The 536,336-nt window shown below is 47.6% G+C and overlaps 2 protein-coding genes and 1 non-coding gene across 5 annotated transcripts; all 3 read left to right on the forward strand.

Annotated features, from left to right (window-relative positions):
* Positions 1 to 5,391: 5,391 nt before the first annotated feature.
* Positions 5,392 to 405,776, forward strand: PRKCA (protein kinase C alpha). 3 transcript variants are annotated; one of them, XM_047081548.1, is made up of 17 exons: positions 5,392 to 5,651; positions 8,567 to 8,598; positions 160,986 to 161,068; positions 276,267 to 276,378; positions 279,802 to 279,930; positions 314,928 to 315,084; positions 316,157 to 316,291; positions 316,545 to 316,641; positions 346,378 to 346,515; positions 347,578 to 347,751; positions 349,748 to 349,839; positions 352,357 to 352,419; positions 353,308 to 353,446; positions 375,427 to 375,507; positions 384,080 to 384,187; positions 386,952 to 387,092; positions 399,181 to 405,776. In XM_047081548.1, exons 1-17 carry the CDS (start codon positions 5,479 to 5,481, stop codon positions 399,343 to 399,345), a joined length of 2,019 nt encoding a protein of 672 aa, XP_046937504.1. In that variant the 5' UTR covers positions 5,392 to 5,478; the 3' UTR covers positions 399,346 to 405,776. The 3 variants fall into 3 exon arrangements, with proteins under 3 accessions (XP_046937504.1, XP_046937506.1, XP_046937505.1); XM_047081550.1 differs by lacking the exons at positions 5,392 to 5,651; positions 8,567 to 8,598; positions 160,986 to 161,068 and adding an exon at positions 203,310 to 203,448; XM_047081549.1 differs by lacking the exons at positions 5,392 to 5,651; positions 8,567 to 8,598; positions 160,986 to 161,068 and adding an exon at positions 203,457 to 203,702.
* Positions 393,551 to 393,657, forward strand: LOC124513706 (U6 spliceosomal RNA). Its single transcript, XR_006962524.1, has one exon. It is a non-coding gene; the product is annotated as a U6 spliceosomal RNA (small nuclear RNA).
* Positions 405,777 to 459,386: 53,610 nt separating the features above from the next.
* On the forward strand, positions 459,387 to 466,698 carry CACNG5 (calcium voltage-gated channel auxiliary subunit gamma 5). Its single transcript, XM_047080392.1, has 5 exons — positions 459,387 to 459,582; positions 461,021 to 461,107; positions 462,790 to 462,930; positions 465,990 to 466,135; positions 466,441 to 466,698. The coding sequence occupies exons 1-5, from the start codon at positions 459,387 to 459,389 to the stop codon at positions 466,696 to 466,698; spliced, it is 828 nt and encodes a 275-aa protein (XP_046936348.1).
* The last annotated feature ends 69,638 nt before the right edge of the window (positions 466,699 to 536,336 follow it).

Genomic DNA, 536,336 nt, shown 5'->3' on the forward strand with positions numbered 1-536,336 from the left:
TAAAGTTTTTAGAGTTTTGTTGCCGTATGATTGACTTACAGTAAACTGTACTGTATAATTCAAAGTGTATAATCCGGTGAGTTTTGATATGTGAACACATGGGAAGCCCACACCCAATGAACATAGCCGTCACCCCAACAGCTTCCTCCTGGTCATGACGTTTGGCATGTTTTGTGCTGTTTCAAGGTTCTATGATCTAGAGGTAAAGAGGAGAGGTAGGGGATGGGTGAAAGAAGGTTCATCGTGAAGCGACAGTTGTCGAATCCGGGTGAGAGGTACACTTTCGCACATAGGTGGGCAGATAGTTTTCCCCAGCCAGGTTTGGGAAAGTGGGATAACGCTTATGTACCCACTTCCATTTTAATCAGTAGTGAATGGCAAGTCATGGGAGTTGCGGGGGTTGTCACATAACTAGCATTTGCAAAGAATCCAGGCACTATGACCTTTGCTGAAAAGCAACTTAAAGGTGAAGGTGGGGGACCACGGTATCTATTTGCAATGTGAACTCTTATGTTTTGGTCAAAAAAAAGTTTTAATGTTTATTTTTGAGAGAGAGGGAGAGACAGAGCATGAGCAGGGGAGGGGCAGAGAGAGAGAGAGAGAGAGAGAGAGAGAGAGAGAGAGAGAGAGAAAGACACAGAATCCGAAGCAGGCTCCAGGCTCCGAGCTGTCAGCGCAGAACCCGAGGCGGGGCTTGAACTCATGGATCGTGAGATCATGACCTGAGCCAAAGTCAGACGCTTAACTGACTGAACTACCCAGGCGCCCCTGTTTTTGTTTTTGAGAGAGAGAAAGAGAGAGAGAGCACAGGTGAGCAAGGGGCACAGAGAGAGAGAGAGAGAGAGAGAGAGAGAGAGAGAGAGAGAGAGAGAGAGAAAAGCAGGGCTGGAGCACACAAAGTGCAATCATGACCTGAGCTGAAGTCTGATACTTAACCAACTGAGAAATCCAGCACCCTCTAAGGTACGTTTTTATACTCCCTCCATGTGTTGCCTCATAGTCATTGGGAGTGGAGCGAAATACATCTGTCAACTCAGAAGAAAGAACTTAAAAGAACACGGGAGCTCTCAGCTCTGTTCCCCCAAAATGCAGACTTGGTAAAGCCAAGAAGGACCACCCTACCTTGCATTTGTATGAGATTTTATGATTTACTAAACACTTATACTCATCAACTGGTTAAATCCTTTAAAAAAAAATTTTTTTTTAAGTTTATTTACTTTTGAGAGAGGGAGAGAGACAGACCATGAGTCGGGGAGGGGCAAAGAGAGAGGGAGACAAAGAATCCGAAGCAGGCTCCAGGCTCTGAGCTGTCAGCACAGAGTCCGACGCGGGTCTGAAACCCACAAACCGTGAGATCATGACCTGACCTGAAATCTGACGCTAAACCGACCACCCCAGGCGCCCCTCAACTGGTTAAAATCTTAAGAAAGTCCTAGGATGGTTAAGAATATCTCCATTTTTAGAAGGAGAAGTCAATTTACTCAAGTTACACAAACTAATAAGTGCCCATATCTGGTTTGTGCCATGGCTACTATGGAAAACTGGAAAAAAGTGGAGAAAAAACACTTTCAGGAGGAAGCTGAAATACTGGACACCAAGAAGCCTTCTTGGGCAATCCACTCAGGAATTCAACTCCCAGTTGTAGTCGAGGGCTAAGGAAGAGGTGAGGGTCCATGGCTTAAAACAGATTTCTCAGGTATTTTACATTCAAATTGGCAGTTTCTACTTCACGCAACAATAACAAAATTCTGGCAACAAAACTTTCTGTGTTTAAAATAATAAATGGGAGCACCTGGGTGGCTCAGTCAATTAAGCCTCTGACTCTTAATCTTGGCACAGGTTATGATCTCATGGTTCCTGGGACGGAGCCCCACATTGGGCTCTGTGCTGACAGTGCACAGCCTGCTTGGGATTCTCTCTCTCCTTTTCCCTCTCTGCCTCTCTCTGTCACTCTCAAAAATAAATAAATAAACTTAAAAAAAATAAAATAATAAATCCCTCCTTTTTGATTAGAGGAAAACATGAAAAAAATTATGGCTTCTAATGCCCTTTCAAAATGTGAGTCCTAGGCCAACGTCTTCTCTTTCAGTACAGAAAAGTATCTATGTTCCCACCACCAGAGATAGTCACTTAAACGAACATTTTGCTGTATGTGCCTTTACACACATATGTGCATTCACAAACACATTTGTATTCATATAGATGCAAGTGTGGGTAAGTGTACAGACATTTTAAAAACTGGAATCTTTCAATACTGTTTTACCTCCTGCTTCTTCTACTTACGAGCAAATTAATTCTTTTAATACGATATAGCTAATTAGAAATCTTTGGTGTTTTGTTTCCAGGCTTTTTAAAAGTTACCATTTTTCTTAAACTAGAAACAAAGATTCTAAGGTACAGGAGAGGACACAGTGAAAGGTTAAGTCTTCCTCCAACCCCTTGGACAACCGTACCTGGTCGTCCTGGTATTAACTCTGGGGCTTCTGACCCACCCACCCCTAGGAAACACCATCCTCCTTCCTAACTTACCGAGCGGCAGTCACTTCCCAGCTAGACTTTGTCTCTCACCATTTCATGAGACCTGTCATTCACCCCAACTCTAAACACTGCCTAAGTAATTATACATCCCCCCGTTTTCTCAGCTCTCCGAAACCTTGGATTAAGTCATTGAGTAAAACACAAGCCTTTTAATTATCTTGGTTACCATAAATCTCAGAATCAAGCTTTTTATACACGTAAACAATTCCTATTGCTCCATTTGAAAACGTCCTGGTCCATTTGAAAACAGAATAGTGATTCTGCACAGAGCAACAAGTTTTAGGTGGTAGCCTAAAGATTATTGGTTTTAAGTGAACCAGTCTGGTTTCAGAGTCATCACTGCAGTGGCCTCACTTTGATCCCAGCCCCCAGCCTCTGGGTCCTGCTGGTCTGAGCAAGACCTGTACAAAGTCTGGAACTTACTGGTCAAAGGCAGGGCTCACAGAGAAGGGTTCTGACAAACCATATTCAGTCTACCATTCCCTGTTCTTTCCTGCACCTTCTCCATGAAGCAGCTGACTCTAAAATCATTACCAATGCCCAGGACTGACTTACCGCTCCCTCTCCCCCTTTCTGTAATGCCCTCCATTTCAGTGCTATGAAGGAGAATTCTCTGGTTGGGTGCAGGGGTGAACCGCAGCCCACATTTCCATCCGTCCTTGCCAGGGGCAGTGTTACACTGCTTGGTAAATCTGTTCCTGGTACATCGCCACCCACAGCCCCTACAAATGGGCTACGCTGTAGGCAACCAACCACTGAGGCTCAGCCCAGTTATCCATCAACTGGCTTCCAGTTAGTTCTCTCTTCACCCACAAGAAACAACAGTAACAACTGAGGCAGGAAAGCCAAGTCACAACCTGAAAGAAAAGATATATTGTCTCCATCTGGTCCACCCATTGGGGAGATCAGTTGCTCCATTCCACCACATAGGAGACGACCAAGCTGCTGCCATGGCTCCTTTGGTTGTTAGCTCATCTTCCGTATTACTTTACTCTGGGATTCCAGTCTCTGCAATCTCACTCTCCAACTCTGCCAGCTTTTTCTCCCATCAGCTTTAGGGAAACCGAAAGAATCCTGTCTTTATAAAATGTGTGAGGACCACACTTAAGATGGTGAGGAGGAAAGAACTGTGTGTTTTATTCTGTGTGCTATCGGATTTACGATTCTTAAACAACAAACAACCATGGCTTGGAATGCTTACGGTGTTTTGCGGAGAAGTTGATCCATGTTCCCAACATGCTCTGCTTTTCATTCCTTCCCTTGCCTCTTCCTTTTTTGCCTCCTTGGCTTGGAGGCGCTGCCATGATGGGTGAACTTTCTGATCAGAGTATCAAACAGGTGCACTCTCTTAGCATTAACAACATTGTAAACGGGCCAGCAAAGCGCACGCTCCACTAATGGCCAGTCTATAGCTTACACTTGCTAAAATACGAAAGACACTTCTAGAATCAGGCATTCCATGAGCCAATCTTAAAAGATGGTAGCCCTAGGTGATCCCTGTGATGGACTCTAAAATTGGCATATATCTTTACTTCTTTTTCCTTTTTATTTTAAACTTCTTGAAGAATTAACCTGCTCTCTTTCTTGACGTTCCTCAGCTCGTGTCGTTGTTTTGTGACCCTAGTGAATCTGACAACGTAGAAAAACAACAGTGAGACGCTGGGGGATGGTTGTTTCCCTTATGTATGTTAAGCACCCTCCAGGCAGAACTAATAAATATTCAGCAAGTGATTAGCTGGTCCATCCCCACGTGTCCTTTGCAGATCCCTGCCAGCTCTCCTTTCACCACAGTTTCACTTGGTAATTTACAAGTGTTCTGGCTGCACTCTGCACCTGCCAGCATGGCAGTAATTAGCTTAGGATGCAAAACGCTTTCTAAATTAAGGTTCCGGACTTGTAGAATCAAGAAAGGCTGATAATCAACCTTGCAACTGGAGTACCCAACGAGCAACGGGATAAATAGGGATAAACAACCAGGGCAAGTCCTTTAACCGTCCCGCGTGCACATTAGAGGTCTATGCAAGATGCAGGTGAAACCCAGCTCAACAGTTAGGGGCAGGTGGCAGGGTCAGTGGGCGAAGATTTGCGATCAAGCCCTTCCTCCTGCCCTATATAAGCAGCGTGGAGGGCGCGGGCCGGGGCGTTTGGGGGCACCTACGGCTGGAGGGACATAAAGCCCCAACGCCGCGTCTCGGAAGGTGAGGAAGGGCGGGCGTCCGAGCGGGTTGGACCCAGAGACGGCGGCGGCGGCGGCGGGCGCTGCCTGGAGCCCGGTGCAGCGAGTCGGACGTCCCACCGGGGCGAGGGGGACCAGGAGCTGGGGGAGGGAAAGGATGAGCTGGCTGGGATGGGAGGAGGAAGCCGAGGGAGCAGGAGGCAGAGCCGGAGGAGCGGAAGAAGAGGAGGCGGAGGAGGGCGAGAAGCAGGAGGGAAGGGAGGGAAGGAGAAAGGCGGCGGAGGAGAGCGGCCCGCCCTCCCGGCGTCCTCCTCCGCTCCCAAGTTCGGGCGGGCCCGGCCCAGCCCAGGCCGCCACCGCCGCCACCCCACCCCCGCCCTTCCCCGGGCTGCTCGCAAAACGCGGAGGCGCCGACTCCCCCGGGCGCTCGCGTCCGCCCCGCGCGCGCCCCCGCGGCCCTCGCGCTCCGGGCATGCGCAGTGGGCGGCGCCGCTCCGGGCCGCCCCTGCCGCCGAGAGTAGGAAGCGCGAGCGCCCGGCGCCGGGCTGTCAGTGAGCGTGGGGCCAGCGAGCGAGCGAGCGAACGGCTCCGGCTCCCGCGCCCGCTCCGGCCCGACTCTTCCCCGGCCGCCGCCGCCGCGCCGCGACCTCGGCCGCCGGCCCGCGTTCCCCCCCGCCCCCCGCCCGGGGTCGCCCGCCCCCGCCCCCCGGCCCTCCCCGGCTGCTGCCGCTCCCCGGCGGAGGCAAGAGGTGGTTGGGGGGACCATGGCTGACGTTTTCCCGGCCAACGACTCCACGGCGTCTCAGGACGTGGCCAACCGCTTCGCCCGCAAAGGGGCGCTGAGGCAGAAGAACGTGCACGAGGTGAAGAACCACAAATTCATCGCCCGCTTCTTCAAGCAGCCCACCTTCTGCAGCCACTGCACCGACTTCATCTGGTAGGTGCGCGCGGGCCGGGGCGCACGGCCGGCCGCCCGGACCCCCTCTCGCGGCGCCCGGGGGCTGGGGACTGGTCCCCTTGTAGCCTGGGTCGCATCGCTCCGGGGACCCTCGCTCGCCCTCCCCGCCCCCACGGCCGGGCGCGCCCACTCCGGGGCTGACTCACTCGGGGAACTTGGAAAGCCGGCCGAGTCCGAACTCTCGCCCGGAACGGCGCGCGCGCTCCGGCGACGCTTTCGGGCAGGACTCCCGGGGAAGTCGCCGCCAGGTCACACACACCCCTTGCCGCAGGAGGGGAGGCTGGCCCCGCGCCGCAGTGACACTGATCCCCTTCGCGGGTCCAGTGTCCTCCTTCTCCCAGGCGCACCCGCCCTTCTGCACCGATAGAGGAGCTGCTGGTTGGGTGTGAGCGAAGGGGAGCGAAAGAGCCCAAAGGGCAGAGTTTTCCCGGAGAAACACGCCCGAAGTAACCGGGGAGCGGCGGCGACTGCGCCTCGCGGTCCAAGTTACGGGCGAGCCAGGCTGGGCGCATTCGGGGGTGTGTTTTGCTCCCCAGCGGGCTTGGACTGCGCTTCTAGCTTGGGTCCCTGCCTACTGTAGCTTGTATCCGCCGGGCACGGGAGACCGGACTTGTCCGGGTGAACCCAGGGGGAGTGGAGAGACCACAAACTGCTGAAAGCTTGCAGTGGAGGAGGGGGGACTAAGACCAGGCGAATGGCAGGAGGGCAGAGGGAGTCGTCTAAAACAGACCCTGTCAACACGAGATTAGACGTGCAGCCTGGTTGAGGAGGACCGAGGCCTTAGTTAAGAACACTACTGTAAGGTGTCAGAGCTCAAGTAGAACTAACAGTGAATGCAGGCATTAACTTGGGCCAGTGGTTTGGGGATCCTGATAAACGGAAAGCCTTCAGGGGTCTCTGCACCCCGTGAGACCAGGTGAAACCGTACATGCCCTTTTCTGGTCACGGTTCTGGCTTTTACTGATTCTCAGAACGTGGGCGACCCCTTCTCCCACAGACCCCAACGTGTGGAAAGCTGGAACTTCAGGAATACCAGGTGTCCCAGTTTTTTTCCCCTTTAGATTGGCAGATACTTACCAGCCTTTTACTATCAATTCACGAATGTGGCTAGGAAGCTCCCCAAGTCAGAACTAAGGCAAGGGTTCCTTAATTCCTGTCGACCTTAGGCTAGGGGCCGCACTCGGGTGACAGTGTCTCAGTGCACCTTGCCACTAACCTTTGCGTGACCTACCTTGTTGGGGCCCTAGGCAGAACTGGTGGATGGCTATGTGAATCCATCACACCTGGAGGCAGAGTACTTCAAGCATGGTGCTAATAAAACGCTTAATTTTGCCTCTGGATGGCATCTGAATTCACACGGCGGGGGGAATCATGAGTACCACGAATGTGCTCATAAGGTGCTTAATTCTTCCTTTATGGAGATTATCTGAATCCATCACACCTGGAGGAACTCGCCTCGAAGGGCACCACAGATGTGCCAAAGTGCTTAACTTTACCCTTCTGGATGGCTATCCGAATCTGCCACACCTGGGGAAAATCCCCTCCAAGGGAGAGTTGGACAAGCCTAGTCCTAATAAGGTGCTTAGTTTTTTCCTTACAAATCTCAATAGTTCCGTGAAAAGCACAGTCGTGTCTATGAATGATTACCACTGTGTAGTCAGCGTACGAAGCAGTTGTGTTCCAAGGAGAGGTTAGCCATATCTACAGTTATCTAAAATAAGCTCTTAGAGCTTCAGGGCAAAGAAGATCGTGCATCTAGTTAAGGGGAGTCCTTCAGCCTCCTATCCCATGCTCCGTAAAAAGGGAACAGTAGGACTGCTGCCTGTCTGCCAGAAGTAGGTAAATTAGGAAAGACTTGTAACATGCATACCCAGGCTCGCTAATGTCTTTCCACTATCTGGTGCCCCAAAGGATCAGCCCCTGGTGAACTGCTGTGGCACTTCGGGTCACCAGGTGTAATGTGAAGTGGAAAATAAAGGTCTCCCTGTCAGCTTCCTCCCTGGCTAATTCCCCTGACCGTAAACTACTTGGAAGGTCCTGGAAAATATTCACTAGGATTGTCTCGCAGTGGTTTTAACTTCAGTTATCTTTCATTGTTTCTGTGGGCCCTTAATTTACCAGCTTGTTTTAAATATTAAAACGCTTTAAAAACGATAAGTTTGGGTTTATGTGGGGGGGGGTGACTAAACATATGAAGTGTCTTGTCAACTTAGGATGGCTATGTAAAGCAAAAGATTAGAGCTTATGCTAGAGTTTTAGTGCAGTTCATTCTAGTTGTAACCGTGTTTATGGTTTAATGTGTCTGGCAGGGAGGGCAGAGTAAATGTTATAAAGTAACAAGAACAAAACAGCCTCTGTATTTGCTTTGAATCCTGTTGATTCTCCCCCCAAAAAACTTCACGTGCAATTTTAATAAACATATTGTAAAACCAGTCTTTTAAATCAAAACTTAATGTTGAGTGGGTACTGTTTGGAAGTTTCTAGACCCCTATTCTATAATAAATGAAGCCACTTCTTTAGGGAGAGCAATGAATTTCATTTGGTCTTTAGGGACAAAATCAAAGTGTACTGCTTTCAAACATAGTCCTCTTGTTGAACATCATGGCCAACTCCAAATACCCTAGCCGTCTGGTCTTGAAACTTCAGTATTAATAACAAAGTGTAAACTTAGAGAAGATTGTTGTACATTGAAAAAATTCAAGGAGCCTTTGGAAGCCATACAGAGGTGGTTTTTTTCCCCCAAAACCGAATTTATTCAGTACTCTGAGCATGTTTTCCTATAAAATCGGTTCTCACATATAAACCCTTAGTTCTGTGGAATACTGTTTCATAACTGGCTTAAACTATGGTATACAACACAAGATATGTTAAGATATTTTGTTTCTGTTTTTCAGGGGGTTTGGGAAACAAGGCTTCCAGTGCCAAGGTAAGCTGTCACGTTGGATTTTATTTTCAAGTACAACATGAAACCAGCATTCCAAACGGGAACAATATTTCCAGTCCTTTTTTCTTCGTGATCCAAAAAAAAGGTGGTTTAGATATTTTCAAAACGAGGTCTCTAAATTTGGACTGTTTAAAAAAAAAAAAAAATCAAACGGTATTGCCTAGTAATCTGCATATAGAGCTGCCTTTTTCTCATTGAAGAAAAAAAAAACCTTCCTGTAACTTTATTTTCTGCCAAGAACATTCTTGTCAGAAACTGCTGTCTCTGTGTGGGTGTTGAGGGAAAGAAATGGAATCACTTTGTATTCATGCGGCTTTTCTGGTTTTGCTCGGTTTTTGTTCTTTATTGCTCTTACCTATGCCTTAGTTTGGACTCCTTGTAACTAATTTTGGGCCATGTATCATTCTAGTGATTCTTCTTGTTTTTGGTTCCCGATTGTTGTCCAGAACAAAGTGAGCACGTCTAAAAGTTACCTAGATCAATCATCACGAGTTGCCATGCTAGGAGGCACGTTTTTCCTTTAGCGTGAATGTGACCGTGTACTAACGACCTCTTGCATCTGGGGAGAAATCCATTTATTTCCACCTCGTGTCTGTAGTTGTGTATCGTGTGTTAGGTAGCTGTTCTATACATTGTGTTCTGTTTAAAGTCAGGGCTTGGTAGCTTGTGAGGGCATTCTGGGCTCACAAGCCCACCTTCTGGCTCTCCTCATCATCTATATTATGTTTACTTAGTTGTGGTTCCATTTCCCATCTGGGTGAAGGTTTATTAAGGTAAGTGGAAAGTACGTCGTAGACTGGAAAATATTATCCTAACACTGTTTAATACTAAGCACATCAGAGACCGTGTACTTCTTAGAACCCTAAAATTGTGCTAGTGAGTTGGTTTATCTTTTAAAGTTCAAATTCATGAACTTGTTTCTTACACTTCCTAAATACGTCTTCAACGCAGCTGTTTTATGGTATAGTTAACATTCTACCTTCACGAGTGCTTCCAACTCTGAATCAATCCCTGAGAGTTGGGAAATCAAGAGATATTCCTTTATAGAGAAAGGTGTGTTACTGCCTCACTCCTTGTAAAAGATGAAAGGAAGATGGGGCTCTTTACGTTTTCCAGTTGTGGACCTGAACTTTGTTAGGCAATGTTTGGGTATAGGCTGGAAATGTGACTTTATTTTTTAAAAACTTAATGTTTATTTTTGACAGATACAGAGTACGAGTGGGGAAGGGGCAGAGAGAAAGGGAGGGACAGAATTTAAAGCAGGCTCCAGGCTCTGAGCTGTCTGCACAGAGCCTGACATGGGGCTTGAACTCACGAACTGTGAGATTATGACCTGAGCCAAAGTTGGTTGCTTAACTGACTGAGCCACCCAGACACTCCAAAATGAGATATTTTTTTCTTGAACCTTCCTTTAAAAAAAAAATGGGGCAAGTGTGGTTCTGGGCTGACTTATGTCTATTTTTTGTAACATTTGGGTGGGAACCTGTGGAAACATAAAAATACTTGTCGAAATGAAGGTTAGGTGTTAAACTGTGTCATTTCTTATATGTTAAGACTTCAGGATAAGCTTGGTCCCTTCTAGACCTGCTTATTTGAGTCAATTTTATTGAAATCAGAGTGGCAGTGTTAGGGTGTAAGGGAGTCCTGCATGGTCCCCAACCCCACCAGACTACATTGAATTTTTTCTTTGGAGTGGATTAGATTCATGGTTTCATGTGAGCTTGACTCCCATAAAGTAAGAAGTGAAATTGTAGGCTCTTCTCTTTTCCCTCCCTCAGGGATAAGATATTCAGTCACTCTTCAAGAGCTCAAAATTTCAAATTCTTCTCCAATATCCACCCACCACAGTAGGCAGTGGATATCCTTCCCTGTCAAAATCTTTCTTATTCTATTTAGTGGTTGCATGTTGGGTGTATCAAACTTATCCATTTCCGATGCTTTAAGTTCACACCAGTGAAATATTGTCAGTGATATCCTTGGACACCATGGTATTTCTATAAAAGATACCTAGAAGAATGTACATCTTAGGTCTTAATGAGTACAGCCGTGTTCTCAGAAGGTTACAATTTGCATTTTCAGTATTAAGTGTACCCCATTCCTTTCCCTCTTACCAGTATAGGATAGGTCTTTTTTTTCTGACGTTTTTGATCTGGTAAGTGAAAAGTTTTAATTCTCATCTGGGTAAGGCTGAACATTTTTTCAGACTCGTTTTAGCCTCTGCATTCTGTGGATTGCCTTTACCTAATACTTGAAATGTAGTTCTTACAAAGCAGACAAAATAGAGCAGCGAGTATGTGGTTGATGCAGTTCATTGGGGAAGAAATAAACCACAGGTCTTATTTGGGTGAGTTTCTGCACTGCGTTTACAAACTGTAACTCACAAACCGTTTCAAATACAACCTAATATGCTATCTGCTTGTTACATTTTGTTTAGTATGTATGCTCAGCATTTGACTTCAAGTATGCATGTGCTAATCCATTATTCATAACTTCTGGATGTTAGCCTAGGACAATGCCTTTTAATTGCACAAATACGGTTCCCTAACACTTGCATTTTGGCACTCTCCTCAAAGGTAACATCTCATCATTTTAGAATATACTCAATTTAGAATACACTGTTTTTCTCTTAATGTTCTACCAACTTAAAATCTTGTTTGGTAGAGTCCTGGTCTTCAGGAGAAGAACCCCTCATCTCGTGCCTTTAGCAGCATACCCTCTCGAGATGGCAGTTGGAGTTGGAGACTATTTGTATTCCTTATGTTTTCTCACCTGATGGAGGCAGCATCTTCTAGCTCTTAGTATATGGTCCATGACTTTGGTCAGTAGAATAGCTGTAGCTAAGTATACCTTAGAGAGACGTATGTGCTCCAAATAGCTCACCTGTTCATAAAGTAAGATAGCTTGAAATCTAAACTATCATCTCCCTTCGTAAATGTTCAGAACTAGAAGACCGAAGCTGTGAGTGGTAGCCCTTTAAAACTGGGTTTCTAAGCTATGCTATTAGAAAGCATTTTACAAGCACACAAAGGCTTCTTTTCCCCCCTGCTTCTTCCCCTCCTGGAGATGCAGTCCAAATGGAAACAGGACACTTCTCCAAAGACTTCCTGGATTGTTGCCATTTGTGCTTCATGCCGTTGTTTAGATGGCAGTACAGGGGCACTGCTATGAGAAGGTGGATCTTACCAGGGCCTGTAACCGAGGAGGGTCCCACTGTGAACATTGATTGGCTGCCTGAAATCGTGAAAGCAAGGGCCATACACACTGGAGAACAAAGAAAAACGCAGAAAGAGCGAGGAGCTGTGAGATAGTTAAGGTTCTTAGATGACCAGCGTGGTGCTCTGTAGCTCCGTCCTTTCAAGGGTAATCTCAGAATTTGCCTTTCGATTTTTGTGAGGCTTAACTTTCTCTTGGTTGATATGCTCCTTGCTGGTTTTTTCCTGTGAGGCTAGCAGAGAAGCTGGTCCTTGCCCCCAATCTGTTCCCTCCCTCCAGGAGAGGGAGAAGGGTTTCTCTGGCCTGGTCATTGATGAGGTTGAGATTCAGACCTTGGAAGGTCTGTCTCGTGTTGCTAGTCTTGTGCACCAGCTGCGTCCAAGAGCTTCTGTCATGGAACAGCAGAGACCTTCACCATGCTGCTCAAATGTTGTCTTTTCTCTGGGGGTAGTGGAGCCAGTGGTCTTATCCCTTTCACTACTAGGAAAGGGAACAGGCCAACTAGACTACTAGACTCCCCCCCCTCCCCCCCCCCAGCAAGACTGCTTGCACTTCTCAAATTTCAGTGATACAAACATTCTCTCCAAACGTGACCTGCTTATCAATGTGACAAACCGTTGTCAGCCTGTTAAATCTGTTCCATCTCGGCATGTTTTTTCTGCTCTTTCTGTTCAACGTCCCAGATCTTCAAGATGAACAACTACCCCAGGATCTTTGAAGAATCCCCTAAAGAGCTTCAGATCCCCACCAGTGACCACGATCAACAGACTGTGGCTCTGAGTGATCAACACTGGATGGTTGCGGGTCTGCTGGGAGTGCGTGGGTCCTTGTGTGATCCCCGTGTGCTGCTGTGCATCTATCTTGAATCTGGAGCCATTGCTCTAAGCGCCCCCCCAAATACTGTACTTCTCCTGTGATTCTAACTGAAGCTGCCTTTCAGCAGTTAGGGGTTTAAAATCCATTTCCCTTAGGCTGTGGCCTTCAGTTTTGAAGGCCTGTTTCAGAATAGATCTTACCAGCTCACCTGAGTGGGATGGTGTTTCTTCTCTCTTGAATGAAGGTTGATGGTGTATTTTTATGAAATGTTCTTTTGAGAGAGCATCCCAAGCAGGGTCAGAGCTCCCAGCCCAGAGCCTGATGTGGGGCTCGAGCCCATAAGCTGTGAGATCATGACCTGAGCCAAAGTCAGATGCTTAACCTACTGAGCCACCCAGGTGCCCCTGAAGGTTGATGTTTGAGGGAAGAAAGTCCCTCTGCCCTCCCTCTGTTGGCTGCATGAGAGAAGGAATTGCAGAAAACTGGGCCTGTTTAAGGGAGGATGACCTTTAACAGGGGATAAAGTTGGCAGCTTTGCAGAAAACGCTATCAGGTTCTTTCCATGGCTTACAAGACACTGGGAGCCACATGGTGTGGGCACCAAGTGCTAGGAGGTGGAAGGGGGCTGAGGTCTGAGTTGGGCTGAATCACGAAGTTGATTGCCTTCAACAGGTTTCCTTCCCATGTACTAGCTCATCTACATTAGTGACGACCCACTGATTTTCAAAGCTGACCCCACGATTTCCCATCTTTAAAACTGGGGTGTTGGCATTTTGGCACCCCATTTCTCGTTGGTTACTCTTCAGATGAGAAGCTGTGTTAACTGTAGGGGATCTCCCGGGGCCATCGAAACAATCCCAAAAAGACCGATCCGTGGAAGAGTATAATTTGAAATTCTGATGGTTTTGCCTTGAGGTCAGATCAAAGCCTTATTTCATCTTCAAAGAATGAAATTGTCAGAAACACCTAAAACAGAACCATGGTGGAGGTGGGCAGTTAGAACTGCCTTTCTTTCCAATGCTTTTTTTTCCCCCCTCCATAAAAATGCATTAATACTCATTAGAAGTAGGGATGCATGGACGAAATTGTTGGATATTCCCATTTGGTGCTATATACTTGATAGGAAATGACTTCTGATTAATGGCTTCCTGAATTGCTACTTTCACTTAGTGCATTAAGTGAATGTGTTTAGTTGTACACTCCCCACCAGAATCTGATTCAGTAGTGTAGGGGGTGATTATCCGACTAAGCAGGAGAAACCCTCATTTTTTGCAGATGGACCTGACGTTGAAGTTTCCTCCTTAATGATAGGATTTACTACCCTCTGAGCGTTTCACTCCTAGGCGACATTCTTCAAACTTAAGTTTTTAGGCACGTTAATTCTTGTTCAGTTTTCCTTCCAGGTATTCAGACTAGTGTTCACTGTGGAGCTTTCCTAGTAGGATGAAGTCCAGCTCCTGAACGAGACCTCTTAAGTTTCCTGGTGTCTTCAGACTCGTCTACTGATGCTTTGCTTTTTTTCGTGCTTCAGTTACTGCAAATAAGTTGCAGTTTCCCAGAAAGAGGCCTGTTCAAATTTCTTTGCCCCGATAACCTGTCTCACCTGTGAATATTAGCCTGAAGTTTAGCTCTGACGTCTATTCTCCCTGCCTTTCTGGACACTCTCCCAGTCATGGGACCCTCCCCCTCTGTCGTTCGTCTCCTCTGCCAGCCTTGAGAGCAGGGACTGCTTGTTTCTGTCTCCTGTTTAATGCAGTGCCTGGCACTTGGTAGACACTATATAAATATTTGTTGGATGTATGGTTACACAAACGACCTAAGATATGAATGTCCATAGCCAGAAGGATTGCAGTGACTTCTGCCTGCATACTTTTTTTTAAATTTCGTTTATAATTCAAAGTGATGTCAACTAGGATAGATCATTAGATGACTTCAGAAAAAGTAACTCTCTGAAGCTAAGCATACCTATTCAAAATAGGAAACAAAATGCTAATTTGTATCTAAGTTATAAGCAATGGTAAATTTAATAGCAAACCACTTAATGTGCCTTTTATCTTCAGAGAAGTATCTAGGCATCCATAACGAATACTATTGCCACAAATTAAACAGCATCTTATGGGCCACAGCAGGACAGGGGAGATGTCTTGGGTACAGGGTGAAAAGTTAAAACCAGCTCCAGTGCACGTGTTTGGTGCAGTCATTTAAATGTTCTGTTTCATTTGAGAGTGCTAATCGCTGAAACCAGACCGTCATGCTCCAGAGGGAGTAGTAGCTCAACTTTATTGATTCTGATATTTTTAAACTGCTCGTACCTGAAATGTTTGTGCCTTGATGTGAGAAGGAACGGAGGAGCGTGGCAATAGGAGTGCCCAAGTGGAACTGTGAAAACTGACGGTTGCTTTAAAGACCTCTGTCAGTTGAAAGGAAAGACAAACCGATGTTAAATGCTGAGAGATGCTGGACGCTTAGGAGCTGTGACATTTTCCATGATTCCATCCCCAGAGGCCCCTCATGAAGCACAGGATAGGATCTCTTAGAAATGAGAGTGCTGAAGAACTACCAGGCTGGTGGGGGTAGAGCAGGGGGTTCAGATTCAAACAGTTGTGCAGAAAACCCTTTTCAGAGCCAACTGGAAACTTTTTTGGTACTTACAAAGCCTGGATTTATATTAGAGGAAAGAATGAGGCCATTAAGGGAAACATTTCTTGGTGACAGAATTAAGGCTTCAGTGTCCTGTCTGTCAGAATTTCCATGACCAAGCCCTTTATTTCAGATGTTTTCTACTAAACTGTGAAGTGTTATGTTGGACTTCAAGCCGAGGCATGGACACTTCGGTATTGGTATGGTATTAATGGTCAAGTCGAGATGAAATGACCGTAGCTACATTAAAGCCCCCTATTAAATTATACAGAGGGGGAAAATGGCTTCTGGAAATAGATTTCTATCAAAAATGTAATGGAGGGGAATGATTGATTGTTAGCACAAGATCAGAATTAAGAGCAGGTTCACAAAGCAAGACTAGTATGAGGGCAGTTCATCTTGAAAGCGTTTACTTGTGGGTTTTTTTTCCCCTCCCCAGCAGTTACCCATCTTTAGTTGTAGCATTTTGGGAAATAGGGGATCCATCTGTAGTCTCTGCAGTGATTGCAATAGGTAGTTAGGAAATAAAGGTGGAAATGCGGGATGTGAAATTGTCCAAGTTGTATTTCAACTTTATAAACTTGTTTGTATGAGGAATGGGGTAGGAGGAGAACCCAGTTAACAGCTACATTCTGAGCTGTGAATAATCACAATAATTGAGATTAATTAAAATTGTGACTATTCGACTCCCATGTTTTCACCAACAGGATAATTGATGCTCTTGACTCTCCTGGTATGTCTAGTAGTTCATGCACAGTAGTCTATGCTGTAGACTTTCCTTAAAACCCTACAGTCACCCATGAAGGGTTTGCTCTTAGACCTTGTTCCAAGCACTTCTCATCAACACCGTTGATCCTCACAATTTTGAAAAGGTAAGCAGTGTTCTCCTTTTATAGATGGGGAAACCAGCACTGAGGCACAGGAAGCTTAGAACTTGTCCAGGATCACAAAATTGGAAAACGGTGGAGCTGGGCTTCAAACCCAGGCTGTCTGGGTCCACCCAGGCTGTGAACCCAAGTGTTGGGCTTCGTAGTTTTGTTTTTTTTCTTCCAATTTTTAAGTTCATGTTGAACACATGCACAGGGGTGGGGAGAGGGAGGGAGGGATGAGAATGAATCCCAAGCAGGCTCCACACTGTCAGCACAGAACCCCCTTTGTGAGGCTCCAACTTGTGAACTGAGATTCTGACCTGAGCAGAAACCAGGAATCAGGTGCTTGACAGATTGAGCCACCGGGCACCCCCCCATAGTTCGTTCTGTTCGGTAGGCTTACACCACTACCTGGGCTATGGAGGTGTGAAAGAGGGAAGTCTTTCAACTCTGTGACACATGCCATACTAGTCACAGTGGGAGATGATGCCAGATCTGTGCACCTGTTCTGTAGATCATGCCTGGCACTGGGGGGCATGGGACAGAGCGCTGGGCATTGAGCAGAGAGGAATGCTAGACGAAGAGTCTTCATAATAGAAGCTCGAATGAGATAGGGGTGGTCGAAACATAATGGGGGTGGGGAGATACTTCCTGGGCTCGTTAGGAAGGAGCTTTGGAGTTGGGCTTAGCAGGATACAGAGAATTTCCTTTGGGAGAGGTGGGGGAGGCTTTCTAAAGCAAGGAAATAACTAGAGCAAAGGGGGAGGAGGCGGCAGTGAGAGGGACTCGTACAATTGGGGAGCAGCGTAGGCCAGGGCGGAGGCCATACTATTAGAAATGTCGCAAACGTGCCTGTCCCCAACGGAAAAGCTGATTCGAGAAACCTACGTGGCACCTGCGTGTTTTCCTCCACATGCTGCTTCTATGCGAGCACTATTTCATGCCTTTTTATGTGGTGCTTTTTTCCTCAGAAAATTGCAATTACAGGAGACTAAAGCATCGTGTCTTCATGTGAAAGATATTTCGTATTAGAGATTAGAAAATAACTTGCTTTAGGAAGTGCATGGCTTTGACCCTATTCCAAGGGTCTCTGTTAGGAAGCTGGGACTGTTAATTGCAGCATCCTGTTGGAAGCCCAGGCTGTTAAAACATGGAAATTACGTGACTAGAGATAATCCACTGAGTTAGACTCGATGTGTTCATAACCTTAATAAGGAAAAGTAGAAAAAGCACCGAATTAAAATCATTTTCTGTTTCCAGAACCGCATACTAAAGGTCAGAACTTCTGGTTTGTTGTTAGTGGTTATTCCCAATCCACGGTGCTAGACTTGGATGTTTATAATCCTGATCAGAAATGTGTTTAAAGGAAGGCAGAGGGGTGCTGTGGAGCTGTGCATTTTGGGAGAGAAAAAGGACTTTCATGTGGGTTTGAGTTGCAGAATAAAAACTCACGTAATCCTGTCACTATGCTGACCCGGGCTTATGACGTGCCAACACCCTATGGGGAACTGGCCTTGTTCCCACTCTGTAGGAGCAGATGGGGGTCGGGGGCAGGGTGCGCGGGGAGGGGGGCGGGCAGCTTGTTCATGGTCAGGTGGCTTTGAGACCAGGCGGATTCAGTAAATGTCTGTGATCTTTACTATCTGAGGCTATACAGCTAAGTAGCCAATCGCTTTTACTTTTCTCATTCTGCTTTCCCTTAGATTATCTAATAAAGCATGACTTGTGGTGCTGTTTATTGTAATTAGGATAAAACTCCCATTGACTCAAAGCTAGGCTCGGGCTTATAAAGGCTTTTAACTCCTGTTTGGATCGCTCTTGAAATTAAGAGGCAGTAAAGGAGCTTCATGTATTTTCCTTTTGAATTAATGCATGCAACTGTCATTTTGAAAATACAAGATGGGAGCTGACTCTAAAAATTTAAGATCCCACAACTTGATTCTTAATTGCTTACAATGTACAGAAGAGTTCAAATCCTAGTTATTTTCTATTCCATAAAGGTGCTTTTCTTTGGTGCAGTTGTAATCCTAAGTTTGTATGTGGATGTTTTAACACTTCACCAGTGGAATACAAAAACACTGGTCCTGTTCTGAGTCATTTGCCTGATTTTGAAATCTTAGTAGACCTCACTTTTTCACATGCCGAGTTGGAGCATTAAAGTGATTTTTGTTGAGTTTCACATTAGTTTCTTCAATCTGAATGACTCCTTAACACGGAAAACCTTTTTGCAAAAGGTATGCTTGAGAGAGTTGAGGGGGTAGGTGGGGGGAGAGGGAGACAGAGGCTCTGAAGAGGGCTCCCTGCTGATCACAGAGAGCCTGAAGCAGGGCTCAAACACACAACTCGAGATCATGACCTGCGTTGAAGTCGAAGACTTAACCCATTGAGCCACCCAGGTGCTCCAATCATCCTCCTCCTCAAACTTTACCACCCCTTTGAAAATGAGGGTCGCCTGGGTGGCTCAATCGGTTAAGTGGCAGACTTTGGCCCAGGTCGTGATCTCATGGTTCATGGGTTCAAGCCCTGTGTTGGGCTCTGTGCTGACAGCTCAGAGCCTGGAGCCTGCTTCAGATTGTGTCACCCACTCTGCCCCTTCCCTGTTCATGCTCAATCTCAAAAATATAAAAGACACTAAACGTTCCAGAAGCATCCAGGACCATTAGGTCTAAACTCCAGGTATCAGAGTTGAGCTGCATGGCCTCGATTTTCCCTTTTTGCTCAATGGCACCATCAAGCACCATAGCACCTGCTGGGATTGAGCCGAATCTGTGCTCCTATGATGCAAATCAACATGCAAAATCACATTTTCTAAAGATTAATTATTGGGTGGGAGCTGGAGTAGTTGGCATGATTAAGACCGGCCATTGTTAAGGTGCCTGGGTGGCTCAGTCGGTTGAGTGTCCTACTTCAGCTCGGGTCATCTCACAGTTTGTGAGTTTGAGCCCCGTGTTGGGCTGTGTGTGGACAAGCTCAGAGCCTGGAGCCTACTTCGGATCCTGTGTCTCCCCCTCTCTCTGCCCTTCCCTGCTTGTGTTCTGTGTCTCGCACTTTGCGGGGGTGGGGGGGGGAAGACTGGCCATCATTGTCCTTGCCTAAGGTGAATCTAATAAAACCCAGTAGAAGGATAAGATAAGGTGAAGGTGATGGGGAGCAGAGGATAACACCCCGGATGAGGCTCTGGGTTTATTAAACTCTTGGTATCCTACCTCCTGTTATATTAATGGTTTTCATGACTTCACAAACTCAGGAAAAACTGTTCACGATAGTAACTGATAAGATTGTGAACAAGGTGCTTTTGGCTGACTCTCTTATCAGTGCAGAATTAATGAAGGCCTAAGTTTTATCTCCAAATTTGGAAATGCATGGTCAGCTTCTGGCCCTTGTTTGTATTCCTGTGTAACCCTTCAATGTTAAATTGTATTCAGTACGTTGTAGACTTGGTCCTAACAGGCTGCAGCTATGTGGAGGCTCCCTTGGGATATTTAAAATTTATTAGAAACGGTAGAACATATTCGTGTGAGATGGGCAAAATCTTTTGGTTGCTAAGAACTTGGGTAGCTCTTAAAAGCATCGGATTTAATATTAAGTTCTGTGTTCTTAAAATTTGTTCCAGAGCACAAGCAGGGTTTGTGCAGAGCCTGACATGGGGCTCGATGCCATGGCCCTGGGATCACGACTGTAGGTGAAACGAAGAGTTGGAGGCTCAACGAACTGAGCCACCAAGTCTCCCCAAGTTCTATATTCCTAAGCGATAAACACATGCTTGTGTTTAAACGTAGGTTAACAACCTGAGTTAACATGCATCTAAGTATTCCCCTTTCTTGTCCTTCTTGGTGAATTTTGTAGTCGAGGGATCAGGAAGAGCTAGGTTGTTACGATTTTGAATCGCCAGGGGACTATGGAGACTGTATTGCTGAGGTCCTTGAATTCATAGCTGTGGAGTTGGTCCCCAGAGTTGAGTGACTTGATGCAAGTGTGACCACCTGAATCTCTAGCCCCAGCTCCTGTCTGGTGCTCTCCTCCTCCTGCTTGGTAGGTCATAAACCCGTGTACTTAGCTCTAACCCTGTAGCCTCGAACCTTAAGTGATGTTGCCAGTAACCATAGGTGCTCATCCAGTAGTTTGTATTTAAAGAAGTGAGGAACCTGCCAAGCAGGTGCTTGATTCCCTTTACTTGAAAAACGGCTGTGCGTTCTAGAGATGATGTGTCTTGCCCTCAAGTCTAGGAGTTACACTAAGGATGATACATTTTGTAGTGTAGGTGACCAGTGGGAGTAAGATCTTGAGTTGGTATTGGATGGGAATTAGTGAGCAAGGAAGAGGTCTACTTGAAATTCTTTTTTCCTGACTTTTGTTTTTCTAATTGTAATTCTTTGGGAACAGGCTATGTTCCTAAGGCTACTTAAAAAAAAATTTTTTTTAAATGTTTATTTTTGAGAAAGCATGAGCGGGGAGGGGCAGAGAGAGGGAGACAGAATCCAAAGCAGGATCCAGGCTCTGAGCTGTCAGCACAGAGCCCAATGTGGGGCTCAAACTCCTGAACTGTGAGATCATGACCTGAGCTGAAGTCAGATGTTCAATGAACTGTGCCACCCAGGTGCCCCTAAAAAAAAAAAAAAAGTTCATTTTTTTGAGAAACTGAGTGGGGGAGGGGCAGAGAGAGAGGGAGACACAGAAACTGAAGCAGGCTCCAGGCTCTGAGCTGTAAGCACAGAGCCTGACATGGGGCTTGAACTCCAACTGTGTGAGATCATGACCTGAGCTGGTCTGCTGCTTAACCAACTGCTGCTTAACCAACTGAGCCACCCAGGTGTCCCTCCTAAGGCTACTTATAATCTTACATGGAGATCTCACATCATCGTTGAGCTGGCATTTTCTAGATTATGTGAAATTCTGCATGTCAGTATCTAGTTAATCCTAGATACTACAGTTAGCACCTGGAGATTTAGAGTAGCCCCTTGAACAAGATGTGAAAAGTAACAAAATGTAACCATGGAGTTTACTTGGTTTTGCTTTCTGTAGTAAAAGTAACTCCACCCTTAGAATTTATTTCTGGACCACAGTACAGCCAAATACAAAAGTCAGATCTTTATTTCCTATAGTTGCAGTGTTGATCTGAGGTTCTGATCTTGGAAATACAGTAATAGAAACACAAAATAAACAAAGTGCTAGATCTGAGAACATGTTTATTCATACTTTTCTCAAAACTCATTTTCTATCTAAATCCAAACAACACAAGTCCTTGTTAATTGTTCCTTGGAAAATTGTTCATGTCCTAGATTTCTAAGTTCCTCTAAAAAGGAGCTCAGAATGATCATTCCTCCTGCCTCACTCCCCCCCACCCCCCCTTGGTGAATTTCCCTGCAGTATTCTCAGATGTCTTCATTGCTCTGAGTATTTGAGCCCTGTTCAAAATCAGGAAATTCTAAGTGAAGACCTAGCACTGTATGAATAATTGTGAATATTTTTGTTAGGACTTAAGTGCTGAGAGTAGGCAGCTTCCTTGCTACATTCTCTTGCTCCTTTGTGCCTGCTCTATGGAAGTTACTTCTGCTTTGGATAATAGCCTGCTGTTTCAAATAATTCAATTTTCTGGAAAGAAAGCTTTGAATCTGGGGTGGGGCAGTGAGTAGGGACTTGGCGGTTCATTAACTGAGACACCAGCCACATCTCTGGGTGATTAAACTGTCCCTGGCACTAATTGGGGTTCTATGTCCTCAAACACTTGAAAGAAAGGTTTATTTTTGTTCTTTCCCTTTCAAACGGTTATTTTGAACTTATTTTAGGTACAGGAAGGGTGAAAAATGGTACAGGGGGTTTCCCTAGATCTCTCACCTGGCTTGTCTCCATGTTAACATTTTACATACATTTCCCTTATGTATCTGGGAGTGCCAGGGTCTTTGGACCTGTAGAGTTTCCCGTGGTCAGAATTCTTGCTGACCCTCCCGCTTACACAGCACATTGCTCTATTTTTGGTAGAATGGCACCTGGACACAGAGGTTTGATTGGACTCGGGTTCAATCTGGGTCATGGTTTTCTGTTTTTAAATTTTTAATTTTTTTTTTAACGTTTATTTATTTTTGGGACAGAGAGACAGAGCATGAACAGGGGAGGGGCAGAGAGAGAGGGAGACATGAATCGGAAACAGGCTCCAGGCTCCGAGCCATCAGCCCAGAGCCTGACGCGGGGCTCGAACTCACGGACCGCGAGATCGTGACCTGGCTGAAGTCGGACGCTTAACCGACTGGGCCACCCAGGCGCCCCTTTTTTTTTAATTTTTTTTTGTTTATTGAGAGACAGAGCATGAGCATGGGAAGGGTAGAGAGAGGGGGAGACACAGAATCCGAAGCAGGCTCCAGGCTCTGAGCTGTCAACACAGAGCCTGATGTGGGACTCTAACCCACAAGCTGTGAGATCGTGACCTGAGCTGAAGGTCGGACGTTTAACCGACTGAGCCCCCCAGGCATCCATTTTTTTTTTTTTTAAGATGCTGTTCTAACCATCTGCATGTAGTTGCATGTATATTGTGGAAAGAACACTAGTGGAGTATTTTCCTATCAAACCATCCCAAGTTGAGGACTGTTGACCTAGTCAAATGGGTTTAAGTTTTGCAGTATCCAGTGTCAACGTGGGAACACTTGCATGCTACACGTGGAAACTAGGTTGTCAGGTCTTTCCAAATGTATGGTGTTCATTATACCTCTATGCAAATCTTGGTTTTTACCAAGCACTGTGGGTGAGAGGTGCGTGTGGGTGTCTATGGTGGTGGAAAGAATTGCTAATTGTCAAATAGCCACTTAACCTGCCTGAGCCTCACCCGCGTGACTGAACTTACGGTATTTTCTGTTCTGGGTCTTAATTTACAACAGAATTGGGACTTGAGAGTTATTTTTGTACACTGGAACATCTGGGGGGGCAAAGAGAATAAGCACATGAGGGGAGTTTGTGTGCCTATCTAATGAAGCAGATGGTCCTCTACTCTTGGACCTGCTGTGTTGTACAGAAGCATATGCTGTTGATGCGGAGGGAAGAGGGTTTTCATAAGAATCGGGGGCCTTTTCACCCAGGAATTTAAGTTTTAGCTAAATGACTTGAGATGTCTGGAAAGCTAATGGTTCCTTAAAGAACTGTAGAAGTACCAAAAAAAAAAAAATCACCCAGGAAGTGCTAAACTGGGAATTGGGTAATCTTGGTTTGAATCCAGTTTAGGCCTCTGCCATCCTTGTAATGAGGGAGCTGGGTTCTCCAAAAGGTGGCAAATAGGTGACATTCTTGCCAGCTGCTGTGGCAGAGAAGGCTAACGGTGATCCTCTTTCAACTTGAGAACCCTCCACTTTATACACCAGGTAGCCGTAAATATCAGGTGACCAGAGTTGGTGTGGGAGCCCAGCAAACCTGGTCATTCCTAGGCTGCCTTATTTTCCAGGCCCCCCCCCCAACTTTTGACCTCTTGAGGATCACGAAGATGAAAGAGCTAAGTCACCTTTCTGGTCAGTGTTTTTGTTTCCCCCTCTCACTGCTTCTCGGCCTTTTGGCTAAGATCAAGTGTATCTGTTATGGGTTTAATGTTTCCCTCTCTTAATGCTTCGATGCAAGAACAGTATCTCTAAAAAAAAAAAAAAAAAAATCTATGGTACCAAATTAAAAAGAAAAACCCTTGGGGCGCCTGGGTGGGTCAGTTGGTTAAGCGGCCGACTTCGGCTCAGGTCACGATCTCACAGTCCGTGAGTTCGAGTCCCGGGTCGGGCTCTGTGCTGACAGCTCAGAGCCTGGAGCCTGTTGCAGATTCTGTGTCTCCCTCTGACCCTCCCCTGTTTGTGCTCTGTCTCAAAAATAAATGTTAAAAAAAAAAAAAAAATTCTTAACACTGAAATTTTGATGCAAAACAAATCGATTACTGGGAATACTTTTAAGTTTGAGAAACTGAGACCATGGGAGTGGGGGAGGGGCAGAGAGGGAGAGAGAATCCCAAGAAGGCTCCGTTCTCCGTGCAGAGCCCAAAGTGGGGCTCGAACTCCTGAAACGGAGATTGTGACCTGAGCCAAAACCGAGAGTCCGACACTTAACTGGCTGAGCCACCCAGGTGCCCTGGGAATTAGTCTTAGGAATGGAGTTAGTTTAGGATGGTGGTGGGTAGGGGGAGAACCCCGTTCATTCGTTGATGCTATTTTTATTAACATGGAAGGTGTTAGATTCTTCTGATGGGTCTAAGCCAGTGTTTTGGTTTTACTGTCTGGTTCATGTGAACTTCTTATAGTGGAGATCTGGTATTTGAATTGCTTTTGATTGTGTGTTCTCGGACCTGTGTACTCTCTGGAAATGAGATTTGTAGAGGAAATAGCAAATAGGAGTACACCTCTGTTTTTGACTTTGTGGGAAGCGAGATGAAGGCTGAAGGAACAGTAGCCTAATCAGAGCAATACTTGGTGGTGGTGGGAGTCGACTGCTGTGTTCAGAAATGCATCAGAGAGGAAATTAGGTTGGAAGCAGCAAGTTGGGATGCAATGTTCTTGAAACTGAACAGAGTTAAGGGAGAGGAGAAAAACCCTATGGGGTAAGTAGTTGTGATTTATTTATCTATTTTTTTTGAAAGCTTGCTTACAATCCTTTGAGCTAGACAGAGCCCTAGGATTACTTTGTTTATAAGACTGCATGCTTTTGTGTGCACAAATCCTATTTGTGCAAATTTGACCTTTAATTTCCATTACAGTCTCCCATCCCTGTCCTCTTTAAAAAGCTGGCCTCTTGTGTGAAGTGTTAGGCTTTACGGTTGTAAGGCCTTAAGACTTGCATCGGCAGCTGACAACCATACATCTCCTCTGATACGTGTTTAGTACATATTCTCTACCAGGCACCATGTTCCTGGGAATGATAGTACCTGAAATCAAATGGAGTATGGCCTTGGTGGATGGCTAGGGGTCAGGCACTTTGCATAGCTTATTTAATCTTCATGACAAAAAGAGGACAGGTGATCTTATGGATGAGGTGTAGAGGTTGTGTTGCCTGAATTCTACAACTAAGTGGGTTAGGTTAGTATTTACGTATGGATTGTGATGATGGATGCATTGTTTTAAAAATCAAACATAGGTTATTGTGATCATCCAAAAATGGTGTTTGAAAGGTGAATCCTTTATATTTTTAAAAGATTACTTTTTTTTTCAACTTGGATCCAGGTGTTGTCTGTCCCCCATCACCTCCCCCTCCCCCCCCCATGCCAAGTCACTCCTATTAAAATGTGGAAAATCTCTTTGTAAGAACATGCTCTTTAATTTTCTGTCTTAGATTCCGGTGGGATAGGGTGATCTAAAACAAGTTCAGTCAAGCCTAGCAAATATTAAATTGAGGTTTCAAAGATCCATGGAATGAGTTTATTCTTGACAAAAGATTAATTCAGCCCTACCATTTTACTTTCTAGGAGTGTCCTCTTTTCTCTCCTTACCTGAGGTTGGGAGACTTTGTAATTAGGTTTGCTGTAGGCCTGCTCTGTCCATCTTTTTGAACTGTCGAGATCAGTTGAACTTCTCCGGTGTCAGGTGCAATCTGGCCATCACAAACTTGGCTTCTCTTAGAGGTGGTGGTGTGTACTTTCTGATGTGATCACCGGATTTCATATATGAGGTTTCTTTGATAGGGCTCTAATTTACCAGTACTTGAGATTTCTTGATATTCTGAAGTTTGATAAAGGAGAGGCTTGCTCAATGACGGGATACCTTTGTTTTACTTTTGATCGGTTTACTTAAAAATATTGTTACCTTGTTTATCCTCCTACTTCCATAACCTCCCAGCATTTGAAATCAGCTCTGCAAACATCTCTATCCTTAACCCCCATGATTTAATTCTTCAGTTTCCTGTCTGCCCTCTCTAGAACTTTCTCATGTCACATATTGGTGATAAGTCATTAGTAGTTAGCTTTTATTTGAAGATTAGTACAAGTTTGTAGGAGAACTTCACAAAATGAGGTATAAAATTTTAGGTTATTTATTTAACAGATTGTGTACTTTAACATCATTCTATCTGCCCAGCGTAGTGCCTAATGCTGGATATGCAAATAAGCCAGACTGAGAGCATGTCTACTGTAATCCCTCTAGTAATGGACCCAGCCACTAATCCAGTAGTCACGTGGGCAAATTACTATAGATTGCTTATGGAATTATAAAGGAAAGGCCTCAGGACTCTGCTGGTAGATAAAATGGGGTCCTAACTTGGGAGGGAGGGGGTCAGGAAAATCTCAATGAAACCACATTTGAATGAGCTCCTAAGGATAAAAAGGGGTTATTGAGGTCAAGAAAAAGGGAAAGGCTTTCTGGACAGAGCAACCAGCCTGTACAGAGATCCTGAAAGGAAGGAACACTGTGTTCTAGAGACCCAAAGAAGCCCTTAGTTAATGGAGTTTTTGAAGCAAATCAAACCATCTTTTTTTTTGTTCCTTCCCATGAGTTAGGGTCATAAAATCATAAAAAGTATTTAATATTGCATGTCATAATGTATCCTTTTTGCCTCTGGCATTCCTCATGGATTGTGAACATAGCTGCACTTCTGTTGCAATCCCAAGAAAAACCTTATAAGGCAAAAATACTAATGATGTTTCATGAAAAGGACTTGAACGATCAGTAAAGGGAACATTGATGCTATTTCCTAACATCCGCTGAAGTTTTATGTGTCTGGTCTACAAATCCTTAATTGAGGTACAGTTAACCTACACTGTTTCAGGAGTATGATACAGCGAATTGGCAATTCTGTACGTAATGTGATGCCACTGTAAGCATAGTCCTCATCTGTCATCATACAACCTTATTACAAGATTGACTATATTTCCTATGCTATGCTTTTCATCCTGACACTTACAGGGGTCTTGGGCTCTACTGATGCAGCTACCTGGGCTCATCCCCAAGACTTACTAACTGGGAGTGTGTGTACCTCTTGGTACTCTTCACCTCTTTTGCCTATCTTCTCCCACCCTCTGGAGTATTCTGAGTGAGGGTGCAGTGTGAGAAAAAGTTGTTGGAGAGGCAGACAGGAGCCACCTTGCAGGTCTTAAATAGAAATCTTTTTAACCCAGTCTCTTAGCCTAGGGGGTTCAATAGCCTGCCTAGCCTTTTAGTCTAGCCATGGGGGATCCTTCGGAGAGCTTTAAGGAAGAAGGTAGCCTGATTTGAATTTCCTTGGAAAGGTTAACACCTGACATCAAATGGAGAACTAACTAGAAGCCGGCTAGAGTGGATGGGGGCAGCCCATTGGGAGGCCCACCTTGATTCTGGGGAGAGATTTCCTAGAACTACAGAGGGTCGTAGTGGAGAGACGTTGATACATCCAGGGTCTGCTCCAGTGAAATCTCGACGTGGTGATGAATGGCTCATGGAAGCGGGAGGGTGGGGGTCAAAGATCCGCAGGGCGGTGGTGTCCCTCGGTACTGTGTAGCAAGCGAGAAGCCCGGGTTTGGGGGACGAGCATGTGATTTCTGAACCTGTGGAAAGGTCAGTGCCTTAGGTCTCCAGAAGGGCTGAAGGTGAATGTCAGGAAGGCCTCTGGATTGAGGCCCTGGGGCTGAGAGGGGTGGCCAGAGCTGGTGAGGAAATACAAGCCCTCTCCTTACAGGTAGAACTGAATGACGTAGCAAGGATTCGTGTGCCTGGGGGGAGGGCCAACAGCAGTCACAGTCCATCTCAGAATGCTGTCATTGTGTGTGGAGATGAGAATGAGCCTGCCAGAGCGGGGAAGGGGGGTGGTCAGCGAGGCAGGAACAAAGCCGGGGAGGGGCTCTGGTATTGGAAAAGCCAGGGAGGAAGGGGATCGGTTGACGGAGGCAGGGTGAGGTTTACAGATAAAAGCTGTGTGGGTGGGATGTTGGGGGCAGATACTGTCATGGGGCTAAGAGCAAAACTTGCTGTGTCCGTGCCCATCTGAGCAGCAATTCCCTGCAGGGTGACTGAGGGTTGTTCGCTTACCAAAGGAGTTGTGTCTTTGAGGGTCCGGCTCCCTGGGAAGGTCCACGTCTTTCAACCAACCAGGTTGAAAATGGTGTTACCCTTTCATTCATCAGAAAGAACCCTCTGAAAACAGAGTGCTTGAAACATGTGATGCATCCAGTGTTCAGTCTTCACTGAGTTGCTCTTGGCTCCTCCTCTCTGCTTTTCTCTTGGGTATTAATACAGAAGGAAACCGCTGGAATAAGAGGTTCTCAGCTAATCAAGGGAGGTACACACGTCAGTCGTCACCCCTCTGCCTTTACTCAGCTAGGACATTTGTACGTATCCGTAAAAGGACTTTATTTTTTCAGTCGTACAGCTGTAATATCTATTTATCCTATCAGCAGAGATAAAAGGGATCAGTAGGCAAGTGAGCATTTGTCAGTGTTTGAGAGATGTTAAGCCCCCATATTCTATTAGAGACTTCACTTTTCAAGTATTTTGTTAAGAGGGCCTCAGCATGATCGCAGGAAAAGGTATTTGGAGGGTCACGTGCTCGAGAATTAACGAGATTGCAGAATTTTATAAATAAGATGGACTTTCAAACAGCCACAGAAGAAGGGATTTTGGACTCCTGTCTGTGTGGACAAAGGCTGGTGGTAGGATTGATGGGTTCAGACTCTGGGAACCCTGGTAGGAATGAAGATGATGTATGCTTTCACTCTGTCTACTCCTAGACTGTTTGTTCTAAGAATCTGGTCTGTTAGTACTCTGGATTTTTAACTCGAGCAATCCCATAAACTGACAAGGGGGCATATTCAAGATGCTGCTGATAAAGTCTGCCCCGAAGATCGCGTTTTAGTGGGTGCTTCCGGAGAAATCTGTGGGGCTGGGGCATCACGTAATTGAGAAATTTCAGCTCCCTGCTTCTTGGACTTGTTCTCAGGGAAGGTGGAGCTGGATGTGTGGTGGTCTGAGCTGTGTATTGGGACGACCTGGTCTTGTAGTTCAGGTCCAGAGAGCCTATGTCCCATGCTTCCTGTCTTAACGTTTCGCTTGGCCTTCACTCCTTCTTCTGACCTAAAGTGTAAATAGGGCCCCTTTGCGTGTCTCCCTCTGTAACCTGTGGAGACGTCTATGTAGTTGGTGCCGTGGTACGTATTTAACACCGTTACACTTGGATTGTGCTAGTCTGGATGGCCAGTTCCATGCCACAATGACACATTAATCCCCTAATGGCAGTGGCTCAACACGAGAGGTTTGCCTCTCCCAGAGGCATCCGTGGTCACTGTGAGCCCATGATGGGACTCTTGTCCACACGGTCGTAGGATCTTGGCATCTAGAGCCTGAGGCTGCCGCCTTCAGAAGCTAGGGAAGAGAGAGACGAGAATATCCACAAGGGCTTTTCATCATTTCTACTCAGAAATGACTCCTCCTCTGTCCCTGCCCCCCACTTGGTGGCCAGAGCAACATGACCTTCCAGTGGGGGTGGGGGGACTGATTGGAAGTTGCTGGGGAAGAATGGGAATATTTGAGTGGTCTGGTCTCTGCTACATCTGTAGCGTCTTTATTTCTGTGAAGGAAACTTCTGACCACTATATTTGTTAGAGTATAACCTTACTTGTTAAATGTCTTGCCATAGCCTTAATGAAAACCGTCTTAAAGACCATGTAGACTGTTTGCCTTGTTACAGCATTTATTTTTTTTATAGTTTTTTCCTTTCAAAGACTTGATCATTGTTTTCCTCTTGAATCCGATGACGTAGAACAAAAGAAAACTGCCCCACTCACAACAGGATGTATAAATGTACTACCTTTTGGAATAGACCATGGGAATTCTGGCAATACCTGTGGCATCTAAGTAATTTCGTGGCCTCTGATGTAGGGTTTGGTCGGGGGGGGGGGGGGGACACTGGCATCCTAGCTAGATTCATGCTTCCATTTTCTATGAGGTCTAAAGAGGTTCTGGTATTTTTAAGGGATCTTGTTGTGATAGGAGTCTAGTTCTTTTAAGGAGCCTTACATCTTTGGTTTAGGTAGAATGAAGACTTGAGATTTTCCTTTGGTCCTACCTGATGAGCACCTCTGTCCCATGGAAATTTCTCTCCAAGAGAAACCAGCATGGAGGCAGGAAGTCTGTCAATGAAGTCTATTACAGTCACCGTAAAATAGTTGTGCCTAATAGAGAATCTGACAAAATATAACAAGAGTGATTATTAATGGAAATGGATTCCCCTAAATGCTGAAAAGCTTTGTATTCCTCAGAGCACTTAGTCGTTACCGGTATTTCTGGTACAGCATGAATTACCCAGCTGTTCTGATGGATGTTCAAGGATAAAAGTGGTCTGCTCTGAATAAATGGGACCTTATTAGAAGAGTCTACATTAATAGTTTTCAGCGTGTGTATTTGCATGGTCATTTAGTTTTCCATAATGCTGTCTGTTGATAGGCTTATCTTGTTGGAACTACTTTCCAAGTCCTGTGAAGAGAGAGAACATTTCTGTGCACTGTGCCTGTTTGGAGGCTGAGGGGAGGGGTCTGGAGCATGTACATGGAACAAAGGGGATTGAGTCCTCACCAATGCAGGCAGGTCTCTTGTCAGCAACCCCCCAAAGGACATGGGATTCCTTGAGTGCACCTAGTGTGTGCCCTAACAGGACAAGCAGAAGGAGGGTGGGGGCTTTCCTCCTCCTGGATGCTAACTTCAGAAACTCTTCAGAGGGTGCTGTTTTCAATTTGTATTTTGGAGCTCACACGTGCCAACAGGCGAGTCCGAGAATTTCAAGCAGATGCTAAGCTTAGTGCGGAGCCAGACTTGGAGCTCGATCCCACGACCCAGGGATCATGACCTGAGCCGAAATCGAGAGTCACTCAACTGACTGAGCCACCCAGGCACTCTTAATCGAAACCTTGACCTTGTGGTTGGATTCAGAGTTGATTCAGAGTTTAAAATTCTTATCTCCTTGCCTCTGATTCGTGTTTTAGACATGTTGCAAATAAAGTGTGAAGGACAAAGTCAAGATGTAATCTTTGTTAATCTGTTACACTTCCTCTTCCAGTGTGTATGTGGCTTTTTCTTTCCTGGTATGTTGAGAGTTAAATACATTATTAGATGATAACTTCTGTCACCTAAGGACATATCGTGACCAACAATCAGTTAAAAAGTGACTAAAGACCTTGAATAAACATTTCTCCATAGAAGATACACCCATGGCCATTAAGCATGTGAAGAGGTATTCCTCACTGATCATTAGGGAAATGGAAAACAGGACCACAATGAGATGCCACTTCCATTAGGAGGGCTGTTATCCAGAAAACAGGAAAACCAGGTTGGTGTCAGTGTGGAGAAATCGGAACACCTGTGTATTGCTGGTGGGACTGTAAAACGCTGTAGCCACTGTGGAAAATGGTACGGTAGTTCCTCAAAAAACTAAGCCTAGAAATACCCTACAATCCAGCAATTCCACTTCTGGATATATTCCCCGAATAACTGAAGGAAGGCAGAGATGTGAACAGATAATCATAGCAACCCTTCTATTCTAGGAGCGTTATTCACAATAGGCAAAAGGTTGAAAGCAGCCCGAGTGCCCATTAAATAGGAAATTCAGACACGTGCTACAACACGGATGAACCTTGGAGACCGGATGCAGAGTGAAATAAGCCAGTTAACAAAAGGACAGGGGCGCCTGGCTGGGCTCAGTCGATTAACCGTCCAACTTCGACTCAGCATGAACTCAGTTTGTGAGTTCGAGTCCTGTGTCTGATTCTGTGCTGAGAACCCGGAGCCTGGAGCTTGTTTCAGATTGTTTCCCCCTCTCTGCCCCTTCTTTGCTCATGCTCCGTCACTCAAAACTGAACATTAAAAAAAAAAGAACAAACACTGGGCTTCCACTTGAGGTCCTGCAGTAGTCAGGTTTACAGAAGCAGGAAGTAGAATGAGGACTTCCAGGAGCTGGGGGAAGGAGGGGAACGGGGAGTTAATGTCTCACAGGTAGCTTCCATTTGGGAAGATGACTGTGTCCCGGAGGTGGGGATGGTAGGGGTGGCTGCAGAATTTACTTAATGCCAGAGAACTGTACGCTCAAAAATGGCTAATATAAGTCCTACAGGTCACCACAATTTTAAAATTGGTAATTTCCTATGTCCTTAATATTCTCTGCAAACACGATGTGTGTAATCCTAAAACACCTATCATTTTCTTTGGATAGTGACCTTGTTTTGCTTCTTGCTAATCAAAACAATACAGTGACTATCCTTGGATAGCAGTTTTTTCTTACAGGAGGACAGATCCCTAGAAGTGAGGTTTATTAGGCTACATGGTATGAACTTTAAGGCTCTTGATCCGTATCGTTCCATTACCCTCAGTTATTCTCGTTTCAGCCAAGCACTTAACTTCTCAGACACCACGTACTATCATTAAAAGCAAATTGTCATTTTTCTAATGCACGCATCTTCTTACTAGTGATTTTAAAATGGTCCCACTCTAATCATGCCCGAAACATAGGGAGTGCTTGCTCTTAGTCGAATGAATTTGAGTATTTGAGTGCTAGCCACCTGCCCCCTTGTTTTTTTAGGTGTACAGGACATCCTATCAAATAAGATTGATGTATGTGCCTAAAGTCCAATGGAAGGGTCCATTAGAGAATCATAATTGATGGTTGTATTTGCTATCAAACGAGAATTAAGCCTGACCCAACCTCTAAGAGACCAGGCTTCTGTGGGACACACTTAAGCCAGGACCTGGGGATAAATAGAAGGCCTGTAGGCAGAACAGAGGGCGGGGGGAGGGGTGGGAAGGTTTCCAGAGGAAAGATCCCATCTTGCGAACCACCTTTTGTTGTTCACCTGTTAATTACCCTTCTCAGGTCTGCTTCCTCTGTCTCCTCCCAAGTATAAATATTCCCTACCCCTCCGCCCCTATCTGCGGTAGGAAGGACCCTGCGCCCACAGGAGAGTTGAAGGGACTGCTCCATGGGCCTTCCCCTGGTCTGGAAGTGGAGCTGGCAGCGTGGGATGGTGTGGGCTGGAGTCCGCCCTTGTAGGACTCTGCTCATAGGTCCCCGTTATTTGTAAGGCTACTTGATTAGAATCCATAACATTTTTCATTTCCTCTATGGAGTTAAACTAGAAAATCCTGGGAAAGGGTAGATGGGGAGGCCCCAAGGGGACCTTGAGATGTCTGAGGGTTCAGGATGCTGAGGGGATAAAGGATTAGAAATTGTCAGCTGTTCCCTAAAGCCAAGTTCACTTGCATGCTAGTCTCAAAATTTAAAAATTTTCTTCTGCTTTACAACTAGGAAACCAAATCTCCATGAGGTCACTAATTTGCCCATGTAAACAGAGCAGTTTGTGGTCGACCTGTAAACCTGGTTGAACTAATAACCTTAACTTCCTAATAAGCCTCAGTGCTGTGTAGGGGAAGACCAACCACGTTGGCATGGGCCTTTTGATTTGGAGTATTAAGAGCTGGATTGAGTGGAATTCTTGAAATCCTACATGCTGAAGCATTAGCCTGTGACGACCATTTCTGTGCCTTTCCCCAAATCCAAAACTGAGCTGGATTCCTGAAATGTGTAAGCAACATAGGTATGGGTTTTGGTAGTTTGTTTTTTTAACCTGGAATTTTTTTTTTTCCTTAAACCTCAAATTTTGGCAGGTGACCCGTTCTTCTCTTAAAGACTCAGAAAATCCTTGCAGCCAGGCTGTCCAGTTCTTCCAGAGGCATCTGGAGAATCCCAGGTCCCCTTGGGTATTGTCGATAACCTGGCCTCAGGTTCTGTTTCTTTTCTTCTGTTCAGGGAGCCTTTTTGGGGTTGGCACTGAACCCTGAGGCTGCCAGGGCTCTGTTGCAATCCCCAGAGAACACTGGTTTTCTTCGGTCCCTGACCAAACTTGCCCCTTTCCATTTCTGCCTGGCTCTAAACGGAAGACTTCAGTCCAATTTTCAGAACTGGCTGTTGTGACTGTGCAAAAAAAAAAAAAAAAAAAAAAACCCACTTTGGCTGTGAACCATGCTCTGCATATTCGCATAAGCACCTAATGTTGCTTTACTAAATTATCGAGAGGAGATGATGAGGGAAGACTGGCACCGGGAGCATCTGCTAGGGCTATATATTCTCCTTGTATTGGTTTGCCTGACTTCCAGGATTGTTTTCATTCTGCAGCTGCTCTGCAAGCAAGTTTGGTATGCTGAGGGCGACACCCGTTCTCTGTCCCCCTCCACCCCTCCTCCATACGCTCATCTTAAACATGTGGGGTTTGGGGGTTATTCAGTAGCTGTGTTAATAGACGAAATTTTTAAAATCTAAACGAGCAAGTTCTGCAGCTGTGTCTGGGCTTTGACAGCATTGTGGGAGTTCAGAGGGAAGAAGGGGTGGGGGGACGTTGTGTAGAATGGAGGATAAGCAACAAATAAGATGTTTTTGCAATTTTAATTGGCTCTTCTTGGCACAGGTTTCATACAGCTGATTCTCAGACACTGACAGAATCTGTGTGCTAAGTAGTTTGTTGGACATAGCAACAAAATTCCCCCGGCCGGTATATTACTGGTGGTGGAAACGTGTTGCCTGATCTCCAGGTAACGAGGACCTACTTATCGCAGGGATCCTAGGCTCACATGTTTCAGTTTTATCATTACACAGTGTGGAGCTGCAGAGCTAAAGAGAGTTGGCTCTCCCCTCTTGGCATTCCTTAGATATTGATTGAAGAGTGAGTGTGGGTGTGTGTTGGAGGGGGAAGGAGGGGCCGGGGTGGGTAGATCGTGTAGATAACCTGTGCTAAAAGGAATGGAATAGATACACAGCTTAAACAGTTCCGGTTTCGTTATCAACGAGGGAGGGGAGATGGCTGGGTTTGGAAGCTGACTTGTAACCCATCTGGAGTCCTAACCTCCCAGAGTGTTACAAAGTTTGCGAGTGTACTTCCGATATCCCTGCCTTAGTGTCCTGTTTATTTGTCCCAGTATTAATCTATTCTCTTAAAATGAGGCCTTCGGAAAAGGGGGCTCAAAAAGAATGTGGATTCTTTGGGAAAGCTCAAATTTCTTAAATTTCCACTTAGCCTAAGATCCCTCTTGTTCACGCAATGATTTTTTTTTTAAACCACTTGGAAGCTAACTTTTAGCTTCTAAGAAAGTTTCTTACAGGACTTCTGTTTTCCTCGAGTTACTGAAAAACGATTCTCGTAAAGGAAGTTAGATTTCTATCCTGTTCATTTTAGCTACCTAATATTTTGTCGTTACTACTTGAGGGGAACTTCGAAAGAAATACAACAGCTGTTCTGGAGTACATTTAAAGAACTGTAAACGCCAGAATCTGTTGTTTTTCCTTGACTCCCTTCTCTCTCCCCCAAAGACCTTTAAATAGAATCGGTTTCCTTTTGCTGCATTAACCCCAAACCCTGATTTCTTCCAGTTGCCAACCAAAGAGTGGCAGCTTGCCTCTGAAGGCCACCAGAAAGGACAAAAATGTTTTATTCAGATAGTCGGATGTTAACCTAGGTCCTCAAACCAGAATGCCCCCCCCCGCCCCCGCACACCAACAAAATAATCCTTAGAACTCGGAATCTGCCAATTATGATATGGGCGTTTGATCAGATTTTCAAAAGCTTTTATAAAATTATATAATACAGGTTAAACGAAAGGCCTGAATTACAACTTTTATTGCAGGAGCTAAAAGTGTAAGCTGTACCATTTGTGCACTTTATTGATCCCAGGCTTAACTGTAAGGATCGTTTTGGGGTAAAAATGGTGTGGATTAGTTCTGTGTTAAACACACCTTCATCTTGGTTATGTATTGCATTAAACTTTGGGAACAGATAATAAAAGACATTTAAGCCTTACGGACCAGCTACACACTGTGAAATGTTTGCCAGACTGTGGCTCAGGCAAAAACAATGGACTTTGGCTTGAAGGTAATCTCTGTAATGGGAAACAATTACCAAGTCCTTGGGGAGAAAACTGCTTTGGGGTGGGTGAATTGGCCTTCGGCAGGGGACTGGGGAATTCTGGTATCCATGCTGGTAGATGGAGTTTGTCAAAACAAGGCCACAGTTAGGTTTAGGTTGTGAAATCTTCAGAAGCTTCTCATAGCAGATAGGTCAGCGGAGACTTGGTTCTTCTGTGCAAACACGGATGCTCCAAAATATTAATTTGCCTGGAGTATAATCATGGCATCTTAGTTTAAGATGAGAGAATAAACAATGTTCAGGGGAGTGGGAAATTAGAGTATAAACGTTAGGATATTGAAAATGTTCAATGGAAAACGAATATCCTAATTGGGTGCTCTTGTCTGTTCAGAGTAGGCAAAGGCTATCTGAACTGGGGCATCTCAAATCTTATTTATTTTTTTTAAGTTTATTTTGGTGGGTGGGGGGAGGGGCAGAGAGAGGGAGACACAGAATCTGAAGCAGGCTTCAGGCCCTGAGCCCTCAGCCCAGAGCCAGACACGGGACTCGAACTCCTGTAACTGTGAGATCATGACCTTAGCCGAAGTCGGATGCTTAACTGACTGAGCCACCCAGGCACCCCTCAGATCTTTTATTTAAAAGTCATTTATATGGAGACACCTGGGTGGCTCGGTCGGTTATGCGTCCAGCTCTTGATTTTGGCTCAGGTCATGATCTCACGGTTCATGAGATTGAGCCCTGAGTCAGGCTCCATGGTGACAGTGTGGAGCCTGCTTGGGATTCTCTCTCCCTCTCCCTCTGCAGCCTGTGCATGCATGTGTGAAAATAAACTTATAAATGACCTCTGTAGAGTGTGTGTGTGTGGGGGGGGGGGGGGTTAGCCATCGATAGAGCAACTATTACCGTGGTTAGGCCAGAAGCAGTAATTCGAGAATTATTGGGCAGTTGAGAAAGGGAACCAGTAGCAGCCCTATCCCTATACTGCCCAGAGGAACTTGACCATGTGTTCCTGTTTAAAGGGCCAGTGCCAGGAGTCCTGGAAATCCCAGGGCTGGTTATGTGGGAATTAGGAGGGAAGGCAGTTAAGTCCTTACATCCTTTTTGCCTATAGGAAGGATAGATACATTATTACACATCTTGAAAAGTCACTTGCATGGATTTTTGTCATTCTTTACTCTTTTGAGAACCTTTAAAACCCTCATAATGCCTTGGTGAATAAATTTCTTCTGGCTGGTCACAGATCTGTCTAGAAGGTTATGGACTTTTGACTCTTGGCGGAAGTTTTGGGACATGGCAAGCCTCCTCATTTCTTACAGTGTTTGCTTGCAGCAGATTGTAGTTAACCCTTCAAAAGAAGTTTGTTGAAGGGTAAAAGCATTTTCTAAACCGTCAGAGTTTTGAATTTTTGAAAAGTAGTCAAGTTAGGAATGGTTCTGCTGAGATGAGTTATAAATGGCAAACAGTTACAAATAATTAACTAGATATTTGACCGTGCCAGTATGATCCTAGCACAGTGTGATAGCAACTTGGAATCTGAAATTGAACTCGACCGAATAAGGTTTGTTTGCCCTGTACGTGAATAAACCTGGCTTTTGCAAGTTGCCCTAAGCATTTATATATTAAGCCACCTCGCAGGTTCTTGGAACTTGTTTGAAATAAGTCTCAAGGCATCTTGTAAAATTGTGATTTCTGGTTCATTGCTTTCTTACAGCCCTTCTACAAGGAATTTAAGATGTTGGATAACCTTACATGGGCCACAGACACAATATAAGTGGCTTAATAGGTTGTTTTTCATATAGTTCTGTAGTTAAAAATCTCACCAGTCAACAAATGTTAAACTATACACAGTAAGGGTGCAGCAGTGACCATATCAGATGTGGTCCTCCTAAGGAGTGCTAAGATCTACCATTAAAAAGCTGAATCAAAACTATCCCAAGAGTGGAGTCTATGTGGGATGTAGGGTAAGCATGTGAACCTATTTAAGTATAGGTAGAGCTAATGCCAGACAACTCAGGGAATTCGGGAAAAGGACAGATTGTGAAAGTTACAAGCCTAGATACTGTAAAAGAAAGTAACTGAGCAAAAATCTTGAGGCAGACGGAAGAAAAATGAGAGGAAGTACTAGCTTGCTGATGCTTGTATCAATCCAACTATTCACGTATGTACAAAGATGCCTGGAATGGTTTTTGCCTATTGCTAATATTTTTGTAGATGTCTGTGCTGATTTATTTCTGCATTTGCCTTTCTATTCTGTGTTGCGTAAAATCTTCAAAATGCTTAATTTTTAAAAGCTGTAAAGGAGTGCTTGGGTGGCTCAGTTGAGTGTCCGACTCTTGATTTTGGCTCAGGTCCTGATCCCAGGGTTGTGGGCTTGAGCCCTGCATCTGGCTGTGTGGAGCATGGAGGCTGCTTAAGGTTCTCTCTCTCCCTCTGTCCCCTGCTTGTGCTTTCTCTTTAAAATAGAATTTAAAAAGGATGTAAATAAGCCTAGGCATTAACAGTAAATCTCAGATGTTTGGGATATGAACGGTTTCTCCTTGTACTGCTAATTTCTAAATTTTTTTTTTCAACGTTATTTATTTATTTTTGGGACAGAGAGAGCATAAATGGGGGAGTGGCAGAGAGGGAGACAAAAGAATCGGAAACAGGCTCCAGGCCCCGAACCATCAGCCCCAGAGCCTGACGCGGGGCTCGAACTCAGGGACCGCGAGATGGTGACCTGGCTGAAGTCGGACGCCCAACCGACTGCGCCACCCAGGCGCCCCAACTAATTTCTAAAATTAGGGGGAGATGGAATGTTTCTTATACTGAACCCTGGTTCTATTACACATACAGACTTGTTTCCTAAGTAACTGAGAATATACATGGGGGCTCTAGATACTTTTGATAATCCTTCTGTGTCCTGCTTAAATTTCTCCCACATCACGTGGTTTGTCTCTTAACTATTCTGGGGGTCATACTGGTCCCTGTTACAATCGTAGAATGGTATGGCTTCTTTTCCATGAAACTTTCCCTTGTTTTCATGGAAAGCTATTGAAAGCTAGGAGGGGTGAGGTGGGCAAAGGCGGTTTTGAGATTTTTTTTTTTTTTTTTTTTTTTTTTATAATTCACTCAGCCCACCCTTCAGAGATGAGGTTGGAGGGAGAGAGCAGGGGGGAGTGGGAGCGGACTGGACAGAACGCTGCTAAAGCGATCCTGCTGAAGGGTGATGGTGACGATGGCAGAGGAGAGATGAGAGCTCTGGGAGGGACGTGAAGGGAAGGGGAGGGTCAGGGTGACCCCTGGGTTCTGAGCTCACACAACAGGATGGACGGTGTTGCTATTTGGGAGATACGGTGTGGTGGAAGAGGAGTGTGGTGTTTGTCTGATTCATGAGGCACAACTGGGTAACCTTGGGCTTCGTTTCAACGTCAATAGTATCCTGCTGCTGAGTGTTATGTGTCTTTAGAGCCCATGAATAGGCTTCCTGGGGCCCTTTGCTCCTTAAGGTCTACAGCATTTTTGGGTGAGACATTTCTTCCGCTGCTTCTCCTCTCTTGTATGAGACCCTCAGGGAGAGCCAGGACTCAAAGGTTAAGAACCACTAAGAATGTCTCATCAGTGACTGTTCGTGAATACTTGTTCTTATGCTTCATGAGTCTATAACAACATGAACGAGTGGAAATCTGTTGAGCTTTGTAACAGGGAGTTCAAACTGCCCCTAAGTTCCCCCCCCCCCCCCCCCGCTTTTTTTAAAGTTATTTTGAGAGTGCAGTGGGGGAGGGGTAGAGAAGGGGGGTGGGGACCGAAGTGTCCGAAGTGGCCTCTGCTCACAGCAGAGAGCCAGATGCTGGGCTCAAACTCCCGAATGGTGAGATCGTGACCTGAGCCGGTGTTGGATGCTTAACCGACTGAGCCACCCAGGTGCCCCTGCTCCTAAGTGTTTTGTTTTTTGGACCTTTTCCCTAACCACCTAAGACCAAAGCGATTGCTTTCAGTTCCTTTAGTGGTCACTATACGTGTGTTGTTTTTTGCCTTATTTCTGTATATGAGCATGCTGCCTGGCTTTCTAAATAGAAACCGCAATCATTAGCCTTTCCTTGTGTTCTGTAACTTACATAATTATCCCTGTGAGTTTAGTGTTGGTTCCTGTTTTACAGGTGAGGAAACCGAGGCTTTAATAACGAAGGAAAGGGAATTAAATCGTGTTAAGCAAGTGGCAGAACAGGGATTTGAATCCAATCTAATTGACTCTAGAGCCCCACTGTTTTCTGCTATGTTGACAAGTCCTGTTGGTGAAAGGGATGCTTGTTTTTAGTATCTTAGTGCTTTGTAGTTCAGTCCTTACTGAAGGAGTGAGTAGTGCTGTCTAATCCAGTTGTCTGTATAACATGCAGAGTAATGCCCCTTTTAAATTGGTTTCCTGTATCCTGAGTTCAAGCCTTGAGTCAAGTTCTGTGCTGACAGCTCAGAGCCTGGAGCCTGCTTAGGAGTCTGTTTCTCTCTCTATCTCCCTCCCTCCCTCCCTCTCTCTCTCTCTCTGCCCCTCCCTGTGGGTGCATGTGTGTGTGCTCTTTCTCTCTCAAAAATAAATCAACGTTAAGAAAAAATTGTTTCCTGTATCTTGTAAACTAAATTCCCTTATGCCCTGTACCTAGATTTTCTTAGGAGTTTATATACCCTTTGGGAAGAGCAAAATCATTCAGGTTCAGACCTGACATTGATTTGTGTGGCCATCCTTCCCTCCCATAACAAGTTTCTGGCCAGTTTTTTATTGTACATGTTGCTGCTTTTTTTTTTTTTTAAGTAATTGAATTAAAAATCCTTGTTAGGAAATTGAATTTCTGAAGTAGTCCTTTCTGTTCAGCCTGTGTAACTAATGGACAATTACCTTTAAGTTTCCTCGGGAAATCCTGCTTTAATGACTTTGAGAGTAGTGTTTATATATGCCTTCACTTGCCTGGTTAGTTTTACAAGGAAATCCAGACAGGTTTGGGTCATCCTGTCCATCAGGGAGCCTCCAGAGGTGGACTCTGGATCTCCTGGTTTTAGAGGCTGGCTTTCCCTGAGCTCCTGGGCAGGGGAACCACTTCTTTCCCAGGGGGAAAAAAGGAAAGTGTCAGAGTGGTGGCTGAGTGCAGCATAGACCTTCTGATTATTGACATTTTTTCATGAAATTGCCTCATGAAGCAATAGCCTTCAAATTTAGGATGAAGAAAACTCAGAATTCCGAAGAAATGTGAAATAAGCAAAAATTGCGAACACTTAAGGGAATGCGTATCCCTGATAAGTGCAATTAAGTATATTAACATTTTGATTCTGAGGTGCCTGCCAAATACAGTGCCTGGTATATAACAGATTGTTATGTATTGAATGACTGCAGTTGGGTGGATAAATGCCCCTGGGGTCTAATCTCCATGGGGTCAGAGTTGCTGTATTTCTAGCATCATCTAGAAGGTACTCCGACAAAATCGTGAGTAGATAACTGAATGCCAGTAAAAGATAAGTTGTTGCACTGGTTTTAGTATTAACGACAAACCCTGAGAGATGACAGCAAGATATATTGGAGAAGCCAAGGTTACTAGAAACATGATGTCCTGTGACACTAGAAATCACTTTTACTTGGAAATATTAAAGGACATTTGGAAATTTTAAATGTAAATTAAGCCCATGGTTTTTTTTTTCAAACAAGGAAACATTTTATTATGACAGATCATATGCAGCCCTTAAAATTATAAGCATTACATTGCTATAATATCAAATAAAAAACATATATAAACTGCTTTCAATTATATGGAAATGATATATTGATATCGAGGAATAGGTGAGAACATGGATATCCAATCCATGGTCCTTTCAATAGTTAATTTTATATTGTGGTTAAAAACACACAGTGTTAACTTTTTAAATACTTGAGTAGTGTTAACTATATGTGTATTGTACAAGGGCCATTTATTAAACTTGAAAGTCTCAGGGCCCCTTGATCCTAAAACTGTTGCGGACTCAGCTTTTGTTCCTGTGGATTTGTCGAAATACTCGTTTTGAGAGAGAGCATGTGCATAGTGGGGGAGGGGCGGAGAGCGGGAGACTCGGGATCCCAAACAGCACTGACAGTGCTGAGCCCTGATACAGGGCTCGAACTCACAAACCAACCGTGAGATCATGACCTGAGCTGAAAGCGAGAGTCGGATTCTTCAAAATGTTAAAACAACAAACCCCTTACATGTTAACACCAGTTTCCAATTAAAAAAAATTTTTTTTTACAAGGCAAAATGGTGTTGCACATATTGGAGATTTCTGTAACATTGGACTTAATGAGACCCTGTTGGACTTTGGTGCTTTGCTTTCAATCCGTTGTGCTGCTGCTGTTGGTCTGGCTAAGTAATGTCCCCCCACAGATGTAATTGGAAAAAAGCATTTTAACAGGCATTTCAAATAGTTGGAGACGTTCTTTGATAGAGGTAGCAAGTGAGTTTTTTATTTTTTTAAATGCTTACTTAGTTTTGAGAGAGCACGAACAGGGCAGGGGCAGAAAGAGGGGGAGACACAGAATCCAAAGCAGGCTCCGGGCTCTGAGCTGTCAGCACAGAGCCCGGCACGGGGCTTGAACTCCCGAACCGTGAGATCATGACCTGAGCCGAAGTCGGATGCTCAACTGACTGAACCATGTAGGTGCCCCAGCAAGTGGGTTTTTAAAGGTTAGCAGAAACGGGGGGGGGGCACGTTGGGTGGTTCAGTTGGTTAAACATCTTGACTTTGGCTCAGGTTATGATCTCGTGGTTTGTGTGTTCAAGGCCCATGTCGAGCTGTGTGCTGACAGCTCAGAGCCTGGATTCTGCTTTGGATTCTGTGTCTCCCTCCCTCTCTGCCGTTCTCTCGTTCTCTCGTTCTCTCGTTCTCTCGTTCTCTCGTTCTCTCGTTCTCTCGTTCTCTCGTTCTCTCGTTCTCTCGTTCTCTCGTTCTCTCGTTCTCTCGTTCTCTCGTTCTCTCGTTCTCTCGTTCTCTCGTTCTCTCGTTCTCTCGTTCTCTCGTTCTCTCGTTCTCTCGTTCTCTCGTTCTCTCGTTCTCTCGTTCTCTCGTTCTCTCGTTCTCTCGTTCTCTCGTTCTCTCGTTCTCTCGTTCTCTCGTTCTCTCGTTCTCTCGTTCTCTCGTTCTCTCCCCTTCTCCCCCCCTCCCTCCCTCTCTCCAAAACAAAAATTTTAAAGGTTAGGAGAAATGGAGAAAAAATAAGACCATATCTGTGTCCACTGGTCTGTCTTAAATAATGAATAACTCCTTTAAAGGCTGTGTGACCTCATTCTTTGGTTGTTTGGAAAATAGTTTTATTTAGCCCTGATCTTCTGAGTGTTGACACATTTCATTATGAAATATCAAAAAAAAAACCCGTTAATATCACCATCAATCTCATAAACACCTTTATTAGGGCTGTCAAGCTCATGGAAGATAAGTTTTCTAAAATTGTTTTTTCACTTGAAAGCTTGAATTTTCTCATTGGCAATAAAAACGCAGTTATTTTCCATCAAGTGGCAGGTTCATTTTCAAGAAAGTCTTGGCAAATACCTGAGTCTGAGTAACCATAGTTGGTAGCTGTCTTTGCAGTAAAAAAAAGGTGTCCCATGGAAAGAGGGGACAGGACCACTGTCACTCTCGGAGGGCAGCCGAAGTGTTTGTATGTCCAATCGAATATCAACATGGAGTCTCTAGTGTTTCAAGACCTTCTTAAATATGAAACTGGCCTTAAGCCGCAGGTCCTGGGGTTTCATGGTGAGATGGCGGTAGTGTCTGGTGCCAGAATACGGGAACCGCTGCCTAGAATCGTGCTCAGGGGCCAGCGATCTTCCTGCCCTTCTGCGCCATCGGGGCAAACGGCATCCTAGTGAAAAAGGGAAGCAATGAGTTAGTATCAGGATAATCGTTTTGATCTTGCTCGACCCTTGGAAGTCTCGGGATCATACTTTGAAGAGTTTGGAAAAACATGAGCATGCATACTTAATAAATGGAAGTTGTATCAATTGTCTGCAACAATACATAATCTCCAGTTTATATTTATCTTGGAGAAATGCACTCAGGACATCCAGTGTCACTGTCTTATTTCTGTTGGCGTGAAAAATGGTTTGCATACCTTTAGCCTACAACAGCAGGCAGCTGGCATAGGACCCAGGAGCAGGTTGGACGACGGAGATGAGGGTAGGCAGCCCGAAGTTAGGATACTCTAACAAATGAACCATCCACATGTGGATAATGGCGTTGTAAAATTATTCCCTGCTTTAGTCAGCAGCTTAGTTGAAAAGCCGCGAAAACTGTACAGTTAAAAATTACGGGTCTCCAAAATAGGCTTCGAGTGTAGTCTTTAACAGAACTGTATCTAGGGTTGGGTTGAGGATTTTCATAGACTCTGTCTTTGGGAATGTAACTTTAAGAGCCTCGGTAATTTTCCCTTAATGGAGTGTTCAAATTGCACCAGACTCCGAACAAAATGTGAAAAGCTGAGGTGGTGTCTCTAAGGAGCATTGGTCAAGTGGACAGAAGTGAGCCCCCCCCCCCCGTACCTACCCTAAGAGTCCCCAGTAACTTGTGGACAATCCTCGAAACCCTCGAATAAATCACATCCTGCCTCTGGTAGCAGGTATAGAACAGATCTTATTTTTGTCTTTTTAAAGTTTGACAAAACCGTTTTTCTTGTGAGAGTTGTATTTAAAAAAATTTTTCTTTAACGTTTATTGAGACAGAGACAGAGCATGAATGGGTCAGAGAGAGAGAGGGAGACACAGAATCTGAAACGGGCTCCAGGCTCTGAGCTGTCAGCACAGAGCCCGACGCGGGGCTCGAACTCACAAGCCGTGAGATCATGACCTGAGCCGAAGTCGGACGCTTAACCGACGGAGCCACCCAGGTGCCCTGAGAGTTGTATTTTTAAAAAGGGAAAACTCCGGCAGATGCTGACTTTGTGCTGCTGTCCTGTGAGGCTGAACAGACGTGTGCATCTGGCAGGGTTGTAGACTTCTTGGTGGCGGGGGAGAGTAGGAGGAAACCAGTAGTTTGAGCTAAACTGGTCTTGGAGTACAGGGCTCTACGGAGGTTGCCAAATACCTTGTCACATTCTTTCTGTTGTTCAACTTGTAATTATTCTCCTGGCCTGATGGATGGAAGAGACGAATCCTCCTCTGCTTAACAGTCTTGACCGTGAAGGGTTTGTCTGTCTGGTGGACTTGGGCAGGGCTGAGCGGGTTTTCTGGGGCCTCCCGGTTGTCCAGCTCCTGTGTTCTTGTACCTTCTCCAAGCTGCTGACTGCGCACCAACCCTAAATTATTCCTCTGGTAGAAAAACACTTGGCCTGGCTCCCAAAAACTCCTAATGCTCTCCTCACTTGCACGGCTCTGATTGAGTGTTAGGTATCTCTTTGGCTGCCTCCCGTGTCTCTTCTTTTTAGGGCCTTTGTCAATGTCTTATGTGTGTGAAACATGAAAAATGAGCCATAGAGCTGCTGGAACTGGAAACTTAGGGTTTTTAGGCCACCGTTCCTTTATCGCATGGCCTTATCGGGTTCTTTGGTTACAGAGGTTAAAAAACAAAATCCACCCTAGGAGCCAGTAGATGGGGGGTGGGGGGGGGAAGGGGAGGGAGAGGATGAGCACGTGATGGGCAGTGAAAAAAGATATTGTAACTAAAGCTCCGGCCAGTGTCCTCAGAGCCGTGGCCTTTGAGGTGCTGGCAGGAGTCTGCTTACAGCTCAGTCCGGTTACAGATGAGACAAACTTGGGATAACAGCCCCTGGCCCCCCCCCCCCCCCCCCCCCCCCGCTTTAGAACGGGCTTTTCACAGGTAGTGGTTCTGGGGGGTGGGGTGGGGGTAGAACCCGCACCCCAGGAGGCAGCATGCATCTCTGATCTGAAAGGGAGGGCACAGGAGGGGTGGCCAGTTGAGTGTCCATCCCCCTCTGGGCTCCAGCAGGTGTATGTCCCCTTTGAGACGAGGGAGGGGTTGGTGACAGACGTGACAGTTTTTCCCTCCTTGCTGACCCAGAAAAAGGAAATGAAGTGAAAATACTTAATATGGGTGTTGTCTACCTTTTGGAAGGCTGAGTGCTTGTGCTGGGGGCCGGTTCATGGATAGTCACGCGGTTTAGATGAGCATTCTTGAGAAAGTTCCCAGAGACCTGTTGTGGTTCCTTCTCTCCCGCTCATTGTGGAGCCCACGGCTTCCTTTCTCTGCAGGCCTGCAATAGACCACATGCTCTTCGATTCTCACCTGATTGGACTGCAACACGTTGTGGGTGTGTCCGTTGGCTCACTTACCAAAGTGTAAACGTTTGGAAGACACAGAGGTGGACAGTCTGTCCCAATCAGCCCTGGACTTGGCCCTGCCTGGGACTGAGCCTGGTACATAGCTTGAGGGGGTGGGGGCAGGTAGATCAGCAGTGACGGGTGAACGGGGAGAGTCATTGGCCAGGAAAACCATGGAATTGCCAGCACAACTGTGATTTTATCTGCCCGCCCCCCCCCCCCCAAGGCTGTGGAGGGATGCGGGCCAACAAACCGGGCAGAGGTAGGGATGCCAGTATCTGTGTTACCTGGACTCCAGCACCTGTTGGGTGCCCCTCGCTTCTGAGCCTGAAGGAGCTTCCCCCTCAGTGTCTGTAGATTAAGTCTCAGATGTCCCGAATTTGAGGATTTGAAAGTAAAACCCTGCACCCAGGATTCTCAGATTTTCCTGGCTCCTCACTTAAGGCAAGGAGCGTGATTCTGTTGATACTTAACATTTCTTCTTCCACGTATTGGCTTGACAAAGGGCTTTGGAGAACTGGAAAATGCCTTGACATTGGAAATAAATAAATTTCAGTATGTGTTGTTAAAGAAGTAGTCTTCTAAGCTACTCTGGGGTTAAAAAATTACTAGAAGTTTTGGATTTCATGTTTTTAAGTCCTAGTTAGTATTCTAGTAATTTAAATTCTTAGAACCAGGAGCCATTACTGGCTGCCACTTCCCTCCCTGGATTGGCTTCACCCCTGAGGGTAGTAAGTGGACTTACTCTACTTCTGTGCTTACAGATGCTAAAATGCCTTACATCAGGTCCCAAGGGTACCAGTGCCCAAGTCCAAATGCTGACAGACCCAGATTTCCATTGAAATCCCTGGGAGAAAGAGCTTGACCCCAAATGGTCAGGTGCCCATCATGGTCCGGTGAATTCTGCCCATTCAGAAGGAGCCTGGAGAGTAAACGTGGCTTAGAGGCCTCAAGTGAGCTCCCAGTGTCTGGGGGTTGTCTCCAGAGGCTGTCAACAGACTTCCAGGGCCATACAACTTAGAGCAAGGGATGGGGGACCGGCATGACCCCCGTTCCTTTATCACCAGTTACTTCCCACGGCTTCTTTTGGGGGGGGCGGTGAACTTGGCCCCTCCCTGAGGCCTGTACTTGTGGGGGAGATGGAATTCTCAGAGCGGGGCTTGTGTTAGGCACACAGCCCAGGCATCTCTGCTGCAGTGTTGTTCAAACACTTCTACCGAAGTGGTAGTTTCCGTGGCTAGCCGTAGGGAAGATGAAAGGGGAAGAATGTCAGGAAAGAAAAGAGCATCTTGAAGCTTCTCTGGGGGTGGTGGTGGTGTTTCCTGAGTTGTGTTTTAGGAGTTGGGGGAGGAGGGAAATGGTTGAGAATGGTACATGAGGGATGTTCTTGAGTTTTCTGAGAGGAAATCGTTTTATCCAGCCACTTCCTATTTCAGAAATAACTCTCCGGGCCCTGCAGTAATCTGTTTTAATATGTTAGACGTCTCAGTCGAAGATCATTGTTCACGGTCTACCAGCTTTACCTGGTTGCAGCAAAGATAGTTTTGTTTTTATGCCACGTGCTCGAGAAATCTATTAAACATCTGGGTAGATAGGATTGCATTAAACTAATAAAACCCCCTGGGTAAAAGAGATAAGTGCTAGATTTAACATTGGAAATCCTTTCCATTAAGTACAGTGCAGGCAGGTCTTTCCGCACATTTTGGTGAAGCTTAACCATTTTTGATGGTTGCTGTGATCATAATCTCCACTGTAATTTTTATAATTGCTCTCGGTAACCTATTTGGGCTGCCTGCTCAGTTCTACAATCGGTGTCTGTCCTTTCCACAACAGGTAGAACCGGGTCGTTTGATTCAGAAAGGGAGTTTGCTTTCTCTTGTAACTTTTGGGATCAGCCCCTTAGTACTTTACCAGGATTACCAGTGAACATGTCCTATATTCCATCTTGAAAATTTATCTGTTGGGCATCAGGTTCTTTAAAACTTGTGTTTTCTGTTTTATGGGAGGAGCTCTTGGCTAGGGTTGTAGACCTCAGCACCGTCTCTTACTAAATGTGTTCTTCAGGCAGCACACAACTTTGGACTTCATAGTGGGCTTTTTTTTGTGTTGCTTTTCCTCCAGATAAAGTAGGTCCATGATGATCTAGAAGGTCCCTTCCTCCCCCCATTCAATCCAGACTCGGATTTGAGAAATTGGATCTTTGTCATTTAGGGTTCTTACTAAGCAGAATAATTCTGTTCCTTGCATGCAGCCTTCCGGTTCTGTATCCCTGTATACACAACACCTGATATGCTTGCTTTGTAGACCCTGTGGGTTGAGTAAGTGAATGAATAAATACACGGTGGCCATTCTGAAACTCCTGTCTGCAGTCTAAATACATAAATGGTGTTCAAGCCAACCCAAGTCTGGCCTCTGATTTGGAGCCCATCTTGAAAATGGAAGGTTAAAACCCCTCTTGGAGTAAATTGCAGTCTCGAGTCCTGGACCATCCTTGAATCCCTCCAGGTTCTTACTCTGCAGGACCCAGAACACTGGGCTGTTCCTTTTTCCTGCTTATTCACCCTGGGACTGCCCACTTGACTAATCAGTTTAAGCTCTTCTCTCTTAGGCCACTAATCCTATTTCTCCAGCTGAGAAAGCAGCAGGATACTAGTAACACGTCCCATAGCTATTAAAAGGTAGTGCCTTGCACATTAAGTACTACGTATTGTCCTCTGTAAAAGGACCCTACACAAGAATCTTCATTTATGCTTTTGCTTTTTTTTTTTTTTTTTTTGCGATCTTTTATGTTCCAGTGTCATCAGGGGAGAGACAGAATTTTTATTGTCCTCGCTGATTACACATTTCTGCTTTTCAGCATCATAGCGACAGGAGGCTTGCCTTCTTACACATGTTTACATTTTACCAACCTGCTACGAACCCTACTTACCAGAGGGGGAGAAAGCAGTGACCATTAGAATAATCTTCTTTGGCATGTGGTATTTTCTGATTAATTGGAACTAGGCACGTTTCACAATACTTGCTAACCACTCTCAATTCCTCCAGGTCAGATTTTCTTGAACACTCCCTGCACCCTCTCTTCAGTTTATATGCAGGGAGGGCTACATTAAAATGGAGATCGATCTCATAAGCAGACGGCCAACCCAGATCCTTTCAAAAACCTTGCTGCAGGTGCTAATGGAAGCCTAGAGAAGGTGCTAATGAAGGGGGAGGTGGTGAAATGCTGCCTGTTTAAGCAGTAAATTTCTGGGATTTTTGGAGTTAAGGGGTGTGACTTGGGGTCTGGTAGTGATGGAGTTCCTGATGTCCTGCTGCCACACATTGAATTCTCACCAGTAAGTCTGCATCTGTTGGTTGTGCCCTTCTCTGAACTTGGTCTGAAATGGTGCCATCACTATTACCATAGTCACCTTGATCATTTGGAGTCCTTTCATGGTCTGATTCAGGTGGGAAGTCAGATATCTTAGGGATATCTTAGGGAAGATGTTTGCCCACTTGCCCATTGCTGGTTTCCTTTGAATAGCAAAACCAAAACATCTTTTATGTCTAGCTTTGGGGGAAATGATTCAGTCATTAGTATTGTATATACATGCAGTTGACAAATTGTCAAGTCCCTGCTTAGAATGAATTTGGGAAACTGCTCATAAAAATAGACTGCCATTTATTATACATAGTAGTCACACTGTCAATAGTGACTAAAAAGCTGGAGGTAAACCTGAAAGCTGATGGTGATATGTGATGAGATGATGGAGGACTTCTTTTCTTCATTTTCTCTAATTTCTTGTACAAATTTTGAGAGAGTGAGTGCCCGGAAGGGGCAAAAAGAGGGGGAGAGAATCCTATGCAGGCTTTGTGCCATCAGTGCGGAGCCTGATGCAGGGCTCAAACCTGTGAACCGTGAGATAATGACCTGAGCTGAAGTTGGACACCTAACCGACTGAGCTACCCAGGTGCCCCTGTCCAATTCTTGTTTTTTTCTTTTTTAAGGAAGCATGCTATTTGTGTAATGATATACCACATAGCTGGATATTTTAAAGTGAGCAAGACTTGCAAAGCAGTTAGAAATGGAAGCTTTGGTTAAAAGTAACCCCCTAAAATACTCCTCAGGATTTAAAAGTCTTTTCTCTAAAGATCATTTGGGGGGGATAGGGTTGCTCGGAGGTGAAAGTTCCCAGCAGGCAGAGCTCTTAGGTGTAACTTGAGTGCAGGTTGTCAGGGGCTAAAGGAGTTGGAGAAAGAGAGGAGAGGGTGATCAAACAGGGATGAGGGCACCAAAGGCAACCGTGGTCTAAATCACACCGTCTTGGACCAGCTCTTGTGCGTTTAGCTTTGTTTTCACTGCTGTTGTGTTCTTTTTTTGCTTTTGTTTTTGAAGGAGAGACAGAGCATGAGCTAGGAGAGGGGCAGAGAGAGGGAGACACAGAATTTGAAGCAGGCTCTAGGCTCTGAGCTGTGAGCACAGAGCCCGACGTGGGGCTTGAACCCACAAACTGCCAGATCATGACCTGAGCCGAAGTCGGATGCTTAACCAACTGAGCCACCCAGGAGCCCTGCCTTCGTGCTTTTTAATGCGGCCAGAATTGAGAATAGTAAGGTCTGTCCTGATAGGAGAGGCAGCAGAGGCATAAAAAAAAATCCAGTAAAAATTTTAAAAGCTTAGATTTAGATTTAGAATGCATTACGGGCATCAAAAAGAAAAAAAAAATGTTCCTAATTCTCCTGAAGGTAGACACAGCTAATGCTGTGTCCTGGGGAACACGATGTGTTGACACTAGTTTGGATTAGGAACCTGGTCCCGATTGTAAGTGGTTCCTTGGAAGTGCAAGCAGACAGAATAGTCACAGACGAGTGTCTTGTGTAAGACCTCCTTTCTGTTGGGGACCCCTGAGTGGCTTCTTGGGGTTGGGCTCCAGCCTGGGTGTGAAGCCTACTTAAAAAACAAAAAACCTCTTTTGTGTTGAACTTGGAAGTAGAGGAAAGGGTAACAAATTGTACAGAGCGTAGGGATATTAATTAGAAATATGACAGGAGCATCTGGGTGGCTCAGTCAGTTAAGCGTCCGACCTCAGCTCAGGTTGTGATCTCGCGGTTCTCGAGTTTTGAGCCCCTGGTTGGGCTCTGTGCTGACAGCTCAGGGCCTGGAGCCTGTTTCAGATTCTGTGTCTCCTCCTTCCTCTGCCCCTCCCTCACTCATCCTGTCTCCCTCTCAAAAAGAAACATTGAAAATTATGACAACTATAATCCATTTTGCCTTCACTTAATATTTTAAAATTTCATAGTCTGATCTCTTGAGCATCTTGAAAAGGAGAAACTTGGTAAAGTGTACTTCTCAAGCATCAATCCATAGGCGCAGTTGTTGCATATTTTTTTGAGGCCTGAACTTAAATTTTCCCAAGAGGGCAAAGGAGCTCTTAACTGTAATCGAGTGGTGCATGCCCTCCTGGGGTATTAGGTGGACTCAAAAGATGCTTTGTTAGCGGCTGCAAAATGTCTTCAGCTCTTGAAGAGACCAGAATCGGTTACATTTTGGTCTTCTGGTATGCAAAATACTCATTGCACATAGTAATGAATGGATGGTAAACTGTTAGTCTGACTCCTTTCCGTAAGATGCAAGCCTAAAGCTAACCTAATATTAAGAAACAGAACCAACTGCATGGCTCATTCCAGTGCAACAGCCATTTTGATTCGTGGGACTACAGTGTTTTTCTCCATACAAAACAGGTAACAACACTTGTTTGAATTTTTTTTTTTTTTTTTTTTTGGCTAAGTGACGGCACATTGGCCGTTGGCAAATTAATTCAGGATCTCATGGCTGATTGACTTAGCGAGTATACCCCAAACGGCTCCACTCCCACAAAGAAGTGTCTCATATTTTCACAGTAAAAGTCCTGTTTTCCTTGATTTCATTAGTTGCGTATATTGTGCTTGTCGGAGGAATTGGAAAAAAAAAAAATTGAGGTGCTTACAATGAGAGTAGCTTGACCTTCTGGTAAGGGAGGGTCTCACCTCACACGAGGAAGTGTGAACAATGAAATGAGCCTAAGATTCACCATGACGTCACTGTGATTTTCAACATTGTCTTTGTTATCCTGACAGTTGATGGGTTGGTTGCCTTTTTGTCTTAGCTGTGCTCCCTTTAAAAGTAAAGTTGTCTGGGAATCTAGTATAAAATGTTTTCATACAAACTTGCCACTCTCAAAATGCATCTGGAAAGAGCCAATTAAATTTAAAAGTGTGAAATTTGGAGGTTATGAAACCTGAGATGGCCTCAACAAAGAACCTCTCCAGAAATGCCTGAGTGGCACCAGTTTTCATTGCTAACAGCCCATGGACATTCCTCCCTTCAATTCTTTGAAAATGCGCATGCTTGTCAGAAATGGTAAATTTGTTACTGGTTTTGGAATTGGCAAGTTTTAAAAATTATCATCGTTTCTTAGTGTGTTCAGAACTGGATTTGATACACAGAAAACTGGTTTCGCTGCTTCCTTAGAGATATGTCATGCCATGTAATGACCTAAACCTCTCAGGAGCTATAAAGTTGACGGGATTAAGGCGGCCTCTTGTTTGTAGAAGAATCCCAGTCTGGCCGTGTGGGTCTGAAATCCTAGAGGGCCTTAACAACTTGAGTTCATTGTCCTCTGAGGAGAGTAGGTAGCTTTATTTAGTAGAATACCCATGGGTGTGTGTGTGTGCACGTGCGTGCACATGTGTGCGCATCACATAAGGGATGGGTTGAAGAAATGCTGATGGGACAATTCAGTAAATTGTGTCCCAAATACCTAATAATTCATTCCGGGCCAGCACCAAAAATGTTTCAGATTTTTTAAGGTTTCTCTCAAGGAGTTGGGAACAGAGAAGGATTACAGAAGTATTTATAGTAGGCATAAACTTGCACATAAACTCAAAGTACCTTAAGCACGCTTGTTGGAATTATTTTAAAGATGTGAAGTAATTACTTGTTGTAGCCATTGTTTAACTCCTACTAAACCGTGTTGTTTAACTGTTGGTTTAGCTCTGGTTTTCACCTCTTAAATCCCACGTTCCCTAGACCAGAGTTAAAGCAGCGATAACCAGGATGTCCTCAAAGATGATTAGATTGTAAGAGGACAAGGTTTGTGGAGAATTGGGGATCCTTCATAGCACTGTGAAACTGCAACTGAAAGAATGTCTTCTATGCTACTCCAAAATAACTTTCCTGCTCAGATGGTGCTGGGCTTAATTACCAAGACCCTAAATAGATCTTACTTCTTTGTAATATTTGAAGTTGGAGGGAAAAGCTTCCAGAGATGAGAAGCTCAGCAGACAAGAACCTTTCATGCTTGTTGAAGGTATTAGGAGTTGATTCAAATGACATTGCCTTGAATTGATTGGAGCTCCCTTTCAGTCCTTGGGGGTGGGGTGGGGAGGGGAGGGAAAGACTCCATAGCAGCCTGAGTTGCTACCAAGAAAAATGCCCGTTGTTTCCTTGTGGACCCTGACCCTCTCTGCCATGTGGTTGGTCATGGGCCCTTTTCCTGGTCTCGGCTGAGAAGTCCAGAGATGGGAGTATAAGATTGGAAGAAGCCCCAAGGTGGATGAGGAGCTTGTAAATGTTGGTTGTGGCAGCAGGAAACATGGGGAATAATGTGAAAGGACCAGCTCTTTGACCTGCATGGTTCCGGGGCCATGGGCAGTCAAATGTACGGGATAAATGGGCTTTCTTGCAGCATCCTTCGTAAACCCCTCTTGAGGAAATCTCAAAGCATGCTCATGATCTGAACTGGATAAGGGTTGTTGTTGTTGTCGTCGTGGTGGCTCCTTTGGCACATGGTTGAAGTCTGTGGCTCCAAAAGCATCGAGCGGGTGAATGGTTAGTTCCAAAGTTGTACTTGGAAGTTGAGGGTAAAGTGCAGAGTGGGGTTGAGGGAATGTTGTTCTTGTTTTTGGGACTTTAAGTCTGTTTCTTGTTTTGTTTTCCATTTGTTTCGTGTAGGTGATTAAAAAGGAAGGGAAGGAGACTAAGTTGAGGTTTCAACATGCTCTCCATGACCTATGGTGATTTCATTGGCGATGATTTGCAGGACTTGAGGTCTTGAATGCTGCTTAGCTGTGTCCAGGATGTGTTCCTGGAAGGAACCAGTCTGAGTGAACTTGTCTTTCCACGTTAACTGTATTTCAGATTCCAGATATCATCAAGCCATTCAGCTGGAGAGCATCCTTTTTGGATCTTGAGACTTCAGAGGCTAAAATAGGTGTAATCTCTTTATCCTTTTGTGGTTCTTTTTGGAGATGAGCACATCAGAATTTTATTGTTTTAAGCTAAGCACGTGGACTGTACCCAGTTATTTTTTCTGCTTTTCAAATAGTTAACTATTATTGAAGGTGGTCACTGCTATTGTAGTGTTAACAGATGGGTAAACTGTAGCTTTTCATTAAGAGAGCAAATAAATCAGGTCTACCTCTCTTAATGTAGTAATCTTGATAACCATGGCAGTCTTTGAGCATGTTCTCTGCATCAGGCAGTGCTCCCTGCTCCCCTTGATTCAACGGCCCGGTGGATCTGGTTCACAGGGGAGGTGTGAGGTCTGTTACCCCGTAGTCTTGATGCAGAGGCTATACCTGCACCTCCTCTCCTATCTTCCCCCTGTATGTTCTAGAAGGAGTTGAGAGCTTTACCTTTTGCTGCTGCTTCCTGAGTGGAATGCCACCCCTACCCTCCACCCCCTTCCAGCCTGGCTAGTGCCTCCTGACTCTTCAGACTGGGTGTTTTCTCCTGTCCTTTACTCCTTTTGTTCCGTAATTTCCAGTGTTTCTGCTGTACATCTGTTATAACTGCCTGGTGTTGGATGCCTTTACTTGGTCCTCTGCTGCTTAGGGCAGAGACCAAGTCTTGTGTGCCTCATGGGCCTGGTACACTGTATACAATAGGTCAAGTTTGATTGTGACTTGATGGGGAATTGGATTTTCCTACCCTCACTAGTTAGGATGGTACCTGCAGGTTTGTGGGTTCCTCAAACCTCTTGAGAGAGAGTGTCCTAGGGCTCTGAGAGATTCTAGAAATCTGATGTGTTGGAGACCATCCAAATGTGCCCAACAATTCCATCAAGCTGTATCCTCATTCATGTGGAAACTCCTTTTGCTTCTGCAGATATATTCGTTTTGAGTGAAAGACCTTGCAAAACCAAGTGCCAGCCAGCCCAGGGCATCCAGACAGCCTGGCATGACTACTTTGGTGTGTGTGGTGTTTTGCTCAGTCAACCTTTGTATTCTACACAGGGCCATCTCTTCCCATTGCAGTGGCATGAAATGAATCTTAGAAGAGGCAGTGACTGAGTAATAACAGTGTGAAGCCAGAAAAATGAAGCAATGGCTTTCCTTACTTAGATTTAAAAAAAAAAAAAAAATTCTTGTTAAATAGAACACTATAGCTAGCTTTTTGGATGTAAAGAGATCTCCTTACATTCCATAAGTAATAAATCCTGACTTCTTGAGGCAAATTGTCTTAGTGACTTCATAGTGTTTTAAGTAAATACATTAAGAAGGAGCACTCTTCCAATAAAGCCCATTTCTCAAAAAGTCTGTGTGCTCTGCACTGTGCTGGCTGCTGGGAGAGATGTGGAAATGGACAGGCTAGGGATTGGCTTTTAAAAGATGACCAATTTCATGCAAGTAACAGACCAGGGAACAACCTGCAATCAAGAAGGCAAATCATGATAGGGGCGCCTGGGTGGCGCAGTCGGTTAAGCGTCCGACTTCAGCCAGGTCACGATCTCGCGGTCCGTGAGTTCGAGCCCCGTGTCAGGCTCTGGGCTGATGGCTCGGAGCCTGGAGCCTGTTTCCGATTCTGTGTCTCCCTCTCTCTCTCTGCCCCTCCCCCGTTCATGCTCTGTCTCTCTCTGTCCCAAAAACAAATAAACGTTGAAAAAAAAATTAAAAAAAAAAAAAAAAAACGAATCATGATAAATGGCACCAGAGAGGTCAAACCAAAGTGGTTTTAAGCCAAAGAATGGGAACTGAGGGGGATAAGTTGACTTTGGTCTTAATGGATGTACTTCATACAAGTAGCCCCATGGAGAGAGGGAACCATGTGAGCAGAGAACAGGCATAGAGGTTGGAAGACCCCAGACCTAGAAGAACAGCGAGAGAAGTCCACGTGGTTGAAATGTAGGGAATGTCGTGGGGGTGGGGGGGAGGGAGAGTTTGATGCCTGCCCACTGACTATGACATGATGAGGGGTAGCTTTTCCCTGATGTAGAAGTTTCCACTGGTCCATGGCTGCTCCTTCTTCTTGTGCACACTCAGGATTTTTTTTCCCCTCTCCTTTCCACTTTCCATCCCATCATGGTCTTCTGTGAACTTTCTAATTTTTAAACCAATCGATGTGATTTTTCTCCTGCATGGGTGGCTCAGTGAACCCTTTATGAAAATAATTTCCCACTTGCAGACTATTTCAGAACCAAAGAATGTAAAACATAATTGCATCAGATGGTTGCAGAGTGGTGGTTTTCATCATGTGTTCATGACTTCCAAAGGTCTGTCTGTAAGCCTCTTCTATAAGAAGTGAATATATCCTAAACTTTAGGAGAAAAGAAGAGGGGTCTAATCTTAATAGCAGTGTTTATCTTCACATCTTGATGTTCCTAGAATGTGTTCTTGACTTTATAGTGGAGTTGAAGCTTTGGTGGTGGGGGGAGGGCCAACTGGAAATAGGAGGTCACACTTTGAGGAATGTCTCCAACGTCAGCATCATGCGGGGGTCTGTGGTATGTATCGGGCAAGACCATGGGATAATTAGTCTTGGTATGAAATGCCTCCTGTAAGAACAGAGGAAGGATGGAGAAAGGCTTACCTGTTTTTGCTGGCCACTTAGAAGCCTAATGCAGGAGGAGGGGGAAAAGGATGTGAGTGAACGACCTGAACTCTGGACTAAGCACTTCATCTCCTGGAATTCCATTTCATCAGAGGAAGTTGTGTATCTTGTGTATCTTGGATATATTTGACCAGTAAGTTCATGGTCTTAATCACTGAACTCCTGTCTCTACTGATGTTTTTTGCTCTGCCCTTATCTTACTGTGATATTTACATTCCCCAATAGATTAACTCTTAGTATACCTTGTGGTAACTAGAATAAGTCTCCTGTAATCCTAAATACTCAATAAATATTCCTTAAAAGGAAGATGATTCTCCTTGACAGAAAATTGATTTTATTCAGTGTATATCTACTGAGAAAACAGACTTATGAATGTTTAATACTACCTGATTATCATACACTTACTTAAGCCCAGTATAAAACGCATGCCAAAGCCTAACATAAATGATTTATTATGCACCATTTAATGTTATCCGAGCCATGGTTTTTCTTATGAATTGAGTGTTGATAGTCATGCGGTAGTCCTGCTCTTTTTACTTCCCTACAGAAAGCATCTGAGGTGGCTACCTGTGCTCTTTGCTGAATAGTCAGAAATGTGGAGACATCTGTTACTTGTGTGTCTGTATCATGATGGGAATTACCCTTGTACTTTCCAAGTTTCCTTTATGATTAACATTGTGATAGCTACAGAGCTACCCCCGAAACCATCCCCACAGATGGTCCTAATCTCCCCAGTTATAAAACTATGTCAACATTTTTTAAGACATTACAAACAACTATCACATAGTTGAAATTTTAGATGTCAACGCAGATGATCTTTTTACATATTTTATTCAAGATGTAGCTATTGTACTTCTGAGGAAAAATCCTTCTGAAGCTTTTGGTTTCAGAAGGTCTTCGATAAATAAAACCTTGATTGTATTGGTGGGAAAGGTACTTGAAAGCAAAATTTACTGTTTCCTGAGTAACTTTCCCAGGTAGGCCCTTTCTAGTGCCGTGCACCTGACTACCTTATTAAAAATAAATCGCCTCTGCGTTCTCATTTTCAGGGCCTGGTACTGAGGCTGGAAGTGGGTGGATGGGGGCTGGCCGTTCTTTTCTACCAGGGAAAAGGCAAATAGTGAATTCTGGAGAGACCTTAACTGACTCATTAACTGATGGAGCATATGAATGAGTTGTAGGGAGTTTGTCAAGGTTAAGGCCGTGAATTTGAAGGAGTGAGATAGCAGGGGACAGAGGGGAGGGAGGATGTTAAAGAGGTGGTGGACAAGCTGTTAGACTTTGGGAGAGATGAACTTGGGGAGCCTGTCCCCTCTGGCCCATTGTCTTGAAGGCGGTGGATGGGGACACGCTCAGCCAGCAATCTCACTTGTATTTCTATGACCCTTGGCTCCATGTGTGATGATGAAAACAAAAGGATAGGCATGATCTAAAAGTCCATCCTAAAAAAGCACTTCATAGCAGAAATTTTAATCATTGTCTAAATTATTCAAGGACTTGAGAAGCACAATAAAGATCCCAAATTCTTGCTAGAATAAGAATTGTCATGCCAGTGATCTCTTCCTTGCCCCCCCCCCATCCCCCTGCCCCCGTTGGCAAACAGGGCAAAACTAATCTCTTGAACACATGGCTTTCCCAATTTGCAAACAGTTGGGAAATTTCAGGGGTTTTTTTTGTTCCTTTTGTTTTTGTTTTTTTACAGGACCCTGTTGAGTTAAAACCAAACCAAAAAAAACCTGTTCAAGGGAAACCAAAAGGGGCCCCAGTGTTCTTTGTGGAAATATCAGGGCCATTGGCCAAGAATTCCCCAGCTCAGAATCTGAGCTAAGAAAAAGCCTGCTTGGTCACCTTGGTGGATAAGAGTTGACAGTAGCCTGTGGAAGACAGGTGAAAAATTATGGTCTGGAAGCCAGAGGCTGTGAAACAAATGCAGAGGTGACAAAGATATGCAGTAAAAACCATGGCTGTATGTAAAAACAGTAGTTAAAAACAAATTTAAAATTAGAAGTTCTAGAAATGTGGGGATTTGCCCTTCGTATACCATTTTAAATCCTTTGCTCAGACCTTTCAAAATCTGTTAAGCTGGTAGTGAACTGAGTAGAATGGTTTCATAAGGTCCGTTTTTTCCCTCCTGGTTAAATAAGTGACTGGGTTAAATAAAAGCAGTCCTGTTGTGGTCACAACACCTAGTTCGTGGTCTCCTAAAACCAGGTTTGAAAGGTGAGTTACATCCTTGCTGGCCTTACGGTTCTCTGCAAGTTTTCAGTGTTCAGCTTTGTCATGGTGCCTCATTTCCTAAACGAAGATAATACCAATTTGCGATACAGTACTCAAAAGCATGCAGAGTAATTCGAAATGGTATGCAAAAGGTTCTTGTATAGAAAAGGTGCTTAATTTACTGCGTGCTAAGTTTAAGAGGCATCACTTGTGATGACTTCCCTGTATTTATGAAACACCCTACAGGTCTAATTCTTTCACAGGGAGTAACTTGAATGAGTAACTGAAAGACTGAGATACTTTGCCAACTGGCTAGATTGGCAGTGTTGTGAACTCAGCCCTCCAACTGTCCACTCAGTGGCATTTATGCCACAACATGTGTTTAAAAAAAGGAGGTTCATATAATCTTGGTGTTTCTTCTATGGAGTTCTAAGCATTTGGTTTAAATTGTTGAAGCTGATTGGGCATTTCGAAAAATCTAGGCTCAATTGTTGACCATTGCAATGACTTTGGACTTGTGGCAGATCCCTTGGCATATTTATTTGGTGTTTCTCATTCATAGTGTATGGAGAGCTGCTTTATATGAGGGAAGGTGTTTAAGAGAAGACACAGGTCAACACATCTTTAAAAACTATTAAGTTCCATACAAATAGAAAATACTCCTGAGCCTCCTGGTTGGTTTAGTTGGTTTTAGGATGAACGGGGCAGATGGAAGGTGTGGGTCTTGCTCTCTGGCCCAAATCATCTGACCCAGAGGAAAGTTCGTTTCCCAGCCTTTGTTTCCTAATAGAAAACTAAGGGAGTTTGGCTAGCTGGCTCCCTGTCTTTGTCAAACATCCCAATCTAGTGTATCCCATTGATCCTTGACTGGTATCTTCTTTCTCCGAGGTTGTGGAAGATGGCTCATGGGGTGAGAGCTGGGTATTGCCTGCAATTCAGATGATTTTGTTCAGCTTCTGTTGACTGATTAGGAATTTTGCCCAAAGGGAGGCCAAGGTAAACCTGTTAAGTGCCGAGGGTTTATCATACTCTTGCTGGTGCAGCGTCTCTAAGGTCTTGTCTCCTAATGAGCGTCGCTGACTATGCCCATTTAATAAGGTCTGAGATCTTTGTACTTAGGAGGATCTTGTGAAGATTGTTCTTAAAGTCCAGAGATTCCCTCGTGAAACAGCAAAAGTGTGGGGAGGGAAGACCCATGAGAGCAGAATTGAAATTTACACATGGGATCCCCCAAATATCTTATTAAAGGTAATTAATTGCCAGAGGCTGACTTCAGCTAGATATTGATCAAAGCAATTGATGCTGGATAAATGATGAATAAATTATGGAATTTTTAAGTTGAGGGCCTTAAGGTACTCTTCCTGATCTCCAGGTATAGTGTCCCATAACCAGATGGATTTTCTTGTGAAAAGTGGTTCTTTGGGCACAAGACTGTCTTGCAAGTCCCTACCTAAGACCTGGCATGTAATAGATGTCTAAAACTTCGTGTTGAATCCAACCAAGAATTCTAAAGTCATTAGTATCTGAATAAGTCTAAGAGAGTAAGCTCTATTGAGAGGCTGAAGCTGGAAGGATTTGAAATGTGGATAGAAGCTGTGTGTGTGCGCATGACATCAGTAATTATTTATCAATGAAGATCACCTATTGGGTCTTACTGTGTTGAAGAATCTCCCAGGGGCCTCATTTAAAAATGCATCTCCAGCAGCCGAGATTCTGACTCCATGTGTCTGGTTGGGACCCAGAGTCTGCACTGAGCCCCAAGGGGTCTGTGGACCAGATGTTTTAAGTCCGACCTCTATATGCATGGGCATTTAAAGCTCCTTGGCAGTTGCAAAATTAGAACTCCAACTGAAACCACCTAAGAGGTAGGTGTGTGTGCATACACGTGTATTACTTATCTCAATACTGGGTCTGCTTATTAGGAGAACGTTTCACAGCCAAATTCATAGATGTTTGGGTGTACTGGTGAATCACTAATTCTGTAAAATGTAAGCAGTGATACATGTACCCTTTCCTGTGAGGTGATAATCTGTTAAGCAAAATTCAGGAAACCTTTAGCTGAACCTTTGTGACTTTGTTAGATGTAGTCTTAACATACACCACCACCACCCCCTTTTTTTGCCACATAATTAAGTACATTGATTCTTGAAAACTGCAGGGATTGGGTTGCTGACCCCTGTAGAAATGAAAATCCAAGTAGAATTTTTGACTCTTCAAAAAACTTAATAGCCTATTGACCAGAAGCCTTACTGACAAGTCAGTTAACAAATACTTTGTATGTTATGTGTGTTATATACTATATTCTTAGAATAAAGTAATAGAAAAGGTATATTTTCCCTTAAGACGTTTAAATCTGTATTAGAGCAAGAGTGAGCATGAGCCCCAGGGGAAGGGCGCAGAGGGGGGAGAGCGAGAATCTCAGCCTCAGCACTGTCTGCTCAGAGCCCGATGTGGGACTTGAACTCAAAAACTGAGATGATGACCTGAGCCAAGATCAAGAATTGGATGCTTACCTGACTGAGCCACTCAGGCACCCTGACAAGTACTGTATCTGTCTATATAGAAATCTGTTTATCTACAGAAATCACATGTCAGTAGATCCACACAGTTCAGACCTATGCTGCTCAAGGGTCGACTGTCTCTTCTCAGCAATTTTCTCTGGAGAGTTTTCCCTAAGAAATGAGTGGGCGAGCCAAGATACACACAACCCAGGGTGCTCATCCTTGTTCTCTGTCACAGGGAAAAATGACCAAAAACTAGGATGGCTGCAAAGGGAGGTAGATTAAGTTATGGTCCCCACATACAGTTAGATACACAGCTATTAACTGAAAGTGTTGAAGTCCATTTGTGGTCCTGGAAAGATTTTCGATAGATGGGTAAAGGAGAACACTGGTTAAGGAACATGGTAAGCACATAATAGAGCTGACATTTACTGATTGCTTCTTACAATGTATCCTTTCATCCTCACTAAACCTTTGAGTTTGAAGTGGTGGTATCCCTATTTTCTGGACATGTGGCCAGAGAAGGAAAGTGACTTGCCCAGGGTCACACAGCCTGTAAGTGGCCTCTGAAGTTCTGGTGCTTTCACTGTCCTGGGATGTTGTGCCTACACTAATGTGTAGACCTTTAAAGGCCTGTGAAGATACACAGCAACATGTCTCTAATAATTGGTAAGAGCATGGTTTTGTTTTTCTGCTGCTCTGAACTTTGTCATTGTTCCCCAACTGCCAGTTGTTAAGTAAACCAACAAATAATCCTCCAGTGGCTTTCTGAACGTGTAAAGCTGGCTGTTCGTATTGCTTGGGTGTTGGAGGGATTTACTCGGAGGGCATCACAGAGAAGCCAAAGTGATTAACTGCCATGGGGAAGGTGCCACGGAAATCCTTCCTCGTGTTGTCATGATCTGTTTCTATGCCGTGACGGAGGGAGGTTATCTCTTGGTTTGTAACCAGTGAAGTCGTCCAGGCTTGGCTGTAGATCTGATGCTAAAAACCCGAGGACCATGTAATCAGCTGACACCCCGGCCTTTAATCAGGAGCCCAGCGCTTCCTGGTTGAGTGGCTTCTTCTCCAGAGGGAGGGGTGGAGGCTGGACTGCGGTACTGGGGAGGCCAGCACTTCTCTTGCCTCCCTGCCTTCTGCGTTGGGTGTATGTCCTCCATGGTCATGGGGACAGGTCTGTGTCTGCTGGAGGAGGGGGCTCTGCTGCCTGTGTGAGGCACAGCTCCCCATGTTCCCTCCTGGGCTTTGCTGTTTCAAGCCTCTTTTTGCCTCCACCTCTCTCCACTGGAGCCAGCTTCCCTCACCCTGAGGACCTGCCTTGTCCCTGCTGTTGTGTGCTGGATGTGGCTTCCTCTTCCCTCGTGGAGGAGCACTGAGGTCTTTGTCCTCATCAGAGACTGAAGGCCTGTTTGTCCTCCTGGATTCGTTTCTCTCGAGGTCGTGGGGACATCGCCTCCATCACCTCTGCTGTTCACGGGGCCGCTTGCCCGTTACCATGGTACTGGTCCAGCCTGAAGGAGCTGCCATTGTCTAATTTCCTGCTTCATCCCTCGGGTCCCCTTGGCACCTCTGTGCTCTGAATTCAGCAAACAAGTCCAGGATGACATGGTAAAAGGAGCTGGATTCCGGGGTGTGTGGGGATTCCCGGTCTGTGATTCTGGTCTTCAGGGAAGGAAAGGAATTGCATGACGTTACAGTTGCCATTTTCCTGAGTGTGTGCCAAGCGCTGGCACCTGTCAGGTACATTCCTGCTGCACTGACTGTTCGTGTGTGTGGCCTCGAGGCGAGTGTGGTTTCATGGAAGTGTTAACCATCGAATGGAGAAACCTGGCTCTGCAGGAGACAACCCAGAAGGTGTTTTGGAGAAGAGAGGGAATAGAGTGTGGTCATTGGAGTTGTAGCTGAAGGCACTTCCAAAAAAGGAAGTGTCCAGATCTGGTTAATGGATATTTATGACCCATGGCCTGGAAACACCTGAATGTGCAAAGACTTACAGGGCCCTGGCTTGCCTTCCACCATAGGCACTTTTCCGTTCAACTTGCTAGCTGAAGACGTGTGATCATTCAGGGCTGTACAGTGATGGATGGGTTGTACTTCTCTGGTCCTGCTGTTTCAGGATCCTGGCCAGTGGTAATTATGGCTGGTCTTTTTATTGTGTGCATTTTGCTCTATTAGCTGATGACCTCTTGGTGAAGCTAGTTGAAGTCTTCAGGGAAAGGGTCTCACATCTACTGTATTACAGATGGTCCGTGTAAGCCACATGCTTGTTGAACAGCTTTTAATGTTAAAGCTCTGGGAAGCGGGGGCAATTCCTGTGTGTGTGTGTGTGTGTGTGTGTGTGTGTGTGTGTGTGTGTGTGTGTGTGTGTGTTCTCCTGACCAGTTTTAAAATCGGGTTTCCTCGGGGCTTGTTAGAGCCTTCAGGTCATCTGCCAGGGAGATGCTAAGTTGGGAGAAAACAGATGTAATGAGGAGATACAGGGGCTCAGAGGAGCTCGGGTGAATTTTCCAGTTCCCGGCTTCCTGGGCTTGCCCTGCTCGTTGGAACTATGTGGACCCAGCATGTTGTGTATTTGCCCCTCGGCAGTAAAGGGGTTACTGGTACCTCCCTTGCTGATGTGTTGAGCTGTGAAGATCCACTTAGGACATGGATACTGAAGGGCTAGAGGGCTTGTAAGACCTGATTTGTGATCTCTGCCAAGATTTCCTTGTTGAGTGCACATTTTATGGACTTCTGCACGTTGGGCACAGTGCCGTATACTGGCTGTCCTCAGGGATAGGGTCCGAGGACTGGCAGCCTCTGCTTGATGTAAACGTCAGTTCTGTGGTCCCTGCTAGGACCTGCTGGATTGGAATCTCTGGGGCCCAGGAATCTGCATGTGTAGCAAGCCCACCTCTTGCTACTCCCGTTCAGATTTGAGAAGAAACCTGGCAATGGTAGGAAGGATGCAGAGACCAATAAAAAGCTAAACGTTGTGGGTGAGGTTGGCACAGGTGGCAGAAGGGGGGAAGGGGAGGAGAACAGGCGGTCTGCTGGATGAGCTCTGGTTTTTGGGCTCCAGTGTGAGATACAGACGTAGGTCAGATAAACTATTGTGGACATAGGGGAGAAAGGGGGGGGCGGGTGGGGGGTCCTTACCTTGGGTGTGCTGAGAGCAGACCGGGCTTGAGTGCACACTGGAAGGGGAAGGTAAGGCTCCCCTCTCCACTGGTTCTGCTTGGCACATAGGCCAAGAAGCCTTGCGTGACCAGGACCGTGAAGATGCTGGAAGACGTACCAAGCCAGTCCAGAGCTTGAGTTCAGACTGCCGCAAGGGGCTGTGTGCCTCATTCCTCCAAAGACATACTTTTTTTTTTTTTTTAAAGTTTAATTTTGAGAGAGTGAGAGGGAGAGGAACAGAGAGAAAGGACACAGACCCTCAAGCAGTCTCCCTGCTGTCAGCACAGAGTCCAGTGCAGGACTTGAACTCAGTAACCATGAGATCATGACCTAAGCCAAAGTTGGATGCTTAACCAACTGAGCCACTCAGCTGCCCCAAGAAATAATTTTTCTGTGAACTTAGAATTGTTCAAAAAAAAAATGTAAGGTTGAGGTTTCCCATTTGTCCCCTACTCCCACAAACACATAGCCCTCTCCCACAATGAATGTCTCCCCCGCCAGGGTAGTGCGTTTGTTACAATGACAAGCCTACATGGACACATCCTAATCCCCCCAAGGTCTATAGTTTACATTACCGTTCACTCTTGGTGTTGGATGTTCTGTGGGTTTGGGCAAATGTGTAATGACAGGTGTCCATTGTTATGGTTATCATTCAGAATATTTTCACTGCCCTAAAAATTCTTGGCCTACTCATCCTTTGCTCCCTGGAAACGATGGGCCTTTCATTGTCTCTGTAGTCCCACCACCCCCAACCAAGTGTCATGGGATTGGACACCTACAGTACGTAACCTCGAGATGAGCTTCTTTGACTTAGTCCTGTGCATTTGTTTCCTTTTGTGTCTCTTTCATGGCTTGATAGTTCAGAACGGGTGAAGATGAGATGATACAGGTGTTTGGTTATGATGTGAGCTATGGGAATAAAGGCACCACATAGGGAAATCCGGTCAGTGGTACTGTAAGTATTGTATGGGGACAGATGGTAGCTGTCCCTGCAGTCAGCATGTGTAGAGCTGTTGAATCACTGTGTTGTATACTCGAAACTAATCGTGTCTGCTGTACTAAAAAAAAAAACAAAAAAAACCCTAAAAACTCAACTAAAATCCCTACAAAATTATAGGTTTAGTGTTTTGAAGAAATAAATGCCCCTGTCTTATTTGCTTCTGAAATCGAGCTGACTACTAAGTCACAATCCAGTTTAGGAAGTGTTTGGACCTTGCTCCCAGTGAGCCATTCAAGAAGCACATAGAGCAGAAATAAGAATGTAAAGATTCATGTGGGCTGCTTCGTAGGGAATTAAGAGATTTGACTTCATGGGAAAAACTTGGTTGTCTGCCCATACTTGTATGCCTATACTTAAGTTGAGATATGTAAATAGACTCCGTACAGTTTAAATTAGGAAGTCACACACCTACTCAGGTTCTTCATGATGGCCTTTATAAAAATGGAATTAATAGTACAGACCTCATGGGGTGGTTGTGAGGGTTAGTTGATAGATTAAAAGCCTTAGAATAGAACCTGATGCTTAATAAATACTCAGTAAGTGCTTATTAAATATCCCTTTTATTTCTCTTAATATTTCTAGTATGCCGTTAAATCACCAGCATAATCACTACACGTGTTAAACACTCTGCCATAGAAGTCTTCAAATATATAAATGTGTTAATTACTTTTGCCCACAGTAAGCAACTAATAGACGGTTACAAATAATGAGGTAAGGCTAATAATGTTTTCATTGTTTCATAACCTATTTTTTTCCCTTAGTTGTAATACTCTAGATTCGTGAAAGGCAATTGTAGAGTCAGGTGGCAGAAGGGATTGGTGAGTCAAGTTCCTTGCCCTTAAAACATCTTAAGGGATGAGATGTTGCTAAGGCTTTCACAAACAACACCAGTGATGGTTAAAAGCAAACCCAAACAGGCAAAAACAAACAAAACAAAACAAAAAAAAACAAACATAAAAACCCCACCTGGGATGGCATTTGTTTGTTCCTTCTTAAGAAGCCTCGGGAAAATTTTTTTTTTTCTATTTCCGCCCAAACGTGGCAGAAGGTGTGAATGTGTGAGCTGTATAGGGATGGCTTGAGGCCAGTTACAAGTCCACATTCGTAACTTGGGGCTCTGTCTCTGTCCTCAGGGAGTCCCTAGTCTAGGGAAGCAGGGAGGGTGTGTTGGGTTGGGGGGGCTGCTAGAGGTAATGAACTCACCTGGTGAAGGTTTTAGGTGATGAGCCCTTGGGCATCATTCAGCCAGGCAGACCTGACTGCTGGGAACGCAGCCTGAGGAGAGGAGGGCCGGAGGGGTCAGGTATGAGGGGAGGGAAAGGCTTGGACAATAAGGTCACGGAAGTAGCGTGAGGTCAGAGTGGATTCCTTGTACAAGCCCTCGAGCAGATTTACTAGGTGAGATGTAACTCCTGGGTGTGGAGAAGAAAAGTGGATGTGGATTTGCCAGCACATGAAGTTACAGTGAAATGTACCCCCATCCCCACGGTCCTAGTTCAGCCTCCTCCTTCTGCTGGCTGGGTTCTAAGAAACAGAGCAAGTTATTTTGCTGTCATCTTAAATTATGTTGTGACTTCTCTCTGACCTGTGGTCTCCAAAGCAGCAACATGTGGGCAGCCAAAATCCTCTTCTGTTCTTGTCTGTGGTATTCTGTAGTCCTCGGGAGAGGATTCGAAGCTCCTTCTGAAATGCAGGCTTGTGTGATGAGGCCTGTCACGGTTTCTCAGAAGGTGCTCCGAAGACCTATGACAGCAAAGTACCAAATGGTATGAGAGACTGTGATGCTTTGGCTCTTCTGTTAATCTGCATACGGAAACTTCTAGACATGGATGTGTTTGCAGAAGGAATGTGCACAGCAAGGAAGGGCTCGGCTGGGAGAGCTGGTTTGGTAGGGGGGAAACGTGGAGGCCAAGGCTCTCCAGAGTGGCTGGATGGATGGGCTATGCTTGTGGGGAAGGCCACGGGCTGCGGGTTGGGAAGAGATCCACCCCGTCTTGTGTTGACGGGGGCAGTGTGCTCAAGCGATGGCTTTCTCAGCTTTGAATAAAGACTAAGTCATTAAATACTAGCTTCTGTTTTTACTTGAAAACAAGTACTGCAATATATGGAAAGAACAGAAAAATGAGAAAATAGAGGGGAAAAAAAAGCTTAAACTTAGTGGTTCTCAACTGGGAGTGATTTTGCTTTCTCGGGGACATCTGGCAATGTCTGGAGACCGTGTCGATTGTCACAACTGAAGGTGGGGTCATGCTGCTGGCCTCTACGGGGTGGAGGCAGGGGCTCTGCTCAATATCTTAGATGCACAGCGCAGATCCCAGCGCCAAGACCAGCCCAGCCCCAAATGCCAGTAGTGCTGAGGGGGAACAAATCCAACAGGAATCTCTCCAACACAATTTGCTTTATGTTGGTATATTTTTCACTTGATATGCAGGTGTACATAAGAGCATATATGGATTTACTTCTAGATACTTTGAAGTAAACATTATACTCTAATGATGCTGACTACGTAGTAACCTAAGGGTTGCAAAATGGTCTTCCAGACTTGGCATCCCGTGTTTCTGTAATGCAAATATTCTAATTTACTGCCCTTGGGAATGACCTATAATGAGCAATTTTGTGCTTTTGGCTTTTTCTGAATTGGCAATTATTTCTTGAAGGTAGGATTGACAGGTGTTGACATTAGTTTTTCTAAGGGGGGGTATAGATTTTTAAAAGTCTCTTGGGAAATATTTCCAAACTGCTTTCCAAAGGCATGGTACCAATTTCATGGTGTGATCGATGAAAGGACTTCCTGTTGGCGTGTGTTCTTGCCAGTATAGAGAGTCACTGTTTAGGGGGAAAATTAAAATGTGCTTTTCAGGGGTGCCTGGGTGACTCAGTTGGTTGGGTGTCTGCCTCTTGGTTACAGCTCAGGTCATGATCCAAGGGTTGTGGGGTTAAGCCCTGCATCGTGTTCTATGCATGATGGAGCAGGCAGAGCCTGGTTGGGATTCTTTCTCCCTGCCCCTCCCCTGTTTGTGCATGCATGCACATTCTCTGTCTCAAGATAAATAAACCTAAAAAAAAAAAAAGTGTTTTTCAAGTGAGAAGTCTTCTCTCCCAAAGCTTGAGTGTCACTATCCTTACAGTGATGAGTAGCATCAGAAGCTATTCTACAACTGTCTATTCAACAAGGTGATTATGACATAGGTGAGTAGAATGCCTATGCTGACAGCGGGAAATTTATTAAGAAAATACGATAGTTTCAACTTAGAGGATTTTCTGAAGAACCAGTCATTTGAAGCCTCCTGGAAAAGGTCAAATTCTAAGAAAGCAAAACAGTTTTTTCTGAAATGATTAAAGTTATAATGTTGAGGTAAAATGTAGGGTTGGTTACCCTGAACCCTGTAGTTGTACATTTTATAGGGCACTGAGCTCTCTGTAGCATTTCTTAGTGTATTTCCTGGGTGCACAGGACGGTCAATAATCACGTACTAAAGATCAGTGAATAAATTGATAGCCACACCGTATGGTTTGGAGTATAATTTTCTACCGAAATGATGAAAGAATTATGGTTGAACATTTGCCTTTTGATGGACCTGTGGCCTTGGTTATGAGTTATTTGACGTTGAAGCATTGGTTACAAACAAAACCCCCACCTTGTCAGTAGGAAACCTCTTTTATGGAACTGATTTGTCCTAGGGCTGGACTTAACCCATTGTCAAAGAAGAGAGTTTCTCGTGTTTTCTGATGGAGTAAGGAATAGAGGGATAGCAATAAAAAATTAGCTCTTACGAAAAAAGATTTAGGTCTTTTTTGGGGAAAAAGATCTTTCATAATGTTTTGGTTCCTCTATGGGAAGGGAGAGGGGAACCATTCCAAGTATGTTTCTTTAAATATTTGTTGGAAAATGACTTTTTTCTTTTTTTTTTTTTTTTTTTTTAGTGAAGACATCTGCTTTTTCAGTTCTTTCAACATCTTAATTTCATCTTGGTGCTGGGATGTGCAAGTAAATGTCTGACCTGGGATTTTGCTGACTCTGCCTTCCTCCTCTGACTTTGTAAACCTTGTTTCGTGTAGCTTTCTGAGAAACGTGGCTATTTTGATTTATTTTAGCAGGGCACACACAGAGCCATGTGATATATAGTGCAGTTGGGGCAGGGACTGTAGACTGGGACTGTTCACAAACACAGTGTGGGTCATTCCTTATCCTAGGTTCATGGACTCTTTCGCAACTTTCCTCTGCCCATCAACCTAGAGTTCAAAATAAGAAAGACCAGGGACACCTGGCTGGCTTGGTTAGAGGAGCATGCAACTCTTGATCTCAGAGTTGTGAGTTCAATTGCCAAGTAGAGATTATTTAAAAAAATACTTAAGGGTGCCTGGGTGGCGCAGTCGGTTAAGCGTCCGACTTCAGCCAGGTCACGATCTCGCGGTCCGTGAGTTTGAGCCCCGCGTCAGGCTCTGGGCTGATGGCTCAGAGCCTGGAGCCTGTTTCCGATTCTGTGTCTCCCTCTCTCTCTGCCCCTCCCCCGTTCATGCTCTGTGTCTCTCTGTCCCAAAAATAAATAAATGTTGGAAAAAAAAATTTTTTTTTTAAAAAAACTTTGTCAGGAAAAAGCATTGCATCAAGTACTTAAATTGCTCTGAATAGTCTTACATTCACTACAGAAGATATTTGAAGTCTGTGTTTTTTGTCATTTTTATGGGAATCGGGTGTAAGACTTAAACCTGGGATTAGCCACTTCAGAATCAGATGCCTAAGCATGTGGGATTTTGGTCACGTTGCTTTATTGGGCTCTGCCATTTTCCTTACTGTGTGTTATCACTGGTAAGCTATACGTTTTGATTTACAAAAACACATCTGGGGCACCTTGATGGCTCAGTCAGTTAAAAGTGTCTGACTTAGTTATGGCTCAGGTTATGATCTCACAGTTCATGAGTTTGAGTCCTGCATCGGTCTGTCTGCTGACAGTGCTGAGCCTGCTTGGGATTCTTTTTCTCTCTCTCTTTCTGTCCCTCCCCTGCTCACCTTCTGTCTCTTTCTCTCTAGCTCTGTCTCAAAATAAACAAACAAAAAAATTCAAAAAAATAAGAACATGCTTAAAAGATAAAACAAACATGTTCTTCTGATGTAAAAAAAAAAAAAAAAAAGTACAAAACAGGAAAAAACCTTTTTCTCTTGCCACAGGCCCATTTCACAGCTGTAATCTCCATTGACGTCTCTTGTGGATTTTTTCAGAATTTTGCTTTTGATGTTTCTTTTACTGTTTTTAACTTACAGCATAGCCTGTAGTTCTGCAACTTGATTTTTTCACTAACAGTAAAGATCTTGGACCTCTTTCCACCTCTGCACACAGAGATGCAGCTTTGTGATGGTCAGTAGTGTTCAATTATGTGGATGTGCTAGAATTGTTTCCTGCTGAACACAACTTCCATGGTGGGTTGTGACTTTGAAAGCAGAGCTGTAGTGACATCCTTGGACTGCCTGGGTTTGAATTCGTGGCTTGACCTGCTTCGAACAGGTTACCTTACTGCTCTTGGCCTCTGGTTTCTACTCTGTAAATGGGGGGGGGGTGGATTTTATGTGTAGCAAAAAAGGTAATGGATATGCACTTGGAACAATGCCTGGGACATGGCAAGTGCTCAGTAACGGTCAGCTCTAGCCCTGGCTGTGTACGTCTTTGCACGCCTAGGAATACATTCCTAAAAGCAAATCGTTGGATTGCTAGTTGGGGGAAAAAAAAAAAAGTGCAACTCAAATCTCGATGGGTATTCCCAGTTGCCCTATGCAAATGTTGCCCTGAGTTACTCTACCAGTAAGTAAACTTCTGATCTTTGAAAGGCAGTTTCCTGTTCTTGTTTTTATTTTAAACCTAAGTCTTGAAAGCAAGTTTCTTCATTACTTCTGTCTACTTATCTCTGATTTTGACGACATAATGACACCTCTTAGACGTGCCGGTGTGGGGAGTGTGCTTTACAGTTTGCCCGTGGAAGAATTAAGGAAAGGGGAAGAATCTCCATGGTCTTTGGACTTGTGGTTGAAATTTGCTCCCTCACTGTTTGGATACAAAGTGCTCGGACAAGAGTAAAGGTTATGTTCTGTGTGTTTAATGTGGCTTGACATTTGCATTTGAGCAGGTACATCCGGTCTGATGAACAATGTGGAGACCCATTTGGATGACTGATATCAGCTTGTGGTCCAACAGGAAAACTGTTCTGAGAACTTGGCTTCTCGTTGGGTGGGGTCAGGGGCAGGTGCAGCGCTTGGCCACAGTTCGATGCACAGTCTCCTGAGTTTTAGAGGAACTGAGCTTCCTGCTTGCAGCCTGTGGTGAGGCCTTGTTAGCTGTCAGTCTCATCAGGTGGACTGATGCAGGGGGCGGCTAGAAAGGGAGTGGAGGGAGTGAGGCCCCTGCAGGGGATCTTGGCAGTGCTTTGGAGGCACCTGGCATCTTGGGAGTGTGTCCGTCTCCTGGAGTTGGTGACCTCCCTTTCCTTTTTGTGGAGACTCCGGTAGTCCAGACAAGGGCACGCTTCGCTTTGACCTTCCTGCAGTACTAAGAGGGCAGGGTCAGTGGGAAAGTGGCTTCTCCAAGGACGGTGAGGTGGTGGTAGTCCTGGCTGTTCTTGACCTCGCGGCTGCTTACTTGACAGTTACCCCTCGCTGGTTCCCTCCAAGCCTGGGGGCTCCCGGTGCAGTCCTGTGTGGGAGCCCCAGGAGCAGGGCAGAGGTGGACAGGAAGTCAGAGCCAGCCTTGATAGGGCAGCGAGCGTGCAGCCGGCCTGTACTGCAGACCTTCCAGAGGGCTCCACCTGACCTCCCACAGTGCTCTGACTCCGTTGTGTTGCCCCTGGCTCCTTACCAGGACTGGTTCTGTTCTAAGGTGTCTAGACCCTTGTTCCTTCATCGATCATCTCCTTCCCTGGTGTGGAGTTAGCCGCCTCTTGAAATCAGGTTATTTCAGGACTCAAATAGTGGAGCAGAAAACCTCTGTGCCAGAGAATGCAAGAGGGGACCACAGGGCAGCAGGAATGGGGGGCACACAGGATGCTGAAGTCCCTGGGTCTGAGTGAAGTCCCTGCTGGTAGCTTCCTTGACTGTCCACATAGTGACCCGTAGAGGCTGTGGGGGGTGGAGAAGGAAGGAAGGAAGGAGGGGGAGAGGTGAAGTTTTAGCTCTCTGTGGAATCAGACTTTTTGTTTTTTTTTTTTTTTTTAACCGAACCTAAGTTTGCGAGGCAGATTAGACCTTAGAGATTCGAGTCAGTATTAACCTCTTGGTCACAGTTCTGTTGCGGAACTTGAACATTAGGACCCTCTCCCTGCAACAATGCACACCGTGTACTCCCACAAAAGTGCATGCCTGGTAAGGGGGTTCATGGGCCCCTGGGGTTTGTCAGAACCTGCACTGTGGGGCAACTGCATTGTCCCCCCACCCGCAAAAGACTGAGGTCAAGGTAGGAACAGTGACTTGCCCAGGGTCATACAGAGGTGGTGTGTCAAATCCTCAGACTTCAGAGCCTTGTCTTGCTTTTTTTTTTTTTTTTTACAATGCCATTGGCCTCTGGGGGGGAGAATGACCTCATGTTTTAAGACCTGAAAAGAATAACCAGAGGATACTGTACTTAATATGAAATGGATGATGTTACAAAGAAGTAAACATAGAGGTGAAAGGAAAAAAAGGCATGGGCAAATAGTGAATTGGTGGACATTCCTAGGGATATTCATTTAAGCCATTGATGTGACCATCCTGATTTTGGAGAAATGGCTTTGTGTATTGCAACAGACTTAACGTGGCACCCTCCCATTCAGCTTACAGCTATGCAGTTAACCTGAGATCATAGCTGCTTTTCTTTTGCTCACATCCTCCCAGAGACCTCCATCAGAAGGCCTCCACATAGAAGGTGCTCAGGGAAAGGTCTGTGGAATTGAATTCCACTTGTATAAGAAGGCTGGGCTGGGAGGGGAAGGAAGAGAGGTATGTAGCTCACCTTGGGCCTGTGCCTCCCTAGAGACCGGCCTCCTTCTGCAGCATAGCATGTGTGAGGAACATAGCTGACCTCGGCTAGACTTGGTGGGGGAGGGGAGGGGACTCTTCAGCCTTGAGACCTGCACGGTCTCTGCCTCAGTATCCCCCTCTGCAGAGGGGTACCTCCCAAGGGTTGTGAGGAACAGGAAATGTAAATGTAAAACTAGGGTAGTACTTACCGAGTCCTCGGGAAACAAACAGGTACCACCTTCAAGGTCCTCTTCTATTGTCGTGATGACTGTCATCACCGAGTGAGCCATGGTGGTTGAGTGTGAGTGGTGTGCCTGGCACAACTATGCTTTGTGGTGCTCTGGTCCCATTGGGAGCAGGTCACTGCTGCTTTGCAGATCGCGGTCAAAAAGCGAAGGTGGTATAGGGTCACCACCTTCTGTGATCAGGCTATCAGGCTTAAAAGTGGTCATCTGTTTGACGTGCATGGACCCCAAAACTTGATTTGTGTATGCAGTCTTCACAGTCTTCTGCAGAAAGTCCAATACAAGTTTATTTATGTAGAGTACACACGAATAATGTTTCATCTGTTTGTAAATAATCCAAGGGAAAATCAGTTGCTTGGAACAGTATAAAATCATGAAGGACAGACTATTTTGCAAGATTTGAGCATCCCCAGATACTGGGTGTGTGTGTGTGTATATATGTGTACATATATAAATGTGACCTAAACATTCATGTTAATAGTTGAGCATTCCTGGTCTCCTTGGGCTACAATAGCTGAAACTGGGTTATGAGAAAGAACTTTCAAGAGCTATCCCTGAGCCAACAAAAAGCTGAATCAGTCGACTCCCACTCAGCTTTTTGTTTAAGGAACACTGCTTTTTAATCTTAAAAAAAAAAAAAAAAAGCCGAACTGTTTCCACAGATGTTTGCGTTGTCAACAGGGCCTGCGGTGATTTTTGTGGAGGGCGTAGGGGAAAGGCTGTGAACCTTGATCTCCGAATTTCCCAGGAGTGATCCTATTGACATTTCAGTGATGAAATCCCAGCTTTGTTCTCGGAAAGGTCTTCCCTGAGCCGCTGCTTATTCAGGTGACCTGTTGTGGGGTCTTCGAAAGGAGTTTTACAGGAGCTTCTGTGGCCTCCTCCATCACTCGAGACTTTAAGCAAAGCTTTCAGGAGCTTAGCCTCTGGGGGGGGGTAAGCAGCTGTGACCTTCCGGTGAAGGGATCTCCCAGGTGAGGGATCTGTTGGACGATTCTTGAGCCAGCCTTTCAGTAGGGAATTAAAAGTACTCACAGGACTCTGCAGGCATTTTCCACTCTCCACCGCGTTGGCCAAGCACTTTGGTGGTCTTTAGCTCAAGATCTGTGGCCCGAGTGCCGGGGTCTTGGAATGGAGCTTTCGGAGCAGTGAGCAGGAGAATGCCACCGATCCCCTCTGTGTTGGCTTCTGGTCCACTGTCGGGAGTGCTCAGCCCGTGACCCCCACAGGGGCAACATCTGGGTGCTTCAAGGCACCCATTCCACCTTCACACACATACTTTGTGGTTCACTCACTTGTCTTGTTCATTCCCCAAATACTGACTGCTTCTGATGTGTTACTCGAGTGCCCCTTTCTTCCTCCAAGAGAAGACAGGCTCTTCCCTCCTCCCACCTCACCTCCCACCTGCCCCATCAGAGTACCTGGGGCATTCGTTACTCCCTGTGGGCAACTGCTGCTCCCTGTGGACTGATGGTCCCTGGGCTCCGGGGCAGAGGCTGGTTGGAGGTTCCATTCCCTGCATCTCCCACGGTGCCTGGTGGTGGGTGCCTCATTGCTTTCTGGATGGAAAATGTCCAGTCTGCTGTACTCTATCACTAAATGGCCATGTGGTCATCAAAAACTATACCAGTTCGTTATTCAGCAACCAGTGACTGCCTGTTGTGTCCTTTCACGTTAGTTTTGTTCTGAAGATGTTTAAACCAACAAAATTTGAGAGAACGGCGCTGTGAACGTTTGTGTTCCTCTTAACTGGACCTACAGATGGCGGGCGTGCCTACTCCATCCCCCTTCTACACACTCGTAGGTACACATACATGTGTGCACACGCGCATGCTCATGCCACAGGGTCTGAAAGTCGGCTGCAGACATGAGGCCACTACCGTCCTGAATATTCCAGTCTTAAGGAATACGAAGCCATTCTGAAGTATCCATCCAGGGACATGGTGCTGTGGGAGTGCAGAGCAGGGAAAATTCTGTTTTAAGCTGGAACCATTAGAAGTGGTTTCATTGAAAAGGTAACATCTGAGCTGAGCCACTGGGAATGCAGACAAGAGTTTATGGTATCCCTGTCTCACATCTTAACAGGGAAAAGATACCATCTTTCAAAAATGTCGTATTTTCTTGAAAAACTCAATTTTACCCTATTTAGGTGGAGTTCTCTTATGATTCCACTGTGGTTTTATAACCACACTGATTCTTTCCTTAGCCTCTCAGGGGTTGTCGTTGAAAAAGTGCCTTTAATTTTGCTTGCATTGACTAGTAGGCTTATTAATGTGCAAGCGGGGGCTGTGTAGACCAGCAGAGTGCTTAGTCAGCTGGCTTTTCCTCGCTGTGAGAAAGGCTAGCGAGTGCTCAGTGACTTAGGGCAGCAAACCAGAACCAACTTTTGCACTTTGATGAGAGCTGTGGCTTAATTTTGTTATTACCCACCGGAATTCTGTACATCCATAAATGAAATGTAGGCTGTTCCAAGTAGTTGGAACTTCACCTATTTCTACCATATAATAGATTTTGCTAAATCAAAAAGTGTCCTTGAAGTCAAAAGGCCACCCCTGAAGCACTTTGGGGAGCACCGTATGCTTTATAACAATTAGAGGCAACATTCGTGTGAGCAAACCACTCACACCCTGGACCAGTCGAGAAAGGCACTTTGAGAGCTATGAGGTATTTTGTTGGCTACATAGAAGGGAAATTATGGATAATATTCAGTGTTGGTTTGGAGTGGAAACCGTAGCAGCTTGTGTGAACTGGAAGTAGTTCCAAACATAGACCCGTGGGCTTCTAGAACATGGCACTGTTGAGCAGTGGTAGAGGTCATCCTTACCAAACCTGGGTCTCGATTTTCATTTTTTAAATCCAAACCCTTCTCTAATCCCTGGTTTTGTTCAGCATTCTAACAGGTGGTTTTTTCACTGGGGCAGTGGTTACATAGAAGGTCTGGGGATGGGGGAGAATGTGGGATAATGGCAGAGCGCATCTTAGTACAACCCTGGCTTCTGGTTGGTTCGCTGGCTCAGTGTGTCCAGCACCCTCTGGGTTTTACGCGGGAGTGTAGGGTCGCCATGTCTGCAGGCCATCGTCACTGGGGTTGTGTCTTCCAACACCCACAATCCACGTGATTGCCCAAACCCAGTTGGCAGTCCTCTCAGTGTAGCAGAGGACCCAGAGAAACCAGCTCACCCTCTATCGGTGAGTGGTGTGCTGGGCGGGAAGGCCCTGGAGCCTGGGTTTGTGCAGAGTGTGGAGTAGAGCATTTGGTGGGGACCAGCAGCTTGCTGTGCTCGAGGCCCTCGGTTTTCTTTGGCAGCTGTGTGGCTCCTATGTCAGAGCTACCAGAGGTGCCCTGGGGACCCCTCCAGGCTGAGGTATTGAATACAGGCTTGAGTGGGGGGGCCTCCCTCGAGGTGGAGGTGGACCTGACTCCTCCGTTGGCTTTTAAAACAGTCTAGGAAGGCAGATGAGTAGGGGCAAGTTTGGTGCCATGGGGGACAGAAGCCATTTTGAGGTGGGGGGGGGTGGATCTTGTCTTGACATTTCAACATGAAGAAAACTTCTTTCTGAAAGCAGAGGTCTGCAGAAACTGCCATGATTGAGCTCAGAATTCCTGGGTCAGGCTTAGAACTGGGCTCTCATCCAGCACCAGCCCATGAGCAGGGGAACAGGGCCGTCACATGGGTTGCACCCTTGAAGTAAGGACTTGATGGCTGACAGTGCTGAGTGGAATTTCAGTGCAAGCCATATGCAAGTGTACCTTTTCCAGTAGCCACATGGAAAGTATAAGAAACGGGGGCACCTGGGTGGCTCAGTCGGTTAAGCGACCTACCTAGGCTCAGGTCATGATCTCGTGGTCCATGGGTTCGAGCCCCACATCAGGCTCTGTGCTGACAGCTCAGAGCCTGCAGCCTGCTTCAGATTCTTTGTCTCCCTCTCTTTCTGCCCCTTGCCCACTCCTGCTTTGTCTCTCTCAAAGATATTTTAAAAAATCTCTTAAAAAGTACAAGACGCAAGTACAATTCATTCTAATATTTAATCCGGTATATGTTATGTAACCGATAGATAATTTGAGAATTTTGGTTTCTTGCATCAAGTCTTCTAAATCTGGTATTTTACACTTAGAGCACATCTCCATTTGGACTTGGACACATTCCATGTACTCAGCGGGCACATCTGGCTAATGGCTTTGGGCAGTACAGGCTTAGAGCTCTAGGGACAGTGGTACAGGTCCACGTTAGATTGGGTAGTCTTCTAAGCAAGACCCATCAGCTGAGGACAAGCAGTAGCTCTTAAAAATGACCTGTTCTGTGTTTGCTGCTGCTGGCCCACACATCATGCTAAAGCATTTTTATTTCAGCTGATGAAAACTGCTTTTTTTTTTTTTTTTTTGGCAGTTTTGCTCTGAGCACTGTTGGATAGGATACCCTGAGGACAGGCAATAAGAGATCCCTCAATATTCTAGGAGGTGACAGTGGAGAGAGTGGTTAATTCTTGCAGGCTCTGGGGCTTCTAGGGGCTGCCTTTTGTCTGAGCCTGCGTTCTGGGTGCAGCAGAAGGCAGTGTTGCAGATGCCTTATTTTCCACTGCCTTCCTTAATGATGGGATAGAATTCCACCAACGTTCGTGTTTAACCTGAAAAGTCTCCCACTGGGAAAAGTCTCTGGCTCAGGCAGCAGGACTATTTTTAGCATTATTTTAGTACAGGTTTAAACTGCTATTTTACTGAATATTGTAGCTATTAATTTTAAACTTAAGCAAGGATAGGGTTGCTAAGTATAGTTCTCCCACCTACTTAAAATAATTTTCATCAGAGTTTTTCCAGTTCAGCTGCACGTCAAGGAATTGGTTCAGTCCGTTTACGAAGGCCTTGCAAAAACCTGAGGGGAGTGTTTGCAAACAGTTTTTACACCTCCCCTTCCCCTGCCTTCGTGTGCACAAGTAATGTGTTCTTTGGTGCCAGTGTGAAAAAGACAAAAACAGTCTGTTATTAACCCACATCTTTACTGCCTTGTTTGTACCTCTAGGTTTCTATTTTCCAGTGCAACTTCATGTGTAATTTTATATAGTTCTTTTTTGACACTGAAAATTGAGTATTTTCTCATGTTAAATGTTTTTCAAGAATATGCTACAGCTGCATAATCTACCTTCTGTTTTGTCCTTGATTTAACTCTTGGTTGATCCTGTATTTCCATTTTTATTCTAAGCAATGCTGGGATAGACATCCTTCTACATAACTATTTGAAAGTCTAATTATTGCAGTAGGGATTGCCAGAAGTGAATTCTTGGCTCCTTAAGGCTTTTGACACATGCTGTCAGATTACCTTTCAAAACCTAGTGCAAGCCTAGGGTGCCTGGGTGCCTCAGTTGGTTAAGCAACAGACTCTTGATTTCAACTCAGGTCATGATCTATGGTCTGTGGGATTGAGCTGCCAGTGTGGAGCCTGCTTGGGATTCTCCACTCAGACATGTGTGCATGCACACACTCTGTCTAAATAAACTTGAATATAACCTTGTGCTAGGTGGTCTTTTTTTTAAAACCCTACAGTGTATGTGCCCTTCTCCCCCAGTTCAACCCATGCCGGATTGATAACTTCAAGGAAATTGTTGGATAAGCATGTCCTTGTGATACAAAAAAATTTTTTTTGTGATGCAAAATTCTTAAGTAAGGAAGAAAAGATAATGGACTCTCCTTCTGTTTTTCTTTTTAGCCTCTTTTGGAGCCCTTGTCCTTGACTGATAAGGAGCAAATGTCTTTCTGAGGCATAATTGAGGGATGTTGGGTACAGGGGTCACAGATCGTTTTTGACTGCTTTTTTCTTAGAGCTCTGTTCATGAGTGTTATGATTTGATAACTCATGGTACTGAAGACTTGAGTATGTCAAGCTACTCCAGAGCTTTGTGGTAACGTTAGCATGTGTAATCAGTAATAGGTCATAGAATATGACCCACTTGAGGTATTGTTAGTACTGTTACTCATAATGCAGTGTTGATGGCTGTGTCCTGAAGATACCACTATGTTCTGACTCCTATGTTTTGCCTCATTTTTCATGGCCTCTGCAGACTAGGGCTTTGTGACATTGTCTAAACTCCAAAGGAAAGGATGATAGCTATTGTATTTCCTTCCCCAAGGGAGCTGAGATCTATGGCTGACTTTTTTTTTTTTCAGTTACTGTGTACTAGGCCCTGAACCTCAACACTTGATTTCATATGGTTAATCCTGACAGCATTTATGGCAAGTACTAATATCTCTATTTTATTGACAAATTTGAAGCTCAGGTAACTTCCTTGGAATCACACAGCTAGAAATGAGCAGAGCTGGGGATTGGCCCCACAGCCCAAGTACAGAGTCCAGGCTCAGTGTCCCTGATGGGTGGGAGGAAATGAAGATTAAAACCAGAGAAACACTCAAAACCATTGGGATTCCAGCTCCGACGTTCTTTCCATCTGCCGCATGCGGGTGTGATTTATGCCGACGGAGAGAAACCGAGGAGACAAAGTAGGTGATTGCACAGCAGTCTTGTAACCTAGTCACATGTTTCAAGTGAAGAGTGGCTTAGGGTGTCTTTGAGAGGTCTTAGTCCAGCATCAACTTTGATTTTTTTCCTAACTTAGAAGATTAGGTGGATAAAGAAATGAGGGGGTTGGAGTGAGGAAGGCATTGAGTGGATAGAAGGCAGGGGAAGTTCCACGAGTAACTGTAGGAATCCTAGGGGACTAGAAGCTAGGAGGAGCATGGTCTAATCAGACAATTAGGTTTAATCCGACAATTAGGAAGCAAGACAGAGGAGGGAAAGCTACCCAATTTGGAGGATGTGTGTTAGTATTCAGGGTAATCAGACAGGGAGAATCCTCAACATACGTAATAATGAATGGGCCAGCAGATGGATGATGGGGAGAGGTGGGTGGCTTTACGCTACTCCTATGTTCTTTTAATATGAAATCATAGCATAATTGCATCAACTCATTTAAAACAAGGTTATGCAATTAGGGTCCTGCTGTTAAAAGCTTCCAGAGATTTCCGTGTGCTAGGTGGAGTTACGTTTACTTTAAAAACCAAACTTGTGCTCTCTTTTCATAGACTTAATTTTATTTAATGCTCAATTTTTGGTGTTTACTGGTTGTGCAGTTTCTGAGCTAGTTTGGAGCTAGATTCAGAGCTAGTTTAGAGATGAAATACATGAACAGTTCGGCTGTGGAAAGCCCAGAGGAATGAAACTGTGGGCATGGGGAATCCCTTGTTGGAGAGCGTTTTCATGTGGTCCTAGGCAATTTCCTTTTATAAGAAAATCAGTTTATTACAAACCAGAACAAAATTTAAGTCTCTAAATTTCTACCTTTCCCTTTGAAGTTGTCAAAACTTTAATGTTGTTCTTTATTGTGGTAAAAACATAGAACCTAAAAGTTACCATCTTAACCCTTAAGTATACAGTTTGGTGGCATATTAAGGATGTCACTGTTATGAGACCGATCTCCAGAACTTTTTATCGATCTTGAAAAAGACTCTGTACTCCATTAACTCCATTCCTGTCCCCACTGCCCCTCGAAATCACCAGTCTCCTTGGTTTCTACGAAACTGCTACAGACACCTCAAGAGTAGAGTCACACAGTATTTGTCCATTAGTTGCCCACTTGGGTGACTTAACGGGATGTCCTCAAGGTTTATCCATGTTGTCAGATGTAGCAGAATTTCCTTTCTAAGGTTGAATGATCTATTGTACGTGTCCACCATATTTGGCTTATCCATTCATCCATGGCTGGAGAATTGGGTTGCTTCTGTGAACATAGGTGTGTAAATCCCGCTTGGAGGTGCTTTGATCTTGTTCAGATATATACCCACATGTGGGACTGTTTGATAGTATGGTAGCTCTGGAGTTAGATTACTGAGGAATCTCGGTACTGTTTTCCACAGCAGCTGCACCGTTGTACCATCTTACTGTGCATGGGAGTTAGAATTTCTCTCCATCCTCACCAACCCGTTTTGGTTTTTTTTTTTAATGGTAACTGTCCTGATGGCAAAGAGATCTAGTACATCAAATGTTTCCTCATAAACAAATATTAAAGCACTATGATTTGAGATGTATCTGTTGGCTGCTACATTACCTAAAGAGAATGTTTAAAACACATGTATATAGGAGTACTGGTTGCCCAAGAATATTCCAGACAGTGTTCCACTTTAAGTGTTTGAATGGAGTTCTACTTTATTTAGTGCATTCAGTTCTGTTAATAGGGAGTCCTACAGTGTGCCAGTTGAGAACACAAGGCTTCTTACAGGTAAAGCCAGAGTTGAACCTTTGAAAATGAGTAGAGGTTCACCTGCTAACTTCTAGGGATGTGAGTGGAGTCCCTGCAGTCAGACCCATTGAGGAAAAGGAAGGCCTGTTGAGGAAAACTCCGGGCAGTATGATGCTGTGTGGACATGCTATTCAAGGAAGGGGAGGTCCCAGAAGTTGGCCTGATGCACGTCTCAGAGCTTGGGTTTTAACCTATCGAAGGTGGGAAGGCAGTACAACATGGAGTGACATCAGCACATCACTCTCACAACGTAGTGGTGCATCAGAGATGAGGTAATTGGTTTTCTCTAATTTCGGGTGAGATCAGAGCTGACCAAGGGCAGCAGTAGTAGGGACAAGGAAGGGGGGAAAGTTTCAGAATAACTAGAAAAATCAGCCATTTGCTATTAAGTATGTGGGTGGTGAAATAAGAGGGAAACTTGAATACAAGTCCCAAATTTCTGATAGGGATTCCATGATCTGAGAATGAGAGCAGGATACTGGGGCACATGTAATTCCATTTTGGACATGTCGAGGTTGGTGCATCTGTTGTAAGACCTGCAAATGGCGAGGGTGTCCAACTGGCCTTGGGTTGAAGTCCAACTTGCCAGAGAGTTCAGAGATAAAGATGTAGTCTTGGGATTCATTAGACTGGTTAAAACCATGACTATGGGTTTATTTTGGGTAGCCCCAAAATAGGGTGTGGGGCAGAAAAAAGGAGGCCTCTAAGTGTGATGTTGATGGATCTGGAGAATGGGCTGTGAGAGTTGGGGGTGGACCAAGAGGGAGTTGGGTCACAGGCTAAGAACATAGGAGTGTTCTCAGACTCACCTGCTGAAGCATGTGGACCTTTGCCCAAGCCATTTCTGTAACTCTGTGGCTGTGGGAAGCTAACCTTAGCAAAATGTTCAACGAGGAGGTGAAGAGCTTGAATATAAAATGCTTTTTCAAGAAGCTCAGGTGGGTCAAAGGAAGTTTTTATTTACAAAGGGTGGGAGAGATTGGAGCATCTTCTCATGGAAGAGAAGAGGTCAGTTACCATTAAAGGAGCTTGTGTTCTGTAGGGCTTGCTGTGTATAGTGGATTCAACATCTGTGCGTGGACAGATGCAGGGGTGAAGTCTGTGCCTGGGTCACTGAACTGGGGCACAAGACTAAGTGGCTGTGGGTGACATTGGCTAAGAGCCCTCCCCCCCCCCAACCTGTGTGGATCTCTTACCTACAGCACTAAAGATGTCTCCTGGTTTTGAGGGACAAATTGAAGATTTACGGTGAAGAATGAATAGTTAAAATAGAACTGGTTTCTAAAAGACCCTGGAAAGGGGGGACTGAAATCTTGGTGAAATTAGTTTTTTTTTTCTTTAATAGGAGTAAGACATTTAGGGGAAATTAAGGAAATAAGATAGAGAAAAACTAAAATATTGACGGACTTGGTATTAAACATGTTTGAAGGATAATTTTTTTGTGAGGAGTTCAGGACTTTATTTTTCATCCGTGTTGTCACGGGGTCCTTCAGGGTGAATCCTTTTCGGCCTCTCCTGGTATGTCTTCTGCAGGAACAGTGGTTTTGATTTCACCTGCACGTGGTGACCCTTGGCTTCATATTTATGGACAGATTCATTACTCAGGATTCGAGTTGCTATTAAGTGCACGGCACTCTATTTTAACAGGGTTGTATCAAGAACCTACTGGGGTTTTCTTTTTCTTAAGAGGCTACAATAGCATGCATTCCTTCACCAGTGACTTCTGAGCAATTACTGGGGGCATATTGAAATCATTGCAACATATTTCCGTATTAATAAGCTTATTGTACCCCCCCCCCCCCCGGAAACTTATCCACATTCCAGTCTAGCCTAAGGAGGAGATGTTATCCCTGACCCTTATTTGGTGGTGAAGATAAGGAAATGCCCACATCAGAGGATTGACTACTTCATAGGCCCCTGCCCAGCTCAGTGCGGTGCTTCGGTAATGGGAGGATTCTGAATCTCCTATTGAATTTTAGCTCCAAGTAAGATGCTAGCATTATTTATGAATTTACCCTGTGAGCTATAATTCAAATCCTTAGCCATTCAAATGGAAAAATGAGTCACTAGGAGTAGTGTTTTACTTGGAACCCATTAAAGCAATTTAAGTGAAAGTTTTCCAGGTATAAATACCCAGTTCTCTGCGGGAGGGCGAGATGTAGAAATATCTTTATGAATGCTCTTGGTGAGCGAGGGAGAGTGCATGGATAGTCTTTCAGAGAACTCGGCAGCCATAAATCCATTTATGAGTAATTCAAGTAATAGAGCCTTGCAGCTTAATGCTAGTTTTTAATAATGTTGTTAAAAGAAACGAGAGGTTTAAATGTAATGCATGGAGAAATGGGGCCATTACAAACTTGAATAAGTGTTAGTGGATCCAGTAGATTCTTTCATCATTTTGTGTATATTGAGGTTGTTGAGTTTAAGTTACTCAAATGGAAATTCTCTTCCAGAGAAGAGTCCTTTGCTTATAGTTTAAGGACTGCTGTGGTTTTCCCAGAGCCTCACTTCTCTCCTCATCCTGGACAAATACATTTGTTCAAAAGTCAACCAGCTGTTCGTTTTATATCTTAGGAAGCAAGACTGTAGGCAAGCACTGAATTTGTGATTCAGGCTCAATTCTTACCCTTACCTCCCATTTCTGTTCCATGCAGTCACAGGCTGGGTGCCTGGAAGGAAAGTAATGGATAGTAATTTACTCCATCACCATGTCCAGCATAGGACGTTGCACTAAGAGATGCCCAGAATATATTTGTTGGTAGTTTTCATGAAGTAATCCTGGCAAGGAACTACTTATTCTTGTCTCCTTCATGGAGGGGGAAAAAAAAAGCAAAAAAAACCCCAAAACAAAAAGGGAAAAAACCCTTGCATATGCTGAATATGCAATTGTCTCAGTGTCTGTGTCTTAGATGCTTGTCATTGATTTATTTTGGGCAGGTCACTGCTTACAAGCCCTATAGGAGTTTAGCTGTAAGTTTTTCTTCAGTAATATTCCAAAACTGAAATCTATTGGTCTTAACACTACCCCAGTGCTACACCTGCTAGAAAGCCTTTCTTGATGTAACAAACCCATCTTCCTGGAATTTCAGCCCATCTGTTTCTCTATCAGGAGGAAAGATGGAGGACAATGATGGCCCATAGAAGGCGCACTTCCCAGAGCCTTGTGAGAGGCAGGTGTGAGAAAGGAGAGCCGTGTGCAGGCCCTGGAACATCTCCTGTAGCTGGGGACCCCACAGTCTGTTCTCTGGTTTTACCACTCGCTGCTGATTTTTTCTGAAATGGCCCATAGACACAGGAATGAGCTATGGGTAGTGGTTTCTGTGGATTTATGCATGGACCGTCCATGCCTCCTGGGATGCTTTCTGGATCAGATCCCCCTGTCACTTCCCATAGAAAACGTCTACGTACATTTAATGCCCCCACCAGATCTTTCGGCAGCAGTGTTCCATTACTGCACACTCATTAATAACGGGAGGGTGGGGGACCAACCTTCTGTGTAATTGCTATTGGAAGTTCATGGTTAGAGTAGACGTCTAAAGACTTAGTTGGCTTTGAAATGTGAATTTAGAAGTTCGTGGTAGGCAAAGCATATTTCTGAGGGTTTGTAAGCCGTAATTCACCCCCTGTACCTCTGCATGTAAAATTAACCCTTTGCAATAGCTACTATTGCCTGAATGGGAAAAAGTTGAAAATTCTTGGCCGATGGCTGTCTATGCTCTCAATTAGCAAAAGTTTTTGTTTTTGTTACTGGAAAAACTCCAGCATTTTGGTAGATTATGCTCTGCTGGGCTCTGCCAGGTTTTCTGTTGTTGTGTTCATATTAGTGGGTTTCAGGGGCTTCCTGTGGTATGGAGGAAGAACAGGGTACATTATTTTCGCCTCTTTGTGTGCAAGCGCGCGCGCGCGCACACACAGGCTTCCTTCTTTCCCACCAGCTGCCAGATTTGAATAGCTGTCCCGGTTTGCTCTGTCCTATACATTGAATTAGTGGGCTGAGTTGAGCTGAGAGCAGCCCATTAGAGTGATGGCCAGTTGCCAAACACACCCAAAAAACTTGCTTAAAGATGTCTGAGGAAACAGTTAACAGAGAACATGCCTTTGGGTGTCAGTGCCTTTGAATTCTTGTTTTTGCTAAAGGTCTCCCACTAAGGCAGCTTTGAATTAACAGTGTGATTTCTTTATGGGTTTAGTCTCCTTACCAGGGTAACTTGTTAAAAAAAAAAAAAATTCACTGGAGACTCAGATAATGTATTTTATAAAGATCTCCCCATTGTACAGATGCTGATAACCCTCCATGAACAAAAGACTGTTCTGCGTCACCCAAGGGTGTGATTGGAATCAAAATAAAACCGGTTCCCAGTGGCTACTTACCACTTTCTCCATCATGCCTGGAAAGCGTGTAGCTTTTCTTGCCACGAGTCTGAGGTAGGGCAGAAAATGCTTCATAAAGCATTGTAGAGCTTGGCTGCGTTTTTCAATGTCCCAGAGAAGATGTTGGTGGATAGGAATCTGTTGTACAGAAGTTATGGATCCTTGGTAGTTAAAACTTAAAAAAAAAAAAAAAAAAAAAAAGGCATTTGATCATTTGGACTGATTTCTGTAGTTGGATTCTGCTGCCGAGGAGGTCAAAATGAACACCATCTGCCTTCATTGTCACCTGCTCTTTTCCCATCCCCCTACCCTCACTGCTGTGGGGGTCAGGAACTCACTGCTGGGTTTTGCCGAGCCTGTAGAAAGCACTCGTGCCTGCTTCTAAGGGACTAAATTCTTGGCAACCTCCTTATCTGTAGAGGACTTTATTTCTAGGAAATCTAATTTCAGGAAAATGATTGCATTTCTGAAACTCTTATGTGATAGTCTCCCTTGCTTTGAAAATGAAAGCCTGGGTATTAATATTTTTTCCCTGTTGTGTAGAGTCTTTGAAATTAATTTTGTATTTGTCCACTGGGCATCCTGTTGAAGTAGGAGTTAAATTTGAATTGTGACTTTCATGTTTCTGTCTTAAATTGATCCATTTATTTCAACCCAAATGTGTCCCAGAACTTGTTATAGTTTGCATGTAAACATTCAAAATCTGTGTGATGCTGCTAATCTGAAGAATGTTTTGCATTTCTTGTTAAAAAAACAAAAAACAAAAACCCCTCTTCTTCCTTTACACTTAAATTAGCACATTACCAAAAGGGCTGCATTTTATGGTACATTAACAGAATTTTACTTTATCCTAACTTGTCAAGGATGGACATTCATTCTTAAACATGGCAAGCAGCATTTGAGGTCTGTCTTGAACAAGGTTGTGTTTTTCTTAGAAATAGTGGATAAGCAGTTCAAAAATCAGTCTTTTAAAAACTGAAATTCATCATTTAGAAATGGGCTGGATAAGGTTTTGAGCATTTATGTGATTTGTTGTTAGAACCACCCATGACTTGAAGGTTATGCTCAGTGACATATTATAAAAATTGGCATTGACATTAATTCACTGTCTCTACCCCTTTTGGGTAGATGGATGATATACACTGTAAGGATTTACTGGAAAACATGCTGTAATCAAAATAGACTGTCAAAGGCAGCTACAGGTCTGTGACATGTCATTTGCAGATAAACTGAAATTATGCAAAAGGGAAAATACTTGGAAGGAAAATAATTCTCAATCTCATTCAGTGTTTTGAAAGACCTACTAGCTATGAGATGGTGTTGACTATATTTCATTGATAGTTAATTAGTATCTTTGTAATGGTAGGATTTATTCAAATTACTGCATATTAGGGCAGCATTTTAGTCTGAAGGTTGTCAAACATCTTCGTATTACACTTGGAGCTTTGAAAACTAATTAGTAAAAAATGAGAGGAGACATTAAATCTGTATCAACTAATCATTTGTATCAAGGCTGCAACATCCAGCTTGGGTGTTAAAAGTGCTGTATGCATGTTTGAGGGTGCCTGCCCAAGTGGGAGTGTGCAGACCCATAACTTGTTACCTAACTTTTTTTTAATCTACTTGGTTAAAAAAAAGAAAAAACCAAACTGGTTGTAGTTTTACTCCCTCCACTGTCAGCGTAAATACTCATTTTTACCTTCAGCAATTAGGGCGGGCAAGGGGGAGGTCAAATACCAACCAGTGCACTTTGCTATGTGTTGCTTGTGATATGTGGGAAGTCGAGCACTTCTGGTACGGTATTTGGCAGTTATCAGAAAACTCTAATTTTTTTTGGAAGTGTTTAGTTGCCACTTACAAGCGACAGCTGGAGGAATTTTGGAAAATCTTGAGGTCTGCCCTTGAGATACGGGACACTTGGGGTGCCTGGGTGGCTCAGTCAGTTGAGTGTCGAACTTTGGCTCAGGTCATGATCTCCCGGTCTGTGGGTTTGAGCCGTGTGTTGGGCTCCGTGCTGACAGCTCAGAGCCTGCAGCCTGCTTTGGATTGTTTCTCCCTCCCCTGCTCATGCTCTGTGGCTCTCAAAATAATAAACATTTAAAAAAATACATGGGACACTAATGAAGTAAGGAACAGGTTGGGTGGGGCAGAGGTAGGGGGGAAGGTTCCGTTTTCCTTTCTCCTTTGCTTCACTTGTTGAAAATCTCGGTTGTTCCCACTAGGTCTTGGGGGTGGGGTGGGGCTACCAGGTAGGCTTGTGTTGTCTCTGTCGTGTGCAAGGCAGGTGACACCCTCATTGTCTTGGTATCCTGTGTGCAGTGTCCATTCTAATGAATTATAACTTGTGATAAATATTATTCCTGTTAATGGGAAAGGAAAAACCTGGGAAGGTGGATGCTGTTGCTTTAGTGAGTACCCAGAAGCCCTGTACCATACGTCCTTTACTCTCGGATGTAGTGGGACTATTAGAAATCATCGGCATCTCTGAAACGTACATATTTCAGAATAACTTTGTATTCAGAGAGGTTTGTGCTCTCCAGTCCCTATGAAGTAGATGAGACCACAATTTCTCAGTATGTGGAGAGTCCCAGACACAAAACCAGACTCGGTTGGTAGATCCTACTGGTCTACCACTGCCCACTGCGTTCATGTATTCACCTGTTCACTCCTTCAGCCCACGAGGACTAGCTAGATGCCTGCCTGTGTGCCTGTTGGCGTGTCAGGCTGGAGGGAATGGGACACCTGGTCGTGGTCTCCCCAGTCCCTTTCTCAGAAGTCTGTGGCATACACGTTAATGGGCTTCTGCTTTGGAAGGCTCTTGAATTGTGCAGGAGTTATCACGATGGAATTTTTCATGCCTGAAGATCATACATCTTTCCATTTGGGGATGTTTTTTCTTTACAGAAGCAGTATCTTGTAGATCACACACATTAGAAGCATTCCCAAAAGACCTCCCAGTATAGTTTAACAACCCTGAGTGAATTAGTTGGTGATTCAGAAGTGGCTAGTCTGTTCCCCTATCACTGAAAACAGTACTTTGGTTACTCATATTCTTGGTTTGAGGGACAGTTTACAGCTGCTAAAATTGCTAAGGAAATACCCTAATACAGGAGAGTGGCCTCTTGGCCTTTTAAAAAAGTGACACATTGTTGTTCTTGGTTTCTGAGAGCAGTTGTATACATTTCATTCCAATTCACTGACCTTCTTAGGTGGTTGAACTCTTGAACTTGACCAGTGAAGGACTTCCTCAGATGTGTGCTCTATACTAAACTACGGTTTGTTCTGGCTTTTCCTTAGAGGGGATCCCACTACCCACTAAGCCAAAGTGAGCAGATCTGTGTGTAGAATTAGTATTTTCCGTGTTTGAGAATCAACAGGGTGTGGTCTTTTTAGACATGCTTTAAGTGTTTAAAGATTCCTCGTGTACTTAACGTAAAAATGTGCGTAACTATCCTGGATGCCCTGGAGTTTTCCTTATGTCTGGGCCTGGGGTCCTCCAAAGCCTGTCTGTGGACCCCTGGGTCTTCAAAGTCCACAAGGTCTTGAAAGTCAAACTTATTTTCACAATGCTAAGATTTTTTTTTTTTTTTTTGGTGTTTTCACTGTGTTGACCTCAGCCTGAGTTGAGGCAGCGTCTTGCTGGGCTGACTGTTGTCCTAATCAACCCCATCATACACTTATCATGATGAAAAGATGCCAGTGTCACTTGAGAATGTCTTGGAAGCAGTCGAATGATTTTATTAAACCTTGACTCTTCAGTTTACATGTTTGATATTCTATGTGACAAAACGCGAAAAACGTTTAAAATGCTTTTTCATACTGAAGCATGGTGGTTTTAAGAAAGCCGTGTGTGGGGCTCCTGGCTGGCTCTGTGCATAGAGCATTCAGCTCTGATCTCAGGGGGGGTGAGTTCAAGCCCCACGTTGGGCATAGGGCATACTTAAAGTCAAAAATTGCAAATACCTTTTTTTGGTTTTTTTTCTTAAGTCAGCTGAACTAGCTGCTTTTCTCATGGAACAAACACCACTTGTACTGGAAAGTGACAGGTAAATCACCAAGGAAAGGTCATTCAGACTTGAGCATTTGTCAGACATTTTCTTTAAAATGAAGTTGGTGGGGCACCTGGGTGGACCAGTTGGTTAAGAATCTGACTTTCTTGTGCTTGGTGGGTTTGAGCCCCTGATAGGGCTCTGGGATGACAGTGCTCAGCCTGGAGCCTGCTTCAGATTTTCTGTCTCTCTCTGCCTCACTTGCACTTGTTCATGCTTGTGTGTGTGCGCGCGCGCGTGCTCTCTCTCAAATGAACATTAGAGGCACCTGGGTGGCTCAGTCAGTTAAGTGTCCCACTTCGGCTCAGATCATGATCTCAAAACCTGTGGGTTCGAGCCCCGTGTCGGGCTCTGTGCTGACAGCTTGGAGCCTGCAGCCTCCTTTGGATTTTGTTCCCTGCCCCCCCCCAACCCTGTGTCTGCCCCTCTGTTCACTCTCTCAAAAATTAAACACTTTTTTAAAATAAACATTGAAACAATAAAATGAAGTTAGCAATCGCTTCAAGGAAAATCATGGCTAGTATTTGTGCCAAGTGCAGAAAGGAGAAATGTTGCCCTAGGGAAATCGGGGAGCTCTGCATTGGGGCCCCAACAGCTCCATACGATTCTCCAGGGAGCTGGGCCCTGTTGGGTCTGTGCTCTGGCATCCTTGTGAATTCACCACTAGTTCTTGAGTAGCAAGGTTAGATGTGTTTTTGTGTTTGGGTCAATAACTTCATGAAAATATACCACCACCTTTCCCCCTGCTTCTACACGTGCACAGACCAGGGATGTTTTTGCATTTCTCAAGTAACAGGACCAACATGGCAGGGGTTCCAGTCTTCGAGACCTTTGCTACCGGTTCTGCTTGGTTTCTATTTATGGGTGACATCGTGACTGAAGCAGATGTTACAGTTCAGCACCAGGCATTGTACTAAAGGAAATAGAAAATGTAGCAGACTGGCTTAATCCATTTTGACATCCCATATGAAAATGCTTAAAATTGGAAAAATGGCAGGGTGCAAAGGTCTAGAAACAGACCACAAAGGAAATGTGTTGACATAGAGTCAAGAAAAAAGACTGGAAGGAAACATACCAACAGGATAACATTTATCTTCAGGTGGGCTGGCCTAATCTTTTTTTCCCCATATTTTGACCTTTTCCAAATTTTCTAAAATGACCTTGGATTACTTTTCTAATAAGTAAACTTCTTAAGACCAGTCTGTTTCATAGTGAAGTCCATATAATGTCTGCTGACCTTAAGTTCAGCAGTATTCTGTATTTAACCATGATAAGGAGAAACCTTGTCATTGAATTTAAATTTTGCTGTTATTTTAAAAATAGCAAGGTAGGAAAGAGTCGCCTATGGACTTTTTTCCCCTCAACAGTGTATCAAACTAGCTCCAGATTGATCGTGACTTAGGTTGTATTGGAAGAGAATGCCCTTTGTAACTTTCCTAGTGATCTGTAAGGGATTGGAAGCTTGCTGTGATGTAGAAGTTTACCTACACTTGCTTAGCTGTAAATTACTAACTTCTGGCCCAAAGGTAATCCTGAATGTCCTAAGCTGTATAGTCAGAGGCTGTAGGCTTTAAAAACAAACTTCCAGATTCCTTAAGAACATTGTTAGAGCTTTTTTTCTTTGTTGCCACAAAGATCCAAAATTTTCTTAAACTAGAGAAAAAAATTATCCTCGAAGAAAACAGAATGGTAAGCTTTCTGACTCCGCCTTCCCTCTAAGTGCCCTGGGGTCAGGTGGTTTCTGGGCAGGGTGAGTGATGGTACTTGGCCTGGTTACAGTAAATGACAAGCTCCCTGCATTCTCAGATTGCCTGTGGTCCCCTGTCCTAGGTGGGTCCTTGGGAATTCTAGATACACACCTGGCACACAGTGAGCATTCCCTAAATGTTGGCTGAATGAAGGAATGGGTGATGAGATCCCTCCCTCATTGTGGATTTTTCTTAATCCTCAGGAGACCTTGAAGGTATTTACAATCAGTAAAGAGCCTGTACTGTTAATTGCTCTTACTGAAGTGGGTGGCTGAGACTGGACCACTTCCTGGTCATGACCACACAGGCAGCTTGGTCCTGGACCCCTGTCCTGATAGCTGAAGGTGGACATGAAGGAAAGGGGCGGGGCGTGGGCTGGGCAGAAAGCGGTGCAGAATGGCATTAGAGAAATCGAGCAACCCTCCTGGTTCCTGATGCATTCGGAAGGGGGGCAAGGGAGAAAGCAACGGGACAAGTGACTAGAAGGGAGGGCAGCTGGGGGAGTGTGGACAGTGGTGGCATGGTCTGATGTGCAGAACCACATAGGCCAGTCCTTCACCCCTGTCCCGAGTGGCCTGCCGGTCGTCTTTGAGCCTGTTTGAGGACTGACAGTAATTCTAACAGCAGCCGATGAATGCTTATCATGGGCCAGGCATGTTCTAGACGAATTCGTTCAGTCCACCCAATAATCTCGAGTAGGTACTTTTTACAGATGAGGAAGCAGTTGACAGAGTTAAACCACAGTCCTGGAAATGGAAGGTGCTGGCATTTGATCTCTAGCAGACCCCTCGAGCTCCGTCAACTTCCTGCTTCCCTTCCTCTGGACAAGCTGTGTGGCTCCCAGCGACTGCCATTTTGGGTGCCAGAGTCTTTCTGTGGTTTGATCATCTCTGTCCACGTGTCACAGTGCACCTGAAGAGGTTCTGGAATTTTTTTCTTTTTTTGGTGTGTGCGTGTGCATGCGTGTTTTACAAGGACAATGAAAAGATTACCTGAAAATCATTAAGTCTGTGGACTAATTTATTGTAGTGTTGTATACAATTGCCAATACATAGCTGTGCCCAGTGTCACAGAATAATTTGGTTAGAGTGCAAGCTTCTAGTCTTCGCCTGGAGAGAACTGGCAGAATCTGTAGCCAGATACAGAATATCTATTTAAAAATTTTTTTTTACATTTATTCGTTTTTGAGAGAGCACAAGTGGGGGAGGGGCAGAGAGAGAGAGACAGAATCCGAACCAGGCTCCAGGCCCCGAGCTGTCAGTACAGAGCTGGACGCGGGGCTCAAACTCACAAACTGTGAGGTCGTGACCTGAGCCCAAGTCGGACGCTTCACTGAGCCACCCAGGTGCCCCAGAAGAGCATTTATTTTTGCTTGGAGTATATTCTTTGGTGGTTTCTGTACAGCAATTCCCTTTGTGGTGCATCTTTTACTAGGGTGTGCAGATTGTTGTAGGCTATCCTCACAGAGACTTTAGTCTCTACTCTGAGCTCAGGTTTGAAGTCTAGCAAATGCTCATCAAACGGACTTGCAGAGAACTCCAGCCCTCTTTCGTTGACTGCACATTGCCCAAGGTGAGGAGGGTCCCCTTGCTTGGAGCTTCACTGCAAAGTGACAGCTACCTGTCTATTATCTAGGCATGAGTCTGGGTCTTTTGATTGGCTGTGACTCAGGTATTGGACAGTGAAAGGGCGGACTTGTACTGATGTATAATTTCTCTACGGAATTCCCTTCTAGAAATTGCTCCCTTGGTGGCAAAAAACAACCTAGAGCAGAGCCAAGGCTGTTCTTAACTCCCCAAGGGTGCAAGTGGCTGGGATTTTTCACTCTAATTTCCAACATCAGGAGTGCGTGCTATGTTGACGTGCACAGCAGTCCTAGATACTGCACCCTTGGTTTCCCAAATCAGCCATGTTTGAGCGTGGTCCTTGTCCGGGATCATGCAGACAGCTCGGTGCACACTGCACTTCGAGTGAGCTCATTTTACTGTTTATTGAAGCGACCTTTTCCTGTTTGGAAGGAAGCACAGGAGTGAAGGAAGATAATGGCTTATCAGAAATGGGGATGGCTTGCAGATTGATGTGGGTTATGTTCTAAAGACATGAATGGAAGCTGCCTACTTGTGAAAGAGCCTTGTTTAGTGAAGTTTTGGAGACTAAAGTAGAAATCATGGGAGGTAATAGGGACAGTCTTCAAAGCCTGTGTCCGTCAGTGAACTTCATCTTCTAGCGATTGCCACCTTGTGCTCAGCACTTAGCTATGGAGTCACACAGTGAACCAAACTGGAAGAATCTTATCCTATTTGGGGTCAGTTCCTAAATAATAGCATTGCTCTTAAAGAAGGTGAAGTGTTGGGGCACCTGGGTGGCTCAGTAGGTTGAGCGTCTGACTTCAGCTCAGGTCATGACCTCACCGTTGGTGAGTTTGAGCTCTGTGTCGGGCTTTGTGCTGATAGCACGGGAGCCTGGAGCCTGCTTCAGGTTCGTTCTCTCCCCCTCTCTTTCTCTCTCCCCCCCCCCCCCCAAAATAAACATTAAAAATTTTTTTTAGATGTGAAGCATTGGTTTTGACTGCATTTTGGGAAAAGTAAGAACTAGTTAACAGAGGCATTTGGAGGAATTTTGATGGGCTGTTTTGACACAAAGTCTTCATAACTTGAGGCCAGTTTTAGATCAAGAAGACACTTCAGTAGATGGTCTCTCTTGGCCTGGAATTCAAAGATACTATGCCCTGTGTTCCTCTATGTTCTGGAGTTTCAAAGTCCTCTTTCCAGGGAAAAATTGACCTTGGGGGAGGGGCGGGACCCCAATTTTTGCTAGCTTATTGATAATGCATTAATTTTCTACCGAAATGGAAATATTCTTAGGTTCTGAAGGAGGACATGAATGTCTGGCCTGAAGTCAAGACATGATTACACAACGAATTTTGCAAGATCCAAACAAGCTTGTGTTACTACTATTCTGTTCTTAGTCCCCATGCAAATCACTTTGTCCTGCTTTTACTTAAGTGAAACTGAAAGGTGTTGGTTTAGTAATTTAGGAGGAAATAAAAAGAATAGTGGGCTTTGGGGGGAAATTTGTCAGATAAATTCATAGTCTAACAGAAGGGAGAGCTGCTTTGGGGCCAACTTCAGGTTTCATCTGTCTGCAAGGAAGGGGCTGTCCCTTTTCTCCTTGACTGCTTTTCTCTTCTATCAGTTAATATAAATGTGTCAAAACTTAACTGAAAGTACTAAATGATGGGCCCCCTTCCCCGAGAACAGAGGATGAATCCTCAATACATGGACAAAGTTGAATGCCATAAAGACAGGTGAGTTTCAAATTTTTAAATGACTCAAAGGCAGTGATGACTTTAATCAGCTTTGGGACTCTCTGCAAAAACCCTCAAGTTAGAGAAGCCTGTGCTGGAGGACAGACTTCTAGCTGTTTTTTTTTCCAATTTTTTTTTTTTTAATGTTTATATTTGAGAGAACATGAGCAGGGCAGGGGCAGAGGGGGAGACCCAAAGAGTCCGAAGCAGGCTCCAGGCTCTGAGCTGTCAGCACGGAGCCCGATGTGGGGCTCCAACCCATGAACCATGAGATCATGACCTGAGTCGAAGTCAAATGCTTAACCGACTGTGAGCCATCCAGGCACCCCTAGCCATTTTTAACTTTACGGCATAATCCTCAAATGAAGAACATGAGACTCCATGTCAGATCACTTTTATGTATCCTGATCCTGTATTCTTAAAAAAGGATTGGATTCTTTCTAGCAGTCTTAAATTCTCAGCAGATACAGGTAAGATTGTGCTCCTTCCTCATCTGATTATCAAAGTGGTACCCAAACACACTGTTAAATCTGTGGATCTCGTAGCAAAAGCACTAGAGCTGTCTGGTGGGATTTCATCTTCCTTCTCACACGGAGGTAATGGTGTCTGTCCAGAGAGCAGAGAGGGTTCCCCCCCCCCCCGACCCTGCCCCCAGATTTCTGCCTCATGCAACCACTGATGCCCCAGAGTAAATAGTTGTGCCTGCTGTGTGTATGATTCCTGTTTGGAAATATGTTAGTATCTGGAATATTGATAATTCAGAGAGATGAGTAGATCCTACATGAAGTATGAGTCCACTAATCTGGAATGATAGGACTAAGAAAGATTTCTTCCAACGTCTTTAGAGAAGCATCACTTACAGATGATAATTGTTAAACTGCTTCAAGACAGTCCCTCAGGGATACCACCTGCCAGTTCTGGTCACCACGTGTACTTTAACACAGGCTCTTTTGAGGCTTTTAACGCATCTCGGTTTTCTTCCTGGGTAATCGGCAGTAATAATTAGGGTTTACTTGAATGGCCTACCCCCAGTTGAGAAACACTCATATTAGGCAGTAAAAAATATTTAAAGCACACTTATTGTTCCCGAATCTTACATGGATAGCTCTAATTAGACTGGGAGCACTTCTCTGGAGCTGAATGTGTTTAAGAATTCAATCTTCTAAGTGCTGGTGATGTCATTTTTTCAAGCAGTGGCTTGCTGTTCCGTTCTACCGTGAACCCTCTTCCAGCTGCAATGCACTTTAGTTAATAGAATCAAGTGCTTGCGTTCAAGTTTTTTAAGAGCGTAAAAACCCTGTTTATTAAAACAATTCTCTTTGGCACTCGGTAGCATTCTGACGATGCTGTCTTCACAGGAGTGAAGGGGAACTGTGGACTTCCTAAGGGGAGGCGGGGGAGAGAGGGAGGATCATTCTCTCCTGTCGTAGGTCTCTGGGGGAAGCATCGCCTCTTAGTCGAGAGCTGTTTGAGCTTGCCCTGCCCTGCACACTTTTGAGTACCTTTCTGGCAAGGAAGCAGCAAGTATCCTGGACGTGGGCCATGATTTTGTGCTTATGTAATACAAACTCTCATTCTTCGGGCAATTCACACGTTTCTGAAACGTTACTTGGAATAAGAATTAGTGACAAGTATTCTAAATCTAGAAAACTTACAGAAGATCCAGAAACAGAATTTCTTGTTCCTACGTACAGCGCGAAGGCTTTAGCGGTCTGTCTCTGCTCTTTCTCTGTGGAAGAGTCTAGTCAAATGCCGCTCACATGTGACTAAACAATGGCTGGTGGCCCCCTTGCCCGTAGGAAATGTGACTTGAACTGTTGTTGAGTTAATGTAACTGATGGCTTTGCTGAATCACTGACCACTGTGAGGTTCTTCCCTTTCCTGATGAATTTGGAGACGTGGTGTCCCTGGAGATGTCGCCCCCCCCCCCCCAACGGTCTGCATCCACGTGCGTCTTCCATCAAAGCCGGAACCCCACTGAGTCATCTTGCCGATATTCTACCCCCCAGGTTTGATGCACTCGCCTGAGTGTGGTTTTTGTTCTCTCCGTCCTGCCCACCCTGGTCAGGGCTCCTCGTCATGCTGTGATGAATATTGCTACTTGCTGCTTATGGGGTAAAGAGAATTTGTCAACTTCCTATCAGCCTATTGTTACAGGCCTTTTTGTTTTCACTGCCAAAGGTGTCCGTGACTGTATGGGGGCAGTTTCCCTGAAAAATCAGTTGAATGTATATTCCTAGTACATTCTAGGGTGAGAAACGTCAGATTTCTGTAGCCTATTTACCTGATCCTGAAACTAAACCGTATTGCATAGAACGGGACTCAGGGGTTAAAAAGGGGTTTTGTATCCCCTTCAATTTTTTTTTTCAACGTTTTTATTTATTTTTTTGGGACAGAGAGAGACAGAGCATGAACAAGGGAGGGGCAGAGAGAGAGGGAGACACAGAATCAGAAACAGGCTCCAGGCTCCGAGCCATCAGCCCAGAGCCCGACGCAGGGCTCGAACTCCCGGACCGCGAGATCGTGACCTGGCTGAAGTCGGACGCTTAACCGACTGCGCCACCCAGGCGCCCCTGTATCCCCTTTCAAACCCAGTGATTCAAAGTAGGATATCTGTGGGGCACCTGGCTGGCTGTCTGACTCTTGAATCCTTAGAGTTCTGAGTTCAAGCCCTGCATTGGGTGTAGAGCCTACTTAAAAAATAAACATTTTGTTGGCATGTAACTTAAGCTTTTGAAAGCTGTAAGGTATCTGCAGTGGGTTAATCCTAATTATGGGAAATAGGTCTTGTAGGAGCAAGAATGGCCAAAGATTTTTGGGGGGACGGGGTGGGGTGGGTGGGTGTTGATTCAAGAGGAGGAAGGGAATTGTCTTCCAGGTCTGGTGTCCATGAAACCTGTCTTGACTCTGCAATACGGTCCTGGCTGCATGGATGGGGACGAGGAAGCTCAGTGTAACTAAGTCTCTGTGCAGCAGTAAGTGACTGAGCTGGGTTGGGGGGGTCAAACCCAGATCTCCCAGGGCTGTGGCATCACTTTTTCTGTGCGTGTCAGCATTGGAAAGCATGAAGACGTGGTTACCTGGAGGGGAGGGGGGGGAGGACATCTCAGGCTGGGAAAGCAGTAAGAGGGCCGGTCTAGAAAGGAACATGAGCCAGAATGTGTGAGGACAGCGGGTGGGTGGGCCCTGCTGTAGAGGCTTGTTGTAGGGCTGGGCACAGAAAGTCCAGCAGAAGGTTGGGCCCAAGTGCAGGCTGAGCGCTTGCTCTTCAGTGGCTTACGGAGCCTTCGTAGGCTTCTGAAGAGGGACGCTAGGACAACTGCCGAGCAGTGTTCTGTCGTAAAAGTCAGTGTGTGTTCTGCCAGATAGACAAGATGGCGAGATTTCAGGTAGTATTTGTGCACCAGGTGTGAGTGGTTACAAAACTTGGGGGTGGGCTGCTTGGAGGAAGAAGGTTATTGTGGGCACTGCCTGTTCTCCACCCAATAGCATTTCCCTTCCTCGGTGTTGGCAGAGTCTGGATGTGGGCTGGTGGAGGCAGTCCAGCCCTTGCCCATGTGACTCTAGTACGTCCTGATTGGTCTAAGCCCATCACGGGAACCCTGCTAAGGGTTGGGGTGTGATATCTGCGAGTAAGACAGGTTGACCTCTTTTCTTATTTTTGAGAGAGCACTAGCAGGGGAGGGGTAGAGAGAGAGGGGGACAGAATCTGAAGCAGGCTCCAGGCTCTGAGCTATCAGCACAGAGCCCGACGTGGGGCTCCCACCTCATGAACCGTGAGATCATGACCTGAACGGAAGTCAGACGCTCAACTGAGTAAGCCACGCAGGTGCCCCAAGACTGGTTGGCTTCTGATAAAGGTTTCCTTACCCTAAGAAGGGACACAAGGAAGAAGCCACTTCAGCTTCTGCTGAATGTCGTGTGCGCATGAGTCTCCTGGAGTTGTGGCAGCCATCTTGTGAACATGAGGAGAGCTAGTTTTGTTAAATGGCAAAGCTGAAGACAGAAACAGTACCTTTGTACATGGTTGAGTGACTGGGTTAATCAGCCCTGGGATTTCTCTACCTCAAGTCTTCCTTGTTTTGTAAGATTAAATAATTGCTGTTTACAACTACAGTTGTCGAACTATGGCCTATGGGCAATCCACCACTTCTGTGTTTTCTTTTTTTTTTTTTCTTTAAAAGATAGAGTTTTGGGGCGCCTGGGTGGCTTACTTGGGTAAGTGTCCCACTTAGGCTCAGGCCACGATCTTACAGTCTGAGTTTGAGCCCCGTGTCAGGCTCTGTGCTGATAGCTTGGGGCCTGGAGCCTGGTTCAGATTCTGTCTCTATCTCTCTCTCTGACCCTCCCCCACTCATGCTCTGTTTCTCTCAAGAATAAATAAACATTAAAAAGTTTTGTTGGAATGTGACAATGCCCATTTGTTCACGTATTGTCTGGCTGCTTTTGCACTGTAACATCAGAGTTGGGTAGCCGTGGAAGAGAATACCTGGTTCACAAGCCTAAAATAGGTGCTGTCTGGCCCTTCAGAAAAAGTGCTGACCCCTAGTTTAAGCCATCTTGAGTTAGGTTTTCTGTTTGCAGCCATAAAGATGCAGGCCTTGTTTTGTGTATATTAACTGGAGATCGTTGTGTAGACGGGTTTTTTGGTAGGGCAAATGTGGTCAGGACTGAAGGTAGGCATTTGGAATTCACATCGTAGAAACCAATTGGGGAAGAGTTTCTAAGAGCGGCTAGTCATTCAGGTCAAGTTCAGAGGGGTTGCAGGTTCAATATGGTAGTACAGAGCACGAGCCAGATGCTTAAAAAGAATAGATAGGAAGAAAAGGCCAAAAGGTAGATTAGTTTGTTAAAAATTAAAATATCCAGGCATTGAAATTGGGGGAGGCAAGAACTATTTTGATGGTCTCAGACATGACAGTGTTTAATCTGATTATCCCAGACAAGGGAAAAGTTACTTTATAGCCTCTGGTTCCTGCTCCTGTCCCTTGACCCTGTAGTACTGGGCAAAGAGCTAATGAATACCCTTAGTTTGGTGACCCTTTACTTCTGTGGTCTTCGCTTAACTGTGACTGAGACCTTCTTCCTACTGTAGTGGCCCAGCTCATTGGCTTTGACAGATCCCACCCTCTGGCTTCTGCCCCTGTGAGTCCGTTGGCAGTGATTTGCTGGAATGAGCAGGGGTAGAGACACCTGGTAGGTGTGATGGCAGGGATGTATGTTCAGAAGGCGAATCCATAGGCCATTGCATGAAGCCATCATTTTAGCAAAGGTTGTCTTCAAAATACTCAGGAACAGGTGAGATGAGATGTCAGGGAGACAACCCGAGCCAAGGATGATTTATTTGATCACCTTGGTGGGGGGAGCAGAAAAAGTTGGTATCGTATCAGCATTCAGGGGAAACTGCACAAAACATTTCAAAAAGTTGAAAGGTATTACAGAAAAGTTGAGAACTTCGAAGTGCAAGGCTTCTGTTAGCAGCAGGTGTTTAATTTGTTTTTTAAAGTTGGAGAGAGGCAGAGGTGGAGAGAGAATCCCAAGCAGGCTCCATGCCTGCTTCAGAGCAGAGCCTGATGTGGGGCTTACACATGAACTGTGAGATCCTGAACTGAAACCAAGAGTCAGACACTTAACTGAGCCACCCAGGTGCCCCATGGGTATTTAATAAGGTCAGGAGTTAGAGGGTCATGGAGGTGATGGTGAAGTCAGACTTCTGCTTAAACTTGTACCACCACCTAAAGACTTTGGGGAACCATTCACGCACGTTGAATTGGTAGCTGAAAGTTTTCTATCAAATGGTTGTCGTCGTCTTTTTTTTTTTTCTTTTTTTTTTTAAGTAGGCTTCATGCTCAGTGTGGGGCCGCATGCGGGGCTTGAACCTCACGGCCCTGGGATGAAGACCTGAGCTGAGATCAAGAGTCAGCTACTTAGCTAACCAAGCCACCCAGGTGCCCCGTTGTCTTTTTAAAAAATGTAGTTTGGAGGTCCTGGGGGAGGACAAAGAATGCCTTTCTGCTACTGGGAGATTTGAGGGATTTCTCTGCCTCTTTGGCCAGGCCCAAACTCTGAGAAGGACTATGTTGATTTTGGTCGGGTAACATTGGCGCAGTTCTGGGTATGTGGTACAGAAGTATTGAAAAAATGTTACACTCCTGATTTTACAGGACATCTGTTTTAAGATGCCCTGGTCAGTCTCACTCATGTTGTAGAAACATCTTCCAAAATGAAAATCAGCCTAGTTTTGATACTCTTTGGTTTCATGAACCTGATAAATGTGTGTGAATGTGTACATTGGGTTTTTGCTGTCTTTCCATTTTTTTCATAATCTCTTTGGGACGTTTAATGTAGAAAACGGGTTTCCAGAAGCAGAACCTGCATTTTGCATCCTTAGGGCTGTAGGAAATAAGGATGTTCTGTTTTACTAGGATTTGATTTGTGGTTTATCATTTAAGAACCAATTGGTAAGTACTAAATGAGAGGTTGCATGTATGTGGATTAGACTGGGTTGGGAGGAGATCTCAGGATGGCTGCCTCAGTCTGTTGGCTTTCCAGATGAGGAAGGAGTGTCACCTTCCTCAACCGAGGACCAACTGCTGGTTTTTATCGAAGGAAGCTATCATCTACCCTAGTGCCTTCTCTGCTCACTGGAAGCAAGTATCTATCTCCCCTGCCTCCCTCACTCTGTCTCCCTCCCCCCTCCTTCAATCACTTCCCCTCCCTACAAAATGTAAGTGAAAGTAGGAGCCCATTGTCCTCCAAGTCTACACTGAATAGCCGAATTATTGTATCACAGATGGGGAAGAGTGCTAGGCCTGTTGGTGGGTAGGTAGTATCTGGTTTTCTGCTTGCTTTAAGATCATTTCTTTTTAAGATGATTTCCTAAAGTGGAACTTGTAACAGATTTGTGGACTGTGAACATAATTAAGTACTTCTGTTTGTGGTCAGCATCTCTTTGGTCTGTATGATAGAATGTTGGTTGCATCCTTCAAGGACCCCGGGGCTACACTTTATTTTCTATGAAGGTAACCATACAGATATACATACCTATATTCTTTTGCACGGTCTCTGAATTCTGCTGGGAGCTAGCCAGCCGTCCTCCTCCTTTTGCTGTCATGGTTTCCTATTCAGGCTTTGGGTAAAATTGATGCAGAGAGAAAAATCTGCCTGCCTTCACAAGTCCCCTGTGCTTCTAGGCTTTGGGGGCAGCATCAGATACAGGGGCAGAGTATGAGGACTGTTCCAGACCTCAGCACCAGCTGTTGTAGTCTCAGCTTCCCAGCACGCTGCACAGAGATGCCCCTGCATCTCCTCAGGTCCCAGGAAGCGGGGCTGCAGGAGAGCCATTGTCTCCCAAGTGTGGTCAGAAACCATGTTTAGACTCCCGGTAAGCCAACTGAGGCAACTGCTATGTCCCTACATCCTCCTTTGCAGGATGAAGCCCGAATCCGGAGCAGAGTGGGTCTTCAGGTGTTTTGGTGGTGGGCTGGAGGGTGTTGCCCTGAAGCCCAAGAAGGCTTCCAGATGGGAGCGGATTCCGATTTACCTCCAGTGGAGCGTGCTTTTCATCTGTGGTCTGGAGCTCCTGCAGGAACCAAGTTAATGGACACTTCTCTACTGTTAGTCCTAGGTCTTTGTCCGTATAGAGAAGTGAAGGTGGGTTTCTGGGGCACAAGGAAATAAATGACCAGATGATGGGAACTGGGGTCAAAGAGTGCTCTTTTAGGTCCAGGCTCTGAGCAGCCTTGCTTGATCACTGTTGATTTTCTTTGGTCCTTTCTCATGACTTTTCCCTTCTGTGCTGGGAGGAAAAGTCCAGCTTGCTGACTGGCCCAGGGCTTCCCAGGGAAATCACAGGACCCGAGGAGAAGTGGAATGTTAATTTGCTTCACACGGTGAACCTGCCTTGTGGAGTAGGCTCTGGGCCTCGAGCTTGTAATGAAGTCACAGCTGGCCCTTACTGTTCGAGCTGGAAAACGTATTCCTGTTTATGCACCACTAATAACTAGTTTTCAGAATGCGGAGTGTTTCTTCTTGTAATTGTCCACTAATTGATTGTCTTCCTGATGGGGGGAAATATCCATGTATCTGCAGTCATCACTGCTCTTTGTGCAACTGGGTTTATTGTTTTTGATACTTTCAGATATTTCAGACACGGACCTTTTATATGCTTTATGTGGCGCAATATTCATACTTATTAGGGCTATTTAATAGTGTATGTAAATGCTTTCAGTGCAGCTGTCCTGGACAATAGTCATGGAAATGAATTCATTTTTTTTTCCTTTGATACTTCAAATCTTTTCATATTTTTTCTTGATGGAACAGACCAGGGTCGTGGGGAGAGGCAACTTCTGTTTTTCTTTGTAGGGAGACCGTTGGAGTTTTCGTTGTTTCTCGCAGGTCCTGACCCACGCTGGTCAGAATAAAATTAACTGCATCAGAAATACTAGGGCAAGCTTTGTCTCTGCTCCCGGGAGGCTGTGGATGACCCCTTGGGCCACCAGTGCCTCCACATGTTCCTTAATGCCTCCCTTCCCCCACTTGGATCACCCTGGAGTTCCTTCTGAAACAGAAGTGAGGGCTGCTGTGTGGGGTTGCTTCCTGAGTGGGACAGGTACATAGTTCCGTTTCTGGAGGCTTCCTGCATCTGTCCTGCTTGTTAGCTTCTTCCCCCTGCCACACATCTCTGGCTGCTTTTAATCTTCAGTGAGCACGGGAAGCCGAGGAAGCGTATTAGAACAAAATCTAAAACGAAGCCGCATTGGCACCGGGTAAACCTGAGGACCCTGTCCCGTGGAACACCAGGGATGGTCTCTCCCACATGCTCATGCCTTTTCATTGGCAGTGATTCAGCCTTTCCGAAGCACTTCCTAGTCACTCCTTCATGCCACCTTGAGAAATGTGCCCTGAAAGGCAGGTGAACGCGTTTTTAGGATTGCTGTTGAAGCAGCCACCACTCACTATTGGAAGCACTAAAAGGGCGATTTACTTCTGTGAGTAAGGAGAGCTTTGCTCTGTAGACTTTTTTCTGAGACCAGCTGATCCTATAGAGGGTTTTGGGAAGCAGGAAAAGGCGGGCTGGGCAGGCCTTGGGCAGTGGAAGGGAGTAGATCGTAGCTGCCAAGGTCAATGTGGGTGAGCTTGCTCTTGGCCTCCTGACAAGAACATGGCAATGTCAGGAGGGTGTACTGGTGCTGAGCTGTCAGGGATCAGTGAAACTGGTGTTTTGTTGCCATGACTACAGACCAGGTTTTTCCCCTTTTGTTCTCCCACATCCCCCCACCCTGCTCCCCCCCCCCCCCCGGCTTTTGGCGCTTTCTCAGACAAAGCTGTAGGAGAGACCCTCCAGGAAAAAATCTTCCCTGAATTCCTTCTCCTTCCTGAGATCTCATTTGCAGGGATCTGATTTTTCATGGCACTAAATAATTGAGAAAGCTAAGGCTTAGGGAGGCCACGTGGCTTTCCCAGGTCCCCACGGTTGGTCAGCAGGAGAAGGTGGTCCTTCAAGTTCTCCAGATCTTCACTGTTTTGATGCCCAGACTGTGCCGTTGGTCCTGTGGGTTAGTGTTTCTCACACAGGTGTGTAGTTTGTTTGTTGAGGGAATAAAGTGAGGTTGCCTGTGCTGTGAGTAGGTTCGATTTTCTTTCTAAAGCAAGACCAGCCCCTGCTGATCCATATCCCAATCTGCATATTCCATACCTTGCTGTAGGTAAAGACAGCTTGACAAGCCAGGCTGGCTTTCAGGTGTAAGCTGATGCAGTTGGAATGCCCAAAGCAAGGCTCTGATGTATGTGATTATGTTGGAGGAAGGCGGCCAACGAGAGGGAAGAATTCCTCCTAATTTTGGCTTCCTTACCCCCCTCACCGCCCCCCCCCCCCTTTTTTTTTAAGCAAAGAGAACTCCAGAGACTAAGTATTCCAGGAAGCAGGATGCTTTCAGGAGACTGTGAGTAAATCAGTGTGTGTTCCCTGTAGTATGTGCCCTGGAGGAGAGCCCAGAGCTTCCCCTTAGCCCCTGCGTGGGGCCCTGGAGGCATCTTATAATGAAATTACCTGCATGAAAATTTCCAATAAACACAGTCAAGAGCAGCCTCTCCCCCTGTTGAGTTCTTGCCAGCCTCTTCTTCCTCTTCTGGTCTTTGAAACACCAAGGGAGCTTTCCAAACCCAGAGCAGCTAAAGGGAGAGTGAGGACGGGGCATGAACCCCTCTAGCCCAGGGCTCCCCTCAGACTTCACCTCCAGGACACCTGGGGAATGTTTGCAAAACCCCTGACTTAGGACCTTCTGTGGGGAGGCTGGGCACTGGGTTATCTTTGCAGAGCTTCCCCGAGGGCCCGGTACCCTCACGAAAGGGCTCTGCTGTAGGTCCAGCTCCGTGGATTCGTGGCTACAGCCAGCAGGGCACAGCAGGACATGAGCAGAGCTGGGGCAGAGAGCCTCACCTTGGGGGCTTGCCCTTGGTCTCCTAACCAAACTCTAGGGGGGCTCCTGGGCCTGTTAGATGCCAGTGGAGCAAGGGGGCAGAGGAGTCCTGTTTTCAGTTTGAGCCTTGAGGTTTGGAGAAGTGTGAATGGGGGAGAAGACGGTAGCTGTTCCTTGATGTGTGCAACGGCTTGGCTTTGTTCTGATGGACAATGGCTGTGTTGTCCTGATTCTCATGCCTCGATGAGGCTGGGGGTGGGCTGGTAGTGTTGATGGAATCCAGTCCCTCTGTGTTCTATCCAACATGGTTTGTGTAGGCCTTGGTAACCCATCATAGGCCTCACAGTGCTGAATAAAAGGAAATCAATTGGCTTTAAAATGATTTTTGAGAGGCAGATGATGGATCGGTCTTCTAGGTCACGTCCGTGGGCGAGCAAGGGGAGTACAGAAGCAGGAGGGCCGTTGTCGGGTGCAGAACCAGATCTGTAGCTGCTGCTTTGCTCCAGGAAGGCCCCTGAGTGAGGCTCGGGAATCGGATTGTCCCCTTCAGGCTTCAGCTCTACAGTTTGCTTCTCTGTGTGGACCTGGGACGGGTCGCTGAACTTCTCTGTGCCTCGGTTAGCATTCTGGCACCCAGGCGCCCTAAAACTTAGTTCAAAGGGTACTACCTACCTCATGGGGTTGCTGGGGGGCGATAGGTAAAGTGCAGTCATGTCAAGTGCTCAGAGCCTTCCTGGAACACGGTAATTGTTCAGTTAACGTTAGCAAAACTGCCACAGCCCAGAAACCCTAGCTTGAATGTCTGCATTATTTGTCTCCTAATCTTGACTTTGTGGTTTGATCCATATTTTTCTCAATGCTGAGTTTCAAATTTATTTGTACTTTGCTGTTTGTGTTCTTGTGGGTAACCTTTAGATCATGTGTGGGTGAAATTAAAATAAATTCAAATGCCAGGCTTTGGTCCTGGAGTCCAGAGTGCTTGAATTCAGAAAGACAAGATTTTTCTTGTTTTCTTATTTTTTCTTTTATTTACTTTTGGAGAGCGAGCCCGAGCGGGGTAAGGGCCGGGGGAGAGAATCTTAAGCAGGGGCTACTCCTAGTGCTGAGCCCAACACAGGGATCGATGTCACGACCATGAGATCATGACGTGAGCCAAAAGCAAGAGATGGGCACTTAACTGAGCCACCTAGGTGCGCCGACAAAGATTTTTCTCAGCACAAGGGTGCAGCTGGGCTAGTACCACATTGAACTTTTGGCCTGAGCATGTGTCCTGACCTATCCGGAAACTGTTGCCTAAGTGTGTATCTCTCCTCAAGTCCCGTTCCCCCCCCCCCCCCAATTCAGGCCCATTTAAGGTTCTGGAACCGTACCTCGCCAGATGGACTGCTAGCATAGACGGACACTTGTTCTTTACTTTCTAAAGTGCAGCTTATAGGGGTGCCTGGGTGGCTCAGTCAGTTGAACGTCCAACTCTGGATTTTAGCTCATGATCTTGGGGTTGTCAGATTGAGCCCCGCATCGGGCTCTGTTTTGAGTGTGGGGCCTGCTTGAAATTCTCTCCCTCTGCCCCTCTCCCCTGCTTGTGTTCCTCTTTTTCTCTAAAATAAAAAACTAATAAAGCAGTTTGTTGTCAGAAAGCCCAAAATGTTGTGACAAGAAGGCTTGGTGCTCCTGAAAACTGGCAACTTGTCTTGTCGGTGTGATGGTAACATGCACCTTCTTATAATTGTAGATGCTCGTGGGCCCGGGGCCACACATACCACCTTCGAGGGGGTCACTGTTCTGTTAAACACTACAGTTAGCCCCGGACTAGGCTCTTGGAGAGGGGAGGTGAAGTACAAAAGAGCAGTCTGCAAGCTCGATGTGGGGGGGGGGGGGGGAATCACATGATGACTTGGGGAGACCTTAGGAGAAAAAGGGAATGTGAAAAGATGCATCTCGAACAATAAACATTAAGCATAGAGCTCATGGAATGGATCTGATGAGCAAGGAAAGACCTTTTAGGAGTGGGTGGATTCTGAGCTGGATCTTGGAAAAAAATGGAGAGCTTCGTAGGTAGAGAAGATGGCATGTGTTGAGAAGGAAGATGTATGTTGGACATGACCACCCTGACGGACTCCTACTCTAAACCTAGCAGCGAAGTTAGAATTGGGGGAGCTGAATGACCAGGCACGTAGGTGTGTGCCGTCCGACACATTGAGGGAAATCCTTGCGGCTTCTTGAGCCAGACCTGTGGTGCAGCTGGAGGGAGCATGGGCTGAGATGTTTCCACCCACTGGGAAGGAGCAGAAAGGAGGAAATGGGCTACTGATGGTGGAAATGTGCGGGAGTGGGAGGGGAGTCACCTTTTTGGACCTGGGGGAAAGTCCTCAGGGTCTGTTCAAAAGTTGAATAATAAGGGAAGAAAAATTCCAAGTCTCCAGAGGTGGAGGTCTAGCATGGATGACATTGATTTTTGAATGAAGATCACGTGACAGCTAGAAATAGCTTTGCAGGGGGAAATCATTCACTGCCCTCAAAAGAGCCTGGTTTGAAGTTGGGACTCCGGACTCCACGTGCTTCTGTTCAACTCCCAGTTACTACCTGGTTATCAGCTGTGCGATTGTGGGCAAACGTTCTGTTTTACTTCCCCCGTTTATAAAATGGGGATGATAGCACCTACCCCATAAGGGTAGGTATGAGGGTTAAGTGGGAGCTCATCTAAAATGTGTGGACCAGTGCTTGGCATGGAGGAAGCACTCCCTGTCTTTACTCTAATACCGGTAGTATCCATCATATTGAAAAACCAGAGTGTAGGTGGGGGGCTGAGGATGGGAGGTCTAAATTTTGGAGACACAGGTGCTAGAACTGTAAGGATAAAGGATCTTCTCAATGGGGTGAGTTGAGGATCTGTGTAAATGGAGATCAGCCTGGTGCCTTAGGGAAGACCCCTGTGGAATAGTGGGAGGACCACAAGAAATCCAAGTCAGACCATGAATAACTGGAGAATTAGGAGACAAATCAAGAGACTGTGTTGTCATGGAAACCAAGGAAGGAGAGTGGTTTTTTTTTCTTTTTTTGAGATGTGCTCCAAAACAGATACATGGAGAATCAAGTGTAAATTGAGGGGGAAAACATGTACCATTGATTGGGCCTGGATGTTGTTAAAGATGGTAACACAGTACAGTTCTGGGAAAATTGAGAGAAGCTGAGTTCAAAGGTTACAGGAACCAGGATAGGAGAGGGTGGGCAAATGATCAGTGGCATAATGATGCAGAGGAGCAAATGCAACCCCCCCCCTTCCCTGTGGGAGAACGGGGTATTTTAAAAGAGCTGTGAAGAACAACCAATAGAAGGCAAGAGATCTGAAATACAAGTGCAGGGAAGAGTAAATGCGAGCATCCAGGGCGGGAGTCGGCAGTGTGATGTGCACACGGAGAAGGAAAGGCTGAGCGGGGGAAGGGGCTCGTCTTGTCCAAGATGAGAGAAGTGCAGGCTTGGAGGGGTAGGAGAAGGCACAGGTCTGTAAGCAGGTTGTCTCTACAGGGGAAAAACATGACTTTGCCTCATGTGAAGGATGTTCCTCGAACCTTAAACTTGGAGTGTTTTTTTTTTTTTTTTTTTTTTTTTTTTTGCCAGAGATCGATTTCTTATAATGTTTCTAGGCACGGGGGAAGAAGAAACGTGGAGTTTTCATAGCTTTCAGTGTACAGGTCATTTCTGCTAGAAAGACGGAAGTTTGGAAACCAGCTCACAAAGGGATTTGCTTGTTGGCCCTGGTAGGTGAACGGTGCCCCGCAGTCAGGGGTGCTGCTTGCCCGGTGGTCCCCCGAGCAGGGACGGTTAAGGGATAGGCTCCCCTAGAGCAGCTTGGGTCAGGATGCTGTGAACAGCAGAGTGAGTGGGCCATTCTCCTAAGGTTTCCTCTTGACGGCTTCCGGTAGATGAGCCCAGTGGGATAAAGCTGTAGCTGCTCCGTGCCCACCTGGGCGAGCTCCTCTCCCTCCCTGCTTCTGTTAAGTCTTCTGAAAATCCTTCATCTCCTGGTCCTTTCGAAGAACTGACTCGTGTCTATACGTAGCTGTTAGCAGGTTCACTTCCTGTTTGGACACCACGAATAAACGAGGCGGTTTTACCACCGTCCGGCAGGCTTCTGGATGAAGTGCCGTTTCTCTGGGCTGTTGGGGGCGAGGGGGAGAGAAAACCAATGGCCAGACCCACAGAGGACTGGGAGCAGTGCGTACAACAGGGTTCAGGGGGCAGCAGGCCGAGGGGTGTCGTTCTCTGGGCGTGATGGGGGTTGAGAAAGCAGAGGTTTGGAGGCTGTGGTGACCTCCGGCTCCTGTGTTCGGCAGTGAAGGTCCTGAGCGTTTCTGTCTTGCCAGAGCTCCGTCGGCAAAAGGCAGATTCAGGAGTTTTGTTGCCTCTGGCTGCTGGTGGCCCCAGTGTTCCCAGGGGACGTAGATCCCAAGTCTGTAAACATCCAGTTGGACTGTTTCCTGGCAACAAGAAGCTCAAAAAAGGAAGTGCTCGAGAGACGAAACAAGTTGCCCGAACTTTGATCAGATGTGGGAAGTTGTTCTTCTAGAACTGGGAACTTCATTTAGGCCAAACCAAAAAGAGAAGATTAGGGGGAGAAGAGAGAAGTAAACAGTCACTCCTAATAGTGATAAGAATAACCGCCATCGTTATTGTCGGCGGTAATGGGTATCTGGTGAGGACCTGGGTGCGTAAAGTGTTATCTTGCAACAACTTGTAATAAACGAGTTATTACTATACGCCTGCTTTGATGGGTGGGGAAAAAAAAATTGTCACTGCTGTCGTGTAGACACGTGGCCTGGGCGGGCTTCATGCTTTCAGGTTCTCAAATGCGTTCCCGTAAGGATCAGGGTAGTTCTTACAGGGAGGGGCGGTTCACTGTCCTTTGCCCTTTGTGCTTCAAGTCTCCAGAACCTTTGTGGTTGAGGTTTGTGGGAGCCTGCAGTTGGAAAACTTGGGCTCTGGGGATCCCGATGATCGTTGCTGTGTGCACAGTCTTTCGCTGCTGTTCTTTTTGGCAAGCACTGTTTTTCGTTACTTGATGAGAAAGCCTTTCATGAGTCTGACCCGAAGGACCTGATTAGGAGAGGCAGAAAAATGGAATCGGCAATTGCCACGTTATAAAAAGTGAAACAAGGGTGGTTGTGTTGTTGTCCCTCCCACACAGCCTGGAAATCCCATAATTAGCACAACAGTCATCTTGTGCTGATGGATTTCCTAAGTCACTCCCAGAAGAACTTGGGTGATACGTACATCCCTTCTAAATAACGGTCTTGTTTCCCCACCCCACCCCCAAAATGTCCTTTTCCCATGAAATACCAGAAACACGGATTCCTAAGATAGTACAAGCCATCGGCTTCTAAGGGATCGTAACTATGCTGAGTTCCTCAGCTCAGATTTCTGAAGAGGTGAAGAATAAAAGGTGAAAGCAAGTGCAGGCCCCACATTTGTAAGCGTTTCCTGCCTCAAAGCTACGGGATGGAAAAGACTTCCAGTCCTGTGTAGCTGAAGACGATGGCATGTTCCCATGTTTGCATTCTTCAAATTTTATCAACTTAGCTACTCTGGACCAAGTTGGTTATTCAAGAAGTTGGCAAATATTCATCAAGCTCCCGTTCTTTCAAGTTGTTGGTGTGGGGGGACCCTGGAGATAAAAAAAAAAAAATGGGGGCCCTGCCCTCCTAGGATTTAAAGTTTAGCAGCGGAAGACGGGCCTTTAACAATAAGTGCCAATACTTAGAGAATCCCGATGACAATGAGTGGCCCTGAGAAGCAGGAGGCCCTGAATGTGCTTATAACCTGGTCTGGGGCCGGTGGTCAAGGGGGGCTTTTTGGAGGCCTGGATGTTGGAGGCAGGGACCCAGGGTGGCTGAGAGCCAGTGAGGGATGCTTGGAGGATGAAGTGACAACAGTGGCTTGCCGAATCCAAGATGCCAGCACTTGAAAGATTCTCGCCGGGTCCTGTTAAGTTCACGGTTCTCGCCGACTCCCCTTTGCCAGCAGGGGCAGAACGTTGTTGCGAGAGGGTGGTACCTACTTCCCCTTTCTCTTCAAAGTCTGTTGCTGTGTCTAAAAATGAACCGGAGCCCCATCTGCTTGTGATTTTTTTTTTTGAAAACCCTTGAAATGTTTGTTATTTTTAATACCACTTCATGTGACTCTTCTCATCTAGAGAAGATGCTTCTATTCAGGTGGTTTTGTGGTCACGCCGGGGATCTGTAGGCCTTCCCCTTGAAAATGGAAGTGAACGTTTGTGATCAGTCTCCTAAAGGAAGTGAAGTAAGAGCTACTAGGCTTTCCCTGCCCCCCTTCCCCCCCCCCTTTTAGGTAACTTGTTTCCCTGCTTCCTGAATTTAAGTGAAGACAGAACACTTAATTTATACTGAGGTGATCCATTAGTCCTGGTAACTTAAGGCATGTGTATATTTGGACCATCCCTAGGGGATGGTTTTCTTAGAACGAATCCATGGTGACCAGAAGCTGTTGGCGGTTTTATATATGCCACACCACCACAGCCCTGCTTCAAGTGCCTTTGGTTAATGCTGAGTGACGGGCGGATGGACAGAAAGTTCACCCAGGAAGACACCCCCAGGTTCTAACTGGTTTAGCTTTACGGCCCCACTTTTGCCACGGGGTGTCTTTTACATGCCAGCATGGTATTTCATCTTGGTGTCTTTCAATTCTGGGTCTCCCCTTGCCCCCCCATTCCCCTCAGCCAGTCTCCCTCCATCTGTCCTTGGACCCTTCTCCCCCAATCTGTTTCTATTCCACAGAGGGGCTAAAACTCTCCATCCTACCCCATACTTCCTGCTGATGATCACGGAGAAGATTTCCACTGCTTTTTCAGGATCAAGTCCAGGATTCTCTGGACTACTGGGCCGTGTGCCTGCTACCTGCTCCCTGAAATCTCTTGATTCCCCGGGGGGCTTGAGTGTGCCTTCCCTCCTTTCTGTTCCGGGCCTTTCCTGGCTGTTCTGTCAGTGCTCTTCTCCTTTTGCTCACCTGGTTACCTCCTGTTCTTCCCCTTCAGTTCCAGCTGGAACCTTATTTACCTCTGAAGAGTTTTCTTTGGGCCCCGCATCATCTCCGATCCCTTGGTGACTTTCCTATCACTCATGTTTGCTCATCCTAGTGTCCGTCATAGCTGTGATGTAGTCATCACACGTTGTCATCCAGATTTGTCTCCCACTGGAATGAAAGCTCAGGCCAGATGTTATCTTCCCTTGGATTGACCTGTGAACCTCAATACTTAGCACGTATGTCTATGCCATATTTTTCAGCTTTAGACTTTAAATATGTATCTCTTGGGACACCTGGGTGGTTCAGTCGGTTAAGTGTCTGACTTCAGCTCAGGTCATGATCTCATGGTTTGTGGGTTGGAGCCCCGCGTCGAGCTCTGTGCTGACAGCTCAGAGCCTGGAGCCTGCTTCAGATTCGGTGTCTGTCTTCCCTTCAAAAATAAACATTAAAACCAAATATGTGTTTCTGCTCCCCCCCCCCCCCATATAGTTGGACATACTGTTTGGGGATGACTGTTACCGAGTTGACTGGCAGTGAGTGGTCCTTTTGCAGCCCTGTTTGCCTAAGAGCCAGTAATTTTTTTCATCGTGGGAACGGTTGCATTTGACGTGAACACAGTGGCCATGCCAGTCCTGCCCACCATCTCCGGGTGATCACGTCATGTCAGTGTGTTGCTGTCCCGGGCAGAGTCCTGCTCGGTGTCTGCTTAGACCTCTTGGAACGCCCACTGGCCACTAGGAACTCGGTTAGGTGGCTGAAGTTCAGAGAAGGTCAGTGGCTTGCCCGTTGTTGGGAGTAGTGGGTAAGGATGGAGAATCCGGCTTGTCTGGTTCTGGCTTGAGGTGTGGGCTGCCCTCTCTGATGGTTTTGTGCAGGCCTGTCGAGCGTTAGAACGATGCATACGCCGGTCCCTTACAAGCTGTGCTGTCTCCAGGCTCACACATAATGAGTGAGCAGTGATTTGGGATAGCCCGGTTGAGGTGATTGGCATCTGTTTCTCTTAAAAAGCAATCGAGCCTTGCTACTGGAGAGCAGGAAATAAAGTCGGGCTACTTTGATGTCACTGTGGATGAGACAGAAGGCTTATTTGCCCTGGCTGGAGAGAATTCCCACGAGAGTTTGTGGAAGGAGGAACTTAACTCACTAAACCGGTCACACACACATTTCTTCAGCTGCATGTAGACGTCTTAGTTACTATGAGTGACAGATTGTGCCACGTTGGGACATGGGCAATGGCATGAATACAAGGCCTGCTGTGCAGCCTTCCCTGAAATTCGAGAACTGGTCCTTGGTGACAGACAATGGTAAAGGTGGGCAGTGGCTCATTTAACAAGAGGAATAAAAAATGCGGTGGATGGAAGAAGGGGCAGGAAGAGGTTTAGCTAATAAGAAATTCCTGACCACCCACAACCTAATGAAAAAACGCTCCCCCGTTGCCAGAAGCTGGCAAGATCCCAACGGAGGAGGGCGAACATGTGGTTAGATACCTACTTCATCTGGACAGACTTCTGCAAGATGCAGGCTGGGGTAGTAAATCCTATGCTTCGAACTCAGGCCTAAGTGGGGGGCGGGGGTTGACTCCCTGCTTCCCACCAGCATCAGCAAATGACTTACTCTTTGGGAGTCTGTTTTCCATTCTGTCAAGGGGGTTTGGGGATACCTCACAGGGTGGTCGCATGAGTCAAAGGCCACAAGTATGTGAAGTTCCTAGTATTGGTCCCAGCACAGAGTGAGGTGTGCCGGATTGTAAGTCCTCACGGACATACTTGGCTCGCATTTCCCAGGTGCTGGTCCTGCTCTGTGGGTACTGGTTCCTGCAGTCCAGGAACTTCTGATAGAAGCTGGCCCTATCTGCTGTCACCCTGCCTCGCTGACTTGAAGACACGTGCTTTCACATTTCAGTGTTCTGGCATCAGATGTTTTACAGTTGATAGCATGCCATGGTTCGATTGGCAGCATTCTTGACTCTGAGAAGTGCATCTTACCGTGGATGGTATCTCCGATGTCCTGAGACTGGGAGGTCGATGACTCTTGGGAGAGAGTCTCAGAGGCAGGTTGCCTTGTGAGTGAGGACTCTGAGCCCCCCTCCTCCTGACCCGTAGGGAACACCCCTTTCTCTGGAGTGTAACAGAATTAAGATTGTAGTGTGTGTGTGTGTGTGTGTGTGTGTGTGTGTGTGTGTGTGTGTGTGTGTGTGAGAGAGAGAGAGAGAGAGAGAGAGAGAGCGTGCGCGCGCGAGAGAGAGTGCATGTCAGCAGAGGCTTGTCTTTGAGGTAAGGGTTTGGTGGCTTCATCTGGAGAGGCACGCTGGTGCTGAATTTCGGGGAGAATTTCTCCCTTGTCTGCCTGTGTAGGAGTTTAATTTTAGCGCTTGGGACTGGGAATCATTTGTTGAGAGGTACTCCCACCCCTGAAACCCTTGTTTGCACCTGGTGGAGAGAATAAAGCTTTCAAGCACAAAATATAATTTCCTTCCCTACGTGTTTCTTTTCATAGTGTTTTAGAAAATCCTCCTCAGTCTCCAGAGTCCTTGAACACCTCTCTCTACTACTCGGAACACTTTTCCCCCACTACTCAGAACACCTACCAGGCCACACCCACGCGTGCCACACACACACGAGCACACACGCGCGCCTAGTGAGACCTTAATGAGCCCTGGTGTTTATAGTGACACGTGCCTGCCCCTGCCTGAATTTACTACCCAGACTTGCCTCTCAGTGTCTTGTCTGTGACGTTGCAGAGCGTGGGACTCCTGAATCGGCCGGTGTCGCTGGGGCCCTTTGAAGCGAGCTCTCTGCCGTTGGAGCCTCCACCTGTCCAGGTGCCTGGGGCTGCTTGGAGCCCTGAACCAGGTGGGGCTGAAAGGAAACGAGAGCGGGAACTGCACTCTGTTCCAGGCGTTTGCATCTCCAGGCTGGCTGGCTGCAGTGGATCTGGGGAGTGCAAAATTTCGAGGCTCTCGGGGTCATTCCCAACAACCCCCTCTGAGTGGAAGGCCTCTGACAGCAACCAGGAGGAATCCCTGGTTATTAGGGCATGGGACTAATTAAAGCCATTCTGGGAGGAGAAGAGCTAATTGAGCGTGACCCCTCAGAGGACCCGAACAGTCACACGTGTAGACAGACTCACTCTGTGATCATACACGTGGCTGGGGACCTGAGACCATGCTCCAGTGCGTCTGCCAAGCCAGTGCTCGGAGCTTTGCTCAGTGTGCTTAGCGGTAAGTGGTGCAAACATTTGTGACCCACCTTGTGTCCCTCATGACCGTGACTCCCTGTGGGGTCTAGTCCTTAGTGGTGGCTTTAATCTGCCTGCTTAGGGCTGTGTTCCCCTTTATGTCCAGGGATAAGGTGGACTTTGGAGCCATAGCGCTTTCCTAGGACTCTAGCAGCCTAGGCTCTGGGGAAGGTACTGCTTCCTAACATTTGTGATAGGCTCTTATCCCTTCACCTGTGTTCACCTCCTTCCAGAAGACTGAGGGGCCTGTGGTAGAGACGGCCATCCTCCCTCTGGCGGGCCCAAGTATCGAAACAGCATCCTTCTCCAAAATGGAAAGCGTTTCTCTTCTTCCTAGTCACCATTGCTCAAGAAAGATAGGTTTTTACTCTCTCTCAATTGGACCCGGATGGAGACGGTCTAATTATGCTTTAAAAAAAAAACGGGGGTTTGGTTTTCATAGGCACCTGTATTTTTGATATGGCTGAGTTCTGGTAGGCGCTTACCTCGAGTCCGGTGAGGAGCTGCAGAGAGCCACCTCCCCGGGGCACCGGGCTTGCTGCACGTGGGTGATGCGTTGCTGCCTGCAGTGTTGGTGGCCGAGTGGGGTCCTTAAGCACAGGGGCTGGCGCCCTAGTCCCCTGGAGGCAGCAGCACCTTGGTCAGCGTCTGCTGTGACTCATCCCTGGGAGGGGAGGACCTGGTCGCCTTGAGAACTGAGGGGCTGAAGCGAAGGTGTATCTCAAGGCTCTAATGATCCCCATGACCTGCAGACAGAGAGACCGCTTAGCTGGGTAGAAGATGTGGTTCAGAGAGAGAGGCTGTGGGGGGGGATCTCCCAGCACTAACTTCTGAGGATGAGAACTTCCAGTCCGTTTGGCTTTTCATCACACAGCTGTTTCCAGAGAATGCAAATCCTTTTTCACAGTTGAGGACATTGACTCTTAATTCCTCTTTATTTTTCTTTCGTGAGAGTCTTAGGATGTATATACGGGCCATCCATTTCTTAAACTTTTAACAGCATTCTGTTTTTCTCATGAAGCTGGCACCTAGCCTCCTGTTCTTTCCACCAGGGGCGGGGGACTGGTGGAGCTAGATTTGGGGGTGGGGGGCGGTGAGCCCGTGTTGCTGTGAGCGGTGGGAAGAACCTGCCCTTGCTGTGACATGGGCGCGTTTTCTAGGCTCTTGAGTAGACACCTAGGAGCAGAAAGGTGTCTGAAATCTTGCCAAATCGTTTCCCACAGCAGCCACACCATCTTAAAGTTCCACCAGCATGGACGGTAACTCTAAATTCTGCCACCTTCTTGCCAACACTGGTTGGCATTACAGTCCTCCTACTTGTGTGAAGTGGTAGGTCATTATGATTTTAATTTGTATTTCCATAATGACTAATAATACTGATCATCTTTACATAATTTGGGGGGATGTTTGTATCTTTTGGAGGAAATGTTCAAATCCTTTGCCCATTAAAAAATTGTTCTTAATGTTTATTTTTTTTGAGAGAGAGAGAATGAACAGGGGAGGGGCAACAAGACCCAGAATCCGAAGCAGGCCCCAGGCTCTGAGCTGTCAGCGCAGAGTCTGACATGGGGTTCGAACATGTTAACTGTGAGATCATGACCTGAGCTGAAGTTGGACGCTTAACCGACTGAGCTACCCAGGTACCCCTATGTAGCCCAGTTTTTAGTCAGTTAGTCTTACTAAGAACATTTTCTTTTTTGATTTTGGAGCATGAGTTGGGGAGGGAGCCAGAGGAGAATCTTGAGCAGCCTCCACACTTAGCACTGAGCCTAACTTGGGGCTTGATCCCATGACTCTGGGGACCTGACCTGACATCAAGAGTATGACACTCAACCAACTGAGCTCCCCACGCATTGCTGGTTGGTCTTTCTATTGAGTTGTAGGAGTTGTTTGTATATTATGGATGTGAGTCCCTTACCTGTTACCTACAACTATTTTCTGCCACTCAATGACTTGTCACCTTCCTTGAAGCCCAAAAGTTTTAAATTTGGTCCAGTGTATTTTTCCTTTGGTTGCCTATACTTTTGGTGTTAGGTTTAAAACCATCCCCTAACCCACGGTCATGAAGATTCATTCCTGTGTTTTCAGAATTTTATAGTTCTAGCTTTAAAGGGTCCAGCTCCTTTCTTTTGCGTGTGGATATCCAGTTGTCCCAATGCAATTTGTTGAACAGACGGTTAAAAGAAATTCAGTTTGGGGTTCCCGGGGGCGCTCATTTGGTTAGGTGTCCAACTCTTGATCTCAGCTCAGGTCATGATCTCAGTTGCTGGGTTCCAGTCCCATGTCAGTGCAGAGCCTGCTTGGGATTCTTTCCCTGCCTCTCCCCCCTTTTTGTGCTGTCTCTCTCAAATTTTAAAATTCAATTTACTTAAAAATCCCTCATCTCTCCCATCCCCGACCTTTTGCCTCTGGCAACCACTAATTTGCTTTCTGTAAACTGAGCTTAGTGTCTATATCTATGGATGTGTGCGTTTAGATTAAACCTAGAATTTAGATTTTTTACATCTGAGAGATCATAAAGTATTGGTTTGACTTTATTTCACTTAGCAAATGACTTTTAATTTAAAACGTAGTTTGCCATAGTGTTTAGTTGCAGAATTCCTTTGAAATCAAGCCATCAAAAGCCAGGCTAAGAAATCATCAAGAGGGTTCATCTTGTATTTGGAGAGCTGACTCCCTGAGAATGTTTGGGCGGGAACCTTAGCATACTAGTAATGTGTAGACGGTGAGGGAAGTATCCTACCCCTGAGATGTACAGGGAATGGTTCCAGCTGGGAGACACCAGGGATAACTAGGGAGTGAGGGTGTTGAAAGAAGGGAGCAGTTAACTTAGGTCCTTCTCAAGTCCCAGTTTACTTTCCTCTGGAAGGTCTGCCCTCAGACTTCTGATTCTGAGTAGGAGAGTGAAGATTTTCATCCCTGTGTTCAGGCAGTTCTCTGGTGCAGGCTGGCCTCTTCCGAAGTCCTAGGCAGAACTCATCGCTGCTCTGCCTACTTCCCAAAGTGTTGTGTCTGTGCCCTGCGCAGTGTGTGGGTATTTGGTTATTATTTTTGCCTCTGCTGGGTAGTGAGTATCTACAAGGTATGGATGTTTTACTCCTTTTATATCTGTAGTTTAGCTGCATATATGGCTCAGAGATTACAATAAAGGTGAATGGATCAAATTGAATGAAACCCTGGAATGGCACTGTGCTTTTTTTTTTTTTTTTTTTCCTGACAAGCTGATGTCCTGCTGTTACTTGGTTTTGTTGGTATCCGAGTACATGCTTCTAAACTTAAAGATAACGTGGATCACGAGATCTTTTTGTTGTAATGCAGTGTGTCCTAGTAAATTCAGTATTGCAAAAACAAGATCTGGTTAACAGAAAGGGTGAGTATTGTTGCTCTGGAGCGAGGGGAAAGCTGGAAGTTGGGTTTAAAAATGAAGATGCCTGGGGCACCTGGGTGGCTCAGTCAACCGGTTAAGCGTCCAACTTCAGCTCAGGTCATGATCTTGAGTTTTCTGAGTTCAAGCCCTGCGTCGGACGCAGTGCTGACAGGTTGGAGCCTGCTTTGGATTCTGTCTCCCTCTCTCTCTGCCCCTCTCTTGCTCTCTCTCAAAAATAAACATTTAAAATAAAAAGATGCCTGGTGGAAAGGAGTAGCTACCTCCTGCTCTTGTTGGAGGCCTGTTAAGCTTTGTTGTTAAACGGCTAGGTGTAATGAGGGCAGTGGATTGGGAAGGCAGGCCTATCCTCCAAAATGCTTTTAACCTTTAGAAGGACCCCGTATCTGTGCTTTGCCTTAGTTTTGAAAAAGAGTTGCACAAAAATCCAAATTTAGTGATCAAATAGATTAGTGGATTATTCAGGTTGTAACAAGTCTGTCCTTTGGGAAGAACTGTCATTATCCTGGCTCTTTGATTTGCCCCAAACTAAATCAAACAAGCAATGAACAGACTCGTACAACTTTACCCTCGTAAAAAGTGATTTTCAGAAGTGCAGTGAATCTATTATCCACCTTTGTGGACACAAAAAGATTCTGGCAAAACAAATCTAGCAGCATTTTAAATTTATTGAATCTGAGTTTGGTTCAGTTTCTTTTTTTTTTTTTTTTTTTTTTTACTTTGTTTATAGTGTTTTGAAGAGAGCCTAGCTTTTAGAAAACACTAAACAACAACAAATATGCTTCTATGTGCTTTAAAGAGAATGATACATGGAGAAATGGAGGTTTGTTTTTTTTGTTTGTTTGTTTCGGTAACTTTTCATCTTGCCTTTGAAAAACACAAAGTGGCAAAGCTAACAGGGCTATTGTTGGCTTGCCTGAATTGAACATCTTTGCCCAGCCAATAATACCCCTCAACCCGTTTTTCCTCTTCCCCTCTCCCTGCCCCCCAACTCAGCTTCTAGGTCCCTGGCACTATGCTAAATACAGAAGTATGTTGTCTGGCAGGTAGTTTAGTCTGGAGACGAGACACGTGTATATAAAGCTGTTACCTTTGTAAGCACAATCAGGTGCCGAGTAAGAGGGACTAAATATAAAGAGACCAGGCCCAGGGTCTTGCTCTTAGGTTTGGGGTTGTTGCTTTTGTTGTTTCAGGGTGTGCTTGTACAGCCTGCCATGTTTAAATGGGGACGATGACCATGGTGGCAGACGGAAGAAGGCATCAAAACCTGATGAATGCTCATCAGTTGTCTTTGGATTTGGGCAGTGGGTGATTCTTGTTGTCAGGAACCTCAATTTAAAGGCACTGTGGATTGAGCTCCTGTATTGATTACTTTTAAGAGGTGATTTCTTGTTCAGTTGGGTTTCATTTTCAAGGAGGGGGTCCTCTAGGGAGTTGGGAATGTTTTTCTCTTCAAAGCATCATTGATAGCTTTGCCAGGATGTCATGGGAAGCACGGGAAGAGTTAGAGGCTTTGGAATTCTTTGTCCCTTCCTAACTGAGCGACCTTTGACACTGCACTTAATTCACCCAATAAACACTGATGTGCTTGTTGTATGCCCCATGCCAGGCCCCCCAAGACCTCGTGTTGTAGAGGGGAACCTAAGGAACAGCTAAAGAAGGTTTGTGGAACATGGAGTAGAGGCATCCCACCCTTTCTGCAAGGATTAGGAAGGGCTTTCTAGAGGAGAGGCAAAATTCCTTAGAGCTGTGTTAGAGATGATGGTACCTCAGTGGGTTAGTGCTATGTGTTATGTATTTAAAAAGATGAAAAAAAAAATTCCTGGCCTGCAGTCTACTGCATGAATGCTGGCTCTGGACCCCCTACCCGGGGAAGGGCATTGTTCAGGTGCATGGAAGAAGGGTGCTCGGTCTACAAGAAGGTTTCTATGGTGAGGCAGGTGGAGATGAACAGACGGATCGCAGGAGAGCGGAGTCACGGAAGGAAACGGGGAGCTGGAATTCAGGAAAGGGTCCAGAGCGGATGCTATTTTCTCCTGTGGACAAGTTACTACCAAGACGACTTTTCACCCACACACTTAACTCTTTACACGAAGGCGGATGCCTAAAGCTTACAGGGTAAAGTGGTTAGTGCATGAGCTTGTGCTGGCTGATATTTCAGTATCTTGGTTGCCCAGTTAGGGGCTCCTGCACTGTAATAGATCTCTTGTAAATTGTGCTACCTTGTTTATGAAAACCACTGCTTTTGCAACTAATAAAAGGAAAAAAATGGATTTTTCCATTTTTAACTTTGGGAGGAAAGGGTATGGTTTGCGATGAAATTTGAAGTGGGGTTTGTGAGCAGAGGGCTGAGAAAGAATTCTTGAGACCTTTTTGGTGCAAAAAAAAAAAGTGATCATCTTATACAAGGACAGGACCCGTGGGCAGAAAGAGCTGTATAGGGATGGTGAGGAGTGACTATGTACTTTACGTTTGTGGAGGGCGTTGGTGGGGATAGAGATAAAGGAAGTTTCTAAGGAATTTTGAAGCAAGGCTTTCAGGACCTTGGGGCTACGTGCTGTGAAGATCAGGTTGCTTTTGTCTTTAATAAAGCCTAAACATTAAGCTGCTAAGGCCACCTCGAGTTCCTTGAGGAAGGTCATGCTCTGTGTGTTTCAGGTATCCCTGGGCTGCAAAGCTGTAAGGACAGGTCAGCTACATTCCTCTTTTGCCTTTGTTTCTCTCATTAGTTCAGAGCTGCCACGGGGAGGTTTCCTGCTAGCTAAAAGTAGAAAGGTCCACTCCGTGGCTCTCTCCCCCACTGTAAAGAAAAATGTCCGGGGTTGGGGAGAAAAGGAAGAGTTGATGTCACCTGACTCAGAAGAAACTGCCAAGTGAATATAGTCTCTGGATGTCTGTTCTTTCGTTGATGCTTCCATTGCATTAACCAGGTGGTATATTGGTTAAAAACAAGATTTAGGAGATGAGATACTGGTATTCATCTTTACAAGGATATGGATAATGTACTGCCAGCCTTGTAAAGCGACATATTAAATCCTCTTAATGCTTTCAGCTGTGCCTCTCAGGGCTTTTTTGTTTTTTCTTCAGATTTGATCTATAAGTGGAGATTCTAATGATAGAATATAACTGAAGTCAGTATCAAGGAGTATTCTGGAGTTTTAAAATCTTGTAGGTGCAGAGTTAGAAATACTTTCTGGGACAAGTTTGGTGAAGGATGCTTGTGTTTTGATCACATGCAGGCCATATAGCATCTAAATTTAGTTTGTAGAACGACATGTATTTTTCTAATTAAAATATGTCACAGGAGGAGAGTGGTTTTAATGGTTATATTCTGATGATAGAAAGTTGACCAGGTATGGTAGGTGAGTAGATGTGCTTGGATCATACTTGTGTTTGCACTGTGGAGGCTGGACATAGAAAGCCCCTGATGGGTAGGCAGGGGGTATGTGGCAAGAGGGAGAGCGGATCCCTAGACTGTCTATGGCATTTCAAGCAGCCACAGTTCATGAAATCAAAGCTTCAAAGCCAAGTTTTTATGAACCTTGGGTTTTCTGTACACTTTGGCTTAATTGGTGATCCCTAATAAAGACCAGGAAACAAATCTGTTTCTTCTCCAGGCAAATACCTTTTTGATTTTGTCTCAGTCTAGCTGCAGAAAGTTGACAGAAAGCAGGGCATTGCTGGGAAAATAAACCTGATTAGGGCTTCCTATGGGGCTGCCTACAGCAGACATTTCCTCTTGCAGAACACTTCACTTGTTTTCTGTGACGTTGATAACGGCCCCTCCGTGGGGCGGCAGGGACATTTCCAGATTGACCAAGGAAATGGGGGCATCAGGGGTGGGGGGGACTTTAAGTCCATGCAACCTGCATGATTTATTGAAAACACTAGCCCTGGCTTCATTTCATCTAGGGAGTGTCTCCACTCTCTTGCCTTCTCCTTATTCGGGTCCCTCAGATGGCCTCATTAAAGGCGAGCGCTCTTGCTCACATCCAGCATCGTGTTTGTGGAGGAGACGGGACTGGGATGCAGGGACCCCAGAGTCCAGGCCCAGTGCAGGCATTACCCTTTCCCTTGGGTATGTAAGGGAAGGGGTGTGTGTTCCTGAGTTTCCACAGGGAGACAGAAGCACAGCTGTGTCCAGTAGAATGAAGAAGGGCCCATGCTTCTGCTTTGAAGGTTTCCCTTCCTCTGGAGACACTGTGCACTCCAGGAACCCCAGGGAACGATTTCGTTGCTCAAAATGAACACACTCGGCTTGTTCCTGTCGCGCTGAGCCTGCAGGAATGGGGCCTGTGTACCGGCAGCTAAAGCAATGTCCACGAAACTCCCACACGGGCTCCAGACCTCACTTGTGCAGGGACTGGATCCCGGACACGCTTGTTGCTCAGAATCGAAGAGCCTTGTCATGCCTGGGATCCCACTCCACGGGGCTTCCCGAACCCCGCTGCATGTGAGGTAGTGAGTAGTGGCACCTGTCTCGATTATGGGGTATGAAGAGGTGTTTTGGGGTCCTGAGAGGGCCCATAGTGGCCTAGGAAATGAAGCAAGAGAGCCTCGTTCTGCTCCCTTCCCATTGGCTCGGTGGTCATGGAAGTGGAAATACCCCCAGTTGGAAACCTTATGGGGACCTCGTGGCTTAAGGTGGAGGCTCAGTCCCAGGGAGACACTGGGCATTCACCAACGTATGATTCCACACAGTCAGCCCTTTGTGCCTTATGTTCTCTGGGGTTGGTCAGCTTGCTTCCCTTTCGAAGCCCATGTTTTGGGTTGAATTGGATTGACAGCAGGACATCAATGGGAAATAGATTAGGGCTTCCTACCTCACTTCTGAGTTTTCTTCTCCTCAGACCTAGATCTGGTGTATTTTCTCTTTCCCTGAAGGACGTATGTATCCTAGGTTTTCAGTAAGACTGTAGCCTCAATAAGAGTCCGATGCCTCTGTTTTGTGTGTTTTCTTTCTCCAGACCCATAGCAGGACCAAACAGGTTTTTAAAATTATGGGATGTAACCTCTTGGTGTTCGAGTTAAGTCAGTTTTTTAAACAATACCCAGCTTGATAGGGTGGTTAGCTTTCAGTATTAGATGTTAGCCAAGTACTTATGGAGGTTGTATGTCTGGTTTCTTAGTTTATCCTGAGAGAGAACACAAGTAGGGGAAGAGGCAGAGGTGGGGAGAGAATCCTGAGCAGGCTCCGTGCCCAGCGCAGAGCCCGAAGTGGGGCTCAATTTCACGAACAGTGAGACCGATCACAACCTGAGCTGAAATCGAGTTGCTTAACCGACTGAGCCACCCCGGTGCCCGTATGTCTGGTCTCTTCAAAGAGTTCTTTATCATATCCTAGTTTCCTGATTTGATTTTAGCAGAAACAGTCAGAAATGACTCAGAATTATAAAGCTAATTGCATTCAGCTTGAAATTACAGTTTGTTAGCTAAGCCAGGCCCACCATCCTCCCCGGGGCAGTGGCTGACACGTGGTAGCTAAGGCCGTCTGAGGGCCTGCAGACCCCTTGGTCACGGTGTCACGGTGCCAGCTTCCTGGGGAATGCGCTTTTGAACAGACAGGGTCAGGCGGGCACTGCCTCAGTGGCAGGCAAATGCAAGAGGGGGTGGGTCTGAAATGCCACGTGATCGTAAACACTGAGGAGCCTAGAGCATACTTTCTGGAATAAAATCCAGCCAGATGCAGGTGCTTGGGGATGGAGGAGGTAACATCTGGGCAAGTTGAAGGTTTTCAAAGGAGCGAATTGCAAGATAGGAGAACTTGATTGGGGTGAGTTGGGGGGTTCCTTTTTCTTTCTGTTCCACCCCTATCAACCTTGCCACCATTGACCCTGGCCTGGGCCAGGCAGCGGGAGGTGCCTGACCAGGGAACATGAGGTCTGGGAGGTGGGGTGGGAGTTGTAGAAGGAAGTAGAAGTTGGGAGACAGATGGCAGAGAAATGCTGAGTGATAATTGGGTGGTGGGGTGTCTGTGGCCAACTCAACTACAGGTATGGCCTTATTTTTTCTCCAATGAGTAATAACTTTAGATCAGCATAAATGAGCCTGGGACTGCCTGTATTCAATTTTTCCTTTGGAATGTTCTTATTTTCCTCACAAACTGACTTCATTCACGCTGTCTATTTGGCAATATGGGACCGAGTTTGGAGCTTAGTTCTTTTTGGCAAGAAAAGTTCATTAATTTCAGTTGGCTCCCCACACATTTCACAAATGTGCCTGAAAAAACAAAGTGCCTCTTATTGCCACCTAGACAGCCTAAAATTGCCAGGAGGGCTGGGTTTTCAGATAGAAAGGGCGACCATTGATGTTGATGCTGTGAAGACAGAGTCCCCCAAAGCATTCTGAGCTTGGATCTTCCAGGAAAATGATGCTAAAGCCTCAGTGAGTACAAACCATCATTCTTGCATTCCTGAAAATGACTTTCATCTCTTAGATTCTGTAAACACCAATCAACTTAGAGGAAGAGCCTTACTGTGGCATCTTTTTGACCTCGGATCTTACCTGTGCCTGATTTTCCTTTCACTTAGGTTTTAAGACTCAGGGCCTGGGAGAGACTGAAGTGCATGCCTTCATTCATCTGTGAGTGGGTGAGTGGGAAGTTCATAGACACGGGTTAGGGTACAGGCCTACCTACACATTGACTTCCTCCCCTTGTCCTAGTTCTCCCTGTCCTGGGGGGACTAGTGTCCCCTCACATTTCATGATGAATTAGAATCTCACAATGTGACCTTATTTGGAAATAGGAACTTTGAAGGGATAATTAAGATGTTGCACTAGATCAGAGTGGGCCCTGTCATCCAAGGCCTATTGTCCTTATAAGAAAGTCATGTTAAAGGGGCACCTGGATGACTCGGTTGAACATCCAACTTTAAAAAAAAAAAATTGTTTAATGTTTATTTTTGAGAAAGAGACAACACGAGTGGGGCAGGGGCAGAGAGACATAGACACAGAATTTGAAGCAGGCCCCAGGCTCTGAGCTGTCAGCACAGAGCCCAACACAGGGCTCGAACCCACAATCCAGGAGATTATGATCTGAGCTGAAGTCAGATGCTTAACCAACTGAGCCACCCAGGTGCCCCAAACATCCAACTCTTGATCTTGGCTCAAGTCATGATCTCACAATTCATAGGTTTGAACCCTATGTTGGGCTCCGTGGCTTGCTTGGGGTTCTCTGTACAACCCCCATTTAAAAAAAAAAAAATGTAAAGCCAGAAGCACAAGATGAAGCCCATGTGATGAGGTCAGGAATATAGCCATGTGTAAACAGGCCAAGGAATGGAAGGAGTTTTTGGGAGCTGCCAGAAAGAACAGCAGGGGATGGGTTCTCTCTTAGCCTCTAGAAGGAGCCAGCACTGCTGACCCCTGGATTTCGGACTTCTGGTCTCCACAGTTGGAAGAGAACCATTAATGCATTAAACCACCCCACGTGTGGTGCTTGGTTACGGCAGCCCCAGGACACTGACAAACCCACTCCTCCTCCATTTCGCTTCCTTTGCCCACTCCCTGGAGGATGCACACTGCTGTTCATTCTGCTTTCCTCCCATCCTGCCCACATCTAAGAGTTTGCAAGGGCCTGTGTGGATTTTCCTTCCTATCCCAGGCTCTGTAGGAAGCCGGGGCTTGCAGTAGTCAGACCCTCTGGGTGTGACGTTGTTACCAGCAGCGGACTGGAGTGCATCCTTGAGCATCTCGACTTCAAAATTGTCCTTGGGCCATAGCTTCTGTGCTTGCTTCCAGTTAGCTTTTCCACCATTTGAGATGACTGGGGCGGGGTGGGGGGGGGGGCTAATTTAGAGCTAAGTGTGCTTGTTGGAGGGGAGACAAAAGCTCAGAACAAAATTCCTTCTTTCCTTCCCCTCGGCCCTGGCTTCCCAAACCAGGGCACCAAACAGCTTGAGCCCAGGCAGAGCTGGCCCACGCAGGATTGCAGCTTTAGGGGAACGGCTTTCTGTGCTGAAAGGAAAGGGTGGTGAATGGTGGCAGACGGGGAGTCATTCCAGTGGTTTGAGCTGCCTTGGTGGTTTTGGGTGTCCCCTGAGTGCCCAAGGCTTCCACCAGTGTGGTTGAGGGGGGATGACTGGGATGAAGACTTGTTTCTTTTGGGTGATTGTGACAGTAACTTAATGTCTCAATACGAATGTAAGGGGTGGAGTCATTGTGGAATCTTGTCCTGTAATTATCACTGGTATTTCGGGTATTTGTTGGAGAAGAGATGAGTTCTTAATCCTCTGTGTTGGGCCTGTGTGGATCCGGAGAACACAGATTTGTGTGTCTATTGAGGGCCCTCTTCTGTGTTTGGGTTGAAGAGCTGGCTTCGTGAGGGGGGTGTGTGTGTGGTTGTGATAGCACCTGCAGGGAAGTCTAAAGACTTCGATGGCTCACTTCTGCTTCTAACCGATTGGGTCTTGGAGCCTTTCTCTCTAAAGGGGTGGTGATAATGGTGCTACCACTGTGGGCTGGTGACCATGTAAGCTGCCTGCCGAGTGCCAGCGGGAGTACCTGGCGAACCCTGAGTTCTCAGTAAAGCTTAGTCTTCATTGTTAAGTTAGCTGCTGGATCGCCTACTGGACTCCGCCAGATCTCGGTTGATCTTCTTGGTTTGGAGAAGCAGCCTGACATCAGTGTTGGAATCTTCACCGAGTCTTCTTGTGAAGGTAGTGATTTCCAAGTGCATTAAGCTTAAGACAAGAACTCCAGACTACTTAGTTTATGGGGGTATACCGCTTTTAACTTCTAAGATTTGAGATGTTACGGAACCACGTAAGAAAACCTGTCTTGCGGAATCATGCAGTGATGCGTTCCTCCCTCTGTTAGGATCTTTGTGTGAATGAATCTGCTTTCTATTTAGGCCATTGGAACAGTTATATCTGAAACATTGACTTAAGGCTGAAAGAAATCTACAAATTCCTGGAACAGAGCCTAGACTCCAGAATTCAACAAAAACCGGGTACTAGAAACCATGATCACGAAACCCCCAATGGCATGTTCTCAGCTTTTTAAGGAAACTTTCACAACTTCCTGAAAATAACTTCATTATATTTGAGAATAATTATAAATATTTATAATCCTGTGATCGAGCTTTTAGGTTAAAATAATCATGAAATTGTGAAAAGAATTTTGTATCTTCTTACAGGTTTGACTACTGACTTTCCCAGTTTGCATTCAATTAGAGCAAACAGAAGGAAAAGGGGAGAAGGGAAAGGAACTCAAGTTAAAAGCCTACTGTGCTCCAGGCACCTGACAGGGGGTTTATGATCTCCGTTTTATAGAGGCTCAGAGAGGGAAGGTAACATGAAGTTTACTGAGCTGCAAAGTAGGGGAGTTGAGATTTGAACACAGGTCTCCTTGTCTGCAAAGCTTGTCCACTCCAACCTACCTGGTGACAAAAGGCAATCCCTTTGAACACTAAAGAGCTCGTTGAAACACTGTGAGCAAAGGGCAGCATAATGAATCCTCCTCGCTGAGGGGTAAATCTGTGTTCTGTGCCTCCTCTTTGAAAAGGCAGGGAGTAGTCTGCCACAGTACTCCCTAGAAATGTTAGTGGTTCAGTTTATTCTTGAAAGATTTTTGGTAGGTGCAGCACACTTAAAAAAAAAAAAAAATTCCTCTGGAATGTCTGCCTTCTTTTTTTTCTTTAAATTTTTTTTTAACGTTTATTTTTGAGACAGAGCATGAACGGGGGAGGGGCAGAGAGAGAGGGAGACACAGAATCAGAAGCAGGCTCCAGGCTCTGAGCCATCAGCCCAGAGCCCGACGCGGGGCTTGAACCCACGGACCGCGAGATCGTGACCTGAGCTGAAGTCGGACGCTTAACCGACTGAGCCACCCAGGCGCCCCTGGAACGTCTGTCTTCTAACAGTACTTAGATAATCTAGAATTTGCTGTGTCTTGTTTTGGTTATGATGCTCTCTATCCAGTTTTTCTTGACCTTGAAGAGGCAGGGGGAGGGATATGTGGTTGTAGGCTGGACAGTGTTTCTGCTTAATTTTACTGGATTGATTGAGCTGATTTCCCTAGGAGTGCTCTTAAGCAAATAATTATTTGGGACATTGCTCTTACATTTCTTCCAGCGTGTGTTGCTCTGTCCTGCTTTCTTGACTGCCCTGTCCCCCAGTGCTATCAGGTGAGTGCGTAGGCAGCCTGTATTGTTTCCCTATCTGGCTGCTACTTGTTCAGGAAGGGCCATGCCAGGGGGGCCTTGAGTAATCTATCCTCTGTCTCTAAGGATGAATCATTCATGAAAGCAGGTTTCCAGCCTGTTGATCGGATGCACGCTTTTCTTGCAAAGTTGGTTCCTTTCTTTAAAACCACCCTTTGTTTTCTATCGGTTTCCAGCATGGTTTTTTTTTTCTTTTTGTTTTTTTGGTTTGTTTTTCTGAGTAAGTCTAAAGGCATGGGCATTCTCAGCCCCAGATCCCCTGCGATGTAACAAGTTCTATAAACGATCTATGAGGATGAGTGAGAGTGGCTTTGGGAATGCCTAGCACAGTTGAAGGTGGCCCATGTGTTGTGTATGTATTTGTGCTCCATATGAGAGAAGTGATGGTTCTTACCGTGAAAGCGTGGTTCTTACTACTGTGTAGGTTTTTTTTTTTTTTTTAAATTTACTGCCTTGAGATTTTATCCAGTTTAAATGCTCAGTTTACGAAAGGGTTTAAGGTGGGGGGGGAACCTACAGGGTTGGTAAGCTAAGGCATGGCACCCTTTGTAAGCCCACCTGTCTCCCAGCTTACCCCCCATCTCAAACTGGTTTTTGTGTATGTGTTTTGTACATTTCTGTTCCTGAATTTCAGCAGTTCAGAAAGGGGGGAAGTACTAAAATCACTCTATATTGGCCTTGGTGCTTATTGAGTTTTGGTGGAATAAAACTTTGTCTCGTCATCCCTATGAGTCATTCTGCTAAGGCTTTGGAGAACCAGCTGAATTGCATTTTTGAACGTTCTTGCTGGGTTTTGTGCCAGTCTGCCAGTTGATAAGGCAAACCACCAGGCTCTGGTGTCTCCTTTGCTATGGCAGTGAAATAGCATTCCAAGGATTTGACACGTGGGACATGGTTCAGATTAGCACAGCAGGGGCTAAAGGCTGTGTGCCATAGGTCCTACCCACGGGTTTATCACAGAAACAAGTTTATGAAATAATACATGCAGCCTTCTCTGAGATTATGTCTTGATGATAATGCTTGTTCTTTAGAAAAGCGTACCCAAATACTTTGAAGGTCAGAAGCCAAATTAAAAACTTCACTACCAGCCTACCTGTATATTTGGGGACGGGGGGAAGCAAAACAAAACAAGCACAAAACATTGCTCCATCTCAACCAGCATGTGTGATCTTGCACATTAAAGTATGGGTAAGTCATCACTAACAGTGAAATGTTATATGATGGGACACCCGTGTAGCACAAATTATGAAGAGTTTCAGGTATCCTTTATTTTCTGATACTGAAAATAAGAAAATGCCCTTAAATTTCAGTGTGGTAATCGTCCTACTGGCTTCTTAGGCCCATTTTGAGATGACGTCATTGTGGCTCAGAGAGCTTGCATCATAGGCTGACAGTGGCTGAAAGGATGTAAACTTCCCTAGGGAAAAACGTATTCAAAGATATATTCGTAATAGAAAGCCACATTCACAGGGCTCTTAGCTTGGTGTTGTGGGCCAAGGGTGTGTAGCAGATTCTGGGACTCTTAGATCCAGTGGATGGAGGCTGAATGGTGCTCAGTAATTTCTGGAAGAGCACAGAAGACCAAGCCTGGTTGGTCAGTGCTGCTTCCTCATTCCTAAACCACTTGTACCCGAAAAGATACAAAGGAGGAAATGTCAGGCTGGAAAGAAGAAGATTCCTCGTTCCAAGAAGCGGCCAGTACTGCTTACTGGGAGAGCAGAAAGAGGTACGCAACAGTGAGGTTGACTGTGAGGTGATAATTTGTATCTGTATAGAAATTAGATTTTTTTGAAATGGAGTTTTTACAACCTTACCTGTACAATCTGTAAACGTTCCGTCATTTTCGTTCTTAAAATAGATAAGACTTCCATCAAAGGTCTCCCTTCATTTACTAAAGCACATGAATAATAGTCCTCCTTTTTTGGATACTTCTTTTCTAAGCCAAGATAAAGGTCATCATCACCAGTGACGGCAGCTTCTTTGGAGGCAGTTTACAAAAACGCAAATACTCCTATCTACCACCCACAGTTTCTGCTTTCTATAAAAACGCTGTTGCTTGGCTTAGAGGCATAAAATGGCTTCTTTTGCAGGGGGTGGGGGTGGAAAAAGCCCAGAGATTTATTGTTGGTTTGATCTAGAAAACACTAGCTATGGAGTGTGAAGGGAGAATTACACATACGTATGTTCACCCGCCTGTAAATATAGAGGCACACACGTATTTTTAATGAGTTCCTGGCCAATTGTAAGAGATGATTTCCACAAAATCACTTTTCACCTGTAGACTTCAGAGGGCTTGCCCACCTTGCCTGGGGCTGGAAAAGCATTTTTTGGACAGAGCTGTTCACCCTTAGCTTGGCTCCCCCAGCGGCCTTGGAGCTGGTCAGATCCCATGGTCCTCACGGCTTTCCATCTCTTCTCCGTTGCTGGGGTGGGAGCGGCGTGAGCATCAGGACTACTGCCACACCTGTCGTTCCGTACACACCCACTTTTTTTCCTAACTCTGCTCTGAAACCATCCTAAGCCAGATCAACAACTTGAGCCATGTGAGTTGCCTGAGCAAACTTCTAGCTGCCCAGGAATTAAACCTTACATGATTGAATTCTTAGCCTTGAGATGCTGATTTTTTTTTTTTTTTTTTGAGTAGACTTGAGAGTCCCAGAAAAATTGAGAGGAAGCTAGAAATTTCCCTATAAACCTGACAAGGCTTATCCTATCAATATATCCCTCACCAGAGTGATAAATTTGTTGTTGAAGTAGGGTGATGTGTCATTATCACCCAAAGTCCATAGTTCACGTGGTGCTCTATATTCTTGGGGTTTTGACGTAGGCATCCTGATTTGTATTCCTCATCATTGTCTTAAACAGAATAGTTTCACTGCCCTGAAATTTGTCTCTGCTATACTTGTTCACTGCTTTTCCCTGTACCCTGGTAACCAGTGATGATTTTATGGTCTCCCTTGTTCTTCCTTTTTGAGAGTGTCTTCTAGGTTGGATCCGTACAGTACGCATCCTTCTCACATGGGCTTCTTTGACTTAGCAACATGCGTTTGAGGTACCTCCGTGTCTTGTCTTGATGGCTCATTTCGTCTCCGTGCCAAATGATATCCTATTGGTTGTATCACTGTTCATCCGCTCACAAACTGCTGCAGGGTATATTGCTTCCAAGTTTTGGCAGTTTTAAATAAGGCTGCCATAAGCATCCATGTACAGGTTTCTGTGTGGACCTAAGTTTTCAAATCCTTTGGGTAAAAACCAAGCCATGCGACTGCATTTACCATGCATCACATGGTAAAGATGTTTAGCTTTATCAGAATTTGCGTGTCTTCGCAAGTGTGCCATCTTGTATTGCCACCATCGGTGAGGGAGAGAGTTCTGCTCCACACCATCACCAGCATTTCTTGTTGGCAACATGCTGGATGTTATTCTGATGGCTCGTTGTTTTGATTTGCACTTTTCTGGTATGATGTGGAGCATGTTTTCATCTGCTCATCTGTCGTGTGTGTCTCTCGATGGCGTGGTGTTAAGGTCTTCAGCCCCATATTTCAGTTGCTTATTGTTGAGCTTTAAGAACTTGTGGTGTATCTTATCGAAGTCCATCAGGCAGGTCTTCTGCCAATGCTTCCAGTCTGTGGCTTGTCCTCACATTCTCTCAAGGGAGTGACTTTATGCATAAGTATCTTTTATTTTAACAAAGCCCAGCTTATCAGCTACTTCTTTCATGGATTGTCTCTTTGGTGCTGTATCTAAAGTCCTTGCCAAACCCAAAGCCCTCTAGATTTTCCTGTGTTATCTTCGAGGATTTTGTAATTTTGTATTTTAGTTCAATTAAGACCTTAAAAAGAAGATTTATGTGAATGAAGGACTAGCAGATTCCTCAGTGGATAAACCCACAGTGACTTAATATTTACAGAACATGGAGAGCTAATGCTTTACTTTTATACCCAGAACTTTAGTCCTTTGAGCTATTTTGCAAACAAGATTTGTTTTGCTGAAAGGGGAAACTTAGTTCAGCACTGCCCCAAGAATACACATTATTACTGGGTAATTTTCTTATGTTTGGCTTATCCTGGTAGTCAGGAAATTTGGCATCTGATGTGTTGGACCTCTAGCATTAGAACTATGTAGAGAGAATAATTGGTATTGACTATAACAAAGATAGTTTTGACTCCATAGGACCATTGTCTCTATTCTGTGATGGTACTTACCACTCAAGAAAATTTGTAGAACCCAGTAGCATTTAAAACATTCCTGGAGTTGTTACCATAAACTTTGGTATTGTGTAAAATCCACCATTAAAAAAGTCTTCATGCAAATTAACTCCATTTTTATGATCTGATGTCATCTCAGCCATAAGTCAAAAGTTGTCTTTTCTAGGGCCATGTAGTTCTCTGAAGTACGTCCTTAATTCAGACATGAGGAAATGTGGAATAAAATGCATGGAGAATTATGAGGAGTTTCTGAAATCTCTCCAAGCATAAGAATGGGTCTGGATCTTCTCACTCTACCATGCCTGCATTTTTTTTCTCCTCAGTAGATGGAATTTTGGCACATGAACCTCACATGTACAAAGACTGTGGGTGAAGAGTGGAGAAAGGGTCCTGGGGAAAGCTGAGAGAAAGAGGCTGGTCCTGTGTGTCCCAGCTGGAAACCACGTGAGCTGGACCTGATGAGCCCTGCTTCCTGTTCCGCCTGTGTGGTCACAAGCTCCGTGGTCTTGGGAAGCCCTCTCTAGGTTTTGTGGCTTCTCTTGTAGAGCTGAGAACGGGATGGATCAGAGTTATACTGGAAAGCATTTCCCATTGAACAACAAGTAGCTTTGCCCCCTAGTTCCTCCCATGTGTTTTTCCTTCTTAGCCTCAAAACAGGACAGAATGCTCAGTATGGTATTACTTGCCAGAGTTTGACCACATTGAACCTTTTAAAAGTATGGAGTCTCTACCATTGAAAATTGAGTATTTCACATAAAATCTAGATATTAGTCTTAACTAAATTTTGGCACGAAGCACAAAAACTTTGGTTTTTAAATAAAGTCAGCCTCCTTTCCACTTCTCTTCAGAGTACATACAGAATACCACATTACGATCTTTACCCTAGGGCCTAGGAAAGGGAAGTTAGTGTGGGAATTTGAATTGTGACCTCTTCATTCATAGAGAAAAGTTAAAATTACTCACCTCTTTGGTTTAAATTGGAGAGTGGCATTTAATACTGGTGGATGATTGATTTTTCCATTGTAGTGAGAATTTTTTTTTTAAAGTTGTTGAGAGTGTGTAAGCAAGGGAGGGGCAGAGAGAGAGGGAAAGAGAGAGAATCTCAAGCCGGCTCCATACTGTCCCTGAGGAGCTTGACATGAGGCTGGTATTCCGTGGACTGTGAGATCATGACCTGAGCTGAAATCGAGTCATATGCTTAACCAACTGAGCCACCCAGGTGCTCCAGTATCAACACATTTAAAAAAAATTTTTTTTAGATTACATTTCTTTTTTTTTTTTTAACGTTTTTTTAATTTATTTAGGGGACACAGAGAGACAGAGCATGAACGGGGGAGGGGCAGAGAGAGAGGGAGACACAGAATCGGAAACAGGCTCCAGGCCATCAGCCCAGAGCCCGATGCGGGGCTCGAACTCACGGACCGTGAGATCGTGACCTGGCTGAAGTCGGACGCCCAACCGACTGCGCCACCCAGGCGCCCCTAGATTACATTTCTTATTTTTGAGAGACAGCGCGAGAGGGAGACACAGAATCCAAAGCAGTCTCCAGGCTCTGAGCCATCAGCACAGAGCCCGACGCGGGGCTCGAACCCATGAACTGTGAGATCCTGACTTGAGCTGAACTGATTGAGCCACCCAGGTGCCTCGTGACATTTTTTAAATGAAAGCAAAACTGTACCAACATTCAGGTGGAACCTACAGTGGACTTACTTGCTGATGGCTCTGTTTCCCCAAAAATATGCATGATGGACCTAGCTCTCTGGTTAGTAAATCCTCATTTTCTCTGAGAATTTTGGAGAGAGATGACTACAAATCTTTTCCCTGGTCCGCAGAGGATTTGGGGAGATCGTTTCATGTGTACTGTGTCTTACTGACTTGGATTGAAGCCACAGCAAGCTGTGACCCCATTACAACGACCAGTTAAGGCTCACAGATACCAACGTGTTGATCAGGGCGATGCTCACAGCTCTTGGGTTAAACGCAATATGACCAGATTCCACGTGGCTAACCTGGGTTTGTTAAACACTCATGTGACGTTACCGGCTGCCTGTCTCCTCCTCTGCAAATGAGGGGTTTTGGCTAAATGATGCATTAAATTTCATTGGGAGCAACACGCTTGAACGGTTTCTGTTAACTGGGCAATTGTGGTGTTCTGCAGAAAAAGTACCTGTAATGAATCTTAGCTGCCTCCAGGGCATTTTTCAGCTGAAGAAATTTATTTGTGGTTTCATGGGTTTTTAAAACTTCTCTTGGCCCTGAGGAGTGTTGACGTGTCTTTTCTAAGTTACGAGAACGCGTGCGATAAAAGCAGTTCTCCATCTAGGCGCTCCCTGTTAGCTGCTCCCAGGAGCCATATGGTCTCAGATCGGCCCTTCTTTTTACTTCTCATCAGCTGCAGCCCACGGTGAAGGTAGGATGCAGCTGTGAAGTAAGTTCTTGGGGAGCCTGGGTGTCTCAGTTAAGCGTCTGACTTCAGCTCAGGTCATGATCTCACGGTTCATGAGTTCAAGCTCCATGTCGGGCTCTGTGCTGACAGCTCAGAGCCTGCTCCCAATTCTGTGTCTGCCTCTCTCTCTGCCCCTCCCCTGCTAGAACTCGGTCTCTCTCCCTCAAAAACAAACATTTAAAGTGATGGGTTGTCAACTAAGTGCGTTTTTTCTGTTTGGTATTTTGGCTGAAAGAAATGGAAACTGTAGAATAACTTTCCTTCCCGGGTTTATACTGTGTAGTTAATCTATTAGAACATAATATGCATCATGCCCCCTCCCCTGCTTTATTATTATTTTTTTTATCTTTTTTAAACATGAACTGGAAGAAAAACAGTTACTTGCCTTGAATCCTGGCTGATGCCCTTACGGCTGTGTCACAGTGAGCTGGGTTCTCCTCTGTGTGGCTGGTTGGGTATCTGGCTGGCTGCCCTCAGCTTACATTTGTCACTTCAGTACTTTGCAGTCAGCTGGCTGACTCGTTCCTGCAGGCTCTTCCCCACCCCCGCCCCCCCCAAAAAAAACTATAATTCGTCTTTTTCCTACAGTCCAACACTTTTGCAAGGGACAGAGCACGTCTAGCTAAGAAACCAGCATCCTGCCGTACCTGCTATGCTCGGATCTACGGGTGCCCTTTTCACTGAGAAGCTGACCTGGGAAAAATGCCCAGAGTGACTCTTGGTCCCCCAGAACAAGGATGTGCTCTGCAGCCCAACAGCTGTGTCATCATTAAGCAAGAGCCCCAGTGAAGGGTGCAGGAAGGGTGGAGGTGGTTGGGGGGGGGGGGGGCGGTGAACACTGGAGAGAGAACACCCTGGGTGTGGCAGCAAGAAAAGCCCAGATTCCCACTCACCCGTTCTTCGCACCTCCCTCAGCCACCATCCCTAGTCTTTTGCAGTTCTCTCTCTGCCTTGGTTCATCTCCTAGTGGAAAACTCGGCACCAAGGAGGATGTGAGGATGGCGTTCTAAAGTGTCCACCCTGCAGATGCGGTCTCCAAATGCAAGAGAGTCCTTGTGGGCACCGCCTGCCTCCGGCTCCCGTGGGGGCCATGTTCAGTCACCCATCTGAAGACTCCCAGGGAGCGTGCCCTGGGGGTAGCTGGCCTCGGGGAGGGTGCACACACCCCTGTATCCACTGCCTTCCAGGAGTTTCATTGTGATCCACGGATGTGCTGAGGACCAAGGCGAAGTGCTGTCACTCCACGAGGGCTTCTCTGGTTGCTCGGTACCCAGCATGAGGACCTGTAGGAGAAAGCAATGGGTACTCTACTTTTTATGTCTCCAGTAGCACCTGTTCATTGGATAAAAGATGAGGTAGAAACGAATATAAAGATACGGTGCCTCTACCAAGTGATAACCATAGCACAGGAAGTCTTGATTTAAAAAAAAAAAAAAATCTCATGGCCTGGCTATCTCTTGAACAATTGATCTATCCTAATCTCCTCTCCATGACCACCTACAAATTGGGTGATCTTGGTATTTAAAAAATACATATTTGAGAGCAAGTGAGCAGGAGAGGGATGGGGGGGGGGTTGGAGAGAGAGATTCCCAAGCAGGCTTTGTGCTGCCAGCACAGAGCCCAGTGTGGGACTCAAACTCATGAACCGTGAGATGATGACCCGAGTTGAGACCAAGAGTAGGACGCTCAACTGACTGAGCCACCCAGGCGATCCCGAATTGTGAGCTTTTGTAAATTGGAGGCTCATTCAGGTTGCGATGCCTTTCAAAGAATGTTCAGAGTTAGGCAGCAACAACTGTTTCACCAAGCTGCCCAACTCTGTCCCTTGGGTTACTGAGGCAGTATTTGGAGGTGGGACAAGCCATCTTCAAGTATATATGCTTGTGGTTGAGTAGTCGAGACTCCGTTTCTGACACAGACACACATGACCAATGGGGTTAAATCTCTCAGCCCCTAAGTGCAAGTATTTGTGGTTTTGAGGAAAGTGAAACTTTGATAGTGGATGGGAAGTGCCAGAGCTTACTGGGCGAGGCTTACAGGAAACAGAAGCCTGAGTGTCTGTGTGCGGGGTCCGTGAACTTCAAGGCCTTAAAGAGGAGGAGTTGGTGTAGCTTTTTATCAGGAAGGTTAAAGAGGACTTGGAAAGATCTTGCTCTTTAAGGCCGTGACCCATAGTGGGTATCTGTTGATGTGTGTTACATATGTGCCCTTTTGTTGTTTTGCTTTCGGGATGGACTTTCTTGGGAAGAAGAAATAAAAAAAATATGGGCTGCGTGTCCCAGGAAGAGGCCACAGAAGTGAAACCTCCGGGTCACATGCCAAGAAAGAAATTCCGTGACATATTTCTGAGCTGATGCTTAATGGACCTGAACCAGTTTGCATTTTGCCTCTTGGAGCTCCCTGGCCCCAGCTGGCTTTCAGGACCTGCTCCGTGCAGACCTGGTAATTCCCCATGTGTCACCCAGTTCAGACCTAAAGGGTCCTGTGAGTCCTTCTCAATACCTAGACACATCCCCTTTTGAAAGACTTGATATTCTAGGATTTAATTTTTAGGGAGACCAACAAAAACCATGCAATGTGGTCCTGAAACCAGTGTTGCACTGTTTGAGGGGAGGAAACAGAACTTAGGCAGTCTTTTTAAAAATCTTCTTATGTGTGTTTTTGAGACAAACACAGCCTGAGTTGGGGAGGGGCAGAGAAAGAGTGAGACACAGAATCCGAAACAGGCCCCAGGCTCTGAGCTGTCAGCACAGAGCCCCATGCGGGGCTGGAACTCACAAACTGAGATCATGACCTGAGCCGAAGTCAGACGCGTAACCGACTGAGCCACCCAGGTGCCCCTGACACAGTCTTCTGATGGGCTGCCCTGTCTTGGGCTGACGAGGTTAAGTAACCGCTCTAGCTAAGTGTGTGTTCCATTAGATGGCCCCGTAGGTTAGATTTCAAAGGAGAGGGGCAATGCCTTGTCTAAACTTTTTTCTTCTGTTCCGTCTGTATTTGGTACCTGCATTTCAAATGTATTTTGTTACACTTGTCCAAAGTGTTCCATGAGTTACAGAGGGTGAGCCTAGATGGAATAAATTAGCTTCAGGCTTATTTTGGGCATATTCTTTAATTTCCAAATCTTCAGGTTCACTTTTTGGTTTGCCGACCTAATACTTCGTTTCTCTAATCTTTTGGTTCCCACGAGTAACATTCTCCACAGCAGTTTATTTTGTATTGGTGACAATATCAGTAATACATCATAGAGATTGGATACTCTGTATCAAATGTATTTTGAACCCTGTTCTCAGGCAGTGCAGTAGATCTTGAGCTGCTGCCGACATCGTGTACCACTCAGTGTTTATCATCGTTGAGTGTGTGTTGTCTGTTCATTAGCTCATGAGCTCCCTCAGGTTATTCATTGCCTACAGGGCCAGGGTCTGGCACATAACAGATACTCAGTAAAGGTATATTGAATGGAACGGAGTTGCAACAATGTATCAAGGACAGGACAGTCACCAGAAAATATTGGCACCCCAGAGCAGAGCGATGATTTTTCATGCCTCTAGGATTTTTAGGTAGGGCAATATAAAATGTATCTTCAGACTGGTGAGTCTGAACGAGTTTGGGAAAAAAAAAAAACAAAAAAAACCCTGTTTGCTAAGTTTTCTCCAAAACCACAGAGAAAGCTCTTTTTTAAAAATGGTGGTGAAGACCAGGAGTTCCAATTTTTTTTAACACTTATTTTTTGAGAGATGGAGTATGAGTGAGGGAGGGGCGGGGGGGGGGGGGGAAGACACAGAATCTGAAGCAGGCTCCAGGCTCCAAGCTGTTAGCACAGAGCCCGACACAGGGCTCGAACTCACGAGCTGTGAGATCATGACCTGAGCCGAAGTCGGACACTCAACCGACTGAGCCACCCAGGTGTCCCGGAATGCTGATTTCTTAAATGCCCTTAAATCCTGATTTCTGTCTTGCTTGTTGCTTTCTCCGTCCTGCCCCCACTTGGCTTCATGAAGGGTGGGGTGTAAAGTTGGTACCTGACCACTGATGAAAAGCTGGTATACCTCTAGAATCACTGTACAATTCGGGGAGTGGGTAGGGCAAATGTATTCAGTTACTCTGTGGGATTTAGAGAGGAAAGATGAGGAAGCAGAAGACTGAAAATTGGATCCGTTTGATGAATAAGGTTTGCATTTTGTTCTCCACCAACGAGGCAACCTCCCGGGGGGCCCAGGGTGGGGGTGGTGGCTCCTGGAAGGTCTGGGCTTTGCCTTGCTGGTTCCAGGGGCTGTGATCACCAGGGGACGATGGTCGTGCCTGCCTGCAGCTCACACAGCCACACACAGGCAGACATCCTGTGTTTGCTCATTGTGGGTGGCAGGGTGGAAATAGTCTCAGTCATTACTTATACCTCATGAATCCTGTTAGCAATTCTCCAATTTTCTTTTTTTTGTCAAGGGAACAGAAATCCATTATCAGGTGTTTCCACAAAATTGACCTCATGTCTACTTCCCAGGGTTTAGCGCTTGGTTGCCAAAAAGGAAGTGAAGAGTCAGCAGAGTTTAGGTCAAGCTGCTTGGAGCGAATATCTTCAAATTAACAAGACTCCAGGTCCTGTCAGTGCCGTCAGCCTGCAGATGCCCCCCTCCACCCAGGCGCTGTCCTGCAAAAGAGGTGTTGGGAAACAAAGTCCAGCTCTCCTGTAGGATCCTGCGTGGGTCCCACGTGTAAAGTAGCTGGAGAATCAGGTGCACAGTGACGGCAGGTGACTTCATGATTTTCAGAGAATGGTGCATTTTTAAGAGACCGTGGCTTTTTTTTTCTTCCTTTGCCCCCTCCCCGCCCTCCTGCCCTGCCCCCGAAGTGCTTGAACCCAGATTTGTCTGATGGGTAGTGAAGAGCCAACTTGAAGAGCCTTTAAGGACACTTTCCTTCCTCCTCTTCTTACTGGGGAGGCCACTGCTCAGAGCCGGGAGACCTGCCTGCACCGTGTCACCCCTTTGCTCCAGTCTCTCGTGCTCCAGCATCAAATGTTATTACCTGTGTGGGGCAAGAGGGGCCCACATCCCACTACAACCCAGTCCTTCTACCAAGGCGTGGGGTCTCCCGTCTGTCCTGGCCCAGGATTCCCGCGGTCTGTGATTGGCCTCCAGCCTTGGGTTTTCTGGGTGACTTCCCCTGTCCCGCCTGTGCGGATGGCATTGGCTTGTCCCGGCTTGCTCACGTGCAATGTTGCTGCCCATGTCTTCCTCTCGGCTGCAGTGGCCTTTTCCTGTAGCACCTTTCAGAAAGGGACCACCTTGGTGCCCCGACCCTCAGCTGCCAGAGTCCCTCTGTCCAGCTGGGCATTTCCCATCATACTGTTCCTCAAATCCAGGTGTAATGGTGGGGAAAACTAGAGCCTGATGATCAGTGCGCTCCCACGTGGTAAGAACCAGTGGCTGTGATTGTGGAGAGCTTATTCTGTGTCCAACGTCATGGTAGATGCTTGTCCTCCAACCAGACGGGAAGGGTTGGAACTCTTTGTCCTTGCACGTTAACTGTTCGGCTGTTCATTTCTCTGACACCGTTTCCTCATCCTTATGAAGGCTGGTATTTTTTTTTTTTAAACTTTTAAAATATTTTTGAGAGGGTGCGAGCAGGGTGGGGGGGGGGAGGGAGAGAGGGGCAGGAAGAAGCCACAGCAGTGATGCTCTTGATGTTATAAAAAAAATCTCCAATGATGTTGTTGCCTTGTGTATGTGTGTGAGCACACACAGCTTTGATTGGTTTCTTTTGATTGATTAGTTAAATTATTTACAGCTTGTAAATACTTTTATGGCATAAAAATATATAAAAAAAATTTATATATTAGATACAGCATCAGTATATATAAAAAGATCTAAAAACAAAAACCATATATAAACACATAATAAAAAAATATAAATACATACTATAACATATGAACATACTCATATAACAAATACATATTCACATAACACATGTGCTCACAACACACATGCTCACATGACATAAATGTGCTCACATGACATGACAAATATATACTCAACGTATATTCACATCACATGTACTCATGTAACATAAATGTATACTCAGATATATGCTCACATAACATAAATATATGCTCACGTGACATAAATATATACTCATAACAAACATATAACATATAAATACATATATAATTTATAAATATACTTATTAAATTTAATTATCAGGTACCTTGAATTATTTGACTTATTTCATTGATTTATTTGACTGACTTTGAGAACTTAAGTGATTGGGGGTCTGGAGCTCCTGGCAATGCACCCTTCCTGCTTGCTGCCCAGGGAATATGGTCTCTGCATATGTCTGATGAATGGAGGACTCGTCAAGTTGAAAGGCTTCTGTCACCATGCAAATTGCAAAAGCAGGCTCTTCAGCTAAGCTTTTAAGGGAAGGCTGAGGGTGAGCCGTGTGCTGGGGCTGCAGAGTGCATTTCATAGCTGTAATGAGTCAGGCGGAAAAGGACCGAGCTGGCAGCCTCCAGATTCACGTTCCACCATCAGCTTTAAGACGTGCTGAAGGTCCCCGTCCCATCCCTGCAAGCGAGCTTTTCTTCTGAAGGAGTCCTGTTTGGGTGGGTGGGTGTTTCTTTTGATGCCAGAAGTTTCATGTTCTTGCAACTTAAATAAATAATGGCAATTGCAGCTATTTGTACGTAGGATTACTGCAGTTAGTTACTTGGATAGAATGTGCTTGTTTGGGGATTTCAGGGTAAACATGCAAACACTAAAACTTGTATAGAATGTGGGTCACGTACACGGAGCATCTGAAAGCCTTGCCCAGTGTTCACCTAGAGCAATTTTCCAGGCTCTGCATGAACAGCCGGCCCTCGTGACCACTTAATACTCCCACAAGCCTCCTTCATTTTCAGACAGCCCTTACATCATCCTCTCTTACAGTTAGCTGAAATCTGATCCCCTATAACTTTCACTCCCAGGTCCTATAGGGTTTCCATCCTTGAGGGACAAACAGAACAAGCTTAAGCCGCCCTGCAAAATACCAGACCTTCCTATATTTGTGGACAGCAGTGTTGCAGGCTGACACTGCCCTTTCAGGCAGATCCTGGTTTTTAGGATGTGGTTCGGAGTCTCAGATTTTGTCTTTAGATAGCCTAAACCAAGGAGACTGCAAACAAGACGATGAAGGAACCTCTGGAACCCTGAATCATGCCTCAGGAGGAATAAGGACTTACATGCAACTCTCCCCTCCTCCGTTCTGGAGTGTATACGTCTGTTAATGCGACCTCTTCTACATTTTGTTTTGGCATCTGTGCTACATTAATTGAATCAGTTAAAATGCCTTAGTCTTCATCTTTGCTGTTCTCTATATTTCTACAGTTCTAAAGCTAGGTGTGGGAATTTGAAATGTCTTCACTACTTGATGTTACCTTGATAGTATCCAGTTTGTGGAATCGGCCTGGTCTAGCTTTGGAGTTTTTTTTTTCTGGGTTCTAATTTGACCGTTTAGAATACATGCTTTCTCAGTTTCCCATTTTCTTCCTCTCGTTAGGGAAACTTGCCTTCTGTGGGTTCACAGAAGATAAATCCTACTACCTTCACCTCTCCGCTCCCATTTAAAGTGGATACGTTTTGGGGCACCTGGGTGGCTCAGTCGGTTAAGCGTCCAACTTCGGCTCAGGTCATGATCTCACGGTCTGTGAGTTCGAGCCCCGCGTTGGGCTCTGTGCTGACCACTTGTTCAGAGCTTGGAGCCTGCTTCGGATTCTGTGTCTCCCTCTCTCTCTCTCTCTGACCCTCCCCCGTTCATGCTCTGTCTCTGTCTCAAAGATAAATAAAATTAAAAAAAATTTTTTTTTAAATAAAGTGGATACATTTTGTCTACTTGTCAGAAACTGTCTTTCACTGATACAGGTATTTGCAGGTTGTAGGTACTGATCAATGTCCCTGGAATGGGGTGCCATCCCACATAGTTGTGGCATGAGGGTTTTGATGGCTGTTGGTGAAGGTTTGAAGGAATGCATGCAGGTGAGGAAACCCCCTCCCTGCTTGTGGTGGGTCTTTATGTAATCTTACCTAGTTCTCTTCCAGATCTGGATAGAAGACACTGGTTTTCTGACTCCCTTCCTTGGTAGTTGATTAGACTTAACACACTTTTAGGATCTTCAGCTGTTGGGGTTGAGGAGGGCATGGCGGGTCCAAGTTATGCCGACTTGCCCCTCAGGGACCTGAGCTTCTATCTACCATGGCACCTCCTCCCCTTGTCCTGGCCGGGCTTCTTGACCTGCCTGATTGGAGGGGGGCCCTGGGCTCTGAGGGAGGCTTTGGAAAGCCAGGAGATCACATCTGCCGAGGCACTGTCTGGTCCAGTTGGGCTGATGCTCTGTCAATGTCTGGCTTTGGAGGGGGAGGGGTTGGAGGTCAGGAAGGAAGTGGTGAGATGCTGTCTTGTTCTGATCCTATTACCTCTTTGTGGAAGTGGGGGCTGTTCGGGTTCCCTGGTGTATTTTCTCTCTTCATAGGGAATATGGAGGAAGGGCTTACCCTCTCAGTGGCCTGTATAGGCTGAAGTTGGCTGAGGCCCAGACTTGCCTGGTTTCTTCTGGTCCTTGATTTCCTTGTCAGGCTTGATAACATCTTTACTTAGGTTTTCTTTATTTCAAAATACTCACGTGGTTTTTTTGGTTTTGTTTTGGGTTGTTTTTTTTTTTTTGTGGACTTTGGGACTGATGACAGGACTATCTCAAGAGGGGTAAGGATAGATACTCTTTCAATGTGAAGAAAATGATTTAAAATCTGGAAGTGAGGCATAAGGGCGAATAGCATGCCTTCTCAGTGTTCTACAGGGGCCAAGACCATCCAAAGATTGATTAAAGGTATTCTGCCTGCTTTTGTTGGATTTTAGCTTTTCAAACAGAGCTAGTTCTCCTCACGAGGAAAACCTTTTTTTGTATCCATATGAGAGGCATGGTAACTAATTGTGGTAATCGTTTGGCAATACAGTTATAAGCCCTACTGTGTACCTTAAACTTCTGTTGTGCTGTATGTCCATTATATTCTGACAAAACAAAGAAAAATGTGAGTTTTAAACAGCAAAAGGAAACCTTGAGATATAATTCACGTTATATATAGTTGACCCTCTGAAAAGATACATACAATTCAGTGGTTTCTAAGACTTTTGGCGTTGGGCAGCCAGCAGCAGAGTCCGTTCTAGAACCTTCTCATTGCCCTGTATTAGTCACTCCTGTTCTCTAACCCAGCAAACCTTTTCCCTAAAAGCCTTTCTTGGTGAAGCGTAATTCTGGTTTCAACCAGCTTTACCAACTTAATGTTTCCCTCCTGGAGTTGAATGGCGCATGCCTGTTAAAATTTAAACCGCTTGATTTTGTAGCCTGCTTTCCTCTTACTTAGCAACACATCCTGGATGTTTACCAGCTTTGTTCCCTAACAGTTCTCTTACCACATAGTTATTACGGCTGTAGAGTAATTACATCTAACACACGGACACCTGCTAACCTACATGTCTCAGTTGGATGCTTAACTTCTTTCCAACTTTTGGTACTCGGTATATAATGTGTTTGGAAGTCTGTCACGCTTCTTCGTGCGCATTTCTCATTAAAAAAAAAAATGCATGTGGAATTAATGCAAAACCAAAAGTGTTCTGGGAGTTTTTTAGTGTGGTTGACACACAATGTTACATTAGTTTCAGGCGAACAACATAGTGATTCAGCCGGCCTATAGGCTGTGCTCACACGTGTACCTACCGTCTGTCACCATCCAATGCTATTTGAATACCATTGACTCTTCCCTATGCTGGCCCTTTTATTCACACGACTTACTCTGTCACTGGAAGCCCGTGTCTCCCACTCCCCTTTGCCCAGTTGCTCCCCCCACCATCACTTTGTTCTGTGTATTATACGTCTGAGTCTGCTTTCTAATTTTTTTTTTAGATTTCACATATAAGTGAAATCATATGGTATTTCTTTCTCTGACTTACTTCACTTAGCATAATGCTCTCTGGGTCTATCCATGAAGTCCAAAATGGCAAGATCTCATCCTTTTCTATGGCAGAACAAAACATTTTTAAACAGACAAAAATAAGGTGTTAGCGGTTTTATTTTTTGTTTTTGGATGTTTGTTTTTTTTGGTTCTTGTGTGGGTCTCCACGTCCTCGAGCATATTTTCTGAGTTTTCTAATTTTTGTTCATGCTCCATGGCTGAACACCCAGTGGCATGAGTCAAAGAATTGTATAAAATAACTGATAGATGAACAGTGTAACAAATTTAATTCTAAATATGCATGAAGTAATCTTTTCAATAGTCAAAATGCACCGTGGTGCTATAAACATCCTTTAAAGTTAGATTTCTAGTTACTACATTAATGGTTGAAAAAATTAGTGCAGATGAAAAAAAAAGTAAATCTTCCTCAAATGCCATTGCTGACAATCCCTTTACCACTGTGGTCCATACCCTTGCAAATTCTTGCCCATGCAAAAACATGTACGTTTAAAAACTGTAAACAGCTCTACATCCTTGTCAAAGTGAATTTTTTGAAGCACCTTTTGTAAGTATTGATCTTAAAAGCCTTTTGATCTTAAAATTGCCATAACTGGGGCGCCTGGGTGGCGCAGTCGGTTAGGCGTCCGACTTCAGCCAGGTCACGATCTCGCGGTCCGTGAGTTCGAGCCCCGCGTCGGGCTCTGGGCTGATGGCTCAGAGCCTGGAGCCTGTTTCCGATTCTGTGTCTCCCTCTCTCTCTGCCCCTCCCCCGTTCATGCTCTGTCTCTCTCTGTCCCAAAAATAAACGTTGAAAAAAAAAATTGCCATAACTTATTTATGTTCTTAATTTCTTTTGCCTTGTTTTCTGGCATGTGATTGGTCATTATAACATTCATTTGGTAAGGTTACCTTTTTTTTTTTAATTTTCATTTTTTTCTCTGCCTAATGTCCTCCTTTGTACGAAAACTTGCCCATTTCCTTTGTCTTTGTCTTCCCTGGCCCGCTCACCACTGTTACCCGTGGGCATTGGAATCCCCTGGACACTTTCGAATGTCCTTTTTGGAAACTTACAACCTTTATTGCTCTTTGTAATTATGTTGTGTTCCACCTCCCTGTTGCTTTATTAGTTCCCAACATACTTGATAAAAGGAAGGTAATTAGTGTATTACGGCTTCTTTTGAATTGTTCTCCAAGATAAGCAGAGGAAAAATGCTACACGGGTAAAAATTTACATAATAATATGAACAGATTTTGCCACATAAATGCAATGTAATCTCAAGAAAACAAAAGCATTTTATTCAGCGAACCTTTCTACGTGTATTGATCTCCAAGAATTAAAAATCATCACTGTGCGGATGGCCCTGAAATTTCGGAAGTAACATGGTACCATGTTTGGGTTAACGAAAATGTTTGGCATCTCTAAAATGTCTTTTCAATTCTGAGACCGTTCCCACCCCTGTTGCAATATTGACTGAAATCAAAACCAAACTGGAACATTAAACATGAAGCACTTTTCCCTAACTTACCTACAGGAGCTTTGTAATTATGTGACTAAAGGAGGGGAAAGAAAGAAGAAAAAGGCAGTGGGTTCCGAAGTGAGCGTTGACTAAAATATTTGGAACAGCTTCGTAATTTCCTTCTGTGAATCATGACCTGGAGTACTGTTTCCTTGGTTGATATGAATCACGTTCCGTCAGTGCTTAATTCGTCTGACCTGCCCCCCCCCCACCTGCCTGTGTAGTTTGCATGAGGTGACCTGGGCCTATTTTCATGTTTTTACATAGCTGTTACTGCACACTGGGTCAGATGACGGCCCAACGTGGTAAGAAAAACTCCCTTGACCTGTTGTCCTTTTTCAACCTCAGCAACAGCCTCCTTTCCGCCAGTCTTCCCGGCACGTGAGGCTAGAAGAGACTTTGCCTCGGTGCTCAGAGCCCATGCTGGGAAGACTGTACTGCATGATCTTGAAACGTTCAATTTGTGACTGTTTACCAGACTAAACTTGAAGCTCTTCAAGGTATCTGAGCCTTGGGGGGCGCCTGAGTGGCTCAGTCTGTTGAGCATCTGACCCTTGATTTTAGCTCTGGTTATGACCCCGGGGTTGTCGGATTGACGCTATTGGGCCCCAGACTGTGTGTGGAGCCGCCTTAAGATTCTCTCTCCCCCTTTGCCCCTCCTCTGCCCGTGCACATGCACTCTCTCTAAAACAAAAAACTGAGCCTTACTGATCTTTATGGACACCGGGGTCTGGTGCCATGTCTGGGATGTAGCTATTGCCCAGTAACTACTTGTGGACCAGAATTTAAACTGAATGCTTTCTAGTCACTGCCTCTGTTGCTTTACCACCTACTTTCTTACCCACCCCCGTATATTTGGTTTCTATTTTTTACAACTACCAAAGCCACAACCTGTGTAGGACCAGGACCTTCAAGTCCCTGATGTCATAGATCTGTCTCAGCAACTTCCTGACTACTTGTGAGAGACTATCAAAAATTTGCTTTTTGAGATGTTCGCACCTTCCATTTTCAAGACTCCTGGCTGGCTGCTTGCCTTTCCCCTACACCTATCTCTCTTCTTGGGCTAATGACTCTTCTAGTCACTTAAGCACACCATCTCTCTCAAACCGACTCAGGGTTGTGCTTAATGAAATCCTCTAATTGTCACATGCCTGCCAGGCTTCCTGGCCTTTCTGCTAGGAGCTTCATGGGTGATTTTTGGAAGGAGTGAATGAATAGGTAAACGTGCAACATTTTTTTTTTTTTTATGTGATCGACTTTCAGAATAAACTCTGAAACTACAAATACCAGAAAGGTAGACCTGGCTGGTGGCCTTGCCCTTAACCTTCAGTTTGCAACCAGACGGCTTGTTTTCTGAACAGATAGGTGCTAAGGATGTTGACTCTTCAGGCAACTGTCAGAATTTGAGAAAAGGGATTAAACGGAAGACTAGAGGCAGAGGAGGGGTCATGACCTTAGTATCCACCTACCCAGCCGGTCCCCCAAAAAGGTCTCCAGGGAGCACAGTTGGAAACCCACTAGGTGGATTCTTAAGTTTCCTGATTTTGTTGTTCTCAGACTCTGTGATTTTTGAATGAGTGATATCCTCCTGACCGTTAATGCAAAAGGTGACTTCCCTGGGGTCTTGGTCCCCCGAGGATTGCAAGTGCTAGTTTTCTGGGTGGTTTTACACTTGTGTTGGGGACGTGTCATCTCCCCACTAGGGATGAAGGAAGCACTTGACGTATAATCAGGCCTTGTGCAAACACAGTCCTCGTTATCTTGATTGCAGATACCGGCTAGTGTATTAAGCAGGACACCCACACACAAGATCAAGGATTTTTTTTGTTTATTTTTGAGAGAGAGGGAGACACAGAATCTGAAGCAGGCTCCAGGCTCTGAGCTGTCAGCCCAGAGCCTGACGCGGGGCTCGAACCCACGAACTGTGAGATCATGACCTGAGCCGAAGTCGGATGCTCAAGTGACTGAGCCACCCAGGTGCCCCACAAATCAAGGATTTTAATTTTGAGTTGCTGATTATACTTAAACTCATTTGTAATCATGAGCAAATCTATGCACATACCCTAGATGCTTTTCAGATGTCAGGGTTTCTATTTCATATCAGCAATTTGGATTTAAAACACCATTTTTGTTTATAGTCACTTGTGGGCCCTTATTTTTCTTGGGGTAAAGTGTGAACAGCACCTTAATGCCTTATTAATCACACGTCACTGCTTTGGACTTAAAGGTACCCTCGGTCTCCATTGGTGACACAGCTAAATTTTGTGGGCCTCAGGTATGCTAGCCCATGGAGCTGTCAGGGAAGAATGACTTCCTTGAAGGCCTTCCTGCTTGTTCATATCCCTTGATTGAAATCTGAAGTTTATTTACCTGCGGAGCCTTTCCCTGAACACGTTAGACTTTTACTGCCTCTGATTACACTGGGTTCCATTTGAGAAATGGGATGTGATGATTTTCTTGTCACAGGGGCACACTGGTCTGATTAAAAATGTTCATTGATGGAATGATTTGTTTTCCAGAAACTGCCTTGGTTTATGTAAGCTTTCTAGACCTGCTTTAGCAAAGTACTTGGCTTAGACAAGTTTATGGTCTGAGAATCTGAGGTGAAAGTTCTCAGCAGGATTGTTTTTTTTCTAGGGACAGTGAGGGAGAAGGACTCTCCCCCAGACTGCGGATTGTTGGCAATCATTGGAATTTCTTGGCTTGTAGGAGCATCACCCCAATTTCTGCCTTCATTTTCTTTTCTTAAAATTTTTTTTAATGTTTAAATTAGGGGGAGAGAGCATAAGCAAGGCGGAGGGTGGGGGCAGAGGTGGGGGCGACAGAGAATCCGAAGCAGGCTCCAGGCTCTGAGCTGACAGCATAGAGCCTGATGCGGGCTGGAACCCACAAACCATGAGATCATGACTTGAGCCAAAGTTGGATGCTCACCTGACTGAGCCACCCAGGTGTCCCTGCCTTCGTTTTTGCATGGCATTCTTGTGTGTCTTCGTCTGCATTTCCCCTTTTGTAAGGACACTGTCCTATTGGGTTAGGGCCTGCCCTGTGCCAGTATGACCTCCTCTTAACTAATCACGTGTGTGAGACAGCACTGTTGCTAAATAATTTCACATTCTGAGGTTCTGTGTGTTAGGACTTGACCATAAGAATTTGCGGAGAGGGGTGCACAATTCAACCCACAACAGGACAGCTAATGCCAGAAATGATCAGATGACATTTTCATTTCCGAGTCTGTTAGGGGAGAGGAGTGGAAATAAAAGAAGCTGAGTGTGCTTCAGAGACAAGCTAGAAAGACACCTGTTAGAAGAGGAGAAATCCTGTCCTCTGAAAGAGCTGCGAGATTGTTTTTAATCTACTAGGTACAAAAGTAACTTATTTTTGAAGTCTTGGCTCTGGTGTTTCTAACCACTTCTTTGTCAGTATTCTCAGAATATCTCAATGGCCTTTGATGAATCATGGAGGGGGAAGGGTGTAACCACATGGGCAAAACCCCATCTAACTTATCTCTCAGACTTTTATTATGTACATTTCCAAATATCTGCAGACATCGTGAGACTAGACCATATACCTGTCTCAGAGCTGTAGTAAGTGTGGACTTGTACCAATTTTGGCTCATCTGTTTTCTTCTTGCCTGGAGTCCGTTAGAGCGAATGGCGGACATCATGTATTGCAACTTGTTTAAATTTCTTGGGACAAAACTGATGTTTCACTTTTATAATAAAAAAAAAAAACCACCATAAAGCTATTCAATGATACGTGTTACAAAATATACCCTGGATTTTACATTATAACAAATTAAAAGAGGAAGAAAAGGGAAAGATAAAGGGAATGGATGGACAGGAGTAAGGGGAGAGTCTATGTGAGATACCTACTACTTTCCAGGTTTTTCTCAACGAGACCCTGAGCTTCCCTAGGAGCAGGCACCATGTCTTGGCCATCCCTTGGCCTTTATTCTTGGGGTGTAAGCGTGTATTAGGTATTCAGTAAATATTTGCTGAATTACTAAATGAATAAAGAATGGATGAGATTCTCCAAAAGGCTTGCCCAGAGACAGGCTCAGAAAGACATTTAGAGACAGAAAAAGGAAGAGAGACTCCGTTTCTTTGCCTGTTGGAGTCTCCAGAATATTTTTTCCAATGCTGTGTCACAATGTAGCTTTTTTACAACCCTAGTGACAAATACATTGATCCCTGCTGAGCCCCTGCCCCAGGCTGGATGGAATTGCCTTATAAACTTCGAGGTTTCATCTATACTGCAGGTGCCCATTCTTCGTTTGCCTCACGTGTTATCACCTTCTGTTTTCCCAGAGTTCTGGAGCTGAGGTTTCCTTTTTGCCTGCCATTCTGGGGAAGGGTTGGGGTGCTGTTAAACATGTGCATTTCACCGCAAGTGTGATTTTGGGGTCCGTACTGCAGTCAGACTGGTGCTCTTAGACGGGAGTTACCGTTGAGCAAAAAGAAATAGAACTTTAAAAGACTACAGAGAGTGAACCCTAAGGTTAACATGGATTTGGGGAGGTAATGATGTGGCAGTGAGGTTTATCATTTGTAACAAATGCCCAGCTCTAGTGGTGGTGTGTACTGTGGGGGAGGCTGTGCGTGTGTGGGGAACAGGGTATATGGAGAATCTTTATCTTCTGTTCAACTTTGCTGTGAACCCCACTGCTTAAAAGAAAAGTCCCTCAAAAAAATACTGTCGAGAGAAATCTGGTGTTACAGGCTTGATAAAGTCTTATGTAGAATGTATGCAATTTCTTTTTGGGGTCAGGAGATGGAAACCCAGAGTGCTTGCTGGGTTGCTGATGTTCAGATATGGAGTTATTGCCAGCCTGTGAAGGCTTTATGCCCTTAGGAACTTAAAAGGAAGTTGGATCCTTCAGATGATTTGGAAATGACAAAAACTGCCGCAGGATCTGAGCTTAAAAATCAAGCCTTTGGGATTTCCCTTCAGACACGTTTGCCTGATTTGTCATGTACTTTAAGGGATTTTTCTCCGTGAAACAGATGGGCCTTTATACCACAGTTACTCGAAGTATTGAGATGATTTTGTTGCTCTCTGTCGATGGTATCGGAGATGTCCATCCCGTTTCGGTTCTGGGTCGATTATGACAGTCAAGTGGAAATAAGTCACAGAAGGGAGGCTGTGTATCAATGCCCTGTTGGCATATGTGTGGCTGTCATTACCTACCTTCTTCTGACCTGTGTGCCTTTTGGGCCACATCTCATCATCAAATCTCCTCTTTGCTCCTTGAGTCGGGAAGAGTCCTTCATACTGGTGACTGGCCTGCCTGTTCTTGAAGTTTTTCTTGCCTAACCCCCCCACTCCCACTCTCCAGGCCCCAGAGTCAGGACTCGGACGTCTCACCTCGCACACCACCACCTCCTTTCCACTTTCCACTGTCAGCCGAGGATGTGGGGGTCGCCAACACGCTCCCATGCTCCTTGGAGTCCATCTGCCATCTTGCCTTCAGCTCGCAGCTACTCAGATACCTCTTAAAATTCGGTCTGCAGGTCCCAGCTGCCTTTTGACCTTTAACCCTGGAGGTCCACTTGCTTGCCTGGCACATCTATCTGGGTGACCCAGCAGCATAGGGTACTCACTTTGTCTAAAAGCAAACACACACAGTCGTGTCGTCTCCTTCAGCCTGTGTAATTCCCGTGAGCGGGTGTGCGGGTTTCCAGGTTCTGGTTCATTCTTCCCTCTTGCCCTCCTTCATTCATTTCCCACGATGAACTGTAGAAGCATCTGTGGTAACGATTTTATATATTCCAGTGTATAAAATTGTATGGTGTACGTGAAGGTGTAGGGATATATGGAGAAAAAGATCTTTTGAAAGGTTGTTGGAGGCTCACATCCCTGAAAGGTCTGGAGGAGACTGCCACACCAATGCCAAGATCTGGTTTCTTTCTTTCTCCCTTAGCGTTCCGTGCTGCTAAGGCTCTTCTCTTGGTTGAGGATGGCCACGCCATTTGCCCAGTTTGCTCTGACCTGTAACCTAGGGGCCTTTCTTTCACACCTCATATTCAGTGTCTCCGCTTTCTCCAAAATGTATCTCAAAATGCAACTGGGAAGGAATGCAAAAAAAAAAAAAAAAAAAAACCCTCAGGTGGGACTCGGGGACTTGAGAGCAGAGGAAAAGGTTAAAGGTGACTCCCCTGGGGGGAGGAGAGGCGTGCCTGGTCAGATACGGGAACCCTGGGAGTTTGTGAGAGTTGGTTAGGAGCGTGTGCACAAATTCTCCAGGCAGAGTATACTACCTGAAAACTGTCATCCCTTCTGCTAATATGTGATAAAGCATATTTACTTGATTTGTTTTCATACAACTTGAACACATATGCCACGAGAAGACTGTTTTCCTTGTTACAAATCTGAAACCAATAATTTTCCTTGAGCATGCAAATATAACATAGGCTCGGATTTTTGTGAGTCTCCCTACAAAGCTGAACGTGGTTCACTTGCCTCAGAGAGTTCTCATTTCATCATATTCTGATGTGACGCTACCTTTCATTAATCCCTTCCAGCTAAGCAAAATTTAATTACAGCCACGTCACATGATGGCAGTCATTCATGTATTTAAAAAAAGGAACTCGAGGAAGCTCAGCTAGCCACCTTCTGTTCTGAATAAAGCCGGACTGTTAAATGTAGTAGGTTTTCCCTTGAATTTGGGTTTTGTTACATAATGCCGTACCCTTTCCCCTCCATTTTGGGTAAAGGAGTTTTTTATGCCTGTGTTCCATTTATTGATGCTGACCTGAATTTGAAATGATACAGACTTGAGGGTGAAAAGGAAAATCAATGATTGCTTGAAGAGAAATGGAAAGTGGTATGTAGTGTATATTTTGTTCCCTTCCATGAATCTGGCAATCCATGTCAAGTGTTAAACAGGGCTAATGCCGTTTTACATAGAGAGTGTCAGTGTTGCAAAGATCTGGTTGAAAAGCCAGGCCTGCAGTCTAAGGGGACTTGACTCTGCCATCATTATTACCAGCGTTATTGGCTGCTGGTGAGTGAAATGGGAGGCTTGGTAGAAACACGTCTCTGGTCCTCAGGAGTTAGGAGTCCTCTGCTCTGAATTCCACCCCACAGCCCCCACCCCCGTCTTCACTCTATTCTATCACTGACTGTGTTAAGAATTTCATGCAATGGAAGCAAATACTTGGTTTTCTAAATCAGGTGCGAACAAGAATTACCATGGAAGATTCCCATACGCAGGACTGCAAGGCTCTCTCATTTATAATTTCATAAGTAGTGTTGCAAGTTGCTGAATTAAACTTCATCATGGTAAGAGCGCCATAACCTAATAAAACTTACCACTTGGATCATCTCAAATGCGTAGCTGAACGCCATCAAGTGGGCTCACAGTGTTGGGCTGCCATCACTGCTGTCCAATCTCCAGAACTCTCTCTCGACCCAAGTAGAACTCTACCCATTTAGTGCTTATTCCCTGTTCCTGTTGCCCAGCTCCTGGTGGTGACCTCTGCTCTACTTTGTCCCTGAATCTGACTATTTTTAGGGTACCTCATACAAGTGGAATCATGCAACAGCCATCCTTTGGTGTCTGTCTTGTTTAACTTAGGGATGAACCTTGAGATCATTACCCTATCATACCATATGTCAGAATTTTTCCTTTTTAAGGCTGAATAATCAATTGCATGGATACACTGCATTTTGCTTATCCATTCATACGTTGGTGGACTTTGAGGTTGGTTCTGTTGTCAACTATTTTGATAATGCTGCCGTGAACGTGGAGACCCAGAAGTGGAATTGTTGGCTCATGGAGGAGTTCTGGGTTTAACTTAGGTATCATCTTACGTTCTCCCCATCATGAGACAGGGTTCCAGTTTCTCCTCATCCTTGCCATCACGGGTTTTGTTAACTGCCTTCCTAGTGGGTATGAGGTGGTGATGGGTCACTTTCCATTAGAACTTTCTCTCCTGTCAGAGCAGTTGATGCGCCTCCCTGATTGATGTGTAATCCGTGTTGGTGGCGTTCCTGATGAGCCGGAAGCAGGTGGTTGTGACTGATTACTCTGTACGTAGTCTTGGCCCACCATGCTCTTTTAGTAAAGCTCTAGGTTCGAATGAAATCTAGAAAGTGGCTCTGGACTTACCACTTGGCCAAGATCACTCCAGGAAACGTGGCCCAGTGTCAAGAGCCCCCAAGTCTTTGACCTCTGTGAGGACATTTGGCATGGAAACCACGTCCTCTGCAGTCCCCCAGGTGTGTCTGATGAGCCAAGACAATTACAGTTAAATCAGTTCTTAGCAGATTCAGGGGGTACAGTGTCAGAAGTAGTGTTCCTCTCACACGGAGTGTCGGGCTTTCAGCTTTGCCCTTTGCTGGGTTTGGTTCACTTTGATGAATGACTTTAATGACCATGACTGAAAATGGCTGTTACCATCAACATGGCAGCATTGCGGCAGACCTCTAGTTTTTCTGGAAACTTTTGTGAATTCTTGAGCCAAACGTAGGTGACTGTTTGTCTGTCTTGGAAATCGACTCCTGACAGACAGCGAACACTGCTTAACTTCCATTTCGCTTACTCCCGGAAGTGAGATTAGCGTGTGATACGGACTTGTAGATGAAGCACTCCCAATTTTAAAGCCAGGTAACGTTAAGAACCGTTATTTGGCCAAGCCTGCAGTCTTTTTTTTTTTTTTTTTTTTGTCGTCCTCCCACATCATTGGCCCAGTGTGATTTGTGCGTCTCATGTGTCATCCATTACCGTTGGGTAGCATAAGCATATCACGTAGAGGATTAGAGGAAAGGGATTTTGTGCTTAGAAAATAAAGGAAGATTTACTTTGTGATTTTAAGCTGCATGATAGCTTCATATTTTAAGAGCTCTCATTTGGTTATGTAAGCAGGCATGCCCCAGAGTTTTGGAAAATGGGACTCTGGCTCCCTCTCACCAGCCAGCCTGTGTTCATTTGAGCAAAGGCTTAAGTACCTAGGGTCCAGCTCCAGGACCAACCATGGGGTGGGAGAAAATTGCCATGATGTGTGTCCACTTCCTGTCTGCCAAGGTCAGGCAAACACGTATCAAATGCATACTGTGTGACAGGTACTGCCTTATCCCTGGCTTGCCTCGATTCCCCCTCGCTCCATACAGCATGGTGAGATTGAACACCTTCAGGATTCTAAATAAAAATAAAAACAGCTCCTCATTTTTAGCCGGGGGAAACTTTTCCCCTCTCCACATAAACCTGATAAGTACTTAGGCGTTACTGAGCCAATCTGTTCCTCGTTCTTCAGCTACCCCAGCAAGACTTCTCAAATGTTTGCATTATATTGTCTTACAGAATGTGCATTACCCGGTTTAGTCTGGAACTTGAAACCAAAGGTCAAGGCCCACCGTTCATCATTTTGGAATCTCTGGCCCTTGCGCAGCTTTCTGGGCTGGCCTTTCTCAGACCAGTGCTGTGTGCAGCCAGGGTCTGGGAATATAGGCTCTTCTTCCCTGCCCTCTTGGAGTGGGGGGTGAGGTAGGAGGAGGGGGGTAACTGGGCTTTGTTTCTGCTTCTGGGCACATGGTTTCTTCTTTGAAGATTATCCGTTCTGAATCTTGAGTATTTGAACAGGCCTTGCAGGGTCCTTATGGTTCAGATGGCTCCCATGTGACCCTTCACCTCCTGTTGGGTGAACCCACGCATTTCTAGATATGACTTTCACGTTAAGGTAGGCTAGGAAGAAGTAATTTGGGAGACAGCTAGGGCTCTTTGCTACCCCTGCAGATTACACCATGTAGCGAGATTATACCATGTAGCCTGGAACTTCTTGGGGTAAAATTTGATAGGCTTTTTGAGGCACAAAACAGAAATAAAATAATTGTGGATTGAGATTGATAAGTGCATTGAAAGGTACATGGGGATTGAAAGGACAGATTAAAAAAAATTCAAATGGATTTGATAAATACAGGTTTTCCAAAGTGTTCACCTGAATGTAGAGATGGTTTAAAAAAAAAACCAAACCCACAGTGTTGAACGATTAAGTAGGGAATCCGAATGCTCATTTTCCTTTCAAAACACCATATCCATAATAAACCATGATGAGGAAATAATGCTCCTGTGACCCTTTTCCCTTCGTAATTTATCTTGCTAATTCCAGTGAGCGAGCGATGACTTTGTGCCTGGGGAGAGCCAGCAGATGAGATTAATTTGTGCCATCACAGCCTTGCTTTATTATCTATCCTTGGAGAGGGTTGGGGAGATGCTTTTAGCAGAAACACTGTGAAAAAGCTTCTCTGAGGGTTTGGAGGAGCTAAGTGCTGCCTTTGACAGTGTCTTGGCACTGCTGGGGCAGCCTGGGAACTCGTTGTCACTTCTCTGTCCCCTCCTGCCATCCTGGTGGGCAGGTGCAGTGGCCTGGCAGGCAGCCAAGGAGAAGCCTTCGCTCGGGCATCTCTGCTTCTAAATTTTTATTAAGTTTATTTTGAGAGAGTGTGCGTGTATGAGAGAGAGCAAAGGAGATGCGGGTGGGGGAATCCCAAGCAGGCTCCACACTGTCAGCGTGGAGCCCGATGTGGGACTCAAACTCTCAAAATGTGACATCGTGATCTGAGCTGAAATCAAGAGCCAGGCTTTTGACTGATCGAGCCACCCAGGTGCCCCGGCACTTCTGCTTCTAAGAGGATGCTCTTCAAGACCTCCTTGTCACTTTCCCATGGATGGTCCTTACCTACCGCCACCTCTGCTTACTTATGTCTGGCCTACCTCCCGCCCCCTTTTTTAATTGTTATTTTTAATAAGGACTTTTATAGTGACATTGTATAACAACCATCTTAAAACTATTTTAAAAGAAAACAGCCCTCCCTTATCCACTGCTGTGACAGGGCATACCCACATCTTCCTCCTCTGGGTTATTTTATTTTTATTTTTAAGTAGGCTTCATACCCAGTGCAGGGCTCAAACTCATGACCCTGAGATCAAGAGTTGGTTGCCTAACCAATGGAGCCATCCAGATGCCCCTTGGTTACTTTATATATATAAAATACACACATACATAAACACATATGTAATACATATACTTTAAATGTATGTGTCATCCTTGCACTCCTTTTTTCTGCCACCCATGTATAAAAATCTTGGCATCATCTCCTCTGTCTTTGTGCTCCTGTCAACAGCTAGAACACAGTGGAAGGAAAGGGGAGACCATAGTTCCTGTTGTGTAAAATGTACATGGTGACCCACGTTAAGTAGTGTTGAGGATTCAGTTACATGTTGCATGTGCAAGGACCCGTCAAAGTGACACATAACAGGATGCTCAGTAGTGTCTGGGGTTGGTTGGCAAGTCTGGTTGGTTCTTCTGCAATTTCTCTGGCATCTATTCTATTTCTCAGCAGACTGAAGGATGACAGTTACTTCATCCTTAGATTATATAAGAGGCTTCTAATTGGGCCTATTGGCCCAAATCTGATCCCTTGAATTCTTCCTATTGGCCACCATTTGCCCTCCTAAAGCACTGTTTTTGTCCGTGTTACTCTTGTTCAAACCTTTCAGTGGCTACCAAAGCTTATCAAAAACATTCTGAATGTCTTAATGGCCGCTCGAGGCCCTCTATTACTTTCTTAATACTGGGCTTGGTACTTGTTCTCCCTTTAGGATCTCCGCTGTCTGCAAACCTGCCATTTTCTCCCTCTCACAGGAACAACTGACCCTCTTCGGTTGGCTTTGTCTATGGCCACGTGTGCAGGGAATTGTGGTATCTTTGGGGGAAGAAAAAAAGAGCCCAGAATCTGGGGAGCTCTAGCCTTCCTTCTGCAGCAAAGACTTAGGGCTTACCCAGTATTTCTGAGGGTATACTTTCTAGCATGTTCAGCAAAGAACAGTGGAGTACTAGAAGCTTTGGAGGAAAGACTACCTAAGTCATTTCCTTATTTTGTATCCTCCATGTTATGCTATCCATAAACATCTCTTAGGGAATTATTTCTGTAACAATTCTTTGATCTGTCCTCAGTATTTAGCAAAACCATGTTGAACTTGGAAAACATTTGCTGTGTAGTAGATTTGCGGGGACTCCCCAGAACTCCAAAGGGCATCTGGTTACATAACAACTGGTGATAGCATTTGTGGCCAGCAGTCATGTATAAGAAGGTGCGAAAGTGTTGGCCTTCCCCCCCCCCCCCCACCCCCTCTTCATTTCAAAGGGTTGTTTTCTGTAGATTGAGTTTGTGGTCTTGAGTTCAGAATTCTGAGGAAGTTCTACAACCCACAGATGGAGATACTGTATATATAATCTGCTATTACCTTTTTAAATTTTACCCACAGGGTGTCATGTGTTTAGACACTTATATGCATGCATTGTGTATTAGTATAGGACAGTGCAAAGTACCTGAGACTGATTCATGGTTTATACCTTGGGAAATTGCCTTAGAACCTCTGGCCCTCTCTTTCTCCCTCTCTCTCAACTTTAGAAAATAGAAACTAGGCTTAAGGTCTCGTTAAGCCCTGAATCCTGGCATTTTCTGGTTCTACTATATATGTCTGATTGATCCAAATATTGCTGAGTCCTGAAAAAAAATGCCTTCCGATTGCTGTTTAAGATTCTGTCTGTTGTGAAATGAAATTGACTTCTAACAGCATGTAGCCCTGTTTGGAAACCAAAGTTTGTCTGTTTAATTACTAAGCTTAGTTTTCTTTTCTTTCCACCAGTTTGCTGTTTTGTGGTTCACAAGAGGTGCCATGAATTTGTCACTTTTTCTTGTCCTGGTGCGGATAAGGGACCGGACACTGACGTAAGTAGTCTGAAAACTGTTATTTGACGTTAATGCAGATCTTTGACTTCAACCTCTTCTTTTAATGCCTGTACAAGTGTTGCTTTGGCACACGTTCTTAATGGGAAGACTTGTCAATGGGTCCTGTACAACTTGGGCTCCTACCAGTGAACAGATACAAAGCCCTTTTGAGCCCTGGCAGGGTCGAAGGAGAATTTGTTAGCTTGTATTCTTCCACTCTGGGCGACCACGTGGACCAACTCCACCAAGTTAATAGTAAGAGCTTTCACTAACACAGTGTGCTGCTTTTCTGAAGACGTTGACAAATTTTACAACGTAAACACGAATCCCCTTTTACGGTTCACCCTAACGGTTTATTGACTAAAAGGGCCATCTTTGCTTTTAGCCGATGTGACATCTTTCTAGTTTGCTTCCTGAGATCCTTGCTGCCTTTTCATTATGTGTTATAAATGCTGCTGTTGATTTAAATAATTTAGCATCTGCTCCACTGAACAACCGATCTCTGAAGCTGCCCATGTGTGAACACATAATTTTATTTGTGCCCTAATTCTGCTGCCTCTAGTGAGCATCTCTCTTGCTTACATCTCTTGTTTACTGAAAAATGGGATCATCAGAGGAGAGTGGGAGCCAGGAGGCATGGGAAACACCAGTATCTAAAATATATTGAGTGGAAAATTGGGCTGTTACATGGAAAATATTTCAGCAACAAAAAATTGCAGGGGAGGCCTGGAAGAGGAGACCTTTCTATTATTCCTACCTTTGGCTCTTCTTCCTATCAGGAAACACAGATCTCAAAACAGCTTTGTCAGTGCAGGCAGGGCTGAATTCTTCCCTTTTCTGAAGAGGGTGTACTCATGGTAAGCTCTGGGGTTCCGATCTGCCTTATTTTGGCACAGGTATCAAAGGAACTTCCGTTGCGTTTCTGCTAAGATGCCGGAGGAAGCTGCACCGAGCAGGAGCCCTAGGCTCTGAGCTGCTACCGGTCTGCAGAGGCTCTGAATGTGGGAGCCAGAGAGCCTCAGAGATAACCCTGTTTTATATCTTTATAGACTGGAAAGCCCACATCCGTGGGTGGCCCACCTACATACAAAAAAACTAGTGTGCTCCACCCCACCCTTTCACTTTTCTTTCTTTCTGGAGTATTGCCTCCATTCGGGACACATGGAGAGGAAGAGTACCAGCTTTCTTGAAAGTTGCCCTCAAGCATCCCATGGTGTTTCTTTGGCCTCCTTGCTCATTATTCTCAGTCCATCCTTCTTTTCTCCCATTTTGGCTCCAGCAAGAATGGGTGTGTGTGTGTGTGTGTGTGTGTGTGTGTGTGTGTGTCCTGCCCACAGAGGAATAGTTTTTGTCTGACTCCTTCCCTTCTTCATTCCCTTCACTCTGCCCCTCCTTCCACTTCTTCATTCTTTTGGTTTAAGTACTCTTAATAAGGGTAGAGGCTGTCGTCTGAGTGTGTTACCTGAGGGATCTCCTCTAGGTGGTCAGAGGCTTCCCCGAGGAAATGGCATTTAAACCGACCTTCAGGAGCAAGTGGAGATCATCAGACACCAGGGAACCTGTGTGCATGCACGTTGGGGCATAAAGGAGCCCCGTGGAAGACTACCTCAGACAAAGGGAAAAGCAAGTGAGGAAGCCCTGGAGTGTTCAGTGTATACGAGAAGAAGAGCGAGCTGGTCGTCAGATGTGTGGTTAAGGATTTTGAACGCCATGTTAGGACTGGTAGAGATCCAGAGGAAGGGTTTAAACTAGGACTGGTGTGATTCTGTTTGCATGTCCCAAAGGTTTCTTTGCTTTCCTTATAGGAAATATCGACAGTGGAAGTGGGTTTGATGTACGGGTGAGGATGGGGGAGTATGAAAGCTTGAAGAGTAGCACGGATGGCAAGGTGAAAGGTCGGGGTAGGTGGAGACAGTGAGGCTGGACAGGGTAAACTCACCGTGTATTTAGGAGCTGGGCCACAGCTCTTGGCCGCTGGAGGATTGGGGAGGTGGAAATGGAGAGAGAGACTCTCTGGCCTCTTGGCCAAACCTATGGATGGAGGCTATCGAGGCTGTGGAGGGAGAATGTGTTCAGAAGTATGGGACAGGGCTGATCACGGGCTTCTCTTTGGACAAGTTCGGTTTGGGAAGTCTGACGTGGAGAACACAGTTATCTGTGAATGCAGGTGTGGAGTTGGGAAGCAGGGTGTGTTTAGAAGATAAAGATTCCTCTGTTTGGTTGTTATAAGCTTTAGGTGTGCAACATCTTGCTGAGAGACGGAGGTAAAGAATAAGGAGAAGATAGATGAGGGCCCAGAAAAGAGCCCTGAGGAGGCTCCAGTGGATTGGATGGGAGAGGAAGGGGGCTGGGAAGGTCCTACAGGCGCTGTAGGTCAGCTCCCTGATTACGTCTGATTTTATGGGTTCTGTAAGCTTTTGGTATTATACATAGATATGTCATATACATGCAAGTTTGCACAGGACTGTCCTGTTTACACGAGGAAGCCTTGGTTTATGCGTGCTACAGCTTAATGTCCATTAGTAATTTTTAGCAGCCCCTTTCATGCCCAAAATTCTTACCCTGTTTTGATGATCATTATGTTCCCCCTGCCCCGTCCCTTAGTCCTTGAATCCCCAACCAGGCAGAAAGCCTTAGTGATGGTCCGCTGGTTGTGAAATACAGTGGGAGGGACACTTGTGATCTGATGCGTTAGTCTGAGTTCTGTCCCTACTCTGTGTTGTGTTACCCACTGTGCATGCTCAGCCTCACATTTTAATATCCGATCTGTGAAAGTGAAGATAAGAGATGTTTCTTTTTTTTTTTTTTTTTTTTAATATATGAGAGGAAAGAAGTACAGCCTGTGCATTCTCCTCCCAGGAGAAAATTTGCCTTTTGGTTGTTGGCCCTGAGAGGCCAATCATGAGGGCTTTGTACAGCCAGGACACAGGACCCTGTGTGCAGGGCAGTGTTGTTTATTGTCCAAATTCTCAAGATGCCCAAATTGGAACTGCACCAAGGAGGTAGCTGGAAAAGCATGAAGGTGTCAGGACAGAGCTGAGATGAGAAAGGAGGTTTTTCTTATTTTATCTTTCAGAATGTTTGAAAGTGCTAGAATTCTAGAGCTGGAAGGGGTGTGGAAAGACTTGTTTAGGTTAACCTTATTTTATAGATGGGGAGACTGAAGCATATAGAAGAAAGGCATAAATGATCTGGGGGCTTTGTGACATGTTGCCCCTCAGTGTCCAGCGGGCTAGTGGTTGACGCAACAGCTGTGTAGAGGAAAGAGGGGGGGCAGGGCATGGTCCGGAGAAGTTGCTAGCTCGTGCCTTGGTGTTAATCGTTCAAAGTTCTGTGCACACATTTAGCAAAGTGGTAAAGGGCATGAAAAGAGTTAAAGGAATGGAGGGATCAGGAAACACAAAATGCAAGCTACAAGAAAAAAAGACCTCGGGGCGCCTGGGTGGCGCAGTCGGTTAAGCGTCCGACTTCAGCCAGGTCACGATCTCGCGGTCCGGGAGTTCGAGCCCCGCGTCAGGCTCTGGGCTGATGGCTCAGAGCCTGGAGCCTGTTTCCGATTCTGTGTCTCCCTCTCTCTCTGCCCCTCCCCCGTTCATGCTCTGTCTCTCTCTGTCCCAAAAATAAATAAATGTTGAAAAAAAAATTAAAAAAAAAAAAAAACCTTAAGCATCCCCGCCACCCCCCCCCCCCAAGGATTTAAAAGTTGCCTAGACTAAGATCTGTGTTGTCCATGACGAAGGCTCAAGATTCATACAGTTCATGTGCTGCTGGCTGATGCCAGCTCCGAGGACGTCAGGGCACTCCCCCACGGGGACAAAGATGACGGACCCTGTGAAGTACACCAGCACTGTCCCTGGTCTTTCCATCCTCAAGATAGACCCCTGAAAAATGAAAGAGCAGTGCCCAGATCCCAGTAACCAGATGGTAATAGTTAAACATTCTTGGGAACACAGATCATCTTCAGGCCTCAAGGAGCAGGCTCGTCGAAAGGATGCAGAAGTTACAGGGAAACTCGTGGAGGAGAAGAGGGTATCTGGGTTTCGTGTGAGGAGCCCCCACCAAACATGTCAGGCCGTTCTCCGCCCTCCCCCACCTCTGGATGGGCAATGTTGTGTTGCCAGACATTCCCTGCCAACATGTCTGGAGATAAAAGCCATGTGTTCCTTGGAAATGCAAGCTGGTGCAGCCACTCCGGAAAACAGTATGGAGGTTCCTCAAAAAACTAAAAATAGAACTACCCTACGACCCAGCAATTGCACTACTAGGCATTTATCCATGGGATACAGGTATGCTGCTTCGGAGGGGCATGTGCACCCCCAGGTTTATAGCAGCACTGTTGACAATAGCCAAAGTATGGAAAGAGCCCAAATATCCATCAATGGATGAATGAATAAAGAAGATGTGGTATATATATACAATGGAGTATTACTCGACAGTCAAAAAGAATGAAATCTTGCCATTTGCAACTACATGGATGGAACTGGAGGGTGGTATGCTAAGCGAAATTAGAGAAAGACAAGAACCATGACTTCACTCATATGAGGAATTTAAGAGACAAAACAGATGAACATAAGGGAAGAGAAACAATAAAATGGGACAAAACACTTGTAAATATGGAGAATAAACTGAGAGTTACTGGAGGGGGAGGGAGGGAGTTGTGGAAGGGGGGATGGGCTAAAGGGGTAAGGGGCATTAAGGAATCTACTCCTGAAATCATTCTCACTATATGCAAATTCGGATGTAAATTTAAAAAAATTTAAAAAATGGAGTAGCTAGGGAAGAGGCTTTCCAATACTTTTGGTGGCAACCAAAGTAAGAAATGCGTTTTACATCTGCACACACACACACACATGCAATCACACATATGTACATAATTGAAATAAAACTTTGATTAAGCAAAAAAAAAAAAAAAAAAAAAACACGTGTTCCTGAGATTGGAGGGCAACCTGCTGCGCACCGAGGAAGGGGGAGAGAAGGCAAGACTGGGCATTGGAAAGGCACCTGGGGTTGGTACGGCATCTGTGCTCCCAGGTGCGTGGCCTCAGAAGACAGCCTGAAGCTCTGCCCAGCACACCTGTCCCCATCCGAGATTGTGAAAGACCACAAAGAAGCAATATGAAAATGGCCCATGTGGAGAAACAGCTGACTTCCCTTTCATCACCTCCCTCTCGACCTCCCCAGTTAAGACATGAACTGGGACACGGACAAGGACAGGAAGGATTGTTACCTTGTTGGTTTTTTGGGGTAGGGGTGGGGAGTGTGATTTTGGGCAGTGCTTTGGTTTCTTCAGCTGCCCCTTGTCCCCTGAGCTGACATTTTCTTCTTACTAGCTCTGGTCACGATGGGGTGGGCAGGGCGGGTGGTAGGTTCTAGAGGGCCGACTCCTTCCTCAGACTCCTTCATGATTTATTTTTTTAATGTTATTTCTTTTTTTTAATTTTAGTGTTTATTTTTGAGACAGAGACAGAGCATGAATGGGGGAGGGTCAGAGAGAGGGAGACAAAGAATCTGAAACAGGCTCCAGGCTCTGAGCTGTCAGCACAGAGCCTGATGTGGGGCTTGAACTCACCCCGTGAGATCATGACCTGAGCTGAAGTCGGCTGCTTAACCGACTGAGCCACCCAGGCGCCCCTTTAATGTTATTTCTGAAACAGAGCATAAGCAGGGGAGAGGCAGAAAGCGAGGGAGACACAGAATCTGAAGCAGGTTCCAGGCCCTGAGCTGTCAGCACAGAGCCTGATGTGGGGCTCAAGCTCACAGACCGTGAGATCATGACCTGAGCTGAAGTCGGACGCCTAACCGACTGAGCCACCCAGGCACCCTTTTCCTTCATTTAGAATTTCAGCTCACCAGTTGCCTTGCCTGGAACTCCTCCCACTTCTTACAACAATCTCCACTCAGATTCTGTCCATGAAGCCTGCCCTGCTAGAGGGGAGCAGGGTATTTGGGTCTTCTGTATATACGTGTGTGTATGTGTTTATTAGCACATACAGTCCTTTTTTTCATATTTCATGTTTCCTGTCGATGCCTTCAGGGAGAGAGAATGGTGAGGCAGACCGTTCAGATATCCCTACCAATCTCAGTCCTACCCTGAAAACCGTAGAGAGAGAGAAAGACAACCCTTTTAACATGTAAAGTTGTAGGCAGACAGAAGTCTTTATGTGATGTGTATAAACCCACACAAATGTTAGACAACTCTTTAAATGCAACCTTTGGAATATTTGCTCTGTGGGCCGGATCTGTGAGCATTTGAGGAAGAGGGGAAGGGATTGACCTGTTCGAAGGCTTCAAGCCCACCTTGGGGCGATTCTGCTTCCCTTGAATTTGTGTTTCTGCCTTGTGCGTTTTCGCCAGTGGCCCTGCCTTTCTGGGGAGAAACCGTACGTGCAGTCTCTCACGCTTTTTAGAGCTGAGCCATACAATTAAACAGCATTCAGGTGATTTAAAAATCACTTCATGGGTCATTAGTGTACTTCACCTGGGAGACCACCAGCCTCCGTACAGGCAGCATCGGGAGTTAGCTGGTGCCTGCCAGAATGTTCGGAAGGGCATAGATGAATTTGTTAAGAGGTGTGTGGGGGGGGGGGGTGGGCAGGGGGCTGCTTCTGTTTTGGGTACATCTTTAAGCCGGCAAAGACTGTAAAACTGAGCCATTGGAGGAAGCTTGAGAACATAGACTATAAATGCTTGGAGCTGAAGTTGGGAGCGATTGTGCACAGGGCTACAAGCGGATAGTGGTACCTGGTGTGGAGCTGGACTCTGCAGGGGGCTGTATGTCCAGCACACGAAATTTCTTTCACTTACGACGGACTTGAGAATCCTCTTGTTCTGGAGTTCTTTCCGGTGTCTTAGAAACCGAGCCCATGAAAAAGGCTGCTGAGTCGTTTAAAATTCACTTCAGAGCTTCATTTATAACAAAACTCAAAACATTTAAAATAAACCTAGAAATTTAATTAGCAAATCTTCTATTTTCTCAAAGTGTGCTTTTGCATTTAATATGGAAATAAGACAGTTTTGTGAGCAAACCCAGCTATACTCGAAACACTTCGCTATTCCTGAACCGACAAAGGGAGATTTGTAAAAGGTGCAGGTGCTAGAAAGTTGTGTTGAAAATGCAGCTGAGTGAGGTCAAAAGAGCTCTGGAGTGGGAATTGGGAGTCCTGCCCTGCCAAGTCATTGAAAATCCTTCTAGACCTTGGCTTGCTTATTTATGCATATGGAGGTTGAACTTGGTGGTCTCGAAAGCTGTTTGCAGCCTTCAGTGGCATTCTATCACTAAGTACTGATCGAGAGCTTGGTGCCCTGTTGATAGGGAGCCAAAGACGGTTCTTGCCCTCCTGGTGGGTCCTCCCTAATCAGAAGGATGAGCTGAGTGTGCAAACAGTTATACGATATGTTTGCATATGGTAGCTGCCATGCCATAAACAGGGAAGAAATAAAATGCTGTGGGGTGGGGGAATGTTGCTGGAGAGCATGCATGCACAAGCACCTTACTTTCAGAGTTCTCTTACAGACCAGTAGGACCAGTGTTTTCATGTTTGGCTGGTTTAACGGAGTTCTGTCTCTGGCCAAATGGTGCTGTCCAGTGGGGCAGAAACTCAGGTAGCACGCATTTGCCGGAGGACCTGTAGGAAGAACGCACGCTAGGGAGACGCGCGGTGTTGTGTGTGTCCTCGCGGGATCCCCTTTAGACCCAGCCTCCGAGGAAGCCTTGCTGGGGTCCTGAAACCACCCCGTGCACTCGCCCACAGGTGCCATTCTTCACGTGCCGTGATGCCACCGGAAGCCTTAAAAAGAAGTTCTTTCAGGGAAACAAACCCAACACAAAACTCCCGTGCTAATTCTGCTCTTCAGTGGGTGGATTATTTTATGTACCAGATTCACAGTAACAGAAGTATTTCCTACAAGGGAAGGGACTCCTGCTACTTTTGCGCCAAATTAATTTAGCTGGGAGTTAAAAATAGCCTCAAAGACTAGCATCCGCCGTTCGGATGTACTCAAGGAGACAGCTGGTTGGTGGCACATCCATTGTCTTTAGCTACCAAGTTTTGGCCCGTGAGGAGAGGAGAAATGAGTGCCTATTTAATCCGTGCACCAGAATGCCTGTTGTCAAGAGAGTCGCCCTGGGGGCTTTTCCGTTTAATCCAAAGAACCTTTGGATTTGCCACTGCTCAAACATCTTGGGTACTGCTCTCTTGGAACAGCATGTAAGGCCAGTAGCACGTTCTTTGCAAAATCTCCACTCTTGGCAAACTGTCAGCCTTGGAGTGTGGCGAGGTGGTTTGGGGAAGTGGCCCAGTTCAGTGCAGCCAGATCTGTACAAGGGGCAGTGGATGGTACAGGTGGATGGTACGGTTTGGGGTCCAAAAGGTTAGTCGATAAGGTTAAGAGTGTTTTCTTGGTAGAGTTGTAAATGGTTTCTGACATCAGGTTGGAAGGAGACTTGTGTGTGTGAAGTATGTAGGGATCCTTGTGCAGCCTCTCCGTGACACTTCCACGTTGGTTTAAAAAAAAGTTGTTGTACTGCTGAACGGTCTTGCCTGTATAGTGATTTCTTCGTGGAGAGATCCTGTGTCTTTTCTCTTTGACAAACCAGAGCTCAGTGCAGAGCCTGACACAGAACGGGCACCCAGATTTGTTGAACCAGAGCGACTCAGTGGAAGAAGGTCTAATTTGACCTTTAACCTAATTTGACCACCAGTTGATTGTATGTATCCGGGGTTGAATTACTTCGTTTTAGCTATACGTGGGACTGCTTATGAATATCCCTCCTCCTAGGAGAGTTTTAAGTTTGTTTATGGTGAGAGGGAGAGAACCAGTGGGGGAGGGGCAGAGAAAGAGAGGGGAACAAAATATCTGAAGCAAGTTCTGCACTGACAGCAGAGAGCCCACTGAGGGGCTTGAACTCATGGGCCATGAGATGATGACCTGAGCCACCCAGGGACCCCCCTCTAGGAATGGATACTTGATTAGTATTGTGGCACCTTGGAAGGGGGATGGGAGAAACATACTTGGACTTGGCTACTTTTCACAGACCATCTCAAATCACTGTCCCACCTATTGGGAGTTTACAAAGTGGTGGACCTAGGCCATAGCTTTTGACTGGCTAGGGTAAAAATCGATAGGATGGCTTCGTTACTGATTTCTCTTTACCTGTGCAAGTGACTTAGTAACATCAGGCAGTTCACGGTTTACAAACAACCAAATTTCCCTATCACTGAGAACTGTTGCTGACAGTGATGTCTAAGGAACCTACTACTAGGGCTGAAATCACTGGAAGCCCAGAGCTAGAACTTCTACCAGGTAATGGCATCTTCATGGTTTTACCTGATGTGTATTTTTAGCATCTCTTCTGTCTGGTGCTTTTTTTTTTTTTTTTTTTTTTTTTTTTTTTTTTTTTGTATTCACTGTATGTCATTAAATGTTTTCTGGGCATTTTTTATTGCCAGGAACTGGGGTGGGGGGGGGGTGTAAAGATTAATAGGTCTAGTCCTTATGTTCAAATAGTTTATCCTTAGTGGGATGTCATAAACACAAGTAAGCATTAAGATAATTGAATGGATAACATACACAAATACACTCGGCATATGTTAATCCCATTGTGTAAATGTGAAAGTCAAGGCTCAGGGTTGGTTCAAGGACTTGCTGGAATCTGGTAGTAAATACTGTGTTAAGCTTTGGCTCATATAGCTGGCAAGTCCCAAGATCCACAGGGTGCGTGGGCAAGCTGGAGACCCAGGAGAGCCAACAATGTAGTTCTAGTGCAAAGGCCAACAGACTGGAGATGAAGGGCCAGGGTTTCTCTTGAGGTCCAAAGGTGGGGAAGAAGCTCATGTACTATTTCGTAGCCATTGGACAGGAAGAATTCTCTTGCTTGGTGTGCGTGTGTGCACGCGCCCACACGTGCTTAAGAGAATGGGTATGGGGTGGGGGGAAGGGCAGTCGGTGCTTTCCTTCTATTTAGGTTTTCATTAGGGAAGGCAATCTACTTTATTCATCCACCAATTTAAAAGTCAATCTTATTCAAAAACTCTCCCACAGAAACATCATTATTTGACCAAATATCTGGGTACCCCGTGGCCCAGTCAAGTTGACACACAGACTTAGCCATCACAGGGGGAACACACAGTGTAGGTCCTGGGAGGCATGGGTCGCTCTGCCCATTAATGTAACAATTTGCCACAGGAAGACTGATTTTGATCCTATTATGTTTTCTTTCCGCTTGCATCTTACTCATCTCTGTATCCCTGATACTTAGTATGATTTCTGACTCCCGGTGGGTGATCATTGATATTGAGTGAATAGAAGAAAAAATGAAGTCCCTGATCCCGGAATAAAATGAAAATAATTTCCTTGGTCTGTCTGTAAAACATTCCAGAAGATTGTCTCAGAATCCCTATCAGCCATTTCTTAATTTTGAGTCATTGTCATTATCTTTAGAAAGCGAATTTACTTTTGAAAAATATATAGATTTTATTTTTAATATATTGAGGGACTCTATTAGTAGAAATTTAAGCCTAACCAAATTAAGCAAGATATCAACTGAACCATGGTCACTAACTCTGTGTGACCAGACTTTTTCTTAATATTTTTTCTGTTAAATGTTGATGGAAAAAATCTATTAAAAGGAAATGCTTGTTTGCTCAACCATATGTTTTCAGTTTACATTCATTGAAGTGATTGCTAACTGCACAGTTAATCTGGAGAGGTTTATAACCACAGTTCAAGAAGGGAAATGACACAGCCAAGAATGCCACCTTAGGAGGCGGTAGTCAAATTTATTTCCACTTTGGCCACTGCTGTTGTAGATGCCTGTCTGTCCTGTGCCTAACTGTGCCAGCATGGATAATTTATGCATAACTCAGAGGTGGCTATTTGCGCTCATAAGAAATTTATATTGGTAGAAGATTACTGAGTGAAAGACTGGATTTTGAAAAACACCGATTATAAACTTTTACAAGTGAGGGCTTTATTTTTCATGTCCTAAACCATAGTTAAGTACCTTTCAGAAGGAGGGCAATTTGGATGCTTGCTTTCTGCCATCTTGAGTTCCTAGCCTGTCCCTCCCCATCTCACTTTCAAGGCCGGAAGCTTTGTAGAGTTAACATGGGATAGGAATGTTTAAACATGAGGATTTCATACTTGAAAATGATATTCTCTGTGGAGGAGGGTGATTTTAGGTTTCTAGATACTAAGCTGTATCATGACTCATTTGTTCTTAAACAGGTCGTTCTCCTGTTACTAAAAATTAATCACAAAAGACCAGGGAAGCTTGAAAAAGAGATCACACACAGCAGGTTCTTAAAATTAGAAAGGCAGGTCTGCTCTCTTCTGCATTTGCGAAGTTTGAATGATGCACCAAGATTAAGGTAATTGATTTTAATCACATTTGTCCCATTGCAAATAGGTGAGTTAGAGTAACTTAATGTACAGAGCAAACATGGCAGGGGGGTGGTGGGATGGTAATGGTAAGTTGAAAACTTGAAAATGAATCACATAAGTGAAACAGACCTTGTGTCACAACCACTTGCTGTCACTTTGGAGCTGTGGCCTTGGATACGATCATATTCTCACCTAAAGAACTGTTCATCTGGGAGCCGGACCCTGGGAGAATCCAGCAACACAGCTTCCTGCTTCGCTCCTCATTTCTGTCCTTGTCTCTTGTAGTTTATCCTCTATGTATAGCTAGAGTGAGATTTTGCATGTACCAGGTAAATCCGACCATTGCATTGCTCAGTCTCGACCCTTTGGTGGCCTCCTTTGACCATTAGGATTGTGATCTAGCTACAGTTAGTCTCACTGACTGGAACTTGCCAAGCTCATTTGAGCCTCGGGTCTTTTGCACAGGTGGGTTCTTCTGGAATGAGGCTCGCTCATACTATTCAGGTCTCTACTCAGATGACCCCTCATTGGAGATGCCTCGTTAGATCACATCCTCCCATTATTTTCTGTTAGTCTGTCTTTGCGTACTTCATGGCCCTTATCACCACTTGAAGCCATAAGCATTTACTTGGTTATTTTTTCATCTCTTCTGCCAGCATGAAATACAGTGAAGTGCAGGTACGTTGTCTTTTGTGTCTGTGTAACTCAGAACAGTGCCTAGAGCATGAAACACTCAATATTTGTTGACTGAATGTTACTCTTACAAGAGAAAAGACCAGCTTTAGAGTTCTGTTGCCTTCTGACGATATCACTAAAAGGAAACAGCCTAGGATCAGGGGAGATTGTTCCTCTTCTGTGATGACACTGCCGTGAATATAGTAATAAACTGGGCCATGTCACTGAAGCCTGAGGTGTACCATGTGATTGTGTCTTCCAAAGAAACCGTGATTTTTCATAATCATAATGTTAATATGTGGTCTATAAAATTCAAAATGTATGTGATCAGTCTTAATTAGAATTATCTAATTAACCACCAGAATCTGATAGTCTGCCATTCTAGGTAAGTGGGATAAGTTTTGAATTTCAAACCTTGAGAATAATTTACACCTATAGGATCTTCACATGAAAAGTTATGGCCTGGCTGCACATTGGCTTGGGAGTGGTGTCCTTGTTCTTTGATTTCCCTCTGCAGCCGTTGGTTTCTCTTAACATTCTTTAAACAGCAGGGAGTTAAGTAAATTGTGATATATCACTGTGATAGAATATGTGCGGCCATTAAGAATGATGATGATGGAGGTGGTGGAAAATGTTTCTGTGGTACTCAGTGCTAGGGGGCTTACTATAAAGACATTACTGTGATTAGAGTGCTGACGGAACTTGTATATTGGGGCTGGACCTAGAAGTGAACCTAAGAAATTGAAATCATTTGATGATTTGATTTTTAAAAAGTTTTGATGTTTATTTTTGAGAGAGAGAGAGAGAGTACCAGTGGGGGGAGGACCAGAGAGGGAGACACAGAATCTGAAGCAGCCTTCAGGCTCTGAGCTGTCAGCACAGAGCCGGATGCGGGGCTCAAACTCCCGAACCATGAGATCCTGACCTGAGCCGAAGTCGGACGCTTAACCGACTAAGCCACTCAGGCACCCTGATGATTTGATTTTTTTTTTTTTTTTTTTTTTTAAGATGATTGGATTTGGGATATCTACGCTCTGGATTTCATCTTGTTAGAACAATGGAGTTTTCAAAAAGTCATCCTATAATTCTTGAGGAATAAGTCAAAGTGCTGTGTTCCTTCAGAACATTATCCACACAGAGCACACCCACCCATCTGAGAGTTCTTGGTCCGATGGTGTGATGGGAAAGCAGGTTGTTGCAGACGTCTAGACTGCTTCATGCCCAGTGTATCAAGCAGGAGGACCAGAAAACCTGGCCAAGCAATGGCCACAACCAAATAAGGGGCGTCGTTCTCCTCACATAACAAAATGCGGGGACTAGCATTCTGGGGCTAATGTGGCATCTTCATGATTCGATGAAAGATCAGCCTCATTCTGCCTTTCAGTTCAGCCATCTTACCGTGTAGATTTCATCCTCCCCTTTGCTGCCCTCCTTATAAGGTGGCTACTCCATTACCATCCCATCCATGAGAAAAGTGAAGTCAGTCCAGATGCCTATTGAGTCTGCTCCAAGAACTCCCCCAGAAACACAGCCCAGCAACTTCTATTTGCATCATATTGACCAGAACTCTGGCTCTCATAACCACTCCTGCTTAGAAAACAGAGGGGGGAGGCCTGGGTGGCTCAGTCAGTTAGGCGTCCCACTTTGACTCAGGCCATGATCTCGCAATTTGGGAGTTCAAGCCCTGTGTCAGGGTCTGTGCTGACAGCTCAGAGCCTGGATCCTGCTTTGGATTCTGTTTCTCTCGCTCTCTCTGCCCCTCCCCCACTCACATGTGTGTGTGCTTGCTTGCTCTCAAAAATATTTGTAAACTTTTTAAAAAGGGCTTGGAGTTTTTGTTTTAAGCTGAGTATGTTTCTAATTTGAACGAAAGCAAAGTAGTTGAGTAGTAGAAAGGAGAATGAATATTGGATAGGCAACTAACCTTGAATTTTATGTCGAGGATGCCTCGCCACTTTTTAGACATAACCACCTTCACGTGTTGTATTTGTGTTCTTTTTCTATTGCTATAACTTCATCTCGGTACAGGAAGAATTCTGTTACATGTCATGAGGGATCTTCAGTTACAATCGGATGTTCTTTCTTGATTGGTCAATAGAAAAAGACAGCAGTGAGGAAGTCTTATGAGTTTTAATAAGCCTCTTTTGTTTTTTCTTTAAACACTTAGTTCTTTGGAGAAGGTACTTTTACTCGTTTGGTAAGGAATATTTTGGTTTTCATAATGAAATGTTGAGCTTGAGTAATTTTTCAGTCACAGTGTTCTTTTATTCTTATTTTCTTGAATTTTAGGTATGCTTCACACCGAATGTGGGGCTTGAACTCACGACTCTGAGACTGAGTCACATGCTCTACCAGATGAGCCAGCCAGGTGTCCCCTCTTCAGTCACCGTGTTCTTCGGACATAATAGCTCCTGATAGTAGATGAGGGTTGACTGAAACCAAACAGCTTTTCAGTAACTCACTTCTTATTTAAAGCAGCTTTGGTCTGCAGCAACGTCCCCTGAGCTGAGTGAAACGGCACTTTTCCATGGGTTCTAGTTGTCTTCCGGAACCCGAAGTGCACAATGGGCAGCAGATTTTAAGGTGGCACTGAGAAACCAGTATCATCGCCATAGGAAAGTGACCCAGAAAATGAGTTAGAAGGTGTTGAGTGTGAAGGAAAGAAGGAGCTGTAGGAATTGATCTGAGCTGCCTTCCATGCTGGGAAGAAGGGTGAACTTTGGAACCCCAGGGGTTGACCCAGACCCAATGACTAGGCATTATAGGGAGACAGAGTTTAGCATAAATTCCACAAAGAACTTCCAAAGAGTAGATGTTTCTCATAAGGGTAGAGGGACTCCAGAACAGGGAGCCCCAAGAAATATAACAATGGATACTAGTCTTGCTTAACCCAGAGGGAACAGAGCTGGCTCTGCCCCACTTAAAGTTGGAGGTGAGGCTCTGGAATGCCCTTCTCCCATGCCACTTGACCATTTTCTTAATTGAGGTAATTGACATAGAACATTATTTTGCACGTATGCCGTAATGATTTGGTGTTGGTATATATTGCAAACAATAAGTGTAGTTAACATCTGCCGACATATATAGTTAACATTTTTTTTTCTTGTAATGAGGACTTTTAAGATTTACTCTCCTGGCCAAAAAAACAAAAACAAAATAAAAACAAAGCCCTCTTGGCAACTTTGAAATCTGAGGTACAGAATTAACTAGTCATTATGTTGTACATTGCATCCCCTTATTTCATGAGTGCAAATGTGTACCTTTTGACCTCCTTTACCCATTTTGCCCACCCCCCCCCCAATCTGGCAACTACTAATCTGTTCTCGGTGAGCTGGTTTCTTTTCCATTTAATATTCTACATACAGCTAAGATCTAGTATTTCTTTGTATTTCATTTAGCACGATGATCTCTGGCTCCATCCATGTTGGTGCAAATGGTAGAGTTTTTTTTGTTTTGTTTTGTTTTTTGTTTATTTTTGAGAGAGCGTGAGCTCAGGAGGAGCACAGAGAAAGTGGGACAGAGGATCCGAAGCGGGCTCTGCACTGACAGCAGCGAGTCAGATGTGGGGCTTGAAGTCATGAACTGAGAGATCGTGACCTGAGCCGAAGTCAGATGTTCAACCGACTGAGCCACCCAGGCACCCTAGGTTTCATTTTTTAATGACTGAATAACATTCTGTTGTCTGACTATGCCGCATTTTCTTCACCCATGCATCCATTGTGATTGTTTTGTATCTTGCCTGTTGTAAGTAACGCTGCAGCAAACGTGGGGTTGTATGTGCCTTTTCAGTTAGTGTTTTTGTCTTCAGATACAAAGTTTGGTTTTGTTCTTTAATTTTGTGAGGAATCCCCGTACTCCTTTCCACGGTGGGTGCACCGACGTAGAGCCTCACCAACAGTGCACGAGGGTTCCCTTTTCTCCATACCATTGCCAGTGCAGTTCTTGTCTTTTTGATAATAGCCACTCAGACAAGCGTGGAGCGATACCTCATTGTGGTTTTGATTTTCATTTCCCTGATTAGTGATGTTGAACATCTTTTCATACGCTTGTTGGCCATGTTGTAGGTCATCTTTGGAAAAATGTCTTTCAGATCATCCCTTTTGTTGTTGTTTGGGGTTTTTATCAGATAACCATATCCACCTGGCCAATTCTTAGTCTTCCTTCTATCCCCACAGACTACATTCTACTCCCCGCCCCCCACTTCCATTGCCCCACTTTAATTCTTTCTGAGTGGACCTCTCTGAAGACATAACACCGTGCTCTGTTTCTGTGTCTCTGCTCCTATGCTGCGGCCTGTTAAGGGCAAAGCCCATCTCTCAACTTCCTGCCCTCTGTGCGTATCTGGAATCTCTCTGGAATCTCTCGATAGTTATTGACTTAGCAAGTAAATGAAGAGAGGTTGGGTGATTCTGCTGAGTTAACCTTGAAACGTTACACAGAATCTTTGTTTTAACTTTATATTGAAACCAGAGCGACTCTCACAGGTTGTCTTTGAGCCAGCTGTGGCCTTTTGGTGGAATGAACGGTTGAGAATAACGAGTAACGTGGTTCTTGGTGCAGGTGCCACCTACTTTAGGTGTCTGACTTCCATTGCTTCTGACAAGGTTGCAAATTACCTGTTAAACTGTTTCTATGAAGCCCTTTATGCCTTGCGGCTCATGGGGTAAAGTTGCCTTCTGCACCTGTTGATGGTTCTGGTGTGGACCGCGGAACAGCCAGGATGCTTCCAGTGGATGTGAATACAGCAGGCCACCGGGGGCTCTTTGTTGGTTGAAACAGAATAACCAGAGAAGAACAGGCAAGTTTTAAAAATAACTTGGTACACATGTATGTGAAAATAACCTTACCTCCCTGGGGCTGAGGGGAAAAAAAAAATCTGTAGGTCCCAGTTCTGCCTGATGTTCCAGGGTATTTTTAGTAAGAGGGCCCTTTTTCCTTTGATGGTCCATGAGGGGAAGATCACAGCAGAAAAAAATATTGGCAAGGCTACTCCAATTGTTGGGTGTTTCATTTTGTTTCCACTTCATCCGTGAAAGAAAAGCAGACATTCCCAGAGGCTCATCATGAGTGTGGTAGAAAAGGAAAGTGTAATTTTTTTTCTCTCATTTGTTTATAATGCATGATTTAGTTATAACACATACTGCTGTGAGTTATTTTCAGTATGTGGTAAATTGTTGTAAGGGCCTTCTAAGAAATTCCTGTCTCCTAAGGTATTTCCCTTATTAATTATATTCAGGAAAAATGATGGTTTTTGGAGTTTCTTCGTAACTAGGTTTTAAACGAATGCAACTTATTTCCTGTAGCATTTGAACTGTCAGCATTTCACTGTTACTGCCACCAGAAGGGTTTGGTCTGTTTCTAATAGAATCTTCTAAGGGAAATTGATGAACCTGGTAACCTAATTTTAGACCTCTTGAAATTTGGCAGATGGATGGTATTTATAGTGTTCTGAATCAGTTCCTATTACATGTTTAAAAATAGTCACGTCATTAGAGACTACATTCAAGAAAGAAAAGATTTTTAACCTCAAATCTAGTGCCCAGAACATTGTTTTTAGTCTCGTAAAGTGTATCTGCATTTTGGTAGCAATTTCTAAAGAGCTTTTCTGTACTCTTTCTTCTCTTTCCTGTGTGATGCTGCTGTTGTCATGGAAACGGATCTTGGAGTTGCTTTGTTATACAGTGTGAGGGACTCCCTGATATAGAGAGGTACTGCAGGTCATTATCAACACAGAGCCTTTATTAAGCATTGTGCAATGATGCCTGCTGTGAGCTTGGATGGAACTCAGATTGGCGCTTACAGTGAAGACACAAAATTGACACCCATAAATACAAATCGGGGTCCTCAGCAACAAGAGCCTTGAAAAGTACAAGCAGTGGCACATGGTATTTCTATTTTAGGTGGTGAGGGACATTCTTGGTCGGGACAGGTCATTATTATGTGCCCAGTTAGGGTTGACGGATGGAGAAAGGATTGGGGAAGTTGGTTGAGCAGTACAGGAAATGAGCAAGTCAGAAGTTGGGGGGCGGGCATGTTGGAAATTCCCAAGGTCTATTCCCAGGTGGAGGCCAGCTCGTGTGCTGAGAAGTGGCTCCGTGTGTTGGTGGTTGTAATGCTCTGAAGCCTCAAGTTATGGATGTTTCATTAGCAAGTTTGCAAGTCGTAAGACAGCCCAGTCTGCTCTTAACGCAGGGTGTTTTTGCAGTGTATGCGATTCTGTTGTTTGGGGTCTAAGGCAGAGTGAGGTACTTGGAAGGTGTGGTGGACTCGCTGCCCTGAGATTGTCTGTCGCCTTCTCACTCACCAGCTCCTACCTTAACCTCCCTGGACCCGTTTTGTCACCTTTCAGCTGGTGATACGCCTGCCCATCCTGCCCTCCTCATCCCTCGGGAGGCAGTTCTCAAAGGAGGATTCCACACCTGCAGCCTTAGCATCACCCGGGAATCTGTTAGAAAAGCGAATCCTCTGGGGCTGCAGGTGCGTGGCATTGGCAGCTCTGGGGATGGCCCCACAGTCTGTTTCCCAGGCCCTCCAGGTGATGCACCCTGAGAACAGCTGTCCTTGGACGTGTTTCCGGGGTGGCCTTGTTTACCTTTGCTGACGGTTCCTGTTGCTGTGGGAGACTCCTGGTCACTCACACCTTAACTGCTCCACTATTAAAGGAAGGGTATGGAGTCAGGCTGCTTTGGGTTCCCAAGCTGTTGAAAAAACAAGATACAACTTTGAATGGAAAAAGTCTGAGTGTTTTGCTGTCAAAACGCAGGCCAAATTCAGCTTATCAGAGTGAGTGCAGTTAGCAGCCATTTTTCTCCTATATGTCAGGTATCCAGGTTTATGATTATTATTATTTTTTTTTTTTTTGCTTGGGCTGAAGAAACCATTAAGCGCACATTTTTCTAACCCGAGTCTCCTGCATTCTTATTCCTATGTGGTAGTTGATTTCTGGGCTTCTAAAACCCAGAAGATTGTGTCCACAGACTTCACAGGAAAAGGAGAATAATTCCAATACCACTTGCAACTGCTATTTCAGACACAATGAAATTCTCTTGGGTCCTCTTCAAACACCTGCTAGAGAATATTAAAAAAGTTGCGAAGATTGAAACGTCTTAAGCCATCATTGGCATATTAGGAGGCCAGGGCCCTAAATTTATGAGATGCCTCAGATATCATGTGGCATCGTCAGGACTCTGTGGGGACCTGCCCACTCGATACAAACCAAATTGTAGCTCCAACTAATTTTGATTTGGAAATTGCCTCCTTAAAAAGAAAAGTACTAAAAATGTTTGACATTTACAGGCTTTTTGCAGCAGTCTGCAGTTTCTCTAGCAAGTGTCTTCACAGACTTTGAAAGAATTTGGCAATTGCTAACTCGTGTTTTTAGATGGCATAGGACTCCCAAGTACAGTCCGAATGGTATGTTATAGTCCTAGGTACGTAGACTGCAAAGACTATGGAAGTCAGATCTCTCAGGGTTTTTTTTGTTGTTTTTTGCAATTTTTAAGCCTGTTTTCATTCGGCATCCTCCAGGTGTAAACTCCTCTATAAGGATAGTGGTAGTGTATGACCGTGGAGAACTTTGCTCTCCCTCATTCCCAAGTGATTTTTCTGCTAAGCCCTGTCCGTAGGGTCCCATGAGGGCGGTACAAATGATGAGATGAGGTCCAACTCTTTTCTAAGGAAAATTGTGATTTCTTTTTCTTTGGATAATGAGGACAACTGAAAGTAAACGTCCAGTTATGCAGTGATGAATCTAGTCAGGCTCAGTGTGTGTTCCATGAGGAGTCCTAAGTTAGAAGGATAAAATGTTGGAAAGAAGGCTAGTCTGAGACAAGTTCAGGTCCTTGTAGAGAATGGACTCCCCTTGATTTTAGATTTCTACCATGCATCTCAACACAGAGAATAGGATGAAGAATGGTTGCTTTTACTCTCAAAGGCAAGCACACTGGTTCAGGAAATAGATTTGGCTTCTACTTTTGATCGGTTTTCGAAATACTGAATGTCCTTTGAAGTAACCAGTGGCTGTGGAGGATCCCAGGGGAAGGAGTTGCATGCAGGAGGGAAGACCATGCTGTGTGTGTGACCCGAAATACACAGTTGGGAAAGAACCCTGCCTTTAGTGCCTGGCCCCCTTGGCCACTAGTCAATCTCGCATTCTCCTCTCGGCAATATTTCGGCCCTCTTTGTGCGTGATAGGAACAGGGGTCTTTGTCTTGGTCTGGACCACAGATGATCCTGTAAGATGTCCAGTTTAGGGGGCTGCTGAGATCCTGAGATGGGCATCCCCCAGGTTCAGGTGGGCTGGGAGCCAGGAACACAGGCAGTGTGCTTGGGGAAGGGCTGAGGGACAGCACAGGACTGTTTGTGACCTGGGGCGAAGCCCGCGAAGCTGGCTCTGGGACTTTGTCAAGTCCCCCTTTCTACGTAGCTGCTTGTCATTACTGTTTGCTGCTTTTTAGTAATGTCTGTATGAGTCTGTCTCAGCTATGGTAGGCAGAAAGGAGTTCCTGGCTGTTAGAGCCAAAAGGAGAGGACTTGGGGGGGTGGGAGGGGAGGGGACAGTCACAGAAGCAGAGAGAGCCCCTGAGCAAAGAGAAACTTGGGTGGGCTAATGAGAAGTGCTCGTTGTGGTCTCTTGGAAAACCTTGGTTTTGTGCTCAGTATTGTTACAAAGGAGTCAAGTAATTCCCTCAAAGGGGATTGTGCTGAGCCCCGTGGGGTCCTTTGTAGGGGGAGAAGGGACCAGCTGCTCAAAGCAAACAAAGGATGTTTGGGGCTGTTTTTTGATGCCGGGGTTCTAGGCATAGCAGTGAGAACCATAGTGTCCACGCTGAACTTGGGGTAAATGGTGTGGAATTGTGTAGCTGGGTCATAGGCTGATGTACAGCGTGTATGGATGACTCCTTAAAAGTCCCGAGAAGACAGCATAGAGCATTATTTATTGTGAGGCCCATTGTGAACCTAATGGAGCCTTGAACTCTACCCCTTCCTGAGCTTGCCTCCGGGGCTTCCTTGATAGATTCTCAGTGCTGCTTCCTCGTGAATCCTGTTACTGCTCCTGGAATAACTTCTTAGTGCCCCGTTTCCATCTGTGTCCAGAAATGGCTATGGAGGATTCTGGTAGAGGGGCTTGAGTGTAGGAGAGAGAACAAGTCTGTGCAGTGCATGTGACCTGAGGGAAAGCCGGGAAGGGTGAACTTGGGGGATTGCAGAGGGTGGGGTAATGACCTCCAAACCTGGCTGCACATCTGAGTCACCTGGGATTCTTTCCAAAATGCATTTCCTGGGCCCATTATGAATTCAGGCAGGTCTTAGTTGGGGAGGATAGGAATTCGCGCAGACTTCAGAGGCACATGATCCTAGGGGTAAGGCTCATCACCGAACAACTTCTCTAGCTGTGTGATCGTAAGTCAGTTAACCTCTCCAAAGCATGGCATTTTCATCTGTGGGCGTAGGACTAATACTACTTAGAGTTTGGGGAATGTGTTAAACCAGGCATGTCAAATGTTTAGCTCATTGCCTGTCACATTGCTAATATTTATCGAATGATTATTGTGCTTAACTAAAATGTCGGGGGCTGCTCAGTACAGTGAGAACGTGAAAAAGAATTAGAAAAATCATGCCCCCTGTCTTTATAAATCCATGATCTAGATAGATGGGAAAAGGAAATTCGCAGGACTGTTTGGTGAACCTTCGAAGGGGAGACGCTGCAATGGAGCTCAGATTACTGGGAGATGTTGGGGGGTGCAGTCTGGACGGGAGTGGGGTCCAGGCTGGAGCCGTTGGAGGTGAAGAAGCCTGCGCCTGGAGACGTTTCAGAGGGAGCGTCAGAGGAGCTGTGTCACAGAATTGCCTTCTGATGATGTCAACACATCTAATACAAGACTCTGACTAATTGCTATTTATAGTTGCTTATATTCAAAAGCTTGTTTATACTGCAGAAAACTGTCAGCTTGGGTGTGTGTAGTGGAAAGAGCTCAGAGCTCAGTTTGAAGTCCTGAATTCTTGTCCCTTCTGTGTCCTAACTGGCCAAGTGACCTCAGATGAGCCACTCGACCCCGACGTCTCCGCTTCTTCGTTGTGGGGGCAGGGGAGCAGACAACCGCCAGGGGTCTTCTGTCTGCAGCATTAACCATCCAACATTCAACAGAAACGTTGACGGCACTTCCTTTCCAAAGCATTGATTGTGCATCTTTGAATTTCAATTCTTGGTACTGTGTAACATCCATTGTTAAGTGAAAGGCTGTGTTTTGCTGATTTGTTCACGATTCACATTCCCATAAAGTTTACAAAGACAGAAATTTCCATTTATAAAAGCGTTTTTGTTCTGTTGGAATTATATAGAAGGTCTCCTTCATTATGCTTTTGTGCAGTTGCTAGTCTCAAGAAGCCGTGACTGTCCTCTTGGGAAGACTAATGTGGGAGAACATCTCAGCACATCATTGCTCTGCCCTAAGTAGTCAAGCAGTTGGCTGCAGATAACCTAGGATGCTGTAGGAGGCGTTTACTCTTATTTCGCAGATGTGTGTGTCTGCTATGGGCCAGGCCCTCCTCTGTGTCCTACGCATCCATCAGGGAACTAAATAAAACTCCCTGTGTTCATGGAGTGTGTGTTTCAGTGCCATTAGCCTGGAAATGTACCTACTCTGTTGCCCGAGGTGAGAAGTAATCTGACAGGTGTCAAGGGCTGTCTTCCTTTATCGAAGATCACTTCCCCCTCACCCTCCAGGGTCTGCCATGTGACCCTGCAGGAAGACTAAGTCATGACCACTACAGTGCACTTTTATATAGAAACAATAGAAGATAGGACTGCCGGGTGGATGTGATTATTGCCAAAAAGGCCACAGCTCTTCCTATCCTTGTTGCATGCTCCCTTATAAATGACTTTGCTGCAACTTTGGTCAGGAAGTGGAGTCCATTTCTCTACTCCTATGGGTTTAGACTGGCTCCTGGGACATCCTTTGACCAGTAGAATGCAGTATGAGTGAGGTCATGAAGGTTCTGAGCCAGTGCATTCCTTGCAGGGCTCCGCAGCTTGCCTGGAACTTCTGTCGTAGGACAAAACCCTGACTCCTCTCCTTGAGGATAACAGGCAGTGTGAACCAGGAATAAGCCTCGTGGCTGAGGATTCCTAGCCCAAGCCAGAACTATCCCCCAGGCCTGGGAATGAGGCTGTTCTAGACCACCTAGCTCCAGTCAGCTGCCAGACGGATGCAGCTGGTTGAGTTTTCACGGGCTTAAAACCTCAAGGTGCTCATCGACACCAGCACAAATGTTTTTTGCTAATAATTGAAAGTTATAAACATTTTGTGTATTAATATAGATATTCATTGTTTTCCCTCTGTCATTAATTACCTAGACTTCAGAAAGTTGAATTTGAGAAATGCCTTGCACGTTTTAAATGATCGACTTAGAGACCAGCCTTTGGAGTAGAGCATCACCTGAAGTTCGGTGGCAACCCCTATGTGCTTTATGGAGAGATGAGCTTAAGCAGGGGTGATGTGGCAATTGTTGGACGGTTGAGGTTTTCTAGGGCACGTGGGGTGTCCTTGGAAAGGCATAGGTCTAAGGTGACCTGACCAGAATTTGCACAAATACGTTTTCGCTGAACTAAGATTTGTCTCTTCACTGAAGATGTTGATGAAAGCTGTGACTCAGTAACTTCAGTCCAAAGCGGAGAACGGACATCTGTCTCCATAATGAGTTAAGCGAACATGGTGCGGCCACTCTTCATACTTTAACCTTCTTTCTGCCGAAAGCCGTCTTTTTTTTTTTTAATTCAGGAGGAGGTCTGAGAATACTCCCCGTGCATAATTGCTTTATAGACACCATTTTATCTAATACCCTTGCTAATACTTATAAATAATTAAGTCAGTATGGTTCCAGTTTGCTTCTATAATGATAAACCATATGTTGTAGGAGGTGGTCTAAAAATAACGTACTACTGTGATTAAAAAAAAATCTGGGACATCGCATATGTCAACTATAAGTGTGTAGGTTTCAAAAGTTCATGTGATGCTACTTTGCTTTTGCAATAAGACCGATGTTATTTAGGGACTGTGTTTGCACTAACTGAAAGAAATCCGAAGAGAGCATTCGTTTGTACACAAGGCAAAAAGTAAACCCTCGTGCTGAGTGTTGGTGTTGTAGCTCGTCCCTGGGGAGGCAGTGAGAGCAGCCCCAACTAGACTGGGAGACTCTGTGTCCCAGCATCACACTGCCAGAGCTTTGAACTGTGTGTGTGGGCATCTGTGTTTTATCTCGATTTAATTTGTGCACTGGTTAGCAGGATGTGTCCTAAGGTATGAGAAAAGTCTACAAGAAGTTATTTTTTGGGGTCTGGAAACACTCCCAAGAATTTTCTGTATAAATGAATGGTAGCCGCTTTATGCCATTTTCTCTTCTGAAAGGTTTTGTAGGAACGCTGTGCTTTTGGATAGCAAGGAGAATTCTCTATTGCTATATGGATACCTGTTCTGATCAGATGAAAACGGCTACATGTTACTATAAGGAAATACTGAGGACATATACTAGTCATAAAGTTAGAATAAGTGAAGCAAATTTTAAGTAAATCTACAGCTGAAAAAAAAAATAGTAAATTGTTCCCTGGAAGGGAGACAGTTTCTCTGTGAAGGTGATTTCTGTGGAGATGATTGGGTATGTTTGAAATAGGTAGTTTGCCTAATTTTTTTAAAATTTGTTTTGAAAGAGAGTAATCAGGGAGGGGCAGAGAGAGTGAGAGAGAATCCCAAGCAGGCTCTGTGCCATCAACACAGAGCCCAATGCAAGGGCTCGAACTCACAAACCGTGAGCTGAAACCAAGAGTCAGACGCTCAACCAACTGAGCCACCCAGGCTCCCCTGGTAGTTTGCTTTATGATCGATATACTGCCGGTATGAATTTGCTGTGGTCACCTGGCCACCCCTGAAGTCGGTGGCTTTAAAACAACAGTGGCATGATCATTGGCGTAACCTGTAGGTCTTAAAAGGTTTGGCTGATTTAACCTGGGCACCTTGCTTTCTCCTTGTGGGGGCTGGGGGCTCATCTCTGCTCTTCATTCTCCCCCTCCTCTGACCGGAAGGCTGGTCTGGGCATGTCCTTCCAGGGCTGGCAGAAGCTCAGGACGATAAGCCGAAATGCCAGGAAGTGCTTCATTCCCGGCTCGGAGCTGGCACGTGGGCATTTCTACCTCACTCTGTTGGCCAAAACACGTCACATGGCTGAGCCCAAAGTCGAGGTCAGGAAATAGGCTTGCTCTTTATGGGAGAAATTCCAAAGTCATGTGAAAAGGTCACAGATACAGGGAGGGGCCAGGAATGAAACCTGTGTAAAGGTAAAGCACTGGGGCCAGGAATGAAACCTGCCACTTTATCTTAGTGACTCTTAAGAGCCAAGATTTCCTAAAAAACCAGCACAAAGGTAAATTAGAGAAGGCGTAGACAGAGTTGGGTATAGTTGGGTCTGCATAGAGTGAGGACACCTGTCTTCCTTCTATACCAAGGGTTGCAAACTACAGCTTATTGGGCCACGTCCTGTCCAACACTTGTTTTTGTAAATGTTTCAATGGAACCCAGCCATGCCTGTTCTCCAGTGTATGCATTGTATATGGCTGCCTGGGCCCCGTAGCAGGAGTTGAATGTGTGTGGTTGTGACAGAGATTGGCCCATGAAGCTGAAGATGGTAACTGGCACTTTACAGAAAAAGCTCGCTGACCCCCGTTTTGTATTATGAGACTGAGTAGTTGATGTGAAGCAAAATCAGTCGTGATCCCCCCCTCTCTACTCCACCCCCATCCCCCTTTTAGGGTTTTTCTAGTCTGCATTTGTATTCTCCTGTCTCTCTCTAAAATAGGTAAAATCGCGAGGTAAGGTAATCCTGGCACCTGGATTTTGGCAGTGAAAGCCAATGCAATTTGCACCCCCAAGCTGTAATCCTTAAACCCAAGTTGACAAGTCAACAAATTGCAGCCAATAGAACATACAAAGGAGGGAGCTGGTTGCTACTTTTGCCTTTACTGTTAATGCTTTGTGGCTGTGTGGGTCATTCATGCTGCTAGACAATAGGGTGATTGTTTCTGTTCTGCTGAAAGACAGTCTGATTGTGCTTTGTGTGGGGTGAAGTGCAGACCTGCTCACCTCTGCTCCCAAGAGAAATGCTTGCAGACCTTTGCTCAAATGTCCTTCTGTCAGCTTTTGGAGTTATGGTGGGAGGCCCACGCCTCTTGGTCAGCATATTTTCCTGCTGGGTTTTTCCCCCTTTTTTCTTTTTTAACTAATGAAATTACTTTTTTTGGTTAAACTATTGCAGAGAAAATTTTAAAAAATATCCATTACATTATACATACCACCCCCCCTTACCATATATTTACAATGGTTTGAACTAGGGGGGACTTCATATAGTTTGAAAACAATCTGGATGTGTATGTGGAAACATGGAAAATGTTTATAATATGGCGTTCAATAATAAATGTAATACAAAACTGGGGCGCCTGGGTGTCTCGGTTAAGTGTCCAACTTTGGCTCAGGTCATGATCTCACAGTCCATGAGCTCAAGCCCCACACCGAGCTCTGAGCTGTCATGAGTTCAGAGCCTGGGAGCTTGCTTTGGATTCTGTGTCTCCCTCTCTCTCTGCTTCTCCCCTGCTCATGCTCTGGCTCTCCCTCTCTCAAAAATAAACATTAAAACAAAATAAAAAGAAACATAATAGGAAATGGCTGCAGGTGCCCTGTTGCAACTATGTAATAAGCATGTGTGTGTATATGTATGTAGTAATGTCTTGATACCCAGAACCTAGGAATATGTTACTTTTCATGGCAAAAAAGGTGCTTTGCCAATGTGATTAAGGATCTCGAGATGGAGAGGTTATCTTGTATTATCTTGGTGGTATCTGTGTCATCTCAAGGTCCTTCGAAGAAGAAAGCAAGAGGATTGCAGTCAGAAAAGGATAATGGAGGCAGGTGTTGCACTTTGAAGAGAGAGGAATGGGCCTTGAGCCAAGGAATATAGGTTGCTGCTAGAAGCTGGAAAAGGCAGGGAATCAGAAGCCTCCAGAAGGAATGCATCCCTGTCAGCACCTTGGTTTTAGCCTTGCCACTAAGTCTATGGTATTTTGTTACAGCAGCAGTCAAAAACTAATACAGCTTATACAAATGGAAGGGAAGATATTTCAACATGAGACTTGGAAGTTGTAAACGTTTAATTCATTTTAGTTTACATATTGAGTGAGTGGATGAGTTTATTTTGGTTGAGTGGCTAAGACTAAGAGGTAGCAAGTAACTTTTAAATATTAGAAGAAAGGAAAAATGGTAGGATTTGAAACTCAAAATCAAAAGATATGTAAACACAGCAGAATTATTCTCTCGTTGGAGTTTTGCTGTGTCAAAGTGACAGATGACTCCAGCCTTAATGAGGAAGCCAATTTTTTTCTTCTTGTTTCTAAGCCTCTGGTTTTCAGTGGTCGTTCTCTGAGCTGAAATGTCATTTTTGATTACTATTGGGATTTTTGTAGTTAAGGTCTTTGCAAAAGTTTGAGTGCAAGTATTGAATATATGTGTTCCAACTTGCGTCAAGTTCTGTAAGGTGACAACAGCGTTTTTCCGTCCAACTATTTTCAAGTTAGTAGAAGCAGTTGTGAATAAGGCTGGCTGGGTGCTTTCCCCAGCAACTGGCCCTCTGTGCTTTTGACTTGAATGAGTCATTTCCTAGTCCTGCCTCTACTTTTCCGGAGCCCTGTGTCCTTGCAGAGCCTGTTTACTTCGTTGATAAAAAGCATCCGTGAATTGCCTCATGGAGCAGGTGATAAGGGCTGTGCACCTGCCAGTGGGATCACCAGCCCTGGAGCACTTCCTTGTGGGAGGAGCTGGCCCATGGGTGGAATCCTAGCATGTCCTAGACTTAGCAGTTTTTCTGCACAGAAGGAATGAGATTTGGAAAACTTTATTTGTCCCAAGGCAAATTCTACATATGTAGAGCAACAGAAATGAAGATCACTTTGAAAATGTCCTTGTAGACGTCCTCTAGGATTCTGGCTAATTCTTGTGAGTCCTCACGTGAAGGCCTTGAACCTTGTAGTCCATGGCTTAGCTGGATAAATCAGAGTCCAACTGTCTTCTTAAGCCTCCGAGTAAGCTGCTGACTACCCTGCCTGATGGTGTGCAGGCTAATCAAATAGACTTGAGATTTCAGCTGACTCCCTCCAGAAGCTTTTCCTTGCTCTTTCTTGGTCTTGCTCCTTCTCTCTCTCCCCCGGTCTGCAACGTGCAGTAAGGAAAACTGAGTCAGGGGGAGAGAGAACTCTTTCTGTCCCTGTGAACCAAATTATGAATCCTACTCTTCTGGCTTTGTTTTGTCAATATAATGAAACCCTTAAACATTCTTGGAAAGTCACTGATGTTATTTTGGCTCCTACCCCAAGTTCTCTTTCCTCAAATGACTGCTGCATAGTGTATCCTGTCCAGAATCCGTTTATTCTGATCCTTACGGTCTTGAATTTCATCAAATATCTTGAACTCTGAATGGAAATGCAAGCTGAGCACACTTCAATTGAGACCATATTTTGATTTGAGATGGAAAGAGGGACAAATCCACGAATATGCTTAACGAAGCCGAAGACTGTGACTTAAAGTCTTGTTACTGAGAGAGACAGATGTGGAAGGCAGAAAGTATGCTGAATGGCGAGGTTCGATCACCAAGGTCATCCAGCAGCCCCCACCCCCCTGCCAAATGGGTTAACTTAAAACACCTGGGCAGAAAGAAAATACTATCAATACATTTTTTTTCAGCTCTAGAGATGGTTGGATCTAAAACAGAGCCAGGACCTTGGCAGTCTTTTGCACCCCTCAGTGTGTTTGCTCGTGGGATAAAGCTGAACCTTTTCCCAGCACCCTCTGTTGTGGAAAAGTGGGGGAGGTGGTGCCTGCCTAGTGTTCTGTATCTCTTTGGTGCGAGGAAAGAACCACCACCTGCATCTCAGAGCCCAAGGGAGGAGGGCTCCTCGGCCCAATTCAAGGCATTCTCTAAACTGGGCAAGAGAATCTATGAATTCCTTTTTCGGGTTTCTGCTGCAATTCCTGTGCTGCCACACAGCTTGAAATGCTAACATTCCTCCCCTGCTTTTCAGAGGTGATAATATTGGGGTAAATGGTGGAGGTCCAGAAAGATCATCTTTGTGCTTCTGCTTGGTCCTGGCTGTGGAATAAACAGCTGGGGAACCAGCTGCACCCTCCCCCCCCCCCCCCCCCCCCCGCTCTCTCTCCCTGTCCGTCTCTCTCTCTCTCCCACGGGCCTTCTCCTGACAACACTTCCAACTGCTTGATTACCTGGATTTCGTTGACAATTAGGATCTTTTCAGTAACCGTTGTTGCCCAGTGGGACTCTTGCTGTCTCCTGTTCACTCAGCAAACGCTGAGGTACGGGGCTCTAAGAAAGCCTGCGATTCAGCGGGCCAGGGACACCCTCTATGTGGGAGCCACGCCGGACTGCTTCATCTGTCCTGTGGGAGACTGGCTAAAAGACGGGGTGACCTGGACAAACACTGGGGTTGGCAGCTTGGAAGCCTCTTCCCAGGACACCCTAGACCAGTGCTGTTCAGTCTTGCCTGCACCTTGGCATCATGTGAGGAGCTATTAAAAAAGCTGAGTCCCAGCCTTCTCCAGGTCACTTAAATCCAGCCTCGGTGGGGTGGGGGGGAGTCAGTGGCCCCAGTGTTTGATCTGAGCTCCCCAGGTGATCCCAACTTGAAGCTGGTGTTGAGAGAGAAGCCCCGTGTTAGCCCAGCCGTTTTCCTTCTTGGCTTGGGGAGGCCAGACCGCTGAGCTGTTGGCTCCCTGGCTCTGTCCTGCCTTTTATGGTGTTGACTGCTCCAGGTGAAGCCACCTGGTCCTGTTTTCAAAGTCCACCTTATAACAGCCTCTTGTCCTCCTTGTCCCCGTAGCTGCTTCTCATGCCCACCTCTTTGGCACCCTTGGATCCCAACATGAGCAGACAGCACACGGTGTGGATGTCTGCAAGGCCCTGTTTAGCAGCCGGGGTGCAGACAAAGTGGGTTGTCTTCTCAAAATTTTCTTTTTGGGGGCACCTGGGAGGCTCAGTCAGTTAAGCATCCGACTTCGGCTCAAATCATGAGCTCGTGGTCTGTGAGTTCAAGCCCAGTGTCAGGCTAAGTGCTGACAGATCAGAGCCTGGAACCTGCTTCCCATTCTGTGTCTCCCTCTCTCTCTGCCTCTCCACTTGCTGGTGTTCTTTCTCTCTTCTCAAAAATAAATGTTAAAAAAAAAAAACATTTAAAATTCTCTCTCTAATGCTTAGCTCTCTGAGACTTCATGGTCTGGGGCCAGTTTCTCCAGTGGTGCCATTTGATGTCCCTGGAGGGGAGCTGCATTCACTCCTGGGCCCCAGGGTCCAAGCGCCCGGAGCACAGCAGCTCCAGAACCTTGCTCGGGCTTGCTCTGGCATGATTTAGCTTGGAGCACTGTGTTCCACTTCTCCGCAGATCGGGGTGAATTTCCAGGAGGGAAGACTGCAGATGGCTTTGCCTTCCGCATGGGTTTTTTCCTCCCCAAGTGACTCACTTGTACTCAACACCCAGCTCCAACTGGAGTCCCTTCCGTCTCTCAGCCACCTTTGCACAAGAGGAATTACAGAGCCATCTGAGGGCTTTGACACAGTCACGTGATCACTCCGTAGCTTTTTGTTGGGTGATTTTTACCAGACTCCATTCTCATATTTTCTTTTTCAGTACCATTGACTTCTTTCCCCTCCTAAGCCGTTCATCTTCTAATTTAATCACACTCCCACGGCCCTTCCCTTTCTGCTTGGGATAATGCTGTAAGGACTGACCTGGCCTCAGGTTCTCGCCCACTGCTGGCTGCTGTCGCTTGCACATCGATCGCTGTGGCCGTGGGCAGGTTCCCCCACTGCGTTCTGCATATCTGTGTGTAGTTGTGAGCTTCAGCTCATTCCCAAGAGTTGAACTGCTGCTCTGGGTGGAATTGGTTTGCACACACAGCATACCACAGAGGGGAATGGTGCTTTCTTAGCACAAAACAGACACATTTGCTTTCCTGCCTTCAGCGAAGGGAAATCCACGGCTGGAAAATACGTGAATGCGGTTGCAACCTAGGCGGTCAGTGACACCTCAGCCGTTTGAAAATGAATTTTAAGTCATGAGAGATTTTAAACGTAAGAGCTTTCTGTGACATGCCTTTTGAACCCTGTACTCTCTCCCCTTCCCAAATGATACTTAAAGGGACATTCAGAAACATACAGAAAAGTGATAGGCTCTCTTTTTATTTCGTGAAATGACCTGCTTTTCTTCCTCAACACTTTCTTTTAACCGATGTAATTGCGTTTGGTTTGCCGAAGAGGAAGAACGTTCTTCTGCCATGTTTGCCTTTAGTTCAGACAGGATGTGCCTTTATCTTCTCAAAGGCTGGCTTCATGCTAATTGTTAGGCAGCGTGTCCTGAAACAAATCCCATCCAAGGCTGGGCATCTGTGCGTTAGCCACTTGGCTTCTAATTCTTAAGTTAGCTGGGCAGAGCAGGATTGTTTTAAGGGTCAGCCTTCTGCCGCTTTCCTCTAGAATGACACACCTGTCTTGCCCATCAGTTTTTCCCACCTGAGGCTTTAATCAGACACCTTGTGCGTCAGTCATAAACAAGCAGGAAAGATCCAAAGGACATTTTTCACGTTGCCTCCCACCTCGGCCTGGTAGAATCCTACTACCCAAAAGCCTTTGTTGGCTTCCGAAAGCTGTTTGTGATTGCCCTAGCTTATTTCTGCCCGTGCAGAAAGGGAAAGCCCAGACAGGCCGGCTTTCTCTGGCACTTAAACAAGTTGTTTGAAGGCTCTCTGTTGGACTTGGTGGGGGTGGAAGCCAATCCTTCTCGTTAGGGCAGAGTATTGAACACTTTGCTTCTTGAGAAGTTAGAGGTCCAGCTTTCAACTTCCAGCCGAAGTTTTTCTGTCCTTGAGAGGCAGCATGAAGATCCTGACATTTTCTGATTTCTTCTCCCACCCCTTGAAAATGGTTCCTTTTGGTTACATTGACCTTGATTGTTTTTCGTCCCTGGGGAGCTGACCATGATTTTGTGTCAAAGACTTGTATTTGCATCTTCCTGTCAAATGAGATCTAGCAGGGCATTTCTCCTTACTCAGTGGCATAATCAGAGTCCCTGGTGCATGAGCAAAATTCCATGGTCACCTGTTGATTCTTGGGAAGTATGAACAGTGCATTTTATCCCTAAATGTCTGATGTCATCTTGGGTTTTATATTCTTCATAGAGAAAGTCACAAGTTGATCTTTCCAAAGTTTCTGGCCAAATGTGTTTGAATAATAAACCTCTAGCATGAGGGGAATGGACAAATAGAGTTTAAGCTTAATGATAATTGGACCTGTACCCATATCACTGTTATAACAAAATGAAGGAGGATCCCTTGGGACTTAGGCTGTCTAATGACATATGCTGGTTTTGTCGAGCCAGAGGATTACAATTTGAATATGTTTAAACTTTGGTGAGACCGGAGTTGAAACAAGTGCTTTACTGTCCTTTTTTTTTTTTTTTTTTAAATATATTAACCTCATCACAAATGATGGAAGTTTAGCATTTATCACGTACATATTAAGTACCGGCTACTGTCCATCCTCAGTACTTGGTATGAATTCATGCCTTGAATCATCCCCAAACTCTGAGAGTGCACTGTTAACATCTTTTAAAGAAACTGTGGCATATGGAGGTTTAGCAAGTCACCTATGGTTTACTGACAGCTAGGATTTGAACATCTGCAGACTTGACCTACAAATTCACTCTTGGAGCCACACTTCACTGTGCATCTATACTGCTTCTGAGGCGCCATTTGTATTTTGCCAGATGGAGAAAGCTCACCAAGGATGAGGCCTCCTAAAATATTCTTGAGTATAAATAGGCCATCTGTTGATCTCCGTGTCTTTCAGGCCAGAGGCTCTTACCTCAAGCCCAACACATGGCAGAAAAAGATATTCATTGGTGTCCTGAGGGATGGTTCACACCGCATAAACAGGCAGGGGTCGGCTGCTGCTTTCACCTGCCCCATCCTGGACCCAAATCCCCTCACTCCTGCTGCCCACAGGCCTCTATCTGTTGGCAGGTGTCCTCGCCAGTTCAGTACTGGTCCACCTTCTTCAGGGTGAGTGCTGTCCCCAGAGCAGGAGGCATATAATGTGGCCATTAGGGGCTTCTGCAAACCACTGAGTTTGGGAGATCTTTTTCTCCGTGGTTGGTGCCTGGTCCTATCTGCCCTGTCCCTCCCTCCTCAGTTCTCAGCATCCCTTTGATGCTCCTTTATGGTCTTTTTCCTTGTTCTGTCAACAAGAAAGAGGTACAGGATCCCAGGGCATCGTGGGGCTGCAGAATCTTCTAGTTCAACCCCCTCACTTAAAAGAAGGACCTGTGCAGCTGGGTAATTGTGTCGCTGAGGCCAGATCTCCAGTTTCCTGACTCATTGTCTTTTGTACTAAAATGCCTACCTTGAAAATGAAAGTGAAGACCTACTAAAAACAGCACCGTGCCTGGAATGTATTAGGAGGTCAGCATTTATTACTTTCTGTCTTCACCCCTGGGGGTACTGACTTTTTGCTGGGACTCTGGCTTCTGCCTTTGGACATTTACATACTCATGATTTCTGGGTTTTGAGTCGTTGCTTTTTAGAAATACTTATTTTTAAATTCTTGCACCTGCCCAACTTTTTTAATCATGGCGTTTATGGTCCCCTCAGCCTGTTGCTGATCACAGCCCCTGATAACCAGCCACACTGTGCAGTTGTGGAATTGAGATGCTCCGATAGGAAACTGATGTCTACAAAACACAAATGCCTTGTCTGGTGGCCAGAGCCTTCCTGTGATATCTGGCTAGATCCTCTATTGATCAAGGGAAGCTCATTCACAAAAGAGCCACAGAGAAATGCACAAGGTTGGGGAGGACGGGAACCCACAAGAAATGCCTTATGAGGTTACAACTTAGATTATGCATTCTGGGAAGAACAGGGTAATGCAAACGAAAATACCCGGAATGTTGTTAGAACGGTGTTTTGCATGGTTGACTTCAGAGTCAGAACGCCTGGTTCAAGTGGCTTCTCCACTTCCTGGGTCTGTGACCTTGGGCTACCAGTTCAACTCCTCTGAGCTGTGAGCAGGGGATGCTGCTGTTCACAATGTCTCCACAACCAGCAGCTGTAAGAGCCCCACGGGTTGCTGAGAATACTTTTAAGTTCTGCACCTTCAGAGGTTTGTCATGGGGCTGAAAAAGGCAAACACACGAGTGCCCCACACAGCATTTTAGCTCCCAGTAGGCACTGGACTTCTTTGTCTCGTTCCCTCCCCATGTCCCTTTACCTAGGCAGAGAAACCTCCAGTACCTTGTGTGTGGGGGGAAAAAAAAATTCCACCAAATGGGTTCTGATGGAGTTTGGGCCACTCAGAAGCCATGCACCTTAAACTGCCTGGAAATTCTCTGGAAAAGGCACACTTCCTTTGCCAGGGCTTTAGGGAGGTTTTGCTTTGCTATCAGTGAAACCATATTTAGGCAAATAAGCTACTTTCCGAGGTTGAGAAGGAATCTGAGATGCCATCTTGCATTGTTTTTATTGGGAGTTGGGATAGTCTCTCAGTTGGAATCTCCTTTTACTTGTGGGAAGTCACTGGGTGAACAATGTGGCTGCTGGTCTGTAGATTTCAGATATGGGCATGATGCCTTGTTTCTTCCTGTTTCCCTGGAACTATGGCAAGAGTGCCTTTTTTTTTTTTTCTGCCTCATTTTACAGATTAAGAGCTGAGTCAAATTCTAATTACCTCAGCAATGAGTTGAGAAGAATTGGGAGGGCTTGTGTGTCTGCCCCCTCAGAGTGTGGGGAGCCTCAGAATCCATAGAACTTGGAACTTCTTAAAAACCAATGTTTCTGGCAGATTCTTTTCAGGTTAAATTATATTGAGCATATGCTCTGCTATAGACAGGTTGAAGAATAGGATTTGGGCTATTTCCCTAAGTTTGTAATCTAGGAATATGGATGATCTTTGGGAATGAGTAAACTTCTGCTTGACAGATGATAAATTCATAATCTGAATTCACCACCTGAATCTTTGCTCACCTGTGAAATGGAATGAGGTCCTGATTCATGCTGCAGCGTGGATGAACTTGAAAACATTACAAGGGAAGTCAGTCACAGAAGACTGCATGTTGTATGGTCCCATTTATATGAAATGTCCCAAGTAGGCAAATCCATAGACAGAAAGTACAGGAATGATTGCCAAGGGTGCTGGTCGGGAGGAGGGAAGAGGTAATGACTGCCAATGGATATGGAGTTTGATTTGGGGATAAGAATACTCTGAAATGAAATTGTGATGTTTGTACGACTTAATAGACGTAAAAATCCCTGAATTGTATACTTTACGTGGGTGAATTGTATGGTGTACAAATTGTCTCAAAGCTGTTACCAAAAAAATTATATAACTTCCACGCAGATGTACTTAATATGTTAACATATGTGTCTACGGAGAGAGAAGACAGCCATACTGTTGACTTGGATATTGGAATTGACAGCAAGACAAAATAAACCAAAATAAACTGATGTAGCCCCAACAGTACCTGCTGTACTGAGGTTTATTGTTCCAAATCCTCAAAGTTTTCAGAAGAGAGCAGTTGGGTTTTAGGTGGCCCTGTATCATTCTTTTTTTAAAAAATTTTTTTAAATGTTTTTATTTACTTTTGAGACAGAGCATGAGCAGGGGAGGGACAGATAGAGAGGGAGGCACAGAATCCGAAGCAGGCTCCAGGCTCTGAGCTGTCAGCACAGAGCCCGACGCGGGGCTCGAACTCAAAGACTGCGAGATATGACCTGAGCTGAAGTCGGACGCTCAACTGACTGAGCCACCCAGGCGCCCCTCATTCTACTTCTAAAGCACACTGGAAAATATATATGAGAAGTGAGCTAATTTGCTTCCCAGAACATTCTTAAACACTGACCTGGATTATTGAGAACGATTCCGGACGTTAATTTTCTAGCCTGCCGACTACCTGTTGGGGAGACTTTGACAAACTTGGGTCCCTTTTCTTTTTCTCTGTGATTTTGTGATTGAAGGTTTTATGGTAAGTGAGAATGGATTTTGTTGTAGTGAGCAAGAGAATTCATTCTCCACACTTAGAGCCGCTCAGCTCCTGTAACAAAGTGTCTCAGCATCCAAAAAGAGTGGAAGCTCCCAAAAAGCTTCCCCAGGGGTGGGGGGGGGGACAATGGATTGCAACCGTACATAATTGGAAGTGGTGACTGTTCTTTGAGCTCATAGTTTTAGCCTCCCACCCGGCAGAACCTGCGAACAGAGCTCCTGAGAGGTAGACTGATAATTGAACCTGTTCACCCCCTCCCCTTTCACTTCCTGTAGCCACAAAATCAGAAATGAACAGTGACAGGTTCAGAAATTACAGGAGGGAGAGGCAATAACCAGAGCTCTGAGAGCACCCAGAACGAAAAAGCATCTGCTCAGAAATTGAGAATTGAACAAGAGTAGAATATCCAAGCACCTTCTCTGAGATTTTGTTCATTCAGCATCGACTCCTTGAGGAAGGGGGATGCTCCAGGCAGTAGAGCATATAATCCATGTTTGGGCTGTGAGTTCAAATCCCTCTTCGGCTGCGTTCTAGCTCTTTGATCTTGGGAGATTTACTTAAACTCTGTGCCTCACTCTCCTGTAGAATGTGGATAATAGGAACGTGGATACAGGGCCACCTAAAACCCTTTGTCTGTAGAGCTGTTGCAAAGATTATGGATGCTTAGAACACTACTGCTCTTCCTTGATAGAAATTAGTTTGCCATAGTGGCTCATGTGGAAGTCTTGTGGATATCTGGGATAGAGTCAGGGAGAAGACATGGTTGCTCAGTCACCATTGGGTTTTTCCATCCTCCTGTGTGCATTAGATTGTTAAATCATTTGGAGCTGTTCCTTGCAGTTGGTGCTGGGTAGAGTTGAATGACTTGGACTGGCCTCCCAGAAGCCCACCTTAAAATCCCTCCACTGTATCTAACACCTGAACTTAGGCTTTCTTTCTGAAGTGCATTCTAGTCATCAGAATCTGCTTCAGGGGTTTCAAGAATTCATTCTCTGGGCCCAAATTTTTTTTTTTTAATTAAGTAATCACAACACCCCAGCATGGGGCTGGAAATCACAACGCTGGGATCAAGAGTTACATGCTCTTCTGACTGAGCCACCCAGGCACCCCTTCAACTCTCTTGCTTTTTTTTTTTTTTTTTTTTTTTTTGAGAGCTTGTGAGGAGGGGAGAGGGGCAGAGGGGGAGAGAGCATCTTAAGCAGGCTTCATGCTTAGCCTGATGGGGCTCGATCCCACAACCCTAGGATTATGACCTGAGCCAAAGTTAAGAGTCAGCCACTTAACCAACTGGGCCACCCAGGCGCCCCTCCAACTCTTTTTTTCTAAACTATACTCTCAGGAAGCACACTCCACCTTCCCCACCATGCTCCTGAAGCTGTTTTTATTCATCATAATTTAAGAACACATCCAAATGTTGAGAAGTCTTGCCTACCTAAAATCAGAAGTGGTGGAAAGCTTCAATATTCTCATTTTTTTTCTTTTTTCTTTTTCTTTTTTTTTTTTCAACGTTTATTTATTTTTGGGACAGAGAGAGACAGAGCATGAACGGGGGAGGGGCAGAGAGAGAGGGAGACACAGAATCGGAAGCAGGCTCCAGGCTCTGAGCCATCAGCCCAGAGCCCGACGCGGGGCTCAAACTCACGGACCGCGAGATCGTGACCTGGCTGAAGTCGGACGCTTAACCGACTGCGCCACCTAGGCGCCCCTCATTTTTTTTTCTTTAAAGAGCAGTAAGTCACCAAAGCCCACTCAAAGTCCACCTTTATTTACTGTAATTTACAGTAAAAAATTACTTAGGGCCACAGATAGCATAATTCTACAGGTAATAATCACTGAGAAAATAAAAGTTTGGAACCAGATTCTCAATTTTGTGGCTCTCTTTCCCCAGGGGTGGGATTTAGCAGGTGTAGTAAGAATCACAAATCATCAAACCCTAGTCATTGTGATTTGATGGGTTCTGTAGTTGGGGTTCTTTAGATTGCCTAGATGAGGCACCACTCAAAAATTATTAATGTTTGGGGTGCCCGGGTGGATCTGCCTGTTAGGTGTCCAGTGCTTGATTTTGTTTCAAGTCGTGATCTCAGTTTATGACATGGATTCCCACGTCGGGCTCCGTGCTGACAGCGTTGGGAGCCTTCTTGGGATTCTCTCCCCACCCCCCCCCCCCCCCGCCCTTCTGCTTGCTTTTTGCATGCTTGCTCTTGAAATATTTTTAAAAATAACATTCTTGGGGTGCCTGGGTGGCTCGTCGGTTAAGCTTCCGACTTCGGCTCAGGTCATGATCTCACAGTCTGTGGGTTCGAGCCCCGCATCGGGCTCTGTGCTGACAGCTCAGAGCCTGGAGCCTGCTTCCGATTCTGTGTCTCCCTCTCTCTCTCTGGCCCTCCCCTGCTCATGTTCTGTCTCTCTCTCTCGCAAAAATAAATAAAAAACGTTTAAAAAAAAAATAACATTCTTTGGAGGATTTTGTATTGATAATTTGCATGTGATCAAATGCCATGTGGTGTCAAGGTCACACTGGGAGAGTCGTGAGATACAAATCTGAAGGACCTAAGGTTTAATCTTTGCATGTCACCTTTGTTGTAGAAAAGCGCAGGAGTTTCCCTGAACAATATCGATATGTTCTCTACTTCCTCGTTTGTGAATTCTCAAATATTTATATTACCATTGAGTGAGAAAGCGCCTTCATATCTAGGGTCCTCTCCATGGTGTCTCTTCTTTTTCTTGATGTGACTGAAGACTTTCTTTGGGGAACAGCGAGGATCTAGAGCTGATCCCTGCTGGAAATACGTGACCAGGGTAAAGAACATGGCTTTGGAATCCCAGCTCTGTCCCTTAAAGCTGGGCATCTCTGAATTAATCCGCGCTAGCCTTAGTTTCCTATTCCACAAATGGGAGAAATGATCGATGCCCTGGGGTGGTCTGAGCATTAAATAATGAGCACACCTAAAACATCTAGCAGAATGGCCAATAGATAGTAGCAGCTGTTCAGTTTTCTGTCTCATCCATTGTTGGTAATACTGTTCTGGTTTTAAGTATGGACATCAGTGGCATTTGGGACTTTCGCATGACCCGCCATGGGTTAGAATGGGTACCATAGCAAAACAATTCCACGTTTAGCTAGAAAACGTTTGAGTTAGCAGAGTACTTGGCAAGGCGATGTGCCCAAAGGACCCGAGAAAGGCCGTTGTCAGGAGAACAAAACAACCCTTTTTGCCAAAGGTGTCCTCTCTCTCGGGCCCTGTACTTGAGGCCTCACCCCGGGAACAGCCACAGCAGCAGCTGGACTTGTAGACTTGGTCCTTGCACTCCCCAGAGCAGCAAGCTGGATGTGGTGTATGTGTGTATAAATTAATGCTTTAGATGGCGATGTTTGTTTTGTTAATAGTCAAATGCAGCAAGAACAGATTTCTAATTTGTGGATTATTCTTGGGTTTCTTCAAGCCTGATAATCTCATTATTGAGTTTAAACTTGCACTCTGAAAAATGGTCAACTTTCATGTGAGATTTTTACATCAGAAACCATGTTGTGTCCGTAGAGGATTCTTAGAACTCGGATTCAAAGGCCTAAGTTTACTTGTCCTGGATTCAACAGCTCCCTCAGATGCACCGAGTAAATGCAACGTGTAGTCTTAGGTGGCTCCAATTAAAGAAGAGTGAAAAGCATAAAACAGTTTTAGAAAAGGTCAGCACACTTAGAAATAGGAATCCACCATTGTTCGTGCAACCTGGGGGATTTGAAAATAAATTGATTTTGAAAATCAAATTAAACATGTAGGCCACCCGTCTTTTCTTAGTTTTGTTCCTCTCCTTTTAGACTGGGTGTCACAAAGCCAGGAACGCATAGTTTCCCCCATCGGGAACGCCAGGCCAGAAAACTTCTGGAAGTGTCTGTGGCAGCTTGAATGCTGCTATTTAAGAGCTGATGAAGAGGCAGCTTGGAGAAAACCTCAAAAATAAATACTCTGATTCATCATTGTTGTTCAGGCTTTCCAGCCATCGCAGCCAGCCCAGGGCCTCTGAGACAAAGGGTAACATTCAGTACAGAGCACGCTCGGCCCGAGTCAGGAGCCCTGTCGGTGAGGGGGCGGAGAGGGAGGCAGCTGACTGCAGAGCCCGGACGGGGCTCAGAGCTTGAAGGGGAAGGACAGCCTGTGCTGATTTTGCTTCGTGGAGGGGAATGAATAATCTGAAGACGGATGTCTTCTGAGAGCAGGGACTGTCTCGTAAATAACACAGCAGTCAGTTGGGTAGCTGCTGCAGTGCGGGGGCCGCGGTTGGAAGCGGCATCTGCAGCGGTCTCTCGGGAGGCAGCGCGCCCTGCAGCCCTGGGCACCCCAGTGCTTTGCTAGGGCCACAGTGGTTACTGGGGAGGGTTGCGCTCGGAGCATTTGGACTTTTGCTGACAGTTCAGAGTCTGAGACGGAGAGTGGGCTGTTGGGTCTGTTAGACCTGCATCAAATCCCCGGTTCTGCCTCTTCCGACCCCTTTCTTTCTCTGCATCTGTAGTTGTCCCCAGCTGTAAGAAAGGCCACCACCCTCCTTTGTGAAGATGGACTGTGATGGCACAGGACAAGAGTGTAGTCAACGGCTGTTATTAGCATACTGGTTGATCACTAGATCTGATGCTCACTGGGTTGGGTTTCCTTGTGCATTTCCCTCCCAAACCCTTGGAGCTTCAGTCTCTGCAGCCCCATCCCACCCCCGCGCGGGGGATCAGCCCAAGAGGGTGAGGCACGTGCAGGTGTTCAGTAACGCTCCGCAGAGGTGGGAAGTGGCTCTTGTTCGTTTCCCCCATGTGTCTCCTCTGGCGATCGCAGTGCTGGTTCAGTGACTGCCTGAGCTGTAGGGTGAGACGAAGATCTGGAATAGACTCTGAGTCTGGTTTATTCTTTGCAACAGCTCCAGTAAGAAATCTTGACGAGTAAAGATGTGACCGTGAAGGTCCTTTTTTTTAAAAATTTTTTTCACCTGCCGAAAATGCTGTTTTTGCATTACAGAGATAAGCCTTAGCTGCAGATGAGACTTTTGTAAGAAGGTCTTCTAGAAAGTGCTTCTGCTGCTGCCTCCCACCCCATCCCCCCAGCTTGGGTTCCTGTCTCTCATGTTCTTAAAAGGGACTGAACTTTTGCAGAGCCAAAGGACACTGAGAGATTTTGGAGGCTTAGCTCCTCTTGTGTTTTTCCTCTGTGGTTTAATTTCTGCAGCAGATAAAAGCGCAGTTTACTGGGCTTCAAAGCTGGTTTACCCTCTGGACATGAATGTGGAAGAGACGGTCCGACTCTTCAAACAGGCAAATCCAGGTGACAGCTGCAGTTCGGAGACTAGGAATTAAACATGTGCAAAGTGGGGCTGACTTCCGATCCACAGCTCACAGCACTTGAGAAGCGTGTACAACTCTGTGTCTGCCGAATACAAAAGCCACAGAGGGAGGCAGCTAATTATGTTGAAAATTAAGTAAAAATATTGCCACATTATATCATGCTTATGTACTTATTCTGGGGTTTGCAGAAAATGCCCTGTAAAAACGTACAATTATGTTTGAAACCCTGGAGTCTAAGATTTTCCATCGATGTATTACTTCTCCGTTATCCATTGAACATCAAAACCCAAAGCTTGTGTGAGCCCCTGAAACATTTTCGAGTCCCACAGAAGATTTTTATAGATAATTTGACTACATTTGTTCTTTGTGAGGCTGATTATAAGCCACCATGTGGAAGCCCATAGAGGGAGTTTAGTATCCGGCATTTACAGTGACCCTGAGCTCATATTGCAATCATTATGGTTCTGTATGAAAGCCACAGGGGGGAGAAAAGTCATTTCAGGCTTTTAAAACTTACTGGTTAATGTTTACAGAGTTTATACAGGGTGGACTAAGCCAAACATTTTTTCCTAGCCTTAAAATTACTACAACAGGAGTTATAAGAAACTTGTTCTGTATCAGCGTTAAAAATAGAACCTGTTCTTCTTCTTTTCCTGTTGGTTATGCCTGGGTTTTCCATGATACAGTTTGTGGTTAATTAACTCAGGTCACGTTTATTAGCATCACTGCATGCAGAAGCTTCATGCTAGTTTCTGTGGACAAACAGTTGTGGTACTTGGTCTAAAAAGCTTCCTGTGTGTGAATGCGAAGTGGGCAACTGGTTAACCATGGGCACACTCTACTCTAGCCAGAGCACAGAAGTCCCATGTGAGTAGTAGTGTCCTGAAGATGTGGGTAGGGAGGGACTATTTCTGTCCAAAGAAGGTTTCTTAGAGCAGGTATGAAGGACCTGGAAAGATCGTGCAATAAGACTTGGATTGAGGGGACACTGGTGCCAAGGGGGCAGGGTAGAACATTCTGGGCAGAGGCACCATGTTACAAAGTGAGAGGACTATTCAGAAGCTACTAGTTGAGTAGGATTCCATGGAGGAGGCTTGTGGTGCACAATGGGGGCTACAGAGGTAAGTGGGAGCCCATTGGAGGGACTTGGCAAGCGTGTGCCATTTTGTACTAAGCAGTGTTAGTTTCCCTTGGAAAATACAATCATGCTATTAAATGACACAGTACAAGGTAATTGGTTTTTTTTTTTTTTTTTTTTGAGTTAAATTGTTTCTCAGGTCACTTTATTGGTGTGTGCATGTAATTTTCTCAGAATGGGGGTACCATTTTAAAGATGAAATTTGATGAGTCAGTGAGGTCTTTTCAAATAAATTAGTTGGGAAATGTAATAGTTCTAAAATACCTTGGAGTTACAGCTAAAGTCAATTATTGTTTCATCCATTGAAGTTGAATTATGCTGTTCTCACACAATTTCTGGAGCTACACACTTCTATAATTTCTACTTTTATCAGTAATAAAATAATACAATATGCTTGATTTAGCACCTGACATGTTATAAACTTTGCCTCGTAAATGGTCATCTGCTTGTTTCTTTTCTATGATGGCAGATTTCTATGAATAGAGCTGAAAATATTTATATAAAACACGAATTTGAGAGGAGTTTCCTTAGAACGGTTCAGGTGTACTAATTGAGCATTCAAAAGAATTCCCGTGTTTCTTGGTTTCGTAGCATTCCTTAAGCAACATGTAGTTCTTGCTTTTCTCACCAAAACCCCACTCATTTTCTTACCTGTATGGTGAACTATAAGATAATTAAACGTAGAGCGTACTGTGAGGCAAGGCTTTTGATGATATCAACTTTTATTTGAGACCAAAGAGTCTGTGAGTTCCAGCTTGTCTACCAGTATTAATATGAGGCGATGTGGCACGACGCAGAAGTCAACCCAGACAGTATCACGTTAGCAATCGTAAGCACCATCCAGAACCCTGTGTACCCTACACCGTAGAAAATGCCAGCAACCAAAGTCCATTGCCCCAAACAAGCCCGTTCTTTGGTTTTCTGCGTTAAATATCAGAAGCAGAAAATGGGAGGGCGGGAAAATGGTAGACTCATTGAGAACAGGACTACATTTCAGCGGGCCCAAAAATTATATGGAAACAAGACTGCTCCAGGCCACTTAGTGTAGGAACAAAAGCCATACCTTGCTTACTGTCACACTGGTGTGGACCAAAAACCAGTGGCTCAAGGTTGTCCTGATGATGATGCAGATACCCAATTACATTGATTTCTAAGAGATCAAGGTACTTAAAAAACATTTCAGAAATATTCACGCATTGGCTTAAAAAAAAGATTTGGTATGTAAAAATGAAATACCCAGAAAAGTACCTATTTAGATGTTAATTTTTCTCTGAAATCTTTGATGTTAATATAATACAGCCACTCTAGCTATTTTGTGATTAATGTTAACGTGGTATATATCATTTTCTATTAACCTGTTTTTAAGTTCAGAGTATGTTTCACGTAGATAGCCTATAGTTTGGTATTATGTTTTTATCTGATGTGACAATCTTTGTTTTTTAATTGGAGTCTTTATGCCATTTATATGTAATGGGAGTAACATTAATTTTCATGGGGTTCTAATTTACATTTAATCACCACTGTCCTCTTTCTATGATGGTGTGTTACTTCCTGATTGCCTTGTTAGCTATAGTAGTTTCCTAGGGCTGCCATGTAAACCACCGGAAACTGACTGTCTTGAAACAAATTTATTTTCTCACAGTTCTCAGACTTAAAAGTCCAAAATTAAGACATTGGCAGGGTCATTGTTGCTGGCAATCCTTGGCGTTCCCTTGGCCTATATCTGCATCATTCCAGTCACTGCCTCTATCTTCACATTGTCATTCCCCACCCCCCCACTTTGTGTGTATCTCTAAATCTCCCTCTCCCTGTATAGACCCTAGTCATTGGATCTAGGGCCCATCCTAATTCAGCTTGTCTTCATCTCAGTTATATTTTCAAGACCCTATTTGAAGTAAGGTCACATTGACATGTACTTGGGGTTTAAGACATAGAGGTCTGCTCCTTTTTTTTTTGGATATAGTTCAACCCATAACCTTAGCTATACCTCGTTGGTTTTGTTTATTAGCAGTTTCTTGGGGTTTATAATATCTATCTTTAACCAGTCCATCTACCTTCCAATGATATATCACATGTATAGCGTAAGCCCCTTATAACAGTTTGTTTCCATTTCCCCCTCATTTCTGCTCAAGCATCAAGTGCTGTGCTTAAAATTCTATAGATGATTGGGGATTAAGAGTACACTTATGATGAGCACCGGGTAATGTATAAGAATCATTGAATCGCTATATTGTACACCTGAAACGAGTATGACACTGTGTGTTATCTGTACTGGAATTAAAGACTCAATTCAAAAAATACGGTAGCATCTCTCCTGTATCTGTCCTTCCTATATTCTTATTGCTACTAAGGTAAGCCCAGTATTTCTTGTCCCATGTCTTCAGTAGTCTGGTTTCATCAGTTTGCCATGGCATTCTGTGATCTTGCCCCTACGTAACTCCTCTGACGTTCATTTCTGACTTAGTTACTATTTTTCTCCAAATGTGACCAGATGTGTCACATCGCTGTACTTTTGCTCACACTGAGTCTTGAACACTCTCCTGCCCACCTTATCTACCTGTGAGGCAACTGTTTCCCTTTCAAAACCTACAACTTTGAATCATCCGGTGGAGCCAGCTGTGGCCTTCTGTGGATGATGCCATGCCAATCCTAGTGCCAGCTGCTTTCTGCTGCAGTTTCTTGCCGCCCTTCCCAAGAGGGCACAGACTTTATAAGAGTCCTCTGTCTCAGCATCTAGGACAGCACCAGACTCATGATCCCTTCTCAGTAAATGTACCCTGACAATTAGAAATTGAGTGCTGGTTTGACGCTTCCCTACTACTTCCTGAAAATTATGTGCAAACAACTAAATTTATGCTCGGCAGGTGTGACTGCTTCTGTCCACCCTAAGTTTTGCCCATTCATTGTTAATTTGTTAAAAAGTCACCGGAGAGTCATTTTGATAGTTTCAAGGAATGAAAGACCTGAATGTATTTTCCAGATACATAAAAAATGTGATTTCCACACTGATGTTGGAGATTACCAACCCCTAATACCACCAGTTCGACTCAAATATTTACATTAGCACCTGATTTTTAAGAAGCAGAGAAACCATATTAAGGTATCTTATGCTGATACATCAAAGCACTTAACACAAACATTATGCCAGCATCTTTTAGATAACTCTAATGACATTGAGAGACATTAATGACATATTGAGGCTACTCAGAATTTAGCAAGACCTGTCGCTGTGCTCTTTTTTCCTTAGGCCTGCCCACAAATCCCAAATCATTATTCAAACATGGGAACATTCCAAGGCGTCTTTTCTGATTAGAGAAACCAAACCAATTGTGGCTATAATGGAGGGTCTATAGCCTGAGTGAACTTGTTGCTGGCTTTTGTACAAGGAGACTCCTTGAAGTTATTGGTGTAAGAGTATTATAAAGCAAAAAAACTACGGCTACTTACGTTTCTTATTAGTCTTGAAAATGTGTAACAAAAAGTGTACTGAGATGAAGGGCAGACTCCCGCTGAGCCTCACAGGGATGATTCAGCCAGTATAGATGAAGGTGTTTCTCTTCATACTCTTTGCCCGTAGGGCAGGACTGTTTCCTGCCCTTCCCTCCAGAAAATGATGTACACTCCTTGAGGGATCTACTGTTAGCAAAGTTCCACACACATACTAATGGATGGCATTTGAGTATATATCATGTACCAGGCACCAAGGTAAGATCACACAGTTGTCTTCTCATTTGTTTGTGTCACCCTTGCTAAGATAGGTGCTGTGGTATACTGAAAAATGGCCCCCCCAAAACATACCTACATCCTGATCCCCAGAACTTGTGGGATCTTGGATGTTAAGGATCTTGAGATGAGCGTCTTCTGAATTACACAAGTAGGCCCTAAATGCCATCACAGGTGTCCTTATGAGAGCAGCAAAGGAATGGTGCACACACAGAGGAGGCAAGACTGTGGTTCCAGAGGCAGGGATTGGAGCAGTCTCTTGTGTGGTCACAAGGAATGCAGAAGTTGGAAGAGGCAAGGAACAGATTCCCTCCTGGAACCTCCAGAGGGGGCACAGCTGTGCTGACCGTGTGGTTTGGGCCCAGTAGTACCAATTTCAGACTCGGGCCTCCAGAACTATAAGAGAATACATTTCTGTTGCTCGAAGTCACCAGGTTTGGGATAATGTGTTACAACAGCCTCAGGAAAGTCATACGGGTGCAGGCATCAGTTTAAGCAATGCTGTTTTGTGAAAATCCTGATTTGTATAGGAAACAGAAGAGGTGTTCATCTTTCCTGAAGTATAATTTACACATGGTAAAATACATGGATTTTAAGTGTACAGTATGATGAATTCTAAAAACTCTGACATTTATTTTACAAAAGCCTGGACCATGAGATTTTTCTTAAAATGCCAAATACTGTAGATCCGTATTCAACAATGTATTAGTTATCTCTTGCTGCATAACTAGTCACCCCAGGACTTAGTGACCTAAAGCGAGAACACCTTTGACCTTTCAGTTTCTACAGGCTGGGAATCCAGGCATCGCCTAGCTGGGTGCCTGTGACTCGGGGTCTCCTAGGCTGTAATTCAGGAGCGGCCTTAGAGTAGTTATCTCAGGGCTTGAACTGGGCAAGGATGTGCTTCCAAGTTTGCTCACGTGATCGTTGGCAGGATTGCTTCCCATGGCTGTTGGGCTGAGACAGCTCTTAGTTGTTGTTGGCTGGGTGTCGAACTGTCCACACTTCCTTGACTCCTGGGCTTCCTCCTTTCATCCTAGAAGCATGTAACCTCAAGAAATGCCAGCAAGATTGCAGTCACGGTCGTCTACCCTAATTTCAGAGATGACAGCCCAACACTTTTGCTGTGTTCTGTTCATTAGAAGCAAGGCAGTAAGCCCAGCCCACACACACTCTAGGAGAGGAGACCACACAGGGTGTAGAAACCAGGAGGTGGGGATTCACTAGGAGCCACGTATGTAGCTGCCTCCTGCAATGTAAAGTACATGAATAACTATTTTAAAAGCCCATCAAGTTCTCTGATCCCAGGTATGTCTTAAGGAAAAACTAAAAGTCCTAAAAATGAGTGATTTTTAAATTAGGGTTCTTTTGTCCTTCGGTGTGGTAGGATCAAAGCATTTGTGTTCCTGGTAAGTAAGATAATTCTGTAGATATGAAGGAAGTTTAGTTGAGTCATTTGTCACCACCTGATACCCTGTCTTCCCCCATGTCTCTTGGGCTTTACCTACTGTGATTTTTGAAATATTCTCATAAATGTTTTAATTATCCAAGCCGTGTACTCTATCGCAGAGGAGGTTTCTCTTTGCTACAGGAATGGACTAGTCAGTTGGGATGATCTGTTGCCCCTGAACAATTACTGTGCCAATACCATCTCATAATAAAGATCATACGGTTGTTTCTGCAGTTGTTTCCTACTTCTGTAAGTTGTGAATTCTTTGAATACAGGAATGGTGTTTGAAGAGCCAGCATGGTATTTTAAATGTACCAAGGGCTTAAGGGCTGTTACTCTTTCTGGATTGGTAGACACAGAGGATAGATAGCCTTGTAGAAAGTGTGTTATCACCCTCTTTGCATGGCCAGACTTCCTGGCTGCAGCATACATGGGGTCTCCTATATGGAAACCGCCACCCAAAGATCCATCACTGCCAAGATCATGCTTTTCCACTATGTGGCAGAATCTTACTGGAGGAGTGCTTGCTCTTCCTTGACGTGTGTGTGCGTGCACGTGCTTGTGTCTCATTCCCCCCGTCATTTGGGCATCTTTGAATAGAAAAGCAAGATGGCTGCTTCCCCACCCAATATGGCAGGTCCTCTTTGCAAGTGTCTTAGGAAATGTCCCTCCTTAGAAGTTTATCTTGTAAGAATCCTAGTTTGTGAACTTCATCGGAGAAATTTTTAGGCAACACGGTGACTTGTAGCTTCACTGTTCCTTTTAGAACCACGTGAGAACACTGGAGAACTACTCCACCCAGACTTTTGAGTTACAAGAACACAAAGTCTTTGGGTTTAAAAGAAAAAAAAGTTATTATGACTGGCACTTCTACGATGAAATACCACAGTTGACGAACTTAGTTTCCATAGTAATTTTAGACTGTCCTTAGGTGAAAGGTTTCCCCTCCAGATGTCATGTAAGATGTTATTAAAAATGTGTGGAATCCGAGCAGAATCCACAAGGTATTTCATTTGTCATACCTTGGCAATGAATGCTACGAGCTTTTAGTTCCCATCATCAGATACGTATCCTCCTTGTTTATTTTGCCAAATGAATTTTCGATTTTTTACCACTTGCTCTCAAGAAAAGTGTTCTGAGAGAAGGAAGGCATTCATGCAGTTCAGCTCAGCTGGGGTAAGCCCTCCCTGAGACTAAGGTTCTTTTGCACCGAGCAGCCAACTCATGAGAACACCTTTGGGCATCGTGTTTCTGTTTACTGCCTGGAAGCTTTCCATTTTAAACACATTTGGGTCTTTCACTGAAAGATACTTTAAAAATGCAAGATTTTTTTTTTATCGCTAGAAAACATCTATTAAATATGCATCTGTACCTGGAGCCATATACCGATGAGTTAATTCCTGTGCTCAGAGGAGACTTTTGTTTTTCCTGGGCATTAGGTGACAAAAGCTATCCAATTCCATTTTAGCTCATAATTTATTATTTAAAGACATTATTGAAGGCCTGACTCCTGGAGCTAAAGACCTGGAAATATTTAACCAGAGGAAGAGAACGTGTGCAGACCTCAGAGCTGTCTGTCATTAGACACTGGAAAGACTGTTGGGTGTGAAAAAGGGTATGTGCTCTGATGCTCCCCAGGGAAGGACCACGTAGAACCGGAGTGGGGGACAGGGAAGCTGGTTTGGAGCAATGTAGGAACAAACCTGCCAGTAGTATGGTGGCTGACCAGCTGGTTTCCCAAAGTCATAAACCCATGGTCTCCGGTGACAGAGACCCGACGATGTCCTTCCCCCTGTGCCGCGGGGGAGGATTTCTTCAACTGGGTGGGAATGGGATGGGTAGGAATCATTTTAAGGGATAGAATCTTATCTACAATGTCTGATTTTTTTTTAAGGGACTCGGTTAAGGACATAATGAATTATTCAGAGACTCCTCTCTGTGAAGCAAGTTGCACAAAGGCAGACAACTTGATACAAATTACGATTCTAAAATTGTTAGTAATATATTTTATTCATGCACTCTACTTACAATAGCAGATTTCCTGCTTGACATTTCTTAGACATATCACTCATGATCCCACAGTTACTCTTTGAATGGGTGTGGGAACCAGCCCTCAAAATGATGTACACAGTCTAATGGATTATTCAAGCCTCAAAACTTTGGGGGGAAAAGATGACTCATTAGCGCTTTCAAATGCATATATTCAGTAAAACCATTGGTGTAACAGCTCTCGTGTAATAGGTACCAAACTTTGGTTTCTGTCTTGTGTGGGAAGCGGCGATTTCTGATCCATTTTAGCAGGGGCCCAGTACCTCTTTTAGGGAGCTTTGTAGTGAAGCTCACAGACATCGTTTCAGCAGACATGGTAGTTTTCCTTGCCATACTTTCAAACTGTTGAATTTTTTTCCCCCCTGGTATTTTTGTCTTCCTGAATGAGTGATAAGACCCACCACGGTAGATTCTCTGCAGGCCCGTGAGGGTATGTTAGCCAGAGAACGGTGTGTTGAGTTCATATGAGGAGCAGGTGTTGTGAGCTGACAGTTTGGACCCTGCTCTCCCGTCTCACAGGTGCACGTTCTAAACAGGCAGAAGGTAATCCTGTGCGACCCAGATGCCTGCCATCAGGGGCTCCGATTTGCTGGCATCTGGGGAACCTGTGATAAAAACTTTGTCTCTGAATAAAGCCCACTGCTGCCAAACTCTGATGGGTTTAAGAACTTGATAGCCCTCACCAACATGGGAACGTGCACTCGTGGAATTCTCATAAAACGTGGTGGGGAGCGGGGGGCACTGCTAGGTTTGAGGCCCAGTCTAACGATTGTTGGTTTGGTCTGTGGTTGGTTTATGCCCCAGGTATTTAACAGCGACTACATGCCAGGCATTGTGAGGCACTGAGGCTCACATAGACCTTTCCCCTCCTGGAGCTTACGGTCTAGGTGGAAAGACTGACCATGAACGTGTATACAGAAAAACGTGTTACGGCAAGTCTTGCTAGGCGCTACCTAGGCTCAAATAGCTGTACTGACAGGGAATCAGAGAAGTGCTTTCTTTGGAAAGTGGGGGATGACTTTGCTAGGATCACACCCCTAAGCTGAGGTTCCTGGGATGTGTCCAGTCAATGTAAGTAGGAGCAGAGGAAGGTGCATCCCACGTAGAGGTGAGCCTGGCCATGGGCCTGGAGCTCTGTGGGCAAGGACGAACAAAGCACAGGTGAGGCCGGCAGAGACCGAAGGTGCTAGGCCTCGTTGGGCGTGGTGAGGGGGGTTCCCTTCCACTTGCGGCAAAGGGGAGCTGCTGCGGTTCTAGGGTGGGAGCAAGATAGAAAGATGACCCTGGCTGCTGCCTAGAAACAAGAAAAAAACGGGCAAAAGAAAATGCGAGGAGAGCAGCAGCTAACTGCAGGTGGTTGGGTGGAAGATGGTAAAGCCCTCCCCTGGGTGGTGTTGGAAAGTGCAGGCAGTGAGAAGGTTCCATCGTGGACCAGCTTGCCGTGGGCGAATCCTGCCCTGCAGCTCTGAACAGCATGCCTCGGGCCTGGTGTGCTTTGTAATTCACGTCCTTCCGCAGTTGTCTCACTAGAAGCAAATGGACGGTCCCTGCAGAACTTGGTGCTCAAGCATCTCTCCCTTGCTGTAACTTCACATCTGAGCAAGCGTGGCCTCCCTCTGGGCTCAAGGGGGACAGCTCAGGGACCCCCATATTTGGATCCATCATGGCTGTTGCCCTGGAAGGTTTGAGCAAAGGAGTTCTTAAGTCGGACTGTTTGAGTAGGCGGGCCTCAGCAGCCCTCCAGCCCCTTTGTCTTAGAGTTTAGGAAATTGAGGCTCAGGGAGGTTATGGGTTATCTGTCCGAAGATGCACAGCCAAGTTAGGGGCAGGGCCAGAGAGAAACTGGCAGCTGAAGCGAACTTGCTTTCTTTCACTGAGAATTTTGAGTGATACTTTTGGAAGTCTTCATTTAGATCCTTCTGGGGCCTAATTTCAAAAACTTCCTTCAGAATTTCTTTAAGCCGGTGAAAATCCCAGGACCGTTTCAAGTAAACAGCTTCAGAGTGGAATTTTAATGTTAGCAATACCGTCTCTTTTGTATGTGAACCGTGGTAATTGGGCTCCAGTCTCTCGCGTGAGAAGCCAGACTGTTTCAGATCTAATGAGTCTTGGCCACTGGGGCAGATAGATTGTGGATTCACTATTTATAGTGTGTTTAAGTGTCACTTTCCTCTTCTCTCTTAATAAGCGCTGAGCTGAAAGATGGCCCGCAGAGGCTCAGAGCATATAGATGAAGAATGGTGGGGAGGCAGCTCACAGCTGAATGCTTCCTGGTTCATATTTGGAGCCGAAGGTTTAATTTAGGATGTCGGCTCTTCCTCACAAATGAGGATGTGCGCTCCCACATAAAAGGCAGATCAGTCCTTTGCAGACTGGAGAGCTTGAGGAAGGTGGGTGCACTTGGCTAAGGTCAGTTCTCCCTCCAGAGACTTGCAGCTGCATTTCTAATGCTGGGGAGAGTTGTGTTGACAGTTAACTCAGAAACCTAGAGAATAGGAAGAAATTGTCCGGGAGGGCCTCGGCTGGGCCCAGAGGAAATCCAGAAGATGCGCAAACAAGAGTGCCATCTAAAATGTAAAACGCGAACCGAAATTGAAGCCAGTTCTGTGAAAAATAAGGGTAGCATCTGCGTTTCAAGCCCATCATCTGTGTATTCTTTGGGGGGGGGGGTTGGTTCTGGCTTTTGCCGGGGAGTTGTCCTATCATGCTTGTGAAGCAGCACAGTGCAGTGGGAAGGACACTGGGCTCGGACTTGTTGGCCCTGAGCCAGCTGTAGGGCTCTAGGCAAGTCCCCTGATCTCTGAGTCTTAGTTTCCTTAGCTGTAAAATAGTAATAGCATGAGCCCATCTGACCACACTGCATTGGCAAAGAGGATCAAAGGAGATAATGTGCAAGACGGTCTGTAGGTTGCGTAACCCCACTCAAAGTCTGTTGGCTCCCAGCATTCTGGCTGTACATTCCATTCATGTGAAGAATTTAATATGGTCAGCCTCACCTCTGACCTTTTTCTTCTACTTGGCCTGGGTTGGCACCCTTGGAGGTTTTCAAAGCACCTGAGGTAATTTTGGGCAAGCCGGGGAGAGGGCCTCAGGCCTGACAACTGGGGGCTCTCCAAGGAGTCTGGGGGCCTTCCTGAAGTCAGCCATAGGTCCGGGGAGATGGTCGGCTGTCTTCCTCTGTGCTCTACCCCTGTCTCTCAGGTCTCCCCGGAGGTTTTCCCATCTAAACACTGATGCGGCCAAATCGTGCTGGGGTTTGTGGTACTAACCAGACAACTGCCTGAGAAGGTGGGCCTGTGGAGAGCAAGAGCTACTGTTTTCCTCAAAACATACCATTTTAAAGGATCCTGAAGTCTGTTAAAGTAGACTGATGAGATTAATCTGATAAAGTGAGCACGGGGTAGATGTGCAGAAATGATCATTTTCACATGCCTCTTAATTCAGTCAAGAATAATGAAAGAGCCTGTGTTTACCAACGGAGCTAGAGTTTAAAATCTTGAGTACAGAATTCATTAGCCTATTTTAATGAAGAAATCCAACTTCCTTGTCAGTGTGTGAAACTCAGCTGGAGTACAGCTCGATGCTGCTTTGAAATCTATCACAAGTGAACAGGCAGAGGGAAGCCGCACTGTACCCTGGACGTGGAGCTAGCTTTACTCCTGCCACTGAGAATGTTTCCTAGAGAACCGGAGAGAACAAATCCTTTAGACTTGGTATTGTTGTGTGTCACTTCCACGCCCAGGGATAATGCCTTTCTTAGAAGCAAGGTGTATGACCCAGGATTCTATTTCTGGGTACATTACCCAGAAAATGAAAGCAGGGTCTCCTGTTTATACCCCCATGTACATAGTGGCCCCAGTCACAGTAGCCAAAAGGTGGGCGTAACCTGTGTCCATCAACACACGAGTTGATGAACAGAATGTGGTATATTCGTACAGAGGAATGTCACTTAGCCTTAAAAAGAAAGGAAATTTCGACATGTGCTATTAACATGGGTGAACTTTAAAGGCATTATGCTAAGTACAAAAGCCAGTCGCAAAAAGACAAATGTGTTGTATGATTCCACTTGCATGAGGTACCTAGAATGATCAAGTTCATAGAGACAGAACATAGAACAGGGGTTACCATGGACTAGGGTGGGGGGGTGGGAGTGGGGAATGAGGAGTTAGTGTTGAATATGTAGAGTGTCATTTTGGGAAGATGAAAAAGTGGAGATGGATGGTGGTGGTGGTGGTGGTGGAGGCCCAGTGGCATAAATGGACTGAACACCACCAAATTCTATGTTTGAAAATGGTTAAAATGGTAAAGTGTGTTACGTATTTTATTGTGATAAAAAAAATTGTAAGTAGAACAACAGAGGTTTATCTGTCAGCCTTCCCCACCTAAATCCAGAAGGGTCCCGCCCTGAGAAATGGTGAGCTCTTGACTGTTTTTGCCATCACGGCAACCACAGTACTTTCTTCTTGCTGAAAGCCGGGCCAGGAGAAGAGCAGTTAGTGAGATCAGTGTGGGGGCAGCATGGGGAGGAGAGCTTGAAGGAACACAGCAGGATGAGGACAAATAGGAAAGCCACTCAAATGGTCCATTTTATCCCTCACCAGTGAGTCCCCTGGCATTTTTCTGGGTCCCGTGAGTCGTCTTGGTCTACCAGTTGGTTTTCTCCGATATTCCAGCATATGTAATAATAACTAACATTAAGAAAAATACTGTATTTCCAAAATCTTGAGCAATGCTTGAAATGGAACAACTAACTACCTTCAAAGGTTCTATTATCCCCATTACAGACGTAACCAAATAAGCACAAAGGGAATAGTATTCAAGGCACACAGCTGGGCAACAAGCATCAGATAGCCAGAATTTGACCAGAGAGGATGTATTTGGGAGAAGAGGCTTAATTGAAAGGATGTTTTGTAATTTGGAAAGGAAAAAATGTGATGTATTTAAAGCCTAGGTGGAAATTAACCACTTTCCATGGCAAGTGAAGAATACAGCCTGTGCTTGACATATAAAATGTGGAAGAGGCAAACCTTTCTGCTGTGACAAGTAGATACCAAGGGGGGAAGGAGGCTGCCTGTGTGATACAGTGAACTTCCTGTGATCATTTCTGTAGCTCAGTGTGCAAAATTCAGTGTAAATATAAGCGACTAATTTCTCTAAGTATTTACTTGCAATATTGAGCAAATAGGAAAGGGGGTTCTGAGGTAACTGGATAAGAAGCCAGGCTGGGCAGTACGTTATGCAGTTTCACTAGACAATTTCCAGAACATTCCAGAGAAGTCCACCTGGCTGTGTATGGTGAGTGAGGCTGATTCCTGCTGGTGGATTGTTATCAAATTGTGGATGTTAAACAGGGTGTCAGTCCCCAAGCAGGCTAAACATCCTTGTAGGTTCCATGCAGGTCTGTCTCTGAGGTAATGCCTTCTCCAGCCAACCACTGAAGTTATTGCCAGAGTTCTCTGGGAAGAGAAATGGACATGTAGTTCATAGTTGCTGGTTGGTTGTTTTTTGTTTTTTTTTTTTTTAATTTTTTTTTTAAAGTTTATTTTGAGAGAGAGCAAGCGAGTGGGGAGGGGTAGAGAGAGAGGGAGAGAATCCCAAGCAGGCTCCATGCTGTCAGCACAGAGCCTGATCTTAGGCTTGAACCCACAAACCATGAGATCATGACCTGAGTGGAAGCTGGACATCCAGCCGAGCCACCCAGGTGACCCAGTAGTTTGTAGGTTTTTGGTTTTTGTTTTTTGTTTTTTTTTTTTTGACCAACCATCCACCATTTTCTACTCTACCTCTTCTCAATCTAGAATCGCATTTCTTCTCCCTGCTCTGTCTTCTGTTACCTCGAGGTTTCATGGGAATAAAAAGCGGGTCCTCTTTGATGCCAAGGCACTGTGTTTTGGAAAACTTCATTGATGTTCATCGAAGAAGTATTTGAAAATATATCTTAGAAATGAAAATCAGATGGGAAGAAGTCCAGAAATCTGAGTTCATGCCATGACTGTGATGGGAGCCAAATCTTAGCGAGCTGGTAGATGGGGGAAAAAGAGGAGGGACATTGCAGGAGACCATCATTTGTACTTATTTCCTGGGGAAAGTTCTTGCCGGAACATAAAAAGCACAAAATATCAAAGGAAAAGATTAACGTATCAGGCTACGTTAAAAAAACAGAACAAGAGTCTCCGTTTGTGTAGAGGCTTGCAATTTCCCCACTAGGTTCTTCACCTCGTTCTAGATGTTGTCGGGTGCTACAGGTGAGCGGGAACCCCATGGTCCCAGAAACGGGGGTCTGAGGACCCCCTCAGAAATGCACACTTTATGTCGGGATATCAGACTAAGGAGACCTCCGCTGCCAAAACCCGATTGTCTTAACCCCTGTCAGCCAACCACTGCTTCCCGGGACAGCTCTTTAGGGTAGCTGACGTGGAGTTAATGCAGTATGGATGTTTTCAAAGCAAAATTTAACAAATGGGTTTGGAGAAGTACCTGAGGAGTTCTTGGTGGTATAAAATGACATGATAATTTTATTTTGAGACGGTTCAAAAATCATTTCCTCCGTGTTCTGTTGTCTAAAGCTGACCAGAAGAAGAAGAACTTTGTATGACTTGATGAAGTGTTGACATGGGGAACAAAGCCTTTCATCTTTGGACTTAAGCCTCCCTTTTCCTCCAGGAATTATGCAAGGATAATTTAGGTTAATGCAAGACTGAAAGCTTGAGGTCTTTGGCCATTTTTTCCTGTATACAACATTTTCATGTGAAAAGCCATGCCTTCAGCTGCTAAGGAGCAGGAGAAAGGATGGTCAGTAAATGAGGTTGGGCCAATAGGATGTCCATATTTAAAAAAAAAAAAAAAATCAACCAAGTCCCGCCCTTAACATAAAAGCCAATTCTGAATGCCTAGAGCTAATTGTAATTGTAAAACAGTAAAGGTTCTAAGAAAACTAACGGAGTGAGGTTTAAACAGGACATAAAGCACCATGAAGATTAATATATTAGACTACAATAGAATTAAGGGAATGTGTTAAGACATTGAAAAATGAAAAGTAAGCTGGGAACAGGGGAAAGAGGTCTGCTATACTTACAGCTGGTAAAAGGCTTGGGTCCAGAATCACAGTTCCTACAGAGCGATAAGAAGATCCTCCAGTAGAAACACAGGCGGTAGATCTGTACCTTTCACGACAGGGTAGACCGTAAACATGTGAAAAAGGACTCCGCCTCCCTGGTCGTCAGGGGAATGCAAACAGATCGTAGTGGGATCCTGCTACCACTTGTGAAGAATAAAATACAACCCCACAGTTCTGAGAGCTGAGAGGGACCTTCTGGTGAGGTTATATGTGGTTGCCACCGCTTTGGAAAATCATCAATATTGATGAAAACTGAACATAACCCCCTCTAGATAGGATAGTTCCATTCCTAGGCAACCTACCCAAAAGAAGTATGTTCCTAGGTGTACCAAAAGTCCCATACAAAGTGTTCACAGCCATGTGCATAATTGCCTTAACCTGAAAACAGCCCATGTGTCCCTCACAGGTAGAATGGAATTTTTGGTGTAATCCTACAGTGGAATGCTATGTCACAAAAACGTGAGTCTCTGAGATAGAATGCTGAGCTACAGGATAGAGGTTCAAGTTATAGTTTGACAATTCCGTGCGCATAAAGTTCAGTAAGGAGCAAAACGTAACCAGCGGTGCTAGGCATCGAGGTAACCACGACCCTGTTGGAGAAGATGGTGATGTGGAGGAAGCACGCGGGAGCTTCTCAGGTTCTCGTTCCATTGTGACTATTGATGGGGTGGTGGACACGTGGCGGGGCTGAGGGGTACAGGTCCTAAGGCATCCGTCTGTGCGCTCTGATAAGGATATGTTAAGAAATCGTTACACGTGATAACAAGTTTATTTCAGACATGTTTTCAAACACCCAGGCTAGCGTGGCGTTGGGTGATAGTGTCTGCCTGGTGCCTCAGAAGCATTGGTAAGCGGAGGAAGGATGCCAGTAAGTAGAAAGTGAGATTGTGATATTGCTAAATCACTTGCTCATGGTGTGAAAGACTCTGCTTTAGCTCTCTTTTCGGGCTTCCCTGCCACTCGTTGCTAGTTTTGGCAGTTTTCCTATTAAACTTGTGTGTAACGTCCTGATCTAACTGTGCTTGTCTGGAGCGGAGTATTTAAAGAGCTATACCCTTTTCAACCTGAATTCTGGGAATAAAGTTTTCATTAGCAGATTGACAGCATAACCCGGTGGGATGTACTTTGGGCTGGAAGCCAGAAGCCCTAGGTTCTAGGTTCAACTTCTCGTCGAGACCTGGAACAAAGCATCCGGCCATTCTCTTTGGCATCCCCCACCACTTAGCACCACAGCTACGTATACCTACCCTCATCTCTAGGATTGCTTTGAAGGTACAAATATCCGTAAGAACAATGGGCAAGTTGTGATGACAGAGTGATCTGCTTGCACATATCATACCTTCCAGTGAGGTTCTAGGCATGTTTGCATATGCTTCTTAAATTTTTTTAAGCTTATTTAGAGAGGGGAGGGGAACACAATTCAGGGAGGGGCAGAGAGAGAGAGAGAATCCCAAGCAGGCTCTGCTCTGTCAGTGCCGAGCCCAGTGTGGGGCTCGAACCCACAAACTGCGAGATCATGGCCTGAGTGGAAGTCGGACATTTGACTGAGCCACCCAGGTACCCCTGCTTCTTACATTTCTTAGTGAATGTCTGTAGGCATGCACAGTGTGAAAACCAAAGCACAGTTTTTAAAAAGTCAATATGATGGAGGAATTTGGAAGAAATCTCAACGTGTAGAGTTATTTTACTCCTAAATCCTATTAGGTTGCAGAATTGCATGTACTGATCTCTCTGTTGTCAGGTTATTACTCAACCACGTGGGATGGTTGAATATACCGGCAAGGAGCTGGTTCAGGAAACGATTGGTCTTTTACCTGTATTTCCAAAGTAATTTTTGTCTGTATGTACAGATATGTTGAAACTTAATTATTTGCTTGTTCAATAATATTCCAAGTTAAAAATGAGTCTGACATGGCTCATTTTTTAATTTAGTTTGACATACAATATCCTATTTCAGGTCTATGTCCTAGTGATTTGTTATTCTTCTACATCAGGAAATGATCCTGTGATAAGTCCCGTTAGCTGTCACCATACAGAGTTTTTACTGTTATTGACTGTATTCCCAAGCTGTACATTTCCATGACTTATTTTATAACTGAAGTTTTCTCTCTCTTAATCCCCTTCACCTATATTCTGGCTACCCCACAACCCTTACCTGTCTTCGGTGTTTTTGTTTCTAGGAGTCTGTTTCTGTTTGTGTTTGTTACATTCCACTTACAAGTGAAATTATGTGGATTATATGGTATTTGTATTTCTCTGACTTATTTCACTTAGCATAATGCCCTCTAGGTCCATCCATGTTGTTGCACACTGCAAGAGTTTATTCTTGTTTAAGGCTGAGTAATACACTGTGTGTGTGTGTGCGTGCCCATGTACGTACGTATACTGCATCTTTATTGATTCATCTGTAGACAGACATTTGGGTTGCTTCATATCTTGGGTCTTGTAAATAGTGATGCAGTGAACATAGGTGTGCATATATCTCTTTGAATTGGTGTTTGGTTTTCTTCGGGTGTATACCCAGAAGTGGAATTAGAGAACTGAATGGTAGTTCAATTTTTTTAATTTTTTGAGGTACTTCCATGCTGTTTTCCATAGTAATGGCCACATCAATCTCCATTATCACCAACAATGTATGCGAGTTCCCTTTTCTCCACACCTTTGCCAACACTTGTTATTTTTGTCTTTTTGAATGATAGTCTAACAGGTATGAGGGTGATACCTCACTGTAGTTTTGATTTGCATTTTCCGGGCTAACAATGTTGAGCATCTCTTCATGTGCCTGTTGGCCATCTGTGTGTCTTCTTGGGAAAAATGTCTATTCAAGTCCATTGCCCATTTTTGAAAAAATTTCTAATGTTTACTTATTTTTGAGAGAGAGTGAGCAGAGGAAGGGCAGAGACGGGGACAGAGGATCCAAAGCGGGCTCCATGCTGACAGCAGCGATCTTGATGTGGGGCTCAACCTCACAAACTGTGAAATCATGACCTGATTGGAAGTCAGATCCTCCACTGACTGAGCTGTCCCACATTGTCCATTTTTTTAATTGGGGTGTTTGTTTTTTTGATATTAAGTTGTAGAAGTTCTTTATATAATTTGTATATTAACCCCTTATGAGATGTATGATTTGCAAATATCTTCTCCCTACCTATAGGTTGCCTTTTTGTTGATGATTTTCTTCAGTTGGAAAAGACTGCTTAATCATTTTAACTATTGTCACTGGTATTTGGAATTTTCTCCTTGATGGAAGAAAAAACTAATTTGGAACTTTTCATTGAATGAGTGGGTCAGAGGAAATATCTATGAGAAGGAGGAAAAACAAACCTGTATTTTAATCAACTTCAGTTTATTTGAACAACCTTCCCAAGTGAATTCTTTGGGAATTGTTCTTCTCAGAAAATGGACTGTTGATATGAGCTACTGGTTTTAAAACTTTTGTTTAGTGACAGATGTACATTTTTTTTAATGTTTATTTTTGAAAGACAGCATGAGTTGGGGAGGGCTAGAGAGAGGGAGACACAGAATCTGAAGCAGGCTCCAGGCTCTGAGCTGTCAGCACAGAACCCAGTGTGGGACTCGAACCCATGAACCCTGAGATCATGACCTGAGCTGAAGTCGGACTCTTAACCGACTAAGCCACCCAGGCCCCCGACAGATGTATATTTCTACAAATAAAACCTTTCACTGCACCTCAATATGTAGGACAGATACAAAGAAGGTCACTGTTTGAAGCAGGGAGTAGGGAGGGTCAATACATTTGACTACTCAGATTTGAAAGATGATTGGACACCGTGAACAGCTGGGTCACTATTATTCCATGTTAGGGTGTAGGGAACATTCTGTACGTGTGATCGTGTTATGATGGTATTCTGTTTCAACACCTCCCCCCATAACTGGGGTGCTGTCTGTTCAGCACATTGATCGAAAAAGAATTCATTGGCTGTGCTCTGTGACGCTGAGATCCTCAACAAAGTAAGTTAGGTTCCTGGTACTTCTCGATGCTGATAGATTAACCTAACTCTTCTTTCAAGGTGACTTCGACAGTTGCCCATTGTTATAAGAGCCCGGCCATCAGCAGGTAAGTCCTCACTTCTGAAATGCCCTCACATTATCAATCTCTGAGATTGTAATACGCATCTAAGAAGTCTTGATCGGTTCTTACTCCACTAAAATCAAGGACGCTTTTAGGTGATCCTATGAGTACAGAAAATAAAAAGCACTAACTGCAGCCACTTCCCCACTCCCCTCCCCTCCCCTCCATTTTTCTGTTTCCACTCATTGCAGAAAATTCTAACAATATCCAAAAGTGTGAAGGAATAAATAAATCACCCAAAATTTAAGAGATAAATCGTTAAAATATTGACAAGCAGTTATAACAAAACATGACATTATTCTTTGACCTTTTATGCTTTGCTGCTGTCTTTAGCGAGCTACATCTGGCCTCCTTAGGTATTGGTTTTCTTTTTGAAGGGCCATCTCCACCCACCAGAATATACACCTTGCTCATAAAAAACTCCACCTTCTCAAAAGAAATATCATTTGTAAATAAGCATCTAGAAAAATGTCCTCAAGGGTAACAAAACCGTGTCAAACAAGATCCTACTTACTGAATTAATGAAACCACAACACCCAGGGTTTGGTAAGGGAGGTTAAATTAAAATGGCAGTTTTGTAACTTGTCTGTGGCCTGTAAGTTGATACGGCCTTTTTGCAAATGAATTTGGCAGTATGTATCGATAAACTTTATTGTTCATAGCCCTTCCTGTCTGTCCGTGGTTTTACCTTCCGTGGCTTTAGTTACTCGCTATCAACCACGGTCCGGAAGCAGATGATCTTTCTCCTAACGTATTCTGTCACAAGGCCAATAGTAGCCTAACAGTCTGTCACAATGCCTCCATCATTCACCTCATTTCATCTGCTCACGTTGGCATTTTACCTCCTATCAACGTAAGGGCGAGTACAGAACGAGATTTTGAGACTGCAACCACACACCCATAATTTTTATTACAGTATATCGTTAAAATTGTTCCATTTTACTATGTTAATCCTACTGTGCCTTTTTAAAATTTTTTTTAGTTTTTTTAAACATTCATTTTTGAGAGAGCGTGAGCAGGGGAGAGGCAGAGAGAGGGAGATAGAGAATCTGAGGCAGGCCCTAAGGCTCTGAGCTGTCAGCACAGAGCCCCACACGGGGATCGAACCCACAAACTGAGATGATGGCCTAAGCTGAAAGTCCCATGCTTAACTGAGGCACCCAGGCGCCCCTAATGTTTTTGAAAGGGTAAGCAGGGGAGGGGCAGAGAGCGACAGAGGGTCTCAAGTGGGCTCCGTGCTGACAGTAGCGAGCCCGATATGGGACTCACACTCACGAATCGCGAGATCGTGACCTGAGCTGAAGTCAGATGCCCAACCGACTGAGCCACGCAGGTGCCACTACTGTGCGTCATTTATAAATGAAACTTTATCATTGGTATGTGTGTATAGGAGAAAACAGTATAGAATTTGGAACTACCGTGGTTTCATGCATCCTCTGGGAATCTTGGAATGTGTCCCCCAGGGATAAGGGGGACTGCTGTATAACCTCGACCTGGCAGTTTCCCTTTTATGTTCCCTGAAGAATGAATCCATATTTAGAAAGCTGTTTGTGTTGAAGTGCTCATGTCAGCGGAACAGAGGTATACTGTGCGGCCCATTTGTACTTGAATCCAAATACCCGTCTCCCAGCTCTGTGCCTTGGACAAGTTAACCTCTAAACCTCAGTTTCCACGTCTTTGAATGGGGGTGGCAATGGTCTGGCCTCAGCAGGGTTTTGTGAGGATCAAAATGAAACTTTAATACAGAGAGCATTTAGAACCCTGTCTGGCACATAGAAAACACTTGGAAAACTTTGCCTATTATCACCTCGTGTTGTGTTAAATAAAGTAACACTCAGGACAGTGTCTGGATAAACAGAGCTCTGTGTTAGTGTTGATATTCATACATAAAAGTTGAGACACGTGATCATCCAGTAACCAGAGGAAAGGCAAAAGAAATTAGAGGTGGTGAATGTTGGTTAAGAAGACTGTCATGGCACAGAAAATCCGTTACCCACAGTGTTAAACGTTAGGATACCAGATTTGATGTGCACTGTTGTACCTGTACAAAGGATGTACCATAGGAAGATGAACTAAGAAATCTATTTTACAGTTGTAACACCAGCTTCCATGGGGATTGACAAAGCATGAAAAAGCTTGGATTCTGACCTCAGGAAATGAATTTTAAGTGTGAGAGAGACTTAAGCCCCTACGGTAGATCTCATTAAGAAGAAGGAAGAGGAGCGCCTGGGTGGCTCAGTCGGTTGAGCGTCTGACTTCGGCTCAGGTCACGATCTCGCGGTCCGTGAGTTCGAGCCCCGCGTCGGGCTCTGGGCTGATGGCTCGGAGCCTGGAGCCTGTTTCCGATTCTGTGTCTCCCTCTCTCTCTGCCCCTCCCCCGTTCATGCTCTGTCTCTCTCTGTCTCAAAAACAAATAAAAATGTTAAAAAAAAATTTTTTTTTTAAATAATAAATAAAAAAAAAAAGGAAGAACTTGGATTCTGGACCAGTCTATAATTTGAAATAAGTGCCTTTTAAAGTGCAGAAGCCCGTGGCTCTTCACTTTGGCATATGATTTCATGTCCCTTGCTCCAGTCATCAGGGCCTTCGTGCTGGGTTCCGGGCTCTTGGTTCCGGGCTGAGACATAGAAGCTTCCTCTCCAGAGCAGAGTAAAAGCAGATAACGACTCTGAGGTCAAGGACCTTCTGGGACGTGGCCTGTGGCCTGGGCAGGGGAGTCCTCTGGTTACCGGGGGTCTCGGCCCTAGCCCTGTTGCAGCCGGACCTGCTCCCCATTCCTTGCCTGGCCACGTCAAGTGTCTTCTGTTGCAGGAGCTGCACCTGCCCATCCCCTTGGCTGCTTCAGACCTAGAGCTCAGGCGGCCCACAGCTTCAGCTTCGGTCATGGCTTTGGCTTTGGCTTTGGCTTTGGCTTTCTGCTCCATTCCTGGCTCGTGGAGATGCCTGTTTTGCAGGACTGGGGGGAGGTGGAGAGGGGACTACGTCTTTTCAAATTTCTGCGTGTGTGTGTGTGTATACACACAAGCACAGGTTGTGAAGAATGAGCCTACAATAGTGTCTTAACTGTAAGTCCCTGTCACGTTTGTCCTTAGAGCAGATGACACTGCGGTGAAGGTGGGGGTTGACAGGAGTGGGGAGAGCTGCTCCTAGCCTGTTCCCCTGTTGCCTTGTGAGTCATTGTTTTCCCTTCTGTGTGCTTCACTTCCGATCCTCACCGCCTGCCTCCACACACACACCCTCTCCCCCCCACCAAGAGCTACCCAAGGACCCTTTCCCGGCCCAGGATGTAGCAGAACCTTCTGGAGTGCAGGTTACGTGTCTGATGCTGCCTCCACCCACTCAACCCTTCTCCACCCTTCTCCTAACCCTTCTCCATCCAGCTCCCCTCTGCTACCTTCCAAGTGCCAGACTCCAGCTGATTTTCTTCTCACCTGTGAGGAGAGGAGAGTCTGAGTTAAAACACAAAAATAAAACAACGTTCATGGTCTTCCTTTGATAGTTGCTCATCATTCTGTCCCGGAGTTGGGGCACCCCTCCCCCCCCCCCCCAGCTCAGCACCATTGAGAGACTCTCCATCTGTCCCGGGTAGAGCCCCGCAGGCCGGCCGAGGCTCCCACAGGTCTTGTCCACGTGCCTTTGTCTTTCAGAAACCCTCCAGCTCAGCGGGTTTCAGGTCTTTGGAAGAGGGTGAGGTGGCAGAGAATCTCATCACAGGGAAGCCCTTCAGTTTCTGTCCTTAAAGTGACAGCCCAGCAAGGGCACATTCTGGACGAGGTGAGCTCAGCAAACCATCCAGGCACCTGGTCAACAAGAAAACCTATATAAAGCCACAAAGCCATCTGGGGTTGGTTTGGTTTGTACACCCCACCCCTTAGAGGAATAAATATAAAGGAAGAAAGTCGGTGACATTCTAGAGAAGTAGCTCCATCCATAAGTCACTGAGTCCCCACCCTTCTTCATCATTTCAGATCAGAACCCAGCATGGTGGCACATGTCCTCCTCTAAATCTGTGGCTGCCGTGGTAATGCCCCAACTGGCCACCTGTCTCCAGTCTTGCCCCGGCTCCCTCTGTGCTGGGAATCACACCCCCGATACCCACATTTCTGTTTCAGGTCTTCCCATGGCCCCCCTGGCCAGCCTTTATGAACCCACCGTAGATGCCCTCCCCAGCCCTGTGCGTCGCTTCTCCCCTCTGTCTCCCCCACAAGGGGCTACTCGCATTTCTGGCATCAGCTGCGGTGCCTCCACAGTGACACGGGCTGCTGCTCTGACCCAGAACGTGTTCGTGCACACGTTCTATGATGAGCACCTAAGTAAAGCATCCACAGTGGTGCTGGGGGTGCAGCACAGGGTAGACAGAGTGGCCTTGCTCCTCATGAAACCTGCGGACTAGTGGGGAAGACAGACATCAAGTCATTGCGACGATCGTTAAGTGAGTAAATATGGTGACAGGAGCCATGAGGGTGACCAGAGAGGGGCAGGCCAGGAGTCAATGGTGTGACATTTAGGCTGAAATCAGGTGGGAAATAGGTGTGGGAGCCTGAGGGAAGATGTTTTCAGGGCACGTTGCTGTGGTTTGCTGTGTGCCGGGCACTGGCTTAAGGACTTGGCCTGTGTTGACTCACTGCGTCCTTCTAAAATTCTGCATGCTGGGTGCTTTTGTCATCCCTACTTTGTAGATGTGAAAACTGAGGCACAGAGGGGCTCACGGGATGATGGGATTTGACCCTGGTTAGTCTGGGTCCCAAGCCCATGCTGTAATCCCGTGTTATCTTGCTTGGTCCCGTTTGGGGCTTTGAAAAGAGCCCTTTGCACCTACAGCTTAGGCCCGTGAGGTGGGGCCAGACCAGAGACAGGCTCTGGAAGCTCTGTCAACAGTTTAGTGAGTGACGTTATCTCATTTGCATTTCTCAGTGGTCGGTCTACTTGTGAAGGCCCTTGACGGAAGAGGAGTCAAGGGGAGGGAAAGAGGAGGAATGCACACTCTCGCTTGCTAGTTTAGGGGAAAAAGACACGGGTGTGGTCGGATGTCCCTTCTTCCTTCACGGGCTTTCCTACCTGCCCTTCAAAGTCTCGTGCTGGTGTCACTGGTGTCATGTGGACTGTCCCTTCGCCTTGCTGGAGTTCACGATCCTCCCAGTGAGTTTCCCCACACAGCAGGCCTTCAACAAGTGCGCTAGAGAATAGAGGCGAGATGAATTCACAAAGCTAAAAAGTCAGGTGTCTTAGTAATTTTGTGGTTCAAGTTCATCTAAAAACCTCTGATGCAGCCTTCGTGCTCTAAGTTGCTGTGGCTTTGACAAAGGTTCTCCTTGACCAAACTCAAGAGTTTTCTCTTCTGAACGCTCTTCTCAGCTAGCCCTGACTTTTGGGTTTGTATGTCTGTCTCTGCATTTTCCGTCCAGTTGTGGCAACAGTCTTGCCAATAGGTCAGTTCACCCAGAACTCCCACCCTCGATATCTGATCATTTTCCATATGTGATGGAACTCTACCCGCCATCGTCCCCCAGGGGCTGTCTGATTGCCCCGGCCTGACTTCCCAAATCCTCCCTCGCCCCTGATGCTTCCTGTTAGTAATTTTCCAGCCACTGGTCCCCACCCTGCTCCTTGGCAGTAACTTTACACTTTTCCTTGTTGCCTCCAGAGTTGAGCCCACCTCTGTCCCCTATGGAAGAACCCCTCACGGTAGTTTCTGCTGCGGTAGTGTTCCCGAACAAAATCTGCCTTGCTGTTCTTTGACGAGTGTCCTGAATAACTTTTTTTCTTTAATAGCCCTAAATAAATTCCTCGTGGGGTACCGATGGTCTGTTATTAAAGCTAAAATTTCCATTCCCTTAATAGCATGAGTGGCCAGAATCACTCCTCCAACTTCACATTCTTAAGGAGTCAAAAGTTCCTTGATGGCAGGCCAATCCACGCACTGCCTACTGGTGCTACCGCATTCCTGCTCAGCTCTCCAGGACCCGGGGACTTCGCAGTGCTCGGAAGCCAGCAGGAGTTGGCGGTAGGGGGCCAGCTGGGATGGAAACAGGCTGACCCTCCCGGCTTCCCTCATGGGCTTTGGAGCCTGTGTTGTTCAACACGAGATCACAGAGCAGTGTTCGGGTTCGGAGTCCCAAGTGTTCTAAGCATCTCTGAGATCTGAGAACGAACACGTTGGCTTCCATGTAACCAAGTATTAGAGAAACCACCCATCTTTTAACACCAACTTTTACTGATACTAAAACATACGTCGTAAAATGTACCATCTCATTAGCATGCAGCAAGGTAGATTTTCACCAACTGAACGCATCCACGTAACCTCCCAGCTCCAAAAACGACGCGACGGCACGCTGCATTCCCCGCGTGTCCCTCTGGTCACTGCCCTCCCCATGAAGGCAAAGGCTATCCTCGCCTCTGATGACCTGGATCGGTTTTGCCTGTTTTTGACGTTAGGTGGAGTCCTACAGTGCGTAGGAGGGTGTACAACTAAGATGAAATTTGGGACTTCAAAAAAAAATGTTTCCCTAATCTTCAATTTATCCCGTGTACCTAGAAATAAAAATCAGATGAGTAGAAAGGCCGTCTCATCAGAGAAAGTCCGTCCATCAAGGATCAGACCCACTTGGCACAAAGCCACCCTTTAGAATTTATACAGTTTAGTGGTTATAATGACTGTTACTTGTAAATTGTGAGTACATTACTGCCTTCTTTTTAATCACTTGAGAAAGAAATTATCCTAAATAAATTTTCTGGCATCAGCAACTGGTAAACTTTTCCTACAAAGGGCCAGATAGTAAATATTTTCAGCTTTGCTGCCCATGTGGTCTCTGTGGAGGCCACCCAGCTCCACCATCGTGATGCAGAAGCAGCCACAGACAAGACATGCAGAAATGAGTGTGGCTCTGCTCCAAAAAACCTGATTTATGGACCCTGACATGTGAAGTTCATGTGATATTCACTTACAAGACGCTATTCCTTTTTTTTTTTTTTTTTACTTTAACCATATTTGTGGGGGAAGCTCTCTAAAAATTTCAAACTTCTTTATATTCTCAGAGTGAGCTGATGACGTTTTCTCAGTAAACGTGGTCGCCATGATATAGAATCGCTGGCCCTGTTCTCTTGCCATGTCTCTCTAGATGAGTTACTTCTCTGGATCGGTTTCATCTTCCTTGGAATGGGGGAGATAGTCAGCTGCTCACACAAGGGTGGCCATGCTGTAGCCATGGGTAGAAGGATCCAGTCTGACTGATCACAGTTCCAGTGCCCAGGCTGTACAAGGTGTTAAATATTTTGGATGTCATCCTTGATGATGTCCTACCCATAGACGTTTTCTGCGTACCGTGCCTAATGTTTGCCAACTACGTGATCTTTGCTCTTTCTCCGCCTCCTACAGAAATGGCTGTAGGTGTTCGTGGCTAAAAGGAATACTCTGCTTCCACATTCGAACTCTGTCTTACCTCTAGTTTTGTTAGCTTGTCTAAATTTTTTGATTTTCTATTCCGCTAGTGGCCACGAGATGTGAACTATAACTTCACCTGGTTTACCTTCCTCCATCAGATCTGCCTGCTGTTAGCAGCCTTAAAATTATCTAAAGTGGAGGAGAGAAACTGTGTTAGATCCCCAGTTGAGCTCGTAAGAAAGTGAGCTTAATGTAACATAGGGTCAAGAGCAAAGCCAACAACCAGACCAGATAGCCTGGTGGGATTCTGGCTTACCATTTAGAGGATGTGTGTCTTGGGATGTTGTCACTCAACTAGTCTGTCCCTGTTTTCTTGTCTGTAAAGAGTAGGAGAATAGCATCTAGCACCTCATGCTGGTATGAAGATTGAGTGAATAGTGTTGAGACTTTTCAGTCCAGGCACAGAGTAAGCACTGAATGTTTGCTATGACTTTTGGTTTTCATTCCGTGAATACATCACGGCTTGGTTCTGATGCCTGGTAAAGATAGTCAAGGCTCCTGGATAGGCGACCGCAAGATCGGAGAAGCCACATATAAAATGACAGATTTTCTAGGGAAAAAATAATATCTCATGGGGTATTGCTTTATGATTTGATGGTGTTCTGTCTCTTTGTTGACTAACAGCTCTAGATATCTCCTCCTGAACTGGTCTTTTTCTGTTTGGAAATTCAAAAACATACTGGAAGGCAAGGCCTAAGAATGGCTGTGCAAAATGAATTTAATCCTAGGAGCCTTTAACATCCTGGAGGGAGTCTCAGTTAATGGTTAGTTTCTTTGGAGGAAGCATATTTAAAGAATTGCAGTGCTGGTCTTACATATCTTTGATGGGAATCAAATAATTCCTGGGTCAGTGTTTAGTTAAATGAGCACCCCCCCCCACCGCCACCAAAAACCCCTCCCATTTATACGGATACGGATATAATCACTTTGCCTTAAGGAGTGAAGAAAAATTATTTTAATTGAGAGGTAATTTCTGAAAATGAGAAATCTGTTATGGTAGTAGGATTATGGGTGAGGAGTTTTTTTGTTTTTTTTTTAAGATAGGTTTGCCTTTTAAAAAGGCAGGGGGAAAAGCCCAAAGCTATTATAGTCTTTCTCCAAAATAAATTACCTTCATTGCGATTCTAAGATTGCAGAGGTGTGTGTCATAAAATTAAGACCCATCAGCCTAAAGCCTTAAGTAGGTAAGGATATTCTCAGAGGCCGTATTCTAAGCGTGTTGCTGCCCGTTTCTCTGGTTGGTTTTGGCTTGAGTTAAAGCCGAAACCTATCAGATGGGCTGAAAGGAAAACCTGTCACCTTTGGACCGGAATCCCCTGTCCCTTGTCCTACCTCTGCTCTGCATTGTTCCTGCCCCTGTGTCCTTCTGGCTTGGCTTCTAGCAAATCTGTGAGCCAGAGGTTGAGGACAGCTTCCTAGGACTCCTGTCACAAATTGCCACAAACAGGGTGGCTTAAAAAAATGAAAGTTTATTCTCTCTCCGTTCTGGAGGACAGAAAGTCCAAAATCAGGGTGTCAGAGCCATGCTCTGTCCAGAGGCTGTAACGGGGAGGGTTCTTCCTCACCTCTTCCAGCTCTGAGTGTTTCTGGTCTGTGGAAGCCTGACTCCAGGCTCTACCTCCCCATGGCCTCTCCCCTGTGTGTCTCTCCTCCTCCTCTTTAATTTTAATGTTTATTTATTTTTATTTTTTAATTTACATCCAAGTTAATTAGCCTATAGTGCAACAATGATTTCAGGAGTAGATTCCTTAATACCCCTTACCCATTTAGCCCATCCCCCCCCCCCCCACAACCTGTCCAGTAACCCTCTGTTGTCTATATTTAAGAGTCTGTAATGTTTTGTTCCTCTCCCTGTTTTTATATTATTTTTGCTTCCCTTCCCTATGTTCATCTGTTTTGTATCTTAAAGTCCTCATGAGTGAAGTCACATGGTATTTGTTTTTCTCTGCCTTCACTTAGCATAATACCTTCCAGTTCCATCCACGTAGTTGCAGATGGCAAGATTTCATTCTTTTTGATCACCGAGTAATACTCCATTGTGTTTATACACCACATCTTCTTTATTCATTCATCCATTGATGGACACTTGGGCTCTTTCCATACTTTGGCTATTGTTGACAGTGCTGCTATAAACATGGGGGTACATGTGCCTCTTCAAAACAGCACACCTGTATCCCTTGGATAAAGACCTAGTAGTGCAATGGTTGGGTCGTAGGGTAGTTCTATTTTTAACTTTTTGAGGAACCTCCATACTGTTTTCCAGAGTGGCTGTGCCAGTTTGCATTCCCACCAGCAGTGCAAAAGAGATCCTCTTTCCCTGCATCCTCACCAACATCTGTTGTTGCCTGAGTTGTTAATGTTAGCCATTCTGACAGGGGTGAGGCGGTATCTCATTGTGGTTTTGATTTGTATGTCCCTGATGATGAGTGACGTTGAGCATTTTTTCATGTGTCGGTTGGCTATCTGGCTGTCTTCTTTGGAGAAGTGTCTGTCCATGTCTTTTGCCCATTTCTTCCTCACTGGATTATTTGTGTTTTGGGTGTTGAGTTTGATAAGTTCTTTATAGATTTCCTTCTCTGTGCAGAAGCTTTTTATTTTGATGAGGTCCCAGTAGTTCATTTGCTTTTGTTTCCCTTGCCTCCAGAGACCTATTGAGTAAGAAGTTGCTGTGGTCAAGGTCTCAGAGGTTTTTGCCTGCTTTCTCCTCGAGAATTTTGATGGCTTCCTGTCTTACGTTTAGGTCTTTCATCCAATTTGAGTTTATTTTTGTGTATGGCATAAGAAAGTGGTCCAAGTTCATTTTTCTACATGTCACTGTTCGGTTTTCCCAAACACTGTTTGTTGTTTCCCAAACACATTTGCTGAAGAGACTGTCTTTATTCCATTGCATAGTCTTTCCTGCTTTGTCAAAGGTTAGTTGGCCATACGTTTGTGGGTCCATTTCTGGGTTCTCTGTTCCATTGATCTGAGTATCAGTTTTTGTGCCAACGTTTTGTTTCTTTTTTTGAGAGTGAGAGACAGAGTGCAAGCGGGGGAGGGGCAAAGAGATAGAGGGAGACACAGAATCTGAAGCAGGCTCCAGGCTCCGAGCTGTCAGCACAGAGCCTGATGTGGGGCTCAAACTTAGAGACCATGAGATCATGACCTGAGCCAAACTCAGATGCTTAACTGACTGAGCCACCCAGGTGCCCCTTTCCCTCTTCTAAGAACACCAGTCATTGGATTTAGGGCCCACCTAAAGAGATTGCAAGATCCTTAATTACATCCATGAAGACCTTATTTCTAAAGAAGGTCATCTTCCCAAGTTTCGGAGGTTAGGACTTGACTTCTCTTTCTGGGGCCACTAGTGGACCCACTGTAGTTGGCTTCACAGATGTTTTAACTGACCACTGAGCAGGGCTTTCCACCCAGTGACACCCTCCCCTCTTCCCTAGAACATTGGCAGTCTGGAATGGAAGTAAGTAAGCTGTAGAGTAGGGGGCTGGCAGCTTAAGTTTGGAAGCCAGCTTCCCACTCATTTACCTGTGGCCTTGAAGGTGTTATTAAATATCTTCCAGCCTTGGCCGTTCTCTTCTGTAAAGTGGAGGTGTTGCTGCCTACCTCACTGGGTCCCAGGGAGTATCTGGGAGAATATGCAAAGGCAGCCAGCGCGATGCACGTTTTATAGGAGGACTTTAGTAAACGTCTTTGAGTCTGGAATCAGTCACCCACTGACCTTAACATTCACTTTCTTGCTCTCAGATGCATTCTCTTTGACAACTAACATCTGTTGGGTGAGTCCGGACGAATGGGGGAATGGAGTAGAACTTTCTCTGTCAACGCAGCGTGTTGACAGGATTGAGTGAATGAATATGAAGGGTTTGGGCAGTCCCTGGCCACGTATTTGTGGTTGTCACTGCTGTGGTTGCTGTGGCACCATAACCCTGTTGATCTGAGCCAGCCAGAGAACAGGTCTGTAGGAGGCCACTGGAGATCACAAATGGGCCTAACTGAAACCCACCCCAATGTATGTAGTGAAAATGGCTACCCACTTGGCCCTTACCTAGCTTTGTACATCCTTCAGCTTAGGACTCAGTACTTAGTAGGACCTCAAAAAAATACTTCTGACGTAAGAAAAAAATGTATTCCGGGTGTTGAGGTAATAGAATTAGCATCTTTCCCCCCTCACTCATATTTTTAACTGGCATGATGAGAGTCTAGTGGTCCGTGATCACTGCAGGAGACAGAAAGGACAGCAATAGTGCTTTTGTCAGAAGAAAGGTCTTCACCTTTTTTACCTTAGGCCAGTAAGTACCTGGTCCCTTAGGAGCTAGTTTAAAAGAGGTCATTCCAGGATGCCTGGGTGGCTCAGTTGGTTAAGCATCCAACTCTTGATCTTGGCTCAGGTCATGATCTCACAGTTAGTGAGTTCGAGCCCCCCACATTGAGCTCTGCGCTGACAGTGTGGAGCCTGCTTGGGGTTTTGTCTCTTCCCCTCCTCAGCTCTCTCTCTCAAATAACATTAAAAAAGAAAAAAAAATAAAGCCATTCCTACCTTTCTTTGCCCTCCCCCCCCCCCCAAGATTTGATCCTTGATGGAAGATAGTTCCTCTGTTGATGCCAAATAACAAAATCCTGCTTTCACCTCAAAGGGACTTATACTACATTCCTTCAGCAGCCCACTCCCTGGATGACTCAGTGTTCTGCTGTGTAGATTTTCCTTGTGATCGTCATCTGTTACCAGTTAATGTTGACTGAGTGTCCGTATTCATGCATGCCAGGCTTGGTCAGGACATATAAAGGAGACCTGGTCCCCCCTCTGCAGGTGTGGGCCTGAGGGCCATTGGAACCTTAGATTGATGCAGTTCACAGTTGAGGATATGGAGACCGAAAGGATATGTGAGGCAGAGTTAACAGTGAAGGGACATTTTTACCTTAGTGCCGCCATGTTGCTCATATGTTGCCATTGCGTATGGCCTCAGGGCCTGGCCAGGAGCTCCTATCTGTTCAGAAACCTAGAGACTTCCATCTTCCTGGAATAGAAAGTGAACAAAACCTTGAGCCGGAGTCACGGAAGCTGAACGTGACGATACAGTTCCTGGCGTTACCGAGGCCGCCGTCCTTTCCATGTGCCCGCAGACCTATGGAAGTGTCTTTCTAATAACGTTTACTTGTGTCAAATTTTATTTCCTTTTCCTGCCCTTCATCCCTGTTCCTTTCCTCCCCCCACCAGGATAACCACATCCTGAAGTGCTCTTTTTCAACATGTATATAACTCTCTGCCTAATCGTCTGGCATCATTTTGTGTGTTTTAAGTGTTACATAGATTATGCAATATAAATTCCTTTGTAACTTGCTTTCTTTTTCCTCTATCGTTATGGATTGGAGATTTATCCATTGATTTGTGTGGATCCGGTTCGTTTGCTTGTTCTGTGGTGACAATCACGTGTGCATTCCCCTCCTGGATGACAGGTCGCTTGTACATCGCGCTGTTTTGAGCGGACCTGCCGCATACACCTTCTTCAGCTCTCCTTGCTCTCGGGTGACGATATCTACAGGCCCAGGGCACACTTGCAAGAGGACGTGCTGGTCACTAGGAGGGCACGTCTTGACGAGGTTTGCCAACTTGCTTTCCCAAGTGCCTGAACCAGTCTACATTCCACCGGCTGTATCGGAGGGTTCTGTTTCCTCACATCCCAGCCAGTGAACGCCTTTATCTGACCAGCCAAAAGTTTTCAGCCCGACAGGTGTGAAAGAGGCCTTTGCCTCTCCGTACTTGCTGGGGACGCTAAGCCTCTTTTCACGTGTTCACTGGCCGTCACGCTGCTCCTTCTAGTTGTACATCCTTGGTGTATTTTTTTTTTTTTCCTCTGCTTCCTTTGGCAATGTAGGGGGAGACATGGTTCTTTCCTCACAGGTTGGTAGAAATCCCTTACGTATTCTGGATGTTCATTTTTTGTTGATGGGTTTGCAAGTATCTTCTCCGGGTCTGTGACATTTTCACCAGACCATTTTAGTGAAAGACCAGGAAGAAATGGGGAAAAGCACTTCAGCCTTGCAGGGAAGCATTGGTGGAAGGGTCTGTTGATTCTGCTTCTGAGGCTGATTTGAGGCGGGCTATGGGCATGGAGTGCTGTTCTTCCCGTTTATTGAGGTGTCCTCGGGACAAGGCTTTCACATATGTACTGTTTTCTTGGTGTTTATTTTACATTTGCCTTTTCAAAGTACTGCCTTGAGGAAAATGCCTTTGTTCTTGGCGGTTCTCCATGCTCGCTTGTTTTGGGACCTTGGTGATGAATTGCTGATGCTGTCACTCAGGTCACGGGTGTACATGAGCCTGGCCACTTTCAGTACCTAGAGCTGTAAGTTCCTATGGCTTCTGGAAGCTTTAGGGTAGCCTGCCAACACCCACCAGCACGTAGCTGATTAGTTGCCCTCCTTCCAAAGTGGAGACGTGTCTTTCTCAATACAGAAGCAATCCTCGTTCATTTACAAACCCTGCCAAAAAGCCTAATTCTACCCTTGCCATGAAGAAAAACTAATACTTTGACTTACATCCTGCTCGAGTTTTTCTAACACGTATATGACCGTGTGAGAGTCGTGTAACGACAAAAGTGTCGTAAAGGACTTCTTGTAGGTTGTACTCGTTTCACTTAACATCATTGGAAGTCTCTAGGCTGATGGATATGGTTCTACGGTGTCAACTTTAATGGCTGCATAGTTTTTCCTTGTAGCTTGAAGATTATAAAGGATTCCTTAATATTGAATATGCTCATGCTTTCCTTTTTTTTTTTTTTTTTTTTAAATCTGCAAGAGGGGTCCTTAAAGTGAAAATAGGTACTTAGAAATATCTTGTGAAAAGAAGATCTAAGACCCAGGATTCCTGAATTAAAGCCACACTCCCTTCTAGGACTTTGGTACATAGCCCAGGTTGTTCAGTGTGATGGGGGAGGGCTATAGTCATCTGGGTCACTCATTCCTGGGACACTTGTTGAGCCCCTGTCACATGTGCACTTTCTGTGGGTTGGGAACACGGAGATATTGAGATGATCTCAGACCCATCGTCTGGGTGGCTGTGCGGAGCAGTCGAACAGAGAGGTGGCAGGCTTAGGCTGTGAGGAAGCTGTCCCTAGGAGGAAGGAGGGCAATCTCCAGTTGAGGGGGGACCGAAATTGGCCTGGAGGATGATAACACGCGGCAACCCTTGTCACACGTTAGCTTTCTATCTGAAAGCTATAAATCGCTTACGTTGACCAGAAGTACAGCCTCACCTGTGTTCAGGGTGAGTCACGTGACCTCCAGTTCTGTGTCCCTCATCCGTCAGGGATAATGACGACACCAGCCCTCTCTGCCTCACAGATGTGAAATTCAAGTCACTAAATGTACAAACAGTATTGCTAATGTCCTCGGGTGCACACAAGGGCATCATGTCAGGTGAGCTCCCAGAAAACACTGAATAGGATGCTGGTTGTGGCATGATCCCTCCCCACCCACCCCCAGGCCCCCACCGAGGGGAGGTGCGGACAGCCACCGGAACCTGCAGTGGGGGCTTAGAATCATCCTCGGTCCCGGCTCTGCTCTCACACGGTCAGGGTTCGAATCCCAGCTCTGTGACTTGATCTCCTTGTGCTTTAATTTTCTGCATCCATAAAATCAGGATGATCATTGTATCCTTCTGAGAACCAAACGGAATAAAGCCTGTCAAGTGCTTAACCCGGGACGTGGTGGTGGTAAATGCTCGATACGTGGAAGCTTTGTTGCTCTTGTGACTGTTCTTTGCAGCCTGTTGACCCCTGTGAGGAAACTGTTGGAGCAGAGAAAAGCATCCCCCCAGCAGGGGCAACCTCAAATCAAATTCTAGTTTTAAGATTGACTTTTCATTCATCATTCTAGAACTTCCTAAATAGCTCCTTCCTAGTAAAAGCGCCCTGTTCTGGGGATTTAATTATGGGCCATGAGGATTGGTTTTTGTTTTTTTTTTTTCTGAACTAAGACTTGAAGAAAGGGCTGGTTTGCTGCTACAGAAAAAAATGAGAAGCTTTGACCAAACCACCATTTTATCAAAGAAAGCCCTTTCCACCCCCCCCCTCCCTCAAAGGAACATAAAGGAGGGGGAGGGCGGGAGAAAGGACACGAGCTCACAGTATGTTTCCAAAGATTGCATTACATAATTTCATGAAAAACTTCCTCCTTTGTTCTTTTCCTCTTGTGCCTCTGAGGAGTCACAGATCTCGTCCACATAAAAAAGGAGATAAAAATGACTTACTCAAGAGTCGCACAGGGAATCATACTCCGGCGAGACTGGAGTGGGGTCCTCCTGAAGTTTCCTTTGAGCCTTCAAGGTTGCTGCTTCGTAGAGCTATTTAACTTCAGTCCTTGTACAGAAGCAAACGATTTGTTTCCTGAATGTTCGCCACCAAAGAACACCAGTTCATTCCATCAAGAAGCATTTATTTAGTGCTTCAGTGCCCGATCCTGAGGATTAGTGGGAGTGAAGGCCCAGCTGCCATAAACAAGAGCCCAACTTACAGTGGCAAAGGGTACAAGCCTATTTTTCCTCTTCTGTGGCGGTCTGGAAATCGGGGCGCTCTGCTGCTTTGTCCGGGGACCCAGCATTCTTTCATCTTGGCACTCTGTTCGTTTTCCAGGGTGCTTTCCTTATTTGCATTGTTGGAGCTGGCATCGGGGGAGGGGGAGCTCTGAAGCTCAGGGGCTTGAGGTCAAGGCCCGGCAGTCTGTCAAACAGCACTCATGTTCACAACCTGCGGGCACCAACCCCGGAGCGGCGACACTGACCTTAAGAGAGGCTGGCAGATGTGGTCCCAGCCAAGCAGCCCGGACGCCAGGCTGAAACTCGAGGGTGGGGTAGGGATGGGGTAGGAAGAGCCTTCTATCACCGAAAGAGGAAAGGAGTGGCTAGTGGGGGAGGGTGTATTGCCATCTTGGTCACTGGTACGAAGAGGTTTTTGATTTCCTGTCGTTTTGCTCTCTAACAAACCTGGAGGAGGAAATTCCTGCTGCGCGAATTGTGCCACTCCTCACTCTGCCTTCCCAGACGTCCCCACTCCTTGGAAGGCAGGTGCCCGGGAAGGCATGGCTGGTGTGAGAGGGAGTCTGCTTGTCCCATGTCGGTTATTAGCCCCAAAGGTCGTCCGGGTGGGAGGATGGTCAGTCCTTGCCCTCTTCTCCTGTTGGAGTATTTCACAGGGAGCTCCAAGGACACAGTTTGAAGGGAGAGCCCAGACCTGATGACGTCATCCGGCGTGAGCAGTGACCGCTTGTCCTGGCACGTGCTGGCTGGGCGGAATGCTCTAATGACTGCAGGTTCTGGATTTCTATTTACCAACACACTCCGCTCCTGCTAGATGATGCGCCACAGAGCAAACAAAGCCGTAGATTACGCTCCCAGATGGCTGCCTTATTTTTAGTTTGGTAAGAAATTTCTGGAATCCGTTTTCTTCAGGACAGTGGTCTGAGTAACTGTAATGAAGGGCGAACCCAGGAGCTTCCAGAACGGTTCTGTTTGTTAGCATGTAATCGCCTGACGCGTTCAAGGAGAATCACAGGAGACTATGTTTACAACTTCGGCATTTTTTTTCCCTTGGCACGTCTACAGTTAAGTTCCCCAAATCCAAAAAGACCCTCTCCTGGTTCCAGGGGAAGATAATTAAGCTACAAATTACACTGGAACTCTGCTCCTCTCTGCTGCAGGGAGCCTCAGACATCTTCTATGCTGCTACAAAATTGCATTGTTCAAGTGGGGCCCCAGAACCGCAGGTGGTTCAGTCATCCACCTTCCTAGATTAAGGACCAAGATAGAAACCTTTTTAAATCTCTTACGGAGGGAAGGAACATCTGTATTCGTTTCCTGGGACTGCCATGACAAATTAGCACTACTTGGTGGCTGAAAAACCATAGAAATGTATTCTCTCCCAGTTCTGGAGGCCACAACTCCAAAACCCAGCTGTCAGCGAGGTTTCTTCCAGGCTGTCAGCCCCTCGCTGCTTCTGGTGCTCGCTGGCAGCCCTGGATTGTTAACATGGATCACTCTCTTCTCTGCCTCTGTCTGCAGGGGGGGCTCTTCCCTGTGTGCCCCTCAAATCTCCCTCTCCTCGTGAGATCATCAGTCATTGGGTTTCAGGGTCAGGGCCCACCCTAAATTCTAGAAGATTTCATCTCAAGAGCCTAACTTAACTGCATCTGCAAAGACCCTGTTTCCAAATAAGGTCACATTCACAGGTACCAGGGGTTAGAACTTAGGCATATTTTTTTGAGCAACACAGTTCAGCTCACTACACTGTAAGGGTAAGTGTGCATTAAGAGAGGAGTTTAAATCCGTTACCGCCAAGCACCAAGCCCCCTGTTTTGTTGACCAGAGACACCGCCGAGAGCCTTGGAAATACACCAAGCCCATGCTTCACAGCTGGAGTATCAGAAGTGGCACAAAGCGAGCTGGCTTGTCCCGCAGAGATGGGTTCGGGTCTGCCCACGGTCACGGGCAACCCTGTTTGCACAGCTAGCTGCCTGTGAACCAGCCGGCTCATAAGTCGTCACGGATGCTTCCTTTGCATGTGCTTTTCTTTCTTAGGCTCTGTAATTAGTTTGGTGGGTGCAGCCCCTCTCCCATCTCCCAGCGCCTGATAAGTGTTCGTTTATTTCTTCATGGGCACCCTCTGGCGTATTTTCCACTTTGTACCTTTGCTGTTTGTTGTGGCTTCTTTAAGCCCCATAAAAACAAGATAAAAAAAGCAAGTGAGAGCAGGGCAGGAGAAGTCAGAACTGTAATTTGGGCGTGCAAGGTTCAATTGGATGTGTTTTTCCTTTGCCCTCCTGCCTTCGCTGCTCGGAAGCAGGCCCCACTTGGTGCCCAGTCACATTAAGCCCGCCCCCACACGTTCCCATCCTTTCTAGGGTAATGGGTGTCTTTCTAGGTGCCTGATAGAAAGACAAAGGTTGTCCTTTGTGTCAGACGTTCAGGATCTTTGTAGGAAATTGAAGAGAGATTAAAGTTAAAACAATTCCTTTTGTTTGTTTTTGTTTTGTTACGAGGGGTGGTGTGGCTTAGCTGCTGTAGGATGAGAAAAAGTCACTGGGTTTGAACATGAAGCAGGGGTCGGGGAGTGCTGGGTTTGAAGGGTGGACCTGAGAGATTCTGGTTCTGAATCTGGCTCTTATGCTACCATCCGGAGGCCTCCCTCCCACTCTGGGATTCTTGAGTACCAACTGGAGACTGTCTCCAGAAAGTGTTTTCTGTGACGGGGCAAATGGAAGGCCAGGGCCAGCTGCTTTGTGCGGCTCTGCTGTGCGTCCTTTGAATTCCGGCCTTTGGTCCTTTCCCGAGCACATCCTCCCTGAGGACAAGGAACAAGAGAACACAACTGTCCCAAAGGCCTCACGTGACTTTTTTTTTTTTATTTAGGACAAGGAATGATAGTAACCTTGCAAATCTCATTTGTGCTTCCCTTAGTAGTTGGGAAGTAAATTTTAGGTCTAAGCTGTTTTATTTTACTTTATCTTTTATTTAAACCCAAGTTAGTTAACATTTAGCGTAATGATGATGTCAGGAGTAGAATTTTAGTGACTCATCACTTGTGACACCCAGTGCTCATCCTGAATGCCCTCCTTCGTGCCATCCCCCGCTTAGCCCATCCCCCCACCCACAACCCCTCCAGCAACCCTCAGTTCTCTGTATTTAAGAGTCTCTTACGGTTCGTCTCCCTCTCTTTTTGTCTTATTTTTCCTTCCCTTCCTCTGTGTTCACCTGTTAAGCTTCTTAAATTCCCCATGAGTGAAATCATATTTGTCTTTCTCTGACTGATTTCACTTAGCATAATACAATCTAGTTCCATCCACATTGTTGCAGATGGTAAGATTTCATTCTTTTTGATGCCAAGTAATACTCCATTGTGCGTATGTGTGTGCATACATACGTACATACCACATCTTTATCTGTTCATCTGTGGATGGACATTTGGGCTCTTTCCACGCTTTGGCTATTGTCGATAGCACTGCTCTAAACATTGGGGTGCATGTGCCCCTATGAATCAGCATTTTTGTATCCTTTGGATAAATACCTAGTAGTGCAATTGCTGGGTGGTAGGGTAGTTCTGTTTTTCATTTTCTGAGGAACCTCCATGCTGTTTTCCAGGGTGGCTGCACCAGTTTGCATTCCCACCTGCAGTAAGTCTAGGCTGTTTTATACACAAGCGTGCATGCATTTAAATAGAGTCCTCTTTGGATCTTCTTAAAATGAACATGGTGTTTAAGATGCCTCTGCAGTGGGCTTGGGTAGTCCCAAGTTGGAGGTCTACTTTTTTTTTTTTTTAATTGTGGTACCATATACATAATATATAATTTACCGTGTTAACCATTTTTAGGCTACGGTTCTGTGGCATTAAGTACAATCACATTGTTGTGTAAGCAATATTACCATCTGTCTCTAGATATTTTCATCTTCCCAAACTGAAACACTGTCCCCATTAAACACTAACTCCCCATCGCCCCACCCTCAGCCCCTGACAACCACCTTCAACTCTGTCTCTGAACCTGTCTCCTCAAGGGACCTCACGTAAGTGGACTGATACAATATTTGTCCCTTTGTGACTAGTTTTTTCACTTAGTATTTCCTCAAAGTTCATCTGTATTGTGTCTGCACTTCCTTTTTTAAGGCTGTGTGATATTCCATTGTGTCTACAGACCATATTTTATCTTTAATCCATCCATAACTAGAGTTTCTATCTTACTCCTGGTCTTGCTGAGACCTTCCTCTCCATCCATTTCCTCCTTCAGCTGCCTGCCTCTCTTCCCTGACATCCACCAGAACAGAATCTTGCTGTCCTAAACCATCTCTGCAAACAAGGTTTAACAGAGTTCGTTAAAAGGAAAATAAAACGGTTATTAGCTCCAAATAAAAACCTACCTCAGGCAAGTCTTGGTGACATCTTTGGGAAGAAGATGGCCCAGGAGACAACAAGGCTTCCTGGCATGATAGAGCATTTCCTGAACCCATAGGCAAATCCTAGAGTACTAAATCTGGTGGGAGTTGCTTTCTCGAAGAAAACCTGGTTTTTGAAGGCAGGACCCCGTGTGTGGTTTTACCACGTGTTGGTTTCATGTGTGGGGGGAAGGCAACGGGATGAGCTGCTTGCGGCAGCGAGATGGTCTTCTGTCCCTTTGCCAGGCGGACCCGGATCCCGGATGGCACTCTCCGCCCGGCTGCTGAGCAAAGGCAGGGCTCGCCCCCTTCGCTTCAGTAGCATATGCTGATGACAAAGTGCAGGTCCCCTCACACCCTACTAATTAGGTTTCTCTTGAGCTGTGCCGCTGGCATCTGCTTCTGAAAAAAGAAGTCTTGCTTTTGAGTATGACTTGATTTAGCCAAATCCCCCACCCGCTTCAGAGTCCAGATTGATCTGTGTTCTCCGAGGGAGTTACTATCTGGGGTAGGCTTCACATGTAAAACTTGAAAAGTAATGTGAAATAACTACAATTCTTGTTTAACTTTCAGGATTTTATAAACTTTTAGCCACCAAGACACATCCTGTTGCCTAGAATGGCATGCTGAGTTGTTTTGGCAGAAGCACGGAGATTGTTGAAAGAGGACGGTTAAGTGCCGTTTTGTCTGGGTTGACTACTCTGTGAAGCTGTTACTGCCTCCCTCGCTAGATCTTTTCTCCCGCGCTCCTGAGGTTCCTTGTTCGTAGCTCATTAGAGTATTTATCACATGTTCCTGGGATCATGTACACACAGGGTTTGCAAACTAGACCTTGTATTAACAGAGGGCACCAGATTCCGCATTGTTTTATTCCAAGTATAAGGGCCAAGGTATGGCAACAACCACTTATTAGATGCCTACAACCACTTATTAGATTCTAAGCACTGTCCTAGGAACTTAACACTGTGAGAAAGGCATGATTGTCACCATTTTACAGCTGAGGAACTGTGGCCCAGTGGTTTGGAACCCCCACCCCCACCCCCCAGCCGCGGTCTGTCAGCTCATCAGTGGGGACAGGAGACCCTGTAGGACTCCACAGCTTGGTGTCTTTCCTCTCAGACCATGGCTTCCCTTTTGGTGGGAAAACACCAAATGTCTCATGGTAGAATTAATAATCAAAACCACAGTGAGATACCAACATGTCACTTTATGTGTGCATACGTACACACAAACGTAAACATATATGTGTAGTCATCAGTGTGTAAGATAAATGAATAGCGATAACGTTTTGGTCTTTTTCTATGTCACCCGCATTTTTCCAAGCATGCATTCACCTTAGTTGGGGGTGGGGTATGCTGCTGAATTGAATTTTTTAAACTGCTATTTATCAATATACTTAACAATTTATAATCATCCATGTGAAATGAAAGGTTAACTCCATGAATGATACTTTAGAATAAAGTTGTCAGTAATTTGGGGTAGTATATTTTTAAGACTCCTCTCAAACCATGCACGAAAATAAACTTGAGAGGTGTTTTTTGGGTCAAATATAATAAAGTTACCTTAAAAGTAAAACTGCCAGTTATTTTACTAGCAAAAGATGGGTTTGTTCAGGAATAGCAGAAAATTGCAGTCTGGGACAAGCAAGCTCTGGCCAAACCATAGGCAAGTCCAGGCAACAAAGGAGAGGACTGGCTCATTCGCAGGGGAAAGGGGGACATTGGGAAGCCTGTTACAAACAAAGGTCTGTTAAAGCGGGAGTTGGAAGTATGGTGGCTTCTCATTGGCCACAGCTCACTGTGACGGTCTCTCATTGGCTGGGCTGTTGCTGGGTCAAGGGGAAAGCCTTTCTTCTCAGCTGCTGGGATAGTGAAGTAGTATCCACCTTGCAAGGTCGTCTCTTCCTATTGGGTCTGCAGTTGAGCAGTGGAGCCTGAGCACTTCCTGTGCTGAACCTCCTGATTCTGTTTTAGTGAGGTTCCCCTTTCTTAATTTTAACAAATGTAAACCCAAAACAAAACAGGAGATAATAGAATTAAGGAAGTCTGTTACAGAGCTCATACAAATTTATAAGGTCTCCAGTAGATAAATTGGCAAAATAGTTCCAAAAAAGAACTCACAATTAACAAATAGAAATTATTCTAGCACTCTGGCAAAGATATTAAAGTTATAAAAATGAAATATCACTTCTCACATATTCACAAAAAAATTTTTTTGGGAAAACACCTAATAAATATGCTGGTAAAGAGCATATCAAATATTTTTCTGTGTTTCAGTTTGCGTTGTAGGTTGGTACTCCTGTTGGAAAGCTGTCTGGCTATATCTATCAAGAGCTCTAAAATATTTGTGGCTATTCTCTTAGTCCCTTCTAAGAAAAGAATACAAAAATATAGAAGTTGTATACATGAATATGTCCAATGTGATAACTTTCACTAATAATCACGATGCAGATTATGACTCATTTATCCATTCATTTGAAAATTATTCTAAAGTCATGTCAATATAACTAATGTAAAAGTACGATTTTAAAGTTATAGTTGTTCTAAGTATAACTTTACAAAAAGAGACTTGTTTAAAATTACCGAAAGGAAATACATTAGAATGGTCCAGTGATTGACTTGTAGTGGTGAGATTCTGGGATGTTTTCTTCATTTTCTTATTTTGTGATGCAGTTACTTTTAAAATTTAAAACATTTTTATAAATAGACTTTATTTTTAAGAGTACTCTTCCCTAGAGTATTTAATTTTATGCTTATTATTTCAATCAATAAAACCCAAATGATGCAGGCTTACTTGACTGGCTTTCAAATTGAAATATTAATTAGGCAGTATTATCTTAATGAGAAAAATGTGCTTAAGACACCATGAATTAATTGTACTTTTGCCAAACCACTCTAGGGTTAAATGATCCTCTTCCAGTTTGCATAGTTTTTTGGAAAAAATTCAGATACATAATCAGTGAAGTGGAGACTTTGTTGCAGGCAAGCTATGAATTTACGTTTTAAAAACTTATCCTTGGGGCGCCTGGGTGGCTCAGTTGGTGAAGCATCTGACTTCAACTCAGGCCAAGATCTCACAGTTCATGGGTTTGAGCCCTGCGTCGGGCTCTGTGCTGACAGCTCAGAGCCTGGAGCCTGCTTCAGATTCTGTGTCTCTCTCTCTTCCCCTCCCCCACTCACACTCTCTCATGTCTCTCAGAAATAAACATTGAAGAAAAAAAAAAAAACTTAGCCTTTTTGGGGAGGGAAGCATGGATTGCCTATACCAAACCTTCTGTTAAAAATGCATGAAAATCTGAATCTGGTCTAAAGATAAACACACTTTAAAATTTTAGGGTAATTGTCGAGGTCCAGATTAGAAAACACCATGTCATTTTTCTCCTCTTGTATGTGTTGGTGTTGATCCTAAGGAATATCTATCCAGCTATAAAAGTTAATTTTTCTTGTAGCAACAGCTGGTTCCTCAGCCAGCTCAGGGTGTTTCCTGAGTGGATGGATACAAAGCTTGAGCTGCTATTTTAGGTTCCGCCTCCAGCTAGCTGCTCACATGTAGCCCAGTTTTTCGTGGGTACATGAAGTCTGAATTAAAGTACAGGGGCTGCTTGGGATGCCCACAGAATCAAGCAGTCTCACTTTTCTCGATTTATATTTAACTCAGCGGACATTGTCATTTTGATTGCACATACACACACATTAAAAGAAATTAAAAGCAGTATCTTTAAATGAAAAGATTCGTTATCAAGCTGAGTAGCTGCATGCTTCCCGAAGTCCCTTCCATTTGTAGGATTTGAGAATTTTGGTGATCTCAGAGCAAGGATGCAGCATGAAGTCCCTTACTAAGGCTTTTTGTATTATAATTGGGAGGCTCAAAATTTGGTTTTGGGATGCAATTACCTATAAAGATCTGGATGATGTCGATGTCTTCTGGACAAGACACTGGCAGAAAGTTAGATTAATCTGAAAGCTAAGATGGTCCTAGGAAATGATCTTCAAGATAAAACTGCCAGAAAAATGCTTACCAGCTAGGCACCTTCTGCGTGGTCGCTATGTTGGAGTTTCCGTGGTTAACTTGTCACTGTTGTCCATATGTTGGCACGGATTGCTGTCAGCTGATCTCAGAATACACGGAAGCACATCAGTTGGTTTAATTTTGAAGTTTGGGTGTCGTGTAATATTTCCCACGTACCTAATTCTCACTTTGGTGGTGGTGAACGTCCCTCTGATTCCAAGCAAGTAGGTAGAATGCTCTGTATCTCACAGTTATGAATTCTGGGACACTAGGGGTTTCTCCGCACTCTGCACTGAAGATTATTCTTTCTTGAGGGTCTGGGTCTGTGCTCAAATTGAAACAAGTAGTATCAGCTTCTTCGTCACAGGTTTAATGCGCTATAAAGTGTATATGCTGCACATAAAATATATTTTTACTGTTTCATAAACTCGACCTATGGCATTCGTTGCTTTGGACATCTTAAGCTGGTAGAATTTTTGTTGCTAGAGAGAAATTTCAAGGGCTCTCCAGGTCATTGGGTTCCAAACTTGAGTCTTCAAGAAAAACAAGAATTCTCAGGTCCCATTATAGACCTGATCAGTCCAAAGCCCGTGGAGTGTGGCCCAGGAATCTGTGTCCTTGAAAAGCTCTGCAGGGGGGTTGGAAGGAAGAGGAAAGAGTATAGGGGTATTCTCAGTGGTAGGAGACAGGCCAATAGATCATTGTTTAAGCTGGAAATGGGTACTCAGGATTCATTGTTCTATTCTTCCATCATGAAAAGATGATCCACTCCTCCCACCTAAGGGATGAGGACCTGCCGGGGCCACACAAGTCATTTGTGGCGTCTAACACTCCGGTTTCTGCCTCACTGGCCTGAGCGTTTCAACTCCACGTTGCTGTTTTAATCGTTTTTACTGATCTTCTTGGAATTTAAAAGAGCATTAAGAAACTTGACATGTATGACTCAACTAGTTACACACACACACACACACACACACACACACACACACACACGGGAATGTTGCAAGATTTGTTCAGTTTTTTTCTCTTCAAGATGCCCTGAAATCATCCCATTGGGCTGCAGGATAATCACTGGCTTTTCAAGCACTGTGGTGCTTCCTCTTTGCCGCCACGTCCAGTGATAGACCGTGTAAGTCCAGTGACCCCGGAAAGAGTGATTACAGGTGCCGCACAGTGGTGTATTACCTGTAGTAAGCAATGTCTGATAAACTGCGCAGCCAGATGCGGAGTGGAGATGGGAAAGACGTGCCAGAGATTGGAAAATGAAGATGGCGGGACTATGCTTGTGGCCAGTCACGGGTCGGGTCCTCCAGTCTGGCCAACAAAATAGTTGACTTGTCCCGTGGAAACATCTTACTGATTTCCTTAAGCAGTTGGCCAGCTGAATTAAAAATGTGTCCAGCTGTCTGAATGACCTGACCAGAAGCCCCAAGAGATGCAGGGAAGGGAGGGGGAGGGGGAACAGGGAACCCCACATAATTGAGTTGAAAGGAATTCTCTTAAGGGCCACCTTGATTTTTGTTTTTTGCTTTGACAAGGATTTTTTTTTTTTCAACGTTTATTTATTTTTGGGACAGAGAGAGACAGAGCATGAACGGGGGAGGGGCAGAGAGAGAGGGAGACACAGAATCGGAAACAGGCTCCAGGCTCTGAGCCATCAGCCCAGAGCCCGACGCGGGGCTCGAACTCACAGACCGCGAGATCGTGACCTGGCTGAAGTCGGACGCTTAACCGACTGTGCCACCCAGGTGCCCCTTGACAAGGATTTTTAATTGTGAGTGAAAATAAATACTGCTTTATGTTTTTGTTGCGAATGTTTATTTAAAAAATAACAGTTGTCCCTATTCTTATGAATTTACTGAGATACTCCCATGACCTAAATTTTACCCCCTGAAAGCATACAGTTTTGTGGTTTTCAGTATATTCACAGAGTTATACAAACCAACCCTGTGGGCTCCAGACAAACATACGTCCTCCCTCAACTCCATAGAAGAATCTAAATGAGGGTTTTTCCCAGAAGAAGGGTTATTAGCAGAAAAAAATTTTATCTGAGTGACCCATCTGTTTGGCAGGGCAAACATCTAATTACCAAACATCTCTTCTTATCACCCTGTGAAGTGCAGTCCTCTCCTCAGAAATCCCAGACCCCGGCCTCCTTAGGGACATCTAGACCTCATTTTGCCTCTCTCTGGAATTTCCATGTCTTTGTGGATTCCTTATGTATATCCCTATTAAATTTGATATTCTCTGTTACTCTATATCATGTCGGTTTTCAGCCCTGCTAGAAGGACCCTGGAAGGGGACCTTGCTCCCTGACAATGGCCAAACAATCTGCCATTGTATGGATATACCACACTTTGTTTATCTATTCATGGGCTGATGGACATCCGGGTTGTGTCCACTTTTTTGTAACTGATGCTGCTGGGAACACGTACAGGTTTTGTGTGGACACCCGCTTTCAGTTTTCTTGAAGAGTTGCCTGCGAGTGGGTTGCTGGGTCTTATGGTAACTTTATGTTTAGCATTTTGAGGCACTGCTGACCCATTTTCTAAAGCGGCTGCTCCGTTTTCTAGTCCTACCCGCAGCATATGAGTGCTCCAACTACTCCACATCCGTGCCCACACTTACTGTGGTAGAGTTCTTGATTCTGATTATCCCGATGGGCATCAGGTGGCATTTCCTTGTGGTTTTGATTTTCATTGCCCTAGCTGCGAACGATGTTGAACGTCTTTTTGTGTGTTCATCGGCCATTCTGTGTCATTATAGAGAACTATCTATTCACACCTTTGGCCCATTTTATACTTGGGTTGTTTATCTTTTCATTGTTGGGATTGTAAGAGTACTTGTTTTCTTTTAAGCCTGTCTCATTGTATTAGTAGAAAACTGAATGCAAAACAAAACAAACAGACAAAAAAAAAAAACAACAAACTACTATCTTAAACACCGAAGAGATTATAAACACATTGATTGGCTTCTGCTATGGTTCTGTGTAAACTGCTTTTAGGGGATCATTCTGGTCATTGGAGAAATCTGACCTTGATAATGTAAATATATTAAATATAGCTCATATATAGAATCAGGAATCCTTTTATAGCCTGCTAGGGTAGATGCTAGGCCTACAGAGGGGAACACTAAGTTAGTGGAGATAACTGTTTTACATGGAGAACATTTTGATATTTGTGGAATCTTTCATGTTACATAAATTTGAAATCCTTATGTGCATTTGAGATTATTTCCGTTAGAGGTTTTTTGTCTTTAGCTAAGTTGTATGGAAACTCAAGAGATAAGTATCTCATTTGCGGTATTGTGAATTTTTCCAGGGGAAGGAAACCTTTTTTTCTTGCCGACAGTTGAAGGAAATTATCGTTTCTGTCTTTAAATTATCATAATTGGGTTTCTCCATCACAGACTTGTAAAACTATGGGGTATGTATAAAGTCATGTTTATTCATTTGATATTCTGAACATAAGTATACTAAACTCGATTGTGTTAATTTCAGAAGAATAGAACATGACGTTTACAATCAGGCAAATACACGCAAGTTGTAATCGCGTACAAGGGTTGCTTACGTTTCCAAGAAAAAGTCAAATCTCATCCCCAAATCTCATTAGCCGCTGTTGATTAGCGCATCTGACACACGACCGCTGACTCTTCCCGCCTGTGTAACCAGTACACCATCAACAGATGAAGCACAGCGTCGACCACTAATTACAGTTCTCAGCCAGAATCCTAGAACCTGGTGCAGGCTCCCAGGAGTTGAGTCCAGGATAGCACAGCAGTGCTTATGAAGAACAAAATACAATAGGAGGTCGAATGCATAGTAACCTGCAGAGTTGTTTTTCAGATACACAGAAATGGATCTCAGTATAATAAATACTTTCACTGGTCAGTGCTGTTTGATACTTCAAATATTTCCGGGCTATACTAGTTTCTTTGGGATGCCATAGCACATTGCCACAAACCAGTAACGTACAACAGCAGAAATGTGTTCCCTCACGGTCCTGAGGCTGGAAGTTCAAAATCAAGGAGTTGGTAGCCCTGCTCCCTCTGAAGGCTCTAGAGAACAATCCTTTCATGGTTTTTCCCTGGCGATTCTTGGCGATCCTTGTGACTCCATCATTGTAATCTCTCTCTGCTTTTGTCTTCGTGTGGCCTTTTTCTCATTTGTATCTCTGTATGTTCTCTCCCCTTCTTATAAGGACACCAGTCATTGGATTTAGGGCACATTCTGATTCAGTGGGGCCTCACCTTAATTTAACTGCATATGCAAAGACCCTATTTCCGAATGGGGTGTCCTTCTGAGGTCATGAATTTGGAGAGTAAGGGTGTGTGCATGCTCTTAACCCCATTCATAAATCTAGCCACTACATTTTTCAGGTACATACAACTTTTTAAATTAAATGATTATAGGTTTCCACGGATGTCCCCTCCCAGACAAAAATAACCTAACAAAATACATCCTGGAAGTTTGGGAGGTGACTGTTTGTGTGTTTCAGGAAGGGGTTTTTAAAAATCCAGAAGGGATGGGGGGCGCCTGGGTGGCTCAGTTGTTTAAGCGTCTGACTTGGGCTCAGGTCATGATGTCGCTGTCTGTGAGCTCGAGCCCCGCATCGGGCTCTGTGCTGACATCTCAGAGCCTGGAGCCTGTTTCGGATTCTGTGTCTCCCCCTCTCTCTGCCCCTCCCCTGCTCACACTCTGTCTCTCTCTCTCAAAAGTAAATAAACATTAAAAACATCTTAATAAAAATAAAAACCCAGATGGGAGCTGATGTTTTGGAGTATCTGCCGTGTGGTAGGCATCTTTACATCTAATACTTCTGTTAATTCTATCAAGTTAGCTTTTTTTTTTTTTTTTTTTGGTTTCCCATGTAATTGCAATTTACTAAATTTGTTGGTAAGTTCTTTAAAATGTTACCACTTCCTACCTGTTACTGTATTTATGTCTGTCTCATGCCAAACATGTAACTCTTACTCAGACACTTCATGGCTGATTTGGAACAGATTTGTAAGCTACTTGAACCTCAGTTTCCTCATCTGTAAAGGTGGGGGGGTAGATTATTCATAGTTACTTTATACAATGTTGTGGTGGCTAGAAATTACTATGACTGTCAAATATGTAGTGTTCCATAAATGTCAGTTCCTATTACCCTACTTTTTTCTGGCTCTTTCAGACAAGTGTGCGTATTCTTTTTGTCATTCCTGCCAGGGAGGGTTTAGGGGTAGATGTATTGCAGACCTCACAATTTTGCATCAAGACCTTGTCGTCCATGGGCTTGTCAGTTAAGAATTGCACACAGCTGTATACAATAGAAAAATCTCAAATGATAGCAATAAGAGCATTGGCTTCTCTCTCATGTGAAAGGAGTTTGGAGGGCGGTAGGCCAAGATTCATGGAACAGCTCCCTAGTGCTCAGAAACAAGGCTTTGTCTCTGCCACATCGTCTGAGCCCATGAGCTTCCATGCACAACCCCCTCTGCCCCAAAAGGGCTGCTGAAGCTCCAGCCTTCATGATTGTGTTGCGTGCCACAGAAAGGCAAAAAGGGCACCTCTCCCAGCTAAATGACCTCCTTTCATGCAGCTTTTCCAGAAATCCTTACACTTACATCTCATTTGTCACCTGGCCACACTTAGCTGCTAGAGAAATGTTTTCTTTCACTATGGATCCCAGTGTGCTCCCCAAAATGGGTTTTCTTTTAAGAGTGAGTAGATGTTGGGGTAGGTAATGGGATTCTCTACTGTACTAGGATCGTATTTAGAAGGGCTCTGAAGGTAAACACTTTGGGATTAAAGGTCCAATCTGGAAGGTGAACCACAGATGTAGCTCTGTTTCTGGGGTAAAAACATCCCCATTTAGAACAGCCTTGGATGGGAGTGCAAGCTGGTGCAGCCACTCTGGAAAACAGTATGGAGGTTCCTCAGAAAACTAAAAATAGAACTACCCTGCGACCCAGCAATTGCACTACTAGGCATTGATCCACGGGATACAGGTGTGCTGTTTCAAAGAGACACATGCACCCCCATGTTTATAGCAGCACTATCAACAATAGCCTAAGTATGGAAAGAGCCCAAATGTCCATCGACGGATGAATGGATAAAGACGGTGTGGTATATATACACAATGGAGTATTACTTGGCAATCAAAAAGAATGAAATCTTGCCATCTGCAACTATGTGGATGGAACTGGAGGGTATTATGCTAAGTGAAATTAGAGAAAGACAAAAATCATATGACTTCACTCATCTGAGGACTTTAAGATGAACGTAAGGGAAAGGAAACAAATATAAACACAGGGAGGGGGACAAAACAGAAGAGACTTATAAAAATGGAGAACAAACTGAGGGTTGCTGGAGGGGTTGTGGAAGGGGGGATGGGCTAAATGGGTAAGGGGTGCACTAAGGAATCTCCTGAAGTCATTGTTGCCCTAGATGCTAACTAACTTGGATGTAAATTAAAAAAAAAAAAAAAAAGCCTTGGAAAAGACTGTTACAACAACCCATCCACAAGTAGGGAACTGTCTGTACTCTAAGCCTGAGAGAAAATGTTTTATTTACTTCCCCAATTTTACCGTCTCCCACCGTACCATTTGGTCCTTCTAGGCCTGAATGTCTTCCACGAGGAGGAAGCAAGGCTTTGTTAGAGCTGCTTTGAGTTTAAAGCAAATCCACAAACTGTACTGAAACAGAACATCACAGCACAGGGAGAAGATCACCCCACCAGGCATCGTGATCCTGTGCCTGTCCAGGGTTTCAGGAGCACCCCTTCCCCTCGTGTCATGCTGGCACATCCATGCACACTGGGACAGGAAGTGGAGCTCCAGGGTCCCTGAGCAATGCGTTAGGACATTGAGTGTTGTACTTATAGATCCAGAAGTAAGAAAAATTGCCCCATGTTTGGTCAGCCATTTTGCCTGGTGAGGTCTTAGGCAGTAAGACCTTCACCACTGTTGGGAATCCTGGCTTCAGATGGCAAGAAAAATAGACCTTTTTGTAATTCACAGCCCTTCCTGAGGGCCCGGTTCAAAAGTCTGCCTGGGACCTAGCAAATCATTATTTGCTCATTGTCCATGAATTTTAATTCTAGGAACAATGAAATAAAAATAGGTAGAAATCCACACATGAGGTGGAATTTAGCACGTTTAAGCGTCTGTATGCATCCTCATCTCCCCATCCCTGCCGCAGTAATGACGGTAGAAAAAGCACTGTATTTTCAACCATGAGACTTGGATTCTAGTTTGCCCCAGTGCCAGATAGCTGAATATCTTTCAGCACATCTTCGCTCAAATGTAAAATGAGTGAGGTGCTGCGATAAAGAGCCTTTGCAGCACTGAGATTGATTTGCTCATTTATTTATTCAGTTCGTTCCATGGGTGCCTTCTACGTGTCTGCTGTGCCTCTGGCGCTGTGCCAGGCCTTGAAGCTACGAAAGTGACGAAGGCCCAATGGCGGGTTCCATCCACCTGTGTGGTTTATGCAGAGATACTTGGGTACCACCGTCCCCAGCTTTGGGAGCCCATTGCCAAGATGGTGGAAACCACTGGGCGGAATCTACACTTTAATGAGATTTGTCCTGAGCCATCATCACACACTTTACTAGTTGTACCTGTGCTAAGTGCCATATGCTTATGTTCTAGAGGGATCCAACTGGAAGAAAAAGGGCAGAAGGGTTGAAAGGTGAGGCAGAAGAGGGGGCTGGGGGGCTGAGAAGAAGTTCTCACAAGGCTACGGGAAGCTCTTAGGGTTTAAAGGGTGGGGCCATGGTCAGCTTCTGGATGGGAGGCAGGAGTTCTAGATTTCCTGTGGCTTGGGGGGGGGGGGTGCAGGTTGAATAAGAGCAGGACACAGGCCTGTGAGTAGCTTACAATATTAAAAAAAAAAAAAGTTCCTCATTTATAATTCTGATTAACACAGAACATTTATAAACGACAGCCTCTGGAAAAGTGACAGAGAAGGCATTGCAACATGTCATTCCAGTCTCTTCCTGATGAAAAATGTGAAGAGCCCAAGATCAAAGGACACAGATGTTCAGGAGCCGTTTCATCTCAGGGCCTGATGGGAACAGGATGACAGACTGGGTTTTAAACATGGAATATCTGGTCCGTTTCATATCTTTCAGCCTAACTAAGTGTGGGCTGTTTTCTTGATGTTTGTGATCTCATTCTTGGACGTCCGCTCCCCCGCCCCCCTCCCTCCAGCTCACTGGCTGGGTTGAAAGCCTAACTTTGTTGTTCAGGTGGGCCCCAGTCCATCTGCCACCAGATATCGCCTGTCGTTATCCAACTTATGCCAGCTTCGTCGGTATCAAAGGGGAGGGTTTGAGATCAAAACAGAGAACAAATTTGATAATGAACCAGGGAAAAACCGGCCAGGGTCTGTCCCTAATGGGCCTGTTTCATCCACTTGGGTGAATTATGCATGAACTGGCAGGGAGCTGCTGGCCTAGGCAAAGCTACCTCCAGCTACCAAAACCCAAATCCAAATATGGGAGAAACCACCAGACAGCTTCCCGAGTGTGGCCACAGATGGGCACAGCATTTCCCCTCACATCTTAAAAACCATGTTGGAGTTGGGCCAACATGCCATTCAACCACCCGATGACCACCAGGCCTGCCTTTGTCAAGTTGTTGGAAAGCACATAAAGTACTTTTGGAAATAAAGCACCTTTAGGACCGTTTAATATGGTGGGAAGTTATTTATAATGAGAAGTACACACTCATTGTTTTGAAACGATACTGAAATTGTATCGGGGCAAGAGGACATAGGCTAACGTCTTAAGGGCTTTCTGGTGCCAGAAATCTATTGTGTCGTATATTGAGTTGACCCAGCGTGGTCACCTATTCGAGTAGGATCAGAAGAAATGCTACGTGAATTTTCGGGTCAAGGGTGACTTTATTCTTTCATACGCTGTTGAACAAGGCTTGTCTGGAGATGTTGTGGTCACCTCCAGTAAGCTTGGTCATTCATCCATTCCTTCATCCGTTCTCATTCGTTATTTTCTTCCCTAGGTGTGTATGTGTATTCGTTACTGTTCCTCTGCACTGTACGCGTGCATATTATGAGTATTTCATTTACAAAACAAATGGATTATTTCTGGACCTATTAAGACTTTTTTTTTTTTTTTAACATTCATTTATTTTAAGAGAGAGCAGGCATGCAGGGGAAGGGCAGAAAGACAGAGAGAAAGAATCCCAAGCAGGATAAAATCCAGTATGGAGCCCAGCACAGGGCTCAGTCCCATGTACCGTGAGATTAAGAGTCGGACTCTGAACCAACTAGGACATTGCTTTTTTTTAATCGTGATTTTAAAATCTTTCATTCTAGGTACAATTTTGAGAACATTCTGGCATTAAAAAACTCTGGTTTTCAAAAATAAGTAGCAGACATCAAGAAACAAGGGATTACAGAATTTGAGACTTTACTCATGCATTTTAATAAGAGTCTGACTCAGGAATGTCCTCTTCCAGGGAACATACTATATGTCTGCATTCTGTAGGGACATAGGCTAGGCTGGGGGCATAGACTTTGCTGAATATCTAAGGAGTTATAACTACAGAGTGGTGGGTCACACTTTCTCATGTAATTTTTCCTCCCTCCCTCCCTCCATTTTATCTATCCATCCATTTATTTATTCATCCATTGATTTCTTTTATTAATTTCTAGAATCCCTAGACTCTCCCTGGCAAGTAGGTAAGGAAGGAGAGCCCATAGGCATAAAAGTGGTCCCATTCAACCTAATTAGCCCCAAATATCACATTATCCTTCCCTCAGGAGCTGAGAAAGTTCAAGCTTACAGACTGAAAGATCTTACAGCCTCGGCAGGTTTTGGTGGTGTTCTAAGCCAGTCGAAGGACCAAAGGTCGGGAAATAACTCTGCAAAATGGCACAAGTAGGGATTCTCTGTTGACGTGGCTGCAATGAAGTCCCATTAAATACTGGATTATGGAAGTCCGAGCCGGTTGCAAAAGGAAACAAATTGGAGTCTCTTTTTTACCCTCTTTCCTGTCATCTGTATAAACTATTCTAAATTAGTCTAGGACTCTGGCAGGTGGTTATAGGTTTGAGGAAGCCCTAAAGCCAAATGTGTAGGCAGAAACATTAAGAGCTTTTTTAACAGTGAAAGCAATAGCTGGCTCCATCTAAGTGGGACTGTTGATTTTTTTTTTTTCTTTTTTTTCCCTGGGAGGAAGTGACAGTTGAATGCCTGGCACTTCTACATGGCCTATTTTCCCCGTGGGAAATTTTTAAAAATATCCATTAAAGCTGGTTTGTATATGCAACAGAAGGGCATAATATGCCCCTCAAATGAATATCATTATCTTCATCCGTGAAATAAAAAAGGCTTTGAGGGACGGCAAGGCTGTGCATGTTTGTCACAGCCACGGGGTTTGGCAAAGCTCAGCTGTGTTCAGACTATCCTCTCTCTCCCCAACCCGCTGTCTCAAGGCAAAACCTCATTAAGCAGATGTTTTAAGAAGTTTGTTGTAGTCCCTTTTAAACTTCCAAAGGGGAGGGAAGGAAAGCTGCCTGTAGAATGTCCAGAAGCTGTTTTGTTTTGTTTTGTTTTGTTTTACACTTCCTGCTTTCCTCATCCCATTATAAGGGTATAAAGTCATGGAGGGGGCTACACTGAGATGTGGGCGGTTGTTACTTAGGAACAACCCAAAACATCTAAGAAAACAGACTTTCTGGAGTACCTAAGAAAAAAACAATCAGATCAACCACAGTGTCCCATGTTGCCTTCAAAAGGCCACAGTGGGGTCGTTGAGAACACAGATCCCTAAACACGTGTCCCATACAGAACAGATCGCGCAGCTTTCTGAGAGACATGCGGTCTCGACGGGCTGGGTCACCCTGGCAAGCAAACGGCAACAAGAGAAAATAGAAGCAATGCTCTCCCCTCCTTTCTAGCCCTGTGAAATCCTGATGAAGTGCGTAAAAGCCTCGTCCACTCCTGGTGGCCTGCTTTCCTGAGATTATGAAGAATCCAGCTCCCTTTTTAAGAGAGTTGCCCAAAAGTCTCCATCTCCAAAGAGGGAATGGGATGGTCTCTGGCCGTAAACGGCTCATCCTTCTCGAGCTAGGAAGATGCGAAAGAGGAGGGAACCAGAACAGGAGAACACAGCTTTCCCGGAAGTGGCCAGCTGACTTGTGTTTGCATCGGATTGGCTGGAGTTATGGTGCATGGCTAACTTCTGTAGCTGCAAGAGAAGCTGCAACACGTCCTTTGTCAGCTGGACGTGTTGTCTTTCCAACAAAGCCCAGAAATCTCTAAGGGGGAAAAAAGAGGAATGGGTTTTGGTCAGGAACCTGGAAGCCGAGTGATTCTAAGAAGTCAAAGTGAGCACGTTTTCAACAGCACACTGATATTATGAATGGCTTGTGTCCTGTCCAGATACCTCACTGTCAGCTCTCCATAGGAAGTGTAGACATTTTACGGGCTGTGCACTGAGAGCACAAAGCCTGCTTGGGATTCTCCCTCTCCCTCTCTCTCTTTGTCCCTGCCCCACTTGCACATGTGTGCATGTTCTCAAAATAAATATTTTTAGCCAATTTGATAATAAATTATATTAAAAATGAATTTAAAAAAAATTTTTAAGAAAAGGAAACGTAAACATTTACTGTACCTGGGAAGCCACAATTTCTCCTGAACGCCTCTCTCAGTTATTCTCTGCATGTTTTGTAAGGGTAAAGAGATCTATCTTGCAGCTAACAAAATAACCCTTGAGGCTTGAAATACATTTTATCATGGAGCATCTGAAAATAATTCTGCTCTGAAATTCCATGATGAAGTTGTCCTCTGGCAAGGAAGGAAATATAAATCTGTATCCATTTATCAGCACAAGTTCAACTAAGCTTTTTCAAAGACTTAGTTCTGGCATATGTGTCTGCTTCTAGTACATATTAACTCCTGATAGCCTGACTAGAGAGGAGCCACAAGTTCTATGGAGAAGATTCAGGTTGATTTTGGTGTTAGTCAAGTAAGGAGTCTCCCTTCTCTTCCCGAAATTTTGGATTGAGCTCTTCTAGTCAGTGAAATCTTGAGGGTCTAGCCTACAGAGACCTACCAGGGCCAACCCAAAAGAATGGCTGAGTGTTTGAGTTGCATGAAACGAAATGGCATTTTTTTGATGATTTCGCAGTTCACGTGTGTCTGTAAGTATTTTTACTTTAAGTTCATCAAAATCATGATTCTATCCATTGAGGCTTTCTGTCCATTGAGCACCTCCTAGGTCCTACAAGCCCCGTTTTCCTCCTGTATGTCTAAATACCTACTTTGCTCTAAATTTACTGTTGGAAAGCCTTGTATAATCAATTCCATTTTATCACCTGTGATATCCCACTTGGTGTTCACGCAGGGGGACCTTTTGCTTCATTTACAAAATAGAAATCTCTTCACATCTTCATCAGAACCACATTTCTTTACAGAAGCTGTGGGTTTTAGGGTGAAAGTTAAGGGAAAACATGAAGCATGTAAGCTTCATTGATGGATGCACTTTTTAGAAGGACAGATGCCTGTGGCCGGTGTGGTGTTTCTGTTGATGTGTTTTCTTAGGAAATGTCCCAGAAACTTCCAAGGATGGCAAGGGTTAAGAACTAGTACTTCTAGGTACATCTGGGTTCTAGATGTCATCAGGAAAGTCTCACTGGAGACACTGTTTGGTTGTGTTACAATACCTCCTGATCCTTCTGTGTGTTTGCTGTGTTAAACCTTAGCAGGGATTTGCAACTAAATTCGGAGTCTGCGTTAAGAAAAGCGTCTTTAAAAGTACCCTGAATAACAATCCTACTCTATCTACATCCTGCCTGGGGACTTCTCATGGATACTGAGTTCATAGTTAATAGCATGCAGACAGTGGCCATCTCCAACTGTAATCTGAGAAATGAGATTAGCAGTAACAGAGGAAAGCCAGTGGCAAACAAATACGTTTATAACCAGAAGTTTAGCCCAGCAGAGCAGATCCACCCCACCCCCACCCCAAGAAGTGATTCTCTTCTTGTAGTCACAGCTCAAGGACAAAATAACAGTAAAGCCAAGTAATTTTAAGGTGCGTTGTAATAAGACTTGATTTATGGTAGTTCTTTTTCCCCAGAAAATGAAACACGATAGGAACCCTTGTCAGGCGATTAGCTCAGTAAACTAGAGGGCACTGACCTCTCCCAAGAACCTATTGATTTGTGAGAAAGTTTAATGCCAAGACTAGAACCGTGAGCTCCTTTGCAGACCAGCCTTCCCTTCCCATTTCCTGAAGGACAGTTCAAACAGTTTCTCTTCCCTGTCCTGTCCTGGTGAAAAAGACTTGCCGTACCTCATTTCTTTGGTAAGAGAAGTTGAATAGCTCCGCTCCCTCTTTATGCCACAAAACCAGAGTTATTACTCAGCAGTAAAATCCAGAAGTGAAATCAACAAAAAAGTTCTAGGGTTTTCCTAAATGGGTAGGAGTGCCTGGCTGGCTCAGTCAGTTAAGCATCCAGCTTCAGCTCAGGTCATGATCTCACAGTTTGTGAGTTCGAGCCCTGCGTTGGGCTCTGTGCTGACAGCTTGGAGCCTGCTTCGGATTCTGTGTCTCCCTCCCTCTCTCTGCCTCTCTCCTCCCTCTCTCTCAAAAGTAAACATTAAAAAAAATTAAAAAATCTGTTAGTTTCAGGTGTATGATCCAGTGATTCAATAATTATGTACATTACTCAGTGCTCATCATAACTGTCTGGAAGGCTCCTTTGGGTGGAGAATCAAGAAAAACCTCTCTGGGCAGGAAGGGAGATGAGGGAAGCAGAGCTGAGCCCTGAGTGACCAGAGAGGCATCCGTGTAAAGAGCTGAGGTGCCTGGTTCCAGGCCCAGGGACAGCAAGTGAAAAGGCCCCGAGATGGGAGAAGTAAAGGATGTATACCGAGAGCAGATAAATGATAAAGATTTTTATAAACTTCTAGAAAATGGTAGGGTGGGAGCAGGTTGTGAAGCAAAAGAAGGAAACTGTAGCAGAGGCAGTCAGAGGAGGCCTCAGGGAGGAGGCAGCCTACAGATGGGCCTTGAGGCATGTGTACAAGCCATGCCGAGAGCAGGCAGGGTAGGGGACAGAGCTGTTCCCGGTAGGGGGTGGGGAGGCCCTTGAGCAGACACCAGGGCGAGCTTGTGGGGTGGGCAGCTGATAGGGAGTCCTATGGGGAGAAAGGCTGTGCAGTTGGATTATGGCTTGGGCCAAGGCAGTGGGGAGCCCCTGGCGGTTTTTGAGCCGGGGATGGTGTGTACCAGGCAGCAAGTGGTGAAAAGTAACGTGGTCAGGCTGGACTGGTGGGGTGGGGCTGGAAGCCATCAGGGGACTGGATACGTGGCTGTTAAGTCCTGGCTTAGGGCAGCAAAGCGGGGTTCATGTGGAAGGCCAGGTCGGGAGAGCTGCCCAGCCACTGATGAACAGTCCAGCCTGTCCAGTTATCTGCAAAGCATCCGAAGCCCCCCCCCAGTATGAACCCGCCATCGTGGGACTTCGGATGTGGAGTAGGAAGAAAGGAGCATTGACTTGAGCAGACAGGGTGTGTCTGGAAGATGGTTCTAAATCTGTGTCGTCCAACACTGTAACCACCAGCCACCTGCGGCTGTTTACATTTAAATGAGTTACAGGTAAATGAAAAATTTAAAAATTCAGCTCCTCAGTAGGAGTCAACGCATTTGGAGCGCTCTCTGGGTAGCTAGTGGTCACTAGCTTGGTCAGGGCAGGAATGAGGCATTTCCATGGACAGAGAAGGTTCTCCTGGACGGCGCTGAGCTGGACCGACCCCTCGTTTGCCCGATGAGCAGATCTTTCATCTCTCTGTGGATCGTGAGACAGTCTCCCGTGGTGTTTCATGTCTCAGACTCCCCTCCCTGTCAGACTTTCTACTGCTGCAGAACATATGCACTTACACATACCAATTAGATTCTTCGTGAAATTACATCGGTTTGTCTGTCAAATGTTGCAGGCTCGATAAAGAAGAATAGAAAAATCACTTTCCAGAAAGAACAGAATGTTTGAATTGCACGTTATCATAGAGGCTGAATAAGATTTCAGCCTGATTTCCCTTTTTTGGAGGAGATGGTTGCGAAGGAGGGGACTGTGCAGGCTCTGAAGCACAAATTCATCAGAGCTGCGCGGTAAGTGCGAGCCTCCAGCGGTGACCGTCCCTAAAGTTCTTGCAGCCCTTGATGTCATTATATTCCCCTCTAGTGGAATTAAAGGGTATCCGGCTTTCTGCTCCAGCCGGGACATGTTTGCGATCATAGAAATGGGAATCTAAAGATATTAAGGGTGGAAAATACTGTTTTCATTTATTTCCATCTCCTGATACGTTTTGTTTCAGGATATGTTTGTTTTGCCATTTTTTTCCTGTCCTCGCGGGATAATAGTGTTCCGCTTTATGTCCATTTGGGCATCTACACCAAGTATCAAACTCATTTCGGTGCCAGGAGAATTCATGCTCGGTATTTTACTGCGTCTGCCTTTGGTTCGGCATCTAAGACAGAGTCAGACCCATCAATGGAGTCAGAGGCCTGGATTGAAACCCTGATTTTACTGCTTGCTAGCCACAGATCTTGCTTAAACCCCGAGCTTCAGTTTCTTCATCTTTAAACTGAGAACTGTCCTCCTTTGACCCTCCATGGCCATATGACAAGATAAGGGGAAATAATGCACGTCCTTTGAGACCTAACGTGGTCTGACCTCATCCGCCCACCACAGCATCCTATTAGAAAGAAAGGATAAGCAGGTAAACTGGAAATCTGTTTCTGAGTCATCTGCATATGGGTGTAGCAACAAGGGTCTAGGGCTGCATTCAGGTTGGTTACAGGGGACCACTCGCTACCATTTGGTTTTGTAATGCTTCCCCTTTTCCTTTAAATGTTGATTTTTTTTCCCCCTCAGGTTAAGCCAGTTAACAGGAAAAACAAAAAAAAATTTTTTTAAGAATACTAGCCTTCACAGTATTTCTGTCTCTTCAGATATAAGGAACATCAGTTTAGAGATGTTTGCTCAAGCACATTTAAATGCCACATCCCTCTCTTTCCCCACCCCCTCCTTCCAGACACCTTTTCCTAGCCTCCTTTGCAGATGGGGAGAAGCGGGCACTGAGACTGAAAAGATCTGTACAGCAAACAGCACTGAATTTCAGCCTTAATTGTAACACCACTCTTGGCCAGGACAAATATTAGCATGTTCTTGGTGATAGCTTTGCTCGGTATTTGTTTTACTTAACAAAAACCAGAAAAGCAAAATTCCTATGTGTATTACAGGTTTCTGCCATGGGAAAGGCAGGCTTCAGATTTTCCTCAGAGCTGCATACGTGGTGCGGGCAGTCTAAGATGTAGGATTGGAGGTCTCTGATGCAGTCGTGGGGGAGGTCTGAACAAGTACTGTTTTTGCTATCACTCTTCAGGCAGCGTTCTGGGAGGCATTCATTGCCTGGGATGCATTTAAAGTCACAGTTGGAAGAAAGTGCATTAGTGTTACCTCCCATTGTTAAAAAAAAAAAAAGTAGAAAGAAACACATCTGTTTGAGATGTGCATACTCTGCAACCATCAGCACACGGCAACCAAATGCAGAGATGCTTGGACACAAAGGGGCAAGTGCAGAGGCGGGTGCTAAAGGACCACACGGCTGTCCCCGTGGCCATGCCTTCTGGGAGTGAGGGCCGAGGTGGAAGGGTCTTTGCTACGAAACGAGACCCGGTGCACCGATGAAAAACTAAATACACAGAGACTGTGTAGCAGAGTAGAGCCAGAGATTCTTTTTTTTTTTTTTAATTTGTAAGATCTTCTGCCACTTTGTGGCTTTAGATCAGTCGCCCTTAAGTGACAAATGGTTTGAGATTTACTATCAAAAACAAGAACTGAAGAATGAAAAGATCTCAGCATAAAGAACAGTACATCCTTGAGAAGAGAGCTGCCTCATTTGGAGAGGGAGGTGGAATATGTAGCCACCGTTTTCGGGGAGTCTCTCGACAGTCGGGGAGTAACCAGAGGAAAATCCTAACTCAAGGACAAATGCCTGCTCCTGACAAAAATCAAGGGAAAACCAAGAAGTAAAGGAACCTTTTTTAGCCAAGAGAGAAAACTCTGGTTACTTGTAAGTACAGCCAGAAGGCTCAGCAGCCATCGAGCCCAACCAGACTGACTTTAAGCAAAATCATACCCTTGGCTTATAAAGGGTAGATAGCTTTTACATTTAATATTTTGTTTTCATCCCTTTGACCCAAGGTTCCTACTTCGGACGTTTATTCTGAGGAGCTAAGACACTTGCTCGGCCTGTGTTCACAGACACCTATGGTAGTGTTGTTCAGTAGTTACTAAATGTCCAGGACTTGAAGATTGGGTCAGTCAATTATGGTGCCTCCATGTGATGAAACACACAGTAAAATGTGATACTGCTTTGTATTTAAGGACATGGAAAGATGTTCAGAATGAGCTGTTGAAAAATAACACCCTAGACCACCAGTCTATTTAGTATGATTTCTAAGAAAACATACTCATCTTTCTTGAATGAAACATACCAAAATATTAATATATAGGTAATTTCCTTTTTAGTTAACTATATTTTCTAATTTTGATATAATGAGTATGATTTTATCTACATAAATGAACATGTGAGTAAATAATTAAAAAATAACAAGTGACTAAGATATTTTACCATAAGCTGTACTTTAAAAAAAAAGGGGGGGGCACCTGGGTGGCTCAGTCAGTTGAGCATCTGACATCGGCTCAGGTCATGATCTCACAGTTCGTGAGTTTGAGTCCTGTGTCGGGCTCTGTGCTGAGTGCTCAGAGCCTAGAGCCTGCTTCGGATTCTGTGCCTCCCTCTCTGCCCCTTTCCCACTCATGCTCTGTCTCTCAGAAGAATGAATAAACGTTAAAAAAAATTTTTTTTTAAAAAAAGGGGGTGTCAGGGCGCCTGGGTGGCACAGTCGGTTAAGCGCCCGACTTCAGCCAGGTCACGATCTCGCGGTCCGTGAGTTCGAGCCCCGCGTCAGGCTCTGGGCTGATGGCTCGGAGCCTGGAACCTGTTTCCGATTCTGTGTCTCCCTCTCTTTCTGCCCCTCCCCCGTTCATGCTCTGTCTCTCTCTGTCCCAAAAATAAATAAATAAAAAAAATAAAAAATAAAAAAATAAAAAAAGGGGGTGCCTAGGTGGCTCAGTCAGTTAAGAGTCCAACTCTTGATCTCAGCTCAAGTCATGGTCTCACGATTCATGGGATCGAGCCCCACATTGGGCTCTGCACTGACAGAGCACCTGGGAGAATCCCTCTCTCTCTGCCCCTCCCCTGCTCATGCTCGCTCGCTCTCAAAATAAACATTAAAAAAAAATGCAGTCATGACCGAAAAGATCATTGGCCATCAGGAAGTAAATATCTCCTAAGAGCTAGGAGGAGTAATATTAGTAATGAGCCATCTGGAGAAGGAATCAGAGTTACCTCAGGAAAGAAGGAATCCTGCCCCTTCTGGACTTTGCAATCAGGAGGGAGAACAGGATACATTCATCTGTCTCCTCTGTTGTGTTTAATCATTGAATGAATACCAGCTGCTGGAGAATTTTCCAGCATTATAGGGAGCCATGAAAATCAGCCTTCTTGCAAACGTATGTTATACTTTTTCCAGTCCATGACAAAGATGAAGCATCTCCCTACTCTGAAATACTAGGCTTCAGAATTTGTCCCATGCCATCTTAGAATGTCACACAGGGTTCCTCACATGACCAACAACCCAATTCTGTCTTTACTAAATTAAACAAAGATGATAGGATCTTGGAGACTCTTGAATAAATATGTTTCCATTTATCTCTGATTTGTTCTCAGATCATCATATAAACTTGGCCATGAATTTTTTTTTTTTCCAGAAAACAAATAACTTTGTTCAGGGCTGGCAAGGGTTCACATAATTAAGATGCCTCTTATATTCCTATTTTATTTTCCTTTCAAACGACGGCACTGGAGCTAACCAAATCTTTAATTAGCACAAACATTATGTGGTGCTTTAAAAAGTGTTATAAAAATTCGTCTAATAGAGAACAGATCAGTGTTTGCCAGAGGTTAGGGATGGGGGGAGGTAGCTTGTGACCCTAAAGGGGTGGTAGAAGGAGGCTTCTTTGTGGTGATGGAGCTTTTTTTTTTTTTAAGTTTAGTTATTTTGAGAGAGAGAGAGTGCAAGTGGGGAAGGGGAAGAGAGAGGGAGAGACAGAATCACAAGAAGGCTGTGTGCTGTCAGTACAGAGCCCAGTGCGGGGCTCGAACCCACAAACCCGTGAGATCATGACCTGAGCTGAGATCAAGAGTCGAACACTTAACCACCCAGGTGCCCTGGAGCTTTTCTTATCACGACTGTAAATGTGATAAAATTTCATGTGATTGTATGCACACACTCAATGAGTGCACATAAAAACTGGTGAAATCTGTACAATCTTGTGCCCATATCTGTATTTCTGGATTTTGATCATCTACTCTGGCTTTGTAAGCTATTATCACAGGCAGCGGGCGTGGGGGGAGACTGGTTGAGGAATACACAGGAACTCTCTGCACTATTTTTACCACTTGTGAGTTTAAGCTATTTCAAAATAAAAACTTAAAACAGGAAAAAAATATTACTGTTTTTAAATAGCATTAACAGATTTCACTGTTCAATTCTACCTCTTGGTTTTCTTTACCTGGTAATGGTATATTCCAGACAATGCTTGAGCCTTCATCCCTTGGTCCTAGAATGAGCAGACAGGTGCTTCTACTCTGTAGCCCTGACTTATAACATGAGAGGGAAGTAAGTGTATCTTGTGATAAGCCACTGAGATGGGGGTGTTCTTTGCTGCTAAGCTAACATAACCTCTAAAAGGTAGATGGTCTCTGATAACCCCCAACTTAAAACTATCTTCAGTTGACCTTAAAACCTACAAGCTTTCAAAATTTGAAGTTCTTAATCCATTCTTTTGTCCTTCCTCAAATATTATAAAATGGCAGTAGGGTGTGAGCTTTCTCTGTGTCTTTGTGGATTATATTACTACTCAAAATGTTTTCTGTCCCTTCACAGAGAGGATTATATACGCTTGCCCTGCTGATTCCCAGCTTGGCCGTGTGTCTTGCTTTGGCTGATGAAATGTGAGCGGAAATGATGGCACCATTTCCAAGTCAGAGATTTAAGAGCCGTTGAGTGGTTCTGACATTGTCCTTTGCCATGAGACTGGCAATATCCCAGATGAGGGCTGCTCTCTCAGCTTGGGTCCCAGGAGAAAGAACAAAAAAATAAATGTTTACTGTGTTGAGCCACTGAAAATTAGGAGTGATTTGCTAATAAAACGTAACTCTGCTTCTCCCAAGTGAGACTTGACCTGAGCCACACCTGAAGTCTTTACCACCATATACATGTTGCCTGGCACATAGTTAAGTGTCCAGTAAATGATTTTGGGGGTGAAATGAAGAGGAGATCCCATACTTTTAAATGAATAACATTAGGCTTTGTGACTTGGATATTTGCACATTTTAAACATTTTAATAGCAGAATTTCATACTAAACCGTCAAAGATTCTTTTGTAATTTGAAAGCTGTAAGTGACAGGACATCAATATATGTCAAGTTTTTGTCCTAAGATGATGGAAGCATATAAGTTTGATTACAGGCAGGGAGATGGTGGTTATATTATAGCTTTTAATTAAGATTTCCTTCTCGGGGCACCTGGGAGGCTCAGACGGTTAAGCATCTGACTTCGGCTCAGGTCATGATCTCACGGCTTGTGAGTTCGAGCCCCGCATCGGGCTCTGTGCTGACAGCTCAGAGCCTGGAGCCTCTTCAGATTCTGTCTGTCTGTCTGTGTCTCTGTCTCTGTCTCTCTCTGCCCCTCCCCCACTCACACTCTGTCTGTCTCTCAAAAATAAATAAACATTAAAAAAAAAAAAGATTTCCTTCTCATTGATGGCTACTGGTTCCAAATATCTGCAGAGTGAGCTCATATAGGCACCTTCTCAGCAGATTGCTGGAAAAGCTATAGACACCGTTCGTTTATCACCAGGTCGAGCAGTTGTGCCCCAGTTCCTTTGACACGTGCAGGCTCTCCCTCTAATGGCATCTCATGATCCATTTGAAATATAACCATATATATTCAGCTGGGATTCAAGGTAATTTGGATTACAGAGGCAATGTGTGAATTCATTCTTTTTAACTTAAATCTTTTCAGATAGGTGTAGTCTCCTCTCCCTGTCATTTCTAAATCTATTCTGTCACTACACTTTCCCAGAGGCGCATATATATATATATATATATATGTATATATATATATATATATATATATATATATATATAGCTGTATTATTGTTCTATATCTGGGGGGGTTGTCTTTCACTCTGTTTTTCTACCTGAGTGTCATTTTTTTATGTTCCATTCTGCGGTTGTACTCTTTTCATTAGACAGTATATCTTAGAGACCTGTCCATGTTATGGTTACAGAAAGACCTAGCTCATTTGATTTAACTGCTACGTAGTATTCCGTAGTATAAATATGTTTTGGTTTATTTAGCCATTGTCTTGCTGGTAGAGATTTATGTAGAATTTTTTTTAAGAGTTGGCTGCTTTGTATTTAATGGTTACAGCATCTTGTACAACTGGGCAAAGGACCCATAAGAATTCCTCTACTAGCAGAACCCAGTTGGACAAGTTAGTTCACCTGTAAAGATGTGTGTTATTCATCAGAATAAAATAGGGCTACGTTAAGATAAAAAGTGAACTGTCGACAGAAATGCAAGTTCCTTGGTTCTTCCTTACGACAGGCACCATTCAAGCAAGCCCGTGTAATCCGAGGCCTGAGGCATGCCGTGCACCCAAATATCCAGTGGACCAGGCCGATTCTGCAGCCTGAGAAGGGATTTGGGAGCCTTGCTCAGTACATGGTGTCCAGTGTAATAATTATGGTGATATTCAAGTTACATAAAGTCACCCTGATCGTATGATCTGGTTTTGGTTATATTCTCATGGTAACAACAACAACAACAACAACAACAACAACAACAACAACTTAAATAGGAATTTTGAATGTTATTAAAAAAATTTCCCAAGAAATTTAAGATCACAGAAATGACGCCAGATTCACCCTTGGAGCAGTGTTCTTGGTGTTGCTTGTATAGTCAGCATGTGGGTGACATTTAGACCCAGGCTTGGCTTACAGTATGATTCATGAGAACACATCAGATGGTGAACATGGGGAATTTTCCTTGGTATTTAGAAGGAGCAGCTTGCAGGAGGCACACTGCTTGGGGCGCTTAAGGAAGCCACCCCACAGGCTTCTCTCAGTTAAAAACAGTCTTTTCAAGAGACTCTTAAAGTCTGAACTCTGGCCCTCAGTGACAGCCATTTTGGTGCTCTGTGAGAAACCTGTGGGGCATTTCAGAGACCTTCAAATACTGCTGGAAAATCCAAGGCAGGCTGACCTCCGGCCAAAAGGCTGCCATTATTTTACTCGGCAAATTAAAAGGGCATTTGAAATGATGGCTGTTCAACTGTAAACATCAAAAAGCATCATTGATTGCCTGCCAATGGGTGTATAGGGAGCTTTAGCCCCTCTGGAGGTTTCACATTACACATTGGAGGACTCCAGCCTTGAAGGCCACCGCTTAAAGCGTACCTTGAGGGGTGCCTGGGTGGCTTAGTTGGTTAAGCATCCAACTCCTGGTTTCAGCTCTGGTCATGATCTCATGTTCGTGGGTTCCAACTCTGCATTGGGCTCTGCCCTGACAATGCAGAGCCTGCTTGGGATTCCCCTCCAGCCCCCTCCCCCCGCCCCCAAGACCTCCCCTGCTCGCTCACTCGCTCTCTCAAGTAAACATTAAAAAAAAAAAAAACAACTTCCCTTGAGCACACCTTCTAGATGGTTATAGCCAACACAACAAGAAGGCATCCAGGACACTTAAGGCCTCATCAGTATCAAAATTTTGTGCAGCATAGACCCATGGGTTTATTTTCAGCCCATTGCATAATGGTGGTGGTGATTTTGACAAAAGACTGACAAGTCCTGGTAGAAATGTGGAACAATGTCTCCAAGGAAAGCTAATTAAGTTTTAAGTTGCTGTATTATAAAAACTAAGATGTGAGAAACAGACCACAGATGCTTTCAGTAGAACTTGAAATTTTCATTTGTTACTTTTTTCTAAGAGGTCTAGATTTAGATTTGTGGGTTAGACTTCATTTGTGCCTATGAAAATTGGTTTAGTCAGAAACTTCTTTTTTCTCCCTCTAACTGCGTCTACAACAGAAACAGAGCTGAATGGCTCCCCCTTTCATTATAACATAATGTCAGGCTTCTGACATGTGACAGTAGGTTTCATACTCCACTTAATGAGAGGCTGCCAGTGTCTAGAGAAGTGAAAAGTAAGATTATATGTATTGCATTAAGTGGGGGAAATTTTACTAACTTTGTAATAGTGAAGGCCTGGAGTATACCCGCCATTTGTGTGTCTGTTGGGGGCAGGGGGGTGTCTAAGTAAGGTCAGATTCAACCATAAGTAATATGTAGGATACCTTTATCTCCAATCCTCAGGTGCATAGTGGTAAAAATAAGCTTTTGTGAAGACCTTAGTACACATTCACTGAAGGCTCAGCATGCGTGAGACAAATGGTTTTAAAGGAAAATAAGACAGGTGACTGTATCCAGGTGGCTTTGCAGTCCTAGAGGCCTCTGTTTCTTTTCCCTTTTTGCTGGGGTCTCCAGGGAGCTTGGGTATAATACTAAAAATTCTTGCCCTGGTTCTGATCCAGCTGCAAATTCAACATTGAGCTTGAGGGCTTCTCGGACTTCATCCTGTCCTCTGCATGTATGTCTGGGATGTGCTTGTGTGTGTGATACAATGAGGAAAAAAACGAAAGAGGAGGTAAAGTAATAACCCCATAAGCAGCAGAATGTGTAAGTGGCATATTAAAGACTGAAATCACACGTTCTGGAAGGCCAGTAGAAAGAGGAAAATTCCCGGAAGGAGGAAGCAGCTTAGTGATTTGCCATTTTTGGTGTTTGGGCCTGAGATGGTTAGGTTAGGCCAGGAGGGAGCAGCGAAAACAACACGAGACAAGCCTGGGTTACATGCACCCCCAGAAGCCCACAACTTACGTTTCAAGGCCCACGACCCCCCCCTGCTGCCACCGTCACTTGGGGGGGCCCCCGTTATCCTCCACCCTGAAATCCTTTTGCTTTGAAAAGCTGGTCAGAAAGGTTTGGAAATAGCACATGGTTTCTTTGCTTTGAGAAAAGCATTCTGATTCTGGTTTTCCAATAAATCTTTCAACTCCCCCTCCCACCACCCTGTCACGAGACCCGGTGGGTTATGTATTTGGTGGATAGCAATATACGCTCCTTTGCTGGTGGTCTACTTGAATTCGTGGTATTTACCCAGCAAATAGTACTGTATTCCCCATTCAGTACATGGTGTATTTGGTTCATAAGCTGTACAATAAAAATACACATATTGGAGGGGCACCTGGGTGGCTCAGTCGGTTAAGCATCTGACTTTGGCTCAGGTCATGATCTCTTGGTTTGTGAATTTGAGCCCTGTGTCAGGCTCCGTGCTGACAGCTCAGAGCCTGGAGCCTGCTTCAGATTCTGTGTCTCCCTCTCTCTCCGCCCCTCCCCCACTCATGCTCGCTCGCTCTCTCTCTCTCTCTCAAAAATAAACATTAAAAAAAATACATGCATGGGAATTATGCATGTAAGATCTGGTGAAACCCTGAAGTCTATAGTTAATGCCACTTAGCAGCGTCCCAAGCCTGGTTTTCCTAACATATTGTGGTTATATACGATGTTATCACTGGGGAAAGCTGGGCGAAGCGTATATGGGAACAACCTGTACTATTTTTACAGACTGCTGTGAGTCTTAAATGGTGTCAAAATAAAAATTAATAGTTTTTCTTTCTAAAAACAAGACCGAATCAAAGAGATCGTCCAACCTAGTTAACTTTTATTTTAGCGGTGGCCTCCCTTCCCCTACCCTCAGCAGCCCGGGGGCGTCTCCTGACACCTGTAGGGCCGCATGAAATACCAACTCCAAAGTGCTGACCCAATCCCTTCAGATTCCCGATGAGGAAATCAGAGCCCAAAGAAGTCAGGCACACCACTAGCTAGCAGCCATGGATAGGAACAGAAAGAACCTGAGAGCTTTTTAGGACAGCTGTTCTCTGTAAATCATCGTAAGTCATGGCTCTTTAGCTAACAGTGTGGTTTCTTTTGTCAGAGGAGGTGAGATTAATTCAACTGGAAATGAGTGTCCGTGCTCCTGCATTCCATTTCCGTGGAGGGAGAGATGAACTGTCCTTACGGGCAAAGCAGTACACAGTGGGGTTGGGTTGGCGGGTGGTTTCACGGTTTACCACCCGGCGCGGGTCACTTGCCTGGGAAGGCCGGTCTGGGGCAGAGGACAGGAACCCAGGACCCCAGAGGAAGTCGCCTGCCTTCTTGCCAGCTTGGCTTCCGTCCCAGCCACCTGTGAGCCCCAAAGTTGATCAGCTTTCCTCTTGCTCTCTTCCCATTCTGGCCCACGTCCACTATTACTGGAAAACCTTGGGCATCTTGGAGTTTCCTTCTAAGGATAGTATAACTGTAATAATCTTGTATTTGTCTAGGGATTTTCAGGTTGCAAAGCCCTCACTCATGTTCCCTAAGATAAGCCCCACCCCCAGACTACGACATAGGCAGACTGGCTTTATTTCTGCTTTATAAGTGCGTGACATGGCTTGTCCAAGGTTGGAATTTGTATCAGACCTCCAGTCAGAACACAGGTCTCCAGAATCCTGGTAAATGCCCTTTTTGCAGGAGAGGTCTTGGTCATTGTAAAGCACTTGCACGCACTTGATGATCAACGAACAGGTTGACAGTTATTACTGTCGTTACCGTAGACCCGATCTTTGGCCACTCATGATTTTGGAGTGTGAGGACTTGCAAGACTTGGTCATCCTCCACTCTTCTACAGAAGGTGGAAGTGATGGTTTCCTCTCTTCCTACACCTCCAAACGGTTAGAGCCTAAAGATGCCATTTGGGGACCAGATGAGTAGGACTTAGATTTTCCTGAAAAGTGAAGCAAGTTGGGGCGCCTGGGTGGCGCAGTCGGTTAAGCGTCCGACTTCAGCCAGGTCACGATCTCGCGGTCCGTGAGTTCGAGCCCCGCGTCGGGCTCTGGGCTGATGGCTCGGAGCCTGGAGCCTGTTTCCGATTCTGTGTCTCCCTCTCTCTCTGCCCCTCCCCCGTTCATGCTCTGTCTCTCTCTGTCCCAAAAATAAATAAACGTTGAAAAAAAAAAAATTTAAAAAAAGTGAAGCAAGTTGCCTGTGTACCACATCAACAGAGATCTGAGTGACAACCGACTGGCAGGACAGCCGCCCTGGAGCTGCCTGACACACCCAGGCTCCAGAGGGCTGTGCGTGAGCTGCCGTGCCTTATTTAGTGCCTGCTGTTGATGCCTTCTGCAGGGAGAACTGCCTGATTCCTTTCCTCTAGCACCCTGTTTGCCCTCCACGTGGTGGGACGTAACCTTTACTGTCAACATGAGAACTTTTAATTGATCCTGACATTGTTCTGTGCCCTTGACGTTCTGCCTAACATCTGGGAGATTGGAGAAATGGTGGGATGCTCTAACGGAGGAAGGCTAAGCCCATACTTGAGACCATATTCACAGCTACTACTTGTTAAGGAAAATAATCTCCCAAGGATGGCATTGATCTTTCACACCCTAAGAGACATATAGAAAGTAAACTAATGACCTACCTCAATATTGCTAATCATCTGCACACACCTGTACCTAGCACCTATTAGGCACTTACTAGATCTTTACGAAATGACCTTCTAAAGGCCCTCAGTCTTTATGTGCCTGCCAACATTAGGATCACCTGAAGGATTTGTTGAACCATGAACCTTGAGGCCTCACATAGAGAGTTTCTGATTCATTCAGTATGGAGAAGGGCTTAATTTCTGACAAGTTCCAGGTGATGCCGGTGCCTTGTAGAGACCATATTTTGAAAACCATGATCTGAAGCAGAGGCAGGCAAAGTTTTTTGTTGTGTTGTGTTGTGTTTTGTTTTGTTTTGTTTTTTGTTTTGTTTTGTTTTGTTTTGTAAGGGCCAGATAGCTAATATTTTAGGCTTTGTAGCCATGTTTTAGGCTTTGTGGGCTCTGTCACAACTACTTAACTCGGCCATGGTAGCCACAGAAAATATATAAATGAGTGAGCATGGCTGTGTTCTAATAAAACTTTATTTACAAAACAGGTAGTAGGCTCATTTTAAAAAATGTGTTGAAAATATAAAACTTTGTTTGAAAATATGTTAAGATCCTGGATGGATTTTTTCAAAGCTCTTGGATGGGAATCAGTGTTAAAGATGCAAACGTTGGTCAGATCCTATCTGAGCCCTTCCCTGGCCACGTGACTTTGAAGGTCACTAATGCCTCTGCAGACTGAAGATAATAATATGGTGAAAAATGAGATGTTAACATGTATCGAGTCTGGTGCTTGCATGTTTAGTGTAATATTCTTTATAAGATTCTGCATGATTGAAATATTCTAGAATTTTTTTTTTTTAATTTTTTTTTCAACGTTTTTATTTATTTTTGGGACAGACAGAGACAGAGCATGAACGGGGGAGGGGCAGAGAGAGAGGGAGACACAGAATCGGAAACAGGCTCCAGGCTCCGAGCCATCAGCCCAGAGCCTGACGCGGGGCTCGAACTCACAGACTGTGAGATCGTGACCTGGCTGAAGTCGGATGCTTAACCGACTGCGCCACCCAGGCGCCCCGAAATATTCTAGAATTTTAAGTTTTATGACTTTAAAAAGTAATTATGGTTGACGCTTGAACAACATAGATTTGAACTGCATGAATCCACATATACATGGATTTTGTATTACTTTCTCTTCTGTTTTTAACATTTATTTTCCTCTAGTTTCATTACAAGACTACAGTATATATGACCTATAGCGTACAAAATATGTGTTAATCGACTATTTTATGTTCCTGGTAAGGCTTCCAGTCAACTGTAGGCTATTAGTAGTTAAGTTTGGGAGGAGTCAAAGTTATACATGGATTTTCAACTGCAGGGGAGTGGGTGTCGATCCCCCAACTCCCTCCTCCCCCCCGCCTTGTTCAAGGGTCGGCTGTGTAATTCATTGGCATATGTGGCCTAGATTTTAGACTCTAAAGTCAACCAAAAGATAAGTCATCTTATAGAATCAAAATCACCTTTGGAATTCCCTCAAGTCACCACCAGCATCTAGGCTTTTAGAAAGTCAAAAGCCAAGAGTATCTTTCTTTCGTGTATACACAGCACTAGACTAACGGGATAAGTCAAGCTTACCTTGCCTGCAGTGGAGCTGTTGACCTCATGCCCATCCCCAAAACCTTGTTCCTCTTTTGTCTTCTCTTAGTTCAGTCAATGGCAGCTCTGTAGTTACAGCTGAATGGGCCACCAAAAATGATTCAGGAGGAGGAATTTAACAAGGAAGTGCCCTGATAAACAGACTTGAGTATGAATTTTTTTTTTTTTAATGTTTGTTTATTTTTGAGAGAGAGCAGGGGAGGGGCAGAGAGAGAGGGAGACACAGAATCCACAGCACTGTCAGCACAGAGCCTGATGCGGGGCTTAAACTCACAAACCGTGAGATCATGATCTGAGCCGAAGTCAGATGCTCAACCGACTGAGCCACCCAGGTGCCCCTGAAATTTTTTTTTTAATATTTCAAGTAGGACATGAAAGTCTTTCTGCTCAACCCTCTATGTTTGCATATTAGTATTGGAGGTCCAAGAAGCAGAGGGGCTAATCTACCTAGATAGACCCACCCAAGCGTTTAACAAGACTGACTTGTCTTCGTGACAGCTCTGTAAGATAGGTACTGTTAATTTCCCAGTTTGCAGTTGTGGAGGAAATGATATTTGTCCGAGGTCCCGCTTCTCGGAGGTAGTCACCCTGGAACTGAACCCAAGCCATCTGACTGCAGGGTCCATGCTCTTTACTTACTCTGCTAGGCTGTATATAACGTTTAGTTCCTTATCTGCGATCTGTCTATAGATTGAGGAACAGAAAGGCTATTTGAGAGAAAGCTGTTTTGTACCTTCAGTAATTTGTATGTTATGCTAGGGAAAGTAATGAGATGGCAGCAGGGGGCCATGGGGAGTATACTTTCAGTGCATTTCCAATTTTCACCTGATTACCTTGGAGCTTCCCTGTGCAAATGCATATAATGTTACAGGAAATAGTGCAGAAGCAGGAAGATGTCTCTGTTGGTTTGGGTGCATATCTGGTCTTAATATCGTACTTCTAGAAAACTCGCCCAAAAGGAGATCACCCATACTCCATTAAGCAGATCCAGGATCACTCCGTTCAGCTTCACAAATACACCCTGATTTCGTATCTGCCTTATGCTGCAGCCTGTGCTAGGTGCGAGAGACCCAGCAATAAATACCATGGCATCTATAACACTGTGCTTGCCCTCCAGCACTATTACGATTCTAGGTCCTGAGGTGGTAACATTGGTGAAAACCCTGGTGTGTGGAAATTACACCCCATAAAGAAAGGAAACATGGGTATTTCTTATATGGCTCAAAGTGGGCAGCTCATAAAAACTCAATGTGGCAAAGTCACCACCAGCCGTGCAATTATCCCAGAGAATGGTGCGCAGTCTGGTTCTATTGAACCTCGACGTGGGGAGGGGAAGAGGCAGGGCCTGAACTTGGCTTAGTCCAAAAATGTGTTTCTTTCGTGACTGGACTGAACAATGCGCTTCTTCTCCCCACCAGGACCCCAGGAGCAAGCACAAGTTTAAAATCCACACTTATGGAAGCCCCACCTTCTGTGATCACTGTGGGTCATTGCTGTATGGACTTATCCATCAAGGGATGAAATGTGACAGTAAGTAAGTTTTCTTTTCCACTAGATCAGGTGAGGCTCTGCCGTGTACCTGCAGGGTTTGCAGAGCACTTTGGGTTTAGTAACTTTTCAACACGAACTCATCAATAAAAAGACCCTATTCGGGGGCACCTCGGTGGCTCAGTGGGTTAAGTGTCCGACTTCAGCTCAGGTCATGATCTCACCATTCATGAGTTCGAGCCGCGTGTCGGGCTCTGTGCTGACAGCTGGGAGCCTGGAGCCTGCTTTGGATTCTGTGTCTTCCTCCCTCTCTGCCTCTCCCTGGCTCATGCTCGCTCGCTCTCTCTCTCAAAAATAAACATTTAAAAAGATATTTTGAATAAATAAAAAGAACCCGTTCAAATACATACCACACCAGAAAAGCATAGGATCGCTCCACTGTCAGTGTACTGATTTATTAAACTACTTACTTGCCTGATTGTGAACCCCCCCTCACACACACACACAAAGAACACCCGATTTATAAATGAAGTTAGTACTGTCACAGTTTTTTGTGGTGGAAATCTTCCATCACTGTAAAATGCAGGCTACTCAAACCCCAAAGCAAATGCCATGTGTTGAAGGTAGACTCCCCCACCTCCAGATTCCACATTTGGTTAGGCTTCACGATAAGCTAAGCAACCCTAGTCATTATCTTCCTGTGTCTCTAATTAGTGGGTGGACTGTGGAAAAATCCAGTAGGCTCTCCTCAAAACTGAAACTACAATGAAAATAAAAACCAGACATCTTAAGTTTGCTCACCCTGCACGTTCATGGACAGATCAAGTTTCTGTCAGTCCAGTTAGAGATGCAATCACGAAGACCATGGACAAGGCATCAGCCCCCCTGCATTCTCCTTTTTTGTCCTGCATGTATTGTCATCAAGCACCAGGTAGAAGGAAAGCAACTATGGAAACTCTTTGTTTTGATCGTTCTTATGAGATTCTCCAGGCCGTTTATCTGTTTCAATAATGGTTTCTACTTTTAGGACACAAAAAGGTAATTACCGAACCTGTTTTTCTGGTAGACAGGAGAGTGTTGGGGAAACATCAATATATTGCCATTCATTAAATGTTGCTATTATGGCCAAAAGCTTTGTGTGTCCTGCATGGAACGAAGGCGGTGTATATACAAATCAAGGTTAAATGAACATTATAGAACAGATGGATGGTTTCTCAGCACATGGGGGTTCTTTACCTTAGAGAGCTGTCAGATTTAATAGCCCAAACAAAACCTTTGTGATGATCCAGACCAGTGGTTTTCTGTGTTTTGAGAAACCCTGGGATTCCAAAGACATGGTTTTTCAGGGATTCTGCGAATGTGAATTCTAAGTGCATTTGTAAATACACTCCTAAGTATTTTAAAACTTGGGACAAGAGTGAACGCTTCATTCAGTGTGTTACACACGCAAGCTTGACAAGTTGGAGATGATGGTGGAGACCGTGTTCTGCCAGCTTTACTCACGGGGCTGAGCGTGCAGCCAAGTTTCTGCTGCCGAATCCACTTAACCGAAGAGCCAACCAGGTTGTATGTTCAACGACATTTACCATCTCTATATATGCTTCTGTTCTGAGTCTGGATTTGGGGCTGCGGGACAACTTTAACAAAGCACAGAAGTAAGTGCCCTGTCAGGGCTGAACCGAGACCGCTGGTTTCACGGTTCTGTTTGGATCAGGGGGCTCTATAGGTTATCCGCGAATGTCTGTATACCGAATAAATGGTATAAATTTGAATTTGTTAACTAGGCTTATGCTAATGAAGGAACACTCATCCGGTTTATATGTTGGGATTCTGCTTAAGATTTTGTTGGAAAAATGGGTCCTGCTACTAAAAAATTTTGAAAGCCGCTGAACTGGGCCAGTGCTTTTGTTTGGTTTTGTTGTGTGGTCAGCTCTTTTCCTTGGAGTCGTATGGCTTCTGGGGCCTGTGCTCCTTCCTCAAGGGAAGCCAAGAAGCTCACGGGTGCCAGGACCCCAACACCTCCCTTAACTTCCACAGAGAAGGTATCTCTTTCTGTGCTTCGCACGTCGTAGGGTTACAATACTGTGTGCAATTCTGCTTGGTAGGGGAACGACCTTAGCAACCACTGTCCAGAGCAGCCACTTGGTTTGCAGAGTAGGAAATGGGATCAGAGAGAGCACTTGAGTTTTCCAAGATCTCAAAGCTGCTAATGGGGGAGTCAAGACAGGGATACAACCCAGGGCACTTTTGCGTCCCTGTTGTGCCTGTCCTTTGCAGAGAGGCTGGCCTTTATTTCTTCCAAGTTACAATTCTGCCCAAGCACTTACAGACCGGATGTGGTTAACACAAGTCCGATGGATAGCACACCTTTTCAGGAGCGTTTATGTTGGCTGCCTCAAGGTGCTTGATTCTGAATGGTTAGCTTCAGAAATAGAAACCTAAACAGAATTCACGTTTGTGAATCGGCTAATTGGCCTTTCCTCATTTGTGACCATTATCCTCCTTTCCGCCTTGAATTATAGCAAATCTATGTTATTTGCGATGCTTTTTGCAATTTACCTCACCATGTTAAACACTCAAAATGAAACGAACACGAAGGCTCCACCTTGAATGCTACGGAAGAGCCTCGTAGCATCCCATTGGGGGCGTGTGACGAGTCCAGTGGCCATCGCTCCTCTTGGCAGCCTGAAGGGACAAGGACAATAGAGCTGGAACACCTACACAGGCACTCATGTTTGCGTTCAGCACACAGGATTCTCTCCAGAGTTTCTTTGGTTCACGGCACTAAGACTGATCTTTTTATTCCTCCCTATCTCACCCACGTAATGTCAGCTGGTAAGGAATGGCTCAGCATGCCAGGCGTGTATTTGTTTTACTTAGAATAATATTTAAATATTTGAAGACAGGTTTAAAATCTCAAATACAAGTTCTTTAAAAAAAAAAAAAATGCAACGTACTGAAGCCTTCTCAGAGATACAGAGTTAACTAAGGCAAGAAATTTTCCGAACTTCCTTGTACTCGCCCCACGGACTCATATTCTTGCTGAGTGGTCAGCTCAGAAAGGCATAAGAAATTATTTGGCAAAGAATATCCTCTGTTTAAAATGTGCATATAATTTGCCTCTGCGTGCATGAAATACTAAGTAGTCTGTGCTTTGTATGCATTTACCTGTGTGCATTCTGTACAGTGTTAAATATTTGAAGCATCCACAGACGAGCAGGCAGGGGTATTTTGCTTCAGTTAAGACTGGACAAATATGGCACGGGTATTTTAAGGATATTGTCACACGGAGCCTGTGTGGTAAGGGACATCTGCTAACAGTTCTTGGTGTCACCAAAAACATTATAGCAAAGTATCGAGTTAGAGGGTAGCTCATTTTCACTTGTGCTCATACAGCAAAACACTGAGGAGGTGATGGTTTGAGCCCATATGTCCAGCCTTACCCTTTGCTTTCTTGATTCACAGCCTGTGATATGAACGTGCACAAGCAGTGTGTGATCAATGTCCCCAGCCTCTGTGGGATGGACCACACAGAGAAGAGGGGCCGGATCTACCTGAAGGCTGAGGTCACCGATGAAAAGCTCCATGTCACAGGTAAGGCATGCTTGTGGAGGTGTGAGGCATGCGCAGCTTCTCCGAGGGCATTGGGGTCAAGGTCAAGAGGGTCCGTCACCGCCTCAGAGCTGGTCAGACTCCGAGCCACCGATTTCCCATGAACACGCCTCCCCAGAGACCACACTGTGTGCCGACTTCCCAGCTGCTCCAGCGCCTTAGAGTCAGAACTGCCGTGGAGACGGAGGTGCTCTGACGGCACGGCCCGTGTACCGTCCCCCAGTGACAGGGGGACAGGGAAGCCAATTAAACAAAATGCCGTCGGTGGGAGTGCACCAGGGTGGGGGGAGATGGGTGGATGATCCAGATGTGTAATGGCCTCGGGCTGTGGTGACCCAATCAGCCCACCCTCATGAGGACACCAACAGGAAACAGCCATCACGTTATCGAGTTACGCTTCCTCTGCATCAGGTGCTAAGAACTTCACCATAGATCATTGATTTAGTCCTCTCAACCACCCGCACAGTGGCCTCATTTCCCAGAAGAGGAAACCGAGGCAGAGAGAGATGAGAAATTGGGAATGTCACAGAGCAGGTGAGGAGCCAGGGTGGAACTGTGCCATTTCGACTCCAGACCCCCTGCTTCTCCTTGTGGCACCAAGGGTGCCGCCTGTAAACAGTGCAGTCGGGGGACCAGGATTCCCCGCCCACGGCCCCGAACATTCCCTCCCCGGGGCTGTGTCTGTGTGGGCTGTGCCAAAGCATGGCCTTTCCTTTGGTTTCCCACCAGACCCACTCTGGGTATCTCCACACGCTGAAGCAAGTCGTCCTAGAGACTTGTTGGCCCGGGACTCATCATGTGTCCTCAGACACTTGGCCGATCTTTTCTGTGGTCCACTCCATGTCGATTTATGGTTTTACGGTCCATCGTCAGCCTTTTGCCTTGTTTCTGTGTCCTTGGGGTTCCCTCATGTGCTACCATACCCTCTCTTTTCTCTCCCAGGGGTGTTCGTTTTCATTTGAATAGCGAAGGTATTACGTTTCCATTTGTATTTAGGAAGTTTAAGCTATCAAACAAATGGAAAGACCGTATTGTTATTTATTTGTAAATAACGGAAGGTACTGTAGAAGAAGGACTGGCAGGGTCCCTTGAAGGGGGTGGGGGGTGGGGAGAGGAGGAGTTCCAGAGGAAGCTCACTGCTGAGAACATCCTCACGTATTTCTTAGTTTGAAAAATAATCCACCTCTCTACCCAGTGCTGCCCCCTCAGGTAAGACTTTAGAGAAAAATCAAAAGATGTTGAGGTGCTGCTAAGAAAGGGTCAACACACTTCGCCACTGGGGTCACCTTGTGAAAGAAACCAAACGTCGCTAAGGGTCAAGACCGATTTATGAATCACATCCTTGTCATGGGCACACAGTCTCTTTTGACCTTTTGGTTTTAGGGACGTTCCTTCGTTTTCTCAGACCATCGCTTTGCACCCTCGCCTCTGGGGCCGCGGCTCTCACCTCCGTTTCCCTTTGATTGGACTGGCGCTGCTGGTGGGGTCCGCTCTGCCCTCTGGGCTGGCGGCCAGCGCCCCTCTGGCCTTGAGGGCACCAGTGCTGTCTGCCCGGAGGAAGTGAGGCTCCTTGGGGGCCATGAGAATGTCCCCCGGTGACAGGGGGACAGGGGCCATGCCTTGGGGGCCATGACAATGTCGGTACCGTCACACCTTTACCCTTGCTCTCTTTTCTGCTGAGGCTCTTGCCTCGTCGAAGTCATGTGCTGGGAGCAGGGAGTGTGCAGTTTGGGAGAAAATGACCATAAAGCAGTGCGTGGTAAGGGATTCAGAAGCATAATGCAGACTGCCTATTGGCTAAACATTTCAGTGTTTTTCCTTCGCTTTATAAAGCTGCTGCTGTTGGCAATATAATAGACCTCGCAGGTGAACAGTCGGAGCCTAATTGTGAGGTGCACAGCCCACTGTGAGACCGGGATGCCGGGCAGGGTTTTTAAGTGTTCAGCTCTCATTCATCCTGTTTCCGAATACAGCAAAGCACCCTGCACGCTGCACCTGCCCCATGCCTTCTCCTGGCATAAAAGAGGCAACCGTGTGGTGCCGCCCGGGTTTTCCACAGTCTACTCCGAGCCTTGAGAGGCTTGCACGTGTAAAACTGCACCGAGGGGCACAGATGCCTGGCTAGTGTGGCACGTGGTACAGAAGAGAAAGGTCAGGTCCCATCCTGCAGGGTCAGCAAGGAGTGTGGTCCTAGGGCTCCCACACTAACTGCCCCACCATTGCCTACAGTTGAACCTGATTCACAACCGTGAGATCATCTTAGGAGACAACACCCTTCATCGAGTTACACTTTTCACGCAGGAAAGCCGACGAGCGTAGCTTACAGCAACAAGCTAAGTCAAGTCTCTTGAGAATTGGTCTAAAATGTTTTGCCTAGATCTAGCTGTAGGAATGTGAATCCACCAATGGCTTCATAATAATGGCAACAGCAGCTAACGTGAGTGGTGCCCACAAAGGAGGTACTTCTTTTTTTTTTTTTTTTAATTTGAGAGAGAGAAAGTGGTAGAGAGGGGCAGAGGGAAAGAGAGAGAGAGAGAGAGAGAGAGAGAGAGAATGAATCTCAAGCAGGCTCCACACTCAGCACAGAGCCCAAAGCAGAGCTCAATCCTCTGACCCTGGGATCATGACCTGAGCTAAAGTCAGGAGTCAGACGCTCAACCTGCTGAGCCCATCAATGCCAAAGGGCCATTTTCTAAGCACCTGCCATAGTTAAATTGTACAAACCTGTGTGGAAGTTTACTTTGTTACCCTTACTTTATAGATGAAGGTACAAAAAAATTAAGTGACTCATGCCAAGTCAAGTAGGTGGTAAATTTAGTAGTTAAGTGTTCAATCGCTAGAAGTAGAGAGATTTCAACGATAGTGTCAGTAAGAATTGGAACCTCGTCTTAATTCTGGCTGCTATAATAAATACTATAGACTAGGTGGCTTAAACAACAAACATTTCTTTAGCACGGCTCTGGAAGCCGGGAAGTCCAAGATCAAGGTTCTTGGTGAGGGTTCTTATTTTGGTTTGTAGATGATTGTCTAGCTATGTCATCACTTGGGAGCGGAAAGAGAGAGGAAGTAAGCTCTTTGGTGTGTCTTCTTATAAGAGCACCAATCCCATCGTGAGGTCTCTGCTGTCATGACTTCTTTATTTCCCCAAGGCCCCATATTCAAGCAGTTAGGGGTTCCCATCACCTTAGGGGTTAAGGATTCAACATATGAATTCTGGGGGGACACATAATTCATAGCAAATCTATTTTTTTTAAATATGGTTATCATTTATGGCAAGGAAACCTAATCCTAAGTAAGAAAAGCCCCAAACTCAAGGAACTAAGTAATAATCATTTGCCCAAAACTTTTAATTTGGAGTAATTTGAGATTTTCAGAATCAGAGTTAACCTTAATGTAATGAGAACACAAAAAAAAAATAAGTAGAGCTTACCGTCCAAATGCAAAGAAAATAAAAATTCCAGAAGTAGTACAGGGTTCCCTTCACCCAGTCCCCTTCTGCCATATTAACGTTCTTCTGTGACCATAGTTGAAGCATCAAAGTAGACACGTTTTTATTTTTATTATTTTTTGGATATTTATTTTTGAGAGAGCATGAGCAGGGGAGGAACAGAGAGAGAGGGAGACACAGAATCTGAAGCAGGCTTCAGGCTCCACACTGTCAGCACAGTGCCCGACGCGGGGCCCGAACCCACGAACCGTGAGATCATGACCCGAGCTGCAGTCAGAGGCTTAACTGACTGAGCCACCCAGACACCCCAGTAGACATGTTTTCAAATAATACCTGATAAACTTCTAGAAAACAGGTGCCTGTGTAGCTGTAGTTAGTCACTAGAAATTGCTTTAAAAAGAGCCAAAGAGAAGACTTCTGATGTCTCTTATTCCCGTGGGAAAAGACTACAAGAACTATAGCATGAAGCCCCTTTGGAGCAGAACCTACTGGTGATCCTCCCCCCCCCCCCAGCCCCCGCTGCATTACCTGCCCAACCTCCTAACCTAGTTTCAGGCACAAGTTTGTCTTAACGCATTTTAAATAACAGTAGCTACCATTTATTGAGCATGTACTCTATACTCAGTGTTTATAAGACTGGACCTTTCTTTGTGCTGAGTGCTTTCTCTTCCTTGTTCCAGTGACCCCTCAAACAGTGCCACAAATTGCTATGATTATCCTTGCTTTCGAGTCGTGCGAGTGAGCCGAGAGAAGGGAAGAAATCGTAACAAAATGGAAAGTGATAGCGGTAGAGCTCCAGTCCAAGTCCGACGCCCCGGGGGGCTTTCAGCCCCGAGGCTGCGAACCTCCCAATTCTCTTCCTATTAAAGGGGCTCCTTTTGAATAAATAGCAAGCCCATCTTCACTCCACAGGCTCTGTGAAGGTGCAGAAGGTCCAAATGTGAGACTTAAAGCCAGGGGAGAAAGAAAGTTAACTTTAAAAGGAATTAATAGACAGTCTAAGCGCATGTAAAATTAAATGCTTGATTACGTGGGTGCTAAATGATACGCCATGGAGGAGACTGAGAACCGCAGACACTTGGAAGAACCCGGTATACACAGTGAACCATCACGAGTGGAGCTTCTGTCCCAATGCGAGTGCTATCTTGGAAAACGCTTTTAAACCCTGAGCAGCTGTGTTAATGGTTAGATTCGCTCATCTCCATTGTTACCTGTGCAGAGTCGCTCAAATTGAAACTAATTCCCAAATTAAAATAGAAACTCCCAACAGACTCCTGCTTTGGGACAGAAATCTGCCTTTTGAAACCAGAGATGAGTTTCCTTTCTAGCTTGGTACAGTATTCATGGGAAAGGGCTCCACATTAGTGGTATATTTTTATTTTTTTGCCTTTGGGCAGTGGCGCTGATGTTATCTGAACTGTGTCATTTTTATTTCTTTCAATATGCGGTTTTAATAGGTTTTCTACATTCTTGTGCGCTCTTTTATTTGGCTTTTGGAGGAATGGTAAAAAAAAAAAATCCCTTGTGGGAACAAATTTTCAATTTAATGTTGTAAGTAAATGGAAAAAAGATCATATGCTTTACAGCTTCTCCAAGAACACATGTCTCCCACAAATAGATTATTCTGCAGAAGAGTCTCATTTTCTCAAATACTCTGGGTGGTTAATTTGGCGTGGAGATCGAAGTTCTCCACTGAGTTCTGTGGGGGAGGGGAGGGCCTGGGGCAGGATCTGGGGCTCCCTGAAGCAGAAAGGTCACATCCTTCTCTGCCTTCTGAGGCTGTGTGCATTTTGGTGCCCATGTCTCACCACCCCAGCAGTCGAAACTCGTGGTCATGATATTGTTGTTGTTTTTTTTTTAACTTTTTTTTTTTTTAATGTTTATTCATTTATTGAGAGAGAAGGATGGAGAACAAACAGGGGGAGGGGTAGAAAGAGAGGGAGACCCAGAATCCAAAGTAGGCTCCAGGCTCTGAGCTGTCAGCACAGAGCCTGATGCGGGGCTCGAACCCACGAACTGTGAGATCATGACCTGAGCCAAAATCGAAAACAACCAACTGAGCCACCCAGGCACCCCAAGTATTGTTCTTAAATTATATTCCCTCCGTGTATTTTTCTGTCTTGTTAGCACATAGGCTGCAGAGTCAAGGCAATGAGATTCAGTTTTGTGTCATAATCATTCTTTGATTCATCCATTTGTTAATACATCTATTGAACATGTGTCAGGCTCTCTCAAGGCACCAAGGAAGCAAAGATAATTAAGACGTGTCTTTTATCGTGGAATGTGTGATCTTTGGAGGGGAGGGGGCAGGTGGAATTAAGTCATTTAAAAAAAAAAATGAAGAATGACCGGTAGTGTGCCAGATGCCTTCATGGGTGGTCAGAGCTTGGCTGAGGGACACCTCACCTGCCCTGTGAAAGCTGCAGACAGCTTTATGTAGCAGGTGACCGTGAAGATAGGAAGGCATTTCAGATACAGGTGCAGAGCTGTGGAAGGACATAGCGTGTTCAGGAGGTTCGACACAGTCCAGGATTTGGCAAATTTTGAGTGTCAGGTGGGGAGAGCTGGAAGGAAACTTCTTTCCATTTTCAGGGGATCAGGGCTATAGTCCTCAGGTTTAGAGACTGCACAGTTCTCAGGGGCCATGGAGTATGGGCTCTGGGTTAAATATGTCTTTTTGAAACAGAAGGATTTTAAGTTGCAAGTGGCTAGGTTTTCAACAAGGACAGAGCATCAGTCTCCAAGCCTGAACTCCGGCCCTCACCCTGAGGTTCACAGTGACCCTCGACTTTCTTTGTCAATGCCGAGAAAGGGGGCAGAGCAGGTGGTCCACTGGTTCCTGAAAGCTTTGTAGGGATCTTTCCCCCAACGGCGGACGGGCTTGTGGAATAAAATAATCAGTGTGAGGCTGCCAGGAAGGAGGAGTTGGCCTGAGCTGCTTGCTTAAAGGAGAAGCTGTTACTCAGAGGTAATTTCTACGAAATAAAATCTTGGCTGCGATAGGTAATGCGGCCGATGGAGCTGGCCTGGGGTTTGGGATAGAGAGAGGTCAGCAAGAAACGGCTTACCCTCGGGTAGAGCCACATTGTCCGTTACTGGTGAGACTCCATTGATCACCTAGCTTGGGTATTTTCCTCGACCCCTCCACTACAGAGGCACCTTTTTCTGTTTATAATTAACAAGGAGTCTGGGTGTCCTATTTGGAGACCAGCAGTCTTCCATCCAGGGGTCGTAGCATCCACGGAGGGGCCGTAACCAGTTATCACATTCATGGTTACACAGTGGTGACTCTCTAATTCTGCAGTTCCTTCTATGATCATTTGCTGGCATTTGTCTGGAAGAAAAGCTTTTCATTTACCGCCTCCCCCCACATTTTTTTAAGTGGCAGTTTGAACCCACAAGTTCTTTTTGACTGTCAATTTTTTTCTGTTCAAATTATTCAAAATCTGGCCAGTGAGAGCCCCCTTCACCTTTTGACATGACCCACCATGGTTTATTTTTTCGTTTTTTCTTTTTGTTAACACTTCCTTTTTTTCTGGAACAGGAGAGTTCCCATTGTACTTAATGTTTCTGAGTAACCCTGGGTACTTTTTTTCTTTTTTTAACTGGGAAATAAGAATCCGAAGTCTAGGTGTCTAGGTGCTGGGGTGCTCCTTGCTCCTGGGGTGTTACAGCTTCTCAGTCCTTGCAGTAGACAGAGGTCAGAATCTTTTTTTTTTTCTTTTAATGACTCCACACTAGTGCTTCTGGTTCTGATTGTCCCGGGTTCTTCCTTACCTTTCTCCAGTCCTTTCTCTTCCACCTCCTGATCCCTGGTTCCTGATGACATCAATAAGTTTATCCTTTGCTCTTCCCCACATGATATGCAGCAGAATTTCAGAATTCATACAGTTACTGGTGACTCTAAGAACAATCCAGCTCCATAAAATTCAAGATTCTATTGCATTTCTTGGGGCACCTGGGCGGATCGGTCGGTTAAGCGTCCAACTCTTGGTTTTCGGCTCAGGTCATGATCTCACGTTTCATGAGTTTGAGCCCCAAATCGGGCTCTGCACTGCCAGGAGCCTGCTTAGGATTCTCTCTCTCCCCCCTCTCTGTCCCTTTCCCATTCATGCGTGCTCACTCTCCTTCTCTCTCAGAATAAACAAACTTTAAAAAAAGGATAAACACGAGATATTATTGCAGTTCTTAAAAATCCTTAAATGATAGCCCACTAAGGGTAAATAGTCAAAATGCTGTCGCTTGGATTTAATGTTTTCCAGTGAGTTCTGTTCTCCACTTGATACATGCTTCCTTAACCAGGTGATCAAGCTCCGCCTCCCCCACCCACAGCCAACTGAAAGGATGTGCCCCCTAGGGTGATGTAACAGAAGATACACAGTATGGCCTATCAAGTATCTTTGCCAAAACCTGATAACCTGAATCTAATCATGGGGGGTATGAAGCAAATGAATCCAGATATTAGGACATTCTACTTGTTAACCAATCTGGACTTTTCAAAGTGCCTGAGTCTAGAGAAACGAAAACCGTCAATGGGATGGTTCTTGAGTAAAGGAACCTGGAAACATGGCAACCAAGTATAATCTGTAAGTCTTGATTGGGTCCTGGATCTAAAACAAATAGCTATAAATAGGACTTGGGGTGACAGTTTGGGGAGAATGTGAATCTGGACAGTATTTTAGATGTTTTTATCAGTGTGAAATTTGTGGACGATAATGGTGATGAGATTTTGGAGGGCATTATTGAAGTCCTATTGGGGTGACTTTTCTTGATGTCTGCCACTTAACCTACAAATGGTTCGGGAAAAACAAAAAAACCAAAAGACTGAAAATACAGGTAGGCACGTGCACGCACACACAGAAAGCATGTGTGGCAAAATGTTGATAAATAGTGAAGTTAGATGAATGGCATACAGGTGTTTGTGGTACTGTTCTTTTGACTTCGCAGTTGGTTTGAAATTATTTAAACCAAACTCCCAGAACCCTGGGCAATGATAAGGTGGAACTTGTTGCTGTCTGTAGAGATCACTCATAGCTGGCAGGAAGCCCCCAGGTGAGCCAACATCAGAGCTCCCGATGGGAATGCTGGTGGACTTGCCGGTCAAAACACAAGTAGCAGATGTGGAAAAGGGGACCTTGGAGCAAAACAGAGAAACTACCAGTATTTCTTGAGCACTTAGGTCCTGTGGGAAGAGAAGGCAACATCGATAAGTACTTTCCATGTACCGGGTCTTGATTGGAAGCCTTTTTGTATATGAATTCACCACAACCCTTCGAGAAAAGTGCCGTCGTTATCATCATTTTGTAACTGGGGAGACAGGCTGAAAGAGCTCCCCGGGGTCTGCCCAAGGTCACGCAGCTGCAGAGTGGAGGAGACTCCACCCCAGGCCCCGGGCACCAGCCTCCCATACTCTCACACAGCCGACCCCGGCTCTGCTGAGAAATTACGTACCAGCTCACGACCCCTTCCCTTCGGCGCAGACGTGACCCACACTGTTGCTGAAGTGTTTGCAACTTCACATTTCCGCCCTGCAGTTAACTAACAGGTGAGACTACTCTGTGACAGTCCTGCAGCCCCTGTAATTCCTACAGCGCCGTTGGCACCATCGTGAGTGAGGGTCGGTCGTCATTGCCCCCAGCCTCCGTCTCCCAAGGCTTAGATGATGGCTGGAAATAAAAATGGCAGCAGGGAATCTGGCTGGGAAAAAAAGGAATTAAAATGGGCAAAGAAGGAGGGAAACAAATCCCCCCTCAGGATGTGTTCGGCCAGACATGTGACCTGCCCGTGTCCTTTCTCACCCTGCCATCGCTGGCTTTTTCTGACGGGCTCTGGTTCTTTCCCGTTGTAGAGCCTTCCCCGCTCTCACATTCCCATAGTCTTGGAGGAACCCATCTCGAGCGGTCACCTGCCTTGAGCTTGCTGGTGCTTGACATCCCGGCACATCCTTTGCCAAAGAAAATCAGAACTGCGTCTAAGCTAAAAACACAAAGTAGTATACTTACCCCGGAAAAGCACTTGCACGTTGCCGCATTCAAATGCGTATGTTTCCAGGTGATGCCTGGCATGTTTTCAAGGGGTTTATCTACTCTGTCTCCTTCCTTGACTGGCTATTCCTCAACATCACATGTCATATGTATGTGTCACCCCCTCATCAGCCCGTACCTTGCCTGCCTCCCCAGTCTTATCCCTTGTGTTCCCCCGCCCCGAACCACCCCCCCTTTGACACACTGTTCCGATGGTCAAGAAAGCTGTGTGCTGTTTTCCCAGGGGGACAGACTGTTTCCCTCCTCCTCACCTTTGCGTATGCCATGTCCCCCACTCTCTCAGGAACATCTTTTTCACACTCCGCTCCGGATACCTTTATGAAGCCCCTCCTAACATTTCCTACCTTGCCTAAAATTGACCACTTTTCCCCCAAGCCCTTTATAACATTTATAATGTGATTTCACTTACATTTATTTGCATGTTAATCTCTCTCCACCAGACCGTTGGCCCTTCAAGGACAAGGAGGTTGTCTTACCTCTTATATCCGGCCTAGTGCCTTGAACTGTGCCTAATGTGTTTGTTGAGCAGATGATGTTGATGGAAGTATCCAGGAGGCACAGAGTAAAAAACTCACTTGGTTTTTATACTGTGCTGTTTACATCCCAGATCCAAGCAGCTCTTCGCATTTTGACCCTAGGTCTGGTCAAGTAAAAATGATTCTATTTTAGGCGCACCTGGGTGGCTCCATCGCTTAAGTGTGCGACTCTTGGTTTCGGCTCAGGTCACGGTCTCGCAGTTTCATGAGTTCGAGCCCCGCCTTGGGCTCTGCGCTGGCAGCACAAAGCCTGCTTGGGATTCTCTCTCTCTTTCCCTCTATCTCTGCCCCTCTCCCACTCATGTGTGCGCGCTCTCAAAATAAATAAACTTAAAAAAAAATTTTTCTTAATGATCCTATTTTACGTAATTCTGGAAGCCACGTGACTTCCGGGATCCTTTAGAGAAACACTTCTCAGCCAAGAAAGAGGTTCATCCTCTCAAAAGGAACATGTCCTTATTTACATCCTGACTGTGGTACCTCATCCTGGCCTATCCGTGGCAGAGCTAAATGTCAGGCGTGTGCTAACTAGCTGCCTGCCCTCCTACGTGTTGTCATTCCTGCATGGTTCTCTGTGCAGCAGTTCAGACATAGCTTTCCACGGTAGCTGCTTAGTCACTGGATGTCCGTGGGAGGTGGCAAGACTGGGGCAAAGGGCAAAATGCCATGTCATTTCCTTAATGCAGCGTGTGCCTCTGTCTTAAAATACCCTGGTATCCAAGCTCAAAGTGCCACAGTTTCTGTTCTTCCTGCTTAGGATGATCTTAAGCCCCTGGATTCTTTGCAGGGACCTCAGTCATCACCCACTTTGACTTCAGTAGTTCCTGCCATGAAGGAGCACTCTTGAAGATGGGCTTTGAATGCCTGCATTCCTGGGAAGGGGAGGGAAAAAAAGAAAGAAAGAAACATTTCTGGGGCCTTTTTCAAGATTATGCCATTAGCATACAGGGACGTTGACATTGACTGAGTGGGTCATTCTTGTGCAGGATTTTAATTGCTTCTAATTATAGGATTATCATTTAAGCACAAGATTAATTGCCATGAAATTATTGCAAGGAACTTGATCTTCTTCTAGAAAGTAAATGCATCAGATAAGTGAGGAATCTCTTAGAGGCTTGCAAATGATGTCTTTTTGATCACATGATTGAAACTTTTTTTTTAACTCTTTGATGGGGAGAGGAGATGTTAAGGGGATTGGGACGGAAGAGAAAACAAATAGCGGATAAATGCCCCTTTTGTTTCCCCATGCCCCCACCACAAGGTTGGAAAACTTGAACATTCAGTGTTTGGGAAACCTGTGGTTCACCAGTAGAAATGTCTCAAAAGAAATGCAGAGATTTCTCCTGCCTCGATTCATTTCATCCTCACAGGTGGATGAGAGTGGTCCACTAAAAAGCCAGAAGCGGCAGATGCTGTCTTTTGGTCCCTTCCAGCACTAAGCTGTTCTGACACCCCACGAACATTCTTTTCCAAACATCTTGAAAGGAGCCTCCAGCTAATACGTGTACACGTGCTCTGGTTATTAGCACTGAAATGGTGCAGAGAAACATCAGACTATGTTCGTCTCCGCTTCTAGGCATTTCCACTTGGAAAGAGTGCAGATTTCTTGAGAAAATAGGAGTTGAGTTCGCTCCCGGGGCTCTTCTAAAATATGCCCATTTGAATAAGGTAGGGAACGGCCACCTGCAGAGGCTTTGCACCAGAGTGTCCCCCGCGGGAGACACTCTTTCCTGGGGAGAACAGTGATTGTACTTTACCACCCATTTTCCTTGGCAATTAATGCAGGTTTTGTGGTTAATTAAAGACAGTCAGAGCCCCTTTTAAAACTAAGTCAAGCATTTTTTCCTAGAATAATGAAGCAAGAACAGATGCAAGGCGCACTTCCTGTAAAAGTGTTCGAGGTGGGGGTGCTGAATTTGGGGAAAGTTACGTTAAAGAAAGTGTCGCTTCACCAGCTTAGACCCACTGGAGGCAGGCATGTAATCAAAAGAAATGCCTGTTTCGTGGAACACCCAGTGGGGAGGTTGAGGGAGGAGGACTCTTGTTCTGGAAAACACCATGCTGACATCTCTCTCCCTTTAAGACACTCTGCCTGTAGCCAACCACTGCTGGAACGGAGGGTGGGCAGGACGTGTTTCTCTGTGTATTGCCACCCTCCTTTTGTGGGCTGCCTGGGTGGGTACCCACAGAACTCTCGTGGGTAAACATCCGCCAAGAAGACCAGAAAGGAAAGTGAGTGTGTCACACGTTTCAACCAGCACAGTGCAGCCTCCTAGATCGTACTAATTCCCAGCTACTCTGGATGACCCTGAGGCCCATTTCAGTCCCCCTACCCCAGCCCCACAAGAGAGCAGAGACTCCGTCATCCTTAAAACTTTGAGCTTCTTGAAGGATGCCATTATATTAAAAAAAAACAAAAACAAAAACCGAGAAACAAAACCTCAGCACGCGTTAAATGACCAACGCTGCATGAAGAAAGAATACAGGGGGTCTCTAAGATAATAAAAGTGATCTGGTTTTGGAAGAAACTGTGCTATTGGTTTTATGGTCAGATCGATTGGGATTGACTCCCAGCTCTGCCACTAACTAACGTTCAGTAAGCATTAGGGATTGTTGCTCTATGAAGAGTTGTGTTCCAGCCACATTTAAGCTGATACAGTTCAAGGAATCTGCTGTGTCATTTACTGACCCCATAACTCTTTAGGGACTTGTTCATGATGTCAACTATAACCACAGGATTCCAGCCACACCCAGGAAGACCTACCCCCAGCTTTCGTTTGTCTTCCTTTACCGTGCCTACCAAGCATGACCTAGGAACACCCTGGAATCTGCACCTTGAGAATTGAAAGAGCTCCGTGAATAGAACGTGTGTGTGTTAAGCTGAGAATATCAGCCCTCAAGATTCTAACCTGCCGTGTGCCTCACTCTCATCTTTACCCCCCTAGGTTTCCCCTTCCTCCTCTGCAAATTCATATGAAGGCACTTAAACTGTATGCACTCTGAGGTTCCCTGTGGCTCTCGCATTTTACCTCGGGAGCATCACACACATACCAGAGAGAGAGCTAATTGCTGGGGCCGGTCAGCATGGCCCCTCTTGAGGAACTGACAGAACCAGGGGCCCCAGCAAGTCTCTAACTGGATGAGGCTTGAGAAGCATTGGGTGTGGTGACTTTCGGACAAGTTTGAACAGCAGATGCCTTTCAGAGCAGTCTTATTTGGAGAGAGATTCCCATTAAACAGAGCTCCTCTGGTTAAAGGGGAGAGGTTGGAGCCCCCACATCCCTCCTCCTCCTTGACCCACAAGGAGACTGCGGAACAGTTTGAGAACCACTGATACGGCCCAACCTCTTTGGTCTAGATGTGGAAACACACACACATGCACGCACACACACACGACTCAGAGAGGGAACATGACTGCTAGATGTAGGGTGTCTGGACGTGTAAGGGACAAAACCAAACTTCAGCCCACTCACGGAGAAGAAATTATCAAAAGAAATCTGCTACGGTGGGAATGCTGTGGGACCCTGGAAGCAACGAGAAACAGGAGCTGGCTTTCTGTATCCCATCGTCCATACACGAACTGCTGTCATTTGTCCTTTCATAGCACGTTGGGCTCTCCCCACATTGCAGAAAGCATGGCCCTGGACGGTTCTCCAGTTTTGCCTCTAACTGCTTCACGATCCAGACTCCCAGGGAAGGGATTCATCGGCTCACTGTGGGTCATGTGCCAGCTCTGGACCCCTTGACACTGGCTGACGCACAGAGTCTTAGAAGAGGGCGGGCAAGGTGAGGGAAGGGCATGTCGCAGGAGCAGGAAGTGGTGCTAAGCAGACAAGATGATAAGTGACACAGTATGGCCGGGAGCTGGCAGGCGGGGCTGTGCAGAAGGTTGCTTTGGGAGCAGGAACCGGAGCCAGGCTCCTGCCTTTCAATTTGGTGCCTTTTTCCTTCAACCATGTTGCACATCCGTGAAGTTACTGAAGAGCAGCGGCCGTGTCTAAGCTTCTGTACAAAAGTTGGATATGACTCATCAGTCCCTTTTGAACAAAACCTATCCCTGCCCTGGCCGGTTTCCAGAAACAGCCAGGGATAAAGGAAAAATGGATTTGGCTCTATTTGTCCAGTCCAGCCACCCAGCACATTAATCACCCCTCTCATTTAGAAGCTGTAAAACAGCACACCAGATCTCAAGCATAAATGGTGTTGATGTAGAAGAGATTTAGCGGTGGCTTTACCCCCAGGAAGTGGCGTTCTTTGAAGGGGGCCACAGTTAGAAGGTAGAACGGGTGCCAGGAAGGTGGAGACGTTTGATTAGGGCCTGGGAACTGGACAAAGCCCTCCAGCCTGGCTTGTGAACGGTGTGGCCCGAAATGACCCTCCCTCTGGGCAGCTTTGTCTACAGGCTGCGTGGCTTACTTGGTCCTGGAGACTCTCGGCCTGTCACCCCCAGGTGACCTTGCTTTCCTGAGCATTTCCAACTGCGAGAATGGACCAGTTGGCAACATGCTAACAATGCCTCTCGGCTTCTTAGCCTGTCTCCGGGGGGAAAAAAGAGTCAGGTGACCTGGCTTCCATTCAGCAAGGGAAAGACAAAGCAAGGTACATTTTATCTGTGAATCATCACCATTAGTCTCTCCCTCGGTTGGGGAATTGATGTTGTCTCCTGCTTGGTTTGTAAACGGTGGTGATTATGCTGGGAACAGCAGGTCCCCCACTCCATTCTGTCCTCCCTAAAGCACTTAGATCTCAAATGCCCACCTCTTGAGGCCTCCCGAGGAACGGAATCTTCATCCTGTGGATAGTCTTTGACTCGTGGGCCCTATAGTACTGGGACGTTTCCTGTTTCCCCTCTCCACTTGGCTGGTTTTCGATTCAGTGACTGCCTTGGCACCTTGGCTGTGGTTCTGCGAGCAGCCTGGTTATTAAAAGTCCTACACCCAAGATCTTCAGCCCCCAATCTTTTTAGAATTAATCCAGTTCATGTGCTAGGTTTGATGCACGTGGTCACCTTGGGGCGGGCACCCCTCTTGACCGATGGGCCTAGTCAGATCCCAAAGGTAATGAGAACTTGTAGATTTTTTTTTTTTTTTTTTAACTGCGGTTGAAGTGGTAAGAGGCTTTTCCAGGTAAAAAGCCCTTAGCCCTGACATCACAAGTTTAATTAATGTTTATCTGCAGCTTGGCATTTTCAGATTAAAGATGGCAATGGTGTAACAGAGAGGTTGGGAACGCGGTTTATTGTTACTCTGGCCCTCTCTCCAAAAACTGTGGTGTTCTAGAGACAAAGGCTAATTGTGGTCTCTTGTTGACACGAACCCCCACCCCACCCCCGTGGCTCCTGGTAAGTGCATCCCTCGGGATCAGCGCAGACCCCTTTTTTGGTGACCCAAGAATGTATGGGAGAGTCTTCGGTCCTGACGGGGTTGGGAGAGAGGCCTGGGGTGGGACACTTTGTCCCTTTGGAGGAAGTACGGCCCTCACGTGTGGGCTGTTACTGGCTACCCCGGCCTCCCACGCAGCCGGCACGTTCCTGGCAGGGAGGCCCGGCAGAGTCCACCGAAAGATGGGGCTCCGTCGGGCTTCTCACGAGAACAGATTTCCTGCCCGTCACCAGCCTCACAGGTGTCTGCACCTAGTCCCTTGTATAAAGGGCACAGAAGGCCGATCTCGTTTGGCTTTGTCTCTGGGAGATTCAGCGACTTCGGGGGGTAAAAATAAAGACCCAATAAGCATGTTCGTCTTTGCCACACCGATGTGAACGCTTATGATTTTATTAGCAGCTGCCTTAGAGCCAGGCCTGATTTAATTTAATTTAATCTCCTCGGTTATTTTCAGTTCAGCTCCGTCTATTTTAAGCACGGATGGAGGGGAAGTAATCAGACTGAGGGGGCGGAAGGGGGGAGAGGCAGGAAGTACCTTCCGCTCCCCTCCCCAGTTACTCAAGCTTAACCAGCCTTGATAGAAAGCAACGACTTTGTAGAGACAGGTCAGCCGAACCCAGTTCGAGTTCTTCCCCTCTTCATCTCTGGTATCGTCTCTGGGATCCTCTCACTCCTCTGAGGAAAACATCCTATCAGCTGGGGCGGGCAGGGGGGAGATGATGATTATGCCGCCAGAAATACAAAAGGAACCATTTAGGAGAGAACTGAGTAATGACACCTTCCCCTGCCCCTCCCCTTCCCCTTTCTCCTCTTAGCAAACTGCATTTGTCATCACTCCTTGTCTTTGGAGGGCTTTGATGCCCTGGATTGGGAGCGGGGCGGCGGGGAGGTGGGGGGCTGATGCCCAGAGTCTCCAGGTTTGACGGGTGTCTGAAGGTTAGTATGGACAAAAGCTCTGTCAGTGAGACCCAGAACCGGAAAGTCTCGTGCCCTGGGGCTCGCAGTCCGGCCGTGAGCCCAGGAGCAGCCTTCCCAAGGTCAGATCCATCCCAGTTTTATATGCTCCCTCTGCGGATGGAAAGTTTTCTCCCCCTGCAGTGTTGCTCCCATGCACCCAGGACCCTTACGTTCACTTGTTTTTTTGTTTTACTTGTTTACTCGGCAGAATCCCCCCACTTACAAGGGTGCCTGGCACTTAGTAAGTCTCAGTGTCCGTGGGATGGCTGGTTTTTTCCTGGATGACACTGATGACAAGAATAGTTTTGTTTTGTTTTTTTAAGTTTATTTGGAGAGAGAGAGACAGAGAATGAGCTGGGGGGGGGAGCAGAGGATCCGAAGCGGGCTCTCTCCTGTCAGCACAGACGTGGGGCTCGAACTCACCAACCGTAAGATTGCGACCTGAGCTGAAGTTGGACGCTTAACCAACTGAGCCACCCAGGCGCCCTGATGATAAGAGTAGTTAAAAGTTGCTACTTATTTTGTGCCAGACACCGTGCTGGTGGTTTTACTTGCATAATCACGTTTAGTATTATAGTTCCTATTGAGTGAGACTCTTCTCTCCAGCCTACAGATGAAGAAATGGAGGCTCAGGGGGTTTCGGGGATCTGCCCGGTGATGAGGCAGAGCTAGAACTTGAGTCCTGGAAGAACGTTTCTGTTCTGTGTCCTGGGAGTTTCCTTGAAAACATGACCGAAATGTTCTTGGTGGCAGTTGATGGATCGCTCGCGTGAGTGTTGATTCAGAGCCTGCCCTCCACACCCTGCAGATCGGAGAGGCCCCGAGAGAAGGAGCAGTGCTTGGATTGGGGCTGAGTGTAGGAATGGCAGGTGGGGAGGCGGGGCTCTCGGTGGGCCGACTACCCTCTGTGACTGATTAACGTCAGTCCAGTGGGTCTGTAAACACATCTCCGTGCCACGTTTCTCAAAGCAGGGTTCTGTTCCGTATGCAGATGACTCTCCCACCTCAGACATCCTGAACCCACTTCTCCAACAGTGGAAACTGCAAACCTCTGTGGTTAATGAGTTCTCCCGAGGTGATTCTTAGACGCAGTAACATTGGAGAGCTGCAGCTCTGGGTATTTCAAGTGCTAGTTTTATAGTAGGTTAGGTTTACTTAAAACTAAAACCAAAAAAAAAAAAAAAAATGTCTGTATGTTTGGAATGTGTTGGGAGTAAGTTATTAAAACCAGAGCACCCGATTACATAAAGCAGACGGTCATGTGGAAATGTGGTAGCATCTCAAGGCAGGTAATAACAGCTAATAACTCTGGCCCTTCCGTTTTTTGAGCCCCGAGATTCACTCTTGTTACCGTTCAGAGGCAGCCAGGCACCTAGAGAACAAATCCAACGTAGTCCTCTCAGACGCCATCATTTTACAGAGAGAAATAAAGCCAACCCTGTGTCTGCTTGCTTGATCAGAGCAGCCTCTGTAGTCAAGATACCCAAGAAAGCGAGTCATAATGAACCCATTTTATTGATTACCCTGTATAGCACTGTCCCATAGACCACAAATAGCAGAAATCCGCTGGGGTAATTAATGCCTTCCTTCCCTGTAAACAGACCTCAGGGGACTCAGAACTCTGCCAAGTGAACATGGAATTATGATGGAATTAGATAGACGTTTGAGGGCATCAGGCTAAGATTTCACATTTATCCCGAGATAGAGGCAGCTGTGCTTCTGGGGCCAAAAGTCCTTGAAGGGAAACACCCAGAAGCTTCTCCCTGGGCCAGTCTCACAGACACTCAGATGTCCGCCTCGACGCCCCTGCTCTCTCACTTGAATTCAGTCCTGCTGGACACAGACTGGTCTTACATGCCTAGGATCCCTCTATCTCCTGGGGCCGATTTTGCCAAGCTCTGCTGCAATCCAGTATTGATGGAGCCTGGAGTTCGTTCATCCCCAAAGAAGACTCCTTTCCCTCAACTCTTTGTCCCCGAGGGAGGGGGATCACTTCACTGTGGCTTCCCTTTATCTTAATTCTTTGCAGAAGCGTCTGCCCCGAAACCTGAATTCCCCGTCTTTCAGACGATCTGTATGAAGTAACTCCAAGTGGTTGAGCAGCAGCGTTTACCTTACAGCAAGTGCTTAGCTTCTGATCTGTGGCTCTCCCCCCATCAGCCCCACGCCAGCTGCAGGGCGTCAGGGAGACCCCCAAAGTTAACATGCGGAATTTTGTATCTGCGTTCTGGGAGGGAGGGCAGCTACAGCCATCCTCTTCTCCAAGGCCTCCTGTGATCCTCCGAAGTTAGGAGTTACTTCTAGGATGAAGGACCTTTCACAACCTAATCAGTATCCAGACTAGGAACGTAGAACTTGGGACATAGGTGATACCCTGAAAACAGAGCGTAAATGCGCGCTGTGAACGTCAGTTTGCAGACAGTGATGCTCCAAGTGGAAGGAATCTTAGAGACTTCCTAGGCCAGCCGACCCCATTGCTTTCCAGACAGATGGCGTGCTCCCCTACAGACCTCCCAAGAAAGTGAGCGGTGAGCTGAGCAGGCTGGAGACGGACCCTCCTCCTTGCCCTGTGCTTCCCCCTGACCTCTGCCTTCAGGTTCTGTCTGGAGCGTCTGAAATTTTCGTAACATTAAAGCTGGAGGTGAAATGGCCGACGAGATGATGGAGAATGGAGTTGATCAGACGTAGCCTTGGCCTGTAAAGGACAGACCCCAGTGTGCCAGCACATTGAAAAGCCACCCACAGAGTGACAAGGTGGCAGCATGGAAGCAGGAGTGAAGTGTTTGCCAGGAGAAACGATGGTCGGCAGCTTAGATTCAAACCGAGAGGAATTTCCTCCTCTTCCTGTTCACCGGGCTTTCTAGGAACAGTGGAATTCAAAGATCCACCTAAGGAATGAGTACATCTCTACATCGAATTAAGGCACCCAGCTGAAACACGGTTTCTCTTGTGTCCCTCTGAAATGTTAGAAAGACCTAGCAAAAGCCAGAAACCCATAGCTGAGACCGACAAACTGCTTCAGTCTTAGAGGAGTTTCTCCTGACTATTAGCCTCGTGGGGCTGCATTAAAAACAACAACAACAACAAATGTATCCATGGTCTGGCCATCCTTGGTGTATGACACACAGCAAAGCCCTGTGCTCCTGAAGAAAAGCAGGAAGATTCTTTATGTCTCCCCTTTGCTCAGAGAAACAGGGCCTTCGGCAGCCAAAAAAAAAAAAAAAAAAAAAAAACCTGGCAGGCAGCCCTTTGATTTCAGGGAGCCCAAATCCTGTTCTCTCTTATCATCCCACACAGCATAACTTCCGAAAGAAAAAAGGATTGGCCATAGGAAAGGACTGATCTTGGTGGATTATGTCCCTGAGGGTCGTGGGCCCCGTGTGTGAAGCACACACGTGTGGACGCATGTGGGGGTAGGAAGAACCTGAATGTCCGTCAAACGGACGCCATTGACTCAGCGTGTGTGTGATTGTCCTGCACTGTGACAGGGATGTGACCTCACCTAGGTCCAGCGCATCCGTTTGAGTGCCAGGCTAGTTGTTTGTTTGTTTGTTCTGTAATGTTTTATTGATTTTTGTGAGAGTGTGTGAGTGGGGTCAGGGGCAGAGAGAGGAGGACTGAGGATCGAAAGTGGACTCTGCTGACAGCAGAGAGCCCGATGCGGGGCTCAAACTCTCAAACCGTGAGATCGTGACCTGAGCTGAAGTTGGACGTTCAGCTGACTGAGCCACCCAGGCGCCCTGAGTGCCAGGCTAGTTTTGAGGGAAGAGAACTCACAAGTATCCAAGTAGACAGTGGACAGAGCCAATGGGGAGTCTAAACATAGTGTCCTTTGGCAAACACCAAGTCTGGATATAGCTTCCCTCATGTATCCCTCCGGATATAGCTTTACTCGCTTTGCAAATGAATAAAGAAGGAAAACATACACGTAATACATAACCCATTTAAAATATATATTGAGGAATAAAGGAAAGGGAGTATTGTGGAGAACATATTTAAAGATGAATTGCTGAGGGGGCAAGGACTACAAAACATCATTTGCGAAAGCTCTGTATAAACTTGCGTAGAATGCGAGAATACAGCATCTCCAGGAAACAGGAAGCCCTTTCAGCAAAAAGGTTGAAACGTAAAGAGGATGAGACTTTGTTTTTTTGTTTTTTTTTTGTTTTTTGTTTTTAATGACATCAGGATATACAAGGAGGCAGACAAGATGAAGTCAGGTGGGCAAGAAATGCCTGCAAACGGGCTTAAATTGCAGGAACATGATTAAAATCATGATGGACTAGTAAAGAACCAGGGTGGCCCTGTAGAAAATCAGATGAGTGCTCCGGAAGAATCCTGAGGAGCTCTTTCAGAATGCAGGCAAAAGGACAAAATGATGGTAAAGAGAGGATAATACCAAATGGAAGACTCAGAACAGGAGACGACTTGAGAATCATTGTGTTCGTCCCAAGGATGAAAGAACAAAAAATGGACACAGGAAGCGATAATTCCATACGATAGGTACAAATATATGGAGCATTCAAACTAAACAGAATGAACTCTATCCCAGCAAAAGTAATGGAGGGAAGTCTACAGCTAGAAACATTCCAGAACATTCTTTTTTTTGGTAAGTATTTAAATTCCAGTTAGTGAACATACTGCGTACTATTAGTTCAGGTGTAGAATTTAGCGATTCATCCATTCTAGAACATTCTTAATCACAAAGCAAACAAATGCCTTCCCTCCAGGATATATAGGTTACAGAGAAGGAAACAAAAACCAAGTTGGGATCAGACTTCTCATTGTACACAGGACTTAATTTGAGGAGGAAAGGAAGCATCACTTACAGAGCTCGGAGAAACAAAGTTGGTTGTGCCAGAATTTCTCACCCGGCCAAATTGCCATTTACACAGCCTATTGTCAGATATGTAAGGGCTCAGACCATGCATCCCCCATGTGCCTTTCTTGAAAGCCACTTAAAGGCAAGCCAAACAGGACTACGAGGCGAAGTAAACTTCAAAGTTCCGAAATGGGGTAGTCCTGATACATGAGGACAAGTAGTAAACTTTAAAATCAGTTGAACATACTTGGGACACCTGGGTAGCTCAGTCAGTTAAGCATCTGACTCTTGATGTTGGCTCTGGTCGTGATCTCAACGGATTGTGAGTTGGAGCCCCACGTTGGGCTCTGCACTGACAGCTCAGAACCCGGTGCCTGCTTCGGATTCTGTGTCTCCTTCACTCGTGCTCTGTCTCTCTCTGTCTCAAAAACTGAATAAACGTTAAAAAAAAAAGAATTTTTTTTAAATATTCAGTATGCCGAAGTGTCCTCTTCTGGGGTGGCACGTCCTGAACCGCATCAACCTAAAGCAGAATGATTCACAAACCTAAGAGTACACAACAGACAGAGCTTTACTAGATGAAGGGCAACAAGCAGCTGAAATGGAATTGCCCTACCCACCTGGGTGGAAAGGCTTTCTTTCAAAACATGGGGGAAATCTGGAACAACGTAAAGCATAGGCTTGTGGAAAGAATTAACAAAGTCCTGTAGGATGCAGTCAGTGGCCTAATATAAACAAACCACAGCCAATCGACCCAGTAGAGAAGATGAGCCTGATTCCACAAATGTCTAAACATTTGGAAGAAAAAATAAATTCGATCTCGCCTCACACTGCACACCAAAATGAATTTCAAATGAATTTAAAAATTGCACACACCCAAAAAATAATAAAGGAAAATGTAAGTGAGTATTTAGCTAATGTCAGGGTAAGGATTTCCTGAACATAAAAGAAATAGGAGAAATAAAAAGGGAAATGTTTGACAGAGTTAACTGTCTAAAAACTTAAGTCCTTGTGTTTTTAAATTTTTTTTTCAACGTTTATTTATTTTTGGGACAGAGAGAGACAGAGCATGAACGGGGGAGGGGCAGAGAGAGAGGGAGACACAGAATCGGAAACAGGCTCCAGGCTCTGAGCCATCAGCCCAGAGCCTGACGCGGGGCTCGAACTCCCGTACCGCGAGATCGTGACCTGGCTGAAGTCGGATGCTTAACCGACTGCACCACCCAGGCGCCCCAAGTCCTTGTGTTTTTAGAAACATCGCGAATGAAAGCTAAATGCAGTTTGCAGCAAATAGGACAAGAGCTGTTATCATTCACTGAGGTCTAAGGAGCTCTTCTGACCCAGTGAGAAAATAATTTGACGCCCTGTAGGAACTTGAGCAAGGAGTTGAGTCAAAGAAAAAGAAATAGCAATGACCAAAATAACCAGATGGGGAGTGAACAAACAAGAATTTCAACCTGAAAAGCAATCAACGAAGCCAGAATTACGCTGCTTTTTTGGAGAGGTTCTTTTGTGTTTTGTTTTGTTTTGTTCTGTTTTGTTTTTTGTTTTGTTTTGTTTTTACTTTACTCATACCCTTGGCAAGACTTTGGTAGAACTTTTGGGGGAGTAATTTGGTGATCCATGTCGAGAGTCTTGAATGATTTTGTATTCTTTGATTTCACTCCTAAGAATGTGTCCTGAGGAAAAACATGAGAAATGCAGATGAATATTTGTGCATGAAGATCAGTTGCTATGTTATTTACAGAGGTGAATTTTAAACTACACAGATAGCCCCAAACAGGGAACTGATTAAAGAAATTATGACATAAGGCAGGATGTTAGGCATTTAAAATGTTTTCAAAGCATGCCTTGTTATAAAGGCAGGATCTAAAACTGGGTTCATAGATGTGAATTCTGTAAAAACTAAATAAATAAATATTTCAGTGGAGCTACATGCCGAATAAAGGGCCTGGCAGTAAATACACTAATATGCCAAAATTGGTTCTCTCTTACAGCAGAAGTATAGGTGACTTAAATTTCCCTCTTTGTACTTTTATGTAAGGGTGCCTGGGTGGCTCAGTCGGTTGAGTGTCCAACTCTTGATCTCAGCTCGGGTCATGATCTCACCATTTGTGGGATCAAGCATCATGTCAGGCTCTGTGCTGGCAGCACGGAGCCTGCTTGGGATTCCCTCTATCCCTCTCTGTCTGCTCCTCCCCTGCTCGCTCTGTCTCTCAAAATAAATGAACTTTAAGAAATATATACATATATTTACATATTTAAAATTTGTGTACAATGAGTGTATCACTTTCATGAGGAAAAAAATATTTCTTAAAATCTTCCTATGTTTGTGCAAAACCATTTCAGCCTCCCATAACCTGGAAAATACTATGTTCCTCGCAACCATATTCCATTCCTTTCAGAACATCAAGGTTATAGAACTTGAACAGAAATTTTTATTGTCCATTAACTATAAGAGAAAAAATAGTGAAATATTTATGATCTTTTCCCAAGGACCAAAGTGTTACTTTCTCATCTCAGACCCTAATCCTCCAAATTCTCTTTTGTAAGTTTTATTCCAGTGACACTTTGATTGAAGAGTTGCTGACTCATGTTTTCTGGCGTATCAATGGCCATTGTATTAACAGGGACAGAAATTACGTCCTTATCACCACACAATGGTGTCTTATCAATGAAACAGAACATAAAATAAATAGGTCCTAAAATGTGAGACTACATATGTCCCTGAATCCAGATTTATGTGTGGGTTATATGTAGAAGGACAGGGATGCCAAGCAGGTGTATTTTGAGTGTGTCTTATTTTTTTATGTCTTTGTCAATACAGGAGCAAATATTACAAAAAAGTATGGGTCGTATCTCCTTAACAGGAAAGAGATCAAAATTTGAATTCTGTAAGATTCAACACAGATGGTGTCGGCAGACTGGACACAGCATAATCTAGTACAAATGGGCCAAACTGAGCGACTCCAAGACTCCATTTTGTTCAGAGGGTCACAATCCGTGGTTACTCGGTCCAAAGTCATTCACCGTCGTTGATGACACCTTTGCATTTTATTTCTGAAACCTTGAGAAGTTCTACATCATCCTTTTCCCTAAGAGTAAATGGCCCTCTCTGCTATGTTTTCCTGTGTTTTTCCCTGAAAGTTGAAGCTATGTTATATACCCTCTAGTCTTTTTGGATTCAATGACGCTTTCTTCAAAGCATCTAACATTTTTTTTTTTTTTTTAAGTGTGTGACTTCTTTTGGCCTGCTAGGTTTTTCCTTGTCTGAGAGTCCCTCCAAATGGACGCTTTTTGTACTGCAACCAAAACACAAGTGCACGCTTTCCTGTCTGTGTTAGCTTTTCAGCCAAATAACAAGAATCCATTGGGCACTCATGGGTTTTGCCTTGCCCTGTGCTGTGCTGACCCGGGGGGGAGTTACCCAGTAAGATAGGACGCGGCCCCTGCCCTCAAGTTGCCGTCGGTCTGTAGAGATGAGATTCTGGTGGCCTGAGGCAGCCATAGAGTGGGAGATCAGAGAAGAGGAGTCTTGTGCCAAGACAGGGACGAGTAGAACCGGGATAGATGGCAGTGTGTGCTCCAGGTGGCTCAGGATGGGGCAGCATGGCCCCAGAAGCACAGGACAGGGGTGGCATGGAGAGTCACACATTGAGCCAACAGTCACCGAGCATGTACCAGGTGCTATGCTAGGCTGTAGGGCGTTAAATTAACTAATGGCGGGGAGACTGGCCTCATTGGCGTGGAAGGGGCCTTTTGGGTTATGTATGTACTAGGTGTGGTAGGTCGGGTACGGTGAAATAACATAGCCAGTCAGAACCGATGCCAGCTCCTGAGTCATGGCACCAGGCACCAGGCGAATGGACCAGAGTATGGAGCATCTCTAAAGTTTGTGAAGAAATATTAAAGTAAGTGATCAAGAACACAGGCTGTTGGCATCTTTTCTCTACTTGGAAGCCTCAAAAATACGGTGTCACTCAAGCGATGATTGAAAATCTCTCAGTTCTGTCTTGTTTGTGGGAGGATAATGTGGCATTTCGTTTCTTCTGGCTCAGTGATTCTGTAGAATCAGTCTGATGCACAGTGGTGACATGTGGGGTCGCCACCATGATCAGGTCTCATCTGTCCTATCCAGTCCATATTGGTGCCCGTTGGAAGTTACTTCCTTTTGCCAGCCTGAGCTTAACGGTTCACAGTCCTGGCACCGACGTTCATGCCAGTGGAGAAAATTCACCACGGCAGCCATGGCCACGGACAGACCACCTTACCAGCACCTCCTGTCCCGCAGTTCTCGGCCAGTTTTCACTCCCCATTTCCAGGACCTCCCCCAGTCCCCGGACCTCTTCCATCCCCAGCCAAAGCAGGGAATCCACCAAGAGACATGCCGCCTGTCCCATGCATGCAAGTTCTGGAAGGGCATGGAGAAAGGAGGGAGATCCCTCCACCCTTAGAGAACAGGGCTTTTAAGGCATGCAGCAAAAAAGTCCTCAGCTCAAGTGCATCGCTGCCCTAAGCCGGCCATAAAAACCGTGATAGTGCCCTAACGGGGCTTATGGCTTCAAGAGAATAAAGAATCTGTAACCCGAGTTTTAGGGTGGACCTGTCTGCCCCTCGGTTAAAACCCGTGCGCAGCAGGAATGTGACTCGGGAGCTGTTGCTCTCAGAAGTTGCCCAGGGCCCTTCCTCTGTGGTGATCCTCCTGTGCCAGCCTGATGGCCTACGGCCTTGCCAGCTCTGACTTGCCCTCTGTTACCTGTGACGTGCTGCACCTGTGCCAGGGCCTGTCGATCTGCCTGGTTTGAGAGGTTCCGACTCAGAGCCCCTAAGCCCGGAACCTTGCCTATTGCTAGACAGCTTGGCCACCCCCGACACATCTCGTGGGAAGGGCGTTCGGTAAATCCTGTTCCGGAAGCAATCTGTCACCCCACCGGTTTCCCATCAACGTGTGCCAAGCCGTTCTGGCTTCTGGTGCCGAACTGACTTGTAACAACGTGAGGAAACTGGCAGCTTCTCAGACGCGGTTTTCTCCCTTGCAACATCGGCAGGAGAGGCCCCAAGTCCAGGCGAAAACAAACCTTGAGAACAGGGTGTCCTTCCTAGTAATGTGACCGGGAAAGCGTAATCTAGAGGAAACACGAGAACCTGGTGATGTGACTGAACTTCAGCATCGTTCCGAGCTAGTAGGGTGAGGGTTTTTCCCCTTTTTCTATCTGATCCAGCCTGTCAGCTACTTGAGATGCTCCTGAACTGAGCACCTAGGCTGTCAGGAGAGTAACTCTGTCATCAGGACAAGCCCTTGGCTACAGCTAGATTAATAAAGCCAAGGGGCCTCTCCCGTGCCCAGCTCTCCTTTAACAGATAGGCTTCTGGGCATCCCACTGCTCCCGGGTACACATTCCTTTGAAATTCCAATTTCCAGGGTGCCTGGGTGGCTCAGTCGGTTAAGCATCCAACTTCGGCTCAGGTCATGATCTCACGGTTCGTGGGTTCGGGCCCCACGTCAGGCTCTGTGCTGATGGCTCAGAGCCTGGACCCTGCTTCGGATTCTGTGTCTCCCTCTCACTCTGCTCCTCCCCCACTCACACTTTGTCTCTCTCTCTCTCTCTCAAAAAAAACATTAAAAAAAATTTTTTTTTTAATTCCAATTTCCCAGCAGCTGTTGCATAGTTAAAACATGGCCCCACCGATGCCTTATCGGGCTCGCCACTTGCACCTGGTCCCCGGGTGGAGCCGAGGTGTGGAACAGGCTGAAGGGCACGAACAAGGTAGGGTTGGCCATTTGCAGCAGGTCACGGCCAGATCGGATGCTCCAGGAAGGAGGCGGCGAGTCAGGTTTGCCTAGGACGGCAGACTGCTCCACCAGAGAAGCTCCGTGCGCCTGGAGGAGAAGAAAGCACGCGCAAGTACGCCTGAGAGACGCTGGCTTCCGGGTGTTCTGAGACAGGAGGGGACAATGACCAAGAACGATGACCCACGTCGTTCCTGGTGGGAGACACAGCCCCTCCTCAACTCCAGCCCGGGACCCCTCTCAAGCTTTAGGACAAATTCAGAGTTCAAGAGGCTCAGGTTAAGGCAGAAGGAACGGGAAGGAAGCAGAGTCTTTACCGGAAGTAGACCTTCTTTCCCACGTCGCTTTCCCTTCGGCGTGTGGTTGAGACGGTGCAGAGGTGTCGGTTCTGTGTCAGGGATCAGTAAACTGTGGCTTGAGGGCGGATGTGGCCCTCAGCCTGTGTTTTCTAAATGAAGTTATATTGGAACACAGTGTGTTCATTTGTTTACATATTACCTGTGGCTCCTTTTCCGCTATGCCAGCAGGCTTGAGCAGTGGTGACGGGGGCTTTGTGGCCTGCAAAGCCTAGAGTATTTAGGATCTGTTCCTTTATAGAAGTTTGCTGTCCTGTTCTGCACTAACACCTGTACCTGAATGCAGGGGCCGAATAGAGAGCAGCGCTCAAGCCCCAGACTCAAGACCCCTTTGCACTCTTGACTCCATCACTTACTAAATAACCGACCTCGAGCAAGTTCCTTAACATCCTGGTGTCCTCAGTGCCCTCCTCTCGAAAATGGGCATCTGAGTCGTGACTTCACAGGAGAGCTGTGAAGGTTAGGTGAGCAGGTGTAGTAAGGCAGCTGGAAATGTGGCCATAAATCTGTCCTTCTTTTTGTTGAAATAGAATTCGTATACCATAAAATTCACCCTTTTAAAGTGTACAATTTAGTGGTTGCCAGCATATTCAACAAGGTTGTGCAGCCGTCACCCCTAAGTCCAGATCGTTTTCAACCCCACCGCCCCTCTCCCCCACCCCCCCGCAAAAAGGAACTCCTGAATGATACCCATGCTGGGCCGAATAGTGACTGTGCAGAGGTATCTGGTCCTAACCTCTGGAATCTATCAATATGAGCTTATTTGGGGGGGAAAAAAAGAGTGTTTGCAGATGTGAAGGGTGTGCAGAATCTTGAGATAGGGAGATGATTCGGAATCTATGTGATCACTTATGTCCTTATAAGAGAGACTCTCTGGCATTAAACTTCTGTTCACCTTTGATCATATCTTTGTAAGAAATGCTGGGTCTTAAAACTTCTTTGAAAGAAGGTGCTATGGCTGTGTAATAATTATCAAAATTCTCTGGGTTTGCTGGAAGATACCACTCATGAATTTGGGAAGCTCCCATCACTCTTATGGCCTGATGTTCAATGACACCAGGTTCTTTTGACCACAGACACTACACTGCGTCATTCATTTTCCACACTTGCCTGTCCCCCGACCCCACCCCACCCCCAACATTTTTGCATTCTCATTGCTTTTGCTGTTGGTAACTTCACACAAAGAAGAGTTTGTATGGTTTTGTTTTTCTGTAGCGTCAGAAAACTTATTTTTTGCTTTTGCACGATGTGGGGTAGGATTATAACATGTTGTTTATTCTTGTTTTTGCCGTGGAGCAAGGGTGGAGGGGGAGGGGGAGGGGGAGGGTCACGAGGTCAGCACGCACTGAACAGTCCTGACTTTTGCAGCAAGTCCTTGTTTTGAGCCTTTGTCCTTACTGTTGGCTTTTTAAACAGAAGCCATGAGCAAGGATGCTCACAGAGAGAGGGAAAAAGACACTAAAAATAGAGAATTATTTTCTAAAGCAAAACATACCATTTGAAGGGCCACGTTGTCCTTGAATTTGGAGGCACTTGACTATTCTGTGCCTCGCCGAACAACGTTCCCGTACAGATTTGAACTCTGTTGAGCAGGATTACTGTGGGTCAGTGAAGACAAGTCCAGTCTGTGAGCAAAGGGGTCATAGCTGTGTCCTCCATGAAGCTTTCAGCGTATGTTGTGCATGAATCCTCCAGAGCCTCTGTGAGCTCTGTGCCTAGACAGAGTGCCCTAAGGCAGCCTCAGAGTGAGGTTGAAAAGCCACAGGGAGTCAGGGGGGAGGTGGGGAGAAAACAGCAGATAGCTTCCATGGTGTTGGCCCTCTAGCTTTATGTTAGGTGGTGAGTTCCGGGTGTTGTTATTAGACTCGATAATTTATGCTACATACATTCCCCGGATCAAGAGACCATCTGGACCATTCTTTGAATGGATCAAAGATTGCACTGATTTTTTTTTTTTTTTTTTAATCCCAAGCTATTTTAGAACAACTAGGAGCTGACTGTTGAACCCTGGCCTAACCCTGAGGTCTGGAAATTCCAGTACTGTATGAACTGTCCTTTTAACATACCAGATTTCTTTACCCTGAGAAAGCAGCCCTGCCTCCTAGACCAGACAGGAGGCCTGCGCAATGATGATAAAGATAGCAAACACGTATTAATGTGATCATTAGTAATGATGGCAAATGCTTCTGTGACACTCCATTTGTTCCAGATTGCCTTCTAAATGCTTTACAAATATCAACTCCCTTAATCTTCACAACGACCCTATGAAATAGGCACTGTTGTTCCTGTCGTACAGATGAACAAACTGATGAGTGGGGTAAGTTGCCTGAAGTCATACAGCTAAAAAGAGGTAGAGCAAGGATTCGAACCCAGCTGCCCACGCTGGTAGATGCCGTGTTATAGTGGCCCCTTGAGAAGAAGTCAGCTGCTGTCTGCAGCCTCTTTCCAAGTGAAGTGAGCCTGACCGTCATTATATATCCTCAGATGCACATTAGACACTCACCTGACTTCCATTGTTTGTGGGGATGGCTTGCCTCTCCCTGAGAAAGCATGGCGGCCACCTCTACATCCCCTGCATCAGGCAGGCCTTTGGCAAACCCCTGGCTTCATTCCCAAGTGTTAGCTGTTCCATCTACCAGAATGTGCCTTTGATGTAGATTCCCAGTCTGGGTAAGGCCGCCTCTGAGCTCTTGACGAGCCGGCTCATATGCCCGAACACTTAACTCAAAACTCACATGTCCTGGACTTGCCCAGCCATCTAGATCACGTATCTCTGAGGCCCGTGGAGGTGCTTTTCAGTCTTCATAATCTTATTTGAATGGGTTTTGTCCAGAAATGATACCTTACATAATCGGGAAATTATATAACCTCTTAACCCAGGCTGGTTTTTCTCTCTTTCTTAAGTTTATTTATTTTGAGAGAGAGAGACAGGAAGAGGGGCAGAGAGAGAGGGAGAGAGAATCCCAAGCAGGCTCTGCATGGCCAGTGTGGAGCCCAGTGCAGGGCTTGAACTCACGAACCATGAGATCTTGACCGGAGCCAAAATCAAGAGTTGGACACTTAGCCAACTGGGAGCTACCCAGGCGCCCCCCCACCCCCCACCCCGCCACCACGGCTGGTTTTTCTTAATGCTGGGCTTGACAGCAGATTCTTTAATAAAAATGAAAACCAGCATCTCAAGCCGAAAGATGGTAATAGAACTCATACTCTGTATTTCTATTCAAGTTCTGGAATTAGAGAACAAATAATGGTTCTGAAATGGCCAGTGCCATGGCACAGACATATTTCTTGAGTGGACGTGTCCTTCTCACAGAAGCTGCAGAACAACCACAGACACTGGGGGGGGGCGGGGGGGGCGCTCCTACCGCGTGCCGTCCACGGGGCTCTGGGCCCAGTTGGGTTAGTGCTGCAGCCATGAGTGGGTAAAGGATGTGTTGCTTCTGTGTCGCTGTGTCTAGAGACCAGTGACCTCTCAGAACTTGCATTGACGTGATAGCACTTGACCCCCAAAGAGCCTCATTCTCAGTAGTTTACACAGTAGCAGGTGTTTCTTTTTTTTTTTTTTCCTGCGGTCAAAACAGTGTGGATGTTGTGCAAGATGAGAGGCAAGAAATGAGCCACGGGACCTGAGCTGGGTCTGTTCTTGGACCTGCTGTGAAATGCTGCCCTTCCTTTGTGCCTCTGACGGCACGCATCCCACGCGTGGGGCAGAGCCCCTGGCGGGCTAGGACTTTGGCTCGTACTTGAGATGATTTCTGAAGGTGCTGAGCTGATATAAGAAAGATTTCAGTTACCATGGTGAGAAAGTTATTCCTCTTCCGGTTTCCCTTCCTTCTTGGTTGTAAGGTGTGGGGCTCCATCCAGGGCTGGAATATCCCTAACGCTCAACCCTCGTTAATTTCCCCTTCGGCACCAACATCAGGCCTCAGGGGCACCTGTGTCCGCTGGAAGTAAGGAACTCTGTTCGATGTTCATTGTTATTTATTTTTATGGTTCCTTTCTCCCGATAGCAGACAATCTTGGTTTTCCATTTACCATCGTGATACGTTTCATTTTTAAATGCTGAGTGTTAAAAAGTGAGTGTATTGTTTTTTGTTCATTTTTATTCTGTTATATTTTTTTAATGTTTATTTATTTTTGCGAGAGAGAGGAAGACACCGGATCTGAAGCAGGCTCCAGGCTCTGAGCTGTCAGCACAGAGCCTGACGTGGGGCTCAAACTCACAGACCGTGAGCTCAGGACGTGAGCTGAAGTCAGACACTTAACCGACTGAGCCACCCGGGCGCCCCTATGATTTCTTTTTAATGTGAATAATGTACTGAGTTCTCAAGAGATGCCAGTGACATGGGTCAAGGGACCACGCTCTGAGAACCACTGCCAGGTGCATTGAATGGCTTCCTGAGAAGCCTCTAAGATGCTAATGCCTGGCCTCAGTCTGGACCGGTTAAGTGGGACTCCGGGGGGTATGGGCATCAAGTATATGGCAGAAACATCACAGCTGGGGTGTTGAACCACCACCCTGGTGTACCTAGCCACCGTCCACACCTGCGCAGAGGGCAGCGTCCCCACCACCCTCTGACCCTGCATCTTGATTGCGTCTTCTTCCTTCTCCTGCCTCTCACCCCTCACATCCACTGCCTCCCTCATTTGGCTCTTCTTTTCTCCTCCCTAACTTGCCCACACCTACTCCTGTTGATGACCCCCCTCCAGCGCTGCTTCTCAGCATTGGGCTGTTACTGTGCACCTATCACTGTTCTGAGCACTTTGCATGTATGAACTTCTATAATCTTTCCCAGCGCCGGGGCCGGGGGGTGGGGAGCGGTTTGCCATGCTCCAGATGAAGAAACTGAGGCACTGAGACCTTAAATATCTTGCCCAGGGTTATACAGCCACCAAGCGGCAGAGCCAGAATTCAAAGGCAGGCAGGCAGCCTGTCCCCAGAGCCCACATTCTGAGCTGATGGGGACCCCAAGTCATCTACTCCCAGTCCTGACTCGGATGCCCTGGTGTGTGGTGAGTCAGCCGCACATCAGGCAGGCTACTCTCCACTGCAATGGGAAATTGAAATTTGGACCCAGCGTCTACTTCGATGACATTTGGAATTGATAACTCTCTTTATTTTCCACTTCAATCATAGGATCTCAGTGGGAAGCCCACAGCTTTAAATCCCATTAAGACTGTAACTCATCACCATTCAGAAGAGATCCACCTTAAATGATGTTGTGTGGGCTGGCTGTCAGGACTAGAAATTGAGGATGAAAAAAGCAGCGCCCGTAATCATTCTGTAACTGGCAACACTCTTAGCAGCCTCTGTGGTTCCTCATTAGTTGCGCTGAGATGTAGCCTCAGTGTTAGACGTTCTGGGGCTTTAGCTGCCTTTTAAAAAGTATCTGATTCTCATCCCAGTGCTTAATTGGAGAGAGACCTTTGGCCCCTTCCCATTCCTTATGGGAGAGCCCTATGTTTATGCTCATACTTTTCATCTTTTGTGATCCTTGGGTTGCTGTTTTAGGAGACTGGGTCTTCTGCCATGCACTGAAAGACCTTCTGCATGAGCTTGAGGGAAATCTCAGGCAGCCAGATCCCCTGGAGACCTTCTGCCCCACTGAAGATTTTGAAACTGTGGGCACTGGGGACTAGGCATGGTAAACACTCCCATCCTAGTGCCTTCCCCCCGCCTCCATTTTCTAAGCCACTAGCTGTATAAAGCACTTTACATACGTCATTGCATTTACTTCCCCCACCAATCCCGTACCACAGAGAGTGAGCCCCTCTTCATTTTTCTAGGTGAAGCAGCAGAGACTCAGGAACTTCTGTTTTCCGGTGCTTGGGAGTCCATGAGGGAGGCAGGATTTGAAAGCAGATCTGATGAGCCTGCTTGCTTCTATGTTCTATCCACCCCCAGGTGGATAAAGTTAGATATCATCTTATGAGGGGGAAATGCTTGGAAAGCATAAGTGAATATAGGAATAGAGGAACATAGGCCTGGCTTCTCTGTGGCTAGTTGATCTGAGCCAGTCCACTCCCCCCACTCAGACCATTTGAATAATGGTCCTATTTGTCGCCTGCCCGTGCAAAGGCTTCCAGACAAGGAGGATGTAAGGCTATTGGCCAGCAGGCGTGGGCACTCAGTGTGTCCCCAGGCTGGTAATGGGCAATGCTAGTCTGTGACTTCTCTTGGGGCAATGTCCGGGGACCCAGCATCTTTAGCATCCCCTATGCCTTGCTCTATATCTGCCCGCTGTTAACTCTAGCACCTTCTTCTAAAATTCTTCTAAGGACTTGCTTTTAATAGCCAAGCTAAACTGATCATCAGTACTAGACAAGAACAGTGTTTCCCCAATACTCCCATGCATCAGAATTGGGAAGCTTGGTGAACACAGATCACTGCACCTGCCCCTAGCGTCCTGACTCAGTCAGTGATGCTGATGCTGACGGTCTAGGGGCCACGCTGGGAGAGCCACTGGGCTTCAGAGCCCAGTCCCAGTTTACATGTGTCCTCAAGGTGTCTGGCTAATTAGGGACCCTGATGATGGGAAGTTTCAGCCATGCTGGGGAAGATGCCTTTGGAAGATGGTGAGGAAGACATTTGGGATAGGCAGGCTCAGGCTTTTGTCCCTTCTTATCGTAGCAATAGATAATGACCTGTCTCATTTACATGCAGTGGCTTCACCCGTTCCCAGAGGTAATAAACCCCTGCTAGCTGCATCTCTGAGCATGCCTCCCTCTGTGGATGAAATGGCCTTTGCTCCTCATTATTTTGGATTCCCATGTGGGTGCTTCTTGGTCTAGGATGCGCATTGGAATCATCTGGGGGTCTTGTTAAAATGAGAATTCTGAATTGGGAATTTGGGGGTGGGGCCCAAATGACAGATTCCACACATCTGATGGGCACACAGCTGATGTCCCAGGTGCCGCTGGTCTGTGGACACGCTGTGCACGTCACATAACAAGGCAGAGCACACGTGTGGGGTGTGTTCTGTATCACAGCTGTATGTGCCCCTAGCTCTTTCTGCTGCTGCACAATAGTATCACCTGGGGAGCTTTTCAAAATGTGGCCCACACCCCTCGGAGCTTCTGGCTTAGTTGTGAGCACTGGGATTTTTGAACCCCTTCCCAAGAGATTCCAACGTGTAGCCAGGTTGGAAATCGGTGGCCCTTTACAAAGCAAAGAGGTGAACCCTTTTAGAAGCTCAAGTGTGACGCAGTGCCGTGCACTGGGTTGGCTGGTTGTGCGGGGGCAGGGCACGCACCGGTTCCGGAGAAGGGCTGCAAATAGCACCTGGGGGTCTTGTTTAAACACAGATTCTGTTTCAGCGGCTTTGGGGAGGGACCCAGGCTGCTGCGTCTCTAATAGGAGGTGCGCAAGGGTCACGAGTGCTGTTGGTCCAGGCTGATAACGGAGTCTGAGGGCAGGACCGCAGGGCCTGCGTGATGCCCATTATCTCTGGCAGCAATGACAGCGGGAAGCTTTTCTCATATTGAGGATCAGAGGCTTTTGGTCCTCCCCTCCTCTCCCTTTAAACACCATCTTGAGGTCTCTGTCACTCAGCTTGGTCCAGACACAGGACACTGGGCAATACAGGTCAGTTCTCTTTTTATAACATTTGATGTGTTTTTTTTTTTTCCCTTTTCTCTCCACAGTACGAGATGCAAAAAATCTAATTCCTATGGATCCAAATGGGCTTTCAGATCCTTACGTGAAGCTGAAACTCATTCCTGATCCCAAGAACGAGAGCAAGCAGAAAACCAAAACCATCCGCTCCACACTGAACCCCCAGTGGAATGAGTCCTTCACGTTGTAAGTTTTGTCTTCCCCTCTTGATTGAATTCCCTCCCTACGCATCACAGAGCTGCCCACCTCACTGTGAGAGGTAACGAGGCGGGCCTGTTGTAAATGCCTTTAAACATGGCTCCATTACTGAGACTATCTCAGACCACTGCTAAGAGGTCGCTGCTGTCACCGCTGTTTGGTGGATGGTAATTTGGTTTATCGGGGGTTACGTAATGCAGGCCCCAAATAGCATCAGAACCTACCCTGTACAAAAAATACTTTCATGTTAAACACACAGTGTATAAAAGTATAAAGTGGGTCCGCCTCTTGATGGACTTAAGTTCTTTGGAGGTTTAGGGGAAGGTGAGAATTTAAATAATAATTGTTAAAACCTGGAATACAGGAGTCACATGCTGTCACCACTAAAATGGAAAAATCATCCTCACCTTTCAACAGGGAAGACTTCTTGGAGGAGGTGACGTTTAAAACGGGGTTTAAAGGAGTGCCCGGATTTCAGAGGCAGAGATGGTAGAAGGAGAAAGAAGGAAGGAGGCAGCGGGAGGAGGCATAAAACCGTCAGGGTTGAGAGAAGGCACTGCCTGCAGCCGAGCACAAGCAAGTGACAGACCTTATAGACTAGGACACACGGGAAGAGGTTTATGTGTGGACAACGCCAAAGGGAGCTCTTTTGTGTAGAACAGAGGTTGACGAGCTTTGGTCTATAAAGGGCCGGATAGTGAATATCTTAGACTTCATGGGTCATACAGTCTCTGTTGCAACCACACAACTCTGCTGTTCTCAAATCAAAAGCATTCATAGACGATATATACACAAATTGTCATGGCTGTTTTCCAATAAAACTTTATTTACAAAAACAAGCTGTGGGCCAGATTTGGCCTGTGGGTCCTAGTTTGCTAACTGCTAGTCCGGAGCTTTGACTGCCATGGCCTGGTACTCTGTTGGCAGTGGGGAGCCACAGGAAGAGAATTGAATATGCTATTGTTGTTTGAATGTCAGACTCCTATCATGAGCATGTGGCATCTCCCAGGAAGTGACGGCCTACATAACCTTGTGCGTGTGCACGTGTGCTCTCTTGTAGCAAATTGAAACCTTCTGACAAAGACCGAAGGCTGTCCGTAGAAATCTGGGACTGGGATCGAACCACAAGGAACGATTTCATGGGATCCCTTTCCTTTGGAGTCTCGGAGCTGATGAAGATACCGGCCAGTGGATGGTAAGGATGCCCAAGGTTGTATATGTCTGTGTCATCCAAAGGTTAATAGTCTCTAAATGCGAGAGCCCTTAGAGATTCAGCAAACTGGCTTTGGCCTGAAATGACCATTGACTGTGAGGTTATCTGGCTGTGGTCTCCCCACAGGATGCATTTCAGAAACAGCTGGTCTAGAGGTGGAAGGAGAGATGTTGCTGAATCCGTAGCGGCCCAAATGTGGCATTCCTAACTCTCCTTCCCTCCGTGTCTCCCGAAGGTACAAGTTGCTTAACCAAGAAGAAGGTGAGTACTACAACGTACCCATTCCAGAAGGAGATGAAGAAGGAAACGTGGAGCTGAGGCAGAAATTCGAGGTGAGGACATCAATGAAATGGCGAGAACTGCCTTTCCTTTGGAAAGCTTGACCTCAGGCAGGGCCAGGGTTTGTGGTCACACCGCTGGAAGACAAAAAGCAACTTAAGTGTTCGTCTTTTTCCATATTTAAGAACAGAAATGCCGCCTAATCGCCTTCCTTGGCAAGCTGTGTTCACATTCTAGGCCTGATTATCATTTTAGAGAACAGAGACCAGAACTATCCCAGAAATAAGCACGGGTGATTTCTGCATAAGAAATTGGCTGGCACATCCGTGGGGAGACAGGCAGTGTTCCAAGTGCAGTGTTCTCCTGGAAAGAAGGACTGTGCTTCTCCAAATGGCAGGGGGACACTCTGGCATTAGCTCGGGCGGTGGTTTGGGTGTGATTAAGCTATGAAGCCAGCACCTTCATTTTTGCTCCAGACCTTTAGAAAAGGCCAGCTCGTTGTCTCCTTCCCAGTGAGGGTCTGTGTTTGCCTTCCGTCCCAGATTCATCTGTCTCGTCTCCCTGTCCTGCTGTGCTCTCCCTCTCCTCCTCACTTCCCTCTTTCTCTTCTCCTCTCTGTCTGTACTTCTCTTCACTTTCCAGACACCTCCGCTCTTAACGAACGCTCTTTTCTCTAAGCACCTGCCTTACTTTCCAGGTCACAGCTTTTAATCTTTTCTGTTTCCTCTAATCACCTGCACTTTGGCTGTTTGAGGCATTCTTACAGTAACCATACCAGTCTGTGTAACTGGTTCATTCCTTTTTGAACCTTTCTCTTCTTCAGGCTAATTAGGATTCCCGGAAATTCCCGTACCGTGAAGAAACACACACACACACACACACACACACACACACACAGACACAGAGGTGTACAGATACTTGAACTGTTACTGAAAATACTGACACTAATGAGGTGCAGATGGTTTTCTTTTCCTCCCTCCGTCATTCCCTTCTCTCAAGTAAAAGTTTGCACTAAAGAAACACGTAGATCATATGGAGGTAGAATGAATTCCTAGGGACATAAAAATGTTCAGAGTGCTTCTATCACGCTGGTACTTGGTTGAAGTGGATGCTGATGGCAAATGCTTAAGGTCAGGGCTGAGCCCGGATGCCCTCAGAAGGATGAGGGAGTCATACATGGTATAAGTCAACGGCAAGAAACAGCAGTCCATGGCAAGGGACAGCAGGCCTCAGGACTGGTGACAGACAGTAGGGTGTGGACTGGGTCTAAAGGTGGCCGCTGTTACTCAGCACCCGTTGACTGCTGCCATACACAAATGAGGGACCTTCTGGCCACCAGACCTTCTGGTTCTTCAAGAGAAGCCAAGAATCCAGATGGTTTGATACGACATCTTCTGACTTCTTTTAATATTGGCAGCTCATTAAAACTCAGCTTGGTGTAGGTCAAACACACATCTATTGGTGTAAACACAGGTAAAATTCAGCCAGTGGAAATCAGCTTGTAATCCTGCTCCTAAAAAATATAGGGGGACATATATATATACACACACATATATATATTTATTTTTATTTATAAGTATAATATATAATTAATTTATAACATATGTTTATGTTTATTTATAATGAAGTTCTTTGCGAAGGGACCTTGTAATACTTAGAGGCATTCAAGTGCAGAGATGGGTAAGGCTTGGGGTAGCTTCCAGCATCTATGCCAGGCATAGCTGTTTTTCTATTTATTTTTTCCTTCACTTGCTGCATCAACTACTCCCACCTTCACTCCGCCCCTCCCCTCCCCCGAGCCGAGGACAGGAGCCCCATCCCCAGCATCACACCGCCTCTGTGAGGGCTGAATCCTTCCAGAGACTTCTGGGCTGCCGAGTGCGGGCACTACTCCTACGTCTCAGGCAGGGAAAGAGCCGAAAAGCTGAACGGAGCCTTGCTGACGTTCAAGCTATAGGTGTAGATCATCAGCAATCAACGGGTCAGGATCTGCTGGTGTAGGATGCAGTTGAGGGCAGAACAGTACTGAGGCATCATGATGGCGTCTCTCTTGGAAATACCCAAGACTTGGCTTTACTGACAGAGAAATATTGACCCACTTTTTATGCTTCATTTCCTTGGCTTCCTGGCGAGTAACCTTCCTGTTTTTCTGGGCAGTGAGTGTAGCTTTTTATAAAGGTCAGAGTTCCAAACTCAAAAATCACAAGGGGCCGGGTGTGAGGGCTCGAGGCCAGAATTGCATTTCTCTCTAGAAGCCAGTTAGAGGCCACATGTGTCATGCCGGTCGCTCTTCTCCCTCCCGGCAGTGCACTTTGCACCGGAGTTCTGCGAGCCCAAGGCCAAGTGCAACAGAGGGCCAGAGCCTCTGCCGTCCAGCTTACAGACTTCTGTGCCCAGAGCACCCACGTGAGCTGCGTTCTGGCTTCTTCTTTAAACATCTCTCAGCTTCCTTAGACTTAACTGGAACTGCATGAGCTCGTTTTACTGAGAGTTGCAGGCGACCAGGCAGTAAAGCCACTCAATAGCGGTGTCAAGAAGATGCTGAGAATTTTATGACAACTGTTGTGTTGTATTTTTAAGATACTTATAGTTTATAAAATTATATAAAATTATATAATTATAACAAAATATTATATTTGTTTTTGAGAGAGAAGAGAGAGCACGAGCCAGGGGGGAGGGGCAGAGAGAGAGGGAGACACAGGATCCGAAGCAGGCTCCAGGCTCCGAGCCGTCAGCGCAGAGCCCGACGCGGGGCTCGAACTCATGAACCGCGAGATCATGACCTCAACCGAAGTCGGACCCTCAACCAACTGTTGTGTTGTATTTTAAAAACAATATCCAGGGGCGCCTGGGTGGCGCAGTCGGTTAAGCGTCCGACTTCAGCCAGGTCATGATCTCGCGGTCCGTGAGTTCGAGCCCCGCGTCAGGCTCTGGGCTGATGGCTCAGAGCCTGGAGCCTGTTTCTAATTCTGTGTCTCCCTCTCTCTCTGCCCCTCCCCCGTTCATGCTCTGTCTCTCTCTGTCCCAAAAATAAATAAACGTTGAAAAAAAAAAATTTAAAAAAAAACAATATCCAGATCTGATTTCAGACAGGAGTTATCGTGTAACGGTGTTCTGTTGAGGTCTGTCAGTGTGAAACTGGCATTATTTCCCCCGGATCCAGCTGTTGGGAAGCCGCGTGCCAAGGCAGAAGGGCCGTGTCCACATTTGAGCAGTTCTAGGTGACAGCCAGCATTCCCAAGCAGGGTGCCACCTGCACCAAGTGCAATTTGGGGAACTTCCTCTAATGCCCACCCCACTTCCTCCCTCTCCACCCCCAGCCATGGTATGACTGCTTCCTGGCGTCTGCAGACTCCCTTTCTTTGTACGTGTCTCTCCACGTACTTGCCATCCTGACTGGCTTTCCAGCATCTGAATCCTTTTCTCCTCCACCCGCTCTTTCAGAGATCTGAGATACTTTGCCACCCTCTGGTAACAGTATGATTCAGCTGAAATGTTTAATTTGAAGTTCAGTGGTGAATCATGACTGGGGAAAAGACAGCATGATGACTAATCCTTTCAGGAATCGGCAGGACTCGGTGGCATTGTGTACCGTCTAGTCCGCAGGGTGATTCTTTCCATGACCAGCTCTGTTTTCTGGAAAGAGTTAACTACGTGTGGTTTTCAAATCCTCTTCCAAAAACCAAAAGCCATCCAATCTGATGGAGGAAAAACGCAAACAAATGAGCATTTACAGTTCTACTACCGCATTAGTATTTATCCAATAACGTGGGGGGAAATGTTTTTAATGTATCGCTGATTCTAGAATTCTGGCAAACAGAATGATCAGTGGGGAAAGCTTTTAGGAGCCAAAGAAATCCCAAGATGGTTGGAAATGACCTGATTCTGTAACACATTGTCCCCCTCAAGCACTTTATCTGCCCGAAAGTCAAAACAAGCCAGAACCTTGGCCCCAGTGTTTATGGAAAGTATATCTGTGGGTCTTTAAGCTGATCTATGTTTGTCTTCAAATAAAGTACACGTAGTTCCTGATTCACAAACACAAGTTATATATCTGTTCATTTGTTCAATAATAAGTTTCCAGCAATGAGTAGAACAAACAGTGCCTCCTGTCTGTGGGGCTTATCTCCATACCTTTGGGCCCTGTGTCAGGTTTTGGGAATGAAGCAGGGAGCTTATAGAGAAATAAGCATATTAGAACCCCCTGTGCTGCTCAGTGATTCTCCAGGACCTCCTCTCACTATAGAGCGGATCCAGGATTATGGTTCCTTCCTCCCGCTTCTGGGTCCCCACTCCCTGCGATGAGGCTCAAGGCCAGCGTTGGAGAGAGGGTCTGCCTTCCCTTACAGGTGGTCCAGAGGCTGGCTTAGCCCTCGCTCAGCAGACTTCCTGCAAAGAGTCACTGTAAATATTTTAGGCTTTGCGGGCCTCAGGGTCTCTGTCTCAAGCACTGTACTCTGCCTTTGTGCCACGAAAGCAGCCACAGAAAGGATGTCACCAAAGGGCATGGTTGTGTTCTATTAAAACACTCTTTGTGGGGCGCCTGGGTGGCGCAGTCGGTTAAGCGTCCGACTTCAGCCAGGTCACGATCTCGCGGTCCGTGAGTTCGAGCCCCGCGTCAGGCTCTGGGCTGATGGCTCGGAGCCTGGAGCCTGTTTCCGATTCTGTGTCTCCCTCTCTCTCTGCCCCTCCCCCGTTCATGCTCTGTCTCTCTCTGTCCCAAAAATAAATAAACGTTGAAAAAAAAAAAAATAAAAAAAAAAAAAAACAACACTCTTTGTAAAAACAGGTGACAGACCAGATCTGGTCCATGAGCCATAGTTTACTAACCCCTGGACTCTGTGTTAGAATCAAATCCTGGTTCTGCCAGTTATTAACCATGTGACTTCCCTGAAGGGTGTGCCCTTCAGTGTAAATGAGAATAATAATGGTATTTTATTATACTAATATTATACTAATTATACTAATTTTATTATACTAATTTTATGATAAATTATACTAATTTATTATAATAATAGTACTTGTATTGTTTTAAACATCAAATTAGGTTGTCATTAGAAACGTCCTAAAAGCATACTTTTTATACAAGTGTTTTATCATCATCCCTCGACATGTGTCATTGCAGAAAGCAGGTTAGGGAGGGTGCTTTTTTTTTTTTTTTTTTTTTTTTAACTTCTGGAGCGTCCCTAAAAAAAAAAAAAATTAATTTTGATATTGAAATTGTGTTCTAAATGGTTGGCAAGGTCTGTGTCCTGTGCTCCAGCCATATTATGAAGTAGGGACATATCGATGAGAACTTTACCACCATTTATAACGTCAATTCTATGGGGAAAATAACGTCTTCATTTACATTTCGATGGATTTCCAGAACACGATGTGTGTGTAAATTGGGAACTTTGTGTAACTATAGGTCAGGTGATCTGTGGACGAAACGGGGTTTCAGGGGAGTTGTCGGGGGAGTAGGTGGAGTCTGACGCTGAGGGGTCTGTGTGCACTGACATTTCTCAGTACGATAATTTGGTATCGGGCCCTGAGCCAAGACTCAAAAGGGCACATTTGAAAGATGTTTGACACGAACCACCCCTCGTCGGAACCCGGGCTTCATCCTAAGCACAGCAGCAGCTAACTGTTCATCCAGATAAAGACAGAAATGGCACGGTTGGCTTATTAGTGATTGCGTTTGCATGCAAAGTCCAGCGTTTCTGTCGCTGTCACGTTGCTGTTTTGATCTTTTACAAAATCTGGGCTTTGAATCATTCTCCTCTTGAGCCAATGCCTAGGGAGTTCTGCGCGGCATTCAGCTTCCCACCTGGAAGGAGAGTAACTTCTGGCCACATCTTTTCATTTTAAAACCTTTGCAGGGGACTTTCTTGTCCTCGGTCCGTCTCCGTGGTCATTAGTGAGCTTGAGCATTTTTGTGCTGTGTTTATTAGACTTGTTGACTCTTCTCCTGAGCCCTTTGGGCCACATCTGCCTCCAGCGTTGGGGTTGTCCTAGAATCAAGAACCAGGGAGAACGTTTGGGGGAGGAGAAAAGGAGACGTGTGCTGTGCAACCACTCTCCGGCCCTTCCTCTGAAGCCAGCCGCCTGTGGCCCGGGGTCTTATCCCCGCCCCACATCCCCATCTCTGATGCAGAGCCTTCCCGCCAAGGCTTGGCCCCTCGCCCTTGGGGCAGTTTCTTTCTAACCAAGACCTTCTTCCCTAGTCTTGGCTCCTCATAGAGAAATGAAGCAGTAAGGCTGATGGCCCGAGCCCTGGACCCGGCCCCCCCCCCACCCCGGGCCAACAGCACCTGAGCACAGGCTCAGGAGATGGAAACCACTCCCTGCTTCTTCCCATTTCATAGTTCAGTATTTAACAAAATAAAAGCCGACTTCCATTTTGCTCCAGGACCACAGCTACTACCTCTAATTTGTATTTTGAGGACTTGCCACTACAGATGGACTTGAACTCATTTTTACCAGTGGGGTCGCTTGTCTCTCCCACATCGTGTTTACAGTTGTTGCAGATTTCTGCTGTAAAAAAAAAAGTCCAGCAGCTTTCCTTAAAGGAGACTGCACCTCCTGGCCCGATTGTCGAGGCATTTCGCTGTTCTCACCATTTTGTTCCAGATAATTACAGTAGAACAAGATGAGAAGCTCGAAGCACCTCGTTCCGTACTTGCCATCCACTGCTGGAGTAGGAACTCCAGGGAAAGTTCAAATCTAATAGGAAAAAACGAAAGTTAAAAAGCAAAACAGACACATTCATAGCAGAATTAAGATGGTTAAGAAGCAATGCACTTTGGGCTTTGTCTGCCGTGGAGGATTTCTGTTGTCAGAAAATAATGGAAAGCAGTGTCCCATTAGAGAGCTGGCGAATGATCCAGCACAGATAGCCCTCTGGAGTGTCAGGATTCAAGAGGACAAGCCGAATGTATTGAACTTGCCGTGTCGCCTGAAATGCGGGTGCGCTCTCCCTAGAGAAACACTCGCAGAGTTCTCTGAAGAGAAATTCATGACCAAGTGTAAAGTACGGCAGTGGCTCTTGGGGCGAGGTCTTGACTACCAGCTGCCATCCTGTCCCTTCCTGGGAGCAGCAGGTGGGATGCTGATGGGGACAGAGATGACATCGGCGGTGAGCCCAGAGAGTGACCGCTAAGCTCCAGGCAGTTTCTGTGCTGAGCCCTAAGACCACTTGCCTTTGAGAGGGGGTCCTGCACCGAGGTGGGAGTTTCAGCCCGGGAGTTAGGCTGCTGGGGTTCAAATCCTGGCTTGTCTACATCCCGGTCGCATGAACTTGGGCCAGTTACTCCGCGTTTCAGCATGGTGTTCTAGAAAGAGGATACAGTTTGGAATAGTCATGGTTCCACATCCTCACTGTACTGCTTCCTAGCAGTAACCTTGAATAAGATGCTTGAATTCTCCGATCTTTAATCTGTGAAATGGAGGCAGTAATAGTACCTACTGAATAGCATTGCTGTGGCGATCCATTTAGCTCATTTGTGTAAGTTGCTTAGCCTAGTCCCGGGCATATAGTAAGCGCTCAATAAATGTTAGCTAGGGCTTTTTTTTTCCTTTTTTTTTTGTGTTCGTTATGGCTGATTATATAAAAGAGACTCAGGTTTGTTTTTTTTACTCACATTTATGAAAACTTACAAACTCTGACACTATACTTGTATGTGCAAAGAGGTGCTACAGAGAGGCAAGAGCATTTGAGAAGTTTTGTCAAGGAGTCATTCCTGAGAACCAGTAGATTGATTGTCCCCACATTCGCTGCTTTCTAGAGCCTGAAACTTAACTCCAGTTCTCTCGTGATACCCTCAGCCGCAGGCTTCCCAGCCCGTCGCTGCTTTGGCTCAGTTTCCCATGGGCGTGGCTCACAGGCAGCATTTCAGGGTTGTTTGAACTTGAATGCTTCCCCGATTGGCAGCTTGGCCAATGCCACCCTCGGCCTGACCCCTGTCCGTGCATCCTCTGTGCTCTGCCCAGGACCTCACATTGCCACCCTTAGAATAACTCTCATCCTCCCCAATTACAGACCGTCACCTCACTCTTCATCTGTACAGCCTTTATCTTCAGGTGGTCAAGGAACACGAGACGTTCTTCTGCCCATGGAATCAGGCCAGCCCATAGGAACCAAGCTTTTTCATCTCTGCCGTTTTGAACGCATCGTCAGCTAGATAATCACATAACCCCGGGGCGCCTGGGTGGCTCAGTCAGTTAAGCGTCCGGCTCTTGATCTCAGCTCAGGTCATGATCTCGAGGTTCATGGGGCCGGGCTGTGTGCTGACCATGCGGAGCCTGCTTGAGATTCTCTCTCCCCCTCAGTCTGCCCCTCCCCTTGCTGACGCTTTCTCTCTCTCTCTCTCTCTCTCTCTCTCAAAATAAATAAACATTTTTTAGAAATTTAAAAATAACAATCACAGAATCTTAAATCTCAAGGAGTAAATAGCTGCATTTTCCCATACCTTGAAAATCCTCTAGGGCCGTGCTGATTAATTCAGCAGCCACTGGCCATATGTGCCCATCGAGCACTGAAAATATGGCCAGTCTGAGGTGAGATGTGCTCTGTGTATGAAGTACACATTGGATTTCAAGGACTCTGGAAAAAGAAAAGAGTATAAAATACCTCAATAATAAGCAATATATTGATTGTATGCTGAAATAATATCTTGGGTATATTGGGTCAACTATATAATTAACAAATCCGCTATTTTATTATATACTTTTATATATCAGTATTAAACATATTATTGAAATTAGTTGGTTTAGTTGGTTAGTTGCTTTAGTTGGTTAAATTTTTAATGAGGAGGTGACTAGGAAACTTAAATTTACATATGTAGCTCACCTGGTATTTCTGTTAGGGCTAGTCTAGAACATTTTTCTCAATAAAGAACAGTTTGTTATGGGGTGGGGACTAAAATGCAAAACCAGTGACTTTCTAATGTATTTTTCCTGGGCTTCTAAGTCATCACTATCCAAAAGGACCACATTTCAAAAAGTAGATTCTCTCAAGATGCAGGGCATGTTGCTGGGCCCAGGTAAGTTTTGTTTGCTGTTTTTTGGTTTGGGGTTTGTTTGTTTGTTTGTTTGATTGATTGGCATGGCCAAGTAATTAGTAGAGAGAAGGATGTAACAAAGCTGAGGTGATATTTGAGTTACCGAGTAATTTGATGATACACGTTTCTAACGGTAGATCCAGAAGTCAGCGAAATCTTTGGAGAATCTCCGGTCAGTTGGAAAGCTGTAAGCAGAGTTCTAATCTGGCTCTCTCTTCTAGTCACAAAGATGCTTTACCTCCTGGACTTTACTAAAAGTGTTACCTAAGGGCTCTGAACCTGTGAGCCACATTAATTTTAACATATTTTGGAAACAAGGTGACACTCAACTTTCCAAGGCTGAAATGTTTTATTTGGAGTGTTTTATTTGTTTGAATAGGTTCTGCAAAGTGTCCATTGGTCAGAATCTAAAGCGGGATTAGCAGCGGCTTTGCTGATGTCTGTGCCTTCACAGTTTTTGTGACCATTCAGAAGCATATCAGGATCTAAAGCAGAAGCAGACGACCTGAAATTGATAAGCATGCTCCATGAGAGTGGGGTTAGTGACAGAGGTCCAGAAACCACTAGAAAGAAGTATCCCCCTGAAGACGCCACAAACTGCCCTAAGATCACACATTGTATCTCCTTTTATTTATTCCGGAGAAACATTTCGAGATTATCCCTGTTACTGATTAACAAATTAATATGATCCGCTTACTGTGAAAGTATTTAAATCAACACAGATGAGTCTCCGTTGCCAGGTTACGTGCGGATAGAGCAAGCAAGCATTTTCCTGTTTACTGTTGCTGAAATTGGATTTTCCGAAAGCCTCCATTGTCTTTGAAGACTTTATCTAATTCAGGATGTTCTTCTGTGGATGAGAAAAAAGGAAAATAGTTCATTGGAGACCCTCAGATAAATTGTAGCTATTTGCTGATTTGATCGGGCCTGCTACTGTTACTATGGAAACCTGAGTACTTTCCAGTGACCTTTTGGACACAAAACAGAAAATCTATGTGCCCCAATATAGATTCTGCTTTTTTTTTTTTTTTTTAATTTTGGTCCTTAAATAGCTTAATTAACTAATTTCTGAACTGTGCAACGTTAAGGGGGAAAAGTCTATAAAATGCACATCAGTTGAAGGATAGTTTAATCTTTGTAGTTCAGCTCTGTCTTAGAAACAAACCTTAAACTGAAATGAGGCAAGGTTTAGTGTTGGAAATCATTTTCGCGCATTCATTAGATCATTGTCAACAGAGGTTAACGCTACTGCTCAACTTAGCAGACTCCAAGAAAGCTTCCAAAAGCAACTGCAGAGAATTTGTGATCAGTCTGTAAGGGAGGGCGAATGCATTTCTATCATAGCATTGGCAGCATGCTTTCAGTTTAATTTCTCTTACGGAAATGACTTTGCTGGGAAACCAGAAAAAGATTGTACATTCCAGTTGTCTGTTCCACCCTAACGGATTCCTGAAATGACCCAAAAAGCCTTGTGTTTGTAGCTATGGGGTTGGCCTTATGGATGGATGTTGCTAGCTCAGTAAACAGGGCAAGCCTAATACGAAACGTTAGAGGCAGCTCTCCACATGAAACCAGGCCCCGGTACCCACAGGAGATTAGCAGGGCAGGAACTGGAAGGTAGGAAGATCGAGCCAGCGTCTCTTGGCACTAACACAGACACGGGGCACTAACGTGGGGCCCCCAAGCACTGACCCGGGTCCCTATGGTTTTAGCCTAAGCACCAAAGAAGAAGTTAAGGCCCCTTAAAAGAGGAAAGCCTAGAATAAGCGTGACCCCATACATAATGCTGTTCGCTGTTTTTCCCGAGGAACAAGCCCTACAAAGAATTAGAATTGGGGACCTAGGGAGGTCAGTCCCAAGGATTCTGAACTCCCTGGGTAATCCTGAAAAAGAAAGCGGTGACCGCTCTGGTGCTCCCCAGATCCCCACGGCTCCAAGTGTGGTACGGGGACCAGCGGCATCCGGGAGCTTGTTAAAAGCGCAGAGGCTCAGGTCCCATCCTGGACTCTTAACTGAGTCAGAATCTGATTTTCACAAGATCGCCAGGTCGTTCCTATCCCCTTTAAGATTTGAAAAATGCCATTTGGAGAGGATGTGACCTGTTGACGAGTGAGTGAACAAGCTTATGTTCTCCACTGGCTGTGGAGGTGACGAGGCCAGACTCCATTACACCCAGCATCCTAATTAAGTGGGACAGGCATCGCACCCACCCACCTGCTGGTGTCTGGCCCATGCATGGTTTTAATATTTTAAATGACTTTTTAAGCTTAAGATCCGCAACACCTGAAAACTAGGTGGAATTCATATTTCAGTGTCCACAGAGTCTGTTAACACAACCACGTTCATTCCTTCGTTGGCAGCGGCTGCTTTCATGCTGCAAGGCCAGAGCTGTGGCCCTGCAGTAGACCTTGAAGGGTCTACAAAGCCTAAAACACATGCTGCCTGGTCCTTTACAGAAAACGTTGGTAATGCAGTAAGAGAATATTACAAGTGGCAGAGGTGTTTAAATTTATCTTTTTTGATGAGAAAACAAAAGCACAGAAGGGACTTTGCCGAGCTGGTCTTTAGCAGGACCCAGAGCCCCTGACTCTTCTCCGTCGCCCTCCCCGTGACACCGCGCTCCCACCCCCTTCACGCACATGTCCTGCTCTCACACGTGAGCACCTTGGAACTGGCTTTCCCTTGAAAAGACCCTCCCTTCCCCTCCACTCCATCTCAAGCTTTCCAAAGCCTATCCTCATTTACACAAGTCTCAAGCCTTTCAAACCCATCTGAGGTTTCCTTGTGCTGGAGTCACCTGTAAGACTTGTCACCTTCAGGTCTCCAGAGCGAGAGCCTCAAGCCCTGCTTGCAAATGCTTCAGAATCTAAACGTCAGGAGCCATTCGGCTTTTGTTGACAGCCCAGGGGAGGGTGTCTGAGCCCGTGTGTCTAGGGAGCTGATGGAGGCAGGGCCGTGGCTCAGGAGCTCCATGAACTGCGTGGCTGTCGTGGCCGTTATTGACAACCAGGGAGTAGACGTTTAGGCAGCTCTCAGACAGGCACCGTCTCCGCTTTGCCCAGAGGCGTTTTGCTTCCTCATCACCCATCCGACACCCAGGCATCCAGCATGTGTCCCCTCAGAGTGGTCCTGGATGTGTGGAGCGAGAGGGTCTGTGGGAGTCCGGCTGATTCACTTCTTAAGCCTTTCTTCGACTTTTTTTTTCCCCCGAGAAAAGATTTGGGTTCGTTTGTCATGTTCCAAGCATGAAATGGCTTAGGGGTCTCTAGGTCCAGTGGAGTCTCAGAACAACTGCCTAGTGGTTGCTGGAAGACTGTGAGGCTGCCTGTCACAGGATCAAAGTGTATCTGCTGGGGGATTTTTGTCTCCTTGCAGAAGGTGACCTATTACAGATGGGATCTGGAGGTAGGACCCTTCTGAAGGCATACTATTCAGGGCATCTCGGCCAATGTGGAGTCCTCTGTACCTCCAGGTATTCAAGCAAAGATCAGGCAACTCTTTCGGAAAGGTACAGGAGAGATAGAAATGCCCGATTAAATTCCCTCCAAGGTTCTTGGAAACACCACCACCATTTCAATAAGGATGTTTTTGTTGCTATTGTTAGTTTCCTTTAATCTTGATGTGGATTAAGATCTCTGGCCTAAAATAGAGCTTTTGGGATTGGCATAAAATGGTCTATTTTGAGAACAATTATAAATAGATATGTGATTACAGATTTAAAGTGCCCGTAATTATAGGATGTAACCGAAGCTAATCTATCCATACCTGCCTGAAGAGGTGTAAAAGTCCTATTTGACCAGCTTCCTATTTTAGTAGACAAAGCCTTCTGGGCACAAAGTGTCATCTGTCTCTGATTGCCTCTCTGTTCATGGATGTGGTGACTCTTTCAGGCTGTGGAATTGAGATTCAGAAAACCAGCCTCTTTCTCACATTTTCTCCCGGAAGCAGACTCACACTCTGTATGAATTTGTAGGATTAATCTCATGACTCCTCATATAAAGTTTTCTGTTAAAATGGTTTCAGTTTACTTTTCTCACATGAGTACTTGAGAAACTAAAGTTATCCAGTCATGGTGGGCTTTTCTAAAGACAGAAATTGAAAGATGAAAAGAAGTACCAAAACCTCGTTACCAATGGCATTCGGTCAACCAGAACATGGTTAACCAGCCGCCCAGCCTGTTTCACCAGTTAACCTTGGGCTCTTCAAGGTACCGAACAGTCTTCTGAATCATCAAGGGGGGGAAAAAATTAGTTCTATCAGTGATAGTTTTCATGGTAAGTGGGTTTGGCTTGACTCTGATTTAATGAAGAGCGGCGACCCTTGTGTTAAATCCTTGGGTCCCTAGCTGTGTGCTACCTCAGACACTTGACGAACCAGAGACCCCATTACTCCATCATATGGATCAGTCAAAAGCAGAAGAAGCGTCCATGACTGTAGTGGAGCCGTCTGACATGATGTCATGCCTGGCCACATAAAAGCCACAAGGAGGAGAGAGACGGGCCGTGGATCCAATGTGGTCTGACCCAAGTCCTTCCATTCTCTCATATGACAAGAAGGTGTTAGTTCCCACCCCTCCAAGGGCCAAATCAAACCCGCAGCTGCCAGGGACCCAGAGCAGTGCCCGCCTGAAGGTTCTCCTCCTTCTGTCCTGGACCCTCACGCCACGTCCTGGGCTGTCTCTGCCCCACGCGCTCTGTGTGCGTTGTACGTGGAGCCTACGGCGTCTTGTACTCAGTCTTTATTTTTCTCGTGCTAATTGTTGTCCTGTGTGTGTAGCGTTTCCCCTACTAACCTAGCAGTTTTTCTTCTTCTCCTGTCTCTTACAGGGATGTTATGTCCGCTTCTTGAAGGTAGTTCTCCCTCCACTCGGTCCTTTTCCACCTTCCCTTCCACAAAAACATCCGCCCTGGTTTTTGTGGCTGCGAAGCCTGAGCCCCCGGCCATGCTCTCCACTCTTAAGGATGCACTGTATGTTCTGGTGGCTTGAACCTTATGCTTACTTGTGTCCTAGCTCGTATGCTCCCGTCCCGATGGCCACGGCCCTCCAGTGAGGAAAAACGTTCCTCGCACATCGCCCAGAGAGTATACGAGCCCTCCCCACTCTTCAGATTAGGTTCATTTAAGATTATACCAAGGAAATCTTGAAACCTCCTCTCCGTGATTAAAGATAAATTCCCGTCTGTAAAATTTAAAAAGCATCAAATGAACAGAAAGAGTGCATCTTTAAATTGACAGCACATTTCCCTTTTCCTTCTGTTAGTATATATTTCCAAGCACATGTTAAGACTCATTTGCAATTTTCTGTAGACCCACATCTACATAAGCATGCAAGCAATATGGTGTACTTACACTACATGTGCGTGTTTATATATGGAAGATGTAGTGTAATATATCATGGGCTGAAATCATCAGATTTTTCTGATGTTCTGAATGCCTGGCTTAATACTACTCACTATAATTTCATTTCTTTTTTTCATTTTTTTCCTTTTTTTTTCCAACTCCGTGGTCATGACCTAATCAACCATTCTCTCCCCAAACTATCAAATGGAACTTTGCAACTTGCATGTAAATGATTTCAGAATTCTTGTCTGTAATCATTTCTGACAACACCACTCTCTTTTGGGGAGCTGGTTAGAGCCGGGTACCAGCTGTGTTTTCAACGTATTGCCTTTGTTAATAATTGAAATCCACTCTGGACTGTTCCAGCATATCTGTATTGGAACCACCTGGAAAATCTAAACATTCAAATGCTTGGGTGAAAAATTCGCAAGGGAGAAATCCCACACCCGATCCTAAGCTAGAATCAACATATAATACTCCTTTTTAAAACACTGTACTAAAGAAAACCTCTAATAAGTCATGTTTTTCAAGTTTCTCTCTGTAGAGCCTGTATCTGGACACTAGAGATGTGTCCCCTGGGGGGCCATAAGAGATTAGTGACCCAGAGTTATTGAAAATCGGGACAAAAAACATATTCTTTGAGGTTTAATGAGTCTTATCGTGTGTGAAAGCTCGCATCTGCCAAGATTCATCGCTCTTGTCGCTGCCCTCCTGTTTGCCTTTTAAAACGTTTAAAACGCTGTCACACAATGCCGTGTGTTCACGTTGGAGAAACATCTTTAGAAGTTGGCCACGCCTGAACACGCCGAGCCACCCAGTGATTTCCTCTCCCAGAGTGAAAACCTCCTGCCTACACCCTCAGAGTGAGCCAACACCTCTTGATCATTCCAGGACATGGAGACAGTTCCTACGTAGAAACAGACAAATCACCTGTCATCTTATGACCTGTTACTTCAAAGGACACCTTACCCTGATGAAGTGAATTCACACTTGGGGACTCAGAGTCAGGTCCTTCCTGTGACCCAGGTGTCTCTTGCCTATGTGACGTGATGCTCTTTGTTATTAGTTTGGAGACTATGTTGTTCTACGGAGGAATACATATGACGGGGCTGTATTTCACAACGTGCAGGAAAAGCCGGGTGCCGGTGCAAAACTCAGATGTGGCCGAAAGGGAAATGAAAGGAGAGGACAAAGAAGGACAATTAGGGGGAAGCCTTCACTTCTCTGGATGTCCCTCCTGGCGGGTAAACCATGGCTCCTTCGCAGTGAGTGGCTGTCCCCATCTTCAGAAGGACTGCCATCCCCAGCCCCCACCTGCTGGGCAGCACGGCTCCCACCGTATCACTGCAGGGAAGCAGCAGTGTAGTGGTTAAGCTCCGGGCTACCTGGGGGTTCAAATCCCAGCTCCGCCGCCTTGGGCCACTTAGCTTCTCTCTCTTGCCTCAGTTTCTCCATCTCTAAAACGGGGATGATAAAAGCACCAGTCTCCTAGGACTGTTGGGAGGACTGAATGAGGAAATCTAAAAAATGGTGAGAACGGCGTTGCCACTGCTGCTACCCTAAGCATCCCCCCTCTTCCCAGCCCCAGGTGTTCCAAACCAGAGGTCTTCCCAGACGGAAGGAAGCATGGCTGTTTTCTGAGAAGCCATCACCAAGCTAAAACGAACCCTTTGTCGTGTTTTCTGAACCACCCACGGGCCCCAGGTGGGGAGACCCGGCTGTGCACTAGAGGCCAGCACCCCCCCGGCCCCCCACACGCAGCAACCGAGTGAGACCGTCCTGAGTTCACTGAAGAGCGGTGTCGGGAGGTGTCGGCAGGGCCTCTTACCCCACGTGCTTTACATCCACGCACACGTCTTGTTTCCTGTGCCTTTTGTTATGGGTCTCAGGACAAGACGCACAGATTGTGCTATCCGAGAAAGAGAACGTCACCTGCCTGTTGGAAATGTGCCCCGATGCAGGCAGTGAAAACGGGGGTGTCATCGCTCACACCTGCTTGCAGGGTGGTATTGCTTGCTTGTGCGTGAACTAATCTTCACCTAGTGGCTCTTTCTGAGAATAGACTTGTCAGTAATCAGCCCACCGCCGGCTCCCCGGGGACCATTCCTCTGTGTGGACACGCCGGGAAGAAGCAGGCAGGCAGGACCCACCACTGTCCCCAGCGGCCGTGGGTGGGCAGCCAGATTTGCACGGAAACTGGCGGCTGGAGCTGGGAGAAGCAGCCATGGTCTCATTTCTTACTGGGGGTGTCCCTTTTGTAGCCCACATTTCCCTGGGCCCCAGCAGCCTGTAGGTACCGGTGGGATCACAGTAACTGAAAGAATTTGAATTCTACTAGCTCTCCCCAGCTTATGGACTCAAGATCCCCACCCACTTCCAGGCAGGGAACACCCCCCTTCCCACCCCCCCCAACCCCCCTGTTCTGAGCCACACACACACCCTCCCCAAAGCTCCTCCTCAAAGGCCCTTCCTGCCCTGCAGACCAGCTCTTAGAGCAAACACGCGTGGACTGCTTGGCCACGTCCCCCTAGGGCAGTGGGGATCCCCCTCCCCGTGTATGTCCTTTCCTTCATCTCTGCCCCTCTCTGCTTGTTGTGCATGGGAGGAATCTCTCTTCTGGCCTGGCAGCAGCTACTGAACTCTCATTATGCCCCTTTCACTGTAGGAAGCGAGGGTTCCCCACGCAGGAGGAGGTGGGGACGTTCAGTCCATTTTACAGATGAAGAAACCGAGGCCTCAGAGAAGTCAACAGTGCCGTAACTGGTATTGCAGTCCACATCTGGTGGACAGGCTCCTCACCTTTTGCATCCCCAAGCTTCCCTGTCAGCCAGTGTCCCCAGGGGGCCCAGAGAACAGCCCAGACAACGCAGCTGTGGCTAGCCTGGGAAGCAGCTGTCCCACTGAGCTATAATCAGGTCCCTCGTTTTTAAATACCGGTGCAGTCTTAAAACTCTCAGTGAAGATAGGGTGAAATCAATGGTCACGGAAACGTTGTGCTAAATTTAATTGCAGTCGGCTCCACTTTCAAAATGCTTACTGCTGTCAGAGACATTTTGTGATAAAAAAAAAAAATGAGCGAGCAAACATATCTAGTATTGGGGAAAGGATCATTTTGTTTGTGTTGACTTCCACGAGGAGGTGGGGTTGGGCCTCGTTCGCTAGATGCCCAGTCCTGCTCACCCTCTACGGCAGCAGCTGGACGGCGGTGGAGGGAAGTGTCTGGAACTTTCCCTAGGGAGGTGGACTTTATTGCCAGTTATGGCTTGGTTGTGGGTTTTTGGTGTTTTATTTCTTCAGTTGATTTCAGGAGCTGCTATTCTCTGATCATTTAGCTCCAACTGAATTTCCCCAATGGGCTTTTTTATTGAATTCTGCGCTCCTGTGCCTATCATCATTTCTCATTATTTCCTGGATTGTTCTGTGTTTCTACCTTTAAGAGAAACACAGAGGCTCCCCGGGGCCACTCCCCCGTTCCCTCACAGCCCTCCCTGCCTCCTTTTTCCCTGCTGCTTGCAAAGTCTGGGCTCAGAGGAGAAGATTCAAGAATCCTAGGTCTAGAACCGTCGACATGTTATTTTCTAGAAATGAAGCATGCCCAGACTCTAAAACACACTTCTGGCATCGGTGCACAGACCACGGGCCTTTCGCAGAGGCCCAGCTCTGACGCTGGAGATTCGAGTCCTCTCCTACAAAGGTCTAACTGGGAAGATACGATCGGTGTCTCATTTGAGCATTCGTAGGAGTTTTACCTCTGTAGGCCAGACCAGGGAACCTTAGGCCTATTTCTACTAAAAGATCCCAGTCGAAACGCAGTCGCTCCAGAAAAGCAACACCACAAGAGGGCAGTCAAGACTTGCAAATAAAAGACTCCAGGAAAAGTTGCACACCTGAGTTAGGAACTTGTGACTGTATCTCTTTACTCTTGGATGGATGTGAAGATGCATCAGCACTTTAGGTCCCCCGTTGTTCCTCGGTTTTATGGAATGATAAGGTGCCAGGAAAGCCAGGAGTCCAGGCTTTCTCTGGGTCTGAGTGACTCCTGGGGTCTGTTCTGACCTTTGTGAGCCCCAGCCCATTCCTCTCCACCCCACTTTCTTAGCAGCAGAGAAGTCCCCACTTCTAAGCAGCCTTGCTGACAGTCCGGAAAACCATTTACTTTGATAGCTTCCAGGAGTTCACGTGGCTCCTGACCCCGCCAGAGCTGACTCATAAAGCCAGTGCAGTATTAACCCCAAAGGGGAACATTCCTGGCAGGAGAAGGATTACAGGTTTCTAAGAAGTACCAGGTGCCGAAAATGCTCTATTGGTACCGTGCCACGGCCACATCCACTCCCATCATGCCTTCCCAGAGGCATCAGACAAATGTCTGCCATCACCCCCTGGTGAGAGACCATCTTTTTTTGCAAAGGGTAAAATTTAGGGGAAGTTTTTGGTCCTGGGACCCTCCCTGAAGTCTGGAATCTTAGCGCCTGCGGAGGACTAAGGGCAGCAACCTTCCCAGCATCTGTTTATCGGGTGAGACACGCGGTGATACTCCAGCCTGATAACCGTGCAGCAGTCAGCCTCAGCAGTTAGCAGACTGATCTGGGAAATGGGGGAACACTAGGTTGGCGGAAGAGGAAACGACACAGCAAGACGCTAGGGGCGTGTGATATTCAGTCCACCAAGAAGAACCAAGTGCTCTGTGTTTCCCCACCTTGGGCAGAGCGCTAATAAGTCACGGGCCCCACATTCCTCCTTATGCTAGGCTCGGTTGCCATGACAACAGGCCTGCTGGCTTCCTGTGAATTCATTTCAGCACTGGCAGCAGCCTAAGTCGATGTGTCCATAGAAATGTTTCTTCTTAAGAAAAGGACTTAATGTGGTTTCCCCTAAATTTCTACTCTACCGAATAAGTACTTCACTCACCACGTCGTTTGGCAGCAAAACAACTTGTTCCTGTCCCGGTGAGCGCATCAGGCATCGTGGAAGAGTGAATCATTCAGGTGTATTTGAGGTTCTTAATTGTTGCCATTCCGACGGGCTAGCAAGGAGATACAGACGTTCTGTTTGAATCTCACTACAGGGATATAGGGCAAAGGTTGGCAAACTACAGCCCAAACAGCCCAGATTCCGGCTGCTGCCTGTTCCTGTAAATGAGATCTCATTGGAACACAGCCTCGCTCATTCATCCATCCGTGTAGCTTTCATGCTACAATGGCAGAATCGGGTTGTTAAAACAGAATAGTTGACTGGCAAAGTCGAAGATACTCATTATCTGTCCCTTTACGGAAGACATTTGCCTACCCTTGATATAGGAGGGTGACCACCGAATTCAGAGATCAGAGCTCAGGGAGGAGAACTGATTTAGACACATCACTTAGCCCACCAGGCCCCAGGTGCCTCGTCCGCAGTCCGTAACATGGGTGTCTCAGGTTAGCTTATCTCCAACTTCCTTCCAAATGCTGAGCGCTCTGTCACCCTTGTGCCGTTGGTAAAACATTGCATCCCAGATGAGTCAACTCTTAGCACAGGGGGGTGGTTCTCTGCCAGGTGGCATAGGGTCCTGTTCCAAGGACCAGTATAGAGGAAGGCTTGACGTCTTCCTCCAGTACCACCACGGCTCGGCTCAGTGGCCACGGGTAGTGGCGTTCACTCTCTAGACCCCAGTGCCTTTACCTGCACCAAAGGCAGATCAGACCTTCCCAAGGACACTTCTGCGGCTGACAGTCTCTGGTTCTGAGGAACTCCCCGCAGCTGCCGGCAGAAGAATGAATGGCGCACACCTGTGATTTGCTGTTCACCTGTGACCCCTACTCCAGGAGGAAACTCCGGTCGGCAGGTGTTGACATACCTGTACAGAAGGAATCGCCTGACCCCGGGCCTCCAGATTGTAGTTTCAGGCTGGCTTACCGAATCTGAAGGCGGTGGGGGGGTGGGGGGGGGGGGACAAAAAAAAACAAAACAAAAAAAGGACAAATAGGTATTTCAACCACAAAATCAGACACACGTCCTAAAAGAAACCAAGACCCTGTCTTCAGGAATCGGGTTGCCTTGACTGTCTGGGTTTACTTCCATTCTCTCTGACACTTCATGGTCAGGTTCAAATGTGTGGCATTGGGCATCAGCTTTTGCAATGTACCTCTTGACCCGGCCATCCCATGTCAGGAATCTATCCTAGGGAGCCTGGAGAGAGATTTGGACTATTTGGACTTCGTGCATAGAGATTTGGACCATAAAGTTGTTCCTCTGGGTGTTACTGAAAATTGGAAACAACATAGCTGTCCAGCAATAGGGGAAGAGCTAAAGACACTGAGGTGGAGCCAGAGAGTGGAGTATTACGCAGTCAGTAAAACCATGTGGTGGACGAGTACTTATTAGGTAAGACGTTTACAGCACACGAAGGCGTAAAGCGGGTTGCCAGCGATGTAATTCCGTAGACGTCAAAAGAAGAAAACGTGAAGAGAGTTAGAAGAATGCATACCAAAATGTTAACAGTGATGATCTCTGGGCGGTAAAACCATGGCTATTTTAAGGTGTCTTTTTTTGTTTTCACGTACCCGTGCCTGTGAAATGTTCTAAAATGAACCAGTGCTACTATTCTAACAAGAAGCAGCATTGTCATAGAAATTATTTAAAAAGCAGTAACTCTGCCTCTTAAAAAATATTGTGTTCAAAGTCACCATCTCCCGCAGGGTCCACGTCCGTCCACTTATTGTAAAGGTATTTGAGGAGCACCGTGCCCGGCGCTCTCTCAGGCCCTGGGGATCCATCAGTGAGCAGAACAGATAAGGTCCCTTCCAGTGGAGGGAGAAGAAACACATGCTAGGTAGTGAGAGGACCGTGAGGGAATCCACGCCACGGGAAGGAGAGGGTGGGGGGCCGTGTCGAAGCCTCAGCGGTAAAGCATCACCTGACAGAGCAGAAAGTACAAAGGCCCTAGGGTGGTAAGCATGCTTGGCATGTTCCAGAAGATGAAAGACCATTTAGCCAGAGAAGAGCAAGCATTTTATTTACTCCAACTGTGTTACCCAGGAGACTGTAGCACATCATCTTTAGCCTGTTGCCCGATTACAGAGTAGATGTCATGACTCATGGCTTGTTAGAAACACACCGGCCGTATTCCGTTCATGGGATCATCGAAATGCCTTCAGTTCCTTTGTGTTTTTCTTCTCCCGAAACCGCTCAATCTAACAAACACGGCACTGGGTGCAGGTGAATATGTTATCCTAGGGCTAAGATGCTGGGCACAGATACTTGTGTTTATGGAGCAACACCAAAACACCATCAGTCTTAGATTGTCAGAATTGTTCAGATAAGCCCTGAACACAGGACATTTTTGTTGTAAACAAAAATAAATAAGTAGAAGAAATCCCCATTCTGCATTTGCTCCTACAGTTGGTCATTGTTGGACTGTCTGCCCCTGGAACCTTAGAAGTAGAACCTGCTGTTGTCAGATTCCTCTCTCTGTGCTTTGCAAACATCTTTGATAAAGACATTCATCAAAACCATGCTTCCTGTTATGCTAAGAGATACAATATTATTGAAGACACGTTCACAGGATCGGTACAAGTGGGCACATTTAAAACAAAACGGAAAGCATTACAAGTAGAGTTTGGAGGGTTACTCAAAGGCTCCATGATTACACAGTGGACCTACCAAGGGACTTGGAATTACGGTTTCCTCTCTGCTTCCTTACTACAGAAGAACCTTTGGGCTTGGATTCCTACTGAGGATAAGATAGCGCCCCTAGAAGAATTGCTAGCCAGGGTGCTGTTGTATTGGGGGTTGGCAATGTAGGACTCTACACTTTTCCATGTCTTAATGTTCTGTCTGTCTTCCCACACACCGAAGCTAGTGTATAATCATTATACAAAATTCACAAATTTTAGACCATCTATGGTCTTGTGTTAAAGCGTTTGGAATTGGCATCACTGTAGGTCAGATCATCACATCTCAGCAGCGGCAAATGGCCCAACGTGATAGTAGAGAGCTAACATCTACCACAGTCCAATCCTTCGTGAACTCCCGGTGCCATAGTTTGCCCATATCCACCTCTCAGTTTTCACTTGAAACTCCTCCCCACCCCCACCAATAACAATCTACATGTGTAGAGCTTCTGACAACACACACAGCCGCTCCTCAGGCACAGGTATTTCACACACACACACACACACACACACACTTTGACCCCACCCTGCAAGAATATTCATTTGTGGGACTCAGATTCTCCCTGTTTGATGTGCTTTACAGAAACTCGCCTAGGAGTCCTTTAAATTGGTGAACCCCTTCAATGGTTGCAGACTGCTAGGACTTTTGGGGAATGTGCCCTTGGGGTAAAATGAGGTGCGTGTCAGTTACTAAGAAATGTTCCCATGGGGGAGAGCACGTCGCCCGTTCTCACACCTGGCGGTCCACATAGCAGCATGAGCCTGGACTTGACCTGCTGATGTGCTAAGGAACCTACAGTCCTGGATTCTGCATTGCTTAATCATAACCAATAAACCATGCTGCGTTTTAGTCTAATTTTAAAAAGAGCATGCTAAAGCTTCAGTAGTTGAAGTCCCTGTATTCTCTTTACAGACACCATGTGTCATCATTTCCGGTCTTACTTCCCCTTTAAAACATTCTGTGTCATGTACTAAGTCACGGTCCTTTCCTGCATGGTCCTAGCCCCTGGGGGTGTTCCAGAAGATGCTCCAGAAATCGGGGAGTAGCTGGAGCTGAGACCCAGTTCCTCTCCTACCCCACCAGGAGGGCACGGGAGCGTGGAAGTCCAAGGGACCTGCTGCAGCCTGCCCACAGGTCCTGAGCCCCTGCAGAACCTATCTGCGGCCTTGACACATATCCATAGGTCATGGTGTTTCGGGACCATGAGTCAGGCAGATCCCTGACCCAGGTGACCCACAGCTGTTCACAGAGGCCTTCAGTCCGTAGTCAGGGAGCAGGTGCAGGCCAGGAGGCTGGGCGAAGGGCCGCGTCTCCTTCCCTGGGGCAAAGGAAAGAAGGTTGTGGTGTGGAGCTCTGTGCTGGGGGCTTTTGCAAAGGATTCTTCGTTGCACCTCCAGTGTAGCTCAGGTATACAGGGGTCTTGGTGCGGCTGTATTACAGATGACCAGTCTGATACTCAGGCAGTACAGTCTGCCCAGAGTCACACAGCAAAAGTGAATAAAGCCAACACTTGATCTCAACTCTTTGCAGTCGGAGTCTGGGGCTCTTCCCAGAATTTGCCATTGATTTTGTATGGTAATTGAAGATTGTGGAAGGTGGAAAGGGTCACAGGGACCCTGAGGGGACTTTGAACTTGGAGGAGCATTCCAATGATTTTAGACTAGCACATCTGAAACTTGCACAGGAATCACATGACGGTCTTGTTCAAAATGCATGTTCTGATTCAGTAGGCCTGGAGTGGGGCCCAGGAATCTGCATTTCTGCCAAGCCTTCTGGTTGTGCCAGCGTAGCTGATCCACAAACCACACCCTGAATTACAGGGCACAGACCACAGTGCCTTTGCACTGCATGTCCTTCAGAGGAGAGGCTACTTCGTATCGATCTGGTTTCCCCAGCATCTGACCCCATGTGTGGGGCATGACAGACACACAGATATTTGTGGAATAAATGGTGGAATGTGCTAAATTCACACACAAGGACCCATGAGCCGAATCAAAATGTGTCCTGAGAGAGAAGTCAAGATTTGGGATTTATCAGCAAGGAACATGACCAGTGGCCTCGTATGTGCTTTCAGTATCCAGCCCCAGTGGATGCTCTCCTCTCTCCTCTGGATTCCAGTATTCAGGAGACACTCTGCTTCTCATCTCCGGGTGCGAATTCCTGTTTGCTCGCGTACCCCAGCGGGGCGTCTGGCCGCACAGGGCATGTTTGCGTTGCTGAGTGAAGGATGTCGGCATGCTTATTCTGAGGCCTCCTCAGGTTTGCTGAGATCTCTACGGTTAGGCTGTTGGCTTCAGCTTTATCCCTAGACATATATTGATTTTCTTCGCACTCCTGGTGAAGCCTGAATTACGTTCATGACAACCGGTGTTGTGTCAACAATACGCAAGCTGAGAAGGGCAGATCTCTTCCTCCTGCTCGGAGCCCGGTTGCCAGACGACCCATTCAAAAGCTCAAAGAGAGAAATCGCCCCGAGGCTCATTGGTGGTCTTCAGGCAGGTTCCAGCTAGGTCTAGTGCAGACAGAGCTTCCATTAGAGGAGTGTCCCCTCAGAGAAGCCTCCAAGGGCATGGTTTCAGCCGGCTGGCCCAGCTAACTTGCCTAGCGTGGCTCCTGGGGAGGGTCACTGTGTGGCTGAGCTCCCTAAAGGCAGGGGCGCCCTCATAGCCCCTGTCTGAGGCTGTCCCAGAATGACCAGTGGTTGCTTGAGGGAAGAAGTTCCATATGTGAACATCCAAATGCACGGTGCACGGTGTCCAGGGGCAGCTCTCTGAAATGACATACTTGGGAACAGCTGCTTTTCTGCATTCGCGTTTGGCGTCTGGCTGGCCATACCGTTCGTGGTTTGGCCTCTTCAAATTCTGTTTGTGGGGCTTAGTGAAGACGTATGTTTTTGAATGAATGAATGAATGAATGAGATATTCAGTGAATGTGCAGTTATGTGCCCAGTGCGGTGCTTGGCCCTAAAGATACAAAGATGAATAAGATGACCCCCTGCCTTCCAGGACCTCACAGTCTAGTGAGAAAGACCAGTAAATCCTCCAAAAAGGTACATGTGTTTCTTTAGGTTCCTCAGAAGTCAACTCTGCCACAGAGTTTTGAGGGCAAGGAGCCCATTTGGGAAGGGATTCCAAGAGTCCTAGGGGGCAGGGAGGGAAGTAGGGATGTGACCCAGGGAAGAGAGAAAGTCCAGCCAAGGGTATGTTAGTTATCCAGGTGGTACCTCAGTAGACACACTGGAGCGCAGTCCCACTGGAGTGCTAGGGAGACGACCTAAGGAGGCCACGACCTCCTGGGGCACCAACATGGGAACGTCCAGCTTGTTCTGCAGGCGTGGCCCAAACAGGAGCCTCACATGCACGCAGGGGTGCAGAGCCAAAAGCTCCGGGGAGGTGGGCCAGTCACAGACAAAGTCTGACATAGGTTGGAAATCCCAGGAGGGGAGGAGGCATCAAAAAGACGGAGAGGTGATACTTGAGCTGGATTCTGTGGATGAGCAAGATAGCAAGGCCCCTATGGGAAGGGCGGCCAAAGACTGGAGGCCAGTGTGGTTGGAACAGAGCAGCCAAGGGAGCCATGGGAGCGAGGCCAGAGAGCTGACAGCCAAGCGTCTCCTCCTCATCCACTGTGACAACTTGGCCTCTTTCTGTCCCATGAGATGGGAAGCCAGGGAAGCAGGACAGGATCCCTCCAGGGAATGTCCGGAAAGGGAGGTCACTAAAGTGGGGATACGAAAAGTGAGGCCCCCCTCAACAGAGAGGTGGTGAAGGAGACCCTGAGATAGACGCCAGATTCTGGACAGAATCTGCAGGTAGATTTGGCATGACCCGCTGATAAGTTAGCTGTAAAGTGTTACTGGGAGAGGCGTTAAACGAATACCCTATAAGTATTTACACGTTGCCATATGAGCTGTTGAGAGCAGGGCACTGTGAGGGAAAATAGCGGGAGGCCTTGAAGAGAGGACAAGCACGCGGAGGCCTTGCAGGAGGGCAGATGTCAGCCTGGGAAGGGGTGGGGGACATTGCAGGACAGTCCGGGGCAGGCAGACTGCACTCCCACAGCATGAGGGGGTGGGGAGTGGCGAAGGATGGACATCTGGAGGCAGAGGCTGCCTGAGAGTGGACTGGAGGTTGAGGCTGTGTAGCCCACCCTCCTGGGGATCCTCTGCCTTCCCTGCCCTCTGGCCTCCCCACCAGCCTGCAGCTGGGCAGCTACCAGGGTCACCACCGGCTGCCTCCTCCAGCTGTGCTGTCGATTAGACCCAGGCTGAGAGAGGGGCTTGCCAAAGTCAGGCCCAGACCACTGAGCTTTTGATCTTGTGGAATTGCCTGCCTTAGAAGGGCTGGCTTTGAAAGGTCCATATTGGAGACGGCTCCATGCCATCCGGCAGCCGGGCGTGCAGGGGACCGTGTGGAAATGACTCCAGAAGCCTGTTCCGAAGGGGAAATGTGGAAGACACGTTACTGTGGTTGGCAGCTTCTATCTCAGGGCCGCCGTGAGCTGGGGAGAAATCCATGTCGCCCTCTGGGTCAGGCCACTTTCTAGCCAGCCCTCTCGTGGTGAACGCAGTCGGTGTGGCAGAGCCTGGCCCGTCTCCTTCCAAACCAGCCCCCTGCTCCACCAGCCACGTGGCACCCAGCTCTGCTTCTGGCTAGAGAGACATGAGAATGGAATCTGCCCTGGCAGGGCAAGAAACTGGGGTCCTTCCTCCATCCGGCCTCACCTCCTGGCAGCAGGAGATGCCGTCTGCGTCCCCCAGACCTCACAGATTGACTTCAGAGCAGGGTCTAAGATCCCCTTGCAGTTGGGTTGAGAAGTACTCGGATGCAGAAACGCTTTTATCGCATTTACATCCCCTTGGGGAAAATCTTGTCCCTATAACTGGACTAAGGCCATAGGACAAAACTCAAGGTCTTTGCTCGGTTATGGCCCCCAGGGAGGGCAGTGTGTCAAAAGCCTAGTGTCTGTTCTGGAAGTCACCACTGTCCGTGGTGCTGAAGCATCAAAGGAGGAAGGAGCAGGGGCTCTAGGAAATCGCCTGAGTCTGGAACCTCTGGTTAGAACCCCCCCACGCTTCAGGTGGAAGCCGGGTGGCCCCCAGGCAGCACCAGCTCAACCACAGCCTCACCTGGGTGAAGACGTCCTTCAATGGTTTCAAGCACCTCAGAGACTTGAGTCTATTGTATGGGGATCTTTTCACAGTTTATCACGAATAAAATGACAGAATAAAATTAATCTCTTTGTGCCTCTTCCTGATAACTTTTTTATAAGTCAGAAGAACAGAATAGAGTAGCTGAGTTGGTATTCTCTTCTCAAACTTCCCAATTGTTCATTTCGAACTTCGACACACACCACAGAGCTTACCAACTTTGGAATCGTTCCTGGGGCAGATGTTAGGAGTGAAAGAGGACATCAGCTACCTCCCTGTTGACCTCAGTCGGTACTTTCTAATTGACTAAGTTCTTCTTTCCAGCTTCTCTCTTAACTCAGGCCCTGCGGGCAAAGCATCCCGTGATGGGGACCGAAACTGCCCTCTCTCAAGCAATCAGGACTGCCCTGAGCCAGCAAGACCCCGCGCGATTGACCCCAAGACAGTGATCAACTTGGCCTTCACTGCCCACCTGTGTGTACCCACCGGCCTTTGTCCCACATTCTCCTTACACAAACCTGGAAGTGTTTTCAGCACTTTGGAGACAGCCTTTGGGACGCTAGTCCGCTGTCTTCCTGGTGCTGGCCTCACTGCAATAAATTCCTTGCTTGTTGCACCTCCAACTCATTTGTCTGCCTTTGGATTTTGTCAGCGGCGAGTGGTCGAACTGGTCTGTTTGGGACCCCTAGAACCACCCTTGCGCCCCAGCTTCCAAAGGACAGGGCTGGTCCTGCAGTTGAAGGGGGCTCCTGATGTAACCCTAGCGGCTACATCCGGGCTCTTCCTCACAGGTCTTTCTAAAAATTCCTTCCATCCTCTGTCAAAGTGGAGGCCAATTTATGTATCACTGCAGATCAGGTTTTGTCTTTAAAGAGTGTCAGTGTATCCACCAGCCCCCAGGTTCACATGCGTTTCCCACCAGGCACGGCCGCATAGAGGTGTATGTAGTACAGCTGTATTAAATACTTTCAGCCTGGTAGCAAAAAAATTAGGACCATCTTCCCCCCCCCCCCACCCCGTGTCTTAATGTCTCCGCTTCAGCAGGTGTGCTCAACCCATCCAAGCATATACACTCAAGCCATGAGGTTTGATCCCTATACATACGTGTTATTTTTATCAAGGAAAAGCATCCCCTGACAGTATCTGATGGATACATTCATGCTTCATTTCCTCATTCAGCCAGAGTGTAGAGTTGCACGCCCTGTGCCAAGCACTGTGTTGAGGCCTGGGGGCCCAGAGACGGCCGGGGCTCATTGCACTAACGCACAACCTCTTCCACAGGGCCTGATGCGAGGTACTCAGTAAGTGTGGGGTGAAGGGATGCTGTTGCTCTAAGAGGGAATATGGGTGGTTCCCGGAGAGCCTTCTCTGCTGCTAAAGAAAACGTGTCAGATCCCCTGTCTTCCCCTCCTCCAAGAGCTCAGAACTGATGCTGACGGTGTTTTGGTCACACAGTAAAACCCAGAATGCCTGCAGGTGTCCTGCACCTTCTTGTAGTCACCTGAGTGATGTCCTGGCACCTGCACATAGGTCTGCTGCCCTGGGGCTGAGAGGGGGGGGAGAGGGGGAGGGGCAGTGCACCTTACCCTTAAGAATGTAGGCAGAATGACAGTCTTTGCCCTTGGGCTCAGGGCTGTGGCTTTGGCTGTTCGGCCAAACCGCAGGACCCCAGCCTTTTCAGCAGCTGACATGTTCAGAGACTGGTTCTCTCACCATCAGGCAGGTGTTCCACACGCAGAGTCTGTCGGGAGATTCTCCACAGGCTTCTTTGCTGACTGTGGAGACCTTCCCGTGTGATTCCCATGAGCCTGTCCTTTTCTACTGAGCCCTCTGTCTCTCCTCCACCTTTGACCTGAGTCTCTAACTCTTAGGCAGAGTAACGAGGGTGAGGTCTCTCCAGCACCTTTGGGTAGCAGGAGTCTAGCTTACAGAAACTCCTTCTGGTAACTGCCAGGTCACTGGCCAAGGGTCGTTCAGGTTCAAAGGGTGCTGTGTGTTTTGTGTGAAACCAGGTTCTCAAGCATATCACCGTTTCTTTTCCTCTTGACTTACACACACACCCTGTGTTCTTCTTATTGTGCCTTTTAAAGTAGCAATAAATCATCCCCACAGCTTGCCGGTTAAGAGGTTTCTCTCCAGGGGACTCTACCCTCCTTTTTTCCTTGAGTACAAGTTGCCTTTATGCAGATAAATCTTAAATTGGAAAATCTACAAATAAGAAAAGTGTCAGAGCACAGTTTCTTTCTTTTATTACTTCAGCCACTGTGAAGCACTTGTCCCCCAGAGGTTGACTTTTACACCCTAGAACAAAGATCACCAAAATCGCACAACTTGATTCTTGGGTAATCTATGTAAAGAGTGGTCTCTTAATAGGGAAGGGCAATTTTTTTTTTTTTTTTTTTTTTTTGCTACTTTGAAAACGTTGCCCTTAGGGTAAGTATATAGCCACTGAATTTTGAATGGATATTTCATCACCCTGTGATTTCTTTTCTTGCCCCCATCCCACCTCCCACCTCACATCAAGCTTCCTTAAATGCATTCTTTTTCCTGGGGGGAAAAACAGTGACCCATTGTTTTCACCTGTGTGTGTGTGTGTGCTTGTTGTTTAGAAAGCGAAGCTCGGCCCTGCTGGTAACAAAGTCATCACTCCTTCAGAAGACAGGAGACAACCTTCCAACAACCTTGACAGAGTGAAACTCACAGACTTCAATTTCCTCATGGTGCTGGGGAAGGGGAGTTTTGGAAAGGTGAGAGGGCAGTTGTCTGGGGTGGGGGGGCGGGGCGGGGGAGGCTTTTGCAGAGAATGCTGGGATTCATCCTGGGCCCCCTGAGGTTTCCAGAACAGCGCTCGAGATTTCCCTGGTATCTGTACGAGTTTCTTAGATGTCCCCCGGCCCACCCCCACCCCTGCTTAATGTCTTTAAAAACAAATGTATCCAAAATGCTACAGAGAGGGAGCGCCTAGGTGACTCAGTCGGGTAAACATCCAACTTCAGCTCAGGTCGCGATCTAATGGTTCATGAGTACAAGCCCTGCATCAGGCTCTGCAGTGACAGTGCGGAACCTGCCTGGGATTCTCTCTGCTCCTCTCTCTCTCTCTCTCTCTCTCTCTCTCTCTGCCTCTCCCCTCCCTTTAAAAATAAATAAATAAACTTAAAAAAAAAAAAAGCTACAGAGGGTTCACTGTATGTTACCATTTCAGGGTTGAGAACAAAGCAGGTGCTCCAAAATGTTAGCTGAATGATTAATTTTCACAACTAAAAATGAAAAGTGGATTTGTAGTAAGTGAATGTAATCATTAGGAGATGCTGAACTGGGTTTCTTCGGTGATCAACCTATATGACCACATTTGGCTTCTCTGGCCCCAAATCTCATGGTAGATCCAGGAAGCGATTTCCATCCTGCCTTTTTCTGTCTTGGCTCCTGACTCGTGAGAAGCTTATAAAGGTCAGTCCCATTTTTGTACAAAGGATGCTCCTGAAAAGTGTGCACCCTTCAAGACTAATGCTGAGGGCCGAGTATGTTCCTTTTAGCAGCCACAATAGCGCCATCATGGGGCCGTAGCCTACACAGGGTGCAAATCCCAACAGTTTCTAAATTACACAGGGCTGGAGGAATTTAATCTACACTGACATGCAGTATCTCAAAATTCACACACAAAATGGAACTTTATGAATGTGTTTATATCACACATTTATAAACTTGCACAAACTAGAACAGTCTGAGTGGTCACCTGACCAGGTTCCTCCCCTACCCCCAGTACCAGACATAGGGTCAGAGTTTTCAGGTTGCCTTCCGTCTGCTCCCAGGTGATGCTCGCTGACAGGAAGGGGACAGAAGAACTGTATGCCATCAAAATCCTGAAGAAGGACGTGGTGATTCAGGATGACGACGTGGAGTGCACCATGGTGGAGAAGCGAGTCCTGGCCTTGCTTGACAAGCCCCCGTTCCTGACACAGCTACACTCGTGCTTCCAGACGGTGGTAAGGACCCTGGGAGAGTGTACCTGTAGCACAACACACGGCATGTGCTACCAAGGGTGACCCCTGAACCGGAGTGTTCTAAGCGTCTGAATCAACCTTACTTCAGTGGAGAAGGCTGAAGAAGGGCATAAGCTGGGAACAACCTCCCATTGTTGCACCACCGGTAGCTTTGGGGTGTCCCCTGTCTGGGATGTGCCCTACTGAGAGGCGCGGCATTCATGCTGTTGAATTCAGCAGACATTTGCATGAAAGGTTTTTGTTATCCCAGGCACTGTGCTAGGACCTAAGGATACAAAACCAATAAACTAACTCACGGTCCCGGCTTTTTAAGGCTACTGATCAGTTGCCAAGCATAGCCTCGGAACATTAGGAAACTTGATCTCCTGAAAGGGTGTATTCTTATTTCCTGCACACAGCAGGGTTGGCCATCTGGTCTGTTTTGGACAGCCCATGAGCTCTGAGAAAGGTTAGAGAGGAAAGAAAACCCACAAGGAATGATATTTTGTGACATGCGTAAATTAGATGAAATTCACATTTCAGTGGCCATGAATTGTTTTCTTGGAACACGGCCACATTCCTTCATGTCCTTATCATCCACGGTGGCTCTCAGGCTATGAAGGCAGAGTAGAATAGTTCCAAGACCCACACAGAGCCCGAAGTATTTACTGTCTATAGCCCTTTACAGAAAGTTTGCCCAGCCCTGTCTTACAGGAAAACTAAAAAGAGGACAAAACAAGTTCCAAAACACTGATCAGCCAAGCTCCTGGCATGGAGCTTGCCAGTGCCCTGCAAGAAATATAAACTTTTTTTGTGGCACCAAAGACAGGCTTTCTACTCCTCGATGGCTGCCCTTGCTAAGATATGACTCAATAATAAGTGGCTATAATTATTACTGTTAGGAGTTTAATTATTTTCAACTTCCTTCTGGCCAGAAAATGACTTACTGTCTTAACGTTTCTCCTTAAAATCCCTTGGCCAGGGAGGGAAGAGCGATGTGCCAGAGAGGGGTCCATGTCTCCGAACCCCGGCCCAGGTCCCGTCCCCCTGGTCAGGACACTGGTAACACTGTTTAAGCTCTGGAAAGAAACAAAACATAGAAATAAAGATGGAGTTGAAATTCCTAACAGGAAAGCTAGAGATAGAAGCTTCTGGAGCTGTTTCCCGGCTGTCAGCAGCCGCTTCATCATTTTGTCCCTCCCTGTGCAACACTTGAATGTTTCATAACCTCCGTGAAATGGCGATGATGTCTAGAAGCGAGCCGAGGTTGGCTTTCACCTGGGTGTGCTGTGCCGTTCAACCCCGGCTTCCCCATCTGCCTCGCTACAATGTCCTCATAAATACACAGAGTTCTATGATGTCCGCCCTCTGTGGGGCCGACACTCAGCACGCCAGTGACAGAAAATAAGAAACAATGTTTGGGCCTGTTATGGATGCAAAAGAACATTTGGTTAGCCTCTCCGGTTATAGTTCCCTCCCCCACAGTATTGAACATTTATAATTTAGGAGCCCAACCCAGCTCATGAGATTTGTTTCCAGAAGCATCCAGTGAGACATATGACTGCATCACTGTGGCTTGCCCCCCAGACGCTGCAAACCAGAAACACTAGTTAAAAGTCAATAATCGGCCCATGAGGATTCTTCACAGCATCCGTTAAACGTGCAGTATGTGTGCAGGAGAAAGGGGAAGAGCGTGTGAGGCCATTACTGTAACAGGGAGCATACGGAACCAGAAGGGGGCAGACATGTTGACAGAGGGCCATTATTTCAGAGTTACATAATGACTTTATACTTGCCAAGGCCCTCGTGCACTAGGGTTCATTACGTATTTTTTATCGGGGAAGAAAAATCTCGAAGGGCTCGGCTCCACTGACCAGCTCTGCCAGCATGGCCCACAGTTTGTTAACTAATGCGAAAGCCAAGCAGAGTCTGGAAAGAGTGAAGGAAGCCCCTCGGCCCGTGGCCAAGCCCTACTCACGTGTTGAACCTTGGTCTTCAGGATCGACTGTACTTTGTCATGGAATATGTCAACGGTGGGGACCTCATGTACCACATCCAGCAAGTAGGAAAATTTAAGGAACCACAAGCAGTGTGAGTATTTTTTTTTTTTTTAAGTCCCTTAATTTAGACAGTTCAAATGTGGAAGATGGGGCTTTGCCACTTTGGAGTTGAGCACTGGAACCTCCCGGGGGGCAGACTTCTTGGCTGGGTCCATCTGTGTGCTTCCAAAGGAGAGGTTTATTCTACTTCCGGTGAATTGGAGATGCTGGTGTATCCTCCCCCCGTCCCCCAGTTCCACCCTCACTGATCGAGTCAGCCCCTTGCACACCCACAATGCATCAGGCACTGGGATGTGAAAGGCTTTCTCTGCCCTCGGGGAGCTCACCACCTGACATGGAGTAGAAGAAGTCTCTGGACCATTGTCATGTGTAGCCGTCACTTTAGAAGCAGCACAGATAGCATGCAAGCCCTGATAAAGAGGAGAGTGAGGAAAGAACATCTTCAGGGAATGTTCTTGCCCAAGCCAGCGGGGCAGAAGACGGTTTGAGATTGGGTCGGGGGGGGGGGGGGGGGCGGGGAGGAGCTCCTGATGATGAGTCCAGTGGAGCACCTGGCTGAGGACCACCGAAGGCTGTTGGGGGGCTCAGTGGGGCTTGATACCCCGAGGCTAAGTTTTCACAGAGCCCCGCTGACCAAGAGTGGAAGGAAGGAAGGAGGGAGGGAGCGTAGGGGCCGGTGCAAGGGGGTTGGTGAAAATCTGTGTAGAGGAGAGACAACGGAGCTTTAATTCGGTCTTGACCTTGGATCCAAAGAGGGGTAAGGGTCTTTGAGAAACAGTCTGGAGGAATAAGAGAGAAACCTCTTCGGGTGATACCTCATCTTCGGTTTGGGAGGGAGCAGCCGCCAAGGAGGAGAGGATCTGGGGGAGAACCGGGAGCTCAGCTTGGAGGGTTTCATCGGGGCCGCAGGAGTCAGCAGCGTGGGGGAGAGACACGGGCTCCGGGGAAGACAGAGAATTGCCCGTCTAGGCAGGGACTTTGATACCTGAAAGATCAAACCATTTTTCAGGGGCCAGGAGGTCACAGGACACTCAGCAGAAGCAAATCTATACAAACAGCTCTTTCATTTCCCTCAGCTAGGATGCATAGTGGGCACGTGCCCTGATTAATTAAGTTAGCAAATGTTAATGGGATTCTGGCCCATGTTCAGTCTAAAAGCTAAGTCTGTAGAGTGTTTGGCCTCTGCGGGTTGGTTGATCTGTCTCAGGGAAGATGAACTAAAGGTAGAAGAGGGAATTCTGTGGTAACAAGCTTAAAAAAATGCAAAGGGAGGAGTGCCTGGGTGGCTCAGTCGGTTAAGTGACCAACTTCGGCTCGGGTTATGATCTCACAGTTTGTGAGTTCGAGCCCCGTGTCGGGCTCTGTGCTGACAGCTCAGAGCCTGGAGCCTGCTTCGGATTCTGTGTCTCCCCCTCTCTCTGCCCCTCCCCTGCTCATGCTTTGTGTCTGTCTCTCAATAATAAATAAATGTTTAAAAAAAAAATTTTTTTTAATGCAAAGGGGGATTCTTTTTGTTTCTGGTTTTATTTTTTGCTTTTCAGTTTTCAGAAATGCCTGTCTTTATCTCCTCTCTCATTCTGGTACTTATAAAGCATTAAAATGCTCAGATTGTAAAGTAAAGCTTGATAACACAGAGCTGGAAAGAGCAAGTAGCAGAATAGCAAACCTTAGGTTGCAAGGTAACATTAAGGCATCTCGTTCGGTGGCCTTAACGTTGTATTTGAGTTCCTGGAAAGTGTTTATTTTCAAAATACAGGAAAGCATGAAAGATAATGTAAAAGTCGCCCGGAATCCTGTCTCATTTCCCTCCCCCCATCCCGTCCTTCTCCTGCCGGACCTTAGGGGTGCCCCCCACCCCCATCCCCAGTAAGAGTTTGGTCCTTATCATTAGAGAGGTTGCTCTCTGCTTATATTAAGCCTCCTGGGTGTGATGTTTGCACAGGCACAGTCTTTTGGCTTCTCAGACTTCAAAGATTCCTAAACACTCTGCAAATTTTAAAACCTCTTTCAGCATTTACTCTGAGTTTATTATGAATTATTTAAAAGGGTAAACTCGAGTATGAATCATGGTGCATGTCCCATTTATCTCAGCACTTGGGGCGAGGATGGGGGGGGGGGCGGTGAGTTCACCAGCTACAGGGTGCCTCACTAGGCACTGTCCACAAATAGGAAAATGGCAGTTTTCTCCACTCTACCCGAGTCCTGACACAAAATAGTCCAGCAGCCACTCTTTAAAAGATTGTATTCGAAATTTCGTTTAAGCAGTAAATTACCTGTCCACCCACCTCAGACAAGAAGTGTTGGTTTCCAGACAGGTAATAAACCTGTCTCATTGACTTAGTAGCTGTAAAATGCCTCGGGAGGTTGGAGTGGTGAAACGGCAGAGGGAAGGGCAAAGAGTTAGTCATGGGTAGGGCCATGCTGATCTCTGAGTGTCCCGGGATCTTCTAACATTCTAGTATCTCTTTGATGCCTGAACTAGAAGGGTACGAAACATTCAGGAATCCAAAGAGCAAGCCAGAGGCCTGACCAGCATTTCTTTCTGCAGATTTTATGCGGCAGAGATCTCCATTGGATTGTTCTTTCTTCATAAAAGAGGAATCATTTACAGGTGCGTGCTGAATCCCTGCCCGCAGCACTGCGACGGACCCCTGCACCTCTGTGTGTGCGTAATTCTGTGGTGGGGACTTAAGACACGGAATTGCTACCCATTGAGGTAACAGAGACCTGCTGGGACCCACCTTTGTCGGCAGCCTCCTGGCAAATCAGAGCCACTTTCTGATTTCCGGATGTCAAAAGATTTTCTGTCTCGCTTCTGTTTCCCACAAGAAAACATGCTTTTTCCTCTCCCCTGGCAGCTCCTTCCTCTGCCTTTTTTTGGAATGGAGGTCAGGGAGCAATGGAAAACGAATTTCTGTTATAGATGCTCGGCAGGAGAGGAACATGGGGAGCTAGGGAGAGGCAGGGGAAAGAAAACCATTGAATTAAATCCTTTAGGTTGTATTCTACAGTGAGAGTCTGATGCCAAAGAAAGAATTCTGGTGTTAATTGAAGAGTAAAAGACATACAGTAGACACTTGGAAGGGACACTTGTGTGACCCAATGAGGTTGTTCTAAACCTGTGATTTTGCAAACCTGGCTGTGCACCAGGCACCCCTCCTGTGGGATATGAGTAAATCATCTGACTGAGATCTGCCCAGATCTGCTAAGTTAGAATCATGCTCAGCCGAGGTTGGGGATCACTAGTCCAACCATTCAGTCATTGATTCGATGTGCATTTATTAACTACCTACTGTGTCCTAGGCGCTATGTTAAGCTCTCTCTGGAGATTAAAAAAAGAAAAAGAAAGAGTTATTTCCTTGTCCCAGCTCTCCTGGGACCCATATAGTTATATGCCATTGAGATGGTAGCTAGTCAGATATCCTTCGGTCTCAGTGGCTCCAGAGCAAACCACGCAGTGTCATGGGAAGGACGCTGATGCTGTCCTGCTTCCTTGCAGGGATCTGAAGTTAGACAATGTCATGCTGGACTCAGAAGGGCATATCAAGATTGCTGACTTCGGGATGTGCAAAGAGCACATGATGGATGGAGTCACAACCAGGACCTTCTGTGGGACTCCAGATTACATTGCTCCAGAGGTAGGGACCCCGATTCCCCTTGTTTTCTAGACCAGACCTTTCAAATAGCAACTACAATCAACAGCCTCGCCGGGGCAGAGAATCATTAGTGAATCACTAGGTCAGTGAGCACAAAATGGACTAAACTGAACTAGAGCAAATTAGAAAACAAGTACGAGAGCTCGCCACACGGTAAGGATATGTCTCGTTTCGTGGAGCCGTGTTGTGTGGTAAATGAAATAGATTTCTTACACGGTCATGGTCAAAACAATTTAAGCTACACTGTTGGGCAGAGAAAGGGGGATCTGGCTCGTAAAAATGTTCTGCCTGGGAAAACTGGGTCAGAAGGTGGTTCCGATGATGGCTTTTTGGTAAAATCCAAGTGACTGGTTCTCTAAATGACACCCTGGAATTGATCGTGAACATTTCCGCGCGGTCGTAAAGGCAGTGGTTCCAAGATGTGTGTTTGCAACAGTGGCCACGTTGCTTCATCTTTGTCACGATACGTACTGAGTACTCTTCTTCCTGTTGTGAATCTTCCTACATGCCAGCGACTGGGTGGGCTATAACCCTGGGTCACTGTGTAGCCAACTTTCTGTCCCCACACACAGCCCTGTGGCTGCAACAGTTTCTTCCCAGCTGAGCTGCAGCATGACAGAAAGTAACAAAGTCAGGTCATCCTTCCCTCTAGCAGAGCTCTCGCGCTAGCTGTTGGCAGCTTGTGTGGCATTTATTTAACCTGTTGCCCCAAATGTTTATCTTAGAGGCAGTAGGTATCTTAGAGGCAGTAGGTATCTTGAAAAAGACACGCGCGTAGGAATCAGCCCAGTGTGTGCTTCAGTCCTGACTCTCTTTTCTGCAGGCTGTGGGAACTCAGGCAAGTCACTTAGGCTCTCTGCAGCCCTGTTTCCACAGCGGCAAGTTAGAGATTCTACACCTGTAGAATCGCTCTGAGGACAGAAATGCCAAATACGGTGTTCTGCACCCAACAGACCCTCGGTGGTAGCCAGGATTCCAAAAGGGAAGCTAAATTTTTTTCCCTTTGTTAAGAGCTTGTTTGTTTGTTACATGCCCAGACAGTGTGGAGACATAGACTTAGAGCATTTACTCAGAAACTTAAATTCCCAACCACAAAGGTGACGTATTATCTTGATACATAACTTAGTGGGGTTTCCCCTCCCCCCACCAAAGAATTCATGCATCACGATCTCCAGACATCACATGAGCTTGAAGTGTCATATTTTTCAAACACAAAGAATGGGGAAGATCATACAGTAAAAATACAACTTCCTGATGCAGTGTTTATTCTGACACCTTCTGTGACTGCTTCATTTAACACCCACCAGCTCCTACAAGAGTGTGGTGACCGGGAATGGCAGTGTTTTTAGGAAGAAAGGTGGTTTGAACTTCATCTCCATTAAGACCCAGTCTCTGCGATCAAACAAATAGCTTCCTGTGTTCAGTAACACCTCAGCCACCTGATATCCCCGGGGATGACAGCCTCCCACAGAGATGAACCGCTCCAAACAATTGATGTTTGTTGTCCTTTTTTTTTTTTTTTTCTAATGTTCTTCATTGTATTAGTTTCCTGTTGCTGCTACAAAGAATAGCCCTGCAGTTAGTGGATTAAAACAATACAAATTTATTATCTTAAGGCTCTGGGGGCCAGAAGTCTAGAATCAGTCTCACAGGGTCAAAGTCAAGTTGTTGGCAAGGCTAAGCTCCCTCCAGAAGCTCTGGGGTGGGGGTAGGGGGGTAGTCCTGTTGCCTTGCCTTTTTCCAGTCTCTACGTGGCTACAGTCCATGGCATAGTGTCTTTACTTACCATTTCTGTCTTTTATGACCCCAACCCCATAGCCTCCCTCTCCTAAGGACCATTGTGATTACGTGGGGCCCACCCAGATAACCCAGGTTTGTCCCTCTGTCTCAGGATCCTTAATCACATCTGCAAAATCCCTTTTCCCATGTAAAATTAACATATGCACAGATTCCGGATTCAAATGCACCCACCTTCGGGGAAGGGGACACGGCGGATCCCGCCACACTCATGATGGTGTCTCATCTAACTGTATTTGATAAACTCCCACTCTCCTCCTCCAAGTACACGTAAACATGCTTCTATAACATATCTTGGGAGCTTTGGAGCTTTTTTTTTTTCTTTTTTAACTTGTACTCATTTGTGTGTATGTTTAGTTCTGTGCAACGTGATCACGTGTATAGATTCAGTTCTCCAGCACCACAGTCAGGAGACAGTATGGTTCTGTCCCTTCCTAGGAGCCTTTTATAGCCACGCCCATCTCCTCCTGTCCCCCCTCCTGTCCCCATCCCCACCTCCCAGCAACCACTCACCAATTTTCCATCCCATAACTTTGTTATTTCAAGAATGTCACTCAAGGGAGTCGTACTGTATATAACCTTTGGAGATTGGCTTTTTCACCTGAGCCCTTTCTAGAACTGCAATCATCATATTTGAATGCACCTCAGCCACCTGGGCAGGTTGCTTAAGTATCCCGTGCCTCAGTTTCCCCACCTGTGAAGTGGGGATAATAATGTGGACCTCATGAGGTCGTTGTCCGTAGCTCGGAGTGTTGTCTGGCGCGAGACAGGTTGGTCCTGCCGTGGTCATCGTTCACTTGACTCATCCGCCGCGTTGCACTGTGAACCCCTACGGTCTTCTGCACAGCCTCCCTCGGTGGTCCTCACGGCATGTTTAGGATGAGGTGCCTGAGGCAGTGAGGGTCTGAGGCCACATTACTGAGAAGTGCGTGAACCAGGCTTCACCATCAGGCTCAAGCTGCCCGCCAGCCGTCGTACTGCCCACGTCGTTAAACCGCTGCTCTGATCCTGAGTGATTCGTGGGCTCAGAGAGCACGCCACACACGTACCGTGCCAAGCAGGGTGCCACTGGGGTAGCGTATCCCACGGGGCCCTGTCCTTGACATGCCTTACAGTGTGGAAAACGTGACCCTCACGCCAACAGACCCCAAAGTCCGTGTTTAAATCCTAGTTGGCTTTCGTTGAAAAATAAGCTGAACCACTTGGGGGGACTCACTGCGCGGTAATTGTAGGTTGTCTTACCTTTTGCCGGCATTTTCCCCCTCCGGGTCCAGGAATTCGGCATATTCAGCCGTAGGAATAATCGCAGTGAAGACGAGGACCATCTAGGTTCACGGTTTCTGAATTTTGCTCAGAGGGTAATATAATCCTGTCCTCTGTGTAAATCTTTCTGTCAGGCAGAGGTAAAAATAATTATCTTCGATGGCATTTCCCTTAATAGGCAAAGCAGAGGCTCAAATATTTATGACTGTTTGTTCAAAACCCTTGAAATGGATTAACATTGTGGCATCTCCTTAACCGGCGAAGATAAGCTAAGGCAGACAATGTCACTAACAGACACGACTTCTGGCACTGAGTTGGACACCCACGGAAGGGGCACTAATCAGAAAATGATTCCCGCACCTGACGTTACCGGTACTCTTGGCTTTGGCACAGAGAGGATTCTCTGGGGTGGGCGCGAGCCCCTGAGAAGGGCGCACAGAAGCGGATTTAATCCCCCACCTGAAAGTGAAGTCCCGTTGCAGGGTCAGGACCCCCCGGCAGCTCAGAATCGGACTGTGAACACTAGCATTGCCCACTGTTTCCTGGAAGAAAGAGAGGCGGCAGGGAAAGGGCTTGCTTCTGGCTGGCGGACCCCTGAGTACCCCATGTGGTACTGTGCCACGTGGAACCCTCGCTGTGGCAGGGGCAGTGACCCATGACATAGTGACTACTCTGTACCAAACCCTCCAGCACATCTTCTGTTTTGTTGCGTTTTGTACGTGAGCAGAGATGAAGTGACCCGCCCCAGGCCACACAACAGCTGATAACAGGCAGAGGTAGGATTTGGACCTGAGACATTCTGACCCTAGAGCCCTGGTATTCTTTCCACCTGTGGCCCCACCCCCAGAGATCAGAGAAAACTCCCTTTGTCCGTCTCACCTGGAGTTGGGGACCGGAGTCACGGTTCTGTCTACCTGCGGTCAGTGACTCGGGGGGTATATTCCTGCTGTGACAACTGGGCAGACCCCTGGGAAGCCAGGAGAGTGCCTGCTGAGTCCCTGGCAGGCTCGGCACGGAAAGGGGGCCCGCGAGGACCTGGGAGGGGCCTGGAGCTGGAGGCAGTTCTAAATGGGCCACGGCAACCCAGGAGAGACGTGGGGTGAGGGACGTGGGTGAGACGGCATTCCCCTCGGCAAGAGCAGATGGCACCCCCCACGTGGCCAAGGGAACCAGAACAGTCTGTGGGCACAGTAGCCGGCCTACAGCCCGCCGGCCACAAGCAGATGTGCAGACTCCTGTGAGGGTTGGGGTCTGGATGAGGTCAGGGAGCCGGAGACCTATCCTAGGGGGCGTGGCTTCTCCTTCCATCCCTATGGGAAGGCCAGCCCCGTACTGCCTATGACAGCCGCCAGAAGTCTGCACTTTGATGTAAAATTTGCCCAATTGTTCAAAGTTGGGTGTAAAACGTATTAAGAGAGGGGCAGTTGGGGCGCCTGGGTGGCGCAGTCGGTTAAGCGTCCGACTTCAGCCAGGTCACGATCTCGCGGTCTGTGAGTTCGAGCCCCGCGTCAGGCTCTGGGCTGATGGCTCAGAGCCTGGAGCCTGTTTCCGATTCTGTGTCTCCCTCTCTCTCTGCCCCTCCCCCGTTCATGCTCTGTCTTTCTCTGTCCCAAAAATAAATAAACGTTGAAAAAAAAAATTTTTTAAAAAATGGGGCGCCTGGGTGGCGCAGTCGGTTAAGCGTCCGACTTCAGCCAGGTCACGATCTCGCGGTCCGTGAGTTTGAGCCCCGCGTCGGGCTCTGGGCTGATGGCTCGGAGCCTGGAGCCTGTTTCGGATTCTGTGTCTCCCTCTCTCTCTGCCCCTCCCCCGTTCATGCTCTGTCTCTCTCTGTCCCAAAAATAAATAAAAACGTTGAAAAAAAAAAAAAAGAGAGGGGCAGTTAAGCGTTCGACTTCTGCTCAGGTCATGATCTCATGGTTCATGGGGTCAAGCCCCACATCAGGCTCTGCACTGTAACAGCACAGAGCCTGCTTGGGATTCTCTCTCTCCCCCTCTCTCGCTGCCCCTCCCCGACTCGTGCTTTCTCTCTCTCAAAATAAATAAATAAACTTCAAAAAAGAAAAAAGTAAGAGCAATGGACAGAGGTAAGATTCAGCCAACGGGCCACCAGCTGTGACCTGTTCTGGAGGGGTTCAAGGGTCACATTTGGGGGAGCCACATTTTAGGAATGGGGGGGAAAAGACCAAGGGGCATCCAGAGAAGCAGAAGAACTAGGGAGCCATAGGGTCTTAGACACTAAGGAAGGTAAGTGCTCACGAACTCAGAGATGGCCAGGGACGGCAGAGGTCAAGGAGGTGGGGGTGGGAGGGGACCTGGCCACGGGGAGCCAGCCGTCCCTGAGAGCATGTGGTGATGATGCAGCAGAAGCCAGATGACGCTGAGTGGAGGGTGGGCATCAGCCGCCAGGCTGGAACTTAGGGGAACGTATGATAAGTGATCAGGGGGACGGTGGATAGACGGTCACTCCCAGGGAAGTGAGGTGAAGGAGGCCTCAGTAAGGCTGAGCATGTTTCTAGACCAGAGGGAACATGCTCAGAGCGAGGAAAAAGGAAGATAGAGGGTATGTGTGTGTGGAAGGGGGGTGGGGGTGGGGAGAGAGCATCCCACAGGTCAGGAGGGAATGGGATAAGGAAGCAGGAGGAAGGAAGAACGTGGAAGTCATCCTCACCGGGAGAGGTAGGCAGGGACCTGGGGGCAGGAGGTGCCCTGCTCCGCTCAGTGGGGACAGCCGGTGACCCACACACACGCAGTAACTGCCCGGCAAGACACAGTTCTCTGGGTGCAGGGGAACAGAGATTGCTGCAGGCTGGGGCCCATCCAGGGCCAGTCACCTGCACGAGCCACCTGAAGTGACCGAGTGGGAACAGGTGAGTGAGGCCAGAGAACAGTGTCTGTGAGAACAGGAGAGTTGGGACGAGGTTCAGTTGGGGGTGGGGGGTGGAGGAGAGTGACAGAAGGGCAGGACGCTGCCACGGGGGCCGAGGAGGGGCGTTTGTCTCTGAAGTAGACCTCTTGAAGAAGCCGAGGTCCTCACGGTGGCCCGAGATCCTTTGTTGTCTGCGCCCCTTCCCTCCCTAACATCATCTCTCACCTCACCCTCCACCCCTCACCCCATCTCCCCAGACCAGCTGTACTGGCTTCCTTTCCGCTCCAATTCGCCAGACCCTTCCAAGAGCTTTCGCTCTTCTCGTTCCCTCTACCTGGGATACCCTCCCCCCTTCCGTGTGGCTTCCTCCTGCCCCTCAGCTCAGATGTCACCTGCAGGAGGCCGTCTTTCCTGGTGACTCTGTTTAAACCTGCAGACCTCCGGCCCCCATTCAGCACTCCTGCCCACCTCCCTGCTCTCCTTCTATGGTATTCATCACCCTCGGATACACCCTGTCAGGACTCGTATGTGTGTGTGTGTGTCTGTGTCTGTCTGTCTGTTTGTCTGTCTGTCTGTCTGTCTGTCTGTCTGTCTGTCTAGCCCGCCCGGCCCCCCGTGGCAGAATCGCTGTGTTTTGTTTGCTGCGGAGCCCCTAGCCCCGGGGTCTGGAGCAGTACCTGGTGGGTGGAGTGTATCTGGGAAAAGCAGGTGCAGCATGCCATGTTCCTGCTGTGGAGGAGGGGCTCGGCCACAGAGCAGAGCTGAGGCTGTGGCACTGAGAGGTCAGGAACTCCGTGGCAGGTCATTAGGTGATTCCCAAGGCTGCCAGCAGGTGAATCCCAAGGTGATTCCCAAGAGCTGATGCTGGTGGCACGAGACGGGCTGCAAGGGACAGCCACGTGCCTCACGTCCTCGACCCACGAGAGCTGGTGCACTGGGGGCCCCCGAGTGTCCAAAATGGTGGGCCATCAGCCTGGGTCCCCCAGACGGCCCAAAGTGCCAGAATATCAACGCCCCAGGAGACACGTCCTGGCCTTTGGGGAAAGAGTTGTAGAAGGGATGGAGATTAGAACGGGTCTGATGGCTAAATGAGAAAAGAACTCACGAGGTGCACGCAGCCAGGCAGTAAATTAGGCCTTGCGCAGCAGAGAAGAAAGGGGGGCAGTGAGAGAGGGAGAGCAGCCAGTCGGCACCAGCCGGGGCGCCTCCAGGATCGGCGCCTCCGAGCCCGGCCCCACGCCACACCGGCGAGCCGAGAAGTGCTTCATTAAAGGAGAATGACGAGCCGAAGGGTGGCTTGCTTGCTTTCGGGGGCCAGTGCCCCCTCTGTGCAAGGTCACGGTCCGATGCCTCCGGCTTTGCAAAAGAACATGAAGCAGCTGCCTTCCCTCCAAGAAATATTTAAAGAGCCAAGACCAGGCTTTCCCTTGGGTGGTTCTTCTTAAATTGTGTGACCGTCCTCAGATCCTTTCCAGGAATTAGGCTGGTTATATTGTCTCACATATGTTATCATCTGCCTGCAGCTCTGTGTCTTAGTTCACCTGGCCTCAGGGTTTTATCAGCGTAGCCCTGTTCTCCGGAGCACTTGGCCCCCTCTGTGACATTGTGGTCCCCGAGGCCTCTGCGGGCCCCATCCTTCTTCCCGACTTCCTTCCGGTTCTTCCTCGAGATAAGCCAGCTTCTCGTGGGTTAGCTAGACCCAAGGCAGAGCACCTCGCTGATTCTGTCTTCTATTTAAGTCAGCTCTACGAGGTTGGTGTCAGTGGCTCTGTTTTCCAGTTGACGAGCCCAAGGTGCAACGAGATGCGGTCATTGTTTCCTTCGGCCCCGATTCAGGGCAGACCTGGGCTTGAACCCAGGGCCGGTCTGCTGCCCCTCGTAGTGGCTGTTCTCCCCGGAGAAGGGGACTGCAGAGGTTGGCTCAGGTGTACCCCACGAGTGCCTCACTCCATCACTGCAAAGAAGCTGCCCTCAGTCCCCAGACTTGTTTGCAGAGCCCTCATGGGGTTCCCCATGTGCTGTGGCTACATTCATTGGCCTTTCATTCGGGGAGCTGTTAAAATCCTGTAAAAACAGGGGCGCCTGGGTGGCTCAGTCGGGTAAGCGTCCGACTTCAGCTCAGGTCACGATCTCATGGTTCGTGGGTTCGAGCCCCGCTTCGGGCTCTGTGCCGACGGCTCGGAGCCTGGACCCTGCTTCATTCTGGGCCTCCTTCTCTCTCTGCCTCTCCCCCACTCATGCTCTGCCTCTCTCTCTCTCTCTCTCTCTCTCTCTCTCAAAAATAAACATTAAAAAAAATTTTTAATAACAATAAATAAATAAGTCCCGTAAAAATGGGTCAGAGATTTCTGACATCTTATTTCACCTCTTACTTTGCAATGGAGGGGGGCGTATCTTGAGAGTGATGACTGACACCGACTCATTCCCTCCTACGTACTACGCGCTTATGTCTGTTGTCCTGCTGCAACCTTACACTAGGCCTCTGAGGCGAGTGGTGTTACCCCAGTTTTACAGACAAGGGACAGGAGACACGGAGAGGACAGGCGACCTGCCCAGGCCTCATAGATAGCAAGTGGCAGGGCAGGGACCCTGGGCCATCAAGGGCGGATCGGCTGCCCTAATGCCATCAGTGGCCAGGTTCCGCCCTCAGTCTGTCGCTTACTGCCCTGTTACCAAATGCCTCTAGAAAGACCACCAGACTGTGAGACCTCCCCATTCTCGGGAGTCTTTTATTCCAACTAATAAAGCCCCCACGGGCACAGGATTGATTCCTAATTCCTAGGTCATTCCTTTACTGCACAAGTAGTTATTTTGTTCAGATACACAGTGAACATTTGGAACAGCTCCCTGTTCAGCAGAGAAGGCCTGAGGTAGGGAGGGTCCCGCGTGGGCACCAGGCTCTGGGTCTTGTCTGATTCCCCAGCACCAGCCACCCCCGTCCACCGCCCTGAGGGAGACGGGTGACGGGCGCCGTGACTGAGTTTGAGAAGCACTTGGAGGGGGACTAGCAGGCAGGTGACAATACGTTTGATTCTGGACTGATTCCTTTTTACTGTGTTTTGGCCCCATGCAGACCGTCCACCCCCGAGGGGAAGCTTCCTATTTGATTTCAGGTGGCTTTTCCTGCAACATTGTATAGTGAACTCTTGGCTGCAGTTCTGCTCTTTTAAGAACATGGGGTGACATCTGTAAAATGGGGATCATCACAGTATCACCCTCAGAGTATGACTTCGAAGATTACGTGAGTTTTGCCCTGGCTGCCTCAGCGGAAGCCCCCCGTACATTTTTTTTTGGTCTGTTATTTGACAGTTGTTTCAATTATCCGTTGCTGTGTGACTGCCCCCAAACTTCATGGCTTAGAACAACAACCATGTGAATGCTGTGACTCTGTGGGTCAGAACCTCAGGCAGGACTCGGCAGGCCTGACTCCTCACTGCTTCTGGGGGCATTGGCTACCACGGCTCTGTGGCCCTGGAGAATCCAAGTTGTCCTTGGGCTGTTGGCCGTTGGCCATGGCCCCATGGGTTCTCCTCTGTGTCGTCTGTCTTTCCATGAGATCTGTCACCATTGAGTAGTTTATCCAGAGCTTCTCAGCACGGTGGCTGGTTCCCAAGAGGGCAAAAACAGAAGCCATAAGTTCCCTTAAGCAGCACCTGGAGCTTAACTGTGTCCCTTCAACCACATCCTGTAAGTCAAAGCAAGGCCCAGAGCATGCCCAGATTCTAAGGGAGGTGCTATAAATTCTATCTGTTGGTGGGAGGGGTGGCATTGTCACCCTGAGGGGGGATGGGAGGGGTCACTGTGGCTTTTGGAGGCAGCTGGTTTTGAGCTCTGTGTTGCCCAGTGGAAGCTCCTCAATACAGCACTTGGAAAGAGTATCTCTCAAAGGTGCTGAGGGACCCAGGGGTCCCTGCCTTGTGTTTTAGAGCTGAGATCAGCAGACTTCTTCTGCTAAGGGCTAGAGGATAAATGTTTCAGGCTTTGAGCTTTCCAAGAGGCAAAATTGAGCTGTTCTTGCCAAAAGGCTGGTGGTCTTTTTTTTTTTTTTTTACATTTTTTTCATTTTGCATTTGTTCACAGGCAGGTCGTACACAAACGGGAGTAGGCCGGAGTTGGCCCGCAGGCTGGAGGTTGCCACCTCCGCCTTTAGAGGGTTCTCCCCTGGCCCTCCTCCAGCCTTAGCGCTCTGCATAGGGTTAGAGGTGCTGTAGGGCTTGGGGGACATGCCCCTGGGGACCTGGGAACTCCCTTCCATGACCTACACGGGCCTCTCTCTAAGATACATTTTTCCTAGGGACACTGCCCTGACTCCTGAATACGATGGAGAGGCCAGTGGTGGCTGTATACAGGGGATAGGAGGACAGAGCTAGGACGTGCAGATCAGGGTGCACAGTGCCCTCATAGATGTGACAAAAGACTAAGAAGAGAAGTGGGTGGAATCTAAGGGGTCCAGCCTGCCCCCCAGGCAGTTGAGAAGCATTATGGACCAACTTCTGTCCCCACAAAACCCAGGCTGCTCCCTAACCCCCCATGTGACTGTATGCAGAGATATAGGGCCTTTAAGAATGTAGTTAAGGTTAAATGAGGTCCTTCAGAGTGGGGCCCTGAGCTGATAGGACTGATGTCCTTACAGAAAGACCAGGAGACAGCAGAAGCACACCCTCACAGAGGAAAGGCTGGGTGAGACACCTGGAGGAGGAGGCTGGCTGTAGCCAAGGAGAGAAGGTTCCATGAGACAGCAACTGTGCCAGCAGGCACCTTGGTCTTGGATGTCCAGCCTGCAGACCTATGAGAAAACGAATGTGATTTAAGGCAGTCAGTCTGTGGTATTCTGTTCCGGCAGCCTGAGCTGACCGATACAGGAAGACATATTGGTCAAGGTGGTAGGAGAGAACGTGTAACCGTTGGTTTGTAACATGTGTATTCAGACACTTGTTCAGTATGTGGGCCTCCGTCACTCTTGTCCCAGTGTCCCCTGGCATCCCCCAAATGTCAGAGGTGGACCCATCCTGGGCCAGTATGGAGTCCTGCATTTAGGCCAGGTAAAGCATGTCATAAACCAAGACGTATTTTATGTAGTCACGGTCAACGTCATCGTCTCTCTTACGAAGCAAAACAGGCAGGAGGAATGAATGAAGGTCTCAAGGTCAAAGGCAGTGTCTCACATGACCTTGTCCCATTCCCAGCTCCTGCTTGCAGAGGAGAGCGGGAACACAAGAGCCAGGCTGAGTCCGGGCTCTGCTGTGTTCCCACTGTGTGTCACTGCACCAGAGCTTGCTTGTGCCTCAACTGCCCCAGGGGTAAACAGTAGTGCTCGGCACAACGTGGCCTAAGGACTGTGCTCGGGGGTAGCTCTGATTCCAGTTTGGCCTCTATTAGGGTTAGTATCAGGATGTTTCTCACTGTTGAGAAGGTTCTTGAAAACATCAGGTTGGGAGGAGAGTGTCTAAAGAGGTGTTTGATTTCTTCGGCATAACAAGGGATTATAGACGTTGTGCGAAAGAGGTCAGGTGACCAAGTCAATTAGGCAGATGTGTTCCCAGACTCGTTTCATTGTCACCGCGCTGATTTCTTCTGTGACCAGCACGTGTTACCAAGGAGCTAGAGAGAGATTAGCCCAAGCAGGAGATTAGCGTTTCCTGGGAAGAATCACAAAGACTTGAAGCGGGAACACTTTCCCACGTGTAATTAATTCAGCATGAATGCCTACCTCAAGGGTCACAGATCACCTGCCACAACTCAGTAGCACACATCCCAGAGGGAAAGAAATGCCAGGTGCAGGGGTATTTCTTTGCAGCCTGGAAAGGCGGGCACTTCGTTCACAATTTTACTTGCAGCTCCCTCAGAATCGGCCCAGCCACTTTGGAAGACAGTCCCGCAGTTTCTGACAAAGCTAAACATAGTCTTTACCATACAACCCATCAGTCGTGCACCTTATGCAGACTTCCGCGTAACTTATGTCTGCACAAAGCCTGCACACGGAGGTTTGCAACCACTTTATCCACAATTGCCAAAACTTGGAGGCAACCAAGGTGCCCCTCAGCGGGTGAACGGCTAACTGAACCGTGATGCAGCTACATAATGGAATATTATCCAGCCCTAAAAAGAAATGAACTGTCAAGCCGTGAAAAGACCTGGAGGAACCTTAAGTGAGCATCGCTACGTGAAAGAAGCCAATCTGAAAAGGGTGCACGCTGTATCATTCTGCCTCTATGACACAGTGGAAAAGGCAGAGCTATGGAGACAATATAAAAGACGAGTGGCGGCCATGGGTTAGCGGAGAAGGAGGCAGAACAGATGGCACGGGCAGTGAAATTGTGTGCAATACTGCAGTGGCCAATACATGTCACGATCCGTTTTCAAAAACCCGTGGAATGCACAATGCCAAGGGTGAACCCCAGCTAAACTCTGGATGAGGATAATGCGACAATGTAGTTTATCCGTTGTAACAAACCTACCTCTCTGGTGAGGGCTATTCATGGGGAGGGGGGGGGGAGGGAAGACTGCACGTGTGTGGATGGAGTATATGGGAACCCTGTGCAGTCTGCTCAGTTTTGCCGTGACCCTAAAACTTCTTTTAAAAATGTATTAATGGGGGCACCTGGGTGGCTTAGTCTGTTAAACATCCAACTCTTGATTTTGGCTCAGGTCATGATCTCATGGTTCGTGAGTTCGAGCCCTGCGTCGGGCTCTGTGCTGACAATGCAGAGCCTACTTGGGATTCTCTCTGTCTCTCCCTCTCTCTTTATCCTACCCCCACGCTCACGTGTTCTCTCTCTCTCTTTCTCTCAAAAATAAATAAACATTAAAAATATAATTTAGGGGCGCCTGGGTGGCGCAGTCGGTTAAGCGTCCGACTTCAGCCAGGTCACGATCTCGCGGTCCGGGAGTTCGAGCCCCGCGTCGGGCTCTGGGCTGATGGCTCGGAGCCTGGAGCCTGTTTCCGATTCTGTGTCTCCCTCTCTCTCTGCCCCTCCCCCGTTCATGCTCTGTCTCTCTCTGTCCCAAAAATAAATAAACGTTGAAAAAAAAAAAATTTTTAAAAAAATATAATTTAAAACCTTTAATGCTTATTTATTTTTGAGAGAGAGAGCACGAGCAGGGGAGGGTCAGAGAGGGAGACACAGAATCTGAAGCAGACTCCAGGCTCTGAGCTGTCAGCACGGAGCCCGACACAGGGCTCAAACTCACAAACCATAAGATCATGACCTGAACCAAAGTTGGATACTTAACCGATTGAGCCACCCAGACGCCCCATTAATTTTAAAACTTTAAAAATTTTTATTAATTAATGGGGCACCTGGGTGGCTCAGTCGGTTAAACGTCCAACTTCAGCTCAGGTTATGATCTCACAGTCCGTGAGTTCGAGCCCCACATTGGGCTCTGTGCTGACAGCTCAGAGCCTGGAGCCTGCTTCGGATTCTGTGTCTCCTTCTCTCGCTCTGCCCCTCCACCTCTCACGCCCTGTCTCTCTCTCAAAAATAAATAAACATTAAAAAAAATTTTTTTTTAAATTTTATTAAAAGATATATAGCTTCTGGTCTTTCTCTGCTAAATGAAAGTCAGGGATAGACCTGGAAAGGAGGTCTGTAATCACCAGGCTTGGTCTCCCTCCAGGCTTTGCTTCTCCCTCCCTCCCTCTTTCCTTCCTTCCTTCCTTCCTTCCTTCCTTCCTTCCTTCCTTCCTTCCTTCCTTCCTTTATCCCTTTTGTAGGAGATGCTCTTTAAAGCCAGTGTTAATCGTTACAAAGCATTTTAGTGCCAGGTGTTCCTCTTACGACCTTTTGGGGGAGCAGGACTTCAGTTGTCCTGCTGTTCACTCTCTGTTCCCATAAAGTGAGCCATCAGGGATGGAGAAGAGGTGGGTACTATGAATAGATTGTAAAGCACCTTTGTTGTCATTCGAGAAGTCATTTTCTGTTCTCTCCAATCCTAGATGGAGCCACAGTTTCTGTCTAAATAGAAAGTATATGCTTTAGACTCCAGACATGCCATTTTCATCTTGTGGCAATTCTCTTTATACTTATATAATGCATTTTGTCCAAATATTTCAAACATAGCAGGTATTTGTCACGCGATGTGCTAAGATCCCTGATATAAGGTATTACATTTTAGCGTTACCTACCCATTTTCGTGTCTGTGTCTCCGTAGTTCGAGTCCTAATCCCTGTGCCCAGCAGAGTGCCCAGTCCAAAGAAACGTGCAATTAGCCATAAACAGCGCAAGTGAGGGAAGGAGGAAGTGGGGAGGGTCTGTGAATGAGAAAAAGAGAAACCTGAAGTTTTGCTGCTCTGGTAAAAATTAATTTAATTGCACAAGAAGGGGCTTTTAAAATCTGTTTTATTTGTTTATGTACCCCATGCCTAGAGCAACGTCCAGCACCTAGGAAGCTAATATTTGCAGATAGAGTGAATGGAAGGTTCGGTGTTGATGAGAATTGCCAGGTGCCAGCAATCATTTCGGGGTGTTTAATGCATAGTACGCATATAATCTCTGATAGCAGAATGTTTCCTTTGTCCTCCTGTGAGCTGGGTTCCGTTTATTGCCTTGATTTCATTTTCGCCTGCCTGCCATACCCGGGAGCCGTTTCTTATTTCCGATGTTAGGCATTATGGAGCCATATAATACATTCAGCTCACCTGCAGTAAACACAGTTTATTATACAAAAGGCCGTTTTATCCCCTGCCGTGTTCTGACCCGGTAGGTGCCCGATTTCCAATATCACAGCTGAGGCAATGGAAACTCAGAGAGGCTAAGCAACTTGTTCAAGGTCACACAGCTCCCACATGGCAGAGCTGGTCCCCAGAAGTCAGGTTCAGAGCGTTCTCCTCACGGTGTGCTTCCTGTGCAGTGCTGTTGGCAGTCTGGGCTTGGACGTGCCTCCCAGAAGGTGTTTGACTGGGAAGCCTCTTGGCTGGCGGTGGGGGGCAGGGGCGGGGAACGGCTGCCTCACCCTCACTCACCATGAAGCTTTTCTATCTCTCATGCTCGGCCCAAGCCTGGTGCCGTAGGAAGGGGACACAGTCAGGAGACAGTGTCGCTAACCAGCCCAGTGACCTTCAAGCAAGCCACTTAGCTACTCTGAACCTCAGGTTCCTTTTCAGAACCCTGAGGACACTTTTGCAAAGCACCTCAAAGGCTCCCTGCAGCCTTAGCAACCCAGCACCCCTACAGGCACTTTGGATTTTGCGCTTAAAAGGTCAGTGGTGCCCACAGTTTGGGCTTGGATTAGATCTACTTGTTTCTCCAGCACAAGCTTCGGGGTGGTTTCGTGATGCTGTGCGGGGTCCCATTGCGCAGGAGGGCAGCCCGGCCCCTGCTGGGGAGGCCTCTCGGGGTTGAGTGGGGGCAGAGAAGCAGTCTCAGCAAGACGTGGCCAAGGCTCCAGGAGAGGCGTGGCCTGGGTCTGTGGGCCCCAGAGGAGGGAAAGGAGGAGACGGTTCAGGAACTCACGGTCCCAGCTGTCGGGACAGAACACCCAGAAGACACTCCAGCTGATCTTTTTTCCCCCGACTGTTTTGACACGTTGCTGTTTTCCACCATGTACATAAAGAGGGCCTCTTGTGTTCCATGATCTGCCCTTGGGAACTTACGATGTTTTTCGAAACAACCATAATTTTTTCATCAAAATATTTTTAGGGGTGCCTGAGTGGCTCAGTCAGTCGGGTGTCCAACTTTGGCTCAGGTCATGATCTCACAGTTCGGGAGTTCAGTCCCCACATCAGGCTCTGTATTGACAGCTCAGAGCCTGGACCCTGCTTTGGATTCTGTGTCTCCCTCCCTCTTTCTCTCCCCCACTCATGCGTGCGCGCGCGCTCTCTCTCTCTCTCTCTCTCTCAAATAAATAAATATTTAAAAAATTAAAATATTTTTATTTTTTTAACGTTTGTTTATTTATTTTGAGAGAGAGAGCATACAAGGCAAGGGAGGGGCAGAGAGAGAATCCCAAGCGGGCTCTGTGCTCTCAGTGCAGAGCCTGACACGGGGCTCCACCCCACAAACCGTGAGATCGTGATCTGAGCCAAAACCAAGAGTCAGACGCTCAATGAATGGAGCCACCCAGACACCCCAGAAATATTTTTATTTTTTAATAAGAGGAAGAGATCTTTTTTGTTGCCCTGAGGCGGTAAAAGGCCTCAGGCATGTTTTATGCATAAAGGCCAGTGCTATTTTATAATGGCAGCCTGGAGAGAGCCTTCTGTGGTCAGGCCGCTGATCAGAGCCGGTTCGGGAGGGTTGGCGAGTAAACACGGTGTGAAAATGAGGAGTCGAGTCCAGTCAGGGTACAATCAGGAACAGGAGAGTGACTCTTCACACACATGGCGATCTCATGGGTCCCGTTAAGACCAGGCCTCCAGGGCGAGAGTTCCTGAGCCAAATGGCCATCTTGGCAGCTGTGATCCTGTTCAGCATTTGAACCCCTTTATGGGTCAGTTCCCGCCATAGCCGTCCAGGGAACCACACTGGGTCATGGGCTGCTCTTCAGTTTGGAAAAAAGGTCAGACGTGTGGATGCCGAGTCTGGAGAACCAGAGTTCAAATCCTGGCTCTGCAGCTTACTTGCTGTGTATCATCTATCCTTGGGCAAGCTCCTTAACCTCACTTCCTCACCTTTGAAATGGTGAGGAAAAGTCTCCTAAAAGTCTCACAAGGGCTAAACGCGCTAACGGACTAAGGAGCCTGGCGCACAGCGAGCACCACGATGGTGACCTTGCCTACAGTCTTGGGTGCTATTGCCAGCAGCATCGGGAACCTCACCATGCTGCCCCCCCAAAAGCTTCTGAAGCCCGCCCTCCTCTTTGAGAGGCCTTTGAGTACGCAGCCCTGGCAGAGGGTGGAAGGTGGGTTGTTTCCGAGCAACATCCTTCCAGCAACTGTGGCCTTTGGCCTGGTCAGAGATGAGAAGCCGCCCCCCCTCCTCCCCTCCTCCCTGCTCCCCTCATTCCTGGTCCTGTGCCCGGCCTGGAAGAAAGCTCATTCATATCTTACTTTTACAAGACAGGCAGCCATTTGAAACATCCTGACATCTCCCCCAGGCAATTGGCTCATGTAAGTGTAAGGAAAATGATCGTAATGACAAATAGCAGTAAAGCTGAATGACAGTGGCCCTGTCGGGGGTCCGTCTTTGAAGCTAAAGGCCACCCTCCATGTGCCGAAGGGAGATCTGCCAAGTCAGCCTCTCTTTTGTGAGGTTCTCTGCTGTGGGAACCAAATTGCCATCTCAGCCCCCCCCCCCCGCCCCCCTGCAGGGCTTGGCCGCAAGCCTCCATTGGCCCACACATCCCAGAGACACCTGCTCCCATCCCCAGTGGGGACAGAAACAAGAGAGCCTCACCGTCCATTCTGTGGTCTCTGAGCCTGGTGCTCAACCCAAAGCTGACTCCCTGGGCCAATAAGAGCCCAGGAATTAGAGTGGGTTGCAGGAGCCTGTGAGGGGGTGTAGACCAGCAGCATCCAGTAGAAATAAAATGCAGGCCAAGCTGCATGTAGCAGCCACATTCTTGGTTTGTTTTTTCTAAAGATGGATGGATAGATAGATAGATAGATAGATAGATAGATAGGTAGGTAGGTAGATGTAAGTAAGTAATCTCTACACCCAATATGGGGCTCAAACTCACGACCCCAAGATCAAGAGGCCCATGCTCTACTGACTGGGCCAGCGAGGCGCCCCCTAGCAACCGTAGTTTTAAAAGTGAAAAAAGAAGCAGGTGAAATTAAGTCTGGCATATTTTATTTAACACAATATCTCCAAAATACTAATGAGATATTTTACGGTTTTGGCCCCAAGTCTTCGGAATCTGGTGTGTATTTTGCACCTAGAGTTTGCACTAAGCCGCGTTTCAAATGCTCAGGAGCCGCTGTGGCTAATGGCTACTGTACCACACAGCACAGGTGTAGACAGCTCACGGGCAGGGCAGCCAACATCCTACATCATGTGTATCTAAATGTTTATCTCCAAATGGGGCTCCCTAACACCATTTCCCTTTGGCAGTGAGATTTTGGATGATCGGAGGTATTTATTAATAGCACCTCATCATTGAGGGGAAAAGCATGTTTCATTCTACAAATGAATTTGCAGGGCGCCTGGGTGGCTCAGTCAGTTAAGCGTCCGACTTCGGCTCAGGTCACGATCTCGCGGTCCGTGAGTTCAAGCCCCGCGTCAGGCTCTGTGCTGACAGCTCAAAGGCTGGAGCCTGCTTCGGATTTGTGTCTCCCTCTCTCTCTGCCCCTCCCCTGCTCATTCTCTCTCTCTTTCTCTCTCTCCCCCTCTCTCAAAAATAAATAAACATTAAAAAAATCTTAAAAAAATAAAATAAAAATGAATTTGCAATGGTAAGGTTGGACCACTGTACCTTGTAACTTAGCTCTCCGGACCTTCCCGTCTCATCGAGCGCACAAGTCAGGGCTGACACACTGTGAGCTGCCCCAAGAAGAATTCCCGCCGAGTTCCAAATCCCAGCCTGCTATTACAGCTGAAGGCGCTGCAGTATTCAGCATGACTTTGTCATCTTGGCCCCAGTTGCAGAGCTGGCGGGCTCCAGAGACTGCCAAGTGCTATCACCGAGAAAAACGAGCCACTGGCACTTGACGTTCTGCTTTGGTAAGCCTTGGAGGAAGGAGAGGGTGTTATCAGCAGGAGTCATGAGAGTTTAATGCTGTGGAAACAGAAAATAAAAAGCAAGTGGAACCAAAGTTGATAATAAGAGGCAAGACACAAAACCAAACAAAACCCTTCAGGGGCCTGGCTTTCAGAATTTGTGAATCATTCTGGCCAAAAACAGGGTTTCTGTACCCATGGCCTCTGACAGCTTTCCAAACTCAGGTGGCATTTGCTGCCACCCAGGAGAGGAGTCTGGTTGGTCACATTGCTCAGATATTTGTAGACGAGAGGATATGAAATACGGCGTGACCTCCCTCACTCAGCCCCCACCATTCTGCGGCTTGATTAATTCCCACAGCAACACGGTGCCTCCGCTCTGCCTGTGTTAGAAACAGAGTAACGAAAACACTGATTCATGAAAATAGATTTCCGGGACTGGTTTTCATACAGTTGCAAGAACAAATTTTATTCAAGTGCTTTTGAAATGTTAGAGGTACAGCTACTAAAACGGTGATTTTAAACCTCTTTAATCCTTGAAGCCCTTTGATTAATATTTTATGTGCTCTCAGTATGCGTGATTACATATATTTGAAAGCCATAAACTGTATTTTTAAAACAAAATGTCAATATTCAGGGCACCACTTACGAACTGATTGGCTTTGGGCAGGTCTCTTAAACTTTTGGCCACATCAGCTTTCTCACCTATAAAACGGGAAGAATATCATTTCTGCCGCATTGGGTTCGCCAGAGTGTTCCTAGAGCATCTGATACATAGGAGGTGCTTAGCAAATGTATGTCTTTGCTCTCCCAAAGAGCGTTTCTCTTGTTGTTCTACTTGGTCAAGACAAGCTTTGATCCAGTTATTTCCTGTCTTGGAACCAGAATGACAGGCGTCAATGTCCGTCATCAGGTAACGCGTGGCAGCTCATTTTAGTAGGGCTTTTTATACCCTGTATGCGTGCAATTTCCAAGTTTTGAAAAAAGAACAAATGGAGTTTAAAAAAGAAAAGAAGGCCCCCTCATAGGTTCCTCTGGTTATCATTTTCTTGTCAAGGAAATGAGCTCTAAAACTGCCAGATCCAAGCGTGTATCCCGCGGTTGCCGCCCACACTGAGGCAAGCCACAAGAGCTTGTATTTCTCGTTCTACAGGGAGAAATATTGGTAATACATTAAAGACATGGAGAGGAAGAAACACGCGGAAGGTTTGTTTATGTCCCAGGACATTTCATTAGGCATCATGGGCCATTAAAAAAAAATAGCCTGGAACGTTTCAAAGTCAAATGCGTATGCAAAATGGCAGAATGGTCTTGCCGAGTACCTGTTGGGACGTCTTCACCTGGAATCCTGGGGCGTGATCCATGGTGGAGGGAGGGGGCAGGGATTGTGTGCCTTAGCTAACTATACCAGTGTTTTAATAGCCTGTGAGCTAGAAATTCAAATCGGTGTTACCCTCTTCCATGAGGGCAGGTCGTGGGATTATTCTCGTACTTCTGAGAGCCACAAAGATGGAGGGAGCAGTCGGGGGACAGGTCTCTGCGAGCTATCACCCCGCTCCTCACCAGCTGCCTGCATTTTGGGCATCTCATTTCATCTACTCTGATCCTTTTCCACTTATCTTGCTTAAGTCTTTAAAACAAATCTGGGGCACCTGGGTGGCTCAGTGGGTTATGCACCTGACTTCGGCTCAGGTCATGATCTCACACTCTGTGAGTTGGAGCCCCCCTTCGGGCTCTGTGCTGACAGCTCAGAGCCTGGAACCTGCTTCGGATTCTGTGTCTCCCTCTCTCTCTGCCCCTGACCTGCTCGTGCTCTGTCTCTCTCTCTCTCTCTCTCTCTCTGTCAAAAATAAGTAAACATTAAAAAATTAAAAAGTAAAACAAATCTAAGGTATCATGTCATTTCACCCATAAATATTTCATCTCTCGTGCATTTCACTCATAAATACATTTCTAACCAAAAAGGACACTTCTTTTGAGTTAATCTTTTTAAAAATTTTTTTATTTAAATCCAAGTTAGTTCACGTAGAGCGTAATAATGGTTTCAGGAGTAAAATTTAGTAATTCATCACTTACATGCAACACCCTGTCATCCCAACAAGTGCCCTTATTAATAATGCCCACGACCCTACCCACCTCCCCTCCAGCAACCCTCAGGGGTTTTTTTTCTCCGTATTTAAGAATCTCTTATAATTTGGCTCCCTCTCTTGTTTTATTTTTATTTATCTTATTTTTATCTTTTATTTTCCTTGTTTTCATCTTATTTTTCCTTCCCTCCCCCATGTTCATCTGTTTCTTTTTTTTTTTTTTTTAATGGTTATTCATTTTTGAGAGACACAGAAACAGTGCATGGGTGGGGGAGGGGCAGAGAGAGAGGGAGACACAGAATCCGAAGCAGGCTCCAGGCTCCGAGCTGTCAGCACAGAGCCCGATGTGAGGTTTGAACCCAGGAACCATGAGATCATGACCTGAGCCGAAGTCAGGTGCATAACCGACTGAGCCACCCAGGCGCCCCCTGTTTTGTTTCTTAAATTCCACATATGAGTGAAATCATATATTTATCTCTGACTTATTTCGCTTAGCATAATACACTCTAGTTCCATCCACGTTGTTGTAAATGGCAAGATTTCATTCTTTGTGATCACCAAGTAATATTCCATTGTATACTATCAACAATAGCCAAACTATGGAAAGAGCCCAAATGTCCATCAGCTGATGAATGTATAAAGAAGATGTGGTTTATATATATATATATATATACATATATATATATGTGTGTGTGTGTATATATATATATATATATATGTATGTGTGTGTATATATATATATATATATGTATGTATACACATGTACACACAAAGGACCCTTTTTAACTAATCATCATACCATTTTCCCACCTAACAAAATTAGTGATAATTTCTTAATATCATCAAGACCATGTTTCAGTGTTCCTGATTTTTTCTTACAGTTGGTTTGGTTTGAATTAAGATTCAGACAAGGTTCAAATATTACATTTGATCATTTTGTATCTCTTTAAAAATGTTGTGAAAAACTTCAGATACGTTATCACCGCCATCATCTTTGTGACTTTTAGCAAAATTCTGTTACATAGCTTGATTATCTTATTTACCAGACCCTGGGTCTGAATGGCGTCTGGCTTTTTCCGAAAATTAAATCCACCTCACTGTCCAAATATTTTTCACCAATGAGGATAATTAAACCTTCAGACAGCGCTGTGTAGTTTCTCCGGGTGGATTCAGAGTTGCTGTTCCCGAACAGATTTTGGGCAGTGAATTCCTGGGTGGTGGTTCCTGATGTGTCTGATTTGCAGGGCCCTCCCCGCTTAGTGCAGAAAGCTCTACGTGCTTGATGTATCTGTTCTAACACAGGCTTTTTGATCGCCAATAATTGTAATCGATGTTTGTGTTTTCCCACAGATAATCGCTTATCAGCCGTATGGGAAATCCGTGGACTGGTGGGCCTATGGCGTCCTATTATATGAAATGCTAGCTGGGCAGGTAACAGGTTGCTATGTTTTCATGCTTGTTTATTGCTGGATAATGGGAGTCTTCCAGCTCGGTTCGGGCCACGGTAGGACCCGACTTGGTCCGACTTCCCCAACCCAGGTGAAAGAGGGAGAAATCCACCCCCACCCCACCCCACCCCCTTGAAAGGGGGTTATATTCAGTAGGCACAGCAGTCGTCTCCTGGTCATAAAAACCCCACACTGAAAGCTGCAACCTGGGGCCCAGACAACGTAGCTTTCATATTGTACACAAAAGCCCCGTGGAGGACGACAGTGGCCTCTGTAGGTTTTCAGAATCTCAACACCGGGTTAGGTTATGGGTCCCTGCACGTTTGTGTGCACACATTACCCCAGCAGCTGCCCACTGTGTACCATCGCGATTGTTATCAGAGGAAGAAGACAGTAAAACTTGAAGAATAGTTTTAATAGCTCCTTCCCATCTCTCCGTAACTAACTCTCGGCAGTTCATTGTCATTTTCACAAAAATCCGTGGAGGCTGAACCTCCAGTTACAAAAAAGACAGATTAGGTTTCTCTGAGGGAGGCCGCGTAGGTCAGATAAGCGGGGGGATTACTGCCTAGGCTGGCGCTCTTTAATATATGGCCTTAATATCTGCGTCGTCGGGGCAAATCTCACCGGCCACGTTAACGAGCAACCCCAAGTCTCCACAGTCTAACACACGACACGGATTTATCTTACGTTGTCCACATGGTCATTCGAGGGCAGGCTTCTTTCATTCACTGGCCCTGCCGTCTTTTAGGGGCTCACATTCCTTCAGTGACCCCCCTCCTTACTCAACTGGCCAGTGAAGACAGAAGGGAAGTTGCACAGAATGTTTCGGGGGCCAGGCCTGGAGGCGTGGTGCACCTCTGTCCCTCCTGCAGCCTGCTGGCCGCATGGCCCTCACTGAGACGCAAAGGGCTGGGAAGCAGAATGTGTGTACCTGTGAGCTCAGCGAGGGGAAGCAGGTCGGGTGAGCATCTATCCACCAGATCTCTGTCGTTTTACCTAAAAACAACTCTGCCCTGGGCAGCTTTTTATAATTCCCAGCACTCAAGTCCTGATGTCCGGGAGTCTGACCTTCCGTAGCCAAAAGCCTTAGAGAAAACGGAAAGAAATGCCCGTGGTGGGCAGCTGAGCTACGCCCAAGGAAATCTTTGAATCTTTGCTCCTTGGGATGAGGCTAGGGGGTGGGGGGAATCACCCTTTCTGGCATTCGACATCCATTGACTCATTTGTGGATTCATTCAGCATATACTTGAATGTGTACTGTGTGCATGGTTATCACTACAAGCAGAACAGACAAGAACTGTTGCCTTCATGAGGCCCCCAGTCTAGAGACAGTAGACGAGCTAAATAAGGAAAATACAGAATAGTGACAAGCTAAGAGGAAAAGTAACAAAGCAGGAAAAGAAGATGTAGTGCTGGAGGAGATGGAAATTTTATTGACGGCCAAGGAGGGCCTCATGTGTAGCTAAAGTGAGGACCAGAAAAAAGTAAGAGAATGCCCATGTGCATATGTGCAGTAAAAGCATTCCAGGAGACAGAAACAGCAAGTGCAAAGGCCCTGGGGTGGAAGTGTGTGGCCGTGTTTTAAAAAAAAGGACAGGAAACCACCAGTGTGTCCAGAGCAAAGTAGCCTAGAGAGGGAGTGGGAACTGAGGTCTGCGAGGGAAGGGAAGCCCAGGTCTTAAGAGTATGAAAGTCATCACAGACCTTTGGCTTTCCCTCTGGGGTGGGACGCCATTGATGACCCTTGTCTTACATCTTTGGGATCTAAAGTATCCTCTTAGGTATTAAAAGATTCAGGGCATTAGCCTGCTGCATTTGGTCGTTAACGGGGAAGTGATGTTAAGACTTGATTGCTAGTAAAATGGTTTGTGATTATTTAGGCTTTTAACCCCAATAAAAATATTCATCTCAGGCCAAATACCCCCCATTTTTTTAAGCACAGAAAAGCAGGTTATCCAGAACCACCATTAGTGAGACAACAGCAAGGGGCCTGCCCCTGGAGTTAATTTCCCCTCTTTAGAATTCTGACAATAAAATTTGAATGATCGCCCGCCCCCCAGAGTCCTGCTGTTCAAGAAGGCACAAAAAACTGAGTTCCCCTTCTCAGTCCCACTTGAATGCTCTGACTCTTGAGTCCAGAAACAAATGCTGTGTTCACTGAGTCCCATTTGCATATGTCAGCAAAAGAGATTGGGTGGGTGGAAATGGGATCTGTTTCCAAGGGCGCTGCACAAGAGACCAAATGAGCTGACTCTTGATTGGCCAGCAGGAGCCTGGCCTGCAGCCAAGTCCCGCATCCCCCCTCCCCACGAGGACACACACACCAAGCCACGCTCTCACCCCCATCTTCCTTCCTCACCAAGCTCCGGGGACTTCACTCCCTAGAGGAGAGCTCAGGAAGTGCCGCCCTCCTGCAGGGGAGTCCCCTTGGGGGTGCATTTTAACACCCTGCGTCACTTGGGGATTGTCCCTGAGGCCCTCGAAGATGCCCTCCCCATGCTCAGTGTTTCCATAAACATTCTGGCACATTTTTGCTGTTTCCCAACCTGCTTCTCAGACTCCATTAGCCTGCCTGATAGGATTCCTTCAAGTTCTCATTATCTCTGTTGAACATGGTGACACTCTTTAAATGGGGTGTCTTAAAAGCAGCCCACATTCGGGCACAATGGCAGACTCAGCCATTGTTCCCCTGAATGCACACCGCGCCTGCCCCAAACACAGTGTTTTCATTTCAGAAACCCACTTCTTAGTCTTCCCTGTGACTCACTGCAAATTTAGATGTATTTCTGGGCTGTGACTCAGCCCAGAAAGGATAATGAAGGCTCTGTGCCTTCATTACCCAGAGCCCCCCAAAGCAGCAGGAGCCTCCAGGCCCAGCAGAGGGTATAGATGCTGTTATTGAAAAGTGAGATTAATTATAAAGCTGTTGATGGGGTTGTGGTCTAAATTTGTCCCCTTTCATCACAGAGGGCCAGAGATGAGCAGAAAAGATAGTTTATCGCAATTTTCTCCTCATTTGCGATGTTTATTGTCAGCGGCCAAGGGGGCAGTTAAACATAAACAGCCTGAGTCTTTCTTCAGTTCCTGGATTGCTTGACAAATATGATTACTTTCAGGCATAAACAGTATTTACCCAGCACTGTAATGAGCATATCGTAGCTTCACGCGGTCACCGGGCTTCATCATAAAGGGACCAGCCCTCTCCTCTTTAGATCCCCTCCACCAGGGTTCTTTATGCTTTGTCTTTGTTCCTAATATACCGGTAATGGGTACTTGATCCCCCAGCTTCAGCCTGCCTTGTCCTTGGGTGCTCTCCCACCCCACCACTGGTCATCAGTGATCTGTAGACAAACATGGCAGGGCCCCATCGACCGCAGAACTAGTAAGTGATTTAGAAACCATTTTGGAAAAGAGTAAACTGTCATCCCTCACCTGTCTGTCTAAAATTCACAAATTGCATATTGCTAAGCAGGGCACCGCTGGGTCAGAACATTTTTACACCAAGCCAAGACTTTACTTACTAACAGGTGGCTTAGCCTGAGACACAAAGTCCAGATTTGTAGAAATTTAAAAATGATCGTGGGAATGCGGGAAAGAGGAGAGAGAAGCAATCCAAAAAGTTCACGTACTTAGTCCCCCGCAACGCATTGCCTCCTATTGTCACCAGGCTCGGTAGCCGAGGTGCCTGGGAAGGCAAATGAATATAATTATAACTTCACCACTGACCTGCCTTCAATGCCAAGGCCTAAGCAGCAGTTACCTGTAAGAATGCTCCCCCGGGTGACTAGGACAGACTTAACAAGAGCCATAAAAATGTTCACATTCTGCAGCTGTATAACCCCACACCAGGGAAGTTTTACCTTAGGAAGTCATTCAGGGAAGGAAAAAAGGACATATGGCACAGAGACGTTTATAGAAGCTGCTAGTTCTCAGAGTGCCGCCCCGGAAGCCATTGCAAACGTGCCCCTGGACAAGTGAGCCCGTCCCTGACGCATGATGGATCAGCTCAGCGGCATTAATCTGGGAACACCGGTAGCCACGTTGAAAGCGTTTGCAACAGTCCATGAAAAACAAGAAACTCCAAATGATGCGTCATTATTTGAAAGTAACGTGACAGGCCTAAGAGCTCCCAGAAAAGTAAGAGCGGTTTTTGCATTGAGGTAAAGGGAATGTGGGTGCTACCTTCCTGGAATCCCTCTCCCCGCCGGAATACATGGTTTTAATTCAATAGAAGACTCCAGGGAGCGTTTCTGATGCGATGAGCATTGTTGCTGGTCACCAGATATTTGGGGTCTTCCTTCTGGCACATGTTCGGATTGTACCTCCCGGCTCACTCGTGATTGGATAGAGCACGTGACTGATTTCGACCAATGAGATCTGGAGCCCTTCAGCCCTGGCGCAGGGCACCCCAGGAGCATCCCAGAGGGCACTCCACTACAGCAAGACCAAGATGGCAGCTGCACCATCAGCGTGGGTCCTCGGGTGGCCTCTGCTGACTGGCAGAGGACGTGTGGCAAAGGCAAGAGATACAGCAATCAGAATGAGTCCGGGAAATCATGCCAGGTCTCTAGGCTAGAGACATTCTACACAATGACTTGAATCATGTCAGGCCACAGCGACTGCCCGTTTCTTTTCAGAACCACTACTCCTTATACAGGATACGGAAATGGTCTCCCCCACCCCTGCCCCAGTGGTGCCCTCTTTAGGTGCCGGGGGGACCAGCAGCTGAGCACCTCCCAGTCCGCCCCACCAGCAGCAATGCCAGGGGACCATCCTTCACCACGGACCCACCGGAGCAAATGCGAGGCATTGGCATTGCTCAGAATGGCTCAGAGCCCGCACCCCGCAGTCAGATGTCTGCGCTTGAATCTTGGTTCTTCCACATCCCAGCTCCGTGACCCTGGCCGGAGCACATAATACAGCCTCAACCAGCTCAACTGTAAAACGGGCTTAATTGTGCATACACTATACAGCGGTTTTGAGGGTTAAGTGAGGGAGACGTGCACAGTGCTCCCCACGGTGCCCGGCACACAGAAGGAGCCTGAAAACACATGTTACTGCTATTGCCACTGTCCTTACTGCTGCTCAGTCCCAAATACCGGCTGTTAATCAGGCAGTACAGACTCAAAGTGGGTGATAACAGAACATCAGGGATAGAGGCACCTGTCTACCCTGGGATGTGCTGACGGGAGAGGCCCCAGTCTTTGGGGCCACACAGGGATGAGACGCAGGGTGAAACCCCAAGGCTCTGCCCCCAAGGACACGTGGTCGTGTGGCTTTTGTTCTAGCTTAGAAATCTTAACGCAACAAGTGAGCCCAAGGGCCCTCAGGGTCCTCGATCCCCAGCCTATATGATTCACATTTGGATTAAACAGCTTTCTTTACTGCAGGACTTCTTAGAACGTTTAAAAAGTGTAAATGTTGGGGCACCTGGGTGGCTCAGTTGGTTAGGTGTCCGACTTCAGCTCAGGTCTGATCTCACCATTAGTGAGTTCAAGCCCCACGTCAGGCTCTGTGTTGACAGCTCAGAGCCTGGAGCCTGCTTCGGATTCGGTGTCTCCCTCTCTGACCCTCCCCCACTCACACTCCCCCACTCTCTCTGTCTCAAAAATAAGCTTTAAAAAAAATTTTTTTTAATAAAAAAAAATGTAAATGTTAATGCACATCTCCAGAAGGGGGTAAAGGGTGCAAGACTTGACCCAGGGGTATCCTGTAGGACGAATACCCGCTAGTTGTAAGGAATGCTGTCTGGGGTGTGTCAGGAGCCAGGTGTCCTGCTCTCAGGGGGAATACAGAGGGGGCCTCGTGGCCAAGCACTTCCTTTGATCATTAGTAGGCACAGCTCACCTGGGCCAAGTGGGTCCCCAGGCCATGAGGACAATTAAGCAGCTGCAACAGCCCAGTGCCCTGCATGGAACATTCCCCCAACCCCCACCCCGCAAATTCCTGTCTTCTACATCAGAGTCGGGGAAAAGGCAGCTGCATGGACCTAATCGTCTTCAAACGCGGAGATTCTTGCTGAGAAAGATTCCTGGAGATGGTTTGTCTGAGTTTCCCTTTGCAGAGAATTTCTCTTAAGCCTTTGGCTTGGATTATCTGTGACCCAGGCCCTGGAGCATTCCTGTTGCTAGTACGTGAGCACCACCAAAAAGTCCAGTTGACTCTCCCTGGTGCCTCTGTCACTGCTCAGCAAAGTCCGCCACGTTTGGCCAGCCTTGTGGGCATGTGACCGATGTAGTCATACGGGACCCAAGCTCCAAGAGCCTCATGCATCTGGTTTGATGATCTGCTGTTGCCATCTTGAAATTCTTAATAATTATCTAATAAGGGGCCCACATTTTCATTTTGCATTGAAATCCACAAAGTATGTAGTTTCTCCCAACTAGCGGCCCTAAGGGGCCACATTGAGAAGTGTTGTTTGGTTATCCAGGAGCAGAACCTGTGCCTGGCTCCCATCCCGGGCACCATGACATTGTAGAGAATGAATACATAGGAAATTCAGAGTGAATGGGGCCCCCTGGATGTGTGCAATTCACAGCCCTGAGCAGAAACTACATCAGGTTTGCTTTAGCTATGAAAATCTCCTTGGCCAAGAACCAGCCACATCTATGGATCACTTATTTGGGAAAATGGGATGTTGTGTGCGTGTCCTATCACAGGTGTCCTGAAGAAGTGGGTTGCATGATATCAGGCAGAGAAGGTGTAGTGGGATGGACAGCAGGACTGGGCTCCAGTGGAGCTCTTGGCCAGTGCAGCTCCACTCACACCCGCAGGGTGTCCTGCTCTGTTCTTTCTAGATTGAGGTGGCACAAACCGGCTGACCCAGGTGACCATCTGCACATGCAAGCGGGTGTCTGTGCCCAGCTGCCTTGCCGTGGGGCATCCAGGCACCATGTTACTTCTGCCCAGGGACACTCACCATGGCGGGCTGTTCCTGCTCTGCTCAGAGCATTTTAGTTCTTCTCACCCACCTGCATGCTTTGGCCAAATTAAATATTCTTTATACCAGGTGCTTGCAACTGGAAAAGAGGCCTATTTATTTATATTTCTAGACCAAAACAAAACAAAAATAATGGCACCAGTCCCAACCCCCTGCTCTTCCCTACCTGGTCCCAAGGTAGGTTCTTGATAGACTTAGTGGCTTTCCCTTTGGTGGGTGTGGCTTCCGTGTGCTGACCCCACAGGTGACTCCTATTCAGGGCTGAGGGTCGGGGAGGACTAAGGCTGGGGGTCAGATGAGCAGGTTGGAATGATCCAAGTCGTGGTTCAAGGGGAGCACTCTGCTTGGTTCCAATGCTCTCTCTTACTCGGAAATGCTCGACAAGAAGGGATATCCTGCTGACTACTGCACAGCTATCTGTGGCCCACGATATAGTTTACATTCAAGCTGGACTCTGCATTAGCAGAGCCCTAACCATGTCAGCCAAAGTGATGGAGAGTCCGCTCTTCCACGAGAAGGAAAATGCAACGAGATTGAAATACAGGGCTTCTCTGTATGAAAGCTGACCCCTGGTGTGCCTTTCTTCTGCTAAACCCAAGGTTAGCTAAGCCAGAAAGAAACATTAAGAAATGGCCCATAAACCCACTTATCCTGTGTACTGTCCCTCCAGAGTGACAGGTAATTTGCCAGACCTCTTGGGATTAGAGACCTGCGGGAGGAGAAAACTTGAAGGACGTCCTGAGCTCACCTGCTCCTCCCAAGAATTCTGGCAGCCCCTTCTAAGAGCATTCATGTGCCTTAATAAAATACCAGTGCCACTGGGCACCGCCCTTCATCAGGCACCTGATGGTTCCGTGATAAACTAATAGGAGTTTTGCAGACTCACCAGGGAACCCCATTTTACAGATCAGAAAACTGCATCTTAAAGAGATGGGTCGCTCGCCCGTGGACACCCAGCTAAGAGGTGGTGGAACTAGAGTTCTGGTCCAGATCCTCCTGACTTTAAAGCCGTGACCTCCTACAAACCCGGTTGAAGTGGAAAGGGAAGTGTCCAGTAGAAACTAAGCTCCCATCACTACCACCATGCAGGTGCCAGGCTCCCGACAGAGCAACTCCCTGTTGGGTCAGAAGGGCCCTGGTGTGAATTGCTGGACCTGAGGAAGTCCATTTTGCCCGTGTTCTGATGGCCCCATCGCCCCATGCTCAGAATCCAAAGGTACTGGCATTCTCCACCTGCCCCCGCCCCTGCACGCAGAGCCATCTGTAACCTAACTTAATTATAATTAAATTTTTTAACACATAATTACAAGATTAATGGATTAATTATAATTTATTTGCAAATCATTAAAAGCATTACTCAAAAACATTTTCCCTAAAGATGGTTTTGGGTTGCCCAGGGCAGGATAATTAAAGAGACAGAGGAAAAAGTGAAAAACACACAACCGCCAACCTAATGAAAGATAATCAAATAAACCAGCAACTTCGCTGAGCTAACCCTGCAGCCCGTGGTGCGCCGGGAAGCGCCGTCTGTTTCTTGGCGCTGAGTGGGATCTTCAGGCGCCATGTTTGAATGACTCTGCGTGTTTTCCCATGTCTCTGTTTTCTGGAACAGCCTCCATTTGATGGCGAAGATGAAGACGAGCTGTTTCAGTCGATAATGGAGCATAACGTTTCTTACCCAAAATCCTTGTCCAAGGAGGCCGTTTCCATCTGCAAAGGAGTAAGTAGATCTGAATTCTTTTATAATTACAGACCCAGGGGGTCGACTGGGGAAATCCCTTCCCCACACTTCTGAGAGAGATGGCGGAGAGACCGCAAACCCATGCCACTCATTTCTGCCATCAAGGGCTCCAGTGTGGTGATCCCCGGGGAATAGTGGGAAATATGGCGGCCTGGAGAATGGGTTCTGGTCCACTGGACTTCCTGGAACTCTGGCCCAGGCAGCTAATCGCGCTGTGTTTTAGTTTCTCATCCACCTCATGAAATTGTGGCGTGAGTTGCCAGACGTCATCTTGGGCGCTCAGAAAACGTTGGTTCTCTTCCGTTGCCTAACGTGGTGTGCCTTGGGTCATTCTTCATCGGATTCTCTTTTTTTGAGATAAACCGTGCATGCAGAAATGGGCACCAATCGTCAGTGCGTAGATCAGGGAATTTTCACAAAACTAACACACCCATGCAGTTGCACTCAGGTCAAGAGAAATAATGTTTTAGGGCACCTGGGTGGTTCAGTCAGTTAACCGCCTGACTGATCTCTCAATTCACAAGTTTGAGCCCCGCAGCAGGCTCCCTGCTGTCAGCACAGAGCCTGCTTCTGATCCACTTTTCCCCATCCCTCCCCCACTTGTGCTCTTTTTCTTTCTCTCAAAAATAAACATCCAAAAAAAAATTTTTTTTATTTTTTTAATGTTTTTATTTATTTATTTTGAGAGCATAAGCAGGGGAGGGGCAGAGAGAGAGGAAGAGAGAGAGAGGATCCCATGCAGGCTCCATGCTGTCTGTGCAGAGCCTGACAAGGGGTTCAAACCCATGAAACTGCGAGATAATGACCTGAGCGGAAACCAAGAGTCATACACTCAACCAACTGAGCCACCCAGGTGCCTTTTTTTTTTTTTTTTTTTTTTAATTTTTTAAAGGGTGCCTGGGTGGTCAGTCAGTTAGCATCTGACTTGATTTGGGCTCAGGGCATGATCTCGAGGTTCGTGAGTTTGACCCCGCATTGGGCTCTGCACAGACAGTATGGAGCCTGCTTGGGATTCTCTCTCTTCCTCCCTGTCTGCCCCTCCCCCGCCTGTGCTGTCTCTGTCTCTCTCAAATAAAGAATAAATACATGTTTAATTAATTAGAAGAGAGAGAATGTTTCCGACACCCTAGAAGCCCCCTCCCTTCCTGTCCCACAGCTCCACCCCTCCCCTTGAGGTAAGCAGCGTCCCCACTTGTCCCTGCATGGATTAGCGTCACCTGTTCTGAACGTCACACAGATGCAGTCTTGCAGTGGACGCTTCCCCGGGCCTGGCTTCTTTCAGCCAACACTGTGATAGTGAGATTTTTCCATTTCCTGTGTCTGTGGTTCCATCCTGTCTTGCTGTGTTTCTTCTGCTGTGTGACCACAGCACAGTTTATCCATTCGTGTTATTGCTGCTGGGCCTTTGGGTTGTTTCCACATCGGTTTCGGGAGCCGTTACAAACAGAACTGCCACGAAACTTCCAGGTTGTGTATTTTGGGGAACATACGAACTGCTTCTGTCGAGGAAATACCTAGGAACGGAAATTACTGGCTCATGACTTGGTCTGTTTTATTTATTTTTTTTTTTAATTTTTTTTTCAACGTTTATTTATTTTTGGGACAGAGAGAGACAGAGCATGAACGGGGGAGGGGCAGAGAGAGAGGGAGACACAGAATCGGAAACAGGCTCCAGGCTCCGAGCCGTCAGCCCAGAGCCTGACGCGGGGCTCGAACTCACAGACCGCGAGATCGTGACCTGGCTGAAGTCGGACGCTTAGCCGACTGCGCCACCCAGGCGCCCCTGACTTGGTCTGTTTTAATAGTCAAGCTTCAGGCCACAAAATTATTGTCAGACCCAGAGAGATGGAAAGTAACATTTTCCGGTGGGTTTGATCGGTTGGGATGCATTTATCACCTGTCTTCCAAGGGCCAGGCACTGTTTGCAAATCTACACAGGGAGAGCTGGGCCCTGCCCTCCAAGCTGGTGGCCCGTGTTCGCCTCCATGTCCTGCACTAGGCACGTGGGAATTGACTAGTCACCGGCTGGTCCTGGCATTTACTTTGCCAAACCCGCGAGTCTTCGATTAATACGGTTTGGTCCAAGCAATAAACAGGCATCTGATGCTTGTTACTAGTATCACATGAGATGCACAATTTTCAGTTGTGCATACCTCTTCGCACACGTACTTTTATAGACATCTGGGAAGGCAGTTCGACACAGACAGTGTATGAAAACACCTATTTAAATTCCTCTGGCTGTGGGGCCAGATTGTCTCCGTTTCCTTTATCATACAAATCACTATAGAAAGACCCATACTATCAGCACCGTATCTGTGAGTTGGGGGTCAGTCTGCACAAGCGGCTGATTTCTTGGGGTGCTCTCCGGGCGTCCACACGGTCTGGGCTGGGGGGCAGAGCTGCCGAAGGGAAGGCACTATTGTCCAACATTCTCTTTTTCTCCCACTTTTTGTGTGTGCGGTGGGGGAGGGCGGATTTTTTTTTGTTGTTGTTCAGCTTTTTTGAGGTAGAATCGACAAACTTTGCGCGATACATCTAAAAATGTGCCACCTGGCGGTTTGATATGCCCATCCGCTGTGAAGAGATTTCCCCGTATCAGGTAGACACGTCCCTCCCCTCACATAGTTACCTTTTGTTTCTTCGTGGGGAGGATTCTTAGGTTCTGTGCTCTCGGCACATCTCAGTTATACGATACGCTGTCGTCACCTGTATACATTACGTCCTCTTTTCTGCTGCTTTCCAGCTGATGACCAAACACCCTGGCAAGCGGCTGGGTTGCGGGCCCGAGGGGGAGAGGGACGTGCGGGAGCACGCCTTCTTCCGGAGGATCGACTGGGAGAAACTCGAGAACAGGGAGATCCAGCCGCCCTTCAAGCCCAAAGTGGTGAGTAGGGGGACGTGGCCTGCTCCTGAGCCCCATTTTCCCGAATCCCAGAGGGGTCGTCGCGCCCTCCGTTTCTCTGGAGAGAGGAGGCCGGTGACCCCTGACCTCTGCGGGGTGGGGAAGAAAAAAAGGCCAGGTACCAGCCTTGCCTTCAGTCTGTGGCTTGAGCCCCCCAGATTCCTGCTGATTTTCAGAGTCGGCACAGACCCGGCGGGGATGGGGTCCCGTGCCCACCAGTAGGGCGGCTGCGGAGTGCCCCCCCCGAACCGAGAGAGCGGTGGGGGCACACCTGCTTTGGGGATCGGGCTTCATGGACTCACAGGCCCAGCAGGGCTGTAACCGTTGTTCCGAGTCCTTGACGGGACTTCTCGTGTGTGTGCGGCTCTCCTGGGTGCGCCTTGCACCTGAAGCGTAACCAGAGTTTAGCCAGCTCCTCCGCGGGCCCTGGCTGCCGTTCCCACGCTGGCCACGGCCTCCGCTGCAAGGAGTGGGCGTCAGCCACCATTCTGGCTCGGCCACCTTCGTCGAGACTCTTCCCGTAAGACTCCCGTTCTGTGCGCGTGTTTAACAAACCCCGGGCGCCAGGCCCACCCCGTCGCTCATTTAACCCTCGCAGCCAACCTACAGAGCGGGTCCTGTTGTCCCCAGTGTACAGTTGAGACAACTAAGGCACAGAGAGGCTGAGTAACTTGCCCGAAGACACGCAGCTGGCAGGCGGTGTTCTGGCACCGGGACCTGTGTCCTTCCCCCCCGCTGCACCATCTCTCCGTCTCAGTGACCGCCGTCTGCCAGGCTCCTGGTTGTCGGTGGTAACCAGCGTCGGCCGGTCTTAACGTTTCTATCCCTAGAGGTGAACCGAGAGTCTTTAAGACACGGGCCTCCTCACTCATACCACCTGCCGCTTTTCAGTGCTTCCCGGGGAGTCTCCATTACCCCTCCGCATCCCACCTCTGGGGGCCGGCGGATCGTGCCTTCCAGCTCTGCCTCTGCCGGCACTGGGCCATGACCTCGGGGACCCTGCTCCCGAGACGGCGGAGCAGCTGTGTCCCACAGCCCACATCTGTCTCCTCCGACAGGCGCCTGTGAGCAGGCAAAAGGGACCCCCCTGGGGTGGCTGAGTTACTGACTGGTTGGCACAAGCTTTATTCTTAGAGCAGCAACTTCCTCATCAAATCTGCTTATGTGTCCTCTACTCCAAGAATAAAACTGCTGGTGGTAAGCCCACTGCTACTTTTCCGAGATATTCTTAGGACAAACTGAAGGAAAACTAAAATTAATCAGGTCAGTTGACTTCGTCCTGAGTCATCGTTTCAGAGAGGACCCTTCTGTGTCTGCCACCCTACCTTCTCTTAGCCCGTCCTGGACACAGGTCCCAGGGGGTTCTCCCCGGATCCCTTCCCTTCAGTCTGCAAAACCTGGTTTTAAGGGGGCGGGTTGGGGGGGGCGGTGAGGACAGTCATAAATTATGCTGCAGGCAGTCTCAGAACATTCTGTTCGGGATTTTCTTTTCTCCCTTTTGTGTGTATCTAGCCTTCTTAAGTATAAGAGGTCCACAGTAGCATCGAACACAGTTTCTTTACGGGACCAGCGTAGACATCCCACACTGACCCTGCTTTAAGTGTTAAGTGAAATACCATTACTTGTCTGTCACTTTCCAGAAAGAGGCGAGATGCAACAAAGTCAGCCACAAAACACGTCTCCTATTTATTCCACTTCATCCTCAGGAGAAATTGTGTATTTGCGTGGTCTCCCCCTTTATGTGGGCACTGCAGCCCTAAACTCAGATGTAGGGGAACAAGAGGGCGACATGGGTCCAGGAGCCAGAATCTGACTGAGCTGTTCCCCGGGGGCCATGCAAGTCACTGCAGGCAGAGTTCGACCGCAGCAGGGAGTTGAGCCACGAGTAGTGTGTGTCTGTTTGTTTATTCCTGGAGTGCGGCTCTTTGGTGTTTCGTTTTGTTTTGTTTTTAACGAAGGGCTAGCTAAAATCAAAAGGAAGAAGCAATTTCCTCTGGCTGTGAAGCAGCCCCCAAGCTCACCTACAGAAGCCGGAATCATGGACCAAGGCCCTACAGCCGGAAGGTTTCGTGTGAAGGGGCCCACTTGGCAGGAGCTCTGGTCAGAGGGAAAGGAGAAACGCCCTTTGCTCACAGTGAGTTTTCCCAGCAAAAGCCCACGTCTTGCTGGAGACCTTATGCAGAAAAGGAAGGAACTGGAAAGCATACACGGTGACAGCGGACAGGACAGCAGGGGACGCGAAGCAGTGCTGGGGGTTAGGAACGAGCAGCTGCAGGAGTGAACCGCGGACTTTTTGTCCCAGGGCAGAAGAGACTCCAAGGCTAAGAGGTCAACGAGAAAGTTCTGGTTCCCGGGAGAGCTCAGTTTCCCTCAGTCTCTACACCACGCTGCCTGTCTACACAGCATCAGAGTTTGGCCCCCAGTCTCGGGTGAAGGGGGCCGTCTCCACAGCCTCAGAGGGACCACATGCCACGAACAGTCCGGGCGGCCGGAGAGGACATTTACAACAGCAGAAAGCCGGCTGCGTCCGGATGTCACCGAGGCCGCACAAACTCCGCCTGGGGTCAACATGGCCGTCGAGGAGAGCTAGCGACATGTTAAAGTTACCCTCTGACGTTCCCCCCCCCTTCCTCAGCGACAAGTGTCATTCCCTGATCCAGAGCTAGTTGAATAGTCCGAAGAGTTTCCGGGTAAAATACCGAGCGGAATATTCTCTGAGGGGCGGTTCTGTCGTTTCAAACAGATGCTGCAGTGTGGGCCTCGCAGAGAAAACCGGCAGAAACGGTGCTGCCTGAGGCTTTGCCCATGGGCCGAGACCCCTCTGGGAGAGCGTCCCCCCTGTGAGCGGTGGCGGTGGCCCTGGCTGGCTAAACCAGTCTGTCTTGGGGAAGTTTGCTCCATGCTTTTTCAGCAAGTGCCACTGAATCAATTTCCCTGAGATTTATCGGATTAAGGACCGTTCCCTCCTGGCGCCCAGCTCCCGTGGTCCTTGCGAATGCCAGCAGTAAGGCCCCAAGCACCCCCAGTTATCTGCAGGGTGCTTGTAGAGATCAAGTTTGTGCTTGTAACTCGGACGCTCGTCTTTGCCTCAGCTTTTAATTTTCCTCGGAATCTCCGATGAAAGATGACTCCAAAATCACGAGGTGTGGGTTTTTGGTTTTGAGAGTCGAGGGAAGTCCCAGAGCTTATGCGGAGCAACCGGGGTTCCCGTGGTACCCCGTCTTTTTTAATTTTCCTGCCTAACAGGGCAACGGGGTGGCTCAGTCGGTTAAGCTCCTATTCTCAGCTTCCACTCAGGTCATGATCTCATGGTTTCCAGCCCCACATCGGGCTCTGTACTGATGGTGCGGAGCCTGCTTGGGATTCTTTTCTTCTCTCTCTGCCCCTCCCCTGCTCATGCTATCTCTGTCTCTCTCAAAAATAAGTAAAGAAACTTGAAAAAAAAATGTTCCTACCTACAAAAGTGGTATCACTGAAGGTAGACCAGAATGCCACTGAAAATGCAAAATTTCAGGATGGGTGAATCCATCAGGAGGCCCCACCCGGAACGTTGTATCTCACGGCTGGAGGCTCAGAGGCACCCAGCCCAGGCACAGACGTGGCAGCAGGGGGGGAAGAGCCCGCAGGAAGCACGAACCTGCCCCGAGGCGGCCCACCCTGGGAGAGCCCAGTCCTGGCAGCGCTGTCCCCCCAGAAGGCCGCCGTGCACAGTTGTGAAGGTGGAGGTGATTTCCTAGAAGATGGAACACTCATGTACTGGTTTATGTCGCAAAACAAAAACAAAACCAGCTGTGTTGTGCTCTCCTGGAGAGGAGGCAGCCACATAACTCTCTCTTCTTGATGGAAAAAAGGCACAAAGCGGGCTGGTTTCTGTTTTCTCTCAAAGAGAACACAACAGCAGAAGAGCCTCTGATCCACAGACCCAAGGACCATCAGCGTTCGGAACAACAAGGCTGGGCCATCAAAGAGGCTTATTAATAACGTTCAGCAGACCCATGTAAGAAGGTACCTTTTCTTAAAGTTTAAAGCAGATCTCATTCCTGAAAAGGCTAATGTTCAGTCGCTGAGGGGGAGATGCCAGGGGCCAGGCGACCTCCCCATGGCGTCAGATAAATGAGGAGGGGGCCCCCGTGAAAGGGTGACGTAGCCCAGCCCACCTGACCCAGCATCTTGAGATCCCACCAAGAGAAGGAGGGTTCATTGTTTCTGTCTTGCCAGAAAAATCAAAGGCTGAGTGTGCCCTTGGAGGCACACGTGAGCCCACGATTCTGATCCAGTGTTGCTTTGAATTGGGTAGGCTTTTACCCTGATTTATTATTCATGTGAATAGAGTGCCCAAGAACCGCCTTCAGATGCCCGTTCATCTTGCCCATGATAAATAACAGTTCACGGAACTCTCACAAGTGGAACGTCGATCGACTTTTCGTGTTTGAATTCTATCCATTGGCACCGAGGAGCAGAATAGCTAGCTCACAGGCAAGCCAGAAGCATTCACGATACTTAAATGGTTATTCGAGAGAGAGAAAGATTAATCTATAAAGTTAACACCGAGAAATATGTTCTGGAGTTGATAGATGAGCAGAGCACTTTGGAAATAGGCCTGTCTGTCACGGAGAGCCTTTCTGGGGAAATTGTTGTCCTTATTTTATCAAAAAGAGGGGGAAAAAAATAACTTTCATCAGGACTTTGTCATCCTTGCAGCAAGAGCCAAAGAGAACAAGAACAGTGAGAGCGAGTGTAGGTGCCACTGTGGTGTGATTGCACGGTCAGGTTCATTTTCCTGGTCACCTCTAGATCTAGACCACCGCGATGAAGGGCATGTCGCAGTAAAGAGAGTCAGTGAGTTTTGGGGTCTCTCGGTGCATATGTAAAAGTTATGTGTATTCTACCCTGTAGCCTACTAAGTGTGCAATAGCTTTGAGTCTTTCAAAAAAGAATGCACGTACCTTAACTGAAAAACACCGTGTGGCTAAAAAATGCTAAGCGTCACCTGAACTTTGATCAGGTTGTAATCACTGATCACGGATCGCCCTAACAAACACAATAACGATGGAAACGTTTGAAATACTGCGAGGATGACCGAAATGTGGCGCAGAGACCAGAAGTGAGCAAATGTAGTTGGAAAAATGGCGCCAATCGACTCGCTTGTTGCTGGCACGCCACGGACCTTCCGTTTGTGAAACACACAGCATCTGTGGAGTGAAACAAAACAAGGTGTTTCTGTGTCATCAGCTTGTTTAGGAAGTTGGATGGTGGCTTAATTATTGAAGTCAGTGCCGTGTGCCTTTTTAAATCTTGAAAAAATGTATTTTGAGATAACCTCCAATTTCAATGTTGCAGAAGAGTTGAAAAAAAAAAACCCATAAAGAATTGCTGTATTCGTTTTACCCAGATTCCATACGTGTTAACACTTTACCACCTCTGCTTTATCATTCTTGCTCTACATCTCTGAGCGTGCATGTGTACAGATACACAATTGTGCGTGCTTTGTTTTTTGTGGGTTTTGTTTTTTTTTTTGGAACCATTTGAGAGCAGGTTGCAAATGCAATGCCTCTTTACAGCTACATGTTCCGTGTGGATTTCCTAAAACGTAGGACACGGTAACTGTGTTCTTCTTAGTAATCGCTCTGCAGAGGTCGTTATACGGAGCCGCAGCCATCCGGGTAGAAGAAGGAGGGTCTTGGAGCAGTTGTCTAAGTGCTCAATGCCTTGGGCTGCTTGTCCTCCATTCTTTCAGGTCACAGGTAGGTTCATTCTCTCAGCCTTTCGGTGGTGCCAGCAAGAGTGATGCTAAATAAAATTGAGAGATTTCTCAAGACTCAGGGAGCTTCACCAACAACATGTGAACACTAACCAGCCTTTGGAGACCGGAATCGGCCACCTCACGGTGTACTCGGGTGTGACTTAAGCCAGCCTAAGACCGCTCCTACTTGGTTGATGAGAGGCGAGGAGTCTGCCTACTCTCTGATTGCTACTCTCCCAAATGCTTTTCTGCTGGAAAGAAAAATGGGAAAGAATGAGACATTTAAAATCGTAATCGATCTAAATAAGCGGCTCTGTTGCGAGCCTCAGGGAGCTTCCGTGGTGATGGATGGGATAAATGCAGACCCCGTGTGCCTCAAGTTGTGTGAACTGACGACCTCCCCTTGTCTGCAGTGAAGGTTGCCGACAACACTGGTCGTCACAACATCTTGTTTTGGAAAAGGAGCCTTGAATCCTCTAACGCTGGCTGTTCCTAAAGAAAGACCAAATGGAGCGCAAGTTTTTGCTCCATAGAATATGGTCCGGGGTAAGCCAGAGCCTTTCCCTCACGGACACATGGCTCTGACACCTACAAGAACCCACGCATTTAATGGGTGGCTTATAGCCTGTGTCTGTCAACAAACCCATCAATAGAACCGGTTCCCTCTGGACCACAACTGGCCCTGAGATCGGCCCTAGTACTCACTTCAGCAGCACATCTACTAATATTGGGATGACATGGAGAAGATTAGCACAGCCCCTGCACAAGAATGACACGAAGCTTCCTGAGATTCACTCTGAGGCAACAGATAAGTACTTGTTTGATTTCACCTAAGAAACGAAAACCTGTCTCCAGTCTCTCACCACAGGTGATGTTGGCAGGAGGTGAAGGAGGTCCTAATCCCTTTTTTAAAAAATGTTATTAAAATAATAACTAGGGGCGCCTGGCCGGCACAGTCAGTTAAGCATCTGACTCTTGATTTCAGCTCAGGTCATGATACTATAGTTTGTGAGTTTGAGTCCCGTATTGGGCTCTTTGCTGACAGCAAATTCATTCATTCATTCATTCTCTCTCTCTCTCTCTCTCTCTCTCTCTCTCTCTCTCTCTCTGCCCCTCCCCTGCTCGTGCTCATTCTCTCTCTCAAAATAAATAAATGTTAAAATACTAACTCTGTGGTGAAATAGTTAAGATGGACATAAAAATGACAAGACACTATCACCCCTAACCCCAACTACTGGTCCCACTATTCACCATCCCTTCTGTAACCTTTGGAAAGCTGTATGCATGTGTGATCATACACACAGCGAGGTACCACGCATCCCATTTTCCATCTCGCGTCTTTCACACGGCGGTATATCTGGGAGGTGTTTCCGTGCCAGCGCATGTGGGTCTGTGGCACGCTTGACACGGGCCATTCTGACCCTCAAGTTCCCAGGGCAGACACTGACTCTTTTCCAAATACTTTTCCTCTGTCCGTTCTTATTCTCCAGACTCTCTGTACCAAAATGCACTGGCTTCAGTGGTCATCCAGGCCTTCGGTGAGCACATTTCCAGATCCTTGGGTGACTAAACGAACAAACTAACCCCACTTGTTAACCCTGAGCGTGTGCTCCTGCTTGTGTTGGGTCATGCACGGAAGACCGTTCCTCGAGCATGCTGATCTTACAGAGGGCTGCTGCCCGAGACCCCAGCCCCCTCGCTGGATGGTTCCATGGTGTGGACACGACCTCCCAGGTGGCCCAGAGCAGAATATTCACGCTCATTTCTGCTGCCGGTTATTTAACTAAATGAAGTCTGCGCACAACCGCGAGTCCGAAAGCTGTGCACAGACATAGGCAGTGTTCTTACTAACGCTCCACTAGGATCACCACACAGTGGGGCTTGAAATATGGGTTCCCTTAAGACGAAGCCTATCCTGCTACATCTGGTAATTGCCAGAGATGTTCCCCACCTCTGAAAGTTTCCTTTCTCCTCCGTCTTGCGACGCGCCTTTTCTCTTGCTTTGTTCCGCGCTCTGCCTGCTCCTTTGGGTTTGCTTTGTAATGGCAGTGTTTTCGAGCTACTCATACTCACCCGAATTCCCATACCAGTGACCGTGGGGTTATATTCTACATGACTGAGACACCAAGGTAAAGGACAGAATTGAGACCAACACATGTATTGTGCATTCTCGGTGGCCTCTCCCAGGTAAGAATCACGAGAAGCCGACTTGCGCGGGGCCGGCTCAGTCTCTCCCCACGGCCCTTCCACAGGGGGCACGGGGCTGCGAGTGGATCGTGTGCTGCCCAGAGCCCTGGATGGGGAGCGCCGTGACCCCAAATTCCACCTGGAGCCTGCGTCTTTCTGTGCTTTGTCACCTCTGTATCGTGCCTGACTTCTGGGTTCATTTTATCAACTATGATTTTACCAAACGGATAAGAATGTCAAAGCAACAAAGGAGTTATGTCCTGAATCCAGAGCTAAGGGAGGCAGATAGCTTATTAATAGTGTTACCAATAGTGTTCATTCCTCCTTCCCGTATTGATGACATGCCCTGTACGTGGGTGCGTGCTGTATGTGCTGTGCCTTAGGGCTGTATCGTGCCTGAGCATTTAGAAAGGATTGCACACTCTCGTTCCCTCGATCCACAAGATAGCATTGGAAGGTGGATGTTCTTATACAAAGAGGTGCAGTGATTTTCTCAAAGCTGTACCACGGGCTTTTGACCTCTAGTCGGTCCCTCTCCCCACCGTACCTCCCATTTTCCCTCGGGGGTCAAATGCAGCCCTGTAAACACCGACATCCTGTGCTCTCCGCGAGTACCAGAGGACCTGCCTGGGCTCACACCCTGGCCCAGCCGGCTCTGGGCTGCCCCCTGTTGCCCTCCTCACCTCCATCTTTGGTTCCACGCCAGTGATGTGGTCCTTCATATCCCAGATGGCAAAAGCCTCGGTTGGTGACAGGCGTGGGTCGCCTTGGGAGGTGAAGACGGTGCGAGTTGCCAAGAGGTTTTGCTAACACGTAGCAAATGCTGCCTGCATCTGTCGTGGGTTGTCAGGTGGCATAGGGCTCAGAGGCCATGACCCACGCAAACCTGCCCGTTGTCACACGCTATGGTGGAAGCTGCCCTTCCAGTGGCCGTGGTAATAACCTTCTGCATCGTCCCTGAGGAAGGTCGAGAAGATGTGCGTAGCCTGGCCAGCCTCGTTTTTCACCTGCGCTCTCACCCAGTCATTCACAGGCAGCACCAGTGCCTCTAACATCCAAGATGGCACCTGAGTCCTGCCCACGAGCCGATAGTTATGAGTAAGGTTGGCCCGCAGACAGCAGGAAGAACCTTTTCTGTGTTTGAAGTATAGTAAATACCTTGCTGAAGTCTTTATCTTTTCCCCAAGGATCCAAAGAGCACTGATTTTCATTCTCCTTTTCAGCCATTGATGGGTGCTGTTTTGAGGATGGTTGCAGTTCTCCACACAAACATCTTGAAAAATGAGTAGGTCAAGATCATCTCCAATTTGACTTAAAGGAGATGGTCTCTTTCAGGGCTAATTTCACGGAGTTGTGGAAGGCTCATTTTTTTTTTAACCATTAAGAAACCCTCCATGGTGGAAAAATAGACTCTCTTTCTCATAGTACCAAACCTATGATTAAAATCCCCCTCCCCTGCTCTTTGTGCTCGGGGGGGGGGGGTGGGAAGCGGCATCCGTCTGGTAGGAGCTCCCTCAGAATAGGAAGTTCTTCTGAGTCTTGGATCTCATCTGATCCTCAGGTTTAGCCTCCAGCGTTTCTGGGGCTTTCTTGCCCATGGTTGGCTGGAATACACGAACAGCTTTTTTATTCCTTGCTCCCAGCCTGCCCTTTCACCTCAGTGAACAGGTTTAAGAAAGGTTTTTCTTTGCTGGAATGTGATTTCTCTCTCTTCAGGATCAGAGAACATTCTAGAGTGAAGTAGAGTGGGAAGGAAAAGGAAGAGGTTTCCGGAGGCAAGCAGTCTCGAGACCAGCAGTCCCACTCCCGTGCAGCGTGAACACCAAGCAGAGCTTAGGCTGGCCTGGTCTCCGGGGGCCCCCTTAGCTCTCCTGGCAACCTGCACAGCACGAGGCTCTAAGCAGCGAGGGGTTCTGCCCCACGTGTTACCATTCTTAGCTCCGCAAGCTGCCGCAGCCCTTAGGAGTAATTCTCCCCAGGCTTCTCGGTGCTGATGTTTGTGTGGTCCCCTCTTTAGATCTTGGGGAGTCTTCTTTTAGTTCTTTCGTTTACGTGGCAGCTGAGCTATGGCTTTTGGAATTCCCTTTGGAAGGTAATCTGCGAATCCCCTAAAAGTGGTACTCACAGGAAAGGTCAGACCTGCGCCATCTTTTCACAGAACACATCCACAAGCCTAGGGTTGGATGGACGGAAGACAGTCTGCCTTGGCTTGCCTTCCTCTTCCTTTTAGAGACTTCGCCTTTTAGTTTTCCCGGAAGTTTCTTCTTGCTCACCTTTGCGTGATTAGTGAATAGAAAAAGAAACGCGAACGATCGCTTTTTGAGGGAGCGCATGTCCCAGCCTCTGGGAGCGCCTAGAGTGGATTTCCATGAAATCTTCCAGGTCGTGGGTATTGCTTAATCACGTTCCCAAAAAACATCGTCCTCAAATACAACTGCCCGTCTCACATGCGGGAGGCAGGACCCATGTGACAAGCAGGCCCAATCGTGGGGCCTCCGTAGAGTGGCTGCAAGGGCCCCACACAGTCCTCTGCCTCCCTCCACACCCACACCCACACCCACATCCCCACACGGTAGTCACTGTGTGGACTCTCCCCCCCCCCACCCCGTTAAGAGTGGGTGGCCACTCACGAAAATGAACCCCCCCCCCAGAAAGGGAAGCCGTCAGTTATGAAGACCTTACTTTGGACTCACGACATGCTTTCCACTGCAACAGACTTAGGAGCAGGGTCTATTGGATGATAAGAAGGTGGAAAAACCATAATGAAGCTAGATTCTCAAAGAGGCCTTCTAGAAGGTGGGAAAGATGTAAAAGAGGAGGTGGGAAACTACCGTCCGTGAGACTAAACCGGCCTTACAAAAATAACCGCAACTCTTGTGCTCTCACTGCATGCTGGGCTCTGTGCAAAACACTGCACCCTTAACCTTCATAGCAGCCCAGGGAGGGGGCACAGCTCTTCTGCCCCTTTCACACTCGAGGGAGTGGGATAGACCCCACCACCACCACCTTCGCAGTTTACCTAGAGCTCTCCGGCAAAGATCCAGGAATGCCTGGTTAGTTTAAAACTGTGCTAACTCAGAATTAATGTGCCTTATGATTAGTTAATTAGTCAGTGCTGCCCTATGATGCCAGCAGGCAGAAGGGTATCATTTGCAACGTGGGGAATGCCATTATTTGTGTCACCGGTGCAAACCCACCCCTCCCTGTCTCGGAGTCGTGTGGGGTCCTGGGGACTTCAACACGCCACGACCCTCTGAGTGGCTGAGCAAGTGGGGACACCCCTGCCCCCCACCCATTTGGGGTCAGGCTCCCAAGCGGTGCCGTGCACACGGCCGTGTTTCTCGGAGCCTCGAACGGGGCAGCTCTGCCCCCAGGCTCTGCCCGCAGCCCCTCCTGCGTTGAGCGCCCTGGTGGACCCTGGAGGAGAGGAAAATCCAAGACAGACAGCAGGCTTTGCTCTGCCTGCTCAGGGCACCAGAGCAAACCCCCTCCAGCCTGAGACCACCCACGAGGGTCAACCTATCTGCCGGTTGACCAGACAGATCTAGATACACTGAAGCCCAGCTGGGCCCAAGGGTGAACGGCCCAACCTTGCCACCACAGCTCTCTCGATGCTGGTCGAGTGAGGTTTTTAGGACTTCGCAGTTGCAAGCACAACACAGCTTTCACTTTATTACAAATACGGTCACAAAGAGCCGGGTGCGGGACAGTAATCTCAGCCTCCCGGTTCCGAAGTTGCTGCCTGCGCTCCCACCCAACATCCTAGCCTTTCACCGTGGACAGTGACCCGCGGCCCCGGGGAATGGGTATCCTGCCCCTCGCCCGCTTGCTCTAAGAAATGACAGTGAAGTCAAACAGGCTGTGTCCTTGCTGCTGCCTTTCTGTCAGCAGTGCCTTTCCATGGAGGGGTTCGGTTCCGAGGGTATTTGAAGGTTTATTTACGATTGAGTGAGTTTGCGTTGTTGTTTGCTGTGCCCGGCTTTTGAATCCAGTAGGTGTGCGGGTTCTCCAGAATTCTTCCTGCCTCGCCAGGCCCGGTTGGCGCGGGCCAAGCTCAGCCTTGCAGAGGCCTCTCGGAGAGCTGCTGCCTGTACTTTGGTAAAAATTACTGACCTGTCCTTTTTTCTCTCTTCTCCACAGTGTGGCAAAGGTGCAGAAAACTTTGACAAGTTCTTCACGCGAGGGCAGCCTGTCTTAACACCACCTGATCAGCTGGTCATTGCTAACATAGACCAGTCTGATTTCGAGGGGTTCTCGTATGTCAACCCCCAGTTTGTGCACCCCATCTTACAGAGCGCAGTATGAAACTCACCACCGAGAACTAACGCCTCCCCAGCCCCCAGCCCTCCAGCAGTGGGAAATGATCCTTAACCCTAAAATTTTAAGGCCATGGCCTTTTCTCCCGTTCCAGATGGAGGCCTGAAAATTTTAGGGTTATTAGTCCAAATGTGAGTAACTGTTCAGGGTTTCTGTCTTACAACCAAGAACATTATCTTAGTAGAAGGCAGTATCATGTACAGTGTTCAGTTTAAGTATGTAGAAGTCACATCTGGCTGTAGATTAACCCTTCCTAAAAAACAAACTCGCCCCCTTTTTTGGTACGGTTTGATATATTTTCCATGCCCTCTGTCAGTTTCCACCATTGGGATTCCCCCAACCAGAGATGTTCAAATGAACCTGTCCCGGTCCAGTGGGCAAGAAAATATCTCCACCTGAGATGTCTTCGGACTCCAAGAATGGGGACCCCAGAATGTGAGCCAGGCGGGATTGGGGGTAGGGGAGACTTGGAAATACCCGCTGCTTCTGTTCTCTGCCTCAATGGAAACAGTCCCGAGATGAATCAAGTCCCTACCGGTGAGTCGTTTGCAAGCTGTTACCAGACGTTGACTGTCTTAACCCAATCATGGTTCAGTGATGACCGGTTTTAAAAAACAGACACCTCAGAGGAATGTTGGTGAGTCTGTCAGCTGCCCTATTTGGATGATAAATTATCTGGATACTTGCATTTCTTTTTAAGAGGCCAAATCTAAGAACTTTGCTAAATCAGCATGTGACATCATTTCAGATCAAGGATAACCCAGTGTGTGTGTACGTTCATTTTAATCTCTGGGAGATTATTCCGTGATCCAGGGTGCCATCCGCAATCATGCCACTACTCGTGAGTGTTGTTAGCCAACCCCCACCCCAACCGATGTTTTGCTGCCTACTTCCTAAGAAGCATACGCCCCATCCCCTTTTGTACTTATTTATTTAATAGGCTGCGGTGTCGTTGATGAGAGTATTGCTGTAAAGTAACTGAACAGAGTGTTGACTGTAGCATAAGTCTCCATCGATCGGTATCTCTCCCATCTCCAGCCCCTGACATCCGCTAAGGGACGGAAACCAATGCAGTTTCGGTCCCCATTTCCAGATCACGTTGAATGGCACACCTGGAGGCGTAGAATCAGGAAAACCTGGATGCGCATCAGCTCAAAGATATTTTGTTGCTCGAAGGATTTTAATATGTTTTGCAAATGCATCATGCAATGAATTTTGCATGTTTATAATAAACCTTAATTACAAGTGAATCTATATTATTGATATAATCGTATCAAGTATAAAGAGAGTATTATAATAATTTTATAAGACACAACTGTGCTATATTTGTGAAGGCTCTTGTTTCTAATCTGCTTCTATGATTAAGTTTTAGCCTAATTCCTTGCCGCCTCCTGTCCCCCCACCCCCACCCCGTGCACACCCCGCACACTGGCACTGTATCAGATATATTAATTTCCTGTCGTAGACCTGATTTTGAAAACGAATGGCTCTTTTACGTGCTTAATTTGATTCTACCTGCAAACGAAAGTTTTGTCGTCGGGGATCGTCTCTGAGAGGACACTCTCTCCCAGCTCCTTAGCAACATCTTCTGTTCTGGTTCCTATTCCACTCTTCCTCGTGGGGACAGCGGGAAGTGTCGGACTCCCGTACGTCTAGTGTGTTCGTGCAGGTGTGATGTTGCAGCCCCTGGGCTGCATTTTGTTTGGTTTTTCCTTTTCAGCTTTGTTACTGTTAGTGGCTCGGGGTGGGAGGGACAGGAAGACGCCTTCTGCCACGTGTGCTTGGACGCAGCAGAAGGACTCTGTCCGCCTTGCCGCCCCTGGCACGACTTGCCGTTCCCTCCAGCACGTTACAGACTTCGTGAGACAAACCGTCCCGTCCAGCCGCCCCTGGGAACCGCCATCCCCTGGCACTAACGGCAGACTCTTTAGAAGCTGCAGGTTTTCTCCCACCTGTTGCTCGAACTGGCCTTTCCGGTCTCGGCGAAGAGCACTTCTGTGGGGAGATGCTGTGCTGACAACACAAGGTCCTCAGAGAAGCCAGCCTCCTACAACAGAAAGAACATGGAAGCAGGGATCATTTCGTACAGGGGCCTCTCCGTTTCCCCTTATGCCCCAAATGCGTCTCTCAACTAAGCACCTCCTCATTTGTACTCTCTGGCTATTTGCCTGAAATTCACGTCACAACCGCTGAAGGGTCTTTGAGATGGCAGACCCAGTCTGTCCTGGAAAGCCTGGACTGGGGGAAGAGGTGGGGTAGGCAGTGGATCCTCCTGGAAAAGAGCAACTTCCTCCGCACCACCTTTTACGGGCTGTAGGCTTCAGAATTCAAAAAGGCCCCAGCACGCCCAGAGCTGCAGCTCCCCCTGGTCAGTACACATTTTGGGGACACTTCCTCACCAGGTACCCCTCGTTCGGTGCGATAGAAAAGGGACCAGTTCATAGAATGAGCCTAAGAAACAAAAAAGCCAGACGCCCGCCCTGCCCCAGGACTGAGCAGCCGCAGGACGAACCCCCAGCCAAGCCCCAGGCAGTGAGGAAAGTTTCAGAAAGGAACTCGTGGGGTTATGGACTATTTGTTCCCGAGCCCCACGCTGCCTGCTTGTTTTCAAGCCAGCAGGAGTCTCAGGCTTTCCCTCGAACAGCCAACACGTTTCCGAATTCGTAATTCTCCAGGAAACATGTTCTGCATCTCAGCCGGCTTGTATTCTTTCAGAATGCATGGCAGAGTCTTAAGAGGAGATATCCTGGCCGTGGGGCCCAGCCCTTGGCCTGCGGGACCGCAGGCTTGAGCACAAACTTGGAGGAAAGACAGTAAAACTCAGGGCCTGGTGAAGCGTTACTCGTGCTGTACCCTGTTCGGTACGTGGCTTTGTACCAAATTTAGATAAGGGCTAAATGTTTTAAAGGTCTGAGAAGCCCGAGACCGTGATTGCCGGAAGAATAAACCATGGGGGTCACCCTTGCCAACCGTTAGACCAGCTTATAAAGGAATTGATTTATATAAGCCTGTGGCGTGGTCCCACTTCACGGGCATCGTATGAAATAAAAGTGCAGGGAAGGGGTGCTTTGCTGGCCGCAGCTGGCGGCTGGAATGAGGGGAAGCACCTTGGATGGCAGATGACCGGGGGCCTCTTGAAAGACCAGCCCCTGAACGCCGCCCGAATCACTGAGGACCGCGGAGGTCCAGGGCCCGGGCAGAATCTAGCACAAGCTACTTCTCCACCAGACTCCTCGGTCCGTAACTCTGAGAGGCCGTTCACATCGCCTTGCGTCCTATTGTCCCTTGGACGGTGGCTGCTTCTAAGCAGAACTTCGCTCCTAGGCTACAGACCAGAGGGCTGGCAGTCCTTCTCTTGGCGTCTTGTCTGAAGGCCCTAGATGCTTGGCTTGGACGGAAGGACGTGGAGTGTGCTCCTGGCTGCAGCCCGCAGAGGTTAATGGGAGGTTCACTGAAGGCGGGAAGCAATTCAAAAGGTTGATAGGAGACCCTAGGAACTGAAATAATCGCTCTCTGGCACATCTACTTCTCTTTTATCCCCGTGACCTAGTACCAGTGAATGCAGACCTTCTTAGGAGATGTGTTAGGCTTAGTAGGAATTTTGGCAGAAAATCAGAGAGTGTAGGCCACTCTAGAACTTCCCCTGACATGGTTGGTTAAAAGGTGGTGAAAAACCAAGTGGGGTGTAAGCCAGCAGACAGTTGTGGAGCGCGTCTCTGAGCTGCAGTCCTTAGCAGAGCGTGCAACTTATTTGCTGGGATGAATACACAGAGCCCAAGAGAGACACCCGTTGACGTCCCGAGAAGGGAGAGGTTGGTGGAGGCCGAGGTCAGTAAGGCATTCAAAGAAGAGCAGGGCTTGAGTGTGTCCAGGAGGATTCTTGCAAGAAGGAGGAAGCCAGGAGAGCGTGGAAGGAGAGGGCAGCTCAGGAAGGAACCTGCTGCTATTTCCAGTGGCTTTGCGCTGTTGGTTGTTGATGCACCTGCTGGTCCCGGAGAGTTTTGCTGTCCGAAACACAGTCTAGTCCTCCTCAGGAAACATCTCCTGAGTGCCAGCCAATTCCTCACTAGTCCTTGAGGCCCCCTTCCCCTGCCTGCCTTGGAGGGGCTCACCATTCCCTGGGCAGAGCCAAACCAGCCAGCATACCCTGGAAGCCAGTAGGTCCCCACCCATTTTCTTCTGTGGCTTCCTGCCAAGAGTTAGGGCAGCCGGGGATGGATGGAGAAGTGGCAAAAATAACTTCACACTGCAGTTCCCACCTGATTGCACTTCGCAGGACAAATTTGGGTTTTTCCTGCTGGGATCTGACTTCTCGGTACCAAAGAGGGAGGAAAAGTGAGAGTCTTATGTTTTTAAATGCCTCAGAAAGGCAACACCAACTGACTGTCATTTTCTCACTTTGGTCTGATGAAGCCAATCACCTCTTTCTTGTGTGTGCTTATCACACCATTTCCTGTCCCTGTTCCCCCACCGAGCACACTCAACAGTCATCATCAAGAAATAGACACTGACCTGGGGACCCAGATAGGATGGTCCTAACAGTTACAGGAGCAGCAAAGCCATGACAGTTACAATGAAGGAAAGGGGCCCTCTACTGCTTAGTGACTGCACACTAATTTGACAAGTGGAGAAATCGTTTTAAAACATTTTCCTTGAGTTCCTTGGGTTACATTTTATGAAATATACCAGACTGTAAACATTTATGTCATTTCCCATCTGGGCCGACGCAACAAATCTAGGGAATGCCATATCTTTCTGCTGCAAAAGATACAGAAAATTGGGAAAGGTTACCTGAGTTATAGCAAGCAAAGGCATCTAGAAATGGTGTCAACCCCAATTCGGTTAATTCTCTGATGTCAGGGACTCTTGGAGAGTTGAAATCATGTATGACCAGGAATCCCATGCCTCTGATTTATGTGATCAGATGTCAGTTCATAACGTGTAGGTCTCACTCAGTCATGAAACAGCCTTACAGTGACCCTACACTAAGGCCCACGAGTTCCAAAGACTTTTTTTGAAACCCTTAGGAAGAAATTAATTTGTTAATTCCAGTAGAACAACCGAGTATACTGGGCTATTTGTACTTTTTTATGGAGAACTTTAATAACTCAATTCTTCTTTTAAGATAAGTTTTTAAAATAAAATTACTGACACTTTCATAAGATTCCAATCCCTTGGAGTCTATAGGAGGACTCAGACGGGGTCAGGCTAGAGCACCCCTGACCTGCACTCCCACTGCAGGATTTTCCCATGCCAGTGGTATATGGAGTCCACATCAGAACGGCTGGAAATCAGGTGGAATGTGTTGGCAGACTGATGCCCTCCATGTTTTGAATGGACACTGGGGATAACCGTCTAAGGTCTAGAGACTTTTGGACCATAGGAAAGATAGCTTTGTTGTCCCCCTTCCAGATGGAGCCCCGGGATAGCATTCCCCTGGGATCCCTGGGGTCCCTTTCCTTGCTCTGTGAGGCTCTGTGACCACCTTTTGGTTTGAGGGGCAGGACATTTCCTCAGCTCTGTCTCCAGTCCCCATGGGTCCCCAAGTCTCACATTCAGTGAAGATTCAGAAGTGCCCTGTAGAGATTTTGTCCACTGGGCAATTCAGATCTAATTCAATATCCCCAAGAAAGAAGAGGTGTGACAGCAAGCACCCCCTGGGGCATCTGTTTCAGAACCCTCTCTTATGTGAGTAGACAGAACCCCACTTTTCAGAAAACTATCAAGTCTTTATAAGAACCTTTTTTTCTTTTCTAAAATAAGACAAAAGGTGGCTTTGCATTTTCTGATTAAATAACCGTGTCTTTGTCTCCTCTGCTTAACTTTAGGAGTATTTATTCCTGTGATTGTTCGTAGATTTTTGTTGATATTCTTCCTGGAAGGATGTGATTCTTTTCTTAAGGGGATTAGCGGACTATTCAAAATCATCCACCGAAGGCAGTTATTCTTTTGAGTCTAAATGGTCTAAAAATTCACCTCATATCCTTTCTATCAGGGTCTTTCAGAATAGCTTTTATAGATGGTCAGAGACATTTGAAGTCATTGCTTTTGCCACATGTTCATGTGTGTGTGTGTGTGTGTGTGTGTGTGTGTGTGTGTGTGTGCGCGCGCGCGCGAAGGACAGGTCATGTTTAAATCGTTAATTGAAAAACATCGTGTAAGACCCCAAATTCGGACGGAGGAGGAAGAGGAACAGGTGGTGGTTGAGGTTTTCCCTTCTGTATAAGCACCTACGGACGAAATGTAGAGGCCATTCAACTGTCCAGTAACATTTGGTTTAAAGCAGGCGAGATAGATGTATAAATTCAGTGCTTTCCTCACTTTGTAGAACCTCTGATCTTCGTTTGCATGATATGCTTTGTTAGACACATTAATTGTAGTTTGGAAGCAAGTGTGTACAAATAAATATAACGATCATTGCTCAGCGTTCTTGGTCTCATTTGCTCGAGCCCTTGGTGGCTTCACCGTTCTTTTTCAGCAAGCGTGCAGCCAGCTTTGGGTGGAGCCCGGGGTCCTTGTTTTGTTCACGCGTGTCTCCGTTTAAGCGGACACTGGTTTATCGTAAAGCGCGTTGTGCTTTCATTTGAAACCCAGACGGTTGCCGCGTAAAGTAGTGGTAGGTCACTCCCTGGGTCGTTTATCAGCCACCGGTGGAGCGCCCGCTGGGGGCCGGGAGGGGCGCCGGGCGCCAGGGACGTGCTGGGAAGGGGAGAGGAGCGCCCTGTCCGGGTGGCCCCTGCCTGCCGGGGGCTTCCGTTCGTCACTCCCAAACCGCGGGGGACACACAGCAGCTGATGTCGACGTCGCCCATCATGTTGGCCACACTGCGGACCCGGCTTCGGGACCGCCAGCACTCTTGGCCTCGACAGCCCTCATCCCGGGTTTATTTTATTCGTAGGCGAAAAACGGGCGGGGGGGGGGTGTAATTTTTAAATGTGAAACAGGCGGGGAATATTCACACCCAACACGGGGGGGGGGGGGGAGTCACGTCAGGAACGAGTAAAAGCCAGTGACAACAAGAACACTCCTAAAAGCCGAGGGCCAGCCTTGGCAAAGTCCGCCTTCGCTTGCTCGCTCGCCTCCTTTTGGGGGGCTGCTCCCCCTTCATGATCTCGGTTTCATCCCTCGGCCGCCTCTCTCCCTCCCCGTCCCCCGCCCGCAGCCTCCAGCCCTGTCCCCTCCCAGTGCTCTGAGTGGGGTTCCTGAGCACCGGTCTCCGCTGGGTGAAGGTCCGGTCCCCAAACTGCCCGGCTCCCACCCGAGCCTCCCGGAGGTTAAGGGGGTCTCAGCTGCCAGGGGGACGGTTACTGAGCAAGAATAGCCTAGAGCAGCGTGCCGTCGCTGGCTCCTAGGCCGGCCCCGAACTTCACTCTGGGCTGGTGGCTTTACCGCGTATGTATGCGGCTCGTGCCTCTTCCTCACGCTGCCTCGCAGATCGGCCCTGCGCCACGCGGCTTTTCACCGCGCCCTCAGCTGCCCCCCGTGCGCCCTTTGACCCGTGAGGCTGGTTAGGCGCCGCGTTTCGTGGCATTTCCTTTTCCGCAATGCAGAACGGCGCCCTGTGGGTCGTCCTGCACAGAGCAGGGTCCTCAGCCGCAGCCGATGACCCCCAGGGCCTGAGCGGGAGGCGCAGAGAGAGAGAGAGAGAGAGAGAGGATGCCTAGCAGGTTCTGCACTGTCAGATCTCATGAACCATGAGATCATGATCTGAGCCGAAACCCAGAGTCAGATGCGTAACCAACTGAGCCACCCAGGCGCCCCTGGTTTAGTCCTTTCTGAGAAAGGGACCATGTGCCAGCCGATTGGGGGATCCCATTGGGAAGATAATTATGGAGCCAACCTCGGAGTCCAGGCGCGGGGCTGGATGGAGGGGTGTGGGTGCCCCGGGCGGGCCCTAGCACGGGTCTCTAATTGTGTTAAGTGGGGCGGGCCCATAGGGTGCAATGCAGGAGCACGGGGTCAGTCATGGAATCCCAGCTTCGGCGAGACCTGCACAAGTTCATCCTGCACCACCCCCTCCCGCTCCCCCACACCACACACACCCACCCTCTTGGGTCCAAGTCTCTGCCCATGGCTCACCCCGACTCCTGCAGGAGCCTCCTCTCTACTGCCTTGCTCAGCCTCTCCAGTCTGTCCGCTCCCTGCAGGCAGAGTGAAGTCCTATCCAGCCACATCTTTTCTTCAAACACTCCCAAGGACATCCCATTGCCCTTGTGAAAGACCAGATCCCATAACATAGCTGTGAAGGCCCGTGCAAACTCCCCAACCCTGGCATCCTCTGCCCCCACTTGGCCCCACATTCTCTTGACTCCTTGACCTTCCTTCAATTCCTCAAATGTGCTGTGATGTTTCCAACCACAGGGCCTTTGCACCTGCTGTGCCCTCTGCCTGAAACATCCTTCTCCAAGCCTCGTCAATGCCACTTACCCTTCCTATGTCAGCTGAATTGTTAACTCTTGCAGAAGGCTTCTCTCTCCTGCCAGACTGGCTCATCCTCCTCCCAACCCCTCATACACTTGCTTAGTGCCTACATCCCTTTTTTCTTTTGTTTTGTTTTGCGCTTATCACGCTGCCACTTTGCATTTCTTTGTGGGAATACTCGATGGCCTGCCTTACCAGTTTTCTTTTTGAAATCGGGTGTCACACTGGGTTGTGCTTGCCGTTGCCCTTCCGGGGAGGGGTAAAGTGTGTAACCCAGAGCGAGAGGTCAAAACCAGTCCTTCATCCAGGACTGGCCTCACTGTCCCATGTCTATACCTGCCCGCTTATATCCAGTCCATCAGCGAGTCTTGTTGGGTCCACCATATAGCCGTGGTTCTCCGTGAGCGGGGGTAGTTCCCCCCCCCCGCCCCCCACGGAATATTTAGCGATATCTGAAGGTTGTCACAACTGGAGAGAGGTGTTACTGGCATCTAGAAGGTAAAGGTTAAATAGAGGCCAGGAATGGTGCTCAACTTTCTGCATCGCTTGGGAGAGCCCCCCCTCCCCTCCCCCACCAACCACAGAGAGTGATCGGCCCAAAATGTCAGTGGTGCTGCTGTTGAAAATCCTGTCCTAAAATGTGCTCAATCCATTCCCTTTGGTCCACGTGCACTGTTCTCTCTGCCTGTCTCCTTGAGGTCACGCTTCATCCCCCATGACCCTCTGTGCACGGCAGCCAATGTGACCTCATCCCGGCAAACACCTTCCCTGTCTAAAGCCCTCCAAATGGCTTCCCGTCACCCTTCAAATTAAGGTGCCGAGCAGTGCTTGGCCCAGAGGAGGGGCCCAGACCAGTGTGTGCCGAAGGAGTGGATGAGTGAATGGATCCCAATGCCCCTCTGAGTCTAGCAGACCATCGCTGTGTTTGGCCCGTGCTGTTCACAAACTAATTAAGGAGACAAGATGTATACACACACACACACACACACACACACACACACACACACAAGCATTAATTAAAGATCAGGCTTCGAACACTTTTCGTGAGCTTATGCCAAGGAAACCCACGTTTAGTCTCTGTCCATCAGCCTGGCATCTGGAGGCAATGGCTGCCTACACTTGAACTTGAGTGATTGTTTAAAGCCCCGAGCTGCGTCTCCCGCCTATTGAACACTCTGGGGGCTGAAGCCACAGTTCAGCTAAAATGCTAATGCACCCGGGCAAAGCAAAGGCCATCTATTTTCACACTCTGTCCCCATCCTGAGAGTGCGCATCTCAGGGAGCAAGGCTGTGCCTGCGGGGAACGTGTGAGAAGTGCTTTCGGCTCCAAGAAAGCAGAACTGGATGTCTCTCCAAGATTCTTTTTTTGAAAAGCTATTCAATAAATATATTGCAGAGAGGCCTATTCTGAGCATGACGGGGAACGTACAATATGGCTCTCAAGAAAGAGCTGGTGGTGGGCTCGAGGACTCAACAGAAACAGGTGACGATGGCGAGAAACGAGCTTAACGCAGATTTTAAGCACACCGCACACGCGCACGCTCCGTGAGCACCAAAGGTATGCCAGGCACTCTTCTCCTTACCTTACGTGCATTTATTTAAAGCCCACGGCAGCCACAAGGGGCAGGTCCCATTTGCTGTGCCCATTTTACAGAGGAAGGAGGGGAAGTCCAGAGAGGTTAAAATAATTCCCAAGGTGAGCAGCACCAGACAAACCGAGCTGACTGCCAGAGCAGAGATGTGAGCAGTGCCAGGGCCTTCCTGGAGGAGGGGGGCAGGAAGGCGGCGTTCTGATGAAGGAAAGGAAGGAAAGGGGAGATCACACACACACGGAAACCAGTAAACAGGTGGGGGGGAAGGACTAACTCTTATCAGCGCCCACTGCGTAATTTCAACAGAATTTCATGGAATCCTTGTGGGTACCCCCGCGGAATAGAAAATCATTGTTCCCACCTTCCAGATGGGGAAACTCAGGCCTGAGTGAATAACTGGCTTCTGGTTACATGGTCCCTAAGCAGTAGGGGGGGTGGGGGGCTGTCTCCGACCTCGCCATGCTCAGGGGCCCAAAGAGGCAGCCTGGGTGGGGGTGCAGAGCCTTTCTGGGGCCCGTCTCCCCCTTACAGCTTTCTTCAAAGCCCATCTCATCATCAAGGGGGAGTTTCCTTCTCTTGGCTGACTCTGGTGCCTATGAGATTAGAGGTTTCTAGAAGCCTCTCTCCCACTTTCCCCTCTTCCCTTGCCTTTTTTTTTTTTTTTTTTTTTTTTTTTTTTGAGCTGCCTGGGTGTGGGTGGAGAGAGAGAGAAAAATAGCACTGCAGTTCTCAGAACCTGGCAGGTACCTTTGCAGCCGCCCCCACCTGGCTGACTCTTGCCTGGAGAGACCTGGGAGGAAGGAGGAGGCGGTTGGGAGGGCTGGCTGGCCTGGGGGCGGCTCACCCACCCCCCATAGGACAGCCCCGAGAAGTCATGAACAGTTAGAGCTCTGTGAGTGCCGGTGAATCCCGGGAAGCCTGAGGAGGGAGGAGAGTTTAGGGCTGCCCAGGTGAGGAAAGCCTCACCTAGTGGCTAGTGAATCTGTCAGAATAACAGCGGATTTCTTTGGCAATGGGCGGCCAGGGCTCAGTCGGGCAGAATACTAACTATGGGGATGTTTCTACTTTTTTTAGAAAATGTATAAAAATAGCACCTGATTCTTGTAGCTAATACAGATAAGGAAAAGAAAACCCCACCATCCCGTGATAACCACTGTCATGCTTAAACTGCTTGATAAGTTGCTCACCTCATTTAAATAGTATTATCTTATTACCTTTTCGTGACAAAACCCTCTTATCAACTCCACTGGAACTCAAAGCTGGCCCTCGAAAGCAGGGATCACAGACACTGACATGCACGTACTTTAAACGTGTCATTGTAACTTAGAACTTACAAATGCACAACCATTCAGAAAAGAGGACTTCTCTAAGTGTGGCGTTTTTTTCTTGCATACACTATACCCATATGCTTGACTTAAAATTTCCAATCTGGGTTTATTTGAAGAGAAGCAAAATAGTCACAAAGCGACCTCACTGCGAAGTCCTAGATTGTGGCAGTATTTTCCAGTCTTGTGCGGTCACCTTGCCCAACCATTTTTTAAAAACTCATTTTTCTTCTCTTTCTTAAACATTTCTATTGTGGTTATTAAGACAACTCTATGATTTGCACTTGTGTTTTCTCAGTTTAGGTGGTATTTGCTTAAATTAACCACACAACCATAGAGCAGACATCAAAAGTTTGGGGAATACATCGATTCATGCTACGTCACAGTGGAAACAAAATTGCACGGAAATATGAGAAGATAGGAATGGAGGAAAATAAAATATTCAGCATGGCATGGGAATTAGTGTTTTGAAAGGGGGAAAAATGTTGGTAAATCTAGTAGGTCATTCGGGGAACATCAACTGAGAAAGATTCCACTACAAAATATAGATCTTTCCACATAATTGATCTAAGGGCTGCATAATTTCCCATTTTGTACAGATGCATTACAATTCATCCTAACTCATCATTTGCTTTTGGTTTCCGTGTTCTAACCTTTAGGTGGCTCTCAATTTTTTTTACTGTGATAAACGATACTGTGATAACTAGTCTAATCTTTTTCTCCTTCACACACTTGACCAATTATTTCATTCACTCATTCACTCAAAAAAATATGTTTGGAGCCCCTACTAGGTCCTGTGTATCATCCTAGGTGTTGGGGATCCAGCAATAAACCAAGTCAACACAACTCCCCGCCCTCGGGGATTGCGTCCTCATGGGAAGTGTTCGTGTCCTTAGAATAAATTCCAAAGTGTTGGATTCTTGGTCAGTGGCTATAAGCCGTCTTAGGGCTCTTGATACACATTGTCAAAATGCACTCAGAAACAAAAGAAATGATGGCTTCTAATTTTTAACCAACCTGAGTCATTTCAAAGTTTTCTGCACACACATACCTACACCCTACACACACAGCTACCACACATGTTAGGTAGCCATTACTGCATAACAGATTCCTCCGAAACTTAGCCGCTCGAAACAAATTATTATCCCACGGCAGGTCAGGAATTTGGTCGCGGCCCATCTGGGTGGACTGGCACGGGGTCTCTCACGAGTGTAGTAAAGGGGTCAGTCACCCAGAGCTGTAGTCAGCTGGAGGCTCGACTGGGTCACCAGATTGCACTTGAACTGTCACCAGATTCTACTTGAAGCCAGTCACTAAGGGCAGCAAGCGTGTTCTCAAGGGGAGAGGAACTAAGCTCAACCTGGAATTTGGGGACATATTTTAACAGCACCACACCACACGCAGGTGAGCCTTCCGGGCACTGACTCTTGCCAGGAAGAGAAGCAAAAACCCCAATTTTCTTGTCCCGAAATGCATTTCGATGAGCCTTACTATTGCCTTGTATCTTTTTTCTTTTCTATTTTTTTAATAAATTTTTTAACGTTTATTTATTTAATGTTTATTTATTTTGAGAGAGAGACAGAGCATGAGCAGGGGTGGGGCAAAGAGAGGGGAAGACACAGAATCCGAAGCAGGCTCCAGGCCCTGAGCTGTCAGCACAGAGCCCGACGCGGGGCTCATACTCACAAACCATGAGATCATGACATGAGCTGAAGTCAGATGCTTAAGCGACTGAGCCACCCAGGCGCCCCAATGTTTATTTGTTTTTGAGAGAGAGAGAGAGAGAGAGAGAGAGAGAGAGAGAGCGCGCGCGCACGCGCGCGCATGAGTGGGGGAGGGGCAGAGAGAGAGGGAGACACAGAATCCAAAGCAATCTCCAGGCTCCAAGGTGTCAGCACAGATCCCAACTTGGGGTTTGAACCCACGAACCACGAGATCATGACCAGAGCCAAAGTCAGATGCTTAACCAACCGAGCCACCCAGGCACCCCTTTTCTTTTCTATTTTTAACTAAGCCTATTTTCTTCTTATAAAATACATGCTTATTGTTGAAAACTTGGAAACTACAGGAAAGTCAAGATAAAATAATAAAATTGACCCCTCATCTCACAACCTGGAGGCCACCCACTGATAACGTTTTAGTTTATGTCCTCCTTCCTATGCGTGTTTCCTTACGTTGTGGGGAACATAAGGAACACACAATTCTGTGTCCTGCTTTCTCACCTAATATTATCGCAGACATTTTTCTTCAAGTCCCTACCAACTCTTTGTACTGAAAATGTTAAATAGCTACAACTTTCCATTATCTGGATGCCCATAATTTTCTTACGAATTCCCTTAGTGCTGGACTTTTAGGTTGTTTCTCATTTTTTAATTATTTCGAACAACTCAGTGATGAGTATCTTTGTTCCTAAAATTTTGAATCCATTTAGGATCATTTTCTCAGTTGGGTTCCCAGAAATATGACTGAGCACTTTTGAGACTGTTAGTACTTACTTCCTGCTATACTTCTTCAAGTGCTATGCTGTCTTCCCATGATAACGTTTTCTTCCTCTTGGATCAACAAGTAACTAGTGTTCCTTTTCCACCAATGTCAGTGCTGTTCTTAGTTGGTTTGTTGTCAAGTGCCTTCATTCATTCATTCATTCGCTCAACAAATTTTATGCGAGCACTATGTTAAGTGCCAGGACTGGGCTATGTAGCAGGGATGCAATGATTACCAGAGCTCATTATTGAGAAATTTTAGCTTTTGCCTCTTTCCACAGGATGTGAAGTGGCTTGCGAGTAAAACACTGTAAGTGAATAATAAAAAGGGAAGGTCAGGACTGAAGGCAATAAAAACATCAACAACTGCATTTCCCACAAAAGTTAACGAAACTGCTGTCATTGATTCTTAAACTTGGTTCTGCCCTCCTAGCAGCAGCCATGATCAGTTACAGGGTTCTCATAGCTGGCAAAGGGGAAGCTTTTCCTCTGTGTGTCCCTCTGGGAATGAAAGCTTTTCCTAGCACTGAATTCCAAAGGGAATTTCTTGGGTATGATTTTATTACATGGAAGACAGAGCAATGTAAGAAAGGAAGTCCTCAATAGCAACTTGGGTTTTTTAAAACAGTGAATGCAGTAGCAAATTTCACATGGCCCGTCTTTAGTGATCTTTATCAAGTCAGGGGCATATGTTAAAATACAGCTTCATGAAATTGACCAAGGGAAAAGCCAAACCTGAAAGTCTTCAGGTAAGTAGCCAATTATATGGTCCAACTTGGCCCAAGAAAATAATTTAGAATTCCTGGAAGAAAAGAACAATGAGATACAAGGTTTTATCTATCAACTTGGCAAAGATTAAGCTTTCTTTAAAGATTAAAACCCAATTTTGGCAAGAGATGGGGAAGTCAGCCCTCTCATACACTGCGGGTGGGAATATCCATTAAGACTTTTCTGGAGGGCAATTAGGCAGGAAGAGAAAAGAGTCTTAAAAATATGCTTGTACACAGCAGTTCTGCTGTGGGGAATTTTTTTTCCTAAGGACATAACAAAATATGCATACAAAGACTTATGAACTAGGAGTGTGTTCTTGCTTTGTAATAAACACAGATGGACGCACCCCAGGGCTAGATATCTCTGGAATTGGGGCAGCTTTGGGAGCTGGAATGTTTTCTGTATTTCATGTTAGTATTTCAGCTTCTTTTTTTCTTTTTAAAACTTTTCACTTTTAAATAATTGAAGACTCAAAAGAATTTGCAAAATAATGCAGAGAGTTGCCATACATCCATCACCCAGCTTTTCCCAATGATAACATGTTACATAACCAGAGTATATTATCAAAATCAGGACTTGGGTCTAGTAAAACACTACTCCCTAAATTACAGACCTTATCAGATCTCAACAGGTTTTGAATGCTCTGTGTGTGTGCGTGTGTGCACGTGCATGTGTGTACTCATGCGTGTGTGTGTGTGCGCATGCACGCACCATAGGTGTGTGTGTGCATGTGTGTGCATGCATGCATGTGTTTGTGAATGCATGTGTCTGTGCATGTGTGTGTGTGTGCATGCGTGCACGCGTGTTGTGTCTGTAGGGGTGTTTGTGCACATTGTGTGTGCATGTGTGTGTGTGTAGTACTATGAAATCCTATCGTGCATATAGATTCATGTAGCCACCAATGTATTCAGATCAAGAACTGTTCTATCCAGAGGTGCCTGGGTGGCTCAGTCGGTTAAGCACCTGACTTTGGCTCTGGTCATGATCTCGTGGTCTGTGAGTTCGAGCCCCGCGTCGGGCTCTGTGTTGACAGCTCGGGGCCTGGAGCCTGTTTCAGATTCTGTGTCTCCCTCTCTTTCTCTGCCCCTCCCCCACTCACACACTGTCTCTCTCTCTCAAAAATAAATAAATGAATTAAAAAAAAAACTGTTCCGTCCAGAAAGACTCTCATTTGTGCTGCTACTTACACCTTCCCCAACATAGTCTGCAGTGACCTCTCATCTTCCTCCACCACTATAATTTTGTCGTTTCAAGAGTGTCATATAAATAGAGGCACCTGTGATAGAAACTTCTGTGTGTGCATCTGCTTCTTCAGCTTACCTGTTTTCTCAAAATTTTGACTGACCCTACCTCCTCCTAGCCTAAGTGGGTCTCCCTTGGTATTTCCCCCAAGAGAGGAACTCCGATGGCACAGTGCACCTGAAAGTCAGCCCATGTCATTGGTCACTGGCGAGCCCACGTGGATTGGCTGTTGGGGTGTCAGGTTCCCATTTCTGGGCCAGTCACTGTGGCTGAGGGGAGTGGCCATTTGACGCAAAACATGGCCAACTTGGCCCACCCCATCACCATCCCCTCTGAGACGGGTGCAGATGCTGGTGTATCTACTTCACAGCTCATTGGGAAAAAGCCTAAATATCTGTGGCCTATCTGATAGCCATTCCTGTGTTCTACTTTGCAAGCACAACCACAATTCGGGACTGATTTTGGGTGAACATGGGCTCCCTGGGTCCTCTACGGCCCCAGGGGACAGATGTTCGTCAGTGCAAGCCAATCATGGAAATCCCATTCTCCTTCCCAATCGCTGGTTCAGGCAAGAGCATATGACACAATGTGACCTGAGTGAGGACGCTTTCCATGAAGTGTCTCAGACAGCCCCTGAAAGCCCTGTGGCAACCACCTGGCTGGGGGCAGGTCCAGGAGAGAGAACAGCTCAGCATCAAAAAGCTTCCAAGTGTTTCTCAAGTAGGAGAAAGCATCCTTCTGGGTGATTCTTCCAAAAGCCCTTTCACCAGGAATCACTGGCCCCCAACCCACTGCTGAGGCCAGAACAATCGATAACAAAATAGAACACAAACCAAGAAACTAAATTTGAGAAAGGAAAGATTAAAGGCCAGAGAGGAGATGCCAGGAAATTTTATTAGCCTGAAAACAGAGTAATCATTTTGTGAGTTAGGAGGGTCATTTTGTTCCAAAGGCCTGGAATGATTTCTGTGTCTCTGTGAAGGTTCCGGCCCCCATCCTAAGCACCTGACATTCAATTGTCTCCAGGATTTGTGGGGATTTGAAAGAAGCAAAACTCTGTCCCCTTATCCAGGGACTTCTGCCTCCACAGGGGAGGGAGCCTGTTGTTTGTGCCTAATAATTGGGTGACTGTGAGAAATAAACCCACGGACCCAATCAAAGGAGGGCCATGGAGACTCAAGCACAGTGAAGACAGACTTTAATCTACGTTCTTGCAACAGCGGGTGTCTGATGGACAGGCACACTCAGGGCAGTTACAGCAGGCAATTTATCACCTAGCGTGAAGCCCCTCCCCTGATTCCTCATTGGCCGAGCACTACAGAGGTAAGTCCCTCCCCTGATTCCTCATTGGTTGAGTACTACAGACGTCACAGCCTTACCCAGAAGTCAGTTCTTTGGCACATGCTCCTCGCAAAGCCTGCAAAACTAAGCCCGAGAAATGGAGAGGGGAAGAAGAACCAGGAAGTGAAGTGTTCTAAGGGCTTGGGACTCCCCTGTGCATGTGGTGGTAGGAGGGTTCATACCTATTTCCAGTAAGTTGTAACCCTATTGTTAACTGGACAGCGCAGCTTTTGTTTGGTGTTTCTGAAAATGAATCATCTCACTTCTCACAGTGGCTATATAACTACTTGTCCAAACCAGGACACCCTGGAGAGTAAAACAGAGACCTGTTGCTTCTGCCTGGACCTCAGACAAAAGCCGGAACCATCCAAAGCAAACTGGGCTGGAGGGTCACCCAGCAACCTGCCCGATTCTGGTGAGAGCTGCACTGCCCACCCCACCCCACCCCCACCTCACCTGCTGGGAGCCACACGTCAATCGGATATTTTGCCTATTTCAGGACTTCTCAACCTTGCTGTGATGACATTTGGAGCCTTCATTATTACTTTTTGGGGCGGGGTGGGGTGGGGGGGACCATCCTCTCATTATAGGATGTTGATGTTGAACAGCATCCCTGGTCTCTACCCACTACATGCTAATAACAACCCCCTCCTCAAGTTGTGACAACCAAAAATGTCTCCAGATCTTTCACATGTCCTCTGACGAGCAAAACCATCCGGGTTAAGCATTGCTGTTCTAGGTCCATCCACTCACTGTTTCGAGGAAGGATTTCAGGCCGAGAGTTTATCTACAGTTAACAAGTCTTACAGTATCGGGGCCTGCTATGACACACAGAAGCTGGGGTCAGGAGGATATGTGAGTCTCCCACCCAAAAAAAGTCCCTGTGCCTCTGAAGAGCCAGTCGGGGACAGTCCGTTGGCCAAAAATGCGTGCCTCCCACAGTACACAGCCCTTCAGCCACATCACCCCCATCCCACCAGGGTGTGCCAGGCATGGTGAATGAATGAATGAATGAATGAACTCCAGTTCCATCTTAAACTTACCGAGTGACCATGGGCAAGAGCATTTAGTCCTGTTGAGCTTTAATTTGCTAATTTAAATAATAAAGAGCATCCACATGCCTTACAGTGGTGCCGTGGTACCAAATGAACTGAGGCCCTCCAGTCCATTCTATTCCAAAAGGGGGCAGGTTGCTACTGGCATCTAGTGGGTCAGAGGCCAGAGACGGTGCTCAACATCGTGCAACACACGGGGCAGCTCCTGCCCCTACCCAAATGCAGAAAGTGCCAAGGTTCTGCAGCCCTCATAAGCCCTCTGCAGCCCTGAGGCACTGGGTTTGTCCTAGAACTTGGGGCTGCCTTCTCCTAGGGAAAGTTGGGGGGGTCTCTGCCCTCCTCCTATCCCATGAAAATAAAGGAATGAGTTAGAGGTTGTATCTCCGACCTCTAAGGTTGTCCTGACCGATCAGTGGGAAAACTGCGTAACCTCCCCCCATAGACAAGCATTTATGAGGTTTAGGGAAGGACCAGGTGGCCATGACCTGAGCCAGGACCTTTCTGAGTATGGCCACAGATGGCTGGCACTGGGCGACATCAACAGACTCACAGAAGATGCCCCAACCAGGAGAGATAGTAGCTAAGTACCAGTTAGTGTCCCCATCTTCACTTCTGGACAGAGTAGCACCTACCTTCCCACCACCCATCCTCCTGGTGGGCCCTGGGGGGATCCTGGCACATCCAGGTGACTCACACTGCCAGGGACACCAGTGGTGTCCAGAAGACATTTTCCCCTTTTGTTCCCTCACTGCCTCTCCCGTGCTCTCGTGCTGCCCAACACCTGCTCTTAGAAAGTGCCTGGCAATTTTTGGTAGATGACGGTGAGCCATCTAGAAACCCTATCCTCCCCACAGAGATTTATAATTGAAAGTGCTTTAAAACCTAAATAGTAACAATTGCACCTGCTACTGTTTGCCAGACCCTGTGCTACACATTTTGAATATATTGTCTCCTTTATTCTCTCAACAAACCCTCCAGGTGTGTGTTATGGGCGTTATGCCCATTTTTCAAATGATGAAACCAAAACTTGGAGGGATCGAGTAACTGACCCAAGTCACTTAGCTAGTCAGTGGCAGAGATGAGACCCAATCTCAGACACATCTCCCCCCAAGAGGGCGTGCTCGTAATCTACTGAGGATAAATGTGTTCTAGGTACGCGGAGGTATCACTTCCTGGAGCGGCTGGAAACCTGAGCCAGTAGCTCCCAGCTACAAGAAGACTGGTCCCTTTACCCCAGTGGGCCATCTGCAATATCATTGTCTTGAAAAAGGGCGAGAAAGACAGCCTGAGCTAAGCTTTCTCCTACCAATGGATAGAAAGCCTATCAGGAAATTTTAGACATTTACCAGTAGATGGCAATGATGGAGGGAAACAAGGAGATATTTTCTATCCCCATGCAGGAACAAAATCTATGATCTTTACAAGTTTGTGACTGTAAGGAGATTTATCGTTCTTAATCAACACTTCCAGAAGCTAGGGGCTTCCAGAAAACCTGAGGCAGGTCTGTTTTTTTTGAGAGAACAACTTGTCGTGCTGACGGTAGGGTCCCACTTCCCGGAACCAAGCCTCCATGAATCCTTTGCTTGCTCTGAAAAGGCAGCCAGAGGCTTCATCTCACTGTGGCTAACCGTCTTCTGAGACTCTTTGCCCTGCAAAATCAGTGTCATACGCTTCACACCCACTGGGAGGACTGATTAAAAAAAGGAAAATAACAAGTGTTGGCAAGGGCGCGGAGAAATTGGAACCTTCGTACATTGCTGGTGGGAATGTAAAACCACTCAGCCGCCGTGGGAAACAGTCTGTCAGTTCCTCAAAAAGTTAAATATAGAATTACCATCTGATCTAGCAATTCCACTCCGAGGTACATACCCAATAGAACTGAAAATGAGTGTTCAAAACAATACAAGAACACACATGTTCATAATAGCACTATTCCCAATGACTAAAAGGTGGAATGACTCAAACGTCCATCAGCAGATAAATGAATAAATAAATTGTGGTATATACATACAATGGAGTATTAGCCATAAAAAGCAGGGAAGTGCTGACGTGCGCTACAGTATGGATGAGGCTTGAAAACCTTACGCTCAGTGTAAGAAGCCAGACCCAGAGGGCAATGTATTGGATGATTTCATTTGTATGAAATATACCGAATAAGTACCTCCACAGACACAGAAAGCAAACTGATAGTAGCCAGGAGAAAGGGGGAGTGGGAAGCAGTTGGGTACCAGTTGGGCAGAGGGTTGCCTTTTAGGGAAATGAAAGCCCAAACAATCCTGAACGATATAGTCAATTTCAATGTTTCTATGGAGCAGACCCAGAGAAACCTACTGCAGGAGGACATTGTCCTGGCTGGAGGGGCACGCCTGGCCCCCACCCTTACTGGCCAGCTGGCTTCTCAGGGGCACATATTGCTTCCTTCCCAGATGCTGCCTGCCTGGAAAACCACCCTCACTCATACCTTTCAAAGCTTTTTTTGTTGTTGCTGTTAACTTCAAAGTTAGGAAATGGCTACTTAAGATGCTATTTTCTGTCCTCTCAGGAACCAGGTAATTGAGGAGGTGGCTGGAGCCTGGTCCTGCTTTCTTTGTTCTGAAATATGTGCTCTCATTTCCTGGCCTCCCTTTCTCCTTATTCGCACCCTACCCTCCAGGGATTTTGGCCCTTTGTTCTGGGTGCCCACCCCCACCATGCCAGTGCTTTCTACCCAGCAGTCTGTTTGCCCCAGGGAGGTGGCCAGTCACCTGACCAGATAGTAGGTGAGCTGAGCTGCTACACACACACACACACACACACACACACACACACACACACCGCTTTGTCAACAATCTTGCCAAAGGTCTGGAAGCTCTCTAAGGAGCTGTGTGTATGTCACCTGACCTATGTAACACCTTAGCCCATGTGAATCCATGCTGCTGGTGGCATGGATTAGTTTATCAGATGAAATTAGTGTCTCCTGGAGGCCCGAGGGCATGAGTCAGCAGGCAGAGAGCTTTTATAGAGCTCAGTAGAGGCCCTGGAAAAGTCTAGCACTTCTGAGGCTGCGATCAGCTTTTGCAAAGCTTTCCCCAACCACCTGGCCTCTTAGCCCTGCAGGGAGCTGTCCAGGTGCTGATCTGTTTGAGTGCCATCTTCCTGGGCCACCTTCAGACCTTGCTGCCTGGGTCTTTCTCTACCCGGTCCTGCTGCATTCGGCCCCAATCTATGGCCTTCATTTCAGTGGCACTTCCTTGGACACTCTGCAACTTTCTCCATGGTCAAAATGGAGAGGAGTCTTCATTTTGCTGATGGGCTCTCCTGCCCTTGGAACTGTTTTATAAGCAACAATCTAGTTGCCAAGGGGACAAGTTATGAGAGCAGAGGCTGAACAGCTGGTCTTAGGGGACAGGGAGAGCAGCTTGGAGGATGGCCAGTGGGAATACGAGCGGCTGCTCCGTCACCCGGCAGAGACATGAACGGCTGTGTGAACACTCCCAGGTTTCACACTCTGCTGCATCAAGAGGGGGAGAGAGTGCATTCTAATTGAAGAAAAGAAATCCATTTTCAGCAGGCTACATTTGGAGGTCTGACCAGGCATTTAGTGGGCTGTGAAGAGGAGAGGGGTGTTAGCTGGGGGCGTGGAAAACTGCTCAGGCAGAACTCGGAGTTGACAGAAAAGGGAGGGGCATGGTGAGGTCTGAAAGGGGGAGGGGCAGGATAGAGACAATGTCCCTGTAGACACCTCCTCCACCAGCAAAGTCAAGTCCAGGACAAAAAGAGGGAAACTTAGGACTCAATCTGTGAACAAGGAAGAGCAGGTGAGTAAGCACTCTCACCTGGAGGTCGAGCACAGCTCTGCCTTCTAGTTCCCCACCAACCAACTAGCCTGGAAGCAACATTTTGTGACCCAACCTTCACCTTGAGGAAGAACAGAGAACCAACCTCTTGCTTCTTGAAGTCTAGTATTCTTTGGGCCCTGAATATTCTCAGGGCTAGTGGCCCTGTCATCTCAGCCTTCCCCATTTCCCCAGGCATGCAGAATGCGTGGCCCCCAAACAGCTCCGGGGTTCCCCTACTGAGACCAGATCCTGTGTGCCTGGGCCCCAACAGCTGACCCAAAGGATGTGGCTACTGTGCCCACTCGCGGCATGGGTGACACAGCACAGATGGAGCCTGAACATGCCATTCTCCCCATTCTCAAATTTCCCATTTCTAGGGAAAATTACTTCTTTAAACCTCCATTTCTCCCATTTCATCTGGAAATAAGGGATAGCAATGTCCTAGCCCATCAGGTTGTTGTGAGAACCAAACGTGTTAACACACAGAAGGCACTTAGCAGTGTGTGGCACGTAAGTGATATTAATTGTAATAGGTACTAAGATTGTTAGCCAACGCTCCCCTAGGGACAACTCTACATCAAGCTCAGTTCTTGCTCCGGCTTTACCCAGTTCTGCCTCTCCCAACCCGGATTTCTTCACTGGGCCCTCTTCCCTCCCTTCCAATCCCCTGACACACACGAATACATACCCCACATGTCTGAGCTCATGCCCATTTCAAACTTGAACTGGATCTGCTGAGAATTTCTCATCCCCTCCATTCCAACACTAGCAGTGGTCCCTTCATCTCTCTTATTACTCAGCCCCCATCAGTGTTGATGACCACTTAGGCCTGGAGTTTAGGGTTCCCCAGCCCATCTCCTCACTACACTGACAACATAGCCCATATGCTTCTGCATGAATTAGTCAGGTGTAGGTACTAGAAAGGGTAAGAAAGGAAGGAGGGAAGGAGAGATGAATCAGGTTAGGCTAGTAGTGACAAATAGCTCTCCAAATCCAGTGGCTTCAAACAACGACCTTTTCTTTTCTTGCTTGTGCTATGTCTACCCAAGGTCAGCAAGGAAGCTCTATGCCTTGTAATCATTTCAGAGTGACAGAATGACATTCAGAGTGACAGAAGCTCCATTTTGACTAGTGTCTCCACAATCCCAAAGGAAGGGAAAAGAACATGGCAAAGCATTCAGAGGCCCCAAAGCTTCCACCTGGAAGTGACCACATGTCACTTCTGTTCATATTTTCATTGGCTAAAGAAGGTCCTCTGTCCAAGCATGCCTTCAAAAGGGCAACAAAGGAAATTTCCTGGGGCGCCTGGGTGGCTCAGTCAGTTGAGCATCTGACTCTTGATTTTGGCTCAGGTCATGATCTAACAGTTTCATGGGTTCATATCCAGCGTCGGGCTCTGTACTGACAGAATGGAACCTGCCTGGATTCTCTCTCCGTTTCTCTCTGCCCCTCCCCCTCTTGCACTCTGTCTTTCTCAAAATAAATAAATAAACTTTTTTTTTTTTTTTAAGGAGGGGCACCCGGGTGGCTCAGTCAGTCAGTCGGTTAAGCATCCGACTCTTGATCTCGGCTCAGGTCATGATCTCAAGATTTCATGAGTTTGACCCCGCATGGGGTTCTGCACTGACAGCGCAGAGCCTGCCTGGGATTCCCTCTCTCTGCCCCTCCCCCACTCATGTTCTCCCCCACCCCCCCAAAATAAATAAATAAACATTTAAAAAAAGGAAACTCTTCCTGTGGGGTGGAGAGCACCAAACACCCAAATATATATACAAAGTCTCCTACTGGGGTATACACATCATGTGGACCTTCCCAATCAGTCCAACCCTCCCAAGACACCCAGCCCCCACCTCTGCCTCTAAGGGGACCTGACTGGACCTTTCCTCCTCTGAGACATAACTGGACATTTTCCTTGACATGAATACAAGGCAGATTTTACAAAACTGAACGTGCTCGTGTGTGTGTGTGTGTGTGTGTGTGTGTGTGTGTGTGTTTCTAATTAAGACCTAACGCATGAAGCCCTCAGATTTGCTCGAATTGGCCCAGGATTCAGAAAAAGCTGAGGTTTTATGAAACTCCTCAACCAATGGGGAATGTATGAATTATTGAAAGGATGGAAAAAGAGACCCAGGGAGGAAGGGCTGCTCCATTATTCATCAGGCCCAGAGTCCCCAGGTCCCCAACCACTGCTGCTGGCTTTGACACCTACAGCATTTTCCCATTATGTGTACAGGGAGCGTTTCAAACACATCGTATCGGCAGCCTCCGAAGCAGGGCTCCCACGCACGCCATCCAGTGCCTGTCTCATTAGCTCAACCCTGGGCTAAGAATGTCAGTATGTAGAAACCCTCCCTTCCCAGGGTTTCTGCTCACAGGTCTCCAGGCCTGAGGTCCAACTCCTTAAAAGAACCAGGCCTTTCACTCTGGCCCCAACATGTCCCTCCAGTTTTCTCCTCCTACCCTACCCCAGGCCATTTGCTTTGACTTCACACCTTTCACATTCTCATACCTTTGCCCATGCTGGCCCCTAAGCCTGAAACTGCTTTCCCATATGCCTTTGTCTACCGGGTGAACTTCTATTCATCTTTAAGACCCAGATCAGACAAAGGGCAGCTAACTTCTTCTGAGAGCTTGCGTGTGAGACATGTGTGCCAACACAATCTCAGGGAAGTGTCACAATAACCCAGGGAGGTGGGTGTTAGCACCAGTGCCAGCTACGTAATTTGCGGGGTCCAGTGCAAAATGAAAATGCTGCCCCTTGTTCCAAACTGAGAAAGAACTTCGAGATGGTAAAAGCAGATCGTGAAACCAGGCACAGAGTATTTTGAAGAATGAGCAGGTCCGTGGGACTGCACACATCACACGCCCGTGAAGTCAGCCCTGATTATTGAGGAGTAAACCAAAACTCAGAGGAGTTGAGTATCATGTCCAAGGTCACACAGCTTGTGAGGGGCAGAATGAGGCTGAAGACCTCATGCCATCTAATCCAAGTCCTTTTTTGCTCACCCTCGCATCTCCTGAGGTATCCTCACTTGCCTCGGGCAGAATGGCAGGGGAGGAGACTGTGAGCACCCCCAGAAACTGATTTTCCTTTTAAAGAGTGCTTTCTGCAGGCAATGGGTCTGTTACTTTATCTTGGGCATCGCAGGATGACTTGGAACACAAGCGTCACACAGATCAAAGAGGGAACTGATCTGGGGAGCAGGTGGCATTCCGGCGTCCTTCCATCGGCCCACAGGAGAGTCCACTCCACCTGCCATTCCCACCCTCATACCCTCACACCCACCCCCAGGCAGTCTGCTTCCACCACCACCCCCAACACGCGTGCGCTCTTCAGTTGCCTGAGGCCATGGCTGCTGTCCAGCCGGGGTGACCCTGTACAACACAGAACCCGGGGCAGGATCTCTGACCTTTGCTGGGAATGTTCAACGCAGACCTTGAGAAAGACATACCTCCTGGCTGCAGAGTCCGTGTTTCATCTTTTCATAGCACCGATCCAGCTCCGCCAGCGGTTCTGTTTGATTTGTTTCCCCTGAAAAGCTTCGGTCCTGGGAACATCCGTCTTACTGATATCCATTCCTTCAGCAAATACTCACTGTGCACCTACTATGTGCCAGTCCTTCTGCCTTCAAGGAGCTCACAGGCACAGCCGGGGAGACTGCCATTGCTACACTGGTGACAGCAAGAGAAGTCTCCTGAGTCCAGATGAGAGAAGGAGAAATTAATTACTGGGTCAGAGACAGCAAACCGAGTAAGGTCTTGGAGAATTTGTGGGAGTTTTTCCCCGTGGAAAAGAGGGCAAGCCAAGCAGAAGGGACCAGCACATCTGGAAGAGTTTGGGGCTGCTGGGCATTGAGGGTTTGAGAGACGTGGACAGCCGTCCAAGGGTAAGAGGCCTTTCCTCCTGAGCAAGTTCTAGGGGCTGCGGGGGAGCACTCTTGGGGAAGTAGGAGAAGAGAGGAAAAGCTGGGGATTTTTTAGGCCTAAAATCCTGTAAACAGAAATGTGGGGGTATACTTCCCCCAAAACCTTCAGTTGTCCCAGCTCTACATGGTCCCATTCACACACGACAACATTTTCTCGTGATGCCCAGGTCAGATCTCAGCAGCAAAAGGGCTCCTGCCTTACAGTTTTCAACAAACATGTTCATTGCTGATGTCTTGTTATTGGCAACCTACCTTTGCCCCCAAACGCATAGATAGTCCATGTCTTTGACCGTTTCATTGTCTACAGAAATTTTACTGACCCACCCCCCGAGCAGAACCTCCCTATGGCCTGGCTGGACAAGCTTACGTCCTGGAGATTCATCCTTGCAGGGAGGCGCCTCCTACTCAGAGCAGATTCCGGAGCTGCTGGTCTGTGAGCAAGCCCCCCCCACACATACTGGACAAGGCTACAGGTCAGGCTGCCGTTGCAGAGAAGTGAAGGTGGGCTAGTATTCAGGCCAGAATGGGTAATCTGACTGGACAGGCCACCTTGGCCCCAGATGCAGCTTTCAAATTAGCCATCAAGTCACAAATACTTATTGAGCACCTACTGAGTGTCCAGGGCCCAAGGAATGAAGGACACATACAAACTGAAGAAAGAAGAAACTAAAAATGTTGGTTGCTATCATGTATTGTACATGTGTTTCCACTCACGGTGCAGAGGGGCGAACAATCTGCTTAATGCTACAGAAAGCAAGCATAGCACTAGAGTCTTGAAAAGCACAGATCCTGGAGCCAGACAGACCTGAGTCGCAATGCTGGCTCTGCCAGTTTCCAGCCGTGTGTCCTCAGGCACATCACTTCACCTCTCTGGGCCTCGGTTTTCTCAGCGGTAAAATGGGATTGTTGGGAAGGCTTTAAATAACTTCATGCACACAAAGCGCTCTGAAAAGCCCGCAGGGCACTGGAAGTGAACAATAAATACCAGCAGACCTCGGCGTGGTTGTTTTTATCCTTAGTTATTACTAAGCAGAAGCAGCTGGGATTTGAAAGTCTGACTAAAGTCGGGGGGTGGGGGGGGTCTCAGTCAACCCCCATGCGGCCCCGGAAGCCTCTCCTCCCCCACCCCGGGCCCCTACTTCCACCCGCGAACCCCACGAAGGTGCTTCCCCCGAGACGCGCTCACCTCCCCGGGTGGAGCCCAGCAGCCGCAGGGTCCCGCGGCCCGCCCTCCGCTCGCCGCGCGGGGGCGGGAAAGCCCCGCCCTCGGCCCCGCCCCCTGCCCGCCCCTCCCTCTGCGAGTTCGGGGCTCCGGCTGCGGCGGCTGCTGGGTCACCCGCGCGGAGCGGTTCGGCCGGACGCGACGGGACGGGCGCCCGGGTGCCTGGCGCCGAGCCTCCCGCGCGGCGCGCCGAGCCGGCGAGGCACCTGCGACCTGGGTCGGGGGCCGCGACCGCTCCAGCGAGGTAGGAGCCGGGAAGCCGAGGTAGAGAGGGTGGGGGAGACCGGCTCTCCCATCCTGGGGCGCGGGGTGGAGGTGGGGGGGGGGGAGGACGACCTCCCGCCGGCGCCTCGGCCCCTGCGCGCGCCGCCCACCCCCCGCGATTCCCGCGGAGCCAGGGGCAGCGGCCACACTGCCCCCCGCGTGCGCGCATGCAGGTCCGGCGCGGGGAAGGTAGGGGCCGCGTGGTGGCGGGTGCGCGTGTCCACGCCTGTGTGTGCGCGTGTGTCCGTGTGTGTGCGCGCGCGTGTCGGGGATGTGCGGGGGAGGAGATGACGCCCCCTGTTCGCCGGCGCTGCTGGGCAGTTCTTGTTGCCCACTCCAAAGCTGAGGGCACACTCGCAAGACGGGCTTGAGTGGGGCCGGCAAAATTATCCGCGTAATGCGGGCGGGAAAGCCCCCCCCCCTCCACCTGTTGAGCTGGGCTGCCCACCTGTGCCTCGAATTCCCCGCTTCTCCCGCCTGACCGGGGGGACGGCGAGGATGCCCGGGTCCGGCGGGGTAGGGAAAGTGCCCCTGCCAGACGCCGCGGAGCAGAGGTGGACACGCAGGGGAGCAGAGGGTGGCGGGCATGGGGATCCGCTGGCCGGGGCTGAGTGTGAGCGCTCAAGCCACGAGGCACGCACCGAAACATTGCCCCCATCACTCCAGAGCCTCCCTCCTCCCCATTTTAATTACTTGAACTGCCTTTGCCCTCAACCTCATTGGGCAATTGATGAAGGTTAGTTCGTTAAAAATTTTAAAGCGAAGTCAGATGGTCACTTCTTGGGACCGAGAGGGATTTAAGAGGTAATTCCTGGAACGTGTCGGGGGAGGGCAGAGGATCCTGTTCCGAGCCCCTCCCAGTGCTGACCCTGCTGGGTGCGGGGTCGCAATGGCCAGGTGCAGCCTTGGGCTCTCATCCGCCTTCTAGAACTCGCCAGCCACCTCGGCGTCCGTGTTTATGGTTGAGGAGTCTCTTGTTCAGAGAAAGGAAGGGATTCACCCACTTTGTGGGATTATCGGCGACTAGACGGGAGCTGGACCCAGGACAGGGTTCCCAAGTGAGAGACAGACGTCACACTCCAGCTGTCACCTGTGCTGCGTCCTGCCCCACACCATCCCAGGGAACAAAAGCTGGGACTTTCTTCTTGGCCACATTATGCCACTCCCTCATCTGTCTCAACCTCAAGGCTTGATGAATTCACAGCCCGGGTTGCAGGGAGGGCGGGGGGACTTTGGTTTCGAGCTGACATTCTGGCTTCAGGACATCTCAGGACCGCAGGCATCTTGGTGACAGATCGGCTGTGCCTCTCTGCTGACACCACAGCCAGCACCCCTCCCAGAGTCTCCTGCCTGCCTGAGAAGCCCTAAATGTGCCTCACTTCTCCGCTAACGTGACGGCTGGAGAGAGCTGGGGGCATCCTGTCACAGGGTCAGGTCCCCAGGGTGCCTAGAAAAGGTGACATTTGTAGCGGTGCCTAAGGCATCCCCATCCCAAACTTCTACCTTCGTCTTAACTTGTGGGAGGCAGTGGACACCCTGAGGGGCGAGGGGTGGAGCCAGGGCCACCCTGTCCACGTGTGTCCAGTTGGTGAGACCTTGGCATCCTGGCAGCAGGCTTGTGAGAGCTCAGCCGCTCTCAGGCTGTGAGCTGGGGTTCTGGGACTTGGGGCGGGGGAGGGGAACGCAGGGGGGAGGTCGGCTGAGTTGGTCACAGTTGGCTGGAGGAGGCAAGCCTGATGTCGTGGTGGAAAACACGGGCTCCAATCCCAGCTAGATCACTGACTTTGTGACTTTGGCCGAGTCACAGAAACACTTGGAGGCTCAGTTTCCTCTTCTGTAGAATGGGGCCGGGACACAGATGTCAGTGTCGGGCTCAATGGCGGTGTTCCGGGCTGCTAGTCTCTGCTTCCTCCAGCCCCCAGCCTGACTCTCAGCCACTGTCCTTGTGGGAGGTGACTGTGAAGCTAGGATCCCTCATGCCATCCTGAGCAGGGGGGGGAGGGGGGGCGTGGCGGTGGTGTGAGTTTTGGTATCAGGGTAGCTCACAGATTGAGCTCGGGGTCCCAGAAAGTGAGGATGCGAGAGTTGGAACCCAGTCTCCACCAAGCCCTGCCTCTGGGAGAGCTCGTGCTTCTGCCCTGGCTTCTAGCCACCAGTGTCCTGGGCCTGCCCACACGGCCTCCTGACTCATTCCTAGGTGGTCACCGGTCATGTGCTTGCTCTTTTCTTCCATCCTGGATTGGGGTCAGCCTTCCTCCCTGGCAGAATCAGGGCCAGCTACTTGTGACTTCAGAGGCACCGGGAAAACCCCTGCCTGCCACCTGCCAAATGTCCTGTCTCCCCAGCCCTGGCTGCCTGCTGCCTAATATTCCACCATTAGAGACTCCTTCCTTTCGCTCATGGCCTCATACCCATTTGTCAGCTATGAAACCTTGTGACTCATTTAAAAGCTTTCGGGACCTGTGTGCGAGGGGAGAGGGAGAGGGCAGAAGAGAGAGGGGGGACGAAAGAAGGTGGGGAGAGCAACAGGGAGAAGAAAGTGCTTTGCCAGCCTCAGAGTCTACAGAGAAAGGCCCAGTTGTGAGCCCAAGGAGTCCCCAGAGGGAAGGAAAGATTCAGGCAGACGGGGCAGGGCAGGCGGCAGGCAGAGGAAGTTGTGAACGTCCAGTGGGAATTCTCAGTGAGAATGTGGGGTGGCTGGCCCGCGGGGGCAGCAGGTGTTATATAGAGGTTTCCAGCCCTCTGCCTGGGGTGGGGCCTTTGCAGCCTGTTTCAGAGGTGAAATAGACCCAAGGCAAAAGCCTCCTTCCTTTTCTGCCCCTCCCCCTTCCCCCCCCCCCCCCCCCCCCGGCACGCGGCCATGTGGTGGTTAATGTATTCTAGGGCGGTGTTCTCTGCATTTGGAGAGCCTGGGCTCGTCACGCTGGCTGTTTAAAGCTGTCAGTGGTAATTTGTTAGGTCAGCAAAAGGCCTGGGCTGAGCAGGACCACGGGACCTTTCAACTCCTGTGATGCCCTGAACATCCCACGTCCTTCCTCAAAAGAGCAAAAACCACATCATTCACTCAGACCCACAAGTCTCCTGGGCTGCTAGAGGCCCGGAGGTGCAGGGCTCGGCTGGGATCACCCTCAAACGTGGTCCTCAAAGATCTCCCTTGTGGAGGTGGTTCCTTGCCCCGGTGGGCGTGTGGGGGCAAGTTTTGGGGGGTACGGGGATGAGAACTGACCGTCCCTGCCCAGGGGGTGCACGGACAGGCTGGATGCGGGGAGAGGCAGGCCAGCATCACCCCGGCCCTCAGAAAGCCTGGAATATGTCCTGACCGCATAGCCGTGAGCTGTTTGCAGCCCATCTGAGCACCGCAGAGAGCAGAGCTGAGACCAGAGAGAAGTTACAGGTCACCAGTATGACCTGTTGGCCATGAACTCCCCAATGACAACCATTTAAAAAAAAAAATTGAGGTGTAATTGACATTTAACGTTATGTTAGTTTGACGAGCATTCTTTTCTTTTCAGTTTATTTATTTATTTTGAGAGACAGCGTGCAGGTGCACAAGTACAGGAAGGTCAGAGAGAGAGAGAGAAGGAGAGAGAGAATCCCAAGCAGGCTCTGCACGTCCACACAGAGCCTGGTGCCGGGCTCGAACCCACAAACCATAAGCTGAAGTTGGACTCTTAACTGACTGAGCCACCCAGGCGCCCAGTTTGATGAGTGGCCTTGAAGATGAGTGCTGTCTGTTCTTGGATGATGATGTTAACGGCAGCAACTCTTCATTCCAGCACAGTCATTTATTGAGCACCTACTGTGTACATGGTGATGACTATTCTGTGATGAAAATACAAATGTGGTATGACTGGCTTTCGGGGCCAGATTATTCTTTGGCAGGGGCTGTCCTCCGTGTTGTAGGATGTTTGGTAGCATCCCTGGCCTCTGCCCACTAAATGCCAGTAGCATCCCTCCTCCATGGAGACAACCACAGATGCCTCCAGACATTGCCTAGCATCCCCTGGAGGGGAGGGGGGGCAGACTCACGCATAGCTGAGAACCACTGGGGATACAGCTCTGAGCAGAACAGACAAAATTCAGTCCCATTCCCTGAGGAGCAAGAGTTCTCAAGAGGGAGATGAACAATAAATATGCTCACGAGGAAAAAATTCAGCAGGCTGTCTGTGACAATGCTAGAGAGAAGGACAGGGCAGGGCGGGAGGTTTGGAGGGTGGGGGTGGGGGTGCCGTTTTCAAAGGGGCTCCTACCCGGTGCGACCAAGAGGCTGGAGAAGGAGGAGGAAGAAAGTGAGGCAGAGATCTGGGGAGAGAGCCTTCCAGGCAGGGGCAAGAGACAGTCCAAGAGCAAGGAGGACAGAGGTGGCCGGGGTGGCAGCGGACTTTGGAACCACACGGAGGGGAGTTCAGATCCCGGCCCAGTCACTGGGTAGCTGTGTGTGGCCGTGGGCTAGTCCCAGAACCTCCCTGAGCCTCGGCTTTTGCAGGGACTCGGGCCCTGTCCTCAGCCCCTCCCGCTGCCCGTGCCAGCTCGTGTGTCCCCCCTTCTCCGTGCACGTGCCAGTGGGAAGCCAGAGGGCAGGCAGAATCCCCTCCCCCTTTCTCCCAGCTCCAGGCTCTTGTTCTGGACAAGTGCATCTATTCACTGAGCTGCAGCAACGCCATCTGGTGAGGTCAAGGCCAATATCTCCGGAGGTCAAGAGAAGTTCAGCCCTCCAGCTCCCCTCTCCCTCTCCCCTCTCCCTCTCCCCTCTCCCTCTCCGCTCTTCCTCTCCCCCTCCCTCTTCCTCTCCCCTCCCCTCTTCCTCTCCCCCTCCCCTCTTCCTCTCCCCCTCCCCTCTTCCTCTCCCCTCTTCCTCTTCCTCTCCCTCTTCCTCTACCCTCTTCTTCTTCCTCTCCCTTCTTCCTCTTCCTCTCCCTTCTTCCTCTCCCCCTCCCCTCTCTCTCTCCCTCTCCCTTCTCTCTCCCCTCTCCCTCTCCCCTCTTCCTCTCCCCCTCCCCTCTTCCTCTCCCCCTCCCCTCTCCCTCTCCCCTCTTCCTCTTCCTCTCCCTCTTCCTCTACCCTCTTCCTCTTCCTCTCCCTTCTTCCTCTTCCTCTCCCTTCTTCCTCTCCCCCTCCCCTCTCTCTCTCCCTCTCCCTTCTCTCTCCCCTCTTCCTCTCCCCCTCCCCTCTTCCTCTCCCCCTCCCCTCTTCCTCTCCCCCTCCCTTCTTCCTCTCCCCTCTCCCTCTTCCCTCTCCCCTCTCCCCCTCCCTCTCCCCTCTTCCTCTCCCCTCTCCCCTCTTCCTTTCCCCTCTTCCTCTTCCTCTCCCTTCTTCCTCTCCCCCTCCCCTCTCTCTCTCCCTCTCCCTTCTCTCTCTCCCCTCTCCCTCTCCCCTCCTCCTCTCCCCCTCCCCTCCTCCTCTCCCCCTCCCCTCCTCCTCTCCCCTCTTCCTCTTCCTCTCCCCCTCCCCTCCTCCTCTCCCCCTCCCCTCCTCCTCTCCCCTCTTCCTCTTCCTCTCCCCTCTTCCTCTCCCCTCTTCCTCTCCCCCTCCCCTCTTCCTCTCCCCCTCCCCTCTTCCTCTCCCCTCTTCCTCTTCCTCTCCCTCTTCCTCTACCCTCTTCTTCTTCCTCTCCCTTCTTCCTCTTCCTCTCCCTTCTTCCTCTCCCCCTCCCCTCTCTCTCCCTCCCCTTCTCCCTCTCCCTCTCCCTCTCCCCTCTCCCTCTCCTCTCCCCCTCCCCTCTTCCTCTCCCCCTCCCCTCTTCCTCTCCCCTCTTCCTCTCCCCTCTCCCTCTTCCTCTCCCCTCTCCCCCTCCCTCTCCCCTCTTCCTCTCCCCTCTCCCTCTTCCTCTCCCCTCTCCCTCTTCCTCTTCCTCTCCCCTCTCCCTCTCCTTCTCCCTCTCCCTCTCCCTCTCCCCTCTCCCCTCTCCCCTCTCCCTCTCCCTCTCCCTCTCCCTCTCCCTCTCCCCTCTCCCTCTCCATCTCCCCCTCTGAGGGCTGAGGAAATGGAGCCAGAAACATAAAGCAACTTCCCTGAGATCACAGGGCTGGTAAGCGGTAAAGCAGGGACGGACCCCAGGTGTCTCTGACGTTCAAGGAGGCAGGCTCTCCCTGTGCAGCTCTGTGCCGGCAGCCGAGGACATGGAGGCATTAAAAGGGGAGAGAAAAGTCTTGGGAGGGAAGGAGGGACACGACATTTCAAGGGCTACACTTTGGAAGGAGGTCACCAAGTTTTGATGACCCTCCTTGTTTACTGTTTCTATTTTCTTGTTTTTGAAGTAGTTGTGTCACGGCAGAACAATTGGGAAATGAGACTCATTGTGTGTAATTCCAGAGAGCAGACTCTGAATGGGAAAGGAAAAGATGTTAGGGGCGGGGCAGGGGTAGCGCTGGTGAAGCCTCAGGCACCCTTCTGCTCCCTTGGTGTTGCTGCCCAATGTGGGGTTCCCCCGCCTCCCCAGAGTTCAAGGTCAGGCTGCCTGGATCACCACCCAGCAAGGATGCTGCAGGAGGCGTTCCTGCCCCAGGAGTCTGGACATGCGCGAGCCCCTCACGGAGGGAGACAGCATGCCATTGACTCAGGCACTCGCCCGAGGGCGGAAACTGAGGCAGCTGGCACAGGCTGGGAGTGGGGGGGGGGGTTGGATGGAGGTGTTGCTCTTGCGTGGAAAGCAGCCAGCTGCCAGCTGGCCCTAGGTCAAGGAGGCAAGAACCCCTGGAATATGGCAGTATTCCAGCTGCCCTCCCGGTGGGGATTCTCGAGCAAAAGGCAGGGGCCGCACCAGGAGCTTGGCATGGAGGGCTTGGCTGGGCAGGCTGGGCTCCCTGGCTCGAGTGGGAGAGCCCGCGTCGGGGAAGGGGACACTCTGGGGACCTGAGATGATGAGCCACAGCATGTCTGTGCTGTCCACCCCAGGGACAGACCCCCTCGAGAGCATGGGTCCCGGGTAGTCCTCCCGTTAAGAGGAGACAGCAGGGATGACTGTAACAGTAATAGAAACTAGCCTCTGTTGGGTGCTTATCACATGCGAGGTCTCGTGTAAGGTTCCTGCTGTCCAGTCCTTACGAGATACACCGTGCTGTCGTGTCCCTTTGCAGACCGGGGACCGGGCTTGGCTGGTAAGCGTTGGCGTGGGGGTGTAAACCTAGGCTCCCATCGTGAATGCCCCCGCCCCCGTGCTGGGCAGTGGATGGAAGGAGCTCCGTCATCGCTCCATGCGACCTTGGGCACGTGATTTTACCTCTTTGAACCTCACTTTCCTGAACTGTAAAATGAAGGGCAGAGGAGTTACCGCGCAGGGTTGGTGCAATGATAAAATTAAAAGGGAGACAACAGACATCATACGACGTCAGACAACAAAATATGCCCAGTGTGTGGTGGCCTCTCGCTTTGTCTTCCTGGCCCTGTGGACACGGACCCTGTCACACCCTCTTCGTGATGTCTGAAAGAGGTTCTGCTGAAATCTGAGGCCAGCGGATCCTTCTAGGTGCCTTGTCGGTGACCTTGGCACCGAAGGCAAGATCAAGTGTAAAGGCAGTGGATATAATGATTGCTCCCATACGTGTCCCCTGCTCTGGGCCTCCCATGCTGACCTTGTTGAGTTGCCAGGCAACTCTATGAGGTCATTACCGTTAACCATATTTCATAGGCAAAGAAACTGAGGCACAGAGAGGTCAGTTAGCTTGCCCAAAGTCAGCCACAGCATAGGTAGAGCCACAATTTAAACCCAAGGAGCCCAATGGCCTTTCTGAGATCCTTGGAATTTGTAAAAAGGGAAATGTTTCCAAGTCACCGGCCCCAGGGTCTGACTCTTCCAAAATTCTCTTCTCCTTCCCTTCATTTAAAGCAAAAACACTTTGGGGCACCTGGGTAGCTCGGTTGGTTAAGCGTCTGGCTTCAGCTCAGGTCATGATCTCACCGTTCGTGAGTTCGAGCCCCACATCAGACTCTGTGCTGACAGCTCAGAGCCTGGCACCTGCTACAGATTCTGTGTCTCCCCCGCTCTCTGCACCCCCCTCTCTCTCTTTCTCAAAAATAAATGAACTTACAGAATTTTTTTAAAGCAAAAACACTTCACCAGACAGGAACCGAGGGGACGTAATGGACTCAGCTCAGGGGTCACTTCCTCCAGGAAGCCTTCCCAGATGTTCCTTAGCTAGGGACCCTTGTTTGTGCTTCTGCGGCATTCCCAGCACACCTCCATCAGCCGACTTGCCCCCAGGACCACCAGCATCCATTCCTCCCCCCTTCCCCACTAGGTCAGGGGCTTGCCAAGTGGTGCCTTCTACCTGTTTAATGACCTTCACTCCCGCTGGTTACAGGAATCCGTGCCCAGTGCTTCCTTTGCCCTTTGCAAATCTGCTCTCACCCACGAAGCTTGTGTTCACCAGTGGCATTCACAATACCTCCCAGAGGTCAGTTCCCAGGCGTTAAAGGCAAGTTCGGGACTCCTGTCCCTGGGGTCCGGGGCACGAGGTCTCGGGCTGCTCCTGGAAGCAGCGGAGTATCTGCTCCCGAATGTGCAGTGACAAGACCTTAAAAACACGTCCCACCTGCCCTGCGGCTGCAGGACCGTGTGGTGGGTAAAAGGCGTGGCCAACAGAGGCCGAGTTCTCCGACGCAACGCGAGGCAAAACCGGGAGGGAGGCTGGAGTTTGCTGAGCAGTTACTTTGCGCCGGCTGTGTGCCCAGCACCTCGTGTCTAGACCTCCTCTGATCCACTCGGCAACCCCCACTGTCCCCGCAAAGCAGTTGCTTGTATGCACACACTTCTGGCCTGCACTCCTTAAATTGTGCGGTGAGTCGTGCTCTTTGATATAAATAGATGCAATCCTCGGGGGGTTTGTGGTGAAATACACATAACATAAAATCTCCCTTCTTAACCACCTTAAAGCACACAATTCAGTGGCACTTCGTACATTGAAACACTGAGCAACCATCACCACCTTCTAATTCCGGAACATTTTCATCATCCCCAAGGGAAACCCACCCACCAAGTCCCTCCGCCAAGTCCCCGGCAGCCACACATCTGCTTTCTGTCCCCATGCGTTCACCTCTTGTGGACATTGCATGTAAATGGAACCCTACAGCGTGTGGCCTTTTGTGTCTGGCTTCTTTCGCTCGGCGTGACGTTTTCCACGTTCACCCGTGCAATGTCAAGTGCTTCGTGCCTTTTTAGGGCTGGATGATATTCTGTTGTGTGGATATGCCACATGTCGTGTATCTGTTCGTTCACTGGCGGACATTTGTTTAGGTCTCTCCCTTGGCAATATTATGAATAACGCTGCTCTGAATATTCACATACCAGCCTTTGAACACCTGTTTTCAGTTCAAGAGCTTTTTAACTATGGTTTCCCAGGTTCTATGAACATGGGAGCTCAGCGCAGTTAAGTAAGTTGTCCAAGGTCACGCAGCTGTTCACAGGGAGAGCCAGAGCTTGAGCTCACGTGCTCTGCGCTCTTGACGGTGAACCTCTTCTCTTCCAGTGCTCGCAGGAGGCCGGGGTCTTGGGCTCAAGCCTCCTGGGAGCGTCGCTCTGTTCCTGGCTCCTGACTCGGCACCTGGCATTCCCCTGCCTCGCATGGCTTGCCCTCCAAACAGAGGTCCCACCGAGTGTGGCGCCGGAAGCATCATCCTGGCAGCCGTGAGCAGGAAGCGTTGGCACGCCAGGAAGCAGTGCCTTCCCCCATGGGATAATACACTCAGACAGCACCCACCGCCAGCCATCGCCCTGGGAGGCAAGCGACTTCTTGCGCAGATCTCGCTTGCTCTCGAAATAGATGGCTGTTCCCTGGCGGGTGACCTTCACTTGTACGTCTTCATCCTGGAGACCCAAGGCGCCTTGGTCAGCCTCCTTGCTTTTCAGGAGAATGCCAGGTGCTCTGGGGCTAGCAAATGCGGAGCACCAAGGCCAACTCCATCCTGCCGGGGCACAAGGCACCTCTTTGATGGAGCCCAGGGCGTGGGCTGTGAGTGATGTGGTCAGGAGGGCCCCGCCCCTGCCCCGTTATCTCCCGGAGGGGATGCTGTCTCTTGAAGAGGGTAGGCGGGATTCGCTGTGTGCATGGAAAATGCCTTTATTTTTTCCACCACCTGCATCAGAATGGCTGTCCCCACCCACTTTCAACTCCAGCGCTACCCTGAGACCACCTCTGGCCTTGCTCCTGCCCCATTGCAGGAATCTTGACCTTTCTCCTAGGTAGTAACCCTGATAACCCAGGCCACACAACCTGACCCTCCTGGAGTCCACTCCTGTTTGGTGCGGTGGAGACACTGGGGCTTTGTGGTGTCAGAAGGCAGGCACAGAGCCCACGCCTACCTCTCTCCCTGTCTGTGTGACCTCAGGCCGGCGCACGTCCTCTCTGAGCCTCAGACGCACATGAATGGGGAACGTCAAGGCGGCACTCACAGAGTATCATGACAACTGAGTGAGACTGATGTCTAGAGAAGCAGCTGGAATACTGCCCGGTCAACGCAAAAGTTCACAAATACATGCTTCCCCCCCTGGCTTTCCCTCCCTGCGTTGGTCAAGTGCTCTGCCTCACCTGCTCAATGGGGGCCCGACAGAAGTGAACCTGGGACCTCCCAGGTCTGCTTGCTGCCCAAGCCCAGGTCCAGATCTGAGGCCCTCATTCCAGGGGAAGGCCTTGTCAGCTGTAGAAGTTGTGGGTGGGCCGGCCACAACCCTCTCTGGGCTTCAACAATCGAGAGCATTTGTAGCAGGAATCCCTACCCACCTTCAGATGCGGAAGCCGCACAGGGAGTTCTAGTGTGCAACTCTAGCCGCAGTGATGGTGCATGTCGGTAGAACCATGATGGAATTATGATCAGAGCAAGCCCGAATGCAGAGGCCCCTCTGGGCTGGGCCACGACGCTAGGTTACTAGTCCTTACACCCATCCCTGAGGGGGCCCTAGGTCTCTATTTTTATCCTCTCTTTATAGATGTAGAAACTGAGGTACAGGCAGGTAAAGACAACGTACCCGACGTCACTGAGCTAAAGTGACGGAGCGGGGATTTGAACCCAGAGCAAATCTGAATGAAGGACGCTTGATTTTGGTAACTTCCTGGGACACAGCCCCAGGGTATGAATTTGCAGGGGGTGGGTCCTTCCACCTCTCATGCTTCCTTTGCTCTGGGAGCATTGATTGCCCCCTGAGGGCACAATTAAAAGGGCCCCCAAGGTGGGAGCCCCCTCCCAGCCCTCTGTATCCTTGGCTGACATGCTGCCCCTCTCTGAAACCTTCTGTGGGACATTGCTCCAGATTTCCAGGCACCCCTCTGCCTTCCCTCCTCCTCCTTCCACAGGAAACTTCCAGAAGCTTGAGGGGTGAGCAGCTGCTGAGTGCCAGGAGCTGTTTCAAGCCCCACATACTCTACTGTGTTTCATCCTCTTGGCACCTGCACCAGAAGTATTATCTCAAGTTCCTAGTTGAGAAGATGGAGGGCCTAAGAGGTTAATTAAAATGTCCAGATGAGAGCACATAGTATGCCATGCAAACTGGGGGGCTGGAGACTCAAGACCAGACCTTAGCTGATGATGGTGCCAGGTGTGGGCTGGGCCCTGAGTGTGAGTCACTTCATGCACTCCTCATTATGTTCCTAAAATAGGTGCTGTGACTGTCTCCATTGAGAACATGTCTCTACAAATTCAGACTAAAGTGTTAGTGGCTGATAATGCTATTTGTACCCGTTGGATTTCAGCTCAGCTTTGAAGGTACTTGAGCCCAAGGCAGGTAGGAATTTTATCTCTGCAAGAGAGATGGGTTTGGGGCTATGGTAGGAGCCCTGCCTCCCTTCTTTAACCTTCTCCCTTTACCACCACCCCCATCAGCTAGTGACCTGTTCAGACTCTGCTGAGCAGACCCCGGTGCTGTGAGCAGAGAGGAGCCAGGGCATCCAAATCAGATAAGTGGGTGGCCCTTGCACACTGATTGAGAACTAGCTGTCAACCCAAGGGCCAGCAGGCAACGGCTGGCCATTAAGGGCACACCACTGGGTTCACCCAGCTTCAAGATCAATTCATATCAAAACCACAGCCAGCATTTGTTTTCTGTCCTGCTTCTGTGGAGGGAAATAAAGCACGGAAGGCACAATATAGAGACATCATTCTCCACTATTGATTTCTCCCACACCCTCTCACTTGCCTCTGGACCGGAACGTCTGTCTCCCTCCTGACGGATGTGTTGTTGTGAGAAGGGTGAGGAGCACTCATCACATGAGGGGCCCCAGGACACCGCACGGGGCAGGAGGGGCTGCAGAAGGGAGTGAAGTCAGCCCAGGGCGGGAGGCAGAAACAGCCCGCTGTGCCCGGTTCCTACCCCCGGGAAGGGCAGGTCCAGCACCAGTCAGCTCAGGGGACCCCTAACACTGAGTCCTGGGGATTGCACTTCCTGGCTGAGCGGCCTCCCAGGGCTCTGTCCTGGGGTCTGCCTGGGAAAGCACCCTGCCTCTTTGCGGGGGAGAATGGGGTGAACACAGGCAGAGGACTGTACCCCAGAGGATGCAACGTCAAGTCCTCCCTGGGCCGAACACCTCTCTCAACCGTGCTTTTCCTGCCTGCAGAATGAATCATGCCCTCCATAACACCATCTTCCGAGGCTTGATAGGAGAATCCAGGGAGGTCACAAACCTGTATGAAAGCATTTGTTAAAAACATCATTAATGCTGAGAGTCAAGGTCAGTGCAGTCAATCGATCAGCAAACACTTCTGCACCCTGTGGTTTCTCCCTGTTTGCCTGACGGCTGACCCCGGGTCCCTGGGTGTGTAACCTCTGTGGGATCAGAAGGTCAGACTATGAAGGTGCAGAGTCAAATAAGCAAGAAAGAAGATGAGATAGAAGAATTAAAACCCGTTCTTCCTCTAGGAGGTGGGTCCCAGGACAGCTCCCTGCCAGTCTGGCGAGCAGCTGAGTTCGGTCAATCATCAACAAGCTAGTAGAGGTGAGAAAGCAAGTCAGTAGTCTGTCCCGCCTTTAACCCCGTGAGCCACTCTTGGGCCACAGATTCATCCAGAGAGCGTCCACAGGTCTGCCGGACTCCCCAGCGTTCCCGTGCTGGTGCGGCTGCTTGCTTCACGACGTCCTTGTACCCCCCGCCGCCCCAGGCAGCCCCATTTCTGCTGCTCTCAGCCAGGCACTGAAATTGACAGGGGATGGGGGCCTGAGGACCCCATTAGTGGCCTGCAGAGTTCCACGTGACTTGGGCATTGCAGACTGAGGTCAGTTGTCCATTAAGCTGTGGAACTGAACACTCCACTTAGCAGTGTATATGGGACACAGTTAAATAATGAAAATAAAAATAGAACATCGCAAGAGCCTGGGGCTGGCTGGCTTATGCCCCAGGAGGAAGCAGGGGAGGCCATTCCCGGGAGAGGGGAGGGAATTCACTGTCAGCCTACCTCTGCCATGAAGCTGCTCTTGTATTTTTCTTTATATATAGGTCATCTTTTGTTAATTTTTAAGTTAAAGGTCGTATATATGTGTCTGTGCTTATTATATAGCACATTGGGAAATTCAGAAAAGTGGAAAGAGGCAGCCTTCCTTCCTCTCTCCGACTCTGTATTTTTGGGTGGGGGTGTTAGAGATCTCTGGTACCACCCCTAGGAAAGAAAGGGGAATGAAAACCTATCCCCCCCCACCCCCCACCCCCTCGGGCCCCATGCTGCACCACCACAGTCAGCCAGCAGGGGGCGAGTCAGCCACCTACCGTCTTACCCAGTCGGCCTTGTCCCTTAGCTTCAGGAAGACAGCTAATTAAAAAAAGGGGGAAAAGATCATTATGTTATTTTTAAAATGTGGCGCATCGGGGCGCCTGGGTGGCTTGGTCGGTTAAGCGTCCGACTTCGGCTCAGCTTGTGATCTCACGGTCCATGAGTTCGAGCCCCGCGTCGGGCTCTGTGCTGATAGCTCGGAGCCTGGAGCCTGTTTCGGATTCTGTCTCCCTCTCTCTCTGCCCCTCCCCCATTCATGCTCTGTCTCTCTCTGTCTCAAAAATGAATAAACGTTAAAAAAAAATTAAAATTAAAATAAAATAAAATGTGGTGCATATTTATTAAACAAGTTTGGGGAAAATAAACACTAAAGTAGAAAGAATAAACAAATTCATCCACGATCTTACTATCAAAGCATCACTCTTAATATTTTTATATTTTCCATCTCAGATTCTTGTTTTGCAAATTAGCAAGCAAATCATCAGTATTTTTGCCCCACTTATTCTTCATTTAACACCGTCCTACTGTCATTTCCTTCAGTGGCAACATGAGAGTCCGATGGGTGGATAAAGCCACAGTTCATATATAACCCCTCCCTCCAGAAAGGCATTTTGGTGGTTCTGAGCATTTTGCTACTACAAACAACAGTGAATAAACACCTTTGTGTATTTTTGCACTTGTATTTATATCTATTTCCTTAGCAGCGGTTCCCAGAAGGAGAATTTTTGGGACTGAGAGCAGTGAATGTAATTAAGGCTGGATGTATGTTGCCCGGTGGTTTTCCATAAGGGGCACCCCCACTTTATTCTGTTGCCAGCAGAGTCTGAGGGTTACTGTTTCAGAGGTGAAGTTGTTTTTTCTTTCTTTTTTTTAATTAAAAAAATTTCTTAATGTTTTCATTTATTTTTGAGAAAGAGAGACAGAGTGTGAATGGGGGAGGGCAGGGAGAGAGAGACACACACACACAGAATCCGAAGCAGGCTCCGGGCTCCGAGCTGTCAGCACAGAGCCCGACGCGGGGCTCGAACTCACGACCCGTGAGATCGTGACCTGAGCTAGTCAGATGTTCAACCGACTGAGCCAACCCAGGCGCCCCAAAGTTGGTTTTTTTTTTTTCCTAATTGAGCTTTTTATTTTGAGCTAATTGGAGATTCGCGTGCAATTGTAAGAAGTCACACAGAGGGATCCCATGAACCTTTACCCGGTTCCCCCCATGGTAACACCTGCAGAATTACAGCACAAAGCAACACAACCAGAAGATTGACATGGGCGCCGTCTAGATGCAGCTCATTTCCGCACCACAAGGGTCCCTCCTGTTGACACTGGCCTCCTCTCCCCGCCCTCACTCTGGTCTCTGATCCCAGCAACCACTAATCTATTCTCCGTTTCTTCCTTTTTGTCATTTCAAGAACCTAACATAAATGGAATCATGAGGCAAAGTTTTAAAGACAATTATGGTCAAAAAATAGAGGAAACAAACTTACAAATAGAACTATAGAAAACACAATTTTGAACTGGCGAGTCTCCAGGCCAGCACTGCCCAACAGAAATAGAACGTGAGCCGTGTCATTTAAAATTTTCTGCAGCCGCATTTAAAAAGTATGAAGACATAGTAAAATTAATATATTTTATGTAGCTCAGTATACCATTTCAATGTATAACCAGCGTGTTTCCTTTTTAATTTTTCTTTAATGTTTGTTTATTTTTGAGAGAGAGCGTGCACACAAGCGAGAGAGGGGGAGACAGAGAATCCAAAGCAGGCTTCTCGCTGTCAGCACAGAGGCCAGCGCGGGGCTCAAACCCACGAACCATGAGTTCATGACCCAAGCCAAAGTCGGACTCCCAACCTATTGAGCCACCCAGGCTCCCCGTCAACATGTAATCAATGTTTTAAAGACCATCAATGAGATATTTTACGTTCTTCCCCTGTAGTAAGTCTTAGAAGTCTGGTGTGTATTTTGTACTGACAGCACATCTCAGCTTGGACTGGCCACATTGCAAAGTGTTCCAGAGTCACGTGTGGCTAGTGGCTGCCATATTGGATAGCTCTGCTTCAGTCCACGTTGCACTGAAAACAAACCAGGCTTGTGAGGGTCCCCTTGTTGGTTAGTGGCTCTCAACCTTGGCCACATATTGGAATCACGTGGAATTTTTTTTTTTTAAGTATTGATGCCTCGCCCCACCCCCATCCAACCAGAGAGTAGGATGTAATTCGTCTTAGAAACAACCCAGCATTGGGATTTCTTTTAAACCCCCCAGGTGATACTCATAGGCAGCAGGGATTCAGGACCCCTGGTTTAATAAGGGTTTGAGGTTGCGTCCTCTTCTATCCTGTCTCGCTGTGGGATTCTTGTAGAGGCCCTGGGGATGCCGTTCTCTTTTCTCCTCTCAGTTCCTGACCCAACTTCCTAGAGAGCAGGCACTTCAGCAGTCCCTGAGGGTTTCTGTACCTCCCAGCCCTTCGGAGTCCCACCTCAATCTCTGCCTTGTTCAGTTGGAGACAGTTATCAAGGCTAGTTTGAAAGGGAGATGCCCACAAGTTTCCTTACGAATTGCTCCCAGCCCATCAGCGCCATCTTGTTACCCTGAATATTTTCCCCACTGGGATCCACCTCCTTCGTGGCCAGTCTCGCTTCCTTTCTAGATCAAGGAATAAAGATGAAGGCGGGCGGAGAGCCCATGACCTACTTTATGTCACGGAATCCTCACAGCCACTCTGTAAAGGAGCGATCATTCCTGTATTATTGGTGAGACTCTGAGAGGCTCAGCGCATTGCCTGAGGCCCCAGAGCCCACGCTTGCACGTCTGGGCTGGCCTTGACCATGTGGGCCAGTGGCATTATGAACTGAGCAGCCAGAGCCAGAACGAGAGTCAGGCTCATCCTGCTTTGCGCTTCCTTTTCCAGACCAGGGCTTCTCCGTGGCTGATGGCTCTCAGGCCTGTGAGGTGTGTCGCCGGCTGAAAAGGAGGGAGGGCAGTCTTGTCACCTACTGCCCCAAGGGGGTCCAGGAAATGGTAGGACCCCTCCTTCTTGGCCCCGAGTTCTCTCCCCTGGTTTTTACTTTGTCATCCAATCAGGAAGTATTAAAATCTGTTTTAAGAGGCGCCTGGGTGGCTCGGTCAGTTAAGCATCCAACTCTTGGTTTTGGCTCAGATCATGATCTCACAGTTTGTGAGTTGGAGCCCCACGTCGGGCTCTGTGCTGACAGCAAGGAGTCTGCTTGGGATTTCTCTCTCTCTCCCTCCCTGGCTTGCTCTCTCTCCCTCTCTCTGTCTCTGTCTCTGTCTCTCAATAAGTAAATAAACATAAACAAAAAATTTTAAACGTGATTAAAATCTGTTTAAAAATAATGTAAGCATTTTGACTTCATCTCTCAAAGGTCATGAGGTCTCTGCTGGGGCACAGATTTCCAGGGACCACTGGGCCACCTCCCAGGACCGAGACGGCCAATGGACTTCATTCCACATCCACGCGGCCACGGGCCCCCTGACTCACAGGGAGGGCCATGCTCACAACCAGGCCATCAGGGCCCGCAGGTTGGCCCAGACATTGGCTCATCTCCAGTCACGGGGGCAGGAGGGGAGCAGAAAGCATCATGCTGAGAACTGACTCCTCAGGGAAACGCCTTGTCCCCTTCTATGCTTCTCTGTCCTTGCCCGTCTTGTTCCGGGCTGTCACCCTGTGGTGGCTGATACATCGTCCTTTCTGCGTTAACATCTGGGAGGCCTAGGATTCCGGGCTCGTGGGTGTTTTTCCTGGGCCCGCAACAACCTGGCCTGCCGTCTGTGTGACCTAGGACTTGGGACTCACTGGGGCAGGGCCGGACCGCATGGGACAAGGGCGGGAGATGGGGCGCTGGAGTGAGGGGAGGCACGTGCGTGCCACACACCATTAGAGCCCTGAGTTCTGGTAGAACATGCTGGAGACAGGGAAACGGTGCTTGGCAGGGGGTATTTATAGAAGGGCGTGCTTGGGGTGCTTTGTAACGTGGCCGGGCCACATTGATCGTCTCGCAAGAGTCCTGAAGCAGCAGTGTGTGTTTCTGGGGAGGTGTGCCCTTTGCCGGGGGCCCGGAGCTGGTCTGTGCACCCCAATGCTGTCCAGGCAGCTTCCCCAAAGCCAGACTGGTTTTTCCTCCCCAGGCTGCCCCCACCCCTCCTTTCTCCCTTCTCCCAGTAGGAAGAATCAGCAGAAAAAGAAACCTCTCCCTTGAAACATAAATACTCTAAGCACGGAGTGGGGGGGGGGGGGCGCGTAACCAAGAATCACTCCCGAGTGTCCAGCAGGAAACAACGAATTGCTTTTTTCTGCTCTTCCCCCTCTTCCTCCATAATCGCTGTTTCATAAGGAAAATCTCTGGCTTGGACCATCCACCTGAGTGATGCGAAGGCCAGGGACAAGAGGGCTTGAAATCTTCTGCCCTCGTATCGTAGGCGAGAGGCTGATGATGTTGAGAAAAATCAGAACCAAGTTTTCACCTGCCAGTCAAGAGCGTCCCGTCTGGAAGAGAGAGTTTCCAAGGTGGTGAACTGAGCTCTCTGCGGACACATCACCACCGCAGCTGCCCGAGAACCCGTCTGAGAGACGAACGAGAGGCCGTCCGGCATAGCAGATAATAGGGCCAGGTAGCGGGGTTCAGACCCCAGCTCCCCCACCTTCTGGCTGGGTGACCTTGGGCACATGACTTCACCACCAACCTCCCGACTGTAGAGTGGGGATAATGAAGCTGGTTGAGATGAACCATGTGCACCTACTATGTGCCAGGCGCCTGTTCTTATTTTAAACTGGATGCATTTAAACTAGCTCACCGAATCCTCATCGCCCTGTGAAGAAACTCCTACTAGTGTTACCCTTACTGTAATAACAGCGCCTCCCAGCAAGGGGGTGTCTCAAGGATTAAGTGAATTAACGCGTGTCAGTTGCCCAGCACAGCGTCTGGGTCGGCCCTGGAATCGGGGAGGCAGAAGGTGCACAAATGAGAGAAGCAGCAGACCCAAAATCAGGGTGCTAAGGAAAGGAGAAAAGCCTGGGCCCGGCTCTCTCTGCGGGCTTTTGCAGACTGGATCTGATGGATGGCCAGTGTCACCCAAATTAGATCAAGTCTGAACATTTTTCCTGTCTACACGTATTGAGACACGGGGTACGGAGTTGTTTTTCATTCCTGGCTGGCCTTTATTGTATCCGATAGCCGTGGGGGCAGTGATGTTATAGCTGGGGCCGAGCCGCCGGTGCTGTGAACGGAAGGAGGCGGCCACATGAGCGGGCTTCTAATTGGCAACAATTAAGACTTCGTGCCATTGAATTACGTAGTTTGCAACCCTCTTGGCTGCTCCGTTTAAGTGGAATCTAAAAGAAGAGGGAAGTATGCGACTCTGCCTTTTCTACAGAGGATTTGAGTTTCCACAAATCCTGCAACACACGAATCCACTTCTGTTGGGGTGGCTGTTAGTGGGGTGTCTCTTTTCACACCGGCCTGGTGATAGGCTGGCCAGGACGTCTGTCTGCCGGTGGACTGCCGTGTCTCCTTGCTGCGGGGGTCCCACACGTGCTGCACGGCGGGGGCGGGACTTGGCAGGGTGGAGGGGAGGAGGGTGTGCCTGTGGTTCACGGTTGGTGGCAGGGCTGGGGGGTGATGGAGGCCCCCGGTCAGAAGGGAAAGAAGTTCAAGGTGCCCGCATAATTTACTCAAGGGCCCACCTCCGGATTGTGGAATTTTTTAACTCTGTGGGTTAGATGGAAGAGGGAGGTGGTCTCCACCACTCCATGGGGGAGAAATGCACAAGAGCGTGGGCTCTGGGGCCGGACACACCTAAGCGTGAATCTAATCTCTGCCACTTATGAGCTGGGTGACCGCCGTGTCTTCAACCTCGGGTTCCTCCATGTAAAGAACAGATAATAATGCAACTTGGCAAGGTAGACCTCAGGATGAGATTAGGGACGCTCAGTAGATAAATGGGCCCGCCAAGTGGCAATCGTCATCACCCTCCTCATCATCGTGGTCATGCTTTGTCCGGTTCTAACGCTCATCCCCTGGGTCTTCAAGGCGTGTTTGTGCCTGGTATGCATTTGTAATGTGGGCACGTGAAATAAAAATGAGTCTCTTAAGCCAGCCGCGGGGGTGAGTGCCCTACACACCCCTCCTTTTACTGAGAGCTTCCATTTTAAGTGCCTTAACATGTATCAGTTCACTAACCCCCCCTCCCCCCACCACCACCAAAACCACCCTACGGGGAAGCATTACTATAATCATCCCATTCTACAGACGAGAAAGCCTTTCAAGTAGTTCTGGATGTGAATCGTTTAATGAAACCCTCAGACAGCCTGCCAACGTGGGTAGGTCTGCCGTCAGGAAGTGAATCTGAAACTGATTCATTGAGCCACAGAAGGGATGGGTGATTAGAAAAAAAATAAATAATAGAGGAAATGGAGCCTTGTTCCACCCAGGCCCCCTGGGCGGGGGGAGGACTCAGCAAACAGGCAGAGGTGGGGAGCCACCAGAGGGGGGGTGGCGACACCCTGACTTAGGGGAGAGTCACAGCCCACGTGTCCCCTGTACCCCTGCCGGACCCCTTGCTGGTGCAGACGCGACACCCACTCCTGACTGCTCAGTCTGGCTCTTCCTCTCTCCAGGCAGCACTGAAGGTGGGACCTCAGCCTCCAAGCCATTGTCATGTTCTCATTTCTGCCACGACAGTGGTAGATCAAGATGGGGAAAGTTGCCCAAAAGGAGGGAGAGGAAGGGGCGTCGATCTCGTTCTCTTGCTCCTCAAAACACTGCCTTAAATGGGAGTTTTGGTTTTTTTAACCTGAAGCCCCTGAACACATCCCTGTGGGATGTAATCACAGGACAGTCCCCTCCCCTTTCTCACATGGATTCAATGGGCATAGCTCTTCTCGAGGCAACCTGTACTGCTTGTCTGGTCTCTCAGGAATGTGAAGTTCCCCAGCCAGTAACTACACCGTCCAGTCCCAAGTGGTAGCCAAACCTTCCAACTTTAGGCAAAATGATAGCAGTTGTCCACCCTTAGCTCAGCTGTGTTGTGGTGAAAGCCTAAAGCCCTGCAAAGGGGTGCAGCTGGCCTCTTGTCTGCTTAGCTGCACTCCTCCCTCTTGCTGCGGGTTTTGGGGTGGGGGCGGAAAGAGGGAGCAGGAGAGGTAGAATTCTTACCTGACTGGCATTCTTCATGACATGGCATAGACTCTCTGGGCTTGGGGGTGTTCAAGGCTGGGTCTTTTTACCACTATGCTGTCCTTGGGTTCTTCAGAGACACCTCCCCCCACCACACACACACACACCCATCCCTAATGCCTTCTAACTTGTTCCCTTCATGTGGGTTTTGCACTGTCTCATGGTTCCATCCTCAGGCTCTTGGGAACCCAGTGATTTCCTCCCAGCTTCTCTCTGCCAAGGCTCCTTCACCCTTCCTGGCAGCCATCTTGGATAGGACCTAAGTCGCTTCCATGCTGGTGCTATGCTCTCAGGCTTGGCCCACTCATCTGTGGGAACACTCCTACATCCCTTGCCCCCAGCAAACTCTGGCAGTGCAAACCAGCCGCCGAGCAACACTGACCTCTCCTTCACTCCCTCCACCACAACAAGTAGCCAACATCTCTCTCCTTTTAGATTTTCTAGGCCAGACTCACACACCAGGCCACCAGACTCCCAGCATATACTGAATCCTCTCACTGAACTTGAGGTTAGGGGCAGGGATTTCCCACCCTCCTGCCCTCTGTGGGATAAGGTATTTTTAACAGCCAAGGGCACATCTGTAGCCCTTTCACACATTCTTCTTAACACATCTCCCGCAATCTTCAACTCAGTTAACAGTTTCACCATCAGTGTGGGTGAGTACTTTAAGAGTCATGAATCCAGGGACGCCTGGGTGGCTCACTTGGTTAGGCTTCCAACTCTTGATTTCAGCTCAGGTCATATCCCAGGGTCTTGGGATTGAGCCTTGCATTGGGCCCTGCACTGGGCATGGAGCCTGCTTAAGATTCTCTCTCTCTCTCTCTCTCTCTCTCTCTCTCTCTCTGTCTCTCTCTCTGCCCCTCATCCCCACTCACTTTCTCTCTCTGAAAGAAGGAATGAAAGAGAAAGAAAGAAGAAAAGAAAGGAAAAGGAAAGGAAAGGAAAGGAAAGAAAAGAAAAAAGAAAAGAAAAAAGAAAAAGAGTCATGAATTCATTTCACCGTTATTCCACTATAAGTTTCCTGGGGTGCCCTGCTCACAATTTTGAAATATAGTACCTACTATCTTAGAGATCTCCCTCTCCCTCCTTTCCCTCCTCTCCCTCCTCTCCCTCCTCTCCCTCCTCTCCCTCTCCCTCTGTATATATTTAGATACATAGATTAGATAGATAGAAATATACATACATATATAAAATACTTACACATACTTACATAGTATAAGTATACTTATATAGTATATATGATTTTTTTAACCCAAGTATCATACTATACACAATTTCTTGGATTTTTCGCCTTTATCACCTAATAATTAATCTTGGAGAGCTCTCCATATTGAACATACAGAGCTTCCTCATACTTAATAGCTACAGTTTGCATTCTATTGTATGGTTGAATCCTAATTTATTTAACCAGCTACCCCCTCCCCCACAGTTGCTTGCTGTGCATGTAGTGCTGCAGAGATAGGTTTCCACGCACATCTGTGTATAGGATTGTGAATCTATCCATAGAGTACATTCCTGGAGGCTATAATTGCATTTTTAAGTTTTGTGGGTGTCCCCGAATAAAGCTGCAAATTCACTTTCACCAAGTATATATGAAAGTTCCTGTGTCTCACAACCTTGCTAGCCCTAGATATTCATTCATTCATTCATTCATTCATTCTCCCTTTCTTTTGGCCTCTGTCTCTCTCTGTCTTTCTGGGGGTTTGCCAGTTATACTAGTGTATTTTTTTTTTTTTATTGAATGCTTGGTTTTTTTTTTTTCGTCAATTTCTGCTATCTTGTTTTCTTCCTTCTATTTGGAGAAGAGGTTTATTTGCATTTTTTCTATCTTCTTGAGATAGATAATTAGATAATTTACTTTCAGTTTTTCTTTTTTTCCAATACATACTTTTAAGGCTACAATTTTCCTTCTAGCCTAAGTTTGTTTTATGCCACAAGTTTTGATAAGGCATGTTTTTGTCATCATTCAGTTCAACAGACATAGAGAAAATCTTAAAATTAGAGGGGGAAAAAAAGGCACACTAGCTTCAAAAAAGGCCTACGTATATTTTAAACCTACAATATAGTATTATTTTTCCTTTTTAGTCACTATTTATTTACATTTACCCACACAGTTACCCTCTTCCTTCTTTCTTCTTCTTTCCTGTATTTCTATGCTTCAGTACCAGATCATTCTGCTTAAAGAATCTCTTGAGTATTTATTTTGATGCAACTTTGCTGATGACAGATTTCTTCAGCTTTCATTTTTATGAAAATATTGAAAAATGTTCAGTGTTGAAGGATATTTTTGTTGGGTATGAAATTCTAGGCTGATGATTGCTTTCTTAAAGCACTTTTGAAATGTCATGTTATGTCATTCCTGTTTCTGGTGTCTCTTTTGTTTTGTCATAGTCTTGCCTCTTGATGTGTCTTGTAATTTTTGATTGAAGGCTACACATTTGAATGGAAAATTGTAGTAGTTCTTAATGGTGTTATCTCCCTCAAGCAGAATTTACTTTTGTTTTTGGCAGTCTGTTAGATCAGAGAAGATTGCCTACATCCAATTGTAAATTGAGCTGATTTTAAATAGGCTTAAATATTGCGGAAGCTGATTTCTTACTTGTTCACCTGCAAGTGTAAGCCTTCCTGAGCCCTGTGTTTGAAAGATTGGGCTGTTTATCAGACCTGCCCTTCTTGGTGAGCCCTGAACGCCTATTATTGACTCTGTAGCATTATGAGTCTGCTAGAGATCCTCATGGCCTTTTTCTCAGCCTCTCAGATCCACACTCCATATGAACTGGCCCACACATCAAGTGGAAAGTTGTACAACGTGTCAGGCTTACGTCAGTGTATTTCCTTTATCTTGTGGCTTTTTTCTGAACTAACCCCAGAATCATATGTCATTTTTTTCTAAAGATAACTCATTGCATTGAATTCATAGGTTAATTTAGGGAGAGTTAACATTTTTCTTACATTGTCTCCCTACCTGAAAACATGATACTTTATTTATCAGCCTTGTTTTATATTTATCAATAGTTTTAATGTTGTCTTTATACAGCACTAGCACATAACTTATTAAGGTTACTGCCCTACAGTTTACCATTTTGTTGCTACACAGACAGCATTATATTTTCCAACTGTATTATAGCTGTTGTTTTGTTATGTTACTTATATGTCCACTTCTTTATTTCAATAATAGTATTGTTTATAATGTTTTTTTTTTCAGCTGGTCTTGACGTAGGCATCCATGCCTACCATCCTCCACTATTGATGATGATTATGCACCTCAAAAAGTCTCAAATCACCGATGTAAGACATTTTGCTTTATAAAGGAGGCTCAGATGTTTCCTGGAGCACCATCAATTGTATAGAAGACTTAGTCTTGAAAATCATGTTAATGTAGTGAGGATAGCAATCAGGGCTGAGCAGAGCCCAGGTGCCAGTCTTCTTTTCTTCTTGGCAGAGATAGGGAAAGAGCTCTTAACTGGGGCACTTTGGAATTCTGTGTGTCCATATAAGGGGACCTTTGTTGTACGTCAGGTAGCAGGGGTAAAAATACCTTTGAAACCTTTTATAAAAAGCCTGACAGTACTTCTAAGAGTGCTAAAATGTTTCATATCCTTTAACCCAGAAATTCCACTTGCAGGAATATATCCTGAGAAAATACTTGCAGATATCCACAGGTATTTAGCTATAAGGGTGTTTGCCTATCGTTGTTTATAATAAGGAACTTTTTTTTTTTTTTCTGAAACAGCCCAGTTGTTCCACAGTCGGGAAATGGTTGCATCAGTTTTGGTATATCCAAATCATAGGATATATATTCTGCAGCTGCTGAAAACAGTGCAGAAAATATTGATGATGTTAAGCAAAATGAAATCAGGCTATACTGTGGTACGTGCAGTATGCTCACATTTGTAATGCATGGAAACAATATATTTTGCATAGAATAATTCAACAAAGAAAGTCATATTAACGGTGCAGTTGCTATCATCACAGCTCATCAGTACCGCCTGATTAAACCCTCTCCCACTTGCCTTGGGGTCTGTGGCCATGCCTGAGGAGAAACAATGTGGATATTTTGTAGGGCATCTTGTTGGACCTTCAGCAAAATCTTGGTCAGCAATCTCCCCAGCTGGACTTTTTTTTTTGGCAAAAGCAGTGGCCCTTGGTGTATGTTTGTGATGGCTCTTGGTTTCCTCTAGAAACTAGTCCATCAGTAACCTCCTATCAGACACTGACCTCCATTGCAGGAGGTTTGGGCACGCAGTGTCATGGTGGCACAGAGTTGTGCCAGAGTTCTGCCTTCTCACTTCTACAACCTGGACTCCCGGCAAGACAGACTGACTCTGGCTTTTGCTCTTAGCCGCAGGGGAGGGAGCGCTCGAAATACAGAGAGCATATTCCTTGGGTCCTGCTTTTGTCAAAGGACAGCGAATCCTTGCCTGGTAATATTCACTTCCTCCAACAGGCATTAGCATTGTGGGCAGGGAGAATTTGGTGGGTCCAGCATGGAAAACAGAGCACTCATCAGCGCCCAACCCGCAGCTTCGAGATCACTTGGTAGAGGGCAGTGTCTCTAAACTAAGGCAAGATGGGTTCCAAGTTGGGAGAGCAGGACAGTAGGGATGTGTAGACATCTCAAGGCTTCAGGTGACTCACCCCTTTCTGATGCTGAGCCTCTAATGTGCTTGACACTTAAAAATTCAATGCATATTTGCCACTATTATATTCATTATCTGTGCAGAAACACCACCCTGCCCACCACGAAGACACCTTTTACATCACCATGCAGAGCGCTTTTAGCTCCTGAGATGAGAAGAACCTAAAATCTTTCCAATCCAAATGCCTTCGTTGATAGGGAGGCTGGAGGGGGTAGGGATTTGGCAGAGTAGAAATGAAGGCAATTCTGCAGGCAGCAATTGCCACGATCAGAGGGCGATTGGAGAGCTGGATGGAGATGAGAAAGTCCGGGACATTTTGCCCTTTTTCAGGGACAGATTTACCCTATTAAATCTGTTGTTCACTTGTTTTGGGGTGTCAGGCAGTGGGACTTTCTGACCGTAGCACTGTACTGAGATGGCATGAGGTGGCCCAGCCTTATTTGATTGCACTGCGATAAATCCTCACATCAATTCTTACGAAGATTTCCCTGCTTTACAGACGAAGATACTGAGGTTCAGAGTGGTCATGTGACTTGCCCAGGGTGTGACATGGGAGAATTGGCATTGCAACTCAGATCTGCCTGATTCCAAAGCCCACGTGCCCGTTCGCTCCCCGGCATAGCTGCAGATTCTGGGGATTAAACTGTGACCCTCAGTCCACCTGGAATTTATATCATACTTAGGCGGCGAGAAGAAGATGCCAATCAAATGAGTAATAAAGTTATTTTCGTAATTTCTGCTATATTACAAATTACCTCAAAACCCAATGGTGTAAAACAACAACTACCATACTTTGCTCATGATTTTGTGGGTCAGGAATTTGGGAAGTGCTCGGCCAGGCTGTCAATCAGAACACCCGTAATGGCCTCCAAGGCAGTGGTTCTCAGCCAGAGGTAATTTTGCCTCCCCGGGGGCATTTCTGTCTATTACAGCGGGGGTGCATTGGCATCTGGTGCTAGAGGCCAGAGATGCTGTTGAACATCCTGCATCCCCAAATGTCAGTAGGGTCGAGGCTGAGAACCCCCTGCTCCACAGCTCGGTGATCGTGGGGGAGTCGGGCTTTGTGCCTGGGGACTGGCTGTCCTCTGCCCGGGCTCCCCAGACAACCAGCCAGAAACGGCATCTCCTGCTGTGACCCAGCCTCAGAAGTCACATGGGACACGTCCACGGCCTCTGTTGGTCAAAGTAGTCACAAACCTGCCTAGACTCAAGGGGAGGAGAGGCGTGTCGACCCCACTTCTCAATGGGAAGAGTGTCACAGAATTTGTGGTCACTTTTTAACCACCATAGAATGTGATGGGGGTCAGCATGATGGGAAGCAGGCAGAGACACAGGACCACTGGGGGCTGTCCTCTGGTCACCAGCGCATTCTGCTGGGTGTTGGCCAAGTGGCCACTGAGTCACGTAGACCAGCTGAGCGTTGCAGCGGCTGGAACTGACTCAGAAGCCCTGTCAAGGACCCCAGCCCCACCCCCACCCCAAACCCTTCATCAAGTGCTATGGGGCTTTCTCTGGGTTAGTGGGAAACAGACCAGGATTCTGCGTTGGACTTTTCTTCCATTTCTTTTCTCCTTCTCCCCAGTTAAACCCTGTCCACCACTCCCCCCACACTCCCAGTTCTCCACCTGGGCTGTCTCCCACTCCTGTCTAGAAGCTCGCCTATCTCTGAGCACCTAAGTGCTTCATCATTGGCTTGGGCAGGGAAATGTGGCATTAGTGATTTAACCTCCGCAAGACATTTCTCCCTAATTGCCAGTCACAGATGATAATTAGCGACTGTTAATTCCTGATAATCAACAAGCAGATTCATAGAGGTAATGGCACCAGATTCATAGAGGTGATGGTACGGTCATCTTCAAAGGCTCCAAGCCGCCATGCTTCTGGGCCCCAGCCTCCAAAGGATGACACTAGATTTTGGCATCTCTCGCCCGGAAATTAACTGGGGCCCTGCATTTCTGTTTACATAGGGCAGTGATTGGACAATTGAGGACTCTAATCTTTGGTTTTCTTCTCTGGGTATAGGTTTGTTTTGTTTTGTTTGTTTTTAGAAGCTTTGTCGAGCACAGAACAGTATAGAGAAAATCAAATACATCTAACCTTGTGACCCGGAAGTATCCACCATCAACATTTGGGTTCATGTCTTCCCAGTCTATGAATTTTTTTCGTAGTTGAGCTCATGTCAAACATGTGGTTTTATACCCCCAGCTTTCTTCATTCAATATTATAGCATCAGCGTCTCATCTGGTGTCAGCAGCTTGTATAAAAGGTCTGCCTCCCCCGTGAGAAAAACCAAATGGATGTTGTAGACGAGGGACAGGATTCATGAGGAGAAGTAACCAAAGAAAAGCAAAGACCTGATCATTTGGGAACTAGGAATTCATTCCAGACCAGAGTGCCTTCAGGGGACTGCCGTCCCTGCCCCGCCCACTGAAGACATGGCTAGAAGATTGTCACACGGGAAAAAGAGCGGGAAGCAGTAAACTAAGATGTTCATGGTGGGAAATTGCAACAATGTTCACCTTCTGCCTTACGATTTTCCGTGCAGCACAGAGAAAAAAAAGCGTTGGATCAACGTTCAGAAGATTTCCAGTTCGCACTCTGTCCCTCCACGAACTGGCTGTGTGATCCCAGGTAAATCTCTCATACGGACCTTGATTTTCCTAAATGTGCTTTGAGGGAAGTACACGTGTTCGTCTTCTCGCCCTAAAAGGTGGTTTTCGGAATCGGAAATGGTGGGTTAGAGTATGCGTCTCGATATGAGAAGATATGCCAGCTGACCCCCTAGAAGTAAACCCAGTAGGGGCAGGAGACAGCCGTGTGTAGCACTTGGCTGTTTACAAAGACAATCTCCCAAAATCCTGTGTCACGTACGTTTCTGGATTCCCCAGTGACCTGCTCTGAATGTGCTGCTTCACCCCAAACTTCTTGAACCCGTTTATTTCTTCAGTAGGGAGATGATGTAGCCAGAGTGTAGACTTTGGAATCAGACCTGAATTGAAATCCGTACTCTGTCACCCACCGGTGATGTCCTGTAGGCTACGTAACCTGTCTGAGCCTCAGTTTCCCCATCCGTGAAATGGGGCTAATCCCACCTACTTACGGGATTGTCGTGAAATCCTGATGAGTTACTACACACAAGGGGCCTTTCCAGTCCTCAGCCAATGATACTATTTATTCGTAAGTAAATAATTTCATAACCGAAGCATCAAAATAACGGTGTAGGGAGTAAGATGACCACTTTTCGCTCTGTGCAGCGTTCCATAAATTTGTTACACACTCTGGAAGGGGACTTTCTCCGTTTGCCCCAGCTCATTGCAGGCTTTGAGTCTCCTAGGACAGAGCTGGGCTGGTGGGTCAACTTCAGCCTCTTTTATTTCCTGCTTATATAGCTTCAGATCCAATCTCCTCTCTACTTTCCTCTCCCCAAATCTCTAAGATCTAAATCTTTTTTTGTGTGTCAAGCTTACTGTTAAAATTGGCTATTCAGCTCCAGCCAGGCACTAGCTGTCGTGTTTCAGAAGCTCGGGTCTGTCTGCTTGGTAGCCCTTTGCTGTGTGATAATAATTCCTTACAAAGCGCTGTCATATCTCCTGCTGCATTTAATCCCCCAGCAAGTTCGTGGGGTGGGCAGGTTAGAGGTCAGCATTCTTCATGGGGGGGGCAGCGCTGTTCCCAGAGTGGGTGTCACGGAAACGGGCGCCATTTTGTGGAGGCAGAAGTTTGGAAAACATCGCAATGAGCAAAACTAAACATGCTTTTCAGGCCCGTAACGTATTAGTGTGCAAGGTGAGTCTTCAAGACCTAGATGCAGTGCTTCCCGTGCCCTTTTTGCCCCCCACCAGAGTCCTTTTTGCTAGAATATTGTTCCATGGAACCCACTTTGGAGAACACTCATAGAGGAAGCACAAGTTAGGTCTCGGAAGGAGGCGGGGTGAAGTTCAAATGCAGGCACCACCACTTGCTAGCTGAGCCATCTTGGGCAAGTTTCTTAACCTCTCTGATCCTCAGTTTGCTCGCCTGTAAAATGGGGATGGTAATAGAGCTGTACAGATGAAAGCGTTTTGCAGAATGCCTAACGATCATAAATACTCAATGCTTTAGCTTTCATTGTTATTCTCTTCCTCTGTGTTACATAGGAGAAAAAAATAGCCCTCAGAAAGGTTACTGTTTCAACCCTACACAGCGAGTCAGTGACCAGGCTGGGTCCAGGTTTCCCAGCTCTCGCTTGCAACATCCGGGGCTGTTATTCTCACTGGGGATCTAATCCCTTTGTTCTCCTCGCCTGCCCTTACCTGCCAGCCACCCGCGGGGTACCAATTCCATTCCCTCCGGCAGATTTTGGAGTTTTGCAAGCCTCACATGGGAGTACCCAGCAAATTGCTATGGAAGTCTTCGTTATTATCTGTCCCACGTCTCCACCCCGCCCACCTGCCATTTCCCTAGGGCTCCTGCGGGCAGCCTACCTCCCCCCCCCCCGGGAACCCAGAGTTCTGGGTTCTGCCTGTTATGATCCTGCCCACCCCCCTTAGGTCACGGTCATGATGCTGCCGTTTCATACTTCTCCAGCCTGTGAACTCTGCGCACAACAAAGCCTCTGCTCCCTTTGCCTCTTTCGTAGCAGCCAGCACAGGTCTCCGCACACAGTAGGTGCTTTATTAGATGCTTGTAACCCCACCGGGAGCCAAGCCATCCTGCTCTACTGCCCACCCCACTGAGTGGACGATGACGTGGCTCGGTGGTGGGGCTGGCCGTTTGGGATTTTCTTTTTCCCTCCTCTGTCAAAGCCAGTACGGGAAGGATTGCGCTCTACAGCCTGGTGGGCAGGGCGCCTTTGCTTCCGTGGAACCCCCTTTGGAAAACACTCACAGAAACGGAACAGTCGAGGTCTCAGGAAGGAGGCAGGGTGAAGTTCAAATGCAGGTACCACCACCGGCCGGCTCAGCAACCTTGGGCAAGTTTCTTAACCTCTCTCCGTGTTCTCACACACACACACACGTCCGGGAAACCAGCGTGGGGCTTATTCTGTAGACAGTCAGCTGAGGGGGCAGGGCCGGTGCTGTGGAACTAGGGTCAGGACGTCCCCGCTTCTTGTGAAGGGCACCCATTTCCCTCCCTGTCTTCCTTCTCTCCACTCCTACAGCAAGCTCAGACCTCACAGACGAATCAGGCCTCCTGACCTGAGTGTGGCTTCTGTCCCCTTGCAGCTGGCTCAGCCAGGATGTACCCATGTCTCAGCGGAGGGATGGTGCTATGCTTTGGGTAGGGCCGCTGGATCACCCCCAGGGCCCTGAGCTCGGTGACCCCACCTCCCGACTCTTTGTGAGCATCAACGTCCTATTTCAACGTTTTTGATTTTGTATTACTGCAAAGGGCCAATGGAAGGTGCTGACAGCCAGGCAGCGTAGCAGGCTTGACCCGCTCAGGCCAGACACACTGTCAGAGTTTCCGGGGCCGCCAGCCTTCCAGAACTGTGCCTGCACCCTGCAGCCCCACTAGGTGGCCCTCTTCGGGGCTCTCATCACATCTTGGGCTTTCCCTGGCATGGCACTGACTACATTGTAGCATAGTTGCGTGTTTGCTTGGCACAGAGCTTCTCAGAAGTCCGCAGATACACAGCTCACCTGGGTCTTGTCGCAGTGTCGATACTGGTTTAGAAAACTGGAGGGGCGCCTGGGTGGCCCAGTCGGTTAAGCGTCCGACGTCGGCTCAGGTCATGATCCCGCGGTCCGTGGGTTCAAGCCCAGGACTGAGATCCCTGCTCGGGATTCTCTCTCTCTCTCTCCTTCTCGCTCTCTGCCCCTCCCCACTCACTCCCTCTCTCAAAAAATAGATAAACTTGGGGCGCCTGGGTGGCTCAGTCGGTTAAGCGTCCGACGTCGGCTCAGGTCATGATGCCGCGGTCCGTGGGTTCGAGCCCCGCGTCGGGCTCCGTGCTGACCGCTCGGAGCCTGGAGCCTGTTTCGGATTCTGTGTCTCCCTCTTTCTCTGACCCTCCCCTGTTCATGCTCTTTCTCTGTCTCAAAAATAAATAAATGTTAAAAAAAAAATTAAAAAAAAAAAAAAAAAAGAAAATTGGAGGGCCCTGGGATTCTGCGTTTCTGACAAGCTCCGTCCGGGGTGATGCTGATGCTACTTGTCCGTGGGTCACACTTTGAGTAGGAAAGATCAGTCGTTCTCAACTTGGGCTTTACGTTAGAATCGTGCAGACTGTTTATAAGATACCACGGCCCCCACATGAGCCCAGTTGCACCAGAATCTCTCAGGCTGGCAACCCAGGCCTTAGGGAGTTTTAGATGCTCCCTGCATGTTTCTAGATTAACCCAGAGTTCAGTTCTGAGCCGGCCCGTGGGCTCCATCAGAGTCGGCAGAGTCGGCATCTGTGTTTCCCCGCTCTGAGCCCACGGCCTTGGCCTCGGCAGGAATCGGTAGCTGTGCTCGTGGCTCACTTTGTGTAGATGCTTGGTCTCTGGCTGGTTCAGACCTGGCTCCTGCCAATACCACGTGCTGGGCCGCCAAGGTCAGATGGTTTCTGATGAGGTGGGTTTAGGAGGCCCATTGGGTTTGGACTGTGGTGTGGCTTCTTGTGACTTGTGTTGACCCAGAACTGCAGCTGATTAGAGCCCATGAGGAAGATACCCTCCCAAGACGCCTTCCCTGCCCCTCTGCCTTATTTATGTATTTATTTATTTCTTTAGTAATAAATGTTTATTTATTTTTGAGGGGGGGAGGGGCAGAGAGAGAGAGAGGGAGACACAGAATCCGAAGCAGGCTCCAGGCTCTGGGCTGTCGGCACAGAGCCCGATGCGGGGCTCGAACTCGTGAGCCGTGAGATCATGACCTGAGCCGACGTCGGATGCCCACCTGACTGAGCCACCCAGGCGCCTCTGTGCCTTTTCGTATAGGGTTGACTTTAGTTCCCTCCCGAAGACCCCTCGTCCTGGCCTGCTCAGAGCCATGTGGCTACCACCGGCCCACCCTCTCTCTGCCTCCAGAGCGCACCTCCTGCTGGCGGGACCTTGGCCACAGGCCGCCCAGTGACCTCTGGTGAAGATGAGTGGCTGCGGGAGGAAGGCCCTGACCCTGCTGAGCAGCGTCTTTGCTGTCTGTGGCCTGGGTCTCCTGGGCATTGCGGTCAGCACTGACTACTGGCTGTACCTGGAGGAGGGCGTGGTCCTGCCCCAGAACCAGAGCATGGAGATCAAGATGTCCCTGCACTCCGGCCTGTGGCGTGTCTGCTTCCTCGCAGGTAAGGGCACCCCAGGTTGGGACAGCCTGGCCCCAGAGAGAGGGGCGGCTTGTGCCCCCTTGGAAAACCTGCCCGAGGGGCTTCCCGCGAGGAGGAGATGCCCCTGCTGGACGGGGGGCGGTTCACCAGGGACGGTCCTCGTCAACTCTGGGTGGCGCTCCCTGCAGTGACCAGGGCCCGTTCCAAACTCAAGCCCTGAGTCACGATGTCATCCCCCGGGACCTGCGTGTCCTCACCTGAAAGATGACTGTAACCACGCCTTCCCCGAACTGCACCTCGCAGGCTGGACGAGGTGGCCTCACGCGGGTCTGGAACTGTTCAGGGACTTCTCCATCTCAGGGCCTCCCCACAACACTCCAAGGCAGGACTTACTTTTCCAACCTTACGTGAAGATCCGGGGAGGCGAAGTGAGTCTCCGTGACTCAGCGTCACATATATCCGCTAGTTTACAGAATGGGAACTACTTAGCGGTTTTCCTCTTCCAACCCCATGAAGTGGGAAAGAGAAAACACAGATGCGGGTCCTTCCAAATCTGCAAGATGGTGTAGGCTCGGATCCCGCCTATCTGGGCCTCCCTCCAGTTTGCTGGGACTTCTCTGGAACCCTTGAGTTGCCGTTCCCAGCACTTGGCCTTTATCCCTTTATCATGGCCCAGAGCCACCTGCACAGAAGGAGCATCTCCATACTCCGTGACTGGCCACGAGCCTGAGCTGGCTGGAACTGCCACAGTGTGATCACTGAGCATTTCTTGAAGGGCCCTGTCACCTACGTGCACACTGGGCAGAGGGAGCATGTGGTCCCTTTATAATAAACAGGGTTTTGGAGGATGGGGGTGGTGATTGGTGCCCACCGGTATTCAGCAGGGAGAGCACCCCGAAGCCTGGCCTCCTGGTGACTTGTGTCTGCTTTGGGAATGGCACCTGACATTGACCTCACCTCCCACTGCCCTAGACTATGTGGCATCGATCACATGGTCACATGTAAACGTGAAGCAGCGTTTGAAGTCCCTAGTATTTGGCTTCCAAAATGATTGACAAGGCTTTCCGGGCTCTGTTCCATGACACCCACCCTGGGGAGTCTAAGCCAGCCATGCACCATCGTCGGCCGAGCCTGCCCCAGAGCAACGAGACGGCCGCCAGATGTGTTATTCAACCTCCGGTTTGCAGGGCGGTCTGCCTCCCATGTGACTCTTGATGCGTGGGTCCGTCTTCACAGTGGCGCTTCTGTAGGAAGCATGTGATGTCGGGATGTGATGTCTGCAGGAAAGATGTGGGTCACCAGCCAGGGACGGGACGCCCTGGGGTTAGATCCAGCCCGGGTGCAAATACACTGTGGGTCAAAGCCCCCAGAAGCAGCTGGGAACCCCATTTGAATGTACTAACTTCCCGTCCACGTTTCAAGAATCACCTGGAAACGTCAATGATTCTTGTCTTCACAGGTGAGGAGCGGGGCCGCTGCTTCACCATAGAGTATGTGATGCCCATGAACACCCAGCTGACATCAGAGTCCACCGTCAATGTTTTAAGTAGGTGCCTCAGACTTTCTGACCTGGGTCACTGGCTTCCCAGAGCAGAGCAGGGCGAAGGGAACAGTCGGGGCGACCAGGCTGTTTTGCAAGAGCTAACGCCCTTTGACTCAGCCGGTGGTGCTGGCCTGAGCTCACCAGAGCTCACTCTGCCAATTATTCTTCCAGTGGCGATGACGGTCTTGTGACCCAGGCAAGGGAGAGGGCGTTCTGCCTCGTGTCTTAGCCCGTGCGGGCTGCTGGAGCAAAATGCCACAGACCAGGTAGTTTATCAACAACAGAAATTTCTTTCAGTCCTAGAGTCCGGAAGTCCAAGATCAAGGTGCCGGCACGGTCACGTCCTGGTGAGGGCCCCCTCCCTGCTACAGCCGGCGCCTTCTTGCTGTGTTCTCACGCAGATAAAGGGGAGAGGGAGCTCTGTGGGGTCTCTTTTATAAGGGCATTGATCCCAGTCATGAGGGTCCCACCCTAAGCATTCAAGCTATAGCACTCGGGGAGCTAATGCAAATTCTCTGGCCCCCAAGGTTGACTTCATGGCCTTTGCCTCACCCGGGCTGATTCTGAACCACCCGCCTCCACCAGTATGAACTTGCGATACAATTCTGATACTAATCACTCCAAGTTAGCACAAAGTCACAGTCTAAGTTCTCAGCCCCCAACCGGACTGCCCTCACTTCACACACCAGCTGGAAGTTTGGAAGTCCCCAAGGCCACCAACACTTCTGACAAGCTGGCTACAAGTCAGGGGTTCCTGTGACCCCCTCAGGTTCAAAAAATTGCTAGAACCACTTGTAGAATTCAGGAAAGTGCAATACTTATCACAGTTTTATTATAAAGGATACAGATCAAGATCAACCAAATAAAGAGGCACGTAGGGTGAGATCTGGGAGGGTACTGAATGCCGAGTCTCCATGTCTTCTCCCCACGGGATCAGGACGCATCACCATCCTGGCACATGGATGTGTCCACTAACCTGGAAACACAACCAGGCTTTGGGGCCCAGTTTTTACTGGGCTGCATTACAGAGGCAGGTTGAGTGAGCTATCAACCACATGACTGAACACAATCTCCCCGTCCTCTTCCCAGAGTCGGGCCTGTATCACATGGCTCAAAACCCCTAAACTTCTAATCCCATGGTTGGTCTTTCCAGCCCCCATCCTGAGTCAGGGAGCCCACTATGAATATCAAAGACACTCTTATCACTTGGGAAATTCCAAGGATATAGACGTCATCTCTCAGGAACCAAGGACAAAGATCAGATACATTTAACATGCAGACCATTCCCAAAATTGAAGAAAACCAAGGCCAGGAACTGTCTCCTGCACCACTCAGAGATAGATGCTTTTGCCCGTGGAGAATACCCCCAGGAGAGGAAGGGAGAAGGGTGACCAGGCCCTTCCACAGCTGCCATATTGGATGCCTAGTAGTTTGTGCTGGGAGAAAAGACAGAAACATGTTGGCCCTTGAAATCGGACCTCCCAGCCCTGCCTCAGGGATAGAAGCCCTGCCAGCACTGGGAGGTCCCCAGGCCCCCCAAGGAGGGTATGGAGCCCAGAGAACTGGGCAAGCCAGAAGACTTCAGGGACCGGTTGGCAAACACTTCCAGGAACACTTGAACTGGGTGGGTGAGCAGGAAGTAAGGCCGTGGGAAGCTGACAGTATCCTCTTGTCCCCTCGATTAGAAATGATTCGTTCGGCCACACCATTCCCTCTGGTCAGCCTCTTCTTCATGTTCATTGGGTTTATCCTGAGCAACATCGGACACATCCGTCCCCATAGGACTATACTGGCCTTTGTCTCCGGCATCTTTTTTATTCTCTCAGGTAAGACGTGCTGTTTTCTTTCGTGCACTCTGGACTCTTGATCAATGGCTCTGCTCTGGGAAGTACTGATCACAGCTGTGGGTCAACCCCTGGCCCTGGAGCCACTGAGTTAGTGCCCCAGGAAGAACTGAGTCACAGTGAGGGACACCGCTGATGACCTCACGTCCATCCATGACCCTGCGAGAGGAGAGACCTAACAGGCTCACCTGGGGCAGAGTGGGGATTACAAGCCTGGGCTGTCTCCTCACGCCTCACTGTTACCACCTCTTGTTTCTTAGTTCCACGAGCATACTTATTTTTGAAGGGGGTATTTCTTCCTGATTTTGCAAGAAAATGCAACCTGCCTTTGGAATACTGGCCCCTTCACTCCCAGCCCTGAGCTGTCCTACAGGAGACTCCTACTGTCCCCTTCACTTTCCAGTCACACCCCATGCCCAGGTCCCTTAAATATGGATCTATCTTTTTGGATTGACACCGGGTTGTCTGTCTTTCTTTCTTTCTTTCTTTCTTTCTTTTTTTCTTTTCTTTCTTTCTTTCTTTCTTTCTTTCTTTCTTTCTTTCTTTTTTCCTTTTCTTTTCTTTCTTTTCTTTTCTTTCTTTCTTTCTTTCTTTCTTTCTTTCTTTCTTTCTTTCTTTCTTTCTTTCCTTCATTCATGATATCTACCAGACTTTATTCTGGTGTTGGCATCATTGCCTCCAAAAAGGTCAGCATTGTGGGAGATATAAACAAGTAGACAGTGAACTTGAACACAGCAGAAAAAGGACTATGATAGCAGTCAGCCAGCACTGCTATGGGGCCGAGAGCAGTGGCTGAAACTCAGACCAAGGGTTGATCAGGGAAGACGACCAGGAGAAGGTGAGCTGAAGGATAAGTAGGAATTAGGTAAAAGAGTGAGGTTGGGGGTGGGGATGGAAAGGGAGCCTGGAGGAAAGAGAGAGGATGGAGCGGGGGGGTGGGGGGGTAAGGTGCAATGTGGTGGGAGGAGAGATGGGATGTGAGGTCGCCTTACAGATTTTGGACGTTGTGAGAAACTTCAGAAGGATGTTGAGCTGAGGGATGATATGATCATATTTGGGGATTTGGGAATGACCACCTGGGGAATGAAGGGAGAGGGGGATGCAAGACAGGGGCAGGGAGAGCAGGTGAGAGGTTATTTCGGTGGCACAGGAGAGAGGTGACGGTGGCCCAAACTAAGGAGAGGAGAGAAGAGGGAGTGAAAGCATTCAGGTGACATTTGGAAGGTAAACTCAACAAGACAAGGACTAGGTTTTCAAGGGAAGAGTCAACGGTGATGCCAAGTTCTTGCTTGGGCAGTGGGTGGATGACGTGCCACATCGTTGATCTAGGGACCATGGGAGAAGAAGCAGATTTGGGCCCAGCTCGTGAATTTAGTGTGGGAAATGCTGAGTTTGAGGTGTCCGTGTAACATCTGGGAGGAGGCATCCCAAAGGCTAGAGGGTCCGTCCATCCTTTTCTCCTTCCTTCCCTCCTTCCTTCATTCCCTCCTTTCTTTTCTCCTTCCTTCCCTCCCTCTTTGCTTCCTTTCTTTTCTCCTTCCTTCCTTCCCTCCCTCCCTCCTTCCTTTTCTCCTTCCTTCCTTCCCTCCTTCCTTTCTTTTCTCCTTCCTTCCCTCCCTCCTTCCTTTCTTTTCTCCTTCCTTCCCTCCCTCCTTCCTTCCGTTTCTCCTTCCTTCCTTCTTTCCTTGCTTCCCTCCTTCCTTCCTTCCCTCCTTCCTTCCTTCCTTTTCTCCTTTCTTCCTCCCTCCTTTCCTTCCCTCCCTCCCCTCCTTTCTTCTCTTCCCTTCCCCTCCCTCCCTTCCTTCCTTCCTCTCCCTTTTTTTTCTCCCTCCATCCTTTCTTCCATTCATCTGTCCATCTTTTTTTCAACTGACCCATCCATCTTCCATCCATTCTTCCATCTATTAATCCATTCATCCACCTTTCCATCCATCAATCCAACACGTATTTATTGAGCACCTGCAGTGTCCTAGGCCTGCCCTCTGCATGGTGATATTTCTACCTAGTCTAAGAGGTACAGACTCAGGGGTTAAACTTTTCCTTTACCTTTCTATGAACTTCAAATAGTCAAGGCTATACAGTAGCTTCAAGGCACCTGAAGTTTTTCAGAAGCAGGCAACGGGATCAGAAATCTCAGAGTGAACTGGGCCACCTGAAGTTGTTTTCATGCTAACAGTAACGAGGATTCCCTTGGCCAGCAATGATTCCAATGTGAGTTAAGCACCAAGGAAGGCTTGAATCACACCTATTTTCCTTTAATGTTCCCCTACAAGATGCCCTAGTTTAATCATGTGAGTGGAATTAAGCCCGAACAGCTCAAAACAGAGTAATTAATTATGTCTTGATTCAGTTACAGTAACTAATTGAATGCCTGAGGCAGTCACTTGCACCAGGGCACAGGAGTTGGGGCCCCACTGGCCTCTTGATTTAACGCTTGCCAGAATCTGGACAAACTCTGGCTTAACCTCTCCTGCCTTACAATCTCAATATGCCGCACCCACGGTCAGCTGGGCTGTGAAGACCACGGGCCACTTGGTCTCCACAAGGAGGTCACCACCCCCTGCTGGAGATGGGGATTGGACGCCCTGGCCGCCTCTACCAAGGGAGCCCATCTCATTCCTCAGTTTAGCAAAAGCCACGTGCTAGTTCAGTGGTCTGCACCCTTACTTCACATTATCTTTAAGAGAGCACAGTGCCAGGGGCCCAGCCCAGGCCAAGTGACTCAGAATGTTCAGGGATGGGGCTCAGGCAAGTACGTCTGACAGGTCATCGTAGTGGGCAGGTGGGTTGAGACCCACGGGGCTTCCCTGGCCCAGAAGGTGGCTGGATGGGGAGCTTTCTTAGCAACTATCTACTTTCTAGAAGGTAATGGTCTAAACAAGGTCCTTAGGAGGAGAGCTCCTACTCTCGTTCTAGTCCAGAAGGAGACCATTGTTACCACAAGGCCCACAGCCTCCTTCCTGAACCCCAAGGGGAGGTGGGTGCCCCATCAGCAAACTCCCCGGGCTTCTTCCCTGAGCACCCCCTTGCCCTTGCCCCAGGCCTCTCTCTGGTGGTGGGCCTGGTGCTCTACATCTCCAGCATCAACGATGAGATGCTCAACAGGACCAGGGACACGGAGACCTATTTCAACTACAAGTATGGGTGGTCGTTTGCCTTCGCTGCCATCTCCTTCCTGTTGACAGAGGTAACCTTCCCCCAGCAGGCTGGGTGGGGGCGGGGCAGGAAGACACTTAACTGGGGGGTGGGGGGTGGGGAGATGCACTCGCTGCGGCTGGGGTGGGGGGGACGCACTCGCTGCCCTTCCTCCTCCCCGGAATGTATCACCCTCTTCACCCCCGCCCGCTCCTCCAGGACATCCCTGCTCTGTGCCCGCATGCACGTCCCTCCCGGCTCCAGCTGCTCTGGTGGCTGTGTCCTGTGCAGGCCCAGCTGGGGAGCAAGGCCAGGCCCCCCGGCAGTGAGCCCTCCTCTGCTCTCTCCTCACTGTAGAGCGCTGGGGTGATGTCCGTGTACCTGTTCATGAAGAGGTACACCGCCGAGGACATGTACAGGCCTCACCCCGGCTTCTACCGTCCCCGTCTGAGCAACTGCTCCGATTACTCAGGCCAGTTCCTGCACCCGGACGCCTGGGTCCGGGGCCGCAGCCCGTCTGACATCTCCAGTGACGCCTCCCTGCAGATGAACAGCAACTACCCAGCCTTGCTCAAGTGCCCCGACTATGACCAGATGTCATCCTCCCCCTGCTGAGCCTCACCACCTTCCTCCCTGGACTGTGGACAACCAGACGGCCCTTCCCATGCTCCCCTGATGGTCTGTGAGCCCCAGGCCCTTGGTTGACAGGCCCAGGCTGTCCCCACCACGCTTCGCTCTTGTCCCTTGTCCCTTGACCCGTGTCGTCTCCCAGCTTCCCCAAGAGCGGCTCTGGCTGCCCCCAGCGTGGGGTCAGGAGTCTGGAGCCAGCGGACAAGCTGATCGGCTGAGGGTGTGGGCGTGGCCCCGCCTCTCGGGTGCCAGTCACTCCTGCGGTTCTCCCCTTCCTTGGGAGACGTGGCTGTTCCAGCTGTGTTATCTGTCCCCACACACCTTCCTCCATGGCCCTCAGGCCAGCTCTGAGATGCCGAGTTCCTTACACAGACCCAGCCGGACCTGCGTGCCTGCCAACTAGCCTGGCCCCCGTGTTCGTGTTCTGGAACATCAGGGCGAAAGGTGAATCTCATACGGAGGTCTGGCTGGTTCAGAATTGCCAAGCAGTGTTCCTCGTGAAATCCCTTATCCGTTTTCGTTACCCACATCGGTCCGCGCGACACGCCGTCCTGTCCTCCCCGCCCCCCCTCCACCCCATAGGCTGTGAATCTTCTGTCCTCTCTTCCCACCAGGACTCGGCTGCCCCAGCCTTGGTCCCTACCGGGCTAAGTGGGGGGGTGGGGGGGGATTCTGAGGCTACTCTGAGAAAGTCACAAAGAGGTGTTAATGGCTGATGATGTCTTAATATGTATGGCCCCTATACCGTTTTTAACAGGGGTCTTTAATGCCTTAACCCAAGAAGTGACTCTGACAAGGAGAATTTCAGACTTTGGCTGGTCCGAGTTAGTACCATCAGGCACTGTTTCAGGCCCTGGGGATACTGCCCCTGCTCAAATGGGCAGTATTTCCTGTCCAAGGCCCTAAAATAGAATCCTACAGACACACGTCGATACCACCTAAGTAGAAGGCAGCTTTCAAAGAGGCTGCCTGGGATTTGGAGCTGGATCTGCCAACACCTGGTGCATTTTGAGTCTAAGCAAGCCAGACTTGGAAGGATCCAGCCGCTCTCTGTGAACATTTGGGGGTTGCCCTTTAATCCTAACACAGGGCAGCATCTGCTTCCTGGACTTGGGGCCTATGTCGGCAACTAGATGGTTCCAGATGAGGCATGGTGATGCCCGTTTCCCTAGTAGCAAAGCTGGGCTGGGAGGTACCAGGCCCTCTCCATGAAATGCAGCGGGGCGGGTGGGGAAATCGATAGAAGGGCCGCCGCAGGATGTGACCCCAGTTCTCCAGGCATCTTCTCAGTGTGTGCAGTTCTGGTTTTGAGATTGTGAGTAGCGAAACAAAGCCAGGCTCTCTGCCATGTGTTTTTTTTTTGCATTGCCAGCTTTTCGGTCTTTCTCTTGCTCTCTTTAAGATAGCATTGGGTTCCAGGTTCGCAGGGCCGCCGCGGGCAACACGTGGGCCCTGGAAAGCTGTACCAAAAACCACACATCTGTGGGTACGGACTTGGAAAGGACAGTCTATTTGTTTTCTAGAACTGCCGTAACAAAACACCGCAGACCCAATGGCTCAAAACACAGACCGTTATTTTCTCACAGCCCTGGAGACCAGAGGTCAGAGATCAAGGCGTCAGCAGATTCGCTTTGTCTCCCTGGCTTGCAGATGGCCATCTTCTGGATGTGTCCTCACAGGGTCTTTCTTCTGCTTGTGTGCCCACCCCTGGCGTCCAAATTCCCTCGTATAAGGATGCCAGTCAGATTGAATTAGAGCCCGTCCCGAGAGAGCCCGGTTTTACCTTCATCACCGTGTAAAGGCCCTGTCTCCAAATACAGTCATATTCTGAGGTTCTGGAGGTGAGGGCCTCAACACACTACTTTGGGGGCCACACAACTGAACAGGTACGGGCAAGTTGCTTCGTAGCTGGATTATAACACCTGCTTCACAGCACAGTAGAGAAGATCAGAGAAGGCGATTCTGGTCCCAGCTCAGCCACTCACTCAGCACGGATCCTTGGGCAAGCCCGTCTGCTCTGAGGGGCTTGGCCGAAATTATTTTCAAGCCCCCCGCTTCGCACACACCCTCCCCCAACTCCATTGATTCAGCCTCGTGTAGAAAGCTCCAGAATGCCATCGTACGTGACTTTTCAATCCTTGCCTTGAAACTGATAGCAACTATAGACCCAACCCAACTTTCCAGTCCATTGGCACCTTGCAAATGACCATCACACTCTGGTTACTGTTTACAGAATAAAACGGAAACCACATTCTTCTCCGCAGCAGAGGCATCGGTCAGTGTACGCGCAGACCAGTAGGTAGCATTTCCGAACTGGACCGCTTGTTTAGATGTGCTCTTCTCCGGTTTTTGTCAATGTGATTACCCTCCTAAGATGCACTTTCCTGTCCCTCATTTCCCTTTCTCTGTCACTGTACTGAGCTTGTTTTTGTGCACCTGGAAAAAATAGAATCCACGCCTAAACACGAGCTGATTGTTGACTGACGTCATTAGGATGGGCCTTTATTGGCCTGGCTGCTGGACTTGCTAAGCCAAGAAGCTCTTACCTTGGGAACATACAGCTTCTGCTCCTCTTACGAACAGGTTCTGGGTCATCGTCCTCCTTCATGCGGGAGGGGGGAAGGTTATCGATCATTGTGGAACCATTATGGCTTCCTTTCCGTCCACACACGAATCTCAGAACTGGGGGTCTGTTTGCAGCCTCCCCACAATCAAATATTAAACTGTGTAATCTCAACTCAGAAATCATAATCTGGCTCCTTTCCCAATGCCCTTGCTGATCTCTTGTTTCCTCAAGAACTCAAAAAAACACATTGATGAGATTTTTTTTTGCTCCCCCTCCAACACTTGAAGAGGGAGGGTAATGAACTGAAGTCTGATAAATTGGGGAGAAAAAGCACTCAGGGTCACCAGTGGTTGGGCAGGAATAATTCCACTGCTGGCTCCCTCCCACATGGAACTCACCAGCCTCCTCCTTGCCCTGGGGGGGGGGGGGACTCCGCGACACCCTCTGTCCCACCAGATGGCCTTCAGAGGAATGGGGTGTTATTAGGACTGTGGACTGAGTTGATGGGGAGGCATTTGGGGGCAAATCCCCAAGTGCCCCCAGCTTCTCAGTGATGTGTCGGGGGGGGCCCTTCCTTAATGTTTGGGTAACTCCTTTCTCCCCACATAAAAGTGGTGTATTGGGGTTCTCCAGAGAAACGGAACTGATAGGATGCACCTAGAGATTTATTTTAAGGAATTGGTTCCCATGGTGGTGGAGGCTTGGCAAGTCCAAAATCACCAAAATCAGATGGGGGAGGCCAGCAGGCTGCAGACTCAGGGAAGAGTTGCAGTGTGAGTCTGAAGGCCATCTGCTGGTAGATTTTCTTCTTGCTTGGGGTAGGTCAGTCTTTATTCTCTTCAGGCCGTCACCTGATTGGACGAGGCCCAGCACATTCTAAGAAAGAATCCGTGTTACTCAAAGTCCACTGCCATAAATGGCAATCTCATCTGAAACACACCTTCACAGAAACTGCCAGAATGATCTGGGCACCGTGGCCCAGCCAAGTTGACACATTAAATGAACCATCACAGATGGATAAAGGGCAGATGAGATCCGGGGAAATGGTATTCCATCTTCAGCATTGCAGGGTAGGGGGGGCGCCTGCGTGGCTCAGTCAGTTGAGCATCCGACTCTTGATCCCGGCTCAGGTCATGATCTCGCGGTTCGTGGGATTGCGCTCCTCGTTGAGCTGTACTCTGACGGTGAGCGCCTGCTTGGGCTTCTCTCCCTCTCTTTCTGCCCCTTCCCCACCCTCTCTCAAAGCAAATGTATAAACTTTAAAAAGAAGAATTGCAGGGTAGGTGTGAGATACAGGAGTAGGGGGAGTCGGCGCGTCTCTGCTCACCCATGCACGCACGTGTACGGCCACGCCCAGGGCTCTGTGCTTTCGCAGGCTGTCCCTCCAGCCGAGGCCATCTCCCTGACGGGTGCGTGGAGCCCGTTTGCAGCTCCCCCAGTGTTGGCTGGTATCCTACACTCAGTGAATACACGCTCCCATGCTAACACAACCCTCGAGAAGTTTCTCAGCCTCTGGAACACGAACACTCCGTGAGTGGGAACAGGTGAATGAGTGGATTCCACCGAACGTGCCAGATGGGCCAGGGCCCAGCCTGCACTGCACGTGTGAAGTCAGCCATGGCACCGAGTCTCAGAGGCCGCCGCGGTGCAGACCTGACTCTCCCCAAGGGGATGGAAGGTGGTGAGCCGTAGCTGGGCCAAAGCCCCCCCCTCCCCAGGACCCAGGATGGGCGCTGGGGCCTCAGGCCCTTCCTTCTGGAAGAATTCTGTTTGCTGGATTCCCACCTACAACTGCACTGGGATCCTAGTGACCTTGGACAGGTCACACCCTCCCGGGGCCTGCCTCGGCTTCCTCATGTGTACTAAAGGCCGATCTCCCCGTCTGCTTCTGAGCCAGACTTTTCCACCCGGGTCGCCCGCCCTTGGGTGTTTGCATCCAGCGAGGCTTCTGCTCTGCTGGTTCCAGGGTGGCAACGGACCTGAGTTCCCTGCAGGGCACTGCCCCTGCTCTGTGTATTGTCAGCAGCCTGGGGACCTCCTTTTTTCATTCCTACAACGAGGGAGTTGGATAAAGTCATCTGCAGGTTCTGTCTCCAGCTCAAAAGACTAAGTTCTGTAGGCAAAATCCAACCAAGCTCAAATGATAGACCCCCAGCCTCTGCCTCCTGCCAAGGGCACCCAGATGACACCCCCAAAGAATGCAGAATTTAGCTAAGAGAGCACGTACTCGGGGGACCTCAAGGAAGAACAAGATTGTGTATGATAGAATGCAAATGGCAGGCCCCAGAATAGCCGGAGGGGAGAGGAGGGAGGTTTCAAAGATGAACTCAGCTGTCCCCTTCTCAGCCAATGGGAATGGGAGGCAGTGGAGCTTCTCAACCCAGCGTCTGCTCCCCTGGATGGCGTTATGGGAAGTGAGGCCCCGGTGAGCCAACTCCGGAGGTCAAGAGCCTCCAAGGGGTTCGAGGTCAAGAGGCACCACTTTCGTGCCAAAAGAAGGGCAAGAAAAATCTTTCCCAGCTGAAAGGTACCCAAAATGTGACTATGTCTGTTAGGAGATGAAAGTTTCCAGGTGGGAGTTGGGTGAGGGGAGGGAACTGACAGTTCCCTGGAAAAGCTCATCCTAGAAATGTCATCAGGAGCTCAGTCTTGGCCTTGATTGGCAGATGAGATGCTGGCCGATTATCCCAGTGGGCTGAGGGCTCGGGGATAGGATCCGTGGCTTCCTCTGCTGAGTCCCAACCCAGCCTTTCCACCTCGGAGCTGGGCTTCAAGCCTCCAGCTACCCCCTCCAGGAAAACCAGTGGCACATTTCAGGCCTCAGTTTCTCCACCCATAAGATGGACAGCCTCCTCGGCCTCTCTGCCCTGGGAAGGAGTGAGCCTGAGTGACAACTTAAATGGGAATCCTGGCGGTGCCCAGTGGAGCAGATGTACTGGCTCAGGGCTGAGCACTGGTTCGGAGTCACCATCTCTATGCCCCAAGCTTAGCTGACTTGCCGTGTTTTCCCGGCCCTGCCCCGCTCCAACCCCTCATCCTGCGCGTAGCCTGGGAGAGGCTTTTTTTCCCATTCCTCTGGCTCTCTCCTCACCAGCAAGGAGCAGTTTTGGGGGGACGTATCTGATACCCCACTGTTCACTGACCTTGGCCTTGAGATCCTCCCTTTTTAAAGCTGGTGGAGATCAGATTCTGGCTTATGCGCTGCAACGAATAGGTCATTTCAATGGCAAGTAATAGTTTGACTCAAACTGCTTTAAACAATAGGAGTATTTCTTATCTTCACGTCAGGAAGGCCAGGAGTAGGTGTGGGTCCAAGGACTGGCTAATTCATGGGCTCAACGATGCCATCAAAAATCCAAGTTCTTTCCATCTCTTGGTGGTGCCGCCATTGACTTTATCCTCAGGTTGGCAGCAATCCCAAGGGGCCTATCTAGATACAACAACATCAGAAGGAAGTGAAGGACTGTCTCTTCTCCTGTGGCTTTCTTAGGAAGAAAGACCAATTTCCCAGAAGTCTCCACCTCTGGGGTCATGTGCCCATTGATAAACCACCATCTGGCAAAGGGAAGGGGTGACCACATACTCCAGTCATCTATTGAAATAACAAGTTACCCCAAACCTCAATAGCTTCATCGCCATCATATCACTATTTCTGACACTTTGGGGGGCTGACTGGGCTCAGCAAGGTGGTTCTCACTCAGGATCTCTCAAGGGGTTAGAGTCAGCGACTATCATCTTCAAAACTTCCTTGCTCACTTGTCTGGCCGGGACCACAGCCAGGGCTGTCTGCTGGGACACCCATGCACAGTCTCTTCACAAGGCCTGGTCTTCCTTGGAGCATGACAGCTGGGGTCTGAGAGTGAACATCCTAAAAGACAGGCAGTATTGCCTTTCTTTGAAGTAAACTTGGATGTCATCTGGTGTCCTTTCCATCTTAATCACCAGATCACCCAAATGTAAGGGGAGAGAACGCAGATCCTGTCAGTTCGAGATGTGACGCGCGTCAAAGTCCTCTTGTGAAGAGAGGGACATGAGAAAGGAATCTGTTGTGGCAACCACCTTAGGAAAATACAATGTGCTGCACTATGATTGGCTTTGACCAATTGTTCTTCCAGTATAGATTCTGATTTTGTTCTGAGCTGGGCACTGAGACTGTTTCTCTAACAATTTCCAGGTGATGTCAAGACTGTGCCATGCTCTAGGCTCTAGGGACTGGGTTCCAGGCACATGAGCTTTTTTTTTTTTTTTTTTTTTTTTAAGCTCCCAAGGTGGTTCTCGTGTGAAAGCAGAGTTGATAACCACTGACTTCGATCTACCAGGATTTCCCCCTTCAGATTGAGGATAAAGCCCCTTCTGAGTCTGGTCGGGGGGTACTGCTTCCCAAACAAAGTAGAGGAAAAGAAGGGGAAATGATCCTGGGTGGGCAACCAGAGAGGCTAAAGGCCCAGGCATCTTCCTTGCTCCCTCCCAACCCACACAGGCCCTGCCTCTTTAGACAAGGCTATGCCATGGGCAAGATGTCAAGTCCATGGGCACATTCCCGGCCTCTCTGCTCCTGGGCCCTTTCTCTGCTGAGCTGGTACTCATCGGGATGCAGGAAGGGCCTGCCTTTGAGAAAGAGGACAGCAGTGCTCAGCATTCTGGAGCCAGTATTCTCTCTGCCCCCACTTTCAGGGCCAAGGGATGGACTTCTGGCTCTGAGTAGGCCTTAGATGCTCAGAAATGACCTTACAGTCTCAGGGCTCCGACACAGAATTTAAACCAGTCTTCATCACTGGTCTTTGAATAATTCATTTCACATTCAGCAATCGTAATAAGAACAAGGCTTGAGGGCTTTGGAGGTTTCTGATCAGGCAATAAAGAGCCCATGTATGACAGTCTTCTCAGCAGACTGGACTTGGCTCAATTTTTATATTAAGTCCACCCACATCCACACATCCACCTCCTACCCCGTATTAGACACAATAGAATCCGTGTGAAAATACTATGGAGTCTATTTTTTAAAAGACGACAACTATGTGTTTAAAGTGTAAAAGTCCTCCTCAGGTTATTTGTCTTAACAAAATGGCCAAGAGGCAAAATTAAACCAACCCAAGAGGCTCCAGGTGAGTACCACACATTAAATCCAAAGCAATTCTCAGTGCCCTAAATGATCAAGGCTGGTTGGTGTCCTACGAGGTCAGTGGCAGATTCGGGGAAAAATGGATTCACCATCTTGAATCAAGACACAGTTTCTTGTGAATGTCAGTCTAAGGCCCTACGAGTTCAGCAGAGGGGTCATCGCCAGACGTCGTCATCAGCGTGCATGTAAAGCTCTTATTCAGAGCGTCCGGCACGTAGTAGGGGTTTTGCAAGCATTCCTTCATTTAGCCCTCTCAATCCGGTTCGTGAAAGGACAGTGACACCCCACACCAAGCTGGGTGTCCCACAATTCAATTCCACTCTGACATTAACCAGAGTTGGCGCAGACCCAACAGGCTAAGAGGGTTCGGTCCTGTGAGACTGTCCCCCACTTCTGATGCCAACTACAAGAAGGTCTCCAGGTTACGCCCAACTTCCGTCCAACTTGGCTACAAATCAGGGGTTCTTATGACTTCACTCCAAGGATCCAGTCACTTGCTAGAGCAGTTCACAGAACTCAGGGAAACACGCTTCCCAGTTTATTAGATGATAAAGGTTATGATAAGGATGCAGATGAGCAGGTGGATGAAGGGATACACAGGGCAGGCGAGGTCTGGAAGAGTCCTGAACACAGGAGCTTGTAGCCCTGTGGAGTTGCAGCGTAACACCCTCTGGGCACATGAGTGCGTTCGCCAACCCAGATGCTCTCCAAATTTCCTCCTTCGGGATTCTTATGGAGTCTTCATCATGTAGGCCTGGTCAATCGCTAGCCCAATTTCCAGCCCCTCTTCCCTGCTTGCAGGATGGGGGGGTAGGGCTGAAAATTCCAGGCTTCTAATCATGCCTTGGTCTCTCTGGTGACTAGCCCCCATCTTGAAGCTATCCAGGAGCCCACCCAGGGTTGCCTCATCAGAACAAAAGACTCTCCCATCACCCGGGAAATTCCAAGGGATTTAAGAGCTCTGTGCCAGGAACCAGAGAAGAGACCACCATGTGTATTTTCTACTATTTCACACAACCAATGTTGGAAACGGATGTACAACTCCACGTTTTCCTGCATGCTGGCCCCTCACTGCACTCTCCTCTTTTTTTTTTTTTAATTTAATTATTTTTTTTTTAATTTTTTTTTCAATGTTTTTTATTTATTTTTGGGACAGAGAGAGACAGAGCATGAACGGGGGAGGGGCAGAGAGAGAGGGAGACACAGAATCGGAAACAGGCTCCAGGCTCCGAGCCATCAGCCCAGAGCCTGACGCGGGGCTCGAACTCACGGACCGCGAGATCGTGACCTGGCTGAAGTCGGACGCTTAACTGACTGCGCCACCCAGGCGCCCCAATTTAATTATTTTTTAATGTTTATTTTTGAGAGAGAGACAGAGACAGAGCGCGAGCAGGGGAGGGGCAGAAAGAGAGGGAGGCACAGAATCCGAAGCAGTCTTCAGGCTCTGAACTGTCAGCACAGAGCCCCACGCGGGGCTTGAACCCACGAACCATGAGATCATGACCTGAGCCAAAGTCGGACTCTTAACTGACTGAGCCACCCAGGCGCCCCTGCCCTCTCTCCTCTTGACAGCTCCTGGAGGAAGGCTCACAGCCCCTGTTTGGCCTGACTGGTGAGAGTGTGACTGGCGTCATCCGGCTTGCCCAATGACCTGATCCTGACAGTGCCGGGGAGTCAGCCTCAGATGCTGGCCATGAGCACTCAGTGGACTCTGGCCTCCAGGCCCCATTTTCCAGGCTGAATCCCAGGACACTGTGAAGCAAATAGCCAGTACAAGCACACGGAAAGGGAGGCCTTGACAGTCTGAAGCCCACCAGCTGGAGAGGAGGAGGGAATATTTCCGTTTGCTCAACAGAACGTTTCCTGAAACACCATATGTGTGAGCTCCCATGCTGCTGGCTGCGTGAAGTGCAAAGGAAAAAGTGTAGCACAAATGAATTTTACTCCAACACTACTTAAGTGTGACAAATGTCACCTTGTTTTTCTAAATCAAATTAAGTCTGACCTTGAGGCCCCCCCTCAACTGGGTGGCGGGAGGTTCAGTGTCTCCAAGGGTTGCCCAAAATCCCAGTGGGGAGGGCATGACAGAGGCCATCGGACAGCTGGAATTCCACAGCCCAGCCCAGGGTAGGCGCTAGGGTCCCTGCAGAGGCAAGGACATCCATGCCTGTGTCCAATGGCCTCAGAAACACCTGTCTCGGGCCTGTGAGGGACTCTAGTCTCAACCACTCTAGGATCCCACCTATTACACTCTCTGGTTCATTTCCTTCCCAGGATGGGGACTGTCCCCAGAGTTGGCTGTTCTCCCTGACCTCTTCCAAGGACTTCCTTCCAGCCTGTCCCCTTGGAAAGATACTCTGTATTCTCCCTCAGTGGGTCCGTAGAAACAATGGTGGATTCTCTTTCTGGGATCGGGGGGGAGGGGGGAGAGAAAGAGATGAGAAAATGATCAAAGCATTCATAATAATTTACCCTGTTAGACTATTAATAATAATTAAATTAGTACTAACGCATTATTTTAGCTATTGTTACCATTATTATGTCAGCATCTATGCAAGCAGTTTATCCTACATCATTTCATTTTATTTATCGATTCCAAACCCTAGAGCAGAGTTGAGTTAATTACACTCTCCGGGGGCGCCTGGGTTGCTCAGTTGGTTGAGTGTCTGACTCTTGATTTAGGCTCAGGTCATGATCTCATAGTTTGCAAGATCCTGGGGTTCTGTGCTGAGAGTGCAGAGCCTGCTTGGGATTCTCTCTCTCCCTCTCTCTCTGCCCCTCCCCTGCTCACACCCACACACCCCCCCCTCAAAAGTAAATAAATATTTTTTAAAAATTACACTCTCTAGTTCATGGTGCGTGAACTGGTCTGTCACTGGTCCACAAAGGCTTGGCTCTTGGTTTTTTATTTATGCATGTGTTTTTCCTTTCTTCTCCTACCCCATGAGTAACCACTCAAATGTATTTCATAAGGTAACTTTTTGTTTATCTGTTGCTCCTTAAATGTGTGTTGTTGAGGTTTTTTGCATGTAATTTGAATTCGAATAAATGGTTTCACATTATGTCTGTCATTCCCTTTCTTGCTTTTTCATTAACACTGCTGTCGTGATGCTTCTGTTTTTCTCCACGAACTTGTAGTCCATTTCCTCTAATCACCACCTTTTGCCTAAATCCCAGTGAAAATCCCACTGACAGACACCACAAAAATGGGGTTAAGAGGCCAGAGTCAAGAGCTCATCGCCCAGACCTTACAGACCTTGTGGCCATTGCCTTGGGATACCAAAGAGTGGAATGCATCACGGGATATGTGTGCACTTAATTTGACCAAACGCTGCCTAGTTGCTTTTCAGAATGGAGGCCACAGTTTCCATTCCCACAGGCAAAGCATGAATGCTTCTATATTCCACTCCCCGCCCCCCCTACCCCGACTAAAACAGCCCAGCATTCCTCAATGGCAGCCTCGTTGACATTTTCGCTCAGATGATCTTTGTCGTGGGGGCTGTCCTGTGCATTGCAGGATATTTAGCACGTTCTTGGCCTCTACCCCATTGACACCAGTGGCACCCTCATCCTCCATCGTGGCGACCAACAATGTCTCCAGATGCTGTTCTCTGCAGGGGGTAGGCGGCGTGTCCCTAGTTAAGAACCACATAGGCTTATCTAGCTTTCTCTTGTTTGTCGTCTAGTGGGTTTCACTGACTGGTCCACAAGGGGAGCATTATAATACCTTCTTCCAGCAGAGGAAACTCAGAGAAAGTAAGTGATTTACCTGCAGCCACATATCCGAGAAGAACACTCTCTGAGCCTTCCAAGAGCTCACGGTTTCGCATGGAAGACACATCATCCAATCAAAGATCTTCTGTGGATGAATGGACCAGCCACATAATTTGGGAACATGAAAGAAGGAGGGTTAATTCTCCCAAGAGTAGCAGGGAGGGAAGGGAAGAGACAGCAGAAAATGGCAGTGTCCTTGAGCCGGTCTTCAGAGGATGGGAACTGGAGGCTATATTGTCTGATGCCAAACCCGAGGTTCCTACCTCTGTGCTATGAGGTCGCCTTCTGCAGGTGAGAGTATATACGTTCATCTTCAAGAGCTTGAACAGACAAATGAGAGCAGGGAAAGAAACCATGCATAGCCTCACTACCCAAACAAATCCACTATTTTAAAACCACTGCTGAGTTTTTAAAAATGTCAGCCAGGGGTGCCTGGTGGCTTAGTTGATTAAATGTCCAACTCGGGTCATGATCTCGTGGTACATGGGTTCGAGCCCTGCGTAGGGCTCTGTGCTGACAGCACGGAGCCTGCTTGCTTGGGATTCGCTCTCCCTCTCTCTCTGCCCCACTCCCCTGCATTCTTTCTCAAAATAAATAAATGAACTTAAAAAACTAACAATTTTTTAAAAATTAAAAAATGTCAACCTTATTCAAAAGTAGACAACATAGAACAGTGAGCTCTCCTGCACCCATCACCCAGTTTCAACCAGGATGAACACATGTCCAACCCCTGAATGTTTAGAAGCAAACCCCAAACATCACATCATTTCCTCTATAAGCATGTCACAGTTACCTATATACGCTCAGATTCTTTTAAAATCACAATACCGAGAGGCACCTGTGTGGCTCAGTTGGTTGGGCGTCCAACTTCAGCTCAGGTCATGATCTCACCATTCGTGAGTTCGAGCCCCGCGTCAGGTTCTGTGCTGACAGCTCAGAGCCTGGAGCCTGCTTCGGATTCTGTGTCTCCCGCTCTCTCTCTGCCCCTCCCCCACTCACACTCTATCTCTGTCTCTCAAAAATGAATAAGTGTTAAAAAAAATTTTTTTTTAAATCACAAAGCCAATAATAACACACTTCAAGAATACCTTAAGTTTGACATCTGAAATTGGGAGACGTGAAGTTAGTAACCCTTGACAGTCATGGTCCGGATCCATTGTTTCATTGGCGGTTGCGAAATGTGAGTGTTCTAATACTGCTCTTTCTTCATTGACGAGCTGGAATACAGCTCCAGAGAAACGTCCCCTCATCTGCTTTCTGCTTTCTGTACCTTGATCGTCACTCTGTTCTGTAGCTGCATGTGCCCTGTCGTATGGATGTGCCCAGTCTCCAACCGATGGACATTTGGGTTGATTCAGCCAAAACATCCACTAAGGGGTACCATTTTGCCAGCCCTCACTCAGAAACCATTATTTGATGTTATCGCTATTTTCAACACAAATCTCCAAGTTGTAAATTTTAGTGCGATGATTCTCTGGCCCCTGTGCTTTCCTCTGTTCCAAGGCCATTAGCCACCATGAGTTCTCCTCTAAGTCCACCCTGGTTAAACGGCTCAAGAATGGCCACTTCTCTGCCAGCCTTCGGAGAGGCCCAGGGCAAGGCTGGAAGGCCATTCCCTGGAAGGCTGGGTGAGTTTCAGGTTCTCCCGTCACAGGGTGACATTGTCAGGAGCTCCCGCCCCGCACGTGGAGAGGGGACTTTCCTGGAGGCCCCTCCAGCTGTGACTCACCAGCTCCTGAGCCCAAACCCATCGGGGGAACTACAAATGGATTCTGGAGAACAGGGAGTGAAAGCCACCTCTGTGTGGGAGAGGATGTTATAATATCAGGCTGTCGCCAAATTAACGTTATTAAACAAATGCACAAAAATAGCAGCCATAATTATTCCTATACAGTAGCTCAATCTGGAACTTTCCGTGCGTTTCTGTGCCCCCTAAACATAGGGCTGTCGCTATTCCTGCTCCTTTGGTTCTTCCTCCTTTCCTCTCTCTAAGATGTTGCAGAGGAAAGAGCCCCACCTCCACCCCGCAAGCTCCCGGAACCTCTTTGTTGCCTTGGGAAAGAAGAAAAGGATGAAAACGAAGGTTTCTTCAGTACCTGCTATGTGCCAGGCCCTTTACATATGAAATTCCACTTAATCCTCGGAACAATCTAATGAAGGAAGTGCTGTTATTCCCATCAGACAGATTAGCAAACTGAGTCCTAAAGAGGTCATGTTAACTTAATGGTCACTGGCTTGTAGATATGAAAGCCCAGGTTTGACCAACTCCAGAACCTTTGCCCTTTGCCATTCTGCTCCACTGCTCCTCTGACGGGTATCTCCCCAACCTCCTCCTCCACCTCTCTACGGACGCCTCCCATCCAGGCACCTGCCCACAGCACCATGGCTTTTCGAGCTGGCTCTGTCCCAAGTGAGTCCCGTGTGTCCCGGCTGGTGGCCTGGCCACTGCCCCAGGTCAGCCCCAAGGCCAGGGTTGGGCCAGAGCCCCTTATAGGGGAGCAGGGCAGGAGGGAAGGGGCCCACGCAGAGGCCGCCACGCTGGTGCGAGGACAGCAGGTCACGGCGGAAAGGCCAGAGCCTCAGAAAGTGGGGCCCAAGCCCAGCTCTGGTCACCAGGCCAGCTTGTCTGGCGAGGGTGGCCTCATCATCGAGGGAGCAGGTGCACTGCATCACACAGGGCCGGTCCTCACGGCAGCAGCCTGGTCCTCGGTCAGACAGGTTGCGTCCCCTCTCAGAGCCCTGGGAGCACTGACGCCTGCCTCTACGTCACATGTTAGAAACGTAACAGAGGATTATAGAGAAGGTGGGCATGTAGCCATTGAGGGCCTTCCCGAGAGCCACGCTCCGGGATGAGGACACCAGTGGTCAAACCCAGACCCTGTCCCTTTGGGCTCAAGCAGCTCACAGGTGAGCAGAGCAGAGGATGACGACGGCGACGATGATGATGACAACTATTATTACCAAGTGGTGGACACTGTGAGCACCACCCGGCCCCGCCCTCCGTGAAGGACTTGTCATCCCCGCAGCCATCAGTCCCTTTCTTTGACCTGCAATGACTGCCCCAGCTGGGAACCGCTCCCCCAGGCCAGCTCAGCTGCTCTGTGTGCAGCGCCCCCTCGGGGTCGAGGCTGGGCTGCTCCTCTGCCCGATACCGCGCCAGGTGGACAATTGCCATCGCACCAGCTCTTTCTCTCCGTCGGCTTCCAGAGGAACGCGCAACAGGATGTCGCTGTAATTATATAAGCGCTGAGCAAATCAGGATCCCGGGGCCGCCTGCAGGTGAGCTGAGCTGGCGGGACGCACAGGCAGCGGCAGGAACTTGCCACAGAGGACATCTTGTGTATTCCTCTGGCCGGCGGACCCGCTCCCCTTCTGGCCAAGGAGCGGCCAAGGAGCCTGAGCTGGGCCAGTGGTGGGCATTCACACCAGATAAGCCAAGGTGGGGAGCTCCCCTGCCCGCCCCCCACTCCAGTGAAGGCAGCTCACTTCTGCACTGATTTCACACCCCAGGCAGGTGCCTCCCTGTCCAGGCATCTCAGGCAGCCTGCTCGTGATGTCCCCGGTGTCACTTGACTTTCCCCCTCAGAGCTGGCCGTGGAGCTGGACAACTCAGGTAGCCTATGCTCTTTCCTGCCTCAAGCCACCGTGATCTCCGGGTTTCTCGCTGACCTAAGTAGCCACACCAAATAAACCGTGCTTTGCAGCTTCGCAGCTGGGAATAGTTCTCGGTCTCTACTGATTGGTCGCCTCTTCCGTCCACGTCCCTTTCCCAATCTGTAAGTGCTATGCTATGTATGATTCTGGGACATTCTGCCATCCCTCTGTAGCCCCTCTAAACTGCAATGTCTCTCTTTTTTTAATGGTTGTTTGTTTTGAGAGAGAGAGAGAGAGCTTATGCGATGAGCAGGGGAGGGGCAAAGAGTGAAGGAGAGAGAATCCCAAGCAGGCTCTGAGCTGTCAATGCGGGGCTCGATCCCACGAACCATGAGATCATGACTTGAGTGGAAACCAAGAGTCAGACGCTCAACCGACTGAGCCACCCAAGTGCCCCGCAATGTCTCTTTTAAATGTGACTTCCAGAATTGATTCAAAACTCCAGCACCAAATGCTGGACTGCACCCCTTTCTTGATGTGGGCGTCGTGCATTTGTCTGTCAAGAAAATGGCATAAACCTGTCACCTAAGGTGCTTTTCAGGCCAGCAGTCCTTAAGCCAGTCTTTATCTGGGAAATTGGTTTTTGGAGTCCAATGTCAATATTTTACATTATCAAATTCTGCACTTGTTCATTCAATATAGAATTTGCACATGCAAAGAAGCACTTTTTTCCCCTCAAATTTCTAATGCTTCCCCAGCTCTAGAAGAAAAAAAAAAGAAAGCTAACAACTCTGCCCTCTTCTGGTCAATTTATTATTTTCCTCTTTAATACATGTCCTTGGAATAGAACGGAACAAGCTGAGTGCCTTCATGGTTTTGACACGGCCTCACATGCATTTTCTTCTGAATAATGCACATCTGCGTGCAGAAATGCAGAAGGACGTGTCACAATGTGGCTTGTGACTGCAGTTTCGGAGGCTTGCCACCCGCCTCTGTTCCACAGTCCTGGTTTCATGCAGTTTCTGTTAAAGCCTGGCAGTGTGTTGCTGCCTTAGGAGGCAGGGGAGACTTCTGTCCACAAAATAAGCCTCCATAAGGACCGCGAGTCAACCTCGGTGCTTCCTATTTTATTTTGAAACAATGTGAAATTTACAGAAGGTTGCAAAGCCAGAACAAAGTTTTTTTTTTTTTTCTGAACTGGAGGTTCCCAAACTTTCGTGGCAAGTGGCAGCCTCGGGGTCCCAGTCACGATTTCTGGGGCTCCTAGGGCAAAGGAAATAGCTAGTAGTTCCCCTTATTAGGTGGGGCTCCTGTGACCTCAATCATCACAGAGCCACATATGGCCTGCTGCAAGGATGTGCCCATCTCCAACAGATAGACATTTGGGTTGATTAACAGTTGCTGTGTTAATAGAGGCTTCATAATGTTTCCGTGTTTCCCTCAAAAAACGTAAGATGTCCTGTGGCACCTCTAAGGGTCCACTACAGTGTTCTGGAACGCCTTGGCACAGGGTTTGGGGACCACAGCCCAAGGCCAGTAAGTTGTTGACTTGATGCCCTTCCACCTGGAATTCTTCGTGTGTATTTTCCTACAAAGGTGGACATTGCCCTACACCACCCAACGCAATCCTCGCCGTTAGAAACTAACCCTGACACATCACTACCACCCACGTGAGACCGTGGAGGTCCGAATAAGAGGCCACAATGAACTAAAGGAGGGAGTGACCGGGAGGGCTAATGGGGCTCTTTGTAAAGGTGAGGGGTGAAGGGGAGCCCCCCAGGTCGAAGAGGGGCATTCTATGTCGCTGCACAGGTGTGGGGGAGCTTGGTGTATTTGCAGACGGTGAGTTCGTGGAGGCTGGAGCCCAGAGCTTGAGACCGGAGTCATAGGTGGGGGTCAGAGACTTAGCACCCTGAATTCCAGACTGAAGACTTCGGACATCATTTTGGAGGCCCTGGGGTAAGCCAAGCCAGACTGATTTTGACAAGGGTCTCCCAGGCCACAGCACAGGGGGTGAAGAGGAGAAGGAGGGAGGCTGCCCACTGGTCCAGGTGCAGCCCACTGGGTGGGCCTGGTAGGGACGGAGGGGTGACTCCCTGAAGAGCTGAGTCCCGCTGACTTCCCCTTCCCACCCTAGACTATGACGATGAAGTCCCCTGCTTTATCCGACCGATCGCAACGGAAGACACTCTCCACGTGTTCACTCAATGATCTCAAAGCAGACCCATCCAAATGCAAGTGTGAGAACCTGATGGAGGGGACATCGAGGAGGTCAGCGCTCAGGGCATGGCACGTCTCAGTTAATTCTGGAAGCTCTGACGTCAGATGGCTCGCGTCGGTTTCCAGACTCCACCACACTCTCCCTTCCTCACAGAACAAAAAGATATTAAGAATCACTCCATGGGTTGTCATGGGGATTAATGAAGACACCTGTATGAGGTTCTTAGCGAGGATCTGGCACAGAGTAAGGGCAAAATCAACGTTAGTTATTGTCATCACACTTCTTGAAAGATCTGTATCTAACACAGGAGTCACTTTCAACGTAGACCAATCCAGGGACCAACAACTTGCTTAATCAGTAAATTTGGAACAAATAGGATGTTGGTGTAGGTGAGGGCTTGGCTCTAGGAATTCAGGATGGAGATCGGAAGGGGCAAGGTGAGCTCTCAGACTGCTGAACGGGGAGCTAAGGGGGAGGAAGACTCCACAAAGGCGGTTGGTGTCCAGAACCCAGCAGAGTGGTCAACAGGTGCTTTGACCCAAGGGGCTGGGCCGAGAGGCAGAGACTAAGAAAAAGCTGTGGGTGGATCAGGGGGCACCAGACAGGTGGAGTCAGAGAGGTTGGTGGATGTGTTATGGAAGGAGAAGGGAACAGCATCTAGCAAAGTCATGTCTCCATTCACTCCGAGCCCCGAAGACCTTCTCCCGTGGATTCCTGGTGACCTCAAAGGGGCAGAGAGAGGCCTGGGGCTCAGGCTCAGGAGGTATAGCACTGGGGAGCCTGGAGAGAGGAGGAGACACCCTCCAGCCTGATCTCAGCCCAGCTCCAGGGAGTCGGCTGGTGTGCCCGAACACAGAGAGGGTGCCGTGAGAGAAAGGGAAGATATTTGCACAGCACTTCTCACTCGCAATCTCTGGCACCCATTCTTTACGAGAAGAGGGGATTTCCTTTGGGAAAGCAGTCCACAGATGAATAAGCTTAGTTTCTTTTAAAAGAAGAAGCACCACCAGCCCACCAGAGTTTAAACACATTTATCTGAACAAACAGAAAATGTGTAGCAAAAAAAAAAAAAAAACTGCACACACACACACACACACACACACACACACACAGGCATATACCCTCCAAATGCCAAGGTTCTAAAGGCAGAGCAGGTGTGTCCCATGGGAAGACACTGCAATCAGGAGGCTGATAATTAAGCTGCAAACACGTACAGAGACACTTCTTTGGCCACAGAACATTGCAGATTGCTCTCAAATCCCACTGTCTCTAGCCAAGAAGAAAAAAAAAACCTGGAGAATCTAGCAATTACCTCCAAACGCTTTCACCACCGATGGACTCTGGGAAGGAGGAAGAGGGCAGGGAAGGGGCCAAGACAGAGGGAGAGGCAGCGGGGAGAGGGCAGCCCCGGACACCAGGGTTTGAGCCCAGGTGTCTGAGGCGGGGGGAGAGGAGGCTGAGAATGAGGGCAAGTGCCGCAGGCTTTCCCACGTTTGGGCTCCCAACCTTGAATCTGGGAATGCACTGCCCACTTCCTACAGTCCTTCTGTCTTTGAGAATGCATTTCTCAGCAGCAGAGACCCAGCTCTACGAATCCATGCACCGTAACTTTAAAACAAGTTTCTTGCCTTAATAGAGGCACATCCGTAATTAACTGGGGGGGGGGGGGCATTTAGGGAAGCGGGTGCTCCTCACCGAGGCCCCGCCGGTTGGCATGGAAACACCCAGCTCACAGATGCAGGCTCTGGCATATTCTGGGACAGAGCATGTCGACCCTGCTGTTCTGGTGCAGGCATCTAGTCACCGCAGATCCTCTACCTGTGGCCGGAAACCAAGCCACTGCGACTTGTAGATATTGTCCACTAACAAGTTACAAGTCAACAAATCATGGGAAAGCTAGACACTGAGGAAGGAAATATGGGTTTGAGCAGAAGAGCCTTAGCACAGTGGCTGACCCAGGGAGGGGGTGTGTGTGTGTGTGTGTGCGTGTGTGTGGCCAGGGAGGACTTCCCTGAGGAGGTGACATTTAAACCCTGCCCTGATGCATGAGTGAGAGTCCCCCGGGAAAGGTCTCAGGTGGATGTTTTCAGGCTGGGGCATCCGCATGTGAAAAAACCGTAGAAGCGGATTTGGGAAACTGCGAGAAGCCCAAGACAGCAAGAAGGAGGTGGACGGACGTAAAGGATGGAGGCTAGGGTTGGGATGGAGATCCAGATTATGACTGTCCGCATTATTTGGTATTTTTGGAAGGCGGAGGGAGCATTTTACAGAACTATTTTCCGTGAAAACAGAAAGTCAAGTCAAAACTTGTGCCCAAGCCAGAGACCAGTTCACGAGGGCCTGCGTCTGTCCTTCTCTATAAGGTATTCTAAATTAATTCTCTCTCTTTTTTTTTTTTTTTTAAGTAGGCTCCATGCCCAAGGTGGGCTTGAACTCACGCCCCTGAGACAGTCATATGCTCTACTGACTGAGTCAGCCAGGCATCAATTATGTATTTCTGGTAGGGTGACTTTTGTGTTTACTCTGAATCATTCCCCAGAAGAGGCTGGGAAACCACTCAGCATTTGTCAGGTTCCAACCAACGTGCCAGGTGCTGGATCCGCCACCTGATGTAAATGATCTCCCACCTAGTTTTCAGAATGAGCCGATGAACGTGACCCGTTCTCCCTCCTGCATACACGGGAAGGTGTAGTCTTGGAGAACCCAAACTACTGGTCCCAAACCACCTGCCAGCACGTAGGGAGGCTGATATTTGAAATCAAGTTCACCTATCACCTTCTCAACGCCTGTCACCTTCATGGTCGCCTGCCACCTTCACCCAAGTTCCACGGAAGGGTCACTCACTCAGTCATTGAGCCAATATATGAGCGCCTATCGAATGCCAGAGGCTGTGCTGGCCTGAGCCCTTGCCCTCGAGGAGTCTACCTTCCAGTGGACCGGGCTGGGGTTAGAACAGAGCAAAAGCACCTCAGCACATACCGAACTTAGGTTCAAGCTCAATGTCAGTGATAACACAGGCTCGGGTGGAAGGAAACAGGGAGAGGTCTCTAAGGAGCTGACATTTGGCTGGAGGCTTGAGTGGTAAGGAACATTGTGGAATCTATTAATCATAAAGGGTTGGATTAAGTTCAGAGAACGGTAGCCTCTCAGAGTGAGAAACCATGGGTTGTCCGGACCCAGAGGGAGAAAGCCCCATCTAGTGGCCAGATCCAGCAACTGAATGGATTGAGACAGGCAGATCCCCAAAACTCGGTGACTTCAACATTCACAGGCACAGTAGACACAATCCTTTTAAAACTCCCTTGCAAGTCAGAGACAGTGCAGTGGCTATTCGTAACCCCTAGATAAGTAAACAAATAAATAAATAACAACCCCCTAAATAAGGAAATAAAAATCTCCGAACCTCACGTGTATCTGTGTTTGTGTGCAAGTGCCCCCCGCCTTTTTTTTTTTTGGCCACATCTGGGTACCACCTGTCACATTAATATTATTAACATTTTTCTCCTATAAACCAAATCACTTGTTCGCTTAAATACATGTCATTTAAAACAAGTCTCTGCCAACCTCATAGAGTAAGTGGAAATCCAATATCAGGCACCAAAGAAGGAGAAAATTATCGTCAAGGGGCGTCCGGGTGGCTCACCTGGTTAAGCACCTGACTCTTGATCTCGGCTGGGGTCGTGATCTCACCAGCTCGTGAGTTCAAGCTTCACATTGGGCTCTGCACTGACAGTTCGGATCCGGCTTGGGATTCTCTTTTTCCCTCTCTCTCTCTGCCTCTCTCTCTCACTCTCTCTCTGTCTCTCAAAATAAATAAACTTAAAAAACTAAAAGAAAAAGAAAATTATCATCAAGACAAACCCGTTGTTTTGGGGTGCGTTGCCCAGGCACCCCTAAAGTTCTGGGGTGCGTTGCCAAGGGACTCCAGAAACCCGTGGCTGTGTGTATTTGCTTGTCCAAGAATGGAATCTTCGTAACGAACACTGGAAATGTCCCCGGTGACCATAAACCCACCTCCCACCCCTGTCCAGGCTCTGAGAAGTTAATTGACCTGAGCAAGACCACACCAGGTGTGACGGGCCTGAACCAGAAGCGAGGTCTCCTGGATGGCACTCTGGGGTGTTGTCTCTGCCCCCCAGGGGGGCAGGTGTCATCCATGAGGTACAACAAAGTCCTCCATTCATACAACGGTTTCATTCATTGAAAGCTGCGTTAAGACAAATTTGAATAATGCGTATGATTCTCTCAGTACTTTCTACTATATTTGTGCGTTATGATTTAGCTAGCAGGCAAGGGGGAAATAAAGGAGAGATTATTCTCTCATGCCGTCTTCTTGCATTTTTAAAATTTTCATTTTTTAATTAGTAGGCTTCACTTGTAGAGCCATTTTAGGTTTCGACACGAATATAAATTTCAAAGTAAACTTTGCAGACATATTGTCTGTTGCAATTGCACCTCAAAATTCACTTCACAACCTGCAGAAATAGGTATTTTTCTGCTTCCACGTGGGGACTTGGGCAGGACCGCTGAGCCCGGCTGTCCAGACAGCAGCCTGCATTTCCTGAAGCAAAAGATCTGCTTCTAGAAGTCTGGCTTGGAGTATAAACGGGAAGGGCAGACCCAGCCTACGAGGTTCGAAAGCCGAGGCTGAGATTCCAAAGGCTGAAAGATTCCAAAGGCCACCATGGGGTTGCTTTTCTGAGCACGGGGACACCGTAAGACCATGGGGACACTGTAAGACCAAGAGTGACTCCTTCCCATCTTCCCTGGGTCCTCTCTGTGGGAGACAGTGGAACTCAGCGTTTTGGCAACCTGGATAACAAGATTTCCACATCTCTCCAACTCCATCTGCTGTCCTGTCCAACAAACGCCGTCCTGAAAACTCGGAATGCAAAAAGACACAGCTCTGGGGCACCTGGGCGGCTCAGTCTGTTGAGCGTCCGACTTCGGCCCAGGTCATGATCTCGTGGTTCGTGGGTTCGAGCCCCGCGTCGGGCTCTGTGCTGACAGCTCGGAGCCTGGAACCTGCTTCGGATTCTGTGTCTCCCTCTCTCTCTGCCCCTGTCCTGCTCGCTATCTCTCTCTCTCTCTGTCTCTCAAAATAAATAAATAAATAAATAAATAGTTCAAAAAATAGAAATAAAATAAAATAGTAAAGGGACAATGGCTTTGACTTTTTGATGGGAGAGCAGAGCAGAGGAAGCCTGGGGAAAACTCACTTTTCTGCAGCTTTGGGGCCAGGGCGTCCTAGATTTGGAAGGGGCTGCCCTTGCTTGCCCAGGGCAGTTGCATGGTTAGTATGTGGTGACTGAGAGTTACAAAAGCCACGGAAGCTGCTATGAATTCCCTGGTGCTTCGGGATAAATCTGTAGTTGACTCGTCCCCAACAGCATCGATACGATTTCAAAAACCAGGAATCTGTGTACTCCCGGGACACCGCATTTACTCTGTAGGGAGAGCTGCTTTTCCACAAGGACTTTGAGACCCTGACTGACAGTCTCTGTCCCGGGGGGGGGGGGGGGGGGGGCTGTGGTCAGGCAGTCGGGAGCCCCCGTTTTACACCACTTTGCACCAGCGCTGGAGGGCGCCTGGGAGCAGGGACTCTGTTCCCCATTTTCAGCACTTAATATTTTAGTTCGACAGAGAGTCTCTTTTCTAAACTCAGGGTTTGCGGCTCCAGAATTCCAGAATGAAGCAATTGCTTTGGATTCGTGGGAACCCAGAGAGCTTCCGTCCTGCGACCTGGGACCCGGCGTCCGTCTCCCCACCCCCACCTCTGCCCCGACGGAGCCAATCATTGAGGTGAGGGGGTCTTGCTCCCTGCCGCTAGGGAGGGGTACGTATCTCAAGCCGAAAGGTGACCCAAGGCCGGGGACAGAGGAATGTTTGTTGACTTTGCCAGGACAGGTGAGAACTTTGCCTTGTAAATGCTCTGACTTAAGGATTTAGACGAATTCTGACTTTTGGCCCTTTTATCCTACCAAAAATACCATAACTGCTATTTTGCATAAAAACATGTCATTGTGTGCGACACGTTACCAAATATGCCACCTGTGCACGTCAAGGCTGAGGTTTATGTAAGCAAAACAGGAATTTTACGCTTGTTAGGCACGTCCAATCATTTTCAAGGGTAATTTTTTATTAAATGGTATTTTCTCCTTAGATGGTAACTTTGAGACCCGACCCGGAAGAAAGGATGACTCTGCAGAATGAGGGAGAAAAGGGAAAGCTATCTCTCATAGCACTAGGGGGTGACAGAAATGAATGATGCCGCAATTGTGAGGGCTTTCAGTGACGCCGTGAGACGCAGCTAGATGGCACTGGGGAGTACCTTGTAAATATTGCTCACTTACACAGTGGGACTTAGACAAATTCCTTTTTTAAATTTTTTTTAGTGTTTATTTTTGAGAGAGAGACAGAGACAGAGACAGAGAGTGAGCAGGGGAGGGGCAGAGGGAGAGGGAGACACAGAATCCGAAGCAGGCTCCGGGCTCCGAGCCGTCAGCCCAGAGCCCGACGCGGGGCTCAAACCCAGAAACCACAAGATCATGACCCGAGCCAAAGTCGGACGCTCAACCGACGGAGCCACCCAGGCGCCCCTAGACAAATTCTTAATTCCTTGTGGTAGGGATTCCACTTAAACCTTCACATTCAGAATTGCTACAAACACAACAGGTTGAAGATCACCAGTAAACTAAAAACTTGAAGGGCGGAAATGAGTGCGTTTGTTATTCATTCAACAAACACCAATTTACATCAGTGCACGGCCACCGTGTGTCGGGCTCCCTGTTGGAGATGGGACAGCCCGCGGCACCCCTTCACCAATGCCGAAGCTCCAGAATTCAAGATGCTCGCGCCGGGCCTGGCACAATCCAGAGGACACAGGAGAGACCCCAGCTGTCGTGTGAGTTTCATGCCTCTCCCTGGACACCGTGCGCGTTGGATGGCAACTTCTGTGCCAAGCCACAGAAGTTGGGCAGCCTTGCCTGGTTCCCCGCAAACTCCGGTCTGGGAGCTGGAAGCCTGGTTTCTTGTCTCAGCTCTGCCCCCACCACGCCCCCCCCCCCGCCATCCTCGCCTGCTCTGTGCCCGGACCCCCTCCCTGGGGCCACACTCTGCTTCCCTGTCACCCCTCCCCTCACGGCTCACCTGGCCGAACTCCAGCCCTGGGGAACAGACACACTTCGCACTCGTAACCAGGAACCTCCGTGGGGGCCTTGGGGCCACCTCTGCCGGAAGAGGCCCCGAGGCTGCTGTCTGCACCCACCTGGGTGACTACTCCAGGCTTTTCTCTTCTGGCCCGAGTGCCAGCCCGTCCCCACCCTCACCCTCAGGGTGGAGCTGCGTGCTGTCCCTTCCCGCCTCTCTGTCACACCTGCACCCTCCCGCACTGCCACCCCTTGTGTCACTGCGGGTGGCCGGTCCGTGCACCTCCTCCTGGCCCCGGATCCCAGGCCCCACTCACGGCCACGGTTCCAGCCACTCTCCCTCTCTCTCTCCGGCTCTCCCTCCACGGATATGTCTCCCAGCTTCAAAACACAACGAAACAAGACACAAAGCTTCCTTGGCGCCCTGGGGCCCTCTCCGGCCACCGCCCAGCCGTGTACTCGCTGTCTCCCCATCCTTCCCTTGGGTTCCCTGTGTGCCCCACCCTGTCACACTTGCACCCAGACCGCTGCCCTGATGCGGCCCTTACTGAGTCACCGAAGGGTTCCACGTTTCTAGCTCCAATGCGCAACCTCCAGGACGGCATTTGGAGCCCATGTGTGTCACACGAGCGCATTAAGTCTTTCTCCTCGAGACGCATCACCGTTTGGCCTCCAGGACACCGCCGTTTCCCAAGCCACTCAGTCTCCAGCTCCTTTGCTGATTCCCCCTCATCTCCAGAGCCCCAAACACCAAAGGGTCCCAGGGCTCAGTTCTGGGATCTTTCCTCTTTGTCCTTGCTCCTTGGGAGCCCTCCCAGTCTCCTGGATTTGTAGGTCACATCCAGAGACATACCAGCACCTCAGAACAGGTGTCTGCCCCCAGGGCCTCCGTCCTGAGTCCCAGACCCCAACTGGCCGCGGACATATCCCCCCCAGGGGAGCTGGTGGACAGAAGTCATTGAACCTTCCCTCGCTGAACTTCCCCTCCCCTCCCCCCCAAGCTACTTCCCTCCGGTCTTCCCCATCTTGGTCATGTCAAGGCCATCCTTCCATCGCTCAGACCGAACCTTGGGAGTTGTCATCAGCTCCTTCTCCTCACCCTCTCCCAATCCAATCCGCTGGCTCTAGCTTCAAAATACATCAGACTCTACGTCCACCGATAGAAGAATGGGTGAGCAAGATGTGGCCCAACCGGGCAATGGAATATCGGTCCGCCTTGAAAAGGAAGGAAATCTGACTCCTTCCTCCGCGTGGACAGACCTTGGGGACATTATGCTAAGTTGGCTCTGCTTATATTCGCAGAGACAGAAAGTAGAGGGGTGGTTGCCAGGTTGGGGTGGGGACTCAGTAGCTAATCAACAGAGTTTCAACTTTGCAAGACAAAAAGACTTCTGTGACATCAGGGCTCCGTTCCTAGGCAGCGCTAGGCACACAAGCCCAGCATCTGAGGGTGAAGGGGGTGGGGGTACACAGAGGCAAAGGGAAGGTAGGAGCCAGTCCTAAGTCTGCACCTGCACCTCTATGACCTCCTTCCTGTTATGCCTCCCACTCATGCTAGCTCTCAACATTCCTGCCCCAGGGCCTTTGCTCCAACTGCTTCCTTCCCCTGAAACTCTCTTTCCACCAACACCTGCCTGGCGCGTGCCCTCCTCTCACTTCCTCGAGTCTTTCCCTTACTGGCCCGCTGAAGATTGCAGCCCCAGCCTGGACACTTGGTATCTCCTCTCTCCGGTCGAATTTCCTCCATCTTTGCACACAGTCTGCACTTTGCTTTCTAAGCTTCTGAATTTTGAGCTGTATTCAGTATAAGCTCACAGGGTGGGGGTTTGTCTAATGACGGAGCCCCAGTGCCCCGCAGGCATTAGGCACTCCATATAATCTTCAGTGAATGAATGAATGAGCGAAATCATGGGCAACTTACCTCATGCCACGGTGCTTCTGTCAGGCAACCTAGAGCACTGCTCTGCAAGCCTTAGCCTGCTTTGGAATCACCCAGAAAGCTGATTGCACGGACTGCGGGAGCCTCGCTGCCACCAGAAGTTCTGATTCAGGAGGGCTGGGGCGGAGGTGAGATTCTGGAATTTCTAAGAAGCTGGCAGGATTACTGGTGCAGCATTTCACCACCTCTCCCGGCTGGCTGGGGTGAAGGGGGAGGGGGCAAAGGGCAGCCTGACAGGGGAGCGCTTTGGAAGAGCAATCCTGCAAGGCACTGTGGCCACCTCAGGCGCCGCTGGGCACATGCACCCCGGGCTGGAGGAGGCCTGGGGACAGGGAGAGGGAGGCAGCAGCAGGGGCCGGGACAGGGCTGGGGTGAGAGCCCCCTGCCCCCAGCACCCCTGCCGCTGTGTCCGCTCCCACTGGCCGGATGGATGGCCCACGAGAGGGAGCCTGCGCCCTGCTGAATGCCTCTGGCTGCATCCCGGAAGCAGGAGGGGATCAACGTCCCTCCTGCTGCTGTCCCTGCAGGGGGGTGGGGGGCGGTTGGGCAGGAGGCAGCAGGGAACGTGCCCTCCGGGCACAGGCTGACATCAGGAGCCCCCCCCCCTCTGGAGCGAGCAGCCCATCCTCTACCAGAGCATCACCCCCAAACCCCAACGGTTTTCACTTTAAGAAAAGTCCTGGGGCGTCTGGGTGGCTCAGACGGTGAAGCATCTATCCGACTCCTGCTCAGGTCATGATCTTGAGGTTCAGGAGTTGGAGACCCACTCTGACAGCTCAGAGCCCGGAGCCTGCTTCGGGTTCTGTGTCTCCCTCGATCTCTGCCCCTCCCCCACTCCTGTTCTGTCTCTCTCTCAAAAATAAAGAAACATTAAAAAAAAAATTTTAATGAAATAGAATAAAAAAGAATTTAGAAAAGGAAAGGAAAGGAAAAGAAAAGAAAAGAAAAGAAAAGAAAAGAAAAGAAAAAAGAAAAGAAAAAAAGAAAAGAATGGAAAAAAGCGAGAAAAAAGTCCCACATTTATCTACAGACCCCGAGTCACCACGGGACCCCCAGACCCTGAATCTCATGTGTGTTCTCTCTCCTCCTGCTCCTCCCGTGCTGCTGCTTCTGTCCCCCCACCTCTCTCTCTCTCTCTCTCACACACACACACACTCATACACACACTGATCCCCCAAACCCCTCCCAGGTGCACACACGAAGGGCACACACACCTCGTCCCTCACGAACCCTGGCCTCTCACACACCTGACCCCTCCCCAGCAGCACACACGCACAGCTCAGTCTCTCCTCCCCTCACCCACAAGACCCCTCAGACCTGCCCCCCTCCAGAAAGACACACACACACGCACACATACGACCCTCAAACCCCCACCAAGTCCGCTCCTAAATTGCTCTGATGTTTTCAAGACACGCCGTATGGGGACGACTTCCTTACACCCAGAAACCCAGCATGCTACCCACCCCTTTCCAAAGGCCTGGCTTGAGCCTTGCTTTGCCCAGCTGGGGTAGCGTCACCCCCCAACCCTCAGGCCCAACACTGGGGCTGAAGACATATTTCAAGAGCATCCTTTTGGTGAGCAAAAGCACCCACCAGCTGCCAGGCGCTGTCCTGGACCCGGGCAACCAGAACTAAGGAGGTCCAGGCCCTGCCCTCAGTGAGCTCACGTCCAATGAGGGGGTGCAGCTCTGGGTGTTGGTGCCGTTGCCGGGCGCCACGGGGACGCAGAAGGGGGTCGTCAGAGCCACGTGGGTGGGTCACCGAGGAAGAGATGCCTAGGCTGGGCCTTAGAGAATGAGCAGGCATTTGGCCAGGCGGGCAAGGAGGCTAAGACATCCACGCAGCAGAGAAAGGGCAGAGAGGCCTGGGGTTCTCCAGCCCTCCAGAAAATTTCCTGTGTGCGTAGTATTTTCCCAACGGGTTTCCTTCATCGGTATTTGCCAATTTTTACTGCTCTGGTCTCACCTCAAAGTACCTTCCTCTTAACTTTGCTATGAAATAAAACGGCTCTTAAAAGATGGAGTTTTGGGACCCCTGGGTGGCTCGGTCGTGGAAGTGTCCAGCTTCGGCACAGGTCGTGATCTCTTGGTTCCTGAGATTGAGCCCCACATCGGGCTCTCTGCTGGCAGTGTGGAGCCTGCTTGGGATTTTCTCTCTCTCTCTCTCTCTCTCTCTCCCCCCCCTTCACCCTTCCTGCCCCTCCCCACTCGTGCTTTCTCTCTCAAATAAATAAACTTAAAAATTTTTTTTTAAATTATCTTTAAAAATGGAGTCTCTAGGGGCACCTGGGTGGCTCAATCAGTTAAGCGTTCGACTTCGGCTCAGGTCATGATCTCACCGTTTGTGAGTTCGAGTCCCACGTCGGGCTCTGTGCCGACAGCTCGGAGCCTGGAGCCTGCTTTAGATTCTGTGTGTCCCTCGCTCTCTGCTCCCCCACCCCCCACTTGCACTCCGTCTCTCTCCCTCTCTTGCTCTCTCAAAATAAATACACATTAAAAAAAAATTTTTTTAACGGAGTCCTTAGAAACAAAACAAAACATCTCTTGAGTACTTACTCTCTGCCAATAAGGAGGGCATATGGAGCAAAGATAAACCCTCCAGTGCCTCACGGCTCTCTTGCGTCCCCGGTAGTGCCCAGCACGCAATGGGAGAATTGAGCTGGATTCTACAGACTGATATGTGTGCGGAGAGAAGGCCATCTAAGGGAGAAAGGGAAGCGTGTTCCTGTGGCTGCCTTTGGCCAAGGTAACAGAGCGCAGAAAAGCCACTCCCAACTGAAGCCAGACCTACTCTTCTCCCCCGTCTTCCACAATCTCCGAACCCTTGGTGTTTGGCCAGACACATGACTGTCTTTCCCAGCATCTCTGTGCAGCAAGGTGAAACCCACGTGACTTTGGTTCCACCCAAAAGGATGTAAGCAGAGGTGATAATGTGCAACTTTCAGGAATTGTCCTTAAAAGGAGAACATGTATTTTCCTTTTCCCCTCTCCTCCTTCCTCCTAACTGGAATGTGGATGTGATGCCTGGAACTCCAGCAGCCATCTTGGACCACTATGGGAGGGGAAGCCACTTATGAAGGAACAACAGGATAGAAGGAGACTGGGTCCCTGATACCATGAGAGCCACAAAAGCCATCCAAGCCACTCCAGGCTGCTTGACTATGACAGAGAAATAGTCTATTTTGTTAAACTACTATTATTTTGGCTTTTTTGTTGTTGTTTTTTTTGTAGCCAAATCTATTCCTATGATCTATCCATGGGCCTTTCTGTCTCTAGTGATATTCCCATCCAGACCCTCCTTTCTGTTCCCACCAGTGTGATCCCCTTGCAACACAGATCTAATGGCTTCCAATGGCTTTCCATCCCCCATAGGATAATGGTTGTCCACTCGTGGCCTTGGTTTAGAGAAAACCAGTTTAATTCTTCCTCCCTTCCTGATGTCCTGCTATGACATAAGAGATATTGGTGAAAATGGCAGGCCTGGGCACAGAGGCTGGGGTGAGGGCCCCTAAGTGGTCAGAAGGGAGTGGAGACGTAATACAAGCCCCGGTGTGGTCAGGGAGAAAGGGGAGCCATGTGGGTGACCCAGGCAGCCTTGAGCCTAACAGGTAATACTGTGGGAGAGAGAGAGCCCAGCCAATCATTGGGGAACTGGCTGAGGCCTGCATACTTGGGTTTCAAGAAATAATGATTCCTTAACTGGGATGAAACTAATAGCTTCTCAGATTACTAAGGAAGGAAATCACATGACTCATTCGGTCCCCATATCCTTTACGGTGGCATCTTATTTGGGTATTTGTGTGTCTGGAATGAATACGTGGAAAATTGCAGCCACAACCCCACGGGAATGAATTTTCTGTTCTAACCCCTCATTCAGGCTACGGGCTCTTGGCTTGCCTAATGAAAGGGGCACCGTGGACCATTGGTTGTCCTTTGGTTTCTTCGTGGTTGCTGGCATAGAAAATGAACTGTGTTTCCAAGGGGCACTTGACCAATCAGTGGAGGGCAGAGATCCAATTTTAGCCAAGGTAGAACCCATACATGTCTGATGACTATGTACAAGCAAAGATGATATTGTAGAGGGAGAATAAACCTTTGTCACCAGCTTGTATCAGAGCTGCTCCTCAGGAAGGAGGAACTACCTTCGATTGGGAAAACCCTGGGATCAACCACTTTGGGATGGAAAAGGGGAGCCGCAGGGGGTGGATGGGTGGAGACAAAGACTAAAGACAAGCAGAAGTCTGGTGGTGGGTGTGCCTGGAGGAGAGAAGGTGGAAAATCAGGTACATGAAGGTGGCAGGATGACAAAGCCCAGGTTCATGGCCACGGCCAAGGGACTGTTTAAAATAGTAAAGTCAGGGGCGCCTGGGTGGCGCAGTCGGTTAAGCGTCCGACTTCAGCCAGGTCACGATCTTGCGGTCCGGGAGTTCGAGCCCCGCGTCGGGCTCTGGGCTGATGGCTCGGAGCCTGGAGCCTGCTTCGGATTCTGTGTCTCCCTCTCTCTCTGCCCCTCCCCCGTTCATGCTCTGTCTCTCTCTGTCCCAAAAAATAAATAAAAAACGTAAAATAGTACAGTCAACTTCAAACCTCTTCTTGCCATACCCTCAATACACAGTAAATGTCTAGGTCGTAGGGTGGCCCCTGTGATTGGTTGTTTGTTAAGGATTCCAGGCAAAAGGGCAGTACTCCACGCTGGGGTCAAGTCCAGGGTGGGGCTACAGGAAACCCAGTGGAGGCCAGGAGCCAGAAGAAATTTGCAAGTGCCCTGGGGAGATGGGATGGAGATTCAAGCAGATCTCATACTGACTTTAAGAGTCAGGATGAGCCCAGTTGGTATCTGTGGTCAGCGGGACTTGGTAGCTCCTGGGAGAGCAGGTGCTCACAATATTTCTGTGGGAGTAGGACGAGGGGAGCGGGCTGGATGGAACAAGATGCATACGCATGGGATGAGCTAAGCCACCGAGACTCACCCCCCTGGGCCTCTTTGGGACCTGATATCCAAGTTTGGAAAGATGCTGGAAGAGAGGCCTGGATTAGAGGTGCTTCCTACGGCTTTGGGGAAGAGGGAAGTGAACTAGGCCAGTCAAGCACTGAACTCACGACAGCAACCTGAAATCTGGGCCTAACTCTATATAAGACAGCTCCTGCCATCCAACAGACTGTGACCCAAGACAGGTGCAGAGCTTGGAAAACATTTTCCAGCGGAAATAGCCCTCTACACGATTCTCAGGCTCCCTGTTCAGCCCACAAACTGGGGTTAGCGTTCAGGGTTGTCTGGGGCTAATAGGACTGGAGATCCTAACCACCACGTAAATTTTCTTTTTCCAGAAAGGAAAAGACAGTACTAGCTTTAATGTAAAACAAAGCAAACAAAAAAACAAGGGCTATAGCTTCTCCAAGGCCCTCATGAATGTGACATCTCCAGGCCCTCGTTGGTGGCTCACAGGGGAGGAACAGGTGTGGGGGTCTCACGCAGAGGAGAAATTTTGTGAGGACTCAGACGCGGATGGGGAGCGGCAAATTAAATACGCGAACCGTCAGGAGAATACTTACCTAAACACTGAACACTACTTACCTAGTTATAGATCCGGAGAACCGCAAAGATGAAAAGGTGGCATCTGTCCATCCATCATCTTGAATCCCCCGAACGTATCCTTGCCAACTGCTCACTCAACCTCTGCTTGAATATCCCCAGGGACAGAACACTCACTACCACCCCCGGGAGTTACTTCCTACTCTAGAGAGCTCTGCGTTGCTAAAAGATAAGGTACACGTACCACCTTTCCCAAATTCATTCTGCCCTTGGAGTTGGAACTCTCCAGCTCCTGGGGATGAGACGTGGGCGGGGAGTATGCATGTCTAGGGTAGAGAACCCAAAGCTTAGGAGATTCTCAGAGACCTGAACGTTGAGGTCCTAGCACGTGCCAATGTCTGATGCCCCTACGGCCACTTGCCTCAGTGCGGGTCACTGTGATATGAATATCACAGACTGGGTGGCTTAAACAATAAATACTTATTTCTTACAGTGGTGAGAGTTCTCTTCTTGGCTTCCTCATACAGTGGAGGGAGAGAGAGAGAGAGAGAGAGACCTCATTTCTCTTCATCCCCTTGTAAGAGCACCAATCACATCGTGCGGGCCCCACCCCATGACTTCATCCAAATCAAATCGCTTCTCAAAGCCCCCACTTCCAAATACCATCACATAGGGGATTAAGGCTTCAATACATGAATGGGTGTACAGGGGGGATGCAAATGTGCAGTTCATAACATTGCTGTTTAGTGAGCAATTACTGTATGCCAGACAGTTTAGCCTATAATAATTGAGCAATTATTACATGCCCGACAATTATTACACACTAAACAGACACAACAATTACCCCCATTTTACAGATGAGAAAATTCAGGCTGGCAAGGTCTAGCAATATGCCCACAGTTTGTCCAGTTAGTAAGTGGTGGAACTGTCAGGGTCCCAAGTCCGTGCTGATGAACCACTGCACACAGTCGTCCTAGAGCAATTGATCAGTCTGCATCCCTGTGTTTCTTCTTTGCCTCACAAGAAACCCAATGTGTTCTGCCTTCATTGGCCACAAGAGAAGCAGCCCGGAACAGGGGCCTCCCTGGGCATTTCTCTTTATATTCTAGGGGTTACTGCGAGCTGTTCTCCCTGCGAGGGAGAGTCTGGGTTCGAGGCAGAGTCTGGCTTCTGGATGGCACAGATTGTGGCCACGCTTTTGTGGTCCTGCCTCCACGAGTGGCTGCCTCAGAAGGCACAGGGCAGGGAGGTAGACGCAGGCAGCAGCCTCAGAAGCCGCTGCTCCAAGCACCTTCTCCCGGGAGGAGAAGCCATCGATTTCTTTTTTTAATAAATAAAAAACCCAAAGTAAACCAACATCTTCAGAGGCATTTTTGTGTTCTGTTCTCAGAGATGTGAAGCTCTCCACCTCCCTCTCTCTCTCCTTCTTCTTCTCTCCCTTCCTCTGTGTGTGTGTGTGTGTGTGTGTGTGTGTGTGTGTGTGTTGGCTGTGCATCTCTCTCCCTCTCTCACACACACACACCTTCCTCCCCCTCCTCCCCTACCGGCCTCCCCCTTCCTCTGAAGCTTGTTTGTGAAGCTTAGCCTAGCAAGCCTGTCTTCTGCAACGTCTGGACTCAGTGGCAACATCAAAGAAATGTATTCTTTTCATACGCGTGTCTGCTTGTGTCTAAACCAAAAATAATGATTTTTCTCCTAAATGAATAGATCTTTGCTTTTTCCCTCCCCTCCCCTATAAAGGGGTGCCGCCAGTCGTTTGCGTGTGTGGATCAGGCTGCGCCCCATGACAACTCAGCATAGGGTTTACGCGCCCCGAACAAACCCCGATCTGCTTTCGTGTGGATCTGCGTCTGAATGATTTGCTTGTGCCTTGTGGCATATCACGCCAGGGGGAATACGAGAGAGGCTGATTATGGGGTCGAGAGGAGGGGCTGAGGCTGGGGGAGTTCCATCCCTCCTCCCACAAGTATTCCCTAAACATCTGCTACGCGTGTGGCCCTCTGAGTGGGTGCAGCTGTAATCAGGTGACATGCGAGCGTCCCCCCTGAGATCAGACAGGGTACCCAGCACAATGCATGCCACAGAGGAAATGCTTGTCAAATAAACGGGTCTCCAGGGTTACTCTGGGGTAGATTGCACAAAGCATCGTAATACCCTGCAGCTCCATTCATCAGAAACCGAAGCCGTGGATTTTCACCACCCCCTGGATCGTGTTCTACCTTGACCGGTGGGATACCCTGAAAGTGACATGTGGTTTCCAAGCTTCAACTTAAAGAGGCCTGGCGCCCTCCGCTCCTCCCACTTTGCTGCTCTTGGAACCCTGAGCCATCATACGAAGGAGTCCGGACTAGTCTGCAAGGTGCTGAGCAACGTGCGTCACCTGCGTCACCTCAGCCAATAGCCAGCTGGCTCCCGGAGGCAGCGGCATCCAGCAGCTGAGCGCCTGGCCAGCATCTGACCCAGACGCAGCCAAGATGGGCTGAGTCCGACCCAGCTTACCCAAGAATTGCTCAGATAAGCCTGGTCTAAACGGCCAGCTCCCAAAATTGGGGCCTGAAGAAATCACTACTGTTGTGGTTTTTTTCTTTTTCATCTTTAATAATGTTTCTCCCCCCAGCTTTCCAGTTAAGGAAGCAACACATGTGTTTATAGAATACTTTGAAAATACATAGTACTATTGTTCACATTCTATATCCCTTGTTTCATGCATGTGTGGATGTGCTACTTTTTAAAGTGCATCCTGGGGCGCCTGGGTGGCTCAGTCAGTTAAGTGTCCAACTTCAGCTCAGGTCATGATCTCACAGGTGGTGAGTTCGAGCCCCACGTGGGGCTCTGTGCTGACAGCTGGGAGCCTGGAGCCTGCTTCGGATTCTGTGTCTCCCTCTCTCTCCGCTCCTCCCCTTCTCATGCTCTCTCTCTCTCAAAACTAAATAAACATTAAAAACATTTTTAAAAAGTAATAAAGTGCATTCTATTTTTTGAATGAATGGTGAACATTTTTTGTTCCAATAAATACTATTTTGTAATATTATTTTTTGTTAGCTCTATACACTGCATTATTACATTGTTGCAATTTACTGAAACAATTCCCTATGGATGGCACAGTTGCATTGTTTTTCACATTTTGCTGTCTTAAATAATATTGTGACGAATTTACTCACAGAAATATCTTGAGATATATCTCTGATTATTTCCTCAGGACAAATTACTTTAAAATGGAAATGCTGGGCTAAAAAAAAGCTCCATTTTCAAAGCCTTGGATCATATTGTCACATTGCTTTACAAAAACATTTCTCGGGGCGTCCGGGGGTGGTTCAGTCGGTTGGACGTCCATCTCTTGATTTCGGCTCGGGTCATGATCTCATAGTTCGGGGGATCGAGCCCCATGTCGGGCTCTGAGCTGACGGTGCAGACCGTGCTTGGGATTTCTTCTCTCTCTGCACCCCCCCCGCTCTCTTTCTCAAAATAAATAAATAAACATTTTTTAAAAATTATTTTTAAATAAAGCATTTCTCAAACTTTCTGGTGTCGAGGTCCATACTTTTAAAAATGAAGGATCCCAAGAGCTTTTGTTAATGTGGATTGCTTTGATCAATACTACCCATTTTAGAAATTAAAACATAGAGATTCTTAAAATAGCAGTTCATTTAAAATAACAGTATACGTATTAAATGTTAACATAAATAATATACTTAATGGAAAATAACTATTTTACAAAACAAAAAATGTCTAGCGAGAAAAGTGGCATGGTCTTACATTTTTGAAAATCTCATTAACATCTGACTTAATAATAGATGATAGATTCTCATACCTGCTTCTTCATCAGTGCATCGCAATATCACAGGTCATGGGGCCTCTGGAAAAGTCAATGGTACATCAGTGGGAAAATGAGCATGAAAAAGGAGGATAAATCTAGTATTATTTTGAAAATAATAATCCAGTTTTGATCTCCTGGATGTCCTGGAAGGGCCTCAGGAAGCTCCAGAGATCCATGAAACATCACCTTTAAAGAAAGGGAAAAAAATCTTTGCTGATATGTTAAGCAAAAAGCAGGATCTCTTTGTTGCTTGAAAAAACCAATACTTTTGTTGAGATATAAATTGCATGCTATAAAGTTGACGCATTTGAAGTGTATAAATCAAAAAAAAAATGAAGTGTATAAATCATTATTGTTTTAAACCACTAAGTTTTAGGGTTGTTTGTTACACAGCCAAAACTGACTGATACAAATTATATATTAATATTGACAGTGAAAGAGAAACATTGCGTAATAGATGAAATAAACAGCTGCTGCACGGTCAAGACGGCTAAATCAATAAGGGACATTATTATTGTTATTGTTACTATTTGTAACAGTCAAATCTTTATCGAGTCCCTATCAGCATTCATATTCTCTATCTCATTCAGCTTGCTCAATAACCAACGTGTGGTTTTATTAGCTCCGTTTCTGTCCCCACAGATTTTAAGAAATTATTGTCCACCACAGTGGTGCTGGGAAGGACCCAAAAGAATTAGAAGGTACCATCTCTGCCCACAAAGAGTTGGCAAGAGGTACAAAGGTGAAACGTCTGAAGATCGCCATTCATCCTTTCTTTCGTTGATTTATTTCATAAGCATTTGTCGACCGAGACAGAGAGTAGGCACGGATTCTCCCATCCCCAGCCCATCTATTCCTACCTCAACGGGTCTGTCTGGCGGATTCACATAAATGCTGAATCTCACAACACAGAGAGAGTCCAAGAAAATAAAGAAATGCAAGGTGGGGGGCGACCGTAGGCTATTTCACATGGGAGGTAGGAGTGTTGCAGTCGGGTTCTGAAAGGAGAAATGGTATTTTGGAGGGAGGGGGACACAGAGAAGCAAAGGTGAGGAGCATGGGTGCTGGAGAGGAGACTGAGGGTTAATGTTACGGGAGAGAGAGGTCAGGCAGCCGGGTAAGGTGGGGCTGATTGGATAATCCAGGATCTAAACATTTCAATAGAATACAGCAGAGACAGCAAATATGAGGAATACTGGCTGTCACTTCCTTGTTCTGAATGGCAGACATTATTAATCAATGACCTCTTGCCAAGAGCCACAACTAAGCAATCAGAGTTTGCATACGTGATGAACCCTATCTGCCATTGCTAGAATAGTCATTCTCTCTCCTGAGGACAAAAGACAAAAATATTCAGCTGGCACAGGATAAGGTGAATCATATGGTATAAAAGAGAACCAGCTACTGAGACTTCTTGATGTTGCATCCTGGTTTCTTCACATACTAGCTGCGCAAGATATTTGCTCTCTCTGCTCCTCGGTTTTCATGTCCGTAAAACAGGATTCGTAGGGCTGCTAAGAGGCTCGAATGAGATGAGACAGTCGGAGCACTTAGATCAGCGCCCAACAAACACATCACTATTTTATTCCGATGTTCCTACTCTGGAATTCTTAGTCTTTCTCCGTCGTAACACTCAGCCAACTTGCAAGCGGATCAAGATGAGAAAATAAACTTAGCAGAGGTGCGTTAAGCATGTGAATGTGACAAGCTTTGCACTGTAGAGAAGGACCCACCCCATGACTCCAAGCAGCCTCTGGGAAGAAAAACCAGTACGAACCACGCCGACCCCTAGAAGAGCGTAAAAAGGACACACCCAGCAAAGACGTTGGGCATCTTAGCTCTACATCGACAGGCCACACATCGATGTGTCCTTTCCTCTAGGATTTTCAGAAGTTCTCATCATTACTCAAGCCTACTATTTGATCTGCTTGGTTAATTTGATGTCCTACGTTGGAAGAAGAACAACACTGGCAATGAACCACAGAGGGGATAGAAAACCCAGTCTTAAGGCCACAGACGCCATGATTCCAGACTTCATAATGGAAGTCAGAGAGGATCAAGAGGCAGGAGTACAAGCTCCCGTTGTATGCAGAAGTCTTTCTCCTCTGTAAGAGAATAGCCTACAAGCCAGTAGAAAACTGGGCAAAGGTTTTGACCAGGAAGTTCGCTGGAGGAATACTAATATCTCTTCAGTAAATGAAACCATTCTCATAATAGGAGAAAAACTATCTTGAGGTATCTCATATTTTACCTAGGAGATGGGCAAAGAAAGAGAAGTTTGATTGTACAGTGTTGGAGAGTGTAAGAGGAAACGGGTGTTCTTGTACATTGATGACGGGGAGGAAAATGGTAGAACCTCGTATAGGTCAACTTGGCAAGATCTATCAAAATTACAAGCACACTGTCCATTATCAGCAATACCAGATTTGCACGTGTGCGAAATGACGTATATACACAATCCTGAGGCATGTTTTTTTGTTGTTGTTGGCTAAAGATTAGAAAAAACTAATCAAAGGGTGCCTGGGTGGCCCAGTCAGTTTAATGGCTGACTTCCGCTCAGGTCATGATCTCACGGTTCGTGGGTATGAACCCCGTGTCGAGCTCTGTGCTGACAGCTCAGAGCCTGGAGCCTGCTTCCGATTCTGTGTGCGTGTCTCTCTCTCTGCCCCTCCCACACTCATGCTCTGTCTCTGTCTCTCAAAAATAAATAAAAGTTTAAAAAGATTAAGAAAAACTAATCAATAGGGACCTGGTCAATAAGTTATGATATATCTACATAACGGAGTAATACGCAGTCATAAAAATGAATTAAGAAAGATCTTATATACAGAAATGGAATTGTCTCCAAGATATACTGATAAGTTTTTTTTAAAAGCAAGATATACAGGGGTGCCTGGGTGGCTCAGTTGGTTAAGTGTCCAACTCTTGATTTCGGCTCAGGTCATGATCTCACTGTTCATGGGTTCGAGCCACGTGTTGGGCTCCAGGCTGGCAGTGCGGAGCCTGCTTGGGATTCTCTCTCTCCCTTTCTCTCTGCCCCTCCCCCAGCTCATGCTCTCTCTCTCTTTCTCAAAATAAATAAACATTTAAAAATAAATAAATAGGGGCGCCTGGGTGGCGCAGTTGGTTAAGCGTCCGACTTCAGCCAGGTCACGATCTCGCGGTCCGTGAGTTCGAGCCCCGCGTCGGGCTCTGGGCTGATGGCTCAGAGCCTGGAGCCTGTTTCCGATTCTGTGTCTCCCTCTCTCTCTGCCCCTCCCCCGTTCATGCTCTGTCTCTCTCTGTCCCAAAAATAAATAAACGTTGAAAAAAAAATTTTTTTTAAATAAATAAATAAAAGCAAGATACACCATATCACTTAGAGCATGATGTTATGTAAGTGACATGGCCAGGGTCACACAGCTTGTGTGTGGCCGAGCTGGGATTTGAACTCAGGGCTGTCAAGTTCCAAGGCCTCTGCTTTCAGCCACACTGCTCAGCACCATGGCTCTGAGGCCCGGCTGTGCAGAAGTGAGGTTTCCAAGAGAGGGATGTGCTCTCCTCTCCGGTCCTGTGTGAAACCGAATGCATTCGGCAGAAAATTAAGTAACATTGGCTGTGGCCCTCAGTGAATTGTGAAGGTCAAAACCATGGCCTCAGACATTTTCTCCAAATTGCTGATTTGAAGCAGTGAGGGCTCTCAAAACATAGCTCCCCGAGCTTTTGAAAATGACCAGGAAGGATGTGCTAACGGGTAAATGAGAGTTGGATAACAGGTCTGCAGACCAGTAACTGCAGAGTAGCTATTCCGTGCCTCTATTTTAAGACCTGGTCTTAGATGACCAGACCCTATTTGGGGATGAGGAATCTCTGAGTCAGACGATGCATCCATCACGGTTTTTAGGTGCAAACACCAGGTTCCACTCCAGCTAGTTTCAGGGAAAGAGAAATTTATCAGGACTATCCTGTACACATCAGGGAACCAGCCTTGGAAGAGGCAGCACGTTAGTGGCTCCCGGTAAAGATAATCCTGCCACCAGCTTGGCACCTCCGCACGGGCCAGAAATGTGCCCTGCGGCATCATCACCGCCTCAACCTGTGCCACCGCTGACCCTGAGACCTCTACCCCCCCCCCCCCCCACTGAATGATAAACTGCCAGCAGTGTCTCTGACTTGAGCAGGTGGGTCCGCAGGAATGCGGGTCACATGACACCACCCGCAGCCGCCAGGGAGGCTGGGAAAGTGAGTTCTGCTTTCTACCCGAGGGTGGGGAGAGGGGAACTCCTAACGTGGGCAGCTCTCCAAACCTAGAAAGGGCCATCTTCAACACAACGAACGGAAGGAGTCCTCAAGGCCACACTTAACCTGACGCTCTCAATCAACAGATGAGGAAACTGAGACCCAGAGAGAGGGAAGGGGACTGGCCCAGCCAATCACCCAGAGACTGACCACAAAGATCATCGATCTTCACCTTGGCTGACCTCTGGGCTCGTGTCTTCTGGTTATTCACAAAGTCTCGTTCATTCTTTGAGTATTTAGTGAATGCCGACGCCAGGGAGGTCGCTCGAAAGCACAGCTGCGCTAAAGCAAGACGGGGATGTAGTGTCTAACGCGACCTCAGTCTTGCCTTCGAGAAGCTTACTTATGGTAGGGGAGACCCTGGGAATGGGAGCCAGCCAGTGCCATGGGCTAAGCATCCTCCTCCCTGCCACCTGGCCATATCCTGTGATCGCTCAAAGTCCCCTCCTCTGGGACGCCATCCTGCACCAACTCAGCCCGCAGGCGTCACCCCGAGTGAGCAGTCCCAACGTCAACTAGCATTTACCGAATGCCAGCCATGAGCCGAGTCTGGAAACCACCGAGATGCTTAATGTATTTATAGCTGCCATGGGAGCCCAGAGAGGGACCAGAAAGGGATCCTACCCCTCGGGTCTGAAACCTTTTCCCAGAGATGCTGCTTGAGTTGGCACCAGAGAGACGGAGAAGAATTTTCTAGGCAGCTGACGTGAGAAAGAGCTTTCCAAACAATGGGACCAGCACGGACAAGGTCACGGGCATGGGAACGGCCTTTAATCAACATCAGCCACATGACCCTGAGGCAGACACCGTCCTGGCTGCAGGCACGTCTTTCCAGACCCCTCTATGCATGTTCCAACCCGTCACTCTCCTGCACCTGGGCCTCCCAGGCCCCTGCTTGTTATCCACGTGGGACACGATTTAAACCTCACAGTGCGTGGCATTTTTCTTCCCTTTCCTTTGCATGTAAAACATGTCACCACATTTCCGTAGCCCCAATTGCTCTCTGGTGAAAATAAATAGATAAATAAATAATTTTTCACAAAACTAATTAGCGGAGAGGAAGATGCTAATGTATTTTGCCAACTGTACGTCTCCCCTGCTCACTCCCAGCCGGCCTGTTTGGAGCCCGCACCGCCAGAGACGGCCGGTAGCTCCAAGCCCCGGGGACACAGGGACTTCTCTCCACCTGCTGGCCAAGCAGTCTCTGCTTTCAGGATGAACGAGTCCTTGGGTTAGCGGAAAGGCCGGTGGTGGGGTGGACCCAGGTTCTGGAGCCAGACACACCTGGGCTGGATCTCTGCATCTGTTTACTAACCATGGGACTTTCTTAGCCTCAGTTTTCCCATCTGCAAAATGGGGTTGCTGAAGACGCCAGTCTCTCGGGGTTGCTGCCTCGAACTGATGGCCTGGAAAGCCCCAGGGGGCCGGGTAGTGTGATCTCCACAGCTAAGGACCCTGCAGCTCACAGGGGTGACGTGACTTGCCCGAGGTCACACCGTCGGTGAGCTGGAATACATCTCCACGTCTGCCCGGTCCAATCTCCGTGATCTCACACTGTGCCCATCCTCAGTGGGCTTGGCAGAAACCAGAACGTCCTCTGAAACAGCTCTGGGTCCAGGCCCTATGATAGCGAGCAGGAGAGAGAAAGCCAACCCCCGCCCCCCCCCCCCTTCCAGGGCAGATTGTCCTGCCCTGGGACAGCTTTGAATGCAGTAACCACACGTTCTGATCAACCCTGGGAAACGGGGCCCAGCTTCGCAATCAGGAGCTCCCAGCAACCCCTGGGCATGGGTGACACGGACGGGGGCACGTTGGAACCTGGTGAAAAGCCAGCAGAGGGCTGCCTCCCTGCTCTCCCACTCGGGTGTTTCAGGATCCGGCTGCATGAGAGGGCGCCGGCATGGTGGCATGGGTAGAGATCTCCTTTGAAAACAGGCACATGCACATTTTTCAGGTCGGTAACTGCTGGAGGAAGCCTCCGACATCTGTTCACGCTGATAGCTGTGAAAGCACAGCAGCCCTGTGCTGAGCGTGGACACACAACTCTAGGAGGCAGGTCCCCAGCAGTTCCCACATTCAGATCAGGAAACCGAGGTCCAGAGCCACGAAGCACCTTGCCCAGGGCCACGCAGTTCGTGACCAGCAGAACCACGTAAAGCCAGGGCGGTCCGGCTGCAAAGCTAGCACTGCTTCCTCGGCCAATACTTCCCTTCCAAGTATTACCCCTTCCTTGATCCCGAGACAAGTAAGCAAAAGACCCAGCAGTGACACTTCTGGGAAAGCAAGAATGGCGTGTGGACAAGGTTACCCACCGCAGCGCTGCGTGGAACAGCGAAACAAAGTAGGCATCCATCCAAAGGTCAGATCAATCATGGCACACCCGTACCACGGAATTATAGGCACATTTATAAATAACTGGGAGGGGCGCCTGGGTGGCTCAGTCGGTTAAGCGTCCGACTTCGGCTCAGGTCATGATCTCCCAGTTCGTGAGTTCGAGCCCCGCGTCGGGCTCTGTGCTGACGGCTCGGAGCCTAGAGCCTGCTTCGGATTCTGTGTCTCCCTCTCTGTCTGCCCCTTCCCTGCTTGTGCTCTGTCCCTCTCCCAAAAATAAAATATTTGGAAAATAAATAAAAATAAATAAAAATAACCGGGAAGCTGTCTGTGTCGAAATGGAAGGATTTCTAGGATTTATTGTTCAATGAAAAAAAAAAAAAAAGCCAAGGGCAGAACAGGGTGTTAATATGCTATTTTTGTTTCCAAATAGGAAAAAAACGATCAGCTCTGTTTGCATTTGCTTGTACGCACCAAAACAAGTTCCAGAAGGGTGAGTGAGATGCTCCAGTGGTTTCCTGGGGTGGCCGTGGGACAGGACTGTCTGTAGGTAGGCTGGTAAGGCAGAGGGAAATTTTCCTTTTTCACCCTTCTGTAATTTCCCCCTTTTTCCTTGGATTTTTTTTTTTTAATTTTAATGTTTACTATGAGAGAGAGAGAGAGAGTGTGTGTGAGCAGGGGAGGGGCAGACAGAGAGGGAGACCCAGAAGCAGGCTCCAGGTTCTGAGCCGTTAGCACAGAGCCCGACGCGGGGCTCGAACCCACGAACGGCGAGATCATGACCTGAGTCGAAGTCGGCCGCTTAACCGACTGAGCCACCCAGGTGCCCCCCTTTTTCCTAGGATTTTTAAAAACTGTTAATTAATTTATTTATTTTGAGAGAGAGAGAGAGAGAGAGAGCGAGCAGGGAAGGGGTGGGGGGAACAGAGAGAGAGGAAGAGAGGGAATCCCAAGCAGACTCCGTGCTGTCAGCCGGGAACCTGAAGTGGGGCTCGAACCGTCAAACCGTGAGATCATGACCTGAGCTGAAACCAAGAGTCAGACACTTACCCAACTGAACCACCCCAGCGCCCCCCTTCGATTTTTATTTTGAAATACTTATAGACACGAGAAATTGCAAAATTGGCTCAGAGCAGTCTCACATCCCCCGTATCCAGCTTTCCAAAATGATAGCATCTTACACACAGGAGAAGGAGATCGCACTTTTTTTTCCCCCTCGGATGATCTTTTTTTTTTTTTTACACTTGATTTTTCACAATTGAGGTAAAATGCACATAACATGAAACTCACCATCTTCACCATTGTTCAGAGTTGAGTTCAGCGGCCCTAAGCACATTCACATTGTTGTCCACTGCTCGTGACTGCTCGTCCCCAGAACTCTTTTTGTCTGTGTCCCCATTAAACACGATAGCTCCCCAGTCCATCGCTGTTTGAAACCACTGTTCTATTTCTGTCTCCATGAATGTGACATATAAGGGGAACCACAGACTTTGTGTTTTTGCGACTGCTTTATCTCACTTAGCATGTCCCGAAGTCTCATCCGTGTTGTAGTATGTAACAGAATGGCCTTCCTTTAAAAAAAGAAAAAGGTTTGTTTATTTTCTTATTGAGAGAGACGGAGACGGTGGGAGCAGGGGAGGGGCAGAGAGAGAGAGAGAGAGAGAGGGAGAGAGAATCCCAAGCGGGCTCTGTACTGTCAGAACAGAGCCCAGCGTGGGGCTCAAACTCATGAAACCGGGAGATCATGACCCGAACTGAAACCAACAGTCGGACACTTAGCCGACTGAGCCACCCAGGCGCTCCCATGAATGTCCTTCTTTTCTAAAACTGAGTCATATTCCTTTGTATGGATATGCTGCCTTTTATGTATCCATCCGTCCACTGATAGACGCTTTGGTGGAGTCCACATTTCGGCTACTGTGACTGACGCTGCTATGAACGTGGGTGTACAAATGTTCTTTGAGTCCTTGCTTTCCATTCTTCTGGGCGTTATCTCCGGCATGGGAATGGCTGGATCACACAGAAGTTCTACACTCCCGGTGCTGAGAAGCCGCCATACTGGTTCCACAGCAGCTGCCCCATTTTCCATTCCCACCCGCAGTCCACAAGGGTCCCCATCCCTCCACAGCCTCGCCATCGCTTGCAGGGTTTTTTAGGGGGGGGAGGGGAGATTTTGACAGTAGAGGACCTAGTGGTGGGAGGGGGCATCTATCTCACTGTGACCTCCACCGTCTTGCACAGACAAGCCATTCCTGGCGCACTGTTGAGCTGACCCAGGGAAAGCACAGAACCAAGGATGTCCCACGGAGGCTGGGCCACCGAGGTCCCTGGGAGGCTCAACCGCAGGGCTGATGGGAGAGCTCCGCTGAGGGCGACGCGTCAATCCGCAGGGACGGAGGAAGACTCTGTGCGGGGGGAGGAAGAGGGGGAGGGGGTTCATGTTCTTAAGGTCAGGAGGCACCATGTCTCCTGGACCCTGTGAACGAGTGGGGGAGGGGGGCTGCCACTCTTTTGGCTGCTGATCTCCAGCCACTACTCAGTCACTACTGCCCTTCATTAGGAAGGGACGCTCATAGGGGCGCCTGGGTGGCTCAGTAGGTTCGGCATCTGATTCTTGACTTCGGCTCAGGTCCTGATCTCACGGTTCGCAAGTTCAAGCCCCACATGGGGCTCCGTGCTAACATTGCAGAGCCTGCTTGGGATCCTCTCCGCCCTCTCTCTCTCCTTCTCTGACCCTCCCCCGGCTCATGCTCGTGCTCTCTTTCTCTCTCAAAAATAAATAAGTAAACTTAAAAAAGAAATTTTCATTAAAAAAAAAAAAGGGAGGGGGGACACTCATTACTGCCTCCCTGATAGTCAGGGGAAACCAAGGATGGGCCAAGCAGGAGGCAATTTTTTACTAACTGTTCTCCGCCTCCCCTCTCCCCTCCTCATTCAACTTCCTAAATAGCCCGGGAATCCACCCATTCCTCTCCGTTTTCTTGCCACCACCTTAGCCCAAGCCACCTGTGGTCATGACAACAACCTCCTGATAGGGCCTTTCTCTGCCTCCAGCCTCACCCCTGCCGATCCCAACTCCACGCATTACCCAGTACGGACCTGGTACTCATTTGCTTTGCTTAAAATACATGGCTCTCGTTGCTGTCAGCATGAAACTCAAATCCCTCCCTCAGCCTGATTTACAAGTACCCCCACAATCTGGCCAGCCTTCCAGAACCTTCTCTCCCAGCACCTAGAACTCCTAGGTGTCCAATTAAATGTCCTCACCCCTCTTCCTCTTGAACTCGGGTTCTGGCTGTTCTGACCTTTGTTCCGTTCATCGGGACCCCCACGCTCTGCCTCTGCTGTGCCCTCTCCACCTCGCCTAGATTGTCCTGCTAAACCACTTCCAGTCTCCCCAGACGGCAGCCTCAAGGTCCCCTCCCAAAGAGGCCATGAGGCCCGCCCGGCTGCCCGCTGCGTTGCACCACGATGCTCAAGGCTCCTGCCTGTCACTGCGTGTTTACTGCCTGTCTGCCCCGTTCGGTGCCGACAGAGGTGAGTCCTGCCTTGTGCGTCAGCACGCCTCCTGTCACCCCTCCCTGAGTATCTGTGGAGTGGGTGGTGGTGTGGGGAGATAATCAGAACAACCCCCATCCCCGGAGAAGAGAGCACGGCCCCGGGGCTCTGCTCGCCTGTCTTGGAAAGCACCGGAGAAGCCACGTGCAGGGATGCCCTGACTTTTGGAAAACAATGCCATGTTCCCTGATGCAAAGTCCTGGGGTTCAGCCTACACGAGGGGCACTACCAAGCCCTGCTAACAGAAGGATGTCCCCTCTCCCTGCGAGGCTGCCCCCAGAAAGAGGACAGCCGGCTGCTGAGGGGCTTGCTTCCTCGGTAGGTCGGGAAGGAGGCTGGGTTCGGCGCTCTCAGCTGGACTGGGAGCCCCTCCCCACCCCTTCTGGGAGCGGCAAACTGGGAGAAGAGGAGAGCCTCTCTGGCATTTGGGTGAGGCCTGCCCCGCTGGAGTTTACAGGTAACAGAAAGGGAGCAAGGAGGGCAGGGTCCCCTTCCTTGGGGAGGCCGGGCTAAAGGCTTGGAGTTGGGGGCTCCCTGGGAAGAAAGGGCAGGGAGGGCAAGAGGAAGCAGGAGCCTCGACAAGGCCTCCGTGGGGGGCAGAGGTGAGTCCCTCCTGTGATGCAGTCCCTGAGGTCCGTAGGCCTTCGCTGCCAAGCCCTCCTCCAGGAAACTGCTCTGAGGGACCGACCCCCGTGTGCGCCCTCTAGTCAGGCCTGATGCGGGACCCCCAGAGGGGAAGGTCAGGGCCGCTCCCGAGTCGTCTTGTGAGGGCTCCGAGAGCCGTGGCCCCGGGGACTCCCGGGCCTGGCCCCTGTCTCCCGACCATGGTGACAGAGGAGACCCACGTGGCTGGCAGTTGACATCTGAATTCCCTGATGGCTCGATAGGCTTTCAAGGGACAGCCTTCAAAACAGAAAAGCGGGGACCCCACCAGACCCAGAAGAGCAGGGAAGGGAAGGAGGGTGGGAAGAAAGAACCAGCCGAGTCTGCTATCAGCCTACCGAGCACGGAGTCCACAGGTACCCGCAGTGGGACCCTGTGAAGCACCCAGGAGCCCTGGACAAGCCACAGGGGGAGGCGGAGCTCACCGGAAGCCAGCTCGGGCTCTGAAACCGGCCTCGGGCCTCGGGACCGGCCCTGCCCTGGGGGAGCTGTGTGACTCGGGGCAAGTTGCTCGGCGCTCCTGTGCTTTGGCCTCCTGTCTCCAAAATGGGGGTGCCAGCCCTCACATAGACTTGCGGCGTTGCCGAGGAGGCTCGGAAAAACGGCCGACTCACAGGAAGCGCTCAGCGCCGCCTGCCATTGTGTCCACGCTCCAGACGCCAATGGACTCTTGGGCCTCAATTTGTTCAGCTCTAGGATCGGAGGGTTGGACCAAATGGCCTCGGGGTTGCCCTCCAGCTCTGGAACTAGTAGCCCCGCATCCATCAGTTGGGTATTTGGGTAGCAAGTGTGCGGCCTGACTCGCAACTCCGGCTGAGCTCTGCAGAAAGGGGTTATGGGATGCAGAGGGAGTGGGGTGCTCAGAGAACCGAGGACTGGAACCAGAGAGGGGTCCGAGAGCAGGGCAGCGGACGCCCCGGAAGGCCTTCTCCAGAGAACCAGCACCAGGAAGGCGTCAGGGGCTGGCACCAACCTCTGGAGCCCCCCACTCCTTGACCGGCGGAGGGCAGGGCCCCCGGATCGACGGGCCTGCCCAGGTGCCTCCAAGGGAGACCAGGTCCTCAAGGGGGAGACTGGGTGCTGCCTCCAGGAAGCAGAGCAAAGCCACAGGGATAAAACCAGCTGACATCCCCTGCCTGGGCGACGTGACGAAGGTCTAGAAGCACTGACTGCCGCCTCCGCTGAAGACGGCGAACGCACCTAGAAAAACCAGGCGTGGTTGCTTTTTGAGAGCTTTTGAGGTGCTGCCTTTTCCAGCTGTCACGATCCCGGGGTGTGGGTTTTCCCTCATCTCCAGAAAGTCTGGCTTGGAGGATCGCGCTCACCCGAGAGTTCCCCGAGGGCCGGGGCCAGCACTGACACAGCGTCCAGCACATAGCTGTCCTTTCAGAAGCCAACCGGCCAGGGATGGTCAAGTCACTCCGCCCCACCCCCACCCCCCGCAGGTGAAATTTCCAGACTGGTAAAGGGAGGGGGCGGTCCGTGGCCCCAGAGGAGAGGTGGCCCCAACTCCATGCAAGGGAGAGGTGACGACCTCTCCAGCCCCCCCCCCCCTCCGCCGGGGGCTCCAGGGCTCATCTCTGAGTCAAGGTGGTCAGCTCTGGCGATTTACTAACTTTTGTGACCCTCGGCTTCTCCACCTGTAAAATGGGGGTGATTATAATACCAGCTTCATCAGGGCTGTTGTGAGGTTTCATGCGTTAGTAATTCATTCCACAAAAAAAATACAAATAAATAAATAAATAATAAGGGGGGGGCGCCTGGGTGGCTCAGTTGGCTCAGGTCATGATCTCACAGTTCCCGAGTTCGAGCCCCACATCAGGCTCTGTGCTGACAGCCTGGAGCCTGCTTCGGATTCTGTGTCTCCCTCTCTCTCTGCCCCTCCCTTGCTCGCACTCTGTCTCTTTCTCTCTCTCTCTCTCAAAAATAAATAAACATTAAAAATAATAATAATAATTCATTCCACAAATATTTGCTGAGCACCTAATATGTGTGGGTCACTATTCTGGATCCCTGAGATTCGTCAGCGGTCCAAAGAGACACCTGCCTTCGTGGAGCTTCCATTCCAGCAAACTCATGCAGGACGCCTACCACGATGCAGGTGCTCTAAACATTACTAAAGTGTGAATGACTTTCCCCTCTTCGAGTAGCAGCTACAGCGGCAGCAGCGTGGCTGGCTGGCAGTTCCAGGCCGCCTCTGTTGGGATGCATTCATCAGGTCTGTTCACGAAGATTCCACTTCTCCTCTTTCTGGGCACATGTGATTTGCTTTGGCCAAGGCAACGTGAGCAGAAGCAGCAGGTGACCCGGGTGGAGGCGTTAAGACCCAGCGCACGGCTTTCCGTGTTTCCTCCCTGCAGCCATGGCACTCGTGGACGCATGTGAGCAGACAGGTCCCCGGAGGGGTGGAGGAGCAGAGCCCCCGCGTGGGCTTCAAGCGCCCTCCGTGCGGGCATCTCAAGCGGGCACGTGGCATGAGTGAGAAGTGGGGTCTGTGGCCTTAACCCACTGAGCCTTGTCAGAGACACCCATCGGCTACTCTCTGTAGCTATGTCGCCGCAGATCCACAGGAAGCAAACACGTGGGCCATCAAGCAGAGAACTCACGCGTGGAAGCTCCGCCTCGTCCCCTCAGTGCACCAGTCAGGGCCCACTGGACAATCGCCATCTCGAATTCACTCTGTGCATAAACGCGGGCTGGAGCTCCACCAGCACCGGCTCCGGGATATCAGGTGGCCGCAGGCCCCAGCGATGCCTGGAGGCCTCTGCTATCCCCCCACCGCCCCCCGCCGGCCCGGCTCCAGCCGTGGATCCCCTCCACCCTCTCGTCCCTGAGCACCCCAGGACGCCTCCTCTCCCTCTCCCTTTCCTCTGATCCAGCGCCCGTCCCCTGCTCTCCCTCTCTACCTCCTTTATCAGGGCCTCTTGTGACCATTCCATCAGGAAACAAACTCCTCTACCCTCCACCCCCAGACTCTTCATGGGCAGGTGTCTCTGCTAGGGTCCAACCGGGAAAACGTAAGTCATTCTGAATATTTAACGCAGAGGTCATTTAATCCAGGAATTGGTTACCCAGGAGGTGGAATCGCTGAGAAGCCAAACCGTGATAGTGAGGGAGCCCGGAGATGGGCGACATCGGGGAGCCACTTTCACTGTAGGGCCGGAGGGACGGCCAGGAAGGCCTGGGGTCAACCAGGGGAAACTGGGACGCCAGCAGGTGGGAGCCGGGCCTGGAAAGAGGAGCAGCCCCACCGCCGAGACAGAGTAGCACCCTGATTCCTCTCTCCTTCTGACCCCCTGATCTCCCCCAGTGCCTCTCCCTGGCGGAATGAGCCGGGAGCCGGGGGAACACAGACATACAAGGAGGGGGAAGGGCGAGGAGTGGGTGTAAGGCAAACAGGGCACCAGGCTCCCTCCTTCCAGCACCCACTTCCTTATCAGTCTTTTGGCCAGAGACTGCTCCCCCCCCCCCCCACATCTCATTCACCCCCGGGCAAGGAGGCTGTGCTTCCCCTTTCCCTTTTCCCTCGTGGTTGGCAACACTGTTGACTCAATACCCCATCCCTTTCTTCCTTCCTTGCCTCCACTACTGGTGCTGGCAAGTTTAAAACTCACTTTCCCAGCCTCTTGGCAGCTATGGTTGGCCACTGACTTATAGAAAGGCTTTCTGTTTTCTTAATTAAAGAGTACAGACATGTTCGTGGCCACCTCTTTCCCCTGCTTCTTGCTTTGAATGTCTGGAGCTGCAGCAGCCATTTTGCAGTCATGAGGGGGAAGAGCCACTACATTAAGGATGAGGGAGCACAAGAAAGATCCTAGATCTTTAATGACACCGTTGGGATGTTAAACCAGGCTTGGATGGCACACCACCAGACTCCTCAGTAGGTGAGGTCATTAACGCCTTTATTGCTTAAGTCACCGTCAGGTTTCTTTCCCTCGTCTGAGGAAAGCATTCCTAAAACAGAGAGGGGCAACGTCACCTATCCAGCCCCCCAAGCCTGGATCCCAGGAGCAAAACTCGCTGCCCCCTTCCTCCCCCTTCATGTCGCATAGGTCGCCAAGTCCCGGAGATCTTATCTCCTCGAGGTCGCCTCCTCGTCTCCTTGCCGCGTTCACCGCCCGTGTCATAGGTCAGAGTCGCCTGCTCCCCCCATCTCCCTCTGCAAAGCCTCACCCCACCGCAGCCAGAGGGATCTTTCTAAAATGCAGACGGTGCACATTGGGTGGTGTCCCCGTGTGCCTTAAAACCTTGCCCCGCCTCCCCGCTGCCCGCAGAATAAAGCCAGAACTGCTTAGCCAGGCAGGCCCAGCCCTCGTGACTTGGCTCCCCAAGCCTCGGCCGTTCCCCTCCTTGAGTTTCTGCTAAGAGTCGCCTACCGTCACGTCCGGGGTCACACCGCGAGCCTTTGCGTCCTCCGTCCCTGTCCCCGCGCGGAGGCCGCCCGGACCCCGGGGTTCATCGCACCCTCCTCCGTTCCCGCTTCTTCCGTGTGCGCCCCCCGCGCCACTGCTCCCTCGCTGGCTTCTGCCTTGCTCTTTTCTTCCTCCCTGACCAGAAAGCCATTCCTTGACAACAGGGCCCCATGCCTTATTCATCTCCGTGTCCCCAGTGCCTGACACACCACAGGGACTTGATAAATGTGTGTGGAGCGAGAGGGGTGAATGAGTGAGTGAATGAATGAGGCCGTGCATTCAGGAACGTGTGAAGTCAGCTGTGGGGAAGATGGCACGGCAATGACCTAAGTCTTTGAAAACCCGCCTAATAACCTGGCTTCCTGGAACTTTGCCCGGCCGGCTCCAGGAGAAGGAGAACACCCTGCCCGTGTGTAGACAGAGCGGAGTCTTTTCTTCCCTAAGTGAATTTTGTCTCAAGCCACCTGCCGCCGGGGGACCATCTTGAAGCGTGACTTCCCCCCGGCGTGTTACCGTTTGTCCGGGGAAGCCTCGGGAAGGGTCCCCTTCCTCCTTCCCGGAGGGGGAGACGGCTCATGTGGCTCTGGGAACTGCCACGGGCGGCCTCGGGTGGGAAAGGGAGAGCGACAGGGTAAGGGCCCCGGGCGGGCATCCTTATCACGACACAGAGCGCCGTTTGTCCTGCTGGGGGATAAATGATCATCACGTGGATTACACAGGCCTCCTGTTACACAGCGACACAGTGCCAAGTCCCCCAAGGCGTAAAAGAAGGCATAATCAAGAATTATGGGACCCAGTAAGACGAATATTGGAATCAATCAGTCCCCTTCAGAGGGGAGCTGCTCATAGAACATTCATTATCTCAGCCCCGCTGTGTGGGGGCGGGGCGGGGGGTGTCGAGGGGAGACCTGCCTCCTTACAAGTGGCCATTGTCACCCTCTGACGCAGCCCACTGCTTTCTCCCACGGCCGTGCCCCCCTCTCCCCGGGGGAGGATACAGAAGACAACAGATCAAAGGCGCAGTTATTAACTCAGGCAACGGTCCCTGCCACCCCGGGCCTCCTCCCAGCGTGCATTTGGACGGCCAGAGTAAGCGCCTCTCCGATGCAGCTGTGGCGTCAATGCAATTTTCGGTTCCATTCAGGAAACAGCAGTTCCTAGGCTGATGTATTAAATCAATTAGACGCCGGTGGCCTCAGAGGCCATGCCAGCTTCCCGAGAGCCGGTCGCCGGGGCCGTGAATCACACGGGTGTCAGGATGGCGTTGTTCAGTCAATTCTGAGTGACGTATCCTGAAAGCTCAAGACAGGGCCTGGAAGGAAAAAAGAAAAACAAACAAGCGAACGACAGCTGGTGTCTCTTGGGGACCCGAGGGACGGGGGTCGAAGAAGGGTCTGGAGCATACGCGGTCACTTTCCTTCCTCCGTTTCCTCCTTAGTTTAGTTGGGTGGAGATCTCTGTCTGAGAAAAACTCCAGTCACAGCCTCTGAATAAGCCCAGACCTGTCCCCACCCCTCCACCCCCACTGCCCGGCCCGGCCCAGCGGGCACCTTCCCTCCCGACACCGCGGCCTCCCCGCTCGGGGCCTCCCTTCCCAGGGCCTCTGCTGTGGGCTCCACACTCACGACAGCATTCTCTCTCTGAAAGGGGGTTTGCCGTGTGGCTCAGCCCCCTGCCTTTAAATTCCTTCAGTGACGCCCCACAGCCTTCAAGAAAAGACACCAACCCAGCTCAGTTCATTCCAGCCTCAGCTCTCCCCTCCCGCCGCTCCCCCAGGGCCTGCCCTCCCTCCCCCAGCGGCAGACCTGTGCGCCTGGCCTGTGTTTCTCACCCAGAAGGCTCTTCTGTGTTGTTCCAGTCATTTGGGGAGTTCGTGTACATGCCCCCTCCTCCAGGAAGGGTCCCTTGCCTCCCCGCCACCTCAGCCCCTGCCTTGCCTCCTCACGGCACTTGTCACGGAGAATTTGTCATCACCTGCTTGCTCTGTCTGTCCCCCCTCTTAGTCTGGGAGATTCCCGAAGGCAGACGGGCCCTTGACCCTGTCTTTAGCTCAGTGCCCAGTATGGCAAATGCTTTCCGGTGTGTGCGGGGCGGATGAGTGAAGGAACATGGGGCCCTGGCAAAGGCAGACCACGTCTTCCGGACGCGGGTGCTGGAGGGTGCAGGGGAGACAGGTATGGGCCCGAGGGAGTTGGGAGAAAAAGACAGGGAAAGAGAGGGGCCCAGAGCCAGGACCAGGGCTCCTGCTTTCATCCACATGTTTTTCCTCAGTTTGGCAACTGCGTGAGGATGTAGGAAGTGGGTCAGGTCAGGAGACAAGCCAGCTCTGACATCAGATGGGAAACCCAGCTATGTCCCCTCTCAGATCCACTCAGGCTCGCCTAAGCAGATTGGGGACGGCCGGCTAGAGGTGGGGACAGTGGCCAGCGGCACAGAGTGGGGAGATTGGCTTGGCAGACCAAAAAGCTGGGTGTGAATTGCGACCCTGCCACTAACTAGAGACACTGATTAACCCTTTGAGCCTCAAGCTTCTCCCATAAAACGGGAACAGCACTCACCACTGTGGGGTAAGTTGGGCACGTAGACAGTACCTGGGGCCTTGGCGGGGAGCGGGGGGCTGGGGGGTGCTTAAATCCAAAGGAATTGTCATCACGATGACCAGGAACCCAGACGACAAGACAGGATCCAGTTAGTAGAGCCGGAGAGGACAGTGGGGACTTGCTGATGACGACTGGAGCCGACGTAGGGGTCCCTGAGCTGGGTCACAGGAGGCATAAACTCGGGCTCCTCCCTCAAAGTCCACACAAAGATCCTGTGGCTTGGGCTGAGCACAGGAAGCTTCGCGGAGTGTCTGGGCTTGACCTCCACCTTCTAGAGCCCAGATTCTGGTCCTCCGCTGACCTCCCACTTGCCCAACCAGCTGCCATGCAGGTGCAGACATGAAGCCAGAGTCATCCTCAGAGCCCAGACCGTGCCCCCAGGCAGGGCCAGGGCACCACCTAGGCCTCCGCCTGCCAGGCAAGGGCTCCAGCTCAGACCCCGGGCTGGGGGCACCTGCCCGGCGGAGCCAGCTGCAGCCTGGCAGGGCCTGAGGGGCCCCCAACTCCACAGGGACAGCTTTTCAGCAGGCTCGGGAAATTAACTAAATGCCCCTTTCCATTCTGGCTGATGGCCCATCACAGTGCTCATCCCTGCTTTTTTATACTAGAAAATAATGGCAATTAGGCCTTAAATAATCAATTTTTACAGTTTACATTTAATTTATGAAGGGATGGCAGGCGCGGGGCTCCGCCTGTGACCACGGCTTTGTTTTCCATTTGACTTTATTCCTCGTGCCTTTGCCGGCGGGGAAGAGGCAAGTGTTTGGAGGCTGGGGAGACAGGGCCAGTCTGCAGAATTCTGACCACTTCTTTGAAGCAGGTCAAGAAATACCGAGGGATCCAGACTCAGCTGGGAGGGGGGGATTCAGAGGCTTGAATGGAGAAGGTAGAGCTCCGTGAGAAAGGCCCCGCTGCCTTCCCAGGAGGGTGACCCTTCTCAGCACAGTGACTGCATAAGCTTTGATTTTGATCAACTTGTCTCTATTTTTGACATGCTCTGCTTCCGGCTGTTTTCTCTGGTCAAGTTGATCAAAATATGTCAACCCCCTGTCACAACGCTTCAGAGGCTCCCCCGCAGCTCTCCAGATAAAAGTTCAGCTGTTTAGTTTAGCTGTACAGTGCTTAGCTAAGTTCGCAGTGCTTAGCTTAGTTCACAGTGCCTAACCTAATTCTACAGTACTTAGCTCATAGTGCCTAGCTTATCTCTACAGTTCTTAGCTTAGCTCACAGTGCTTAGTTCTACAGTCCTGAGCTTAGTTCTATAGTACTGAGCTTAGTTCTATAGTACTTGACTTAGTTCTATAGTCAAGTACTGTATAGTCAAGTACTATAGTACTTAGTTCTATAGTCAAGTATAGCTTAGTTCTGTAGTACTTAGCTTAGTTTTATAGTACCGAGCTTTGTTCTATAGTACTGAGCTTAGTTCTATAGTACTTGACTTAGTTCTGTAGTACTTAGCTTAGTTTTATAGTACTGAGCTAAGTTCTATAGTACTGAGCTTAGTTCTATACTACTTAGCTTAGTTCTATACTACTTAGCTCAGTTTTATAGCACTTAGCTTAGTTCTATAGTACTTAGCTTAGTTCTATACTACTTAGCTTAGTTCTATACTACTTAGCTCAGTTTTATAGCACTTAGCTTAGTTCTATAGTACTTAGCTTAGTTCTATACTACTTAGCTTAGTTTTATAGTACTTAGCTCAGTTTTATAGCACTTAGCTTCGTTCTATAGTACTTAGCTTAGTTCTATACTATTTAGCTTAGTTCTATACTACTTAGCTCAGTTTTATAGCTTAGCTTAGTTCTATAGTACTTAGCTTAGTTTACACTGCCTAGCAGAACTCTGTGGTGCCTGGTTTAGTTAACAGTGCTGCTTCTCTCAGCAACACATTCCAAGCCCCTCCACCCCTGTTGGTCATCTCCTCCCTCCATCCTGGACATCTTTACCCCAGCCTGTCTTTCACCAGGCAATCCTTCAAGTCCATTTTTCAGAAGTTATTTCTGGCACACCTTCCCTGAGCTCAGCCCTCTGCCATCTCCACAATACTCCACCACCTACATTCCTGGGCCTCCACTGTTGACTTGCCCGGCCGGCCCCTTCTCTGGACTAGAAACCTGGTGAGGGCAGTAGCCCTGCCTCAGTGGGGTTCCCACCCCCCCAGAACCTGGTGCAGGGCCTGGCACTTGGAAGGCAGACTGGGGCCCTATGGCTGCTATTACAAGTGACCCTTCCCAGGGGCCTAGAACCACATAAACCTCTTATCCTAGCTTTGTGTAATTCAAAAGTCCGAAACCAGTCTCCCAGGGTTAAGGTCAAGTGTCGGCAGGGTGATGTTCCTTTCCGGAGGCTCTATGGGAAAATCCAACTCCTGGCCTTTCCAGCTTCCAGAAGCTGCATTCGGTGGCTCGTGTCCCTTCCTCCGTCTTCAAAACCAGCTGTGGTTCTCTCGTGCTGTATCACTCCGACCCCCGCTTGTGCCTTCCTCCTCCACTTGAAAGACCCTTGTGACCACCCAGATAACCCACGACAACCCCCCATCCTGAAGTCAACGGATTAGCAACCTAATTCCACTTTATAACATGACGTGATATGTTTTTCACAGGTTCCCAGGATCCGAACACGGGCTTCTTTGGTGAGCCGTTATCCAGCCTCCCGAAGACAGGATTCGATAAATGCACGTTGAACGAGATGAATGAGTCAGATGCCCTACAAACTCCATGGACTGCCACCCACAATAGCCTTGGGCATGAATGTTCTTCATGCCTTTTTGCTACTAGCAAACCCCTTAAAAGTACTTCTCTGGGGCACCTGGGAGGCTCAGTCAGTTAAGTGTCTGACTCTTGATATCAGGTCAGGTCATAATCTCACAGTCGTTAGATCAAACCCCACGTTGGGCTCAGTTGGAACACAGAGCCTGCTTGGGATTCTCTCTCTCTCTCTCTCTCTCTCTCTCTCTGCCCCTCCCCCACTTGTGCACTTGTGTGAGCACTCTCTCTCTCTCAAAATTAATTAATTAATTAATTACCTTTTAAAAAAAGGTGTTTCTCTAGACTCACGTGTTCAATGGATAATCCGCTCAGAGAAAACAGCCAAGGCTGGGCTGCTCGCTGACCAGGACCACCACATTTCATTTTTTTTTTTAACGTTTATTTATTTTTGAGACAGAGAGAGAGCATGAACAGGGGAGGGGCAGAGAGAGAGGGAGACACAGAATCTGAAACAGGCTCCAGGCTCCGAGCGGTCAGCACAGAGCCCGACGCGGGGCTCGAACTCACGGACCATGAGATCATGACCCGAGCCGAAGTCGGACGCTGAACCGACCAAGCCACCCAGGCGCCCCGCCACATTTCATTTTAAGAGCCATGCCTGCACCCACCCTCCCTCGAGCCAGCATGGTGCCCTGCTGCTGCCCTTCTCCCCTGTAAGTGGGTCGCCATTCCCCATGAACCCCCAATGCACCATCGAGAATCACCTCTGCGCATTCACTCCCTGCTCTGATACCTTTGGTGAACTCTCCTGGCACAGGTGGGTGGATTCCACTCTCGAAAACCATATATAGATAAAAATCTGAATCTACAATGAGAATCTTTTGGAAGTTGATTACTCATTGCCGAAGGACCCAGAACAGGGTGTCTTTCAAGAGCAAGTATCCAGGGGCAATTTAATACAGGGGTTGGTGTGCCACATTGAGAGGGGCAAGAGGCATTGTCTGGAGGGCATCGAACACTCTGCCGCCCGTGGGAGCCAGCCAGGAAGGCAATGGAGGTGGCGAATCAGGCTGGGGAAGGGACTCGGCCGCCCAAACCGAGGCAAGCGTGCAGACGTCCTTCTATACTGATAACATGAGACCTCTCCCAATATGGCCCAACAATTCCCATTTGGGCAGCTCCTTCTCCCAAGCTTAGACCAGAGTTAGCTGACTTCTTCCCACCCCTCTCTTCTCTTTCTATGTTTTTCTTCGGGGGGAGAACCAGGCCTGGTTGCTAGAGCAACCAATTATTTCTGCAAGAAAATTTAACTGTTGTTGAAATGTTCCGTTTGACAGGAAGTTTTCCTTCTGGGGGTCTTGACTTTCGCAAGCACGCTCTTTACTGGGCCCACCTTCTCCTTTCCGCCATCCTAGAGGTGAAGATGATATTTACCCCCTTAAAGCACTCCAAACTTTAAAAACAAGGCTTTCGGAGGAGAGAGGAAAACAAAATAATTACATTTCCAAGCCTGCCATCAAGAGATCATAAACTCAGGGTCTCATGAGAAGTTTGCCACACAAATGTGGGTTCTTCCTTACTACTCCGCTCCCCCCTATGGCTCAGAGAAGCAAGCTATTCATTTATATTTGCGTTCAACCAATATTTATTGGGCATCTCTGCATGCCAGGCCCTACGTGAGGGGGCGGGGAGTCAGAATTGAATAAAACAGAAATGGCCACTGCCCTCTTGGCGTTTGCCAAGCGTGGGAAAATCAGACGTTAAACATATCAGCCCTCAACTCACTACGCGAAGCTAAGAAGAAAGGTACATACGAAAGAAGGAGGAGGCACTCAACACAGACTGGGCGGTCTGGAAAAGCCTCTCTGAGAAGGTGACATTGAAGCTGAGACCCCTACTCTGGCTCTGCGTGGTGACTCCATTGTCTTGCACCTTGGAGACTTCAAATGTCCATTGTATTAGTTTTCCACGGCCGCCATGAACAAACCACCACAAACCGGGGGGCTTAAAATAATGCATATTTATGTTTTCATATTCTAGAGGATAAAAGTCTAAAATCAAGGGGCTGACATGGTCTTTTCCTTCTGGAAGCTCTGAAGAAGACTCTATTCCATGCCTCTCCCTTAACTTCCGGTGGCTGCCAGAAATCTTTGACATTCCTTGACTTATGGTTGTGTCACTCCATTCTCTGCCTATGCCTGTGGGTCTTTGCCCATTCTCTTGAAAGGACACTTGTCATGGGGCTTAGGGTTTACTTTAATTCAGGATGATCTCGTCTCAAGATCCCAAACTTGACTACATCTGCAAAGAGCCTTTTCCCAAAGGAGATCACATTCAGAGGTTCCAGGTACAAGGACATGCACTTTGGGGAGCCACGGTTCCCCCCATTACATTTGCCAAATGCGTTAAATGAGTGAGTGATCTCATTTACTCTCCTAATTACTCATCAAAGAGAATTCTAGCAACCCGAGGCCTAGACACTAGCGAGAACCCCGTGAGTTCTGCTGGGTGGCCGAAGAACCATGTGTGATTCAGATGCTCTGTCAGAAGCCAACCGTCTGTGTTTCAGCCAGCCGGCTTTTCAGGGTGTTTGTACTTACCATCCGTTTCTCTGAGGTTGGCTGGAACTGTGGCCTGAGCACAGCATTTCAGGTAGAGCTGACTCATAGTCATTATACCAGAAGAGAATTTGAGTCATAGTTAAAGACAGACTTCACCTCCCAGGGGTAAACACGGATCCAGCCTCATGGTTGACACCACTCTTGGGCTGCTTCCTGCCGGGAAAGGGACAGAGAAGAGAGCGCCGTCTTGGGGCACGGGTTGCATGGCCCAACCCCCGTGCTCTCTCTCTCTCTCTCTCTCTCAAAAGTAAATAAACATAAAAAAATTTAAAAAAAAGAGATCATTTCTGGGTGCATCTGTGAGGGTGTTTCAAAGAGATTAGTATTTGCATCAGTAGATGGAGCAGAGATGGCCCTCTCCAGTGTAGGTGGGCATCACCCAATCCACTGAAGGCTTAACTACAACAAAAAGTCAGAGGAAGGGAGAATTCCCTCTCTCTCTCCCTCTTTTCTGGAGCTGGGACATCCATCTTTTTCTGCCCTCGGACATCAGAGCTCCTGATTCTCACACCTTTGGACTAAGACTGTGTTATACCCACCAGCTTCCCCGGTTCTGCAGTTTGCAGACAGAACGTCGTGGGACTTCTCGGCCTCCATAATTTTGTGATCTGATTCCCATAATGTATCTCCTCTTCTATATCTGTTTCTCTGGAAAATGCTAATACACAGGCCAAGAAGAAATGCAGCTCCAGGGGCGCCTGGGTGGCTCAGTCGGTCAAGCGTCTGACTTCGGATCAGGTCATGATCTCATGGTTCATGCGTTTGAGCCCTGCATCGGGCTGTCTGCTGTCAGCACAGAGCCCACCTTGGATCCTCTGTCTCCCTCTCTCTCTCTGCCCCTCCCCCCCAAATAAATTTAAAAAAAGAAAGAAAGAAGGAAAGAAATAAAGAAAGGAAGAAAGAGAGAGAGAAAGAAGAAAGAGAAAGAAAGAAAGAGAGAGAAAGAAAGAAGAAAGAGAAAGAAAGAAAGAAAGAAGAAAGAAGAAAGAGAAAAAGAAAGAAAGAAAGAAAAAAAGAAAGAAAGAAAGAAAGAAAGAAAGAAAGAAAGAAAGAAAGAAAGAAAGAAAATGCTGCTCCCAATGTCTTGATCAAGGTCTCTGTGACCTCCCATCCCATGCCAGGGGACAGACATCTCATCCCAGCCACCATACTTCACGGGCAGCCTCCTTCTCACACTCCAACCTGTGGGGAAGGCGCCTCCCCCTTCTGTTGTGATGCCACCAGCTATGGAAACTGAAAGGTGTCAGCCACTAAAAAGCGGGAGGGTGGTCCGTGTACCCACCTCTCAGGGCGGAGAGGCTCTAGAGTACAGGGGACCTTCTGCAGGGTATACGGGGACTTCAAGGGTCTCACACACATCTGCCTAGTTAACCACAGGCGCCCACACTTAGACGGTCCACCCCAGGGTTTTGTCTTCTAAAGACCCCGCCCTGGCCCAGCTCCTGCTGACCATCCTCCCCCCACCCCCCGGGACGCAGAGTCCATCTGCTGTGACCCAAGACGGGCGGGAACCAACTTTAGCCTGTGCTCTGTTCGTAATAAAGTCCCAAAGCAGTCGGGTTTAGAGACACAATTATGCATTATGGATAAAGGGCAGCTTGGCATCTGTGCGGGCCCTGTGGCTTCACTAAGCCAGCCGGACGGCTCTGTCCTCTCCCCTGAGCCGCAGGGCAAGCCGAGGGGCGCCGCGGTGCCCGCAGCCCCTGCACCGAGCCGGGGGTTCCCGGCTGCGCTCCCTGGGATTGTACCACAAACCGATGAGTGTCAGCGACCCGCACCCCCGTCTGTTAGCAGTAATCACTAAGACGCTCCCAAATGCTGGAATTCGGGGCTCTTTTTTTTTTTCTTTTCCTTTTTGCCGGTTTCAAATATTTATGAAGAGATTTTCCATTTATCCTGACACATCTTCTCCACCGTGGGTGTCAGCTGGGAGGGCTCAGACAACAAACTCCAGAAGGTATTTTCCCGAAAGCAGCATCTGGCTGCATTGGCAAGTGCAGCGGGCGGCTTGCTGGGAATTGGCCGAGGCAGAGGGAGGAGGAGCGTGGGGCCGAGGCAGAGGGAGGAGTGGACGGGGCTGGGGCATCCTGAGAGACCCAAGTATGTCTGCCACTTGACGTCCCCCAGTCCCAACCCCCCCGTATGAGCCAGGCCCAGGACCCTCGTGAGCACCCCCCGTCCACGTGCCATCCGTCATGCCCTCTAGTCTGATGCCAAAGCTCCCTGACTCTCCAGCTAAACCACCTGGGGGGTGACCGGCTGCCCCACCGCACATTCCAGTTACCAGTGGGGGGTAAGGTGCCGGAGAAGAAGGTGCTGGTGTGGTCCCTGCATCGCCAGGCTCTCCTGTCCCAGGAGGCCTTCTGTAGGCAGAGTCAGAGCACCCAGCCCCCGCCCCCGCCTTGCTCTCCCTGCTGGGCATCTCCTGCCTGCTGGGTGGGAAAGCAGACAAATGGCAGGACAGCAAGCCCCACGCTGGGGACAGGGCAAGTCAGCTTGGTTGCAGGGCTAGAAGTGGCCCTGAAAGCCTTGTAGAATCTCCCAGATCTTAACCAGCCTAACAGCTGCCTTCCCCACTCACCCTGGGCACAGCCAGCCAAGCTGATGCCAGGAGCCCCCAGCGCCCCCCCCCCCATTATTTAGTTAGTTACCACAGAGACTGAGCTGGGCTGTGTGTCAGGAGAACTTGGGTCCAAAGGTATCATGGCTTTGTGCCCTGATTCTTTCCCGGGCTGTACATGAGGAGTCACTCGGGAGCTTTAAAAAATATTGATGTAAGGGGCGCCTGGGTGGCGCAGTCGGTTAAGCGTCCGACTTCGGCCAGGTCACGATCTCGCGGTCCGTGAGTTCGAGCCCCGCGTCGGGCTCTGGGCTGATGGCTCAGAGCCTGGAGCCTGTTTCCGATTCTGTGTCTCCCTCTCTCTCTGCCCCTCCCCCGTTCATGCTCTGTCTCTCTCTGTCCCAAAGATAAATAAACGTTGAAAAAAAAATTAAAAAAAAAATATTGATGTTCAAGCCCCATTCCAGAGTGGTCAGAATCTCTGGGGGGGGGGGTACCTAGCCTTTTTTTTTTTTTAACGTTTTATTTATTTTTGAGAGAGACAGCACGAGCAGGAAGGGGCAGAGAAAGGGGGGGCCAGAAGATATGAGGCGGGCTCTGCACTGACAGCAGGAAGCCTGAGGTGGGGCTCGAGCCCAGGAACTGTGAGATCATGACCTGAGCTGAAGTCGGACGCTCAGTCAACTGAGCCACCCAGGCGCCCCGTATATTCTTAAAGTCCCCCTAGGCCGTTGTCAAGGGGCCCGGGGTTGAGAACTATTGAGCTATGGGAAGAATGTGCTCCCTGGAGATAGCCAGTCCTAGACTGGAATCCTAGTTTTTGCTATTTACTAGCCTTGACCTTGAATAAGTTACTTACCTTCTTTAAAAAAAATATATATATATATATACATATATATATTTTTATTTATTTATTTATTTATTTATTTATTTATTTATTTTCAGGTGGGGGCAGGGAGAGCAGTAGAGAGAGCCGGGAGAGAGAGAATCCCAAGCAGGCTCCGTGCTGCCGGTACAGAAGGTGGGGCTGGGGTTCAATCTCATGGACTGTGAGACCATGACCTGAGCCGAGATCACGAGTCGGACGTTCCACCGACTGAGCTACCCAGGTGCCCCGAGGTACTTGCCTCTTAAAGCCTATTTCGTCATCCGCAAAATGGGGGTAACAACACCTTTCTTGTTATAAAGCGCCCTGCCCCAGGTTAACATTTCAATAACTGAGCCCTGCTGCTAATCCCGTTGTGTCACAAACCCATCACGTGGGACAAGAGACGGTCGGGATCCGGTGTGCGGAGGAGCCCAACGGGGCAGTGGGTCAGGGAGGCGAGCGAAGCGGTACCCGGTTCCAGGATGCTCAGAACCATTACCTGCGGAACGGCCTCAGGGTGTCCCCTCTGGGTGGGGGCTGCGGGAGGGGAGGTGGAGAGGAGGTGCCATAGCTTCCAGGTGACAGCGCATCTCTGCAGTCACGGCACCAGAGAATATTTCTCCTTGGGTTTAGAAAGATCTAAAGCATTTAACTTATTCCCTCTAGGAAGTCAATTCATTTTGCCTCCCCTGTTTATCTGGAAATGGTCTGGTATCAGATGCAGCCGAGTGTGGAGCCAGATGTGAGTGTCTGAGAATTTGCTCTGCTCGGTGCTGCCTTGATCGAGGAGGGGTGGACGAGGCCCAGAGGTGCACAGAGGCCATGCCAGGGAGCAGGGACTTCCGGGAGGACACACCAGAGAAGACCCCAGAGGTTCTACGGACCGCCGGAAGAGGACCCCAAAGTCCTAGATGTATCGATCATTCCTATGATAAATATTATTTCTTATTTCCTATTGTGTGCGTCTACCGGCGACACCTGCTGATGTCAGACCACCTTGGCTGAGTCAGCTGGGGCCACACACCCCGCCCATCACCTTCCAACCTTGCAACGGCTCTCCCGGGGCGGGCACTACTGTGCCATGTGGTAGCTGGGCAGAACCGAGTAACCTGCCTCAGCTCTGAGTCCTACACACTGCTTGCCTCGGGCCCAGCTCTCCTCCGGCCACAAGACTTCAAAGAGAGTTCCGGCAACAGACGGCAATGATTTCAATAGTCTTTGTCGCCCAGAAGATGCACCTTCGTCGGTACCCAGAGGACAAAACGGACCAACCGAGAGGGGCCCCACTGAGCAAAATTCAATGTCTCTGGACTGGAACAGATATAACAGGGACTGGCCCCTCTTGCGAAGGAGGCTCGAGTCTGCGAAGTCAGTGATGATTGGTAGATGTGAATACTGAGTCATTTAAACTTAACTGTTAGGGGGATATTAACGAGCAAGATCATGAGAGCTACCATTTACTAAGTGCATATCAAATCAAAATTGTAAGTGTGAATTCTGGAGCCTGAAAGCTGAGGGTCAAAATCGGGCCCCATACTGTACATCCCTTGGTGAGTGACTTACCTTCCCTGTGCCTCCCTTACCTCCTTGGCAGAATGAAATCAGTAATGTGCTGATCTCAAAGCGTTGGTGGGAAAACCAAATGAGTTATGTGTAATATGGTAAAGCATTCAGAATGGAGCCCTGTGCTTCTGAAATGCTCAGTAAACAGCCGCTATTAGCATCGTTGGGTCAGTGTCTTCTTTAATCTGTACATCCCCGTGAGGCAGGTGTTTGGGTCCCCAGAAGTGCAGAGAGCCTCGGCCACCCGTCCAAGGCCACACAGCGGCACGACCGGAAACCTGGCTCACCCTGAAGCCAGTGACCTTGCCTTTCCTTGTTCATGAGGAAAAGCCCCGGAGAGAAAACCGGCCAAGACCCAGCAGCCCTTCCATAACAAGATGAGCAGGTAACAGCCAGCAGAGAAGACAGAGTGCAAACATTCCATTGATATCCACGATCCAGAAAGACATCTGCAGTATAAAGCAAGCCCTCCACTCAGTAGCGAGCACAGCTCCAAAGGGCCCAGAGTAGTCGGCCCCCCTCCCACAGCGGGCAGCCGAGAGAGCCGGGGAGGCAGAAGATGAAAAGCACAGCGCCCCTCAGAAGCAGAAAGTGGCCAGATCGACCCTGAACCAGACCTTGCGTTCCGCACAAGGGCACGTAGCTGCAAAGTTCTGCATGAAACGCTGCCTGTTCTCCCAGCTCCGGCACAGGGCTGTTATATTTTAGGAATTAAAAGCTCCGCTTTGGCGAAAGCACAAATGATCCACGTTAGTTCCTGGATGCACAGCCGCTGACTGTCTTCCCCACCCCACCCCCCCGTTTTCAAATGTTTCTGCCTTCTGTGCCACTGATTTCTTCCTTGGAGTGTTCTTCTCAATCCTTTGAGAGTCGGTTCAGTTTCAGAGGCTGGCTGTGGACAAAGGAACCTCTCGGCCTGTTTGTCCTGTCGAGTGTTTTGAAAAGAATGTTCTCAGAATAACCGGCTAACTATCAAGCGTGCTGCGCCGGAAGCTTTGGCCAAGTCAGGCCATTAATATCAATATGCTCATCAGCGGGGCTGGTTCTGGAACAAACTCGAGCAGGGGAGACGGCCCAGCCGGCAACCGAGCGCAGCTCCTGGTGGGATCCGGTTTGAAAACACACAGGTCTTGAATAAGCCCACACGGACTTCGCTCACAGTTGGCTGCTTTGTTCCCTGTGTAACAGTGACAGCAGGCCACTGCGTTTCCCTCCCCCGGACAGTAAACAGAAAACCCAGGACAGGGTGGAGCATGGGGTCTAAGAGGAACCCAGAGCAGGGGCGGCCTTCTGCCCGCCACTCGGGCCAGCACCAGACAGGCACTGGGAGTAAGAGCCAAAAAGGAGGAGTGGGGGGGGGAGGGGGAGGGGGGAGGGGAGGAGGAGGAGGAAGAGGGTGGGCAACTAAGTCTGGCTTCCAGCCCCTGACATCACCCTACCCACCCAGGAAATGGGGACTGCACTCCATCCCACCTGGGTTGCGAGACTCAGCCTCTTTCGTAACCTCCCCACCCTCCCCTGACTTTGATAGTCATTTGAACCTGCTTTCCTCCGGATAAAAACACGAAAGAGTGGCTGGGGAGGAAGCAGATGTGGGCAGAGGGACTCTGAGGACCCTGAACCTCTGCACCGTCCGTCCGGGGGAGCCAGCAGACCCTGGCTGTGCTCAGGGTTCAAACCCCAGCTCAGGCGCCTACTCTGTTCAGCTGCAAGTCCATCTTCTACAAAGTGGGGGGCAAAGGCATCTACCTTGTGGAGTCGTTGCCGTGATGAAACGAAACGATGCACACGCAGGGACTGGCGCACAGAGGGCACTCATTAAATGCTGCCTCCCTTCCCCTCTGCACTTCTAGGGGCTGGCCTGCTGTGGAGACAGTGAGCACACCACGGCTTTATTACCGCGGAGCTGAGAAAGAAGGCTGTGTATCCAGTGCCAACCACCTTGAATGGGATAGAAGTGATAAGCAAATGAAATGGAATAAACTTGAATACACAAAGCCAAGAAGCATTTTCTGATCCGCGCTCTTCCTCAAAGGAGCCTACTGAAATTGGAAGAAAAAGAAAAAAGTCGTTCCGGCGGTGTGCGTAATCTGATGGAGGGGAGGTTGTCCGTACCAGGATCTGGAGGCATTCTTCTCGGATTCCGAGCAGCTTGGATGGGCCGCAGATAAGCCTCCACACTGAGCCAAGCCCCGGAACCTTCTAAGACTCATCCCCAACCTTTGGCTATAGAAACTCAAAATCACTCTTTATGTCTATTCACCGGAAATATCTCCCTGGCTCTCCAAATACCCCCCCTCCCCCATTAAGTCTTCTGAAATCAGCAGAACCATCTGCTTTGGGCACGGAAATGAGATATTACAAAAAGTGGCCACACAAAGGTCATTATTTCTGGAGGACAAAGGGGGAAAGCAAAGCTTTTAATAAAGGCTTTCGGAACCACGTCCCCCCTCCCACCCCGTCCTCGCTGGTGGAGGGCCTCTCCCTTCCTCCTTGCCCTGACTGCAAATGCAGCTTCTTCAGCGGCTTTGACATGCACGTTACGCAGCGAGAGTCGTCTAACACATATTCCTCTCCCACAGCCACCGGCCGGCTGCCTCACCCTGGAGCTGGGATCGTCGGAGGGTTCTGAGCTCATTTTAAAGCTTTGTCTTCGCAGCCAAAGTAAAGTGAAAAATTGTAGTAATTGCCCACATGATCCAGTGAGAGGGAAAGACAGAGGCTTGTGCTGAAAAAGATGGCTTTGAAGGACAGGTCTAAATATCTCCACCAGCTCAGATGTCCAGAGAGGTGGGAATATGCGTGACGACTTGTCTCCTCCCCCGACAGTAGAATTCACACTGAGTGCCTCCCTGGAAAGGATGTCAAGTGTCCAGCCTCCCCAGGACAAGACCAACCCAGAGCCTCCTCCTGAGCAAAAGACGCATGCCTTCCTCAGACCTGGAAATGTCACACAGGAGAAACTCCAGGGACCTCAGGCCGCAGTTAAATACTGCCATTCAGAGTCCTCTAATCCGGCTGAGCAGAAATTTCCAGATTTAAATTGTGCTCACCCAGGCATGATGAACGGCCCCAGACAGTCTTGAGTTTGCTCCAGCTCCCTTCACTGGCGGTCAAGTCCTTATGTGACTCCACAGTCTACACCCTCACGATCTCAGGTAGCCAGTTGGGTGTCCACGGATAGAAAGGTAAATCGCCAAGCCCCACTGGTGTCCCCTTCCCCCAAATTAGCAGGTAATACATAACAACACAATCAAGCAGCACATGACAAGGACAAAGAGGCTGGTGAGCGTCCTTGGAAAATTCTGGCCCGAAGTCATCAGGATCCGAGCTGAAGACTTTCCAGGTGTGAGAACTTCAGCAAGTGACTCAATTTCTCTGTGCCTCGGATTCCCCAGGTGTCGTAAGGCAGATAACAGTGAGAATAACAGATGATGTAATAATATATAACCGCTAGACAGTGTCTTGCTCACCGTCTCCAAAAAAAAAGTAGAAAGGGGAGTACTTACTACTGATTCCACAAATGGTCGCTAAGTGTATACGATGTGCAAGGCTACTGTTCTTGACCCTCAAAATCACTCTGAAAGCAGGGACTGGAGAGGTGTCTTTCTCCGAGGTGGTTCCGGCTTGTCCAAGATCACCGGCTAGTTAGCGGTGGGGCCAGCATGAAATGCTGACATCTTGGCCTCCTAGTCTAGTGCTGTCTCCTCTCCTCTCCTCTCCTCTCCTCTCCTCTCCTCTCCTCTCCAGCTCCTCTGAGAGCTGGTGGGAACCGGTCCCACTGGGGTCTGCTGAATAAAGATTTCTGTTGTTTCCATGGGGTTAGCGTGAGGTCAGGATCGCTTGCCCCACCACCCATGTGTCACCTCCCAGACCTAAGAAAAGATTGAGGGACACTCCTCACCCACTGCTTCACACTGCGGATAAATAAGATCTATGTATCTTGGTTCCATCTGTTTCTCTCAAAGTCCCTGAGGAAGACCGCAAGCGGGACGGGCTACGAGGGATGTCCCTGAGGGGCCCAGAAGCTGGCCCAGGCTGTTGGTTTTCACACCGTATTTCGTGGAACCCTAGGTCCACAGGGGTGCTTTGGGGGCTGTTGGGAGTGGTGCAAGTGGATAAGTAAGGGTACTCTGGGTCCCCTACTCAAGCAGACCAAGCCATCTCCTACCTGGTGTGTACCTCCAGGCATAATCGGACACCTGCTGTGTGCAGAACCCCAGATCAGGTGGCAGGTGAGTGCCAGGAAAATGGAGGTGACAGCTCTTGTCCTCTGAGACTTTGGAGAGGCATGGACAGACACCCCAAAGGCAGGAGAAAGGGTCACAAATACGAATCAATGCAGCCAGTCTGGTCCTTGGGCTACACTATCTTGGGTCACATTCATATGCTCTATTTCCCCCAATCAGACTATCATTTTCCAGGGGACAAGAAACACCTCTCACCCTGCAAACATTTCTTCAGCACTCACCATATATGTCAGACATGAGAAAGGCTTACAGTCTCACGGAAGAGAGACCAGCAATTCCAGGAAGAGGTCATTAATTTTCCTTGGGTAGTGGGGCCCAGGGAAGGTGTTAGTAAGGAGGTGAAATTGAAACTGCATCTTGCAAGAATAGCAACTTTGGGTATACCTCGTTGACTCTTCCTGAGGGGTCCAGGACAGCCATCAAGGATGCCAACGACACGAACTTCGGGGAGGGATGAATAAAAGGCACGCGGGACGTCCAGGTGCTGGTCTCTGAGGACCTCCTGGAGGGAAGAGTTTGGAACCGGGTTTTGAAGGAGAAAGAGCCTGGATTGGCTCCGAGGAGAAGGGAGTGTGTCCAGTTTGGGATCATGCCAGCAGCAAAGGCAATTAAGTGAAGCCAGCAGGGCTTGAGGCGGAAGCTGGCAATAAAGGGAGGTGAGGGAAAGCCAGTTAAGCTCGTGTACAGGGAAAGGCAAAAAGAAATAAAGGTATTCAAGGGGAAGCTAGAAGAAAGAGGGAAATGGCTGGGGGGCTGGGTGTTTGAATCCGATCCAACTGGGGTGTTCCTGGACTCAAGGTAATAGAGCATCAGAAATGTAATCATGTTGGGGATCCCTCTCTTCAATCACGACCTCATCACCCCTCTGCAAAACAGGGATCCTGCGTTCTTCCCAAATGACCTCTGGCTGACACCTCTCTCTCCCCTCAACCCCAAAGTCTGGGTCCCCTGGAGGAGCTGGTGGGGGTAGGAGACACCCGGGTGGGGGAGGGAAGTGGCCGGAGGTGGGGGGGGGGGTTGCTGGCTTGGCCTGCAGTGTCTCTCAGCTGTGACCCACATCTGGGGCTTCTGGACATCTGACTTGGACACTCCCACTGCCAAATTGCGCCTACACAATCCATCACCAGGTAAAGGCACAGCTATGTACACCGGGGAAAGGGGGGCCATCACCCGCACAGTCACACTCCACAAATGCAAGAGTCCCCAGGGCCATCTAGGGGAAGGCTGGGTGTCCTGGGTTGAGTAAGCGAGGTGGCTGGCAACGCGGTTTCCCTTCCGTCCTCCCGGGGAACCCGTGCCTCGGCTTCCTTCGCTCTAATAATGTGAATGAACCCTGGGAGAGGAGGCGAGAGCGCGTGCGAGCGCGGAGAGGGGAGAGGAGTGGGGGAAGAGAAAATCCGGGCCGGGGGGTGGGGAGGGGGCGGAGAGGGGCAGAGAGGGGAGGCAAACCCGGGCGGGGGGCCGAGGCGCGAGGGGCGGCGCCGAGAGGAGCGGGGCG

The sequence above is a fragment of the Lynx rufus genome, unplaced genomic scaffold (assembly GCF_022079265.1).
Source record: "Lynx rufus isolate CCGP_SWC_20201006 ecotype Redwood Valley unplaced genomic scaffold, mLynRuf1.p SCAF_18, whole genome shotgun sequence".
NCBI classification, from domain to species: domain Eukaryota; kingdom Metazoa; phylum Chordata; class Mammalia; order Carnivora; family Felidae; genus Lynx; species Lynx rufus.

Bases quoted from the DNA above. Each gene is read 5' to 3' on its own strand.
- PRKCA (XM_047081548.1), top strand. From the start codon at position 5,479: ATGGCTGACGTTTTCCCGGCCAACGACTCCACGGCGTCTCAGGACGTG. The intron at 5,652-8,566 runs GTAGGTGCGCGC...TCTGTTTTTCAG, and splicing joins CACTGCACCGACTTCATCTG to GGGGTTTGGGAAACAAGGCT. The intron at 315,085-316,156 runs GTAAGTTTTGTC...GCTCTCTTGTAG, and splicing joins TGGAATGAGTCCTTCACGTT to CAAATTGAAACCTTCTGACA.
- CACNG5 (XM_047080392.1), top strand. From the start codon at position 459,387: ATGAGTGGCTGCGGGAGGAAGGCCCTGACCCTGCTGAGCAGCGTCTTT. The intron at 461,108-462,789 runs GTAGGTGCCTCA...CCCCTCGATTAG, and splicing joins GTCCACCGTCAATGTTTTAA to AAATGATTCGTTCGGCCACA. The intron at 466,136-466,440 runs GTAACCTTCCCC...TCCTCACTGTAG, and splicing joins TCTCCTTCCTGTTGACAGAG to AGCGCTGGGGTGATGTCCGT.